At 42.3% G+C, this 487,587-nt stretch overlaps 6 protein-coding genes and 6 long non-coding RNA genes across 18 annotated transcripts; 5 read left to right on the top strand and 7 right to left on the bottom strand.

Moving 5' to 3' along the window:
• Positions 1-2,024: 2,024 nt before the first annotated feature.
• On the bottom strand, positions 2,025-5,611 carry RGS9BP (regulator of G protein signaling 9 binding protein). Its single transcript, XM_020799228.3, has one exon. The coding sequence runs from the start codon at positions 5,462-5,464 to the stop codon at positions 4,751-4,753; it is 714 nt and encodes a 237-aa protein (XP_020654887.1). The 5' UTR covers positions 5,465-5,611; the 3' UTR covers positions 2,025-4,750.
• An 11,194-nt stretch (positions 5,612-16,805) lies between these two features.
• Positions 16,806-87,007, top strand: ANKRD27 (ankyrin repeat domain 27). Of its 2 annotated transcripts, none has more exons than XM_078380350.1 (29): positions 16,806-16,912; positions 17,390-17,524; positions 20,926-21,036; positions 21,698-21,854; positions 22,414-22,568; positions 23,318-23,377; positions 23,600-23,653; positions 29,520-29,585; positions 30,378-30,454; positions 34,260-34,381; positions 40,961-41,039; positions 43,576-43,708; positions 52,139-52,231; positions 53,350-53,477; positions 54,425-54,507; positions 56,167-56,282; positions 58,080-58,172; positions 61,315-61,512; positions 62,025-62,084; positions 62,211-62,339; positions 70,680-70,724; positions 77,688-77,810; positions 79,621-79,818; positions 81,346-81,465; positions 82,527-82,688; positions 83,345-83,438; positions 84,121-84,202; positions 84,854-84,926; positions 85,294-85,444. In XM_078380350.1, exons 2-29 carry the CDS (start codon positions 17,423-17,425, stop codon positions 85,300-85,302), a joined length of 2,922 nt encoding a protein of 973 aa, XP_078236476.1. In that variant the 5' UTR covers positions 16,806-16,912; positions 17,390-17,422; the 3' UTR covers positions 85,303-85,444. The 2 variants fall into 2 exon arrangements, with proteins under 2 accessions (XP_078236476.1, XP_078236475.1); XM_078380349.1 differs by lacking the exon at positions 85,294-85,444 and adding an exon at positions 85,672-87,007 and having other exon boundaries at positions 16,888-16,912.
• Positions 63,649-70,385, top strand: LOC144584356 (uncharacterized). Its single transcript, XR_013538551.1, has 2 exons — positions 63,649-64,384; positions 69,767-70,385. It is a non-coding gene; the product is annotated as an uncharacterized LOC144584356 (long non-coding RNA).
• On the bottom strand, positions 84,047-97,470 carry PDCD5 (programmed cell death 5). 4 transcript variants are annotated; one of them, XR_012081221.2, is made up of 8 exons: positions 97,252-97,435; positions 95,771-95,811; positions 94,217-94,278; positions 90,683-90,774; positions 89,609-89,680; positions 88,615-88,746; positions 84,508-84,622; positions 84,047-84,280 (listed from the first exon to the last, which is right to left on the bottom strand). XR_012081221.2 is itself a non-coding variant. In XM_072980561.2 (6 exons), exons 1-6 carry the CDS (start codon positions 97,315-97,317, stop codon positions 88,696-88,698), a joined length of 384 nt encoding a protein of 127 aa, XP_072836662.2. In that variant the 5' UTR covers positions 97,318-97,470; the 3' UTR covers positions 87,335-88,695. The 4 variants fall into 4 exon arrangements, 1 of the variants encoding a protein (XP_072836662.2); XR_012081222.2 differs by lacking the exon at positions 84,508-84,622; XR_012081220.2 differs by lacking the exons at positions 84,047-84,280; positions 84,508-84,622 and adding an exon at positions 87,335-87,589 and having other exon boundaries at positions 97,252-97,434.
• A 15,953-nt stretch (positions 97,471-113,423) lies between these two features.
• On the bottom strand, positions 113,424-130,084 carry LOC140702142 (uncharacterized). 2 transcript variants are annotated; one of them, XR_013538669.1, is made up of 4 exons: positions 129,379-130,084; positions 127,973-128,118; positions 115,232-115,380; positions 113,424-113,745 (listed from the first exon to the last, which is right to left on the bottom strand). It is a non-coding gene; the product is annotated as an uncharacterized LOC140702142 (long non-coding RNA). The 2 variants fall into 2 exon arrangements; XR_013538670.1 differs by lacking the exons at positions 113,424-113,745; positions 115,232-115,380 and adding an exon at positions 122,728-125,548.
• Positions 130,085-130,176: 92 nt separating this feature from the next.
• LOC110082029 (neural-cadherin) lies at positions 130,177-276,338 on the top strand. Its single transcript, XM_072980430.2, has 33 exons — positions 130,177-131,419; positions 179,609-179,806; positions 181,237-181,462; positions 186,400-186,604; positions 195,208-195,319; positions 196,197-196,446; positions 199,351-199,493; positions 206,408-206,580; positions 209,067-209,235; positions 210,093-210,263; positions 212,565-212,737; positions 215,532-215,699; positions 219,009-219,258; positions 220,005-220,132; positions 222,405-222,591; positions 223,722-223,865; positions 227,492-227,775; positions 228,503-230,114; positions 232,864-232,957; positions 235,029-235,213; positions 237,672-237,901; positions 238,954-239,231; positions 240,368-240,582; positions 243,315-243,442; positions 244,680-244,807; positions 247,091-247,214; positions 251,214-251,394; positions 252,280-252,446; positions 256,569-256,833; positions 258,583-258,757; positions 266,169-266,413; positions 272,234-272,388; positions 275,333-276,338. The coding sequence occupies exons 1-33, from the start codon at positions 130,177-130,179 to the stop codon at positions 275,750-275,752; spliced, it is 8,826 nt and encodes a 2,941-aa protein (XP_072836531.2). The 3' UTR covers positions 275,753-276,338.
• LOC144584354 (uncharacterized) lies at positions 260,670-261,439 on the bottom strand. Its single transcript, XR_013538550.1, has 2 exons — positions 261,317-261,439; positions 260,670-260,732 (listed from the first exon to the last, which is right to left on the bottom strand). It is a non-coding gene; the product is annotated as an uncharacterized LOC144584354 (long non-coding RNA).
• Positions 276,339-308,921: 32,583 nt separating the features above from the next.
• Positions 308,922-315,884, top strand: LOC144584351 (uncharacterized). The gene is made up of 2 exons (XR_013538547.1): positions 308,922-309,774; positions 315,068-315,884. It is a non-coding gene; the product is annotated as an uncharacterized LOC144584351 (long non-coding RNA).
• DPY19L3 (dpy-19 like C-mannosyltransferase 3) lies at positions 315,203-384,229 on the bottom strand. Its single transcript, XM_072980431.2, has 20 exons — positions 384,091-384,229; positions 383,142-383,215; positions 377,468-377,612; positions 370,689-370,813; positions 358,494-358,584; positions 357,466-357,587; positions 354,709-354,854; positions 352,875-352,998; positions 351,356-351,490; positions 350,735-350,866; positions 347,830-347,931; positions 341,571-341,644; positions 341,128-341,286; positions 338,205-338,327; positions 337,471-337,582; positions 336,952-337,008; positions 333,370-333,452; positions 320,290-320,422; positions 319,121-319,279; positions 315,203-316,796 (listed from the first exon to the last, which is right to left on the bottom strand). The coding sequence occupies exons 3-20, from the start codon at positions 377,568-377,570 to the stop codon at positions 316,626-316,628; spliced, it is 2,151 nt and encodes a 716-aa protein (XP_072836532.2). The 5' UTR covers positions 377,571-377,612; positions 383,142-383,215; positions 384,091-384,229; the 3' UTR covers positions 315,203-316,625.
• A 695-nt stretch (positions 384,230-384,924) lies between these two features.
• LOC144584352 (uncharacterized) lies at positions 384,925-391,282 on the top strand. The gene is made up of 2 exons (XR_013538548.1): positions 384,925-385,063; positions 391,046-391,282. It is a non-coding gene; the product is annotated as an uncharacterized LOC144584352 (long non-coding RNA).
• Positions 387,137-407,839, bottom strand: ZNF507 (zinc finger protein 507). Of its 2 annotated transcripts, none has more exons than XM_020799239.3 (7): positions 407,680-407,839; positions 401,212-403,328; positions 399,250-399,355; positions 395,913-396,027; positions 393,982-394,086; positions 392,939-393,073; positions 387,137-392,363 (listed from the first exon to the last, which is right to left on the bottom strand). In XM_020799239.3, exons 2-7 carry the CDS (start codon positions 403,321-403,323, stop codon positions 392,000-392,002), a joined length of 2,937 nt encoding a protein of 978 aa, XP_020654898.3. In that variant the 5' UTR covers positions 403,324-403,328; positions 407,680-407,839; the 3' UTR covers positions 387,137-391,999. The 2 variants fall into 2 exon arrangements, with proteins under 2 accessions (XP_020654898.3, XP_072837036.2); XM_072980935.2 differs by lacking the exon at positions 407,680-407,839 and adding an exon at positions 407,442-407,577.
• An 8,894-nt stretch (positions 407,840-416,733) lies between these two features.
• LOC144584353 (uncharacterized) lies at positions 416,734-420,713 on the bottom strand. The gene is made up of 2 exons (XR_013538549.1): positions 420,592-420,713; positions 416,734-417,690 (listed from the first exon to the last, which is right to left on the bottom strand). It is a non-coding gene; the product is annotated as an uncharacterized LOC144584353 (long non-coding RNA).
• Between the last annotated feature and the right edge of the window lie 66,874 nt (positions 420,714-487,587).

Here is a 487,587-nt window from a genome sequence, read left to right as displayed (position 1 = left end):
ACCTTGGGATCATTGTTAGACGCAACACCAGTTATTAACTATCACATACTATATCAAAATAGGTTTGATACATATATTGTTTTTATGTGCTGTCAAGTCAAAACTCTGATCTGTAGCGACCCTGATAGGGTTTTCAAGGTAAGTGAGGTATTTAAGGAGTGGTTTTACCAGTTCCATTCCACCACCGCCCTGCACGGGTTTCCATGGCAGAGTCAAGGAAATGAATCCAGATTTCCTGAGTCCTCTATCCGCTACACCACTTGGTACCTTGATACATATATCATAATTAAGGATGCCATCTTTAGCACATCTGCTTATAAAAAACACCTGATTATTTCTGAGTTAACATGCTCAGGAGTCTTGCCTGGCTATAATTCAAACTGAAGCCAAAAACAAGTCAGAATCTCATTTTATGCATACTTCATGGAATTTCTGTCTATAAAAATTTGTAGGATAGAAATATATTCCCAGCATAGGCAACCTGAAATGTGGTTCCATCATTTTTAGGTAGCTTATGAAGACTGATAGATTTACACACACATAAATAAGCCTAACTTTACATTTCCACAGAAGCTAATGTGGTGACACTGAAGTCTTTGAAGAAAATGTGTTTAGCACTAACCAGTCAGAATCTTTTCACTTAAATTATAGCTTAGCCATCTAACATTCTATTTTTACCTAAATACACATACCTGGAAATGGAGGGATAGCTCAGTGGTTTAAGTATCTGGCTGAGGAGCCAGAGGCTGGGAGTCCGATTCCCCACTATGCCTCCTAGACAGGGGCTGGACTCTGCGATCCATAGAGTCCCTTCCAGTTCTGCAATTCTAAAATTATTATTATATTTTCACTGGGACCTCCATTTGTACGCAAGTTGACACAGATATTAAATTCAAGGTATGAACAGCGGGGGCTTATTCCCACAAAGCACAGTCTGATGCATAGTTGGAAATCTATTTCTTTGTGACTTCCAAGTATTCTTAAGATCACCAGCATCCACTGAACCCAATAGAACCTTCTGTGAAAACATAGATAGGACTGGTCTGTACATAATCCACTTGGAAGGAAGCTTCATAACAATTCTGAACAGACTGGAAATTCCATTGACATGAATGAAGTTTACTTCCAAATAATATGGTTAAGAAGGAGCAATTGGTTAAATTCAAGACATTGATGAATAGGTAATAGTTTGTTTCTTTACTTTCAAGTTAATATGCTTTAGTGTCAAGGTATGAGATTTTCCCACTTAACTGTACAGTAATTTCTTGTTAACCCTGTGGCAGTGCAGCTGCACTTGAGCTATTTGCTTGATCAAAATCTAATTAACTATCCTATACTCTCAGACCATTGGACCATCAAAATTGATACTGTTTAGACCAGTGTTTCCTAATTTTTTAAAAAAATTACAATCCCCCTTTATAATAGCTAAGTAATCTGTGACTCAAACCCCTGCCATGTTTGTATTAAAAGGCATTTTAATGGAGTAAAGTCACCCCTTCTCAGAAAGTAGAGGCCTGTTTCTCATACGTATATATACATGCTAACTTTAATATCCTGTCTGAAAGGTCAAGGAAGAACTTATTTAACAAGGGCTACAAAACACATGAGGTGACCCCATGATTCACCAGAAAGCACATGACCCTCGAGAGTCATGACCCCCAGGTTGGAAAACAGTGGACTAGGGAGAGCCCTGGAGGAACTGTGCCCTGATGTAAGCCAGCCTGCCAAGCTATTCCAGAGTGGAGATGCAATCTGGCTCCTTAACTCCCAAGAGCTCCCTGCCATGAGTCTACATGGTTTGGCAGTGGCACTAGCTTTTCACAATTTTATAGAAATACATTCTCTAAGCTCTGCTACTCTAGGTAAATTAGTTAGTGATGGCAGGGCATACATACAAAACATCATTATCCAGGAAGTACATTGCCAAGACTGGTAGCCCAATGTCTTCAGGCAAATTCTGAGGTTTGGATGGATGTTTTTTTTATCAACTTACAGTCATACATTCTGCACAGTCAAAATTCTTAATGGGTATAATCTCTTGCATTGCATCTGAAGAAATGGCCTAGAGTCCACAAAAGCCTATGCGAAATAAAACACAACTATTCTGCAAGTATGTTATATGTTATATGCAGTCCATGTGTTTAATCACAGTCTAACGGAGGGTGTGATCACACAGGCATATAGCTTAAATTTTGAACCAATTGTGGTGTGCTATAGTGCAAAATGTTTCCGAATGACCACTTTATCCAGGCATAAGTTGGACCCTTTTGGTCTAGAAGCAGGGCAACTATTTTTTAGGCTTGGGTTGGTGTGACTACCTGATGGACAAAGGGGTTGTTTTAAAGGAGACTGCTCCTATTAAAGTGACATTTTCTGGTAAGAGCAGACACATGCTTTTCTGCTATCTGATGACACTCTTAGTACAGTGGCATCCAATTCTAAGTAAATATTTACAGGACAGAACTGTCAGTTGCTTAAGTTTGTTGCTTAGTATTTAGAATTTACTGCAGATAATATTATCATCATACACCTGGAATGCATCAGATTGGAGTAGGTCAATTTAGAAAAGTCACTGCTATTGGACTTCAAATGCCCGTATCAGTTAAATGTATTTATATGCCACTTCTCCACAGAAAACTGGCAAAAACAGCTCACAATGCAAATGAACTTATCAAAACACACAATGTGTATTTGGGAATCCAATCTGATACAAAACAGAATAACTACAAATAGTTTTGAATGTGTAAAAAGAACAATATAACTGTACATTAATTGACAAGTTACTGTTACAAAATTTCAAGTCTTATAATCTATGAAGGGCTTTGCTTAGAAAGGAGAGAGGCATTCCTCATGTGTTTGATGAATCCCCTTTAGAGAACTTAATTATATAATCTGTATGTTATAAACTGAATAAATGACACATCTTAAAGAGATAATAGCAAGTATCGTATTTCTAGTTCCAATAAGAATAGACCCACAGATTCTGGGATTTATTTAAGTGTCAACTACCAACAGGATACTGACCAATATTTGTGTTAGATGCTGATAATTATTTTTAAAAAACCTATGAGAAAATTATTTTTTCTCATATAAAGCTCAAATTCTAGGTTTATATACCACTCTGTTCTCACCTTTCATGGCCCTTGTATCAGCTATAGGTCCAACCAAGTCACATTAGTGCTAGCACTTGGACATGTTAAAGATTATAAGATTGATTCTAATCTTCTTGATTCCTGCAGGTAAATATCTAAATCCCATTAACAGTAATAGGAGATGCACGTGTGTAAACTTCAGAGTGTCAACGTGAGATCAGGTCTCCTACTTGTAGGATCAAATCAAAGTAGTTCAGCCCCTGGCATCTTCTATCTGAAACACCTGGTGAATTGCTGTCAGTAACGTCAATAATTTTGAGCTAAAATGGCCCAGTAATCTGTCTGTGTACAGCAGTTTCAAGTGTTCCAACATTATATTTAATATCCTGTTACAGTGTTGCACAATAAACAAAAAAGATACGGGCCACACTGATGCTTCAACTTTGACTCATTAAATGGAAAGAAGCCCCACCAAAATAAGAGGAAATAATTACGAGTCTGCTTATGATTGTAGCCATCTTGGGTACCAATTCTGGGGAGAAAGAAAAAACTTAAAACCAGCAAGGTCCCAAAGAGAGAATCTTACTTAGTAGGGAATAAATCCTATTTAATTCAGGAGGAATTCCTTCTACTCAAGTTTAATCCCACTGTTCACTTTCAGTGCACAGAACATGAAGATCAGAAATCATATTTATCCACAATTAAAAATCTTAGTTCAGTGGGGAAATACAGGTTTCAACCATAATTGACTTCAAGGAGGTAAATCAAGCACACATACTTGGAAGCAAGTCAGAGAGAGAAGGAGAGGGAGGGGGCATTATATATAGTCTTTAAACTTGAGTGGCATGGAATTAAGAACCTGAACTGTCAAGAAGTCTGTCCCTGCAAAGTACAAGTGGTAGAATATCTTATGCAACCTTGAATTAAAAACGGGGCTTCTTAAGAGATCTCTGTAAATGGTGCTTAATCTGTCTTCTGCAGATTTGGATTGCTTTTGACACTGCATGCCATGCCAAAAAAAGTGCAATGAAATCTTCCACATACACACAAATCCTAAATGTTTGGGTCTTTGTAACATTTGATCCAAAAAACAAAGCACAAGCTTTCAGGTCTAACTCGGGGGTATTTAAAAAAAGTAAAACATGGTTTAGAGAGAGAAAACAAATAATTTGCTGCAAACACAGTATCTTTTTTGTCTGAAATTAGTAATTCTCAGTTTTCTTCATTTTGTCACCTACTCCACTCCCACTGCCAAATCATGTGCAATTTGTAACCCACTTGTAAACACAGACTATCACCAGAGTCTATTTACAAACAATATTTGCTTCTGATTACAGAGAACAGTCATCTATAAATAGCGGTTAAATCCCTATGGTAGTTGTAATACCTTTGTATTAACTGTGACAGGCCAAGCAAATAGACACAATATCTTTCTTTTTCCACAAATACTGTAGATGTACCTTGGATGGGCTTTACATCTAGAATATCACATATCCCTGCTGTTGGGGATCTCAGACAGACTGGTGTCTCCATTCCAGAGATCCAGTGTTAAATATTTTCCCTTTGCTTAGAGACCCATACTCTGGCCATGAGACCTCTCTTGCCTGTAGCTCTCCAGGTGGGCAGGGGAAGCCAGCATAAGTCCAGCATGCCCAACGTTAGGAGAGTTTTGCTACACAGACAGCCAGAATGATGGCGATGAGGAGCACAGCAGTAAATATGATGCCTGCCAGCACTTTGCTAACATCGCAAAAGGACTTGTTCTCCTCCACCGAAATCATGCCGATGGAAGAGGCGCCCACGCTAATGGTGGACTTCAGCTCCGCTCCAGGGTCCTGCTTTGCCTCCACCGTCCACTGCGGGACACTGACTTTCATCTCCATCTCGTACATCATCTCCCCCACCTGATTGATCTCGTTCTCCAAGTCCTTGAGGTCCACCACATCGATGTTGGTGTCCGCCTCGTATTTCATGTTCTGGGCGCTCATGGCCCGGGCGGCGACCGCGGAGGTGCCGCCGCTCATGCCCGTCTGGATGAGAGGCTTCTTGGGCACATTGAGCGGGAACTCGTGGCCCAGCTCTAGCGCCCGCCTCATGTCGGTCTCCAGGATCTCCAGGCAGGTGGAGAAGATCACCCACAGCCTCTCGAACTCCGCCTTGTCCTCTTTGCCCACCGCCTTGTCCCTCAGGGCCGCGGTGAGCTTGTTGCGGCTGGCCACGGCCAGCTCCTGGGCTTTCTGCCGGGTCTTCTTCAGCTCCTCGCGCAGGTTCTGCGAGTCCGAGGTGCCCCCGATGGTCAGCACCAGGTGCCGGTAGCAGGCGGTCACTTTGCTCAGGGCGTCCAGCAGCGCTTTGCACTCCTCCTTCACCATGGCGGCGCCGGGCCGAGGAGGGAGAGGGCCGGCCGGAGCCCCCCGCACGCCCCCGTCACACTTCGCCGCTCAGGCGGCACCCACGGCCTCGCCCGCTCGCTCGCCCCCCTTCCTCCCGCTTGCCGACTCCGGGGCGCGCTCTCGAGCCCAAGGGCAGCTGGAAGCGCCGGGCAAGCGGGAAGCCGCCTCCTCCTCCTCCTCCTCCTCGGCGGCGGCGGCGGCGGCGGCACTCAAACATCCCCGGAAAGCTCCCCTCCTACTTTCTTCTGCGGAAAGGGGACGCGAAGCGCCCGCGGCGATCCCCGCTCAGAGATGCCGCCGCCGCCGGCTGGAACGCTGGCCGGGGGCCCGTCGGTCCCCTTTAAGGGCGCAAGAGGCGCGCCTTCGCCGCCCGCCAGGCTCGGCCAGCGTTAAATAGCGCGCAGCTGGAGCCGCCCAAGCCGTCCCGGGGAAGGGAAGGGAGGCGAGGGGAAGGGAAGAGAAGGGGGCCCGGCGGCTTCCCCTCCTTCCGCGCTCGCTCCGTCGCGCTCCCGTGCCCGGCGCGCTCTGCCTCGCTCTCGGCGGCTCCCGCTCCGACTTCCGCTTAAGCTCCACCTTCTTGGGCCACCCAGCGAGGCGACGGTCTCGCTCGGCCTTATTGGCTGGCCCGGCCGGAGAGGACCCGCCTCGGTCGCCCGCCCGCCCGCCCGCCGAGCGAGAGGGAGAAGGGAGCTTGGCGGAAAGCGCAAGCGTCGCCGCGTCTGTGCCCGGCGGGCCATGGAGGCGGGGGGCTGCGCCTGAGGGGGCGCCGGGGGCCGTCGGGAGGGAAGGAAGGAAGGAAGGAAGGTGAGTGAGTGAGTGAGGGCCCCCCCGAGGGCGAGGGCGAGGGCGCCCGGCCGGGCCGCGGAAGGGGCGCCTTGCTCCGGGGGGGGGGGCGTCGGCGTCCTGCAGGTTTCCTCCTAGCCTTGCCGGAGTTGGTGGGGGTTCTGGCTTTCCCTCCGCTTAAAAACACAGATATTGGGGGGGGGGGGGAGAGGTAGGGGGGGAGAAGCTACGGAAGGAGGGGCGTCGGAAAGCGGCCATCTCCTGGGTCGCCCTTTGTAGGGCGGTTGGCTTCCTTCGGGCCTGAGCGGCGACTTCCTCTCCCCCCTCCCGTCCCCTCCCCGTCCCCTTCCTTAAAATCGGGAAGGGCGCCCTTCGTCCCAGCTGTTTCCACCCCGCGGCCACTTGGGAAGGCTGGTGCCCGACGGGGGTCGGGGGTCGGCGGGGCTCTCCCGGAGGCGCCGCGCTGTGTTGGGCGGCGGGGCATCCGCCGTCTCCTCTGAAACTCTCCAACTGGACAGATTGCAGCTAAAGCGGGTCCTTGTAAATTTGGTTTCGGGTTTGGTGGTTGGTTGGAGAAATCTCCGGTGTCACTTTAAAGGTAATAATAGCCTGGCCTGTTTCTCTGTGGCTCTCCCTGAAGTGAAGTCGGGACCGTAAGAGCTGGGAGGCGGCACCTGAGCGCCTTCCTGCCTCTCGTCGTCTCTCGGCCCTCCCGGGATAGCCGGGCGGGGGTCGAAGGAGGCGCGCGGCCCTCGGCCTTCCAGCCGGCTGCGAAAGGAAACCTTCCCTCCTCTTCCTCTCCTCTCCTCCTCAGCACTGCTGCCTTTCTCTCCGCTAGAAAAAGAGACATTCAGCGGCCAACAGGCTAGGCCAGCTTTCAGAACTTTTTATCTCTTGCCCCATTCCTAATTTTTGGCCTGCCCTACCTTATGATGAAGATTTCTGAAGAACTTAGAGGCTCACACTGATTTCACAACCTTTTAGGGTTCCTGATAAAAGGCATGGGTACCCAGTGTGGTTTAGTGGATAGAATGAGGGACTAGTACCCTGGAGAGACTAGGGTTCAAATCCCATTCAGCCTTGGAGGCTCTCTGGTGATGTGTAACTGGTAAAACAGTGCCTTAAATATCTCACTCACCTTAATGCTCTATTAGGGTTACTCTAAGTCAGTTCTGCCTTGACAGCACATAACTAATTAGTAAAGGGTGCTAAAACACAGTTCTGAATTTGCTTTTGCCACTGGGCCACATCCTTGCTTTGCTTTGTTTATTTTACAGCGAGCATTTCAGACAGTATCTGATGCTAGCAACTGCCAATAGTCAAGTGACTTGGATAGGTTATCACTTGGGGGCTTTTATCAGGAAGGAGTGAGCAGTTTAATTGTGTGTTTACTTGGATGTTATTCCCACCGAGTGGCAGAGTTGATTCTTGAGGGTGTATTGGATCACAGCTCATGTTTCATATAGGGAGTTCTTGCATGGTGGTTCCCCCCCCCCACCTTTCCCACATGGTATTCATTGTGTATGTAATCATGGGACTTTATTTCTTCTCAGTAGGAGGAGGCAAGGAAGTATTGGTTTCTGATATTCCAGTATAAATGTTCAGTTTAGGATGAAAAACTAATGTATGCATGCCTATAGGATGACTCATTGTTTCCTTGTACCAGAGGTGCAGGACCTGTGATTTGTTAAAGGAGCTATTTGGATTTATCCTATAGTTTAGTTTTTAAAGCATCACCAGTACTGTACATGACTACTTCCTTGTAAGTGAACAGAGCATTGTAGCATTAAGGGTGCAAGTTAGTCCCATGTATGTATATTTTTGGTAGCTTTCTTGTTGAACTTCAGGTTCTTTTGCATAACCATGCAGTGCCATTCTGGACACATTCTCTTGGGAATTAAGCTTCATTGAGTGCCACTTGCTACTGAGTAAATATGATTGGAATAAGGCTGCGCAGTGATGTCAATAGTATGTTAGCTGTAGTTCCATAAGTGAAACATGTAGAAATGGAACTTTTTATTTAGAACTCGAAACCATTTGAATGTTACAAAGAAACATGAGTCATAACTGTTCAGTTTAGATTTTTGTTCAAAGAGTAGTGCAAGCTGTATCACACAATATTAATATAAAGTCCAAGCTTGGGTGTTACGTGCTTTATTTTTATATTAATATTTCAATAACATATCTGTTTAAGATTGCTAGCTTCATGGAACCCAAGTTCCAGTTGTTCCTTTGTTTAGATCTTCAAGTCTTTTTTCCATTGAAAACAACAGAGATAGCTGTGTCGTCCTTTACACAATCCAAATGTACAAGAGGTGATACCTTTGTTTAGACCACTAAAAATCAAACATTCAGTGCAAGCTTTCACAAATAAAATTCACTTCCTCAGGCACAGGATAGAAAAATTAAGATTGAAAGTGCTCATGGCAGAGATCCACCAGGCCTGTTGCTTAAGGTGAGCTGAGAGCTGTTTTCAACTAGTGTGGGGGTGGATGTTTTTAAATGTCTCATGCCTGGTGCCATTTGTTTGGAATTTTCCACTGAGCCTCCAGGATAGAAGGTCGTCCCTGAATGAAACCCTGCCCTCCCTCCCTGCCATATTGCCTGTTTGGAAATCAAGTTTCCTGTTGATAAGAAAGGCCACCCAGCGACTTGGCCATCTTCATCCTAAAGGTGGGATAACTTATGGTTAACTCACCAGGTAGTAACTTGCCAATCAAAGCCAAATTAATTCCAAATTATTACATTGCTTGGCGAGTTTTACAAATAGTTATTCTTCACATTACCATAGTCTCTCGAGACTGAAGGATGCCTATGATGATGTATGAAAGTCTCATAGCCAGTGTCCTTTCTCTAAGTGTGCACAAAATTCTAGCTGTGGAAGTGGATGTGGGTCCACTCACATGTGACCAGGCGCTTGAGTGACAACTTATTAGATTGCAGTGACAGATTCTGCAGCTGGACTTCTGTAGACATCAGTATGGAACACTGACCTTAGTGTTCTGAAGCAGCAGCCACTAAGGAAGTAAAGCAAGTGTTTTCTATAGACAGTTATCAGAACAGTAGAGAACCACTGCTCTTCAGCAAAAATCACTCATGTATGGAATGTTACTAAATACCATTACTAAATGTATTAAAGTGCCGTTGAGTCATATGGCTTAATCTTGTCAACTGACTTATGTCAAATGAAATTACATGAACTCTCCTTTTGAAGTTAAATCAAAGCAGTTAATCTGCCAGCAGTTAAACCAAATCACTTCCAATTACTCTGCTTATGTCTATGGCTTTGGACTGTAACTAACTGTTTTGTATTGTAGTATACCATACTATTTATTACTAGCATGGAGATCACACCAGTGTGCAAGATATTCCTCTATTTTTGTTTATCTTCACTTCTCCAAATTTTATGTTTGCAACGGTGAAGCCAGTTGGACTGAGAAGGAGAGTGACTGGGCCAATGACATTTATCATTCAGCAAGGATTTGAACGTGGAAATGCCTCTGAAGTATATCATCTATCACATTTTAATAATACTTCAACTGCCATGGCTCCATCTTATGAAATCCTGACATGTATGGTTTGGTGAGGTCCTTAGAATTGTTTTCTGCAATTCAGGGGAGTTGAGCTCTCTAACAAAGAATGTTAACTATGAATCCCAGGATTCTGCAGGATGAAGCCATGGAAGTTAAAGTAGTGTCAACATGCTGTAACTGTGTGACATACTGTAAAGCTTCGCCATTTTGCCAGTGTTAAGTTAGCTGTACCTCATTGGCTCTTGCACTGTAATAAAAAGTTGTTTGGATACTATGATGATGTAAGCATGGCTTAGAGTATCTCTGAAACCCACAAGCTGAGAATAGTTGTTGCCCTTTATGCCATTTTGGAGACAACAGATTCCTTTAGCAGTGTTTCCCAACCTGTGGGTTGTAAACACACACACACCCGTTCACAAAGTGTTTTCAGGTGCTGTGGGTCATATATGTTGTAACCCTTAGATAATTTCTTCCTTGATCTTTCTGACTGGGATATTAAATTTACCATGTATGTGTACTGTATGTAGGAAAAACACTTCCCTTGGGGGGGGGGACCTCTACTTTCTGAGAAGGGATGACTTTACCCTATTAAAAATGCCTTTTCCTGAAAATATGGGGGGGCATGGCTGATTATGCAACTGAAAAAAGGTTGGGAACCACTGTTCAAGCAGCTCTTGTACACACTTATATGTACTGTGTAGTATTCATCTAGTTTGTTACACAGGTGCATTGATACAGTATTTAATTATCTCAGCAGATTGCTCCAAATATGGGATTGTAGCAAGGAGTCAGGTTTTTTGTGATCTGTACTTAGGACACAACTGTTGTAATGTCTCATAAGAAACCTTGGGAACTGGCTTCTTTCTTCTGGGATTGTTGTTGTTAATATTTAGTCATGTCCGACTCTTTGTGACCCCCATGGGCCAGAGCACGCCAGGCCCTCCTGTCTTCCACTGCCTCCCGGAGCTGGGTCAAAATCATCTTGGTAGCTTCGATGACACTGTCCAACCATCTTGTCCTCTGTCGTCCACTTCTCCTCTTGCCTTCACACTTTCCTAACATCAGGGTCTTTTCTCTATTCTGGGCTAGAGAGCCTCTAAGTTGTTGCTTTATCCCAGCTTCCATCAGCTCCAGCTGGTGTATGTAGTGGTGCTGTCTATGTACAACAGCGTGAGCTGAAACCCACCAGCTGCTAAAGACCTGCAGGTTCCCCTCCTCCTGTGTGTACTGGTAGAGAATTCACTCTTTGGCTCAAACAGTGGTGGGGGTCATGAAAACAGGCGTGAGATTTTCCTGACTCCCTAAATAAAAGCAGATATAATTAAAATGTAATACTGTTCATGAAGCAGGAGGTAAAGCACTAGCCCTAGAACCAAACACTGAGAATCTCGGATGCTTCAGAAGGTATTGGAGTGCAGGTCTTGAAATCAACCATTACCCATACCAGCTGACTCTGACTGCATTTACAGTCTAGTGGTCTCTGAATTTCAATGTCTACAAAACTACACTAAGCCCTGCATTACAGTATCTTGTATTCCAAGACAGAAGCCCTACATCTCAAATATGTTTTCCAGACTTCAGCTAACTCTGGGTGTTCTGCTTCCTAGTTGAACTGGTTTACCATATACAGTGGTGCCTCACATTACGACATTAATTCATTCCAGCGAAATAGCTGTAGAACAAAAAGTTGTAAAGCGAAAATAAAAAAGCCATTGAAACGCATTAAAACCTGGTTAATGCATTCCAGTCGGATAAGAACTCACCATCCAGTGAAGATCCTCCATAGGGCAGCCATTTTCGGGTGCCTGTGCAGCGAAAAATGGCTCCTAAACACAGCGGGGAGCCATTTTGAGCACCCGGTGGCCATTTTGAAAACCCAACGATCAGCTGTTTTGATCGTCGTGAAGCGAAAATTGGTTCCCGAAACAGGGAACCGTTCATCGCACAGCGAAATTCCCCCATTCAAAACGTCGTTTTGCGATCACTTTTGCAATCGCAAAAACCTCATCGTAATGCAGATTCATCGTTAAACGGAGCGCCCATCTTGCGAGGCACTACTGTATTCATGCACAGAACCTTCCTGCTGTCTCATTGTTTGACTGGTTGATGTTCACCTTTTTCTGTCTCTAGCTATGTTCAAACACAGTGGAGGAATAACCACTATCTTATTAGCAATTAGCTCTAATCAACTGGCTATTACTGATTGTTGACTTAAGAAGAGGGTATCTCCCATAATCTGTATGAACTCTCTGGTCTTCTGCAGAGGATCTGTTTTGTGCCGCTGTTAAATAGTGAGGTGGGCTGGCACCAAGGCTTGTTGCTCCTTTCTTGCTTGTTGGCAACCCAATTAGAGAGAGGTCCATATGGTCTGTCTTGGTAGCTTGAGTACTCACCCAAACCTCTTAGCTTATTTTTATAAGCTAAAATATTACAGTGTTGTAGCTTTATGTGATCAGGTTCAACTTCAAATTTTGGCCTCATTTTGTGCGGGAAATATCACAGAAGACATTTATTTTAACAACTTCTTTATTGATTACATGCTGTTCTGTTCCGTTCATAATTGGATCAAATAAATTTAACTCCGGGAACGTGCCATAACTGTCTAATACAAATTCTCGTCCCAAATCAGCCAAACTCACAGGGGTGCTGGGCCAAACCTCTCCGCATTGGTGGGCTTCCGAAGAGGTGCGCTCCTCACTGCGCAAATGGTAGCCGCATCATGGATGCCGAGCCCAGTCCCCCGCGGGCGGAGGAGTGTTGTACCAGGAATCTGGGTGGATCACCTGTCGTCCCCTACCCTTTTTCTTGGGGAAGACTATCACTGACCATTCTAAGGACTCTTGTCGCACCTCTCCCACTTCCTTTGAGATGGGGTCGGGTAATAGCCCTCCTAACTTGAGGTTAGGGAAATCACGCAGTAGCTCTTGGGTCTTCACCCTCTCATACTCTCTCAGTCTCTCCAGATCTCTCTTGTGCTTCCACAACTCTAGTTCTACCTCGAACCGCTGTTCTCCTTGGTTACTTATACCCTCTTCCCAGACTGACACCTTCTGCTCCTCCCCTTTCTTGTTCCCGCGCTCCTCTACTAGGCTTACTTCAAATTTCCCGCCCCATTTCGTTTTCCCCTCTTCTGAAGCAAAGTTCTCCCTCTGGTCCTCCTGCTCTTTCGCACTCTCGGATTTTTCCCCACCCTCCTTTCCTTCTTTCTCTTGGGACGGCACACTCTCCTCTGGATCTCCTTCACACTGTAATAATTCAAATTAGTTTGTAAGAACTGTTCTGAACAGTATTAATACATTTTATTGCTGTATTTTAAGGTTACTTACAGTGGGTTGCCTAGAGCAGTGGTCCCCAACGTTGGGCCTCCAGAAGTTCTTAGACTACAACTCCCAGAAGCCTTCAACACCGCCTTTGCTGGCCAGCATTTCTGGGAGTTGAAGTCTAGGAACATCTGGAAGCCCACTGGCCTAGAGAACTTGTATGATAAGGTCGATATATCATGGAATCATAGAATACCTTTGATGGTGATTTTAGGTTCCTGTCTTGGGGGAAGCTGGGATATAAATAAAATAATGAATGAATGAATGAATGAATAAACAAAATCTGTTGTATGAGGCAACCATCTCATTCTACCGAATGGTAGAGCCAGCACTGCTTTTGACTGCTTTGAAGTATAGCCTCATGTTTTTTCATACAGTGGAGCTGCACAAAGAATAGGTGGTGCTTTTAGAAGGCTCTTAAAATGGAAATACTGTTGTCCCATTTCATTTACTGTTTTTCATTTACTGTGGGGAAAACAGCTTTCACCTGCAATAGGAAATTTTTCTGAGACACTTTCTGGTAGAGGTGGTGAGGGGAAAAACCTGAAGTGGGGAAGAGACCTGGGGAGTCCAGGAAAGAACAGAATTGGATAAGAGCAACCTGGGAAGAGCATCAATCAAGAAAATGAAGGCTATTGCTGAGCCAGAGCTTGGTTCAGAACAAGGCAGACACTGTTCCTGTGGGTAGATAATTCTGGGAAACCTATACTTTGAGGCTTTCCATACATTTTGAAGTGGGGGGGGAATCTAATTTGAATTTACTATGGAATCATACACAAGTGCTATAGTTTGCGCTCCAGTATGCTGCCATTTCATCTGGTTATACCGTCCTAAAACAGAGATCTTCTCTGTTTTCAGTTGCTAAGTAGATTTGGGCCAATTAGGATGTGGATGGGAAGTCAAGTCATATCAGGGATCTCCAGGCAGATGGAAAAAGGAATTCTGCCCAAGACCTTGGAGAGCCATTGGGCTGGATTGAGCAATGGTCTTACTCAGTGTAAAGCAATTTTTTGTTTTCTCTCTTCCTTCCTTTGTACAGTGGTGCCTCGCTTGACGACGATAATCCATTCCAGCAAAATTGCTGTAGAACGAAATTGTCTTCAAGCGAAAGTAAAAAACCCATTGAAATACATTGAAAACCGGTTCAATGCATTCCAATGGGCGAAATAGCTCATCGTGCAACGAAGATCCTCCATAGGGCGGCCATTTTCCGGTGCCTGTTAAGCGAGGAATCCGTCCTAAACACAGTGGGGAACCATTTTGCACAGGGAGGAGCCATTTTGAGAGCTGCCAATCAGCTGTTTTAAAATCATCATTTAGCGAAGAATCGGTTCCTGAAGCAGGGAACCGATCGTCGTAAAGCAAATTTTCCCCATTTAAACATCATTTTGCTATCACAATAGTGATCGCAAAAACCTCATCGTAAAGCAGATTCGTCATGGAGCGGGGTAATTGTCAAGCGGGGCACCACTGTACTCTCAAACTGGTCTGCTTCTTTTCTCTAGCCAAGCTTTGTGTTAGGACTGGTGGAATGAGGTGAGGGTTTTGTGTGTTTGTGTGGGCTACATTATTTTGGTCCTCCTGTGGCTGGTGAGTTTTAAGATGACTAGTCCCCCAGTGCTGCAGGGGAGAGAGCGAGATCAGGTGGAAGTCCTGCAGGTGAGGTGTTTCGGACACTTGGACAAAGTGAGAGAAGTTAAAGCGTGAAGGGTTAGAAAGGGGAATTCATTGCAGGATGGATGTACAGTAGCTTCTTTGGTAGACATGACATAGCAGGTGGTCATGCTTTAGAGAGAAGCTAACAATTTTTTGTCATGTGATTTTTGTGTGCCTTGAAGAAAAGGTTGAAGCAGAGAAAGAGATGTGCATTGTGAAAAATAAGTTAATATTCCATCTCTTTTAAAAAATTACAAAACTTCTCCAAATGGGGAAGGAATATATTGAAAGCTGAATATGAGCCAACAGTGTGATGTGACTGCAAAAAAGGCAAATGTTATTTTAGAATGCACTCACAGAAGTATAGTTCCCAAATCCCACAAGGTTCTTGTTGTTGTTTAGTTAAGTCATGTCCGACTCTTCGTGACCCCAAGGACCAGAACACTCCAGGCCCTCCTGTCCTCCACTGCCTCTTGGAGTTCGGTCAAATTCATGTTGCTAGGTGCTAGTCCCCCTGTATTCAGCACTGGTTTGGCCTCACCTTGCTAAAAATTGGAACAAGTTCAGAGGAGGGTGACGAGGATGGTCAGGTGGCTGGAAACCAAGCCTTATGAAGAAAGGCTGAAAGAATTGGGCATGTGTAGCCTTGAGAAAAAAGACTGAGGGGTGATAGGATAGCACTTTTCAAATACTTGAAAGGCTGTCATACAAAGGAAGTGCAGGATCATCCCAGATTACAGGACAAGTGAGAATGTGTTTGAGTTACAGGAAGCCTGATGTAGACTGAATATCAAGGAAAAACCTCTGAACTGTTAGAGCATTATGATAGTGGCACCAATTATCTCAGGAGGTGGTAAGCTCTTCAACACTGGAGGCATTCAAGAGAAAATTGGACAACCATGTCAGATCTGCTTTGATTTGGGTGCTTGCATTGAGCAGGAGGTTGGCCTTGGTGACCTTATAGGCCCTTTCCAACTCAATTGTTCTACAATTCTATAAAATAGGAACCCTTAACAGTTAGTACTTGACCAGTGAATACGCTAATGACTACATGTAGAACAGGGGTCTCAAACATGCGGCCCGGGGGGCCATTTGCGGCCTGCCGGATTAGAGTTTGTGGCCCCTGACTTGCCTCCCCCCCGAAGCACCCACACATCCTCTGCTATCAAGAGTCAAAAAAACCCTTGCTTTGCTCGTCGGCTCTCTCCCAAGACAGCGCCTCTTGCACCCTCCATCCGGAACTGCAGCCTGCCAGCCAGCCCGCCTGTCTGCCAGCTGGCAGGCTGCAGTTCGGGATGGAGAGTGCAAGAGGCGCTGTTGTGGGGGACAGCCGGCGAGCAAGGCACGCTGCCGTCCCTTTTCTCCGAGCGCCCAACCCACCGCCGAGCAATGCTTGAGAGCGGAGCTCACTCCCGGCCCATCCTCGAGGAGCACCTCCAAGCCGCCAACAGCAGCTGCCACCGCCTCTTCCAGGGAAGCGGCTCTCTGGCTCTCTTTCTCTCTCGGCACCCCCAGCACCAGCCCGGCCAGTGGCCGCCTCTGCACCCGGCAGTGCTCCCTCCTCCTCCTGCTTCAGCCTCCTTGGCTCTGGAGGCTGCCTGGCCTCGCCTCGCAAAGTTTGCTCCTCTGTCATAGTGGGAGTAGCTGCTGCTGCTGAGTGCACCTTTTTTTGAGGGGGCCCTCAGAGGAAGGTTGCCAGACCTCCATGTGTGTGTGTTTGTGTGCGTGTGTGTGTGCACGTGTGTGCGCACGCTGATGTGTGTACCTGTGGGGGCCCCCCCATTCTGTTTAATTTCATGGGTACTGATGGGGGCTTTTGTCCTTTGGCAAGGAGAATTCTGTGGTGTTTTTTTTTTTAATTTTATGTCATGCCCTCCTCCCCACCCCGCTAGGTGGTCACTGGCGATCCCTCCCTTCTCTGCTTCTTTGTCCTGCTGCTGCTGGTGGTGGTGGTAGTGAAGAAGGAGCTGGATGGGGTTGTGGCCGGCGACGACAGCTTGCACGCTCCTCCTCCTCCTCAGAGCCCCAGCCAGGCTAAGGAAACTCCTGGGTGGCTTCCTTGGGCTCTTGCTCCGCTTGGCGGAAAATCTGATGTGGCCCAGTCTCACCCAGATTCTGCCTCCAGTGGCCCCCAGGTAAATTGAGTTTGAGACCCTTGCTCTAGAGACTATCTTCCAGCATGGGGACTCCTTCATCTTACAAACAGAACTTAATGGCCCAGATATTTCATCAACAAATTATTAGAGGTTTTGCCTTACTGGAATGAGTGACTTTAGGCTTCTTCCCCTTATGGATTTTTTTGGAGAAATCTAAACATACAAAATGTGTTTTGTCTAATTTGTTCATAATGAAGCACAGGGGCCTCTAGAAATCTCAATCTTCAAATGTCCTTTCAAATAAAAGTGGAAAGTGAATGCTGCACAGTTATGGAGACTGCAGTATAGTGATAAAATATGGCGCTTAGGTGAAAGACTTCTGAATAATGTTTTGGGGTTTTTTGTATGTGTTGCTGGATCCTGTGATCATGAATCAAATTTAGGCAGCACCTTTCTAAAAAGGCATTATGAAACCACCAACTTGACACTCTTTTATATGTGTATGTTATTTTCCAGAAAGTCTCAACAGCTGATACTTGGGAGGCCCCTATGGCTGTGTATGATGAAGATCTCTTGAAGAACCCTTTTTATTTAGCTATGCAGAAGCGTCGACCTGATCTCTGTCGGAAAGTTGCAGAACTGCATGGGATTGTAAGTAAAATTGGATGCTTTCAGGAAACAGAGCTTCTTTCAAGTGCCAATGTGGCTGCACATTCTTGGGGCCAATTTAACACATGTGGAAAACTGCCAATACATCCCCACTTCCTTTTGAGTAGCATATTATAAAATATTCATTCCTGCTTACAGTATTTGCCCACGCATTCTGTACATGTCAGCTTTCCAGCTTGGACCCCCAAGTTGTTTTGTATTACAGCTCCCATTAGTGTCAGTTGCTTTGGTCAGCACTTATGGATGATGGGACGAGTCAAGAAGGCACCAGCTTGGGGAAGGTTGCTGTACATCCATGTTTGGAATGCTAGAGGTATAGAGGCTGTGCATAGTTGGAAAGGATGGCACTCTGTAAGAGCATCCAAACGTTTTGCCCACCACAGAGGGCTATGAGAGGAAGTCCCTTTAGTGACCTGCATGTGGTGAGGGTACCCAAAAATTGAGACTCTACAAGACACTCAAGAAGAGCATTATCTAGAATGTATTCCTGAGCACTTTAACCTATGTCTAGGCTCTTTTGAGAATAGAAAGTGAAGTAACAGGCTTAAGGACTTGAGAAAATAATTCCACTTTTATCCTTCAATGAAGCAATTTTATTTACTGTGTTGTTTGCTTTATTTCAGTCCTGCCTTTCTCCAAAAAGAGGATCTGAGATAGCTTGCAAATACAGTGGTGCTCCACAAGACAATGTTAATTCATTCAGCAAAAATCGCTGTTGTGAAAACATTGTCTTGCGAAATGCGGTTCCCCATTGGAATGCATTGAAATCCATTTAATGCGTTCCAATGGGGAAAAATCGTCGTCGTTTTGCAAAAATCGCCCATAGAGAAACTGTTTTGTGAAGCATGGATCAGCTGTAAAAATAGCTGTCTTGTGAAAATCAGTCCCGAAAACACCCATTTTGCGAGTCATTGAATCAGCTGTCAAAATCATCATCTTGCAAAAATCGTCCCCCCCCCAAAAAAAAAAAACCTGTCTTGCGAAGCATGGTCTGAAACATCATCCAGCGAAAATTGCCCATAGGAAACACCATTTTGCAAAGCGCTATAGCAATCGTGAAAACTCATCGTCTAGCAAATTAACCGTTTTGCAAGGTAATCGTCTAGCGGGGCACCACTGTAACTAAAACTGTGTACAACTGATATTGCAATAAACAATAGTATTTAAAATATTATGTGGTTATACATACAGCAATTTTAAAAGCTACTCAGAAACAATAGTTGAAAATGTATAATAAAACAGGAAAGTGTACTGCACCCTCAACTAAAAACCCATTTCTCACCAAAGCATTCAATTTACAAAAGCCTGCTTAGAAATGAAGTTTTTTGCCTGTTAGTGGAAGGATGGAGTGTGTGCCAGCTTTATTTGGGAGTTCCATAGTCTGCAACAGCCATTATAAAACTCTCTTGCATATTTCCAAAAATGCCTATATAGGCAGTGGAATAGAGGGAAGATCTCAGAAGTCATGAAAAATGCAGGTCTTCAAATATCCTGGACCCAAGCCATATAGGATCTCAGCCCTGTAATGATTGATTTATGACATAGAATTGGGCCTGGGAGCAGATTGCTAGCCAGTGAAGCTGTTACAGCAGGGAAATTGTATGGTCACTATGACCAACCTATAGTCAACAGTTTGGCTGCAGCATTTTGAACCAGCTTAAACTTCCAAACAGTTTTCAAAGCACTATATGAAGTACACTGCAGTAATCCAAGCATCTAAAGCATGCATTGCCAGAACCTAGTCACATATTTCTGCAAATGAGTGCAATTGGTACACAGGCCTTAACTACCAAGACTTGAGCATTCAGGCTCAGAGATGAATCCAGGAGTACACCCAATTTGCAAGCCTTGAGTTTTCAGTAAAACTGTAACCCCATCCAGTACCATTTGATTCTTTATTCTGTCATTTGACTAACTGGAGATACCTCTGTTCTGACTGGATTAAAATTCAGTCTGTTCTCATTCAATAGACTGGTTTAGAAAAAATGGCTTATTCAGAGTTAGATGTAAATCAGACAGAAAGTTGTGTGTTATCTACATATTGGTGGCATCAAAGCCCCAAACATTAGTCAGTCTCCCAGTGGTTTCATGTACGAGTTAGATAGCATGAGGACAGAACAGAATCCTGAGAGACCCTACTGCCAAGGTATTGAACAGGAATTTCCTCCAGCACATCTTCTAAGTTTGTCTGTCCAGAAAAGACGAGAGCAAGATGGTCATCCAGGTCGTGTCCCAGAGACACAATCCAGAAGGATGCTGTGGTTGATATTGGAAGCCACTAAGAGATCCAGCTGTACCCAAAGAGCACATGTCCCATCCTCTACTGAGTACAGATCATCCTTGAAGGCAACCAAAGCTGTCTCTGTCCCATGGCCAGGCCTAAAGCCAGATAGAAATGGATCTTGATAATCCAACTCATCCAGAAATCCCTGGAGCTGAGAAGACACTGCATGCTCCATTACCTTGCCTAAATATAGAATACTGGAGTCTAGCCTATGCAGAGAGTAGAAGTTCAGAGAGAGCTTTTTTCAAAAAAGGATTTACAGCCTCCTTTTTTTTAGGCAGCATGGAATGGTGCTGTGTAGTAAAGAGGTATGTACAGCTCCCCTTACCTCCTTAGCCATTCCTTCACTTCTGCTGTTTTTATGAGCCAGGAAGGGCCAGGAATTCGGCACTCACAGGGGCTGGACAGTTTGAAATAAATCCATTAAACCTAGGAAACTCCAGTACTTGCATGTGAGAGTGACGGAATCACAACAGACCTTTGCAACTCTGCCTCTTAAGATGTCATCTGCTGCTGCATGAAGGATTCAAGTGGGCAGAGTTGGGAAAGATCGACTCGCCCGACTTCATTTGGCCACATTTCTATAATGCCAGCCACATAGGTATGTTCATCAAGGGTCAGGTCTTGGATGCCTGTTGATTTCCCCTTCAGTGACCTGGTCGTGTCACCTCCCCTTTCCAGCTACCCAGGACAGCTACATGGCTGTCCTTTGGCCATTTCTTTTTACCAGGGGGCCGTGATGTACACATGGACTGTCTTCATTCCCTCATTCGTAGGTGTGATTAAGGATGCCACTATTGAAGTAAGGTTCAGCTGGGAAGAGCAGTCAGCTTTTGTATGTGGAATGCAAGGAGATCCTGGCCTTCACACTGAGCAATTCATTGCTTTGGCTGATATTTCTCCTGGCTTGCTGACGTCTTCGTCATTGTGATAAAATGAAGGAAATGTTCTGACAAGTAATTGGAGCATTGCCGGTATTTCATAGTGATCAGATTTTTTATATTTTTTATGCCTTAATATCATGATCTAGTGTCACCATTTTGCTTTTAGGGTGTAGCTTGGTATGCGTGCTCCTGACATTGTGTTTCTTTTTCTCCAGGTATTAGTGCCGTGCAAAGGAAGTCTTTCAAGCAGTTTTGTCTCTGCTTGCCAGTTTGACTCTTATGTTCTCAAAGCAGTGGAGAAAAACTTTCAGACCTTGAATGGAAAGGTGCATAGTGTTTGGTGGTGAAATCTGGTACCATAGTCAGTGACATGATGCCTCATAACTATATCTTTGTAGTCGCATGAACTTCCATGGGATAAATTAGATTTTAAACAGAATATTAGTACTTAAACAAAGGATTAGTATTTCCAAAGCTTGGAGGGAAGTCTTCAAGGTTCTTATCCAAAGATGGATGAACATTTCAGTCTTTTCACCAAGCAAGCTAAGAGCACTTCCAAAATACAACTGCTCAGGGAATGCTAAATGACTAACTAGTTTTTAAATCCATATTCTTGTAAATTTAAATGGATATCTCTAGTGTTTACAGTAATGGAAAGGCAACTGGGAAGGCCCTGTAGGCTGTTCCCCGCCCTTCTTTATTTTCCTTGAATCTCTTGGAGCTGTACTTGCCCCTTTTGGCAAATTGGTGTTACGCTTCTGGGATCAAAAAATGTTGCAGGGAGAATAATACTGAATAGCATGACTGGTGCCTTAGAGGTTTCTGGAAGGGAGTTTATCTATTCCTCCCCTAATTTTTAAGTGATGGTGTGGGGGTGGGGCTCTAAGGAGATGAGCACAACAGTCCTTGGCGGGCTTAATACAGGCTGCACAATTCCAGCTCCTGGTTTCTAGTGATCTGATTCTTTTCTCCCTCCTGTCCCTTTAGGAAATCTTCATACAAGGCAATGTGATCATACTTGGTTCTGGCTTTAGCCATCATTCCTCTGTGCCTGTTCTCTTTGAGGAAACGTTCTACAATGAGAAAGAAGAGAGCTTTAGCATCCTTTGTATAGCTCATTCTCTGGAAAAAAATGAGAGCAAAGGTTAGTGGTGTCTTTGTCTGCAGTCAGGCAGCAAAATGTCCTGCCACACTTTACAAGTTTGCTGGTCTCAGTTCAGCTGGTTTTGAAGCTGCCACCCTTTTGAAGGCATTCACACAGGCCAGGCTGGGAAATATGTCAGCCTCTATGTTCTGTTATTAGGTTCTCACTCTGGTCATCCCTAGTCGAGAGAACCAGTGGGAAAGAAAGATGAGAGTTTTAGATCAGCAGCATCTGGATAACCATAGGCTGCCAGCTTTCGCTATATATTTTGAGCATACTATTTATTTATACTGGAAGGCAATACTAGAAACCTTTCATCAGGGGAGATGAAAGCTGAACTACCCTTCCAGATCTGCATGAAACACCTTCATAAGAAATCTTGTTTGCTAGAAGGACCAACTTTCCAGAGTGGAGACATGTTGAGCAATAAGATACTCTTTAAGTTTGTTCCCCTTTATGTGTGTGTTTGTGTGTGTGTGTGGAGAAGAATGTGGACTGCTGCTACTTCTGAATTCAGCTAGAGATATTTCTGGTTTCCGACGCCTGTCTTCTGTTTCAGAACAATCTTCAGCCTCATCAAATTCTTACTCCCTGAAAAACATTGAAGATGTGAGAGAGTTCTTGGGAAGACATACGGAAAAATTTGACAAAGCAATTGCATCTTTCCACAGGACTTTCAAGGAGCATGACAGGAAAATCTTGCGCCATTACATAGTCAGTATCTCTGCTTTCAACAGGTCTAAATTTTGTAGAAATATGCAACAGGAGGTGGTGGGTGCTGTCATGAAGAAATATTTTCTCATCTCTTGTGTGAGAAGGTATCTTGTTAAAGCTTATGCTGCTTGCATCGGAAATACATTTACTCATAGACAAGCTTACACAAATGTAATGGATTTAGGTTACAATTTGTTTTTAAATGTCTTTAAGGTGAAGCCCTGCCTAGATATCAGCCCATTACTTAGTCTATAATTGTTGTGTCTGACCAGTTTGACTGCAGTCCACAAAAGCTTACGCTGCATAAACTAGTTCATTTGGTACCTCTCACACATTAAGGTGGGACACTGTAGCCTCCCAGAATCACATTTTATTTGCAAAATACACATTAAGTCAAACAAAGAATATGTTGCAGAGTTTTGAATTTTCGTAGCATTCCTTTTTGCTACACAGCGGAAGCACAGAAATCCACAGACGAGAAGAGCTATGAGTTCCCCAGAGTCCCCCTCTTTCTCATTAACTGGCACTTAACGTCTCAGTCTCACGAACCACAGAGAGCCTGTGAGGTTGCAAACAGGCTCCAACACAACGTAGGCATTCTGTACCATTGCCATGGGAAGAGTTTTTGTTTTTATACCGCTGGAGTGATATAATAGAAACAATATACCAATCAAACAACGTAGGTGATGATGCAAACTTCCTTCTCCTTCTTTGTAAACATTCTTATTAGGCTTTTTTTTCATCTTCAGGATTCTGTGAACGCACTATACACCAAATGCATTCAGCAGTTACTGAGAGATTCTCACCTTGTAAGTATCCTACTGTGCAGCATGTTCTTCCCCCAGTCCTAAGAACAGAGCTTGAAAATTTTCCTTTTTTGGACTATAGCTTTCAGAATCTCCCAGCTAGTATGGAAGCTGGCTGTTTTGACAGAGATATTCTGAGAGCTAAGCTCCAAACAAAGTCAGTTCTGCAAGCTGTACCTAAAACACTATATGCTAACATTGCCTTTTCTCCTTTCTGATCATTAGAGAATGCTAGCGAAGCAGGAACCTCAGATGAACCTGATGAAGCAAGCTGTTGATGTGAGTTGTGGGCGGCCTTATAACTACATTTTAGAAGTATACAGTAAATAGTAGTCAAATACTTATTGGTCAGTCGATCATAAAGAATGCACAGACTCAGGCAACAATCCCAAAAGTTTTTACATAACTGAATACTTCATAGACAAAAATCTCTTTCAGCATCTTTGTTCTAAAATCAGTTTAATATTTAAAAATTAGTCAGTAATATCCACCAAAGAGCCATGCTCATTTAGACTTATGGCCAGAAGGCTTACTTTGGATCCAACAGGAAACTGTACCAGAATCAGGTGCAATACTCTATCCCTTGCACCTTTGTAAAAACTGCAGTGCAGAAGCATGCATATTACAGAGACTACCCCATTACACAGACATCATCTAAAAAAAGGTAAACAGTGGCTCCACTCTCTGCAGTTGATGAGAAAATTCCTGCTCATTCCCATAGACTCTGAAAGGTGTTCTCAGTAGAGGTCTTGGAACAGCGTCTAGTGTGGCTGAGAAGGCCAATTCGAGAGTGACCATCCCTTCCACACTGAAGACAAATACAATCCATCCCCTGTCCTGCTCCATGATTTTGCTGGTTTCGGGACTGCGTCTTTGCCTCGGCCTGCTGTCTCTTCAAATTGGGAGAGGCCATAATGCACTGGCTGCCTCCAGGCTGAACGCTCAGATGTCAAAGTTTCCCATCTGTTGAAGTCCATTCCTAAGGCCTTCAGATCCCACTTGCAGACATCCTTGTATCGCAGCTGTGGTCTCCCTCTGCGGCAATTTCCCTGCACTAATTCTCCATACAGGAAATCTTTTGGAATCCGACCATCAGCCATTCTCACGACATGCCCAAGCCAACATAGGCGTCACTGTTTCAGTAATGTATATATGCTAAAAATTCCAGCTCATTCTAGGACTACTCTATTTGGAATTTTCTCCTGCCAGGTGATACCAAAAATGCGTCGGAGACAACGCATATGGAAGGTGTTCAACAACTTCTCCTGCCGTGCACAAAGGGTCCAGGACTCACTGCAGTATAGGAGTGTACTCAGGACACAGGGTCTATAGCCCTGGATCTTGGTATATGCCATCAGCTTCTTAAGTCATACTCTCTTTGTGAGTCTAGAGAACATGGTAGCTGCTTTGCCAGTGCGTTTATCCAGCTCGACATCTAAGGAAAAGGTGTCAGAGATTGTTGAGCCAAGGTACACAAAGTCATGAACAACCTCCAATTCTTGTGTGGAGATGGTAATAGAGGGAGGTGAGTCCACCCCCTGGCCCATGACTTGTGTTTTCTTCAGGCTGGTTGTTACTCCAAAATCTTGGCAGGCCTTATTAAAATGATTCATAACTTGTTGGAGCTCTTCAAGAGTAGGCAACAACAGCTGCATTATCGGTGAAGAGGAAGTCATGCATGCATCTCAGTTGGACTTTAGTCTTCGCTCTCAGTCTAACTCACTGAGCTAGAGCAGATCCTGAAGCTGAGGCTCCAATACTTTGGCCATCTCATGAGAAGAGAAGACTCCCTGGAAAAGACCCTGATGTTGGGAAAGTCTGAAGGCAAGAGGAGAAAGGGACAACAGAGGATGAGATAGTTGGACAGTGTCATCGAAGCTACCAACATGAATTTGATCAAACTCCAGGAGGCAGTGGAAGACAGGAGGGCCTGGCCTGCTCTGATCCATGGGGTCACAAAGAGTCGGACACGACTTAATGACTAAACAACAACTCAGAGAGATTAAAGAGCTTTCTGTCTGATCTAGTCCGTAGATAGACACCTTCTGTTGCAGTTCCAAAAGCGTGTTTCAGTATGACAGCAAAAAATATCCCAAACAGCGTGGGCGCAAGGACACAGCCGTGTTTCACTCCGCTTCGGATGTCAAAGGGATCTGATGTTGAGCCATCAAAAACTACAGTGCTCTTCATTTCTTCATGAAAGGACCTGATTATCTTAAGGAGTAGAGGTTACATCCAATCTTGGGAAGTATTTTAAAAAGGTTAACCACCTTTTGATTTGGTTAGCAGTTTACCTAATCAAAGGCCTTTGTAAGATCTATGAAGGCCATAAACAGTAGTTCTCATTGTTCCCTACATTTCTCCTGCAATTGTCTGATGGAAAATACCATGTCAGTGGTGGCTCTATTAGCTCGAAATTCACACTGTGATTCTGGATAGACTCTGTCTGCAAGCACCTGGAGCCTCTTCAGCACAACATGGGCAAGCAGCTTCTCTACAACGCTGAAAAGAGAGATGCCATGGTAGTTATTGCAGTCGCCCCTGTCATGAATTTGATTATGAAAATTGTAAAAGTAGAATAGAGATGGATTTTGTTTCATTACAGCAACGAAACAACTAGAAGCTAACTGATGTCCAGGTGTTAATTAGGAAGAAAAAATTATACAAGGTCAGTTCTTTTTCCAGCAGAAGAAAAAAAGTAAAGAAGAACAAGCTGACCCTTATCTTATCAAAAGTCCAATGGACAAGGACACAACGGCTTAATTTAAGAAAGATGGGCGAAGAGAGACGAGGAGAGCGACGGAGAAGAGATGGAAGGGAGAGAGACGACACACCGAGAGATATGCAGCCGACAGGACTTTATTTTGAGATTGCGTAAGAATGCTTATTTAAGATATAGTTAGACAGTTCATTATTTTCACTTTATAGAGGAAATGACTGGTGGCTAAGTCTGGGGGTTATTTTGGAAATAATTTGGAAATACTGAATGACGGTAAAATGAGCTTGTTGAGATGATTTGTAATAAAATATAAAAAGACAAATTGTCTGTAAGCTGTCTCCTTGTTTAGACTAAGCTACTGTAGTAAATTGGATATTTTGGAACTAGGATTGTTTTGATCTGGCCACATTACGCTACCAAATTAGGGTCCTAAATTAATGAAAGGAAGATTAGATCTTCCAGAGCTCCTAGACATTGTTTATTTAAAATCGGGACAGACTTGGGCGAAAGGGTGAGAAGTCGCCTAGAGCAAAGTTACAGGACCCGATTTTGCTGGAGATAAGGACGGATCATTCCTGGATCCCTCTCTGTCCCGTGTAAGGGCCGTTCTAAGGAACGCTTTTACCACAGCCCCTGTCTCCTTTGTTCTTATACAATGTGATGATGTTTGCATCCTTCATGTCCTGTGGTACTCCTCTAGCAAAGACAAAAGATTTCATACAGTTTGGTGGTGATGCTCTCTTTGCAGCACTTCAGCACTTCAACAGGAATGTTATCCTTCCCAGGTGCTTTGCTGGAAGCAAAGGAACACAAGGCCGCTTTTATTTCTTCTAAAGTTGGTTCGTTGTCCAACTCTTCCACCACTGGCAGGCATTTGATGTTATTTAATGCCTCTTCGGTTACTACATTCTCTCTGGAATATAGCTCAGAGTAGTGCTGCACCCAGTGTTCCATCTGCTGTGCTCAGTCCTGGATGATCACACCTGTAGCAGAGTTCAAAGGAGCAGATTTCTTCTGTATTGTACCCAAAGCCTGCTTGATACCATCATACATTCCCTTGATGTTACCTGTGTCTGCTGCTATCTGTATCTGAGAGCACAGTTGAAGCCAATACTCGTTAGAACATCTCCTGGCAGTCCATTGGACTTTGCTACGAGCAAATCGAAGAGCCTGCGAGTTGTACTCACTAGGACAGGCTTTGTATGCTGCTACAGCTCTCCTCTTATCCTCGATGGCTGGCATCAACTCCTCCAAATGAGTTTCAGACCATTCTGCCATCTTTTTGGTCTTCTTGCCAAGTGTGGACAAGATGGTGTTATAAACAGTGTTCTTGAAATGTTCCCATCGTTCAGGTGCATTTGCATCAGCCGGGCCTGGAAGGGTTTCCTGAAGCGCTTGGACAAATTCCTCAACTTTTCTCTGATCGCGAGTCTTGCTGATATCAATACGTGATCTTCCTTCCTTTTTCGTGTGATACAATCTCTTTATTCACAGTTTTACTGTGTTACACACCAGGGAGTGATCAGTATCGCAATCAGCACTCTGATAATTGCATGTGGTCATAATACTAGGAAGGCTAGAGCATCTAGTGAAGATCAAATCGAGCTGATGCCAATGCTTCGATCTTGGATGTCTCCAGGAAACCCTGTGTTGAAGCTTCGTATTAAAGAATGTGTTGCTGACCATAGTAATAGCAAAACTCCAGCAAGCGTTGGCCATTTTCATTCATCTTCCCAACGCAAAAACGGCCTAGACAAGTGGGCCAAGAATTGTGATCAGCACCAACTATAGCGTTAAAATCTCAGAGAATGAACAGTGCCTCTCTCTCAGAGACTTTTTTGATAGCAGCTGCCAGATCGTCGTAGAATTTGTCTTTGACTTCTGCTGTAGACAACGCTGTTGGTGCATATGCACTAATAAGGGTGACCAGTCCTGCTGATGAGTGGAGCTGCAGAGACAGGATTCTTTCATTCCCCGCAATAGGTGGAACAATGGATCTCAGCAGAGTATTTTTGACCACAAAGCCAACACAATATTCCCTGGCCTCATTCAATGGTTTTCCCTGCCAGAAGAATGAGAAGTTTTTTCCTTTGAGAGATCACATGTCTGGCAATCTCATCTCTTGCAGGGCAACAATGTCCACCTGCAGCCTACTCAGTTCCATGTCAATGACAGTTCTTTTGCACGCATTGTCTATTTCCTGCAAGTCGTCAGAAAAGCCTGGGGTTATTGTCTGAACATTCCAGATGCCCAGCTTCAGTTTTCTTATGATTGTTGCATGGTGCAGGGTTATCAATCTGCTTGTTGGCTTTCACCCTAAACCCCACGCACCCCTGAGGTTAACAGACCATGGTGAGGCAGCACCTTACTGGCTGGGGGCTGCCCAGCTTACGGCGGGTGGTAGCTACATAGTGAGGTGCAATGACCTCTCCCACCATAGGAAGTAGCCCCTGCTGTCACACTCTACGGCAATCGAGCAAAGACTTATAACTGGTAACTGCTACTTCCAGTGTTATTTCAATGCTGTATGCGAAGCTGGAGTGTCCTCTCCAGAGGACGAAGCCTGGGTAAAATAATATGGAGAATAGGTTGTTACTCAAGAAGAAAATCCCCCCTCTCCAAGTCATTGAAAAAGTCCAATGGAAAGGCAAGAGCCAATACAACTGGTTCCAACGACGTTGCAGGAGTTGTCAGAGCGTGACTGTACACAGTCACGAACTGCCTCCAGGACTCTGGCTCCAGATTTTGCCTCAGATTTAACTCCTGAAGCCTTTTCCATCAGTGGATATAGCCACAAGGCAGTGGAGGTTTGAAATCAGAGTTTTCCTTCTGGTAGATGGACTGCCTTCCAAGGCTAACAAGCCCCACCTACCCGGGTGCATAGATTACTGTGCTTTTTGGGCACAGAAAGGAGTACAAAAGGGCTGGAAAAGGAAAGGAGGTGGAAAGGAATTTAGAAGGGGTGGAGATAGAAAGGGGGAAGAAAGGAGTTTGGAAGGGGCGGAGATGGAAATTCTGAAAAGTACACCCCAGCTAACACTTAAAACTTGGCAACAGTTGATCCTTTGGGAAAATAACTTGATAAATCCACTAGAGCAGTAACTGGTGCTGATGAAAAAAATATATAACCTAGATACTGTATATTGAATTTATCTATAAACTGCATCATAAAGAGTAGATAAACTTTTAGTATGTACCTAGAAATGATAATTGTTGGAACATGTCAAATATTGGGGGTGAGGGGTATATTTTAGTATATGATTTGTGCCACTGTACTAATAATATCTTGCACCAGATAACTGTGGAGTGGACCTCAGCAACATTTGGCACCGCCAGAAGGCCTTTCTTAGCTGATCCTAGTAACCAAAAAGGATGGCCAATGAGCATCTCCAATTTAACGTATTCTTTGTGTTTGTTTCTCCCCAGATGTATATCCATCATGCTCTCTATGATGTAATCTTTAAGTATGTAGGGACAATTGAGGCAAGTGAGGTAGGTGTTTTATCTTCTAAATTGCTAGAATACCACATGGGATTATGTTTTGAGACACTGTACTATTTCAGGAACAGCATGTAAAATGTGTATGTTACAGCATTGGGAAATGGATATAAGCTGAAATGAATTCTGGGGGAAACTCATCTGAGCACACATTTTGTCTTTAACCAGGATGTATTATGCTGGTTAGGGACAAAGAAATACCAAATGGAATTCCTCCCCTGATAGCATAAGCCTTAAACAGTTCCTCTTAGGGCTCCCAGTTGGGCCCTCTGGAGTCTCCTCGAGGGCCACACACCATCCTGATTACCATTTTTGGGTAATTTCTCAGCTTTGCTATATTATATCTCATCCCCCACTCCTAAGAGATTGAAGTATCTATTGTATGTAACAGTAGCAGTAACAGCTTTAAGGGAAAAGATGCTGGTATTTGGGGCCCTGCCCTTTTGCTTTTTGCCCTGTGCACCACTGGAATGCTGCCTTCAAGGTTTTCTCTGACATGGAGTTAACTGCTGAGATTTCTTGAGGACCTATAATGCAGTGGTAGACATTTGTAACATACAGGTGCTGACAGATTTTGTCCCTGGAGTGAATTTATAGTGACAAACTGAGAGAAGAGGAAGCTAGAGTAGAATGATATTGCAGTAAAATGGACAAATATTTTGACCGGCTCTCTTACATCCTACATGATTTGGTGTCTTGTGGTGTATGAAAGGTCTCACGACCGTAGTGAGGACAGTATTTTTCCTGCCAGGGTCTAATAATCATTCTCTTGCCTTTAATTACCAGGATGCAACTTTCAACAAAATCACACGAAGTCTGCAGGACCTGCAGCAGAAAGACCTGGGTATCAAGCCTGAATTCAGGTGAGTTGCATAAAGATGTGCCAGTGGAGATATTGATGAGAGGGAACAACCACCAGTAAGGGCAGAACAAAAGCACCTCTTGCTCAGAGTTGCTTGCTCTTTCAAACAAATCCTGGATTGTGTTGCACACTATAATTTGGAATACTTTATGCCTGTTTTCTACAACAAATATGCAAGTGTATGAATTGTAGTCTACTCCCTGGAGAAGCAGGAAAAGAAAGGCCACGCAATCAAGAATTATCCTAGAAAGGCAGATGGAAGCAAGAATATATAGGTTGGGATGGGGAACTCTTCTTCAAGGGACTTAGAAGTGTCTCAGACTGGACTTCCAGCTTGATGCTGCAATGAGGCAGCAGCAGGAGGATAGAGCTCCTTCCCCTGGGCTGAATTCTGACCTGTTTGGGACTCCCCAGGGGTTTAAAACCACCTGAGGTGGTGAAATAGGGAGAAGCCCGTTGATCATGGGGGGGATGGTGGTTACCCACGTTTAAGCCAGGAAACACCCCAATCAACCAGCAGGCAGAAAGAAGCAGCTGAATTAGCTTGCTTGCAAGTCATTGGCAGCCGGCAAATGAAGAAGCGAAAAATCAGCCAGTTTAACATCATCATTACCACTAGGCCAGATGCAAAATTTTAACTATATTGCTCTATGATTATCCCTGGATGGAATCTTTTAGCAGAAATAAGCGTCTCTTAGCCCCACTACTAAGTAGAGCAGCAGTGGATCTGGAGAAAGGGAAAGAGATGCAAAGAGACACAAAGAAAATAAATTGGACATTATTTAAACACTTAATTATACTAAAGGCAAGGAAGTTTGGTATTACTTTGGAGTTAGAAACTTAAGAAATTTTCCTTTTAAAATTATTTTAACCAAACAACAGTGGGAGTTAAACTGTTTGTTATGGCAAAAAGCCCAGAACATGACCTTGAATATTCAGAAATGGAACTCTGTTTTGACTTTCCTTTTTTTTTTGGAACTGACTAAAACATAGACTTTCCAAAGTTAATTGTCTAATGCAATCATCGAGTGAACTTAAGTCAGAGACTGGATTCAAAATTAACCCTAAAGGTGATCAATTTACTAAAGTGGACTTATTGAAGCAATTATTATCTTTCACTTGAAATACAAGTACTTGGCATCTTGGGACATAATGCTACAACAAGGAAAATTTTGGGATGAAACAATCTACCCTTCAAACAATTTTAGAAATAGTGAGATCCCAGAACGAAGAGGTGAAATCATTCAAGGAGCAAGTAAAGAAGGACTATATTCAACAGGAGAGAGGGAATAATGAACAAGGAAATGTGAGGATGGTGGACGATGTATGCCAACCAAAGGAAGGGCAGGAGGAAGTCAGAGGAGAAAATTTAGGAGATTTCATTCTAATCCTAGAGCCGAGGAGAATTTTAGGAATGTTAAGGGAAGGGGAGAAAATCAGCATAATACAGTAATTAAAAATAGCCTAGAAGATCTATTGGAGATAGATCAAGTGCGTAAAGATCTATTGAAGATAGATCAAGTGTATAAAATGTTTTCAGATGACACAAGGGACGGCAGAATGTTTAGAGATAAGAGAAGGAGTTACTTAGAAAGATGAAAAAGGGGAAAATATTAAGGTGGCCCTCAACATTGAAAGCATGTATATACATAACTTCTGGAATTGTAAAGGGGTATATCTTATATATTAAAAAGGGAACTAAACTGAAATAAAGGATCACTAATCAGGGTAAATGCATAACACAGTGGTTCTTAAGGTAAATTGAAGCTAGATCTGAGGATGGGGCAAAACAAATAGTACTTAATGAATATACATGAGATATGATATTGATAATAGACATGATAGAAAATGTGGAGATAGAAATGGTTAAACTATTATATAAAGAAAATCTGTATAAAATGCTTTAGATAACATATATCATGTGTTTGGAACCTACTCAGTTATTATTGGTATAAAATACAAGGTTTGTCGGTTAAATCACCACAAGATTAAATAGATTTGGAACCGGAATTACTTTTATTAGGTATGTTATTAGAGGATTTTGGGAACATTGTATGTTATGAGAGCAATATTATGATAGTAGCCAATATAGTATACTAAAATACACATATGAATGATTTAAATGTTTAAAAACTGTATAGATGTTGAAGGGACGACTAAGACACCAAGATGCAAAAAAACAAATAATTATAAGCAACCCATGTAACACGATATTTAAAAATCACAAATTGAATCTAGATAGATCAAAAAACTAATAAAATGTTTAAATAATAATAATAAAAATAATAAAAAGAAGTGTCTCAGACTGTGTTCTTGGCAATGAACATGTCTGAGGGCATGAGTGGGACCCAAGCAAAGTGGACAGGGCTGAGTGTTGTTGTTGTTACTGTGTTTCCCCTACTCTCCATCACAGACCTACAAAGCACAGCTCTGTCGCCCAGAATAGCCCCTTCCTGAGCTGCAGTGTGTAGTTCAATCCCATGCAAAACCTTTCCAGACTTTAAAACAGTCTCGTTTCCCTGATCAGGAGGCAGAGTTACAGTAGAAGCAGCTTGCAGGCTGGGCAGGGGACATCGGAGGGCTATATCTGGCCCATTGCCTGGAGTTTTTTCATCCCTGCTTTAGATGGATCCCAGGGGCAATCTTTGGTTGCAGCAGGAGAGGGAAAAGATTTTACTGTGCTATTCAGTTTAGATATATATATATACATAAACGCCACACATTATCCAGAAAGAGACAAAAGTGTCTTCAGTAGTAGCTTGATCTGGGGATCTTAACAGGCAGCTGTGCTCATTTTATGCCATGAGGGTTCCTTGCTATCCTCTGTGGGTAAAGGAACTATGACAGGTATTAGAGCAGGACAGCCCACTCTTTTCTGATCAGTTGGCAACCCTAAATTGTTCATTTTGTTGGAAATTGTGAGAGGAATGCTGGTCAAGTTTCATAGAGCATGAGTGCAAGGGTCTCTTGAGAGTGTTATCTGTCACTCCTGTGTCTTCTCAGTCTGCAATAAAACAAGCAGGTAGCCCAGCTGCAGCCCTGTCTTGATGTTGGGGCGCTCACCACTTTGGTGCATGCGCTCGTAAACTCAAGATTAGACTACTGTAATGCGCTCTACGTGGGGCTACCTTTGAGGCTGCTGCGGAAACTTCAGGTGGTGCAGAATGCGGCGGCCAGACTCCTCAGTGGGGTGAAAAAATTCCAACACATTTCACCCACTCTGGCCACATTGCACTGGCTGCCCATCAGATTCCGCATCGACTTCAAAGTGTTGATGCTTACGTACAGAGTCCTAAATGGTTTAGGGCCTCGATACTTGGCGGAACGCCTTCTACCACCAAGATCTACCTGTGTCACTCGTGCGAGCCAGGGGGTGAGGCTGAGGAGCCTAACGCCGAGGGAGGCCCGGAAGGAAAAGACAAGAAATTGGGCCTTCTCGGCGGTGGCTCCTCACCTCTGGAACAACCTTCCCCCTGATATTCGCGCGGCCCCCTTGCTGGGTATTTTCAAAAAGCAATTTAAAACATTGATGTTTCAGCAGGCCTTCCCTCCTAGTTAATTCCTGATCCCCTCCTCTTTTCTTTCCTAATGTTTTAACCCAACTGTCAAAAGTTCTCTTTTATGTAATTTTGTTGTTTTTATTGTGGTATCCCTTGTTGTAAGCCGCCTAGAGTAGTCTATCGACTAGATAGGTGGGATATAAAATAAATAAATAAATAAATAAATAAATAAATAAATAAATAAATAAATAGATAAATAAGTAAGCATTATTTATTTTTTCTCTCCCTTTTGGCAAAACTGTTCAGCTTCAACATACCACGTGCAAAACGAGAACTGGGCCAGTTGAATAAATGCACCTCCCCACAACAGAAACTCCTCTGCCTGCGTAAAGTAGTCCAAGTCATAATGCAGTCTCCAAGTCAAAGAGGTACGTAACCATAGCAGCGAAGCAATCATTTTCAGCAGGCTGCCTCTCGAGCTGTCTTCTTTTACTTTTTCCAGATGTGTGTATATTCAGATAAACTCGAAATGCAACAGCCAGGTGCTTTTGATTGACTGGCCAGGCAAATGGCAAGCCTGCTTCTGAATGGAAGCATCTGAAACATTTTGGGCAGGGAGAATGTAATGTTTTTCTTGAGGCGTCCCCAAACTTTTCAAAGGCTACAGTCGAAAGAGCAGTTCAGGTCTGGTGCTCAGACTGTTGTAATTGGCACCGTCTCATATGGGACTCTTTGGTTATATCATCAAAAGAGCCATGTGGTTGGCTTGTAAACCTCAGGAGAGGAGGCTTGAAAGAGGTAATTTAAAACTTGATACTGACAGAGTAAAAATTCTGGACTACATATGCATCTGAAGTGACAGTGGAAGGAAGTGTTTGTTGGTATTGGTTTTCGTTCGGTTTATTTTATTTCTGACTTGGTTTTTAGCTGCCATTAGAAATGAGAATTGGGATTGTACAGTAATTGGCAAAATCTGTTGCACCTACTATAGCTACAGAGCGCCAAGGTGGAATTGCTTCTTCATGAAGCATTTCTGCTGGATCATTTCATGGTGGTCACACAATTGCACAAACTGTTTCCCGTTGCTGGGCATAACCCCTGGCACATTGAGGCACTCATTCTGCACAGGTTTTTGCTCATTGTATTTACCACTGAATTGGTCACCTGGATTATTGTGGATTATTTTTAGTGACTTTTTCTACTTATTACTTTGGGTTATGAGCTATGGTTGCAAGCAGTATCACTGAACTTGTAATCTGCCTATGAAGATTTGTACTCGTATGATACTAATACCCAAGGATAGGAACCCAAGTTGTAAAACTTGCTGTCAAGTTGGATTTCAGTTGCTCTAGTTACTCAACTCTGACTCAACTCTGGATTTTTCCTCAATGACTTGGACTTGACTTGCAATTCAGAACCCACCCCTCTCTCTTTTTTTGAGGACAAAACCCTTCTTTTTAAATAGGGACTTGGACTTAGGACTTGGGACCTTGACCCAAAGATTTGCCAACATCCCTGGTAATACCTAGAGATGTCTTCAGCTCTTTTGGACTGCAGTGCCTCATCATCTCCAACCAATGTCCTTGTTTGCTGAGATTGAAAGGATTTGCACTCCAAAAGGCAGCTTGATCAGAGAATGTGTATACAGTCCCTTTTTAAAGAGTTCCTTCTCTTCTCCTGTATGATGTGCTTAACTCCAAGATGGGCCATGCCATTTAATGTGTTTAACTCTTGTACTAAGTGTTCTTCGTAGTGGTCTCTGTGAATGCACACAATTGGGTTATCCTGCGCCTGCGCAGGAATGTCCGGAAGATTCTAGAGCTTAAGAAAAAAGAGTCAATTAGCTCCCCCCGTGGGGTATATAAGCCCCCTCCATCTTCCTTTCAGTTCATCTTTTTCTGCCGTTCCTGTAGGACATAGGAAGAGCAGAGCTATCAACCGTTAAGTATCTAGCTTAGCTAGCCTTATCTCCTTATTCTTTTTAGTATATTTATCGGTTGTTCGACAGAACCTGTTTTATTTTTGCCAAGTTGTTCTGTCGCGTTTTTTCTCCCCCCCCCAATCAACGGATCCCCCCTTTTCTTTTTGTTTATGGCCCCTCGGGGCTTCAAGCAATGCGTTGTCTGCTCCCAGAAAATTCCTTTATCAGACGGATACGATAAATGCTTGTTTTGTCTTGGCGAATCACATCAACATCAGTCTTGCACTGCTTGCAAAGGTTTTTCAAAGCAAGCGATTAAGTTAAGGCGCCAAAGACTTCGATCTTTCCTTTACAGAAAGAGTCTGTCTCCAAATATAGAAAGCGCCTGCCTCACAGGACTGTCCCCGCCACATGCTGAGGCCTCTAAACAGAACTCTCCGGCAGACCAACCGCTGCTTACCATCTCTGTGCCAGTTAAGGCTAAGGACGCTTCCAAACAGCCAAAAGCCAAACCGCCTTCTCGCCCTGCAAAAAAGAAGGCCACCGATAAGCCTAAGAGAGCAAAGAAACCAGCCAAGTTGCCTGTTGTGCCTCCTCCCGCTCCTTTGATATTGCTCGAGGAGTCTTCGAGGGAAACAATTGGACTCTCTGATGCAGAGGAGCACATTCCTTTAGCCCAGATGGCTCAGGACAATATGTGCATGTTGCCAAACTCGGGCTGATTTGAGGCTGAGCCAGATGCCAGCTGGGCCGTTGCTCATCCAAGCCCTCGATGTTCAGGGCGGGCTGATCTGAACAGGAGTCTGATCATGAAACTCCTAGGAAGCGTACCGAAAAGCGCAAAAACATCGCTCCATACAGCCTCGGGATGGAGGCGATGGGTACCATCCGCAAAGTCCACCACAGTTTGGTCACCCATTTTATGCTCCGTTTCAACCATATCCATACCAGGGCTACACCTATCAGTCGGAGCTTCAGGCACAAGTACCGTGGCACCATACCGTGGCTCCCTCTATCCCATGTCAGCCACGTACCCAACAGGATTTTTCTACACCTCAAGCACCATCTCGCAAGGGGCAGTTTCCTCCAGTACCTACAGCACTCCCCAAGCGTGCTAAGTACAGTAGTGGACACTCTTTGGTTCGAGCCACAATGCTCTACTCCGGTCCTGATGCCCACGATACCGTACCCTTCTCCCAGTCCCTGCCTGACCCCGCAAAAGCAGAAGCCCTTAACGTTTATGAAGAGGCTAACACTCTTACCAGGCAACAGCGATTTGCTGCAAAACACACAGCTGACATCGCTTCTAAATCCATGCTGACTGCCATTGCTGTTAGATGCCACGCCTGGCATCTAACAGCAAAACCAAGATCGAGGAACTTCCCTTCGATGCTGCGGGACTGTTCAACTCTAAAACAGATGAGACTATGGACAGTATCCATAAGATGAGAAAGACAGCGAAATCCTATGTACCTTACCAGCTGTATAGGCACCACAAGCTATCCTACAAATAGCCACAGTACCAATCATCTACTCAGTACAAGCCCTCTCGGTACAGTAAGCAACAGCAGGACCGCACTTACCAAACTCAGCAGCCTCGTACGCCTCTGTTAAAGCAACAACGCTTTCGTAGCCCTAAGCAGTCCTTTCGCAAGGCCCAGCACAGGGGTAAGCAATTCTCTTGAATCTCCCTCCTATACAAGATTGTCCCCATTCCTACAAGAATGGGAAAACATCACTACTGATAAGTGGGTCCTTAGTATCATTCAACATGGATACAGGATAGAATTTTTCTGCGTTCCTCCGTCAAATGCAGTTAGACCTACTCCCTTTTCCATGCCACTGCATTTGGAAATCTCATCTATGTTATCCAAAGAGGCCATAATTCAAATTCCATCTGACAGTACCGATGGGTTTTTCTCACACTATTTTGCAGTCCCCAAGAATGACGGGGGCATAAGGCCCATCATGGACCTAAGAGACCTCAACCGGTACATACTTCATAAGAAATTCCATATGCTCACCCTTGACTCCCTTCTTCCCCTTTTGTCTCAGGGAAACTGGTTTGTCACCATCGATTTGCAGGACACATATTTCCATATCTCCATCCACCCATCTCATCAAAAATTCCTTCAGTTTCGGTTCCATCACGATACCTTCCAATTCACTGCCCTACCTTTCGGGCTCTCAATGGCCCCCAGGACATTTACAAAATGCATGGCACCAGTCGTCGCGTAGATACGGACTCAAAAGATAAAAATCTTTCCTTACATCGACGACTGGCTTCTGGTGGCTCGATCCTATCATGAAGCGCTCTTGGCCACAAGATTCACCCTGTCCACCCTGGAAAAATTAGGCCTAAAAATCAATGCAAAAAAGTCCAACCTCATACCTTCTCAAGTAGTCTCCTACATCGGAGCAACCTTGGACTCTGTTTGCATGAGGGCCTTTTTACCACCACAGTGAATTCGAAAGATCAAAACAGCTGTGAGCAAGCTCAAACCGTGCGCTATACTCACAGCGCACTACATCTGACACGTTCTAGGACTAATGGCATCCACTACAGTGGTGGTACCGTACGCCAGACTCGAACTCAAACCCCTACAATCTTGGTTCATCACTCATTTTATTTATTTATTTATTTTATTGCATTTATATGCCGCCCATCTAGACATAGTCTACTCTCAGTTCGATCCCATGACAGACCTGCAGTCCAAGAGGTTGAGAATTCCCCCTCAGGTCATGTGGCATCTCGGATGGTGGTCTAGATCCAGCAACCTGTCACAGGGAAGACTGTTCCACTCCCCTTACCTGTCCATGCAGGTCATCACCAACGCCAGCCCCTCAGGTTGGGGGGCACATTGCCAGAACCTCCGTGTTCACGGCCTTTGGACCCCAACCCAAAAGACCTTGCACATAAATCAGCTAGAATTGCTAGCCGTCATGAAGACTTTTCAATCCTTCCTGCCTTGTATCCAGGGTCAGGCAGTGCAACTGGTAACAGGCAATACCACAGTGATGCACTACATCAGCAGACAGAGTGGAACTCGATCAGCTCGTCTCCTCCAGATTTGGACATGGTGTCGTTCCCACAACATCTTCCCGCAGGTGATCCACATCGCTTCCAGGGACAACCCTCTGGCAGACCACCTGAGCAGGCTCCCTACCAGAATGCACGAATGAACATTAGACCAGATGGTCTTCCTCGACATTTGCAAACGATGGGGACAGCCCACCCTGGACCTTTTTGCATCCCATCTCAACACCAAGTGTGCCCGATACTGTTCCTCCCTGGGAGATGCCTTCCTCATACCATGGTCAGGGGAACTGATGTACCTGTTCTCTCCAATACCGCTGCTTCTCAGGACTGTGACCAGGATAATGCGGTACGGTACAGATGCAATCCTCATCTCCCCATGGTGGCCGAGGCAACTGTGGTTCGCTCACCTATCAGAAATAGCACAAGAAGTGTACCACTTACCTCAGATACCGTCCCTCCTGTCACAGAACAATGGGGCTCTCCTCCATCCCGATGTTCGGTCTCTTTGCCTGACGCCGTGGAGGATAACCCCCACTTCCGCGAGGTGCTAGACCATGCACGAAAGCCCTCTACTTCGCGCTTATATGAAGGCAAGTGGAAAGCCTTTACCAAGTTTGCCCAATCTGAAGGCTTGACCATGGTACCAGCTTCTCTACTTACCTTTTTGCTGCATCTCTTCAATATGGGACTTGCTCACTCCACGCTTGAAGTCTACATTTCAGCAATTGTAGTGCACCAACCTCCTCAGTCATACTCCGTGAGGCTTTTTTCGGACCTTACACTTAAAAGATTTTTAAAAGGTGTCAAAAACATACGACCATCCTCCCAAACCATTTGCACTGCAATGGTCCCTTCCGCTCGTCTTGGAGGCCATTACTAAACCTCCATTTGAACCAATGGCTACCTGCTCTGAAAAACTTCTTTCCTTGAAGACAGCATTCCTAGTAGCCATTACCTCAGCCAGACGAGCAAGCGAGATTGCTGCCCTAAGGTCGGACCCTCCGTACCTGCAGATGCACCCAGATAAGGTTACCTTATACATGGACATTTCCTTCCTCCCAAAAGTGGTGTCAGAATTCCATGTCAGTCAGCCCATTGTGCTTCCAACCTTTTTCCTGTCTCCAACCACACCGCTGGAGCACAAACTGCACTCTCTCGACGTTAGACGGGCCCTTGCCTTCTATCTACACTGCACCAAGTCCATCTGGCGTTCTCCGCATCTCTTCTTATGTTACCACGGACCACGCAAAGGTATTCCTGCTTCTTCTCAATCAGTATCGAGGTGGATTGTTTAGCTCATTCACCTGGCTTACCAGCTGCCAAAGAAACCTCTTCCAGAGGGCTTAAAGGCACATTCCACCAGAGCGGTTTCCACCTCGACAGCCCTATTCAAAAGTGTCCAACTGCAGAACATTTGTAAGGCAGCCACCTGGGCTACCCCTCTGACGTTTGCCAGACACTACCGACTGGACGTCAGAGCCAAAAATGATGTGGCGTTTGGACGGGCGATACTGTCATCTATGATACCATGACGGCCCTCCTGCGGTACAGCTTGCTACTCACCCAATTGTGTGCATTCACAGAGACCACTACGAAGAAAGTTAGTTGCTTACCTGTAACTTTGGTTCTTCTAGTGGAACTCTGTGAATTCACACATCCCTCCCTTCCTCCCCTCTATCCATCACGGTACTATTCTATGATACCATGCTTATCTAACTTACGGTAACGCCGGATTTAGGGAACTGAAGGGAAGATGGAGGAGGCAGGGCTTATATACCCCACGGGGAGGAGCTAACTGACTCTTTTTTCTTAAGCTCTAGAATCTTCCGGACGTTCCTGCGCAGGCGCAGGATAACCCAATTGTGTGAATTCACAGACTACCACTAGAAGAACCAAAGTTACAGGTAAGTAACCTAACTTTTTAAAAACTGCAACAGATGAATGGGAAGGTTGGAATTCTCGCTCTGTCAAAAGAGTTCTCACTAAACTTGATACTGAACCCCTGGTTACAAGTGTTAAATTCTAAATGTTGTTTTTCCCCTCTAGTTAACATGGAGACCATGTGTGCAGATGATCTCCTTTCTGTCTTGCTTTATCTCCTTGTGAAAACAGAAATTCCAAACTGGTAGGTAGCATGTTCCTGTCATCTTCAGAAATTAATGCTATACTTGTTTTACTAGTTATATTTATATTCTGCATTTCCTCGTTTTCCTATTTTACCTTCACAATGATCCTGTGGTCAGAATAAAAGAGTGATTGGTCCAAGTTCATTCAATAGATTTCATGGCTCCATGGAGAGGAACTTTCATTTCCCTGGTAACCACTCAGATCCTCACACCATGCTGCCTTTCATTTTAACCATGTTCAAGCAGGCCCTGGAGCTAAAAGGATCTCTAAAATAGCCAGTGCTTAACAGTCTCTAGCACTTCCTTCCTCTACAGAAGGTTGTCTGTTTGCTCATGGAAGTGTTAAGTTTCGACAGCCACCTTCCAGTCATTTCCTCCTGTTTAGTTCCTCAAAATTGATTTCTCTGAACTTGGATTATGCTTGTAGATATTTCTGCTTACTCGCAAGAGTTTTTTTTAAAAAGTGATTTGGTGTTTGGTGTGAACTTGCTGATAAACTCAGAGCTTGGAAAAATTACTTTTATGACCATGCCTGGCTGTGAGATTCTGGAAGATGTAATCCAGAAACAACACTGCCAGGTTCTGGGTGAACTTCTGTTTGATTCCATTATTTGGCTTATATTGCCAAATTTTAAAAACTGCATGCGGTAAATAATTCAGAACAAAGAGTAGGATAAACTGGATGAGAATTGGAAGCTGAATTGGCTCCATGGGGCGTGAGAGCATTAACAGGAATGTGGAATGACAACATCTGTGTTCCAAACCACTGCTGTGTGTTCTCCTTGACTCACAATTACTGTGTCAGATATCATAGCCCTCCAGCAAGAGCATGCAGTACATAGGAACACAGTCTTAACTGGCGTTTCAGCTAATAAAGGTTGTTCTTAAAATATTTCGCTCATTGGGGATTTACAGCAGCATAAGTGTAACTTTGTGAAGGATTTGAGTGTTAGATCTGATACAAGGAAGTGAAGTTTTATATTATGCACAGCTTTTTTGTTCTTACACGTGTTCTTACAGTATTATTTAATGGTAAAATATCTTTAATCCCTTTTAGAAAAGGGCACCCAAAAACATAATCAATAATAGTAAATATACCTCATTACAGCTGCAGGCTAGAAATGTCCAAACATCAATCTTCAGAAAAGTATATTGTCTAGTTGTATCACCCTGGCAATGTACAGCACAAAATCATGGCATAGCTGAGTGCTGGCAAGTGTTGACCCAGCTGAACAGACCTGCTCAGGTCAAAGCATTCACACAAGCTTTATTAGTAGCAGCTTGAGAACAAAGCAGTTTTACATATTTAATGTTGCTTTTAGTGCTGGGAGACTCTTTCCTGGTCTTTGGGCAATATACATTTTTTGTGGGGATTTTGCCCAGAAACATGGGGAAAATATGCAGGGTCTTAGCCTCTGTTTCAAAATTAGAGTTTGGTAACTCTTTAGCTTCATATAATGCACATGGAAACTAAAAATGTAAATGCTTACAGCAGAACTGTTGTATTAGCAAAGTGCTATTTCTAGGGATTACACGCATTTAACAAAATGTGCTTATGTTCTTGGACGTCAGTTATAACGTAAGGCAGATTTTTTAATCCATGTGTCTTGAATGTGCACGTGTTGTGCCTTTTTGGAAATGTGTGAGTATTGCATGACATTCTAGGTGAAATCCTGTTGCTTTGTGTGGTAGAGAAGGCCCATTGAATCAATGGAGATTTAGTGAGTCTGCTCGTCTGTGAGTTCCATTGATGCAATGTGCACTAGGCAACAGGATTTTAGCCTACAAGTTTTTCTGCTATTTTTCTCTCTTAACACAAGTTTTAATGCTTAAGGTGCCAGGACTTGAGAACACTATGTTAAAAATGAATCTGCTATCACAGTTCATTCAAAAATTTCAACAACTATTTTAAAAATTATTGTTTTAAGCATTACAGGTAGACTACATTATTTCTCAGTGTGATTAATATTTCCTGTTCTAATCCATTGCTGTCCATTATTTTAATTTAATGTTTTAACAGTTTGATGCAGAGGTGGCCCAAATGTTGTCTCTTGGGGCCAAAACACAGCCCTTGGTATCCTTAGGACCCCCCCAGCAACCCCATACCAACATTTAATTGGGTGCATAAGGGGCAGTTCTGTCATTGAACAGACACCCCTTAAAACACTTTTTTAAAAATTGGTAGAAGGCACAAGAGGGTTTGCAGTGAGAAATGTGACATTTGTGGAAAATAAAATTTTCAGGAAGGGCATCATGGGAGTAGGCGCTGTCCTCCAAAATGCAGATATAGGAGTTCACACACTTCTCCTTTAATATTTTAGTCTTATTTTTCAAAAAATATATTTTAATTTTGACAGATTTCTTCTCCTCCTCCTTCTTCATTTCCAAGATACCAATTTATATTTACATAACATAATGTTCTGTTTCTGTTTTTATTGAGTAGAAAATTAGGGCAATTAGATAAATGTATAAACATAATCTCTTCCCTCCCAGCTTCTTACATTACCTTTCCACTGATTTTTCTTCTTTCGCTAGGATGGCAAACCTGAGTTACATCAAAAACTTCCGGTTCTGTAGCTCCGCAAAGGATGAGCTAGGATACTGTCTGACCTCATTTGAAGCTGCAATAGAATACGTCCGTCAAGGAAACCTCTCTGACAGGCCAGCGGTAAGCCTTGTCATGGGGGATACTGGACTCCTGGTTCTCTCAGATCCCTTGCAGTCGTGCAGCAGTTTGGCTGCGTTGTAATGGCAGCCTTCTCTGGATAGCGAACTAATTGATCTGCATGAAATTTGCAGCGGTTAGCTTATATCCACAGCTAAGAATCTAACCCTAAGGACAACAGATTCACTTGGGAGAGTGCTAGGGGTAGGAAGCATTCTCCAAGGTGTACCATGTCAGTAGTAAATTTTGCTTCCTGATCTGTAGGCCTAAGTATCCTCCACTGCAGATTAGATCTCTTGAACATGCAAATTAATCTGATAGAGGGATTCTGTTCAGGTGCAGTATTTCCTTCATGGAAGTGAATGGAGAAAACTTTGTGAGCAAATTAGTCTGCAGCTAGCGGCTGTGATATTTCTTGCATGTTCATATGGAATAAACAGCTGCACATTCAGACAACCAACAGGCAGTGAGACAAAGGGGGGTGGGGAATCCACATGTGTTTGTCCTCACCTATGTGTTTTTCCACAGTTGGATTTTTGGTCACTAGTTCTCACTTTGGGGGTGCAGGTTGCACACACCCAGGAGGCACAGTGGGGAATCAAACTGCCACTCTCTGGCTTCACAGCAAGGTACCTGAACCGCTGAGCTATCCAGCCATTCTGGTTCACATAATCCCCTTGTTATTGGCCGTCCTGGATGGTGCTTTTGGGAGATGGAAGTCTGAAACAGCCAGAAGGCCAAAGGCCTCATGCCACTGCTCTAGTTAGTGTAGTTTCCTCAAACCTGATAACACAAAGACACTTTGGAGTTTCTGTCGTTCCTAAACTAGGTACTCTCAGTATGACCTGGAGGCTGAAGATGTGCATTCTGTTCCACAGTGAAGTCTGTACCTGGCCCAACTGCAGAGAGACGAATCTTAGATGCTTAATCACTCAGCCTGGAGGGTTGACTGCAAGAGGCAGGGGCTCTTCTCCAGAAAACATGTCACAGACCTTGTAGCATTTTTAAGTGGTTTTACAGCACTTTTCACTTTGTTAAAGATTTACTTCTCAAAAGCAAATGTGTGGCACTTGGCTGTTTCTTTTCTTAAAAGGCAAATGTAGACCATAAGTTGCTTGCTAGATCTCATTTATGCATAAAGTTTAAGAAAGTGCTGGTGTCCGAAAGAGGAGAGGGAAAAATAAGATAAAAGCTCACAGTAAGATTTCGGTCTTCCATGTAAAGGAAGTTTGATTGTGAAGGAAGTTTGATTAAATGTGGTTACTCAACTTGCAGTCAGAAAAGATAAGGGCGGAAAAGTTTGGGCAACAGTAACTTGCTATTTTTGTAAAATAAAATGCATCTGTGAACTTGAGTGGATGTGTGCAGTTATTTAAAGCAGAGAAACTTTAACTAAAATAACAAAAAATCGGCTAAAGCTGGTCATTGTGATCATCTTACTGGCAGCTGTGCCAAAGTGAAAAAGAAATGCACTGTTTCAAATGCAGGCATGAGCAACTTTCTTTTTCCACATATTTTAGAACTAGATCTTTCTTGGCCATGGCCAGCCTAGTCAATATCAAGGGATTTTAGCACTTGCAGTGCATCTCGAGGGGCAACGTCGTGCTGCTGTTTCAAAGTCTGGGGCTTGCAGCTGTAGATGGTTCGATATTGCCACATCCTCCCCACATGGGCAGTGAATATTCTAAAGCAGCGATAACCTTTTCAAATAAGATTAAAAGAGAGTAATGTTCCAACATTGCACTGGTGCTTTGTGTGTACTGAAAACAGAAGTATTTATTCATAAATTGCAATCCTGGTGATGCTACTGGGGGGAGGTATTTTCAGGTAATGGAAGGCTTTCTCCTTTTCTACTGCCCCTTCTCCAAATTCAGAAGAATCAGTTCACTGTGTGAAAGCCCAATGATCATTGGACAGAAAGAGTTATTTCATTACCAAAAATCCCCCCCGCAAGTGACATCATCTTATCACAGCTAGTAATGAAAGACAAACTCCTCCCAACCAGTGGTTCCCATGGCTTTTGCATGAGGAATGGATAATTCGCAGGTTGGACAAGCTGTAGGAGAGAAGGAGGTTGTAATATCATCCCTCTTCTGCAGTCATAGTTACTTCCCACAGGATTTCAGTCATATTTTGAATCCTTGTTGAAAACTACTCAACTCAGATATAAATATAAATTAAGTAGAAGGGTTAGACTTCTTGCAGTTCTTCTTCCCGAGGACTTTCCCCAACTATCCATACAACTGTTGCCTGTTTAGCAAGGAAGGAAAGTTCATTGATGAACCACAAGGAAGAGAAAAAATATTCTTCACTTCCAGCTAGGCTGATGAGAGTTGCCATTCAGCAGCATTTGGAGGATCATATTTGCCCACCCTTTTTCTGAATAGAGGGTGGGCCACTGTGGTCCTCCAGACGTTTTGGATGTTATTTTTCATCAGCTGTCATGGGGGGGGGTGTTTGGATGCTATCTCCCATCAGTTATCACTGTTGGCCATATTGCTTAAGGGTGATGAGATTTGTAGGACAAAAAAACCCTGTAGTGTAGAACAGTGAGTCCTTCTAGATGGATGCAGTCTCCAGCTATCCAAGGATGGTGGTTCTTTTGCTACAGTAATATGATGCTACATTCCTGTTAAGTAAATTGGGTTAAAATCAACTGTCATTAAAAGATACTTTAGAAGACTGGGGTGGGGGTAGCGTTTTCTCCAATTGGAAATCCCATTCAACAGATCTGTTCAACCAGTTGCTGATTGGTAGATCAGTACAGTACTTATGTAAATCCCATTGATTCTGTGGGTTCACTGTAGTTCAGTCTAGCAAGCAGAATTAGGTCGGAGGTATTCCACATTGTATTTAGGGACGTGGTGGCGCTGCGGGTTAAACCGCAGAAGCCTCTGTGCTGCAAGGTCAGAAGACCAGCAGTCGTAAGATCGAATCCATGTGACGGAGTGAGCTCCTGTCGCTTTTCCCAGCTCCTGCCAACCTAGCAGTTCGAAAGCATGTAAAAATGTGAGTAGATAAATAGGTACCACCTCGGTGCGAAGGTCATGGCATTCCGTGTCTAATCACGCTGGCTACGTGACCACGGAACCTGTCTTCGGACAAACGCTGGCTCTAGAGTTGGACACAACTGGACTAAATGTCAAGGGGAACCTTTACACCACATTATGGGTAATGAAACCTGTATCTCTGCAGCTTTTGGATATGTTCCTTCTGCCTTTTTTATAGTGAATGTCGTGTCTTTTTTCTTTACACAATTTTCTTCCAAAATTTAAAACCAAATGGAGATGTCTGTGTAAGACTTCATTGCTTATTGTAGTGCTGCTCCTAACTGCACTCATGCCTGCCCTGATCTGTTTCTAATTCTGCTTAAGTAGGTATTTGAACAGGTGTAGGGCCACCAGAAAGTAAACAGAGAAACACATTCAAACCCCTCTCGCCAAAAAAGTGTGGGGCAAATAGATGCATGCATTCTCAGATGCCATGTTTTAATTTTGTATTTAAGTGAATATCAGAGTTATGCCACTTCCAACAAGTAACAATATGCAGTTAAAACCCTTACTGCTTTCTCCTTCTCTCCTTAGCTGGAGTGAGGGAATGAAGTTGACTGTAGAGTAGCCAGTTTTACACAGCAATGAAGAAGAATCTCTCACCAAAAGAAGGACACAGAACTTTCTTTCTGACAGTCTTATTTGTGTTTATAGGCTAGACTCCTAACAGTGTTCACATAGGATTTATATAATGCCCTTTGTCTAACTGACTTGGGGCACAGGCATATCTTGGTTGTGCATTTAGGCACATGACACTTGTGACATGTTGTGGCACTTTGTTACAAATGCCCAAACTATCATTAGTCCTGGAGCGTCACTTTATTTTTCTTACCCGACCGGAGCCACTTCATGTTTATGATTTATTTCAGATATTTCAAAACTGTCTTCCACTTCAGTGGGCTTACAATATTAGAACCAAAATTTAAAAACAGTCCTAACAATAAATCAAAATAAAAGACAGTGAGTGAGAACAGCATCACAAAAACTGTAATGGTAGGAGCAGGCACAGATTCAAAACATGGGATTTGTCCTAGAGCTTAGAACAATTGGAGACCAGAACTCTCAGAATGCCTTAGTCTGCCTAAAATTAACTTATCTAAGTTAGAGTCTATTCTTGTGATCCAAGGATATGTGGAAAAAGTCCTGTCTCTTGCTTAACCCCCCTCCCCTTTTCCAATGTAGTTATGTAGTCTTTAGCTGGCTAGACTGGGCAGTGGCCTGAATCTTGATGGTGATTTATCTGTGTATAAGCTAAATCTTATAACTCGTTGCAGTGAATTTCCAATTTCATTTCGAGACACTCACTTGGTTGTATGACAAACACATGCCTAGTCTTCCTATCTGCCCTTCAGTTAACAAGGCAGTTGGCATCTTGTTTACCACCATGTTGTCACAGTGAGTGTGTTTTAGTTTATACACATGCAAATCACCTCATGCAGAGGTTGTCAAGCCCCGGTCTGCGGCCTAGTGCCTGTTCATGGCCTGAGCTGGACCGGGCTGTGGAGATAGAACTCCCGCCCCATATGCACATAATCCCCTCCTCACAGGTGCTTTGCGTCCATGTGCCAGCACTGGCGTGAGCGCTCCCCCACCACTTCATGCATGCACCCGAGTGCCTGCGCGAAGGTGTGGGCGTGTGTGCAGGTGCTCCGGCGCATGTGCAAAGGGGTGGGGGAGTGCTCACGCTAGAGCGCGCACACTCCCCCAGCGTTTCACGCATACACCGGAGAGAGAGCGCCTATGCAAGTGTGGGGGTGGTGCCCTGCCTTCCTCAGAGGCTCAGCTGGCCCGCGGTCCCAAAACAGTTCGGGACCGCTGACCTAATGGATTCTGGCAAGTATGTGTATCTGCTGTGGTCTAATCCTATGGGTCTCAAGGTCTTCCAGAGGTTTTGGACTTCAGCCCCATCCAACACAGCTAATAGCAAAGGGTTTATGAGTTTAAGTTTAAGAAAGCTGGAAGACCGAAGATTTAGAAGCACAGGGTGTCTGCCAGTTGCTTTTATGGAGCTTGGTTGGAGATCTTTCTCATTACTTGAGGTCCCTTTTGTTGAAGATCATTGTGTGTTCTGACCAATTATCCTCAATGAGCTGGATTAAGTACAGAGTCAAAAACATGGAGTTAACTTGTAATAACTTTAGAAAAAGGTTAACTACAGACTTTAGTATTTCAGTAGTTAACGTCAAAATATAGCATTTGAGTGAAAAATAAAGGTTGTTTGTCCTACATATTCCAGGCAAGTTTCTTTAGCTTTGAAGAACGTTTCTAAACTGGGTAAACCATCCCCTAAAGATGGATGGCATGGATGCAAATGTGAATGGAGAGAGAGCCATCAGAGAGCATGTGCTCGGGCCATCTCCATCCTGGAAGAGGCCCTTCTTCAAGGAAGAAGGCACACGAGAGAGGAGGGGCAGGAAGTGACCAACGCACAATAGCGCCCCAATAGCAGGGTAGAACTGAGTGATTGGCAGAATCACCCACTGCATACTGGGACACAATTGATCTGCATACTCCAACACTTTTAACCAGGAAAAATGAACCTGGGACCCATTGATTGCAACACGTGTAGTCTACCAAGAAGCTACTATTTCTCCATCACCTTACATACCGTTTGTATATTACTCAGTTGGCATAGGGTTGCTTTGCTTTGGCTTTTTCCCAAGCTGCCATAACTGTAGTTAGAAATAAAGAGTCCTGTGTAGAGATGGGCACAAACTGACCGTTTGGCGATTTGTGCTGGTTTTTTAGTGGCTGAACAGGCATTCGGCACTTTGCAGCCCTACCTCCTCTGACGGGCTGCCCCTCAGCAGGCGGCTGCCGGAGGAGGCAGGTGTGGGAAGCACCAAACACCTGTAAAGTCAATAAACAAGCTGTGCCCATCTCTAGTCCTGCACATGAAATTAATCAAATACAAAAGTTTAATTGATCACGTCATTGAGCCCTGGTCCTACTAGAAAGAGAGGGCGTAAGTTAAGCAAATAAATAGTAGCTTAATCTTGTTTCTCAATGGTAGTGGAGATTCACAGAACAAAGCTATAAAACAGTGGCACTACTATTAAATGCCAACATTTAATTTTAACTTGGCAGTGCAGTTTTTCGGTGAATCTTTTGTGTAAAGCACATGGGATATACTTTATCTGCTTTCATGGTGCTGCTACTGCTACATTTCAAGTTTGCATCTGCTCACTCCTGTGTCATTTCAGATATTATATTTCATAGCCAATCGTTCGATCTTTTCAAACATTACCAAATTAATTGTTTGGAAGCCTCCCTATAGAAAAATGGGTACTCTTGGAGGCTGAACCTAAGAGGGAAAGAGATTTGACTGAGACTTCACTTTTTGTCTGTGTATTTTCAACATAGGCAGTAGTGTGCGGGCAAACTGATTGGTAATGATTCCTTCACACTCATGCTTTCTAGCAGTTATGGCACAAATAACTCAAAAGCAGCAGCCCTCTGTATTCATAACTGAGTTGATTTTCATCTTTCCTACAATAAAAAGCATCCTATCATCAGTTGTCATCTTTATTGTTCAGCATGCCCTTTTCAGGTTCAGTCATAAACCTGTTGAAGGGCTGACCGATATTATGAACTGAAAAGTCAGTTCAAACATTGTTGTTGCTTGTTGCCATAAAGTCACCACCAATTGATGGTAACCCTATGAATGAGTGACCTTCAGAATGTTCTGTCATTAACAGCCCTGCTCAGCTCTTGCAAAGTTAAAGCTGTAGCTTCCTTTATGGAGTCAGTCCCTCTCCTGTTTCTCTTTTCCTACTGCCTTCAAACCTGTGGTCTTGTCAGAGATTGCTGTCTCTCCATTTTGAAGCCACACCAAACAAGATCAGTGGGAGGCAGCTTCAGACTGTATCCACATTACAACTTTGTCATAGCTGCATCCTGGGATTTATTGGGAGATACAGTATTAAGGATTCCGCCATATAAGTCTAATGCTGACGTTTAGAAGAATGTGTGAGAAATAATTTGAAGCATTTTATGAAACTGCATCTCACAAGATACAGAATAGAACCATCGTATCAAACAAATATAACTGTGTAGATTAGGCACAGCCCCAGCCTCTTCTCTGCACAACCATGTTGAAGACAGGAAGATAGCAATGGCTTATATGACTCAACTGCAATGAAGCCCTCGATTACTTCCTGTCCTGGAGAACACTTTTGAGATGCAGCGTCCTTAGATGCCTCAACCCCTAAAATGGTCCACCAGCAAATTCAGTTGCGCCAGCTACTACTTCTTAAGCACCTCCTTTGCTTCAGAGTTGACAACTGGAGAATTGGGAAGAGGTCTGCATGTCGCTCTCCCAGGGAATATTCTATTCTGGCTCCTCAGTCTTTCAAGGGCTGCCTTTCATTTTAAAACTTTTGTAAGCTGTGTCCAGTAGCACAGCCACTACACCTCACAGTATCATAGACGAGTATAGATGGTATCATAGAAAGGATTCCAAAAGTCATCAAATCGAGCTCCTGTCGATGAAAGCATTCCTAATAGAGGGCAATCCAACCTCTGCTTAGAAATCCCCAGTGAGGGCAAATCCAACATCCTCCGAGGCAGTTTATTCTGTTGTCGAATGACTCACTGTTACAAAATTCATCCTTTAATCAAAATCTCCTTTCATGTAACTTGAATTCATTCTTTCTGTACTCTTGGGCTGCAGAAAAACAAGCCTGCTCCATCCACAGATTAGTTGGGCTGTGAGAAGAAATACTTGGTTGCTAATATTTATCCCCTCCCCGCCCCCTGAAGTCTAAACTGTTTTATTTGGTCAAATGCTGGATGAAGTAGTGATATATTTTGTTTTACTTTATTGCTCGTCTTTTTTATTGGTGATATTATACCATCTTAATATTTTTCTTCCATAACTTTAGCCTTGTGGGTAGTGCTGATTTTATATTTGAAAATCTGTACATACGTCTTTTTAAAATGAGTGGGCAGACAACAGTTTTGTGGTGCATTGGCACCAAACATACCCCAAAATCCATATATTTATGAGTTCAACCGAAAGGGGCAAAGAAGTATGCAAGCGTTCACAATCGGTTTCTTCATTAGGCAAGGTGTTAAAAAAGCAACAGCAGGGAGAGAGGGAAGAGAATGCTGTGATGTCTTTTGTCTGCATCCTGTCCCAAGATATAATGGAGGAGGTTAAGATGCATACAGTAGAATGGGACGCATTTTGAAAATGCGAAGTCCTAGTAATCAAGAGTAAAATATTGGAAAACCTCTTTTGTTATAATAACATCAACCGCATTCAAGTTCAAGGGCAAGGTTGCAATCCAAAATGGATCAACTCTGAGAAGTAAATCTTAAGAATAAGCATTTTCAGTGATATATTTTTTATTCATTATATTTTCTTTCTCTTCCCTTATAGGAATTGGGAGGGTTTAATGAGAAGTTGTTCTTAACACAAAGAATGAGTCTATTGTCTCAGATGTCCACCACTCCGATAGACTGCTTGTTTCAGGTTTGGACTGTATTAATTTCCTGTTAACTTTTTAGATTTTCTAAAAGCACCCTCTTTCTTGAAGACCTTTACAGCAGCTGACTGACAATTTTGGATCCCCCGTTCCCTCAGTTCAACCTTTCATTACTCTCTGGTAGTTTTAGGATGGATAAAAACAGTGTTTTCATCAGCCTGTTCTGTTGATTCCTTGTTGATTCAACAATAATTCTTGGTACTTAAGATGGACACCTAGTTGGATCGGCTCAGCCTGCAATGTGCCCAGTTAAAAACCATAAGAAAATGCAAGCTTCAGTTGTATATACAGTTAAATTCTCCTTTAAAGTTTTGTGCTTTTCCACCATTTTTGAAAAGAGGAGATAATAGGACAGCTCTTGGGAACCTCTCTCTTGATCTGGTGATTTGTTGAATTAGAGGACAGTTTCCATTTTCTCTCATCAATGGGGCTGGAATTAATGGTGTTAGCAATAGGGATTATTTAGAATATAAGAATGGACAACCTATAGTTTAAGCCCAGCTACTAGGCAGAAGGAGGCAAATGCTTTGGGTGTCATCAAAGGGTAGCAAACAGCTTTGTGTTCAATTATGATTGTTGTATTATTACAAGGAAGAGGTGCCTTTTATGCCATAATAACTTGGGAGGATTTAATTAACTGTGTAAATTGACTTTGGGAAGTGTGGGGTTATGATGGGGAGATGTCTTTTGCTGCTAAAGCAGAAAAATGGCTCGAGTTAACTCGGGAAATCTCCATCTCTCAGGTCACTTTTGACCTGCTGTATCCCCTCATTGGTCCACAGGCACTTCAGTAGAAGCTACCTTATATTAAGTTGTACCCTTGGTCCATCTAATCTGGTATTGTCTACAATTACTGGCAGCAGCTCTCCAATACAAATCTTTTAGTAGGAACCTCTCATGTTCCTCTCTGGAGATGCCAAAGATTAAATCTGGCAATTTCTCAGTGCAAAATGTGATTCACATTAGATCCATATTTGCTGTAATGTGTGAATCATCTCTTCCTTGTGCTCAGTCATCTGCCTTCCCCTCCACATCCCCACCTCAGTCAGTCTCTTGGTTTCTGACTTTGCACAAATGTCTTTCTTTCCTCTGCTATTCTTTCTAGCATATTGCTTCAGGCAACCAAGGGGAAGTGGAACGCTTATTAAGCCAAGGAGACGACGACAATGACACTGTGCAAAAAATGTGTCACCCACTTTGTTTTTGTGACAGATGTGAGAAGCTGGTTTCTGGGTAAGTGTCAGATTTGCAAAAAAATTCAAAATTTTGCAGGACATCATTCAGATGTCCTGCAAAATTACTGTTCAGTGAAGAGTAATGTTGACTTCATTCCTAAGATCAAACTGTAGTTTGCCCTAGCCACAGTTTGTTCTGTCTGTTTACAAACCATGGTTTATTTAGGTGGCTTTGAGTTGAACCACAGCTTAGCTTTCCATCTTGGATTTTCTGTTATATCTGTATAAGTCTTTCAACAGACTAGAGTGGAATGAGGGAAGATGTTGTTTTAAGGTAAGCGTTAAATGGTCCAACAGCTGTGCACAATGTTTAAAGATAGCCACACAAAATTTATTTTTATGGTTTATTTCTTTGCTTGTATTTCTAAAATAACCAAACTGGTGGAAGAATGGATGTTTTGATTTTCAGATGAGAGTTTTGTTTGGGAGAAACAGTAAATGAAGAAGTTGGAAGAGTTATTTTTTTGGACTGTGGCTCCTAATATATCCCTGCCACTGTGGACAGTGTAGTTCCGAAAACTAATTTCTCCCCCTCTGAACAAATCAATTGCTATTAGATTCCATTCTTCTTTGTTTCTGAAAAATGTTATACTATTATATCATTTATAATAGTATAGCATAATAATATACTATTATAACATTTTGAATGTATGCACATATCATCATAATTACTTATACTGTACTATTATGATGATGATATGTGCATACATTCAAACGCGTCTATGTAGATTATTTCAGCATTAGGTACACCTCTCAAGGTATAACAGATGGCAAAGGGAGGAAATGAAGCTGTTAATAACAGTTATTCAGTGTGGAGGCAAGATTTAAAATAATGACTTCTTAGCCACCACTCTGCAGTAGTTCAGACTGTCTTGCTTGGTTTTTTAAAAAGACAATTATATTTATCACTTGTATTGCTAATACTTCCCTTTTTATTCTTTGAAGGAAGTTGAATGATCCGTCCATTGTTACACCGTTTTCCAGAGATGACCGAGGATACACACCCCTCCACGTAGCTGCCATATGTGGTGAGTAACACAGCCCTTCATTCTTAAAAGGTCTCAGTAGTTTTCCTGCTTCTAGGGAACATTTAGCATCTGCCATAGAGCCCAAGCACATGGCAAGGATTCTGGGATGTATTTGATACTTCAAGCAACCTTTAGGACTCTCCCAGTGTAATCTAGTATGAGGAGGTAGTGCGTTGTCATGTATAGAGCAGGTAGTGAGCAGCTGGTATCCTCTAGATCAGGGGTCCCCAACCTTTTTCACCCGACAGACCGGCTGGGCAAGGCAGGGCACCCCCTGCAGCCATGCGCATGTGGAAACAAGCGCATGCTCACTCTCTCACACATGAATGTGCGCTCATGCGCATGCACAAACGGTGGCGTGGAGCTTGTGCGGGCACACATGCACTTGTGCACATGTGCAGATGGCAGCACGGCACTTGTGTGGGTGCACTCACACTCATGCGCATGTGCAAACAGCAGCATAGCACTTGTCTGGGCACGCTTATGCTCATGTGCAAGCACAAATGGCGGCACACGGCTTGCACCGGTGCGCTGGAGTGTGCGCCCATGCGCAAATCAGCTGTGCGGGGGTGAGTGTGTGCGAGAGGCAGGGTGGGAGATCTGTCTCCGCGGCCCGGTGCTGGTCCGTGGCCTGAGCCAGACCGGGCTGTGGACCGGGAGTTGGGGCCCTCTGCTCTAGATGTTTTTAGGCTGTGGCAACCACAGCTGGTGGTGAAGGAAGTTGCAACCTAAAAAATATCTGTACGGCCTCCATTTTCAATACCCAGGTTAGCATGCTGGACCAGGACTTTGAGACTTTTGTTTCGAGTTCCCATTGAAGAATGGGGCTCACTGGACAACTGTGTCACTTGCTCTCTCAATCTGGCCTGCCTGGTGAAGATACTGCAGGGAGGAATGAGTGTTGGGTTCATTAGAAGCAAGAGGGGAGATTTATGTACAACAAACAAACTAAAAATCTGAAACTAACCATATTCATCCCCCTGTGTAAATATAATTTGCACCCTGCACATCAGTGTTCAGTGCACAAGCTTACTATGGTGCAATTTACTATGCTAAGCAATTGGATTTGGGCCAGTTTAATTACCATTGTTTGCATTGCCTCTTTTATTCCAGAAAGGAGATGGTAGGTGAATAGTTTTGTCTTTTGGTTGGACAAGAGGCCTGATCACCTTTGGTCTCTCTTAACTGGCCCCATAATTTCTCCCCATTGGGAGGTGAGAGCCTGTCCCAGAACTCTATCCTGAAAGTCTGCAACTTCAAGCCTGTTACTGTAGCATCCATCCCTTGAATCTGTGTCGATGGGAACATTATTTGAGAGTCTGCTTAATTACTGTTCTCTTGCCCAGGATAGGAACACTGTTCTTTGCACCTGCAATTCGTATTTGCATTAATTTCTTACTCAGAAAGTCCCTCCAGAGAGAGGTCTGCTTCCCTTACAGCTGCTAGAAAATGCTGTCCTGAGCCTTGCCTTGAAATAACCTGCTGTCTGAGAGGTGTTTAGCTTAGCACGACAAGCAAATGCTAAGAAAGCTACGACACTGGTTGGGCAAGCGAGGGAAGGCAAGAACTCTTCACCCTCTGGCTTGGAAAACGGAACTTCCTTACTTCGCCGTAAGAGGGCTGCCATCTTGATTGTAACAAGCATCCCTTTTCCCACAGGGCAAGCCTCCTTAATTGACTTGTTAGTCTCCAAAGGAGCTGTTGTCAATGCTACAGATTACCATGGATCAACACCACTTCACCTAGCCTGTCAGAAAGGATATCAGAATGTCACTGTAAGCACCGAAGAGTTAATAATGCAATTTACACAAGTCTGATTTTAGTAAGAAAACTTAACTAGAAAGCCATGCCCAGCATCTCAACTAGGACTGCTTTAATTTTGTTTCGTGGTCTGGCTTTGCTTCTATTTTCATTTCCTATAGTGCCCCCCCCATGGAGTGTTGCTGTTCTGCATTGTGAGCAATTAAACTGGCAGCTAGACTTAGTCATGGCGTGCTACTTAGAGGACTGCCATGTAAGCCCCCAAGGGCCTGCCAGTGAGGGCGGGGTCAACCTGGGCATACTTTATAGAAGTCTCCCTCAAATATGATGCCTTCCCTTTTAGAAGTACAGCCTTATCCGATTACGGTATCCAGATTTTGGCTTCAAAGCTTTTTTTTTTCTTGGTAGTAGTAGGAAAATCAGTGAAAGAAAGGAACAGAGAATTAATGTGTTGAAGTTAACGAGAGAAGACAGGTTGTCCTGCCGACCTTATCCTGCCTTCCCCCCACACTCTTTTTTAAATAATCTTTTTCCAGAATGGTATTCTTAGTAGCAACCTTTCTACTGCACCTTAAGTGTGTGTGGGGGGCACCATACAAAGACAGACATCATGTGATCTTTGCTGGTCAGGTCATGAAGGGCTTTGGTGCCCAAAAATTAAATGCATTTGGTCCCAAATTTCCTTACTGCTCTGTTACTCTTGTCATTCATAAAACCTACTGCAATTTCTCTGCAAATAGTAATAAATTTATTGAGCAATACTTCTGTGTTTCCTTTGCAAAACAAAATTGACATTTGTGGATCTGGATTATTCAGACATTAGAAAATCAACCTAGACCTGTTTTTAAAATACATGATTGGAGACCAGGATGCGTGGGGGGAGGGCTGTGGTCCTTGCAGAGGGATAGAATCCGGCTGTTCCAGGTTCCCTCTCCTCACCCACCCCCGTCCAGGCTACAGGAGGGTAAGGGAAAAGAATCCTTTCTGTTATCTGTATTCATTCCTGATGTGTGCTTGTTAATCTCAGAGAGATAAGTGATTAACTCTGTAAAATACTGTATTATTTTAAGATTGTTAGCCACCTAGAGTGGTCCTCGCTTGACCAGATAGGCGGGATATAAATAAAATAAAATAAAATAAAATAAAATAAAATAAAATTAAATTAAATTAAATTAAATAAATAAATAAATAAATAAATAAATAAATAAATAAATAAATAAATAAATAAATAAATAAATAAATAAATAAATAAATAAATAAATAAATAAAATGGGAATCTGAGAGAATGGAAGACCCTTTAAATTTTCTATAAGTTTTATGTTACATGCACATGGTACTCCAAAAGGTAACAGATAAGGGAGTAATTTGGTTGCTGGAAATGTTCCATATCAGTTACTTTTTTAAAAACTCTTTGAAATCCAGCCTCCACCATAAAGAGTCTCTCAGTCAGATTGACATCATGCATTCATGTAGCTTGAAGCTGCTTGTTTTGTTTTGCAGAGTCAAACACTAATCTTGCTTGGATCTTTCCATACTGCAGTTTCTAGTGGCTGATCTAATAGCTGAATAGCTTGGCAATAACTCTGAACAGGTTTTAACTACTGGAGAATAAGAAGCTTTTATATAGGTCAGGCATCTGGTCAAAATGGTAGCAAAAGGTGATCTGTTATTTGCTGACTTTCAAGCAAAGATGTGGATTAGAGATTTAATTTGGTTTAACCACTTGAATGAGCCACAGTAGTTTTCTTCCTTCCCTTTCTTTTAGAAACAGTCCCTCCCAGAAAACCATTTACTGCCTTTTTCTTTTTCAGCTCCTCCTATTGCACTATAAGGCTAGGAATGAAGTACAAGACAATAATGGCAACACGGCATTGCATTTAGCTTGCACTTACGGCCATGAGGATGTAAGTAGTTTGCAGCAAATTTAACAAGCATTTGTCATGTGGATGAGCTGCATTAGAATCACTAAATTCTCAGCTATTGGGGATGAGGAGAGGGATGGGAAGCAAACTGTGTATCTTTTAGCATTATGTTTTCAAAACTCTCTTTGCAGCCTTGATAACTAGAAATGTAAGCTGGTTGCCATAGGACTTCACAGGGAAAAAAATCTATCAAAGTGTTTGTGTATTGTAGTTGTCAGAGTGTTGGACCTGGGGTTAAAAGAGAGCCAGATTCTGATGCCCATTGGGCCATGAAACTCATTGGTAGACCTTGGACCAGTCACTAAACCTCGGCCTGATCTACCTCACAGGCTTGTTGTATAAAAATTGGGAGGGCCATGTGACCACCTTGAGCTCTGTTGGGGAAGGATGACCCTTCAGCCCAGCTCCTGTTCACTGGGCTGGGTGTGCAAAACAGAACACAGCGTGCATCTTAGTAATAGAACAATAAAACTTTATTGCTTTTGAAACCAAAGAGACACTAGCACACTAGCCCTGCCCCCTGTGAGCATACCCTGCACCATCCACACATGCATGCGAGTGCCCCCCACCCCTGCAAGCGCACCCGCACCATCCACCAATGTGTCCAAGTGCACCCAGCCCTCCACAAGTGCACCCTGCGCCATCTGCACATGCATGCAAGTGCACCCCAGTCCCCCCCGCAAGCGCAGGAGTGCCCCACCTCCCTGCGCATGGACCCCACACCCCCTGCAGGTCAGAAAAGGTTGGGGACCACTGCTCTATCCCACTCTCTTATAATATGGAGATGTCAAGGTCAAAAGTATGATAATCGAAAAATGCCCTCAGAACTCTATAGAGCTTTTATTACATGCCTTGGTAGTTTGAGTCTGTGATGTTCCATCACTGCTAACATTTATCCCTGAAAGGGTTGAATACCAGTGTGAGTCAAATAATCATGATTTTCACATTAAAGTTCATCTTGGTATCAAGGTATATGTCATTTGCTTGCTACTGCCTGGTTCACTGGAAATGTCATGGTGCAGAGATAAATCAGTCTGGTCTTCTGGCTGGCTTGCGAAAAATGAGGCTTCTAGCCTGATCCATCTCTCTTCAGAAGATGTTTTCACTCATGTTAACGGAGAAAAATGACTCCAGGCAACATTAACTTGTCTTCTACAAGTGTTATTCATCTGCATTGCCTCTGTGTTCCATAAGCATAAAGATACTTCAAAATTGTTGAAAACATGTAACTTTGGTATTTTAAAGTAATAATAAGGATAGAAATACATTTCATAGCTTTTTAGCATACTTGAACATACATAGAAAACATTAAATTTTCTACCCGATCACCCAGCTGTCGACCAGTCAAAATCTATTGAGGAAAATCCATGATTTCTCTGTGTTGGCTCTATGCCACTGTCTTTGCAGCTGCTATTATCTTTTTTCCTCCCCTTAGTTTCTTGGCTCAGCTTGGCGAGGCTTTGTTGTGGCACAGCTGGCTTCATGCTGACTCTGTGCTGCTGGCTGCTTGCTTACATTACACCAGCCCTTTTATAGACCTGGATGTTTGTACATTCTTTATCTTTGGTTTATATATTCTTACCAAGCTTGAACATTCTTCTAGTAGAAGGCTAATGCAAAATCTCATAGGCTGTCCTACCCAGGCAAAATTTTTGTGATTAAAAGAAACAAAACATCCTCTTTTATCTGTCCTAAGGTAGCAGACTCAATGCATTTTCTTATACTGTACAGTCTTTTTTGGTAGCAAACATCATGCATTCTCTATGCGAGCAGCAACAACTGTGGACTAAACTGACTTTTCCATAGGCTCTGCTATTCACACAGATTTTTGGACGTTCAGTATATTGCTACTTAAATTGTTTCTATTTTCTATTTTCAAGGCTACATCTCTTTATCCTGAGTAACCACTACAAGGCAGTTCATTGTTGTTCAAACGTCCATAATGTAATTACGATTCACATTTCCAGGGTTACAATTCTTAAAACCTTTAGTTACATAATACATTATTTATACAGAATTCAAACTGTGACAGTCCTCCCCCACCCCCTGTCAGATGAGTATGAGAAAGTTTTGTTTGTAGGGTTTTCTCCATTGCTCCACAGTTCAATTTTGGCCAATTGACAGAAAAGAACATGAATTAATTGTGTGGTCAGTGCTTCAGTTACGTGATTTTTATTTATTTAATTGATATGCCATCGATACTACCCAAAGGTCTTTGGGCGGCTTACAACAATTTAAACACAGTAAAAAAGATAAAAAGATAAAACAGTTAAAATATTTTTAGAACTCTCGCAACCCACCATTCTTCAGTACCAGTGCATATTACTTTTTAGTCCCCCAAATTATTTTCTCCAAATTCTGCACATGATATTATTTCATAGGATGTGCAGATTAAGAACACGCTCAGTAGCAGAGCATTACCTTTACATATCAAAGGCCCTAGGTTAAGTACTTGGTGTTTTTAGGGCTGGCTGGGTAGGTCGCCACCAGAAAGCCACTGCTGTAATGAGTTCCACAGGGTTGTGTGGAACATTTTGCCCACCATGTGTTTTGGACTTTAGCTTCCATCAGCCTCACCTGATGTGGTCAGTGGTAAAGGACTATGGGAGTTGGTGAAACCTAAAACATCGCAAGGGCCAACGTTTTCTCCACCATGTTGCAGGCCAGTGGTTCTTGATAGGATTTGTGAGAACAGTGACTAAGAGTTCCTTCTCCTTCGGTTCTGATATCCTATATTGACCCAATGTGCCATCATGGATTATCCATCTTTGACCTTCTGGTATGCAGGTAGTAATTTTGGTGATGCTGTTTCTCTTAATCCCCTTTTCTCCTGTTTGCTAGTAATACTCTACAGTACATAATAAACATGGTAACAGAATGTCTCTAAAGAGGCCAATGTCCTTCTTAGAAACAACAGGCATTTTGTTCCCATCATGGTAGGAACCATCATGTCTGTTTTTGATCAGTGGGGATGTAAGATCTCAAGGGCAGTGCTGACAATTCTGTGCTTTCTAAATCGGGGATAGAAAGCAATTTCTGTTGTTTCTATTTCCATGGCTTGAGTATGAACTCTTCACACAGCTTTCTGTGTTTTTGTTTTTTTGTTTCTGTTTCAACTGTCTAGTGTGTCAAGGCCTTAGTCTATTATGACATCCATTCCTGTAAATTAGACATTGGGAACGAAAAAGGGGACGCGCCGCTTCACATAGCTGCCCGCTGGGGTTACCAAGGGATCATAGAAGTCCTGCTGCAAAATGGAGCCAGCCCGCATATTGAAAACCGAATGAAGGAGACTCCGGTGCAATGTGCATTAAACTCCACGGTACTTTTTAGTAAACTATTCTTTGATAGCTTTTAAAAGATGGACATCTTCTTTGGTTTCTAATGGCTGTTTGATTGCAAAGAAGGGATGATACAGCCATGGACTTTGAAAAGGAAAAACAATTTCCAGTGGCTTTTGACAGAGGACTGCCCTTGTTTTGCTCCTAGGATGTGGTGTCCATGTAGCGTGCATTTAATTCTGTGATACTCTTTGTTTTATGGCTCTTTGGAGGATTTAAAAAAGAATTTCCCTTGGATTATTTTTAACCAGCGCTTAATCATTAAGAAGATAGAAAGCCAAGCTCCCCGAAATATAAATTTGCATTTGTTTGGGGTGATGTAAGGTCAGCTTTAAAATTCACAAAATACAAAATAAATGCTGCAGATGGGATGTTCTCAAATCTGCCATTGTCTGTCATGTCCTGTGTGTGACTGTCCTGTTGCCTTCTGATCCGCAAGTGTCCCGAGAGGCAGATTTGCAGTCCTCTCATGAATCTTTAATCTTTTCTGCAGATTCTGTCTTTAATGGAGCTGAACTACCTCACCTTCGAAAAAGGCCAGGGTGCTTCTCAGGTAATCCAAGTCCCCTCGTTGCAAAGCCCTTCCTGACTGTAAAAGATGCTCATCTGACGAACTGCTGTGGTCACAGTGATGCTGCCAGCTCTTCCTTCTTTTTCCTTTCTTTGCTGCTTCCTTCAGTCCTTAACTCGATCTCCTCAGGGTGGTGAGGACACCCTCAGCCAAGTGTCGTGTGCCTCCACTTTGTCATCAGCAACAACGGCAACAGCAGGTGCAGGACAAGAAGAAACTAAAACAAATTATAAAGAGGTAAGCTGATGAATCCCTGAGAACCAACAGCACAGTAGAAATCCAAAGTGTCAAAGCTATTCCTGGTTTCCTCAATATCCCTTTCAAAAGTAAATTGTGCTTTTCTTGCAGCCTTCCAAGAACGTGATCTTCCGCTTCTAATATTAAAAAAGAAATGTGGGAAGGCCCTCTTGGAGCTGAGAAGAAGCCTTTATGTGGCCTCTATAACAACAGAACGTGATCTCATCCAGTGATGCTGATCATCAGAGATTCAGGGTAGTGGTAATAGCAGCCGAAAAACAAGAAGCAGTGCTTCTCACCTGTGTGCATAAGCGCATGCATGCTATCAGCTTATATCATTTGGTTATTTCAGGCTGAAATCCTTTGGCGTCAGTTGCAAGGTGCCTCCAAGATGATAAAAGACCAATCTCCCTTTGGTCTGTCTTTTTTAACCTTATTTTTCATCTGTAAATATAAATTATTGCCTGGATAGTTCAGTGAGTTAGGTATCTGGCTGCAGAGCCACAACTTGGGAGTTTGATTCCCCCCCCCCCCCCGCCGCCCCTCTGCATTCCAGAAGAGCCAACTTGTGTGGCCTTGGACAAACGGCATAGTCCCAGGAGACCCACCAGACGAAGGGAGTGGTAAACCACTTCTAAGCACTTCTTACTTAGGCTGAACCCGGACAAGACGGAAGTTCTGAGGGCAGACGCTCTTGGGGTTGGTGGCCTGGGTGGCTCTCTCATATTTGGGGGGGGTGATCCTGGCTGCTAAGAGTGGGGTTCGCAGCCTGGGGGTACACCTGGCCCCGATGCTCACCATGGAAACCCAGGTGGCGTCGGTAGTTCGCACTACCTTTTTCCACCTTTGGCGGATTGCCCGGCTGCGACCCTACCTTGACATGGGGGCGCTCACTACCTTGGTACATGGCTCGTAATCTCAAGATTAGACCACTGTAACACGTTCTACGTGGGGCTGCCTTTGAGGCTGATGCGGAAACTTCAAGTGGTGCAGAATGCAGCGGCCAGATTCCTTAGTGGAGTGAGAAAATACCAACATATTCCACATTGAATTCAAAGTTCTAATGCTTACCTATAAGGCCCTAAATGGTTTAGGACCTCAGTACTTGGCGGAGCGCCACCAAGATCTACTCGGATCACCCGCATGAGTCAGGAGGTGAGGATGAGGAGCCTGACGCCGAGGAAGGCCCGGAGGGTAAAGACTCGAAGACGGGCCTTCTCGGCGGTGGCTCCTCACCTTTGGAACAACCTTCCTCCGGAGATTCGCGAGGCCCCTATGCTGGGTACTTTCACATGCCAGCTGAAAACATGGATGTACATCCAGGCCTTCCCTCCTGTCAACCACTGATTTCTTTTGCTTTGCTATTTATTATTTATTTATTGCTGCACTATTTGTTATTGTTGTGTGCTAATGTTTTTGTGTTTTTTAAATTGTTTTGATATTCTGTAAGCCGCCCAGAGTGGTAGAATATATCAGATGGGCAGGATATAAATTGAACAAACAAACAAACAAACAAACAAACAAATAGAGAGAGAGAGAGAGAGAGAGAGAGAGAGAGAGAGAGAGAGATACTTAGAAAACTCTGGAAAGGGTTGCCATAAGTTAGAAATGACATGACAGCATACATGTATAAATTGGTGTATGCAAATTTTTTTGCCATTAATTGTCTGTTTTTTGCCCTTCTTTTTGGTGGTGTTTAAATGGGTTTCCTTCTAAAACATCACCAGTAACAGAGACTTTAGAAAGAATAGGGGATAAACCCTCAGAGCCGGATAGCTGCCTTCATGTGGATGGAGTCTAACCAATTGTTATTGTTTTATAAATAAACAGTAATGTGTGTTACTGTTACAAACTGAGAATTGCTTTTTCTGTTTTGCTTGTTCTTTTCTTAAAGGGACAAACTTGTGCCTTGCAGAGATTGAAGCTGTGGTTCAAGTCAGGGAAGACAGATTACCAGCAGCTTAGACCTGGTAGCCCCTGAGGTTTATAGCCTCATTCTTTAATCCAATGTTACTTTGTGGCCATTTGCCTGTGATTTATTGTAGGTTGTGGGGATTTTGTAGTCTAAAGTTCCATCTTGTGGCTATTAAGGGATACATCACTGGTGTTTAGCATAATCAAGCTACTGTAGTATAAAGATGCATTGTTCTATGATTCTCTCTCTGCGCAGGCGTGGAATGCCTTAAGACTGATAACCACACGACGCCTCTATGGCCAAATTCTTATCTTATGCTAATTTTGCTTGTTTTGCGTGCTTAATAAAAACGTCTGGGGGGAAGAAGGTAGCCATCTTAATCTTAATCTTCTTCTTCTTCTCTACCGGTACCTGAATACTAACAAGATAAAGTCTGCAGTGTCTTCATTTATCAGAGATCTCTCCCTGGTTTTCATGCAACTGCTGCTTGGCTGGCTTCCAAGCAGGGTTCCCTGGGGATTTTCCCCACATTTTGGTGCCCTGTGTGAGGCAAGAAGCACGGGACAAGCTGAGCAACGCAACAGCGCGACAATTCACACTGCCCTCGCCCGGCAAGGGTTCCAGACGTCACACATCCGCAAGGATCCCGGGTGAGTGTTGAATTTGTCAAGTTAGACACCTAGCCTCCTGGCAACATGGGGAGCTTTGTATCTAATCTTCAGGAAGTACAGGACCTCCACTTCTTATTAAAAAGGAATGGTCACACGACCACACGCACAGAAGTGGAAGATTTAGTTCATACTATTCGGGATGTATGTCCCTGGATCCCCGAAGAAGGGACACTGGACCTCAAGGAATGGTCTAAAATAGGCAGCTGTTTACAGGGACATCCAAGAGTTACAGCAAAAGTGCTTTCTACATGCTGCAAAGTGCGTACCAGCCTTCAAGGCTTGGCACCACCACGGAACATTCTTTTCGACCAAGAATTTGAAAATAATCTGTTCAAACAACTCCCTCAAATTTTGCCTCCCCTTCCTCTCACACCAGCCCCCTCGGTTCCACTGCTGGACTCTCTGTCTCATTCTGCGCAGCCAACCGAGCCTCAGCCTGGGAACACCTCAGCATTGTCTCCCAGTCCTGCCGTTCATCAGGCAACTGAGAACAAAATTTCTAACTGTCCTTTAATGGATACAATGGGTGCTGCTTTAGAAACTGCTTATCCTGGCATTCAGGGAACACAAGCACAGGCACAGGGAGATGCCGCGGCAGTTTCTCAAAGTTCTGAACTGCTCCCATATCAAGGCGTCCGCGAACTGCAACGCAGTCTCAAGGACAAACAGACACAGACTCTCCCGGAATCCTCATCCGCCCAATGGCCGGCCCCTAGTGACTGGAGTAGGGGTCTCCTTCCACCAGCAGAAGGACTTATTTGCCTTCAAGGATGGCAAGATTTAGCAACTAAGCAAGCAGAAATTAATGCTGTTGGTTCTGTACGTCAGCCAATTATTATGGGAGAAGGTATATTCGCTTCTGCTGTTCAAGTCCGTCTCATGGACGCAGTTCTCAGTCAGCCAAGGTCACATGGGAAATGGGACCCAGGGAAATGGGACCCAGGGCCGCCCCCAGGCCAAGAGAGAATAATAGGGGATCTGCAGGATTCATGTGATGTCACGGGCTGGTATACAAAGGAAGCTTTACAAGCATGCCATGTGTCTTGTGAGAAATCAGAAGGGGAGGAGGAAGAAAATGTAAGGGGGGTAGCCCAACAGGAGGCCTGTTTTGAACTGCCACAATGGGTCTATGTTTCTAAAGCTAAATGTGCCGCTATTCCTCAAGGCTACACTGTTCTGGTTTTTACATGCGCTGATTTTGTTTGTCTCAGCTTGAATGTTGTGCCAGGATTGATAACTCGCATGGCAAACATTCAGGTTTGGGGAAAAATCCTACTCAGCTGGACAGTCATAGCTGAGAAAGATTGCCCCCCCACCTGGCCAGTAAGAGAGAAAAATGCGTATGGGGTGGGAGGAGGTGAGCCAACTCCTTAAAGCGCTTCCCCCATCACCTTCCAATCTGGAGAAAGCATTGTTACTCTCAAGCCACTTGTAACATACTGGACACTATGTTCCATGTTCTTTCTAGAACTACAAATTCTATCACACCTTGCATTGCTTAGCAGTTTCCTGAATATCTCAGCGTGATGGAACCTATAATCTCATCCATGGATTTAGTGCAGCCTGCTAGGACATAAAGTCTGTATTGTTTTCTGTGCCTCTGGAAGTAACAAATTCAAGGTCCACACCTGGCGCTATGCCCAGACTTAGTTCTCTTCTTATCAGCGATTCTGGGCGTTCTGCCAAGAGAATGCCATTGTGTTCGGACAGTCTAAATGGAGAATCATTTGGCAACCTACAGTCTTCTTGCGGACGGGTTTTTGTGCAGCACAGAAAAATCAACAGACTGGGCATAAACTTTTGCATCTATACCTTTGAGATATCAATTGGGCACGTCAGTTTTGGTATTGTCTACAAATGATCTCTCACCGTTGTTCTCTGCACTCCCTGGTCGTTCTTCACCTGTTATTGTTATTGTGGTAACTCCAGCTGACATCATCCTTCTCACTGCATCAATGAAGGCTTCTTACAGCTGATCTCTCAGCAACTTCGACTGCAAGCTGTGGATCGCCTGTCTACTGAGAGCATTCCTATTTCAAGTCCAATCTTAGCTACGCCATGGCTGTCAATTGCAGTTCTCTACACCCCTGACAAGGATAGGATCACAATTGTTGAATGGATGCACTTGCCACACACTCCCTTGAACTTGTACTCCTGTGTTAAAGCAGTTGCAGATTTGTTTTGCCAAGGCATCGTTCCAGATGTTGCCACAATTGTCAGGGATGTATTAACTCTATTTTTCTTTTCTGCAGGGTGATGCTGAACTCTCCAAAAGACAAGTGCCTGCTTTCCTGTATTTTTTATCACTTAACCACTTGTTTTTCCACAGACGCTTTTTTCAGATGGTTTGCCTTTCCAAGGTGTTGCCACGTGGCAGCGTTTGAACTTTTTTCTAATGATGAGTTTAACTTTGTTGTAGACACACGTTTATAAGCTTTTTAGGCATTTGCTTTTTTTTAATATCTGTCTCCTTCCATAGATAAGGATTTGTTTTCACTGTTTTCCTGACTTTGTTACTTTAAAGCAGAACAGCATTCTGTTCCATCGCCCATATATGTTCCCACCCTCATCTTCTTGGATTTTTTACTGAAGGGAATGCTGTCGCTGATTCAGCTTTCAAGCAGAATTCATGTGCTTTAGTCTTTTTTCTGATCCTATTTGCTTCTCATGACATGTTTCATTACTCTGTAAATATGTTTCACAGAATGTTTTCTATCCCAATGACTCAGGCAAGAGACATTGTAGTTGACACGTGGATGTCACACAAGTGCAGGTTTTTGCCTAAATTACATTTGACTGTGGATACATTTTTTGGGTTTATTTGGCATCTCCTCTTCATGGAGAGACTGCAAGACAAGGTATTCAACATTACATTTGGAACAATTGCTGTAATGGGCCATCCTAGGCCTGAAGACTGGACAATGGACCTGTCTATATATCATCTGCCTTTCAAGAATTTTATGTTCAATGGGGACTCTCACTGAAGCATGAGATTCCTTTTAATTCCACAGGGCAAGCAATTGTGGAAAGAGCACACTTAACGCTTAAATTTCTTTTGCAGAAGCAAACCTCAGGCAGAGGGGTTTCTGGGTCAGATTGTTCCTATGGTTGTTGCAAAAGTTCTGTATACTTTAAATTTTCTGCTTTTTCCTCATTAACAGGGTTCACAACCCAAGTTAAAGTTCATTTCAGGGCAGAAGAGCAACTTCCTCGACCACCTGAGTGGTAAGGGATCAGTTCTCTTGATCACCTGGGACAAGGATGCTGCAGTCGCACTGGACAAAGGCGCTGTTTGGATCCTGGCAAGATGGTGTGGATCTCTGCCATCCGACTCCTAGGACTGCTTGAACTGTTCTTGGTTCCACGTCTTTCTGCTCCGGACAATCAAGGCAATTCTTCGGTGCAACATGCTCAGTATATATTTGATGTTCATGGACAGAATGCTTCTCTTTTATATGAATCATGAGCTCACTGCCTGGTCTTATTGATGATCCAACCTTAATTCTTGCCTCTTTGCAAAGTATTTCAGAACATGGTCAATCTGAACTTCTTTTCCATGCTGTTCCTCCTACTTCTAATATTTCAAAGGTTCAATTTACGCACCACATCTGAGCTTTGTGTTTCTGTTGTATTCATGCAGGGAACTGGAATGCCAAGGTTCCAGGTTTCACTTGATCTGGACAATGTTTTAAAAGAATGCCTCCCTTAATCCCAATGGCCTAGAACATTCCACATTGGGATGAAAATATAGTGGGCACCCAAATCTTATTACAGGTGCGCTCACATTCATATCCAGGCATTCTTGCACAAGAACAGGCATAACATTTTGGGTCTGACTTGTCGCCTGGAAGAAAAGCAGTTAATGCTACTACAAGAATCATGGTAGATCTGCAGAGTGAAATACTGTAGATCAGTTAAAGCAGCTTTCAGTTAAAGCATCGCTAATTGCTTGCACATACTCATACAGGCTTTTATACTGTAATAGATACTCAAAGTATTATTTGCTTCCATAACTTGCAGCTTTCAATTGAGCATATATTAGTTGATTTGAGTGATACCATTATTACCAATAATATTAACACTTCCCTATGGGATGGCTTTGCATACTACTAATGCATGGTATTATTTTACTGAAAATTTGTATTTGCCTTATGCTTGTTTTAATGAATGTATTCCTTCATTAATTAATGTTTTCACTAAGTGATATCAAACATCTGTACAATCAATGTCTTTATCTGCTACGCAATTGTATCAATTCTAATATCATGTGTTCCTTTCTAGAGTAGGTGATTTTTATGGTGAGGCTGATGCACGATATACAGGTTGAGATGACATGGCTGTTGCCCTCCATCAATGAAGAGCTTCCATGGACTCAGAAACCATCAGGAGTCTTACTGACAGCAACTTGCTCATCCAAAATGAAATATAAATGGAGGGAATGTGGGGATTTTGTAGTCTAAAGTTCCATCTTGTGGCTATTAAGGGATACATCACTGGTGTTTAGCATAATCAAGCTACTGTAGTATAAAGATGCATTGTTCTATGATTCTCTCTCTGCGCAGGCGTGGAATGCCTTAAGACTGATAACCACACGACGCCTCTATGGCCAAATTCTTATCTTATGCTAATTTTGCTTGTTTTGCGTGCTTAATAAAAACGTCTGGGGGGAAGAAGGTAGCCATCTTAATCTTAATCTTCTTCTTCTTCTCTACCGGTACCTGAATACTAACAAGATAAAGTCTGCAGTGTCTTCATTTATCAGAGATCTCTCCCTGGTTTTCATGCAACTGCTGCTTGGCTGGCTTCCAAGCAGGGTTCCCTGGGGATTTTCCCCACAGTAGGTGCTCCTTCCTGACTAAGAAAATGCTTTGTTGCTACACTGTGTTGCCCTTCTTAATGAATTAAGCCACAACCACCAGCTCCAGATCTGCTCTTCTGTTTCAAGCCAAGGATTGCCTGTGAATTTAGATGGGTATTTGTACAGGAGAATATTAGTCTGCTATGAAGATAACATTCATTTTGTGGGAGGATATTCCAAAGGAGGGGCCACTGCTGAGAAAGCCCGGTCCCTTGTCGATATTTAAAGGGCTAACAAGTGTCAGCAGTCACAGGTGAGAGCCGGGAAAGATGGACCAAAGAACTTGGAAGAAGATGTTCAGACAGGTACCAAGGTCCCAAACCATTTAGAGCTTTCTATGATAGTATCAAGACCTTGAACCTGGCATGGAAACGGACCGGTAACCAGTGCAAGTGGACCAGAGTTGGGATGATATGATTGAATTTCCTCCCCCCAGCAATCAATCTGGCTGCTGCATTCTGGACCTCCTGAAGCTTCTGTAGCAGCTTATGGACAGTCCTGTGTGATTTCTATTTATTTTATCTATCTATTTATTTATTTATTCAATTTTTTTTGCTCCTCTCTAGACTATGTCTACTCGGGGCGGCTTACATCGATAAAAACACATCATGCATAAAATCACAAAAAATACAATTATAGCAGTTAAATTCCAAACGAGATATTTTTGGTGCAGGTTTGGAATCCTTGCACCCTCTCCTGTGTCAAAAAAACCCACACCATGTTTATGGAAATATAGTATATTAGGGTCAAGTGTGCTGGCCTAGTCCTCTCCTAGGCACACTCACTTTCCATGAGTAGGGAGGTGTTTCATATAAAAGAACACATAATCTTCCACCAAATGATACTATAGCATAGTCAAAATGCTTTTTGTTTTGTTTTGTTTTGTTTTCTTATAGGTAGACAAACTTTTAAGAGCAGTTGCTGATGGAGACTTGGAAATGGTAAGATCTTCCGTATGCTCTGTATTACTACTTTGAAACTTTGCAGATGGCTTTGACAATCACTTATATTGAAGGGTATGGTCTGGTAGACTTTTCTAGTACTGTGTAATTTTTTAAAAGGCCAGAAAAGACAAAGGTGGCCACACTGATTCGTAGTAATAAAGTAGAAAACTATAACCCATGGGTAGGCAGTACCTTCATTAGGATCAGCTGTATAATAATCATATGCTGTCAAGTCACTCATGACTTATGATAACCCTTTGGACGGTTTTCTAGATACATTTACAAAATATAAAAGCTTTGGAGTTTTCCAGATGCCTTTATTGGGCTAGATTAGGGAGGAGGGATATTTATGTCTTTCTGGGTGCATTTTTAATTGATCCTAATAAAGCTACTGCCCACTTAAATATTTGGAGTTTCAGATATGAACACACAGGTGTTAAATATAGTCAGGTGGAGGTGTGAGAGGATCTAGAATTCAGCTTTATCCCTTGGTGACGCACGCCTGGATCATGTTGCTTCATCCATCAGTCGTCTTGGGTGTCAGGGAGCAGAATGCCTGCTGCTGAATTAGGTCACAGGTGCTGCCCTTCCAAAGAGCCATGAGATTCCCTGACCACATTACCTTGATAGTTGTGATGCTGTATCTTTAGGAAGGGCTGAATGGGGTCCTGAATGAGGCTGGAGGCCTTGATAGTAATTTTTGCAAAGATATTAATTTTTGGCCTTCCATGTATTTTGGGCTGTAATTCATACCATCTCTTACCGCTGGCTATAATGAATGTGCCTGATGGAAGCGGAGGCCAAAAATCTGAAGAGCCAAAGTTTTCCTGCCTGATGCAAGACAGTGGTGCTATTTGTATCACAGAATGCTATCGAGCCTTCCCAAACTTGGTATCTTCCAGATGTGCTGAATTCTAGCTTCCTTCATTCCCAGCTAACCCAGCTACTACATTTAAAGGGTCCCAGGTTGGGGACCGCAGGGATAGCACATGGGGTCAGATGCCAAAGAGGAGACCGGGTCTGTCTTACCTTCATTGTTGGGGAAAAAGATAGAGCAAACAGAGAATGCAGCCAAGTGCTCTTGAATGTCCCCGCTCCATTTCTGAGGCCCAGGACACTTTCTAATGCAATTCGAAATCAAATATGGAAGTTCTGTAAAATTGAAAGGGGGTGCCATGTGTGAAAACCTGTAAAAGATGATGTAATAATGCTCTTGTTGTCTTTAGTTGCTTGTGTCCAGGAACAAAAAGAAATTAATAAAAAGTGGTCCAGTCACAGAAACTTGAAGTTTTCATTATTCTGTAGTAATAGTATATGCTCTGAAAAAGAAGTCATGACAATTTTTAATGCAATCCAAAAATGCATTTTTTAAAAAATAAAAGGCTTACAAAAATGAAAAGCAATTGAGCATGCTTTGATTTTTAATATATTACCTTTCACTGAGCCATATCAACTTGGCTGTTCTCATCCTATAATTTGCATTATTTACTGTCTCCTGTGATGACTAAGAAACCGCTGTAGCAATTTCATTATTTTCTTCAGGAGGCTTTTAAAATTGTGACACGAAACAGTTGATGGGAAGCAAAATTATAGCACTGTATGTTTGATGGGTGGATACTTTCCTTTAAAAAAAAGAGAAGGCTGCAAACTCCAATTTCTGTGATCAGACAACATGACAAGTTACACCCAAAGAAGCCTAGATATATGGCAGTCTGATAATAGGAACTGAAAAATGAGAATCAGAGATTGTGGTTTACAGAAAGCTTTGAAGCCATGGGTTCTGTGAATTATCGGCTGGCATGGTGTCTGAACTGAAAAAGTGCAGTTTTACCTGTTGTTGCGCCTCTGGAAATCATTGTACTGTACTTCAGAGTCAGAAGTGCTGAATGGATGGAAAATGAAATCAGAGATGTTGGTCCAAAGCATGGCCAGTCTCCCCTGTTGTATGCTTGGAAGTACCAGCCATGATTTGGCATGATATATAAATGAGACCCGTAGAGTGCCCTGTTCACGGGGGGTTGGCCTGCTGCCAAGATCCATACTTTGGAACACTGCTGAGAAGTTCTGAGACCTCACATTTTGTCCTTGAGATCCAGCTCTCTCAATCAGAAGAGATCTCTGGTCCTTGTCTTTGTTTGGAGTTCCCAGCTAAAAGTTACTCAGCAAAGTCTAGGTTGTTTTGAAACTTTTTATAAATTGTAAAGCATGTTGCAAGCAGACTTGGAATTGTTGAATTCTGTATCTAGGAGCTATGTGGGGAATAGAAAATATATGTCCAATCTGTGTGCTTTAGACAAGAAAATGGAAAATCTGCCTTAAGAAAATACAGTGGTCAGTAGACCTTATGTGTATTGATTATTTTGCATGCTTTATTCTGAACTTAGTAATAAGAGATAGCTGAGGAGGATTTATGCATCCATGTCCATTAGATATCTGACTCAGCCACCACTGAAATTTAATCAGAAATGGCCCACAGACTTTGAAATTTTGCTTTGACATCAAAAGACCAAGAAGCTCTCTGATTTGGTGGAAGTTAATTACTGCACCCAGTTCCACATTTGTTTGTTTGTTTGTTTTTGCCACTTTGCTGTCTTGGATAAAACAGTTGTTTTAGATAAAAACAGCAGATTTAAAAACACAGATAAAATAACAGATTTTAAAAACACTATAAAGACATTTAAAAGTCTGTTAAAAACCAGCGTTTCTAAGATAACCTACTGGTTAAGAGAATGCCTGAAGATTAAGGTTCTTTGCCTGATGATGGAAAGATAAGATAGAAAGAGGGCCAACCTGGCTTCTCAAGGCAGTGCATTCCAAAGCCTGGGAGCAGCTACTGTAGTATAAAGGCCTTCTCTTGTGTCGTCACCAAATGAGCTTGGGAAAGTGATGGAACCAAGAGAAGGGCCTCCATAGAAGATCTTAAAAGCTGAGAAGGTTTATATGGCATGATACAATGCTTCAAATACCCTGGAACATGCTCTCTATAAGTAACGCCAGTCAGCGATTTGGCTGCAACATTTTGAACCAGCTGAGGTTTCTGAACATTCTTGAAAGGCAGCCCCATATGTGCATTGCAGTAATCCAAATGGGATATAACTAATCTATGTGTCACTGTGGCGAGATCAGACATCTCAAGGAATGGGCATAGCTGGTGCACTAGCTTTAACTGCAAATCAGCTCTTGGTCACCCCTGAAACCAGTGTATCCAAGCTCAGGGTTAAGTCCAGGCGGCAGACTTGACTTTTCAGAGGGAGCGTAACTCCATTCAGTAGAGGCTGAATCCATCTCTCCTGATTTGCCTTGTGACTGACTAGGAGCACCTCTGCTTGTGTGCATTAAACTGGTGAGTTGAATGGACAGTCCAATTCAGAAGGAGGCATTTTCATGAAATTGACACTGATAGGTTCTTAGCGTTCATACAGCAAAGAGGGCTTGGCGTGCAGTCCCCTAATCATCCTTGTTGTTGAAATGTAAGAGTTTGTACACAGTGATTCAAGTGTAGTATAAAAAACCAGATGGATCACGAATGGTATTCCCCTTGTGTGTGTCAGCAGTTCAAATAATATTTATATGGTCATGGTAAAACTTTTTTAAACATTTACTACATGACATACAGTAGGATACTCATATGCTGCGCATTACATCTATCTATCTATCTATCTATCTATCTATCTATCTATCTATCTATCTATCTATCTATCTATCTATCTATCTATCTATCTATCTATCTATCTATCTATCTATCTATCTATCTCCCTCCCTCCCTCCCTCCCTCCCTCCCTCCCTCCCTCCCTCCCTCATGGTAAAAGGGAAAAATCCAGAAAAATTATTTTCATGTGTATTGCTGGAACTGGTCACTAGAGGGTACCAGAGACCATGCTACTTTATGTATTCTTTACTTAGAAGTATTCGTAGCATCCTGAAGCTGAGGCTCCAATACGACCAACATGAATTTGACCCAACTCTGGGAGGCAGTGGAAGACATGAGGGCCTGTCGTGCTCTGGTCCATGGGGTCATGAAGAGTTGGACACGACTTAATGAGTAAACAACAACAAATTCATAGCATGGTCTCTAGCTCCCTCTAGTAGTCAGTTCTGGTAACACAGTATTTTCAGACGGTGGATAAGTGAAACTGCAGATACTGATCCTGTGGATAGGGAGGTCCTACTATATGTAAAATAAACTAATAGTGCTTGGAACATTTGGCTTGGTACAGATTAATGCTTGACAGACTTAATAATGGTTTCCTAACATTTTCTTAATCAGACATAGTAACAGACCAGCAGACTCCTAACAGACAATATCTATCAAAGCAAAAAGCAAAGCGTGCTGCTTCTAATGCTTACTAATGACTACTTCTAAACTACTTCCAACATACAAACAACTGAATAATAACAGTATCTTTTTATCTGTTTGGCAATTAACTCGCTTAACATCTATTGGCTAACACCAGACATAATCTGATTGGTTAAATAAATTCCAAGGTGTCAATTATGTAACTCGATCATACAGTACTTGTATATACATATATGATGGATTACGCTTACAATATTTCAACACCTTTTGCCCTCCTCTGAACCTGTTCCAGTTTGTTTGCATAATTCTTGCCCCCTAGATTTTGGATGATACCGTTTCCCCAAAAACAAGACCTAACCTGAAAATAAACCCTAGTATGATTTTTCAGGATGCTCATAATATAAGCCCTACCCCCCAAAATAAGCCCCAGTTGAGTGAAACCCCACCCTCCACCCTTGTGCCACAACCAGAAAATGACATGACTGTAAAATAAAACATCCCCTGAGAATAAGCCCTAATGTGGTTTTTGGAGAAAAAATAAATATAAGACTCTGTCTTATTTTCGGGGAAACACAGTAGTTCCTCTTATACAGTGGTGCCTCGCATAACGGGCGCCCCGTTTAACGATGAATCCGCATAGTGACGATGTTTTCTATGGGGGAAAATCACTTTGCGATGATCGGTAAGCTGTTTCGCTTACCGATTATCGCATAACGATGTTTTTCCCCCAGCTGATCGGCGGTTTCAAAATGGCTGCTGGGTAAAACAGGGACGGATTCCTTGCTTACTGGGCACCCAAAATGGCCGCTGTATAGAGGATTTTCGCTTAAAAGGTAAGTTTTAAGCCCATAGGAACGCATTGAAGGGGTTTCAGTGCATTCCTATGGGCTTTTAAAATCCGCATAGCGACGAATCCGTATAGCAACGATTTTTGCTGCACGGATTATCGTCGCTATGCGGGGCACCACTGTACTTTACTATTTCCCGTACTGGGGAAGGCTTGGGGTTTGGAAAGATTGCCTCCCTTGCCTGTTTCACACAGTACCACCCCCTGCTCAATGTAGGATTCCAAATTAAAGTAGATCTGACAAATGGTGGTCCAATTTTCTCTTGCATGGCATGGCCTCCAAGACTGCGGGGGGGGGAATGCCTGTTTTGTTGAGGATTGTTTTGGCCTTGGGGGGCAATGTAGAAATAATTCCTGGGGGCTGGTTGCTGCCTGCAGGCTGCACTTGGCCCGTCCAGCCCCCCATGCAAAGTCTTGATCAGCCATAGGGCTCATTTTATACCCCTTTCCTTTCTGTTCTAAAGCAACCACCATGGAAGAATTAAAATGTCTTGGAACAAACATAACAAATGTTAAAGAGGGATAGCAGATGGAGCTAACAAAATGCTTTTTCCAGAGAGGGACACAATAGTAATTGTCCACATTTGGCTAGAAAAGAAAGATTGTGTCTACCTCGCTTTGTGTTCGGATAGATTGCTGCTAGAAGTTGCATTGTAAATAAATAAATAAAATAAATATAAATAAATAAAATATTGTCCTGACCAGAAAGCCTAATCCAGCGTGCTTCCGAAAAGACACCTCTGAAGGCCACTGGTCAAAAGATATTTGTGCAGCAGCCATTCCAGCTTTTTTCTTCTTTAAAGGTTGTTTTTGTTTTGTTTTGTTTGTGGAAGAAGAAAAGACAAGAAGGTGGTGCTGGTGAGATGTAGGAAGGTTACAAACAAAGGGTAACAACATCTTATTGTTTCCTCTTCGGCTTCCCAGCATCATCTGTTAGATCAAGCCTTTAAATTCAGAGCCCACATTGCTGTGGATGATGGGAGCAGCAGCCCATTAGATGTGAAGGGTGCTGGGGAAGGCTGATCTATTCCCATACCTTGGGAGATTTACACTGGCCGAAAGAAAGCAGACATAGATTTGTAGGCCGATTAAGTAGATGAATAAACCACTAAATCAGCATTATTATTTTTTTGTTCTTTTAATTTTAAAAATGATAATAGAAGCAGGTGACAGCTGATGAAGCGTGTCAGCATTTTCTGGCACAAAGGCCTGTTTTTAATCCTCAGCAATCCAGGCTAAAAGGATTTGAGAGGACTCGTGTGAGGGGGGGGCACAAAAGAGCCGCAATTAAGCGGGAGGAAGTCATTTCTCATTTACTTCACAGTTTTGAGGCAAACGGTGAAGCAGCAAAAATCTTTAACTTGTTCTTGATTTTATTTGATTGATCGGAAATGAAGGGTCACAAACACGCTTTGTCAGTCTCCTGTTGCCTCTTGTTTCACTCACTGATATCTTATGTGATCTGAGGAGGGGCGAGAATGAAAGGCTAAATCCTGGTTCCTGCTGAGGTGATTCCTGTCTGTCTCAGCTCAACTACTTCACAGTGCTGGTTGTAGAGAGGTACACATTTTGAAGATGCCTAGAAAGTATCCTCTCACATAGAAAACTAGATTTCTAGGAGGAGCCCCATCTTTTCCTTGACTTTCTAGTTTTCCATGTACTGTACATGAATGTGATGTTTTGTGAGGAAGTATTCTATTTATATGAGGAGTGTTGTCTCAAGACAGAGTTACTGCCCCGGGGAGCATAAAACCTAGGAGCCAGAGTACAAAAAAAAAGGCTGGTTCTTCTCTCTTTTCTCTCCTGCCCCCCCCAGGTGCGTTATCTTTTGGAATGGGTGGAGGATGATCTCGAGGAACCTGAAGACACAGGCCAGGTAGAGGGAGTGGAGTTTTGCCATCCCTTGTGCCAGTGTTCCAGTTGTGGCCCTGCACAAAAGGTGGGTCTGTTCCCCTCCCTGCTCTTCCTCCCGAGTCCCCTGCTGTTCCCCTCTGTTTTAAGGACGTGGTGTGTACGCCACCCAGCCGGACACGGCACCTTCGCCACTCCTCTCGGGCTTCAGATCCCTTCGGGTGAGGATGGCAGTAACATTGAACGGCTCAAGAAGCAGCTGGCCTCTTTAGGCAGAATGGAGCCGGGGGGGGCGGGGGGGAGGACGGGCCCCATCGCGCTGTGCTTTTTCCTTCAGGCAGCCAAAGGTCTCGGCCCGGCTCTCCAGTGTCTGTCAGCCCAACCTGTCGCCCTCCGCTTGCAGCAGCCCTGCCGTTAATCCTGTGGAGCTCTTAAAAACGGGCCCTGTTCTTAAACAGAGTTTATGACCCCAGAAGCGGCTGTTCTGGCTAATTGGGCTGTGGCAAGGATTGGGCCCTCGTGGTGGCAGGGCTGGGAAGCTCCTTCCACTGCTTAAAGGGGCAGGGGGGGCGCTTAAAAACTTTGCACTTGAGGGGGGAGCCCCAGCTAGATCTGGCCTTTTATTGCCCTCCGCTTCAGAGGCGTTTTTGATCACACAGCCAAATAAGAGTTCTGTGCTGCCTCTTTCTCCCGCTCATTATTAAGCATTATTTTTAATAATGTGATTGTGATTTTTACATAGTAAGGGGTTTAAGGTTACATGAGGCGTTTCATGTTTCCTATGCCTAGGAATTTTAGGCTTTTAATAGCAATACGGCTACAGCCTCTTCTTCCTTTTGTAGTCTTGCTACAGCAAATACCACAGCAATACAGTGCTTCTTTTTCTTCTTCATGGTGGTGGTGGTGGTGAGGAGGAGGAGGAGGAGGAGGAGGAGGAAGATGGATTGAAACCAGAATAAATGAGTTCTGCTGAGCCTGCAGTCCTATACACACTGACTTGGGATTTAAGTTCCCATTGAATTTACATGGATAGAATAGGGGAAACAGCCATTAAAAACCCAGTACTTTCTTAATTCTGATGGTAACAGTTAATCAAGAATTACTCCAGGCAAGTACAGTGTCGCAGTATAGACTCAGCATTATGGCAACAGGAATAAGATGGAACTTGCTTCTTTTCTTTTTGCAGTAGGAAGAAAAGATGGTGCAACAAACATCATTAGTCTGTCAGTCAGCAATCCCCATCGCTTCCCATTGCTCAGTTGGGTTTTTCATTTCTTAGTGGACCAGCTTTCAGTTGCATTTCAGAATGGTCTGTGGTTTCTACAGTTTAAGCAACTGCTTCTCTCTTCTAAGACAGCAGGCAAGATGAGGTTAAATTGAATTTTAGTTATAATTGGAGCAGGACCTTTAAAATGAATGACACTTGTTAGCCAACCATGATGTACACTCCTTTGATTTCAGTGGGTCTACTCTACTGAACACTAAAATCCAATTGAATACTATGGCTGAAAAATCCTGTTGCTTAGTGTAGTAAATTGTGGTAGAGTAGGACCATTGAATCAGTGGATATCTGGTGAACTTCTCCAGAAGTTCCATTGATTTACAATTCTAACTGTGATTTCTTATACCGAAGTCACAATTGGACCAGGCCCATTTTAATCAGTGGGACTTATGGAGGAGTTTACTCACCAAATCCCCATTGATTCAGTGGGCCTGGTCTATGCCATTTACTACACTAAGCAATAGGATTTTGGCAAGTGTGTTTGTACCAGCATGCCTTGTACTAGTAGCTATTGGAGGAGATTTGCCTCCTTTTCTCTCTCCACTGAATGGGAGGTGAGTCACTTGAGGAGGCAGTCCTGGATTTCCTTTGGATTGGCATTTATTTATTTTCACAGAAATTATTTACGTTGCCCAAAAAGGGCCTCGGAGTGAATGTCACAAACCAAGATGGCCAGACGCCACTCCACGTTGCTGCACTCCATGGTCACGCTGACTTGGTCTCTCTTTTAATCAAACATGGGGCCAGTCCTGAGGCGAAAGATGCGAACTGCACAGTGCCTCTTCACCTGGCTTGCCAGAATGGCCACGTTGAGGTAAGTGGTTTCTCCTTATCACCTTTGATACCTTAAGGCAATGAAATATGATTGGCAGCTGAGCAAATATATGTTTGACCAGGCTTTAGGTAAGAGAATAATTGAGGTGTACAGATAGCCTGGGTAAGGTGTCAGTTTGGGGAGGCCTCATTGCAGGCCGTGGAGGAGTGAACAAGCTCTTTCACCCTGCTTCGTCCCGATTCAGGCCACAGCTTGGGGAGTTGACCTTGTTGCCTGCAGTCCCTACCATTCCTCAAGCAGCGTGGTCAGCGGGAGGGCTTCTCGGTAGGTTGTGATTACAGCAGGGGCTACTTGCATGGGATTTGGGGATGAGATGTGTCCATGTGGACTATGAGCAGCTTCCAGCTGTACTGGAGGGGGGGGGAGTCTGGTGTTGGGAGTTGAAAATATGTGATGTTTCCAAGCTTTTGTCCTCATACTGGACCACTTAAGATCGGAGGTGGAAATTTTACAGCTTAAAAGAGAATGTGTTGTGTTACTCATTATTTCTCAGAGCCATGTTTGTGCAAGTTTTAGAAGAGACAGCCATGTTAGTCTGTGCTATCATGTCAGACAAAACGAAAACAAAGAAGACAAAAACGTTGTGGTACCTTAAAGATGTTGAGGATTTGCCTATTGGCATCTGCAGCAGATAGCTAGAAAGCGCTGCTGCTACACAGTGAAAACAAGATCTCCTACATGGAAAAAATTCATAAGTTAACATGCTAGTGTTAATCTGCCATATACATATTCTTCAGTGTGCAAATTGCTTAAAGTGTATTCTACACACAGACCTCTGAAAACTTAGAGAACCTGAAAGGAATCCCTTTCTCTATCATTATATTGTGTGGCTTTTTCAGAGTCCTGCTATCGAATTGTAGCCTTTGTTGAGAGACTGAGCACCTAGGAGGTTTGTTTCAAGAGCTCTATTCAGTTGTTGCATCGGCTGGTTTCATCCAGCACATGAGGAAAGAGCTTGTAGCCCCTCTCTTTCTGCTTGTAGGAAGAGATGTATTGGTAGACAAGAGTTCCTGCATGTTTCCAAATAATGTGTTGGAGAAAGGCTGGGCAAGTGGTACCTAAATAGCCTTTTCTCTGCTTAAGGCAAGCGTGGGGGACTTGAGCTCCTCCTGCAATCAAATCCAAGCTTCATGGGGTCCCAGCCTTTGGCACTTTGATAGGGCCATTTCCCAGGTTTTCTATGGGAATGTTCCCATTCTAAAATATGAAAACATCTGCCTTGAAATTTACATATTGGCAGTAAGGCCATTAAGCTAAAAGAGGGTGGTATTTTTCATCCCCCCTGCACTGCATCCATCACAGGAATTAAGCCCTGGAGGGTGTTTCTGACATTGAGTTGGGTGCTTGGCCTGAATTTCCTTACCTTTGGTATTTAGTCATATTACAGCCTCTATAGTAATACTTGAATCAGCAGTTATAAGACTAGTTTTTTCTCTCTAATCACTGGACAGCTGTTGACTCTGTTCAAGGCTAAAATGTTAGTGCCTGCTTTTCATTTTTCAACAGGTAGTAAAGTGTCTGATAGAGGCCAACGCTAAACAAAACAAAAAGGATATTTATGGAAATACTCCCTTGATGTATGCTTGCTTGAATGGGTATCAAGAGGTAGTGGCCTTCTTGTTACAGGTGAGGAATTTTCAAGTACACTTCATATTTACTATTTCTTTCCTTTTATTTTTCATGTTCAGTAATCACTGGATGGGAAGATTGGTCGATAACCTTGACAGAAAAAAGGGATTTTGTGCTGGACATTTTTCAAAATGAAAATTATGATAAAATTCAGATTGTTGTATCATGATTCCAGTATTTAAAGTTCAGAGTTAAGAGGGGCTAAGTTGTCATACAGAAAATGCAGGTAAATGTAACCTTACAGTGACATTTTGCTGCAAAAATTCCTTATATAAATTCATAGTTAGTTGCACTAGATCTCAGTTACAGATCAGTTAACTCACTTTGTAACATGAACACACGGTAATTAAAAAATTGCGAGATAAAGGAGGAAAGATACTTGTGCAGGAGTTGCATAACACAGCTTTAGTATTGCATACCGTAGGATTATGTAGCAGTCCTCACTACTATCATGGCACAAACAGCTATAGAGGTGCAAGAGCGTATTTGGATTTAAGCCGCATTCAGGAAAGAGCTGATCTGAAAGAGTGAGCAGAGACAGAGTTCTGGCCCCCATCCTGTTGCTTATTTTATTTATTTATTTATTTATTTGATTTGATTTATACCCCGCCTATCTGGACCACCGGACCACTCTAGGCGGTTATCTTCTTAGGGAGAGGGACTGTCTGGAGTTTCTGTTGCAGATGGAATTTCTTTACATAGTTGAGGATCTTGAAAATTCAGTGTTTCTGATTGCTTGGGGATGCTCCTGTTCTGACTTTCATTGGGGGACAGTGACAAGCAAGGGGCAGGCCCAGGACTCTCCTCCCCGTCTCCTTCCCTTGAGCTTTTGAAAGATATTTGAGAACCTGTGGTTTCATGTTACTGCAGGTTCTTAGCAGGAAAAGCTATCTTGCTTGCTTTCCCATGCCCCACCGATTAGCATAGCTCCTCAGGATAAATTGGTTAAAACTGGATCTTCCTCAGCTGCCAGTTATACTTTGCAGTTAGCTAGGTATTGGCTTCCTTCAGTATTGCTCTCTGCACATGCTTTATCCTTCCCTTCTCTCCTTTTCCAGCATGGGGCCTCGGTTAACCTTTCCAATAACCAGGGCAATACCTCCCTCCACAGAGCTGTGATCGGGAGCTACGAAGCTGTGGTTCAGCTGTTGCTGCAACACGGAGCATTGACCCACCTTAGGAACAACAGACAGTGCACGCCTCTGGACTATGCTGAGCCTGTAAGTGGCACGTTGGTTCCTTGGACTATCATATATGGGGTGGAGGAATATGGGTAGAGATTATGAACTGCTGAACCTTGACATGACCTTGGCAGTCAGTTGTGAAGGAGTGCACAGGAAGCTGCCTTGTTCTAAGCCAGGCCATTGGTTCAATTTAGTTTTTGTCCAGGCCAGATATTTTTCTGTCATGAGTTGTGTGCCAGTGGCAGGCACAGCAACGGTCAAAATCAAGAGAGGCCCACATCCTTCTTTCTCTCTCTCCTTCTCACACATTTTTCTTCTCCTGACCTAGAGGGCTGGTCGTGAAGACAAAAAATCATCCTTGAAGACATGAACTGATACTTGTACACACCTTTTGAAATTCAGCCAAGATAAAGTTATGCCAAGGGCTGGAATACACTCGCTGTTAACTGGCTCTCTAGGTTTTCAGGCAAGAGTCTTTTTAAACTGCCTTGGGACTATGACAGGCACTAATTCTGAGAACTCACACTTGCAAAGCATGTGCTCTGCGATTGTGTCACAGCCCTTCCACTCGCGTGTATTTAGGTCTCACAGATGTCTATGTGGGGTGACTGTTTCCAACATTAGCCTTAAAGTATAGTATATTCTAGCTAAACAGAGTTTACTTAATGAGAATAAATCCATTCCATTTAAAGAATTCAAGTATCCACGTGATATTACAAGCTGCAGCAGAAGAGGGAAGACAGACAGACTGCAAAGCTCACACAGCTGGGAAAATCAGGGAAAAAAGTGAGTGCTACCCTTTCATAAGTAAGAGCAAACTGAGAACAGCAAACAGGTAGAGCCTCAGTGGCTGGATAAATGAGGCAGCTCATTTGTTCCTGTGCCAAAAGAAATGTCACTGCTACCAATCATTGTTGCTTTCTGTTAGAATGCATTCGAGGTGGGTCCACTGGCCAGTTCCTAGCAGACCACTAAATTGTGGCTAGTTGCTGGGCATCTTGGAAATAATGCTGTACCTTGGAACCTATGCTGAATCCAGCAAGGCACTTTTTCTCTTATGCAAAAGAGAAGCCTTAGTTGATAATTTGGAAGGATTTAAATTACATAATTTATTCACTTGTATCTGTATATGGATGGAGCAATGGCTCTGAAGATGAAAAAGCAATCTTGGCTTTCAGAGAATGTGTGAACATTTCATAGCAGGTGTAATTTAGGAAGAAGTATTCGTTCCCATGTCTGAGAAACTCTGCCTCTTCTCTAGTGGCCACCTGTGGGATTTGTAAATAGCTGGAACAACCCTCCCGAGTTTCAGCCAGAGGAATTTTCATAGAATTTACATCCTAAAATACTTCTGCCTAAACATAAATGCTTTTAAAAATTAGTTTGAGATAGTCTTATTGCTGATTTCAGGGTTGTTTATTTGTAGAGATGAATGCAGTTTAATGTTTTTTATTACTTAAATCTGTAGTCAGCTTTAAATCTCCTGAGATAACGGATGATCTTGTTGCTCGGCGCCTCCAGCTGGTCCAGTCGATCAATCGATTTAACAAGTAAGTCAAAATGTTTACTGATGATGCTGTCCTAGCAGCAAGTAATAGCATACAGTAGACACGGCTTCATGGCTTAATCTGAAAAAATTTGTACAGATATGGATATCAAGAAACAGTGCTATACTTCAAGGAAGGGTCAAAAGGGCTGCACAGTTTGGCCATCACTTCCTCTTGCTCTGTACTCCCCTGCAGTGGGACAGCTCAACGAAGTTCACCTAGAAATACTAGCCTCCATCCCTCTGTTAATCCCAGCTAGAGCAGATCCACTAGTTGAAATCCTGTTGCTTAGTGCAGTGAGGACTCACCTTGAGTAAACCCACTCAGTCAGTGGAGATTTGGTGAGGGTAGGGCAGCAAAATACATTCAGATCTTTCAGCAGAGAGGACGACATGGAAACCATTGGAGAAGTGGCCGGTGGTCCTAAGAAGAAATCCGAACAGTTGGATCCACACCTTTACAGGCTTAAGACTTCAGAGTAGGTCTTGTGACATTTATCTCCCATTTATTCTTTAACAGTTTAACCAATTGTTAAAGAATAAATGCAAGCTGGCGTCTTTTGCCATTGAAATATTGCCATCTAGTGGTTGGCCAAAGAGGCACAGGTGTATGGCACATGCACTGAAATCTTTGTTTTGATGTGCCATTATTTAGATCAGAAGAATTGCGGAAAGCTGTAACGAGAGATAAAAGTGTCCCTAACTTTGATGATGAGTTATTGCACCAGGTAAGAATAAAAGTGCTTTTTAAAAAATGAAATAATTATAAAAGTTAAAGCAACTGTATTTCATTTTACAGGACTTTGATATGATGCGAAGCTTTGCCCAGGGAATAAGATGAGAAGGATGATATATTGGGGGGGGGGGGGAATTAGAGTTTGGAGGGAGACTGGCAGAACTAAAACCATGTGGCCCCACCTCAGATAGAGGAAGCCCAGGGAAATCAGCCTCAGGCTCCAGAGAAGACGAAAAATAAATCTTTCTCTTTTGATAACTACTCAAAAGTACAGGAACTTGATTAACTTCTTATAAATTGAATATAAAATGTGTTTTGCTAGCCTTCCAAACTCCCAAAAGGATTTCCTTATGACCTAGGTGGAGTAAGCCAGGAAGAGGACTAGGTGAAAGTATTGACAGCCCCAAGGACCTACTGGGGGAAGCACCAGCAACGAAATACATCACAGGAAATTGGATAGAAAATACTTTGACAAAGATGTGGAGGCCTGCACCTTGTTTTAGGGCAAAATGACTGCGCTTGCAGATCTCCAAGAGCAGAAATAGCTATTGTTTTGATTTCTGGCAGGGGGGGTTGAGAGGTCTGGGCAGGGCCCCTAAGGTCTTTAAAAAAAAAGAAAGAAAAAAGAAAATCCAGTGTTCCCACTTGTGAAGACTCAACAATTTTTCAGTTTGCTCTGGATTTGCCAGATCAACACAAAATGCCTAACATGTACTTTTCCTCCATTGCCCTCTAAGTTAGCTACTAAGAGCTTTGATAAGAGCAAGCTGAAGACAGACAACTCTTCAGAACAAAGGCAAAACCACATCCTTGATGCCAGTGACAGTAGAAGTGAACCCAAAAGAGAAGAAAATAACACGGAAGCAGCAGCATCTCTTAGACATAAACGGATGCAGCGGAGACACACTGTTAATGTGGCCCTTTCGGCTACAGATATTGATGACATTTGTGATTTACCCAGATCAAGAGATCCAAGTGTTTCTTCACTTGAAGGCTGCTCTGATTGATGCTTTCCAAAACTGATGAAAAAAATATTTTTGGATAGCAAACATTTCAGCTTCATGCTCCTTCCACTCAGCATTGAAGAACCAATAGACGCCTATGATAAAGTCTTTCAAAACTGGATCAGAAGGATGTTTTGCAGGTAGGGGCCCTCTATGGTTTGCACTTTGAGAGGCATATAGCCTCCTCTTATTTAAAGAGAAGTCAGTAACTTCAGCTTATTTTAATGAATGCAATCCGAGATACGGAAAACTTTTGGACTTCATTCTATATTCTTGTGCTCTGCAGATCAGTTCCTACACTAAAGTATGGGCATCGTGAAATGTATATGAAGCTTGACACAAAGAGCAATATTGCACAGTATATTAAATTTTCATTGGTTCTACTGGAGTGTAGGTTGGGCAAACCTCTTTTAATAAAGGATACGTTTTGTCTTATAGAAGAGATGGGGTCCCTAATTAAGAGTATTTTCTGCAGATAAGCAGTTGAGACTTGTTAAGAATGATTTTATTGTTAAGCAGCCAACATCAGTGAACACTCAAATTCCTATATATTGCTATAGTCTAACCCCTTTTAAAGATAAAATGGCAACTATTTGTGGCACAAGCAAGAAAATTAATGAGATGGATTACTTTCATTTCAGCTGGGAATTCTTTGTAGCAACTTAGTTGCCATTAAGTTTGAGACACATTCACATTGATCTTTTGTGCACTTTTTAGAAACAGAGTGTCAGCTTTAGGTAATTATTTTTTTTAATTTTGTAAAAGGGTTAAGAATTATGACTTGAACAGCACAATAACTCTGGTCAATTCACATTGATTTCTATGTAATATTTCTATACAAAATTGTTTTTTATTGTTTGATAACCTATTTTGGGCGGTCAAATGGTCTGTCAAGATTTTTCTGTACAAAATGATATAAGGTTTGAAAAGACAGCACTCTAGTGTGCTCCATGTGGGTTAGTCTATTTTTCTACTAAACACCTGAGTTCATCTAATTTTCTTATGTGCCTTGGACTTGTGCCAAATGATGGAAGAGAAGTAATAAGAATAAATGGATCTATACTCTTAATGTGTAGCTCATTTAATATTATAGTATGCCATCATCTCAGTTTTCAGTTTCTTTTGTTGAGGATGTTGGCGAATGCTAGATGAGTCATTCACATTCTCATTTCAGGAACATCTAGTTTAATACCTGGAAATTCGATTCGATTAACGTGGTAACATGTTTAGGGTTTTTTTATTCCATTTTAAATGAATGTGGTCATTCAAAATTCATATAGGCTGCAACCTACACATGCCAGACCTGTAAAGATATGTTTAATTATGCTCAGTATTTTAATGCATGTGAGAATAAGCTCTTTCTGTACAACTAGAATGGCCAAAGAAACTGCTCATGCCAACTCAGTGTTCTTTATTGAAAGGTTTTAATATCCATTTCAAAGTTCTGTTTTATATATACACATATACACTCAACAAACTGAAAGTGGCAAACCACCTTCCGAGTTCTCGCGGACAGAGGATGTTGGTACAGGGTACAAATCAAATATTTCTTATAGCATTCTCCAACAAAAAGGCACAATACTTCACAATGGCATCATGCATGGAAGGTGATCACAGCGATTTGGACAGCTGTTTTAATTACTCTGTATACCTGAAAAATGGAGGTAGCTTGAGTAAAAGAACCAAATGCATCCAGTCTACATAGTACTGGATTGCACTAATACTTAAACAAAACAGCCCAGCCATGGTTAAGCCCTTTACTGATTTTAGTATGGAACATTTTAAGCACATGTTTCAGTCTCCTATTGAAATCAACTGGATGTATAAGTTCTTAATTTTAAATGCTTAGCTACGATAAAAGAGAGGGGGAAAACACTTTAAGGAAAGAATATTTCCCAAGCACAGCTAAGAATGCACTTTCATGGTGTACTAGCCAAGGCTTGTCTAATTTCTATGCAATATATCATCCAGCAAGATGAAGCAGCATGGAACTATGTCTTTTTCTGCCAACCAATCCATCTTGTATCGACTGGCTGGCAGAAAAAGCATATTCAAGTAGCCATGGGATGTAATGCATGCATACTACTCCTGACCTCTCAATCATGGCTTATGCTAAGCAGGATTTGCTGTCAACCAGTTTCAGACTAACAGCCAACCTTGCTTGGTATTAACCATGGTTAATGTCACCAGAAGACAGGGTGGAGATATATGCAGTGGAGGTGGGGAGGTAACTCCATGGCTACTCCTAACCCCTTAACGATAAATCATGATTAAGAGATCAGGAACACTGTGTGCACCAACCTCCTCTGCAGACATCCAAACATGCAAATCCTCTCCAACACATATTTACGCTGGAGCAAGAACTACTAACTTCAGCAAAGACTTGCATGTTTGTGAGCCTTTTTTCCATTTCCCACTGGATTACAATGATGCACCTATGGTTACAGAAGGAGTACATGTGTGTCATTTACATGTTCCAAGAGCAAAGTGGATTCACTTATATAATGTCAAAGAAAAGCTAAACAGATAGTGGGTAATCTCAACTCTCAGGTCTTTTATATAAAAATGATCTAAGAAAACCATTTTACTTAATTTTATTATTCAGAACATGTGATCATTTTTTAATTTTTATATTTAAAAAAGGTTTTCCGAAAAAAAATTGTGTAAACATTTCACCTAGTTCTTCAGGTACAGCAACGTTTCCTTGATGTACTCCAGATGATCTGCAGTTTGGTGACCCCTGTCATATTTTGTTGATCAGTCATCCTCATCTTCCTCATCAGAATCCAATACTTTTCTTCTGTTGAACTATGGTTGAAAATACAGTGAATGTGAAAGTTCTACAACTGTTTGAGGCTAACCTTAATCAGAAAATATTGCTCCCTTTTTTTAAGTTATGAGAATAACAGCAAGTAGAGGAAGCTTTTGTAAGATAGACATTTCACATCCGCTGATCAGTACATGTGTGTCATTTACATGTTCAAGGTAGCAAGTCAGATTCCAAAGTTCTGAATTAGGCTGCTGAACTGCAAGGGGATGGGGAAACCAGAAACAAACTCAGGTGAGAAGATAAATTCAGCTCCAACACCTCATAAGCTCAGGCCCAAAGTGTTACTACTACGAAGTGGGAGTTGCTCATACTTACAAGCATTGCTAGGCCTTGCATTTCTGCAAGAAAACCAGCACTGAAGTTCTCAACTTCCAGCATGTTCAACAGGGATCACGGTGGAAAGTCAAAATGGTGAAGTGATGAAATATGCAAGGAACTGGCCAAATATTTTGAATAAGGTAGTGTATATAAGCACAATAAATTATTCCTGTGGTTTTCCCAACATTAACAAATTTTGTCTCAGCACAAGACATGTAGATTTATGACCAGAGAATGCTTCTTGGAGAGAGCAATATGCCTAGTTTTGAAAATTCATTACCCAAAGGGCACTGATTTTCACTAATTTTGACATTTATTATAGTATAAAGATGACATAAGTAGCAACAATCCTTAAGAAATGCTATCTGGGGCAATTTTATTTGTTTTGCTTACTATATGCTACTAGCATTATTTGCTAAGAGTTGTGCACACATACTACAGATTGATTATGCTGTAGTGCCTTCATTTCTTCAATACTGTACTATTTATAAAGAGACTTAAAATTAATTTAAGATGTCTTACCTTTACTGTTGTTTTCTTGTCTGTTTGCTGACTCACTTTTTCAAGTATTTCTATTAACCCTTGTTCTGATACCTAAACAGCCAGAATAAAAAAACACATCCATGCAGAAAAAGTTCATTTGTTAGAATAGCTTGCTCTACACTACAGCTTTTAGATACAATTCTCACTGGAAAGAGCAAGATTTCTAAAATGTCCTTCTAAATTATTTATTACTGGTTTTAATAAAGTTTGAGCAACAGGTCTGTACATATCAACATTCCATCAACCAAAACAGAAAGGTACTTAAGTACAGCAGGGAAAAGCAAAGAGAAACCTCCTATGGCATAAACTGCTTGGTTTACTCAAAGTAAATTCATGTTGTCAATCCTTTCCAGCTTATGGTGACTCTTACCAATATTTTCTAGGTAGAGAGACCTCATAAGTAGTTTACCAACCCCAAGGTCATACAGACCAGCACTTCTCTTTGAAGGCAACCAGGGGAACAGAATTCCACACCCAAGTGCTCCAACTCAGAGAGCTATCCAACCATTATTTTTCATGGCTCATTTGTACCAATTACAGAGAAAGCAAAAAAAAAAAAAAAAAAAAAAAAAAAAAGCATTTCTCCTACTACTCTGAAGGCAGTTTTTAGTAGTCTCCCTTTGCCCTTGGAAACTAGGAGGATGAGACCTGTTAGATATTGATCTGAGGGCAGTTCGTGTGTTTGCTCACTAAGAGAATCAATTTGAGCATGGCTTATTTATATCCTCTGTATTATATATCTTATATAATTTATGAATGGCATGCTTCTATTTTGAAGTCAAAATAACTTATTTGGAAATTGCTGTAGATATGGTGAAAGTATTATCCTAATAGCAGTACAACCCTTAAAGCATACAGATTGCTTTAGTGGATGAGACTAAAATCCATCTAGTCCAACATTTAGCTTACAAACAACAGCCAACCAGATACTCTTGGCAACACTTGCTACTCAGAAACACTTTTTCCTGGATATTTAGCTATAGATCTATGTCTAATCACCCTAGCATATCCAACACAGATTTATCAGTGAGCCATTACAAAGAATCAACTTACCTTCCCGCCTAACTGTCCAAATCTTGCCATCTGTATAAGGTAATTTTCAACTGCTTTTGCCTTTTCTGGCTTTACAAGCGCTAAATTACTTACTGTGAAAGGAAAGCAGTCATGTGGTTAAAAATTAGTATTTACTACTTAATGCAGGTTTTAAGTTATATGCTACTTTTTTTTTCTTGCCATCAGAGAGACGCTTGAATTAAGAGATAGGTTAATATAACATTAATGATATTAGATGCAATGTTAATTTTATATTAACCTAACAGTAGTGAGATACTCTTGGTATTATATGAAATTTTACAAATATAGAGGCTCAGCTTTTCTTGACCATAGCTACTTAATATGGTTACATTTTCATTTCATATCCACTTATTCCATCCCATTTTTAAAGTTTCAGTTGAGTCAAAAAAAGTCTTAAAATAGTTGCAAGGAATCTGTTTAGCTTGTAACTAATTTTAGAAAAACTTTAACAGACTTCCCAAACAACAAATGCCAAGATGAGTACCCAGCTTGCTGGGGGGGGGGGGGAATGTGTAGCCTGTATAATTAAAAATTGTAAACCGCCCGGAGAGTGCTTGTAGCGCTATGGGGTGGTATATAAGTCCAATAAATAAATAAATAAATAAATGAGATTTAAAAGATATACAAAACAATCCCTTTATTCTCTAAAACAACATTCAATTTCCTGAATTTATTTATTATTTCAACTTATATACCACCCATTAGTGTGAGTGGTTCATTATACGTCAAATCACATTAAAATGAACAATAAAAATGCAATAAACACCATAAAATAAATAAAACTCACTAGCTTAAAACCTCCATTTAAACAGAATTTTAAAAATTTAAAACAAATTTGGACATCTCATGTCCGTGATTAAAAGCACTAATAAAAGGCAGCTTAAAATAATTCACTTTTTTTTCCTAATTTCCTAAAAACTGAGAGGGGGGGCATCTGATAAATTTCGGTTAGAAACATGTTCCAGAGGGAAGGGGCCAGGATCAAGAAAGCACGGTTCTTGGTGTTAACTCTTTTAACTTCCATAGGTGTCACCATTTTTAACATCACCGACTGCAAAGAGCGGCCGGGGGAGACCCAGGTAGCTGTTTTGTGGGAGAGACATTCCAACAAGTATCGAGACTGACGGGCTCCGTTCACTTTGCCGCCTTGTCCCCTCCGGTGGTGGAGGCAGGAGGAGGCAGAGGCGGAGGCAAACAAGCACTCTTGCACACTCAGGCACCTCTTCCTGCGTCACCAGATCACCTCTTCCTATTATCTCCTTAGGGCAGGGGACAAGGCAGTGACGTGAGCTGGAGGTGAGCTCCGGCAGTCGCACTGGAGGAGGTGATTGGGCAGGCAGCAGAGACAGCAGCAGCAGGAGGAGACGTTAGTGGAGGAGCAGTTGCCCATTAATTGCTCCTCCGACTCCACCAAGGGTCAAAATTAGGGGGTCGTTTTATACATTGGGGGGTTGTTGCACAATAAAATACAGTACTGATTTTTTATCATTAATATTCTTCTACCATTTTATACCCATTATATCCTACAGTCTTTAACCATTTTATTCATTTAGTCCATTTTTATTGTTAAGGTTTTCTTTCCTCCTCCTGGATCCTCTTGTTTCTATAGTGCGGGAAATTACTGATCTCTAAGGGACCTCATTATGGTTCCAAATGGTTCCAAAAGGTAGATATTTGCCTCCCCAAGCTGTACCATCTGAGATTGGCCCTTGAGGAAGGACTAGAACCACGGAAGAATGAAGCCCCCAAGTCCAAGATTTGATAGCTGTCTCAGAAGGATACCATGGTTGACTATATCAAAAGCCACAAAAAGCTCCTGGAAAACCAGCAGGATTATCCTGTCTGCCTCCCTTGCAGGGCAACCAATGCTGTTTCAGTTCCATAGCGCAGCCTGAACCCTGAATGAAGTGGATCTAGGATATCTGATTCCTGGAGTTGGTCAGCTACCACTCTCAATCAACTTGCCCAAGAATGGAAATACTAGCAACTGGCCTATCATCCATTGCTAAATTTGGTTTCTTTGGTATGGGTCTTAAAATGGTCTCCTTTAAACAGGAAGGTAAATGGCCCTCTCCCAGAGAGACATTAGTGATGAGCATTATCCATTCCTTGGCCAATTCATCTGCCGATTTTAAAGCAAAGCGTGCTGGCTTATATACCGCCCCATAGTGCTTCAACCACTCTCTGGGCGGTTTACAAGTTAATTATGCAGGCTACACATTGCCCCCCCAGAAAGCTGGGTACTCCTTTTACTGACCTCGGAAGGATAGAAGGCTGAGTCAACCTTGAGCTGGCTACCTGGGATTGAACCCCAGGTTGTGAGCACAGTTTTGGCTGCAGTACAGCAGTTTAACCACTGTCACGAGGCTCTCGAGTCACAATGGGCAAGGATCTAGAGAAGAGGAGGTGATTCGCGGTGTGCAGGTGACTTGTCCACATCCTCAGACTGTACCAAGTGAAAATGATCCAATTTAACCTGATTAGATGGTGCAGTGGACATCTCCTTCAGATCTACTGGTATTAACAAGGAATCAAGTTCCTGACAGATGCTTTCAACCTTGGATCTGAAATGGGCTGCTAATAAGAGCCTGCTATAAAGGTAGGTTCAATTCAGACATGAATACTAACCCATAATTACAAAAGCTGAACTACAGTGCGATCAAATGTCTAAACTGACAAACAGTTTGCAACTGGCAGTTACATCAACATTTAAATGGAGGTTGTAACAGAGACAACTATTATAGCTGTTGTTGATTCAATGGAGTTGACAGGATGAAAATACAAACAACCATGTTTACAAAACTTTTTGAAGTGTGTACAATGGCTTGGATTCTAAATATGATAAGTGAACATGCCATCTGATGCATCTCTCCACTGAAGATACAAGAACTTTCCAAGGGATGAGGTACAGCAAATTTGATTGGTTTGAAATGTGGTGCTGGAAGAGTTTTGCAGATACCCTGGATTGCCAGGAAGACAAACAAGTGAGTCCTAGATCAAAGCAAGTGTAAGCTATCTCTGGAGGCAAAAATGCTGAAACTGAGGCTGCCCTACTTTGGGCATGAGAAGGCATTGTCTCTGGAGAAGACAATGCTGGGAAAGTGGGATGGCAGCAGGAAAAGAGGAAGATCAAATATAAGATGGACCGACTCCCTAAAGGATGCTGCAGGCCCGAGTTTACAAGAGCTGTGCAGGACAGCTGTAAACAGGACCTTTTGGAAATAGCTCATTCAAAGAGTTGCCCTGAGTCAGAGATGACTTGACAGCACATAAACAATCAACCTGATAGAACAGCAAAAATCTGATATACAATGCTTGCCTATATTAAAAGGATCTTATGTGAACTCTAGGTCAGGGAAGATTGCTTATTGATATTGATGCTGAAGGCCAACTGCCATGAAAAACACAGTTGCACAACAGTAGCTATCAAAAGTGCTGTCCTCTTTTCCTCCAGAGGAGATATATAACTAAAACAAGGGCAAGATTGTTCAGAAAAAAGGAATAGGTACTTACATCTGGCCCGGGCTGCTTGATCCAAAACCTGAGCCAAAATGTTATTTCTCATTTCTGCCTCCCTGTTAAAATAATTGCAGTACATTTACATAGGAAATTGCGTGCATGCTTGTGCACATGCGTAAATTGTGTGGGGCGTGAACGCTTGTGTGTATGCGCAAATGGTGGCACGGCACTCACATGGGCATGCTGGAACATGCATGCATGCACAAATCAGCTGTGTGGGGGTGAGTGCCTGGGGGGGCAGGAAGTCTGTCTCCACAGCCCGGTCCAGCTCAGGCCATAGACCAGGACCGGGGGTTGGGGACCTCTGACATAAAGGACATATAAAAGGAGCTAAGCCAAATTGATAAGGAATTTGATATTTCCTCATCTCTCCTGGATTATTTCTGCATGATAGTTTTTAAATGTCATAACTGCAATTCTGTAACTCCTATATCATCTTCAAAGAACATTAAAATCAAACATTTCCTGCTTAAATATGCTAATCATGGCAAATCTTTTTAATAACTAGAGAATAATTAAATCACATTACAACTGTGATAAAAGATAATTTCACTATTTTCATGGTATAACTGAAAATATTCCTGTATCTTTACTGCATACGTTATGCTCTGTACCATAGAGATTTGTAGCACTCTGATGTTTCTTAGAATAATGGATGATCAGACCATGATAGATGTGGTTCTTTAAAAGTAGCTGGTCAGTTATTTTGTGTGTAAGATGAATTGCTTAAGTTGCCATGGCTAATTGGCCTGTCTTATAACTGGGAGTGTAACTGGGCATAAGACCAGTTCTCCCCTGCCACACAGTCACTTGGGCACAGCAATTTATATAATTCCCTAGTAAAGTTACTTTTCAATAACTGTAGCTGTAGAAGGGGTAGCTGTGTTAGTCTGTGCAAGCATTATATATAAACGCAAAATAGAAGTAAAAAGAAAACATGGTGACATCTTAAAGACTAACTTTTGTATTTCTAATGTACGCTTTTGTGGACAGGTCCACCTCATCATACATAACAGAAAGAGATTTAACATGGCAAATATTTATACATGGCATTATACATCTTGATATCTAGACTTTGATGGTATGTATAAATATCCACCATGTTAAATCTCTTTCTCTTATGTCTGATAAAATGAACCTGTCCATGAAAGCTCACATTAAAAAAATATAAGTTAAATCTTTAAGGTGCTACCACATTTTTGTCTTCTTTAACTTTTTATTTTATTTTGCTTTTCCCTATAATTTTTAAAAACAGCAACTATTTCATGGAAACAAGTTATTTTTGAAAAATATCTTTCTCTGTTAAGTATACATTTTAATTAATGTGTTTTGAAACTAACCATGAGCTGAGATTTAAACATGAAGAATAGAAGAGTCATTATTCTCACATCAATAAAGAGATGTGAGACTAGACTGGGAAAACACTACAACTCTAATCCAAACTAGAGCCCCAGCAGCTACTTTAAAGTAGGGAAAAGCTATCACAGATACCCTGTCTCATGTTTCTGCAGTAAATATAATAATAAATACAATAGTACCAACCCATACCTTTGCTTTGACTCTTGTTGAGCAATATCACTGGAAGGATCCTGAAAAGTCAGAAATACAAAGATTTTACCAGAAAGATATAGTTGCTCCTTGGCATGTTCCTTCTTGATCTCTCAATACAGAGATCCAAAAAACAACAAAGAAGTTTGTGGCATCTGAAAAAAGACTAAGTTTTGTTTAATGTGTTTTTGCTGCAACAACCTATTTTTGCGGCAATGGACTAATTCTGCTACCCCCTCTGGAATTTATATTTCTAAAAAAACCTATGCAAGTCTTCTAATATGTTTGTGTGTGTGTTTTTTTTTCTGCTTTGCTGTTTCTCATTGTGGTGAGTTGCTTTGTTGGTGCCCCAAACCATTTCAGAGAAAGAGACAATAGAATGCTTCTCACCATGTGCCTGATTCTCCACATCAATATTCACTCCTATGCATATTCACTCCCATAAGAAAACTATTACTCCATCTGAACAGCTTTTTTTTTAAAAAAAAATTGTGCTGGATGAGACTATTCCTGAACCAACCCAATGCATTGTAGCTAAGTGGATAATTAAAAAAGAGATTTTTATTTAAATGATCAAAACTGACATTTTAAATTTACATTGTGGTTTAAACTGATCTGATTTAAATCAAATCCACCCTGACGGCACCACAGGAACAAGCTGCTTCACTCCCAGTGAGTTTGTTCCCCAAATGTTAATCCCCAAATAAGTACAGTAGGTGCTTCAGGTAGTTGCAGGAAGAGCTATGGGACCTTTTGCCAAAAGAAGCATTTGTCTCATTCAGGTGCCAGAAGACTCCAGATCGCTAACGTTATTCTGCTGCTGTTACACCCTGCTTTGACGCCTTCAGATGCGAACAATTGAGAATTATATGTAACACATTTTTAACAAAGAGAACCCTCCGCCCTTTACAAGGAAGAAAGGTGTCGTTTTCTAGGCAAGGCCAAGGACTTTGTGGTCGAGATGGTGGAAGGATGGTCTTGAGCATCCTGGACCCCTCTTGGGAGCCGGAGAAGGGGCATTTCCCCCACCCGCCACCCCCGCCCGAGGCCCAGCAGGGCTAAAAGAGGGCTGAGGCGGCACAGAGAAGCATTAGCTTCCGTGTCTGTGGAGTACAAAAGTTCCCCGGCGGCCCATCTCGCCTGGGAAATTCTGGGGGGGTTTCAGGTCCAAAAACACACAACGGCACACCTCAGGTCCAGGCTCACTCACACTCTCTCTCTCACACACACACACACACACACACTCTCGCTCTCTCTCTCTCTCTCTCTCTCTCACACACACACACACACACACACACACACACACCCTTCCTGAGGCACCGCGGAAGGGCCGACCACCGCGGTCGGTCGGGGGTGGGGGAAGGCCCACGGCCGCCGAGGCCCGCTGAGGGAAGGGGCCGCGGGGACTGGGCTGAGGGCCAACCAGGCCGGCGCTGCGAGCGAGGAGCCCGAAGGAAAAGTCCGCCGCGAGTCCTCCTCACCCCGTGCTTGGCCTGGAGCTCGGCCAGCCGCTGCTTGCGCAGCACCTCCAGCTCCTCGTCCGCCATCGCCGCCCGCGAAGAAGAAGAAGAAGCAACAGGAGGAGGAGAAGGAAGAGGCCGGGAAGGGACGAGGGGACGCCACAGCCGAACGTGGAGGAGAAGCGCCTCGCCTCGCCTCAGCGCCTTATGGGGCCTCTCCTCGCCCCAAGGCGCCTGCGCGGATTCTCTGGCGCTACGCAGGCAGCACTAGTCCAACGCCGAGCTTGAGAGCGAACCCGCTGGTCCGCGGGAGCCGCGCAGCCAGGCGATGCAAGCAGAGGACCGAGCAAGACACCGAAAGCTCGAGGGGGGGGGGAAAGGCGCAGGGATCCCGGTGGACTTCATGGCCTCAAACCCAAGGAAGTGTTGTGGCACCTTAGAAATCAAACACTTTTGTCTGGCATCAGCTTTTGTGGACGGCAGTCCCCGGCTTTAACGGCTGGATAGTTCTGTGGTTTCGGTCTCTGGCTATGGAGCCAGAGGTTAGGAGTTCCATTCCCCCTGTGCCCTCCTTGAGAGGGGCTGGATCGGGTCCCGTCCAGCGCTGCAGTTCCAAGGTTATTGTTGTTGTTGTTGAAGGAAACAGCTAACTAGCTAGCTAGCTTGCTTGCTTGGGTTATCGTTGGTGGCCCCAATTTAAGGTTTAATTTGATTCAATTTAATTTGCAACAAGCGTACAATAAGCGAAGCGCACTCATGGTAGGATTAAGGATCAAACAATATGCAAAATGGAGACTGTAAATTAGAAGCGCTTGTTTCTTTTTCTTTCTTTTTTTGGAAGTGCTTGTGTCAGAGTTGAAGCCCTAAAGATGATATTCTTTAGGAGTTCTTTCCAGACAATCAGTTGTTTTTATTATTATTATTATTATTATTATTATTATTATTATTATTATTATTATTATTATTATTATTAGTAGTAGTAGTAGTAGTAGTAGTAGTAGTAGTAGTAGTAGTAGTAGTAGTAGTAGTAGTAGTAGTAGTATTTGTTTCTTACCCTAGTTTATATACTGCCCCATTAGTGTCAAAGCACTATTCTGGGCGGTTTACAGACAGTTAAAACAAAGTACACAGAAGTAAATATAAATAACAAAACCATATCGGTTTTACATATGTGAATACCCCCTTATCCATGTTATTATTTTTTAAATCCTGCTATCTGATACAATGCTATACCAGATGGCAGGATTTTTTTTTTTAAAAAAAAAGCCTGCCACACCCTATGCCTAGCCATTTTGCCTGTCTGGCACAGCCGCAGGTAATCCCCGCAGATGCCTCCTCTTTTTCTCTGCCGGTGCCAATGCCTCCATCCTTGTAGGAACCCCTAGACGTCCACCCCTGCTTACTGGGGGCCTGCCAAGCCCATCAGCTGGCCTGCCCACCTTGACACAGTGCCTTCCTGCTTCCCCCAAGACACCGCCAGTACAGCAAAGCTGGCCAGGGGTTGTCAAGGAAGGAAGGGGAAAGAGTCCTATGCGTGCCCACCTTCCTCATCCCTCCACACCTAGCAAGAGTGCTGGCAGGATGCCGCTGCGGAGAAAATGAAATGGCTGCCACAAGGTGGCCGCTCTCTGCCCGTAGCCCCTGATAGCCAGATCTAGGGCAGAAGCAGCCGGTGGCATCCTGTACTGGTCTTCTCCACCTCCTCCAGGTTGCGACGCCCTCCCGCTGCCAATGCAAACTCAGCTGCCTTTGCAACAGCCAGTTAAACTCTGAACTGACTCAGGCGGTCTTTTCCCAACCTCCCCTATCTGTCCATGACTGGGTGAAGAAGTCATGGTTTGCTCCTGGGGGTGGGGAGTGGATTTTTATTCTCCTCCTCCCTCTCCTTTGGCTCTTGGTATGGGAAGAAAGGGGCCTGGGCATCCTTTGTTCTCCTTGTCCTTTTGGCTGCCTGAAAGGTCAGGAAGAAGGTCTGCGATGTTGCACCAGGATATCTCAAAACACTCCCTACTGGATCAAGTCAGGCAGAAACAGTGGAAGAAGAAACTTTTCCCTTCCCCGATGGTTATTGGCTCTGTTTGGGTCCCCTGCCCCGGATCCAGAGTCTGTGTAAGGAAGTGGATAACCACAGCCATGCCCCAAGGAGTCTTTTGATTAAGGCACCTGTGGCCATTAAGGCGTGGGGATGCGATGGTCATGTTGTCCCTCCTGCTGGAGGAGGACGTGTTGGTTTTGCCAGAAATAAGAAGAGAAACAGCACTCAACAGCTTGCACCCTAAGCCCTGTCCTGCCCTAATTAAGTGGCAGAGCAACAATGATTTTTTTTCCAGGTAAGCTGTGGGTGGATCGCTTTAAAAGCCCAGTCTGTCTATGTGGATATAGAGTTATGTTTGGGATTGGGATCCCTGGCAAAACTAGCCAGTGGCCATTAGCCCAGCAGGCACATCTTGGCACAGGCACTTTGACCGGCTAAGCCACACTGTTTGGACCTCAGGGCTGTTTTTATTGATAGGGATTTTTTTTGGGGGGGGGGGGGGTATTTTCTGGTTGTTGTTTGATTGTTTAAAGTATTTTATTTTCCTTTATCTGAAATCTCTAGATACTTAATCTGTCTTTTTCCCTTTTGAAATGCTTTCTGTCTCTTTAAAAATGCACAGGTATCTTTATTTGGATTTTGGGGAATTCTATGGAGGAGAGTCCTTTTTCATTGCTCTATTTTTATTCAATTTTTATTGATTAATTTTGTTTAATTTTTTTATTCAAAATCTGTAGGGACTTGTTCTGATTTTTTCTCCCTCTGTGAGAAACCCTGTTTTATGGCTGGGAACAATCTTCTTCCAACCCTTAAAAAGGTTAGGTGCCTGCTTGGCCTAGTAATTAAAAGACAGAAAACTCTGAAAATTCTCTGGTGTCTTTTGAAGGTTAAAAAAAAATTGTGGCTACATTTGTTTTACAGGTGGTAGCAATTCTCTCCTTCTACTTTTAGAAAAAGGGTTGGTGCCTGCTTGGTCTAGATCAGGCTTGTCCAACCCTCGGCCCGAGGGCCGCATGCAGCCGAGGTCAGCTTGTAATGTGGCCCAGTGCAATTTTTTATTTTTAAAGAAATTCCAAAGTTTCAAGTTACATTGCCGGCGCTTGCGGCCGAAATGTGGCCAGGGCATGTCACAACAGTAGAGGGGGAGAGAGGGAAGGAAGGAAGGAGTGGGAGGGGAGGGGACAAGGGGGCTGCATGACTGCATTGCACCATCCCCGTCAATAGCTGGACCCCCTCCCGGGCCCATTAAGCCGCCGGAGTCGAAGTTGGCAGCCTCTGCTGTCTGAGATCGCAGCTGCCGGTAAGCGCGCTTGGAGTGTGGCTGCGGAGGACGGCTAGGGCTGCCCCCCCCATGTGGCCCAAACCAAATGTATGTGCGGCCCAAACCAAATTTTCATCTTCTAATATGGCCCAGGGAAGGTGAAAGGTTGGACACCTCTGGTCTAGATGTATATTCTTAATTTTAAAAAATGTTTGGGTGTCTTTTTAAGTTAAAAAAATTAATTTTATGGCTCCATTTGTCTTCTTAAAACCTTGTGTTAGCCAGGACTATGACTCTTACTCTCCATCCATCCATTAAAAATAAATACATACATTAAAAACTGCATTTCAGGACCATTGCATTGATATTGATATTCTTCCAACATTTATGAAATGGGTGTTTCTCGCTCATCAGTGGAAAAAATGTAATCAGTTGGGCTTTTAGTGATACATTTTCCTCTTTATTTATTTTCTAGATCTGCTTATGGTTTGCTGAGTGTGTATTCTTATTCCCCTCCCTGAAAAAAAACCTTTTTATTCATTGGATTGGCACTGGTACCTTTCCATTTCTCCTAGAAAATCACTGCTCTCTTTCTCTTGGACCACCACTTGGGTTCACACACACACAAACAAACACACACACACCCCGTGCAGAAGGTTGTTTCAAGATGGTGGGGAACAGGATGGTGGCTGGGAAACTCAAAATGAATTTTCGATGGTTGAAAAAAGATTGAAGTACAAATTTAGTAGTTGCAGCAAGACTAATTATGACAAAAATTTGGAACGCTAAACATAACTTCCAATTAAGTTAATGGTATAAAGAAGGATGAAATTTAGCCGTTACATGTGAAATTAAAATGAAAAAGGGATTATTAAAAATGAATGCATTTAGCAATATGTGAGTAGACTTTATAACATTTGTTCTAGTGAAAGGGAAAAGTCAAAGGCCAGCACAAGAAACATGACAATTTAGGAAGGGGCAAGAGAAAGAGGGGGGAAATGGACATTACTGCTGATAAAACAGGTATCTCTAAAAGGTCCTCATGATGGACAGCACTAAATGTTAGTAACAGGGAAAAGACTCGAAGCCGGGCCTTCTCGGCGGTGGCTCCTCGCCTTTGGAACAACCTTCCTCTGGAGATTCGCAAGGCCCCTACGCTGGGTACTTTCAAATGCCAGCTGAAAACATGGATGTACATTCAGCCCTTCCCTCCTGTCAACTACTGATTTCTTTTGCTTTGCTATTTATTATTTATTTATTCCTGCACTATTTGTTATTGTCGTATGCTAATGTTTTTATGTTTTTTAATTGTTTTGATATTCTGTAAGCCTCCCAGAGTGGTAGAATATACCAGATGGGTGGGATATAAATCGAATAAATAAATAAATAAATAAATAAATAATAAGAATAGTTGGGCAGAAAGAGGTATTACTCGGTATTAATGATGACATTATTCCTTTTCTTTTAAGTTACTAATTCGATCTTTCCTTGTTAATTATGGTTTTTATTGTAGGTTTATATTCTAATTAAAACAAATTACATTTTTTTTAAAAAATGGCATTTGCACATGCATCATCAGCTGAATTGATTAACTGATGATCCATCACTGGGATGGTCATGTAATACAACTTTTCTTTTTGCAAAATGCCTCTAATTAATCTTGAGTTTTTTTGCTTCTTTGAATTTTAAAACAATGAGCACAAATCTAACGTTCAGCAATACAATTCCCCCTTCTTAGAATAATAATAATCTTAGAACTGTAGAGTTGGAAGGGATCCTATGGAATGGATCATCGGGTCCAGCCCCTGTTAAGGAAGCACAAACTTCCAACCACTGAGCTATCTAATCCGTGCATTCAGAGTTTCCTTTCTCAGTGCCATGATGGACTGGTTCTGGATTGTTCAGTTGAAGCTAAAGTACCCCAGGAAATGCTTCCAGATCAAGAATATTTAGGGAGAAGATTTTCATAAAGTGTGTGTCTCCCCCCCCCCCCCCCCCGCTTTTAGATAGCAATTTGGAAGTTGAATCATGGCAACTGGACTTCTTCCTTATTAAGTTGAAACGTTTTGCTATTCATCCAAGTAGCTTCTTCAGTCTGATGAGATTTGGTAGAAGACTCCTGATATATCCTTAACGTGGGTTTTACTTCCCTCTGGTCTGAATAGGCTCGTTAAATGGACAATGGACAAGCTGGGTAGATGAAAAATGGATGAGGGGGTGAGTGAAAATCCCACTTCTGCAGTCCTTCTCCACCCATTGTCATGGGTTGTTAATAGTCATTAACAGTATTATTTCTGGTGGGTGTGGTCATGATCTTTGAAAGAGCAGCATGATAAATAGGAGACGGATTGTTCATCCAACGAGCCCATTCAGACCAAGGGGAAGTGAAACCAATGGGGAGGATGTATTGGGAGTCTCCTACCAAATCTTTTCAGACTGAAGAAGCTACAGTACTTAGATGAACGTTTCAATAAGGAAAGACATCCAGTTGCCGTGATTCACCTTCTAGATCAGTGGTTCTTAACCTTTGTTACTCAGGTGTTTTTGAACTGCAACTCCCAGAAACCTCAGCCAGCAGAGCTGATGGTGAAGGCTTCTGGGAGTTGCAGTCCAAAAGCATCTGAGTAACAAAGGTTAAGAACCAGTGTTCTAGATAACCTCACCTGGATGACTGAGAATCTTCGCAGATCTCATAGCAATGTTTTTGCATTATGTACTTTGGGGATCAGATTGCCCCAAGCTCCAAAAGACCCCCAAATCAACACCAGAAGTGGCTGGAATATCCCCTCTCCTCCATTTTAGGTGTATCCTGTGTTGACCCAGTGCTAGGAGCCAAAATATGCCACCCTTGCCCTCCAGTCTGCCTTGCAAACACTCACTCCAAATGTTTCAGCGCCATGATACGCTTGTACTAGACAGCTCAGATGAAGCAAAAGTCTTGCCAAATTAAGAGCCACCAGCAGCTCTGAAGCTGCTTCTATCAGCCACCCAGTCCAGAGCAAGAATGACCAGTAGCCCTGGGCTGGCTCGGAGCGGTGTTGCTGTGGCAACCATGTAAACAGACCAGACTCTGGAATCCAGAAGAGCAGCCACCAGTTTTTCAATGAAAACAAGTCGAAGGTTTCACAGGGCTCCAGAATAGTTATGTAGGCTGGGCTGCCAACTGCTTTCCTGACTTGGCTCCTGTGCCTAGAAGCAGCAGCCTGACTAGTAGCAACTCTTCTTCTGAGAACACCTGCAAAGCAGCTTAAGGATCATGTTCACTTCTCAGAAACCCAAAACACCGGTTCCTCTTTGCTTTCCTTCTCAGCTCTCCTTTTCCCTACATTACTACCCCATCAGTGTGGAAGGGATGGTCACTCTCAAATTGGCCTTCTCAGCCACACTAGATGCTGTTCCAAGTCCTCCGTACAGAGCACGTTACCATAGTCTCTCGAGACCGAAGGATGCCTAATCAGAATCAGAATCAGATCCCATCAGGAAATTTCGTCTCTAGCATACATAGTGCAGTGGAATCAATAGAGGTACTAGAATAAAACAATTCACAAATGAAAATACACAATTTATGTGGGCCTTGAGATGGGAAAATGTGCAGGATTTCAAGGCAGGATTCTTGTGTTGCCTTATTTGGAGATCCCTGGTATCATCATGTTGTCTCCCGTCCAGGCCTGGTACAGCTTACCTTCTAAGCCTGATGCAATGAGCTGTGTTCAGGGCGGTGGTGGGTGGCTTGATGACCCACCACTGGGAGGGCCATGTTATGTGTTTGTACTGGAGTTTGATGGAAGCCAAAGTCTTCACTGACTAAGAGCCACTGTGAGGTCAGATTGAATAAATCAAAATTACCCAGTAGTTTTATGCCTCAGGGAGGACTAGAATATGGATTTCCCAGGTGTGGATCCAACACTCCATCACACCTACAGTGGCAATCATAGGAACTGAGTGGTAATGAGTCCTTAATCATTGCAATGAGAACTCCATCCCACCCATACTATTTATTTGTTTGTTTAATTTTTTATAACACTCATCTGGCTACCAAGGACATTCTGGGTGGTTTACAAATACCATCATTATAAAACAACAAATAAAGTACTTAAATAATAAAAATAATAACTAATGCAATAATAAATGCATAGTAAAGGGTTGAGTGTATATTTATTAAAAGCATCACTGTATTAAGATGTTCTAGAGTCTGGGAAGGCCTGTCTAAACAGCCATGTTTTTAGTAATCTTTTGAAAGTTCCCAGTGAAGGGGCCAGGCAAATTTCGGGCAGGAGACTATTCCAAAGCTGTAGAGCCACCGCCAAGAAGGCCCGGTTTCTGGTTCTTGTTTTCTGGGCCTCTCTTGGGGTCAAAACTCTCAACCCGCCCAGCCTGAGAAGATCTTACAGGATGGGCAGATCTAGACAGAAGGAGGCATTCTGCCCAATATCGAGGTCCTAAACCTTTCAGAGCCTTATACGTTAAAACTATCACCTTGAAACTGGCACAGAAACGGACAGGTAGCCAGTGCAGGACAGCCAGAAAGGGGGAAATGTGTTGAAGTCTCCTTACCCCACTCAGTACTCTGGCTGCCAAGTTCTGGACCTGCTGAAGTTTCTGTAACAGCCCCATGGGCAGCTCCACATAGAGGGCATTACAATAGTCTAATCTCGAGACTACCAATGCATGAACCACTGTGGTGAGGGACCCAGTGTAGGGACACAACTTGGCAATCTTCCTTAGATAGAAATAGGCGGAGCGGACCACAGACGCTATATGAGATTCCATTGATTAGCACTGGGTCCAGGAGTATGCCCAAGCTGTGAACCTCATCCTTCATGGAAAGAGTACCCCTCCCGCAAAGAGAAGGAAGGTCCCAGACCACAAACACTCAGGTCACCCACCCAGAGAATTTCCACCTTGTCCGGGTTCAGCCTCAGTCTGTTATCCTTATCCACCCCAGCACAGTGTCCAGGCTGTGCTCAAGGGACAGGATGGCATCCACTGCAGAAGGATGGAAAGATTGATAGAGCTGGGTGTCATCCTCATATTGGTGCTCCAGAATTCCTGATGACTTCCCTCAATGGCCTCATATAGATATTAAATAGCATTGGGCAGATTATTGACCAATAATCCAGGAGGTGATTGTGGCCTTCATTGTGGGACTCCACAATTGAGAATCCATGGCGCAGACAGCATCTCTTCAAGTTGTACTCTCTGAAGACGGTCCTCTAGGAAGGAGTGGAGCCAGGCCAAGGCCAGGCCTCTGATCCCCAACCCAGAGAGCCCTCCCCAGGAGGATACCATGGTCAACGGTATGAAAGGCCGTTGACAGGTCAAGGAGGACCAACAAGGACATTTTCTCTTATCGGCCTCCCTTAGAAGGTCATCTTGTAGGGTGACCAATGCCATCTCCATGCCATGATGTGGCCTGAGCCTGCACTGGACTGGATCGAGGACGTTGATTTCCTCTAGAAGTGCCTGAAATTTGTTGGCCACAGCTCTCTCCATTACTGTAGCTTGCTGATAAAAGGGACATTGATGACAGGTCTATAGATGTTAATGTCATCCACAGCCAAGTTGGGCTTTTTACGAATCAGCCTAATGAGCATCTCCTTGAAGGTAAGGAGAGACCCATTAATAATAGCCATAGCCTGCTCTGTTGTTAGCGGTCTGGCTGTTTTCAAGAGCCAGGCCAGGCAAAGGGTCTAGGGAAGATGTGGTGGCCCTACAGCAATCAAGCACTCTGTCAACCTCAATTGACATCACAGGATGAAGCTGTGTTAAAATCACTGGGCAAGATGGTGCAGTGGATATCTTGGCTCAATCTACTGGTAAAGAGAAATCCAGGTCCCAGTAAATGGCCTCCACTTTATGTTAAAAGAAGGCCGCAAGTTGGTCACAGGAGATACCACTGGGAGGCCTGTCCCTGTGACCAATCCCGGATAAATCATGTACAATATGAAAAGATTTGGCCTGATGGTCTCAAGCTTTGCTTATCCGGGAGGTGAAGTAGGACCATCTTGTGGCCTTCACTTTAGCTAAATAAATATTAGACACAATTTTTGCAGCTTTTAAATTGGATTCCATCGGGGCCCATCTCCAGTGCTCTCTAGCCTCCTCCTATTTTGCTTCATCACCTATTTTGCTTCATCACCTTGGTTATACCAAGAAGCTGGACAGGCTCGGCAATGGAGGGGGCATTTGGGAGTAGTTGTGTCATCTACCCTGGTGGTGGCAGCATACCATCCACCAGAACTTCGACAGGAGCACCAACTAAATCAGTCGGCATTCCCTGCCTTGCATCTTGGAAACCAATTCGATCCAATAGCCTGCAGGGGTGGACCATCTTAATAGGTCCCTGTTCCTGGCAGAGGGGGAGCGCCACTGAGAGGTTGCATTTGATCAGGTGGTGGTCTGACCATGACAAGGGGACAAACACCAGGCTGGTCACCCTCAGATCACTCCCTGTCCAGTTGAGAACACCAGGTCTAATGTGTGGCCCACCATGTGGGTGGAGCCATCAATGAATTGGGATATGTTCAAGGAAGCCATGGTTTTCAAGAATTCAAGAGCTGGACCTTTGGCCCCAATCTTGTCATGGGTGTTGAAATCCCCCAGGACAACGAGCCTGGGGGACCTCAATGCCACTGCCAAGACAAAGGCCACCAGCTCCAGAAAGGAGAGCGCTGGATTGCGGGGAGCATGCTAGGCCAGCACCATCCAAACCCGTCCCTGGCCGCCACCGACATGCGGAGGGCCTCTAGGACTGGGACTGTCAAGGCAGAAGAGCCAGACAACCCTCTGCCCACGACACCACACTGGGTGCCTATTATAGATTTACAACTAAATTAAAAACAGTACTGTACTTAAATTCAGTCAGGTAGTATACCAGAATTTCCTTAAACTTAAACGTTTTTTATGGCTGTTCCAGAATTGGCTAGGATTTCAGTGACTCTGCTTATGAGTGTCATGCTTACATTCAGCACAATGATGTATTTTTTGAATACGTGAATCTAACAATTCTGAATATGTGACCATTTGGGATTCAAACAATCTATGACCATATATGAAATTTTACAATATCAAACAATCTTTATAGTCATAAGCAGAACAGATACGTCAAAATCTTCCATTACATGAAACTGCAAGCTTACTATGCATGCCTCAAAACATCCGAGGCCTTTGGCAGACACAGACCACCTATGGCAATGCGCAGAAAGCAGAGCTGGCGGTATTATCTGCAGTTATGTGATTTTATCTAAATAATGTATTTTTATCTCCCTGGTCATTGACTGAAATAAATAAATAAAAAGAGCTGGGCTTGCCATTAGGCAGAGTGTTACCTTAGTAGCAGATTGCTGTTTAGTTTGTTATGGTTGTGGGACAGAAAGAGGTGATCAGCACTCCTGTCAAAGCTCTTGGTTCGCTTTGAATATTGTACAGTATCTTGGGTGGATATGGGCCTTCTCCCCCCCCCCAGTTTTACTGCACTCTGCTTATTTACAAAGTGACTCCCTTCTGCCTTATAGGTAAAGGTAAAGGTTCCCCTTGAGAATTTTTGTCCAGTCGTGTTCGACTCTAGGGGGCGGTGCTCATCCCCGTTTCCAGGCCATAGAGCCAGCGTTTTGTCCAAAGACAATCTTCTGTGGTCACATGGCCAGTGTGACTTAGACACAGAACGCTGTTACCTTCCCACCGAGGTGGTCCCTATTTATCTACTTGCATTTGCATGCTTTCAAACTGCTAGGTGGCGGGAGCTTCTGCCTTATAACAGGTAACAATTTGCTCTTTGTAAACTGTTTACGTATATTCACAGACAGATCAGTCCTGCACCAAATATCAGACTCTGATGTGGTATTTCCTTTCAAAGCAAATTTCAGAGAGACGTTTTGGAGGTTTTTTTTTTTTTTTTTTTTAGGAACAAAGCACAGGAAGAAAGAGCAAAACTCTCCATTCTTCCTTGCCCATGCTGCAGACACTGTTTGTATTTGTAAAAAAAACTTTTACTTTAAAGGTAGAGACACATATATTTGAGACTAATGGGAGCAGGAGATTTTTTTTTCCCCAATTAAGAGATTGAGCAAGAAATATGAACACTGAATTACCTGCAGAGGGAGCCCTGGTTCTATCAAAGTTGTTAATTTGCTCTCTAAAATAAAAAAGGCACCAGTGGAGTTTTCTGTGGTGAGGTGGTGTGTCCTTCCAGATGAAGCTTTAATCTGTAGCTTACACCTTCACTGCTATAATTTTTATGCTCCATTATAATACCATATGCTTTGATTCTCCTTGAAAATGGCTCAGTCAACTTAGCACTTTGCTCCTGCACGCTTTTTGACGCTTGGGTTTCTGACATGTTTTTAAGGGTACATCTTAGCAACTTTGCCTTAAAACAAATTTATCAGCAACGATGGCCTGTGATGGATGCAGCTTTTAATGTCACTAGATGGTTGGCACCAATATTAATGTCAAGATGAATTTCCAAAGATGGATGGAATATAATACCATAGCTCTTACTGTATTGTGTTTCTTCTGTTCCAGATGTTCAGTGCAGGGCCAGCCCTATTGTTAGGCAGAATGAGGCAGCTGTCCCAGGAAACTGATTTTGTGTGTTGTGGAAGGGCCACAAATGTTAAACTATCAGTGTTAAAAATGTGATGTTTTGGACCATGTTAACTGGAAATTCTGTGTCTAGTCGGACAAAATGAAAGGAACAATTCCAAACTCTGATTTTAACTTGTTCCATTTGTTTTTCACTAGCTGAAATCCTATTGCACAGTTGTGCAAATAGTGTAACTTTTGGAAGCAAGTTGTCCTAAGTTAAGAAATCTCTGTAGGCATTATCCATTGCATTCTGAGTTGTGCAACTCCGTGTGCTACTGCTAATGCCTGATGAGATTTCTTAATTTACAGCAATTCAGTTACAAAAATTATGCCATTTGCATAAGTGTGCAGCAGGATTTCAGCCCTTTTTTTGTTCTTTAACCTGCCAAAAAGAAAGAGGGCTTTGAGCTGTTTTCTGCCTCATGTGCCAAAAGGATGTTTGTTGTTGGCTTTGGGCAATGTGAATCCTGCCATTAAGAGATCCATTCAGAGGATTGTAAGAGCAAAAAACAAAACAAAACAAAAAAAACCCCTCCAAAACCTAAACTAGCCCAATTACCCTAGGAAAAAGAACCATACTTGAATCCAGTTTAGCATGTTTTAATTCATTTTTCTTTAAAAAAGTGACTACAGGATGAACAGGGAAGCAGTTATTGTTTTGACAGGAAATCATGGCATCTTGACTGGAAGTGAGGAAAAACACTCTTCCGCCAGAGGGTCGTTTATTTTAACTTGTATGTCAAATACGTTTATTTTTTAGGGTTTTTTTTTTGGCATGTGTCAGTGCCTCTGTTGGTGTCAACTGTGTCCTTCTCCATCCTCTCCCTGTGTGTGCACACACATACCTTTCCCTCCTTTGCAAGCTGGCAGCCAGCGTGAGGGGGAATCAATCGCAAGCCTCCCTTCCCTTGAAACTTCCTTTGAAGGAAGGCGAGGAGGGGAAAAGAGGAGGCAGTGGCACAAAGTAAAAAGAAGAAGGTGGAGAAGGGGACGGAAAGGAGGAGGAGGAGGCTCCTCTTGCTGCTGTGATGGAGACGGAGGTGCAAGAGACACTCCCCACAAAACAGCAGCAGTAGCTTCTTCTGACGAGGCGCTCCAAGCAGCCCAGCTGTGCAGACGTGGCTTTGATTGATTGAGTTGCTGAGCGATGGCTCAATTTTGTGGCTGAATTTTTCCCCTTCCTGCCTCCTTATGACTGTGTTTCAACACTCACCGCCTCTCTGCCTGTCTGTTTTCATCTGCAGCCGGGGAAGGGGGGGGTAGCTTCTATAGGACATAGAGATAATATCCCTCCCTTGCAAGCCTAGAAGGTTTGTTGAGGCTTCGTAGAGGGCAGGCAAGGAGGTGCAGGACAAAGCTTCAGCTGCAGCAATTGTAGAAGTCCACCTAGCCCCCTCAACCGATATACAATACAGCTTTAAAATGCATTTAAAGTTTTCCCAAGAGGGAAACGCACACACCAGCCTAAATACCATGTGAGTACCACATGCCTTTAATGTGATTCCAGAAACCCTGATTCAGCTACTGATTCATGTTCATAGTGTAATCACACTCTTGGGCGCAGAAGCCTTACAGCTGGCTTCCATTTGTGAGATACCCTGCTTATCTACCGTTTTTCCCTGAAAATAAGACAGGGTCTTATACCTGTATTAATTTTTGCTCCAAAAAACACATTAGGGCTTATTTTCAGGGTACGGTTTATTTTTTTTTATGTACAACCATCTACATTTATTCAAATACTGTCATGACGTCTTCTGGTGGCTGCACAATGGTGGAGGGCGGGGTTTCATTTAACTGGGGCTTATTTTTGGGGTAGGGCTTATATTATGAGCATCCTGAAAAATCATGCTAGGGCTTATTTTCAGGTTAGGCTTTATTTTCAGGAAAACAGGGTATGCTTAAATATACTTGCTAGATGCTAGAAAATCCCTTTTAAAGACCACAACAGTTCTGTGCATGTCATTCAGCAAGAACTGTTAAATGACCCATAAGGAACACTGTTCAGATCATCACCATGCTAGACCTTATGACAATTACTTTTACGTTTCATGTCCCATTCTCTCCCTTGCTCCCCAATAACTTTTAGTATATAAACATTTACCTACTAAGAGACATGCTCCCCATGTGCATCTAAAACTGGATATTGCAGTAGAACATACTAGTTTCTGAAATGTCACAACAATCTCTCTTGACTTTGATGCAGCATATTTGCCGACTAGTACAGCCAATCCTCTGGGAACAACAACCTGGAGGAAGCTGGGAAGATGGACTGTAAAGTCCAGGAAGCAATTTACATATCAGATGCATAGTTGTTAGAAAAATCAAGAGGGACCAAGATGCTCAAGTCACCTGACTATCTGTCTCTCTGCTATCTCCTTGTTTGGTACCAGTTTGCTTGTTAACAGGTGTTGATGCTTCTATGCCCAGCAGTAGAGAGGGGAGCCTTCCAGGATGGGCAATACATAAAAAGAGGGACAAACACCGTGAATTTGCTCTGACTGCATACAATACCCACTGTGCCCTGTGTGTTTATCTGACTCTACTGTAGAGACTGGCTATGCAAGCTGTTGTATTCTGGGAATTATTTTCTCACAAGTAACATTTCTCATCTCTAGACATGACATGCAAAGACGACATGTCTGAGCTATTATCAACAAAATCGTAAATGGCCAGAGTTAATAATAGTTAACTGGCTGATAGCTCAGTGGGTTTAGGTAACTACCTTCTATATAATTTCTTGTCTAGAGCTCCATAGCTGAGCCACAGTCCGGCTTGAACTCTGGAAAATTGCCACCTATATAGCATTTCCCATGTCCAGGTCACTGTTTAATTTCCCTCTGCCCAGGCTGTCTACTATCCAGTTCCAAAGCATGGGTACTACAGTGGCCATAATGGCTGGTAGCTATGGATTTCTGGGAGCTGGAGAAATAGTAACCCTCCCGTTCTGTATCCATGAAGATTCTCAGTCATCCAGGTGAGGTTACCTGGAAGTTGAGTCATGGCAACTGGACCTCTTTCTTATTAGACTGAAGAAGCTACTTGGATGAGTAGCGAACTGTTCCAACTTAATAAGAAAGAAGTCCAGTTGCCATGACTCAACTTCCAGAGCCTCCCCTTCTGTCCTTGATTCCACCCTCTTTTCAGGTCTCTGCAGGTATGCTTTGTCCAGAGTCAGACAGCTAGGAAGCATGCAACAGCCACTTAGGCTTTTACCATATGCCTCTTTTATCTGTGTAGAAGCGTGACCATCTGTAGCCTTAGACCTTGTTACTAAGCCTAGCATTACCACCTCTCAACAGATGCATGGGAAACTGGGGAGGTTGACGAGGTGGCAATTCTGGAATTAATTGTGCGTTTGGAAGTTAGGGATAAAGATCTTGCCATACCATCAAGTTGCCTGTCCTAAGCAGCTGTGATACGATATGTGGCTTCTAAAACCCAATTCAAAACATGTAAGTGATAGTCAGGATGTGCAAAATATGATGATGATGATGATGATGATGATGATGATGATGATGATGATGATGATGATGATGATAATGATAATAATGATAATGATAATGATAATAATAATAATAAGACCTCCAGATCAGTGACAAAACACTTTCAGCTGATTTGCAGTTAAATGTGCGCATGCGAATCACTCTTGCTGGTAAACAGCCAGACAGAATTACAGATTTAGAGCAGCCGCTTGTCTTTGAATTAAAGCCAAGCTGCTTTATCCTATAGTTTAGCTCCTTCTCTGTCACTGGAGTGGCATCCATCATGAGCTGCTTGTGTTTAATATCTTTGCGACACATGTGGGTCAGATGCAGCATATGTACCAAGCATTGCTGTGACACATGTGGAAGGTATCAACCATCAGGGATTGAAATTAATCAGAATTATGCTTGGTACTTACACAATTTTTTTAAAAAAGTTCAATCTGTTTCTCATAGACTTTCTTTAGTCATCTTTGCAGGGAGGAGTGAGGCAGGTTGGGGGAAATTGTCTAAGGCCTCATCTGCAGCAGAAAGGTGAAATAAAAACTAGATTTCCTGAACAGATAGTTACGGTTTCTGTGTCCAGATTGGCCATTTTGGGTTTGGTGTGGGATGGGCTACAAAGGGTTTGTTGAGGTTGGGGGGAGAGAAGTGATGTGTCATTTCGCATGCTAATTCTGTCCAAACAGCAAACAGTGGCTTGTAGCCCGATCGGCTGTCAATTAAGTGCTTCCCCTGATCATCTGCAGAGGGTGAAGGGAAGTGTGATAGGGTTCGTTGTCAACATCTGACAGTTCCTTAGTTTTGGCAGGAAAGGACAAGAGAGACGTTTCTTTAATAACAAAATCTTTATTAACAGAACTCTTAGGTTTCTCTACAATAACTTCTGTAGGGTCAACATGACCAAAATCTACAGGAAAATCTGTCAAAGATAATGGTAAACTTCCTTGCTCAATGGGGAGGGTGTCCGAATCTCTCCTGATCAAGTGGCTTTCTCAAACATCCACTCTTCACCGCACATATCGTCCTGAAGCAGGGGCGACAAGACCAGTCTCCCTCGGGTGGCTTCTCGTGTGGCTGGAGAGGTCCCGGACGGACTACCTTCTTCCAAGGTCCCCGGCCTCGAGGGTACACCAGCACGGTCCATTCTTCTGGTTGTTTTTTTTGTTTGTTTGTTTTTTAATGTAAAAGTTAAAATACACAATGTGATACAAGTGGATTCAACAAACTAAAAGAAATCAAAGTAAGACAAAGGATAGCAATAGCACAAACAATAATTTGGCAATAAAAATATGGTATAAGGATTAGGATTTTAAATAAAATGGCCTTCCATAGCTTAATATGAAACATTCTTAAATAACATTAAGATACATATTGTAGAGGTCTACATTTAGAAATAAGAGCTATACAGTGGTGCCTCCCATTACGATGTTAATTCGTTCCAGCGAAATCGCTGTAGAACGAAAACATCGTAAAGCGATTTTTAAAAGCCCATAGAAACACATTAAAACCCGATTAATGCGTTCCTATGGGCTTGAAACTCACTGTCCAGCGAAGATCCTCCATAGCGTGGCCATTTTTGCTGCCCGTGCAGCGAGGAATCCGTCCCAAAAAACAGCAGGTGGCCATTTTTTTAACCCAGTGGCCATTTTGAAACTGCCGATCAGCTGTAGGGAAATAGTCGTTTTGCGAGAATTTGTTCCCGAAGCAGGGAACTGATCATCGCAAAGTGAAATTCCCCCATAGGAAACATTGTTTTGCGATTGCTTTTGCGATCGCAAAAACTTCATCGTTATGTGATTTCATTGTAAAACGGAGCACTTGTCTTGCAAGGCACCACTGTAATTCAAGCAAAAATTCAGTACATCTCACTGTAATGGGAACTTTAAAAAAAAAATTAAAACTGAAATTGTTCGTAGTTGACTAGTGTGACTGCTGTGGTTGCTTATGAGGGGTCAACAGTTGCTAGGCAACTTCAAAGCTCCTCCTCTCTCTTCTTATGGTTCCTTTTCTGTAACTGGACTTACCACCCCTTTACTAGAAATGTCACCCTGTGACCCCTGAGCATCAGTTTGCTAAGTCCAAATGCTTTTGACTTCAAATACATCAAAATGGGATTCTAATAGACTTTTCTTGTTATTTCTTTGAGGGTAACTCTACTGATGGTGCAGAAACATTTAAAATAAAAAACAGAGAAGCCATTGGATTCCTAGCAAGAAATTTTGTTCCACTTTCCCTTCCTCATCATCCCTATTAACCTAGTTTACAACAGTTTCATTTTCTGCTCTTTTCCAAAATGATTATAATGGATGCAGAGATAGCTTAATGAGCTGTTGGTATCCTAGCTGAAAGTCATAAAGATTTGACAGGTGTGTTCTTCACCCACCTGATAATTCATTGTAGAAGGAAACACTGATGTCAACTTTATGCCAGTCAGATGATCAAAGAGGAAGCAGGTGGAGTAGGCGTTGAATTAAGGCTTGGATAGCTGACTTCCAGGTCTTGTGTCAGCACAAAATTTCCCTGGGCAGCTGCAGTTGGCTTCATCACCCTGTCAGAGAGTCTGCCAAACTGAAGCCTCTCTGGACCTCCCTTAATTGCCACCCTAGTCATAGTACAGTAACTGTTGTTACTTACCAGTTACATTTATAGTCTGCCTTTTCTCCATTAAGCTCAAGAGAGAACACACGGCTCTATACTTCTTTCTGTTGCTTCTCCATCCCATCGTAACAACCTCATCAGGTGATCAGCAGCAGCAACATAATCACCATCTTAGAACTGCAGAGCTGGAAGAGACCCTATGAATCAGTGAGTCTAGCCCCCGTCAAGGAGGCACAATGTATTTCAGACTGAAATAGAGTAAATGGCTATGATCACATGGTGACTTGCATGGTTCATTCGATGGAACTACAACCTAGATTTCCCACATCCTGGTGGAAGACTTTAACTGTTACAGTGATACAGGTTCTCAGTCCAGACTAATAAGCTCAGAAGTTCCTGTCTTGGGCAGCCCTTGTAAAAATTTCTCTAAATGCTTGTCTGACCTGGTGTTGTTCTAGAGCAGCCATTCTCAACCTTCTTTTGACCACCACCAAAAACACAGTATGAAAGAAATATGTTGAATCAGTAGAGATGGGGATGAATTAAAAAATGGTAATTTGTTGCGATTCATAATTTGTCATGGTCACAGAATCAACAAATACGAATTTATGAATATTCTTGGATGACCTGACAAATTGAGTCATCTTCACTTTAAAATGCTGTAAAACAGGCCCCAAGGCACCTAGAGACACCAAATTCACGAGGAAGCTTTTCAGACAGTTTTCTACAAGTCCAGTAGGGTTTGGTGAAGTTTGGGTTCCGGACCTCTGAGTTATATAGCCACAAGGAGGATGCCTCCAGGAAAGTTCCCCCCCCCAGGTACTTAGAGAATCCTAAAATGCACAGAAGTTTCCTGTATCTTCCCCTAAAGAGCCTGCCAAGTTTTGTGAAGATTGGATTTCGGACATCTGAGTTATTCACCTGCAAATTGTGTGTCTCTCCCCCCGCCCCGGCAGAAAGTGACAGAGCCAGCTGGCAAAGTTTGCCATGAGGCACAGAAATGAATGGCACTGAGTTAGTTTGGTTTGCCTCCAGCAGGCACTGAGGCATTTGGAATTGAGGTAGAGTTTGTCTCTGGCAGCATCAGAGGCATTTGGCATCTTGGCAGGGTCTTCTCAAGGGACATCAGAGGCATTCGGCATTGAGGTTGAGTTTGTCTCCAGCAGCATCACCGGCCTTTAGCATCTTGGCAAAGTTCTTCTCAAACAGTATCAGAAGTGTTTGGTATCTTGGCAGGGCTCCTCTCCAGCAGCTTCACATGCGTTTGGCATGAGGTAGAGTTCGTCTCCAGCAGGCACTGAGGCATTTGGCATTTAGGTGGAGTTTGTCTCCAGCAGCATCGTAGGAGTTTGGCATCTTGGCAGTCATCTTCTCCAGCAGCAGAGGCATTTAGCATCTTGGCCAATATGAGGTCTTGGGGGTGTTTGAGTGGCTGATGGTTTCTGGCTGGCAGGCAAGATCTCCCAAGATGTGGGATCAAGGCATCTCAGGTACCAATATGATTATTCTTGGGATCTCGTGGGGAGAGACAGTGGGGGAGGCAGGCTTCCCTTTTAAATTGGTGGTGTAGTGGCAGAAATCTGCCACATGGATGTGGGACACAGTGTTTGCAGGTGTGCTGGAATAGCAGGTAGGGGAGAAATCATGGCACTGATGCATTTGGCATCATGTTAGGCTTGGCCACAGGCAGGCATTGAAAGCAAACCTCCATAAAGAACTAATTACATATGGTTGTTGTGGGTTTTTTTGGGCTGTCCTCTGAAGATGCCGGCCACAGAGACTGGCGAAACGTTAGGAAGAACAACCTTCAGAACACGGCCAAAGAGCCCGAAAAACACACAACAACCATTAGATCCCGGCTGTGAAAGCCTTCGCGAATACATTAAACTAATTACATACCTAAAATGTGGCATTGTGCTTCTAGGTTGTGTATGGCACTTCCACTAAGGCTGTGGGCTTCTAGGTAGGTTGCGGTTGTGCCATTAAGGCTGTGGGATTCTAAGTAGGACATGGCCCTTCCACCAAGGCTGTGGGCTTCTAGGTAGGGTATGGCCCCGCCACTAAAGTTGGCCTGTGGGCTTCTAGGTAAGGTGCGGCCCTCCCACCAAGGCCGTGGCCTTCCAGGTTTGGTATGACCTGTCCCGATGAGGCTGAAATGGGCTGCTGGACTTCAGACCTTGGTTTTTCACCTAGGAAGGCTAACAGGCAGGTTGGTCAACCTGCCATCTCTAATCAGGATCATATTATAAATCGATTAATCATGTATTCGTCGATTCATATTCATCAATTCTGAAGACCCGACTAATACGAAATGACGAATACTTTCTTGGTTTTACTCGTTGATTTCTCAATTTGTCAGTATTTGTCATATTTGTTACCCTTTTTTGAGCCTCTCTGTGCCATCTCTGAGCTTGCTGTTACCAATCAGAAGCTCTGGCCGACCAGGAGATCCTGGATTGGCATGTCAGGCAGCCAATAGTGTTGCTGAAAGGGCTGTGGGGGTGTACCTTTTTCAGAGGATTTATAAGCCTTTTCCCTGCAGCCATTTCCCATTTCTGTTCTGATTCTCTTGTGAGAACAGTTGCTTGCTGCTTGGTAGCTGTGGCTGTGCTTTCACTTTTGTGGCAGAAAAGCAAACACTTATTATTCTCGTTCATTTAATTTCCTATTTCATTCATTTCATTACTCTTATTTGAACTTTACTGGGAATTTCGACAGGGATTTCTTTAGCAGATTTCATTTAGGCTACTGCTTTTTGGAGGCTGTGCTCAGGCAGAATGGGTGGGTGGGCTGATTTTGCGAGTGACTGGAATCCCTTTCCCCAAAATTTATTTCCTGGGTGGTTGTATTTGGTGGTTCTTCTGAGTGTGTGTGTGCTTCTCCAGTCCATGTGCTGAAAAAGCACATTCAAGTTAAAAGAAATGTTTTCTAATTTTGTTTAGTTGGCAGGGCTTTGTTTAGGCTGGTGGTTAGTTTAAACATAGTTATTTTTGGAGGCTTATATTAAGGCAGTATAGGTGATCTCGGGGGGGGGGGAGATTTTGTGTGTGAGTGTAGAATCTCTTTCCTCAGAATTTATTTCCGGAGTGGTTGAGGGTCTTCTGAGCGCTTCTCCAGCCAAAGCACCTTCAATCTAAAATAAATTCATTCTTTAGAAATTATATCGTTTTCATTAGAAGGAGACACATTTTAGTTAAACAATTAGTTCTTTTTAGAGGATTGCATTCAGGCAGGGTGGGTGATCTTTGGGGCGGGGAGTGGTCTGTGCCTGAGTGTGCGTAGTGTATTCCTTTAGTTATTACTGGGTACAATTAGGGTACACATCCCCACATTTCTCTCTTAAAAAATAAAAAAACCCTGTTCCATTCCATCCCCATCGCCATTTTAAAAATAACATTTATTACATCTTCTCTAATCTATTATTAGATCGTTCCTCTTAGGTTTTCCTTCCCCTTCCATCTATTTGTTTAGAAGCCCACAGTCTAAAATCGTGATTTGTTTTTATATTGGTCCTCATCTCTAATCAGGATCATATACATTGCATAACAAACTTTATAAAGTGGTGTGTAAATAATTATTTCTAGTCTGTGCTCCCCTTCAAATATGCCAGAGCCCCCAAGGGGGCCATATGGTCCCTATTGAGAATGGCTGCTCTAGAGTAAGGGTTCCCAAATTGTGTGCTGTGGCTCTGTGGGGTGCTGAGAAGCCAACCTGGGGCCACCACAGAATTCCCTCCTCCTCCTCCTCTCCTCCCTTCTCCTTCCCTCACCCATAGTATATTACAGCACTTACTTGCAGTTTCTCTGGTCTCCCTGTATGGTGCAGAGAGGGATTCCTGGCCCAGTCCCGCTGAAGGACTGGATTTCCTGCCTTCCTGTTCACAAGGGAGCCTTCCTTCCCTCACTCCCACCCCCAAAATGCAGCTTCTTTAATTTTATGGAAGCTGCTTCCCTTGGAGAAGTCAGGCTATGAGGGTGTTTCACTTAAGCAATCTGTGTACTGCTTAGTCTCGGGTTCCATCTAGTGGCTAGTTTTAGTAATACACCTTGGGTTTATTATTACTGTATTTTTATTAGTTTATTTTTTTCAGGCAAAGTGAAAGTGCACTCACTGATTCCATGGATATGACAGTCCTACTGTACTGGGGAGCCACAGCCAGTGGCCAATATGTCAAGGGAACCGTGAGCCTAAAAGGTTTGGGAACCACTGCTCTAGAGAATTGTGGGAAATGAGAATCTCTCTGCCAGAGTGTCTTTACTGCCACAATGCCAAACCTAACGCTAAGCCTTCTCAATTTGACCTTCTTGTCTCCAACAAGCAAGTCATGTCTCTTCCACTGCAACCTTTATGCCACAGGAAGTATCATGCTGTACATCCTGTCATGGTAGCAACAGAGTGTGTGTTGGACTCACTCTGATACAAATGACTCACTGTTCAAGGTGAACCAGTGGGATATCAAAGACTGTGCTCTTGAAGAACATAGGTAAAGGTAAAGGTTCCCCTTGACATTTTTAGTCCAGTCGTGTCCGACTCTAGGGGGCAGTGCTCATCCCCGTTTTCAAGCCATAGAGCCAGCGCTTGTCTGAAGACAGTTTCCGTTGCCACGTGGCCAGTGTGACTCTGCAGCACAGGCTTCTGCGGTTTAGCCCGCAGCGCCACCACGTTCCCCTATGCACCCTATACCTTGCCCTAAAACAGTTGACAACTTCTGCCTGTACTTGTTCCTCCAACAAAATTATGTAGAAATGCCCTTGACTGCATAGTCTACTAGAGGGAAATGGTGCTGTTCATCTGAAAGAGAAAGTAATGCCCAGTAACATGCCATATTTCCAGGAGCTGTCTGACACATTTGCAGGATACACTAGATGGCCAGGACAGGTGAGAAACATCCTTTCTTTTCTTTTGACACTCCAGCTCCTTGCATACCTGCAGTTGTGTTGCTGTGTGTATAAATTGCCTCCTTTGTGTTCCACAATAATTATATATAAGCAAAAATTAATGTTATTAAAAAAAACCCAGAGGGAACAAATGCTGTGTCAGGGAAAGGATGTGATTAATGGTTAATTATCAGCTGTCTTAATATTATCAATTGCTAAGTCACTCATGAAGAACAAAGATTCAATGATTTGAGGGCCCTAAATTAATCATTCACGACAGAGCCTTGTGGCTTTGTCATAGCAAGCATCTGGCAATCGCAGCGGGAGGGAGCAGGAAAACTGGGAAAGGACTGCACTAGTTTAGGGCTGGAATAATACTTGCTGTCTGATCCAACACTCAACTGTTCCAAAACATGTGCATTAATCACAATTTAGGGCAGAGGGAGACATCGCATTTGAGGTTCAGCAAAGGGCTTAGGGGAAGCAGCTTCTGCAGTGGACTGAATGAAGGCCAGTCCGTGATGTCACCAACTTGACCCCCCCCCCGCCTCTGTTTGCTAGAGATGTTTTCCAGCTGTTTTTAAACTGTTGCAAAAAGCTGAGTGTGAATTTAGATTCAAATGACACAGATGATTAACTTGTGATTATAGCTGCTACATCTTGTGTTTTCTGTCTTATATTTCAATACATCACTATTTGCTGTTATGCACAAAACGCAGGCTAGGTCTTGTATGTTAACAAACCATACCAAAGTATTGGCTGGTATGGTTTGTTAACTGTGTTAGTCGTCCATGGGAGGATATGACTTTGGAGTCCGGAGTGCTTACAGATGGCTGTTTACTACGTATTGGTTGCATGCAATTTTACAGTGGAGCATGGGGGAAAGAGTCAAAGCCAGGTCTTGTTCTGCTGTGAGGCAGTCACCTGAGGCAGCAGTAAATCGCGAGGGAAATGATGTAGATAGAACTGTGGCCCCCACAAGCTATCCTGCTACCCTCAAGATGATAAATCATCATCAGAGTGAATCTAAAAATCAGCTGACACTAAAAGTCAGCTTTTGCACATGGAATGGGGGAGGTGTCATCTTGTCATTTGCCTCAGGTAGCAAAATGTTTGCTGCTGGCAATGGCCATCGCTCAGTGGTGATACAATACATGCTGATATTTCAATCTCTGGCATCTCCGCATAAACAGATCAGGTGGCCCCTGACGTGGAAGATCTCTTTCTGATCTGAAAGTTGTTACCAGTTGGAATAAACACAGGGCCTGATCTGTTATAAGAGTTTCCTCTGAAATCTCTTGTAGAGATGGTTGTCTCTCATGTCTGGCCAAGGGGATGAGACAGTGGCTGAAATTCTGTTGCATAGCATAATTAATTGCACTAGAGTAGGACCGTATTGGGCTCCATGATCACTGCAGGTGGTGGCAACAGCCATGAAATTAAAAGACACCTGCTTCTTATTTATTTTATTTATTTATTTATTGTATTTTTACCCCGCCTATCTGGTCAGACGACCACTCTAGGCAATGACAAACCTCACAGCATCTTAAAAAGCAGAGACATCACCTTGCCGACAAAGGTCCGCATAATCAAAGCTATGTTTTTTCCAGTAGTGATGTATGGAAGTGAGAGCTGGACCATAAAGAAGGCTGACCACCAAAATTGATGCATTTGAATTGTGGTGCTGGAGGAGCCTCTTGAGAATCTCCTGGACTGCAAGGAGAACAAACCTATCTATTCTGAAGGAAATCAACCCTGAGTGCTCATTGGAAGGACAGATCCTGAAGCTGAGGCTACAGTACTTTGGCCATCTCATGAAAAGAGAAGACTCCTTGGAAAAGACATTGATGTTAGGAAACTATGAAGGCAAGAGGAGAAGGGGACAACAGAGGATGAGATGGTTGGACAGTGTCATCGAAGCAACCAACATAAATTTGACACAACTCCGGGAGGCAGTGGAAGACGAGGGCCTGGCGTGCTCTGGTCCATGGGGTCACAAAGATTTGGACACAACTTAATGACTAAACAACAAAGGACCATTGAATCAGAGGGGATTGGGTGAGTCAACTCCTCAGTAAGTTCCATTGATTCAAATGGGCTTATTCTTGTTGTGACTTCTCATGCTAAAGTAAGTTGTAACTAAAGTAGGCCCATTTAAACCAATGGAACTTACTAAGGAAGTGACTCACCCAATCCTCAATGATTCAATGCACCTACTCTAGTGTTACCTTCTAAGTACCTGGATTTCAGTCACTGTTTGAACACAATAGGATGATGCACCAGCCCAAGGGGGAATGCAATATTAGACTGCGTCAGCAGAAGTACAGCTCTCCAGATCAAGGGCAGACCCCAACTGAAATGCTATCAGCATCAAAGATGGAGCATGTCTAGAAGAGGTGGGGGGGAAGGTTTGGTGGTGAAAAGGTTTGAGAAGAAAGCCCTCATGAATGCATTATAGGTAAAAAGAAGAACAAGTAAAAAAAGACAAAAATGTCTTTAGTTTGTTTATAACAGACTAACTCTTATAGTTTAATGTGAGCTTTTGTGGAACATGCCTAATTCCTCAGATATAATAAGAGAGAGATAATATAGCAGATATTTATACATGGCATCAAAATACAGGGATTTTGGTTGGGTGGTTGGTAAGAAAGTCAAGGGGTATTTAATGGTGGGGTGACAAGCTCTTTGAGATACAGGTGTATTCCATTGAAGCTTGTGCTGTAAAGGATATTCTGCCATGAACAACAATGGTAGAATAATATGAATGTTAATTATACTGAGGAGACCAGCCTTTTACAGTTGCTAATGACCTTTTCTTAGGTGATTGTCTGGAGTAATTCACACATCACAATGATGTGATATGAAGAATGGTTGAGGGAGTTGGTTATATTCAGCCTGGGGAAGAAAAAGCTCATCAGACATGATAGCCATTTTCAAGCATTTCATGTGGAAGATGGAATAAACTTGCTTTCTGCAGCTGCAGAAGTTGGGATCTGAAGGAATGGATTCAAATTACCCAAAAAAAAAGAAAAGAAAAGAAAAGAAAGAAAGGGAGGAGAGAGAGGAGGAAGGAGATTTCAGCTAAACATTAGGAATTACCTCCTGACAGTATAAGTTGTTTGATAGTAGAACAGTCTCATCTGGAAAGTGCTGGACTGTTGCCCATTTTAAAACAGAGACTGGATGACTTTCCATCAAGCCTGCTTTAGCTGTGGATTTCCTGCTTTAGCAGCGGGGTGGGCTTGATGACCCCATCAGACCTTTCAAAACCTATAATTCTGTGGTTATTTTTAAATATGTTGCTACCTGAGGCCCTCCTTCCACTCCACCTGCCACACAGAAGCAAAGCACGCCGGCAGTTGAATCTTATTTCAGGACTGGTCATGGAACAGTTTCATCCGCCCCACCAGAGGGCAGCTGGTGAGTGCAGAGGACGTTGCCTAAAATACACAACTCTGTCCTCCGACAAAGGGGAATTATGAGTGGGCTGCCATGGCTGCCTCCGCAACATGCAGCATCTACAGTCTGGAGGTGATTGTTCCCCTGTAACTAACAATAGAGCTGCCCCATGGTTTCAGAGGCTTTACGTTCCACAGATAAAATATGATGTTTTAATGTGGAAACAAAATGATTGCATTTGTTTGAGTGCCTATATGATTTGTGCTGAATGCCCCAAAAGGTGCCAGACAGAAAACAATTCTTTATGAGAACTATATGGGCTGGAATGCTCACATGCATTACAAATGCCTCTCCATCACAATCTGTTTGGGCTTTTGGGATGACATCATCCTGCACAAAGAAACAACCTCAACAGGGCTCTTTTTTTAAAAAAAAGAGAGAATGTGCGCTGAGACTTTTCTGTCCCTTCTCCTTGTCCAAGTTTCCTAATTGCTTTACAAATCCTTTCTTGTGAGTCAGGGGCTCTCAGAAATGGCTTGGAAAGGGGTTTATGAAGTTGCAAGAAAATGGGTTTGGGTTTTGTGTGTTCTTGGTACAAGTAGAGGAACCTTTATGCTTGCACCAGGCACATATGGTTCCCTACCCAGTTCCCCATATAAATAATACCAGACCTTGGAGAATTTACTTTTTGAACCGCAACATCCAGAATCTACCAGCTAGCTTTCTTATTTTATTTTGGCTATTCTGAGAGTTAGAAAGCAAAAAAGGAACTTTTCCAAGTTCTGCATAATATAAACAGTGCAAAAGAAGCTCCAAGATATGAACATGAAATACAGTAGGACCCCTGTATACATGGGATCTGTAGCTGCTGATTCACTTATCCATGGTCAAAATATTAAAAGAAAAATCCTAGAAATATATATGTCTAAATGTCACCTTACCAGAACTGGCCCCTAGAGGGAACCAGAGACCATGCTATGTATAGCGTTTCCTATTAAAATAGTGTTCACTATAATCCAGTGGAGGCAAACCTTTTTTGGCTCGAGTGCCCAAAATGAGGGGGTGGGGAAGAAACCAGTGGCTGCCATGCCGCCCGGAAGGCCAGAACCAGAATAGGAAGTGGCAGCTTTAGGGGGAATCATGGGGACGGACAGGAAGTTAAAGGGGGAATCATGGGGACGGACAGGAAGTTAAAGGACCCAGAACAGGAAGAGAAAGGGGGAATCCCAGCTGCAGCCACTTCAAAAGGTTTGTTTCCACAAGGGTGGGCGAGTGGGCCACTCACTCGCGTGCCAGAAGAAAGGGCTTCGCGTGCCAGTGTTGGCACCTGTGCCATAGGTTCGCCATCACTGCTATAATCTGTGTTTTTCAGCGTCTGCAGGATGGAGCTTGGAACCAATCCCCTATGGATATGGGGGTCCCATTTGTTTTATGAAAATGGCTTGTTACATTGATACAGAACCTCTATCTACCAAATATTTTCACGAAATGTATGCACATAACATAACGTGAATGCATGAAAGAATATTTATTTATTATTTGAATTTATATCCCGCACCATCTGGCAACCAGGACACTCTGGGCGGCTAACAACAATATAAGGAGAGAAAAAAATTAAAAGCACGATAAAAATAAATTAATACATACCAATAGAGCTCTGCAATGTTTTAAATGCAAGCAAAAGAAAAATCAAGGGTTGTAGAAAACAAACGAAATAACACACCACCGCCCCCCACCTCTAAGCTAGCTAAAGTTCAGTATCTCAACTTAAAGGTGACTTTGACAAAGGGGGAAACAGGGAGGTGGCTGGAAAGGAACGGAAAGTGTACAGTTACTTTTTATCCCTGCTCTGTCCCCCTTCAAGAAAGTGGGCTTTGATGTTATGTAACAAATTCTTTCTTGTTTGGCAGTAAGAGAATCAGAGGAAGCCACAGCTTAGGATAGTAACAGGGAACATCATTAAAGGAATACGTCAGCATTATTTTATATAAAATTCTGTTTGTGATTTATTAATAGCCACACTTGACAGCGTCGTGTTTATGATTTAGACAGCGACGGTTCTGTCCAGACTTAAAACCTGGAAAACAAAAGTGGAAATTAAAATCTACATAAAGAAAGAAAAAAGGGGCTGATGGGACTTGAATGGGTACAACAAATAAATGAAAAGGCTTGAAGTCAAAACAATAAAAGCTCACAAGCCTAAATTCAGAATTAGTCAGCTTTAAGGAAAGTAGACTAAAGAACAAAGAGGTTATTAAAGCACCTTGGCACTTCTCTGATGTTCTGAAATTAAAACAAAAGGCAAAAAAAACATAATCCTGATTCAAGGCCTCCTCTGAGTGTTTCTATTTTTGAAAAGCACACCAAAGAAGAAGAAAATAAAAAAAAAACCATATTTATACAATAAGGAGAAAATCTACATAGTTTATTTATTTAAAGATTCATACCCAACCTTTTTCTTACATGATCCCTAAGGCAGTTCAGAGCCAGTATGGTGTAGTGGATAGAGTGACAGACTGGGACTCAAAAAGACCTGGGTTCGAATCCCTGCTCAGCCTTTAAAATAGGCAGCACACTGCACTTTATTCCTAGGTAAATGTTGTTTTGCCATAGGAGACAACAAGAAAGCATACCAGCAACAGGGGCTCCTCCATAAGGCCCGTGGGTGGCATCGTGTGCTCAGTATCATTTGGAAGCAATTAAAAGCACTGCTAAAACCACCCCCTGCTTTGCCTCTTCTCCAGGAAACCCTCCTTGCCAGGCTGTGGAAACAAAAAATTGTGTCTGTGGCACTGATTCTGAAGAAAAGTGGCTTTTGAAGTAGAAATATTTCCTGGCATAACACTGGTTTTGAAATATAATAATCACATCGGTTACCTCCAGAGGGCAGTGTGATGGAAAGCAAGAATTGTTGCTTAACCATACTTTTAACTGGATTCTGGCAGAATGTATTTTTCATTGTTTGCTTTCCTAATAAATCCTTGAAATGTGGTGCAAGAAAATTATTATTTGAAGCAGGGAGAAAATGGAGGGTACGGATGGTAATCAAAATATATATTATAGAGGGAAGAAGAAAAGTTGTACTTTAAGAATAACAATTCATTAACAAAAAACTTTATTTTCTTTCTTAAATGCACCATCCATTTGTAATCAGAGAAGGCGAGTCAGAGACAAGACATGCTGCTTGGTGGCTAGAATCCTGCTAGTTATGACTGTCTGCATGATTTAACCAGTGTAAACTTCAGGAGCAGGCTGCCGTAAGTCAGCATTGGTGTGCAGTGGCAGTTACCTATGCTGATTTCTTAACCTGTGGCAATTAACTGCTGAAATGTACACTGACTGAAATGTAACAAGATTCTGGCATATATTTTCCTTTTGTAATGAAATACGTCATATCATAGTGTAACATCTGCGAAAGGGTTTTTCCTTGTGACAAGCAAAAACAACAAAACCCCCCAGCATCTGTAAAGTAATGTAGGTTGTTCTGCAGTATTTTCAAAATTATTTAGACACCAGAATGGGAAGTTGTTGGGTGATAAATGCTATGCCCCTTCACTGCATCACAACTGGAATCCCCCTTCAATGATAGCTCTTGGCAAATATTTGAATGGTAGTCATACAGAGGAGCAGCACAAGGTGTTTCCATCCTTCCAGAGCAGAGGACACGTAATAATGGGCTCAAGCTACAGGAAGCCAGATTTAGGCTGAATATCGGGAAAACCCTTTTAACTGTTAGAGCAGTACAACAATGGGACCGATTACCTTGAGAGATGGTGAGCACTCCAACTCTAGAGGCATTCAAGAGAAAATTGGACAACCATCGGTTAGATCTGCTTTGATTTGGATTCCTGCATTAAGCAGGGGGCTGAACTCAATGGTCTTATAGGCTCCTTCCAACTCAGTTATTCTGATTCTATTATTCTTTTTTGTGGTCTCTGTGAATGCGCACAAATGGGTTATACTGCACCTGCACAGAGGTTCTCGGAAACCTCTAGAGCTTCTACATGTGTTTGCGAGGACCTCCCTCCTAGTGCACATGCTCCGCCCAGGGCACAGAGTGCCTCAGTTCCATTTTTTGCCACCACTGCATCTGCATCGTGGCAACAGAGCTCCACTTGATTTCTAAAATTAATAAGAAATTTAGGAATCTTTTGTCACTGGACCTTCCCTCCCTCCAGTAGTGAGCTTTAAAAAAGAGTGTGGGGAGAAAAAGAAACACACTTTGTTGCTCCTTCTCCCCCCTTTCTTCGGCCATTATTTTATGGTCTCTTCAGGCCCTTTCAAGCAAAATAACGTTATCTGGTGGGCATTCCTGCTCTCTCTTCTGCCTAGGAGAGGCACACCAAACTAATATGTGTCTGGTGTGCAAAAATTCAACAAAATCAGCATTGAAGCTTCCCCTTCAATACTTTCACTCCTTCCTCTGGGAGAAATCTCTAAAATCTCCCCAACACTCCAACATGGACCCAGATCAATCCCATGGTGCTGAGCCCTCACCTACCTCGCAGAACCATTCCCCGACCCTGAGACCAATGCAGCCGGTCAAGAAGTCTAAGGTGAGGGCTTCAACATCAGCATCGAAATCGACCTTGAACGCTCCAGCCACCCCGTTGATATCAAAGTCTGCCTCGATACCATCCGATGCATCTAGAAAGAAGAGATCATTGACACCTTCAAGCCACAAGAACCACTGTCCTCTGGCGCCTTTCTCTGTGGATAAACCTGATTCTCCACCTTTGATTCTGGAGGAACACAGACGAGAGACGGTCTGTCTGGATTCGCTGTCCGGGGATGAGGATGCTCCTCTCCCCTTATCTAACAACGCAGCCTCCCCTCAATTCTGTCAGTCTCCTGACTGGGGGAACACATTTGCACCCTCCAATAACACTTGCATACTCTGCACACGTTGCACCGTTCTTATTAACATGGGCTCAGATCACCTCGGGTACCTGGGTCCTCACCATCATTAGCATCAGGTATGCAATAAAATTCGATTAATTGCCCCCTACTGGACTTTTCAAGCCCACTGCTCCTTCCTTTGCCCTGGAAGAAGAGGTGTGCTCCTTACAGGACAAAGACACTGTCGACCTTGTCCGAAATGCAGACATAACTCTCAGCTTTTAATCCCATTACTTCGCAGTTCCCAAAAAAGATGGCCTATCTTGGACCTCTGCTACCTCAACTCCTACTTTATGCTGAGGCAATTATGTGTGGCTACCTTGGATAGCACCATTCAGTTGCTCTAACAGGGCAACTGGTTCACGATCCTATACCTGAGGGACACATACTATCACATAAACATCCGACTAGACCATCACAAATACCTCAGGTTTGCCCTCATATGAATTCAAAATGCTCCCTTTCGGCTTGTCCATGGTGCTCCTACTTTTCACTAATCCTTTTCAAGAGTTGGGATTTCTGCTCCTCAGCTCTCTTCCTGATCATCTAGAACAGTGTTCCCCAACTTTGGGCCTCCAGATGTTCTTGGACTTCAGCTCCCAGAAAACCTGCCCAGCAGAGGTGGTGGTGAAGGCTTCTGGGGGTTGTAGTCCAAGAACATCTGGAGGCCCAAGGTTGGGGACCACTGATCTAGAACATACTGCCATAAAAGGCTGATCCCATCACTAAGTACAGTGGAAGATGCTGGCTTCAAGTCATTGATGCTCCTAGCTCTTCCTTATGTTCCTCTGGCTATTTTGCTTCTTGTGGCTCTGTCCATCATACACACCCTGTCCTGGGCCTTCTGAACTCACCTGCGGCCATTCTTAAACTCAGATTCAACTTTGGGACAAATTGGCAGTTTCTATTCAGAAAATGGGGAAGGGGCATCATCTTGTCAGTGAGAAGGAAGAGAGAAAGGTTGCACAGTGAAACTTTTCCCCCCAACTAGACACGGACCGCCGTTACCTTCCCACTGAGGTGGCACCTGTTTCATTACTCGCATTTTTTACATGCTTTCCAACTACTGGGTTGGCAGGAGCTGGGTCAAGCGACGGGAGCTCCCTCCGTTGCGTGGATTCGATCTTAGGACGGCTGGTCATCCGACCTTGCAGCACAGAGGCTTCCGCGGTTCAACCCCCAGCGCCACCACGTCCCTTATGAAGTAGGTACGTAGTTTTAAAAACATGAACAGCTAATTGCTCCGACACCAAATTAATGTTGAGTAATAACGTCCCTCCAGGCTGAGTTTCTGACTGGACCTAACCTTCGCCTAAGGCCGAGGGAGGCAGCCAGAGAACCGCAGCGCCACAATCACGCCGACTTGCTCACACCCGACGCGGAGGCGACGCTCCCTTCCCCGTCCATCCGTGGCGGGGCTGCAGCCCGACTTCAGCCGCGGCTTCTCGCGCCTTGCCCGGGAGCGGCGCCTTTCCTTCGAGCAAGGCGGGCGGGGGGGGGGCGCGGAGCGGAGCCTGGGGTGCCTGGCCAGGGCGAGGGCGCCCCGTGTCCGATCCGGCGGGGCCGCAGTCTGGCTGCCGCAGCCGCTCCGACGGCCGGGCGCCCCGGAGCCCCGTCTGCCCAAGCGGAGGGGCGTCTGCTCGGGGAGGCCAAGGCAGCTGGAGAGGGTGGGCGCCCGCCCGCCCCGCGCCCATTGGCCGGCCTCGGGGGCTCTTTCGTCCCCACAGCCAACCGGGTCTCCATCCGCGCGCCTTGGCCCCGCCCCGCCCCGCTCCCCACCCCTCCCCTCCGCAGCGGGCAGCCGGCATGCCGCGGCAGTCGCGCCGGCGCTGGAGGCAGCCGGTGGCCTCGTCGGCGTGGTGGTGGCGGTGGTGGCGGCGGCGGCGGTGGTGGGCGCCCTCTCGCTCCGCTCCCGCCATGACTCCGCTCCCGCCGCGGCCGCTCTTCCACCTGTGGCTCCTGCTGGGCTGGGCGCTGGCGGGGCCGGCGGCGGCGGCGGCGGCGGGGGGGTCGCCGAGGCGGCGGCCTTCGTTCCAGGGCCACGTGCCGGAGAACCGTCCGGCGGGCACCCGGGTGAGCGGCTTGAGCATCCCGCTGACCCGGCTGGTGGGGCCGGAGCCCTGGTGCGCCAAGGTGCAGGGGCGCCGCTGGCACCTGCAGCTGCTGGGCGAGGGGCGCGCGCACTTCCAGGTGGCGCTGCACGCGCGCTCCGGCCAGGTGTGGGTGCGCACCACGCGGGCCCTCGACCGGGAGGCGCGCGCCCTCTACGCCCTCCGCCTAGCCCTCTGCTGCAAGCGCTGCCCGCCGCCCTCCGCCGCCTCCTCGTCGTCGTCGTCGGGGCGCGCCGGCGGGCGGGAGGCCCCCTCGGAGCTGGCCTCGGTGACGGTGGCCGTGCTGGACGCCAACGACAACGCGCCGCGCTTCCCCTCGGGGGCCGGCCGGGCGGTGACCCGCCTGCGGGTGGAGGAGACGCTGGCGCTGCGGGCCGAGGTGTGGCGGGCGCGGGCCGAGGACCCCGACGCCGGCGCCAACGGGGAGCTGCGCTACTTCGCGCGCCCGGCCAGCGCCCACTTCTTCGTGGTGCCCCGCAGCGGGCGGGTGGTGCTGGTCCGCTCGCTCCTCAACCTCCGCGCCCCGCTCCCGCTGCGCCTCTTCGCCCGCGACCGCGGCCGGCCCGCCCTCCTCAGCGCCCCGCTCGACCTCGAGGTCCTGCCGCAGCCCGTCGAGCTGCCCCAGCCGGGCCCGAGCCGCCCCGACGCCCGCCGACGCCGCCACAGCCACAGCCACCGCCGCCGGGCGCGGGCTTTGCTCCAGCCGGAGCCGCCGCTGGCGCTGGTGCTGCCCGAGGACGCCCGGCCGGGGACCCTCCTGGCCTCCCTGGGGCCGGCCTCGCGCTTCGCGGCCGCCCGCTTCGAGCTGGTCTCGCCGCCGCCCGAGGCGGCCCCCGTGCGGCTGGACAGGGACACCGGCGAGGTCACCTTGGCCCGCCGCCTGGACCGGGAGGCCAGGGCCAAGTGGGAGGTCACCTGCCGGGTCCAGGAGAGAGCAGGTAAGGCCGGTGGGTGGGCCGGTGGGCTCCCCGGCGCGGCGGCGGGAGGGAGGGGGCAGCCGGGCCCGAAGCTGCCTGGCCTCTTGGCCCGCACCCGCACCCCCTCTGCCTTTCCAGAGCATGCTTCCCCAGGGCAGGTTGAGTTCATAGATTTCTGGATGTTCGTATCAGGGAGTTTCGAACAGTGGGCTGCCACAAAAAACAGAGAACAGGACAAAATTTGAAATTGCAGAAAGAAAAGCAAAGCAGAAGAAAGTCTAATAGGTACTAGCAGGTGTTGGTGGCTCTGTGCTGTCAAGTCAGAAGGAAGTTACAATTACTCTCATAGAGCTTTTCAAGGTAATGAGATATTGAAGGAGTGGTTTTACTGGTTCCACCCCACCATGGCTGAGCAAAGATTTGAACCCTGTTCTGTGGACTCCTAGTCCCTCACTCTATCCACTACATCGCACTGGGTACCAGTAGCTGATTAGATAGGTGCAGCTGTGATATATCTATATAGTTAAACGTGGCTTTTCATTTAGAATTGGTTTTCAGATTGGCTAATGGCAATTAAAATGAATTATCCATATACAATTTTTGTTATTGTCCCTATGATGGACTTCTGGAAGTTCTTATGGCCGACCAAGTTGAATTGCTTTGGACCGGGATGGGCTGGCATTAAAAATGTCAGTGCACAGAAACAGGCTTTCCATTACTTGGGTTTCTCAACAGTACAGAGAAGAAGAGAAATTTTCACCTCTTGTATTTTGGCCTGCAGTGGAGTTGACAGAGGTGCAAAAGTGTCTTCCTGAAATGTTTAGGACAGCATGCAAGGCGTGGAACTGCCCCTTCTTCAGGCAGAATTAGGCGATTTCCCCAGGCAGCAGATGCTGTGTGGTATGTTGGGAGTAGCAACCGCTCCCTGTTTGCTCCTCTGTGTTGGAGGAAGTCATTGTGCATTCCCAAGTAAAGAGACTTTACACTTACATTCATTCATCCATTCAACATATTTTGCCCCATATATAGCACAACTATCCATTAAAAACCCCTCTCAGGCAGCCAGTCTTTGAGGGAAAGCTTGCCTGAAGAGAAAGGTCTTTGCCTGCTTTAGTATGTCCTGCCCTCACCATAGCCATGCTAGCTGGTGGAATTCTGGGAGTTGGAATTCAGGCTAAAAACAGTTTTTCACACACTGGATTCACCCGTCAGTCCAGCTGGACTCAAAAGTAGGAAGGGGAAGGTTCCATTTTGCTTCATGGAGCCAAAGGCCTCAGTAAGGCATGCTTATGTCAACATACAGTTCGGCTGAAACCAGGTGGGGTTCTTAAATTTGTTAAATGGTACTGAACATACAGCAGAACCTATACAGTATGTTTGTTCATTGTTATGTGCCTTCAAGTTGGAAATGACTGCTAGTGATCCTAACTGTGCTTTCAAGATAAGTGAGATGGTCTTAGTGCTTTCATGCCCCCCTCCAGGAGTTTCCGTGGCTGCGTGGGGATTTGAAACCAGGTCTCCTGAGTCCTCATTTGTTACTTTATCCATCACACCTTGCTGAGTATCTTGACTGGCATAGCTTCCCCTGAAAAGAATCTAAGGAAATTTAGTCTGCTGATTTTTTTTTTAAAGATTCTGTCTTTAAGACGCGGCCATTGGACTTGTTTGAGAATGAGATTTTTCAGTAATTATTACAAATGCATTAATACCCTGGTTTTCTTTTGAAAAGTTCTTCCTTGCCCTTTATTTTATTCTCGCAACAACTATTCAAGGTAGGTGAGACTAAGAGGTAATGGCAACTCCAGGATCACCCAGTGAGTTTCATGGCTCAATACGGATTTGAAACTTGAGCTCTCTTAGGCATCTGTGCATGTGTGTGTGTTCTCACGAGAGAAAAACAAAGACAAAAGGGAGGTTGTGTAGGAAACAAAAAAATGAAAAATTCTTGAGTAGTTGTGTAGAGCAGAAGTAGCTACACTGCCCTGTAGGCCATGGATGATTCTCTCAAGCTGTTTTTGTGGGTCTTGCAACCCTCCTGTTTCTGCCACAGCAGACACATCATGCTCCTGAGTATTGCTGTTGGTGCCACCACAGGAAACCTTCCCCATTTCTGATAGAGAGGAGACATTTTTGTCCTGTGAAGTTAGGAAGACGCTCTGCAAGTTAAGAAGAGCCTCTGGTGTCTGTGCACCACAAGAAGCTGCCACAGTTGGCACTTAATTTGAAAATGGCAGTGAAGCTCCTGCTAGTCTCTGTCTCTTTGTTGGTGGTGCCCAACGTAACCCACGTGATTCCTTTTTTTTTTAAATTTTAATTAAAAAGTACAAAAAATAATAATAAAAAAAACGAAAAATACAAAATACCTACTACTACAAAAAACAAACTGTAAATTACGAGACTATAAATTACAAAACATAACAGTGAACCCATCACCATCAGGACTAGCATTACACTTCTTTCCATCCATTTTCATTCCAAAATTTCAATGTTTCTTCACTTGGTGTATACCCCCTCCCTCTCCGAAATACATGTTCTAAAAATACGTTCCATATTTTTTTAAAGTCATTATTTTTCATTTGGCCCCTGCTTATTTTCATATCGCATGTCAGTTTATCATTAATAGCCATATCCCACAATTCTCTATACTATTCCTCAAGGTTAAATTGATTTTCATTTCTCCAATTCCTTGCCATAATTATCCTTGCAGCCGTAATCATTATTATTATTAAATCCTTATTTTCATTCACCAATTGCTCTTTACTCAAATTCAATAAGGCTGTTATTGGGGACATTGAAATATTCAATCCCATAATTTCAGTTATTTCCCTAAATATTACTTTCCATTCTTTCTTTCTTTTTTCACATAGCCACCACATATGTAAATACGTCCCCTTCTCTTTTTTACAACTCCAACATAATGATGACACAGTTTTATCCATCATATTCATTTTGACCGGCGTTAAATACCACCTCCATATTACTTTATAGCAGTTTTCTTTTATCCTTACTGACATGTACTTCATAATTCTCTGATCCCAACCCACGTGATTCCTAGGCTCTCGAGACACAATGAGTGTGGGCTGACGGACTCTACCCACTCTGCCTGCTCCCATCATGTGGCTTCCAACAAATTCGTTCTGAGATAATGTGGTCCTTGAAGGACTCAGTGGTTTTAACCACTGAGCCTCGTGGCGCAGTGGTTAAAACGTTGTACTGCAGCTAAAACTGTGCTCACGACCTGGGGTTCAAATCCCAGGTAGCCGGCTCAAGGTTGACTCAGCCTTCCATCCTTCCGAGGTCGGTAAAATGAGTACCCAGCTTGCTGTGTAGCCTGTATAATTAAAATTGTAAACCGCCCGGAGAGTGCTTGTAGCGCTATGGGGCGGTATATAAGTCCAATAAATAAGTCCAATAAAATAAATAAAAGACTTGGCTGATTGCATGGCACTTCCTCCCAAATACCTTGGACATTCAAGCGCAACCAGGCACGTGCTGGGGACTAAGTTCCTATAGTGGGCAATGGTGGTGGAAGCAGACAGCTGTGGCCAACTGAAATGTCTCCCTCTTTAGGCCTCTTCAGGCATTATCTTTGTGAATAGACTTGGTGTGATTTGAGGCAAGGACCTACCTCCTACCCTCTCTGGGATCAGGTTCTAAGTGTGGAAAAAAGCAATAGAGGAGAGGCTTCTGTTTGTGCTGGTGCCGCACACAAGAGGAGACCTTGGGAAACTGGGGCTTATGCTAACATGAAGAGCCCACCTACAGAAACCTCTCTGTAGGCATGCAGATTTTCACGTGCAGAAAGCAGTGATGGAGAGGAGGGTGGCCAGGCGCTTCCCTCAAGGGATCAGGGTGAGTCAGTCCATCAAGATATTGCCTGAGTAGGGATTTTGTCTTTTCTAATCTCTCTCTGGCTTCAAACAGGCTGCTACGTGCTGGGTCAAAACAGACATTACATTGAGCTCCTTGCTAGAGGTGCAGCTACCTTAGAATGTTAAACTCTTAGCCCCAGCTTTCTCAGCCAGCTTCAGTGACTGGTCATCAGGAGATCAGTACAGAATTCATTTGTTTAGCTGGTTGAGCAAACACATACACAAATATACTCATCATGGCATCATGACCTTATCTTTCCATCTTCAGATGAAGTTCTTACACTGCTTCTTAAAACCTAAATGGTGTTTGCAGCTTCTTCGAAGCACTAGCTTGTAATTAACTGTTAAAATCGTAAATTTATATTACATTTTATATCATTTTGTTTTTAATGTAAAACTGTATATTTTAAATTGTTTTTATCTTCTAAATTGTGAGCCCCCCAGAGTAGACTATGTCTAGATGGGCGGCATATAAATGCAATAAATAAATAAATAATAAATAAATAAATAATGTACACCCAAAATTTCCCTTTATCCCAACCAGCGGGGGTCCTTTGAACATCCGAGTGATTATAGGTAGAGGGAGGTATGGTGATGGCACAGTTCGTACTCATTTCAGAAGAACAGTGAGCAGATGTTTGAAAGCTGTTCACTGTTCTGGCACTGTGACCAGTCGTCAGTCTCGAGGTAGTCAGATCAGCCATCCCTCCACTCTAAATCTGGTGCTGTTGAATGCCAGGTCTGTATCCAACAAATCTCAGATTTTCCAAGACCTTATTCTGGAGGAGGATGCAGACCTGGCATGCATAACCGAAACTTGGATGGGCAGGGAAGGGGGGTGTTCCCTTGACTCTTGCCTGTCCTCCCAGTTATGCAGTCCAGCACCAGGGTAGACTGGGGGGAGGGAGTAGCCATTGTTTATAGAAACAGTCTGGAGATTGTTAGGCACTCTATGGTGGTGAAGGCAGGTCTGGAGGCTCTCCGCGTGTCTATTGGGGCCAGGGATAGTATTGGGATCTTGTTGGGTTACCGCACTCTCTGCGACCCAGCCATTTCCTTACTGGAGCTGGCACTGTTGGTTTCCCTGAGGCTTTTGGTCTTGGATGATTTCAACATCCATGCGGAGGCAGAGGTTTCCAGTCCAGCTCTTGAGTTCTTGGAAACCATGGCTTCCTTGGACATGTCCGAAGATGTTAATGGTCCCACCCATATGGGTGGTCACATGCTAGACCTGGTGTTCTCCACTGAGTGGAGTGAGTGTGGTCTGATGGCAACTGATCTTGTGTCAGTTCCCTTGTCATGGTTGGATTACCACCTAATAAAATGTAACCTCTCAGTGGCTCTCCCTCTCCACAGAGAGCAAAGACCTATTTTAATGGTCCTCCCCCGAAGGCTACTGGATCCTATAGGATTCCAGGACTCCATGAGAGGGATTCTGGCTGATCTGACTGGCACTCCTGTCGTGGCTCTGGTTGATGGCTGGCTTGCACCAAGGCTGTTGACACGATTGCTCCTAAACATCCTCTCCGTTGCAGAGCTCAGCCAGCGCCCTGGTTTAACCAGGAGCTGCAAGCTATGAAGCAAAACAGAAGAAGGCTAGAGTGCATTTGGAGACGGAACCCGACGGATTATAATTGGAAAGCTGTCAGGATCGCGACTAACCACTACCTTACTAAGGTGAGGGCAGCCAGTTGAGCTCACATCACTGTCCAGATAAGCAAAGCTTCAAATCAGCAGGCAGAACTTTTCTGTATAGTTTGCGATCTATCCAGAATTGGTCTAAGTGATGGGCCTCCTACTAGTATTTCACCTGACCAATTTGCGGCATTTTTAAAATCTAAAGTGGAGGCCACCCGCCAGGAGCGCTCTCCTTTTTTAAATACAGTAGATCGAGCACAGACATCCAGTGCTCCACCTTGCCAGATGAGACTCGATCTCTTTCAACCTGTGTTGCCAGATATGGTGGACAAAGTGCTTGATCAATGTCGGGCCACCACCTCCTTCCTTGACCTTTGCCCAGTCTGGCTAATCAAAGCAACCAGGCCTACAACAACCAAATGGGGTACTGCAGTAATTAATGGGTCTCTCCAGGAGGGCAAGGGGCATAAGGAAGAAACCAAGTTTGGTGGCGGACAATATTGGCAATTATAGGTCCGTCACCAATGTTTCTTTCCTTAGCAAAGTGCTAGAGAGGGTGACCAGCTCCAGGCTCTTTTGGATGAAACCAATGCTCTGGATCCATTCCATTTGGGCTTCAGGCCGCGCCATGGTATGGAAATGGCATTGGTCACCCTGTTTGATGACCTGCTGAAGGATGTATTTTTTGGTCCTCCTCGATATCTCAGCTGCCTTCGATACCATTGACCACGGTATCCTCCTGGGGAGCCTCTCCGAGCTGGTGGTCTGGCACTTGCCTGGCTCCGATCCTTCTTGGAGGACCGTCCTCAGAGAGTACAGCTGGAGGAGAGTGTTTCGGCCCCGTGGAGCCTCAATTGTGGGGTTCCGCAGGGCTTGATTATCTCCCCAATGCTGCTTAATATTTACATGAGGCCTCTGGGTGGGATCATCAGGGGTTGTTGGGCTTTGTGTCATCAGTATGCTGATGACACCCAGCTCTACATCTCCTTTTCTCCAACCACAGTCGATGCCGTTCCAGGCCTTCTCGGCAGTGGCCCCTTGACTTTGGAACAGTCTGCCCCCAGATATCTGTCTGGCTCCCTCACTGTGTGTTTTTAAGAGCAGACTGTCTCTTTAGGCAGGCTTTCTCTCCTGTCATTACTTGAATTTATTTTCTTTTCCCCATCTTGAACTATATTACTATTGTTGTTTTTTATTTTCATATATTCTTTTCATTCCATTTTTATTGTAATAATAATAAATGTTTTATTACAGTCATTGACCAGCAAACATTTTTTGTTAGCTGCCCAGAGTAGACTTCGGTCTAGATGGGCGGGCTATAAATTTAATAAAATAAATAAACCAGCATGCCAATGGCAAGCAATGATTTATTTTATTTTATTTTAATGCTACCTTTCTCACCATAGGGGACTGAAAGTGTCTCACAATCGATTAAAAGAGCACAATAGTCACAATTAAATTACCATAAACTATCTCATTAAAGAAATTTATATGCATTACAATATTAAAACTCTCAATTTAAAAACATTTTGAAAAATCCATGCATTCAATAAATGCAGCATTTCTTAAAAGCAACTTATCCATGGAATTTGCAGTCAAGTAATGTGTAGGGGGCCACAGATTACTTCCCATTGTGTTAGAGTGTGATGGCTACTCTTACGAGGTTGCCCGACATGTTGCTCTGGTTATGAATATGAAGGGAGGGTCCCGTCAGATACCCTTCCCATGTGATTTTTCCATGCTGAATTATATATGTCAGTTACCCTTAGAGAAAGGCACAGACCGCTGGCTTAGGAGTTTGTTTCTCTGCTAAACAGCTGATTTGTGGTTCAGCACCCACCCCCTCCAGTGGGCATCCATTCAGAAGCTGGGCCCACAAGAGGAGACATGCAGGATTGGTTGGGGAGTGAAATCACGAATCAGCTGTTCATTTGGGAAATGAACTGCGCCAAACTGCCAAACTAGAGCCCATCTCTAGTGACCACGATGATACGGGGATACAGTGCGAATGTTGATAAGAAAATGTGGACCGTATGTCTTCGATTCTTAGCAGCTGCGCTGGAACTGGAAGGCCAGAGGCAGTTTCTCATCTTTATTTTGTCTGGATTATTTTGCTGGCAATTGTGCATGCCAGTTCAGCCCATTTAATGTTTTGGTTTGGTGGAGGAATTGTGTTGAGTCCTGTTAGTTCAAAGGGCATTAGGGAGAACTTGCAGCACCAACATGGGCAGACGGCACAAATTAGAAGAGGAGTGAGCAGCTTATTTTTCTCCAAATATTACTGGATTGCAGCTCCCATTGGCTGTAGTTGGTATACCCGGTGCTGAAGAGTGGTGGCCATTGCCTTCCCACAGCATATTTGGTACCACAGATTGACTACTTCTAGTCTTGCCTCGCTTGCAAATGAAGATTCCTGCACTAAATCTAGACTCATGCTAAGCCCAACCTGGCCTTTCACTTACTCAGCCAAAGGGGAAGAGAATTGACTGTACCAATGGCGCTCATTGGCAAGGCTGGCTTCCTGTCTTATTAGAAACATAAGATCATAGCTTTTTCTATCAGTGACCAAAATTATATTTGTTGTGCCTGTTGGTGTAAGGCATTTGGCATAAATCTCCCTGGAAAACTACTGCAGGTGGAGAAGTTAGTATAGGGGCTTGCTGTTGTGTGCTGTGTTGTACAACTCAGTTGCAACAGCAAATGCATACACTTATTATTTAACTTGTAACAATTTGCTGATGAAATTTATAGCAATTGTATTATACCAGTGGGAAGAACTTGCTCCTCAAGTGCTGAAAGATGTCACTTTTCCCTCACCTTTGTGTTTTGGGTTTAGTGTGTTCTGCTGTGTCATTGGAAGGTAAACATGGACTTAATTTGCTGAGACATGTTTTTCTGGGGAAATCCTGTGATAAGAGAGGGACTAATATTTTTGTTTGAGGAAAGATGTGTTATTTTTTTTACTATCCTTCTGTTTTATAGATAATTTTGAACATTTTTTTTTCTGGAGCCCAGTTTGATTGAAGAGTTGTTTTAAAAAATGTTAAATAAATGAGATAAATTATTAGTTTGCCAAATATGATAATGATGATAGAAATAAAGTATTGCAAGTTTTTCCAAAGGGTAGTAGTTTTTAAATGCTTGTGGTTGTTATGAGGCTAGTATGCATCTGTGTACTTGCTCCTGTGAAATTCTTGGTTTCCTGCCCCTGCCAGGCATATTAAATCAAGTGCTGCTGTAACCTTGTTGTTGCTTAACAGGAGGAAAACAGCAGTAAGGGAGCCTGTGCGTTATGAGTCCATAGACTGGAGAGACGCATTTGCCTGGAAAAAGATACAAATTGCTATATGTAATGGAGACCCAAAAATGTTGCTCCAAAGTCTGTTACTCGAGATATGTTGCCCAGTGATTTGGATCTGTTTTTAAATGAGAATTATAGAATACTGTAATTGGGTTGGAAGGAGCCTAATAAGGCCTTCAAATCTAACCCCCTGCTCAATGCAGGAATCCAAGTCAAAGCAGATCTGACAGATGGATGTCCAATTTTCTCTTGAATACCAACGTTGGAACACTCGCCACCTCCCGATATAATTGGCTCCATTGTTGTACTGCTCTAACAGCTAAGAAGCTTTTTGATATCCAGCCTAAATCTGGCTTCCTGTAGCTGGGGCACATTATTAAGCATCTTGCAGTGCTAGAGAGAAATCCTTGGATTTTATGCTGGTGTAACAGTAAACCCTCATTCAGAAACCTTCCCCAGTGGAAGCCTAATTTCCCAGTTGAATTGACAGATTAACAGCTAGGGACATGGCCTCTTCTGTAGTGGCACCCCAGTATGCCCTCCTTGAGGAGGCTTGCTTGGCACCTTCTGTGGTGATCTTTAGATGCCCAGTCAAGGTCTTTATTATAATATCTGATTAGGCACCTTGCTCTTGAAAGGTGTCCTGCAATGTGTTTGTTCTGCCCACTCTGGGAAGCTACCCAGCCACCTGCCTGCTTGCTCTGTGACTCTAGGCTCACCTGGACTCACCTGTCAGCAACACCTGGTCTCTGAAAAGCTTTAGTGTTGTAATATTCCAGCAGGACTCCAAAGCAGAAGGCTGACATTGACCACTGCTGTAACCATGCAGACAAGAAATCAGGTGGGTTGAACAGTGGAACTGTGGTGCCTACGTTGGGGCCCCAGTACAGTCATGCCCTGCTGGATGATTACTCTGCTCTATGACGAATCTGCATTATGTCAATGTTTTTGTGATCGCTTTTGCGATTGCAAAACATTTTAAATGGGGGAATTTTGCTTCACGTTGATCGGTTCCCTGTTTCGGGAACCGATTTTTCGCTTTACGACAATCAGCAAACAGCTGATTGGTTTCAAAATGGCTGCCAGCTTTCAAAATGCCCCCCCCCGCTGTTTTCTAGGATGGATTCCTCACTATACAGGCACTGAAAATGGCTGCCGTATGGAGGATCTTTGCTGGATGAGCAGGTATTCAGCCCATTGGAACACATTAACTGGGTTTTAATGCATTTCAGTGGGTTTTTTCGTTCTGTTTGACAATGTTTTTGCTCTACAGCAATTTCGCTGGAAGGAATTAACATAGTCAAGCGAGGCACCACTGTAATGGGAGAAGATGCCAAATGCTGATGCAAACTCTTGCATTTGCACAGAATTTTTTAATGAATAGGCCTAAGCTGATGATCTCATTGGATGGGCCCAGTGCTCCCTCCATTGGAAAATAGCTTTTTTTATTTTATTTTTTTACAAAAATCCCACTTCCAGCATAAAGAGCTTCTGTTCAGAATGTCATCAGGAAAGTGCCAGGATGCAAATACTTTTACTAATTACTCTACGTGCACCCAGTTCTCCCCCTTCCAAGCCCCAGCAAACTTCAGGTGTTGTGCTTCCCCCAGATAAGTGTGTATTTAAATTACACGTGTGGGTATGTTTCCCATTCCCTTTCCAAATAATTGCAGAACTGGGAGAGGGCAAGAGTCACTGAGCCCAACCCTATGCTGAATCAAGATTTCCACAACTCTGGCGTGTGGCCCTCTCACCCCTATTTTAAAATGCTTCAGTGAAGGCAGTCCCTCCATCTTCTCAGGCAGAAGGTTCTATTGCCAAGTAGCTCTTACTGTCAAGAAAGTCTCCCTAATGTTGAGTCGAAAGGTTTTGTGTCATTATATGGATCTTTTACTTCAAGCCCTGCCCTCTGGATGGGGAGGACACAGATATCTGATGTGATATGAGCCTATGTTGGTAAGAAGGATGTGAGGCGTGTAGGGTTTTGCAGGTCAAATTGGTGGATGTGGGCAGATCGAAAACGCAGACAGAGCTGTCAGGTTTTATTCCCGTTATTTAACAGTTCCCGAAACAAGATGGCGAGATACGGCCCATGCTAGACTTCCATCACCTCAGCTTCTGTATTACTCCAAAGCGATTCTGTATGGTTACCTTGGACAGCACCATTCCATTGCTTCAACAGGGTGACTTGTTCACAGTCATAGACCTGAGGGATGCCTACTTTCACATAAACATCTGAACAAACCACTGCAGATATCTCAGGTTTGCCCTCTAAGGCTCCACATACGAGTTCAAAGCCCTTCCTTCTGGCTTGTCCATGGCAGCAAAGATCTTTACAAAATACCTCGCTCCAGTTGCAGCATACCAACGCCTCCGCGGTGTTACTGTTTTCCCTTACTTAGATGACTGGCTCTTAGTCTCACCTTCTTGGGCCAAAGCACCCCAAGATGTTCAGCTTACTATCCCTTCTAGCAGTTCTGGGACTTCAGATAAAGCCTTCAAAGTCAGTTCTCAAGTCTTCTCAGATGCTCATGTACTGCAGTCCTCGACTCTTTCCAGGGCCAAGCCTTGCTACCGGAGGAGAGGCAAATAAAATTCATTCCCTCCTACACTCCTTTCAGACACAGGCAGTTGTCACAGCCCATCTGGCCCAACGTCTACTTGGCCTCATGGCTTCTGTCACTGCTGTGATCCAGCATGCCCACCTGAAAATGTGATCTCTGTAGGCATTGTACCTTACTTTGTTCAACCCTTTCACTGACCATCCCTCTAAGCTACAAAGGAGTTGGCATTGCAACTCCCCTGGTGGAACAGCTCCCACAACCTCCACATTGGCAGGCTGTTCCAAACTCTATACCTGATTGTACAAGTTAAAACAGATGCCAGCCTGACTGTCTGGGGAGCCTATTACAATGATGCTACCATACTTGGCCTATGGTCCCCTATGGTCCCATATCAACCACCTAGAATTTCTTGTAGTCATCAAAGGGTTCTGCACATCCAGAGGCCTCCTAACAGGTCATGATGTTCAGGTAGCTACCAACAACACCACAGCCATGGTTCATGACCCTCTGGTCTCTGGCCCTCAAATTTCTTCACCTCCCACTGCTCCCCCATCTCTTGACACTGGACCAGTGCTGGAACTTCAACCACAACCTCCAAACGTTACACCTGATGGCTTGGAGGAAACTCCCTCAGTAGCCCAGGTTCTGGAACAAGCACAAAAGCCTTCCACCGCTGCTCTATACAAGTAGAACGTATAATCAAAGTTCGTGTTATCCCATAATTTACCTATTGCTCCAACGACCTTGGCTGCTGTTCTTGCTTTCGTCTTGCACCTCTTCAAGCAAAATCTCTCTCTCTCTCTCTCTCTACTCTCAAGGTATGTATAGCTGTGATGGTCACACACCAACCTCAAAATGCAGACTCTGCCTTACTATTCTGATAGTCCACTCTCAAAAAATTCCTCCAAGGGCTGCAGAACATTCACCCCTTGCGCAGGCTGCTGCCCCCCCAATGGTCCCTTCAGCTCATCCCCCGCTGGCTAGCACCCCCCTTTGAACCTCCAGCAACCACCTTGGAAAGACTTTTATCCCTGAAAACAGTTTCCCTGGTCGCTATTATTACATCAGTGCACAGAGCTAGTGAACTAGCTGCTCTCCAAATGGATCCTCCTTTCCTGCAATTCTACCCTAACAAAGTCACTTTTTACCCAGACCTTACCTTCCTCCCTTTAGGTTGTGTCAGATGTTCACATGCAACAACCCATTGCTCTCCCCACCTTCCCTTCACCATCCAATGACCTAGATCATCCATTGCACTCTTTGGATATCCAGCGAGCTTTGGCATTTTATGACTCACATACCTCCTCTTTTCAGAGGTCAAAGAAGGTTGTTGTTAGCTTTCATGGTTCTGAAGCAGCGATGGTGAACCTATGGCACGTGTGCCACAGCTGGCACGCAGAGCCCTCTCTGTGAGCACAAGAGCCATAAGTCGCTGGATCACTACTCCCCCCCCCCCCGGCAGCCAAACCTGAGGACGTGGTTGCACACATGTTGCTGGCGCCCCGACAGGTGGCAGGCCAGGATTCGGAGCAGCTGGCACTGGCGGCAGATCCAGAGTGGGGTCTCGAGGCACCTCCGTGCCTGGGATTCCCCTTTCAGCCACCAGTTCCGCTTCCGCCACTCGTCACCCGCTGGGTTTTGTTTTGTTTTTCAGTTTGGGCGCTCGGGCCCAAAAAGGTTCGCCGTCACCATTCTAAAGGTTCTCCAGTTTCCTCTCAAACTATCTCCGAGTGGATTGTGTCCACCATATACTTGGCCTGCAGGCTTGTCCATGGACCCTTACCAGGCACACTCCACTAGAGCCGTTGCAACATCCACGGCGTTTCACAGAGGGATTGACTGAACAGACTTCTGCCAAGCAACCACCTGGGCCACACCTTCCAGCATTATAGGCTGAACTAAATGGAGTGTAACTAGAGCATGTCCTTGGCATAGTTTGTGGGGAGTTAATGGAGCTCTCTGCTTTCCTCTAGTGCCATAAGTGGTGCAGCTCCAACCTCGAATTTTAGGGTCTTTCAGAAATGTTTTCCCCCCAGATGTATGACATTTATAAGCAGGCACTCTAAAAGCTACACTTCCTAGTGCAACTCAAAGCACCAGCAGTAAAGGGAAGCCTCAAGCTTAAATTCTAAACTGGAGAAGAAGAAAAAACGTCTGGGAACCATTGTTGCATTTCTGAGCATTGCTAAACGCTCCAAGATAGTCAGGATCATATTCTGACTTGACCACTTGCAATATCTCAAGGTTCTTTTCCTTTTAAAGTTGAGTGTGATGTCTGGGAGGGTATTACAGTTTCTTCTTTTTTCATGCTTGTCCTGCCTGTGCCTTTTTGAGGTGCGTGGACTCCTTTTCCCCTCACTGCTCTTCATGCTGGCCAGTGTTTCTATAATTTTGTGCTGCTTTTATTCCAGGACTATATTCTGGCCTGTTTTTGATTTGGACTGTTCCTCTTCTCCACGATGCTGCCAACATCTGTCCTGCTAGTAGAACAATTCATTTCCCCAAACCACAACATAGGTCTCTTGTTGAGGGCTTTATTTATATAACTGCACATCTACCACCCTGCTTGTTGCCTTATAAAACAAAATATAAACACCTAAAAGGAAAGAGGCACTCCTTGGCTGTGTAGAAATCTTTTTAAAATGGACGTTTTCAAAGCAGTGGGAATGGATCACAGAATGAGACCATCTATTCAGCCGGGATTCTGCCTTCCTGGAATGTGCTCTGATTTTTATTTTATCAAACTCAAGAGCTGCATATCTTGGTGCCTTGCCTTCCATTCCTCAGGCCCCAAAGAATTGCTCATGAGGACTTTAATGTTGTCAGGAATATATCTTTCCAGTGGTGGCTTCTATCTTGCCATCTTTTATTTCCCTACGGTTTTATCCAAAGCATGGTTTTAAGCTTCTTGAAGTGTCTCTAATCTTTCGTCTTGTTTTCCTCCAGAGCAAATCCGTTTTCTTTAATGTTTTCTGCCAGTACCGTGCTGTATGCAGTAGCTCCAGTAGAAGGGGACTGATGCTTTGCGGGAGAAAATTGGTTGATTTCTAGAAATAACTGCTTTTAGAACTACTGGCTGATCCTAAGGCTGTGAGCCAGTTATTATATTGCCAGCAGAAGAAATTGTTGCTTGAGACGAAAGATTAACCCCCCCCCCCCAAAAATAAGATAAAGAAGACTGGTAGAATTAACTATACTGTACATCTGTGCATGATATATATCTCTCTCTATTTTTAAAGCCTTAAAAATCATTTTTCCCTCCTGAGCAAAACTATTGAAAAACCCTATTCTGACTAAAATGGACTATCAGAAGCTGGATTATTTTGCCTAGAGGCTGAATTTGGCTAACTGTCTGCTAACTGGCCATTCTAGGACTATAGGATGTTAGCCCTTCCCCCTCCTCCATAATCACATTGTTTTGGTATATTTAGTCCAATCGCTTGCACTGCAGATATTTTTGCCATTTCTGCTAGTTCTGCAATTTTGCTGCTCACTTTTGGCAAAGATGGCTAATGATTGACTCTAGACAGTGGATATTAAAACCTGGGGGCATCTTAAGTGAAGTGGTTTGGGGAGAGATTCCATACAGGCAAAGCAACCAAACAAAACAATGAAATTACACAAAAAAAGAAAGTTTTATTGTGGTGTATATTACAAACTGTGGAACGCTTCCTACAAGTTGTAGTGATGGCCACTAGGTTAGACAACTATAAAAGGAGAGGGGATTACTCTGATGCCTAAACAATGCATCATGGAAGCTCCATGCAAACTCTACTTTAGGAAATCCTATTGCTTAGCAGGCCTACTCTAGTTGTGTCTTGCTACACTAAGCAACAGAATTTCATCCATTGAGTTAGTCCATTGGTTTGTCTAGCATCATATTGTCACTTTAACTGGTGGCTGCTCTGCAGAAATTCAGCAAGATTCTTTCATATCCATTTCTGGAGTGCTTGGTAGGCAGCCATCCAAGTACAGTCAACCCTCAACTTACAAACGGCCCTCGTTATGAATATTTCAACTTACGAACAGCTCCGTTGAAAAAAATTGGTACTGTATCGACTTGCGAATGGAGCCTCAACCTATGAATGGAGCCTCAACCGTTCGCAAGTCGATGCCGAAGAAGCAATCGGCGCCTTCAGAGCTCTCAAAGGGCTTCCTCCGATGTCGGGGGGAAAGCCGTTTGAGAGCTTTGAAGCCAAAAAGGTAGGGTGAAAGGGCGGGAAATATGTATTTCCTGCCCTTTCTCCCTGCCTTTCTGCCTTCAGAGCTCTCAAACGGCTTTACCCCCCGACATCGGAGGAAGCACGGAGGCAGCAGAGCAACGGCAGCCTTCGGACTGGTAAGTCCTTTTTTAAAAAACTTTTCTGTGTAGGTTTTGGAGGGTGAGTTTGGACTGGGGGGGGTTTATGTTTCTGTGGTTTTGTGTGTGTGTGTGTGTGGTTTTTTGTTTTGTTTTTTGTTTGTTTGTTTTTTGCAGTCCCAGCGTGGGACTTGCTCTTTTTATTTTTATTTTGGTGTTTTTTTGAAATGCTGGAACTGATTAATTCCGTCCCCATGCATTTCAATGGTAAATGGTACTTCAATTTGCGAACTTTTCGACATACGAATGTCCTTCCAGAACGGATTAAGTTCATAAGTCGAGAGTTGACTGTACTAGCCAGGCCTGACTCTGTTTAGCTTCTGTAATCTGATGAAGGCAGTTGAGCGTTTAGGGTGATATGCAGAGGCAACATTCTTTTAAATAAAAGCTCCTGTCTCTCTTGTCTCTGGTATTATATCTTCAGTAGGACCATGTATTCTGATGTCATTGGTTACTAATGACAGTTTATAAGAAAATGCAAAAGCTGGATTATTGTTGAACATCAATAAAATAAAAACAGTGACTGTATAAGAATTATATCGGATTAAATGTTAACAGCGAAGGGATGGAAATAGTTAAAGATTTTCTATATCTTGGTTCAAATACCAGTTCAAATGGAGACTGCAACCAAGGAATCAAAAGATGACTGAGAGTTGGAAGGGCTGCCATGAAGAACAAGGAAAGCTACTTAAGGGTACAGATGTGTCACAAGGCCAAGATCATCCATACTATAACGTCTCCTGTTAATGTTTGTGTGTTTGTGAAAGCTGGATGAGAAAGATGACAGGAAAAAAAATCATTCAGAATGTGATATTTACAGGATGGTGTTGCAGGTATCATGAATAACAAGGAAGACAAGTAAATTGGTTCTAGCCTGGATCGAACCCGAACTTTTATTAGAAGCTAATATGACTAAACGGAGGCTTTCATGTCTGGACGTATCAAGAGAAGACAAGACTCAGTGGAAAAGATACACAGGAATGGAAAAGTGGAACAGTAGGAAAAGAGGAGGCTCTATCATGAGATAGATTAACAAAGGAAACATAGTTTAAGTGTGCAAGAGATGAACAGGGTTGTTAAGGGCAGAACCTTTTGGTGCTCATAACTTTACCAGAGGCCAAAAGAGACTTAATGGCACATAACAACAAAACTAGAGTCAGTGCATGACTGGGGGAAGATCTGAATTGAAGATGTGGGGATCATATTTTTAGCCACTAGTTTCCCAGGTCTCCACTGACTGTAAGGAATTCCTTTCTGGTATACTAGATACCGTAAGCTCGCCCTGTCATGTCTGGGATTAGAAGTGGAAGCTGCATACTTGTATGTGTCGGTGCAACTTGGTAGTGTTTGATTGGCACTAACACGTTTGACCACAGAAGGAAAATGAAAGGAAGTTTAGCTGCGGAATGAGCATCTATGTTTTACCATTACTCTGACATTTAATTTTAAGAAGGAGCCAGATTTCCATTAATGTTTGGATGGAAGGCCTGAAAGATCTTTTCACTTTTAATCCTCTGTCATCTCGGGCTTCTCTGACCTTCCTTCATCCCCTTGGCATTAGCCTTGTAATCCCCTCTTGTTCACTCCCCTCCCCTTTTCATTTTCTTATCAAGGGACTTACTTCGGTGCTGTTTAGCAGGTTCTCCAAATAGGTAACGTCAATCTTGTTATATTTTATTTAAGCACTTATTTGTATTGCTTAAACCATGAGAGAGAGAGAGAGAGAGGGAGAGAGAGAGAGCGCTCTGGTATTTGAATTTTTTATTGCATCAAGCTTTCACTTAAATGAAGGCAAAGGATCGTACATTTTATTCCAAGCCAGAATTGCTTCCTAGTGATATTGATTGAGAGTGTGTGTCCTGGCCTGACCGAAGAGCTTGACCCAGAGCAGTGAAGTCCCATGTGAAATAGATAAGATGATTTATAATCTTCCCAGAGCTTGGAAAAGTTTTTTTTTAAACTCCAGTTCCCAGAATCCTCCCCCCCCCCCAAAAAGTGAAAAACCCCACATTTTTTCCAGAGATTAACTGAGACTTAAGTTGTTAGGTGTATAAGCATGATCTGGCTGTAACACCTTCACTTTTGCAACCACAAGATGTATGCCATTTATGGGTAGTCTCTTTTGACTCCAGCTGCCAGAATTCTCCAAGAATTCGCAAGGCAGAATTTTTTGTTTCAGCCAATATGTTTGTACTTACAAACTTTTGCTCACCTTGAAAAGGGCATAGTCCTCTGAGGCAGCATGGATCCAGACTTAACCGATATTAGGCCTTCATTTCCTGCTGCAGTGCTTCCTGGACATGGTCATCTCATTGCCTTGGGAGAATTCTGGCAGTTGGAGAGTCTAAACCAGGGGTGTCCAACCTTTCACCTTCCCTGGGCCACATTAGAAGATGAAAATTTGGTTTGGGCCGCACATAAATTTGGTTTGGGCCGCATGGGGGAGCAGCCGTAGCCATCCTCCACAGCCCCGCTCCAAGCGTGCTTACTGGCAACTGCGATCTCAGACAGCAGAGGCTGCCAGCTTCGACTCCGGTGGCTTTATGGAGCCGGGAGGGGGTCCACCTATTGATGGGGACAGCGCAATGCAGCTCTCCTCTCCCCTCCCCTCCCCTCCCACTCCTTTCTTCCTTCCCTCTCTCCCCTTCTACCATTGTGACATATTCCAGCCACAAGTGCCACTGGGCCGCATTACAAGCTGACCTGGGCCGCATGCGGCCCTCGGGCCGCAGGTTGCACAAGCCTGGTCTAAACCCTTCCAAAACATATGGTATATCCCCAGTTACCATGGACCTCAAGGGAGAATCAGGCTCTGTGTCTCCATTGTTCAGTCCCCTTGATGCATAAACAGCCTACAGCGAGCATTGCCTACCCCAATACATGGATCATTGTGTATAACTCTTGGTCTTCCATGGCCGACAGAGAAAATTGCTAGGTTCACTGACCTAGCAAAAGAAAGTGTTCCATCTCAACTTGATAGCTGGCCAGGAAGAGGGTAGTCCATGCTTCTGTGCTAGTAGCCTTTTAAAAAACTGAGAAAGCCAGAGAGTTCCAGAAAAATATCTACTTCTGCTTCATTGACTATGCAAAAGCCTTTGACTGTGTGGACCACAGCCAACTATGGCAAGTCCTTAAAGAAATGGGAGTGCCTGACCACCTTATCTATCTCCTGAGAAACCTATTTGTGGGACAGGAAGCAACAGTTAGAACTGGATGTGGAACAACTGACTGGTTCAAAATTGGGAAAGGAGTATGACAAGGCTGTATATTGTCCCCCAGCTTATTTAACTTATATGCAGAATACATGATGCGAAAGGCCGGACTGGAGGAATCCCAAGCCGGAATCAAGATTGTCGGAAGAAATATCAACAACCTCCGATATGCAGATGATACCACTCTGATAGCAGAAAGTGAGGAGGAATTAAAGAACCTTGTAATGAGGGTGAAAGAGGAGAGTGCAAAAAACGACCTGAAACTCAACATCAAAAAAACTGATCATGGCCACTGGTCCCATCACCTCCTGGGAAATTGAAGGGGAAGATATGGAGGCAGTGACAGATTTTATTTTCTTGGGCTCCATGATCATTGCAGATGGAGACAGCAACCACGAAATTAAAAGACGCTTGCTTCTTGGGAGGAAAGCAATGACAAACCTTGAGAGCATCTTAAAGAGCAGAGACATCACCTTGCCAACAAAGGTCCGCATAGTCAAAGCTATGGTTTTTCCTGTCGTGATGTATGGAAGTGAGAGCTGGACCGTAAAGAAAGCAGACCACCGAAGAATTGATGCCTTTGAATTGTGGTGGTGGAGGAGGCTCTTGAGAGTCCCCTGGACTGCAAGGAGAACAAACCTATCCATTCTAAAGGAAATAAACCCTGAGTGCTCACTGGAAGGACAGATCCTGAAGCTGAGGCTCCAGTACTTTGGCTATCTCATGAGAAGAGAAGACTCCCTGGAAAAGACCCTGACGTTGGGAAAGTGTGAGGGCAAGAGGAGAAGGGGACGACCGAGGATGAGATGGCTGGACAGTGTCTGCGAAGCAACCAACATGAATTTGACCCAACTCCGGGAGGCAGTGGAAGACAGGAGGGCCTGGCGTGCTCTGGTCCATGAGATCACGAAGAGTTGGACACGACTAAACGACTAAATAACAACAACCACCCTATACATAAATGCATGGTCTTTTCAGTCACAGTTCCGGTATATTGCTCACTTTCAGTAGAACTGCTTACATATGCAGAAAGTTGTGAAAACAAAGCTGTTTCTCTCTCCTGTCTTGAATGTTTATGCATGCAGGAGATTTAGATAGGACTGCTCTTTACTGCAGGCAGTCAGATTAGAACATCACTGTGAAACTGCTTGTGTTTGAGCACCCAAGCTGTTCCAACTTGGCGGCTACCTCCCCTCCCTTGCCTTTTCTTCTTACACACATTTCTGCAGAAGTTGCCTCCCTCTTGCCTCCAGATCTTTCTGCATTTTTGTACAAATCTGTTAATCTGGTGACAGATGCAAATTGTAGAACATATGGGCAAAGTCTGTCTGATTACTAAAGCTGGTTTGTAACATTTCAAATTGGAGGGCACATTACGAGACTGATACGCTGCTGGTTTTGCTTGAAATAACTATTTAATAGTCAAAATGCAGTTTGTCCTGGTTTCTTTTATTCCATTAGCCTTCCTGCATCCTCTAATCTGCCATACAGTATTTACTACATGATTTTTAACTTCTTAAGAATCTCTTTAATAGTGTATTTGGATTTGTTGAATTTGCAGAGGCAGAAAGCAAAAATTGTTGAGGTTTTCAGACGTCTTCTATCTCATGTATTGCGAAGGGATCCACAGTAGTTTGGAAACAGGAGGAGCAATGTATTGCTCATTTTAACCCTTGTGCTCCAGGAGGGGACATTTTAGTGCCTAAAATTAGTGTTGCAAATCCACACTGGGCTAGATCGACAGTGTAAGCATTCTGCAGCCTCACCACCTGGGGTAACAATTTGCCACAATTTCAGTTGCTTGCCATGTGCCATTTTTTTAACAGACGGAAAACAGCCGGGTCAAAAATGGTTCAAAAACTCTATTTTTTGTTACTGGGATGCTTTTTTCTTGAAGCCCTTGTTGTATAGTGAGACGAGACAGAGAGAGAGAGAGAGAGAGAGACCCTCTTCCTTTGTTTGAGGCGAGCCATAATGCAGCAAAATTAAAATGTTATGCTCGGGCTATCTGGCCTCATTTGATGGAAGATAGATTTCAGATGTCTGAGTTATTCACCCCAAAAGAGCACGCCCCCCTGATACCGAGAGAAACCAAAAGTTCAGAGGTGGTTTTTCTGGCTCTCCTCTACAATCTCTCCCGGTTTGGTGAACTTTATGGGTACTGTATATAAGTCTGAAGTCTGAAACCCATTCTTCACTAAACTTGGAAGGATTGTAGAGGAGAGCCAGGGGAAGCTTCTCTGTGCTTTTGATGTCTCTAGGTGCCTGGGGGAAACTGTCCTGGGGGTGCTATTAGGGTGTGTGTAACTCAGATGTCTGAAAACCAAACTTCCACCCAACTCACAGGGCTTGCAAAGGAGAGTCAGTGGAAGTGTATCTGTGAATTTGGTGTCTCTAAGTGCTTGGGGATCATTTTATAGAGTTTTAAGGTCAAAAAACAAATTGGCAAATTGATTCATCAGAAAAAAAAATCATAAATTCATGGTTTGTGATTCATCGACCTTGATGAATCACAAATAAAACAAATTACCATTTTTCTGATTTAGGCCTGTTTCTACTTATAAAGCACAATAGGTTTACTGCCACAAACCCTCGTCCTCACCCTAGCTACAATGCTAATCTTAATCCTCAGTGTGTTGATTCTCTTTGGGATTAAGAAGTTACCTCACAGTTTAGTGCTTTCTCCCTTTTTTAAACTCGCAGTGGTTCTTAACCTTGGGTTACTCAGGTGTTTTTGAACTGCAACTCCCAGTAACCCCAGCCAGCAGAGCTGATGGTGAAGGCTTCTGGGAGTTGCAGTCCAAAAACATCTGAGTAACTCAAGGTTAAGAACCAGTGCTCTAGAGCATGAGGGTTCTTTCTGACTGTTGAAAGAGGTGGCTCTTCTGAGCAAGATCAGCCTTATGATGCATGTGTACAGCTGTTTTTACTAGTTTTATCCAGTGAATTTCCTTATACCAAGCCAGACTGTTGGACCTTTGGGTTTACTGTCTCTGTACCTGGGCAACAACAATGCTCCAAGATTTCAAGCAGAAATTTTTCCTTGCAGTGTCTATAGATTGGGGCGTTGCAGTAGGACCTGGGACCTCCTGCATGCAAAATTTGTACTCTTACAGGGCTGCGGTCCTGTACCATAATGTGAAGCTGTCGTGTTGCTCCATTTTCCTCACTATTGCTTGCACTGATCACCAGTGTCTCTCCAGAGTTTCCAACCAGTGCCTTGCCCTTCCATATGCAAAGAAAGTGCTCTACCAGTGAGCCCTGATCCTTATGTATCGCCTAATTCCTGAGCGTGCAACTAATCTCATAAATGCTTACGCAGGTTCAATTTGAACAGAGTATTGCTGCCAATGGATTGAATGCTTTGACTGTGTAGTTCTTGTCTTCATACCCCACGGTATATTTTCAGGAGCTGCTGAAGCTGTGTGACTATTCCCACTCGAGATGCAATGAAGACTTTTGGTGTGCGAATGAGTTTGGCTGCCTGTGAACATAACTCTCTTTTGATGACCCCTTGCCAGCTGTCCCTTTCTGATGGAACAGCTGCCTGGGTATTTTTTCCCTCCTGCCTCAGCTGCCCAGGAAATTGTAATTATGTTCTAAAAGAGCAGAAGTTGCAGTGTCTAGTAATTTTTAAGTATTTTAAAAAAGAAAATGGATGAACAGGAGTAACAAAGACAACCATGCTGACTCACAAGGGAAAAACAGTTAATACCCAAATTTGGGCAATACCTTTATGAGGGTCTATTGGTTCTCTCTCTGCAACACAACACGCTCTCCGAGAGCCTCCACCACCTTCTTTCTCTTTCTGCAATTTCCTTTTCTTAATCCTTACCTTTCATCTCTCTCACATCCATAACCAGCTTTTTATTCAACTAGTTGGGGGTGAGGGTTGGGTGACAGATCTCTTTCTAGACACGATGGCTTGTGGAGGGTTTTGGAAGTTAGTCCAATGACAGCGTGCAGCCTTTGGGTTGTAGGGTACCCACCGTTGATGTGGAAGGTGTCTGTGGCACCCCGTGGCATCTCCACAAAAGACAAGACAGGAGAATGTGGGATACAACTTTCTTATAACTGCTGCTTAAGACCCTGGAAAACAGTTTCTATTTCGATTGAACAGTACTGAGCTGGGTGATCAAATAGACTGGCTAGAACAGTGGTCCCCAACCTTGGGCCTCCAGATGTTCTTGGGCTACAACTCCCAGAAGCCTTCACCACCACCTCTGCTGGCCAGGATTTCTGGGAGTTGAAGTCCAAGAACATCTGGAGGCCCAAGGTTGGGGACCACTGGGCTAGAAGATGACACATTTGTATATATTTTTTAACCAGCCAGCCATCCTTCTCTTGCTTTCTCTAAATGGAGCTTCTGCAGAAATATCAGAAATGTGATCTTTTTCACTTAATGCATCCTGATGGTTCAAAACTTGGTGTGATGCATTTACCTTTAGATGCTCAGATGTTTGGGAGTCAAGATTTTACTGTCTTGCAATATTTTTTTCCCCATTTGCTTTTAGCTCCCAGTTTATTATTATTTTTTAAAGCACTTCAGATTTTTAAGCCCAAGATGAGAGAGTAAAAAGTAAGGATGTGACAAAGTGAGTTCGCCCACCCCGCTGCTGTCTGAGAAAAGAGTACAAGCTGTCTTATTTCTTTAGAAGGGTTTATATTTTATGAATGAGTAGAGAACAGTACTTGAGAGCAAAAATCAGTCACTGCCAGCCTGAATTTCTGGAATTGACAGGTGTACATTGTTTTACTTTTAAGAGTTTGGAGCAATTACAGGTCACCTTTGGAATACTTCTGCAGGGTTCCCCATTCATCACAGTGATGCTTGTGCAGGAGCACTTCCAGATGAATCTTTCTCTTTTACAGTACGTATATCCCACAAAATGCAACCAGATTCCCTCTGGATATTCATATTCCCCACTGTATCAATGCTCCTCTTTGTCGAATTGTCATCTACCTGGGCCTCTGTTCACTTTTCTAATAGCTTGTAACTCAGTCCAGCCTACTCTATTCTTCTTCTCTTTATTTCTTGAAGTTTCTACAGTAGGGGTGACTGAAATGTACAACCTGGTCTCTTCTTCCACTTTCCTGGCCCTGTCAGATTCCGTCATTCCCCACAATGAAATCATTCCTCCCAGGAAAATAAGTTCTCTTCTGTGGGTCTCAGGAAGCCTCTAGGGTCAGCTGTGCATTCTTTAAATGTATCTGAAGGTTCTCTCTCTCTTGCCACTTTTAATGCCAACAAATACCAATTTAAAAAACAACAACCTGGAAGTGGGCTTCTAGACACTTCTTGTTTTGTTTTTGTTTTATTTGTATTTTTGGTGCTGACTCCAGAGGAGTCCAAGTGCAGAAAATTGGCTCCTGGGCCATTTGAACTTGTTCACTCCAGCTCTGTAGGAATCTTTGGCTTTGGAGGAGAGTATAAAAGTGACAGGAACCACATTGTCATCCAAGAATAACACAGAATTTTCATGGAGTTTGGTTTTTCCTGCTATTATGAGAGGGTAAATGGTATGTGGTGGTGCTGCAGGTTAAACCGCAGAAGCCTCTGTGCTGCAAGGTCGGAAGACCAGCCGCTATGGGGCGGTATATAAGTCCCAAAAAAAAAAAAAAATCCACGCGGCGGAGTGAGCTCCCATCGCTTGTCCCAGCTCCTGCCAACCTAATCAATAGAAAGCATGTAAAAATGTGAGTAGATAAATAGGTACCACCATGGTGGGAAGGTAACTGCATTCCGTGTCTAGTTGCGTTGGCCATATGACCACGGAAACTGTCTACGGACAAACGCTGGCTCTACGGCTTGGAAAACGGAGATGAGCACCATCCCCTTTAGACTGCACTAAATGTCAAGGGGAACCTTTACCTTTACTAAACTATTGAGAAATTGGACACTTGGGGTCAAACAAGACAGTATGGTTAGTTCTTCATTAGAAGAACACTTCTTTAAATGGTTAAAGCCTCTGTTTTTCCTAGCATATGCTTTCCATCACTTTTGTATCTTCAATATTCCGTAAGATTTAGTTGAACTTGTATACAGTGGTACCTCGACTTAAGAATGTCCCTAGCTGCGAACATTTCAACTTACAAACGGCTCCGTTCGTAAAAAAATTGGCATTGACTTGCGAACGGAGCCTCGACCTGCGAACAAAAAAAGGCAGGGGAAAAGGGCAGGAAATTCAAATTTCCCACCTTTCCCCCCTGCTTTTTTGCCTTCAGAGGTCTCCAAGGGCTTTCCCCCGACATCAGAGGAAGCCCTTTCAGAGGTCTCCAGCACTTTCCCCCTGCCTTTTTGCCTTTTTTCTTCCCTCAGAACGCATTGATTGGTTTTCAGTGCATTCCTATGGGAAATGGTGCTTCAACTTAAGAACTTTTTGACTTAAGAACGCAGTCCCAATATGGATTAAGTTCTTAAGTCCACTGTACATTACAGATATCTTGTTGTTAAAGCTGAAATCACACTTTCTTCAAAAGGAGAGGCTATGAGGCAGTCTGAGAAGATATCATTAAAATATTATATGATATGGATATCCAGACTAGCATGGTATGTGTAGTTAGTTGCCATTCCAAGAGTATATACAAAGGCTTTTCCTAGCCTTTTGGAAAGCCGCCCCAATATTTGTCCCTTATTAACACACATGAGCTGAGACATCTGCTAACTAGATGCAAATGGAACTCACTGCAGTTGAAAGAGATTCAGGGACCAACACGATACAGAGACATTGCCCAGGAAGATGCTTTTAATTAAAACAGATAACATGGTACATTTTCTAATAGAATGGCCTCTGTATGCAGATCTGTATGCAGCTTTATTCCTGCTAGCTGGCTGAGACTAGTGCATATCTTATGGGACTGCTAAATTCATTAAACTAGCAAGGGAAAGATGGAACTTATTGCCTGCTTCACAAAATTTTCAATTTTACATCTTGTCAAATGTTTTGAGAATGCTTGTTTTATTGATTTATTCCTATTATATGCTTTTTATTCTTATTTATATTAGATTTTAGATACTATTGTTACAATTGGTTTAATTTCTTTTGCATACAGCCTGATTGATTATAATGCAATAAAGTATGTATGTATTACTCAAAAGATGTTACTGAGGCAATTTTTCATATCTGAGAAATCAGTCTTGTGTGAGGGGATTAGGGTTATGACTTGAAGACCAGTCACAAGGACTTCCCTGTTCTAGTTATTTTTAATTTATAATTCGGCACTTAGCATGTCATGCAGGGTGGATTTGATTTAAATCATGATTTAAATTGAGTCTTGCTGACTAGTGATTTAAATCATGATTTAAATCACTAGTTAGTAAGACTAGATTTAAATCATAATTTTTAAATGTAAAGGCATTCTTGCTGGTAGGTACAATCTTTAATATTTGTAACCAGACTAAGATTTCATATTTAGAATAATAACCTGCCAGATTAGTAAAGCAGCTATATCAGAACTGATTTTAAGTTAATCACTCATATTTGGAGAACTACTTAAATTGTTTTATTTAATTAAAACAATAACATTATATAGCTCACATATTCTTATATTTGCTTAAACTTCAATAACTGATGCAGTTAAGCAAAATATCTTAAACAACAACTTCAAGCTATGTGCATAAAGATACCAAGGTTTGATATCAGAAGGTTTCACTTTCATTTATACCACTTACCCCTCTCTCCTCACACTTAGAGCCTGGTACAGATGTACAGTATTTCACTCCAGACAAACTTCAAACCTAGCATTTAAGTGAATGCGTTCATTGTTTGTACATAGACGTGCAGAGCAACAATGGAATTAAGGTCTTTTCCTGAACTTTCTCTATTTTCTACCATTTTTGCTGTGAAAAAATGCATGTTATCTCAGCTTGGATAACTTCGATTAATTGAATTAGTTAATAAAAATGTAAATACAGTTTTGCATGAACATACAGCTTCATGCTACATAACTAAACTCTATTTCATGATGAATAACCTTTGAACTATAATGTATCTTAAACAGAAAGCAATCTTTAGATAGATTTTTCTCCAAAAGCACTTCCTTAAAATAAAAAAATATGATTTGAACTTTAAAATCTGATTTTTAGTTTTTTTAAATGTCTATTTTAATCCACCTTAGTATCATGTGAGCAAGGACTCCTGCCTTTTCCCTTTATAAGTCAAATTTGAAAAATGATTAGCCCTGTTTCAAGAATCCTGGCTTGTTTCTAGGGAGCAAGAAACCAGGATGACCCTCTGGTTAGTGTAACCAGCATAACATTTGTTCATGATAAGGCAGAATTCAATGGAATTCTGATTTACTGTTGTTTGCAAACTAGCATTTATGTTGCAAACTAAGAATGGGAAACATTCAAACATGTTTTCTTTCAAAATGTTTTCTGGAAGGAAACATGATCAATCCAGAAAACCCACCACTCCTCAGTCAATTGCAGGAGTCAACCAAACGTATTCATCTCCCGGTTAGCACTCTCCCTTGCCTCTCAATTGCACTGGGATGCCAATAGCTGCCAGTTACCATGTTTCTAAGGTTCATTCTCTGGTCAATATCCACTGAGGAAATATGTTCTACTGCGAGCTGTACAACACAAATGAAGCCATCGTCTTACTTAATAGCCATACAGTACCAACACTATACCCCAGTGGTCGGGGAACAGGGGTAAATTACCCCAAATGGGGTAAAAGTGAAAATCCTGGGGGTAATGAGCAGAGCGCTAACCCCCACCCCACCCCCTGCAGCCAAACCTCAAATTGTAAGCCACCTCTCCCTTTTACTTCTTCGGTTGCAGCAGGACACTTGTAAATCCGTTCTTTCAGAGATCGGAGATAAGCCTGCTTGATTGGCTATAGCTGTGGAATAGCCCCGAGCAATCAATCAATCCCGGGCTTTGAATGACTGCTTCCTCCAGAAATGACTGCAAGCAAGCAGGAGCAAGGAAAGGATCAAGTTAAGGGGAAGGAAGGTGCGAGAGACTGAGGACTTCATCAAGCTCATTTAAATATATGGAGAAAATGTATGGAGAAAATGGATGGATGGATGGAGGGTGCATGGGTGGACGGATGTGTGTGTGTGTGTGTGTGCGTGTGTGTGTGTGTGAGAGAGAGAGAGATTATTTTTCAAAACTATGAAAAAAGGAACAGGCAAGGCTTGAATTAAGGCAGGAAAAAAGGGTGGAGGGAGAGAGGGTGGAGGGAGGGAGGGAGGGTGGGTGGGTGGATGTGTGTGTGTGTGTGTGAGAGAGAGACTGACTCAAAACTATGAAAAAGGGAACAGGCAAGGCTTGAATTAAGGCGGGGAAAAAGGGTGGAGGGAGGTTGGGTGGATGTGTGTGTGTGTGTGTGTGTGAGAGAGAGAGAGTGACTCAAAACTATGAAAAGAACAGGCAAAGCTTGAATGAAGGCGGGGGAAAAGGGTGGCTTCATCAAATACTGTATCATTTCCTTCCTTTCAAATCAAGGAGGTAATGCTGGCTTATATAATTTTTTTTTGGGGGGGGGAAGATAAAAAAGATTCCCTGACCCCTACTTTACCCACTGTAAACTGCATCTCATAAGCAATAAAAACAGAGGTTATTATTTTATTTATCTTATTTTGTTGATGAACTGTACATTTTAAAGTTGCTGGAGATGTTGACACGAAGGCTTCCAGGACTCCTGTTGCCCCCATAATTGGTAACCCCTGCCCTGCACACAGAATAAGTTGATGTGACCTAAAAATGCCAGGATCGACCTGACATCTCAGCCATTATTGTTTAATCATAGTAATACAATACCTCTTCCCTCAGTACAATAAGAGAATGCAGAATATAGTCTCTAATTGTGGAGACATATTCACTCGAGTAAGATGCTCTGTATTGTCAGTTTTTTTCTATTGAACCTACTGAGGCTGTCATTCCCTCCCCATCCCCTAATTTTTATTGATGCACAGATTATATTTGTGATGACTTGAGTCTTTTTGATTTATACAAGGAAATCTATTTATGAAGCGTTCATAGCAATTTGCAGCAGAGAAAGCTAAAACTGGTTCAAGGCTAATGAAATCAGAAGTCTGAAAATACGTTGGATTTTGTAGATGGACAGCATTTTTAATAAGTTGACGTGGTAAGATGACAAGACTAGAGGCAAATCCTACACTGTCGGATTTCTGAGAAAGCCATTGACCTATTAAGGATAGTTGGCTTCTGTTAAGGTTAAGGCGACAATCCTCTGGACATGTATCTGGGAACACATGCCATTGAACTCAGTGGGGCTTATTTCTGGGTAGAAATGTGTGACATTACACGTACCGTGTTTCCCTGAAAAAAAGAAAGGGTCTTATATTAATTTTTGCTCCAAAAAACGCAGTAGGGCTTATTTTCAGGGGATGTTTATTCAAATACAGTCATGTCATCTTCTTCTGGTTGCTGCACAATGCTGCACAATAGTGGAGGGCAGGGTTTCATGTGACTAGGGCTTATTTTTGGGATAGGGCTTACATTATGAGCATTCTGAGAAATCATACTAGGGGTTATTTTAATGTAGGATCTTATTTTCAGGGAAACAGGGTATTAATCAGTGTTGGTAACCTTGGAATACTTATTGCTGATTTAAATTCAGTATTAAAGTCACTTGGCATTGAAGTAAACAGCATTATTATTGGATCAGTATCTTAGTTCAACAGGTCTTCCAAAACAAACAAACATACTAACTAACTAACAAACAACACACAACCTGATTCAGCAGGTTTTGAAAATACTGCCTTTTTCTCCAGTGCAAAATGATCATTTGTCGTTTAGTCGTTTAGTCGTGTCCGACTCTTCGTGCCCCATGAACCACAGCACGCCAGGCCCTCCTATCCTCCACTGCCTCCCGTAATTGTGTCAATTTCATGTTGGTTGCTTCACAGACACTGTCCAGCCATCTCATCCTCTGTCGTCCCCTTCTCCTCTTGCCATCACACTTTCCTAACATCAGGGTCTTTTCCAAGGCGTCTTCTCTTCTCATGAGATGGCCAAAGTACTGGAGCCTCAGCTTCAGGATCTGTCCTTCCAGTGAGCACTCAGGGTTGATTTCCTTTAGAATGGATAGGTTTGTTCTCCTTGCAGTCCAGGGGACTCCCAAGAGCCTCCTCCAGCACCACAATTCAAAGGCATCAATTCTTCAGAGGTCTGCTTTCTTTATGGTCCAGCTCTCACTTCCATACATCACGACATGAAAAACCATAGCTTTGACTATTCGGACTTTTGTTGGCAAGGTGATGTCTCTGCTCTTTAAGATGCTGTCAAGATTTTCCATCGCTTTTCACCCAAGAAGCAGGCGTCTTTTAATGTCGTGGCTGCTGTTTCCATCTGCAGTGATCATGGAGCCCAAGAAAATAAAATCTGTCACTGCCTCCATATCTTCCCCTTCTATTTCCCAGGAGGTGATGGGACCAGTAGCCATGATCTTAGTTTTTTTTATGTTGAGTTTCAGGCCATTTTTGCACTCTCCTCTTTCACCCTCATTACAAGGTTCTTTAATTCCTCCTCACTTTCTGCCATCAGAGTGGTATCATCTGCATATCGGAGGTTGTTGATATTTCTTCCGGCAATCTTAATTCTGGCTTGAGATTCCTCCAGTCCAGCCTTCCGCATGATGTATTCTGTATATAAGTTAAATAAGCCAGGGGACAATATACAGCCTTGTCATAGTCCTTTCCCAATTTTGAACCAATCAGTTGTTCCATGTCCAGTTCTAACTGTTGCTTCCTGTCCCACATATAGGTTTCTCAGGAGATAGACAAGGTGGTCAGGCAGTCCCATTTCTTTAAGGACTTGCCATAGTTTGTTGTGGTCCACACAGTCAAAGGCTTTTGCATAGTCAATGAAGCAGAAGTAGATATTTTTCTGGAACTCTCTGGCTTTTTCCCTAATCCAGCGCATGTTATCAATTTGGTCTCTAGTTCCTCTGCCCCTTCGAAATCCAGCTTGTACTTCTGAGAGTTCTCGGTCCACATTCTGCTGAAGCCTACCTTGTAGGATTTTTAGCATAACCTTGCTAGCGTGTGAAATGAGTGCAATTGTACGGTAGTTGGAGCATTCTTTCTTTGGGATTGGGATGTAGACTGATCTTTTCCAATCCTCTGGCCACTGTTGAGTTTTCCAAACTTGCTGGCATATTGAATGTAGCACCTTAACAGCATCATCATGCAAAATGATACTGTTTAATAATGGACCATTTTCTGCACCTACGTTTCCTATCCTTGCTTCCTGCTGGGTCTAGCTGCTGTGCTGAACACAGAAAGGGTTGCTATCCTGAAGCAGATCTGGTTGTTCCTGTTGCATACCAACCTCCAAATTCTCCAGCAGGAAATTTCTTCAAAGATCCAACAACGAAATGTTTTCTGAAAGGTCTCTTTCATATCTACCCCGATACTCGACCTCCCTCTCCACAATGGTCAGTAACTCTTGTTTTGAAACAGCTTACCAAAGCTCCTTTTGAGCCATTCGCTCAGCTTGACGAGCTAGTGAATTGGCAGCTTTACACTATGACTACCCTTATCTACAATTTTTCCCCGATAATATCAAGTTATTAATGGACATTTCCTTCCTCCCCAAAATTGTCTCTCATCATCTTTCCCAGCCGATTTTCCATTTTTTCAATCACCTTCTTCAAACCAAGAAAAAAATACTCCATACGGTGGATGCCAGAAGAGCTCTTGCTTTTTATTTCCAATGTACCCAACCTTTTAGACAGACATCTCGTCTCTTCATAAGCCATCAGCTACCTACAAAAGGCCGTCAGGTGACTTCCCAATCTATCTCCAGATGGGTCAGCTCTACCATTCATTTGGCTTATCAACTTGCTCGACAACCAGCCCCTAGAGTGGTTCGCCCTCACTCCACCAGGGCAGTGGCAGCCTCTACAGCCTTTCTCTGCAGCATATCTTTTCTGGATATGCCATCCACATTTATCCATCATTATAGAGTTGACCTCTGGCAGAGGTCTGATGCGGCATTTGGACAAGCTGTTCTAGCCTCTACCTTGGTGTGACACCTTTCCTCTGGGTAAGACCGCTTGTTAGTCACCCAAGGTGTGATTCACAGAGATCCACTCGGAAGAACTACAATTACAGGTGGGTAACCTGTTGGTCTGTTACAACATGGAGTAACATGCACCATCATACATTCTTCACACTATTTAGTTGAAAACCTTTTTCTTGAATTCACTTGAATCCATTATTTGAAAGCCTACTTTCTGGTACATATAGAAAGCAAACTTTGTTTATGATACTTTTGTCTGTCCTTCAAGGACTTAAAAATGACTCTGATATTGCCATCTGAATCTTCTCTTCTCCATGTAAATATACCTCTGAGCCTTTCAACCCTCCTCATAGCACTTAGACTTTGGTCCATGCCATTCAGGACCTTCTTCTTACAGTCTTCTGGAAGGGGTGCAGAGAAGAGCAACAAAGATGATAAGGGAACGGGAGGCTAAATCCTATGAAGAATGATTAAAAGAGCTAGGCAGTGGAAGACAGGAGGGCCTGGCGTGCTCTGGTCCATGGGGTCACGAAGAGTCGGACCTGACTAAACAATTAAACAACAACATATAGCTTAATGAAGAAAAGACTGAGGGGAGACATGATAGCAGTCTTCCAATATCTGAAGAGTTGCCACAAGGAAGAGGGCATCGATTTATTCTCCATTGCGCCTGAGAGTAGGACAAGACCAATGGGTGGAAACTCGTCAGAAGGAGATCCAACCTGGAAATAAGGAGGAAGTTCCTGAATGTGAGAACCATGAAGCAGAGGAACAGCTTGTGGGTGATGATGGGCACCCCATCACTGGAGGTTTTCAAGAAAAGATTGGACAGCCATCTGTCCGGGATGGTATGAAGTCTCCTGCCTTGGGCAGAGGTGTTCACTAGAAGACCTCCAAGGTCCCTTCCAACCCTGCAACAATTCTATAATTCTGTGAATGAAAATGTGTGAGCTAACATCATTACTAGAGACTGGAAAGACCCTCCAAAGTAGATTGTTAGCTACAGGTATTTCCTCCTCCCTAGTTTTTATTTTTAAGTAAAGCTTTGGTGTGTTTTTTCCCCCTCAAACATAACTAGTTTCAAAAATCTGAATGCTTCAAAGCGCTGGCCTGTGGTCCAACAATATGTTCCTCTGCTGTGAACCTTGCTCACATACACAGCAGAGAACAAAATGTAGCACAAGCTGCCACTGGAACCATGCGATATCACTCCATCACTATTTTATGAGCTCATGCTCTTGTGGCTGGAAGAATAACTAAAAAAAGAATAATTAAAGAAGAATAATTTAAAAAGTACAGTCACACTGTGAAAAGATCACTTATTCCTTGTTAAACTCATCTAGTAACATAATCCCTGTGTTGCAAAATAGAATTAAATAAAATAACAAGTTATTTGTAGCTGCTTGCATTTACCCTCTTCACTGGTTGCCCCTTGCAAGAATGGGGGGGGGGGCTCTTGTTTGTGGTGGTAGTTCTGTGACTGCTTGACGCTGTACCATGTGCTTGCAAAACCCAGACTTTGTAGATAGATATGAATTCAGCACTGTGGTGTATTCACTTGAACATAAAAAGTTCAGTTGTCATCAATAATTGTAGACTTCTTTGCTAGAATAATAAATCAAAACATGTATCCTTTGTGCCAGATTTATAACAGCATGCTATTTGTTGCCCCCCAAAAGATGACAAGCCCGTGTCCTTTGGCAGCGGCAGAAATTAAAGGTCAATCTGTGGTTTTTCAATATTTCATTTCCCCCTCTCTTTCATGCTTTCTGTCAACAAGCCTTAGCCATCTTCATGGGCCTGAAGATCTTTCAGGCTGGGAATAAAAATGATGCCCTCAAGGAGGAAGAAAGCACTTCCTTTGATATGACATTTTGGTACCGTAAGTCTAAAGTAGACGGCTTTTTGTCCAAGCTTCATCTCTTCTGTTTGGCAGTGCTCCTCACCCCAGTGTGAAAGAAGGGTTATTTTACTCTAAAGATGACCTCTTTAAAAACCACTGGAAAATAGTGTACCTAAATAAATGTCAAACAAATGACTTCTGACCTATCTCAGGCTGGATCGCCAAGGGGAAATGATCTTATACAGTATTTTGAAGTGTGTGGGTGAAATGTATGAGCTGTGTAACAACTGTAGTAATTGACATATTCCTTCAAAGTCCAGCAAAATGTCTTGGGAGTAGGTGGACATGAGCAAAAAGTTGAGTCCCTGGTTTCACTTCAAGAGTCCTTAATACGATTGCTTTGTTTTAATTGCAGTAGGCGGAGAAGGTGGTTGGGGAACTTGCACAGGGAGTGTGAACCTTAATCAGTTGTTCTTAGCCAGATGTTTTGAATTTCAACTCCCAGAAGTCCTAGATAGCATGGCCATTGGTCAGGGAACCTGGGGGTTGAAGTCCAAAATGTCTGGAAGACCAAAGGTTAAGAACCACTGATGTACATGAGCTCTTCCTCCTATATTCTTTAATTGTGGAACTGCCTTCTACAGCTCTTGTATAATGGCAACTGTCTTCCTTCACTCACTGTCCTTTCCATGAAACTCTGGAGGAGAGGAAATGAGGTGAAATATTGAAGTTATTTGAAGGAACATGGCGCCTTTGGATATCTGAAGGTGTTGGAATTGAAGGAGGAAGGTTGTGTGGCAGCGTGGTGAGGGAGTGCATGTTTTGCATATGGAATCTGCCATCTTCTGTCCCTAGCATTGTCCGTTGCAAGAATCAGGTGGCAGGTGGAAGGAAAGTTCCTCTGTTTGAGACTGGAGAGTCTCTGCCAGTGAGGGTAAACAATGTCAGGCTGCATGGGCAAGCAGTCTGACCTCGTATAAGGCACCTCACTATGTTCTTGTGCATCAGGATGTGTGAGTGAACAAGACACTGGTGGTGGAACTCCGTGGAAGTGATGGTTTTGGTTGATCTTCGGCTGGACAGGAAGACAGTGTAAGAATTTTAGGAGGGAATGCACAACGAAAATACTTAATTTTGGCTCCCCCGTGCTACATTATATCTGGTTTATTTTGTGTACATTCTTCCCACCTCCAGTATGATGGATATTTCGTTGGATACATTTGCCCATGTAATATTTCCTTGCAGTCCTCTTCCTTGCTCCTCCTGCATATGCTCTGTTTGATACCAACCTAGTTTGTGTGCATGCAGCCAAACACATCAGGGCAGCTTAAGACAACACATGTGAAAGACATGCAGTCAGGACACAGCACTGCAGGCACTGTCACCTCCCAAAGGAAAACGATTGAGTTGTGAATCGGGTAAAATCCTCGGAATTAATTCAAGCTAATGGGAATTTTACCAAGTTCATTTCAAATAAATGGCTAGTTAGACAAATGACCTTTTTTACTTTCTGGAACTACAATGCAAGCATGCACTTACACTGATGTGTGGGGATAATTCTTTAAAATAATTTGTTCTGCAGTAAGCACATTAATTTTTATGAGAAACTGATCTGATGTTTTATTTGAAGTATTTTTTTCCCTTTTCAATCCCTATTAGCAGTTCGTGCATACAAACACCTTGTAGAATTATTTGACTCTATGTGTGTGTGTGTTTTTAATTAGTTTAGGTGCATATCCAAATTGGGGGCTTTTGAATTAATCAGCACAAGGAAATTTCATTTGCCACAGCTGGTAATGCACCTTATGTGAAAATGAACTGTTTGTGTTAAGTGTAAGTTGGAGGTTCCTTAGCACACTCACCTGCCTTATTGTCTGTGTCAGTCTCTGCATCGTACTCGCTCAGGCCTCTGGCAAGCCCTTGTCAGTTTATGCTTCACCAGACGCTGAAAGATTTCTTTCCACAACTTGTCTGGTCATATTTGTAGGTCTTGCTGGAGAAATATACAGCTTTGCCTAGTTCCTGCTGCAGTTTCTAACTGCAGTGGATGGTGCCAGGGCAAGCCAAACGTATAACTGTAATAGCTCAGAGGAAGCAGGGCCCAATTAACCAATAGCTGTAATGTGCTGTAATGCTGGACACTTGCCAAACGATCACCTTCTGGATATAGTGTATTTTATATAGTTTATGTCCTGCTTTTCCTATTGTCGTTGATGGGTTAGATAAAATTGCAAGTAATTTAAGCACTAAAGCATTCATGTAACACTGTTTCATGGTTTTAAAAAAGTCCCATTTATCTGCAAGTGGGTGAAGGGTGTTCATATCCTTCATACATTCAGCTTGTCTTTGTTTGATTCAGTTAGAAATATTTTTACAGTGGTGATGGTGGTGGGGAAGGGGGTGTGCAGGGAAATCAAAACATTGATGTTGGCAGATTAGCAGTTAGAATGAATAGGGGAAATATAATTCAAGTTCCTGCTCAGACACGGGTGATCTTGGTCATGCTGACTCTCAGTTTGACCTCCCTCAGAGGACTGATGTGAATATGAAATAAAGACGGGAATGCTATTCTGACCTCCTTGAGGGAAATCATGTATGTTGCTCTGAGCTACTTGAGGGAAAAGCGGGATAGACTATAACTGCTGCCTTCCTACAAGACTGCCATAGTTATGTGCCATCAAGTTGCCATCAAAATAATCAGTAAATATATTGTTAATTGGGAGACAAAACTCAGGTACTGTTGCTAGGTGCCATTGTTTCTGGATTGTTATGATTCTACAGTTTAATGCTGGAAGCATTTGAGAGAAAATCGGACAACCTTCTGTCAGATCTGCTTTGATTGGGCTTCCTGTATGGAGCAGGGGGTTGGACTCGAGGGCCTTAAAGGCCCGTTTCAACCCAATGACACTACGACCTCCAAAAGATCCTACTGTTAACAGTGCTGCTGGAGTCTTCCCAGTTATAAATCTGTACCTTCTTTCATTGAATTAATATATCTCATGTTATGTCTTCCTCATTTCCTATTGCCTTCCACTATTCCTGGCATTCCTGTCTTCTCCAGTGAGTTCTGTCCTGTCATAATAAGTCCAAAGTATGATAATGTCTATTTAGTCATCATGGGTTCAGGCTTGATTCACACTAGAGCCCATTTAATTCTCTTTCTGGTAGGTCTTGGTGTCCATAAAGTTCTCTTCCACTAGAAAATTAGTAAGTTTTTCCTGTCACCGTTTTAATTGCCCATCTTCCATCTGCATACATGGTAATGATGAGTGTACTATGAATAATCTTCATCTTGGTCTTCTGTAAAAATCCTTTATACATGTTTTTTCTAGTTCCTTCATACCTGCCCATCCAACTCTCAATCTTCTGCCCATTTCTTATATGTAGTCTCCATTTAGATTGATGCTTGAATCAAGGTATAAAAATATGTACTGATTACCATTTCTTCATTGTCAGCATAAACTTATATACTGTTACTCTTCTGTAACAATTAATGTTGTCTCCCTAATATTCGTCTGTACTCCAACTTTGCACTTTCTTCTGTCACCTTCTCCTTAGTCATTTCAGTTTATTCAGCTATTTTTGGCCAGTAGTGTGGTGCCATTGGCTTATTTTCAGTTGTTGATGTTCATTTCATCAGTTTTCATTCCTCTTTCATGTGAATTAAATCCATATTTTCATAGGGAATTTTTTGCATATAGACTGAGCACAGAGAAAGATAAAATATACCTTTGAATTAGTTGTTTCCAGGGTGAAACACTTCATAATTATCTGGCTGACAGTGTCTTGTTCCAGTCTACTTCATTTCATTGACACCAGATATTGCAGTATTTAAGTGTTCCATTTCTTATTTTCTAATTTTGAACCTAATCATCTTTCTCCTCTCCATGTTCCAGTTATTTGCATTTCCCTGGTTTGGGCTTCCTTTTTGTGTCTATTTCACTTACCCTTCACTCTTTTCCTGTAACTGAGAACCTTCCCATCTAGCAGTCTCATTGTCTAGCAGTTATCTCTCTTAATTTATTTTAGATTGTCTTATCTTAGGTAGTATATATATCTTTCACAGACAATGGCAGTGATACTCAAACTTTTTTGATGAGAAGAACACATTGGTAGGATATTAATGAATATCCCACGAATAACCATATTTATAATTACTTGGAAGACATCCAGTATATATATTCATCAACATTATGTTCTTCTACTCAGAAAAGTTTGAGTATCACTGCCATTGTCTGCGAAAGATGCTCTTCCAGCGTCACCAGCTGCTGCTCAGTGGCTGCTCTTCAAGAATTTTTCAGCCCCATCCCCACTGGAGCTGTCAGTTCTCTTCTGCTGTTCATTCTCGAAGGCGATGGATACATCTTAGTTCAGCTGCACAGCTTTGAGCATCCCTCCTTTGATGACCCTCTTAGGAATCTAGACTCTTAATAAGGTCTGTCCTTAATGGAGTGTATCCTGCTGATGGTGTTTTTTTCTCAGCTTCCCAGAAAACCTGAAAGCTCTTTGCCATGTTAAAATGTACATCCAGCCCGGGGGTGGGGGAGTGGTGTCTAGACTGTATCTTTACTTTCTATTGTTAAATCGTTGCACAAAAATATGTAATCTGCAGTCTGTGAATTTCAGTCTTACAAGAGAGTTTTGGCACTATGTTTTGACAGAGATCCTGGGAATGTCAGAATTGCAGGGTTCTTTGGAGTTAAACCATGATGCTAAATTAGTTTAACTTTTTTTCCCCTAAGAACATCAACATTGCATGTTCTTATTACTGTAGTAGATTTCAAGCATGGAATTTAATGGCCAAGGAAATTGTCTGCTCTTTATTTCAGTTATTCCACTTCATTTTCTACATTTCAAACATTGTGAGAACACTGATTCAAAAAGCATTCAGGGATTGAACCATATTTGTAATTATTTGGAAGACTTCAGCCTTTTCCTTTTTCCCAGACTCAACTAAAATTGCTGGCTAGTCTTAGATAATATGTGTCAGGCTGTGGTTACACTAGCAAAATGTTTCCCAGTTCTTAATCGATTTCTTTTCTTTTTTTTCCCTGTCTTTCTTTTTTCCTTTTTCCTTTTTCCTTTTTTTTTTTTTTTTTTTTGGTGGTTAGATGATGCAGGGCCATTACCAAATCTTTTAGTCTGCCTCCGTGCTATCTCCACATCAAATCCCGCCCACTGGGTGGCTTCTACATCTTTTGTTGCAGGACTTATTGCGCAACATTTTTACAATGGTGTCCTGTGTGCATGGCTGTACTGATACTTTTTCTAGCAAGCCGCTTTGTGTTGCTTCCGTCAGTTATGTTGTTTGCCTGCATGTCCCTTAAAAATAGTGAGCAGATGTGTTGGAAAACTTATGTCATCAGCCTCTGCACTTCACTTATTTGTGGATTCCTCCACCAGGTGGTGCTCCTTCCCCTGAGCCCATTCATGTTTTCCCCTTGGGAAACTTGCGGTAGAGCTGCCATGAAAACAAAGCCCAACTACAAGTTTCTCTGCTGCAAGAGGTCCAAATGCAGCAGAGAAACTTGTACCCTTCAAGGAAATGTTGCCAAAATATCAGTGTAATGAATACATTACACAAGCACAGAGTTAAAGATAGATGAAACATTACTCACAATAAAGAGGAAACAGACCAAACAGTTCAAATGGGCATCAATAAAATATCATTAATCGTAATATTCATAAAAATGTACAAAGACAAGTAGGCCACAAATCACACAATTTCCAGTGTCTATATATAAGAAGCATGTCAGGACCTTGGGAAACAAACAAGAAGAACTGGAAATTTTAGTTCAGGAGGGCAATTGAAGGATATAAATTGTTCAAAAAGAACAGAAAGAATAGAAATGGAAGTGGAGTAGCAGTATATGTTAAAAATATCAATTCCTGCAGAGAAATCCAGGAAGAGGAGATTGGATGTCCCATTGAGAGCATCTGGACCAATCTATTTGAGGCAAAACACCAAAAGGAACATGGTAGTTGGAGTCTACCCAGTCAAGGAGAGGAAGTGGATGAAACTTTTGAAAAACAAATTGCAAGGATTTTGAAGAGACACAATGTACCGTGTTTCCCCCAAAATAAGACAGGGTCTTATATTAATTTTTGTTCCAAAAAACGCATTAGGGCTTATTTCCAGGGGATGTTTTATTGTTTTTTCATGTACAACAATCTACATTTATTCAAATACAGTCATGTCATCATCTTCTGGTTGCTGTACAATGGTGGAGGGCAGGGTTTCACTTAACTGGGGTTTATTTTTGGGTGGGGCTTATATTATGAGCATCTTGAGTTGATTCTAACCAATAGAGATGACTTGGTGGAGGAAGTGGCAGTAAGGGGAACTCTGGGCAAGAGTTACCATGTTCTACTAGAATTCTTGATTTTGAAGGAAACCAGAGCAGAGTGTATCCACACACATATGCTGGATTTTTTAAAAGCCAGTTTTAATAATCTCAAAACAAAGATGAGTAAGGTCCCATGGCAGGAGATCCTAACAAGAAAAGGAGTCCAAGAAGGATGGGAGTTTCTTTAAAAAAAAATTCTAAAAGCACAACTGCAAACAATTCCAACAAGAAAAAAAGTAGGGAGGCAGCAAAAAAAAAAAAAAAAGGCCAGCGTAGCTTCACAAAAAGCTCAAGGTGGACCTGGAAAAAAAAGACATCTATAGGAAGTGAAAGGAAGGCCAGGTCACCAAGGAAGAGTACAGACAAGTAGCAAGGAAATGCAGGATTGTCATTAGAAGGGCAAAAGCTGAGAATGAGCTGAGGTTAGCTAGAAACACTAAAAGCAACAAAAAAGCATTCTTCGGGTATGTGCGAATCAAAAAAACAAAGAAAAGAAAGAGTGGCAACAGCTACTCAGTGGAGATGGGAAAATGATAACAGATGACAAAGAAAATGCAGAGGTGCTCAAAAGGTGATTTTCTCATAGGACAGACTATGAACCTCCAGAGAATTGTGAAGTGCAAGTGGAGGGGATGGGATTGCAGCTGCAGATTGATTAAAAAATTGTCAAGGAATACCTTCCCACCTTGAACGAGTTCAGATCTCTGGGGCTGGATGAACTGCGTCCGAGAGTACTGAAGGAACTAGCTGAAGAACTCTTGGAACCACTGACCTATTATTTTCTTGAAATAATGGGGAAAGGGTGAGTTACCAGATAATTGGAGGAGGGCTAATGTTGTCCTTATCTTCAAAAAGGGCAAAAAAGGAGAACCTGGGAACTGCAGGCCAGTCAGCCTGATGTCAATCCCAGGGAAAATACTGGAACAAATTTTAAAACAATCACTATACAAGCTCCTAAAAACAATGCAGTGATAACTAAAACCCAAAAGAGATTTGTCAATAACAAATCCTGCCAGACTAATCTGATCTTATTTTTTTGATCGGGTCACCTCCCTGATAGACAGAGGGAATGCTGTAGACATAGTGTATCTTGACTTTAGCAAACCTTTTGACAAAGTGCCCCATGATATCCTGATTAGCGAGCTGACTAGGTGTGGCCTGGATAGATCCAAGTGTCAGGTGGATACACAATTGGCTAGAGAATCATACTCAGAGGGTGATGATTAATGACCCCTCTAATTGGGCGGAGGTAACAAGTGGGGTACCCCAAGGCTCAGTCCTGGGTTCGGTGCGCTTCAATATTTTTATTAATGACTTGGATGAAGGAATGCAGGGAATACTTGTCAAATCTGTGGATGACACAACATTGGGTGGAATAGCTGATACTCTGGAAGACAGAAACAAAATTCAAAATGATCTTGATAGCCTGGAGCACTGGGCTGAAAACAACAGAATGAAATTCAACAGAGATGAGTACAAAATACTGCACCTTGGAAAAAGAAACCAATTGCACAGTTACAAGATGGGAGATCCCTGGCTCAGCAATACTACAAGTGAGAAGGATCTTGGAATTTTTGTAGAGGACAAGCTGAATGTGAGCCAACAGTGTGATGCGGCTACAAAAAGGGTAAATGCTATTTTAGGCTGCATTAATAGAAGTATAGTTTCCAAATCCCGTGAGGTGCTAGTTCTCATCTATTCAGCACTGGTTAGGCCTCACCTTGAGTATTATGTCTAGTTCTGGACACCACACTTTAAGAAGGATGTTGACAGATTGGAACAAGTTCAGAGGAGGGCGACAAGGATGATCAGGGGGCTGGAAACCAAGCCTTATGGGGAAAGACTGATAAAACTGGGCATATTTAGCCTTGAGAAAAGAAGAGAAAGGGATGATATGATAATACTTTTCAAATACTTGAAAAGCTGTCACATAGAAGAGGGGCAAGATCTGTTCTTGATTATCTCAGAGTGCAGGATATGCAGCAATGAGCTGAAGTTACAGGAAACCAGATTTTGACTAAATGTCAGGAAAAACTTCCTAACTGTTAGAGCAGTACGACAGTGGAACCAATTACTTCAAGTGGTGGTGAGTGCTCCAACACTGGAGGCATTCAAGAGAAACCTAGATAACCATTTGGCAGATACCCTTTGATTTATATTCCAGGATCGAGCAGGGGGTTGGGCTTGATGGCCTTACAGGACCCTTTCAACTTCACTATTCTATGATTCTATTTAAAACAAAACAAAAGGAAAAAGGAGCCCCAAAGACATAAATGGCCCAGAGGGAAATATTCCGGTACTGAAATGTAGTCAGTCATATTGCATCAAATTTAGGGAAGTGTTAACATGTAGTACACAGACCCAGGGATATACGTCACCTGACCACAATGTACGAGTGCTCAGGGAGTAAAAGATGCTAGAAAACGGGGACATTTTGCTGGTGTGACCTCAGCCTCTGTCTTTGGACTCTTCTTAATGAAACTGTGCTGGATCCAATGTTTCTGTGCCTTGTACTGCTGGGGGGAAATAGATGCTGATTGCTTTCATGCTGCTTCCTGCCGTGCACCAATTTCTTTTCCTTTTGGTTACTGCAGCAGTTTAATGCATGCCTCTTTCACACTAGTCTTCCCCCTCCCTGCTTCTTGGGTTGTAACATGGTGCATATATTTGCAGTGTCTGCCATTCCCATGTGCTGTTAAGCCATGCCTGCAGCTGCCAGAGATCCCCAACACCTGTGTGTGCCACATGATACACTCACTTCCTGTCTGGTTGTGCTGACAAGCGGAATATGGTAACCCATAATAATTAGAGATGGTCTGTTCATATTCATATCTCCAGGGACACAAATATGAATAGCAGCACCAGAGGTGCCACAGAGGCCCATTTCCTCCACACAGAACCGTCTGGTCCACTTACCGTTCAACACTTGGTGCTTGGCTCTGTTGTAATCATCATCGTGCCAATTGCAGAAGGAGCCTGGCTGGCTCTTTCCTGCCTCCCTGCGCAGCTGACCACTCTGGCGCAGAGGTGGGATGGGGGAGTCTCTTGGCTTAGCCGATGAGTGATCAGCTGTGTGGGGAGGAAGGGAACAACGGGCTCAGCTCCTTCTGCAATTGGTGTGATGATGAGCGTTGTGCACCAAACGGTAAGTGGACTGGCCAATTTTGGGAGAAGGGAATGGGCCTCTGTGGCACTTGTGGGATACAAGTATGAATAGCTCATCTCTAGTAACAGGATCATGCGCCCTCTCTGTCATGTCATAATAGGCATAGTGTAATGGAAGGGACGTGGTGAGTCAACCATAAAATGAGGCCAGAACATGGTGCTGGGATTTCAAGTCATATGTTCTGATTTGGTAATGTTTTTTACACAGGATAGTGTGTGTGTGTGTGTGTGTGTGAGAGAGAGAGAGAGAGAGAGAGAGAGGGGTGTCATTGTGGTGGTCCACACAGTCAATGCCAAGGAGGGAGAATAAGAGTAGACTTCTACTGGAAGCATACAAGTGTATTCAGATTAAGCATGAAATAGTAGGATTTAGCTGCGGTGTAATGAAGTCAAGGCTGTGATGGCGAAGTGAGGCAAAGAGCCTGGTGTGAATGAGGATCTGGTTGGGAAGGGGGTGTACACTTGCGGAGATGGTGACCCCCCACTAGGAGCATATGTATGCGAAGAGGTCATTACGGTCCAAAACAGAACACACACACCAAGAAGACTGAGTTTAAGTGTGATAGGAAGCCAGACATCCCAAAGTGCACTTATGTGATTCACTGTGCCACGTCTTGTTGGTTAAAGAGTAGCATGAAGCAAGCCACAGTTCACGGTGAGTCCCTAGGAAATACAGGTTTACATCTTGTGTTTTCAAGAGAAAGAGAGACCCCCAAACACATTGCAAATCCTTTCCTCAGAATCTTAGAAAAAGCATTATTGAAGAGTGTGAAAGAATGTGACGTCCCTACACTTTTCTTAGTTTATGATTTATGTTCTTGACTTCCAGTGAAAAAGTACTTTGCAGTTCACCGATGAGGATTTGAAATATGATTCTGAACTAGAAATAGGATTGTAACCTAGATTAGGAAAATTTAAACTTGCACTTTTATGTTTGATTTTATTTCAATGAGCTGTGTCAGAATTCCTGTTGTTCTGCATGCAACAGTGGAATTGTATTTATTTTTAGGAAGGACACAATGTACTTAAGGGATATAAAAGGTTAAGACTATTGAGTCTATACTAAGAAACATAGACTTGGAATAGTTAATCACTGTGCCATGGAATTTTCCTTACCAAAATCCACTTACTGGTTGTTTATAGACTGCAGATTATGGTAGTACACGTTAAACTCGGTACTTTGCCATGTGATACCCCAACAATCTTGATCATACTCCACAGCACATAGGTGTCTGATGGATAAAAAAGAGATAACATAAAATGGCTCTATACGAAGTAAGTAAGAAGCGCTAAGATTATTAGACCCCCTCCCTCACCAAGCAGTATAAAAGTTAGTGAAGAAGGAAAGCAAGTGGGTACAATTATACAGCTTGCCCTAAAAGGTGCTTCAGGGATATTATAGTACCAGAAGAAGATTATACTGTTTAGGAGATAAGTATATGTGACAAAGGTTTATATTTAGAGTGCTCTGTGCACTTGATTGTTCTCTTAACAGCATGTTCTTTTATGTGCCCTTTGAGTGCTATTTCTGTATAGTACAAGTAATCGCACATCATTACTCTAGAATGCAGCAACAATTTTGAACATTTTTGATTTGGAATACTTTTTACAATAGCAAACTTTAAATGCACTGAGACATAATTTTAGGGTGGTAGTAGGTGCAGAAACTAATCTAGCAATTTTGTGTTAAACTGAGGCCAAATGTGAGCCCTGCAGCCTCCTCGTGGAGAGCACCAAAGCTCGTTTGTTTGGATTAGTGCTCCATATACCACTTGTAATGTTTAGATGCTCTTTTGTTGTCTGCATCAAGCCATTTTTGAAGCAATGAGAGTGACTGCAATGGAACCCTTGCACTGGCATACTGAGCATTGTAGGAGTTAAACTGAGCATAAAAAAATAACATCTGGCATCCTCAGAGGCTTTGACTAATTTTTATTTTTATGAATTGTAAGAAACAGGGATGTGCAGATTTCTGTTTTTGGGCTACAACATTGGTTCTTAACCTTTGTTACTCAGGAGTTTTTGGACTGCAACTCCCAGAAGCCTTCACCATCAGCTCTGCTGTCTGGGGTTTCTGGGAGTTGCAGTTCAAAAACACCTGAGTAACAAAGGTTAAGAACCACTGGGCTACAACTCCCAGGGAAGTCTGGGAATTTAGTGTAGAAATTCAATTCTGCACACATTTAATAGGAATGTTCACATCACTGAGATAGATACATCTGGGGTCCTGAAATGGAGAAACTGCTTCTGGATTGCATTACGAAAAGCTTCTTTGATCAATTTATGTATCACTTACCATATTCAAAGCAATATTTTGAACTGGCATACAAAAAATAAACACACTTAAAAAGAACATGGGCAAACAAGCAGTGAAATGACCACCAGTTGAATTCTTTAGAAACAGACTTTCAATGCACTTCTCAGACTGATCAGTGCAGTCAGACAAAAGAAAAAAAAAAACCAAGAGTAAAGAAATGGGTTTAACAGGTACCTGAAATATGCCATAAGAATACCCAGTGTGGGTGTAGTGGATAGAAAGCAATGGGCATGGACTCAGAAAATCTAGGATCAAATCCCTGCTCAGCCATGGAAGCTTACGGGGGGGGGGGGTATGGAACTGGTAAAACCACTCTTTAAATTTCTCACTTACCTTGAAAGCCATATTAGGGTTGCAATAAGCGGGTTCTGACTTGATGACACATAACAACAAGAAAAAAAAATGGTACAACTAGTGCATCCCAGATGCCAACACACTGAAAAAAAGGAGGAGAGCACCTTCAAGTTTGTAATCTGTACACCAGGCCACCTCTGATTCCCTCAGCAATTGCAAGGGTTATTCCTTGTATCAGGGAAGGCGGAATGCCAGAGAACCTGACCCGGGTTGCTCAGGTTCAGAGGCTTGGACTCAACTCAGCGGCTGATGTGCTGCCCGCTGAAACATAGGGGTTCGTGTGTCTGAATTTCTGAACTGTAAAAAAATAATAATTCTACATAGGAAGGCAGTGTGTCAGGAGGAAGAATTCTATCCTAGCCTCTCTAACATGCAGGAATTAAAGAAAATATACGTGAGAGTATTCCAGCACTACATGCAGCGTTCTCAGGTTCCTGCTGCAGCCCCAGTGGGACCTACATACTGTGCTGTAGGTCTGCCCGTTCTCTCACATTTTAGGAAGCCTGAGCTCTAAAGATGGTGGTGGTTAATATTTCATTTTTCTCAGAGCACTGTAAGTGACTGTTCGGTTGTTCCTGTCGTGTTCCAGACAGCATGTAGAAGACTCTGAGGAGGGTGGAATGACTCTCGTATAGCGTAGCCGTCTAGAGACTCTTATACACATCAAAGAAAGCCTACCAAGGCCACTCGCTTTGTGGCCCAATATGACGTGGGACGGCTCTCAGACGTGGGCAGGCAGTGCCTCAGCCCTGGAGTCACTCTGTCCCCAGATTAAAGGCACACCGATCGGGACTTCCCTGCCCTGTATACTTTAGGCTACTTTCTGCTTTGTCCCATCCCCAGGCCTATGACATTTGTGGGCTTTCAGAACTCAGTTTAGAAGGGGGGGGGGAACTGCAAATGGGGAGGGGGGGCAGATGACACCAAAATCTGTGGCCATGTGGCCTACACAGTGGCCAGATTGTGTGACCTGTTCACTCAACACCTATATCTATGGGATCAGTATCCATGGTTTCACTTATTCATGGTCCGAAAATATTAAAAATATTAAAAGAAAGAAAAATCCAGAAAAAATTGTTTTCACGTGTATTTCCAGAACAGACCAATGGATGGAGTCAGAGACCATGCTAGGATTACTTGTTAGTGAAGAATACATACATGGTGCCTATTAGTGGCCAGTTCTAGAAATGCATGTGAAAATATTTTTCTCTCCATGGTTTTCTGTATCTGTAGGGGCTTGGAACCCATGAGGGTCCTACTGTACATCCCTCCTTGTTCTACATTCACATTCACTCCTAATGGTGTAATTTTTCAGTGTCCTCCAGATTGCGTAAGGGCTGTTCAATCAGTGACGTAAGACGTTCTTTTTGCCCTGATGCTCCACTAAATGGATAGTCCCAGGGTATATATATATATATATATCCTTTTGTGTGGTAACCTCAGTCTTGAGCCTTCCCTGGTGTCTCAGTGGTTGTAGGGGTCAAGGGCTTTAATGGGAGGTTCAACCATCTCTTGCTGCTTCTTCTGGCACTAGCAGCTCCATTTACCATATTACTGACCGTTTCCTTTTTCTTCCATTCCAGTTGCTGGCCTTGTTTTTAATCTTGTGGTCATTGAATGGAACGCAAATGCTTTTTTCTGGTGTTGCTCAATTCTGGGGTGAAAAACATCTCCTTGTTGTGCTCCATGGTCACTCTGGAATTGCAGAAGTATCCCTGATTAAATCCATTCTTGTACCTTTGTCCAAAGACAATGCTGATTGGTAGTTTACATTTCACTGAGCATCAGGTTTCAGTGACTAAGCAGTCAAATAAAATAGTGAATGTCTTTCAAACATTGGTTTTACAAAATACTGTAATAATAACCATTTTTTTTAAAAAAAAAGCTTACTTATATAATTAAAGACACTTAATAGATCACATCAGTTCCCAGTGTGGTGTAGTGGGTAACATGATAGACTGGAGATTTGAATCCTGACCCAGCCATGGAAACTGAGTGGGTGAGTGGAATTAGTAAAGCCACTCCTTAAATATCTCACTTTCCTTGAAAACCCTATTAGAATCTCTATGAGTCAGTTCCAACTTGACAGTATGTAACAATGACGATATATCAAAACAACTGAAATGAAACAGTAATCTCTACATTTTAATTTCGTAAAAGCCAAGTTATTTTTGTTGCCCCAGAAAAGCTGTTTATTCCTGCTAAAAGTTCCTTTTCTTTTCCCTCTTGTTATCCAACAGGAAAGAATTGGTACCTGGTGCATTTAGAACTTACTGTGACGGATGTAAATGACAATGTTCCGGAATGGGCCATGAAACCGTTCCCCTACTTAACCACAGTTTCACCAAAAGCTGTGGCAGGCACCAGAGTGTACAAACTGATGGCTGAAGATCAAGATGAAGCAGAAAATGGAGCCATTGAATATTTTCTTATGGATGGTAAGGAGAGCTCTTGAAAACGCAGACGGTGCATTTGACCAAAGGAGAGAGAGAAACCTTGTGGGAGATGAACTGCTGTGTTTTAATGTGAATTTCTGTGGGTCAAGTCCACTTCCTCAGACATTAAACTATATGGCCCCATGACTATGTGTAAATAAGTAGAAACATGACAGTCATATAGTTTCCCTCTGAGGAAGTAGACTTGATCCATGAAAGCTCACACTAAAGTATAGTAGTTAGTCTCTCTCTCTCTCTGATATACTTGCACAGATTAGCACAACTATGATGGATTATGTATATGTATCTATACCCTGTATTGGTTGTAGTTCTTGTGCCTTACTCTGTGCTTGGCTTTCTGCAATTATTTCTAAAATACCATTCTGAATAAAATTCAGTCAAATTCACCGAGTAGAAGGGCCACAGAACTGTGAATAGGGTGCCTGTTTTTCGTGCAGCAGGTAAAAGCCCTGGCGTCCTGGGTGAAAGGGATCCCGTATACAGGTGATTAAGAAGACAACTCTGTCCGAGACAATATTGGTCTTGAAGAGAGCTAGGAGAACCTTGGGGCATCCTGATATTTTGCCCTACGGATCTCACCATTCTCACCCAGCATGGCCAATACAGTGGTGCCCCGCATAGCGACGTTAATCCGTTCCAGGATTAACATTGCTATCCGGATTCTTCGCTATCCGGACGGGGAAAACCCATAGGAACGCATTAAACTCCGTTTAATGTGTTCCTATTAGGGAAAAACTCACCGGTAAGCGAAGAATCCTGGATCCGGCCGCCATTTTCGCTGCCTGGTAAGCGAGGGCAGGGCGTGAAAATGGTGTGGGCGGCCATTTTCTGCACCCGGCGGCCATTTTGGAACCGCCGATCAGCTGTTTCCAAAATGGCCGCTGGGTGCAGAAATGATCGCAATGCGATGTTTAGCCTATCTAAACATCGCAATGCGATCGCATTAGTGACCCCAAAAACGGGTCGCTATGCGGATTCGTCGTTAAATGGTGCGCTCGTTAAGCGAGGCACCACTGTAGTGGGAATTTATGGGAATTACAGCCCAGTTTCTGAGCAACATTTTCAGACGTCACCCCTAAAGTGATGAAGAACTGTGGAAGGGTGAGGCTCTGCCTGCAGGTCTCACCTCTGCTATTTTTCTTGTCAATCATCCTTTGGGGGCATGACTGTAGTGCAGAACTTGCTCCACCCATGTAACTTGGATTCTAAATCTAAATAAATCTAAATAAAAAATAAATAAATAATAAATAAATCACAGTAGGACCATACAGATTTACAACAGGCTTCTCTCCAGAGATGTCCCTTCAGGAGTGTAGGGCATCCCCTTAGGGGGAAACCATACGATCTATTGCCTAATAGGCATGTTGTTTCATTAATCCCAGTTTCCATTTTTAAATTTCATTTTTTTTTAGGAGGAGAAGATAGATTTGAGGTGGAAAAGGACACTGGATGGATTAAAACAACAGGCTTACCTTTGGTGAAGGAGAGGGAGTATTTACTAACTGTGCTAGCTGCTGACAAACCTGGTCGCCAAGGGTCCCCTGCCTCTGTTTTTGTGTTGGCTGGCCGCCGAGTGCCACAGTTTGCTAACACATCATACTCTGTTTATGTTCCTGAAAATATGCCAGTGGATGAACCGTGAGTATCTACAGGGAGTTAAGTTGTTTAATTAAAAGTAAAATTCCAAGACCAGAAGCTCTAAGAGTGTATGTTTGAAGTTGTTGTTGTTTAGTCGTTAGGTTGTGTCCGACTCTTTGTGCCCCCATGGGCCAGAGCACGCCAGGCCCTCCTGTCTTCTACTGCCTCCCGGAGTTGTGTCAAATTCATGTTGGTTGCTTCGACGACACTGTCCAACCATCTCGTCCTCTGTCGTCCCCTTCTCCTCCTGCTATCACTCTTTCCCATGTTTGAAGTAGGCTAGTTCAATTACAAATTCAGGTGTTCTCGGGCAATTGTAGCAAAGATTGGCCTAAGGAGACACATGGGGGGGGGGGTTGTTCATAAAGAGAGAACATATAGACAGATAGCCCCAGCTGGTATTTTGCACTTCGGGGCTGTTGCTGGGCCCTAATAGTAGTAGACATTTGCCATCAAGTCAGGTCCCCCCTAAAGCGCTGAAAACCCTCACTCATGCTGAGGTCTGTGTTTTTCTCTCAAACGAAATGTTTGGAGGCTGAGTCTGAGAGTGGCCACAGAGTGACACTATATATGAGGAGCAGTGGTCAAGACTCTGCACTCACCAAAGTACTGTTGCTATCTCATTGCTGTGATGCTTCGCTGACTTAGGACAGGCCTCCCTAGAAAACACTTTACTGAAGGGCTTCTTCAAATCTGGAACTAGTCATGGGGAAGGAACTGTTAGTTTTGGAGTTGCTGAAAAGAGTGCCAAATTCTAAGGGAAGTTACACCTCCCCCTCATGCTGAAACTGCCTCTTGTACCCTACTAATTGAATTGCTTTTTGCTGAAGTTGTCCCTGTCTTTGACCTTGCAATCTGCTTGATAAAATCAGGCTGCAGCTGTACATTCCTGGATGCCCTTATTTCACTGAGTTAAAACAAATGATCATTTCTGTCACACTGCTTCCTAATATGTGCTAATTTTGCTAAAGTTTGCCCAGGTACAATCCTTCAGATGAGTGACATCTTTTAGTTGGAAATTAGATTGGTGATGTTCGTAACCATTAAGAGAGAGGGATGGATGATAGTTGTTGACCATACTCTCATTGGTTAATTATGCTGGCATAAGTGAGAAATTGCTGCTAGTTATCAGGTTGACACTTGTAGAGTTGGTTGTAATGAGGGGTACAACTAGCAACTCTTTAACCATTAGCAATTAATGAGTCTTTGTTTACACATTGCACTTGCACTGTGCAATCTAACTAGTAAAATTCTAGCTATTGTTTATGTCATGTGATATACATTATGTAGCCACTTACCCTGTTTTTCAGGCTATCGAATATTATAATCGTGCTAGATGTAGGGCTTGACCCATTACAGTCTATGAGACTTTGTTGAACTTTGAAGCTGATCTGACAATCTGTCATCATTTAGTGCCTGTGTAATCGGATTAAACGTAAACGGTTTACTATCTGATTTACTTGGCCTGTGATCTAAGAACAGTAGGTTTTGGAGCTGCTGTTTTGAAATCAATAAAACATGTTTTTTGCAGCCTCTCGCCAGCCAGAAATGCAGTCTTGTGTGACTGTATGCACCAGACCCATGGTGGCCAGTCTTATGTTTAGTACACAGGGTCACAACCACTAAAAAAGATAGTGGAAATCTTGTGCAAGAAGATCATTGATGTATTTGTGGCCTTTTAACATGGCTTTTGAAAGGTTATTTTTAAAAAATCATTCTATTAACTTACCATATTTGGAAAGTGACCTGTTGTTGCTGTTGCTCTAGATGTTGAAAAAAGTCAATATGTTTTCTTATCTTTTTCTTTTGGACCATAGTCCTTAGGATAAGAGAAAGGCACGGCTTGAAAAATTCCTGTAAAAATACTTAAATACTCTTAAAAATATTGTAGGACCCCCATATCCAGAGTTCCAGTTACGCAGTTGATTGACCACAGTCTGAAATGAAGGGCAGCCCCTTCCTTGTCTTCCCCATCTGCCTCTTCAGGCCAGGGAGCGGCAGCACACCCTCCTGACAGCTGTTTTGAAGTTCCTTGTCTTCTGCCCGCTTGCTTGTCATGTGAATTTAGAATGCAGGTTTTGCTGCTATCCACAGTTTCATGTGTCTGTAGGGCTGAGTGCACTTGGAACCTGTTCCTTGTGGATATGAGGATCTCCCTGTACTTTTTGAAAGTTATGAGAATACAGTGCTTGTGATATGGTACCATTGTTTCTGTTGATTAGCTTACTCTTGTAACATTGTCACACTGGGGGAAAATATGGTATTACTTTTTATTTCTTATTTCAAAGCTCTGACATTTTGACCATATTCAGGCACCCCAAATTTTTATGGGCTTTGGATGTTTTATCATGCCTATTTGGCGTGGTTAGTCAGCAACGTCATTCCCTTCCTAGCGGCAGTAGTAATTCCCTCCAGAATACCCAATTCAATGGTGCTGTGCACCTTTGCTGTCCTTTTCCCTGACAGGATGTTGTTGTTGTTGTTGTTTAGTTGTTTAGTCGCGTTTAGTCGCTTAGCTTGCCAGGCCCTCCTGTCTTCCACTACCTCCCGGAGTTGGGTCGAATTCATGTTGGTCACTTCGATGACCCTGTCCATCCACCTCGTCCTCTGTCATACCCTTCTCCTCTTGCCCTCACATTTTCCCAACATCAGGGTCTTTTCCAGGGAGTCTTCTCATCTCATGAGATGGCCAAAGTATTGGAGCCTCAGCTTCAGGATCTGGCCTTCCAGTGATAGCTACATTCTCCTTGCAGTCCAGGGGGCTCTCAAGAGCCTCCTCAAGCACCACAATTCAAAGGCATCAATTCTTCAGCGGTCACTCTTCTTTATGGTCCAGCTCTCACTTCCATACATCGCTGCAGGAAAAACCATAGCTTTGACTATGCGGACCTTTGTCGGCAAGGTGATGTCTCTGCTTTTTAAGATGCTGTCAAGGTTTGTCATCGCTTTCCTCCCAAGAAGCAGGTGTCTTTTAATTTCATGGCTGCTGTCTCCATCTGCAGTGGCCAGGGAGCCCAAGAAAGTAAAATCTGTCACTGCCTCCATCTCTTCCCCTTTTATTTGCTAGGAGGTGATGGGACCAGTGGCCATGATCTTAGTTTTTTTGATGTTGAGCTTCAGACCGTTTTTGCACTCTCCTCTTTCATCCTCTCAGACCGTTTTTGCACTCTCCTCTTTCATCCTCATTACAAGGTTCCTTAATTCCTCCTCACTTTCTGCCATCAGAGTGGTATCATCTGCATATTGGAGGTCCCTGACAGGATACTGTGTGTTAAAAAAGAGAGAGAGAGATAGGTGGAAGAAATAATGGAAAAACTATTGAAGTCTGCAGTTTGAACAAGTCATAACACACTACTTTTTAAAACAAGTAATCCTGTGTAGAGATGGGCATGAACCGAATCGTGAACCAGAAAAACTGATAAATTGGGCTGGTTTGTGGTTCGTTTTGCGAACCAGTTCAGGGAACCTGATTTACCGACGTGAAATGAAGCAACGAACTTTTCCCCTCTTAGCACTTGGTTCTATTTGGCAAAAGAGTAAGCCCACCTTCTGCAGGCGGGCTCTGTGAAGGGAGACCAGGCCTGCTGCCTCTGAGGAGGGCGGCAGAGGTGGTGGCGGCAGGATCAGATAAGGAAGTGATGGGGCAGTGGGAAGGGGGCAGTTGGGTGGCAGAGGGCAGGAGCAGGTGTGTCCCCCCCCCCGGCACATACTGGAAAAATGAGACGTGAACCGATCCATTTTTCTGGGAGTACATGGTGGTTTGTGGCTTGTGGCTAGCCACAAACCATTAACTCAGCCAGATCCGTCAGTTTTTCAGTTCATGCCCATCTTTCAAAGGCAACAGGCATGACTGCAAGTGTAGTCCTAAAGGCACACACCTCTGACTTCTCTCTTAGTGAGAACCAGGCTGCCTAAGGTCACATTGGACACCTATAGAGTTGCAGCTTATAGTAGATAAATAGAATGAGGTGAAGCTGCTTTCTCCCTCTCTCTCTTACCACAGTGCTTTTTCTGGGAAGCAGTGCCCCAGTGACTTTTTCTCCTTTTGCAAATGGCACAAGGCACAGTGAGGAATCAGACTCCCAACCTCTGGCTCTGCAGCCAGAGACCTAAATTATTGAGCCAGCCAGCCAGCTTAATGAGCTTAAGGGGACATAAATAGCTCTCCCCTTCATTGGGCAAGCTGCACAGCCCCCAGAAGAAAAGAATGGTGAACCATTTCTGAGTGTTCTGTACCGAGAAGACATTGAAAATGGTCACCGTAAGTCATAATTGATTTGGTGACGGTTGTTGTTTAGTCATTTAGTCGTGTCCGACTCTTTGTGGCCCCATGGACCAGAGCACGCCAGGCCCTCCTGTCTTCCACGGCCTCCCGGAGTTGGGTCAAATTCATGTTTGTCACTTCAATGACACTGTCCAACCATCTCATCCTCTGTCATCCTCTTCTCCTCTTGCCGTCACACTTTCCCAACATCAGGGTCTTTCCAGGGAGTCTTCTCTCATGAGGTGGATTTGGTGGTACATGACTGCTGCTGCTGCTGCTGCTGCTGCTGTTATTATTATTATTATTATTATTATTATTATTATTATTATTATTATTATTATTATTATTATTATTATTATTATTAAAGGAATTGCAGGATGTAAATGTAAGTAATGAATAAATAACAAAATAATGAAATTTAGCAAAGCTCTTATCTACATATTTCTATCTCTGTCTTTTTAAATTTTTTTTTTAAGAAACACAGACACAGAAACACACATATATCTTAACTGTGGTTTGAATATCACTGAATATTTTTAAATGTTTCATATATTTTAAATATATTAAATAAAATGTTCAATGTTGTAAAGTGTCTCCACAGCTTCATGCCTTCGTCCTGGGTCTCTTGGTCTAACTGGGGTGTGATGGAAACTTTCCTTCCTTCTTTCTCCAGGTTCTTGACGGTGTCTGCTTTCTCACATCAAAACAAGTCGCTGAGCTACAGCCTTGTCATGAATCCAAACGGGTTGTTTGCCATTAACCAGGCAACAGGCGACATCTACTTCAGTCGAAATGTGGATTACGAGAATGAACAACACCAGTATCTCCTTGTGGCCCAGGCGAGGGAAGACCCAGGGCAGCTCAGCAGTACGGTGGAGGTGAGCGCTCCTTACTGACCGCACACCTTTGGGCCTCTCCCGAGATGCAGCTGCACCTGGATCTTCCCTTGCAGAGGAAAAAAAAGTGTCATCTTGAAGGGAAGGAGAGGCTACTGGAGAGGACCTTCTTCTCTTTTCCCCAGGATTCCAGCTCCCTCACCATCCCCACCACCCCAGAATTACGCCTACTCCAGTACAGTGCCAATTACTGGAAAGGAAAGAAGCTGCCCCAATGTTGTTATATTCTGCTATTCAGTTCAGCTTCCCTTAGCTTGTTTCCCTCCAGATGTGTTGGACGGCAACATTCCACCTGCTGGATAGAAATGATATGAACCGGGGGTCGAATGAGGCTCTCTGGTCACATGAGGGAAATGTTTTCTAGTTCTTCTGATCCTTTCTATACCTTTGTTGCACTGAATTGTGGTCACGTGGTTTATATCCCAGGACGAACGTCCCTAGAACATTTAGCTGTACCGATTTGTTTCCTCCTATTTGAATCATGATGGCTGGCTACACCGTGGTGCCGGTTTATTTTCTCCCTTGCTTCAAGGGGCAATTTAGCCCCTTAATATTTATATATATACAGTGGTACCTCAGCTTACGAATTTAATCCGTATTGGAACGGCGTTCGTACGTTGAAAAGTTCGTAAGTCGAAGCAAGATTTCCCATAGGAATGTACTGAAAACCATTTAATGCATTCAGGCTGTTTTTCATTTGTATGTCAAGGAGCTGTTCATAAGTAGAGGCATTAGTTCCTATGGGAACTAATGCAAAGCCGGTAATCCGTACTCTACCACTAGCAGGATTTTTTTTAAATTTTTTTTTCTTCTTTTGACCTAAGATGAACTTAGGTCAAAAAAAGGGCAAGAAAGGTTTTTTTCATTCACAAGTCGAGGCTCCGTTCGCAAGTTGAAGCAACATTCTTCATCGTGGTCTTCTGTGAATGCACACAAAGGGTTAATACCAGCGCCAGCGTTGGGCCTCTCGGAACATTTTCTAGCTGCAAGAGAAAAGTAACAATGTTTAGGACTACCCCTACTGCGCACGCCCAGCCTAACCGTCCCTCAGTTCCATTTTTCCGCCTAGCGGTTTGGAGCCTCTCGTCTTAGCTGCGTTTATTGCGATCTATCTGATTTTTGGCTTTTGACCTAAGCTTCGCTCACGGACTACCCTAGCGCTTTTTCCCTTCAACTTGACGACTCGGTGTATTTTCTTGGCTTTACTCGGACTGATTTCGGACTGCTCTGCCTTATCCTTGGACTTGTCGTTTCGGTTTGCTTACTGCCCTATGTCCCCTTCCGGGCCGTTCAGCAGGTGTGTGGTGTGCGACCGCAAGATTCCCCACCAGGACGGCCACGATACTTGCCTGTATTGTTTGGGGGAATCGCACAATCCCAAAACTTGCCCACACTGCAAAGCCTTCACTAAGGCCGCTCTTAAGGCTCGCCAACAGCGCCTTAAACTTCATCTGTGGGAGTCAACGTTGTCTTCCACGGCGCCCTCGGAGGGGGAAATGGCTTCCACTTCTCGAGCAGCTCCTGTTCAGTCGGTCGTCTCTAAAGTTTCCAAAATGTCGAAGAAATCCGCGTCGTCGAAATCGGCCGCTCCTGCTTCGAATCCCGAGCCTCCGGCTCCGAAAACTAAGCCGTCGAAGTCATCCAAAGCGAAGGCGGCCGCCCAGCTTAAAATGACATCCATTCGGCTTTCTCCGAGTTCGGGTTCCATTCCATCACCGATTCTCGAGGAGTTGTCGAGACGCTTCGAGGCCTCGTCCGAGGCACCCGCTCCTCCTCCGGTTCGACGTACTGAGGTCGTGCCGCCATCGGGAATGTCTTCCCCGACGCCGAGCCAGTTAGTTGGTGTCACTACTGGTCTCGCTTCCGCCCCACATAGCCCTTTTCCTGCGGGCCAGGGGTCGCCTCCCGTGTCGATCTCGTCCGTGCACTCGGACTCGAGATCTCCTCGAGAGAGGGTACCTCGATCTCCTGTGCGTTCCAGGTCGAAATCTCCTCGAGGCAAGCGTGCTCGCACAGAGAAGCATCGCTCCCCGAGTCGGTCCCCTTCCTCCGGCCGCTCGAGGTCGAAGTCTCCTCGACGGAAACGGTCGAAGAAGAGACATCGAGCTTCCACTCAGTCCGACTCTTCCCATCGTTCGGACTCGAAATCCTCTAAGCGCAAACGCTCTAAGAAGAAGCGCCGCTCCCATCGACGTCGTAGCAAGCATCGACGTCGTTCCTCTTCTTCTTGCTCGGCGGATTCAGACCACGCTAAGCGTCGTAAGCGCCATCGACGTCGACGTGACCGTTCGAGGTCTCTTTCTTCGTCTTCGACGTCCGCATCTTGAGACCGGTACCGAAAAAAGATCCGGTACATCTACTTGTCCTCTTCCTCGGAGTCGAACCGACCTCGACGTCGACGCTGAGCTATTCGAGCCGGGGAACGCCCTCCCACGATACCCGTTGCCCCTCCACCGCAACCGGTTCCTTCCACCTCGGCGCCGACTGCGGTTCCAATTCGACCCCCGACAGCGCCGGTCGGCATCGAGAAACCCCCTCCAAAAAAGAAGAGGGATGTCTTCTCCTCTGATCCAGATGAGGTGTCCACGGAGCAGTCTTCTGACTCCGATCAGGAACAACCCCCACCCATGCCACCGCACGATTTACCCCCGGGTGATCTGGTGCTTTCAGATACAGGTGATCCTCACGCCCCTTCTCCATCTGAGGATTTTTCTTCCTATTCTCAGATGATGTCCAGACTTGCCAAGACTTTGAAACTGGACCTGAATCTCCCTTCGCCTCCGGGTGAGGACTTGTTCTTCGGGGACATCAAGAAGGACAGTACCGCTCCCCCCAGTATAGCCTTTGTACCTGTGGTTATGGAGGCCGTTAAAGAATTCTGGGCTCAGCCTGCGACTACACCTAATGTCCCTCGTCGCACAGAGCACTTTTACAAGATTCATGGGGCTGATACTCACTTTTTACTCAAGCACCCCATTCCAAACTCACTCATTGTGGAAACAAGCTGTTCAAGGCCGTCGGCCAAGGCCCACGTTACTCCGGTTGACAAGGAGGGTAAGAAGCTGGAAATCATTGGGAGGAAAATCTACTCCCTTGTCACCTTGCTACTTTGGATCATAAACTATCAGACTGTTCTAGGGGCTTATCACAAGCAACTATGGCTCAAGCTTTTGCCAGGGCTAAAAATGATACCTGAAGACACCCGGCAAGCTTTCCTCAACTCATACGAGGAAGCTCAGACGGTATCCAAGTATGAACGCCTTTCCATCAGACATGCAGCAGAGGTCTCTGCCAGAGTTCTCATGTCTGCCATCTCTATCCGGCGCCACGCTTGGCTCCGTTCTGCAGACATAATGGAGGACGTCAAGTCAAAGGTTGAGAGCCTCGCCTTCGACGCTACCGGGCTGTTCAACGAAAAGACTGACTCCCATTTAGAGGACCTTCACAAGGCTAAGAGGACTGCCAAGTCCTACTCTGTTCAGACTCAATCTAGACAGCGACGCCCCCAATGGCGTAAATCTTATGGACAGTATCAATCTTCTCAACAGTACCGTCCTTACAAACACCTACCTCAGCAGCGCTCTGGCCAGTCCTCTTCTTCTGTCCAGGGCTATCAGGGATACCGGCCTCGTCCACCCCATCGTCGCCAACCCTTTAAGCCACCTGGCAGGAAACAAAAACAGTATCTTTGACTTTCGGCCCCCCATTTTCACCCATTCGCCGCCTACCACCCGTCTTCAACCGTTTCTTCACAACTGGTCTATCATCACAACCGACACTTGGGCTCTAAAAATTATTCAGCACGGTTACCAGCTGGAGTTTATAAGATCTCCTCCGCTAGGTTTCATAAATCATTCTCCCTTCGACTCCTCGCTAGAGGAAGAAATATCATCTCTCTTGGAAAAAGATGCCATCTCTACAGTACCACCTCGCGACATACAATGCGGGTTTTACTCCCGCTACTTTGCTGTCTCAAAAAGCGGAGGAGGCATAAGGCCCATCCTCGATCTAAGACTCCTAAACACTTACCTGCGACCCAGACGTTTTCGGATGCTCACCTTAGAGTCCATCATGCACCTGCTGAAAAAGAACAACTGGTTCGTCCTCATAGATCTAAAAGACGCATACTTTCACGTCACTATCCACCCCGACCACCGCAAGTTCCTTCGGTTCATCTTTCAGGACACAATCTACGAATTCCAGGCCCTGCCATTCGGTCTGTCCACAGCTCCCCGGACCTTCACCAAGGTCATGGCTCCAGTGGCAGCTTACCTTCGTCTCAGGGGCATTCACGTTTACCCTTACCTGGACGATTGGCTCGTAGTCTCCACCTCACGAAGGCAATCCCTGAAAGACACAAAATTCATCCTGTATCTCCTCTCCAATCTCGGTCTCACTGTCAACAAACAGAAGTCTCAGCTCATTCCCTCCAAAACAGTTCAATACATAGGGGTCTGTTTGGACGCTGTAAAAGGTCGAGTCTTTCTCCCCCCAGAGAGGATACACAAGATTCAACGAGCCATCAGGAAATTTCTTCCCAGTGCTCGGGTGACAGCCCATCACGCCCAACACCTCCTCGGCCTGATGCCTTCTACAACACCGGCGCTAGCTCACGCTCGCCTCAAACTCCGGTCGCTCCAATCATGGTTCCTCACCCTTTTCGACCCTATGATGGACAGCCAAAGGAAGCGCCTTCGTGTCACCCCGGAGCTCACCAGACAGCTCCAGTGGTGGATGTACACACCCCATCTCACGGTTGGCCGGCCCTTTCGTCCACTCCATCTCACCGTTCAAGTCACAACGGACGCCAGTCCGTCCGGCTGGGGGGCGCACTGCGGGCGTCACACCATTCACGCCCTCTGGACACCACAGGAAGCCATGTTCCACATCAATCACCTGGAACTGCTGGCAGTTATCAAGGCCTTCAGGTCCTTCCTTCCTTTGCTGCGCGGCCGCGGAGTTCAGCTGGTGACGGACAACACTACCACAATGCACTATGTCAACAAGCAGGGCGGAACCCGCTCTCATTCACTCCTGTATCTCTCCATCCTCCTTTGGGAATGGTGTTACCGTCATCATATCTACCCAGTGGCCATCCATGTAGCCACGGAGGACAACACAGTTGCGGACACTCTGAGCAGACTTCAACATCAGACACACGAATGGGAGTTGAACCCTCTGGTCTTCCAGGACCTTTGCCGCCAATGGGGGACCCCAGTGCTGGACTTGTTCGCATCCCCTCACAACGCGAAATGCTCCCGGTATGCGTCCCGGGCAGGTCTCGGTCGCCACTCGCTCGGCGACGCGTTCATGATCCCATGGAACCAGGGTCTCTTGTACATATTTCCACCGATTCCGTTGATACAGAGATCCCTGATCAAACTCCGACGTTCAATGACTCCGGCCATTTTCATTGCACCTTTTTGGCCTCGCCAGGTGTGGTTCCCCACTCTAGTCAGCATGGCTGTGGACTCAGTAACCCTTCCGTTGTGGCCGGACCTGCTGACCCAGGAAGCAGGCAAAGTCCTTCACCCCGACCTCGACACGCTCCATCTGACGGCGTGGAGGATCGTCCAGAAATTCAGGAGGTCTTGACCAACGCCATCAAGCCCTCCACGTCTCGCTTGTATGCCTACAAGTGGAAAAGCTTTCTGAAATTTACCCAGCAGAGGGATCTCGCCTCCTCCCCTGTGTCTCTTTCTACGCTTCTGCAGTATCTCCGTTACCTGTTTGATTTCCACCTGTCTATCTCTACTATCAAGGTGTACCTGGCTGCAGTTGTCTTCTTCCAGCCCAGAGCTTCTCCCTCTTCCCGTTTTTTCTCCCACCCCACTGTCAGGATGTTTTTGAGGGGTCTCTCTAACCTCCGACCTCCCGTTCGTCCTCCACTCCCTCAGTGGTCCCTACACTTGTTTCTGCATGCCCTATCCAGACCCCCATTTGAACCCATGGCTACCTGTGACCTCAAGATGCTTTCTTTTAAAACGCTATTCCTAGTGGCTATCACCTCTGCCCGTCGAGCTAGCGAGTTGGCAGCTCTCCGTCATGACCAACCTTTTCTCCAATTCTTTAAGGACAAGGTTATGCTTTACCTGGACGTCTCTTTTCTTCCGAAGGTGGTCTCCGACTTCCACGTCAATCAGCCACTTATTCTGCCAACTTTGTTTCCGTCTCCGACTACTGACGTTGAACGCATGCTCCACATGCTTGATGTTCGACGATCCTTGGCTTTTTATGTGTCCAGAACCAAGGACTTTCGCCTGGCCAACAGACTCTTTCTTTGTTACTTTGGCCCAAAGAAGGGCTGCCCGGCCTCGCCGTCCACGCTCTCTCGGTGGCTCGTATCGACCATCGCCCTCGCCTACGAGCTCAACCACAGAGATCCTCCACAAGGACTTAAAGCCTCATCGACTGCCTTACTCCGTGGCGTTGACCTGCCCGACATCTGCCGGTCCGCTACATGGTCCAACGCCTCTACCTTCATAACCCACTACAGATTGGACGTGAGGGCAAAAGAGGAGACCAGATTCGGGAGGGCAGTGCTAGCATCGGCTCTTCAGTGACAGCCCACCATCCGGTTAGTAAGCGTGCTAATCACCCTTTGTGTGCATTCACAGAAGACCACGATGAAGAAAGAAAGGTTACTTACCTGTAACGATGGTTCTTCAAGTGGTCATTCTGTGAATTCACACAATCCCGCCCGGCCTCCCCTCTGTCTGTCTGTCACTGGCATCTCTATGAATCGAGGGCCTATGGCGGACAAATGGAACTGAGGGACGGTTAGGCTGGGCGTGCGCAGTAGGGGTAGTCCTAAACATTGTTACTTTTCTCTTGCAGCTAGAAAATGTTCCGAGAGGCCCAACGCTGGCGCTGGTATTAACCCTTTGTGTGAATTCACAGAATGACCACTTGAAGAACCATCGTTACAGGTAAGTAACCTTTCTTTTTGCGAACGGAGCTGTTCATAACTCGAAACGTTTGCAAGTGGAGACGTTTGTAAGTCAAGGTACTGCTGTATATTTGAAAAACAATATTTATCGATACATATACCAATCAGAAACAAGGCTCTTTCTAAGGTCTGTGACTGTGCAAGTGTGCTTGGCTTGGCTCCCCCTCCAGATAGCTTTCCTCTTTGCTTGTGCACCCACAGTGCACAAGCGATCGTTTCCAGCCCCTTTCATTCTGGTAGCAACAGAATCCCTCATGGGGGGGCAGTGGACTCACATACAGGGGCTGGAAATTCGAGGGAACGTTGATTGGGAAGGGGGTTCTGTTTAGGAAAGCATTCCTCTGTTGCACTGGCTGCTCCTGAAACGGAAACACTGGTTGCGCCTGCAAAAATGCATTGCACACAATAGACATGGGACATCCACGCAGCAGTATTGGCGATCACCCCCTCAGTGAAATTGGCATTCCAACATTTCAGTGTATCTTCCCATAGAATAAAAAGAAATTATTACTCACCAGTAGTGTAATGGCAGAGTCCTCTCGCCCGGTGACATACTTTTACCAACATCTTGATGTACATAGTGGGCATGAAAATTTTTAACAAATAATGTGTGTGCCACAGTAGTGGCGGCCACCTTCTTGGCTTCAATTCTGGAAAGAACAAGGGCAGGTTGTGCAAACAGGCAATCCCGGTATGGAATGTCCCAGTACAACAAAGGTGCAAAATCACACAACTCTCCTGGCAATGTGGAAATGTTCTGCAGTTATACTGCTGGCTGAGAAAATGTCTCAATCCTGTCTCTGCGTCCTATGACTAGGGGAAAAAAAGCAACAAACTATCTGGGGAAATGACTAAAGAACTTTCCCCTCATGTGACCAGGGCCTAAGTCTGGAAGGTGATGGGGTGCTGGATTAATGTAATCCGGTTGTGGGGACTCTTCTGGGTCACTAGGTTGAAACAGGGCAAAATTCCCCAGTTCCAAGTTCCTCAGAAGGCAAAGGTCACTTAAAAAATGACCATTTTAAAAAAGGATAAAAACATTTGTGTGGGTACTGTAAAGAGTACTGTAAAAATCTTCCTGGGACAGCATGCATGAGCTAGATCAGTGGTTCTCAAACTTTTTCGACTTGCAACCCCCTTTCATAACAGCCTATTAACTTGTGACACCCACCACCACCACTTTTGCGTGAAAAGGCATTTTTGATGGGGTAAAGTCATCCCTTCTGAGAAAGTAGAGATATCTTTCTCTCCCAAAGGGTGTATTTCTCATACATACATATGCACACTCACTTTAATATCTGGCTATGAACGGTCATGGAAGAAATTATTTAAAAACACATATAAAGTGACCCATGACCCCTTTGGAAAACAGGCTGGGAAACACTGTTTTCAATGCTCATGGAGTTTCAGTATCTCAGTGTTTTGAGTTGTGGTTCTGGTGAAAAGGAGATACTTTAGCTATTTTAGGCGAAATGTCTGTTTTTATTTCAAGACTTTATAATTTTTTTTTGAACCCCTACTACTTTTTTTTCAACAATTCCTGAGGCATTTCTTAGCATCAAACATGCTAAACATTGGAAACACTTTGGTGACCCACTTTGTTCCTATTAAATGCTTTGCCACCTTGTCCTTTCAGATTTGGGTTGTAATCACAGATGTCAATGACTGTGCCCCAGAATTCCAGCAGTCCATCTACACCAAAGACAATGTTCCTGAATCGGTAACTCCAGCAACTGCACTTCTGCAAGGTTAGCCTTCTTGTTTTGAGAGGGGGGGGGAGAGTCTATATCTTTCTCTCATATGTGGTCCACCTGAGCAAAGATCTTCTGAATGTTGTTCCATGGTCACAGGGAAGATGTAAAAGTAGTCAAGGCAAAGATGTCGCTAGTTATGGGACAGAGCTGTAAGTGGTATAGTAAGTGAAAAGGTGTTGCAGGTGACCCTGTCATGCTTTGATTTCAAGGACCTTCCCTTGAAACATATCAAGAAAAGGAGCCACTGCTGCAGAGAGCCAGCCCCTTGATCCAGAGCAGTGGTTCCCTACCTTGGGTTCCCCCAGGTGTTCTTGGACTGCAGTTCCCAGAAGCCTTCACCACCAGCTCTGCTGGCTGGGGTTTCTGGGAGTTGAAGTCCAAGCACACCTGGCTTGCCCAAGGTTGGGAACCGACCTCATCTAGAGACTGTGGCTCGCTCTGCTTGTGATGGTGTTTCTCTTGTGATGGTGTGTGTTGTGGCAAAAGGAAGTTCTGGCTTTTTTAAACCTTCCATGTATGGCAAGGTAGAATGGGGAGAGGCAGTGGGGGAATGAATCAACAGTGGGAGGCAGCAGTTTGCAGGCAACAAGTAAGCTTGAGTCAAAGCAAAGTTTTATTTGCTCTCTCTAGCTTGATCTTAAGACTTAAGATGGAAGACAGTCCAGCCAAAATCCAGGCCACAGTACAGACTGAGCAAACTCATTGGGTTTGTTGCAGGAGTAAAGTGGGGAGGAGGAAGAGAACCATCTATGATACCTTGGGCACATTGGAGGGAAGTGCGGTATATATGTAACAGATAAAATAAGAAATAAACTGTCTTGCAATTGCCATTTGGACAGTCAAAGCTCTCCATCCTACTTTGTCTTAACAGTGTCAGCCAGTGATTGTGATTCTGAAGAAAATGCAGAAATACAATATTACACTCTGAGCCCTGATTTCAGAATTTCTGCCCAAGGCACTATCTTCCCAACAGCAGAGCTGGACTATGAACGTCCTAATCACCTTTATGAGTTTGTAATAATGGCTGTTGATAAAGGAGAACCACCAAGGACTGGAACTGCAATGGCCAGGATCCGTATTTCAAATGTCAATGATGAACCACCCAGGTTTTCACAACCGGTGTAAGTACATATTAGAGCTGCAGATATTAATGTTGTGGGTGGCTTTTTGTCCAGTATTCCTAGTGGTGCTAGCAGTGAAGTCAAAATATTAAGAAAGAGCTATTGTCATTAAGAGGGACGTGGTGGCGCTGCGGGTTAAACCACAGAAGCCTCTGTGCTGCAAGGTCAGAAGACAAGCAGTTGTAAGATCGAATCCACGCAACGGAGTGAGCTCCCGTCGCTTGTCCCAGCTCCTGCCACCCTAGTGGTTCGAAAGCATGTAAATGCGAGTAGATAAATAGGTACCACCTTGATGGGAAGGTAATGGCGTTCCGTGTCTAGTCGCATTGGCCACGTGACCACGGAAACTGTCTTCAGACAAACGCTGGCTCTATGGCTTGGAGATGAGGATGAGTACCATGCCTTAGAGTCAGACATGACTGGACTAAATGTCAAGGGGAACCTTTACCTATTGTCATTAAGTAGACTTGTAAATATCTTGTTTAAATTCTTTTAAATGATTTTTTTCATGCAAAGCTGCTTGTCCTCACCCTGAGTTTCCTAATAGTAAAACAAATATAGCACTATAGAATCTTACATAAGTATTGTAAAGTTTTTAAAGATTTATTTGTTATTAATTTAAAATCTCATTTTATTTATTTATGATATTTACATCCTTTCCAAAGCAGTGTGCAAAAAATGGAAATAAGAAAGACAGCAACATCATAAAACATGTAAAGGAACAACAAAACATCCTTCAAATCATGAAAACAAAATTACTGCCACAGAAAGCAGTTTTTTAAAGCCCAAGTTAGAACATGTGTTTTGACACCTTTTCTAAAAGCTCAGAGAATGGAGATCAGTTGTAGTTCCTCAGGGAGTGGATTCTGCAATCTGAGCTGTCTCTGAGGATAAAATCCCTCCCGGAATGCAGGCAAAGTGTTTTGAACATTATAAAGCACTTTAAAGTAAAGGCTTATTTGCAAAAATGAAGTATTTTAGTGCCTGTTTAAAATTCCAGTCAGCCAGCCCTGCATTTTTCCAGAATATTCCGTTCTATTTCCCCACCCAGTTTTCTGACTCCCTCCCAGTAACTGTCAGCATCTCATACAATATGCTGAGCATGCTCAGTCGTTCTTGGGGTTAATTGAACTAGCCTACGAATTGAACTAGCTTACAAATACCCCCATCTCTGCTGTTAACACATTGTAAAAAATAAAAACTATTTAAAAGATCACATTTATCTTCCTGAAGGCAGGGTGGGTGGGAACTGATTGCAACTTCAAGAAGGGTGTGAGGGTGAAATTAAATACTGCAAGAAGGCATATTCCCAATGATTATCCTCTTTCACCCCTCACAACAGGATTTCTTCAGCAACCAGACTTCAAAACTGAGCACTTTTGGCTTCTCTGAGATCAATCACAAAACAAAACATGCTAAATGCAAGATATATAGGTGAAGAAAATCACATCTTATGACGAACAGATGTTTTCTACCACTTAGGGAGCATTTCGGGGGGGGGGGAACATGATAAATGTATTGTCTAGTTTTATATTATGTTATAAGCTACTGGACTTAAAATTGAGAGAGGTTTAGCCCTGTGCTGTAATGCAAAAGTTCTATCCACCAGGGATGACAGAGTTTATTTTTGTGAAATATTCTTGGCTGTTTTTGGGGTTTTTTTTTTAACCAGAACCCTAACATCCACCAAACACCACCCAGTGTAAATAGACATATGCTTAGAATTAAAAAAAATTGAGCCAAAGAATATATTCTGAATACCAGAACTCAGCTGGGCTCACATTCTTTCCAAACAAAGATTCCTTCATTTCATTTGTATAACTTGTAGTGTGATTGGAATTGAGAGTACTTTATTGCTGTCATGGTTGTATAATTGCTACTCCGAAATCTTTCCAGTCTTCTTCTCCTCACTTAGTTCCAGTCCTTCTTTTTTGTATCCAAGCTTTATGATGACCACCATGTGGAAGTGATAAATTACCGTATCTCTTAAGACCCAGGTTGTTTCCCTAAGGCCAGAGTTGCAGAACAGAAGAGGTCAAATGTTTTGGTAGCATTTTGTAGCATTTTCAATTTTTAATTAGTCAGTTAAAAGGTGTTGGCTCTCTTGCTGTGCATTCTTTATAGTTTCTTCAAACGCAGCATAATACTTACAGAGAAAGCATTTTACGCTATGAAATAGCATGATGTTTCTGTAGCTATTCATTTTACATGTTAGTTTTATTTCAACACACAAGACATGTCTTAATTTTTTTTGCACATGTAAATAGTTTCCATATACGACCTCAGTAGTACTCAGAGCAAACCCATATTGAAACCAGAAGATAATGGTCTTTTACCATGAAGGTAAAATCAGTTTATTCTGATTCCTTGTAGGACTGCACTCCTGTGCATCAAGCCTTTATTTTCAGGCACAAATGGAGACAAGGAGGTGACAAATGGCCATCAAGCTATGCTCCCTTTTTAGCAGGCTCTCTTGTTTCTATGATGGATAGAGATGGGCATGAACTGCTGAACTAGTGTTTTGCTTTGGGTTTTTTTTTTTTTTTTGGCCAAACAGGTGTTTGGTGCTTCCCAGCTCTGCCTCCTCTGGCAGGTGCCCACTTAGAGGCAGTGCCCTGGTTTCCCTGCCCTGCCTCCTCCAGGCACTGCCTCTGAGTGGGTGCCCGCCAGAGGAGGCAGAGCTGGGAAGTGCTGAACACCTGTTTGGCCAAAAAACGAATCAGCACGAACTGCCAGTTTGGTAATTTGTGCCTATCTCTAGTGATGGGCTTAGTGGTCTTTTGTTGCTGCTGGGCAGAAAGATAGTCATTGTCTCAGAGATTTCTTTCAATTACGTCTAGCACTCATATTTGAATTCCCTTTAATCTGTACCGGTAACCTCATCTCACCTTATATGTTTGGCAGCTACAGGAGTTTCGTTTCTGAAGATGCAGGTCCCAACACATTGATAGCAGCAGTACACGCTATTGATCCCGATGGAGATGGTGTTTCTTATTGTATTACTGGAGGGAATCAAAAGGGGAATTTTATTATCGATTCTCAGAAAGGTAATGACATGTCTATTTTAAATCCAAAGTCTTAACTTATTGGGTATGACTAGTGGTAGGTTGGCATATATGTCCAACACACCTCTTGATTTTCCATGCCTTTAAATAAATGAGTTTGTAAGTGTTCACTTTGTCCTGGTATTTGAGTTCTTTCATGTTGGAAGTTGCTCATCTGTGTAGTGGTGTATTGGAGGCATTCAAGAGAAAACTGGACAACCATCTGTCAGATCTGCTTCGAAACGCCTCATGGCACAGTGGTTAAAGTGCTGTACTGCAGCCAAAAATGTGCTCACAACCCAGAGTTCAATCCCAGGGAGCTGGCTCAAGATTGACTCAGCCTTCTATCTTTCTGAGATTGGTAAAAGGAGTACCCAGCTCACAGGGGGAGGGGGGCAATGTGTATCCTGCATAATTAACTTGCAAACCACCCAGAGAGTGCTTGAAGCACTATAGGGCGGTATATAAGCAGCACAATTTGGTGGTGGTAGTGGTTGTTGTTGCTGTTTTTTTTTTTTTTTTTTTTTTTTGCTTTTGCTTTTGACTTGGAGTCCTGCATTAAGCAGGGGGTTGGACTCGATGGCCTTATAGGCCCCTTTCGACTCAAGTATTCTATGACTGAATTTGAAGAGTTTTTCTATTGCTGTTGGTTCCATTTTGCTTGCCATTCCCTGGAAAGAAAGCAGGAAGATGGCAGGCTTGACAGTGCAAATGGGATAAAACTAGAGCCCGTGTGGTATAGAGATTTTATAAGAACAAAATCAGAGAGAACCAAATTCTGATTCCTAACTTAGCCACCAACCTCACACAGTCAATCAGTTCTTCTTTCGATCTTACCTGCATGACAGAATTATTGTGGAAATGAGTGGGATGAGAACTATGAGGGTTGTTGTAAACTCCACTGAGGAATGGTTGGCTGTGCATGCAATTTAATCACTTGGAGAAAATTCTTTTTTCCTGGCCAATTCTGACGCCGAGAGAGTTTGATATTACAAGCATGTAGTTTTGACAACATGTTGTTTTTCTTACGAGGTTGAGGTGAAGGTTCTTTAGGAAGATTTTTCAGCTTGAAGTTGGCATATGTAATGAAAGGTCCTTCATGTACTTCTCTTTCCAACCTTGCCTGTTTCATGGTGTCACTCCTCCTGGTAGCAAACAGCTGTCATTTTCTGTTTACCCAGAAATCTGCTAGAGTGGGGGCCATTTTCTTTGCTTCCATCGGCTTTGCAAGTCCCCTGCAACTGCCGGTCACTGGAAGAAGTTAGACAATTGTAACAACACTGTCCTTGGTGAGACAGCTGTTGCTGTGGTTGCTTGTCATTATTAAAATTAATCTGATTCATACTTTGCCAGTCCTTAAAGAGCTCAAAGCTACGTTTTGTGTCTCTAGCCCTTGGTATCTTAGGCACTTGATAATGTTCTACAGCCTTTATTTTTCAGGAGTGTTTTCCTTCTTGAGGAGGTCAGTCTTCTGTGGCAATGCTTAAGGTTATGTTGCCCTTTCAACAAGTCGTCAAATCTGCGACATCTATCATATATTTCACAGTTAAGCTGTTCTGTCATCTTTGCCCCTCTTCCAGCTCTTAAGGAAATGCTGAGTAAAAACAAGCCCTGTTCTAGACTTGAAGAACACTGGGAGTGCAAAATATAATGGAAATAGCCCTGGGAAAATGTACTTGAAAGTGTTGTGGATTTGTATTGTCAAAGGCTTTCACGGCTGGGATCCGATGGTTGTTGTAGGTTTTTCGGGCTGTTTGGCCGTTAATTTCGAAGTCAGTGTTCTTCAAGTCTAGAACGGTGCTTGTCATGCTGAGGGGGAAGGAAATGGTACAGTCTTAGCTGGGAATTGCTTATTCTCAGCTGCATTATAGTGCATGGTATGAAAATGGCCTTTCCACCACTGAAAGTGGATTTTTGGATCTACTCCTATGCCCATATCATTTCCATGCCCCGTGTTTTCAGGAATAAAGTTAGAAGAACTTTCCAACTTCCCAAACCTCGTTCGATTACATATATATGATGCTGTCTTGCTGGTATCCAGCACAGATTCCCATGATGTTTGGCCGGTTAAAGATCTTACTATTTAAATGACGATGTAATGGGTGCCTAGGTGTTGAAGCCAGCCCACCAGTGCAATACCATTATTTAGTTTATTTCATCTATTTCTTTATCCCATATAACATACTAATTTTAAACAGAACACAACCCTTTTCGATTGGGGGAAAAACAAAGAGAAAATGTTAATCTAGAAATAAGTATGCAGTAGTTTTTATTTGAACTCACTCTGATGACTTCACCTAATTTAACTCCAGTCACTTTATTTTTAAAGCACCCTGGTTTCATGTGTGCTCTCCCGAGTCAGGAAGCTAATCACAAGTAAATAAGATGCCATAGATCTGTCTTCCTCCTCTCATTTGATCTGTCTTAGGGGTTCACTTATGATGAAAAATTAATGTCCATGTAAATTGTGCTTTTGCAATATTAATGCTTCAGATCTAAATGTATTTTGGAAGCCAGAAAGAGATACCATGAAAAGATTATGCAAGGGGTTGGCATTAAGTATCCTTAGTAAATGGCAACTTCCATACCGCTTTATGGCTTTCATTGTGTTATAGATCCTTAATTGTCTTCATAATACCACAGGTGTTAAGATAGAATTGCCAGTGATATAAACTGTACCAGTAGCGTTAAGCCATTTAGCTGCTGCAGTTCCACCAAGTAGAAATTGCTTTCGTGATGAGTGATTTGGTCTATCCCTGTTTCTCTAGCAAGAGACCTGAAACCACGTCAGATTAAATTCTCACTCTTTGAGAATCGATATCTGCTTGGAAATAGTGGTGGTTTGGGGGCTTCCTTTAAAAAAACCTTGTCATTCCTCTTTCCTGAGCAAACCTGATGGCATTTGGGGCAGGGAAAGAAGAAAGTATCATGGGAACCACAGAGTTTGGATTCACCATCGCGTGCCTAGGTGCCAGGAACCATGGGAAAGGATCATGGAAAGGGTGTCCAGGATCAGTGGCTGCTGCCGTCTAGGGAAAGCTGGGAACTGCTCTTTGGTCATTCCCCGTGTTCCTCTGGGCTCCTGTGTCCGTGTGCAGCAGCAACATCCAGTCTCCCAAGCCCTAGCTGTTTTTATTATTTATTTCATTAAACATATACTGCCCATCTAGAACATGTCTATTCTGGGCGGTTTACACAAAATATAAACAATTAACTATGAAAATATTACCAGCTCTTTCCACTGTGGAGACATCCATAAGGGGCAGTTGGGTAGCTTTTAGTCCTCCAGATGCTGCAGGATTGCCATAAATGTGCTCTCCCCATAATATGCATCTGTTCCAGCTCTTTCCAAGTGTAATATATAAATATATAGTTAAAGATGTATTTTTGAAATTTCTAGCTAGGAATTTTCTATCTGCCCTGTAGTTGCAGCATATGTAAACCAGAATTCCTTGTGTTTATTACTTCTCCTCATAACTTTGGAGCTTCTGTTATGGTTTTATTATCTGGATTAGCATTCACTATGAAACTAAATAGCTAAAGAGAGCCTTTTTAATTTAAAGAAGACCACTGTGAAAGAACTTGATGGCTTGTTGCTAAATATAACATACAATTTGCTTGGTGGTTTAATTGTTACAGATACAGCTGAATGTTCAGATTCTGTTTTGAACATCTAGCAAATGTTTTCCCCACAAAAGAGATGGAGGAAAGGTGTCGTTCCTTATCATTGTGTTTTTAAAAAGTGAATAAACTTGGATTTAAAGAAAAATGAAATGATCTGATCTGGTGAAGAAATGCATTCTGTAGAAATAGGCTCAAAACTGTGGAAGCTCATGCCATGATAAATCAAGGTACCATATGCCTGCTTTGGAGTTGTAGCTGGAAAAAGATTAACCTAGTTCTTTTACTGAAAGGAATTCTTGGTTGTCAGTTTAGGGTTGCGCTTGTTGTTCTTGGTTTCTTCAGCTTTTATGCAGATGACGACAGCACAGTTTTTCCTCTTTCTTCTTTAAGAGCTGTGGATTTGATTCAATCATTACTGCAGCTCCACCAATCTGTGCTGTATCCTTGGGCAGTTTTATATTAAAATGGCGCTGTCAGTAAAAGTGCCCGAAATCCCAGAATGTCAAGGTGAGGCTAAAACACATGTCAAAAGAAAAGCAGCACAGACATTTACAAGTGAAGTGAGTGGCACTTGTCATCTCTACAATGGTCCATTTACAAATGACACATTTTATTACTGCGGATAAATAATAGACATGATGGGATGGTGTTACTGCATGCAAGGGTGACATCTGCTCACTACAGCTTTTCAAAGGCTTGATGTCTGATTTGCTTTCTAAAATAACCCTTTTTTCTTATCCGTACACTTTTTCATTTGCCAGCCGTTATATGGCCTCCAACTTTCTGCAAGGCTCTGTGGAGCAGAGACTCTTCAAGGCTTCTGTCAGCTTTCTTCCTTTATTAATGGGAGGATGTCAAAATGCAATAAGCTTTAAATAAAGAGTAAATATAGTGTGCTGCTATTGAAGTAAGCCTTGGATGAGTTCTGTCCCAGTCAGAGTCTTAACTTAAGCTCTTCCCCATCAAAAAAAAACCCCTCCATCACAGATGCAATGCGCTGGAGCAAAATGGTTTGCCTGTTTTTTTGGTGGTGGATTTTAGATGATAGTGGCAAATCTTTCATTTTATTTAAAATGGGAACCTAAGATAATGGCATCAATAGGTCTCTTTGTTTTCCCTTAAAATATTGGTAGTATAAAGCTTAAGTTGATGGCATTTAATCTGTATGGGGTTTCTTCAAACTACTTCTCCCCTGACCCAAATACAAATGAAAATGGAAGCAGATTCCAGAACTGGAACAGAATTTTATTTTGAAGAAGATGTGGATTAAATCTTTGAAAAATCAATTGCAAGAATTTCAAAGAGACACAAAGTAAATGGAAGACTTCAGTTCCCGTGATATCTGATGGAGGCAAATTCTGCCAAACGTAGCCCTTCTAAGAAATTTCTAGCTTGTGTTGGTGATAATTTTCCCCTACAAAAACTGAAGGAAGAGATTAGAGGATTAGTTATCCTTGACTTGATTCTAATGAGTAGAGATGACTTGGTGGATGGGGTGGCAGAAAGGGGAACTCTTGGGGAAAGGGAACCATGTTATATTGGAGTCCTTGGTCTCAAAGGAAGTGGCTCTTGAGATGAAAAGCCTGCAAATTACACTAGGATTACCACCCCCACCCATTCACATTGCTTACTTGAAACAAAGAGCCAGGTTGTAAACGATGCCAAATCTTGCTATAGAGACAGTAGATCTTAGCCTCACAAGAAGAACTGATCATCTCACCCAGATATGTAACATCAATTTCTGGGCAATTTTTTGCACCATCTATGAAGGGGATGTGTTTAGATCCTGAGGAAGTAGATTTCATCCATGAAAGCTTGCTATTTGTTTAATTTTTAAGTAAACCCTATATTCTGAGTCCTCCTTGCCTGCCTGATTGGTTATGGCTCTGCAGTAATGTGATTGATTAAGTTGTTTTTAGTGCTGTTTGGTTTACCTGTTCAGCACACGCCTTTGAACAGTTTTTGCTTGATGCTGGCTCTGTTCCGGTATGTAAATTTGCCTTTTACCCATGTATATGAATCAAAGACCACAAAAAATAAGAGTAGCTTGCTCCTCTCCTAACTGTGGTTCTTGGGTTGGGCGTATACAAATTGGCAACCCTCCCACTGTCTACTTCCTTTGATGCTTTGTTCCTAGGATTTTATTTTTAATTTTTTTGGACAGCAGGCTTGGAACCAAGGAACCTTTGCTGAGATGCGCTTGGACATGCGCAGTGGTGGTGTGGTTAGCTACTCAATTCTAGAATATTCTGTACATAGCTCTGCACAAGACTCCATTGAGTTACATATAATCAGTCAGTCCCAGGTACAACTACAAACAACTTTCTTTGCCTCCATGTGATGGAGGAATTGTTTTCATCAGTCGGGGATGGCGACACAGCAGACAGCTGAATGTTTCAGCTTAATAAACTGATAGGGTTTTGTGGTGTTGGCTGTATCCCTAGAGCAGTGGTTTCCACTCTTGGATTTCCAATGACGATTGATAAGATTATTGACCATAGGCTCTACTGGTTAGGTTTCTGTGAGGGGAAGTCCAGTGATATCTGGGAACCCCTTCCTTCAGGAAATGAAGTGAGAGCGATGGGCTTTGGCTTATTTCTTCTTCTATGCTTCACTTGTGGCGCAGTGGTTAAAATGCTGTATTGCAGCTAAAACTGTGCTCACGACCTGGGGTTCAAATCCCAGGTAGCCGGCTCAAGGTTGACTCAGCCTTCCATCCTTCCGAGGTCGGTAAAATGAGTACCCAGCTTGCTGGGGGGGCAATGTGTAGCCTGTATAATTAAAATTGTAAACCGCCCGGAGAGTGCTTGTAGCGCTATGGGGCGGTATATAAGTCCAATAAATAAATAAATAAATAAATTGTCTATTTGTCAATAAAAGTGTATCTTGTTTATTTATTTTTATTTTATTTAATCCATAATAACAGTTATTTTATTTAGTTAACATTTTTATCTTGCATCTTTTCTTCAAGGATTGCTGCTTTCTCCTTGCTTTCTCCTCATGCAGTCCTGTGGTCTGCTGAGAGAGCATGACTAGTTTGAGGGTACTCAATGAGCTTCTTGACTGAGTGAGGATCTGAACCCATATCTTGAGTCCTTGTTCAGCGCTTAAACAGTTAACTCACACGGGCTCTTACAAAACCGTAATCAGTTCACTGACCTTCTTTGAAAGAAAACCCAACCTGGCCAACCCCTATACCCTGGGAACTTTCCACTTCTTGCAGGGGGAGGGCAAGGGTGCCTAATAATACAGTAACACACCATTACTGACCTCTCTTTTAAATGTTTTCACAGGGTTAATTCGCCTTCGTTCAAGCCCACCTCCTAAACTGCAGGGGACAGAATATGTGCTAAATATTACAGCTACAGATGACAATGCCTCTGAAGGGCCCCACTCTCTCATGAGCACTGTTCTGCTTCTGGTGCATGTAGATGATGTCAATAACAACAAGCCTGTCTTTCAGAAGGTAAATAATCTGCCTTTCAGAATCTCAAACCTCTGCAGATGATTCTCCATTTCATTATAGAGTGCACATGTGAAGTGAGTTGAGAGACAATTCAAAAGCCACTTGTGAATGTTATGTGGTTGCTGTACAGAATTGCATCCATGTTTTCAAAGGGCATGAGTACATTATGGCTTGACTTCTTAGCAAATAACTTACTGCAAAAAAATTAACTTTTGTAAAAATAGTAATCTATGGTTAGAAATAGCTGATATGACTTTGGAGCATCCTCGAAGGGATGGTTGTATTCTTTAATGCTGTTGTCATTCTTTTTAGAGCACTGAGTACTGCAGAACCCTGTCTGACCCCGAGTCCAGTCGGCACACAGAGATCTGATCCATTTCGTAGTCATCTCTGACTTCCTCCTTATCTTCTGCGTAGGGATAGGGGCCAGATGTCCTTCCAGATGTGGTTGCACTGCATTTCCCAAGATCCCTCACTTCTGGCTGTAGTGGCTAGGGCTGATGGCAGTTGTACCCCAACAATATCTGGAGGAAAAAAATTTTCATTTCTGTTCTCTGTTGCTCTTTGCCTTCCTAGTTATTTGGCCAAGAAAGTTCGATTTTCAGTAATTTGTCAGGAGCACAAGAGTGCCGCAATAGGAACACAATTTATTCATTAAACCCTTTTCCTGCCAAAGATTTTGTACTGTTCCAGCAGCGCACTGTATCTGGGTTTTTTAAAAAGATGTTCCAGTTTTATTTATCTCTTTTTTAAAATTTAATTTTGCTTCATATTTATTGCTACTGCCAGTGCCTTAAAAAAATCTTAGGAAACATCTGATGTGAATGGAGAAAGAAGGACCAAGTAACAGTGAGCAGACGCACCTTCTCCCTCACACGAGGTGGACCTTTAGGTCTGTTTAATGTATTCTAAGTGACCAAAGTATGGAAAATCAAGCTAAATGCAGAATAAATAAAATTAAGAGTAAGATTTTAAAAAATATAACAGAGGTGTGTTGTTTTTTAAATTAACCTCCTTTATAGCTTTAGTTACGGCTCAAGGGTCCAAGAGAGAGACAAGTTCAGTAATGAGAGCCTCTTAATGAAGAGTCATGAAATTAACTAGAATTCACTCGTCAGGAAAGCTAACATCTTTCTTTCCAAACCATGTATCAGAGCGATTTTATAAGCAAGAAAGCCTGAGTTACGTTGGTAGGAAAAGGGCAGATAATTTCCTCAATGTACCTATCTTGCAGTCTTGAAAACAGAGAACATTTCTCCTAATCCTATTTTTAAAATTAGGGGCCTCCCAGAGGAAAAGGGAGAGGTTCTTATGAGCCACAACCTGGTCCTTTATCAGGTTTTGAATGGCACACACAGATAGAAATATTTAGTATATGCTCAAATTCCTAGAGGTGCCATGGAATGCTATGAAATGGAGAGAGTCCCTTCCCTTCCCTCCCTGTCTTAAAACCTCCTTATAGTTTGAGGTACAATCGTTCCCAGCCCTCATTTGTTTTGTTTTGGGGATTGGGGACAGCAGGAGCCTTCAGGCAGAGGTGTGGAGTTTTGAAGGAGTTGGAAGTGCATTGGCAAGAAAGGTTTTAGCATGTGTTGGGTGTCTGGCTCAATTCCTCTCCGTGTGTCTCACTTCTAACTAATTTGTAAGAAGAAGGAAATGGTGAATCACTTCTGAGTATTCCTAGAAAACCCTGGAAAGAACTGATAATTGTCAGAACTGACGTAGCAGCGCATAATTATTTATGATTAGCAAAAAGCTAAGAGGATTTTGTAACATGAGTTCCCTTCCAATAAACTTAGAAAAATCACTTCTTCATTCATTTACATTTTAATTTAATTATTTATACTGTGCGTTTCCCCCCAAAAAGGACATGAGACGTTCATTGTGGCTCGAACAGCTGCAGGATACGACTGCAGTGCTTGACTTGCTGTAGGAATCTTGCATGACTTCTCTTCTGAGACACCTGCATTCCACCTGCTGTGTTATATGCCTGGTAGTTCTTTTGAGAGACAGAAGTGGGGAGGGGACATCACAGTATGCACAAAACAGTATTTATTTGGTCCTAAGGCGTTTTAAACAAAATTTTCAGGGTCACTTGTAAAACACAGTAACATGTTCTGTACTCTTCAAATACTTTTTTGACAAGCGAGGAATCAATGAAAGATGAAATAAACAGTACTTCAGGCACCCCGAGGTTCTCCTTCCTTTTGTTTCTGCAAAGGTCCCTTTCATCCTTTTGTGTGTGGGTGGGTTTTGTTTTTTTTTTTTGGTTGTTGTTGGCTGATTGACACACAGTTTTCCTTTTCGGGTTGAATTTTGGTTTTTAGAAGAGCATGTTATTTTAGCTACCATCTCATTTGTTCAGTGAATTCCCACTTCTTCTTTTGCACTTTGGGTTTCAGTGGAAGCCATCAGACATCAAATATTTTATGTTGTATTTAAGAATAGTTTGTGTAATTTATTAATTTAATTCATTGATTTGCTAGTGCCAGAATTATCGCGAACAAGCGTCTGTCTTGGAGAATCAGCCAGTGGGAACATTCGTATTACAAGTGGAGGCTACAGATGCAGATGAAGGATCAAACGGCAGAGTGAAATATGGCCTGATGCACAGAGATGGTACCCTCCCTGCATTTAACATTCACCCTGACACAGGTAAAAGGAACGTTTGACTTGTGGCTTTATGATTAGCACCAGCGTATACGGTAGGCACACTGTTTGTTAATAATGATCAAGTCCAAGAACCTAAGTCAAGTGATAACCGTTAGTAGAACTAGTCTGAAAATCACAAAATAATAAATAAGCTTCTGAACTCTCCAGAATTTCTCTGCTAAGCTGGATGTTACAGGCCACTTGCACTGCCTGACTCATGCCTTGAAATCATCTGTGGATATGCTGCACACACATCTGCTGTTGTAATCTGTTGCACTGGTTGATTTGAAAGATGAAGCCTTTTTGGTAATGGCTCCATAGCTGTGAAATTCACTCGTTGGGCCTCATCTTCACTGGCTTTTAAATTGACTCTTTAAAATTTAAAACTCTGCTGCTGTTTTATTCATTAAGCTTTTGCCTTTCATTCTAGCTTTATTGTATTGTTATGCTTTCATTGTAAGTTTCCCAAGGAGAGCTTTTCTGTGAATACTGAAGTTAGTGTTTAGTATCTCATAAGTTTGGTGGATGGTCCTAATAAAAGTATTTTGTGATTTTGGAATTCTGGATGTATTTATTTCTTATTTTGTAATGAATGTTCTTCCGTCCTTTGCTTTCTGTGTATTCAAGTCATTTCATGTTTGTCTTGGCAATCTTTTCTTTTCCTGAAGGAGCTGCTGCTCAGTTCCTGGTGAGTAGACAGCATCTTTGTGCCTAATTGATTGGCTGGATGTTTGTTCTGTTTTCACTTTTCACCAGATGCGAAACAAAAGCAGCAGAGAACCAGTTTTTATTTTTGTACATCTCAGTCCTTGGCGAAATGTGCTGAATTAAATTATTTCTGTTTGTGATCTTGTTTCCAGGTGTCTTGACAACACTTCAAATATTTGACCGAGAAAAGCAGAAAGAGCATCCTATTACAGTGACCGCAACAGACCAGGCAGCAGAGCCTCTCATTGGAATCTGCCAGATCAACGTTGTCATCTTGGATGTGAACGATAACAGCCCCCGATTTGAAAACACCCACTATGAATGTAATTCCGACTCATTGGATAGCGTTTCAGTTGCTTGAGTGTGAGCTTACCTGAGGTCTAAGTTTTTTGTTTGTACTTCTAGTTTTTGTATTTATTTTTCTTCATTGAGGAATCTTTCTTTAAATGGGGGGGAACGAAGTCATGTAATGAAGGACTGGTTTGTTACGTTGATTAGTGCAGATTGACAGTATGAAAACATAGCAAATGGTTACTTCTTATATTTTTACTGTCAGGGATGGAGAGAGGCACTTTTGTGGGATTTTTCTGCCTCAGAGTTTGAAATAAAAGTTTGTCTGGCTTTGGGTATTATGCAGTGATTTGAAAGAATGAGGACACTACTTGCTGTCTGGCCTCACTTTGGCCATGGCCAGTGGTAACTGACACATGGTAAATAAAGATAAAATCTTTAATGTGAAAACTAGATGTTATCCCAGTTCAGGCTCTCCTTCACACTGTCAATCTGGAATGCCAGGTAGAAATATTCTTCCTTTTCAGACTTCTAAGATTTGTAGAGATTTTTTGAGTTTGGAATTTTTAAGCACGTTCTTTTTATAACTTCACTTATATTACCGTATTTTACGCTCCATAAGACACATCTCTTTAGGAGAACAAAACAGGAAAATAATGATCTGTTTTCTTCTCCTAAAAATTTGGTGAGCCTTATGGAGAGGTCCTTCTTATGGAACACACCCTAGGACCATTTGGAGGCTCACCCTGCCCCCCCTGGGGGCTAGAGGGGGTGAAATCGCCACCTTCAGGGACTCTTCCGAAGCTTCCCAAGCCTCAAAAGAGTCCCAGAAGGTGGTGATTTCGCCCCGTCTGGCCCCGCGGGGGGAGCAGGGGGAGCCTCCAAAGGGTCCTATGGTCTGTTCCAGGACCCTTGTGAGGCTCCTCCCATCCTCCACAGGGCCAGCGGGGGCGAAATCCCCAGCTTCCAGGACCTTTTCCGAGGCTTGAACGGCTCAGAAAAAGTCCTGGGAGGTCGCAATTTCACCCCTGCTGGCCCTGTGGGGGTGGGGAGAGCCTTGCAAGGGTCCTGGAAGGCTCACTCAGACCCTTGCGAGGCTCCCCCCCCCATGGGGCCAGCGGAGCCGAAATCGCCAGCTTCCAGGACCTTTTCTGAGGCTCAGAAAAGCTCCTGGAAGGTCACTATTTCACCCCCGCTGGCCCCATGGGGGGTGGGGGAGCCTCACAAGGGTCCTGGAAGGCTCACTCGGACCCTTGCGAGGCTCCCCCCTTGGGGCCAGTGGGGGTGAAATCACCAGCTTCGCTCCATAAGACCCACAGACTTTCCCCCTCACTTTTTAAAGGGGGAAAGTGTCTTATAGAGCGAAAAATACGGTAGCTTCTTTCAGGGTTTTAAAAAGTGCTTTTGCTATTTTAAAACTTCTTTGTATGTTGTTTTCTTATGTTGGCCTTCTTGGGAAACATGTAATAAAAATACTACAACTAGATAAACAAAACACTGCTCAAATAGTGCCTAAAGAGGGGGGAGAAGCAGAGTAATCCTGACCCAAATTATACTGGCTGTTGGGTTTGCAGAAAGCCCTTGAGATGCCTTGATCTCACAGATGTGTCAATAGAGGGATCTGCCAGCTGAGCAACTCTGCAAGTTAAGATCGCTTAACAAGAAAGTCCAAAAAAGAGGTAGAAAAAGGGAAGAACCAAATTAACATCAGATCCAAATCAACTCCAAACCTGGAACAAAGGCAGAACGTTAGGCTGAGGTGAGATTTGTCCTAAATAATTTCCAGTATCCCTTGGTTAGGAAAGGTCAGGATGCATCAGAGCCTCAGCTGGCTCTCAGTCATCTTGAATAGTTGGGATAGTAGTCAAAAAAAGAAGAGGAGAAAAAGACAAGTTGGATTTTGTGGCTTATTGAACATCTAGAGTATAATGGCCTAAATCCAGCATTGTGCTGCCGGAACTCATTTCAGCTTTCCATGCTTTCTCAGATCTAGGATGTACAAACATTTGAAGATGCCCACACAGGTTATAAAGCACATTTGTGGTCTGCTGCTCCCTAACCATTGGATTCAAATTGGATGACAAACGTTTTCAAGTGACTGCTAGGAAGATGTGTTCATGGTGCAAGCTGCTTGACAGTGGAACACGCTTCCTCAGCATGAGGGACAGGTTTTTTACTTCCCTTCTTATATTTTAAACCAACAGTGGAAGAATTATAGGAAGTAAAGGGCATACACAGTATTACCCATAAGTTGCACCAATTCTGAGAACATTTAGTTACATTTTATTTTGCCATTGAATCAATAATGGCTAGTGTCAATTCTGTTTTCCTAGATTTCCTAAGGGAAGACACGGACGTGGGAACGAGCTTTCTTCGTGTTGCAGCCCATGATGATGACTATGGTTCAAATGCTTCTGTTACATATTCAGTCGTGAATGGAAAAATGAAATATTTCCAGGTCAATCCTACCACAGGCTGGGTTTATGTCAGCCAACCCCTATTGCAGGTATGTTGCAGCTTGCCTTCTGCCTTTAGCCAGATGTCCAATGAAAGCAGATGTAGCAAAATTCCAGGTTTCAGAAGCATGTGGTTTGATGGCTCAAATTCTCTTCTTGTACACATTATTGTCACTCTAATTGTTCTTTACTGCCTGCGGGCCTGCTTCTTCTCAATGAATTATTCCCACAAGGATAAAGTCATACAGAACAGTCATGTCATACTGATTTCTGTATAGGCGGAAGAGTAAAGAGATGAGAAGCACTGTTGGCAGGTTCCATCCATGAGAGAGGGGACGGAGTTCCTTTAATTTTTTTTTAACTTACAGCTTTGAAGAAAACTCAAGTTTTAGAGATCCAGTAGAAATCTCTGAAACATTCTGTGAATAGAAAAACCATGCAAAAATGATTTGCCCTGCTTTCTTTCTTTATCCGTATCAGAGCACTGCACAATTTAAGCAAGTGTACAGCGCAATGCTTCTGGAAGTGAAGGATTGGCTGGCTGCATACCATTGCCCAGAGAACAGCTGAGTGTACTCACGGTGCTTTTCAACTTTTCGGGGAGGATGGTTGTTCTGGGTTTTTGGGGAGGCTTCTTCTATTTGCCCCACTAAGTAATTGCTTACAGAATGGCACATATGAAGCACAGGCTTTTTGGGGGGAAAATTCATGGAGGGAACTGATAGTTGCTAACCAAGGGTTAGAAAGATAAGATTCTGACCACAGCTTGTAAATAATGCATTTAAAATAATTTTTATGTTAATTCATTGAGGGTTCTTTGAATCCTGAGGGGAAATAATTTAACATTTTGCTTATGACTTAATGAGGTCCATGCTTGCTAAAGTTTGGGCATTAAAAATAGGAAGTTCATTTGCCTTTTATATGTCTTCTTCTGTCATGATCAGCAGTCAGGAATTTGTGATTGGAAATAAGAATCTATTAAAGAGCTGGGAAAGTTTTGCAGTGCAGTGAGTTCTGGTTTACAGACTTAAAAGCTTTTCCATGGAATAAGCTCTCTGCTTAAACCATCTGTTATTTTATTAAGATAACAAATAGAACAATTTCAGTATTAACATTGGCAATATTGTTAAGCAGTATTAACAGTAACAAATTAATTTGGTTTTTCAAGGATGGCAAACAGAATTCGAGGCTCTAAACCGGATCATAAGAAGCTGCCAAAGAGTTGGGAGGCTTTAGCTAGACAATCGTCTTGGGCTGTTGGTCTCCCAATAATATTTCTCTGCTTTCATAACAGGAGCTGTTTTTCTGTGTCAAGGAAAGCTATGTCATTTATTTAAGGGTGTGTAGGCTGGCTGGATAGCTCTGTGAGTTTAGTGGCTGGCTGCAGAGCCAGAGACTAGGAGTTTGATTCTGTACTGCGTCCCCCAGGAGCCTTGGGCAAGCTGCACAGTCCCACTGCACCCCCCCCCCCCGAAGAAGAGATTAATAAACAACTTCTGAATACTCACTAGATAAAGGTAAAAGTAACGGTTCCCCTTGACAAATTGTCCAGTCGTGTCCGGCTCTTAAGGGGCAGTGCTCATCCCCATTTCCAAGCCATAGAGACAGCATTTGTCCGTAGACAGTTTCCGTGGTCACGTGGCCAGTGCGACTTAGACACGGAACGCCGTTACCTTCCCACCGTGGTGGCACCTATTTATCTACTCGCATTTTACATGCTTTTGAACTGCGAGGTTGGCAGGAGCTGGGACAAGTGACGGGAGCTCCCTCCGCCGCATGGATTAGAACTGCTGATCTTTTGACCTTGCAGCCCAGAGGCTTTGCAGTTTAACCTGCAGCATCATTACATCCCTACACTCACTATATAGGAGACCATAAATTGGAGTCAACTAGATCAGGGGTCCCTAACCCCCAGACTGCAGGCTGGTCCTGGTCTGTGGCCTTGCCAGGACTGGGCTGCAGAGACAAATCTCCTCCCCCCCCATACGTGTAGACACATGCATACCCCTCCCACGCATCCACGGCCCCTCCCATGCCCGCACAGATGCCCACCCCACCCCCCCGCCCACAGGCTAAACTGGTCCGTGGAGGCAAAAAGCTCGAGGCTCTCTGAACTAGATGACATGTCATTAAAGTGAAGAAAGTGCTTCTCTCCTGTTCTGATCACTGATCGTTGTGTGAAGATAGCAGCAGGAGACCATTCATTGTTTATAACAGTTGCTGTACTCAGAGTCCTTCTCTACCGTTATTACTATGATTAGATAGGAAGTTACATTTATTTGACATCCTTTTTCCGTTGTACACAGTTTTGCACACTTATGGAGCAAGATTCATCTGCAAGGTATTTTGTCATTGATGTCTTCCTTCAGCCAGCATTTTTCAGGGAAGGTGTTTTGTTCATAATGGAGGCAATAACTGCTTCCTTAGCAGCTGCTCCTAGAGTCTGAAGCTCAGGTATGATGCACAGAGGCCACAACAAAGAAGAGCGGGTTGCTTATCTGTGGTTCTTCAAGTGGTCATCGGTGCCTGTGCATGGCCCACCTCGTTCCCCACCACCAGCCCATTATGCCCCTGGCACGTCCATCTGCACGGGTGGTGCTCTTTCTCAGTGCATCCTTGGAACTGAGGGAGAGGTGGGAGTCCTGTGCATTTACTCCTACTAGCGAGTGCCAAAACAGTCCCACTCTGAGACACTCTGCACATAGGCAGGACTAAACCTTACAGTAGGTGTGAACTCACAGAGGACCACTTGCAGACCCGCAGTGACAGGTAAGCAGTCTGTTCTTTTTACTGTTTTCAACTCATTATTTTCAGCTGAAGGAATCTGTCTCTTTCCCCAAGTAGAAATCCTTTATAATTCAGGAAATCACAGCAATGGATGGTGGGAACAGGAGCACTAAAGTTGAACTTCGAGTCACCATCACTAGTGCAAAAAACCAGCCCCCTCAGTGGGAAAAAGACAGTTATGAAGTCACCATCCCAGAGAATACAACAAGGGATGCCTCCGTCGTGGTGAGTTGGGGCTAAGATGGGTGGGTTCGGGGACTTTTGTAAAAATAGAGTTGTGCATTTCCTTGTAATCAAGGAATTGATTGTGTGAATGCTTAAGATTCAGCTGTTATGTACTGTTTATATTCCCCAGATGCTAAGAAAAGACAAGAATTGTGTAATTATAGTAAGACACCTTTCTCCAGTGGTGGATTGCTCAGGGTGGTGTTACTAAATTTTGTGTTATGGAAAGACAAAACACGGACTAGAAAAAGATGCTAGAGGTCATTTGTGACTGAAAGCGGGAAATTCTTAACTAATGAAAGCATCTGACGGTCATAGCATGATCTTTTCTCATCTTTGGGATTAGGTGGGACAGATTATTCCATTTTGGTTTGTTTGGGGATTGGTCTTTGGACTTAAGCAGGAGATACTATAGAGGTCTGTTTCTGCAGACACTGAAATAGTGTTTCAGTTACTTGCAGAGTTAATATGCTTTCAGCTGTAATTATTCTGAGTAATTGCTAATGTCTGTTTCTGGCCTCAGTAGTTCACAATTCTCACCTCAAATACAAGATGAGTGCCCTCAATGTTGTGGAAGTGCTTGGCTGGATCTGACTTTAATCCAAGTTGGAGCAGCCGAGTCTTCCCTTCTGCCTCTAGTTCCTTTCCCTCTCCAATTCATCTGCTTTGCTTGCTTGTCTGACGGGAGTTGTTGCATAGAGGAGTGCAAGAAGGTCTTTATCTCCTCATCTCAGGTGCAGTGGCAAAGAGCAAGACCTCAGGGGCACTAGGAAATGCAGTTATGCCAGTATTACTGATCGCTCCACTACATTCTTTTTTGTGGTGTCCATGTATGCACACAAAGTTCCAGAGCCTCAAAAGCAAAAGTTCCTGCTCTCCTCAGGCCTTTTTTGTCCACCGCTGCAACAGCACACAAAGGACTGCTCTGGAGCCTCGCTTCTCTTACCTTTGTACCTTTACGATAAGTCCTCTGCCTTCTTTTTTCCTTTCTTCCTTACTGGTTGTTCTCTTTTCTACTCCTAAAAAAAGACAAGAAAGAGAGAGAGAGAGAGTGTTAGCTTTAGAGAGGGCTTTGCCTTTGCTCCTACCCCATGGCTTTGCTGTCCTCCTTTTCTAGCAATGTATGGCCTCTGCCCTAATGAAAAGGTTTGCCACATGTGGCAAAAAGATCCCTGAGTCTCATGGGCATGATATTTGCTTATTTTGCCTAGGAGAAGCCCATTTAGATCAGTCCTATAAAATTTGTAAGAGCTTTACCACCTTTATACTCAAGAATCATCAGTCTCAGCTTCGATCTTTCCTTTGGGAATGATCCCTTTCAGTTACGGATCCACCTTTCAGGATGTTTTTGACCACTCAGATGGATCAAGTAGTCCTGCTGGGGACAGCCCTGGGTTTAGAGGGCTGTCCCCGGCAGGACTACTTGATCCATCTGAGTGGATCGTCCTCAAAACCACAGTCAAAATCAACAAAGAAATGGGAGCATGGCAGTCATAAATGTACAGCAGCCCTGATATTGAGGCGTCAAAGAAGAAGAAGAAGAAACAGCAACCTGTAGATACTATCATGGGCACGGCGGTCTCAGATCTGCAGTTATCAGTCTGAGAGTCTAGCACTTCTTGTGGCCCTCAGGCCACAGAGCTCACAGCCCTTCACTGTGGCTTGCCATGCCTTATCTTCTCCCATAACAAGGTTACTCTCCACATGAACATTACCTTCCTATGCAAGATGGCATCCACATTTCTCAACCCATCATCTTACCTATCTTTTATCCTTATTTGGAGAATGACTTAGGACGGTTCCTTCATTCCTTGGATATCAAACGAGCCTTGGCCTTTTACCTAAACAGAACAAAGAATTTCAGACAAACCACTAAACTCTTCATATCCTGCCAAGGTCCCAAGAAGGAACACTCAGTATCGTCTCACAATGAACCTCTCAGGCTATTGCCCTGACTTACGAACTAGCAAACAAGCCCGTTTTCTGTGCGTACATGGACACCACGAAAAAGAAGACTTGATTACTTACATAACTGTGGTTCTTTGACTGGTGGCAATCCGTGTATCCACACAGTCTCACCCACCTTCTCTCTTGCTCCATTTTCATTTTTGAGGCTCTGGAACTTTCCGAAGTGGCATTGCACAGGTGCACATGCCCATTTTGTGCAGATACAGTACATGGATCACCACTCAAAGAACTATAGTTACCTCATTAACCAAGTCTTTCTCAGTGTGCCTGACATGGCACCTGTAGCAGTATGCTAGGCACCAGGGCAGGAAGATTGGGGGAAGGGGCTTTTATCAGCCTTCTGACCCCAGAACAACAAGCTAGGTATGAGGGTGGACTGGGAGTAAAGAGTTCAGATGGAAGCAATTGATGGGAAGAAAGGATTTTGGCCTTCCTGGGGAAATTGAGGAACTGATTGTATCCTGTTGTGGGTACCTGCTGATGTTTCAGGGGCATAAAATTGCTTTTTCCAGTTGAAATAAACTTGAGTTGTTTTCTGCATTTGCAGAAAAATACTTGAGTTGCACAAGCCAACTTCCAAACTTGTGAGTGGGTTTCCCCCATTACTATGTTTAGGAAGGAACCCATTACTTTATTTGAATCTGTCTCTCCATGGTTGAATACCATTGTACCGCTTACTAGCCTCCATTGGGGAAAGTGAAATATATGATCCTTGACTCGTTTCTGACAGCCATGTGATTTAGCCATGCCTGCCTATAGCTCTGGGGAAACCTAGAGTCGTGTAGTGGATAGAGTAATACGTTAGAACTCAGGAGGCCTGAGTTCAAATCTACTGAGCCATGGAACATATTAAGGTGTTCCTTAAATATCGTACTTATTTTGAAAACCCTATTAGGTTCCTTATAAGTTGGTTGTAGTTTGACGGAACAGAATAACAGATCTACAGCTCCAGTGGTAGCTTAACAAGATACTAATTTGTTCTTCCCCATTGTGTCAGTTTTTAGCTTTAGTATTGAACTATTTCCCCACACCCCCCCCAAATTTTCAGCCAGTAGTTTAGGAATTTGGGGAGTTGACTCTAATAAATCTGAAGGGTGCCACACTGGAAAACACTCTAGGGCAGTAGTGCAGTATGAAACTCAAAGTTTGCACCCAGTGTTACATTTATGTTGATCTGATTTATCTTACAAAGACATGTCAGTTCATAAATTAAAAGGCACAGTGCCGTCTTCTTAGATCTTTTGAACATGATTTTTTTAAAATAGGAATTGTGTGTGTAACGTGTGCATGTGTGTGCATAAAGACCTACCTCTGATTCTCTGAACATTTTCAACTCCACAGACTATTAAAGCAACATCACCCCTTGGTGACCCACGTATAACATATAATCTAGAAGAGGGGCTAGTTCCAGAGACCAACATGCCAATCCGGTTCTACTTGACTCCAAACAGAGATGATGGTTCTGCATCTATCCTTGTAGCCGAGCCTTTGGATTATGAAACCACTAAGAGTTTTTTGCTAAGGATTCGAGCCCAGAATGTAGCTGCAGTGCCGCTTGCTGCATTTGCCACTGTCTATATTAATGTGACAGGTAGGTAAAGTAATTTTAATTTTGGAATAAAATGTGTAACAACTAGTAGCACACTGCTTACTTAGTTAAAACCTTCTTGTCTGTATTTCCAGTGTATTTCCATCTGTATTGAACAGAAACTCTTCATGTTCAACAGTATATTTTCTTTGTGTATATATATATATTCTTTTTTAATGAATATTGCAGAGTTGTCGAAATGACTAACTATATTTTGTAACTTAGTTTTAGTAACTATTTGTATACCAGAATTATGAAAACAAACCTCAGCTCACATCTCATCTGTCCCGTTTGTGTTCCTTAGCAAACCTTAGTTTACCATAACACTTAAAAAGGGTAAACTATGATTAGTGCAAGACAGAATAGGAGACTATGATCAAACCATGATTTCCAGTTTTCAATTGCAAGCATAGATCATATACACACCAAAAACATGGGCTGCTTAGATGTAATCAGGCAATCTGGGGGAAAGTGCATTAAGATGTAGTGTTTTACTGCAACCTTCCTTAAGTCTCAAAGATGTTTTGAATTACACTTCCAATCTACTCCAGCCACTATGGCCAGCACATTTAGAACAATCACGATTTGGAAAAGTTTTGTAAAGGCATGCCTGCTGATATATTTTGAAGATGTTATGAACTGTCCTTGAGGCCTCTGGATAAGAAGGTAGAATGGTTATTAAAAAAAAACGCTGAAACACACTAAATGCACGGGCACCGGTTAACTCTGAATTTTCTATGCATTCTTAGATGTGAATGACAACGTCCCTTTCTTCACCTCATCAATTTATGAAGCTTCTATAACAGAAGGAGCAGAGGTTGGAACACTGGTTTTTCAAGTTTCTGCCACTGACCTAGACCTTGGCCAGAATGGTGAGGTAAATTAAATCTTGATGTCACATCAGCTGTTGGACTTTACATCTAAGCGTAACTTTTCTGGCAAAATCCATCTTACCGTGAACGCTTGGACTTTTAAGTTCTTCACACTAGTACACACTTGATGAAGTGGATGATCCTGATTCACAAAAGTTTGCAGACTTTATGATTATTATTTTAGTGGTTTATAAAGGTATTGCCTATTCTTACATTTATATTTTGTATTAACTACATTGATCCCTTTTATTTCATTCGGCAACAGAGTAAATCTTGAACAAGGCTTTGCATAGTTTTTCTCACGTGCTGTAAAGGTAAAGGTTCCCCTTGACAATTTTTGTCCAGTCGTGTTCGACTCTAGGGGGCAGTGCTCATCCCCGTTTCCAAGCCACAGAGCCAGCATTTTGTCCGAAGACAATCTTCCGTGGTCACATGGCCAGTGCGACTTAGACACGGAACACTGTTACCTTCCCACCGAGGTGGTCCCTATTAATCTACTCACATTTGCATGCTTTCGAACCGCTAGGTTGGCGGAAGCTGGGACAAGCGGCGGGAGCTCCCTCCGTCGCATGGATTCGATCTTATGACTGCTTGGTCTTCTGACCCTGCAGCACAGGCTTCTGCGGTTTAGCCCGCAGCGCCACCACGTCCCACGTGCTCACGTGCTGTAGTTTATAAAAATAAAGAATTTCAGAGCTGGGCATAGACTGAACCCCAAACCAGAACAATAACAACCATGAACTGAGCTGGTTTATGGTTCATTTCAGGGATCCTGTTTTCCTGAAATCAAAACGAAGCACCAAACTTTTTCCCCCTCGGCACTTTGTTTTGCTCTGGCAAAACAGGATGCCCACCCTTCCTCCTTCCACTTCCCCCACTGCCTCCCTACCTTGTCCTCGAAGCTGCCACTGCTACTGCTGCCACCACCATCCCGAGAGGCAGCAGGCCTGGCTTCCTGCATGGAAGAAGGGTTGAGGATGCAGGTGGTGGCGGCAGTGGCAGTGGCAGCTTCAAGACAAGGTAGGGAGGAAACGGGGACAGTGGAAGGTGAGCGGTTCCCTCCATCACAAACCCAAAAAAACAACCATCTACCAATTCATATCAGTTTGTTTTGGGGGGTTCATGATAAATTTGTGGGTAGCCAACGAACCACAGTTGTTTTTTTCATTCATGACCATCTCTACGGCTAACTGCAGATCTGCAATAATTGCACTTATTTGTTGTACTTGTGTTTCATGGATTTATGCATGTGTTTTAACTTTCTCATTTGTATGCCTGAAAATATAATGTGTGAAGTCCCTTTGAGGGCTGATCATGCTGAGCTCCACTTAGCAAGGCCCAGAAGACTGATGATCAAATTAAATGAACTGTTTGGCACTTTCTAGAAGAGGTGCTCCTTCAGTTGGTCAAAGACACTCTGTTTATCATAGTAGGTGTCTTTTCTTGCTTGTGATGGCTCCTTACATTTACCATGGTTTGTTTTGTGATTGGTCACTGATAAATAACCGCAGACTTAATTGGCAAGTCTTCATTGCTGAAGCTTGTGTCTTTGAGAAAACGCCACTGTCGTAGGGGGAATGGCTTAATCACAGACAATACCTTCTGGTTTGTTCCCTCATCCTGAGTGCACCCCTCCAGAGGTTGTTGGACTGCGACTCCTGTTAGCTTTAGCCAGCCAAGCCATTGATGAAGAATCCTGGGAGCTGTAATCCAACAACTTCTGAAGGGCCATAGTTTGCCCACCAATGAAGGGCTACCGTTTGCCCATCAATGGTCTGTGCGCTTCACCTTCAGCACCTTAACAGCTTGTGCAAGAACCTTACATGCATGCAAGAAGAATTGCTGATGTTGTTGTGTCTAATAGTTGAAGTGCTCAGCATGTGACAGGCATGAGACCAGCACCTTGTCCATTGATGGCTACAGCTTCTGTGCTTCCTCTTGCATGTACATGAAACCCCAGTAGGATTCTTCCCCTTGTGCTTATTATGGTAATAGTGAACATGAACTTTGGTTCAAGATTTACCATGTCTACTTCTGAGTTATTACTCCTAGGAGCATGAGGCATTATGTCTGGCTTCATTGTCTACTTCTGTGTTATTACTCCTAGGAGCATGTCTGGCTTCATTGCGTTTTGTTTGTTTGTTTGTTTGACATTAAGCGTACAGAAAAGCCTGCAACTGGGGGGAGGAGTGTTATACCTGTGTGATCTTGACTCTGTGAGACCTGTCCAAGAGAAAGACATAAATAATGGTCCTTGCCTCCCTCTTAATCTTTCAGATCACGTATTCTCTGCTACCTGATCGCAGTGGGGACTATGCATTTTTTCATTTGGACTCAAAAACAGGTTCAATCTATACTGCCTCTGTGTTTGATCGAGAAAAGAAAGCATCATACCTTTTGGAAGTCAAGTCAACAGATGGGTCAGAATCAGCTCGACCTGGAAAACATGGGCAGCCTAATTCTGGTAAGGAAAGAGGGAAATTGGCCATGCCATCAATTCTTAAAAGAGCACTTTGTTCTCCTTAAAAGAGAACTCTTCATTTAGGGTTTGGGGAAAGCCTGGTTTGCTTTGAAGTTTTCCAAACAGCCCCTGCTGGTTTCTGCGGGCGGAATCACTGCAGGCGTCCACATGTTACAGGAGTCCACAGAGGCAGAGATAGAAAGCTGTAATGAAAGGAAAAAGGCATTTTTGTAAATTGGCATTTTCCCAGGAGGAAACCTCATGCAACTCACTGGGACTTACTTCTGTGTAGGCATGGACTAGGGTGCAGGAGGTTCACCCAAGGGGGGGGGGAACTGTGTTTGTCTGCATTTCTGACTTTTGGCATTTTGTAGTATTTTTTTCTTGGGGAAAAGAAATCCAAACTAGAAAAGTGATCTTTGGGGAGATTCAAAGCTGTACTAAATTATCACTTCTTAATTTCACTGGGGCCATCCCTTCCCATTCATTCAACCACTCACCCACTCACCCACTCACTCACTCATTCATTCATTAGTGACATAGCATTAGTCTGACACCTTTGGAAAGAGAAAGAAAAAAAATGAAGAAATGGAGGCAACAGTTACTCAGCTGAAGGGAGCTACTACAATAGAGCACCTACGGGCACACCCACGACCACATTAAGGTGGGCATCCACAGGGGCATATTTAGACTCAAGACTGTAATTCTAGAATAATAGCCTAGTTATGGAGCAGCTGCTCAAAGTTCTGCACACCATACTGTACTTACTTGCAGTTACAGTGAGCAACAGAATTTGATTTCAAAGAACTTAGTGTTGCTTTAAAGGAAGTTAAAATTGGGATCTTTAGGCTTCAGGACAGGAAAGTTATGACAAAACTGTACATTTGCCATATTAGGCATCAGCTTTTCACATGTTATCTGCTTAAACAAATTGGATGTGACATTCATTTGATATCCAAGTGCTTTTTTGAGTAATGTTGGTATTATAAATTGTCCCACAACCCTAAGGGTTCGTTTCTGTATTGTCTGCATTATTCTTCCTCATTTAATGTGCAGCAAGACAGTTTAAGGAATTGCAGCTGACAGAAGTGGCACAGCCAAGTATTTTAATCTCTTGTTCCCCGTCTCTCTAGACACAGCCTACGTGCGCATTTTTATCAGTGATGTGAATGACAACAAGCCTGTCTTTACCAAGAGCGTCTATGAAGTCAATGTGGATGAAGACCAAGATGTGGGATCAACTGTCATTACCGTCAGCGCTAATGATGAAGACGAAGGTAAAACTTAAGAATTCCTGATAGCAGCACCTGAAATATTAATGAGTTAATTTTTCAATACCTCAGAGGCTATATTTTAGCAGCACTAAGAAGGGGAAATGTCTCTTTCCATTTCCCTCTGTTTATTTAAAGGCTTCTTGCTGTCTTAAACAGTTCTCTTCTCTTGTCTTGAATCTGACAGGTTGTGTGTGTTTGTTTCATTAAGGGGTCCCAGAGGACTTGGTGGAAAATAATTCTTCATTTACGGCAGACCGTACTGTTAGTATAGTTAGATTCAAAAGCTGTAATCCAGTAGCATAAGATGCCTCACATAAGGCGGATGATGTCATCATCTGTAACAGGTTTTTGGAAATTAAAATTCTCCAGTTTCCTCCCCGCAGAACTCTGAAGCCTCTCTTGTTGTCACAGGGAAGCCTTTGGGGGTTGTGGGGTAATCTTCCATTTCCCAAAACAACAGTTGTCTGTAAACTCATCCTATTGAAAGCAGTTTTTGGAAATCAAGGATTTTCCACTCCTGTGACTCCCAGAGGCACCCTTTTGATAAAAGGGATCCCAGTAGAGCCTCAGAACTTTGGGAATGGAGGAATAGGACGTTTTTAATTTCGAAAACACCACACAGCCTTATGCAGCAAAAGTGAAGACAAGAGGATCCCAGCAAAATAATCATAACGACAAGTACAAAATATAGCACCCATCTCTTTTAAGCAGCAGCTCAACATATTTTGCTGATTGAAGTAAAGGTTAAAACTGTGCCCCCTTTTGTTGTATGTACAGAAGCTAACTGGACTGTAAGCTGTATTTGACTTCAATGCTGGCCATGGGCTAGACTCCTCATAGATACCTTACGGAAGCAGGCCAGCTGAGAAAGTTCAAAACGTGTTTTGAGGGACATGTACCTCTGTCCTTCAGGGGAAGAACTGGTGAGACGTTGGTAGGAATGGCCGGTTGACTGTGTCTGCCATGGTTCCCCTCTCTGTCCCCCCTCTGCTGTCTGAGGCAGTAACCTCACTGTGCCTAATGAGATTCTCAAGGTTAGACACAGAGGAGTTCTGGAAATAACAAAATGAGCACTTGGTGATGTAGAATGGTATGGAAGCGCAACTGAGGGTGTGACCACTTTGCAATATATCCTCCAATTACTCTGGGTAATTCAGCATGATTCAAAGCTTCCCAGTTACGTGTTACTGCAAACACGGGAGAAACCCACACTTTTCTTTAAGGAATTGGTTCTTTTTGAGTACCTGTCAGGAGGCTGTTTATTTTTAATTGCTCTACATTGTGTTTTTTTAAAACAACAACAACTGTGTTTGGTTGTGTTAACAGTCGTGCCATGATGTTCTGTGTGTATTCTCTGTGCTGACATCTTGGTCACAAGATGGACACTTGAAACTATGGATAATAGCAAACCATAGATACAAAACATGGAGGCAGGACAAAGGCCACAAGGCCCATCCCTTGTATGTTGCATATAGGGTTGTGGTAAACCACAAATAACTGAAACTGTGGATATGAATCCTACAGCTTGCTATAAACTGTTCTGCTTTAGCACTGCATCATATAGGCACTGGAATCTTGCAGACTTGTTATTGGGCTGTGGTTTGCCTTCCATCTGGAAGTTGCTCTATACAAACACTATATCAGCTCCTTTTTTCATTCTTTTTTCTACTTTTTTTACATTTCCATTCTTTTGAGGCTCTTTTCCCCTCTCTGTTTATTATTGCATTTGCAAGTTTTGCCAGCCTATTGCACAGGACAGTCTACAATTAATAATAGATTGACAAAGGAGGCGAGACCGATGTTTCAATTGCAGAAAAATACACTGTTTGCAACACTGATGTAGTGCTATGCCACTTAGAATAAAAAAGAGGAAAAAATAACTCACACATTTAAAATAGAAAGAAAGAAAGAAAGAAAGAAAGAAAGAAAGAAAGAAAGAAAGAAAGAAAGAAAGAAAGAAAGAAAGAAAGAAAGAAAGAAAGAAAGAAAGAGAGTCCCACTACAAATGTTCATTAAAACATAAATTCCAGATAAGATAATTGTAGAGAAGGACAGAATGCACACAGGGACAGGACAGACGCATGGGTCAATCAGAGTGTGGGTCTGTTTAAGGTAATTGAGAAAGCAGTGTTTTCCCGTGCACTGAATCAACCCACTTCAGTTGGGGCTTCCCCATCAGGATGGGAACAGTGACACAAAGAGCATGTGGCATGAATTGACACAATAATACCCAATAATAATACCCAATAATACTCAATGATTAGATCATTGAGAAGCTACATAATGAATAATGTATTTAATTATTTTCGTACATATTTATTATTGTATTATTTTATTTGTATCCTCTCTTTCTCTAAAGGATTAAAGGCATCTCACAATATGATTAAACAAAAAAATCCAGAAAAACTAGCCAAAAAAACTATTAGTTTTTAAAAATAATCCATTAAAATATGGAAAGAACTACAGTTAAACAAATTATCACATTAAATAACAGCCAAATTAAAGGCAATTTTAAAGCACTTTTTTTTCCTGAAAGGTCGAGTCTCTCTCTCCATCCCAATCAAAAATCCTTCACTCATTAGCAATAGAGGCTGCCCATGACTGAAGCAGAGGGGTACCCTGCATCTCCAAACTTTTGCTGTGCCCTCCCCTCCTTGATCCAGAAGAGGCACCTGCTCAGTAACCAGTCAGCCTGCCCCAATCCTACCTCAATGAAGGTCTTTGCCTGCTAACAGAAAGACAAGAAAGCAGGGTTGGTGGTGGTGATTGGGAGGGGTGGGGGTTTAAAGAAGGCAGCCTGGTTTCCCTCCAAGTAGATTCTGCACCTTGAGAACAAACACTGATAAGAGCTCTCAGGATCTTCATCAGATGAGCCTGTGAGAGTAGCAAGTCGGTTTACTTATGAATTGAGGCACAGATTTGAGTTTGGACTACACGTGGCAGTGGACTGGAATGTCGTACATCTCTTTGCTTTATAAAACGCAAACACCAACTACATGTGCATGGACAGGAAGGATAGTTTCAGGGATCAGGGCTATGGATGGAGCACGGTGTGATCCAGTCCTGTTTGTGTCCTTGATTCAGATCCACCCAACCCTAGCTTCTGCTTGCTGTTAAAGGGGTGGGGGAAGGGAACTATGGCTTTAGGATTGAAGCCTGCAGGTTTTCTTGTACGTGGCTAAGAGGATGGGGATGGATTTTCAGTGGGAAAATGGCGTGAAGCTATGCGGCTAAAATAATGCTGCTACTGCTACTGCAACCCAGTTAGATGTGAGTATGACCTAAACATTAAAGGATACCGTATAGGTTTAAAAGGGACAATTGAATGTTAGAAAAATTGAATATTATCTAGTTTTGTTTAGTCATCAGAAACCAGTGATAGTGAAACAGGAATAAATTAGGCAAGTGCTTAATTAGGATAGCAATTCATTGGTAGGATTAATGCAGATAATTACAGTCGTTGCTGCTAATCACAATTGGTATGATTCATAATTATTAAACTTGCTTTTCCATGGTAAGTGATTTGCCTCTGAATGTTCCTAAAGAATGCCATGGAGACAGGAGGGCCTATTTATAATGATAAATTATGGTCTTGTATAAAGCATCTCCCCCCCCCCGCTTGTTTTTAGGAACCAATGCAAAGTTAAGATATCAAATAATGGCTGGAAACACTAGAGGTGGGTTTGATGTCGAGCCAGAAATGGGAGTGATCTTCATTGCCCGGCCATTGGATTACGAAGAAACAGAATTGTATGAACTTCACCTCTTGGCTTCTGATGGGAAATGGGAGGATTCGGCCATTGTAATCATCAATGTTGTGAATAAAAACGATGAAGCTCCTGTTTTTGCTCTCAATGAGTATTATGGAAGTGTGATTGAAGAACTTGATGGGCTTCCAGTCTTTGTTCTTCAGGTACATTGCGGTATGCTCATTTAAATAATAGTCAGCACAGTTCAGCACAGGGAGGGCAAATTTGATACAGCCCCACTCAGTTTCTGGGGTTTCAGATGCAAATGTTCAAAGTATTCGGTAGACTGGCTTGCACCTTATAGCTGTTGTTGCTCATCCCTGAAATCCACAGAAATTCTGCAAAAATGGGGCTCAGGTCTGTGCTGGCAAAGAGCCTTGCCAGGCTTCCATCATTGAGTTGTAAGATGGGGTGCAGAGGAGAACCATTTGTTTGGGTAACAGAGGAGACATACAGGTTGTGCTGGAAGCTCCAGTGCAATGTAATTGATTCGTGACTGTGGCTGAGCCCACTGTACACCTCTTCCATCATTTGGTGGCTCTCCCATAAATGAAGCAGACCTAATATGGTCCACTTGTTGGACACCTAATAGGTCCTTTATGCACCCATGCTGCTTGTTTCTGTTTGAAAGGTGCGGCTGCTCCATTTGACAGGGATAGTGTCTGTTTTCAGCTATACATAATAGTTGAAATCCAGTCGTAAGTCACAACTAGAGAAGGCCCATTGAATCAATGGAATGTATATAAGTGTTGACTCGCCAGATCTCCACTGATTCAGTGGGTCTAACCCTACATATTACTACTGGGTTTTAACCAATGCATCATTTATATTTGCTGTTCCTGATAAAGTGGCCTTTGCTAATGTACTCCTTTTTAACTTCAATCTCTCTAGGTGGTAGCAAGTGATCCTGACAGTGGCCTGGATGGAGGTGATGTAAGATACTCCTTGCATGGTCATGGTGCAGATGATGTCTTTGCTATAGATGAAAACACAGGTAGCATTTATTCCCAGAAGGTGTTAGATCGGGAAGAGCATGCCCTTTGGAGATTCGTTGTGTTGGCGACTGATGAAGGAGGGGAGGGGCTTACAGGATTTGCAGATGTGATTATAAACATCTGGGATATAAATGATAATGCACCAGTGTTCACCTGTATGCCCAGCAACTGCAATGGAAGTGTCTTTGAAAATTCTCCCGATGATACATTTGTCATGGAAATGACAGCGGTAGACCTGGATGATGCAAATGTAGGTCTCAATGCAATTTTGACCTATCGAATAATTGAGAATGTGAAAAATGACTTTGATATGGACTTATTTAAAATCAGTCCCAGTTCTGGCAACATCTATGTAGCAGGAGGGATGCTGGACAGAGAGACGAGGGAGAAATGTTTCCTTGTAATCGAAGCAAAAGATGGGGGTGGATTGACAGGAACTGGTACTGCTACCATCTGGATCGCAGACATAAATGATCACATCCCTACTTTCGCACAGGATGTTTGGCATGTTGTAATTCCAGAAACTATCACTGTTAATTCTGAAATTCTAGAAATATCAGCAGCTGACGAAGACAGTGGGGAAAATGCACACTTAACATTCACCATTATTGGGGGAGATCCAGAAGAGAAGTTTTATATTGAAAACTATGAAGACCAGCGTGCTACTATTAGGCTTAAAAAGGCCCTGGATTATGAGCAAACCCACGAAAGGTTGTTTAACCTTACCATAAAAGTGGAAGACTTGGATTTTTCTAGCATTGCTTTCTGCTTGATTGAAGTTGAAGACCAAAATGACCACAGCCCTGTTTTCAGTTCTCCTTTTGTCCAGATAAGCCCTATTTTGGAAACTACACCCGTAGGCACCACCATCGTCACAGTAACAGCCACAGATGAGGATTCTGGTTTGAATGGGGACATTGAGTACTCAATCAAGGTGGATTCAGATCCTGCTGGGCAATTTGCAGTAGATCAAGATGGTCACGTGACTGTGTCAAAAACATTGGATTGGGAGATGACTCAGGAGTATGTCTTAGTTATCCAGGCTTCCGATCAAGGGAATCCACCCCGCACAGGAAGTATTACAATACTGATTGACTTGCTGGATGTTAATGACAATGGTCCACTGTTTGAGGCGTCCTACATGCCTGTGGTGTGGGAAAATACTCCAGGACCTCAACTGGTTTATATGAATTCTACCTCTAATCTGCTTCAAGCTTTTGATCCAGATAGTGATGAGAATGGGCCACCTTTTATGTTTTCATTACCCCCAGATTATGAGAACATTTTGGATTTCTCTCTTACTGATAATGGAAATAATACGGCAACTCTTACTGCCTTGAGGTCTTTTGACAGAGAGAAGCAGAAGCTGTTCCGTCTCCCCATTATTATAACAGATAGTGGGAACCCACCCATGAGCTCTACAAACATCTTGTCAATAACTATTGGGGATGAAAATGACAACATTCATGAACCTGGCCATAAAACGGTCTATGTTTACACACACCAAGGTAGGTGTTACGTAGATTGTGGGAACATTTCATAATGGTCTTAAATGTCCCTAGAAATTGTTGTTTGTTGAGACAAAGTAGTCATCTCTAATCTGTTTATACTGGTTTTGTTGTCACAACTGCCCCCCAGTGATCCAAGGTACTCAGGAAAGCAGTAATTTTGTGAGAATCCCCTAATACTGATTACCGTATTTTTTGCTCCATAAGACGCATCTTTCCGTAAGACGCACCAATTTTTTAGGAGAAGAAAGCAGGAAAATATAATTTGTTTTCTTTGCTCCATTAGACGCACAGACTTTCCACCCCCCTGTTTTGTGGGGGAAAAGTGCGTCTTATGGTGTGAAAAACACGCTAATTATCACAGAAGCCCATGATGGAACGTTATAGACCATTATAAAACATGATGCAAAATTTTATACTTGATCTATATTGTATGTCTGATCTGTAGAAGATGGAACTTCTATGAAACTATTATAGTGTGTGCAAAGCTGCCTCTTGCTTCTTAAGAAAAGTAAGGGAATATAGATGAACCACACTCTCTTGCCCTCCTTATCTCTGGGTTTTCTCTGAGAACAGTTCACAAGATCCTCCTTTCTTTCTTCCCTCCCCTTTTATAAGCAATTCTCCAAGTGTCACTTTTCCTCTCTGTATAATTAAGCAACCAGAATCTCAGCATTCACTTTATAATAGGGGGTGGGGGGGAACAGGCTTCTGGCTTTTATGGTGAATTCAGATCATTTATGAGTTATAACTGGCATATAGTGCTAATAGTGGCTCCTCTTTTCTCCCTTCTTTTATGGGGGATGCTCTTGGAATATGTTGATGCCTTCTGCTGTTCTGTAGGTGGGGCTCCATAAATTGCCCCGTGTATTTTTATTAGATCTCTTTCCCTGACACTTCTGAGATTATCACTACATAGCTGGGCAAACTGGTGCCCAGTCTAGTCCCTTGCCATGGAAGGCGCTTTGTCTCATTCCTTATCCTGCCTATGATCAAGACTCCTTCTTGCCTAAAACAACTGACGGAGTATTCCCTCCCCCACTTCCTTGCTGCAAGTAGGGCCTCACCTATGCATAGCCCCCCCCAGAAGATGATTTGATGCACATTTCCTAGTTGCTTCCAGTAATCATCTCCTGTTGCCCCAGTAGGAGATGGGAGCTACCTTTGAATGTAGCTAACCTAATTTGTGGTTGCCACGATGCCAGGAGATAAGGATGACCCTTGAAAATGTCACTAAAAGTCAGAATTATATTGACAATATATTTATGCCATAAATATACTGCTGTTATTTATGTCATGGCATTCTTATTGTTTTGTCTAACCAAAATTATGTGTGGTTTGAGTTTTGTGATCTGAAAGCATTAATTCAAAACATACTATGAAGCACACAGAGCTTGCGGTAGTGTTTAAAATATTTATACTCTGCATTTCTCCTCAAGAGGATCCAAAGCATCTTGTGACATTAATACAAAGAATCTTAGGAACTACAAACAATAAATTAAAAAAGAATTCAAGTAATTTTTTAAAAAGAATTAAACCAATATCAAATTAAAACTTTTTTTGCAAAAGTAACTCATTGTGTTACTCATTACTTTGGGACAGTAAAGTGACTGTTTTTGTTATTGTTGCCTGGCAGGAAATTTATTGTGTTCTGTGTTGTTAACATGCATTGTTGGTACCAGTACAGACAAAAAAATACATGGAAATTCTATCCAGTTCCCTTTCACTCTTTCATTCTGATATTGCGCCTTGAAAATGCTTACAAAAATGTTGAAACAAAGATGAAACAAAACAGTATTTCACTTGACATCTAGGCTTGATAAGAAAATGACCCAACACATGGAAAAATTCCTGTCAATATGCCTCTAAAATGGCTTTAAAAATACTCTTACAAGTAACAATTGAAAGCTGCTAGAAAATTTTGTCCAGAACCTATTGATGATTCACACATACATAAGTTATATTGCCACTGTAGTAAATTGCCACTGACTTTCCTAGGTGTAGCTGTTGCATAGTCAGGCACATACCTTGTAACACAACCAGTGCTGAATTAGGTAGTGGCAATTGAACATAATAAGCTACACAGTTTAACTTACACTTGCATAAATCATTAGGAGAGTTTAGGCTATTGCTTATTATAGCCAGGAATTGCAAGCACTGGTTACATTACTTTTGAACCCTAATGTAGTTCTCATTACCCCAAAAGTAACTGCTTCACCTTGTCCCTAATTACCTAACTTTGAAAATGTGTCAGTTAGTGCCTTGAAAATTGCAGCTTTCACTTTTTAAAGAGGAAACAAGTTCCGAACTCTAATGAGAGACTGAACTGAGTGGAGAGGATTGTGGGTTTAGCCATCCTGTTCTTTAGTTCTGGTGGCTGATGAGCAGCAGAATAAATTCTACACAACTAGAAAATAAATGTGGCTGTTCTTAGCTTCAACAGCATATTCAAGCTGCGAAAAGTCAGCTTTACTTGAAGCACAAATTTGACTTAGCTTGGTAATCCATTTTTTGTGTGCAACAGAACCATGGGCCCTCCTACCTGTAATATGTGTATGTCTAACTTCTCAGTGGCAAGACCATGAAACGTGCCTGCTGCTGCATTACTTGGAAATGTCTTGGATCATAACCTTTGTGAAAGCCAAGCCATAATAAAAATGATGAATGCTGCAATAAATGTTCGCAGATATAAAACTCGCTGGGAAAAGGAGGGGAATTAATGTAGATTTATTGTAATTTGTCTCAACAGGAAAATGGTCAACAACCGTGCTTGGGGAAGTGTTTGCACCAGATCAGGATGACTGGGACAATAAAACGTTTGTCTCTGAAGGAAAAATGCACAAGTGAGGACTGTAGTTGTGTCAAGTGGAGTAATATTTAGTATTTATGCTTCTGTAATTATTTTCTTATGCTTTATTATGTATTTGATATGTCTAAAGGCAAGATCATTGTTCAGATCAGAAATGACGGTGCCTTTAAAACATGCATTTTGCCTTTTTCTCCTTTGGAGGCTGCAACCACAAGAAGTTGTAGAAGGGGTAGCCGTGTCAGTCTGTGCGAGCATTATAAGTGAAACCAAAATGGAAATAAAAAGTAAAAAAAGGTGGTGGGACCTGAAAGACTAACTTTTATATATTTTTTAAATGTCATATTTCATGGACAAGTCCGTTTCATCAGACATAAGAGTAGAGATTTCACATGGCAAACACGTGGCATCAAAATATAGATATCAAATACAGACATCATGGTTGGTTGGTTGGTTGGTTGGTTGGTTAGAAAGTCAGTGGGTGTTTGACATTGTGGTGATAGTGCCTTTGCGGTTCCAATACTGCTGTTGCCACGGAAGATGAGTATCGGGTCCTCTTGTTAGCAGGGGTAGGAAGCAAGAAAAACGCCAGTCCTATTCTACATTTTACATGGCAGTCTTTGCACTTTCCCAAAGAGGACTGATAGCGTTTGAATGGCAAATGTGCATCCTCAAACTTGTTTCTCCTCATGCGTGATTGGTGCATGACTCTCTGCATGATCCCTGTGCATGTACTTGGGTATTAAAAGAAGCTTCTCTGGCATCAGGTTGGCCTTGTTGGACATGCACTGTTGTTAGACATGTGCTGAGGCCCATGTTCCCTCCTTAGAAGGAGGAGGTCTCCTTCTAAGTCCTGGAGGCCATAGCTTTGCTATACGTCTTCTGTGCCCTTGCTCCCACTTTACTTTCCCATTCAGAACAAAGAGAAACTGCCATAGCTTCTCTTTGCTAGTTTGGCCGCTGATGCGGCTTGGTTACAGAGTGACTGGAAAATGACCGAGAAACAGCAGTGGTGGCCGAAGAGGGTGAGGCCAGTGAGAGAGGTGAGCCCTCCTGAATTGCTCAGAAACCTTCTCTTTGTAATAAACACTTTTCGCTGTAGTAAATGCAGGCTCACCACAGCATTAATAGCAGTTTGACACTGGTATAACTTTGCACCTAGAAGTCATGATAGCAGCTTAAAAGTTTAGAACAGGACCAGCTGTGCCTTTCCAGATCACTCAATCCATCAGTATGGTGGACTTGATGGTCGAGAGGGATGATGCAGGTTGTGGATTGGTGGGAGAGGAAAATGGAAGTTGTAGTTCAACAACATCTGGAAGGCCACAACTGGCCTACTTTGCCCCAGTATTACTGAAGGGGGGGAAACCTAGAGCTCTTTTCAGATATTCTTAAGTGTGTATTCAACATGTAAGGAGGGCAGTATATTAGTACCATGTATTCACACTTCCCTTGGAATATTGGAGAATGTGGGGGAAAGATGATTTTGACTGCGTGAAGAGCCGTTAAAGGTAAAGGAAGTATTCCTCTTCGAGCTTTTCTTTTCAGGTTAGCAAAACAATGAGGGTGGAGGAGGGCACTAATACACTGCCCTTCCCAGCCCCAATGCCAAATGAACACAGTTTAAGAGCATTGGAGTAGGGCTCGTCTGTGTCTGGGTAACCTGTCTTGAAGGTAATTATGTAATATTGGGCGATGGGAGTGCAGAAGAAGTGTAGATTACCTAGAGGTACAGTAATCAGAAAAGCAAGGTATTGGATCTTCATGGATCGCCCGTGTAAAATCTGTGTGGATTTGTATTTAAGATGTGAAGTTCTCATAGGATTATCTCTGGTGGGAGTAATCCTTGTTGAGAAGACAATTCCATCAAAATCAGCTATAGAGGATAATAAGGCAAAAATGCTGTGGAGAAAGAATCGCTTTGTGATCTGATCTTCCTTTTTGTGTTAATGAGAGTGGCACATTTCAGCTCAGAAGTGTTCTAGGATGTTTATATGAACCAACTTAGCTTGTGCTATCAGAATGTTCTTTGAGGTAAAGCAGGTTCAAGAGGATTTGTTTTTGTGTGTGTGCGTGTGTGTGTGTATGTGTGTGTGTTCTGTTTCTAGGTCTTTCAGGCTGAATCAAAGGACTGGCTCTCTGATCATGGTGGATAATGCTCCTCAGGGAACATATGAGTTAAAAGTCAGAGTATCAGATGGAGTTTGGCCTGATGTTATTGCAACTGTGGAGATTCATGTCAGAGAAATAGAAAATGAAGCCATCCGGAATTCAGCCACTCTGCGCTTGGCAGGTTAGTCTAATTCATCAGAGGAGCATGACTGCCTGCTCTTTGTGAAAACTCATATATCCTACTTGTAACAGGACACCAAACACTATAACTTGACAGTGGTTTTAGTGGAATATGACATTAGTTATAGATCTTTTCTTCCTTCCTTCCCTTGTTGCTTCCTCTCTTCCTTTTTGGTGAATTTTTAGCAACTGAAGATTTAAAATAAACTCTTCATGGTTTTTTGGGCTACAACTTTCTTCAGCCCTAAATACCCAGGTGGTCATGGGCACGTAGTCTCACGGTGACTGGACAGCACCAGTTGGGGAAGACCGGTTAATAATTTTAAAATAAAAGTTGTTTATGAGTAGAGCCCCAGAGTACTAATAGGAACCAATATTGTTAAGGGGGAAATGTGTGTGTGTGTGTGTGTGTGTGTGTGAGAGAGAGAGAGAGAGAGAGAGAGAGAATGAGATAGAGATTCAGGCTCTTTCTGTTGGAAAATTTACCTGCAGTCCTGTATTTCTTCCCTGCCTTTGCAACTGAGAAATTCAAATGTTTGCTGATTATTTTTTAAACAATATATAATGTTTAAGTTTGTGGTTGCTTTTGTGATCAGCAGCTGAAATAGAGCAGTAAATACAGTGGGGGCTTGACTTGAGAACTTAATCCATATTGGAAGGCGGTTCTCAAGTCAAAAAGTCTGTAAGTCAAGTCTCCATTGACCTACAGTGCATTGAAAACCGATTAATCCCGTAACAGGCTGTTTTTGTTCCATTTTGGTTTTTTTCTGGTCTGTAAGTCAAATCTCAGTCTGCAAGTCAAACCTAAATTTTGCGGCCAGAGAAGTCTGTAACTCAAAAAGTCTGTAAGTCAAGCCGTCTGTAAGTCAAGGGTCCACTGTATGGCTTATTATGAAAAAAGGCTGTGTTTGCAGCAAATTGCCACTCATTATGAAGTGGCAAATTGCCGGTCATGATTAAGGTGGTGGTTGCATTCCTAGATAGATAACAATTTGCATGATAGGGCATGTGCCCAGGAACTTGACCATGTACCTCGTTAACAAATGCCAACCTGGCAGGCTCAGTTATGCAATTTTGTTTACACAAGTTTAAATCAGTCGTAGGATCTTGGTTGTTCTATCGTTGGGCCAATTCACATATGGCCTGTTTAGCTGTCCATCTAATATTATTCAAAGCTATCTTCACGTGCAGACAGTGCCATGTGAATGAGAGCAACGTCAAGCTTATAGTACAGTTTCCAGGTCTGCCAACACTGGGCGTAGGACTGAGTCTGATTCCTTATTGAATGCACACACGGTGGCAATGCTGGGTTTGCTGCGGTACAACATCTGAAACAGATGTTTACGCAGGTTGGAATGGAAGTCAGTGTTTTCTAGTGGTTAGCAAAGCCTGTGACTTAGGGAAGGCAAGGTTCAGTTTCCCCATGTCATCATGCAGCTGGGTAAGGATGGCAGAATCACAGTTTCTTAGCCCAGCCTGCTTCACAGCCCTGTGCAGATCATAATGTGGATGGGATGGAGATTATGTACTCTGCTTGAACTTCCCAGAGATTGATTGATTGATTGATTGGTTGATTGATTGATTGATTGATTGATTGATTGATTCATTCATTCATTCATTCATTCATTCATTCATTCATTCATTCATTCATTCATTCATTCATTCAGGCCCTGCTATATCTCCATAGATCCCAGGGCACAGTACAGGCTATCACAGTACTGTACTAAACAACTTCAGACAAGTCAACAAAACAAAACAAGACAAAAACTTTAAAAAGATAAAACAATATGCAGAAATCCATAAACACATAGATTAGAATTGAGATGGTTACTGCATCCTAAAAACTTAGGTAAAGAATTAAAGTTTTAATTTGGCACCAAAATTAGAGCAATGTTAGCAACAGGTGATCTCTCTAAGGGAAGGCATTATAGAACCAGAATGCCATAGCAGAGAAGGTCCCAAGTTTGTACAGTAGTTAAGGACATGTTCTATGACACTGAGGGTGAATCTAAATGTTAAAGGGACCATGTATTTCCTACAACATCTCTTCTTACAGCAGTTTTCTCAAAGAATCTTCAGCAATCAGGTTTTCTTCCAAACAGATTTTCTTCCAATCAGTTTATCTTCCACTGGTCATAAAACAAAAGAGACAATATGTAAGATAAATAGATGAAATAACTTGCTGTGTTAAATAGATGCCTTTCATCATTAGGAGGAGCACCCCTTCTGGAAAGGTCGTAAGTATGTCACATAGGTTGACCCTCACTATCAGAATGGCAGTGGATGATGCTCTGAGTGATGGGCTGTCAGAGATACTCCATTCATTATATTTTTAGGCGTATGTATCAGAAATTTTAAATGTGTGAGAGAGAACCTCTTCCAGCAACAGGCTAAATAGATAATCTAGTTGGACCATGACATTGCTAACTTTTTAAAAAAATAATTTCTGTTCATATCAGATGTGACCGCAGAAGAGTTCATGAAGAAAGATGAGCCAGAGGAAAGCAGGCATGACAAATTCAAAGACCTGCTTGCAAGAATCCTCTCAGTCTACCCTGAGGATGTCATTATTTTCAGTGTGTTGAATGTCAATGGGAGGCAGACAGATGTGAGATTTGCAGTGCAGAATGGCTCTTCCTATTATAGACCAGAAAAACTGCATGGGCAAGTGGCTGCCTTTAAAAACAAGGTGAGGCAGTAGGCTACTCTGCCACCATATTGGGCAAATGTGACATTGGCTCCGGAGGAAGTACTTACAGGATGCAAAACACACAACTGTTGTGCAGAGAAATTGTAGTAGGACCAGCAGATTCCTACAGAGAAAGGAGATTATGGATGGAACAAACACTGCCTTAGAGCAGCCGTGGGTAGGGTGCAGGCTTCTAGGATCTGCTTTGTTTGCCTAAGACCTACTTACCTGAAACAGAGGCAAAGATTAAGTAGGATCATCTTAGTTTTTACTGCATGCACAATGGTCTGTTGAGAGTGGGGTTGTCCTTTGCTGGCATTTTTGCAAGGGGGAGGATACTCCCTTCCCCCCTATGCATATGGAAGCTCATTGCTTTCAGTGAGGGAATCTCTGACTGGCACAACTGTGTGCTGGAGATTGCATGAGGCAATGTATTTGCAGAGTTTTTACATTGTCTCAATAGGATTCTGCCTGTTTTAAATTTAAAAAATGATGTGTCCCAGAACTTGGACAAGTTAGCTTTTTGGACTCATTGTCCTAGAGTCCTTCGGTGTATGTTGCACAAACAAACAAACATTTCCATACTCTGATCTATCCAGGAATTTGTTTTGCATGCTAGAATTGAACTGAACTGGATATCCTTTTAGAAAAGTAAAAAGAACTATTTACTTTTGGTTTAGAATCTGAAATCATACTCGTAGAACAGCAGGTCCTTATCTACAATACCTGTTAAGAAGCTGTCTCATTCTAGGTTTAGTCTATTGGACAGTGCACAGATTTGCACAAACTCTCCAGGACCTCTTCCTACTCATGTTTCCTGGGTTTTCCTCCTCTAAGATACAAAGCGTTGAGTTTGGGACCATCTGCACACAAACCCTGTCCTTTACCACCTCGGTGTTCCCTCTAACACTTTGGGAGACAAAACAGTTGCAGTCAGGATGAAAAATGCTTAATGAGTGCACATATGAGCGTATAGATGTTCAGCATTAGAAAGCTGCACATTCTCTTGCTCAGGAACACAGGGACAATTTGCCAAATGTTTTCCCCTCTAGATCCAGCTGGCTTTAGGGGTCAACGTTTCTCAGACTGATGTGGACGAATGCCAGAGGACAGACTGTAGTGGTAGCAGTGGCTGCACAAACTACATCACCGTGAGTGACACCCCCACAGTAATGGACACAGGAAGTGTATCACTGGTCTCAATAACCACGAGCATCAGTGCTGTTTGCACCTGTGCAGCTCGGGAGAGAATTCATCGGTCGTGTAGTTCCTACTCTCACAATCCATGTTTCAATGGAGGGACATGCATCGACATGCTGAATGGTTACAGGTGAGAGAGGCCTTGTTTCAAGAGTTTCCTCTCCTATTCCCCCACCCCTAACTCTACAAAAAGTCATGTTTTATGGCCCTGTAGTTAAGGGAGTAAACTTTTTGAGAGTTCTTGCTCCCCTTTGTTTCAGTGTTATGATTTTTTCTCTACTTTCTCCCCTGGAGGCAGCAACTTGTCCTCTCTCTCTCTCTCTCTCTCTCTCTTGTACATATCTGTTTTTTGTACATATCTGTTTTTCCAACCACATTTTTGGACCACCCAGTAGCTGAAGCTTTCTGGCTGGTTCATGATCTGAAGGGTGAGGCCATAAAACATTTAGAGATGATGCAATGTAGACGTGGTTCAAACATTTTCACAAGCCAAAATGTGTTGGAATCAAGGCTTATCAGGATACGGCCAACACCCCACAGTGTTCTTCTTCATCACTTCTGTTTAACAACTCCTACTTTGGCCATCTCATGAGAAGAGAAGACTCCCTGGAAAAGACCCTGATGTTGGGAAAGTGTGAAGGCAAGAGGAGAAGGTGACGACAGAGGATCAGATGGTTGGATGGTGTCATTGAAGCTGCCAACATGAATCTAGTCAAACTCCGGGAGGCCGTGGAAGACAGGAGGGCCTGGCGTGCTCTGGTCCATGGGGTCACAAAGAGTCGGACATGACTAAACGACTAAACAACAAAATAAGTGGAATAGGCTCAACAAATCATGAAGCCTCTGTTTCTGTTTGGTTGAATGATATCCCCGAATGACAGTCTTGGGCTTACTTCTTTCGGCACCAACCAGAACCAGAAGCTACTCTTGACTCTTTGCTTAGGATGCTGGCTTATTTGGAGAGCAGCAAGATGAGGATTCTGGCTTGGATGCCAATATCAAACAAACCACAAGTGGAGGCTAATTCTTTTGGTGCTCTTGCTGTCGGGTGGGAGGGGCCGAGCACCAAGAATCAGCTTTTCCTGATCAGCCTGAATTCTAACGAATTCTGGCATTTTTATTTCAACCTGGGGCCATCGTGCCAAGTCTAAAACACTACATAGCTCCGTATCTAGTGGTCAATTAATAAGCAAGCATTTAATGTTGACACTGTTTTTCTCGTCCTTCCCTCCCGCTGTGTTTTCTCCTCATTTGTGTTCGTTGCAGGTGCAAGTGTTTTGCTTCGTTTCATGGACCAGATTGCCAGCAGACAAAGCGCAGTTTCCATGGAAATGGCTATGCCTGGTTCCGTCCCATCAGGCCTTGCTTCGAGAGTTCCCTCTCTCTCGAGTTTATTACTGATGTTCCAGATGGCCTTCTGTTGTACAACGGTCTTTTGTCAGATTCGGTTTCAGGGATCTCAGAAAACTTCATTGCAATAGGTATTCATATTTGATAAAGTGAACAGTGCATGACCTCCTGAAGCACAAGGGACATCAGGGATGAGGATCACTCTGCTCAGCCCAGGTGGTGTCCTCACGTCTTCATTCCAGCTCATTGAAACAGGCAGTCCGACCCATAACGTGCCAGGTCCTTTTATATACAGCAGGCATATGTGCTAAGCACATCCAGGGTTCAAAGCAGGGTGGATTTTAGGGTGGCTTGCCATCCATTATGCGCCCTTCAAGCACAGGGATGAAATTTGGTGGCAAATCACACCACTAGATTTCAGCAGCAAACTGCTAAAAGCTCTTTTAAATAGCAGAAAATGTTGCCTTAAGGGTCCTCCCCTGCTTCGTTCTAAGCCAGTTCATGCATGTTTGTTATGGACAATAAGCCTTGTGATTTATGATCTACATTGAATCCTGGGGGTGATACTGGCTTGAAGTTCCATTGAAGTTGCGTTATTTAAATGGACAGTCCGTATTGTTAAAACCCATTCTCTTCTGCACACACAAACACACTTCTTACAAGAAGTTCAGTTTGTGCTATACTGGTAGGGAGACAGTGCTTTAAAAATATTTGGCTTTTGATAAACAGAGCTACAGTTGAGACAAGCAGCTTACCTACCCCTGCCAGAAACCAAGTCCCAGCAATTCTTTGTCTTACTGCTACCCAATTATGGTTTGTGGATGAGACGAAAGGGAACTCGCTGCCTTGAGATTTTGGAGGGAGGTGCCCCTGTCCTGGTGTGTGAGCCACCTGTGCTCCGACCTCAGTGTTATTTTATCTCAGAACTGCTGGATAGCTCAGTGATTTCAATCTCTGGCTGTGGAGCTAGAGGTTGGGAGTTCGATTCCTTCCAGCCCTGCAGTTCTAAGATTATTAGTATTATTATTTTTGGCCAAAAATGAAATCAACCTACAAGAACTTACAGCTGAGCCAAAAAATGCAATATGGCAGTTTTTATATGTTTACCCTCTTTGCTGTGTTACTTTCCCTCTTCCCCTGTTTGTTAGGGCTCATCTTGCAAAACCCATGTTTTCTTGTTTCAGTGCAGTTGTTTCCTTCATTTCCCTTAGGTTATTTTTTAAGAGCTGTACCACGTTCAAAGTATAGATGGACAAAACTGTCTAAAATTTGCATTCGTTAGCCTTGGATTTTGCATAATGAGATTTAGTGGCATTGTTTCCTTGGAATAAGATTTGGGTTTTCTTGGGCTCAGTTAGCACATGTGCTTCTTTAGGGCTTCTTGTAGTTCCCCATGGGCTGCCAATCCTTACAAAAAGAAAAGAAAAGAAGAAGAAAACAACAGTGAATGCTCCCTGCACGCTATGCAGTGCGCGATGTTAGTACCCTCAGATTGTGACTTCTAGTCCCTCTTTTGAATTGAAGTTATCAAAGAGAAAACAAAGCAGACAGCACTATCAAAAAAGTCCCACTGGGGAGCACCTATTGCTTCAAGCATTTCAAATATTTTTCAGGCAGCTATTACATGATTAATGAACATCTACCCATGGATGTTGTTTTTATGTGGCTTGGTGGAAATACCAAACCTGCTTTTGAAGAGCTTTTCTTTCTCAAGGCTTCCTGCCTACCCTCCCTATCATGGCTTGTTTTTAAAAGACTTGTGGTTTGTTGAATGAAGCGTAATTCCATTGTATTATCCTATTTTTAGAGGGAAGGAGTTGGACAAAAATATAGTCCCTTTCCTGTGGCAGAGATGCTTTCTGTCATCTTCAGTGCATGGTAAAACAACGTAGGGCCCAATGGATGCCTTTTAATGTTGGTCTGAATCGCTTTCCTCCCTACACAGAGGTAGAAGCAGAAACTGGTCCCCATTGCTGGTACAGGAAGGAGAGAGAAGCCACAAGAGGCACATGAGCTGTGGCAAACAGCTGCTTGGTGGAGAGGGATCTTTCATCCTCTCCAACACGAGACGGGAGAGGGATTCCTGTCCGTGCTCTGTGGTCCTGAGGAGCTGCTTACAAAATATTGGCTGAAATTCATATTGAAGTTAACGTAATGTAAAGTTATGCCTGTAGAGGTGGGCGGGGGGGGTACACCAAGCCAGTCTGCATTGTGCAGTGTAATTGCTCACATAATTCACGATGCAACTGTTGTGCAACATGCTTTTGGAAGTCCTTTGTGAATATCATACCCCCCCTCTGCAATTTTCTCTACCACTTATGTAACTTTGAGTTATGCAGGCATAGCTGTAGAACAAGATTTCAGGCACTGTTTATGTTTACTTAACAGTAATTAGCTATTCGACATCATGCCTTTCTTCAAGTGAGCTCAAGATGGCATCATGGCTTTCTTCTTCCCCAGTTTATCCTCACAACAGCCTGTGAGGTAGATCTGATGGAGAGACAGTGAATGGTCCAAAGTCATTTGGACCCCACTTGCATGGCTAAGTGGGGACCAGGATCTCGCAAATCTCACCCTAGCACCCTAACCCCTGTGCCTGATTGGTTTCCCCATGCAACACTATGTGCATTTAACTCAATGTGTAGTTTGACGTACATTACAGATAAAAAGAGCTTATTGTTTGGATTTCAGTTCCAGAATCTCAGTGGATTGGGATTCTGAGAATGCTGGTCCAAAAAAGTACCTTGCCATTTTTTGGCTCAGCTTAGGATGCTAGAAGGTAGCATGGTGCCCCCACATTTCTGCCTCAGGACAGTCATGGAAACAAAGCTAAACATATGCATTTCTTTCTCATAAATCTTAGAACTTTCCAGTGGTATTCCTGTGCTGAAAGTAAATCATGGTTTGGGCACCGTGGAATTACGTCTCCCGAGCCATGTGAACATTACAGACAAAAGATGGCACAAGTTGGAAGTGAGGAGCAACAGGCAGGTGAGTTACACCTCACACCCATAATTCTGTGACATCTGTGATAGGACAGAGGTCACGGGCATGACTGACTATTAAATCATACAGTGGTGCCCCGCTAGACGATGACCTCGCAAAACGACGAATCCGCACGATGATGGTTTTTTTGATCGCTATAGCGATTCGCAAAACTGTTTCCTATGGGTGATTTTCGCTGGACGATGTTTGGGTCTGTGCTTTGCAGACCGTTTTTCGCAAGATGACAATTTTAACAGCTGATTGGTGCTTCGCAAAACGGGTGTTTTCTGGACCGATGCTTCACAAGACAGCGATTTTAACAGCTAATTGGCGCTTCGCAAAATGGCTTCCCTATGGGCAATTTTCGCAGGACAACGACGATTTTTCCCCATTGGAACACATTAAACGGATTTAAATGCATTCCAGTGGGGAAACGCTTTTCGCAAGACGATGTTTTCACAAGACAGCGATTTCAAAGGAATGAATTAACATTGTCTTGCAGGACACCACGGTACATTTTAAAAAGTTAAATGTCTTAAAATATCTAAACTGCAATAAAAACATAAGAATATTTCACTCTGTAGCAAAACTGAATTAGTAACAGCTGTCAACATTACAGCTTTACAACTATAGATCAGCACCCTAATTGAATTGAAGATTTGATCAGTCAGATCCTTCAGACCCATTTTTAAGTGATGGATGAAGGAATCAAGGCACTTCTTCTGGGAGGCCATTCTATAAGGGGTCATTGCTGGACAGGGGACTGTCGGCCTGATGTGTGTTACCACTGTACCCTATGTACAGGGCCTTTGGGGCTAACCTTGATGCCAAGTGCAGGAGGTCCGGCAAGTAACCCAGTATTCTTAGCTGTTATCCCAACAGAAGGGAAAAAAACTTGTATTGAGGTACCCCCATGGAGGCATGAATGAATTCATGGGAATTCTGATTTTTCCACCTTCTGGATGCCATGGCCTTGGAGTGCTTGGGAGTGGCCGGGATTTATGTGGCCACCCTCCACAGTGGAAGGTCTTCCCAGCTGATCTTGTTCTTCCTGACTGGGGCTAACAATTATGATAGGAAAGCCAGAACAAGATACATTAGTACTTATTGCTAGATGTTAATCTACTGTTAGTTTGGCCTCCATGCCCCCATCCCTCCGGTTGTGACTGACTGACTGTTTGATGTTGCACAAAGTTGTTCCTGGCATCACAGTACGTTCATGGCTTTCTTTGTTTTGGAATAGGACATTCGCTTCACTTTGGATTATTGTAGAGCTGCCATGGTGTCAGAAATAGAAGGAGTAGGAAAATGGCTGTCTACCGAAGACCGAACAAACTGTGAGGTTGTAGCTTTTGTTCCACAGACAAAAAGGTAACTTTTATTCATTCATTTATTGCTATCATATATCATTTCTCCCCATAGGGAACCCACCACAATTAAAACTATACAATGATTAGACTTTTAAAAATAAGGTTAAAAGGTATATTTTTAAAAAACAAATACAGTGGTGCCTCGCTTAGCGATCGCTCCGTTGAGCGATGAATTCGCATAGTGAGGGGGTTCGGGCCATCGCTGGAGCGTTCACTCAGCGATGGCCCCTATGGCGTTTTTTCACTGTGCGACGATCGCTAAGCGATTCGCTTAGCGATTTTCGCACAACGAAGCGGGGGAAAACAGCTGATCGGTGGTTCCAAAATGGCCGCCGCAACTTTTCCCGCCGCGCCCTCGCTTTGCGAGGGCCCAAAAATGGCCGCCCCGTGGAGAAGCTTCGCTCAACGGTAAGTTTAGGGCCCATTGGAACGCATTAAACCAAGTTTAATGCGTTTTAATGGGTTTTTCTGTTCCGTTGAGCGATGGTTTCTCATAGCGAAGGTTAATCCGGAACGGATTAACCTTGTTATGCGAGGCACCACTGTATTTGTCAATGTGGAAAGGATGCTCCCTCTTGAATTGGCCTTCTCAGCCACACTAGACGCTGTTCCAAGTCCTCCATACAGAGCACGTTACAGTGGTGCCTCACAAGACAGGCGCTCCGTTTAACGACGAATCCGCATTACGGCGAGGTTTTTGCGATCACAAAACGATGTTTTGAATGGGGGAATTTCACTGCGCGATGATTGGTTCCCTGTTTTGGGAACTGATTTTCGCTTCCCGACGATCAAAACAGCTGATCGTCGGGTTTTCAAAATGGCCGCTGGGTGCTCAAAATGGCTCCCCGCTGTGTTTAGGAGCCATTTTTCGCTGCGCAGGCACCAAAAAGTGCCCCCCCCATGGAGGATCTTCTCTGGACGGTGAGTTCTTAGCCGATTAGAATGCATCAACCAGGTTTTAATGCGTTTCAGTGGCTTTTTTATTTTCGCTTTACAACGTTTTCGTTCTACAGCGATTTCGCTGGAACGAATTAACATCGTAATGCGAGGCACCACTGTACCATAGTCTCTCGAGACTCAAGGATGCCTAATCATTTGTCAATATAAAACAAAAATTAAAAACATTTTAAAAGCATTTTAAAATCTCTTACCTTAAAATTATCGCAATCCTGAGACCCCTACTTACTGTTTAAAAGCCTGTCTTAAAAGTTGAACTGCTGAATAGCTCAGTGGTTAGGTATCTGGCTGTGGAGCCAGAGGCTGAGAGTTCAATTCCCCGCTGGGCCTCCTTGACAGGGGCCGGATTGCTCTGCAGATCTATAATTTTATTACAGCATAAATAAGTGTGATCATAATAAAAGTAACTATTCATGAAATTAGGAAAGTGAAAGAAGAATGTGCCAAAGCAGGACTGTAGCTGAATGTTAAGACAAATACCATGACTGCAGAAGAACTACCCAATTTTAATATTGACAATGAAGAAACTGAAATAGTTAAGAGATTTTGTATATCTTGGTTCAATAATCAATTCAAATGTAGACTGCAGCCGAGAAATCAGAAGAAGATTAGGACTAGGAATGCAGGCAAGTAAGGAACTAGAAAAGATAATAAGGAGACCAAGACCAAGATCATCCACACTTTTGTATTCCCAATCACCATGTATGGATGTGAAAGCAGGTCAGTTAAGAAAGCTGACAGGAAAAAACTTGATACTTTTGAAATAGAGTGCTGGAGGATAACTTTGTGGATACCCTGGATTGCCAGAAAGGGAGACAAGTGGGTCCTAGATCAAATCAAGCCCAAACTGTCTCTGGACGCAAAAATGTTGAAGCTAAGTATGTCCTACTTTGAGGGCATTGTGGGAAGGTGGGAGATGGAGTCCAAAAAACCAAAACTAAAATAAACAATGGTGCTCAGTGTCTTTCTTATGTGGCCTATTGGGATGGTACTGTGTGTGAACTCTTATAACAGAGTGTAAAGCTGTTTTCCCTTTCCGGGAGTACTGAGGAATGCTCCCTCATCACTGGTGTCAAGTAAATAAGTACAGCATCAGACCATGTTTTTTTTTTCTCCTACCTCTACCTTAATAGCTCATTATCAAGTGTTTTGGAATGCCATGCCAGTAATAGTTGTCAGCCCCACTGAAGTGATCCTGATTAAATGATACCTTTGACATAGGGGAGATAAAATAATGGTTTCCTTAGAGATCATTTTTGGAGATTTACAGTTTACCTGCTCCTACCCTCAAGCCCATGTCTTATTTAGTACCTCTTGTGTTTTAAAGGTACTTGAATATGAATCAGGTTCTTCAGCTTGGAGGAGTAAAAGAATCAATTCCTTACTCGTACCCACACTTGCAACAGAAGCACTTCACCGGCTGCATTCGCAACCTTGTTGTGGACACTCAGGTAGGTGAAAAGTGGTTGGAACAATGTTCAGAGTCATGGCAATGAAGGCTTTAGGCAGATTTATTTATTTTTGAAAAGGGTAAAGATACTTGAGTTTCCTTCAGAGTCTGACACCATCTAATCTGTGAGCTTTCACTGTGTTTGCTCTCTGTTTAACAACATGTATATGAATGAGGGCCTTTTGTCCCAGTCTGTGAATTGCACCCCCTCTAGGAATGCCAAGCTTGTTTTAGTTCAGTTCAACCAAACCCCAAAGTTGAATCAGGAGTGCTTAGGGTCCACCTTCTTGTCTAGCCGCCTTTGGTTGTATCAACTCCTGTTCTTTGTTACGCCTCCATGGTGCATGGGCATCAGGTTTCTGAAAATTTGTGGCAGCGAAATTATGCTTTTTCTTCCTGTTTACATGTGAACTGCATATTGGGGAACCAGGTGTGTTGTTAACCTTTTTGGACTTCAGGAACATGTTTCTAGTCTTCAGTGAGTAAAAGGATGTATTAAAAGCATGATTTTATAGTCTGCTAGACATCTTGGGAGTCAAAGAATGAGCTGCCAGTACTTTGTATGGCTTGCCGTCCTTCTCCAGGAGCCTGTGTCCTTGTCGCTTGTCTTATATCTTTTCATGCTACAGCTTCAGATGTTTTGAAAACATCTGGAATCCTGTGAGAACAGAGGGAGCTTCCATGTACCTGGTCAGGCTGGTTATGCATGTAGATCCATAACATCTGACTGGCAGCTGCTTTCCATGTTCTCAGCCTGAAGTGTTTCCCCTCAATTATTATTTGATCCGATTAATGGGAGATGACAGTGACTGAATCTGGAGCTTATGACATGGAAAACTGACAACCTGCCACTGAGACAGAATTCACCTTCCACTTTGGGAGACAAACGTGTTGCAGTCAAAATTAAGAAGAGCACTAATTTCACAGAATTTAGGAAGGTGGGGAATTTTGGCATGGTGATATACATATACAGTGGTGACTTGCTTAGCGATTGCCTCGTTTAACGATGTATTCGCTTGGCGATGAGGTTTTTGGAGCGATTTTGCGCTCTGTTTAGCGATGTTCCCTATGGGGAAATTTCGCATAGCAATGTTTGGGACCTTGCCTTGCTTAGCGATGACAGTTTAGGTCCCCTGTTTCGCTTAGCGATGTTCCGTTTTCGCTATTTTTAAAGTGTCTTAAAATGTTTAAAAACTGTTTTAAATGCTTGGAATGGTTAGTGCACCTTGTAAAACCTTTGCAAACTTAATTTGGCTTTGTTCTGACTCTTCGTTAATTTTTGGTGAATTCTCCCCCCCCCCACTGAAATGCATTGAACTGTCGGTTTGACAGCTGTCAAAAATAGCGAAAACGGACATTGCAAAACCATTGGAATGCATTGAATAGGCTTCAATGCATTCCAGTGGGGGAAACATTGTTTCACTTAGCGATGTTTCCTATGGTGATTTTCGCTTAAGGACGGTAATCCGTTCCCATTGGAACGGATTAACCGGTTTTCAATGCATTCCTATGGGAAATGGTGTTTCGCTTAGCGATGTTTTCCCATAGCGATGTTTTTTTGGGAAACAATTAACATCTTTAAGCAAGGCACCACTGTATATTTACATGAAGATGTGACCTGCCTCTTTTTATTTATTTATTTATTTATTTATTTATTTATTTATTTATTTATTTATTTATTTATTTATTTATTTATTTATTTATTTGATTTATATCCTGCCCATCTGGTCTGGTCGACCACTCTGGGCGGCTTCCAATAAAAAAATACAATAAACCATAAAAATTTTATATACAAACTATGACACATGCAGTAGCAAAACAAAAAATAAATGAAAGGAGAAAGAAGAAATTAAGTATTGACAGGAGGGAAGGCCTGAACGTACAACCGTGTTTTTAGCTGGGTCATAAATGTGTCCAGTGTAGGGGCCGCACGAATCACTGGGGGAAGATTATTCCAGAGGCGAGGAGCCACCGCCGAGAAGGCCCGATTTCGTGTCCTTTCCTTCCGGGCCTCCCTCAGCATTAGGCTCCTCAGCCTCACCTCCTGGCTCATGCGGGTGATCCGAGTAGAACTAGGTGGGAGGAGGCGCTCCGCCAAGTATCGAGGCCCTAAACCGTTTAGGGCCTTATATGTAAGCATTAACACTTTGAAGTCAATGCAGAAACAGATGGGCAGCAAGTGCAGCATGGGCAGAGTAGGAGAAATATGTTGGTATTTTCTCACTCCAGTAAGGAGACTGGCTGCCGCATTCTGCACCACCTGAAGGAAGCCCCACATAGAGCGTGTTACAGTGATCTAATCTAGAGATTACGAGCGCATGTACTATGGTGGTGAGCGCCCCGTGTCAAAGTAAGGTCGCAGCCAGGCAATCCGCTAAAGATGGAAAAAGGCGGTGTCACATACAGCACTGATGGTACCTGTCTGTCATGAGTTTGGAGGGAAAGTTCCATCCTATGGGGAGTGGAAGGCGGGACATCAGGGGGGAGGAGCTGTACTGTATATATATTTGGAGCTTGTGTGGAGAAGAGGAGTTGGAGTCTGTGTGTCAGACTGGGTACAACTGTGTGTCAGTTAGTACATACCTGATAGGTTCAGGTTTCTATCTAGGTAGCCAGAACTGATAGGTTCAGGGTCTGTGCGTTACTTTAAAGTGTTCTGTGGGAACCAAACTGTTGTGTGTATGTGAATGAGACTAAGCCACGTTACAGTATTCTATTTACCTGATCTTCTTATTTACCTGTTTGTTATTTCAATAAACCTTGTTCTTTTATTTCTTAAAATCCATTCCTGGTCTGTGTGACTTCTTATAGGGAATGGTTGGTGGCAGCATAATTAAAGGGTGGTATACTCCAGTAGGTCTGGGGTTGTCACATTGATTGGACTCAAACGCCATCCTCTCTCTCTCCAATTCGAATTGTCTTTCCATTCTCTCTCTCTCTCTCTCTAATTCGAATTGCCTTTGTTTCACTTCCCTTTCAAACGCCATTCTTTCTAACTCAAATTGTCTTTGCTTCTCCCTTTCCTTTTCTAATTGTTTCATCCTAAATCCCTGTGGAGTATGCCACAGGCGGTATGGACTTTTTGTTTTGTTTTGTTATGTATGCTTTTTATAGAGAAGGCACATATAGTCCACCATGGGCTAAGCCATGGGCTAAGCCGCAGGGGTAGATGATCTTGGGGGCCAGAGTTTTGCTCCCTTCCACCTTCCATTATTTCATGATGGGACTAGAAATAACAATTTTGTCTTTTTTATGTAAATAGGAAGTTTTCCAGTTTCATTTTCTGATTGGAGGATCCCACTAGGCCCTCAGTATGAAAATGACATCCCAGAAGTTTCCAGAAGAACAAATCTTGCACTATAAAACTTTGAGTGACTTTGGGCATAGGCTACAGGAAGTGAGATTTAGGCTTAAGATTTATCAGGAAAAATAACTGTTAGAGCACTGTGACAAAGGAACCAATGACCTCCAGAGGAGGTGTGCATTCCAGTGTTGGAGGCATTCAAGAGAAAATTGGACAACCATCTGTCAGATCTGCTTTGATTTGGATTCCTGCACTGAGAAGGGGGTTGGCTTGATGGCCTTACAGGCTCCTTCCAACTCAATTATTCCATTATTCTATGTTTGGAATTTGTGATATACTGAAAGGGAATCAGATTTATGAGTATTTTTCAGGCAGTGTAGAGGTCCTTTTTGCTTATAAGTTTTAGTTTCTTTTTTTAATTAGACTTTTATTCTGCCTTTCCAATTAGAAAAAAAATAATGTTCAAGGTGGCAGCAGGCATAACTAAATGTTGTACCGCTCAGACTGTTTTTAAACAAATCACAACAATAGGATTAAAAGGCCAGGTTGGGGAAAAAATGTTTTCCACCCATCTTTGCAGAACTTGGGGACTGAATGCATTTCCTTCTAGAATCGCAATGCTGAGATTGAAAGACTGTGAGCCACACAAGAAAATCCAGTCTTGATTCGCTCTTCTTTCTGATTTTCCTTTTAAAGGTATATGACCTTGAGTCTCCAGCAGAGTCTCTGAATAGCTCTTCTGGCTGCAGCTTGACAGATGGCGGCTGTGAGAAGGCAGCCCCCTCCCCCTGCGGCGCTCATGGGAGATGTCTTGGCCAGTGGGACTCCTTTGCCTGCCACTGCTTGCCCGGTTACTATGGCTCTAAATGTGACAAAGGTGAAGTCATCATCATGCATTCTTGGAACAGTGTCCTGCATCTTTTACATTTTGTTATACAGAGCCTGTGCTGACCCCTGGGCTTTTTGTAGTTTTGGTGGCTAATTAAGGTCAAAAGACCGGGAGCAACACATGGGGGTTTTGTGCATCCTAAGCCCTTCCCTTTTTATATAGTAATGGAAACCAGAAGTAGACGCTACAGGTAGTTTAGAGTGAAAGCACGTTATTGCCTTGAAAAGGTGATTGAGGCACTCTTTCTGTATTTATGAAATACAGTAATAGTTTGAAGTAATCTCGTGCTTAAGTCTTGAAGACCAGTCACCAGTCAAAGCAAGTTACTTTACAAAAAGTGAGGAGTGATGAAAACTTGCACTGTGATGCTCAGACCTTCAGAATCCCTCTCTTCTAGCCACAGACCTGGCTGTCTCAGTGATGGAGTAGTGCAGGGGCAGTTCTTGCAGAAAGAGGCAAGGAAGTTCCGGCTTCCTTAAGACAACACTGTTGTAATAATAATGAATGTTTTATTATGGTCATGGACCAGCAACAACAATGTTATGAAGAAGGATGAGGGCAACAAAAGACTCTGCACAAAGCCTTCGGAAGAAAAGCTCCACCTGTTGCTTTGGCCAGGAAGCAGATGATGGCAGGGGTGTGTGGCTCCAAGGGTCACCTGGACAGCTGTAGCAATTTAGTCCTCCACCTTTGCTGTATATAAGGTTGACAAAGTCTTCTAGATAAATACTTCAGTGCCTCATCTCTCCTGGGAGATTATGTGTATGTGTACCTGCATAATGGACATATGCATTCACGGAAACACACATGAATGCCTGTATTTTGTATTTTTTTTTTAAAAAAATGTTCTCCCCCCCCCCTTAACGTTCCTAGTTGCTGAAGAATACTCTTTTGAGCCAGGGAGCCACGTCCATTATCAGCTTCCTTTCGCCATACCCTCCCGCCGAACACTGGTAGAGGCCATGATCAGGATGCGCGAGCCCAACGGTATCATCTTAAGCATGTCTTCCCGGAACAAGGATGAACACATCACCCTGCAGGTGAATGAGGAGTGATGGCCAAATGCCAATTCAGAGTTAATTCTGTTCTGATCCAGTGAGGCATGGACAAAGTTGACCTCTCCCAACACAGTGTGTTCATCTTTATTGCTTAGAACTCGGCTATGCCCTTGATTCTCCATCACTTGCAGTGAATTCGGGAGCAACCGTGCTAGTCTTTGGAGCATAAATTTATAGAAATTGTCAGGGAGCACCACAGAGTCCTCGTTATCTGAGGCTTAAGGCCGGTTCATACTGTGAAGTTTGCATGTGTTGATTTGCAAGCATAAGAGGAAGTGGTAGTACATGAACCCAGCAGCCCTTCCTATAATTAGAGCTGCAAATTTCCCCAGCAACTGTGGCCCAAGAGATGAGTGGCTGGCTATCAACACATCCAGTCCTCATTCACATAATCTGGTATCCAGACAAGCCACTAAGCAGTGCGAACTGGCTTTCAGAATATTTCTTGATAATTGATGCACTTGCTTCCTACTCTGATACATGCAGGTCTTGTGTAATGAGTGCTCCCGTTTATAAGAACAACTTGTTCATGGAATAACAAAGACAGTTGTTGCTGTTGATGTTCATGTCATAAGCAGTCCAGTAGTGCCTCTAAAGTGAGAGAATCAGCTGATAGGAGCTGCTGTTGCCTAGAGGATGCCAAAATGTGTCCCTGCATTCTTTTGGGAAGCTCTTTCCATGTCCGTCATAATATGGATAATCTCCTATGTGCTCGTCATGCAGGAGAATGATGAAGCAGGGCATGACTTTCAAAGGGGGAAAATAAGCTTTAATAGGTGTTTCAGACATATAAATAAATCTGGCCTCCATCATGTAAGGATATTTATCATGGAAAATGTGCTAAAACATCAGTGAGTGTAGAATGCGTTCCCATCTAAATAGTTTGATAGCATAAATGAGGCACTTCACATATTGCCTGATCAACAAACAATCTCCTAGCAATGTTGGAGATTGGCCTTTCCCCCTTATGCACAGTCAAGTGGTAAAACCAAGGAAGAGTCTTGTAGTACTTTGAAAACTAGCAAATTGACTATGCATTTTAAATATATATATATATATATTTCAAGCCAAAAGACAGGAAAAGAGGGGGTGAGGAACAGAAAGAAAGCAAAAGGGAAATAAAAATGGGGGGGGGGAATACATAAAGCAGAATATGATTTTCAGATAGGCACATGCATTAATGTAATAGTAATAAAAATCTTAGAATTGCAGAGCTGGAAGGGACCCTATGTATGATTGAATCCAGCCCCTCTCAAGGAGGCCCAGTGGAGAATTGAGCTCCTAACCTCTGGCTCTGCAGTCAGAGACCTAAGCCACTGAGCTATCTAGCAGTTGTAAGCTGATCAGATGTCCAGAAAATATTTTGTTTGGAATTGATGTCTATTAGCACTTTTCAAATACTTGAAAAGTAGTCAAACAGAGGAGGGGCAGGATAAAGCAAAAAAAGCAAACCGTGCTGCTTATATACCGCCCCGTAGCGCTTCAAGCACTCTCTGGGCGGTTTACAATTTAATTATACAGGCTACACATTGCCCCCCCCCCAGCAAGCTGCGTACTCATTTTACCGACCTCGGAAGGATAGAAGGCTGAGTCAACCTTGAGCCGGCTACCTGGGATTTGAACCCCAGGTCGTGAGCACAGTTTTAGCTGCAGTACAGCGGTTTAACCACTGCGCCACGAGGATCTGTTCTTGATCATCCCAGAGTGCCAGACTCTAATAATCGACTCAAGTTACAGAAAGCCAGATTTGAGTTGAATATCAGGAAAAACTTCTTACCTGTTGGAACAGTAAAATGACAGAACCAATTCCCTCGGGAGGTGCTGAGTGCTCCAAGGCAGTAGGCGTTCGAGAGAAAATTGGTGCTGGCGGAATAGATATTCATGTGTAGCTAAAGTAGCGAGATCTTCTGACCACTGAATGGTGGATGTTGTATGTTTATCATATACATTTTTGGCAAAGGTTGTAAAATCTGCAGAGCTGACCATCAGTTAAATTCCAAACTTCAGAAACATAGCTTAAAAGTACATAAGGTAAAGGTAAAGGTTCCCCTTGACAATTTTTGTCCAGTCGTGTCCGACTCTAGGGGGCGGCGCTCATCCCGCTCTTCAAGCCATAGAGCCAACGTTTTGTCCGAAGACAATCTTTCCGTGGTCACATGGCCAGTGTGATTTAGACACGGAACGCTGTTTACCTTCCCACCGAGGTGGTCCCTATTAATCTATTTGCATTTGCATGCTTTCGAACCGCTAGGTTGGCGGGAGCTGGGACAAGCGACGGGTGCTCATTCCGTTGCATGGATTCGATCTTACGACTGCTGGATCTTCTGACCCTGCAGCACAGGCTTCTGCGGTTTAGCCCACAGCGCCACCACGTCCCTTCTAAAAGTACATAGATATCTAGAAATAAAGAGATTTTTGTAATACAAAGTTAATTTACGGCAATAGATTTGTCCTAAAAGGGGTTGCCACTGGACATGCTCATATCATATGCCTCAAAGAGGCATAATCTGTTACATGGCCAGCATTTAGCTGAGATGGTGAAATTCTTTCTAATTAAGTGCCACCCAGTATGTAGAAAACACCAGCTTGTGCTGAACAAAGCATGGAGAGATTTTAGGTGTTGAAATTAATTGACTATGATGCAACCTGTCACAGACTTTAGTCTGAAAGTTTCTATGCTATAATAAAATTAGTCTTCATTCTGTGTTGCTTTTGCTGCAAACAGATTAACATGGCTAGCCCCTCTGGAAAATATTGATACCAGTTGACCAACATACTTACATATAGACACTGATAGTTAGTTACTGTATACATTACAGTGGTGCCTCACACAACGTTTGCTTCATTTAACGTTTTTTTCGCTTAACGTTTATTTTTTCAGAGTCAGATTGTGCTTTGTATAACATTTTTCCCTATGGGCGATTTTCACATAGTGATTTTGGGACCATGCTTCGCTTAACGTTTTTGGTTTTAGGTCCCCTGCTTCACTTAACGATGTTCATTTTTTCAATTATAAAAGTGTCTTAACATGTTGGAAAACGGTTTTAAATGCTTGGAATCGTTAGTGCACCTTCTAAAATGTGTGCATACTTAATCTGGCGTTGATCTGACTTTTCGTTAATTTTTAATGAATTTTTTTCTCCCCCATAGGAAACAATGGAGCTGTCAGATTTTGACAGCTGTCAAAAGTTGGGGGGAGAAATTCACCATAAATTAACGAAAAGTCAGATCAAAGCCATATTAACTTTTGCATCCATTTTAGAGGGTGCAGAAGCTAATCCAAGCATTTAAAACCATTTTTGACCCTTTTATGACACACTTAAATTTGCAAAAATTGATTTCGCAAAGCCATTGAAATGTATTGAGTCGGCTTCAATACATTCCAATGGAGGAAACATTGTATCGTTTAACGATGTTTCTAGGACGGCAATCTGTGCCTATTGGAACGGATTAACAGGTTTCCAATGCATTCCTATGAGAAATGGTGTTTCGCATAAAGTTTTTTTCGCATAAGGTTTTTTTTTTTTTGAACCAATTAAAAACGTTATGCGAGGCACCACTGTATATAGTTTTGGGCTACCTACATGCTATGGCCACTTAGTAAAATTTACATGGAGTAAATGTAAATAGGCAATTTTGACATACACCAATTTCTGTTGGTAATAATCCCTATTGACTAGACAATGTGTGAAATCCTTCATTGAGGTTGTCAGATTCTCCACATTATCCATGCCGCTATGTGACCATGCACAACCACAATTGCTTCTGTGACTGTTTTTAGTTGTATGCAGCCTTGCTGGTCTATCAGGCAGAGTATAATCTACACTATAAATAAATGAACCATGTATGGTTTTGTATACATTTACTGGTCAACTCACATTACTCCAGTATATAATAACACAATGCCATCTCTGTGGGAAAATTGCTACATTTAGCTAATTGTGTGAAAAGAGCTGCATCTCTGAACTTTTACCTATTGTTCATGTGTACAACTGCTTCAGCAGGGATATTGCTCATTTTCACTCTGTTCTTCAGCATTATGCGGAGCCTCTTTGTGTAGCATGTAAAGAAATGTTTGATGCAGGTTCCTTGATTTTCTGCAAGGTGATCCAGGGTTTGTTAGCAGTTTCTTACAACCTGGGAGATGGAGCATTTGCCGTTAGCCTTCCTTCTTACCAAGTTGATAATGGAGAATGGCATTACGTTTCCCTGGAGAGAAATGAAAATGAGTTCACGCTTCGCCTGGATGGAGGAGGCGGGAAGAGGGAAATCCTGAAAGCAGCGGGAGCCTACAAAGAAATCATCATTGATCCCAACAGCTTGGTGGTTGGCAACACGCGCCCTGTCAATCAAAACCACAGTTTCCAAGGTAAAGAGAATGTTCTGCCTAATCAGTACTTCAAATAATTGTCTGTGGCCAACTCTTACCTATTAATAGAGTTATGAGATGGCACTTGGGCATCATTCACAAGTGTTGTGCATCAGCACATTGTCTCCTTTGCATCTGCTTTAATATTTTTTGTCCCCCTCAGGAGCAGAGCTTGCAAAAATTACTCTTTTGGACTATACATTCTGGGAGTTAATCATCCAAAAAATACATGCTTTCCAAGCTCAGCTAATGAATTGGCCATTTCATAATAATAAAGAGTCCCAAGGAGACACAGTGTCTTCCCTTCCCTTCCCCTTCTGATTAGTCTAACATTTTACTATTCTAACTTTTTGGTTGTGATGTCCTATAAACTGTGGTTTGTGTGGAAAAGATGGGTGTAACACATGAGAATGCTGAATTGGGTGGCTAGTGTCTCTGTTGCTCTGTAAATGCGAAGTGTGTTGTCTTTCTCAAACAGAATGTATAAGCAGCTTGTGGCCAGAGTGTTAGATCTCACCCCAGTATTTTGGGACTGAGCCCCCACAAATGGCCCCCATGGTTTTGGAGGAAACCTGAAGCAACTCTGCAGATTTTGAGAGTTGTTCTGCTTGGATTATGAAAGGTGGCATTGAGAAGTTCGCTGTTGGTTCATACCTATGATGTTCACAACTACCCCACCCCACAAGGCCATTGGAGCTACTAATCAAGATGGCTGTATTTTACTTCCAGTATCAGAGATGTTGGGAAACTTGAGTGGGGAGCTGCTGTTGGGGTTACCTCTTGCTCATGAGCATCCCATCAGTGCTTGGTTGTGCATTAATTGGAATGTTCATTAAGGTTTTTACTTGAACTCTTGTTGTTTACCTACTGGAGCCCGGTGCAAGAAATATATGCTTAGAATGAAAAGGCAAGGACTTGAAAGACTTTCCTCCCTGCTCCATTGTTATTAGGTGAGAACCTGAAAGAAGTTCTGGACAAAACTTTACTCCTAGTTAACCCAGCTTTCTTCATTTAGCAGTAATTTTGTTGCAGTTAATTTGTCAAACAATTAGGAGCCAGATATCCTTGCCTGTCAGATGTGAATGAACATTCTCTCCCAGCCTTGGCTTCCAGTTGTGTTAGACAATGGCTAAAGTCCAGTCGTTAGGTCGCAACTAGAGCAAGCCCATTGAATAAGTGAGACTTACAGAGCAGTTGACTCACCAGATCTTCTCTGATTCAGGGGGCCTATGCTAGTTGCAACTTACTATTGGTTTCAGCCTGTAACGCCAATGCTGTTGTTCAGTGGGACGCATACTAGCGGGCATGAGTTGCAGGACTCACTATCACAGTGGTGACTCAGTTTGGACTCAACTGAGGGTTGTTTTTTCATTGACTTGGAGTCAACTTGCGAGGTGGAACCCACACCTCCCTCCCTTTTTTGTGGGGACTTGGACTTGGTACAAAGGACTTGGGACTTGGACCCAAGGACTTGCCAACATCCCTGAGGGAGACTCATTTGGATGGCCCTGGGTGGGGAAATTTCTGCTCTGAAGGTTCAGCAAAAGTCCATCAAATCAGTTTCTGGGCCTGGAGTTTGAGCCGGATGGTGGCGAAGAGGAAGTTCTGACCTGCTTCTGAACTTCTCATGCTTCAGTATATTGTTTAATCCAACACATACTCAGTTTTACAGTGTTTGTGACATCTGTTTCCGAAATGGTTCTTGATCAAGGTCTTTCCAAATCAAGCCTGTTTTGTATTTTGCCTCAGGATGCATGAAGGATGTCAGATTCAATAACTACAGGCTACCTCTAGAGCCTTCCACGAAGGAGGTAGTGCTGAGCAGCCATGGAGTGAGAAAAGGCTGCCTCTCTGAAGCTTGCAAGAGTAATCCTTGCAGCCAGCAGTTTATATGCATTGACTTGTGGATGATGCATGAGTGCAGGTAAGGTTACGTTGTGCTGTAAAATATCAAGCGCAATCAGTCCACTCACAGAAGTAGGAAACAGTTAAAGTTGACCTGCGATTCCTTAACATTTCCAGCAACAGTTTCCAAATTCATTATTTTAACAATTTAATGTCAAAGACATTTTTAAAGGTGGGTTTCACTTTTCTCAATGCATCATTTGTGTCCAGTTGTAATTTGAAATGTTTGTTTGTGCTTCTACCTCTTCAATGTATTTATTTATTTATTTATTTATTTATTTATTTATTTATTTGATTTCTATCCCGCCCATTTAGACAAAGTCTACTCCATCTAAACCTACATCCAGATTTGTTTCATTAAAAAAAACTATCTATAACCTTAACAAATTTAATGTCTTTGGCCATTAAGATGTTAGCGCTACCAAATGCACCCAAGCTGTGCCCATTCTTCCAGTACAAGACAGCAAGTGGCCATTTTGGGCAGGGGGAGCATAGGAAGAGAATGGAGGGACTAAATTTCTCTCTTGCCTGGTGAGGACCTGCTTCTTAAAAGGGAAAGAAGACAATGGCATATATGGGGGAATTCTTTTGGTTTTTCAATTTTTCATTCTTTTCAATGGGTTAGGGTTCTTTTCAATGGGGAGGGGAATTTAGGGTTGGGGGGTAAGTATGGATAGAGAAATTTAAAATTCCAGAGAGTTAGATAGTACATTTGCATCAACTTGTACAATTTTACTACAAAACGAGATAAAAAGAAAAACAGCTATTTTTTTCTAGTATTAATATAGTTACTAATCTATCTATTCCCTGATTGGATCTTCACATTCTTCTTTAATCTGTGCTTTCCAAGCTACCTTTTGAGTCTGTTTATGAAATCATTCCTTGTTTTTTAGTCCTTTTTAAGGTAATCTTCGTTTGTTACTCCTGTTTCCTCTATCTCCATGACATCCCATGTCTTTTCTGTCAGTTCTTCTAAGCCTGGGGTATCTGTTTTCTTCAAATATTTTCCATCTAATAACTTAGCTGTAGAGATTATATGCATTATCAAATATTTTATTTTTCTGTCTAACATCTCAGGCATAATATTCAATAAATAAAAAAACAAAAATCCAAACCCAGTTTAAATGTTGTTGCATGAAACAGAATATTTTTCAAACTTTCATGCACCTACAATGATTCCCTATATATTCACCAAACATGAAAAAGGGCCCTCCTGTGTTTTAAGTTTCCCACACTATTTAAAAACATTTTTGTACTTATTAAAAAAACTTTGTTGGCATTATGTACCATCAGTAAATCAAGTACCATCTATAAAACACCTTATCTACATTTTCTTGAATAGTTACTGAGTTTTAAACATTTATATTCTTCTACCATTTTATATCCATTTTTATCCTACAGTCTTTAATCACATCATCCTTCATATTCATGTTTTATTCATTTACTCCCTCTTTATTGTTGAGATTTTCTTTCCTCCTCCTGGATCCTCTCATTTCTATAGTGAGCTTTCCTTTAGAGCTTCTCACTTGCTCTTCTACCCTAGTCGAGCTTCCTTCTACCTCTGATCTTGATGATTCACTTGATTTCTCCTCTTCCTGTTTCCCATATGCTTTTTTCCTCTTCTTTTCTGCCCAGCCACTGCCCCTTTGTTTTCATAAAACCGTCTGCCTTCATTTTTGAGTTAATATAGTAACTCTGATCTTGGAATTCAAATCAGACACCTTTGGCATCAACCACTTATACACAATTGAGTTTGTTCTCAAGAGAGATGTCAACTCCGCATATTGATTCCTTTTCTGTCTTATTTGCCATGGAATGTTTCAAGATCTTGATTTCTTTATCTTTTCTGTTGGGTTCCTTGCCTTATATATTTCTTAAAACTATCTTGAAAAATCTTTCTCGTAAATGTAACATGAATTTCTGTGGGGAGATTTTTATTTCTGGTGTATTCTGTATTAATTCTTCGTGCTGCGTCTATTTCTTCTTCGTGGCCTCTGTGAATGAACACAAGTGGGTTTCTGTGCCTGCACAGGACATTTCAGAACTTTCTGCAGCTTAGAAAAAATATTTGACAATGAGACATCCCCCCTTGGAGTGGAAGCTCCACCCTCCAATCTTCCCCTCAGTTCCTTTTTTTCCACCGCATTGGAAAGACATATAGGAACACACGGAGGGAATAGCAAGTATTTCTCATTGATAATATCCGTTCTTTATTACTTTAATCATTCTTATTAGTTAGAACCATTTTATTTTTCACTTCCTTGTGATTACCACATATTTCTTTTCCCTCAATACATTTTCAGCCTTCCTGCGTTTCCACCACCACCACCGTTATCGGATCCCTTCCTCCCGCCTTTTATGCCCCCTCAGGGACCGTTTAAACAGTGCGTTATCTGCGAAAGAAAATTCCTCTTAGCAATGGACACGACAAATGCCTTTTTTGTTTGGGTGAAGAACATCAAACTCAGTTGTGTCCAGAGTGTAGGAAGCTAACAAAACCTGCCATAAAGCTCAGAACACAGCAGTTAAGATCTTCTTTGTATGAAAAAACTCTTCATCCACACATGGAGACACTTACCTCACCACGTCCAGAGCCAGCTCGATGAACATCCAACCCTATGATCCACTCACTATCGAGCCCGACTCCAACACCTATGAAAGAAAAGGAATCATCAAAACCATCACCGAAATCCAGTTTGACGATCACCTCCAAATCTCAGGCCCATTCAGATAAATCTAATAAAAAGAAGAAAGACAAAGAAAAACCTTCTAAAACAAAGAAGCATTCGAAACCTATGTCCATAGACCCACCGCAAGCGACTCCTCCCTCAACTATCCTGGAGGAATCTTCGAGAGAGGCACCAACTTCTACACCTGATAGAGATGAACATTCAATAACTTTGGTACAGGCTGAGATCCCAAGATGACTTAGGTTAAAAAAAGGAAAGAAAAGAGGGAGGGAAGGAGGGAACAGACACCTTTTCAACAGAACACATTGAAAAGCACCTTTTCAGCCAAGACAAGCACCTTCTGGGAAAAAACCAAGCACCTTTCAGACAACAGATCACCTTGAAAAGCACCTTTTCAATCAAAACGAGCCAATACAAGCACCTTTTGGGGAAAAAGGGGGCAGCAAAAATCCAAAAATCAAAAATTTTAAAAAAGCCAACAAATAAATATACAGCCTGTACAGCGCTGTACCAGGCAGTACCAGGCAGTCTGAAGACTGTCTTCAAATCCACTCTCAAAACGCTGGGAAGAGCGAGGAAGCAGAGAGGCACCCTCTTCATTGGCCAACGGTTAACTGAGAGTTCAAATTTTGTGTTTTCCTCACCTCCTGCACGTTTTTTTTCAGTTCATAACTTGAATCTAAGTTTGCAAGTCGAGTCAATATTTTTCCGTCAGAGTGGTTTGTAAGTCAAAATGTTTGTAACTAGGGCCGTTTGTAAGTCAAGGGTTGACTGTTTCAACAGACACACTCCACCTACCATCCATATTGAACCTTCTGTCAACAGGGAGTTCTCCATTCCGGCATTCAGTCCTTGAAACTGATGGCGTGGAGGATACTCACGCATTCAAAGACATTCTAGACCGAGCCCGAAAACTGTCCACACAAAGATTGTACAAAAATAAATGGAAACCCTTTATAAAATTTACTGAAGCTAAAAACTTACCTCCAATACGACACTCACCTTTATTCTTCATCTCTTTAATCTGGGACTGTTACACTCAACCACTATCAGCCATAGTAGCGTTTCAACCTACCCACTCGGAATCAGCAAAACTTTTTTCAAATCCAACTCTCAAAAGATTTCTAAAGGGTCTTCAGAATATTCAACCCCCAAAACAGCAAATTATACCTCGGTGGTCCCTACAACTTGTTCTTAACGCCCTCACTAAACCACCTTTTGAACCAATGGCTAATTGTGATGAAAAACTATTATCTTTAAAAACAGCCTTTTTAGTGGCAATAACATTTGCCAAATGAGCCAGTGAACTTGCAGCTCTACGATCAGATCCAACGCATTTACAGTTCCATCCCCACAAGGTCACCATTTACCTCGATGTATCTTTTCTCCGTAAGGTGGTTTTTAAATTTCATCTAAACCAACCACTTATTCTACCAACGTTATTTCCATCTCCATCTTCAGCCATCGAGCGCATGCTCCACACACTGGATGTCCAAAGGGCTTTGGCCTTTTATACCAACAGGACTAAAGCATTTAGGAACACCTCTAGATTGTTTGTATGCTTTCAAGGTCCATACAAGGGTGCTCCAGTATCATCACAAACCATCTCCCACTGTGCAAACAATATCATTGCCTATGCACTATCAGGTAAAAAAACCTCCTGATGAACTCAAAACCCATTCCACTAGAGCGTTATCAACATCAACTGCTCTACATCGTGGAATAGAGTTACCAAACATCTGCTGAGCAGCAACCTGGTCCAATCCATCGACCTTTGTGAAGCATTACCGTCTCGATGTCAGGGCTAAGAATGATGCTGCATTCGGCAGGGTGATACTGACATCTCTGCTACCGTGACATCCCACACCATCCAGTAAGTGAGCTTGTCAGTCACCCACTTGTGTGCATTCACAGAGACCACGAAGAAGAAAGAGAGGTTACCTACCTGTAACCATGGTCCTTCTAGTGGACCTCTGTGAATTCACACAATCCCCCCCTTCCTCCCCTCTGTCGTCACGTTGTCCTATCATAGATACACTATTTCGACAGCAGCGGACTATGGAAGGAACTGAGGGAAAGATTGGAGGGTTGAGCTTGTGCTCCATGGGGGGATGTCTCATTGTCAGACTTTTTTTCTAAGCTCCAGAAAGTTCCAAAACGTCCTGCAAAGGCACAGAAACCCAGTTGTGTGAATTCACAGAGGTCCACTAGAAGAACCATGGTTACAGGTAGGTAACCTCTCTATTTTGTTGAACATCCTCTGGTCGCATCTCCATAAGCAATGCTAAATAAGTAAAAATCACTTGTGCTGTATCTTCTCCTTTTTGTTCTGGTAGATTCTGGAATCTTAGTATTGTCTCCTTCCATTTGTGGATTTAACAGAGTAATTTCATCTTGCTTGCTTTCCCGTTTTAGTTCTCCCATCTCTGTATTCATGGTCTTGGGTCTTTCTTCTGTTCCTTTGATGTCCCAGATATTCTGGCTTTTTGTTTTTTATTTTCTATAATTTGATTATTAGTATCAGTTATTTGCATCCTTAAGTCTTTCATTTGTACACATAGCTGAACCATCACTCTTTGTAATTGCTGTAGCCCTATAGATAGCATCTCTTGAATATCCTGTTGCCAGTCCTTAAATGACTCTTGCCCCAATAACCCACTGAGATTCTGTTCTTGTGCCGGTGAACCTCTTCAAGTTCTCTCTTTTCCACCTTTTGTCGCCATAATGATTTTTCTTTCTTCCTAAATTAAATAAATAAAGATGCTGTTTAAGTCTTCTGTCAACAGATTCTCCCCCTTTCTTCCTGAATTAAATAAGGAATATTGTTTAAGTCTTCTGTCAGCAGATATCACTGTAACCTTACTTTTCTTTCCCAATCTTATTTACATATCAGATCCAAGAGGGGGGTGGCATTTCCTCCAGGATAGAAGGTTCTCACAGTCGCCTAGTCACAACAATAAATATTTAAAGGACCCACAATGCTTTGAAGTAAATAGGATTTGATATAACTATTTAAAATAGTCACGGGAGCGAGACTTTTATCTTAGATTGATCTCCTTTCATGATGAGGTAGTTTTCTCCCCCTTCTCCCTTTTTCTTCTCTCTCCTCCTTCCGATCCAAGCTCAGGACGGTGGTGTCACTTCTACTGACAGTAAGATTTTTTTAAATGTAAGTCCATTTCACTGACTCTTTATATCTACAGTGGTGGCCCGCATGACAATGATAATCCATTCCATTGAAATAGCTGTTTAGCGAAATCATCATCATGCAAAAACCATTTCCCCACTGGAATGCATTGAAACCCGTTTAATGCGTTCCAATGGGGAAAATATCTCGTTGTTTTCCGAAGATTGCCCACAGGGCAGCCATTTTGCGAAGCACTGATCAGCTGCAAGAATGTCTGTCCTGCGAAGCATGGGTCTGGAAAACGCAGGAAAGCCATTTTGCGAAGCCGCCAATCAGCTGTAAAAATCGTTGTCTTGCAAATAAACGGTCCGCGAAGCATGGACCAAAACATAGTCAAGCAAAAATCGCCCATTGGAATGACTGTTTTGCGAATCGCTATAGCGATCACAAAAAGTCGTCGTTATGTGGATTTGTCATTTAGCAGGGTTGTTGTCTAGCGAGGTACCACTGTATCTCTTTTCTGTGTAGTTATTTGGGTCCATGGAGATTTTCCTTACATGAACAAATACTTTAACTTACTCAGAGTCTCTGGTTGAGATATTTCCAACATCCTTTTGTGCTCTCTCACTCTCTGCTATGGGTGTTCCTAGCTCTTTGCCAAGATAGCTTCCTCCTTGGTCCATGTACTCAGATGGGACTTCAGAGGGGGAAGCAACCTTCACCAGGAGCTTGCCTGAAACCTGACTGGTTCTCGCCACAATGAAATCCTGCCTTGTGGAGGGAATTATTTTGGAAAGGAGATGTGTAAAAGTTCTCTTGCACAAGAGAGACATGTTGGAAAACCCATGGTGTATTTTAGACATCTCTCCACCTTATGTTCCCCCATTAAACAATGAAACCAAGCCCTATGAAGAAAGACTGAAATAACTGGGCATGTTTAGCCTTGAGAAAAGAAGACGGAGGAGAGATGTGATATCACTTTTCAAATACTTTAAAGGTAGTCAAACAGAGGAGGGGCAGGTTCTGTTCTTGATCATCCCAGAGTGCCAGACTCTGATAATTGGCTTAAGTTACAGAATGCCAGATTTTAGTTGAATAGCAGGAAAAACTTATTAACTGTTTGAACAGTACAACAACAGAATCAATTACCTTGGGAGGAGGTGAGTGCTCCAAAACTGTAGGCATTCAAGAAAACATTGGAGAACCATCTGTCAGATCTGCTTTGATTTGAATTCCTGCATTGAGCAGGGGGTTGGGTTTGATGGCATTGTAGGCCCTTTCCAACTTCATTATTCTATGATTTTATTAATATCCCATACCTAAGGTATCTGTGATGGGGCTTTCTTTTAACTTTGGGAATACTTCTGTTGCCTGTTGGGTCTTAGAGCAGGTCGATAGAAATGTAATGTTAGTTGCAAAAGAAATGGAGGGAGAAACAAACAAATATTGATATGTTTCAGCCTTTGGTCATCTGTGAGCAAACTGCATTGTAATGAAAATGGTTCTTGATTAATCTAATGGAGGTATAAAACCAGACTTGTGCCCCAAGAGTTTTGCATGAGACAGCCGTGAGGTTAATGCCCAGTTATGTGATCTGCCTTTGTCTCTTTCAGTTGCCCTCCAGGACACATGTTGGTGGAGAATGCCACAGGACGACACTGCATTTATACTGCATGTGCTCAGAGACCTTGTAACTATGGCACATGCATCTCTCAGTCTGCAAGCAAATTCCGATGTCACTGTCCAGATGGCTACTCTGGCCGTAACTGTGAAATCACACTAGCAATCTTCCACAAAGATGCCGGATTGAGTTTCAGCTCCATGTTTGCTATCTGCATTTGCTTTCTGGCCCTTCTAGGTAGCTATGGCAACTATATACTGTATTATCTTTGGTGATGAACCGTGGCTATCCTCCATTTTGTCTTGGATATTTCTCACGTCATCCTGTTATGAAGACTGCCACTGGATTATGCCTTCAGTACTTTGGTCTTCATTTCATCAGTCAGGACATTTTGATCCACCTCTCATTCTGACCCATCTGCATTTGAACCGTTCATTTCACTTTCTTTTTCCATTTGCTGTAATTCTGAGTTACTTTGTTAAGAATCATTTCAGAAGGGATGGCCTGGGTTGTAGTAGAAAGAGGGAAATGATAGTTCAAAAAGACACCTATCAGATCAAGGATCAATCCAGTTCAAGGATCAATCCTGGCTCCCGTATTGGTTACATAGGTGCTACTGGAAAGCCCCAATGCTAGGGCATGAAGGCAGTAATCCCTCCACCCCTGAACACAAGCTGGTATTGAGTGGTAGAACTGTCTCTGAACCTTAGTATTCCATTCAGCTGCCACAGAAGATAGTTAACTGGTAGATTTATCCTTCATAAATATGCCCAGTCTCTCTTTAAAGTTGTCTTCACCAAGTGGCTCAGTGAAATGTGTTGTGCAAGTAGCAAGTTCATCATCTATCAGACTTCTACGCCCGTATCAGATAGTTTTGGAGACAGATGACATCCTTGCCGTCTGTTCCGAGACCATTTATAATGAGTTCAAATGTTGCTGTTATTTATTATTATATCACACTTTTTAAAATTTCCAAAGTGGATTTCATTCTTGTTTGTCCTCATTGTAACCCTGTGACATCGATTATGTTGTACCTGTTCTACACAAGCAGAAACAAAGAGAACCATAATCTATGGCAGAGGTGAAACCGAGCCGAAGATAAGGAGTACAGCAACTCTGTTATTGAAGGGGTTATGAGATGTATTAAGTGAATTTGTATCTTGTAGACTGTTAGATCTTCACCAGAGATTGATTGGTTCATAGATTCCTTCCTCGTCCCCCAACCCTTGAAGAAATTCCACGTAGAGTCACAAGTTGGTGCTACATAATAGCATCTTTCTGTTGCAAAGAAAACTCATTTTTATTCTTTCTGCACCTTTCGCTGGGCTGTTTTGAAGTCACCCCTAAATGTAATCTTGGAGCAAGTTGGAAGATAAATTGCTTCCTCTTTCGGTATGCTGTGGCTTAGTTTAGTCCTATTCTGGTGTTCATGCAATGAAGGAAAATGGGGAAGAGCGTGTCAGCTCCATCTCTGTCAGCCTTCTTCCCAGTTTCCATCAGTCGGAGGCAAATATCCATAAAGGGGACGACTGTGATTTTAAGACCATGGAAAGTTAGGATTCTAAATTGCAGAGATATAGCAGGAATTTAGAAGCCTGTCTGCTGCAGATATGTCTCCAAGTCACAGAAGGGTTCTGTGAAGATACTCAGTGTTTGTGACTGCACGAATAGTACGAATGTGTCAAGAGAGCTTGTACTTCTGCATGTTTGAATTTATATTGCGTGAATATGTTTGCCATGCAAACATGGAATAATAAATTTTTGTAATTAGGTAAAAATTACTTTTCAGAATTGTGGATCCTTTCCTGTTAAAGTAAACAGAGTTTGAAAAACAATGGAGGTTTCTGGTCAAAATGATTAGGTGTTGATATTTGTGTGAGATCGGATTGTTCTGTGGTCAGATACAAAAAGAACAAACCCCATGTGTTTCTGAGTGCAACTACAGCTTGGAAAGTGTCCTTTTTTGGACCTACAGCTTGTAAAATCTGCATGTCTTAGTCCAAGATGATAAAGTTTCTGAGCTCTGAGCTTATCTTTGCTTATCGTAAGGGTAGAAGAGGGGTGCTTGGAACAGCGGAAAGCAATGCTTACAGCTGCTCAAAGTTTTGTGTGCAGGTTGCCTCTTTTTTTTTGAGACAGCTTGTTATTGTACGTTTTTGTAGAGTACAGTGCACATTCAAGTTAGCTGCTAATTCTGGGCTGCTTTCTGACAGGCAGGAGCAGAAGAGCCGCTCCTCTGAGAACTGGACCTTCACAGTTTAAAAAGGAAAGCATCTTCAGAGGCACAGAGAAATATTTAGCACTCACTTTCTCTTTTCCAAAGAGGTTTCAGTTGAAAATAGCCCCTGTTGTGTTAGAATAGGGAAAGGGAAGCCCTCAGGGGCACAGCGTCGTCATCCCAGGGTTCTCCAAGCTATCTCAGGTTCACCGGTGGAGATGTGGCCCCGTCTAAAAGGCACTTGTGACTTGTGATTTTAGTACTTTTCATTGACATTGCGGTTATGAGTGGGGAGAATGTATCACATTGGTTATACCAAACTAACAATGAATATGACTTACAGCAGTGGTCCTCAATCTTGGGCCTCCAGATGTTCTTGGACTACAACTCCCAGAAGCTTTCACCACCACCTCTGCTGGCCAGGATTTCTGGGAGTTGAAGTCCAAGAACATCTGGAGGCCCAAGGTTGGGGACCACTGACTTACAGTATTGTGGAAGATACGTTGCTTGCACGGTTGTATACAAAGAACTGAATGCTCCTCAGAAATATTTTTAGGAAAGGAGGAGCCATATAGTCATACCAGCAGGATGTAGTTTAAAAATACTGGGCATTTCCATTTCTGTCTTGCCACCTGGGCCTCATTAATATGCAAAGGGTCACAACTTTCAACATATTTCATTTGGAGTTTTCACTGGAGACGTTAATAGGATTTATTTATTTATTTATTTATTTAATTAGTATGCCGCCCACTCTGCCCAGAGGTCTCTGGGCGGATTTAACCTTCCTTTCTTTAACTATGCCTGCTGCATTAAGTTTAGGAGAGTGCAATCCTCACCCAGGATTAAATGCCCATTGGACTAAGTGCGGCTGAATTCTGTCAGACTTACTTCTGAGTAAACATGGATAGAATTCTGCAGCACACGATTGCAGCCTTCAAGGGGCTGTATCAGGCATTCGTATGAATCACAGCCGATGAAAAGGCAACACATCCCTTCGTTTTGAATAATCGTTTTTTGGAAACGTTTTGGAGAGATAACTTCCTGCTCATTTCAGTGATAATGATGAGGCTTTCCCAGAAAGAATTGTGAGTCAGGATATATAACTTTTTAAAAAAGGGTTCAGAAGCAAGCTAGATCAGATAGCAGTCATTCAATTAGCAGTTGCATGAACAGTGACTCTGAAGCAAACAGCAGGCGTGGAAGACCCGATCTAATTCGGGGCTTCGGCTCAGCTACTTGATGTTCATTTTCTCCGCTCCAGTCCCTACCCAGGTTGGGTCCCATGCCTCCTATTTGTATTGAGAGAAAAGCTTCAATTGGTATGGTGGGGATTGTTCCGCCAGACTCCCGAAGCAGAAAGGCAGACGCACATCTCACCCCTGACTGGTGGAGGTAGGACTGTTAACATACCTCACACCTCCTGTGAAGACAAGGTCCCTGTGGTTTACACAAAAACATTTGTGTAAATGCTGTTTATGCGAATGGCATGTGATCTGGGTTGGCCCTGAGAGAGAGAGAGAGAGAGAGAGAGAGAGAGCATAATCCCGTAAACTTCCATCAGTCTTGTTTACTGTGGGAGATGCTGGATTTTTGTAGCTGTGGAAATACCAGTTCAAACATATTACAGAAGTAATTAAGAAAAAACAAATAAACCCTGTGCCTGAATTATTTTTCTAATAAAATGTTTAATGCAAGACCTGCCTTCTCTTCTTTCATGTCACAGTCATCGCTTCTGGGTTTGTTTTTTTCCTTGCTTGTTCATCAGGATGGTTGTTCTTTGGTGTAAAGAGTTTAACAGCCACGGCACGTGGGCTCATTGCACTAAGGAGATTTACATTAAGTGTTGACTTACCATGCAACATTGATTCATTTGGTCTACTCTAGCGGAGACTAACAATGGGATTTAGACTATGTTATTCTATTGTCTTTTTTGTTTTACATAAAACGCAGCAGAGAGATACAGGATATTTGCTGAGCGACTGCATGGTCACAACCTTTGACCTTTGTGACTCATTACAGATTAGATCTCAGAACCCAGAGGGACTGCTTCCTTTGGCCAGACTGTTTTATCCTGTTTTGGCTTAACTCCCGCCTCCAAGCTTTAGCCTGCCAGTCTCCCCATTTGTGTGCATACATGAGCACCATGAAAAAGATATGGTTACCCACCATAACTATGTTTCTTTGAGTGGTGGTCCATGTAGCCACACAACCGCCCACCTGCCCTCTCTTTTGTCCCTCTATCTTGCGAAGGACAACTGGGACTGAGGAGAGTGAGGCCACACTTGTGCGATACAGGCAAAGATACTTTCACTTTTGAGGCTCTGGAACTTTCCGAACCAGCGTTCATGCAGGTGCAAACCCAATTTTTGTGGATCTTTTGAGCTCATCACTCAAAGACCCATAGTTACATTGAGTAATCATATATTTTAGGTTTCCACAATATTTTGCAGCCTTTCAGTAGTCAGTTGTTTGGCTGTAGGATTGTGACCTTAATTAACTAAAGAGGTGTCCGTAATTAGGGTGCCGAATATTTACTTTTATTTGTAGGTGAATAGCTTGACCAGAATCCTATTGTAGAAAATGTGGAGCAGGCAAGCAATTGCATAAGCCTCCTCCCACAGGCTCCAGGTTGTGCAACCACTCTCTCAAGCGGTGTGAGAATAGGCGTGTAACAAGACAACTGCTGAAATAGGGAAGATACTCATACAATTGCTGTTCCACTCTGCATTTCTGTAGCAGGATATTGGCTCTAGTCTATTGCTTGTTCTCCTACCTGCCAACCTTGAAACAAGCTGACAAAGAGATATTTGAGAAACAGGCTAAAAATGGGGAAATCAATTGTGTTTTGTTTGATGGGTTGTGGGGCAATCGATGGCTTAAACGCCAGACCATGGGTAATACAAACCATAGATTAGTGTGGCAGCAGACAGTGATTCAGAAGCATAGTTGACTCATGTTCTTGAAAGTAAAGGAAGATGATGGATGATGGCTGTTGCCAATATGTCAAGTACTATTTGCTTTTTTCAAAGTGTGTGTTAAGACATGGGTTTTATGGAGGGGCTCTGATGCTACCCTCCCCATTTGTTTTGTTCTACCGTTTGTGTAGCACTTTTAGATGCTAAACTGTTTTGCCATCTTCATTCCATCCATCTCTTATGACATACACATGAGGCTTTCCCCCATTTTACCCAGGAGAGATGGTGTATGGGTTGACAGGTCCAGGCGTCTCTGGTAAGTCTCCAATTAGCTGACTTTTCTTTAAATCCAAAACAGTTGTTATCCTGTTAGATAGGCTACCTACATATATTTCACTTAATCGCTGTGGATTTCACAAAAATCTCTTTCAGGTTTCTATGAAATCCAAGGCATACTAGGAGTGCAACCTAAATGTGGGGACTCTGGATATGTCTCACCTTCTAACTGGTTTGCTGTTATCAATATCAATAGCGCATGTTGTTGCTAAGAGGAGTCACACTTATTGGACTGTGTGCTTAGAGGTCTGAATCTCTATGCAGATGAACTGGCAGAATCCCAGAGGGTCTTGTACAATGACTGAAACACTTCTGATTTGAGAGTCTATTAGCATGAGGGAAGGAGTACTATTGGAAAATGGCAGAACCTGCTTACTTGGGCATGATTTATTTCATTGCGCCCTCCACATAAATCGCATCCATATCTTTCTGAGGTGACATGGCAGGTAGACTTCAGCATTGTTTTCACAGCGGGGCAGTATTCCAAAACAGAAGGCCTGCCATTAGGTTATGCACTACATTTTAGTTGTGGCTTTTGGAACCTGTTCCTAAATATCACTCCCTGCTTTTCTCCAACCTTTTCTCCAGTTCTGTTCAGTGGCCTTTTCTTGTGGACTCGGTGGAAGAGCCACAAAAGTAAAAACAATCGAGTCTACCATGTCACCACATGCCATGACGACTTGGAGGACATCCGAGAGAACATCCTCAACTATAACGAGGAAGGGGGAGGGGAACAAGATCAAGTAAGACCTCTTTTGATGGACCTTTGGGGTGGGTGAGGTGGGCTAGCCTCAGAGAAAAATACGTTCTGCTTTTTTACTTGCTTTGAAAATATCTTCATAGTTCTTCAATGTTGCATGGAATGGGCAAAGTGTGGTTCCCCAGATGTGGTTGGACTGTAACTCCACTCAGCTCTCAACAGGATATCCAATGGTGAAAAATTCGGGGGGTTGCAATCAAGCATCTGTCCATTCTGCTCAACAGTAAAAAGGGAGATGTGTCCATAAACACTCAGCACAACTAACCTTTATGTGAAAGGTGGCCACTAATGATCCTTCCTGAGTGCCATTTTTGACAGAACGTTTTGTGTACATTTAATAAATAAGTAAATAAATAATGAAAGAGAAGGTTTAGAACATCAAAAATAATTAGTTCAGACCTGCATTCTCTCAAAGGGTCAAACAAGACAATACAGTTAATGTATCATTAGAAGAAGCACTCTCTCCTTCATAACTGAAGGACTGCTTTTTGAAAGAAAATTCCTCACCTCACGTATTACAAATTTGTACAGTTTCATTTTGCCATTGGGAGGAAAATTTGAATTTCACTTCCAAGTCTGATTGCTCAGCTGGTGAGCTTTGAAGGAACTACATGCCTGGAGGAAACCGATGTATAATGGTGAGAAATAAGCATTTCCTACTATGTGTAATTTGACCCAAAGTTGCCTACACACACACACACAAAAGAATGATAATACGATAAATATCAAAGAGAATTGTGGAGAAAACCTTTTGCATTATTTTGAGAAGCCTTATCTGTCTGAAATCTCAGTTAAAAGCAGCAGCAAAGAGGAGGGTCTTCAAAGCTCGCCTAACAGCCTGTGCTGAAGGGTCAAAAGAATTTATTTGGAAGGAAATTGCAGACTTAATACATGTACTAAAAATGTGACAACTGTAGATGACAGGCAGCATTTGGTCAAGTGGGAGCGGGAGCCCTCATTTCACATATCCAGAAGACAAACGCCTTTTCTTCTAGAAAACAGGTATTGTCTGGAAGCAAGAAAATCTATTGTTCTTAGGTGCCTGGTAGGATTTTTGAGATACACGAGATGTTCATGAGTTTCCATGACAAAGTGTGATATTGGAACCTGGGTCTCCTGAGTTTTAGTCCAGTGAGCTGTCCGCTACATCACACTGGCTCTCAAATCGACTGCCTTATTGTAAAAATTCAATCATAATAAACGAGCCGCTAACATACTGTTGCCTTGGCCTCATGCTGCCTAATGAGAAAGCTGGCCCTGCTGTTTAGCAACACGAATGTTAGAAGAACTAAAGGAACTATATACAGACCTAATCTCTATACCAGCTCCAATTAAACACCAAGTATTTCCTACTTGTTCTCTGAATTTTCCATGAACGCATTTTAAACACTTAGGGTATTTATCATCAAGGTGGCACGCAGAGAGCTAAGTATAGCAATCCTATTAGTAGTTAATAAGATTAGCTCCCTCTCTCAATTGTTGGGAGGGACGAAATAGGTTTACCCACACATGTCTTGAAGAAATCTCCGTTGTTTGGATGTCAGGCACTCCATGTCTCACTCCTTCTTATACTGGCAAAATGAGCCCCAGTGATTGAAAGAAAAACTGCGGCTCCTTTTGCTGCCTGGCAGCGGCAAGCGAGGCAGGGGCCCAATTCAGCAGCCAGGCCCCAGGTGAGAGGCAGAGCAGTGACAGAAAACTCTTCTCAGTTCAAGAGCCATTTGCACTAATGAGGTCTGCTCAACAGCAACTGCTCAGGAGCAGAACCTGGAAATGTTCCTTCCTTGAATTGCCTTTTGAAAAAAAGAAATTGTTTCCATACAGACAAGAGATCGGACACCATGTGGCCCCAACACCACGCCTGAATTTGGAAGCTAAAGTCTGGGTTTGGTTAGCACTTGGAGGGAAACCTACAAGGCATAGCAGGGATTTTTTACTGGATACGGACTGTAGCTCGGTTGTAGCACATAACCCCTAATTCTGTCCCCACTTCGATCTACTAAAGAATCCTGCCTGAAGCCCTGGAGAGCCACTCCTTGTTGGAGATGGCTGTATGGGCCAAGATCAGCCGATGGCCTAAGGCAGCTTCATATTCCTAACCTAGACTTTGCTCGTAGCTTCCATAGCAGGTAGCTTAGCTATCAGCTGAAGCCCATCGCATGAAATGGCCTTCACTACCCATCTCCCAATGCCTTGGCCCCATGAAACTCTGAAGCCAGGCATAATTATAATAATAGGCAGGCCTTCCTCTCCAATTAATTCCTGGCCTTCCTTCATTTTTCTCTTTATTTGATTTATTTTGTATTTTTCCCATCTTGCAAAATTATTTAATTAATTGTTATAAATCTCTCTTAAACTTGTTATGTTTTTATGTTGTAAGCCGCCTAGAATGGTCAAAATGACTAGATAGGTGGGGTATAAATACAACAAACAAACAAACAAACAGGTCAAAATGCAGCTATATTTTAGAGACCAGCAGATGGTAATTAAGAAAATGCCCAAACTCCTCCTGGCTGTACAGGGGGAGTGGGCAAACAGAATACAGACCATGGTAAATAAGAGAGGTTGGTGTCACCTCTTTAACACGTGGTTAGGTTGATGCAGAAAGATAGCCAAAACTGAAGATATGGCAAAAGGAGTGGAGGATCAATATATGTTTATCTGGTCAAAAAAGCAAAAGGATTGCACTTTGCACGATTCCTTGCTAGTTTTACCACTAGCCATGCTGGCTAGGGGATTCTGGAAGATGCACTCCAAAAAGTAACATTTTCAGGCTCTGTTTGTGACAGTTTTCATCTACGGTTGGAGAATGAAACCAATGTTGATGGCAAGTTTTGTTTGTCTGTTTGTTTTTACCCCGACTTTCTCCTTAGAAGGCCTTAAAGGTTTTCCAGATTCCTCCTTAACATATCAATTTCATCTTGCAGGATGCATACAACATGGCAGAGCTTCAGGTATCCCTTCAAACCAGCCCAGCTTACTCTCTCTACAAGAAGAAAGGGAAACAGACCGAGCCACACAGTCCCTTGAACAATGAGTTCCAGGTCAGTCCAAAGGAACAGCTGGAACCTCTCTCGGCAGGAAGGGGCTCCTCCTTTTCAAGTACTGATTTTGAATGCTACCTGTCAGGTGTGGTGAGAAGTATGGACCAGCAGCACCATGCTTTACCATGTGATTCATTGCAAGTGTTTTATACAGAAGGAGAATGTTCAGAAGCTAGCAGTCTAAGCTCCCTTGGTTCCTCTGGATGGAACGAAGACACAGTGTATGGAGATATAAGAGAATGGGGGCCAAAGTTTGAAAAACTCAGTGAACTCTACTCCCACGTGGAGACTGAAGAGTTGTAGAACATTCAACCTTTGTGTAATGCTGGAAGGACCCTTAAACGTTTTGCAAAGATACCAGTAATGCATTCTTGATAAAAAAAAATTCATCCTGAGAAATTTGAAAAGACTTGATCTACAAAGGACTTCAAATTTTGGTCCAGAAAAGCAGCCAATTTGTCTCTCTCTCTGCGTGTTTTCTGGGAGATGTGAGAATTGAAAACTGGGATGCTTGGACAGCTAATTTCGGAAGGCTGGGGAAAAAGGGGGAAGAATGGGAATGAAGTCAATCAAATAATCATTGCAGGATTACACAAGTGCATTATTTGCTCGAAGAAGCTTTTCCACAGGATGCTTTCTGTCTGTAAACATGGATGCAAAAGAGAAACTCAATTTGCCAGGTCTCAGAACTATGAGGTCTGGCTCCTGCCCAGCTCCTACAATAAGTTGGAAGATTGGTTTTGTATATATTTTTCCACTTAGTATCTTGACTTGGAACTAAACTTTTTCTTGAAATTAGACCATGCTATGAATTTTCTGATATTGGCACCTTCCACTTTTGTGGTGGGCGATGTTATTGGGTTTTAATACTCACAGTAACCTGTGGCTATCTCTTGGTTAAATTTGTGTGTGCCCTTCCCCAAAATGGGAGGGAAGCGTAGGCTTGCATACGGGGAGGGGGTGCTAGCCACTCCAATTGGCTTCTGGCCATGGTGACATAACTCTAAAGCTGTTGTTTTTTCCACAATCATCCTGGATGAGCTTTACTCCTACGAGTTGCTTTTTCATGTGCAATTCAAAGACAATGAGTTAAGATTATCCCCTGTATAGATCTATTGTTTGACAGGAGGTTGAATGTTTGGCAGATCTGGTACAGTGGGGTCTTGACTTAAGAACGGCTTGAGTTAAGAACATTTTGACTTAAGAACCGCTCTCATAGGAAAATATTGACTTGACTTAAGTACTTAGATTTGAGTTAAGAACTGAAAAAAAACCACGTGGGAGGCAGGGAAAGTGCAAAATGTGAACTTTCAGTTAACTGTTGGCCAGTGAAAAGGGTGCCTGTCTGCTTCCTCACTCCTCCCAGCGTTTAGAGAGTGGATTGGGAGACAGTCTTCAGACTGCCTGGTACTGTCCTGCCTGGACTGTCTTTTCCCTGCCTTCCCTGAACCTTTCTTGACCTAAGAAAAAAAGAAACAAAATATCCCCCTCTAGTGGTCGAAGGCAGAATAGCAGCTTCCCATTAGTTTCTATGGACGGAAAAGAGCAGATACGGTCAAATGGTTTTCAATGCATTCCTATGGGAAATGCAGATTTGACTTGAGAACTTTTTGACTTGAGAACCGCCTTCCAATACGGATTAAGTTCTCAAGTCAAGACCCCACTGTACTAGACAACATGAAACCATCTGAGGGCTTGTGCTGAAGTGATTTTTGAGTTGTTTGATCCATTGTCTCTCTTGATTTTTCCTTGCAATGGGCACATTTTTCTCTCCCTCCACAACGGCTACACAAACTCCTTAATAATGCTCATTGACTGACTAGTAGAGATGTATTAGTTGAGTGAAGCCTGTAAAGGTTTACTGTCAACAAGGGCATTTCCCTGTAATCCACAACATCCCAAGAACAAACTTCCAAAAAATTCTTCAGTGCATGAGGCGCAGTCAGATGGCAACAATGGTTTGTATGACCTAAGATGGCAGGTTGGATCATTGTTTTTGAATGCTCCCTAATATGCTAAAAGAAACTAAACCAACATCAGTACATCTCCAGATGTCCTGGAGCTACGTACATGGGGAAACATTTAAATCTGAAACTCATCTATGTCTGAAGTAGTGCAGTCCTTTCGACCACCTGGTTATAGAACACTTGTAGAATAGATCTTTGTTTAGAACAGTGGTTCCCAAACTTTTTCAAGTTGCGACTCCCTTTTATCATAGCTACTTTCTTTGACTGCGACACCTACCACCACCATGTTTGCCATATATAAAAGGGATTCTTGGGGAACCTGCTTATAATATAAGCAAGTTATATAGATAAAAGTGAGCATAGAACTGCTGGATAGCTCAGTGGTTTAGGCATCTGGCTGTGGAGCCAAAGGTTGGGAGTTTGGTTCCCCAGTGGGCCTCCTCAACAGGGGCTGGACTTGATGATCCATAGGGTCCCTTCCAGCTCTTCAGTTCTAAGATTATAGGGACGTGGTGGTGCTGTGGGCTAAACCGCAGAAGCCTGTGCTGCAGGGTCAGAAGACCAGCAGTCATAAGATCGAATCCATGCGACGGAGTGAGCGCCCGTTGCTTGTCCCAGCTCCCGCCAACCTAGCGGTTCGAAAGCATGCAAATACGAGTAGATAAATAGGGACCACCTTGGTGGGAAGGTAAACAGCGTTCCGTGTCTAAGTCGCACTGGCCATGTGACCACGGAAGATTGTCTTCGGACAAACCGCTGGCTCTATGGCTTGGAAACGGGGATGAGCACCACCCCCTAGAGTCGAACACGACTGGACAAAAATTTTCAAGGGGAACCTTTACCTATATATATAAAACATCTGTCAAATTGGTACTAACTGAGCAAGAAAAAACTAACTTACCCACAAAAGTGCCTTGGAGACAAAAACGTTGAGCCCTCCTAGGGGTGGGAAGGAAAGAGAGCTGTTGATTGGTAGCTTAAGAACAATAAACAAACAAGTTAGGTTTCCAAACATGGCATGCTAGGTTGCTATATATTTCAACAAGTTTTGTCAAAACTTGCCCAAACTTTTCACCCTAAAAGGAGCTGTCACGACTCCACATGGCCCCTGATCCATTTCACCAACCCAAGCGCTCACGCCACGTGCCCCTCAGCTGCCACCAGTTGATTTCATCAACAGTACCTATTATTTATTTATTTATTTTATTTACAATATTTTTTTTTAGCCGCACCATTGCTTATTAATATATGTCCAGACCATGTGTCATTTTAAAAGAACCAAATAGAATTTTTTTATTGATACATGTGTTGACAAAACAAGCAATGTTGTTAATTCTTAAACATTCTTCATCCACCCTCAAACACCTCTCCCGCCCAAACCACAAAACTCTCAGCTTTCTCTCTAATTCCCCATCTGAAAACCCTATCTGTGTCTATCTGTACTCCTCATCCTCATCCTCCTGCTGAGTCTCTTATACCTCATGACTCCACCCCTCCAGCACTCCCATTGGTCTAGGCAAATAGCATATGAATAATCATGACCTGGGTGAATGCTGGAGGAGCTTTCTGCACATCTCTAAGCTGAAAATTATGTTTCATGTTTGTCATGAAGTCATTTTGAAGACAAAATGGGCTGTTCTTAAGGCATCATGGGTGATGTTTGCTCTGTCACAGAGTAGTTAACACTGCCATTGGTTGTAAATTGTGCTGGAATAGGAATTCACTGCCTAGAGGAATAGATGTTTTTTGAAAGCCATATGGGAGAAGATCTCTTGCTAGAAGAAATTGTGGTGTGACTTGATTTGCCATCCATCTTTCTGTCCTTAAAGCGGGAGGGGAATCACTTTCTTTGACCAGATCAAATGGCAGTCTTGACTTATTTTTTACTAAACCACTAATATCTTAAGCAAAGTAGGCCATTCATTGCAGTGTGCTTCAATCTTCTTATCGCGTGCCTGCATTTCTGCTTAGCTGTTTTGAAGAAATGCTATGCAGGAAGTCACTGCAGACTTAAAATCTAAAGTTAGTTTTCATTTTGCTGATGTTTCCAACATGAACTTAGCCTGTTCCCATGGCTTTGCAGGAAGGAAATCATGAGTTATGAATACTCCTTAGATTATTCATAATTTTTCCATGACAAGTGAAGCGTAGGACAGATAAATCTTTATGAGAAAAATCTGAGACGAGGGACTAGAAAATGGAAGATCATCCTCACACAAGGGAGAGAATGAACAAGTGGACTGAGATAATGGATATTGAGATGTCCTTGGCAGCTCACCATGTAATGTTTTCAAAAGTTCCTAAGCTTATTTTTTCAACAGTTTGATAGAGAAGCAGAAATACTCCCATTTCCTTATGGGACGTTTCTGACTTTTTTACGGGGAGGGTTGTCACTTGCTACTGTAGTCGATGAGACATTTTCCAGAATTTAACTCCAAGACCATACAAAATTGAGAGGCATCTTGAAGGTCATCTGGTAGAAATCTAGTCCTCATGGAAGGCTGGAACTACTGCCTCCTGACTAGGGTTGCCAGACCTCTGGCAAAAGGGGGACATGTCCTACTTTTCAGGATCATGTCCTCTGTCCGGCAGGCAAAACTAAAAAACTTCAAAATGTCCGGCTTTTGTATCTTCGGCTTGTGGATGGCTGTTTCGGCCTGGGAGCTGAATAAGGCAGGAAGGAGCGAGAGAGATGGATGGATGGATGGAAACGGACAGGAGTGAAGTGAGTGTGCACTGGCTTGCCTACAGGAGGGGAGGCTGTTCTGGGGTTTGGGGTGGTGGTGGTGGTTCAAAGCCAGGGAAATAGGGGCCGGTCCGGTCCCTCCTTCCTCCTAAAGCCGGGGAACAGGAGGAACTTTTATCCCCCCCTTCTGCCCTGACCCCCCCCAACCCTGGGGCATGTGCAGAGTGTGTTTCCAGGTCCAGGAGCATATGCAGAGTTATCCCCTATGCTTGTGGGAGCTGGAACACACACACACACACACACACACACACACACACACACACACACACACACACACACACACACACAAAAGCGGATTTCTCTCAGCTTGAGAAATTGCAAAGGGTGGAGAAAATGGCTTTGTGTGTGTTTGTGTGTGTGTTTGTCTGTGTCTGTGTCTGCAAATCCATTTTCTCCACCCTTTGCATTTCTCAAGCTGAGAGAAATCCACGCCTTCTGTTTTTTTTCCTGGTTTTTATAAAGTGTTTCAAATCTGTCACACGAATTTTGAAACTTTTCATTTCACTTTATTATGCTTTTATTAAAATTAAAAAATAAATAAATAAAACAAGGGGGATGGGTCTCCATTAAAGGAAAGAATAGATTGGCTCCATTTGTCCTGGGAGCCCTAATTCCAAAAGCGACATGCCCCCCCACCCCACCCCGTGCACAGAGCCCCCCCCCCAATATGTCCTCCTTTGTCCTCCTTTTTGGCTTCCTATGTCCTCCTTTTCGTACACATGTATCTGGTAACCCTACTCCTGACAGGCACTGTGTAAATCCTTCCAGTGAAGGAAAGCCCAGCTCTCCCAAAGCAAGCTCCCCCATGGCAGAAAAATTCTTGGTCTACTGTAGGCTGCTATTTCCCATTTTGGAATAAGAGAAAGGTTAGGTTTTTTTAAAATCAAGATATATCCATGAAAGCAATGGAGGAAACAGATTTTAGGCATCCCTGCCCCACTACAACTTGCTTCAAAACAATTTTTATGTATCTTTCTAGAAGTTGCAGGGCAAGGGTGTTCTTAAAAATGGGTGTGAGCAACTTTGGTAGGAGGGGGTGAGGAGGGAAACCTCTTTTCCCCAGCACAGCTTATGGGCTGCATCAGGCCTAGAAGCAGCCAGAAGCAGCTGGCATTTGGGAACTAAAAAAACCGAGACTTGGCCTGGATAATTTTCAGCTGCTTCCCCATCCCCCTGCCATGCACAAAACGGCTGCTCTTAGACACAACCCTTCCCATTTAGGTATCCTTCAGTCTCGAAAGACTATGGTAACGTGCTCTGTATGAAGGCCCTCCACACCCGTTCAAGAGCAGGAAAAATATCACAATCATTTTTTTCGGAGGGGAGTGTGGTGTTTGGGTTTTGTTGTTGCTGTTGTTGTTGTTGAGTCCTGGAAAGCATCAAAAGCAGCCCTGGAGGTTACATGCCGTCTGTGGGCCGCATTTTAACCCCCCTGTTTTAAACATATTACTGTTTCCTTTACAAGCAAACAGTTTTGTTTTGCTACTGGTCTAGAAAGGGTATGGTACTGGAAATATCCTTGAAAGATTAGGTCATTCAGCTGAGTGCCCAGACAGTCTTGCGTTTACCTGAGTTGGTCGCGTGCTTACTGGAGAGAAACAGTTGTGGTGGTTCTTGGAACTTATCCTAGGAGAAAAGGGGTTTTATTATGTGGCACAAAACAGGTGTATTATCGACTCAAACACCAATGTGATTTTGCTTCATTGGCGTTAAACATTTCAATGTGAATACTCTTCGTTCACACAGGCAGTTCAAAAATCGAAACATAACTACCACTGCACTGAGAACCAGAAACCAGGGCAGGGGGCTAAATGCACCCCAATTTTCATTTCTGTTGTGTTGTTGGGACAACTGTGTTGTAATGCTAAGCTTTTTTGTTTGTTTTGTAAGTGCGGCAAACAGAATGTAGGAAAAGGCAGTAACAAATACAGTATTCTTCTCCTCCCCATCAGGACATTTATTCAGTGTTAAGTGATTTGCTTGTTGCCCATTCATCTGAATCGTCTACATCCACCATGCAATATGCTATTATTTTATTGCATTTTCAGGCCAATTCAGACAATTTCCTTTGCCTGTAACGTGCTATTTACTCTCCTGCTGTGCTGTACAGAATAAACATGCTGTTCTTAATGTCCATTCTTGCCTGGCTCAGAAAGTATTTCACTCATCCTGAGCCATTTACTCCACTTAATTTCATCCCAAATTCTGTGGGATGCCAAAAGCGTGAATGTGTCGTTTGAGGCAGTGAATTGCCTTACTGACTCATACAGATCTCCACAGCCCAGAGTCAAAAGACAGAAACAACACCCCTGGAATGTGCATCAAACGATGCAAGAAGCCACCTTAAATCAGGAGGAATCAGCTTTAGCCCCTCCTAGACCAATGGTGGAAAACATCTGGCATTCCAGATATTTTGGGCTACAACTTCCAGTCCTTTGGCACTGGTGATACAGGCTGGGGATTTTGGGAGTGTAGTGCAAAACATCTGGAGTGCTGAAGGTTCATAACCATACTGACCTGCAGAAAAGCTGTAAAGTTCTAGACCAGCCTTCTCTGCCCTGTGTCCTCCAGATGTATAAACTCTCACCATAGCTGGTCAGGGAAAATGGGAATTAAGGTGTGGAGGACACTATTGGTCTGTGATATCTCTAGGGCAGTGGTTCCCAACCTTGGTTGGGATGTTCTTCGACTACAACTCCCAGAAATCCTGACCACACAGCTAGTGGTGAAGTTTTAGTCCAAGAACATCTGGGGACCTAAGGTTAGGAACTACTCCTCTAGCGCTTGCTGAACCACACTGAAAGACCACAGTCATGTTTGCCATGTGCTATAAATTCTTAGCATTAACATTGTGGAAACAAACTTGCTAGGGGAAGGGGCCACAGTGCTAACTCTGGCTTACAGCTTTTGCAGGATCATCAGTTATTTGTAATCAGTTGGTCAACCAACCAACCTTAATCATGATCACAGGGAAATCTCAATATCAGACAGAGAGTGATGAGAGAGTCCCTAGGCATGAGAGCCTGAGACCCTGGAAAACTATTGGCATTTCAGACAATCAATAATGGGATTGACAGAGTTTGGGCCCCTGTACACTAGCTTTCTACCTTAGGGCTGAATGTGTCAGGCTTTGTGATGAGAATTGGGGGGGGGGGGAGTAAACTGGATGGTTTCAAAGATGTGCATGTATGCATCCAGACAGCTTTTAGTCAAAAGGCACAGACATTTTGTAGGTGGAAGGATAAATACTGCTGCTTATTCAATGCTCTGGAATTATATTGCTTTGCTACTACATCACGGTATGTTTTATACATGCTATTTTCAATCCCTTACATTTCGGGCATAAACTCCGTTTATATCAATGCAAATGCATGACATAATACCTTATTTTTTATTTTCTTTTTTGTCGCTGTTCATTGCAATTAAAACGTTAAAATAAAAGTCCTCAAAATGATCAGACTGGAGGGGAAAAAGACTAACACACAAACACAGGAGGTTGTCTAGATGTCCTAAACAATTATGTGCAGGGCAGCAATCTGCCAAAAGTCTCATCAGAAAAGCATCTTCAGTTTCAACTGATATTATAGGTCCACCAGAATAGAAACAAGATGGCATCAACCCAATTTCAAGCTTTAGGTAAACTATCTTGTGGCCTTCTTCAGTGCTGGAAACATGAAAACTATTCTTAGCTGTTTCTGCAATTTAATTTGATAAAACTTTGGTGGGGAAAGCTTTATTTTTAAGATCACAGGTCTCAGAACCCCAGAGCTAGCCCAGCCATTGGGATACCATGGCAGGGGGTTCTTGGTGCTCTAACCCAAAATTAAATTAAATTACCTTATAGGTCACTGGAGAACCTCATTCTTGCCATAGCATATTTTAATTATGTCATGGCCACCCATTTGCTGCCGGTTCCACAAAGCAGTCAAAACCGTTTGCTTTATAGGTTGCCATCTTTTTGCTCTGCCAGTACAGTTGTCCACTCCTTCTTTAAAAACCATATAAAACAGTGACTAGCACTACCAAGAATGAGGCCAGCAGGCTGGTTTATTAGAAAGTCTTGCATCTAAAAAGGGAGAGGAAGATGGAGGGGGAAAAACAGAAATCAGTACGTCCCTAGAGTAGTTGGATTTTCAGTAATCTGGTACTTTAACTAATCTCCTGCCAAGCTCTTTATGGACTAACATGAAACAGCAACAACTCCATTTACCATAAAAATTGTGTATAGGTCTGCAATTTAAATAATCTTGTATATATTAGTACTTAGTCTGCTGACCTGACAACTCCATTGATGTTCACAGGCTCACACCCACCCACCTCAAACTTCTCTTTCGTACAGAGATAACAAATATCTGAGCTTTGTGGCATTGAAGCATCCCCTAGAGTGTTATCCTGGGATAGGAGAGTTCTCTTTGCCTTCAGAGGAGACAGTGGAAGAGCTAAAAATAAGCTTGAGACTTCTGAGCTTGGTAGCTTCAGTTTTCGAATCAACTGTTTTCCCTAATATAGTAGCAAATACAAAAGCTCCAGAAGCAAAAACAATGTTTAGAGAATTCTACTGAGTGAAAGTAAAAAGTAGTACATAGCCAAGGTCCAGGTTTCTGATAGAGAAAAATGGTTTGTATCTTGTGCATAGCATGTACAGCCAACCCTCGACTTACAAACGGCTCTAGTTACAAACATTTCGACTTACAAACCGCTCTGATAGAAAAATATTGACTCGACTTGCAAACTTAGATTTGAGTTACAAACCGAAAAAAACCATGCGGGAGGTAGGGAAAGCGTTAAATTTGAACTTTCAGTTAACCAAGGTCCACCTGTATCACCCGCCTGAATCAGGACGTGAGGCGGAGGAACCTGACACCAAGAGAGGCCCGGAAGGAAAGAACTAGAAACCGGGCCTTCTCGGCAGTGGCTCCTCGTCTCTGGAACAATCTCCTTCCGATGATTCATGTGGCCCCTTCGCTGGGTATCTTAAAAAACCAACTGAAAACATGGATGAACCAAAAAAGGGGGGGGAAAAGCGGGAGAGGCATTTTGGCTTGCAAAGCCTGGGTCAATCAGCATAACATGCTTCAAAATTGGCTTCGTTGAAAAAAAAGATTTCAAAAGTGCTTTTAAAACTGTTCCCTGCCTCCCCCCTCCTTTCCTGAACTTTTCTTGACCTAAGAAAAAAAGAAAAAATATCCCCCTCCAGTGGCAGAAGGCAGAATAGGAGCTTCCCATTAGTTTCTATGGACGGAAAAGAACAGATATGGATTAAATGGTTTTCAATGCATTCCAATGGGAAATGCAGATTCAACCTACAAATTTTTCAACTTACAAACTGCCTTCCAATACGGATTAAGTTTGTAAGTCAAGACCCCACTGTATCTTGTAAGTCGAAGGGATTCCATTCCCAGAATTTCCAAAGCTAGGGGGGCCACTTACACCATCAAAAAGGAGGTGGCATGTGCTAATTTGTTTATACATATGCAGTAAATAGAAATTATTATTCCTCCAATGGAAATAGAATTCCAGTGCATCTCACTCAGATGGGCAAAGCAGTGCCTGCTGAATCTACTGTGCAGGTGCTACCTGTGGATGAACAACTTCAGTATTCCTCTCCCCTCCTTTCGGGCCTTGTTCCTTAAATCACACAGAGTGTGTAGTCTTTCAAAGATCCTTTTAAAAGCAGGATTATCCTCAAGCAGTTGTTCAAAGGAAGGACAGTCATCCTTAAATGAGGACATGTGGCCATCCTAGGTAGTGCTCCTCTGTGAAATGCTCTGGGGCCAATGGACAAGAGCTCACTTAAGTCAAGCAGCACAGGTCCGTCTTCTGTTTCATCTGGGGTTATGATTAAGTACACATGCAGCCTGATCCTTTGGGAGCCACTGTAGCTAAATGTAATGCTAAAGACCAGGAAACTATCAAGCATGTGAAATGCAGAAAGCAACTTTGGTCATATGAAGAAAAATGAAAAACTGTTATTGTTACAGCTGATTATTCAAAGTAAAATGAATGGGAAAAGAAGACCAAAAGCTTCTTTCCTAAAGATTCTAGAGACTGCTTTGGATGTGACACAACACAGTTCTTTACACCTGCCACCCACAGAGCCATGATGATGCCCAACTTCTGGTAGCAGAGGAATGAGGTGAACAAACTCCTAGAGGCTTTGTGCTCCCCTAGCTTTCCAGCCATCGTGATCCCCCTGGAGTTTCTTATTACAAGGAGATGTAGGTTTTAGAACTGGCATGTCCAGAGGCTGTTACTAGCTTTTATAGCAGCACATTAGACACACACTGACTTAGGCAAGGCTAATCATTTCTAAAATATATTTCCTGAAGCAATTACACTTCATAGATTAAAATGATGAAGAATGGGCAGTGTGTGTGTAGATTGCTTTTTTTTTTTTAACATTGCAAAGTTTTATCCCATAACAGGCAGTCAAGGTGGTCGATATGACCGAAAACTCTGCAGGCTCATCTTCAAGATCCCCACTGTACATTTCACACTTCACACTAGACCACAAAATTCATATGGGGTGCACATCACATGCTATGGCTTCTTTTGTTGGAGTCCCCTCACAAAAACATTTATTTTCCTTGTCAGGAAAGGATCCCCAAATGTTGAGACATTCACCATGGGATGGAAAGGATAGATAATCCAGCAATCTTCTCGAATAAAAAAAGAGAGAGAGGCATATTTAATACTGTCCAAATAACTTCCTCAGACAAGCTGCTGACCTTACCAAGGCCAAGTGTACCATGAAACAGCAGGGGATGGGGTGGGGGAAGGAAATAAAAAGCTACGGCTAAATCATTTAATTTGGAGATTCAATAAAAGCCACTCTTACATGCTGTCAAAGCCAAACAGCAATTTAAATAAATATTAACTCATCCTTTCATCGTATTAAGGTGCTTTAAGACAAGGTCAAAACTCTTTTTATAGGAAAAGAATGTGCCACCTTTGACAGATAAAGTGAAAAATGGGAATTAAAAACACAACAACTGGCTGTTAAATGGCTGGAAACAAAAGAATATTTATTTTTAGAAAGCACTTTTACCTAGAAGACAATGGTCATGCATCCCATTGCAGCATATTAGAAAATGCTTGCACGGTGAATTGTTAACTAGCAAAATGTACTGAAATTAGAAAGAAGAGCAAAGAACGTGTCAGCTCCAAAGATGCATGGTTCTTAATGTTCACAGAATAACAATTTATCTTAAGACAAATGATGAATAACACATCTCTTTCCTCCATAAAAGGATGACAAACCTTTTTGTGCATCAAAGACAGAGTAAGGCTACAAATATACCAAGTATACCATCAGTTCAACATATATTTCTAAATAAATACAGAATTGCACTGCAAGTCACTCACAAGTTTATGGAACAGCTTTTATAAAAAGAAAAGGTTAGAAGGGTTCAGCTTTAACCATAAATCAAAGAAATTCAGGGCCTGTCTTTTATAATGGGTTATAAGAGATGGCACAATGAAAATAGGGAAGGCTGAAATGTACTCCTCGCCCCCCCCTTTTAAACTAGACTCCGCTAAGCTGGTGCTGACTGCATCTGCGATGGACACCCTAAGACTGCTCTGAGTTTCCTTCAACATGTTGAGGGTAGCACCAGCCTGGCGACAGCTGCTTTAAACTATGAACCCGTAACAAAAAGCAAGCCTGCATAACCTATGAGCCTACCAATATAAAGAAACCCCGTGTTAACTTACTAAACATAATATCCTACAAGAATTTACTTACATGCTCTTATAATCTACTTATATTTTATACAGTATGAAAGTTTACAATGTCCAATCCATACACTGAAAACCTCATACAGGGAAGCCAAAAATGTTTTTTGCTGAATTCATTCATAGAGGAGCTGTTTGTATAGTCTGTATCTCGAGAACTCAGTATTACCAACAAAGAATAAACATTAGTCCCAGTAAGCTTCCTGGGAGAAAAAGCTCTTGAATTAAGCACCTCTATGAATGAATTCAGCATTTCTTATGTATGAATTTCTAGGCTTCCTAGCGGATATGTACTCATCAATACAAGAATTGTATACATTATAAATATATATGTATGTAACCTTGAAGGGAAAAAAAATCAGCTTCCCTGTACATATTTCAACGTATGTGGTTTAGATATTGTAAACTTTCATGCTGTATAAATATAAGTAGATTATTATAGGTAAATTCCTGTAGAATATTGTGTTTAGTAAATTAACACGGGTTTTGTTTATATTTTTAGGCTTTCAGTGCACTGTGTTTCTCTTGTTTTTGCATAACCGGTGAGCCAGCAGACCCAATGAAGCTCCCAGCCATGTAGTTTTGTCAACCCTCTAATTTTCCAGTCCCAAGCAGATAGGTATTTGTTGAATAGCTGGTGGGACGCATCTGGCTTGGTGGCTCCTAACTTGTACATGCCTTAAAGAAATGCACTACACAACAGGAAAAGTTGAGCTCAAGTAGTGCACAAAAGCCCAATCCATGTTCCTGGAATGGGAAACAGCCCTTTTGTTAAATGCATTCACAGCTTGACTTGACTCTTTGGCAATGACAAGGAATTCTGCAATGCTGCTTCCCCCACAGTGCTGGAGCAAATAGTCATTGGGCTAGTAAAAATTCCAAGTTATTGTCCCTGACCTCACTTTAATTTCTGTGTAGGATAAATGCCCTGCAAGGTGCTAAGCCAGAATACCTATGTTCTTTTCCCGTTTATATTTATTTTCTAGCTTGCTTGCCATGTCACTGAAACTTTAACTGACAGTGGTGACACAGTCACCCACCTATTCAGCCATCTTTTGGCTATAACATGGATTTATGCTTCACTTTGCATACACCTGTCATGACTTACTCCACATTTGTCAGAAGTGGTAGGTTTGTGGTTAATTTGGATATTGGGATGGGGACCATATTTGGCCCACCTTTGCTTCAGACTTTGAATTAAAAGAAAGGAATGGAAGCTTCCATAATCCTACCAGGGGGAAGTTGAAGAATTTTAGAATTTGGCCATTTCACCCTGAGACAAACCATAGCGTGAGCACTCTTTGACTCTTTAGACAAGTCTCAGCCTCACTGTGAGACTGAAATGCCATTATAAATGTAATTTGAGAAAAAATTCCCAGCTGCAGAAAAAGTTAATCACAGGAGTTTTCATAGGATGGCCCCGAGACTCAGGGCATGCAAAATACATCCAATGCTACCAAGCTTTGGAGGCCAACAAGACAACAATGACTGCATTATCCATATTAGATGCTTTCGTAAATGTTCAAAGAATAACCCAGAAAATGGGGGGATTTTCTGCAAGGAAAAAAAACATCAAGAAGCAAAAGATCTTGTCATGATTAGCATCCCTTGCTTACCTTCTCTCACCGAAAAGCACTACACAAATACTGAATGGTACAATTTTCTTCGGCATGCACACTACGAAATGCATTGTACAGTATGTTGTACAGGGAAGGTCTGACATTACTTTGGGGTACTAGAATTCCCTACTCAACATGACTGAAGGCCATGCTGGCTGGTTCCTGGGTCTCGTAGCCCCAAGAAGCTGTTTTTCCAAGCTGCCCATTAACAGCCCCACGCTGGAAAGGCTCCCACTCCTTTAAGAGTGCTATTGGCCCTACTGCTCAACTTTCTGCAGTGCTCTTGACTCTGTACTGTACTAGAACAGCTGGGTGAACAAGTTGAAATGTGTGTGTGTGTTCAGTCGTTTAGTCATGTCCGACTCCTCGTGACCCCATGGACCAGAGCACGCCAGGCCCTCCTATCTTCCACTGCCTCCCGTAGTTGTGTCAATTTCATGTTGGTTGCTTCGCAGACACTGTCCAGCCATCTCATCCTCAGTCGTCCCATTCTCCTCTTGCCGTCACACTTTCCTAACATCAAGGTTTTTTCCAAGGAGTCTTCTCTTCTCATGAGATGGCCAAAGTACTGGAGCCTCAGCTTCAGGATCTGTCCTTCCAGTGAGCACTCGGGGTTGATTTCCTTTAGAATTGATAGGTTTGTTCTCTTTGCAGTCCAGGGAACTCTCAAGAGTCTCCTCCAGCACCACAATTCAAAGGCATCAATTCTTCGGCGGTCAGCTTTCTTTATGGTCCAGCTCTCACTTCCATACAACACTACAGGAAAAACCATAGCTTTGACTATTTGGACTTTTGTTGGCAAGGTGATGTCTCTGCTTTTTAAGATGCTGTCAAGGTTTGTCATTGCTTTCCTCCCAAGAAGCAGGCGTCTTTTAATTTCGGGGCTGCTGTCTCCATCTGCAGTGATCATGGAGCCCAAGAAAGTAAAATCTGTCACTGCCTCCATATCTTCCCCTTCTATTTCCCAGGAGGTGATGGGACCAGTGGCCATGATCTTAGTTTTTTTGATGTTGAGTTTCAGACCGTTTTTTGCACTCTCGTCTTTCACCCTCATTACAAGGTTCTTTAGTTCCTCCTCAATTTCCGCCATCAGAGTGGTATCATCTGCATATCGGAGGTTGTTGCTATTTCTTCCAGCAATCTTAATTCCGGCTTGGGATTCATCCAGTCCTGCTTTTCGCATGATGTATAAGTTAAATAAGCATGGAGACAATATACAGCCTTGTCGTACTCCTTTCCCAATTTTGAACCAATCCGTTTTCCATATCCAGTTCTAACTGTTGCTTCCTGTCCCACATATAGGTTTCTCAGGAGATGGATAAGGTGGTCAGGCACGCCCATTTCTTTTAGGACTTGCCATAGTTTGCTGTGGTCCACACAGTCAAAGGCTTTTGCATAGTCAATGAAGCAGAAGTAGATGTTTTTCTGGAACTCTCTGGCTTTCTCCATAATCCAGCGCATGTTGGCAATTTGGTCTCGAGTTCCTCTGCCCCTTCGGAATCCCACTTGTACTTCTGGGAGTTCTCGGTCCACATACTGCTGAAGCCTACCTTGTATGATTTTGAGCATAACCTTGCTGGCGTGTGAGATGAGTGCAATTGTCCGGTAGTTGGAGCATTCTTTGGCACTGCCCTTCTTTGGTATTGGGATGTAGACTGATCTTTTCCAGTCCTCTGGCCACTGTTGAGTTTTCCAAACTTGTTGGCATATTGAATGTAGCACCTTAACAGCATCATCCTTTAGGATTTTAAATAGTTCGACTGGAATGCCATCACCTCCACTGGCCTTGTTGTTAGCCAGGCTTTCTAAGGCCCACTTGACTTCGCTCTCCAGGATGTCTGGCTCTAGGTCAGCAACTATATTGTCTGGGTTGTCCGGGATATCCAAAACTTTCTGATATAATTCCCCTGTGTATTCTTGCCACCGCTTCTTGATGTCTTCTGCTTCTGTGAGGTCCCTTCCATTTTTGTTTTTTATCATGTCCATCTTTGCACAAAATGTTCCTCTAATATCTCCAATTTTCCTGAACAGATCTTTGGTTTTTCCTTTTCTGTTATTTTCCTCTATTTCTTTGCATTGTTCATTTAAGAAGGCCCTCTTGTCTCTCCTTGCTATTCTTTGGAAGTCTGCATTCAATTTTCTGTAACTTTCCCTACCTCCCCTGCATTTTGTTTCCCTTCTCTTTTCTGCTATTTCTAAGGCCTCGTTGGACAGCCACTTTGCTTTCTTGCATTTCCTTTTCTTTGGGATGGTTTTTGTTGCTGCCTCCTGTACAATGTTACGAGCCTCTATCCAAAGTTCTTCAGGCACTCTGTCCACCAAATCTAGTTCCTTAAATCTGTTCTTCACTTCTACTGTGTATTCGTAAGGGATTTGGTTTAGATTATACCTGAGTGGCCCAGTGGTTTTTCCTACTCTCTTCAGTTTAAGCTTGAATTTTGCTATGAGAAGCTGATGATCAGAGCCACAATCAGCTCCAGGTCTTGTTTTTGCTGACTGTATAGAGCTTCTCCATCTTTGGCTGCAGAGAATATAGTCAATCTGATTTCGATGTTGCCCATCTGGTGATTTCCATGTGTAGAGTCGCCTCTTGCTATTGGCCCTACTGCTCAACTTTCTGCAGTGCTCTTGACTCTGTACTGTACTAGAACAGCTGGGTGAACAAGTTGAAATAGCTGCTGCTAATTTTTGCCAAAGTTTTATAAAGTAGCTTCCAGCTTCTAGCCGACATCCTGATTTAGCTTAAAACCAAAGGTACTTATCCACCATAATTAACATTCTTTTCCTTGGAGAGTGAGGTAAGAACGAACATGGGGCAGTGTATTCACAGTTACACAGGCTGGGGATTTTCCTAAGCACACTTCCTTCACACATTGAGTAAATGATTGTGGACCGAGCTGCACACAAGGCTGGCTTCAAAACAGACTGATGCTGGGGAAAAGACCCCTTCTTCTCAAGCCTTTTGAACTCTTCTATGGTTCTGTTCCAAATTCTTTCTAAATGGCAGATGTTGTTCACAGCTAGAGCAAAAGAAGATATGGCAACCCATTAGGGCATCCCCACTGGAAGGATTCTTCTGCCTCAGTGCTAGCCCAGGGAACTTTGCTGCCCGAAGCAATCTCATAACCTCCCTTTAGGAAAGTCGTGCTGCACCACCTTCTTGTATCACGTTCCGCTTTCATCTCATCCCTCTTCCCAGCCAACCCATGGTTGGCTCTTCCCAGCTGAAGTCTCTTCTGAACGGTAAGGCTGGGCTTGGTCTGCGTTTTCCAGATTAGATAAATTTAATTCTCCCACAGCCAGAGTGAGTGTCTTCTGGCAGGTTCATATGAAGTATTGGTACCCCCCAGAGGAGTAAAATACAAGTGAAAAATATAAACCAGTTTGTATCCAGTACATTAAAAACTAATTCCTGATCCCAATTTTAAAACACACAAATATACATACACATTTCCTCTGTGACAATACAAAGCTCTCCAATCACCAGGTAGACTGAAATTGCTTTGCAGGTATTAGGCACAGTGAATCAGTGTGTCCAACATTAGAAACACAAGTAAAGCTTCCTTAAGCAGCTTTAACGCAGCTTTAGCCTCTGCTCTTTTAGAAACATTCGGTGAGGCAAGCAGCACATACAAAGCCTGCAGGACAGATCTGTGAAACTTGCCCGTTTCCTTCCATTATTTTAGTCGGAACAGCAGAAGGTACTGCCTCAACTGCTCTTGCTCAATTTCTTTGTACTCAAAAGAGAAATTTGACTTCAAACGTTGGCACTTGACAGCTACAGTAATAAGCCTGGATGTCTGTTAGATAACCTGACATTGCAAACTGGAAAGTAAAAATACCAAAACAGGAAGCACAAGGACCTGTTTTTGTTGGGTTTTTTTTTAAAAAGAATATTATACTACTAGGAATTTTGGTGAAGACTAATTCAAGCAAGGATGCTGTACCACAAAACACTGGAAGGGCTGACCTGCTGTGGCTGTAAGAGAAGGAGGAAGAAAGAGGCAGAAGTAGCCTCGAGCATCTCCAGCCAGCAGATGACGTGCACAGCTGTTGAAAAATGCAGCCACCTCATCGAACTGCCCCGTCCCTCACAGACGGCTATCCTGAATTAGCAGTCATCTGACCTGCACACCCACCAAGATCAGACATGCATCCCTACAGGCTTAATTAAAGTTTTACTATTTATTAAAATGTTTTATTATTACACTATGTCAAAATGACAGTGGGCTCCAATCTCATTAGTGGAAACAGAGTAGGAAATATCCAGGGCTTTGGTGGCTTAAAACAAAAACATGGCTCAAGTCCAGATTTGATTTAATGCCAATTGATTAGAAGTCTGGTTTCCTTTTGGTGTCAGCATGAAAGCGGAGAAAGGATCCTGTGAATAACTTAATGAATATTTGCTTAAATGTAAAATTATTTTATGTGTGGGTGACAGAACCCTGCAGTAATTTACCCAGGAACAACTGCAGAGGAGAAAACATTTAAATCATTGGCAAATGGAACATAGTTCATTTGGGGAACTTTAATCTCATCACACATCTTGATTTAATTAAATCTGGGGAAGCTAGCTGAAGTTTCTCATTGTTAGAAATTAATTGTAACCATTTACTTGCATGAATTATTTCAGCAAGCCAAAATGGTCCTCTAGACGTTTTGGCCGTTTCCCCGAAGCATTTGATAGCCTGCATATTTTGCTCCAGAAACAAATAGGGGCCACAATCCATCAGGAATTACTTTAGGCAACTCCTGCTGATATTAGTCAGTGAGAGAAACTGTGCCCCTCTTTAGCTTTCATTCATACCAGGATCCATGCAGAAGTTTTTAAAAAAGCTTGTGGCTACAGCTATCAGCTGCTACATTCCATATAAAATGTTAAAAGTGAGCACTAAAAACATCATCACAGTGACTTTCTAAAAAAACCTCAGCATTAAAAAGTTGGCAGTTGTCATAAAAGTTCAAAATGTACAAAAAATGTGAAATCTACGTGTTTCAACGGAAGAGACATGGCGTATGGGGTTTTTGTTTTTATACAAGGAATGAGGGAATGAACCATGTAAAAAGTTCCCCTTCCAGAGGAAATTTGTTATGTGCCATGTCAAGTATTACGAATTGAATATCCCCTTTAGTATGCAACATATCTTACTGGCTTGAATGATCCTTATGACACTATTCAGATTGGATTTGATACTCTTACTTTAAAAAACACTTTTGCCAGGGTGGGGGCAATAGCAATTGAATGTTGCTGCATGCAGGGCAGGGAATGGAGGCATTTTGCTTGGTTTGTAACATCTCCTTTGAACCTTTGTGATACAGTACACCACAACATGTTACATTACAAAAAGAAAAGGGTACAGAAAACGGCTCACTAAGTTCCAGTCTTCAACACTTCAAAATCACACAAACAGACCAGGTAACAATTATGGGACCACAGGGAAACAAATAGTTATTATTAATGGAGACAACAGAAATAGCAGGCAATAAGTACCTGAAAATCATGAGCTTGCAAGAGTTATACTTAAAGAGGGGGCTGCTGCGCAGATGGTGGTGACAAACCCTTAGGTGCTCCTGAGGAGGTCTAGTGAAACATGACAATAAATCTTCAGCCTGTAGGCACACAGGACTCAGCATTTTGCTTGGAAGCAGATCACGTAGTGGGTTGATAGCAAAGATCGAATTGTAGGTTGAGAAACTGCATAAAGATGACCATGTCTGCTGGCAATTACGGTGTAGCTGTCTTTCTTAGGAAACCTTCACTTTGCATTACTTGGTAAAAGCCAAGCTATAGATGGGAAGGTTCTTGGATCTCCTTCCCTTAGCTAAAGAAGAGCTGCTGTATTGATGTCAACTATGGACCAATGTCCTCATATCTGGAAGCAGGCAGAGTGGAGTGGGGTTGAAAGGATGGTTACCAGAGGCATCACTTCACTGATAGCTTCAACAGAGCCAATATACAGGGGAGAGGGCAAAGTAAGTCACTGGCACCCTTCATCCAAGCTAGCCTAATGGACACTAGCAGCAAAGCTCTGAGTTGTAAGATATGGACTGAGAAGATATTAAGCATGTGCACTTGGAGGCAATGCTCTAAGGAAATGAATGGGACTTATTCTCAGGTAAGTATGTTTTGGGGTAGTGTTCCAAAACATCCTAAGGAAAAAACACAAAAACAGATCGACAGGTGTTACCCACGTCTAACTGTAATTCTTTGAGTGGACCTCCGCGATTCACACCCTGGGTGATCTACACCTGCGTGGAGCTTCATCGGAAAGTTCTAGAGCTTCTGTGGTAGCAAAAATATATTAGAATACGGCCCCTCCCCCCTCGTATAAGTACCTTGGCGCCAAGGCTCCCCCTTTTAGTTGTGTCAACCGCCGCTACATGAAGCAGAATGGTGTGACAGTGGGGAGGACGGGCGGGATGTGTGAATCACAGAGGTCCACTTGAAGAACTACAATTACAGGTGGGTAATCTGTCGTTCTTCTTTGTGGCCTCTGTGAATTACACCCTGGGTGACTAAAAAGCTGTCTTACCCAGAGGCAGGGTGTCACGCCAAGGTAGAGACTAGAATAGCACGTCCAAAGGCCGCATCAGACTTTTGCTGGAGATCAAGTCTATAATGATGGATGAAAGTGGACGGCTGTGCCCAGGTGGCAGAGGTCTGGAAGAGATAAACTGTGTACCGTGTTTCCCCGATAATAAGACCTATCCCGAAAATAAGCCCTCCCCTTCGTGTGTAACATTCCTCTAAAATAAGCCCTCCCCCGAAAATAAGCCCTATTTAGATTGATACAGTGGTGCCTCACACAGTGAAAGCATCGCTGTACGGATCAAAAAAAGCCATTGGAACGCATTAAACAGTGTTTAATACGTTCCAAATGGTAAAAAACTCACCGTACAGCGATGCTTTTCCGGGTCCAGCAGCCATTTTCGCGCCCTTGGTAAGCCAGGGGAGGGCGCGAAAACGCTGCGTGCGGCCATTTCGGCTGCAGCGAGACCGCAGATCAGCTGTCCGGCAGGTCCAAAATGGCCGCCAGAACAGACGAAATGGCCGCGCACAGCGTTTTCACGCCCTCCCCTCGCTTACCGAGGGCGCGAAAACGCTGCGTGCGGCCATTTTGAACGTCAGAAGGGCGCTACGCCGACTGTTCCCGTGTGGCCAAAGCAGACGAGACGACTACACCGGGGCTTGAGGACTGCGGGAGAGGGACGGAGGGAACTGCCTCTTCTCAGTGATCATTTCGCTTTCCCTCTCAAGTGCCCCCTCCCGCAGCCGCCTTAGGGGGCACGAGGAAGGCGCGTGTGTTTCGGGGACAGGGTTGTTCTCGGGTGGCCAGAGGAGCGCTCTTTTCTCATGCTGTGAGCTGGAGGGCTCCTTAGCAAAAATACAAATTGAAATACGGTAGCGGAGCGGAGTGGGGGGGGAGAAGGTGGCTTCCTCTTTGATGCTACCGTAAGTGGCTTCCTCTTCGATGCTACCGTAACCGCCCTGGGCTCAGGAGGGAATTAGGTGCGCGCGCGCATATCTGAAGGGGGGTGTTAAGAAAGCAGGAAATTGCTGCAGCTTCCCTTTGAGGAAGAGGAAACGCCAGTCCCCTCGCGCTCGTCGAGGGTGGCTGAGGCTCGCCCGCCGCTGAGGCAGGACAACATAAAAACCCGGTACCGGTATGTAAGCAGGAGTGAAGGGGCATGATGAAGGATAAAAGGGGCATGATGGAGGGTAAAAGGGGCACTCAGGGAGCATGATGGGGTTAAAACATTATTGAGGGGAATGATGGAGTGAAAAGAAGGACTGATGATCATAATTTTATTACCGGTATTCTGTCTGTTTTGACCCCCAGACATGAGTACAAAAAGGAAGAGCTATACTGTTGAGTACAAGAAAGCAACTGTGGAGGAGTCACATGGCAAGAATCTTGCAGTTTTCTGTAAAGAAAAACTTTTGGATCTTCGAATGGTCAGAAAATGGAGAGCAGATTATAATAACCTCAATCAACAGGTGGATGAGTGAAAAGGGAAAAAGTGCAGGTCTGGATCAGGTCGGCAACCCTTAAATCCTGACTTGGAGATCCTCACTGGTGATTGGATTGCTGACAGGAGAGCAAGGGCCTTGGTTGTGCGCAGGGCTGATATTCAAGCATTTGCCCTTTCAATGGCACCAGAATTTGAAATGGTCTCAGAAGGATTCAAAGCATCACAACACTGGTTGGACGGTTTCCTTCAACGGTATGAACTGTCGCTAAGAAGATCAACAACACTGTTTAAGCTGGAAGATGCTGAAGTTATTAAACGTGCACTTGCATTCAAGTCCTTTATTGATATGACCGACATTTCCAAGTACCAAACCTGCAATATGATTGCTATGGATGAAACTGCAGTGTTTATGGAACAAGGATCTCAAACAACAATTCATCACAGGGGTGCAACGTCAATCTACATTCCCACCACTGGCTATGAAAGTGCACGGGTCACCTGTGTTTTGGCAATTCGTTTGGATGGAAAGAAAGTCACACCTCTAATCATCAGTAAGGGCAAGAAAGGTAAGATTGAACGTGTATCAGGCATTTACGTTCTTGAAACCGAAAAAGCCTGGTGTACACAAGCCGTTATAAGAAAGTGGGTTGATTTAATGCTGCCACTTGTTATGCAAGGTAACCAAAGAGGTCTGATAGTCTGGGATTCAGCCAGCACTCACTGCACTAAAGAAATGAAGAACTTCCTTGCAGAGAGAAGAATAGATCAAGTAATGATTCCTGCAGGAATGACTGCCTATCTCCAGACCCTTGATATTGCAATAAACAAGCCATTCAAGGACCATTTGGGCATGGAAGTCAATGACTACGTTGAAAATAGAATGGAAAGAAATCAGCGTGGAAACTTTGTGAAGCCCCGTCTGCAAGAAGTTGTGACTTGGGTGAAGAAGTCATGGGATAAAATTACTGACAGCTGTGTCGCCAAGGCACTACAAGCAGGTTACCTGGACAAGACATGTTCATTTAAAGAGAGTTATATTGCTGGACATGACAGATTGGGTCCACTTCTTCTGAAGGAAATGGAGGTGCAAGACATCCAGGACGGAATTCAGGGTATGGAAACTTATGACGATGTTGTTGAAGAAGATGACATGATCATTATTGAATAAAGGCACATTTTTTTTTGTTCACATTTACCTGTTTATTAAAATTGCTGTCAATGTTCATTAAAATAAACCCTCCCCTGAAAATAAGCCCTCTGGTGTTTTTCTGTCCCAAAAAAATAATAAGACAGTGTCTTATTATCGGGGAAACACGGTAGGAATACCGTAGAGGTCGCCACTGCTCTGGTGGACTGAGGGCGAATCACCTTTGGGACTGGTCTGCGTGCCAGCTGATATGCAAGGTGAATGGTTGAAGCGACCCATCTATAGTTTGAGACTGTAGCCTTCCCCTTTATTAGGTCAGTGGTTCATGTTTTGTTATGTAATTGTTCATGCATATTCATGTTGCTGAGAGGCGAAGCTGAGTGAGATCTTATAAGAGGCAGAGTCAGAGAGTCAGGCAGAAGGGTCAAAGAGAAAGAGGCAGAGTGAGAGGAAGGGAGAAGGAGATAGAGTGTGGAGTTTGGGGAATTCTGAGGTGTGATTAGAATTACGAGTGTATTATCAAATAGAAGGTTGTTGTTAATAGTAACTTTACCTACAGAAGATCTTCATGAATCAATTTAAATTTCTCTAATCAATAAACAAAAGTTCTATTTAAAAGACCTTGAAGTGTGGATCTGAATCTTCCTGAAGTAATGGTGATTTAGTGATTACCTGGTGGCAGCAGTGTAAAAGAGGGGATTGTTTGCCTTCATGTGCTCTGAGGCTTGACGGTCAAGAAAGGGGCACGAGGGTGAACGCAACAATTGGTGGCAGTGGTGAGATATGAAGGAATCCAGTGAAACCTGAGTTTGGACTTGAAGAACTCTAGTCAAGCCTGATTTTTTAAAAAATTCTTGGACGTCACTTCCGCTAGAAAGGCAATGCAAGGCTGAATGTTCGTCTCTTCACCCGATATCTAAAAAATGAAGATAAATGCCCTTCTCCCTGCATTTTCTGTGAGTAAATAGTTTTTAAACTCCTTATGAAAACTTCAGGCAAAGATAGAAGGACTTTTGAAGTGTAATTGCACTGTCTCTTATCTAAAAAAAAAAGTGCTTTCATTTTTGACCGGAGAAGCCGGAGGCTGGTAGAGAAACAGTGTGGTCTGTTAAACACGGCTTGGCTTCCTAAGTTATAAATCTCTGCCTTGTTTATACATGCGTAAAGGTAGAGATAAGAAGAAGATTAAAAGCTGGGTGCGTGGACAGCCACAAAAACCATCAGATCACAGCCTCGATCGAATTGCCCAGCTAGAAAGAATAGAAGAGGGAGAAGCGTCGAGCAGCCATTCTGAAATCAGCATGGAGAAACAAGTTTCAGATCTTGTCTCCTCCATGAAAGGAATGCAAGGCCAGTTCGGACAGCTTCTTTCTAAAATGGACCTTTTAATAGAAGGACATCAACAGATGAGACAAGATTTACAAAAACTACAGGGTGAAATGACAGATATTAAGACAAGTTTAGATAAAACAGAGGGCAGGTTACAACAACTGGAAGATTTTCAGGGCAGCCTTGGGCAAGATTTTCAGGGCAAAGTGAAAAAACAGCAGGAATCTATTAATGAGCTAAAGAAAAAACTCATCTATTTCGAAAATAATGCGAGACATAACAATATTAAAATAATGAACTTTGATCATAAGAAAGAAGTGAGTTTAAATCAAGAGGTGATAGATTGGATCAATGCAGCGATGAACTCCCAACATGTGGCAGAGGAAGATATCGAGAGAATTCATTTTGTTGGAAACCCCCAAAGAAACAGAAGACCCATAATAGTGATATTTTTCAATTATGCCAAGAAAGATCAGTTACTCAAGGTCATTAAGGAAAAGCCTGAAGTGCTTGTTTACAGATCAGATCCAGTTCAGATTTATCAAGATTTAAGCTCTGAAACTATCCAATGGAGGAAAACAATGAAACCTGTTACTTCAATTCTAATTAAAAATGGCAAGAGATACAACTGGGGCCATCCTGTTTTTTTGAAAATATGGAAGGACGGAATCCTACATAAAATCCACTCCTTTGAGGAGGGACGACATTTGTTGATGGCTTGGGGAATTTGGGAGGGCCAGAGTGTGCAAGAGGCAAGCAAGTAGCTCTGTAAAGACAGCTGATTTGAAAGAGAAGATACCCTGAGAGAAGATATTATTTTGATTGGAAGAGACTAAGGGACATTACTGGATGTCGGAATAATCTTTTTTTTCTCCCCCTATTTTTCCTTCTTTCTTTTCCCCGCCCATTACCCCCTTTCCCCTTTTTTCCCCTTATTCCCCCCCGTTTTGTTTTTCTTTCTTCTTCTTCCTCTCCCCTTCCTTTTTTGTAAGGGGGGATACTTTGTCTTTTTTATTCTTTTCTTTCTATCTATCTTTTTTTATCCTCCTTTGTTCATAATAAGGGTTTTTTTTGGTTTTAGGTTTTCTTCTTCTTCTTTTAATTATATGCATGTGTTTTGTATGCATATGCACACATATACGGATGTGTGTATGCTTATATATTTTCTACATTTTTTTTCTCTTTAAAAAAAATTTAAAAAATTTTTCTTTCTTTTTTTGTTGGGTTTTTCGAATAGTTTTTGTTTGTTTGTTTGTTTATTTTGTTCTGGTGGTATGTGTGAGTGCATTTTTTATTTTGTTTTGTTTTGATATTGTTTTGGATTATCCGACTAGGCTGGGGTTAAAAACTAAATAAATAAATAAATAAAGGAGAAGAAGAAAAGATGTTTAAAGTTAAAAGGGAAGGCATTTGGATATATATATGCGGATAAATATATGATGTGGGGTGAAAAGGAGATGGAGGTTCAGCTGGGGTCCGGACTGGTGGGGGTGGCGTCTCCCCCCCCTCCCAAGGCTCGTGTCAAACATTAGTGGGACGCGGGGAAACGGGAGGGAAGAAAAGTGTTTATATGTTGGGAAGAAGGATAGGGATAGGGAATTAGATGTAGGTGAATTTATTTCTTTTAATTGTTTTTGTTTATCTTTCGGGAAATGCACAAAGGGATGGACTAAGAAGCGGAAGATTGAACAGATATGGGGAAACACATAAGAGTAGCGACTTTAAATGTGAAAGGCCTAGGGGCTGTATTAAAGAGAAGGAGAATGGAACTATTATTAAAGAAAAGTAAAGTTGATATTATCTGTCTACAAGAGACACAGCAATTAAAGGATGGAGTCAATGAATTGAAATTGCAAAATACACATATATATGAAAAAAACATTTGGGACTTCTAAATCTAGAGGGGTAGCAATATTAATATCTAAACATTGCGAATTTGTAGTAAAATAAGTAATAAAAGATAGTAATGGCAGATATCTGATAATCCAAGGTCAAATGGAGGAAGAAGAATATACGTTAGTAAATGTGTATGCACCAAATACGTATGAACCAAGGAGAATTTTACAAACATGGGATTAAAGAAATGGAAAAGGTCAGGAAAGGATATGTGATTATGGCAGGAGATTTCAATATGGTCTTAGATAAGTTGAAAGATAAATCTACACATAAAAATATGAATTGAATAAAAGGGATACCCCCCTAAGTAAGATAATAAATACTACCGATCTGAAAGATATATGGAGAGAATTGAAGGGAGACGAAAGAAGGTTTACATATTATTCTGCTGTACATAAAAGTTACTCTAGAATAGATTTTATGTTTACATCACAAAACTTAATTTCAAAAGTAGTAGACACGAATATTAATATGATAAAAATAACAGATCATGCATTGATGGTGATGGAAATGAAAGTTAAGAAAGATTATAGAGAAGCTAGGAGATGGAGGATAGACTCCAATATTTTTCAGCATACAGAGGTGGTAGATATAGTTAAGAAAGAATGGTTGGAAATATGGTTATTTAATGAAGTGGGTGGGAACAAAATAGGCCTGTTATGGGATACCATGAAATCAGTTATGAGAGGAATTTCTATAAGAGAATCCTGTAGATTAAAAAGATTGAGAGAGGAAAATGTAAAAAGAATTGAAGAATCATTAAAGGATTTAGAAACTAAATATTTTATAGATAGAGATGATAAAAAACTATTAGAGATACAAGCTAAAAGAAAGGAATTGGAAGGCTTAGAATTAGAAAAGGTGCAGAGGGACCTGATATATGCCAAGAGGAATTTTTTTGAATATAGTAATAAACATTCAAAACTTTTAGCCAGAATGGTCCAAACTAAAAGAGTAAAAAATATAATTGGTGTGATTGAAGATAAAACAGGAAAAAATTGCAGCTTAATGAAAGAAAAATTAAAGATTATACAAGATTTTTATTAACATTTATACAAATGTAATAGTGCATCAAAAGAAGACATAGAAACTTATATTAAAGAAAATGTTAAGAGTAAAATATCAGAGAATGACAAAAAAGACTTAGATAAAGAGATAAAAGAGGAAGAGATTATGGAGATTATTAATAAACTAAAATATGGTAAAACTTCAGGTTTTGATGGATTAGGTTCGGAATACTATAAAACTTTTAAATCAATATTGATCCCTAAACTAAAAGTGCTCTATAATGAAATATTGGAAGGAGCGAGAATACCAGATTCATGGAAACATTCATTGATAACTCTTATCCCAAAACCTAATAAAGATCTAACAGACCCAAGATGCAAAGATACTTAAGATGCAAAGATATTTACAGCAATACTTGCAAACAGAATTAATAAATTTATTACAAAATATATCAAAGAGGATCAGAATGGTTTTTTGAAAGGTAGCCAAATGGAAAACTTAACTAGGAGGGTCTTGAATATCATATACAATATAGAAAAAAATAAATTGAAGGCAGGCATTTTATCATTAGATATATTTAAAGCATTTGACTGTGTGGAATGGCCAACACTAAAGACTTTGTTAAAGGGTTGGGGTTTTGGAAAGAACTTTAGGGGGATAATAGATCAATTATATTTAGAGAATACCTCTGTAGTAATACTTAACGATGGGATGACGGAACAAATACCTCTAGGCCGAGGCACTAGACAAGGTTGCCATCATTCTCCAGTTCTGTTTTGCTTGGTTATTGAAATGTTGGCAAATGTAATTAGGAACGATGATTTAATTGAAGGTATGGGAGAAAATAAGACAAAGATTAATTTATTTGCGGATGATTCCTTATTGGCAGTGAAAAATCCGTCAGAATGTATAGATAAAATTAAAACCCACTTAGACAAATTTGGAAAAATAACCGGATTAAGCATAAATTGGCAAGAATCTGAATTAATGTTGTTTAATTATAGTAGAATGGAACAAGAAAGGTTTGCTGAAAAACATGATTTTAAAATATGTAAAACAATTAAATACTTAGGAATAGATTTAGCAAAAATATTCAAAAAATAAAGGAGTATAATTATAATAAACTAAAGGAAGTAATTAATAAGAAACTACAGGAATATGGTAAATTTAAGTTATCTTGGTTTGGAAAGATTGCATTGGTAAAAATGAAAATTCTACCAAAAATTAATTTTTTATTTAGAATGTTACCAATGCAGTTAACAGAGGATGATTTGAAATATTGGCAAGGAATAATTAACAAATATTATAATGAAGGGAAGAAATCTAGAATAAATAAAAAGTATGAGCCCCGTGGCACAGTGGTTAAAACGCTATACTGCAGCTAAAACTGTGCTCACAACCTGGGGTTCAAATCCCAGGTAGCCAGCTCAAGGTTGACTCAGCCTTCCATCCTTCCGAGGTTGGTAAAATGAGTACCCAGCTTGCTGGGGGGGCAATGTGTAGCCTGTATAATTAAAAAATTGTAAACCGCCCGGAGAGTGCTTGTAGCGCTATGGGGCGGTATATAAGTCCAATAAATAAATGAATAAATAAAATAAATTAAAAGTATTGGTATAAAACAACAAAAAAGGTGATATAGGTTTACCAAATATAAGAAACTATTATTTAGCTAACCAACTGAGGTTCATTGGTGAAATTATATATAATCCGGAAAGGCTAATTTGGTGGGAAATGGAATCATCAGAATTACAAGGAAATATAGAAAAATATTTATTTGGTAAAGGCAAGAAAGATAAAATAAGTGAAATTAATAACCCTTTTTTAAAGACATTGTTAAATATATGGTATAAGTATAAAAAGAATTTATGTTCATCATACTCTCCATTTGGATTAGTGACAGAAATAGAAAATTTTCCTACCAATATGAAAGTGCATGCAGATTTATTTAAAGAAAAAAAGTAATTAGATTGAAAGATTGGTTGTATAAAATGAGATTGATAGATCAAGTGAAACAAATATTTAAAAACAAGACTATTTCATGGTTGAATTATGTACAACTAGAAAGATGGACTAAAGAATGTGTAAATAAATATAATAAAGGTAGAGAACATACAAAATATGAGCAATTTCTATTCTCATATGAGGACATTCAGATGACTGACTCAGTAAAAGGTACAGTGAGTAAAATTTATTCACTTCTTAATTTAGAGGAAGAAGAAAGTGAAAAAAAAGGAAAAAAATTCTTGAGGCAAAGGTACCTTTTAGAAAGAGGTCTGTGACAAAGATGTTTGGTTCCTCACTAGAGCTTCTGGGAAAAGCTTAGTGGTGGGGGCTTCTGAACCCAGATCTGGGGGGGGGTCTAAGTTAGGGAATGACTCTGAAAGAAAGTTCTTGTATTTTTCCTCAGGATCTGAGGACCAGTGGGCTAGTTTAAGGCTCAAGGCTCTAAGAGTTTAGAGAGCGTTTGAGAGAAAAAGCAGAAGCCAGGGGCAGAGCAGATCTGAGCGAAGAAAGGAGAACGGCTTTGCTTGAAATAGGATTATTTTAGTGACTAGAAGTAAGAGAAGAAAGACAGACGCTTTTAAAAAATCAGTAAACACTCTGTATAGATCATCCCAGAAGTAAATATGCCACCCAAATGTACCAAAAGGGGGAATCCTAAGGCTGAGGTTTTACCTCAAGAAATGGAGGGAAACAGTGACCCTTTACTCAAATAGAACAAGAGAAATTTGATGAGGATGCCTCAGAGGAACAAAAGGAATTAAGCTCCCAGGAGTTCGAAAAATGGAAGCTGGAACGGGAATTTAAATTTAAGGAATTACAGCTCAGAGCAGAGCAAGAGGCCAGACAGATGGCAGTTGAGCAAGAGGCCAGACAAATGGAATTATGACAAAGAGAAATGGAATTAAGACAAAAAGAGGAGGTTCCCCCCTCACGCTTCAGTATGGAGTTAACACCCTTCAAAACAGAGCTGGTCGAGGTGACCGCAGCGGCAGAGGCGGTGAGGGGAAACCACCACCGCCAGAAGCTTCGCTGGACGCGGCTCTTTCAACGCGTGATAAATTTATACTTCTGCATATGTTGTATAAGTACGGTGCACAATTGTAACAAGGAGGACTGAAAGACCAGCAAAAGCCTTCCACCACCATGTGCAATGGGACCAGAATCGTCACCATCTCCCCGGATTCCCATCAGCGTGTGCCAGTGTGTGCCTGCGGTGCCGCCATTGGCATTCCAGAGACTCGAGGCAGTACCCGGGGGGGGGGGCTGGCAAGCTGAAGCCAGATATGACGCAACCGGATGTCGCCCCTCCCCTACTCCAGAACCAGCTTTCAGGGGGGAACTTTAGTATGTAGATGTTAATACAATTTTTAAAAAAAGAAGTGGAAGCTGGAATGGGAATTTAAATTTAAGGAATTACAGCTCAGAGCTGAGCAAGAGGCTAGACAGATGGCAGCTGAGCAAGGGGCCAGACAAATGGAATTACGACAAAGAGAAATGGAATTAAGACAAAAAGACCTGGAGGGTCCCACCTCATGCTTCAGTATGGAGTTAACACCCTTCGAAACAGAGTTGGTTGAGGTGACCGCAGCGGCAGAGGCAGTGAGGGGAAACCACCACCGCCAGAAGCTTCGCTGGACGTGGCTCTTTCAACGTGTGATAAATTTATACTTCTGCATATGTTTTATAAGTACAGTGCACGAAAGCAAGAAAGAGCCGTGAAATACCAGCAAAAGCCTTCCACCACCACATGCAATGGGACCAGAATCGTCACCATTTAACCTGCTTCTCATCAGCGTGTGCCAGTGTGTGCCTGCGGCGGCAGCGTTCCAGAGCCTCAAGGTGCCACCTGGTGGGGGGGGCGGCAGCTGGCAAGCTGAAGCCAGATATGATGCAACCAGATGTCGCCCCTCCCCCACTCCAGAACCAGCTTTTGGAGGGAACCTTAGTATGTAGTTGTTATTACAATTAAAAGAAAAAGGAAAATGGTAGCTGGAACGGGAATTTAAATTTAAGGAATTACAGCTCAGAGCTGAGCAAGAGGCCAGACAGATGGCAGCTGACCAAGAGGCCAGACAAATGGAATTACGACAAACAGAAATGGATTTTCAATTACAGATGAGACAATTAGACATTTCTGCTCCAATCACCTTAACAACAACAGTGTTGGAGGGGGAATTCTCTCAAAAATTGATCTTAAGAAGTTTCCCCCAAAAAGAGGGGACTGTCCTGAATCTTTTCTCATTGCTTTTGAGCAGGAGCAAAAACAACTAGAAATGAGGGCTGAGGAAGAGATTTTACATCTCAGAGCTGAATTGAGAGTAAAACTGATGGAATTAACAGTCGAAAACTATAATAATAATAAATCCAATCCTGAGGGGAATCTATTAAAAACAGCTGATTATATAAAAGAATTAAGAAACTCAAATTATTCTGAGGTAAAACTTGGTGCTAAAAACTGGGACAACAATAAGAAGTCCTTAATAAAAATTACCTCAGCAAAACAACATGGAAAGAAGGCCAGGGTGGTGCCTCATCTAAATTAGTACAGCCTAGTCCTCAGAACCAAATGAATCTTGAGGAAAAGTTTAATGAATGTCCTCTGGATGAGAGAAGGAATTACAAAAGCGGAAAGCCTGGTCATTTACAATACCATTGTACAAAAAATAAACCTAAAATGTGGAGAATAATGGCCAGATCAAGAAAGTATACTGCTTGGGAACTGTGGAAGCCTCTGAGGGAAAAATAGATTCCCAAACCCTAGAAGCAAACTAGGGATGCCCCAGTTCAGAAATAAACCATGAAGTAACCAAAATGGCTGATGAGGGCATTTTGAAAACCCTTAATATTCCTTCCTGTATTGAGGAACAGAGGAAAGATAGTACTTTGAAAGTACATGGATAGTACATGGACCCCTGAACACCCAGAGAAATCTGTGACTGATAAAGACCTGATATATGGAGATGAGTTGCAGTTGATAGAGCATGTTCAGAGTGCTTTTGCACTTACACTCTCACCAGGGGGCCAGGAATCTCCTACTGCAGTACAATTGGATACTGTAGCACAGGGGAGCCTGGAGGGAGAGGTTTCCTTGGATACCCAGCTTAAGAGTGGTGCTAAAGCTGATCTCATGCTTTTGAAAACCTCAAACAAAAATAATTTGGCTCAGGAGGAGGACATTATTTGGGTAGATTGCTTTGGAGCAGACACCAGTACACCCACTTTGTTGTCTCCTGAATACCCTGAAAGGTCTTGCTGGGATAAGGAGCATTTATATAAAGAAAAGTCCTTAGAGATGGCAGAGCCAAGCTTGGGAAGTGCTCCTGGAAAAGAGAAGAGCTTGTATGAGGCCTAAGATAAAGGTTCCCCTTGACAATTGTTGTCCAGTCGTGTTCAACACTAGGGGGTGGTGCTCATCCCCGTTTCCAAGCCATAGAGCCAGCGTTTGTCCGAAGACAATCTTCCATGGTCACATGGCCGGTGCGACTTAGACACGGAACGCTGTTATCTTCCCACCGAGGTGGTCGCTATTTATCTACTTGCATTTTCATGTTTTTGAACTGCTAGGTTGGCGGGAGCTGGGACAGGCGCCAGGCACTCACTCCATCGCGTGGATTCTATCTTACGACTGCAGGTCTTCTGACCCTGCAGCACAGGCTTCTGTGGTTTAGCCCACAGCACCACCACGTCCCTGCTGTATGAGGCCTAGGAAAGAACAATCTCTCCTGAGGACCTAGTAGTAGAACTGAGAACTATAGAGGGGAGAAAACTGGTTTTGGCAGGGGTGGAACAAGTAGACATTAAAACCTTACAAAGCAAACCCTTATCTAGTATATCACTGAATGAAGGAATAGAATCATGTAATACGTGCAGTGTATCTAAAACCAACCAATCATTTAAGATTGCACTTAAAAGACCCTTGCTTGAGAAGCTTAAAGAGACCCCTGATAGTGGTCCTACACATAGGGAAAAGTTGGTGATAAAAGTACCTGTGGGCAAATGCGTGAGTGAGAAGAACAGGGAACTGCCTATCCTTTCCCTAGCTGAGAAAGTGAGGTAAGTAATACTGACTGCATCTAAGGTATGGATCTATGATCGGAATCAGGATTGAGTCAGGAGTCGACGGATTGTCGATTGACTTGGGTGTTAATAGGTTGAGTGTCATAGTATTGATGTTTTTGGCTGAATGTTGATGGAGGCAGCATGTTCATGGGCATTTGTCGGTGTCGAGGATTTTCGATACCGAGAGGTATCATCCGAGTGTCCATGGATGTCATTTGATATGGTTGAACATCGGTGTCAAACCTGGGGTCATAGTGATGTCGAGTTTGATGGCTTGATTCTATTGGACCATGGAAATTGTGCACTGATAGAAGGACAGAACGAGCATCCATGGACCAGGATGGATATCGAGGATCGTCGATATCAGAGCCTGTATCTCGGTGATGTTGAAACAGAGGATGTTGACAAGCTGGTAAAGCAGTGGAGTATATAGACGCTGGAGATGCTGAGCGAGAGGAATGATTTCCCTCATCTGGCTTAATGGGAAAATATCAGGAGGCTGTAAAGCCTCATGTGTAGAAGAAAATTGCTCGACCGTCCTGGGTCTTTTAGGTGCCAGGTAGGGAGCAGGTTGGAATTCATGTGGGTCATGGTGATATGGCCGTTTTGACATGGATGGGTGTCGAGATTGAGGCCCGCCGTGGGAAGGTATGACTGAGCCTGGATAGAGCAATTGGCTGATTGGTGGTTGTGGTTTGTCTGGTTGAGCACTGGTCGGGGCAAATGGCAACTTGATGAGAGTGCTGAACCACGCGTGATGAAATAGATGGCTCCAGGGACTGTTGGGGCTGATATTTCAGTGGATGGTGGTTCTGGTGGATAATGAGATGTTACTGAATAAGGTATTGTTACATACAGCACTGATGGTACCTGTCTGTCATGGGTTTGGAGGGAAAGTTCCATCCTATGGGGAGTGGAAGGCGGGACATCAGGAGGAGGAGCTGTACTGTATATATATTTGGAGCTTGTGTGGAGAAGTTAGGAGAAGCTGAAGTGGGAGTCTGTGTGTCAGACTGAGTACAACTGTGTGTCAGTTAGTACATACCTGATAGGTTCAGGTTTCTTTATAGGTTGCCAGAACTGATAGGTTCAGGGTCTGTGCTTTACTTTAAAGGGTTCTGTGGGAACCACTGTTATATGTATATGTTTGGGACTATGCCACGTTACATTATCCTATTTACCTGATCTTTTTATTTACCCTGTTTGTTATTTAAATAAACCTTGTTCTTTTGTTTGTTAAAAATCCATTCCTGGTCTGTGTGACTCCTTATAGGGAATGGTTGGTGGCAGCTTAGTTAAAGGGTGGTATACTCCAGTAGGTCTGGGGTTGTCACATTGATTGGTGTCCAGCGTGTGGGATACGACTGGTCCAGTTGTCCAGTGGTCCAGCAAAGCCTTGGCAAGTGTGCCCAGAGCAAGGGGGGTCTAGTCAGGGAAAATCTGAGGGCGCGTAGGTAATCTTCTAGGCTTACCTCACGGGGAGGTACGCTAGTGGAAGAACGTGCAAACTCAGATTGGGGCGACTAGATTAGGGAGCTCTGAGGCAACCCGTTTTGGCGGGAAAGGGCTGAGGCAAAGCTGTGTGAAGTAACAGTGATCTAGCCTGTCTGCTGAGAGGCCTAGCAGAGGGGGTGGATTCTGCCTGGCAACAGTTGCAAGTTGGTAATGAAGGAACAGCAGCAATCTATAGAAGGCTGTTTCTGAGGCAAAAGGAAAAAAGTCGTCGCTTTATTTTGAGGCTTGACTTTTGAAGGCAGCCTGTTCTGGGGGGGATTATGCCCTTGACTCGAAGCCAAATGGCAGAAATGGGTGAAGTGAGAGATCCACAGGTAGACCAAGGTTCTGAGGAAGAATTTGGCTCAGTGCAGGATGAGAGCACGGGAGAACAGAACCCAGAACTCAGAAAAATGCTCCTAGCCCAACAGCATGAACTGAGGGTGAGGGAAATGGAGGAAAGATTAGAGAGAGAAAGAATGGCATTTGAAAGGGAAAAGGAAGAGAAACAGGAAAGGGAAAGGGAGAAACAAAGACAATTTGAATTAGAGAGAGAGAGAGAGAGAATGGAAAGAGAAGAAAGATTGGAGAGAGAGAGGATGGTGTTTGAGTTAAGAAAATTGGAAATGATGAACCAGAACAATAATAACAATAGAGATTCTGAGGTGGGCCAATTGTTTAAAACTGACCTGAAGAAATTCCCTGTGTACCACAAGGGAGATTGCCCTGAGGTGTTCTTTTCCCTCGTGGAAAGAGCGTTTGTGGACTTCTCAGTAAGGGAAACTGAGAAGATGACCATTATGCGATCTTTAATCAGTGGCAGCCTGGCAGAAGTCTATGCAGAGATGCCAGTGGAACTGCTGAAAGACTTCGCTGAGTTTAAAAAACTGGTGTTTGCCAGACATGGGATAAATGCGGAACAGCTGAGGCAAAGATTCAGGTCACTCACAAAAAAACCAGAGCAGACTTTTACCCAAGTGGGGGCCCAACTGGTGAGGTTGCTAGAGAAATGGCTGTCTCAGGAGGGGACAGAGACCTTCCAGCAGCTCAAAGACCTGATAGCGCTGGAACAATTTTATTCAGTCCTGCATGGGGAACTAAAGTTCCATGTGAGGGAAAGGAAACCTAAATCTGTGGCAGAAGCGGCAGAGATCGCAGATTTTATTTCCCAAATAAGAAAGCCCTTAGGTGCTGAGGGGAAATCGATAGGTAAACCCAAAGAAACCTACAGCAAGTACTCTCAGGGACCAGGGAAAAACCAGCAAGGGGGAGGGGCCCATGTTGAAGAGAAGCCCTCAGACATGAAACCACAAAGACCTCAGATTTTGGAGGGAAAACCAAAACCAGATGAGAAAGACTCCAAGTACAGCAGAAAATGTTATTTCTGTCAAGGAAAGGGCCATCTAATCTCAGAGTGTGAGAAATTAAAGCAGCTAAAGGGAAATTTGCCTCATGATTTGAGTGGAACCAAGCCAAAAGCTGTGTTCTGTGTCCAGAAAGAGCAAAGCTCCTTGCCACTGAGGGAGCCTGTTGCCATGGCTACTCAATCTGGAACAGATACATCTGCTGATCAGGCTGGGGAAAATGGTCCTCTTGTGGAGGTCAAGCGCTGCTTACTAGTGAGGACAGATTCGCAATTGTTTGAGACCGCAGGGGTGGACGTAGGAATACTTGACCATCAGTATAGGGGGCTGAGGGATACTTGTTCCCAGGTGACCCTGTGCCATCCAGACATTATTCCTAGGAAGTATATAATCCCAAATGAGAGCCTAAAGGTGGCAGGGATTGAGGGACAGGTGATCTCACTGCCAGTAGCTGAGGTACCTGTGAGCTTTCAAGGCTGGAGGGGAGTTTGGCGGCTAGCGATTTCATCGACTCTGCCAGCAGCCGTGCTCGTGGGAAATGACCTGGCTGAACATGTGAAACGGGTGCTAGTGATTACACGCTCACAAGCTACCACGGGGACAGTTCAGGGGGGTACTGAAGAGCCCGAGGATGAAGCAGATGAGGGTAGTTCCGAAGCTGTGGTAGAAACCTTAACCACAGACAGCAAATTTGGCCAAGAGCAAAAGGCAGACGCCACTCTCCGAAAGTGTTTTGAAAAGGTGACAGACACCCAGCTAACACCTGAAACCCCAGCGAGATTTCGCGAGAAAAAGGGAATTTTATATAGAGAGACCCTGATGAATATCTCAAAAGGGGGAGATGGGATCAGAAGTCAGCTAGTGGTACCTGAAAAGTATCACCCCATGATCTTACAAAGGGGGCACTCTGACATGTTTGCTGCGCACTTAGGGGTGAACAAAACACAGCAGAGAATCACACAAAATTTTTACTGGCCTGAAATAGGGAAGCAGATCAAGGAGTTCTGTAAACAATGTGATGTGTGTCAGAGGCAGGGGAATAACCGTGACAGGACCAAAGCGAAGTTGTGCCCTTTGCCTGTGATTGACACCCCGTTCAAATGTATAGGAGTGGATATTGTGGGACCTTTGCCCAAGGCCACAAAGAGGGGGAACCGGTTCATTCTCACCATTGTGGACCATGCCACGAGGTACCCCGAAGCCATACCCTTGACTAACATTGAAACTAACACAGTGGCAGATGCCTTGGTGGGGTATATGTCCAGGATGGGATTTGCCTCAGAAATAATCACAGATTTGGGCACATCGTTTACATCAAAGCTCATGAAACGGTTATGGCAAATCTGTGGAATTAAACACAAGGAAACCACTGCCTATCACCCTGAAAGTAATGGGTTAACGGAGAAGTTCAATGGGACTCTGATGCGCATGATTAGGGCTTACTTGGCAGAGAATCCAAACAATTGGGACCAGAAGCTGCAATCCCTTTTGTTTGCTTATCGATCAGTGCCCCAAGCCAGTACCGGGTTCAGTCCGTTTGAACTTTTGTTTGGGAGAAGGGTGAAAGGTCCACTTGATTTAATCAAACAAAATTGGGAGCAGATCACCCAGGATGACCCGCAAGATGTTGTGACATATATAGACTCTTTAATGAATGACCTGAAGAGAAACCTAGAGCTAGCAGCAGAAAACCTGCAAGCTCAAAAGGTCAGACAGAAAACCTGGTATGACCAGAAAGCCAGGGAGAGGCACTTTAACCCAAGGGAGGAATTGCTTTGGCCTAGGCCCTGCAAAGAGAACAAACTGCAGCTGGGTAGCCCAGAAATAAAATACCTGGGTCACATAGTGGGGGGAGGAGTGATCAGGCCCCTAGAGGCCAAGATGGAGGCCGTTCGTGATTGGCCCAGACCCAACACCAAGAAAAAAGTCAAATCATTTCTTGGGTTGGTGGGCTACTACAGAAAGTTCATCCCGAGGTTTAGCGAGATGGCGACTCCGCTGACCGATCTGACGCGGAAGAAGACTGATGACCGCATCCCATGGACCAGCGACTGTGAGGAGGCGTTCCGGAGGTTGAAGGAGGCGCTCATCAATTATCCAGTGCTGCGTGCTCCCGACTTCGACCGGGAGTTCATCATCTACACCGATGCGTCTAACAGCGGGGTAGGAGCAGTTCTTTGCCAGGAGGATGAAAATGGTGACCAGCATCCAGTGTCCTACCTGAGTAGGAAACTCCAGAAAGGTGAGAGACATTTGGCAACCGTGGAAAAGGAGTGCCTGGCCATAGTATACGCGATTCAGAAGGCCAAGCCTTACATCTGGGGAAGACATTTTATTCTGTGCACTGACCACTCACCACTGCAGTGGTTAAAGACAATGAAAACCCACAATAGTAAACTTATGAGGTGGGCTTTAAACCTGCAAGATTATGACTTTGAAGTGAAGGTGGTCAGAGGGTCAATGAACTGTGTTGCTGACGCCTTGTCAAGAAGACCCGAAGAGTGAAGACGGCGAAGAAACATGGACTATGTATATTTTGGTGACCAAAAGTTAAATGTACCTGTTTTTTTTTTGAACAAGCTTGGTTTGTATTAATAAAGGTGACTTAATGTATTGTAAATGTTAATGTTTAAATGCATAAATGAGATGTTTAGCCTAGAGTGTAAGTATAAGTAAGTATGGTATTGTATGTTAATGTTTAACTGTTTGTGTTTGATCCTGGTTGTTTTTTTGGAGAAAAGCACTTTAGCTTTTCCCCTGCAAAACAACTTATAAAGAGGGGAGGTGTTACATACAGCACTGATGGTACCTGTCTGTCATGGGTTTGGAGGGAAAGTTCCATCCTATGGGGAGTGGAAGGCGGGACATCAGGAGGAGGAGCTGTACTGTATATATATTTGGAGCTTGTGTGGAGAAGTTAGGAGAAGCTGAAGTGGGAGTCTGTGTGTCAGACTGAGTACAACTGTGTGTCAGTTAGTACATACCTGATAGGTTCAGGTTTCTTTATAGGTTGCCAGAACTGATAGGTTCAGGGTCTGTGCTTTACTTTAAAGGGTGCTGTGGGAACCAAACTGTTATATGTATATGTTTGGGACTATGCCACGTTACATTATCCTATTTACCTGATCTTTTTATTTACCCTGTTTGTTATTTAAATAAACCTTGTTCTTTTGTTTGTTAAAAATCCATTCCTGGTCTGTGTGACTCCTTATAGGGAATGGTTGGTGGCAGCTTAGTTAAAGGGTGGTATACTCCAGTAGGTCTGGGGTTGTCACAGGTATGGTCTCCAGTTGTGCTTCGAAGTTGACCCTGTCAGGTGAAGCAACTACGGAAGGGTTGCTCGAAAGAACAGTGTTGAGGACCAGGAGGAGAAGATGTTAATCTATCGACTTTGTCATTCCATTCCAGTGATTGGGAGCAGGGTTGATGAGAGGGGATTCCGTCATCGTCAGAAGGTGAACCAATAGAGATTGATTCGGCGGTTGGTTGAGGCTGCTGAGAGATGACTGCAGCTTTAGATTTATGCTGTTTAGGTCTTTTAGGCGGAGAAGGCTCTGGAACGGAAGAGGCTTCAGTGGACATTTGACGTTCAGTGGAGGTCTTCGATATAGAGGATTTCAGTATCAAGCACTTCGATTTATTGGTTTTTGAAGTTTTAGACGAAGTGGACAGAGCATCAGAGTGGGATGATGGACGTGTGTTGAGGTTTCAGAAACAGCCTTCTCCATTGCTTTGGTTTGTGAGGTGGCCTTACAAGGAGGTTGGGCCATTTTGGTTGGTTAAAGGGATTGTTCCCAAATACAGTTTTAATCTGGATAAACAAGAATGGAGGACTCCGCACTTGAAGCTCTTCCAATGCTGGCAGGAGGACATCTGGTGTGCCACTCCCAAGCAAAAAAAGACACTTGCCGTGACCATCAGAGAGTTGTATTTTCTTACCACAGACCACACAGTGTTTAAACAGGCCCAAAGGGGCCATGAATAGGAGAAAATAATTTGAGGAGAAAAAACAATGATTGGGGGGGTGCTGCAGCTGGAGGTCAAGCGAAGGAGAAAAGAAAAGTCTCTCTGATGATAATGAATTTGATCTAAAAGTTTAAAGGAAAAAGATTGGTAACAGGAAGGAATCAAGAATAAACTCTCTCTTTTACTCACAGAAGCAGAACTAAGAGGCTCTCAACATGGCGGTTGACACAACTGAAAAGGGAGCCTTGGTGCCAAGGTACTTATACGAGGGGGGAGGGGCCTTATTCTAATGTGCTTTTTGCTACCGCAGAAGCTCTAGAACGTTCCGATGAGGCTCCATGCAGGCGCAGATCACCTGGGGTGTGATTCACAGAGGCCATGAAGAAGAACAATAAACAGCCCACTATCACAGGACTTTAGCAAGCTAGAACCCTGGGCGGAATTCTCCAGATCAGCAGTTAATGGAAAGAGATAATGGTTGTTCCATATGCATCCTTAATACACAGGCTATGCACATGTTTTGGATGGGACTAAGTTTCAGGCTCATGCAACTTCTCCCTCCCACTGCACACTGAATGTTTTGTGATGAGCGGTGTTCACTGTCCTTAACAAAGAAAAGAATCATGCATAACACCATAGATGCAGTACAGTTTGTGAGAACCTTTCAACCCACCAGAGAGTATTTTGTGAACTGGATTTACGTAACCCCCACCGCTTTTCTGGACACATAAAAGTGTTATCAAAACAAATCCCTTATGAATTTTCACAGTAATTAGGAAGTAAACATTTGAAACCAGTGTACACTTTTTTTTTAGAAAAAGAATCATTTGTGTAAACTTTCAGAATTTCCTACTATGATTACGATAAAGCTATGTGTTCTTTTTATGTCTAGCAAGCTTGTAAACATGAAATGTTTTGTTCTGAAATACTTTAGTAAAATATGTTGTATATGAAGGTAGGTTTCTTTTGATTTCCTCACAGAAGCGAGGATACGGTGATGGTTTCAGATCAGGATCATTTCCTCCAGGACCATCCATAGTCTGCAACAGAAATTATACAGTTGTTCAAGCATTCTTGTATCAGGCACTGAGTAATAACTGTCCATCATATATGAAATCAACACAAAGTAAGCTGTATTAGTATTACCACTGTAGTTAGATAGAGACAACACTACAGAACGGCACAGGCACACCTCCCTCCTCATGTCCCATGACAGTAAAGAGCAGAGCTACATGCACAGGCCCTGCTGTCTTGATTGTTTCCCCAACCCCACACGTCAGACAAAAAAAAGAGCTTCTATTAATACTGAAGTACTGAGCACAGCCTGGAATATTACATCTTAAAGTTAATTTAAATATTCAATATGAATAACGTTTGAATTGGAAAATGCTGCTGTTAACATTAACTGGAAACCATTTAATTCAATGAATGGTTGTTATTAATTTGCTAATTAGATGGCTAATTCTGAAACTAACAGTACACGGACTGTCACCAATGACCTCTGTAAGGACACATTTATTAATGGCTCCTTCAGAACTGCTTTTTAGTTGTTTTAAAATTGCCTTCCCTAACGCAATACTTTTTTCTCCATGGGCTATAAATCTTATAATGCAATTATTAGTTGGGCAAAATAGGGATTCTAACACATCTGAAAACTGTCAGACCATGGGATTCAGTGTCCCCATCTCAGAGGAAGAGGCAGCCCAAGATTTCCAAGAGATGACTTGCTCTATACAGCGCAGCTAATTTTATAGATTACTTTAAGTAGAAAACAAAAAAGGCTACCTGATCTTAAGTGAAGAATTAGACAGGAAGAATTTACATGTCTCCTCCCCTAAAAATAGCTATTTTAAAGAAACCTCCAAAGATGTATTAGGCTTGTTGCAGCATAATGAGAGTCCTGTAGTGATTTTAAAGATCCACACAGTTATTAAAACACAAAATTTGCTTTATGAAGACAGCTCTTGTTTCTTATAATCTACAAGCATCTTGAAAATGCGTAGAAGCCAACATGGATTTATCAAGAACAAATTCTGCCAGACTAATCTTGTATCATTTTTTATACGGTAACTTTCCTGGGAGATGGTAGGAATGCTGTAGACGTTGTATCCTGACTTCAGCAAAGCTTTTGAGAAAGAGACTCATGATATCCTGATCAACAAGGTGTGGGCTGAATAGTGTAACCATCAAGTGGGCACAAATTAATAATCATAGTCAGAGAGGGATTATTAATTACAAGGTCAAACTGGGTCAAACTGGGCAGAGGTAACAAGCATGTCCAGTTCCCTTCAAAATTTTCATTAATAACCTGGATGAGGAGGAGCAGGGAATGCTTATAAAATCTGCAGATGACACAAAATTAGCTAACACTAGAAGACAGAAACAAAATTCAAAAAGATCTTGATAGACTTAAGCACTGGGCTAAAAACAACATAATGAAATTTAAAAGGGGTAATGCTAATTTCTACATTCAAGTGCACAGTTACAAGACTGAGCTTACTTGAAAGATTATTTTACACAGAAGGAACAGAATATGTTGTCAATCCATTCATAGTACAGGATGGGCTCATGGTACAGGAAGACAGAATTCAGTTGAGTAGCAGAAAAAACTTTCTAACTGTTAGAGCAGCATGGCAATGTAATCAATTACCTTGAGGATGGTAAGCACTCCAACACTGGAGACATTCAAGAGACAGACAACCATCTGACCGATATACATACTTTTGGTATTCCTGCACTGAGCAGGGGATTGGAAATCGATGGCCTTCTACATGATTTTACAAACTAACATCTGTCAGGCTACTATCCTGAAACGAGTAGGACTTGATTGATAGTCAATATGGCAAATGTTAAGTCTCACTGATTTTAACAGATCAAGCTGGGTTAAGATTGGATTTAGCCGATAGTCCTTAGTGCATGCATGGTTTCAACTGACATTCAACAGTCTCTAAAATTCTACATCATACAGATCGCCTACATAGGTAAAGCTGGCTCCTTGCTTCAAAACACTCCCATTTTATGGAAGATGGTGACACGGAATGGTAGAAAGGGTGGGTGCCAACACATATGAGAAAACAGCCATAGGAGGCCTGTTTCTTTTGCAACTCCCCTTCCTTGTTGGTTTCTGGTTTGTTTCACATGGGTTACTCCACTGCATGGGTCAAGATTTATCTGTGAATTCCAACTAGGATATTAGTGCTACGATTTTAGTGACTTAACAGCTTTGCTTCCTGGTTCACTATGTGTTTTGCATAATCTCAGCTGTAACTCTAAAACTTCAGGGTGCTACAGAAAGAAATGGCCCCGTGGCTGAGCATCTAGAGTTGTTTAAAAATAATCAGGACAATGACTGGAAATTACTTACGTGTCCATTTGCTACATCAAGGAGATCACGCAATCTGCAGCCTCTGTTATGTCTCCTTTCATAACAAATACTGTCCTCCAGGATCACAAAGTCAGTGCCAAATGATCTGAGGATCCTGTGGACATCTTCAGGGGATCGTTTTGCATACACCTGGTAAACCTATGAACAGTTGGAGCAATTAGCATGGTCTCTTTATCATCAGAAATATTCCAATACAAACATTTAAGAAAAACCAGTTTCAAGCAGACCATCGACCAGAAATCTCTTCTTACAGTGATCAATCAACTGCTTAGAGTAGTAGTTCCCAATCTTGAGTCCCCAGTCGTTCTTGGATTAAAACTCCCAGAAGCCTTCACCACTAGCTGTACTAGCTAAGATTTCTGGGAGTTGGAGTCCAAGAACATCTGGGGATCCAAGGTTGGGAATCATTGGCCTAAAGGACGGCCACCAGGACAATAATAGAACTAGATTCTCCCATTTACGTACCTGAGCACCTACATTTGAAAAGCACTGCCAGTGGTGCAGCAGGTCATACATGGCTATCATGACTATCATTCTATGAATCTCTCCAGTCCCATTTTAAAACAATTAAGTTTGGTGACTGTCCCTGTATTTTGTGGTAATGAATACCTTAGTTTAATTATGCCTGTCCTGCATCTTTCAGTACAAGCAGGCTAAAAGCTGGTGCCAGCTGTTCCAATGACAGGACAATGAATACCAACTAGGCAACAATAGGCATGTTAAGCTTCTAGAAACATTGTTTGTCAACACTGTTTAACTTAAGAGCACCAGTAAGGTAAAGGTAAAGGTTCCCCTTGACATTTAGTCCAGTCGTGTTCGACTCTAGGGCACGGTGCTCATCCCCATTTCCAAGCCGTAGAGCCAGCGTTTGTCCAAAGACAGTTTCCGTGGTCACGTGGCCAGCATGATTGTATTGTATTGTAATAAGAGACGTTTTCTCAACAACATAGAAATTCATTTTCATCACTTATGAATACTGAAGGAGGGGAGTGCGAGGTCCTTGCAGTGCATTTGACTTAGGTCTGGGAGAGATAGGAGATAAGTCAGGCAACCACTACAGCCTCCACTATCCCAACCTGTTTAAAACCTCATGCCAGGCCCAACTAGTGGTGATGATGAAATGGAAAGAGACAAACGTGGCACCTCACCTGTTTTGTCCTTTCTCTCAGGTTCTTATCTTCATAGTGAGGATGGTTTGTTAAAATCCTCCCTGTACAAAGCTTGACCCCTGCTAAGAGCTGCATACTTCCTGCAATCACAGCTTTCTTTGGAGTATTCGACCTGAACAATAGTAAGAATAATTTTATTCTTATTTTATATTATTCAGCTTCATCAGCTGAGTTGGGCTCCTCCCCTGCTTCCACAGAGATCATCAGTTTGAAGTGTCCTGTGACCAAGATACAGCACAGAACTATCAGGATTTTGTTCTTTTTGTGAACAGGGAGTTAAATTTTAATATTGTAATGAAGTGCAGAGTCACAAATGTAAGGTAAAAGCCAATGTAATGACTTACAGCATACAGGTGTAACAAGATGATGTAATGCTTGATTGTTAAGCAAGACCAGATGGAAATGGTGAAATGTGATTGGTTGTTCTGTGTATAAATGTAACAGAGACAGAAGAGACCTTACCACTCAGCAATACGTCTGGTGGTCATTTACTTCTATGTTGTTGCTCTGAATGTTACTATGCCAAATGCATCTTGCCTTGTATATATGTGTAGCCATAGCCAATATACTACATTATAATCACCAAGAACTCTCTCATGTTGTTTTCTCCCCACGTCTAAGTCTCTTACTATGCTAAAGTTAAGTGGGAAGGATGGAAGCAGTCTTATAAGAGGCTCTGTATAACTAGTGTCCTTAAGTTTCAAGGCTTGTCTTTTAAACAGAGTGCTCTTGCCAAGCTTCACATTCAACCAGACTCTTAAGAAGTTTTCTTGAGGCCAGAGTCTCATTAAGCCTCTGGAGTTTTGGCCCCACACCAATAAGAACAGCTCCATTTGTTGCTTTTACCAATTTTAGAAGACCTGACACCCCATCTTATAAGGCTAACTCTAGTTGCATTAACAATAAATAATAATCTTAGAACTGAAGAGCTGGAAGGGACCCTATGGATCATCAAGTCCAGCCCCTGTTGAGGAGGCCCACTGGGGAACCAAACTCCCAACCTTTGGCTCCACAGCCAGATGCCTAAACCACTGAGCTATCCAGCAGCTCTATGCTCACTTCAAAGACATTTAGCTCATGAGGCTATTTTTGCAAGCCTGCTTCCATCAAATCTGGTAATTATAAGAACAGAATAGTACTACTAATTGGTATCATTGTGTGCTTTTTCTTCCCCATTGCCCTTTCCTTTGGTGTCATGTCTTTTTAGGTTGCAAACCCAAGGCACAGACTGCCTTATTTTTGTTCTATATTTTGGTGTGGGAGACTTTCCAGCAGAAGAACATGGGATAAATGAGTCAAGTAAAATTGATCAATAAAAGTCGTTGGAGATGAAGGTGAACAGTCTGTTTTGCAGTAACCAGAGACGGGAAGGAACTATTTGGTCCCATCTGGTTGCTGAAAGGTTGTGTTGGCTACAAAGATTAATACACCTTCTCTGCTCTCCAAAATCTGGCTTTTCTGTTTCAAGGAGTTTTTGTAAGTTTTGTAAGTCATCAGGAGGTTTGGGCTGAGGAGTCAGCAATATGCTGACGATATTCAGCTCTACCTCTTGTTTTCCACCAATCCAGGTGAGGTGGTTTCTGTGCTGAACTCGTGTCTGGACCTGATAATGGACTGGATGAGGGTTAATAAATTGAAACTCAATCCAGACAAGACGGAAGTGCTGTTAGTGGGTGCTTCACCGGACAGGTTGGAGGGCCGTTTCCCTACCCTGAATGGGGTTACACTCCCCCTAAGGAACAGGGTCTGCAGCCTGGGGGTGCTCCTGGACCCCAGTCTAACTTTGGAAGCCCAGGTGGACTCGGTGGCCAGAGGCGCCTTCCTTCAGCTGCGGAAATTATACCAGCTGCGGCCCTACCTGGATGAGCGGAGTCTCATGACAGTTACACACGCACTGGTAACATCTTGTATTGATTATTGCAGTGCGCTCTGCCTTTGAAGACAGTCCAGCGACTGCAACTGGTCCAGAATCGAGCTGTGCGGCTGGTGAGTGGTGGAGCTGCTAGAGATCACATCAAGTCGATTCTGTTTAATTTACATTGGTTACCAGTTGCTGCCCGGGCCCAATTCAAAGTGCTTGTTTTGACATATAAACCCCTAAACGGCTGGGGCCCTGGATACCTGAAGGACTGCCTCCTTCCATATGAACCTACCCAGCAGTTAAGATCTAGCCAGGGGGGCCCTTTTGAAAGAGCCATCCCTTAAGGAGATAAGAGGGACGGCTTGTAGAGAAAGGGCCTTTTCGGCAGCTGCCCCTAGACTATGGAATGCCCTCCCGACTGAGATTCGTCTGGTGCCGACGCTGATGACATTTCGGCGCCAGGTCAAAACCTTCCTGTTCCAAATGGCTTTTAACATAAATAACATCAAATGTGGGTCTGATGGCAAATTTTAGAATATATATTTTAATTGCATTTTAATTATTTTGCCCTTTTATTTTGCCCTTTTATTGTATTTTAAAAGCTGTAAGCCGCCCAGAGACCTTCGGGTAGTGTGGGCGGCATATAAGTTAAATAAATAAATAAATAATTTACAACAACAAATCATAACAGTGCCCATTGAGGTAGGTCCTTAACTCCACAGCATGTTTTATGAGAAAGAATCACAAAATAAATAAATTGTGGAGAGAGTCAGGGTAATAAGACTGATGTCCTTAAATGATTGTGCACCATCAAAGGTCACCTTGGGTCCTTTTTAAGGATACAAATATTTTAAATAAATAACTAAACAAATAAATACAACTAATTGCCAATTTCAAAGTGACTTGGTCAGGTTTTTCTGTGGAACTGCCCTTGAAAATGCAACTGCCTCCTTCACTGAATGCTGAACGTATTTTGTGATAGGATGTGTAGCATTATCTGAGTACAGTGGTGCCCCGCATAGCGACGTTAATCTGTTCCAGGAAACATCACTAAACGGAACAAAAAACCCCACAGGAACGCATTAAACCCTGTTTAATGCGTTCCTATGGGGCAAAAACTCACCGTTCAGTGAAGATCCTCCATAGGGGCAGCCATTTTCGGTGCCTCTTAAGCGAGGAATCTGTGCAGAAAACAGCGGATGGCCATTTTGAAACCGCCGATCAGCTGTTAAAAAAGCATTGCTTTGCCATGATCGGTTCCCCAAGCAGGGAACCAATCATGGCAAAGCACCGCCAGCCAGCCAGCCTGGGAGACATCGGGCGTCTTTGGGCGGCGGGCAAGCGAGGGCTTGGAGGCAGCTGCCCGGGGCGGGAAGGAGCGGGCCATCCACCCGGCACTCGCTAGCCAGCCAGCCAGGGAGACACCGGGCATTCTTGGGCAGCGGGCGAGCAAGGGCTTGGGAGGAGGGCCACTGGGAACACCCGGGCCTTGCCCTGCCTCCCGGCTCTCCCTGAGCCACCCCTCACCCCTGTCTCCGCCACCGCCGCTGGGAGGAGGGCCGCCGGAACACCCGGGCCTTGCCCTGCCTCCCGGCTCTCCCACAGCCACCCCTCACCCCGTCTCCACTGCCGGCGCCGAGAAGAGGGCCGCCGGGAACTCGAATCCAAGTTCACAAGTCGAGTCCATATTTTCCTATCAGAGCAGTTCGTAAGCGGAAATGTTCGTAACTAGGGCCGTAAGTCTAGGGTTGACTGTATGTCCACACTTAAAAACACACATCAGAAAGCAGTCACAGGATGGTATGTTCTAATGCCCTCTCTCAACAAAAGCTTCTTGCATATGGAAAGCTAATGATCAGGAAAGCTTGCTTCAAACATGGTTTCTGAAATGGCACAGTCCCAGAAGTGTTCTACAGCAGTATCACAAGGAGCATGACAAATAAAACACACAGGTTTTTAACTGCACACATATTGGTTCTTCCCAAACACCTGGCTGGAGGGATGATTCAAGGATAAATACAAAGGAGATAAACTTTCTTTCAAGAGAGCTGGTTGCATGAATGTGTCCCTACACTTTACTTTGTGTAAGTCCTAATACAACGGCATTATCAACGCACGGGCATACTCTGATGATATTTTGCCTGTAGGACAAAATAAGATTCCACAAGGCAAATCTAAAAAGGCTGGCAGTAGAAACAAAATATTCTAACTTTAAAAGCAGGCTTCAGATTAGCACCAAATTTGGCACAGTGGGAGAGGACAGTCTGCTCCTGCTCTATACCATATTTGGTGATGTTTGTTCAAATAGTTTTAAAGGTTTGAGTTTTAAAGTACAGACGTGATTCAACCACCCATGCAACAACCTATTTTTGTCCATAAATATGAAATCACTGAAGTGTATTACAATTAACATTTTTATTTTAAAATAAAAGTAATTTTAGCCCCCTTTTTTAATTTGAAGCAAATCAATTCAGCCATTGCAGGAAAAAAACACCTTAAATTGATAAGTTAAAATGGCTCCTTCAAACAAGAAACACAGCTACTTCATAACTTTTTGAGCATGCTCAGTAGAACTTTGCCAGAAAGAATAATGGTTCACAAGCATTTACTTGCCCTTACTTTCTACATAGTCCCTCACCAGTTGAATAAGGAGAGCAAAAGAGATCCGGTTTTGGCTGACTTTGCCCTTAAAAGGCCAGACACTGTTTAACGATCACAGGTAGAAATTAAACTGGAGCATCTTTTGCTTTACCCAGCAGGAAGACTGGCTTTTCCTCCCATTTCTCCTGTCTGGCATTTCATATTTAAAAATCCCATCTTTCTGTGTGTGTTTGAAAACATTTTCCTTCTTTTCTCACTCTACCCCCTCATGATCACATACTTCTAGATTGTGTGATTATCAGGGGCATTTTAACATGTTAGAATTGACGATTCTATATTTCTTGATGGGTTCTTTTCAAATATAAGATAATGCAGAAGAAGGGAACATTCAAGGAAAGCCTTCTAGCCCAAGTTATGAAATTAAATAAACTGTGGCAATGGAGATCTATGCATGTCCTCCAACCAAAAAAAAATCACAATACAATAGCTTGAAATTGTATTTGAATTTCTCCAATTACTCTCTAATCTGCATATAATTAAAAAAACCTAAATCGACAAATGGAGTTAAGATCATATACAGACTACTCTCTTGTGCTCACTACCATTCTCACTCACCAAAATACAGCCCTGACAATTGCTTTGTGTTTGGGTAAGAAGTGGTGAACCGATGAAAAAAGGAGTCAGCTTCTGGGATTTTCCCTTGCCTGTACACCATCTTGACTGCCGCCATTGGTGTTGTCAACGTTCAGGCTGCCCTTTGCTATGTAAAACTTGGCATCATTTTTCCTGCTGGCAACGTGGATATAATACTGTGCAGCAGTATCGGGCCATTACCTGGCATTTGGAATTGTGAGTACATAAGCACAATATCCCACATTCATAAAGTGGAGGTTTTTGAAGAACTGAATATTATTTAAGGCCTCTATGAATTTTCCATCAAGGCTTCTTGATAAAAATTTGAAAATGCTAAGGAACAACCATAAATGTTTGCTACAGTCCTAGAAGAGATAACTCTTAGAAACGATGCGTACTGCCAGAAATATTTCTTAAAACGTCTTACAAGGCCAAGCTAATCTCATATAGAAGCAGTGGAGATAATATTTTTAGCAAACTATCTTAACTTGATGGGGATAGAAAAAACATGAGTAGTTTTTTGTGGTTTTTTTTTTTAGCTTTTAAAGCTGGTTTCTTTGCTCCAGTTTAATATTTTATAATTACATTTAAAATATTCAAAGCCACAAATACCGCAAAGTCTCAGCATATGAATTAGTACAAGAATTTAACGTTATGCTTGTGTAACCATATGTCTTCCTTAGCTAGAGGTGGGGACAGAATTCCAGCAGGGCTTCAAGTCTAAACCTCATCCATCTAAGCTAAGAGAAATTCCACCTAGAGCAGATCCATACATAGCAAAATCAGGCTCGAAGATGCCTCGTACCTGTGGTCTTTCCATTTCTTCTCAACATGGGACCTCACACTCATAACAGAAAGGGCTTTCTGGAACTGGTCTGATAATTTTGTTTCATTTATTTATTATATTTTTGCAGTGCTTCTTCCAGCTAACTGCTTGAGCCTATCTAAACATACCCCCCCCCCAATCATGAAATCCTAACATTGCTCACTAAGGGCTAGATCTAACTATCATTCCTAACTAAAGCAGGCTCATTGCATGAATGGTATTGCTGATCTAATAAGGCCCATTCATTAAACACATGTGTTTTAGTCAGGAGTAACAACTATATTTACCCAAATTGTATAACAAATGCTACATTTTAAAAAAATACAGGACATTCAAACAGCAAAACAACAACATACTGTATTATTCTTGAAATCCCCCAGAAAAACAGCAGTGATAGAAATAAGTTTTTACTGGATGGCTAAAAGCGATAATGCCAAAACGGGTACCACCATTGAAAAGGCTCAATCTCTGAAGGCAAGGCTAGTGACTTTGGATACTAACACTATGCATCCAATTGGTAAGCCAAAATATAGCAGACCCATTTAATCAAACGTAATTTAATGTGTTGACTCTCCATTCAGAAACTACTAAGCCTGAGCCTAGAAACTGGGTTTAAAGCAGTGTTTCTTGATGCAGTCAGTAAAACTTGATTCTAACTGATTTCCAGTATCTGGAACTGAGAACCTAGTAAAATCCAGTTTGCCTCTTCTCTCCCATGGTCAGGTAGTCCTTACCATTCTTCCTGATCTGCTAAATACTGTCATACTTTCACTTTCAGAGGGTAGTGTTATAATGTGAGCTAGAAAGAAAACACAACGGGTGAACCAACTATCCCTCTTTCTCTGCTCCTCTATAACTGCTCAACTGGCTATGAACAAGTAGCGGGCACGGTGCAGCATTCATCCCAGGCAGTAGCCAGTAGAGGGGGACAGCTAGCCAACATTTTCTGGCAGAATGCACCAGCCCAGATGTACAGAATCTCTCCACAACAGTACTTCTCCCTGATGTGGATGCTAAAAAGCTCAGGCCTGAATCTTGCACAGCTAATGTGCTTCAAACGACCGAATGACACTTTTCCATTATGGAAAAACGGAACAATTTTTACAAATGTCTGAACAAATGATGTATAAAATGAAAGGATAATTTGTTTTTATAGGTTTCTGCCAAGCTCCATAACCAAGCTGCCCAACCTGCAAACAATTTATCCTGAAAGAAATGTCACTAAATAATGACAAGGACTTACAGGTCAAACTGATTTACATTATGTAATTTAAATGTCATTCCAAGTAGACCTGATGGCATTTTGAACAAACAATCTCATTTATTTTTGAAGCTCTAAGCTTCAACAAGTTAATTACTGCTGAACTAATGGGGTAAACTGAACATTATAATTCGAAATGGGAACCCCTGTTTTATCTTGACTTTTAAAGAATTATAGGATTACTACAAAATAAATTCTTTACAACAGAAAGGCTTAATGGAAACTATGACTTCTCAGAAATCATAGGTAGACCTTTTTGCTGCTTTTGGTAATACCACAGGAAAAACCAAATCCCCCCCCAAAAAAAAAACTAGTTCAAAAACAGACTCAAATGATGGTGAAATCACAAGAGATAATTTATGAGCATTGCCCAATGAATTCTGAGTGCTTTCACTTCAGTACTGTAACCCTCACATTAGACAGACTATAGCAACGAGCTCTGAGCAGTGGACTGTGAAGGATGGTAAGCAAGATAAAGAAAAGGGAGTGTTTCTTTTGTTTTAGGTGGTCGAGACCTTGGGTTACACCACTGCCTATAATTAATAATAATTATGTGCCATCCAGTTAACTGTAACTTCTGGCAATCCTTTCCTGAGCTTTCTAGGTACAGAATACTCAGAAGTGGCTTACCACTCCCTTCATCTGGGGGTGCTCTGAGGCTATACAGCATATACTGACTTGTAAAATGAAATATGACCATATCAGACATTTAGAAACATAAAACGTTCCTAATATTGCTTGAAGGAGCACAGGAAGACAGAACAGGTAATATTCACCAAAACATTAAATATTATTGGGGTGTGTATGTTTAAAACGCTGCCTATATTTTGACTCAGCTGTAACTGTACCATCTGGTTTACTATGCTGGCAAGATACCTTGCATGCAGATAATCACTTTCAATGTCTGCACTGTAGGTGAAAACAATCCAAATCAAAACAAGAAGAACAGGTTTCAAACCTGTTTTAGGAAACAGAATGCCCAACGGTAGGTGACTCTTCACTAGAGTGGTGAGGCCTATATGCCTGAAATTTTGGATGAGGGGCTAAATACGAAACAACTCTCTCACATAAACAAAAACAAACAAAAAGGGTGCTGCTTATATAACGTCCCATAGTGCTTCAAGCACTCTGTGGGATTTTTACAATTTAATTAGGCAGGCTACACACTGCTTCCCCCCCCCCCCAGGAGCTGGGAACGTATTTTACCAACCTGGGAAGGAGAGAAGGCTGAGTCAACCTTGAGCTGGATCCCTGAGATTGAACCTCAGGCCGTGAGCACAGTTTTGGCTGCTATACAGCAGTTTAACCACTGCACCACGAGGCTCTATAACAGTGGAGGCAAACCTTTTTCGGCTTGAGTGCCCAAAATGAGGGGATTGGGAAGAAACCAGTGGCTGCCGTGCCGCCCAGAAGACCAGAACCGGAACAGGAAGTGGTAGTTTCAGGGGGAATCATGGGGACGGACAGGAAGTTAAAGGGGGAATCATGAGGATGGACAGGAAGTTAAAGGGGGAATCATGGGACAGACAGGAAGTTAAAGGACCCAGAACAGGAAAAGGGGAATCCCAGCTGCAGCCAATTCAAAAGGTTTGTCGTGTGCCAGAAGAAAGGGCTTCACATGCCAGCTGCGGCACACGTGCCATAGGTTCGCCATCACTGCTCTATAACAAACAAACAGTACAGTATAACATTTGCTTAGCTCTCAAGAAGACAAGAACACAGTCAGTTACCTGACGTTATTCCCAACTACAGGTTTGAGGCTCTGGTAATGTGTGGATGATGGTTGGGTTTTAGCTGATGCACTGCCATTCCTTCTGCATTACAGTTCTTGATTCACAACACTGACTGCTAAGAAAGTACATCAGTGGAAGAACTTTGCCAGTTTATTGGTCTTCCTCCGGGGCAAGGGACCAAAATTAATCTCTTACTTTCTCTCATATTTTTAATCTTACATCTGGGGTTTGCATAATGTTTGTTCCACTGAAATCTGTGAGCTGTTCTAAGTCAACTAGTGCAATAGAGTAAGTTACAGACTACGAGGAATAAATGTTAAATGAAGCTGAGCTCTGTGTGGGTGATCTGTATAATGAGGTAATCAAGTGGACTATTTCACTTCAAATGGCAGGTGGAACATTCTGAATGTTTTACCTTCAAACAGAAAAGTATGGAGGAGAGCATTTCAGTCTTCATGTTTTCTATTCTACAGCTTTGTTAAAACAACACATCTATAAAATATTATTCCCTGCCATATTCTGGGATGATGCAGTCTATCCTGCCACCATGTTCTGCTGTAGTGTTCAGATCTATTAATTTATTTATCTGAACCTTCCTGAGTAGATCAGTCTCTGCTCTCAGGCTTGCAATCCAAGAAATGGCACACATGAAAAAGGTGTGGGGGTGGCTGGCGGATGGGGCTAGATCAGGTACTAGTTCTTAGTTGCAACAACTGGCACAGGTGAAATGGAAACAGTTTTTGGAGGTGAAGACAAAAAGGGTCTTGGTCTTTCAGTAAAACTGAAGGGGGGGTGTCCTGCTGCTCTCCTTCTCCTTTGCTGCAGCCTGAAACACCAACAAGTGCCAAGTGACTGCTGATGGAAGGACGTACTGATGAAGTTGCCCTCAGTCCTGGGCATTGTACTCTTCAACATTTTTATTAATGGCTTGAATAAAGGAATGCAGAGAATGCTTAAGTAGGAATACTTGGCTCAGTAAAACTACATGTGAGAAGAACCTTGGAATTGTTGTAGATTACAAAACGAATATGAGCCAATAAGCGTGATGTGGCTGCAAAAAAGGCAAATGCAATTTTAAAATGCATGAACAGAAGGATTATCTCCAAATCCCATGAAGTATTAGTTCCCCTCTATTTGTCACTGATTAGGCCTCATCTTGAGTACTATGTCCAGGTCTGGACATCATACTTTAAGAAGGATGTCGACAAATTGGAAGAAGTTCAGAAATGATTAGAAGACTGGAAACAAAGCCCTATGAGGAAAAGCTGAAAGAAATGAAGTGCCACTGAACTTTTAAAGGGCTTAATGAATCACAGCTGAATTGTTTTTGACATCAGGCGCTTACAAGGCAGGAAAGTATTTGTCCCAGTTTCAGGTGAAAGGCATAAATTCGTTGTCAACTGCAGTTAATGCAAAAGTAATTAACTTTTCCTTACATGTTTAACGTTCAGTCTTCAACACAATAAATTCCAGATAACAAACACCACCAAAAAGTGTCTGGCATGATTTAAAAGAAAAGAGGATAAGCAGCAGTTTAGTATTCTCTGCTAAGGAATGGTGTGAAAAACTGCTCTCGTTGCAACCAGTCAAAGCCAGTTTGTAGTTGAAACCAGAGCCCCATGTATATTTTATGTATAAATCTATATATAAAACACTGCATATTGTACTCCAGAGACCAAGGCTATCAAACATTTAGCATCTCTTAATACAGAAATGGTACTAAAGACACCCAGCCCGTGAACATCAGTCATGAGACCATGTCAATATGGTAGCAAAGGGATGGAGATGACTTTGGTCTGCTTTCAGAATGCTGTCAAGAATTTAAATTACCTATTTACTCATGAATAATTACCCTGTCCAGTAATACTGTTGTGGGGTGGGGGGGAGAAAAGGTGATATGGTAGTATAAAAAGCGTGATGAATTCTAACTTAGGGGCAGGAAAAAGAAGAGGCTTACAGGCTAGATCTAGTCATGTTCCTCTTGTGCCGGGGGAGTCACTTCTCATATGACAAACATGGGGGGAGACTCTCCCATGCAATCTGCTTGGGGCTTGAAGCCTTCCCAGCCTTCAATGATACCAACTCCAAGTTTGCAGGAGGCCCAGCTTCTACTCTCTTTCAAATTGAATAGCATGCCAGGTTACATTCCTTAAACTAAATTTCAGGACTCCACGAGTCTCTGCTTCTAGTGTGATTTGTTGCTACTCTGGGTGCAGGCAAGAGCGCCTGAAATACTGTGGCACAAGTCTGCCTGCTCAACAAGAATGAAGTCAACAGCAAAGGAAGGCTGTCACAGATGAAAGGCTGCCTTCTGGGATTTTGGGATGCATGTGGCTCATACGTAATGGTGCAAAATCACACGTGTCCCAAAATCACAAAAAGAAGCCTTTAATCAGTAGCGATCGACTGCTGCCGATAACATCATTCCCACTGTGTTCTCTTTTGCATTTATTTAAAATATTTTACCCCACCTTTCTCCTTAGAGAAAGCAACTTACAGCATTTAAAGACAACATATACGAACAAAACAACGAGCACACAAAAATGGCATACACCATTAAAAGCCAATACTTCAAGTTTCAAACATTAAGTATAGAAATATTTTTAAAAAAAACACAAAATACTCCTCTTGGAAATGGGAAAGACAAGAAATATTAAAGACACAGTCAAAGCAGTGATGCATAGCATCACTCTTTATGCCCCGCATATACTCAGGGAGAAGGCTGTTCCCTCTTTCCTTTCCTAGTGTTTAGAGCAGGCTTGTCCAACCTGCGGCCCGAGCGCATGCAGCCCAGGTCGGCTCATAATGTGGCCCAGTGCAATTTTTTATTTTTAAAGAAATTCCAAAGTTTCAAGTTACACTGCTGGCATTTGCGGCCGGAATGCAGCTGGGGCATGTCACAACGGTGGGGGGGGGAGAGGGAAGGAAGGAAGGAGCGGGAGGGGAGGGGAGAGGGGGCTGTGTGACTGCACTGCGCTGTCCCCGTTAATAGGTGGACCCCCTCCGGGCACCATAATGCCACCGGAGTTGAAGATGGCAGCCTCTGCTGTCTGAAATCGCAGCTGCCGGTAAGCGCACTTGGAGCGGGGCTGTGGAGGATGGCTAGGGCTGCCCCCCCATGCAGCCCAAACCAAATTTATGTGCGGCCCAAACCAAATTTTCATCTTCTAATGTGACCCAAGGAAGGTGAAAGGTTGGACACCCCTGGTTTAGAGGAAGCCACGTGGGTGATAAGTGTCCATTCTTTGTTCAGCATGTGACACTCTGGTGAAGGGTCGATCTCTTACTAAAGCTTGTCGGTGGGCTATCTGAAGTGCCTTACAGCTCTTTTAGTTTATTTTTCCCTCTTTTGCTTTTAACCCGTTATGAATAGGATATCTTTCTGTTGGGTCTCTTAATGTTAAATGCTCTGTGAGTTACATAATGCTGATATTTGCAAATGCTATCTCTCCCATTGGTAGAGTGACTTCCTTATTTAAACTTTCAAAATGTTAGATCGATTATAAATGATTTAACATTGTAATGTATTACAACTGTCAACTGTCCAGAAAGAATTGGGAAATTAGGTAATTGTAGTTATTATATTTATTTATTCTGGTGAACTGCTATGTGTGAATTATTCTGAGTACTGTGGAAAATGCAGTATATAAATATATCGCAACTGTGACTTGATCTTATTTCACAAAATGAGGACACACTACAGAAGTCATGGTTGAAAATCTTCCCAGTACTTTTGTGCCTGGAAGAGTGCCACCCATATGATTCAGCCCAGTGATACCAGAGGGAGGGAGGGAGGCAGCTAGATTCATACCAGCCAAATGTCTTGGGGGATGACTATCCCTATGGCTTGAAAAAAGGGGGCATTTCAGTCCCTGAGCAGCCTGGAAGGAAGAGCCCAGCCCTAAAAGCTGATGAAGTTGACCATAAAGGTTAAAGCTAAAAAGCTCTTGCAATTACAGCCTCCATGCACTGCAGTGATGTTGCTGGCTCCACTAGCCATGGCCAAAGGCTTTCCATGTGCTTCATGGCCCACTTTTTAGAAATGATCAATATAGGTCACTGATGGAGCCAGAGGGCACTGTCACTAAGCACATCAGCTTGTTTTAAACAGCATTTCATTTGAATAAAGTAAAAATCCTCTTACTTAATCCAGTTCATCAGCTCCACTGTGTCTGGGTCATAGAATTCTCGCAGCTCTGACAGCTCAGCCATCACTCCAGGCCAGAACTAGAAGAAAAATGGCATCACATAAACACACACACAGAGAGAGAAAAGCACAGAGAATCAGCTATATCAGACAGAATACAGCTCAATCCTCCAGCTGTTAGAAATGGTTGCTCTGAAAGTACTGGTGAGAAATGCAACTGATGTAGGAAGCAGTACATGTTTTGCTCAGCTCAGCAATGGCAGTCTCATATTTTGAAACATGATAAGCAAAGAATCTACAGACAAGAGCAGACCCACAGGACAGTAAACTGAAAGACTGCATCAACATGTGCCTCAGATTTAATGCGCTGTTTTGCATATTGTGTTAGAAAACAAACGATGCAAATCAGCCACCACTCAAAAAGAAACATGCTTCCCCAGGAGAACAGATGATGGGGGGAAAATCATCTGCGTCTGATGGAAAAAAATTCAAACAATACAGTATATGTAAATGCATATTTTTCCAAGCCCCAACAGCCACTTGGTTTATCAAAACACAGATGGCAATGGGTGATTTTAACAGAGAAGTGACAAATTTGTGGATAAGAATGTTTAACCCTTTTCACCCTTTTTGACCTTAGTTTCCCTTTTTAGAGTTCCAGATGAATGTCTGCAAGAGTTTATAAAAAGATAAACAAAAATAAATAGTCTAGAAACAGGGAGGGAATTCTCTCTCTCTCTCTCTCTCTCTCTCTCTCTCTCTCTCTCTCTGTGTATGTGTGTGTGTGTGTGTGTGTACATATGCACACACATAGGTGTGTGAGCAAGTTCCAGAGCTAAAAAGTGTAGGCAAGGAAGGGGCTAAACAAATCTAGAGACATCTTCTGTATTCTGTGATACCCTGCAAGACGACAGCTGCAGCTGAATGACAAATTCTTTCAAGTGCTGTATCTGGATTTAAAGCAGCCACACGCCTCCAAAGCAGCTTTCTTTAGCTTATTCAAGATTACGTCATAATCCCCCCACAAAATCCCATGCATTTTTATTGTGAGGGAGAGAACAGCTACTCCCTATCTGACTTGACACTAACGCAAGAGAGTGCAGCAGACAGTGCAAACTGATTCCCCAAGATGAGATGTGAAGGATGGTCAGTTGACATGTTTAGATAGGTTCAGGGACCAAAATATGAGGAGGAGAGCTTTCTTGGCTTTGAATGGCTTTCTCTCGACACACAAGGAGAAAGGGCTGCACAAGGGTACTGACCACCCTCGCCTGCCAGCACACTCTTTCCATGTGCCTAAAGAAATGACTAAGCTGGTCACTTCGGATCATGTGTCTGAGAATGTGTGGGTCTGACTGAACTGAAGCATGCTCTTCTTTTTTTCCTCCCACCGAAGGGGGGGGGACCGTGGCTGTCAGAATCAACAGCACCCATCATCTGTTCTGTGAGAAGAGATGACAACCTTTGCACTCCTCAACCTGTATGAAGCCTGCTTCTGAATGACAGGATCTTTGAACTGGGGGACACCGTTTTTCAGACATCAATGAATAAATGCTAAAAATTGTCATCATGTGCTTCTGAGCAAGTACTGAAAACAAGCATTACCATGTAGCAGTGACTATTTTTAAAACAGTTGTAAAATAAAATCCCAATCAATACACAGTCACCATTTGCTACTCTGAAAATTTCTCAGATTCAGAAAGCAGGATGTAGTTGCAACAAGTGTTTGAAACTGAAGACTGATGAGGCCTATGGCCTTAGAAAACAAATCACAAGCACAGATTAATTATATATTTAGCCTTTCATCTGCACTGCTAATTCAACTTGTGGTGCACTAAAATATATAACTAAATGGCGTGTCACGAAAACACGTGAGCAATGTTCTCGCTAAGCCACACGGTTGCACAGCAGTGCATTGGGCGTGCGCAGCTGAGCCAGTGTTGCTGCCCATTTGCTTCCAGTTGCGGTCAGAACCCTGTGTGCAAGGCATGGAGGCCCCAAGCAGAAAATCAGAAGGGACATTGCACTTGAGGCACCTTTAAGACAGACTTTCAGCATGCCACAATAAGTCTAGCCAGCTTTAAAGATGCCACAGACTAAGAAAGCTACCATTGATCAGTACTATGTATGTATGCAGGACTCAGAAGGACGACAGGCCTTTCAGCAGAATTCTATTAGATTTTCGTTTTGGAACTCAAGGCCCTCATGACTGAGTTAAAAGTGCCACAATGCCATCTGGTAAATGAAACCGAATCATTAGGAAAATGGGTTGGTAAACAAAATGAAGAAGATCACGATAACCAACATGTTCTGCTTTTAGGGTAAAATCAATTAATGAATGAAATATACCCTGTTTCCCCGAAAATAAGCCCTAACCTGAAAATAAGCCCTAGTATGATTTTCAGCCCTACCCCCAAAATAAACGCCAGTGAAGTGAAACCCCGCCCTCCACCATTCTGCAGCAACCAGAAGAGAACATGAATGCGTTGGAATCAATGTAGATTGTTGTACATGAAAAAAAATCCCCTGAAAATAAGCCGTAATACATTTTTGGAGCAAAAATTAATATAAGACCCTGTCTTATTTTCGGGGAAACACGGTATTAAGCAATGAAACATTAAAAAACAACTTGAATATAATGATTAAAACAGCATCAAGTTTTAAAGCAGAAAGTCAAATAAAACAGTCCATCAGACCGAGCCGGGGGGGGGGGAAGCCTTTTAAAACTCTGCTTAAATGATTTCATTGAGGTAACAGGAAACCTCCCAAAGAAGAGTGCTTGTCAACATGAGAGGCCACTGCTGAAAAAGCCCAGCCACAGGCTGTGATGGCCGGCCACAAAGCAGGGCTTCGGAGCACTCAAGACCTGTACATGGCCACAGCATGTCATAACACAAACAAAATTCCATCATTACACAAAAGAATAAATAAGAAACTAAGAAGTTCAGTAAAGGATGGGAGCAGACAAAAGAGCCAGTAAGCTAAATCCAACCATAATCCCTAACACAGTACATTCATCACAATGAATGGGATTTAACAATGCAGCGATTTAGAAATCCCATTCGTTTCAGAGGGCCTACTCTTGTCAGGACTAAACTGGCTTTAGTCCAACAGTCCAATGGGACCAAGAAGTGTTGGTACAGAAATCTGGCCTATAGAGCAGACCAGTCCTGCTTTCTCTGTCATCCTTCTCTTTATAGGGAGAGCAGAAGTTTGAGCAGGACAGTGCTTTCTGTGAATGTGATTTAAACCCCCAATTTTTAAGCCATCTGGACTGTGCAGAGAGCCTCCCATGACCAGAAGGGGCTTTTCCTTTTAGACTACTGCTTTTCACAGAGAAGAAGACTACCCAGGTCCCTTTCCTCACATATTCGGATTAATTCTATAATGAATACTTGATTAGGGACAGCACACGAACAAATTGGAAAAAAGCAGCTTATAAGTGAAACAAAACAAACAAACAAATGTAATAATGTGAACTGACTCATATTAACTCGGAAATATAATATGCATATTTATATGTGTTTTCTTCATAAAAAGACAATTCTTTTTACAAAAGTGAGGAAAAATAAGCCCTACCTTGTAACACAGATACAGTAATATGAGTGCTGGTGTTAAATATCTAGTCACAGATACCTAGACAGAAAAGTCAACAATTAAATTTACTCAAATTTTTTTTTAAATCAAAGTAGTGATGAACAAATTAAACAGATATATGCTTCACAATGACATTTTGAGATCAGAGAGTAACTTGTCATGCTGCTAATTAGCTGCCCTCTTTGAACCGCTTTCGATTAAGAATTTTAATAAAATGTCATATAAAACGTTTGTTTCTTTGTGGTGCAAAGTATTTTACCAGGCTATTTGTGAAAACCATTCCCATGATTTTTCATGAAAATCATTATTTTGTTTATGGCTTCTATATGTTCTACAACACCACCATCTAGTGGAGTTGAGTAGCATTCCTTTAACAAATATTACGTCCCCCAAAAGCCCCTTAAAACTTCAAATTCATCTCTGACTCATCTTAGACTGGCCTTTAAATAGCTGAACTCCATAGAGCAACATGAAAAAACAGCACAACATAGTGGTTCTAACCCTTTGTGGTGTGTACAGATGGACAAATCTCAAAATCAGTCCCCACATGTCACTGCTGCAGATGCCAAAAGCTGCAAAAACGCATACATGGGATGTCCAAAGGTATTTCATCCTGTAAGACAGAAGAGAAAAAATTGATGTGGCCAGCGTTTATGCTGTCTAGATTAATATGCACAGATAAGAACAATACGTTGCTACCCACTGCCTAGCCTGTAAGGTTGTTTTCCAAAAATACAGTTTTAAGTAACACTGAAAGAGGGAGGCATTCATCATAAAACTGGAAAATAAATGAGCAGTAAAGGTGTGTATAGTTTATATTCATTGTCTTATACACCACACTGGCTATAAAGGTAAAGGTAAAGGTTCCCCTTGACAATTTTTGTCCAGTCGTGTTCGACTCTAGGGGGCGGTGCTCATCCCCGTTTCCAAGCCATAGAGCCAGCGTTTGTCCGAAGACAATCTTCTGTGGTCACATGGCCAGTGCGACACGGAACGCTGTTACCTTCCCACCGAGGTGGTCCCTATTGATCTACTTGCATTTGCATGCTTTCGAACGGCTTGGTTGGCAGGAGCTGGGACAAGCGACGGGTGCTCACTCCGTCCCGTGGATTCGATCTTACGACTGCTTGGTCTTCTGACCCTGCAGCACAGGCTTCTGCGGTTTAGCCCGCAGCGCCACCACGTTTAGCCCGCAGCGCCACACTGGCTATAAGATATGTCAAATGCAGAAATACCTCATTGTGCTCAAAGCCAGCAATCCAAACAGAACGGTGTGCACTAAATGGTAGGCAGTACCAGGTTTCTGTTGTGTTGTGCACTTCTGTTGCTTTTCTGTAGATCTGATGCTTGCAGAACCACTGCATGAGAGAAAAACAGTAAAACACCACCACTATTGCTACAGTCATCAATATGCTATTTCAGAACAGCACATTTGTATGCGCTTCATAGTGGTATCCTTGTTACAGGGAAATAAAATATTCGAAGACAGTCCTAATAGGTTTCATTCATGCCAAGTGCTTTAAGTATTCCCCTGTGAGAGATTTCCTGTTTTCAAGCTGGACTGGCAAATGGTAGCACATTAGTAAAATAAGAATAAAGCAAATGATTTCATTTATACATGATAATACAGAAAATGATAATGAATAAAGGTTGTGCAAAAAGAAATCATAACTACTTCAAGCCCTGAATTTCACCCTACTTTAAGTTAAATATGGGTCATAGTTATACATACTGTTACTGGGAATAAACAAGTGTAGTAAATTAAATTAGTGTGGGCACTTGTGATCCATTTAAGACTCATGAATCCAATGTGCCATGATGGGCAACCCAATGACTGCAAGATGAGTGGTCACTGTGAAAAAGCTCTTTTCAGAGGCATGTGCTTTTTATTATTTTGACAATTTTTATACAGTGGTACCTTGATTTACGAACGTCTCCACTTATAAACATTTCGAGTTATGAATGTTCCGTTCGCAAAATTTTGCTTTGACTTGTGAACAGAGCTTCGACTTTCCTGCCCTTTTTTTTGACCTAAGTTCATCTTAGGTCAAAAGAAGAAGAAAAATAAAAAATTATCCCTCTAGTGGTAGAGTACGGATTAACCAGCTTTGCATTAGTTCCTATGGGAACTAATGCCTCTACTTGCGAACAGTGCCTTGACATAAGAATGAAAAACAACTGGTACGGATTAAATGGTTCTCAAAGCATTCCTATGGGAAAAATTTCCTTGACTTACAAACTTTTCGATTTATGAACACCATTCCAATACAGATTAATTTCATAAGTCGAGGTACAGTACCACTGTACCTCCTTTCATGAAAAAGTTCTAAAACTACCTTATACAGCAAGAAGAGAGTAACAAGGTTAACATTTCAAACCACCTTAACTGTGATGTTTCTACCACGGCTTCACCTGTGCTGTCCCTTGAGTCTTCAGGCAAGGAAATGGCAATCCATGGGGCTTGTCTAAAGGTAAAGGTTCCCCTTGACAATTTTTGTCCAGTCGTGTTCGACTCTAGGGGGCGGTGCTCATCCCCGTTTCCAAGCCATAGAGCCAGCGTTTGTCCGAAGACAATCTTCCGTGGTCACATGGCCGGTGCGACTTAGACACGGAACGCTGTTACCTTCCCACCAAGGTGGTCCCTATTTATCTACTTGCATTTGCATGCTTTCGAACCGCTAGATTGGCGGGAGCTGGGACAAGCGACGGGAGCTCCCTCCGTCGCGTGGATTCGATCTTACAACTGCTGGTCTTCTGACCCTGCAGCACAGGCTTCTGTGGTTTAGCCCACAGCGCCACCACGTCCCTTTTGGGGCTTGTCTACCTGGGGCCTTGTCTACCTGGGGCCTTTTGGATCAGGCTGGTGCAGGCTAAACAGGGTCACTTGGGATCGGTTAGAGGTGCAATATGCCATTTGGTGTGATACACAGATCCAAGCTCAAGTGATATTTGGTCTGGCTCCTTCCAGCTGGAATTTCTGGTATCGTGAAATGGTTTCATACACAAGCCATTTCATGATGTCTGGAAATGGAACACTTTTCCTGCTCCTCAGAAAAGGGGCAGGGGAAGTGATTTTGTTTTTTAGGCTGTAGCAAACCACCACTGATGAGCTGCATCACTTATTAAAAAAAACCAACATATATATTTTCTTTGCCATACCTAAAGGACTGATCAAGAAACTCAGCAGCCAAATTCATGGATGGTCACTATGGTCATGATGGTGTACTACACATATTCGGAATTCCCACTGAAAGGAGCCTTGACAGAGAGAAGGCTAGCTTTTGGTCTGTTTCTAGTTAGAGCAATCCCACCCACACCAAAGTAGAAGGTCCTGACAGGGGCTCAGAAGTGTGCGGACAGGAATGGCTGGGGACAATTTAGTTTGCTCCAGTGATTATGGTGTGTTATCAGTGGAAAAAGAAGACCTGTTCCTGCAGCAGACCAAAGCTTGTCTGATCACACACAATGTCTCCTAGCTTTTGAAACTCTTGGTGAAGGAGGTACTGAGGAGCAGTAATATATTAAGAATTCATCTCTCAGGTTTATCACCTCACCAGCTTTACAATAGCCAGAAGGACTCCTCACTGTACAGAGCACCAGAAACCTTTAGAAGTGTTCCGAGTCAGTAGACCAGTTTAAACTGCTACCAGTACTATGGTTCAAAACTGCTACTCACAAATTTCAGACTATTCACTGGATCCTTTAGGGAGATTGCAATTCTCAGCTGGAACAAGGGAGTCACCTGACATAAAGATTAGAACGTTGGATGGACCAGGACTTAAATCTCCACTTGGCCATGAAATGCACTGGGTCACCAGTTTCAGTTGCTCAAACTGACCTACCTCACAGGATTGTGAGGATTAAATATTGAGGACGAGAATTTTGTATACCACTTTGAATTCACAGGACTACAGCAGGATAGATATGTAACAAATAAATAACAATAAATAAATCAGGTGTACTTCATTCCTCAACATATTGTAAGACTAGCATTACCAGAATTATCACTTTTTTCATTTCAGAATATCAAATTGATCTTCTTACAACAAAGCTTTTTGATAACTACCTCAAATATCTGATGAATAAGCACTACTATAGTTCCCTCAGCACCCTAAACACACAACCCCCCCCCCAAAAAAACTTTATAAACAGACATACCTGAGATTTTGAAAAGCAACGATAGCACCTGTTATGGCCATTACAAAAAGGACAAATATATAGGCATACAAAACTAATGAATCTGAAAGTCTTGTGAAAGTATTAAGAGGCAAGAAACCAAAAGCTTCTTCACACAGGTACAAGTTGGCATCAAAATCTCTAAAAGGAAAAAAAGACAGCAATTTTACAAAGTTCTTGACCTTAAGTATATTTCTAAAAATCTAAGGCAAAACTATTCCCACAATTGCATCTTACAAAATGCTGATAGAAATGAGATTAAGAGTTATTATTCAGAATTTACAAGTGGAAAAAGTTAGTAACTCACATTGAGAAAATACATGAAAACAATTTTACTTCTGTAAAAGAAAAAAAGGGGGATCCAAATTGCCAGTTTTAAAATAGCTAGTTACAGTTTTACTTCGGAAAAGTGCCTGCCACCATACCTTGTTGCTCCAAATCCAAACTTCGCTTTCAGAAATTTAAAAATGTGTTCATCTGACTCCAGATTAAGAACTTTCTAGGAAGAGAGGAAATAAAAGTTATAATCCCTCCTGGCTATAAACCTAAAACATGACTGCTCCTTTTATTTTTGTTATATACGTAAATGCTTCTTCTTCTACAAGCAGAGTGAGTGTGCATAGAAATGGGGCAACCACAGTCATGTAACCCTTTCATTCTCAAATGTGACAGTATTAGTTTCCTTGTAAATCCATCCTATCGTATGACATCAAACTGATCTTGATGGGTCATTTGCATTTTAGTAGATGTGTGTGGCTATTTAAACCAACCAGCCAACCAGCCGGAAGTACCACTTTATGTTTCAAGGGTATAGTGACCCTAGGCCTTGAGGTAAAACTCATTGCTCCTAGAGGCCAGTTTTTTTTTTAAAAAAAATAGTTTCTAGATTTTTGCTTATTAGTTTATTTTGCTGCAGGGCTATAGGGTTGTTTTGGGAGACACATACAAGTTTTGGGGGTACATGCAGCCAACGGGACACCTGTTGCCCCCTAGATGAACACTACTCCAAGGTGAGTAAAAAATAATGAAAGGCCCAGCACGTTACAGGATCCAGAGTGTAGAAATACATACTTACTTCCTCTGACAAACCTGTCAGTTCCTTGGCTGCTGGTGGCCGACCAAAAGGACAGCCCATACTTGCGTATTTGTTGGCAACCCCTACAATGTCAAACTCCTGACTCCAGGAATTTTATTAGTATTCACAGAGTTAGGTTGTTGATAAATTTGAAGGAGCTTTTACACTTAGGTCAGGCTTTAATTTCACCTAACTCATCATTTCTAGATGGCTCGATTGATTTCTAATGTTTCTGTTCATTTTTATAGCGAAATCTTAAATTGGTTGTTTTATTATGTTATATTATTGATAGACTGACTGCCTTTAGTTGTTCTGTTCTTTGCTATTTTGCTCCTTTAACCCTTTATAGTGGAAATGGGGGACATATAAGTTCTCAAGAGAGAATGATAGGAGTAACAACTCCTACCTGTTTGAAAGTCCAAGTCCAAAGTCTGAGTCAAGAGTCTTTGGTACCAAGTCCCAATTCCTGAGCCCCAAATCCGAGTCTCAAATTGCTATTAAAATAAGGTCTTTTTTCCACAGGAAAAAAAAGGACGGGTGGAGGGATCTCTGTGTGTGGAGGGTCTGAGGTTTGTGAACTACCTATGTTTGCTCCCTTCTGTCCTTCTGAAAACTTTTTTTTAAAAAAATGTTTTAAAAATCTTGCTTCACTTTTTTTTTAGGTTAACAAAGAAAAACCTGTGCAGACTGACTAAATACAAATTATTTACAGTAACTAAAGTACCATATCATTTATTTATTTATTTATTTATTTATTTATTTATTGGACTTATATACCGCCCCATAGCACTACAAGCACTCTCCGGGCGGTTTACAATTTTTTTTTTTAATTATACAGGCTACACATTGCCCCCCCAGCAAGCTGGGTACTCATTTTACCGACCTCGGAAGGATGGAAGGCTGAGTCAACCTTGAGCCGGCTACCTGGGATTTGAACCCCAGGTCGTGAGCACAGTTTTAGCTGCAGTATAGCATTTAAATACTGACAAAATTTCAGTCAATACAAAGTACATTCAGTGCAAACACTCAAACATACCAGGAAGCTGAGAGATCTTACTCAAACACGTCCAGCTTGTATGATCCAATTCTTATGCTTTAGAAAACTCCAATCAAGCTTTTAAGTCCCACACTTTCCTTCGTTACAGAATTTGCTTGGAAAATGGCTTCAGTTCCTTTGTTGAAAATTTAGATAGTGTAAAGCATAACAATGTGTTTGCACTGAATGTATTTTGTACTGACTGAAATCTTGTCAGTACTTAAATTGATAGGATATTTTAAGAATACAGTGGTGCCCCGCATTATGACGACCCCGCTTGATGACGAAATCGCTTCATGATGCTTTTTTTGCGATCGCTATAGCGATCGCAAAATGATGTTTCTATGGGGTTTTTTCGCTTTACGTTGATTCGGTCCCTGCTTCGGGAACCGATTTTTCACTTCATGACAATTAAAAACAGCTGATTGGCGGTTCGCAAAATGGCTCCCTGGTGTTTTGCTGACCTATTTTTGCAAGACAGGGATCGGAAAATGGCCGCCCTATGCTGGATCTTCGCAGGACGGTCAGGTATTTCCCCCATTGGAACACATTGACCGGTTTTCAATGCATTCCAATTGTTTTTTTCCCTGCATGACGATGATTTCATTGTACAGCAATTTTGCTGGAACGGATTATCGTTGTCATGTGGGGCACCACTGTACATAAGACGATTGCCTCACGGGACAATTAATCTGCAAGACGATGGGTTTTTGCAATTGCTGTGGCACTTTGCAAGACGATGTTTTCTATGGACAATTTTCACAAGACAATGTTTTGGTCTATGCTTCGCCAGACAGTTTTTTTTTTTTAAAGACCGATGCTTCATAAGACGGTTCCGCCCCCCCCCCCCCCGGATTTGGAACACATTAATTAGATTTCAATGCATTCCTATGGGGAACCGCATTTCATAAGACGGTTTTTTGTTGTTGTGTTTTGGGTTTTTTTTAAAACTGATGCTTAGCAAGACGGTTCCCTCTCCCAAATGGAACGCATTAATTAGATTTCAATGCATTCCTATGGGGAACCACGTTTCGAAGACGATGTTTTCTATGGACGATTTTCGCAAGACACTGATTCCCCCCCCCCACTGGAACGCATTAAATAGATTTCAATGCATTCGTATGGGGAACCGCATTTCGCAAGACAATGTCTCCACAAGACAATGATTTTCGCAGAACGAATTAAAATCGTCTTGCGAGGCGCCACTGTATATAGTTACTGTAGATAGTTAGTCAATCTGCAGAGTTTTTTTCTTTGGTTACCCAGGTAAGCATTGTTTCTCTTACTTACCTTTTTAACAGCTTTATGACACAGTGGTTAAACTGCTGTCCTGCAGCCATAACTGTGCTCATGACCCCGGGGGTTCAATCTCAGGCAGCCGGCTCAAGGTTGACTCAGCCTTCTATCCTTCCAAAGTGGGTAAAATGAATACCCAGCTCGGGGAGGGGGGCAATGTGTAGCCTGCATAATTAATCTGTAAACCACCCAGTTTAAGTGCTATGGGGCAGTACATAAGCAGCACACTTTGCTTTTTGCTTGAACAGCTCAATTTTCAGGCAGGAATCCTCTATTTTATAGGCTGCAGACAGAGGGAAATTGCACTGGAGAAACCCTTTGTGGCTTGCACGGGACTCCTCCTCCCTTCACCCAGGCTGGTGTGTGTCTGTGTGTGTCAGGGGGAGGGAGGAAGGCTGGTTATCTGGAACCAGGTGGACACACCTGCTGCTGAACTTGCTGTCTGAGCTCTTATCTCCAAGTTTTTTGGTTATTCTGCAGAAAGCATGTGAGGATGACTTCTTTTCCTCTTGAGCTGTTTTCCTGCAAGAGACACACACACACCTTCTCTCAAAATGATGAAAAGTTTTGGCATTGTTTTGCAGAGAGGGAGTGTGTTTGTCGCTTGTAGGAGAGCAGCTAAAGAAGTCACTTGTATGCATGCACACACACACACACACACACACACACACACACACACAGAGCAAAATGATGCAAAAACTTGCAGAGAAGAGCTCAGTCAGAAGTTCAACAAGAGCTCTGCCCAGCCAAACCCAGAGAAGCAGTCTTCCTCCCTCCCCTCCATTCAGTCAGTCACACACACACACACACACACACACACACAGAGAGAGAGAGAGAGAGAGAGAGAGGCTTCTACTATGCAATTTCCTTCTGCAGCCTGTGAAACAAGAGGGTTCCAACAAGAATGTGTTTTTAAAAAAGTGAAACAACTTTTTAAAAAACCCCTAAAAGAATAGGGACTCAAAAAATGACATGGGAAAAAGGCTGCAAGATGCAAATTGAGTCCAAGCCATTTTAAAAAACAGGCGAGTCAACTCACAGTTGAGCCCCTGGTGTGACTTCAGCGTGACTCCATAGTGAGTTTCACAACTAGAGTCCCCATCCCTGGATGCTAGAGAATTTTGTTTGGCTTGCATTTTAAAGCAAACCAAACTGATTCCCACTTCTCAGACTAATATGTGGATTGGGATATAGGCTGGCTCTATTTTTGCTATCCTTCTGGAAGCAGGTAAAAACCTTTCTGTTCATAAAGACTTTGTTTTAGTGACTAGCTGTCTAATTTTTTTAATGGGACTGTGTTTTAAATGCATTTTAGTTCTAATTTTATCTATTAGTTTTTAATATTTTATTTATTTAAAATATTTATATCCCATCTTTCTCCAAAAGGATCCAATGCAGCTTAAAGTATTAAAAGAAACAAAGCTAATAAATTATTACAATATTAAAAAAGAATTAAGCAGATATCACATTAAAACTTAGAAATAATAGCAATATTAAAAAGACAAGTAAAATAACAGAATAGAATTATCCCTTGAAAAAATCCTCTTGGCCAACTAATCATTTAAAGGAAAGTCTTCAATACAAATATATTTGCTTAATTCTTTATAAAATATTGTATTAATTTAGTGTTATTTGCTTTTATGATGTTCATTTTTTAATACTCTAAGCCACCTTGGATTCTTTTTAGGAGAGATATTTGAAAATATTTTAAATAAATAAAAAAGAAATAATTAATCAGAAAAAAAGGGTTGGTGATATCCTGATCAGACCACTAAAATCCCACAAAAAGGCAATCTTTCGAGTCCTGCAGGATTCTTCATCAGGCTGGATATTGCAAGTGGTGGGAGAAAAACAGAAGACTCCTAAAAACCATCATGGCCAGATGTTGGGACCAGGCTCTCTTGTTTAATTGTTGACTCCATGGTCAAAAATGTCTGTAGGCTTTCAGGTTTCACCTCCGGAAATGCAGATTTCATTGTCCTTTCTAATCCCAGTAGACGGAGCGTTGACCACCAGTCACTCAACCATTCCCGCTCTTCTCCAGCACCTTGTATCGAAGCACATGGCTTCTGTTTGTTTGGAAACAGAGGCATATAGGACAATGCCTTACCCCATACAGCATTTGTGAACTAGCTTACACACTAGGCAATGCATAAAATAAAAAGAAGTAATCACTGTTGCCTCAAGTAAAACCTGAATTCTTAGACTACCTCAAGTTGATTCTACAATGCTGCAGACAACTCACTTGAAAACAAATGCACTGGATCCCAACTTCCGGCTATGATGATTTGGGGGACTTTTCTATTTTTCCTGCACCCCCCCCCTGCAGTCCGTAATACAGCTGCCCAGCTGAAAAAGACTTCTGCAGGACAAGAAGGCTAATAAAGTCTGTTGTCAGTCCGGATACGGGATGGATCACGTGGCAGCTGAAGCTATAAAAGCTTGTAATATATCTGACTACTGAAAACATAAATCAACACATTCCATTTTCTCTTGGTAATTAAGCAACTCTAATGTTAAGCCAAAGAAGTTGAAAAGACAGGACTTATTTTGAATGAAGAAATTCAAATTTGCTTACCAAAAACCCACATGAGAAACAAAATTTCTTTATAATCTCAGTGAATGAACACCTGACTATGTCAGTCTGCTGATATAGGGGGCCAGCCCTGTCTTTAGATGAAAGGGGTAGGGACCTCAAGTTAATTTTGGATGTATTGTCAGCTATTTGCTTTGTTGTTATTTTATTTCTACAGCCAGACACGTGGTCAAGTGGCTGTGGATTTTCTTCATCAAGTGCCAAAATAAGTTGGCTGGGTTTGGGTACCATGACTTGGGTGCACTGTACCAGTGTCGTGAGCTAGCTGTGGACTAGTGGCACTGTCTCTGCCACAGATTTCCCCTCTTTCCTTGTGACTGACAGAAATCTGCTTTGGAGGCTTGGCTGATCTTTTCAAGAAGAATTTAGAGGCAAGTGGGTGGGTGCAGGGAATTGCATAGGGAAAGAAAGGCTGGCAAGGCTCCGTTGTTTTAGCACAATTATGCTCTCACAGATGCTGGATACAGCCCATAATGATCCTGTTGGACTGCAGGTCCCAGCATCTTTCATCACTGCATATGGGAGTTGCAGTCCAACCATCTCTGGATGATCAGTTGCCCACCCCTACACTATACTATAGTGGGCTCTGTTTTAGTACACAAAGCTACTTAAATACACCATATTGATAAGATGCTAGATGGATATAGTTGGGAAACAATGGAAGGCAGCTGGTTTACTCACCTTAATAAAATTATTTATAAGGAACGTCAAACATAAGACTAAGAGTAAGTGAAAGAAAAGCTTCCCAAGCCTGCTGAACAAGCCTCCAGTTTTCAGGTTTTTCTGGAAAAATGAAAATGACAGTACTTCAGTGTTTACAGTATACATATCACTAAAAGATACTGGTGTGTTGATTACACTCTGCAAACACACAAGGACATTTCAGCTTCAGATTCCAATTAGTTGTAAAGGGAGAAGCTAGTGGTGTTTTCAAAGCACTGATTTTGCCAGAGAAAATACAGCATTTGTTTTGAGGAATTGTAGATGCCCTGAGTGCTCACTGGAAGGACAGATCCTAACGCTGAGGCTCCAATAAACTGGCCATCTTATGAGCAGAGAAGACTCTCTGGAAAAGACCCTGATGTTGGGAAAGTGTGAAGGCAAGAGGAGAAGGGGACGACAGAGGACGAGATGGTTGGACAAGGCCACGGAAGCGACCAACATGAATCTGACCCAACTCCGGGAGGCAGTGGAAGACAGGAGGGCCTGGCGTGCTCTGGTCCATGGGGTCACAAAGAGTCGGACACGACTTAATGACTAAACCACAAAAGTGCCATAAATCTTGGAGTGATCATGCTGCAAGAGTAGAAGCTCATATTCAGGAATACCCTAAACAGAACAGAGGAAGGATATGGCACAAAAGAGAAACGCTGCCCTAAAATGGATTCATGAGATGCACGAGGGCAACATTGCCATGGTTCCTATGTAGTTCTGGTTCCAATTCTGATTAGCATTTCTGATCCTAAACTGAACATTATGATGATGTGGTGACTCCATGACTTCCTCTGTATGTAACACCATCCCTTTGCCATTCACATTCTCGCACCCAGTTTTCCAGTTAGAGCTAGATGTCATTACACAATGGCCTTACTCCATTAAGAGAACTGGTCAATTCCAGTCTTCTTTATTACTTGATCAAGAGCAGTCATCTTCTTTGTGAGCACTGCTAGCACTTCAATAATCCTTTCCCGTGGTCACATTTTTATAGTACAGTTTTGCACACATTCTCCTTCCAGATTTTTCCAACCTAACTCTCTGTATATCAAAATAAGTCACTGAACTCACTGGCTCTCAAGGAAGTGTCCAGGGAATCGTAGTCAAACTGAGTTAGAATGACTATGTAATGTTTATGATTATTATTCAAAACTACAAGGCGCAGTCAATCAAAATTCTAAAAATATTGACTGGAGTCTGGCTACAGCGTTTTGAACCAGCTGAAGGAGGTGAATATTCTTCAAAGGCAACCCCATGTAGACCACATTGCAGTAATTCAGATGAGATTTAATGAAAGTATGTGTCACCATGGCCAGATCAGATTTTTCCAGGCTTTAAATGTGCAAAAGCATTCCTGGCCACTACTGAGGGTGTATCCAAACTTTAGAGCTGAGTCAAGGAGTAGGGACGTGGTGGCGCTGTGGGCTAAACCGCAGAAGCCTGTGCTGCAGGGTCAGAAGACCAGCAGTTGTAAGATTGAATCCACGCGATGGAGTGAGCTCCCGTCGCTTGTCCCAGCTCCCGCCAACCTAGCGGTTCGAAAGCATGCAAATGGAAATAGATAAATAGGGACCACCTCGGTGGGAAGGTAACAGCGTTCCGTGTCTAAGTCGCACTGGCCATGTGACCACGGAAGATTGTCTTCGGACAAAACGCTGTCTCTATGGCTTGGAAACGGGGATGAGCACTGCCCCCTAGAGTCAAACACAACTGGACAAAAATTGTCAAGGGGAACCTTTACCTTTACCTTACAAGGAGTAGAGCCAAGCTGTGAACCTGACTTTTTAGGGTAAGTGTAACCTCATCCACTATAGGCTGGATTCCTATCCCCTGATTTGCCTTGTGATAACATTTAGAATTGTTGCCTGAGCTTCTTCCTCTATCATCACCCCCCATTTTTTTTTCCTTCTGTGTTGTGTTGTTTAAGCAGAGCAGGGACTATCTTAATTTTTGTGAGCCAAACTCACAAACCCACAAACCTTTTCCTCAGAAGAATGGGGTGCAAATGCTCTAAATACATAAATACAGAGCATAAGGCTTACTTACACAAGACAGCAGAAGTGTTAACATTAGATGATAAATAGCTGTACTAGCTTCCCCATGTGCTCGGGAAAGAAAATGTGCATTGCTGTTTCACAGGCATTTGCATGCAAGCATGGATCTTTTATATACAATCATGGAAGAAGCAGCATGACAATCAGTTTTGATATACTGGGAAGAAGACAAGACCTTTTAAGCCAAGCCATGTAGTGTTCTTAAAAAACCCTTTTATTCTGCCATCTGTGTTGCTGTTATGCTCTGGACAGTTGGAGCAGAAAGGTAACATATCTGAATCACACTTCTAATGTTAATCTGGTACATAAAATGGATTTAAAATGTCATCAGGCTTATGCAGCATTAAACTAAAGCAAAAGGATTTCAGTCACAATTTCTCTACAACCACCAAAAGATTTGGCCATCATAAGCCAATAGGTTGTTATGCAAAGAAGTATTTTTTCCTTTTCTGACTTGGACCTAATTCCAATGAATTTCATTTGTTGACCAAAGAGTTCTAGTACTAGAAGAGTAGACTAAACATTTCTCTCTGTCCTCTCTTGTAACATCAGCTTGAGTTGGTGGGAGTTTCATTCTACAACATCTGACAGCCCCCACCTTCCAAAGCTCTGTTATAAACAATAAGAGGTATTGTGAAGAAGAAAACGTTACATTCTTAAAGACTGGAGTATTGAGATAATGTTAAGGCTTATGGGAGTCCAAGACAACACCCGACAGCATCACACCATAGGTATAACAGGTTTTGTAACAAAACAGGCAGCTGTCTAGTTTCTCTCATCTACTGGTCATTTCAAAAGAAATAATGATAAATATATACCTGAAGTTTTCTTGCCAACAATGTGGACATATTAAAGCTTACAAGCAACGATCCTATTATCATGGCATTGAAAAACTGTAGGAGGCATACAAGCAGCAAACTAGATACTTGAATTATGTAAATCCAGGTCACCTGCAAAAATAATAGGAAATTATACATATCATAGTTTTAAAATAAAAATTGCTGTAATAAAAATCGATCTCTTCCTCCTCTGTATGAAAGAAACTGAAGCAGATGTCTTTTGTAATATGCATGAAAGTCCTATGGTGACAAAAGCTGGCACAGGAACAGAGACAAGGTAAATTCCCACCAGCAGAACTGAGTCTGCCTGCAGAACTTTCTACTCTCTGTTTAAAATGAAAGAGAGAGGGAGAAAAAACGTGATACGGATTAGATGGCCTTTTGGTATTTGTTTAGATGTACAATTCTATTTCTGTCCTTCAGTACAAGAGTAGATGTTTATATCCCTTTGATAACCAACATTTATATCACTGCAGTCTTTTTTTCAAAATTTAAAATTATACATGACAGTTGCAATGTTGTATACAATCAAACTTACTACAGTACCTTCCTTTATTTCAACAATATTTAGGTGTGTGCCACATTCAACAATTAACTTACCTTTCCCCTAGGAAGCAAGTCAAGGCAGTCGAGTGTGAAAAAAACCAAAGCCTGGATCAAGAGCATAAACTGATTAAACTGCCAAGCCAAACTGAAGAGGAAGGTTGAAATAAATATTGCCAGAAGTGCCAGCCGCTGGAAAAATAGAAAAATTACACACATGAAGAAACTGAAAAATGGTAACAGCAAGGAAAATGGAAAGCAGAGATTGCCCTGCCCAATGTAGCACCTTGTTGACCTTTGAAAACTACCCATATATCCCAAGAAGCATACTTTAAAAACTATGATTTAACAAACTACCATATTTTCCCATGTATAAGACACCCCATGTATAAGACACTCCCCACTTTTCTAAACCAAATTTCTTTCTTTGCAAGAAAGTGGAGGGGGACAGTGATTCTTGCTTTCTCACTTCACTTTCGTTGCAAAAAGCAGCTCTCTTCACGTTTTGCAAAGAAAATTGAGGGGGGAAGCGATTACTGCTTTCCCCCTACATTTTCAATGCAAAAAGCAGCTTTCCCCCTACACGTTTTGCAAAGAAAATGGAGGAGGAAAGTGATTCCTGCTTTCCCCCTCCATTTTGTTTGCAGAATGTGGAGGGGGAAAGCAGGGATCAAAGCACCTTGAGCCCTCCCCCCTTACTTACTTCTGTGTATAAAACAACCCTCAATTTTTCCTTTAATTATTTTAGGAAAATGTGTTTTATACATGGCAAAATATGATACACATAGCCAGAAGATATTGGATAGAGATGGAGCGAGGTGGGAGTAGAACCCAAGCCTTCCTTCTCTCCTGAAAAAGCCAGTTACCAAGGCTGCTGTTTTTGGGGAACCTGTTTATGGATCACACAAGATAGTATTTTCATCAGTTTTTGCAGGGCTGTTTCTAGAAATGCTGTAAGACATCCGTTTGCCATAAATGTGATTGTCCTTGATTACATATCTTGTATTTAGCACGCTTTGTTTTGTGATTGGTCACTAGGAAGTAAACATGAAATTACTTTGCGGATCTGATTGCTGAGATATGTATCTCTGAGAAACCCCATTGTGTGAAGGAAAGGGGTTGATCAGATGAACTGTAGGAAATATACTTTACTCGTGACAACTATTTTGATCCTAGGTATGCAGCCACTTTTTCTGGATCACACTTACTATAATGGTATGCTCAGGAACTCTCTGGTGCATCCAACTATCCAACCCCCCCCCTTTCAGGTGTATAAAGAGAAATCTGCTCTGGTCCACAAAGGGTCTCTTGCGGAACTGGGGAATTCGTACTGAAACAAATAAATTATGTTTAACTATGAAAGAGCAGAATTGGCTTTATGCCCATAACAACTGTGTGAGGTAGGTTACGTTGAGAGGAACTGACTGGTCTAAAGGGATCCAGAATGTTGGATGGCTCAGTGGGTATTTGAACCTAAATTGTGTAGGTTGGTGGTCCAAAATTTGAACCATCCCACCACATTCATCCACATGATATCTCAATGAGGAAATTTTTTCCTATTAAAAAAAAAACTCACTTCATGAACAGGCCGCAAGCGAGGTCTGACGTAGAAGGTGATTGCTGCTATCTGAACAGCAAAGAATGGCAGCGCCCAGTTTTCTCTCAGTGGAATGGTGAATTCCACTCTGGTTGTGTCTACCCTGTGCAAAACAAAAAACAAAGGTCGATATAGAAATGGGTGGGCCAAAGCTGAAAAAAAACTCAGCAAAGCTGAAATCACTCAAAACTGAAAATGGACTTGAGCTATTCTTTGGTTACTTCCAAAAACAGTACAAAACTATCAAGATAATCAGACTGATTAACTCTTGATTTAAAATGTTTCTTTTTAAAAATCAGATCTTAACCAGCAACGAGCACTGAGAAGAGAAATGTGGCATGTTTACAAATCTAGAAAATCCAGAGTAACAGTATATCAAAGTGACCTTCAAATACAAAACACAAAAGTTTTCAAAGTCCAAACTGACAAAATGATTTCTCTCTGGTTTTTGTTCAAGAAACTATGGCTAGCTTCACTAAGTTCACCTACCTCAAATGTTATTTGCAGTAGAACTGTAAAGGTAAAGATTCCCCTTGACATTTAGTACAGTCGTGTCTGACTCTAGGGGGCGGTGCTCATCCCCGTTTCCAAGCCATAGAGCCAGCGTTTGTCCGAAGACAATCTTCCGTGGTCACATGGCCAGTGCGACTTAGACACGGAAAGCTGTTACCTTCCCACCGAGGTGGTCCCTATTTATCTACTTGCATTTGCATGCTTTCGAACCGCTAGGTTGGCGGGAGCTGGGACAAGTGACAGGAGCTCACTCCGTTGCGTGGATTTGATCTTACGACTGCTTGGTCTTCTGACCCTGCAGCACAGGCTTCTGCGGTTTAGCCCACAGCGCCACCACGTCCCTCTAGTAGAACTGTAGGAATCAGTTTTCTTAATTAGTAAACCGACAGCCTATTGAGTGATTCACATGGGTGCCTTCTCATAGACAACCTACACGCTAACGGCACTAAATAGATATTAGCAGTGGTTAAGTACTTTTCAGTCCAGGCAGCTCTGCTACAAACATTTCTTCACAATAGGAAGATTCTTAGCCTTTGGGATACTCTGAATTTGAAAATTCCACACTAGAGAATTTTTTTCCAAATGATATTTTAATATTTGGCCTTTATAGTCCCAACTTTCTCAATTAGGATATATATAATCCTCCCTTGTGTGCCATGGTTTGGCCATCTTATTTTATTCCTCTCACATAATCCCCCCTACATTATTCTTTAAAGTCATCTGTCACCTTCTTACGAATTCAAGCCTAGATCCGCATATCAAGGAAGGGCCTGAGACTAGAAAAGCTCCAAAGCACAGATGGAAATTCTCTTTCTCTTCAGAAGTTACTAGATTCAAACTTCTAGACTGCAGAAAGAAGTTGTCTCTCTGCATGGTAGCCCTTCAGATTTGTTACTGTCCTGTTTAGAGGGTGTGTCCACTTATATTACTGACAGGGTGTCTAATTTTTTTATTGATTGCTATGAGAATTAGAGAGAAAACGTTGCAATCACCTTGAAAGAAGGATTCATACACTACATATAGGAGTTTTCTGTATGCTCTGTTTTTTTATATAATCTTGCTGGTCTGTGATCATAATAAAGAATGATGATTATGATGATTCAGTCTTCTAACAGCTCCTACCCAACACAACTAATGTTCAGAAGGGTTTATCCAATGGCACCCGGGGGAAGGGGTTCCTACCAACCTATCTATGTTAATGTATACATTGCAATCTGTCTCTAAAAGGTTGAATATATTCCCCCTGATAACATGGCAGAAGTCAAATCACTGCTGCGAGGACTCACAAAATTATCCTTACCTGTTTATGATATACCAGAAGGTTGCTAATACACCTGAAACCCACGTTCCACTGAGAAGCCAGCTGGTTACATACAGAGCAATGACATAGACTGCCTGAAGGCTAAACAACGTGTAGATATAAAAATAAACAGGTTCTAAAAATCTCTGTGAAAGAAGGATATATGAGATAGTTAAACATATACTGCTTGTTTTAACACGAAACCAACTGTTTATATCGTATGAATCGCCGTAAATTAAATCCTACAACCTTTGTTCACATATATGGTTTCCAATATATGAGAATTCTTTCTAAGGAAATGCACAAAGGATTACACTGTAAAAATGCAGTTCTATGCACCCTTACTAGAATATATGCTACCAGATTACAGATGTAACATGTGCATGTTCTTCTCTTTAATGAAAAATGGTGACTCGACACAAAAATGGGCAACTGCTGTGAGATTTTTCCCTTGCATATGAAAATGAAAAGACCAACAACTTCTTCTTTAGCAACAGCATTTCCGTATGAAAAAATAGGTTATTTGGGGTTTTAAAAAATCTTTGATTTTGCAAAAAAAAAAAAAAAATGCATTTCTGCATGAAATACAAGGTCTTCTGAAGAAGAAAAAACACTTCTACAAAAAGGTACCCAAACACACAAGCAAAATGACTGAAGATTTACATCTTTACACTCAATGAATCAATCAATCCATCAGACTCCATGGAAAACCTATCAACGTAACCATCATTCAAGTCTATGCTCAAACTACCAATGCCAAAGAAGATGAAACTGAAAGCTTTTACACAAGCATCTAATTGATCACACACCAAAACAAGACATGCTTACAATCATAGGTGGCTGGAACACAAAAGGAAGGCACAAAGCAGAACCAAATGTTGCTGGAAAATTTGGTCCAGGGGACAGAAATGAAGCAGGAGAATGACTCAGAATTCTACAAAGTTAACAATATGTTTGCTTCAAATACATATTTCAAACAACCAAACAAACAGCAGTGCACGTGGACATCACCAGATGGTCGATACAGAAATCAAATAGACCACATAATTGGAAGTTGGAAATGGAGAAGCTGTATTATCTCTGCCAAGACAAGACCAGAAGCAGATTATGGTACTGAGCATGAATATCCAACTTTAGAGTAAAACGGAAAAGAAAAGAATTGTAGTGTCAAAATATTATCTAAACAACATTCCTGATGAATTTGAAGTACACATAAGGAACAGATCTGCACTGAACATGAACTAGAAGAACTGCAGATTGAAACCAGAGATATTAGGAAAAATGCAAAAAGATAATTCATGTAGTTAAAAGAAAAACTTAGATGGGTGATGGAATAAACACTTAAAATTGAAAAAGACAGATGAAAAGCACATCTTACTAGGAGAAAATAAAGAGAAGGTGGAAACAGCACACTGAAGACCTATATAGAAGAGATAAAAGGATGATAGACTCCTTTCAAGAGGAATTCTAAGACACAGAACCTGAAGTTCTAAAAAATGAAGTGAAGACTGCTCTGAAAGCACTGGAAAAATAAATCACCAGGAGCAGATGGAATACCAATAGAACTATTTCAAGCCACAGAGACTGATTCTCTCAAAATCCTAACACAAATATGCCAACAAATAAGGAAAAGAAGTGCCAAGGAGTGGAGTAGCTATGCAACCACTGTTCTAATTTCCCATGCAAGCAAAGTTGTTCAAGATATTGTAACAAAAGCTTGTATGGAGTAAAAAAAATGCCTCATGTTCAAGCTGGATTCTGAAAAGGGAAAGGCACTTGAGATGCTTTATAGAGGACAGCAAACCTTTTGATTGTGTGGATTATGAGAACTATGGGCTGTTCTGAAAGAAATGGGTGTGCCATTGTCCTGATCTGCAACCTCTACTGTGAACACGAAGCTACCCTTAGGACAGAATATGGAGAAACAGAATGGCCTTTAGTGAAAGAAGAAAGTGCCGAAGCTGGACAGTAGTTGAACATAAAGACCAAAATCATGACTACAGAAAAACTATACAACTTTAATGTTGACAATGAAGTTGTTGAAATAGTTAAGAGATTTTGTATACCTGGGTTCAATCATCAATCCCAGATTGCAGTCAAGAAATCAGAAGAATAATGAGACTCCGAAGGAACTAGACAAGATCATCAAGTGTAAGAATGTGCCATTGGCAACAAAGACCAAGATCATTCACACTATTGTACACTATTTCCATTTACTATGTACAGATGTGGAAGTTCAACAGTAAAGAAGGCTGATAACCGAGTTGTTTGAAATGTGGTGCTGGAGAAGAGCTTTGCACATGACCTTGGCTGCCAGAAAGGAAAACAAGTAAGTCCTAGAGCAACTGAAGTATCTCTGGAGACAAAAATGATGAAACTGAGCTGTCCTACTTTGGGCACATCATGGGAAGACAGTGTTTGCTGCTAAAGACAATAATGCTGGGAAAGACTGAAGACAGCAGGAAAAGAGAAGGACCAAATGTGAGATGGGTTGACTGCTGAAATGAACCACAAGCTTGAATTTGCAAGAGTTGAGTCTGTTGAGGACAGACATTTTGGAGATTGCTCATTCACAGAGTTGCCATATGTCAGAAGTGACTTGACAGCACATAACAACAAAAACAGGACCTACTTCTGAGTAACTATGCATAGGACTGCACCATATGTGTCTTCAAATTCAAAAACATGTATAAGTAAGACTCATATGGGAAGTTCAATTTATTTTGCTTAGTCAAAAATTTGAAAGTAAACACATACCTTCATATGAAAAACTGTATATAGAATGCTAAGAAATACTTCTTGGTAAACATTCATTCTTCCAAGTATATTAATCGTTCTCATAGATTCAGTTTTATTATCATAAATCAAACTATGTAAACCTGCAGAGTAAGAGGGAAATAAAAGGAGAGCATGCTTTTTAAAAAATATTGATAATTTACAGAGTTAGAAACTGAAGAAATGTGTTTGTTATCAAATTCCATCATTACAAAGTCCTTTGGTTTAACGTTTTGGAATAAATTTTTTCTTCAATAATATAATTATATATGTTTAGTAAGTTGTTAGTGTGATATGTGTTTTGGGATTCTAGGTACCTTGAGGCTAATGCAACTCATCAACAGAATGGGTCTTTTACTAAGTTACAAAACTGACTGCAGTCAAGAAATCAGGAGACCGAGGCTTGAAAGAACAGGTATCAAAGAACTAGAACAGATTCACAAGACTGAGGATGTGTCACTGGAGACCAAGGCGAAAATGATGCATTCTATTCCTGATCATTATATACAGATATGAAACTGATCAGTGAAAAAAACAATTAGTTCAACATGAGGGGCTTAACGCTGTTATTTTATCCACCCCACTCGTATGCAACGAACCCTGTATGTGTATTTTATTGTATCTATTTTGCGGCTCTTTCTGCTGTATGCCAATAAAGGTTTATTATTATTATTATTAACATGTGGTGCTGGATAGCAGCTTTACAGATACCATAGTAGATAAAATAAGTGTGTGTTTGATCTAATCAAATCAGAACTCTCTCTAGGAGTTAAAAAATGACTAAACTGAGACTTGACTTAATGACTTAACATCACACTTCCCCCAGCCCTGAGACACAGCAACAACATAAAAGTTTGTATTCCTAGAATTTATACAGAGACTCTATGACAAGCTTAAGACATGGTTGAAGACCAAAAATGCAACAGAATCACACTTTTGAGAGCTATGTGCACTTTATGCAGTTCAGAAAATCAAAGTTTAATTAATATATAATATATATCTTACAATACCTAATGAAATGGAAGGAGCCTGCAGCATCTGTTTGTAATACGAATAATAGAGACCACATTCTGTCCTGAATGAAATTTCCTGCTCCACTTCCTGTAGGAAAACAGGCCAGTTAAGAGGCAAGAAGAAACATGTTGACGTTTTTCTTAATTTTGCATAATTTCAAACAGTTCAATAAAGTCAGTGTAACATCAACAAAACGGTAAATGTTAGTTAATACAATAGGTTTGACTCATCTTATTTTTCATGGTCAACACTTCTGTGAAACAGATCAGATGCCTTCCCAATTCTACTAGTGAAGACCTCAGATCAATCTCTCAGTCAAGGACATTTGAAGTATTGGTGGCACAGCAGAGATTTTAGTCCAGACTCCAAGATTCAAATCTATCAGGCAACTTTGACTGGTGTTCAAAAAGCACACCAATAGGGACATGGGACGCAATTGTAACTTACGCTCCTGTTTGGATAACCAATGCATTAGCAAGAGTCAAGAGACTATTCAGATACAGTATAGTTGAAGTAAGGTATGAAATATATTAAATTAAATAATAATGAAATTCTCATTATCCAAACCGAAATAAAGTCCTAATTTGAGACAAACCAATGGAAAAAGGAGGAAGAACAGATGGCTGATACTGAACTGTTGGGATAGCTCAGTGGTTTAGGTATCTGGCTGGAGAGGCAGAGGCTGGGAGTTTGATTCGCCACTGTGCCTCCCTGACAGGAGCTGGACTAAGATGATGACAGTTCTAAGATGATGACAATTATTAAATTATTATTGTTATTCATAATGACTAGGAACAGTCAATCAAAATTAGGAAAACACTGACTAGTACATAACAGATACAAGTTTTAAACCCTTTGAAACATTATGCTCCATGAACCTGCTAGAGTAGTAACTGGTATCTCAACTTAAGACCATAATCTGTTCCAGAAGATGGTCATAAGTTGAAATGGTTGTAAGTGGAAGCAGCATTTCCCATTGAAATACACTGAAACCTGATTAATCTGTTCTGGCTGTTTTTTGGTTGTACAGTGGTGCCTCGCAAGACGAGCGCTCCGTTTTACGACAAAATCGCATAACGACAGTTTTTGCGATCACAAAAGCGATAGCGAAACGATGTTTCCTATGGGGGAATTTTGCTTTGTGATGATCGGTTCCCTGCTTCGGGAACCGATTCTCGCAAAGGGACGATTTTCCTACAGCTGATTGGCAGTTTCAAAATGGCTGCCGGGTTAAAAAAATGGCCGCCCGCTGTTTTCTGGGATGGATTCCTCGCTGCACGGGCAGCGAAAATGGCCGCGCTATAGAGGATCTTCGCCGGACGGTGAGTTTCAAGCCCACAGGAACGCATTAATCAGGTTTTAATGTGTTTCTATGGGCTTTTTAATTTCGCTTTACGATGTTTTCGTTCTACAGCGATTTCGCTGGAACGAATTAACATCGTAATACGAGGCACCACTCTATCTAGAGGTGCCGGTTGCAAGTCGAAGCATTCATTCCCATAGGAACCAATGCAAAAGTGGTTAATCCATCCTCTACCACTAGGGAGAGAATTTTTCTTCTTTTAACCTAAGATGACTTAGGTTAAAAAAAGGGCAGGAATGGAGGGAGGGAACAATGGGGAAAAGAGGAAAGAAAAAAGGTCATCACTGGGGCACACAGACCCCTCAGGCAAAGGTTTGTGATGTTAAGCACAAAAAGAGAGAATGCAGAGAGAAGACAATGGGGGAGGGGAGAGACTCGAGTCTAAAGCCCATTTTACACCATGCCTGCAACCACAACCCCTCATATAAAATTTTCTGATTTTAAAACAAAAAGACTTTAGTGTCACATTTTAAACCCACACATTTTAAAACAAAAGAGAGCTCACAGTACACAAACCCTAGGAGCCTCAGAATGAAAAAATAAATTTTACGTTTTAAAATTACAGTCTAATTTTCACATTTTAAACCCACACTGCAAGACCCATCAGAGCACATAAACATAAACCCCCCACCTAGCCCAAACCCACGCTGCAAAAACCCTGTACCGTAAATACAGTACTCACCCAGAACAGGCAGTCTCTCTGTTTTAAAAAAGAAAGTCAAAAATCCAAAAAGCAAAAATAAAAAAGCCAAAAAATACAGTACAGTACAGTACAGTACCAGGCAGTCCAAAGTCTCTCTCCGTATTCACACTCTCTAACTGCTGGGGCAAATGGGGTACAGAGAAGCAGCATCTTCGCTGACTCAACAGTTAACTGAAAGCAGTTCAAATTTCCCGCTTTCCCTGCATTTTTTTTCAGTCATAAGTCAAAGCTCCGGTTGCAAGTCGAAGCCAAATTTTGCAACCGGAGCTGTTTGTAAGTTGAAATGGTCATTAAGTAGGGACGTTCGTAAGTCGAGGCACCACTGCATCAGCTTAAGCTCACTAAAGTCCCTGAAACACTGACAGTCAGATCCTATGGTCTTATCATTTTACATGAATCTACATGACTGAAGTTTCCATGTTAGTTGCACATACACTGAAAAATACAGTCAATATTATAATATAGTCAATATTTTAAAAACGGAAATATCTCTGAAATGTTCCAGAATTTGCTGGGCATAGAGGGGATCTCATTAGCAAGAATGCATCAAACATAAATTATTAATTTGTAAGCTGAACACCAGATGTATTCAACCCAATGCCATACTTCATGAAGTAAACACTACTGTTTTACATCTGTTTCATACTAAGATAACATCTGCTTTCTTCATTTACATCTTTCATGTTCGATTGCAATTTATATTTTTCTATAGGTTAACAGCTGAATAATAATATTTAAGTGTGGTATATTCTACACATGCATTTTTGTCACTCTATTACATACTCTGTTGACAACATGACTCTAGTGGTGCTTTAGTGAAAATTATGATACTTATACAGTACATGTTTGTGGATCTTCACCCATTTCATTTGGAAATGAAGGGCTAATCAATTTTAATCCCAGGTATAGCAGACCCACTGAAATCAATGTGACTTGTTTAACAGTACAGTAATATAATCTTAGAACTGCAGAGCTGGAAGGGACCCTTTAGTTCAAGTCTAGTCCCTACTAAGGAGGCACAGTGAGGAATTGAACTCCTAAATGTTGGCTCCACAGCCAGATACCTAAATCATTGGGCTCATCATTTATATTTAGTTAGTTGCGTACCATCAAGTTGGAATCACTTGATGGCACATAACTAACCATACAGCGATTCTAACAGGATTTTCAAGGTAAGTACAGTGGTGCCCCGCGTAACGAGCGATTAGTTTAACAACGAATCTGCATAGCAATGAGGTTTTTGCAATCGCAAAAGCGATCGCATAATGATGTTTTCAATGGCAAAACATTGCTTTGCGATGATCGGTAAGCGTTTTGCTTACCGATTATCGCATAACGATGTTTTTAAAACAGTTGATTGGCTGTTCCAAAATGGCTGCCCGCAGTCTTTTGACGCCCTTTCCTCGCTTACCGGGCAGCGAAAATGGCGGCTGCATGGAGGATTTCCGTAGAATGGTGAGTTTTTTGCCCATAGGAACGCATTGAAGGGGTTTCAATGCGTTCCTATGGGCTTTTTTGCCCCGCATAGCGACGAATCTGTATAGCGACGAATTTTTTGGAACGGATTATTGTCGCTATGCAGGGCACCACTGTATGGGGTTTTAAGGAGTGGCTTTACCAGTTCCATTACCCCAGTGAGTTTCCACGACTGATCGGGGATTCAAATCCTGTTCGCCAGAGTCCCAGTCTGTCACTCTATCCACTACACCACACTGGGCATACCATCATATATATATATAGAATATTTTATATTGTCTTTTTAAATGTTTTTAAGTTTTAATATTGTTGTATGCCACCCAGAGGCCAGTGGTAATGGTGCAGCTAAAAAATATTGTAAATAAAATAATAAATTAATAAATAAAATATAAGCCCCATACAATGGGTTTGCTCCAGTTGGGACTAAAATGACATTCAACTCCTACCTCTGAATGCCATTATCCTTGAGATAGCTGATACACTGGAAGGACAACATGATTCTTAAATCATCACAATGACTCAATGCATCAAGATCTATGAAGGGTTCTGGATCTACTTATTTGCAGAGCTGGTAAATGTACTACTAACAGCCTAGCAGCCAAATATAGAGGACACTTTGGGAAAGAAGATCAGGGGTGAGATTACCTCTAAATTCTATCCCATAACTAAATGCTCTAGTCTCCACCATTAGTGATGTACTTGAAAGCTGTAAACGCCAAAGCTAGATACAACTTTTAAATAAATAAGAATTACAGAAAATAGTGTTTTGGCTTTCAACATGAAAGCAAAATGCACTAGAAAAAGGAATAAAATCATATTACTTTTAAAAATATAATCCAATTAATTAAGCAGCAAATATTCTTAAAAAATTCAGAGGAATGCTCAATTCAGATACTGTACTTGAATTAAAATGACCAAATCTATACAGTATGTCTTTAACAAATATAATTAACACACACAGAACTCTTGGCTGGCTAATCTTAAACTGACTGGTATGGATCCGAGTGTTCAGGTTTACTAAAGGAGGGAAACAATCAGGAACTGACCAATTTCACTATGAGACTTCAAAGGAACAGAAATACAGAATTCTGTGGCTAGAAAGTTGGAGTTCAGTATATAATAAATTCTTCTTATTTCAATGCCTTAATTTCTTGTCTATACAGTGGTGCCTCGCTTAACGAGTGCCTCGTTTAGTGATGAATTCGCATAACGATGTGTTTTTTTTAGAAAATAATATGCACTGTATAACAATGTTTCCTATGGGCGATTTTCGCTTAGCGAAGTTTGGGACCATGCTTGGCATAACAAATACGATTTTAGGTCCCCTGCTTCACTTAACGATGTTTCTTTTTTCAATTTAAAAAGTGTCTTAGAAGGGTCAAAAACGGTTCTAAATGCTTGGATTCGTTAGAGGACCCCCTAAGTCATGCGCAAACCTGATTTGGCTTTGATCTGACTTTTCGTTAATTTATGGTGAATTTTTTTTTCGGCCCATAGGAACCAATGGAGCTGTCAAAATCTGACAGCTCCACTGGTTCCTATGGGCCGAAAAGAAATTCACCATAAATTAACGAAAAGTCAGATCAAAGCCAAATCAGGTTTGCACACGACTTAGGGGGTCCTCTAACGAATCCAAGCATTTAGAACAGTTGCTGAGTCTTCGTTACTTTTTTGTGAATTTTTTCTTCCCCCATAGGAACCAATGGAGCTGTCAGATTTTGACAGCTGTCAAAAGTTGGGGGGAAAAAATTCACCATAAATTAACGAAAAGTCAGATCAAAGCCAAATTAACTTTTGCATCTGTTTTAGAGGGTGCAGAAGCTAATCCAAGCATTTAAAACCATTTTTGACCCTTTTATTACACACTTAAATTTGCAAAAATTGACTTCGCAAAGCCATTGAAATGCATTGAGTCAGCTTCAATACATTCCAATGGAGGAAACATTGTATCGTTTAACGATGTTTCCTATGGGTTTTTTCGCTTAAGGACGGCAATCCGTGCCTATTGGAACGGATTAACCGGTTTCCATTGCATTCCTATGGGAAATGGTGTTTCACATAAAGATGTTTCATATAACGTTTTTTTTAACCAATTAAAATCGTTATGCGAGGCACCACTGTACAATGAAATCTACTGTCTAAGGCCCTGGGAACAGAGCAGAATATAAACCTAAATAAACTACTCACCAGTATGTTGTTCTTTTCTTCAAGACTGGAGAAAATGTTAATTCATGTTTAGACATTACAGCTTTGTACGAATCAGAAGCAGCAAAAGGTATGTTCATTTTCAAACTCTTTATCCTATAGAAATCCATTCCCATTTATCTTCACAGAAAAGCTGCTTTGCCAGAATTTGCATTGGGCTACTCTGGCCCTGGGCACAAAAGCATCCATATCAGCCTCACCCTTTACACTCTATCCCCCTGGAAGTCTGTCAATATTATTGGATGTTTAGCTATAGTGACTGCAAAGAAGCCTTCAGAGCTTCCAATCACAGGGATCCTTTGCAAACCTTTATGTTAAACACTGTCCTTCAGGTGAGAGGGAAATAGGTTTGGCTTATATGCATTGCCATGTCCCCATTATCCATCCAGCCCTTCAAGATTCAGCCATAATGCATAATGCCTGAAAAGGACTAATCTCTTTGTTTAAAGCACCAAGTCATTGACACAAATGTTCTCTCTCTTTTTGGCAGATTGTCTATCACCATCTAGCCCCAATTTACCCTGCAAGAGCTGACAGTAAATTGCACTAGAGTTTGCCCTAATAGGGAATTCAAAGATAAAATGGGTGTTATTATCATGATATCATGAGATGAGAATAGTTTAATGAACCATACAATGAAATCTATTACTACAGGATGTGATATCAACATATTGCAGAAGAAAATTCATTTGTACCTTGCCTAAGGACTTCAAGGCTAAGCCTACAGTAAATGTTTGTACTCACAAATCAAGCAAATACACCTAATTATGTTACACCAGCAAACCTTGGAGGGCCACATCAGCGTCTGTGGCTCCTCTCTAACAGATTTTTTTTTTTTTTAATTTTTTAATTAACATATCCATACATAACCATTTCTCTTATCTTTACATAGTCATCATTTTCCTATTTATTTCTACCCCCTTATCCCACCCCCCCCAAAAAAAAAAAAAAAAAGACCATTTAATTTTAAATCTGCAACCATGAGCACACCTTTTGGAGTTTAACCAATATAACATTATTGGCCCCCCCTTCTCTTACCCATCTTACATATCCCGACCATTTCTTTCTTATCTCTAATGTTTTTTCTTCCCATACCTTATCCTGTGTCAAAATCGACAGTATGTCTGATTGAATCCATTCATATAAATACCAATTCCATCTTTCCAAAGTCCATTTTGATGCATCCTTCCACCCATAAGCTATTACTGCATATGCTGCTATAATCATAGCTTTAAATAAATTCTGTTTAGGTTTTTTTACTTTATTATTCCCCAGAACTCCCATAAACAAGATTTTCCCAGTCAGCTGCAATTTAATATTACACACGGCGTTCACCTTTTCTAAAATCAGCTGCCAAAATTCAATAACCTTAGGGCATTCGCACCAAAGATGTGCATAATATCCCTTACTCCTCTTACAATGCCAGCAACTTGAATTCAAACCTTTTATCATATAAGACAACTGAGGGGGTGTCCTATACCATTTCAATATTAATTTCATCTCCAATTCTCTAAATTTATCCATTTTGATTTCCAATATGCCTTCCATTAACCCATCTATTTCGTATGCTGACAATGTCATTTCTCTTTCCCACTTCGTTTGTATTGTCCCAATCATATAATCTTTATCTGTATTTATCAAGTTGTACAACTTCCTTGCAATACCCTTCTTATTATCCTCTTTATTATTATATAGTTTTTCTAGCGGGGTATCCTCTTTATTTAGTATTCCAGAGTACCTTCTCTGTTTCAAAATATTATATAAAGCCATAGTCTGTAACCAGTATTGTCTTCCAACTTGTCCTACTACATTTTGTGCCGGAATCTGTGTCCCCTGAGGGTTATATAAATCCTTCACTCTATAATAGCCAGTTTCTTTTAGTTTCTTCCAAAAAGTTTTCTCAATTTTCAAATCCTCACCTAGAGATTCTAGTGGGGTCCATTTGGAAAGACTTGGCATCCAATTAAGTTGCCTTTCCCCCCATATTGTTAGTGCTGTCTGTCTTGGGCCTATTGTATTTTTAATGTCGTTTTTAACCTTCTGTGTAAATATTCCAAATTTACCTACTCCTTTATTTATTATATCCTCCCATCTTACCCATTTCTCCACACTTTTCCCATCTAATTCCAATAGCATTTTTATTTGAAAAGCTTCGTAATAGCTTTCCAAATGTGGGAGACCCCACCCTAAATCTTCCTGTGGTGAATATATTACCCTCTTTACTATTCTAGCTTTCTTCTTCCCAAAAACCCAATTTTTTAATTCTTGATCCCATACAGCTAATTGTTTTTTTGGGATGTACTCCGGGAGTACCTGAAATAGATATAACATCTTTGGTATTATAAACATTTTTATTGCCCTTATTTTCCCTAAAATACTTATATATCTATTATCCCATTCGTTTAGTTTTTCCTGTATCCTTCTCCAAGTTATTTTATAATTCGTTCCCATCAGATTTTTAATACTTTTTGTTATTGTTATACCTAAATACTTTAATCTCCTAATTCCTAATTTCATACCTGTCAGCTTTGCTATTTCTTTTTGTTCCATTAAATCTATCCTTTTAAACATTATTTCTGATTTCGAAATATTTACTCCTAAACCTGAATATTCTTTAAACTCTTCTAAAATTATCAGTAGTTCTCTTATTGCATCAAGAGGATTTTGTAACACCAATATTATATCATCCGCATACAGATTTAATTTAATTACCTCTTTCCCTACTGTATATCCTCTTATTTTACTACTACTTCTAATTTTTTCGGCTAAGGGTTCCATAGATAACACAAACAGCATTGGGGATAAGGGACATCCCTGCTTCACTCCTCTCTGGAGCAAAATTTCTTTTGTATAATTATCATTAACTTTAATCATTGCCTTCCCTTCTCTATAAATTTCTTTTAATGCTATCAAAAAGGGACCGTCAAATCCAAATTTACTTAGTACTTGGAATAAATACCCATGACTTAGAGTGTCAAATGCCTTATATACATCTAATTTTAAAAGGGCAAATCTTCCTTCACTGTTTCCGTGATGTAGAGTATTAATCACATTCCTTATAGGGTGTCCAATATATCTCCCTTTAACAAAACCATATTGATCCTCTCCTATTAATCTTGGGAGTGTTTTCTCTAATCTATTTGCTAAAATTTTTGCAAAAATTTTATAATCCTGGTTTGTTAAACTAATAGGCCTATAAGAGTTGGGGTCCGTCGGGTCTCTTGATTGTTTCAAGATTATCATAATTTCTGTTTTCCTCCATGATTCAGGGGCTCTCCCTCCCTTCATTATCTTGTTAAACAAACTCTGCATTTCTGGAACTATTAAAGGCCCCACCATTTTATAAAATTCTGATGTAAAACCATCTAAGCCTGGTGATTTCCTACTTTTTAAATTTTTAATAACTGTCAAGATTTCTTGTTGTGTGATTTCTTCATTTAAAATTGCTAAATCTTGTTTCTTAATTTTGTTCACAATAGCTTCTTCAAATTGTTTCTCTTCATTTACTTTAAATAACTTACTATAAAAATCTTCAAAGATCTCCCTTATTTGTTTGTCTTTAAACACCTTACTTCCCGTTTCATTTTTCATGCACCCTATCTTTTGTTTTTCCTTTCTTTTCTTCAAATAGTTTGCCAATCTTTTCATCGAGTTTATATTTATTCTCTGATACTCATTCCTCACCAATAAATCTTTTTTCCACAAAAACAAATTATCTAACTCTTGCAGCTCCTCTTTCACCCTATTCAACTGTTCCTGTATTTGTCTTTCAAACTTCACCTGTAATCTTCTTTGTAATTCAACTATCTCCTTTAATTTTTGTTCCCTTTTAAAATTCACCTTTCTTCTAAAATGAATTTCTTTAGAAATACATATTCCCCTGATTACTGCCTTTGCAGCATCCCAAATTATATCTTCCTCCGCAGATCCTTTATTTTCTTTAAAATATTTTTGTATCCCTCTTATTAAATCCTCTCTATCCTTTTGTTGCAAAAATATCCTAGAGTTAAACCTCCACCTTCTAACTTTCTGTTCCTCCTCCAAACCAATCTCAACAAGTAATGGTGCGTGATCTGAAATCCATATAGCTCCTGTTTCCACACTATTAACTTCCATATCGTTAGTTTCTTTCACTAAGATATGATCAATACAGGAAAACTTTTTATACCTTTTTGAGTAAAAGGTAGGATGCTTTTCATCCTGCAGGAGACTAAATACCTCTTTAAGTTTCCATTTTTTTAAGTTTAATTTCTTATTTTCCCTAATATCATTATTCAAATCCCCTGCAATTAACAAGTCTCCTTCATAAAATGACTGCAATCTTTGAAAGGTTCGGTTCAAAAATAGGGTTTGTCCTTTGTTAGGTGCATATATACATGCCAAAGTATACTTCTTTCCATTCATCCTGAATTTCACAAAAATAAATCTTCCATCTCTATCTTTACATTGTTCCAAAACATCTATATTCATTCTAGAGTGCAAGAGAATAGCCACACCCCTTGCTTTGTTTGTTCCCCTTGACTCTATCTGCAAACTCCAGTCAGAAGACTTCATCAAAGGTCTTACGTCTCTCTTACTCTTATGCGTTTCCTGCAAACACAGAATATCAACCCCTTGATCCTTTATCATCTTATTTAATCTATAACGTTTCAGATCTGAGGCCAAACCATTCACATTTAAGGAGAGTACTTTAATTATCCTCCCCATTTTTTGTCTATCTCAACTCCCCCTGGTGTGCCCCTATTATTTACTATTTTTTGATGGTCTTTCCCTCCCCCATAGCCCAAAAATAACCCCTTCCCAAGGAGTTGGGTAAGGATACTATATCCCCCCATTTTCGTCTCTATACGTGGAGATCTGTCTACCCACATACTCCCCCCCCAAAAAAAAATTTCATTCTTTTCAACCAACACTAACCAAAAACAAAAAAAACTATTTTCACATGGTATAAATTTTACATTCCTGAAGGAAGCTTATTCATATTTACAGTCACATATAAATTCCCTCAATCTTCTTCTTCTTCTTCTTCTCCTCCCTCCTTCTCTTCTTCGGCCTGCTGAGTAGTACGTTGTATGTTAAGTCTGTATAGTAACTTCTCCGCCTCTGCTGGGTTGCTAGCTTTCAAGAGTTTTCCATCTTTAAAAATTAAAATATTGGCTGGATAACCCCAGGAAAATAAAACACCATTCTCATGCAACTTCTGTGCAAAGGGTTTCATAAGTCTTCTTTCATTCATGGTTTCTGGTGATAAGTCAGGGCGAGGAAATATCTTCTGTCCCTGAAGTTGTAAGTCTTTAATTTTCCTGAGTTTGTTCCAAACATAGTTCTGCGTTTTCTCTCTTGAAAAAGCTATTATAATGTCTCTAGGCCTGGCTCCAGGCTTTGGTTTCGGTTTCAGAGATCGGTGAGTGCGTTCAATGTCCTCATCTGTTATATTTATGCCATGTTCCTGAAAAAAAGCAATTACAGTCTTCCCAAGGTCTCCTGCAGCAATGTCTTCTGTTACTCCTGAAAGTCTTAAATTCTTTCGCCTTTGGCGGTCTGATAATATGGCCAGCCTTTTTTTAATTGCTGTATTTCTTTCTCGTTGTTTTCACTTTTTTTCACAGCACTATCTGCAGCTGACCTTGCTGTTTTAACCTCTTCCACTAATTGCCCAAACTTAGATTGAAGCGTTTTTAGGTCTTGTCTAATATTTTTCTCCATATTAGTTATCAACTCCGACAGTTCTTTAACTTCACGTTTTGTCGCCATTATGCTTGTTATGTTGTTTTGTTGTTTTCGCGGTGAGTATTATTGCTTGTAATTAGCAAGGAAAAACTCACCAAGTCAAGGGAAAGTTTGTAGCTGAGTTTCCGGAACCTCCTCAAAAGTTCCTTCAGGCTTATCTTTCAATTGTTTGGTTGTATTATAGTTTTATCTGTAAGTTTCCTGGAGGGCGATGTAAAGGCGTCTAGCCTCGTCGACGCATGCGCAGATCTCCTCCTCTCTAACAGATGAGTCATTCTCTCTAGTTTTTTAATTTTTATTTCTCTGTTAAAAAAAACCTCCAATACATATAAGGTCTGAGCCAGCTATCCTTAACTAGGCAAGATGTGATTTAGAGGAACCTTTCTATACATGCAGCAGGTTGCTTGATCCATTCAGCCTGAATCATACTTTATTATGAACAATTACACCAGATAAGACAATTTTCAGCAACCTATCAGCTTTGTACCATCTCAGTAAGTCCCCATGCCAGCACCTGCTGAGAACACCGGCTGATGTGGTACAGAATAAAATGTTCAATCATGAAGAGAAAAAAAAAAGGGTTGGGGATATAGCAGACGTTAAAAGCTTTGCAGAAATACATGGGCTGCAGAGGGACCAGTAAAATAGATTCAGTATCATCAGAACTGTGGTCAATGCCTTGGGAAAATGAGGCAAATATAGATATTCTCTTACCTTAATGTTGGAAAACCATAGATCATTTTCATGTAGTGTAGCCACATGGACAGAAGTAAGGATTCCCAGGGAAATACCAACAATTCCACCAATGATGAGTGAAAGTTTTTTCAACAGTTTTTCGCCTACAGAAGATTGTTTTAGTAAGTATTTATCAGTTTTCATTCTAAATTCCACAAATACATTTGAAGTAGATTGTAGTTTTCTCTCCAAACAGTGGCTACAGTTTATAAATAGATGCAGAACACAGATTTTCAAAAGAGATGAAACACTTAAGAGAAAACCCATGACTTGATTTGTTCTAGCATTAGGAAACTCACTTCTTTTTATACACATTTTAGATTAAACACAGGAGAAAAGCAACAATAAAATCCACCCAAACTAACCCTGTTGTTTCTCAAAGGGCTGGATCTAAAGGTGCAGTTTTGCTCACTGTGGGGATCTTCCGCTCACAGAAAATCTGTTTTACTCCTTACACTATAACATTAAGAAACGTGAACAGGAAGCCAAATGTGTTCTTCCACTTGACAACCAGAAATATGGAAAACCTAAATCTATTACAGCACAGTATGAACTCTTGGGAAAGCATCTGCAGAGTGAACATTTCTGTCTCTTTCACTCCTGGATCCTTAGCTCCATCTAATTCTCTCTGAGTGCCATTAAGCTGGGGGAGCAGAACTCTGAAGGAGGCAGAACAAAATGTTTTTCTTAGATTTGCTATGCCATCTGCACATTGCTCATGTTCTCGCTGCTAAAGCTGTAATTTAATTCCTTGTGTTGAATTATCAATAACTTAAATAACTTTAAAAACTTAAAATAGACTTGATAACCTTCGCCTCTTGTTTGATAATTCTTTGAAATAAACCATGTGCCATGCATTCCAATAAATTACAAGCATTATTACTCACACCAACATTTTGTTGAGTCTTTTAATCATTATGCTTAATGGCTTTATATCTACATTTTTCCTTTCTCTCTAGCTACTGATCAAAGCACCCTCTGGTACTGACACACAATTGCAGGTGAACATTTTCTAACATCAGAGAAGCAAAATCACAGGCAATTGGATGCCAAGTAAAGTTACAGCCTGGTTTTCTACATTTTCTCCTCCAGCTAAACTACCTTTTTTACATTAATTACATTTCTCGAATTCCCAGTTTAATTGAATGATTTCAAACAAGAGACAACTTCCATCAACTTCAATAAAAGGCAAGCCAAGTTCTGAACAACTGTCAAACTTAATGAAACCAAAAATACTGGAGTTGTTCCTTATTAATTGAGCAGGCTTTTAATATAAATCTATATTAAGTGCTAACCAGTTTTGCAGTATTGATCAGCATCCTGTTGTAGCTCTGCTGGTGTACGGGGGGAATGCCGCCACCAGCAGGCTGGAGCTAATTACAATGCTTTTGCTTCAATTTTGGGTTGCACATGATTTGTACACAATGAGACAAAATTGCACACAACCTGAAATCAAAATTATTTAACTTGTTTAGTCATTAAGTCGTGTCTGACTCTTTGTGACCCCATGGACCAGAGCATGCCAAGCGGTCCTGTCTTCCACTGCCTCCCGGAGTTGGGTCAGATTCATGTTGGTAGATTCGATGACACTGTTCAACCACCTCATCCTCTGTTGTCCCTTCTCCTCTTGCCTTCACACCTTCCCAACATCAGGGTATTTTCCAGGGAGTCTTCTCTTCTCATCAGATGGCCAAAGTATTGGAGCCTCAGCATCAGGATCTGTCCTTCCAGTGAGCACTCAGGGTTGATTTCCTTCAGAACAGATAGGCTTGATCTCTTTGGAGTCCAAGGGACTCTCAAGTCTCCTCCAGCACCACAATTCAAAAGCATCAATTCTTCGGCGGTCAGCCTTCTTTATGGTCAAGCTCTCACTTCCATACATCGGTACTGGAAAAACCATAGCTTTGACTTTGCAGACTGTGGCGATCCCCCTCTGCGTCCCTTATTTCTTTGGGCTCCACAAAGGTAAACTCGCCCTTTTTCGCTGCCACCAGGTATTATCCTAATACCAATTCAAGTCCACACACAGCAGCTGCCCATATAACTTAGGAATCAGGGGTTTTCAATTAAACATTCTTTTATTAATGAACAAATAAAAAGGAAAATCAATATATAACTGGTTCAGGTGTTCATGTATAATAAATCATGTGTTCAATCACTGGTATTCAAAACTCTTGTGTACTTTAAATCAATATCTCCCATGTTTTACTTATAAGTTCATTCCTGCCTGCTACATGTATGTTTTAATCTTTCAGTTTCTTTTCTGAACCCCTTTTTATCTATTCCTAAACCTTAACACTTTCTCAACATCTTTTGGTCCCTAACTCCCTCTATCCCTATCTTATTCCAACTGTCTCTAGCTGTCTCTTCCAACTGTCTTACTGTCCTTTTAGCTCTGCCCCTCCTGCCCTATCATCTGACTGGCAGGCAGGGATGACATCATCTTTTGGATTCCGCTACACAGACCTTTGTCAGAAAGATGATGTCTCTGCTTTTTAAGATGCTGTGTAGGTTTGTCATTGCTTTCCTCCCAAGAAGCAGGCATCTTTTAATTTCGTGGCTGCTGTCTCCATCTGCAGTGATCATGGAGCCCAAGAAAATAAAATCTGTCACTGCCTCCATATCTTCCCCTTCAATTTCCCAGGAGGTGATGGGACCAGTGGCCATGATCATAGTTTTTTTGATGTTAAGGGTTTTTTATTTTTGCACTCTCTTCTTTCACCTTCATTAACAGGTTCTTTAATTCTTCCTCACTTTCTGCCATCAGAGTGGTATCATCTGCATATTGGAGGTTGTTGATATTTCTTCTGGCAATCTTAATTCCGGCTTGGGATTCATCCAGTCCTGCTTTTCGCATGATGTATTCTGCATATAAGTTAAATAAGCATGGAGACACTATACAGCCTTGTCGTACTCCTTTCCCAATTTTGAACCAATCAGTTCTTCCATATCCAGTTCTAACTGTTGCTTCCTGTCCCACATATAGATTTCTCAGGAGATAGATAAGGTGGTCAGGCACTCCCATTTTTTTAAAGACTTGCCATAGTTTGTTGTGGTCCACACAGTCAAAGGCTTTTTCATACTTAATGAAGCAGAAGTAAATGTTTTTCTAGAACTCTCTGGCTTTCTCCATAATCCAGCGCATGTTGGCAATTTGGTCTCTAGTTCCTCTGGCCCTTCAAAATCCAGCTTGTACTTCTGGGAGTTCTTGGTCGACATACTGCTGAAGCCTGCCTTGTAGGATTTTGAGTATAACCTTGCTAACGTGTGAAATGAGTGCAATTGTACGGTAGTTGGAGCATTCTTTGGCACTGCCCTTCTTTGGGATTGGGACGTAGACTGATATTTTCCAATCTTCTGGCCACTGTTGAGTTTTCCAAACTTGCTGGCATATTGAGTGCAGCACCTTAACAGCGTCATCTTTTGAGATTTTAAATAGTTCGACTGGAATGTCATCAGCTCCACCGGCCTCGTTATTAGTCATGCTTTCTAAGGCCCACTTGACTTCGCTCTCCAGGATGTCTGGCTCAAGGTCAACAACCACACTATCTGGGTGGTCCGGGACATCCAGATCTTTCTGGTATAATTCATCTGTGTATTCTTGCCACCTCTTCTTGGTGTCTTCTGCTTCTGTTATGTCCCTAACATTTTTGCCCTTTATCATATCCATCTTTGCACAAAATGATCCTTTAATATCTCAAATTTTCTTGAACAGATCTCTGATTTTTCCCTTTCTATTATTTTCCTCTATATCTTTGCACTGTTCATTTAAGAAGGCCATCTTGTCTCTCCTTGCTATTCTTTGGAAGTCTGCATTCAATTTTCTGTAACTTTCCCTATCTCCCTTGCATTTTGTTTCCCTTCTCTTTTCTGCTATTTTTAAAGCCTTGTTGGACAGCCACTTTGCTTTCTTGCATTTCCTTTTCTTTGGGATGGTTTTTGTTGCTTCCTCCTACACAATGTTATGAGCCTCCATCCATAGTTCTTCAGGCACTCTGTCCACCAAATCTAGTTCCTTAAATCTGTTCTTCACTTCCACTATGTATTCATAAGGGATTTGGTTTATACCTGATTAGCCCAATGGTTTTTTCCTACTTGCTTCAGTTTAAGATTGAGCTGATGCTCAGAGCCACAATCAGCTCCAGGTCTTCTTTTTGCTGACTGTATAGAGCTTCTCCATCTTTGGCTGCAGAGAATATAATCAATCTGATTTCGGTATTGCCCATCTGGTGATGTCCATGTGTAGAGTTGCCTCTTGTGTTGTTGGAAAAGAGTGTCTGTGATGACCAGCTTGTTCTCTTGACAGAACTCTATCAGCCTTTGCCCTGCTTCGTTTTGAACTCCAAGGTCAAACTTACCTGTTGTTCCTTTTATCTCTTGATTCCCTACTTTAGCATTCCAATCCAGTATAATGAGAAGAACATCTTTCTTTAGTGTCAGTTCTAGAAGGTGTTGTAAGTCTTCATAAAATTGGTCAATTTCAGCCTCTTCAGCATCAGTGGTTGGTACATAAACTTGGATTACCGTGATGTTGAAAGGTCTGCCTTGGATTCGCATTGAAATCATTCTATCATTTTTGAGATTGTTGCCAGCAAAGTCAATTTCCTAAGAAATTGCTCAGCCACGGGCAGAGAGGTTCCAAAGTAAATCGCTCCTTTATCAGGCAAACTGGGTCCGTAAGTTTTACCTTAAGGTAGCTAAAATTTACTCTGGCACCAAGTCTGACCGATTTTATTGAGAACCAAACCACACACGTGAGTACCAGGGAATTCCATCCTTCTAGCACTCATAAATCAGTTGGACCCAAATTGGTAGCGTTAAGTTACGTGGCCTTGTAAAATACATCAATTTAGATAAGCCAATTATTTATAACAGCTTGTGTCTATTCAAGAAGCTAACTTACAGAGGTTAGGCATATTCATTTTTTATTAGAAAAATATAGTTCTGAGAGAAAACAAGTTAAGCTAAGCATAGCAAAGCATATTTACAATTTACAATCCCATCCCCATTGATAGGAGATAGCATTCCTCTGAAACAAACAAAAATAAGAAAACGTCTAGCTAACAATAAAAAAGAAAAGGGGGGGCAGAACTCCCCTCCGGCTTCAGGAAAATCTACATCTTAAAACAAACTACAAGTCCTAATGTCCATCATCAAAACATTCCATCAGGCTTCTGGAAAATCCAAAGTAAACTTTCTCAATAGGAAAAACTCAGTCTTACTGTCCTTTAGATTAAATAGTCCATGCAGAGTCCTGTATGTTGGCATCCATCTTCCATCTCCCTCGTGGTAGAATCTCCTCCTTTCTTGTTCCCATGAGGCTTAAGGAAAAGTTGTTTAGTCTTCCTAACACTGTACTAGCCAGGTTGCTATGTTACCACCAGATAAGGCCACGCTGGACAGTACAGATGTACAGAGGTACAGCTAGGAATCAACTTTGGAAATTTCCACTCTCAGCTCACACACAGAAACCAGATGAATTCATTTTGGGCTAACTTTGTGATTACAAATTCCATCAATAAATCATTTTATGAACTTTCATAACCAAGCTTATCACAATTGTACCCCAGTACAGCTTTTCCCACTCTTTTGTTATGAGGGCTACTCCATTCCTTCTATGGGATCCTTGCCCATAATAGTAAATATGATAATTGTCTGATTTGAATTCGCCCATTCGTGTCCATTTTAGTTCACTGACGCCCAGGATGTCAATGTTTATTCTTGCCATCTCCTGTTTGACCACATCTAGCTTACCAAGGTTCATAGATCTTACATTCCAGGTTCCTATGCAGTATTTTTCTTTGCAGCACCGGACTTTCCTTTCACTTCCAGGCACGTCTGCAGCTGAGCACCCTTTTAGCTTTGGCCAACCACTTCATTAGCTCTGGAGCTACTTGTCCTCCGCTCTTCCTCAGTAGCATGTTGGACGCCTTCCGACCTGAGGGGCTCATCTTTTAGCATCATATCTTTTAGCCTTTTGTTTCTGTTCATGGAGTATTCTTGGCAAAGATATTGGAGTGGCTTGCTAGTTCCTTCTCCGGGTAGATGGCGTTTAGTCAGAACTCTTCACTATGACCCGTCCGTCTTGGGTGTCCCTGCATGGCATAGCCCATCACTTCTCTGAATTACTCAAGTCCCTTTGCCACGACAAGGCAGCAATCCATGAAGGGGGAAATCAAAATAGGGTCAATTAAATTAGCAGCAATCTGCTACATCTGGTGATGTCATTCCCATTGCACTGGCACTGCTACGCAACACCATTTGGGCCAATTATTTTATTTTTATTCACAATTATGTGAGAAGTATCTGTAGAGAAAAAGTCATGCATTCACATCTATAAACCTATATCCTGGAAATATATGAGACATGATACCAAAGTTAGTCTGAAAGACTGATTACTCCTGGGTTCCCAGCATCAATGGCTGGAATCCTATTGATGTTCACATAAAGTCTGCATAATTTCCCATCGCTAATTGGCAAAGTGCCAGTGTGCTTCATAGGTGTGTGGCTCCTCATGTACTTAAATGGTGTAGCTGAGATGTTCTCTCAGCATCTCATGAATTCACCGCAATTAGCTACGGCAAGTCATGAAAACCATATGCAAACACCAATAGCATCCTGCATGTTATATTACAGTTTGAACAACACATTTTCCTTTACGTTCTCTTTTTCAAAAAATAACAGCAAAAAGAGACACTTCTAACCAAGAAAGATATACAAGACATTTTTAGAGATTTTTAAAAATAGCTACAACCTACCAGTGATAATTTTCCCATTAGGTTTCCAATTCTTCTCATGTGTTTGACAGTCTTCTGGAATTTCTGTGGCTTTTGTTCCCTTTCTCTGTCTAACAGCTGTCATGATGTCAGTAAATGCCACACATTATATACTTCAAACCACTTCCTAAATAAACATACACAAAGTAACAGGGAAGTTTTATTCAACATGTATACAGCAGTCTCTCAGTATCACCTTTTAACTGGATGCAAGGAAGATATGCAGTGACACCAGTCAGACTGCAGGGATTAATTTCCAAACGTATTTTTATCTAAAATATCTAAGGAAAAAAATTGGTATTCTTTCATTTCCCACATGAACAAATTCACATACACAATATAGTACAAAATGCTCATAATTATTTGAGCTAATTTTCAGATCCATCAATACAAGGGATGTTGGGCAAAACGTTATGTGGCTCCTTAACTAATTTCTTGTAGGAAAGTAGGTACAACTGCTTATCCAAAGATAAATAATGAACTAAGAGAGTTTGGAGCAGATTTCTTAAATAATGAAAGACTGTAGAAACATAAAAATTTACATGGGTCCTGAACAGGACCCCCTGTAGGGGTCCTTCTCAATTTTATTTTGTTTTTAAAATGGGTCACCCAGCCCTCTCCCAAAGGGAAAAATTGTTCTGCAAAAAGTACCCAGATGATAATTTCTCCCCCCTCCATCTCTCCAAACAATGCAAGGCTTCACTCGGTATTTCTAGTGACAGAAGCTGCCATCACTGAAGCTGTTTTGTCCCTTCCCAAAGCTTTGCTTTGTTTCAGGGGCCAGGGGATTGTCTTATTTTTAATGACTACATTTAAAAAGGTTTTTCCTTCTTTTTGTTCCACCCCAGTGCCCAAGCAAGGAACCCCACCTCTGCAATTCTCCTTGAATGCAGCCCAACAAGAGTGCTGGTGGAAGGAGGCCACCGGCTAGTGGGAGACTCAGCTAAAGAAGTGGGTGCTGTTCCCACCAACCACCTTTGGGCCTTGTGTAAGCAACCCAGTCTTACTCTCTCTCTCTCTCTCTCTCTTTATAGGTGCAGATTCATCGGTCTCTCCCACTTTCCTCACTCTGGTGTTTTTTATTTCAGTTCCTTAAAAATCTGAACGCAGCCGACAGGCCATTTCCAGCCCTCAGCTGCCAGACCTACCCTAACTAGAAAGGGCAACAACACAAGGGGCAGGTCTAGGAGAGACATTCCTTCACAGGCGGCTCTACCCGTTTTCAACTATTGAGTCTGGGGGAGGAAAGCTCCTGTTTCTGAGAGAAAGGGGAGGTGAGGGAAAGGAGCCATCATAAAGACTGAACAAACACTGGAGGGAAAGGAACAACAACTAGAAAGAAAAAAGAGTGGGAGTAGAAGAAAAAGAGCAAAGAGAGAGAACATTGAGGAAGGGTGGGGAAAGAAAGTTTTAACCCACTGCAAAGCTAGCAGCTTTGCTAGATCACTAACATTTGAATGGTTTATTGATGCACATTCTTTTTGGAGCAGCCACATTTTTAAGAGGGAAAAATTTTGCCCAACAATAATATCTAACCTGGCAAGACTGTTTCACAATAAAGTCTTAATAACAATTCTGAAATACTAATGAAATAGTGAATGGCGTCAAAGAAGCATGGTTACATACATATCTGGAGAGAAGAGAATTAGCGCTTGCTCTGCATGCATTTAGATCTTGTTCTGCAAATATTTAGCTTTATGAGAGGAACTGTTCATTACCTGAAATTTTGTCAACATTTATGGAAAGACAGCTATCCTCCCACCCCCTCCCATATTCTGTGGCAATGGTATACTTATTCCAGGCCATGACAACTGGTTGGCATCAACTGACACTGTCTGATGGAGATAGCAAAATACTGGGTAGAGGAAGGAATTTTCAAGCACCTAGCATGCAAAGCTGACAGACTGCATTGCCTTGGAGGGTAACAAGGCACATGGGGCTTTCTTCACCCTATATTATGCCCTTCATAATTTATAATACGTGATATGTATGCTATTCAGCCACCAGGCTTCCCTCATGCAACTGAATGCTCACATTAGCATTGTAACTGCTATATCAACATTACAGACTGAACATCAACAAGGACAAATCTTTTACATCAATCATTTAATGTCTGCACCACTGTTTAATCTTACACTTTGCCTATGAATACCCATTTTGGTAATTTTTAGGGCAATTTGTCCTTCAGTCTGGGTGAATACTCAAGCAGCATCTGTGATCCTCTCTGTGTTCGAGCTACAAAAAATAATTATAGAATTAAGATATTCTGGATGTAGATATCTTTAATAACCAGAAACAGAATAAGAGTGCTGTTCACACTTAAAATATGCAAATTGCCCAGTTCAGATGTAGATGTTTATCTGCTGTTTGTGGAATGATGCATGTTCAAGTTCATTGGGCCACACTTCAAAGCAACCTTCCTTGCTACTTCAAATCTTAGGGCTCACCTTCATTATCACCTATCTTCTGATAAGAATAATGAATGGAAATTCAAAACCCAAGATAGAACCAATGGAAGAAGAACTATATAACAGGTAAATATAAGTTGCCATGTCATCTACGGTAAGTTCTCAGAGGCAGGGCAAATATGGGAAGAGGGGGCAAACCCTTGAGATGCAGCATTCCAACAGGTATTGGATAAATGCAAAGTATAGGCTAAAGAAGCACAAACAAAAAAGGACTGCAGGACAATAATAAAATGAATGGGAAGAATACGAAAAGGGTTATGCCTGGAGAAGAATCAGCAATTCCATCTATCCTTTCTATATGAAAGGCTCTGCCAGGAAAAATGAACACATAAACAAAACTCATTTGAAACATGAATGGTAATAGTGGCAGGTCTTTCCTAAGCTCAAGAAGAACTTGCATGTGGATTCTTACCTAAGCAATAATCCCTTGTATCTCACGGCCTTGTGGCTGTTATCATGTGCAGTTCTTCCTAACTGCATCTGAATTTGCAGGTTCCATTATAAACAAATTACGCATCTATAACTTTTGTTAGCCATTAAGGTGCCATAGTACTCATTCCAGATCAACAGTAACAGTTAGAGATGAGGACAAATATAAAAACGGATCGGCTTTTTCGACGAAAATAGCCAATTCGTTAAATATTCGTCCTTTCATATTCGTGGGTTCCAGAGATCCTCATGAATGTGAAGGGACAAATATTTACCCATTTTTATTTGTCCTTCATATTTATATATATTAAAAAACATTCTGCTTACCAGCTGCCAATAGGAAGCCACTCACCCCCACAGCCACCCACCCCCACGGCCTACCACCCTACATACCCCCTTAGCCTGCCATAAGGGAGTCCAGGCTGCCCTTTGCAAAGATAGCAGCTGCAGCTTCCCTACCCTAAATGAAGCCACAGCCACCATCTTTTCAAAGGACAGCCAGTCTCCCTTTTTACATGCCATGGCTGGGAGGCCAGATGGAGGCCTTGGCGGCGGTGATTATAGTAAGGGGGTGTTGGTGGGGGGACTAAGGTAGAGAGAGGAATGGTGCGGGGAGGTAAGCTGTTGGGGTGGCTGGCTGTGGGGGGGGGTGGCAGCAGGGGCATTTTTAAATAACCCCCCATGAATCGACGAATAACTTTGTTATTTATTGTTTCATGGGGGCAACTTCGTGCTTCCTGGGTCGTCAACTTTTGATGACTCACGAAGTGGGACGACTCGCCAAAATGGAGAGTTGTCCCCATCTCTACAAAGAGTGGATTTCAAACGTTCCTGATGAAGAACAAGGGTGGGCGAAAGGATGGGGGAGGGGGCCCTGCAACATGCATTACATTATTCATGCTGAAAGTTAGATACAAATAAGGCCTGTGGCTCTTTGAAGACTAACAGATCTATAAAGAGAAGAATGAAATTACAATAAACATGACCCAGAGCCCGCTTCCGCAGATGCATGCAATACTGTGTTGACCTGGCCACTGAGGAAAAATGTAAATAATGGGGCAACCCCCCCCCATAAAATACAAGAAATTTAATTCTGTGCAATCTCAAATATATACAGTATAAGAAAATCCCCACTGAGTCATGATGTACTTAAAGGGTCACCCCTTCCACCCTAAAACCAGAACTGTAAAAGATATGGAAGAGTAGAATCCATTTCACCAGATTTCTATTCAATTAATTTATTTTTATCTATATCATGCTTATCTCTCTTGCAGGCTGCAAGGTAGCCTACAATGGAAATTTTAAAATCAGCTGTGGTTAAAAACCCAAGTAAATTACAGGACAAAAACAGCAGCAGATTAAAACAAATAACCAATTAATACAGTTTAAAAATATTTTAAAACAACAACTATAACAGCAAAGCAACAGCTGCCATTACAAGGTCCTCAGCAGTGGCCAAAGCTCTGCTGAAATAAAAATGTTTTTGGCTACTGGGTGAAAAGACGGAAGGGAGCTACAGAAATCTGGGAGCAGCCACCAATAAAGCTTTCTCTCGTGCCCCCACGAAACAAGCCTCTGAGACAAGAATGGTTGAACAGAAATAAAGGCCTCTTTTGAAAGGCAAAAGAGTGGACAGACTCAGATAGCCAGGTGCAGTCCTTCATAGAAGAAAAAAGTGTTAAAGCTGGACTGCAGTTGAACATGGAGAAGACCAAAATCATGACTTCACCAGAACTACAGAACTTACATGTTGACAATGAAGAAATTGACACAGTTAATTTTTTTGTACTCCTTGGTTCAATCATCCATCCAAAAGAGAGACTGAAGCCAAGAAACTGGAAGACTGAGACTTGGATGGGCAATGATGAAGGTTTAGAAAGGATCGTCAAATGGAAGGATGTGATGTTGGAGGCCAAGATCATCCACGCTCTTTTATTCCTGATCACCAAGTATCAGTGTGACAGCTGGACAGAAAGTCTTTCTGTCCAACTGTCACACTGATACATGGTGATCAGGAATACAAGAGTGTGGATGATCTGTATACATCCTATAAATATATATATTTATAGTGGGAGGAGAGCTTTGCTGATGCTCTGGACTGGCAGAAAGACAAACAAGTGGGTCCTAGAGCAAATCAAGCCTGAATGATCTCTGGAGGCAAAAATGATGAAACTGAATCTGTTAATGAGAAGGCAGGATTCTCTGGAAAAGACAAAATGCTGGGAAGGATTGAAGGCTCCAGGAAAAGAGGAAGACCAAATACGAGATGGATTTAAGAAACCCACGGGCTTGAGGTTACAAGAGCAGAGCAAGGTATATTTGTGCAGGTCATTTTGGAGATCTCTCATTCATAGGGTCAACAAAAGTCAGAGGCGACTTGACGACACGGAACAACAGCTCTTCCTGTATCCTGGATCCAAACTGTACAGTCTACGTGGACTTTAATCCATATTAGCTTCTGCCACCACATGGCTGTAATCCTGTGCACACATTAGGTCCCAATGAAAAATAAGGCTTTTTTCTTGGTAGATATGCAGAGGTTTGCACTGTAAATCAATTTTATGCATGTTTACCTATAAATATACCTTGATGACTTTGAATCCACTGAACTCTCAAAGAGATCAACTGCCCATTAGATTGCAAAAAGGACAATCCCAAGCAGATTTATCAGGGAGAAAGGCTCAGTGAACAAAATGTGGGTTTTTTTCCACTGCAGAATTATTACTATGATGTTGGGCTAGTCACTCTGCCTAACCTACCTCAGAGGGTTGTTGTGAAGATACAAAACAGGAAGGAGGTGAACTGTGAAAACGGGAGCTCCTTCGAGAAAAGGCTGAGAATGAAACAAATAAAATAATAAGTACTTCTCATTTATGATGCAAAAACAAATTCATGTGCCAGTTTTGTTGGCAACAAACTAAGAGGGCAAATGTGCAAAGCAATCCTTCAGAGATGCGCCAACAACAGACTGGGATGATAACAGGTCCTTCCTGGCTTTGCCAGAGTCTTTCCAGCCTGCCATCCCCGCCCGCGGGACTGAAGCAATGGGGTTTCTATCCAAGGGGGGGGGTGTTCATGGCCACTCCCGAGTAGACCTTCCCCCCCCCCCAGTGATACGGGGCAAGGCACGGGCACTCCCGAGCCAGGTCCAGACTGGGGGCCACGAAGACCCACCCGGAGCAACTCCTGCATCTTGCGCAGAAGAGGTCCATCTTTGCTTTCCTTCTCCCCCCCCCAAACACACACACACACACTCCCCAAACTCGTGTCGCAAGGGACCACAAAGGGCGCCTAGAAAGACCATCCTCACGACACTAAAAGGCACGAAGTGCTTTTAAGAGGAGGGGGGGCGGCGGGAGGGCGAGGTCCCCCAAAGGCACGATCTGCGTGGTTGATGCCGGCGGGAGTCTGAGAGACACGGGATTGCGCGGCACGTGTGGTCGCGACCCAGAACTCTCGAGGGCGGCTTGGTGCCGTGGGCCTAGGCCGGCAGGCAGGCAGGGAGGCGCTGCCGCCCGCTCTCCGTCCCCCACCAAGCCCTTGTCCGGCTGCGCAGCCTCCCCTTCCTTCCCTCCCTCGCCCGCCCGCCCGCCCGCCTGCCCGCCAGGCCTCCGCCGCCCCCGCTGCCTCCCCCGCCCCAGCCCGCCTCATCCGCCTCTCCTCCCGCCTTCCTCGGCGCCGCGGAGGGCGCCCCGTGCCTTTGCTTACCTGCCCGCGGCGGGAAGGGTCGAGGCGGCTGCCTGAGAGAGGAAGAAGGCGCTCCGCGTCCGCCCTTCCTCCTCCTCCTCCTCCTCTTCCCTCAGAGACGAAGGCGGGAGAACGACGCGGAGGGGAAGCGGGAGGCTGTGGCGGAAAGGGGCGCCCCCCGTTGGTTGTCGCGGGGGTGGGAAGGAGAGGGGCTTGCGGTGCGCGGGTGTGTGTGTGAGAGAGAGAGAAATGGAAGGATGGGAAGGGCCGGGGCGGCGGGGCGTTTGGGGCTTACTCGGGAGCAAGCGCGCACCCCCCCCCGCTCCCCGTGCAGAAGGGTGAGGGTGAGGACGGTCACTCCCTTCTCTCTCATATACCTAAAATTACGATCAGCTTGTTTTCGCTTCTCATGACGGGATGGATTTGATCCAGAACCCACTTCCTTTCCTTTCTCATGATACGACTTTTCTCCAACACCAGGTTTCAGTGAAATCATTTTTGAGGACCCTTTTCTAGTTTCTTCCCAGCTGCTGTTCCAAAGTGGTCTTTTCCTGATCACCTGGCTGAAGGCTTCCTTGGATTTATGACTGAAACTAGATGTAGGAAAGTTTTAATAATTTCAATTTCGTCGCTAACAACAGTTGGACATTGTAAACATTGTTCTTCTCTTAACGTTCAACTGTAATTCTATTTTTGCACTTTCTTCTTCAGTCAGTTGCCATTTAAATTCATCGCTATGTTGTACCAGCAATATTGTAGCACATATAAAATGACTGATGTTCCTTCTATTAATTTCAAAGGATATGTTCTGCATATAAATTGAAAAAGGGTGATAAAATTGAACGTGCCATTCAGGTATTTTTTAGATTCCCATTTCCAGATTTCCGGAAGTTCCAACCCACATCTGAAAACGAGGGTCATTTTACTGCTTGCCATCTTCAATCTATACAGCAAGGAGAGGCAATGGGTGGCCCTTCAGGGCCAGCAGTTCTAGGTAGGTAGGGCACAGAAGCCAAGAAAATAGGACCTGCTTGAATTATAGACTTTTCTAAGGGGTGTCTTCCCTTAGGGGGTGTTCTCTGAACTTACTAGTCAAGGGAGCACGGTTTCTCTAAATTGGATGGAGGGGTGGCAGATAGATTTCAGTAACACACTAATCCAGGCTTTGTCAATAGGACACAAAGATAAAGCATCTTCCATTACTTCTAGATCTATAATGTAGTAGGCAGTGAGTGTGCCTTTGATTAGGGCCCTATTCAGACACAATAAAACCGGATTTCACCAGCATGCTTAGGGAACCCCCACCCTCAGCCTTTTCCTTCTCATTTGGTTCATTTCATGGCTGACGAGTCTGAAGATAAAGGATTTCTGCTGGATGTGAGAAAATCTGCATGGGGACTTCTCTTCTTCAGCCCTCTTAGTCATCCTATTAAGAAAGTAAAGAGTGGTGGAACCGAGCGAGGTATTCCAGAACTGTTGACAAACATCTATTTCCTTCATGCCCTTCCTGCAAGCTTCTCAATGACTATTATTAGAAGCAAAATATTGCACAAATATAACATTTTAGGTGAGGTGACTATTTGATCTGATCTAGCAGGGCGTTTCTTAGAAGCAGAGAAAATGGCTGAAGTCCTGTATCAAACCCACCTACAAATGTTTCTCACAGCTAATCCAGCATTTGCAGGGATCCGAGATGTTCAAACATTGATAACTCAGAATATTCTGAATTGCTAGAGTAGAATTGGACCAAGAAGTTATTGTTTTGTATTGTGTATTGTGTTTTCAGGATTTAAAGAAAAGCTGATTAGTTTTGCATTTTTAAAATGACACACCTTGATAATTTTTTAACAGGAAAAAAAAGGAATTTTCTAATTAAATAGCTGAAATGCATCCACTTTTGCCAAATTACATCGATTTTTGGCAAAGACACTTGGCGCAACACACGGAACCAGTGATCAGAGGATCCGGCTTCCTTTGTATTCTTAATCCTCCATGAGCAATCCACTTATCTTTGGAAGAATGCCTTTTATATTTGAAAAGCCAGAAAAAAACAGGTCTGAAAATATATGGACCTAGTAATTGTCTTAGTGATACTAGATATTTTAGATACCTATTAAATATGTACTTCTTTTTTAAAAAGTAAAAGAATTCCATAATAGGACAATTACAATTCAGCTCAAAATCCCTTTTAAATGTCTGTCTTAAATGAAAGTGGGGCATGTAGTTACATTAAAATCGCCAGAGAAAAAGATACATATCATTTTTAACACATTATTAGCTTAAATTCATACAATTTGGGACATATTGGTTATTAAACATGCTGGATCTGGCCTTGATAAGCAACCTGTCTTCTACAGTCCTGGACACAGATAAATATCCAACGCATGATGCATTGCATGTTATGTAAGCTACCCTCCTGGACTGAGAACACAAAGGTGTGAGATCATAAAATCATTACACAGATCAGTAATTTGTAGTTAAATCCAAATATTTAAATCCATTGCCATGAAAGTTAAGTTTGTCATGACTGAGTCACATGAACGTGGGTTTGTTCTAAGTACAGTATGACTAATTTTGCATTTAAGCCATAGTGTTAACAATCAATCATGTTACTATCTCAGCATTTTATAAAGCATGTTTTAAAGTAAATCAACATCCTATATTGGAGAATGGGTTAAGAGTGATATGCGGGACACACTGAATTCATGGTAGCAACACTAACATTTGGACTGTAAAATTCTATGTACATAGTACAGTATGTCTTTGTTTCAGAAACCAATAGAAAACATATTGGTCAAGATTAAGTTGGTGAAAAGACAGGCACCCAAGGCATCCGTACAGCAATTCCCCCCCCCCACCTCTTGCTGGCTTCTCTTCATACATTCAGGTTCACAACCATTCATATCCCTGGTTTTAGAATTATTGGAACATCAGATACACAATAGCCTGTTAGAGAGGACGAAAAAGTTATGCAATTGTCTTCACATGATCACATAAGGATTTGACAAACAAGCTAAAATTCCTCTGTTCAGTTGGAATATGCATGTAATGCAACCAAACATATGTATCAGTGTGTTCAACAAAAGAGTTTATTACCAAAATACAATTAGTCAATACATGACAAAACTTCTGTAAAGCAAAATAAATTATTCTAACAATGTACAATATTTCAGAAGGTAGCCAAAGTGGTACTACAAAGTTTGCTTCCATAGTTTCCAAACATGACAATCCTAGAGAAAGCTTAAGGCATGCAACTTAATGTGCAGGAAAGATCTTATAAAATAAGCCATCCTATCAATAATATACAGCAAGAGAGATATCTGCAATCATTTACATGTCAGTTTTCTAAAGGTTTTATACTTTGGCTATAAAAAGCAGTGCCGCAGTATTACAATTCCTTTTCTTAAAAATATATATATATACCCATGCCCATGAATATCAAATGCAAAACTATTAAATATATTTTAACATTACTTTGAGCACCAACTGTACATTTTTATTTTAATGATTACATAAGTGCTTTAAATGCAGTAACTGGCTGAATCCCATCTGTCTTTCAACTTAAGACAATGTGTAGCTGCAAGAAAAATAGCTTCTACTGGTGAAGTTGCTAAACCCAAACTTAACAGGAAGCAACTCCTATGGATTCTAATAGTATGGTTGTAAGGAAGTTACTTATATAGTAACTAAACGGCTGGTTCAGACAAATTTTGATTTAGTCTTTGGGAGCAGGGAGAAGATCACACCAGCCAATCTCACATGCCAAGTTACTTCCAAACCCACTGCACATCACATTGCCTGATGCATCGTTGACGCAGGGCAAAATCCTATTGTGCCAAACCATTTCCACAACTGATAATAGCACAAGGGGTTTCAACCTTTTAATCACTTATGCAGTGAGGCATCGAGGACTTCAATGTGCAAGCAGAAGTTATGTTTCTGTGGTAAAGGTCACCATCTGTGCAACAACTGGAGAAAATCCCACATAATACATCACTGGGGCTTTTTACTCAGCCAACATTCAAACGGACCAACATTCAAAAACTACAGAATCTACACATATACAGGCCCAAACCACCATGCAAGTTAACTCTTCACAAAATAAGGATCTAGTTTAATCCACAGTCATAGGATTTTTATGTGTAGATCTCCTGTGGATCCAAAGGCAGGATAAGCAGACCAGAGAAGAGTGGTTGCATTACCCTCTCCTACATTGTCGCCTCCCACTAGTCTATAGGATATTGTCAGTTCAATTTGTCAGTTCGTATAAGTGCAGCACACTAGATCAGTAAAACAGTTTCCACATCTGAATAAAACTCAACAAACCATAAGGACATTATCTCCTGCACATCTATTTGAGAATACTTTCAATTGATCTCAATGAAATCTATTTCTAATCAAATGCACAGCAGTATTTCAGCCAGAGGTATTATTGGAATCCTTGTCCATCATGGAACCATAAGGCAAAGGCTGAAATACAGTACAACTCAGAGCACCGAATCTGCTCCTTTAAAAATTAAGTGAAACACACACACATACTATAGTTAGCAGTACATGTTGAAGCATTTAACTTTCTTAATTATCCTAGAACTGAAAGGAAAGGAATACCATATTTCTGAAAGATGCAAAAAGAGAAACCTAACACATAAACTGATTGTATATCAAGGCTGGTAATGTGATCAATCAGCTGGTTCCAGGCTTAAGGCTTCCCCGTAACAAGTGTGCACATTTTGAGGAATGAACCGATGGCACCATGTGGAAACTAAAATGTCAGTAAAAGTAAGCTATATTGCTGCATAAGATAAAATCAAATTCTTCATATTGAGGCTATAGTCGGTTTGTTGAAAAAGACGCCAACTTTACTATTAAGTTAATAAAACACAAGGTGTACAGAATTCATTTCAACAGTTCTGCACATACTGTGTTCTTCCAAAAAAGATCTACATGCCTTAAAATTAACAGTTAACTGTACTATTTTCAGAAGCTTATATTTTCATTGTTTTCTTATAATGTAGTGTAGTACAAAGGCAGGACACATTATCAGGGGAAAGGTATATGGCCAAGAACTATCACCAGAGCTTCAAGAAGATAAATAAAAAAGAACATGTCACTTTTGTAAGTTTTACTGAACTTTAAATGCCATAAAGATGGGATGTGAAATGTTGTACTCATATAATCTCAGGTTAAATAAGAGTATGAGATTTTTTTAACTTTTTGATATCCATTTGATATCCTAATGGTTCAAGAAACCTGGAATGCCCAGGAACTTGCTTTTTAAACATTGAACCATGTTAGTGTTTCCAAAAGTCACTTTGTCCCTACTTCCCTCTCACCTTACAGCTTCCTGTAGTCCGTTTTCCCCTTCTTTAATTCAAGTCGTTCTAACAGATGCTTCAGTGTTGGCCTTTATTGTTTCGTTTCACTCTGCTCTATGCTGAGATTAAATAATTTCCTATTTCTCAATACACAGGGTATTCATGCTGATGATACAATATCAACGAGAGAATTAAATTCACAAAGTAACAGGAACAGGAACAATAGCTGGTACGCATCCAGATGTGACAGCAGTAGCCACATATTCTTTAGTTTTGTCACTGAAGCCCATTCTAATCAATCTGAAGTTTGTAACAAAAAGCTGATTACAGTACCCTGAATATTAAAAACGTCACTTCTTAATTTCCATTATAGGTTCCTTTGTCAAGAAAAATCCTTCATATGCTAAATCCCATCTTTCACAAATTTCAAATATTCCTGTAAACTCTCAGTCATGACAATATTGTTTGTCTTTCAGTCATGTTCTGATACATATAATTTATAAACAAAAATGATCTGAGATACGTAGATAAATATCTCAAGCTACTTCTGCATTTAGCATTCAAAGTTCAAAATCGTATACAAAATTGTTTCCATTTGCCCAATTTCAGAAATGGGTGTGTGTGTGTGTGTGTGTGTGTGTGTGTGTGTGTGTGTGTGTGTGTGTGTGTGTGTGTGTGTGTGTGTGTGTGTGTGTGTGTGTGTGTGTGTGTGTGTGTGTGTGTGTGTGTGTGTGTGTGTGTGTGTGTGTGTGTGTGTGTGTGTGTGTGTGTGTGTGTGTGTGTGTGTTTTTATGGAGAATTCAATTAGCACCATGAGAGCAGTGAGCTTCTAGCTTATTTATTGCAGCCTATGGTTGTAAATTAGATACACAAGAAATATAACCTACACTCCTTGAAACACTAGTTCAGATTTGTGTACAATCATTTTGTAAGCAACGAAATATTATTATTTATTTTTATCTATTTAAATTATACGCTGCCCACACTATGTAAAAGGACGTGCAGGGACATGGCATGAACTTTCCCACCTCTGAACTGGGAGAGGGTTCAAACTGAAGGACATATAATGAAGAAAATGTCTGAAAGTGAGCTGTTCACTTTGGTAAACAGAGGATAAGCTGCCAAACCATGTGCCAGAATTGTAGCCAAAGGAAAAGAGCTCAAGGCTTTGAGCAAGATGTGAAAGAAGCCCTTTTGGGGAGCTAAAACATTAAGCCAATGCAACACCTGTAGTGGCCAGTTCATAAGAACGTCAAAAGAAGTCTAGCTTGTTTGTGGTCACTTCCACCTGGTTGCATCCAGAGGTGGGAAAATTAGTAGAAAAGAATTAACAGCTGTATTGTTAGTGAACTTAGTAACTGTCTTGACGTTACTAACGGTTCAGCATTAGTGGACTCTTGTCTAGTAAGTTACCTGTGGCTGGTTGGATCTAGAGTGGTTTTCCACTGACAGAAACCGGCCCCGAATAGATTTCTGCTCAGATTGCTTCAGGAAGCAAGGAAGAGAGAAAGCAATTTGCCCCAAACGTCCCTCTCACCCTACAGCTGCCTGCACTTCCTTCTTCACTGTTCTGCAAGGACACTCTGCCTTCCCTAGAGAAGGTTTCAGAGACCGTGAAGAAGGGACGCTGATAAAAACTTTTCCTTTCTCCATTCTGCCAGAATGACCACTGGACCAGGAGCCTCCCAGGGATGGAAGAAGACTCTCCGTTTGTGAGAAACAGATTCTGGATCCGACCAGCTGAATTTCCATCTGATCTTCAGGCAGTCCAAGGGACTGGATTGTTAAATGTTAGAGAGGGAAGCCTTTCTCTGCTTTGAAATCAGGTTCAATGTTTACCTCTTCCCTACTTCTCCCTTGCTGCTCCTCCAAATTATGGCATTTCAAGCAAATCAAAATGAAACACCACTGGATAAATGCCTGCTGACCATATAGCTAATTGCATTTTAAAAATTGGGTGAACCGTAAGGGTCCATTTTTGGGCATACATACATTCTGGTCATCTTACTGTAGCATTGTATACTGAAAATAAGATCTAGAAAACAAAGTAATTAGCAAGATACCAACTTGTTTCATGTTGTGTGTATCCCCGGAACAGGAAGGAATTCTTCTATAGACTGAAAAAAGAAACAATCCAGCTAGAAACTACAAGGCTTAAGAAGTTGTTCAGTCTTCCTTTCTCTCTTTCCCTGGGAAGCTGCTGCTTCATAAATCAGTTGTGTTGAGGTTGTTGTTTTTTTAATTTACCTGAAACCAATTTGAGACCCTTTAGATAGTCACAAGGCAGGAAGGTTAAACCCCTTAAGTTAACGCCTTAGTGTGAATTTCCTATTATACGACTATGCTCTGGATTAGTAATAAGAACTGGAAATGTCTCTGTCAGCAGGGGATAACAGTTTCAGTGGCCCTTTACCATAAGTGAAGTATTTACTGTTCAGTTGCTCCGAGCGCTTGTGAAATAATCCGCTTTCTTGTTGACACAAAGACTTCAGAACTTAGGAACACTGCTGCATTTTTTTTCCTTTTTAGTCACAGTTCTTTAGCAAGTATTCCAGGAAATGTTAGAGAGTCCAAGGAAACAGCACTTTAAAGGAATCTTAAACAGGCAACTTCATCTAGCTTACACTCTGAGGGGCACTATGGTCCTTGTTTAGAATAATGTTTATAATTTCACCTTCATGCTCCTTCATATGATCCAACAAATTCTCCTTGTTGGTAGATTCAAATCCACAGATACAGCAACAGAAGAGCAGAACACAGTATTCAGTACCAAGGTGGGGCAGGCTAGTAGTTTTGTCAGAATTGCAAGAGGTATTTGTTGTAGCAGAAGGATTCTGATTTTCATCAGAACTAATGGTTTTGATTGTAGTTTGGTTAGAAAAATCTGAAACTGTCAGTCCCTCCGAGTTATCTGTCAGTGAAATGGAACTGTCTTCAGAAGTTTCAGTTACTGTCTTCCCAGCTAGCTGACTTGGGAATCTAGGAAAGGAAGAAGGTGGTTTGCTTTTAATTTCTTAGCAATGGTTGGATGCTAAACCTCCTGTGAAAATGTTCTCAAAGATTTAGAGACAATATGCAGAGTCAATACAGGTACATGTTATATTCTGCATTTTATCAACAGCATTTCAACCCCCTTCCTTCCACATCCTAAATGCAACAAATCCCCCAAAAACTTTTAAAATTACTTTAAATAACGGTTGATTTAAAAGAGATATTTAGAGGTTTGACACAAGAACAACCAAGAAATCCAGTGCATTTACAACAGGGTTGGACAACCTATGTGTGGGCCCTCCAGATTTGACTGGACTACAACTTCCATTGTCCCTCACCATATACTATGTTGGCTGGGAGTTGTCCGTCCCCCAATTACTCTCCCTCCCCACTGCCCTATTACTGGCCAGCAATTTTCTGTACCATATATTTATACACCAATCTGTTCTTTGAACTTAGAGGATTAAAAACTTTCAGTTTAGGATTTGTGGAAGTTTTCAGAACCCTCAACAGGAAAACAGTCTGCTATAACTATATATTGTAAAATAATGACTCTAACACACCTGCCACTTTGCGAAATTGCATCATTAATAGCTTTGTTCACTTGTTCATAGTTATAGTTTTCATCACTTGCATGTTTCCACATATGAGATTTTAGGGAAGGAGGATGGCTACACACATATCCACAAAGGGAACATCTGGAACACAAAATGAGAGGAAGGAAAAATGGTAACTAGTGAAACACATCAAATAATTCTTTACCATTATTCTGAGTGCTCCAAGACTGGAGGCATTTAAGAGGAACTTAGACAACCACCTGGCAGATCTGCTTTGATTTGTATTCCCGCATTGAGTAGGGGGTTGGACTTGATGGTCATATAGCCCCCTCCCAGCTTCACTATTCTATGATTCTATAACACTGGTATCAGAAAGTAGAACATTCTGGATTAGATGGACAAATATTTACTAACAAATAGTCCACCATGTACTTTGAGAGAAGACAACTCTCTATGCCCATAGTAGCTTACACTTGTTAAAATATTTATCAAACAATAAAAAGAAAATACTAATCAGCAAAAGCAAAGCAAAGCTTCAAGCACTCACTGGGTGGTTTACAAGTTAATTATGCAGGCTACACATTGCCCCTCCTCCAGCAAGCTGGGTACTCATTTTACCGACCACTGGAAGGATAGAAGGCTGAGTCAACCTTGAGCCGGCTGCCTGGGATTGAACCCTGAGTCATGAGCACAGTTTTGGCTGCAGGACAGCAGTTTAACCACTGTGCCACGAGGCTCTTCTCCCAACTTTTCCTCTTTCAGCTGCTAGTGAATACAGATTTCTCAGGTCTATTAAAGAGCCAGCTGTGGCTCCCAGCTATCCACTAGCCCCAAGAATATCAGATTATACAGGCAGAGAGGTACAAAAAATGACATGACCTCCTAAACTAGAAATGGTAGAACAGAAAGTCACAAACAGCCCCTTATCTGAGCAAATTGTGAACAGATCGACACAAGATCTGAAGAGCCTTGATTATCAATGCATTGCTCACAGAAGACCTCCTGCTGCTGCTCCAGCCCTTGCCATGCTTTCCTTAGCAAGTACCTACTTGAACTGCTCCATCAGCTGCACTGCCTGGTGTTCCTGTGGGTGTCGCCTCATATGGCATTTCAAACTGTTCATATTAGTTGTGGCAAAGTCGCACACTCGACATCTGATGAAAAAGAAAGAAGCGGCTGATTCTCAGCAGATTTACCCCTTGTCAATACAAATTCTTATGAGGAACAATGGCAGGGTGGGAGCAGTTAAGAAACATTTGTGTGTGTTCTGTGCCACTAAGTCGGAATGACTTATAGCAACCCTAATAGGGCTTCCAAGGTAAGCGAGATATTTAAGGAGTGGTCTTACCAGTTCCACTCCTCCAATCAAGTTTCCATGGCCAAGTGGGGATTTGAGCCCTGGTTGGTCTCCAGAGTCCCAGTCCATCACTCTATTCACTACACCACATTGGGAATCCAAGAAATGTTGGATATTCCTAATTGGTGCTACTCCTGTCCTCTGAAGATGCCGGCCACAGAGACTGGCAAAACGTTAGGAAGAACAACCTTCAGAACACGGCCAAAGAGCCCGAAAAACCTATCACCATTGGATCCTGGCCATGAAAGACTTCGCGAATACATTCCTAATTCACTTCGGGATTCTATCAATGCATTCTATCAATGTTATTTTATTCATAGGCAACCTTTCTCCTGATAAGGGGACCCAATCAATGTTTACCTTATAAACCTTATTTTTTATTTAAGATAATGTTTACCTTGTTTTTTTTAAAAAAATCTGTTTTTTCAATAACTGTGAGCCACCTTGCGTTCCCTTATCAGGAGAAAGACGGCCTATAAAACAAACAAACTCTATAAAGAAACAAACCCTATAAAACAAACAAACTCTACTGACAGAATCAAAGTTGATTGCTATCCAGGTAACACTGTCATAACTGACGGATCTCCCAAGGTTGAGATCCGCCAGGTTGCTTACTTCAGGAAGAGTCTAAGGGAAGAGGAGCAACCTTGAGGTTGGGCTGTGTGTCAGTTTGTCCCCAATCTCTGCTGTGGGCCATTCTGAGCCTGGAAGTGGCCATATTTGGCCATTAGAAAGATGCAAACAGATAGTACTCAGACATCCCAAACTCCTGATGCAAAAATAATTACTTCTGGATGCCTCCAGAAGAGGAAGTAGGGTTTCGGAGGGGGGGGGGAATATTTTTTGCTTTAAATTGTGTAAAGTAATGGCTGCTGCATTGTTGCATTGACTTTCAAGGATCAGAAACATGGAAAAACGTTATCTGTGTCTTTTTAAACAATCAGCCAATCCTTCTGTGCTTGCTGTATGTTTGTGTATTGCTTCTCAAAGGAAAGGATGTTAGTTTTGCACAGAAATAGTTTTGCACACACTATGGAGACTTTAATGAGAAAAAAAAGTGATCTTTGGCCTGTTCTTGCATGGAGGCATGGAATTTTGCCAGACCTGAAAATTCTTCCGAAAGGGATCCTGTCAATTTGAGAAGTCATCAAGAAGAATTAAGTATTTGCCAAGTATTCTTTACAGCTCAAGCGCTAATCAGCCTGGCCAACTGTGAGATATTATAGGAAAATTCACCTAAGGAGGTAAACTTAGTAATTCATCTAAGTGGTAACCTTGCAAATGCATCAATAAAGAGTTGGGTTTAATAAAGAAAAGAAAAAGAGTAATTAACAAACTAACTTCTCTACATCAGGTATCTTTTCCAGCTCAAAACACTCTAGTATCTATAACAGCAGACGTTTATGGAATGACATGCATAAGACTGGTGGATTCTAAATATGCTGTCAGTGAATCAGTGATAAATGATGTATTTCTCTAAAAATAATACACATTCAGGAACAAGTTGTTTCAAATTGTCTGCAGCTTTCTATAGAATTAACAACCAAAATAAGACCTTTCAAAGAGAGAAAAATGAAGCAGCAGCAGCTTCTTGTATCCCAATAATAGAATATACCAACGTACCTGTATGGCTTATCGGAGTTGTGAATCCGCCTATGATTCCGCACACCAACATACGTTGTGCTCGTGTAATCACAAATGTCACATCTGTAAAGTTTCTGGACTGAAATCCTGTCCCCTGTACAATATGAATACAAAAACATAAGCAAAGCCCTTTTCAAGGCAAAGCCTTTCTCTAGGCAAGCATTATGTTTTCACAGTGGCCGAACAGATGCAGAGTGGAATGTCGCAGATGGCACGAGAACAAGAGCACCTTCGCATGCACGCTCACCAGAAACTGATCCTGCTTGTGATACTCAAGGTGATATACTGTCACCATTATTAGTAACCACTTACAGCCTGATCACTAATAATTTTCCCTTTTAACGCCATCTGCTCTGGTCGTCGTAGTCTAGTCGTTTAGTCGTGTTCGACTCTTCGTGACCCCATGGACCAGAGCACGCCAGGCCCTCCTGCCTTCCACTGCCTCCCGTAGTTGTGTCAAATTCATGTTGGTCGCTTTGAAGACAATGTCCATCTATCTCATCCTCTGTCGTCCCCTTCTCCTCCTGCCTTCGTACTTTCCTAACATCAAGGTCTTTTCCAAGGAGTCTTCTCTTCTCATGAGATGGCCAAAGTACTGGAGCCTCAGCTTCAGGATTTGTCCTTCCAGTGAGCACTCAGGGTTTATTTCCTTTAGAATGGATAGGTTTGTTCTCCTTGCAGTTCAGGGGACTCTCAAGAGCCTCCTCCAGCACCACAATTCAAAGGCATCAATTCTTCGGTGGTCAGCTTTCTTTACGGTCCAGCTCTCACTTCCATACATCACTACAGGAAAAACCATAACTTTGACTATTCGGACTTTTGTTGACAAGGTGATGTCTCTGCTTTTTAAGATGCTGTCAAGGTTTGTCATCACTTTCCTCCCAAGAAGCAGGCATCTTTTAATTTCGTGGCTGCTGTCTCCATCTGCAGTGATCATAGAGCCCAAGAAAGTAAAATCTGTCACTGCCTCCATATCTTCCCCCTTCTGTTTGCCAGGAGGTGATGGGCCATGATCTTGGTTTTTTTGATGTTGAGCTTCACACCATTTTTTTGCGCTCTCCTCTTTCACCCTCATTACAAGGTTCTTTAATTCCTCCTCACTTTCTGCAAACAGAGTGGTATCATCTACTCTGGTAGTCATTGCAATACCTCGTGCTAGCAAATTCCACAAATTGACTATGGCCTGTGTGGAAAAGCCCTATGTTTCCTCTATCACCTGATGGATATAAGGTTAACCAATACATATTCTGGATGACCCCAGGTTGTATTATTAGGAGACAAAGAAAGTTCTCCCTACCTACTTTCTCCAACACATGGAGAATTTTATTCACCTTCATCACTTCTCACATTTTCTTTGAAGAAAAAGTCCCACAGACTTAAGAGGGGAGTTGCCGAAATCCCCTTGATCATTCTGGGTTGCTCCTTTCCTCACCACACAATATCCTTATTTATGAGTGGTGACCAGAACAATTTTCAACACCATTTTTAGAAGCTGATTGAGCACAAAAATATCATATTCCAGAATAATGCCATTTATTCTGGTTGCAATGCCATTTATTTATGATATCATTATTACTCTCAACACTGGCAGTCAGGAGTTATTTTGTGTATAAAGCAAGTAGGACTGATGCAAGGGCACAAACAATCCACACCTTCTTTCGGTGGTATTATGACTCAAGTGACAAACTGCGATACGAGAGGCTTCCCAGCATTCTCTGGACTTAATACCTCTATCCCAGGGCTCACTGGAACATTCACAGGGGCCCTGGGAATCCCTCCTGAATCATGCATAGCTGTGGCTGAGGATTCCAAGGTTTTTGCAGCCCAGTAAGCAATCAGGATTCCCCCCCGCAACTAAATCATCTAGCTAGCAAGGAAATAACATTTGTTGGTAAATAAAAACATACTGCCCTGTAATAAGTGTCCGATCACAATCTGCACAATATTTCACATACACGCATGCATATCACTGACTTAAGACTCTCTCTTTTTGCACAAAACAAAACTTCCACAGCACATTTTAGTCAGGCAGATGGATTTGGAAACTGGTTGATCCCCTGTCTATAGGTAACGGTGAGTGGGCTGGTAGCAAAATAAGGGCAAGCCTGGTGGTATATAATGAAGTGACTGATTTCCATCTAGTAGCAAAAGCAGGTGTTTGTGTTATGCACATTATTACAACAGCCTTACATTATCAGTCATTTACAAACCAATCATACGCGGTAAGATCCCTTTAATGTTGTAGCGCAGCCGTGATGAACAGGGGTGCCAATGATTTCATAAACATGAAACGAATGCTCCTGCTTAGGGAACGTGCCCATAAACAGATGCTGTGCCATAAACGTCTTGGGTCGGGACTGTTTTATGGAAGTGACATCTGTCTGACAAGAGGGCTCCTTTCCTGCAACGTGCCATAATTTGACGGCAAAGAGTTGCTAAGATACTTTGGAAAGCTTCAATTCTTGTTTAATGAATGCCATTAAAAGCAGAACATTTTCAGCCAAACTAAGAATTTAAAATAAAAAAGCTAGCATTATCAAGCGAGGCAGGGCTTGCACACAATTCAGGAAGAGGGAGTCAGGACAGAAAGGAAGAATCATCAAGAAAAATTGCTAACATTTCCTTCTGATTCGGGAGCTCTTTCAACAGAATAGCGATTTGCCCAAGGAAACAAGGGCAGCAGCAAAAGAAGGGCACAAATTCCCTGTGTGTGGACTGACAAAAACCCTTCCTTGTTGTGATTCTCTATGGAACGGGTGCAACATTTGAAAACTCCATACTATTTTCATTACCTCAACGGCACATAGAGAATCTGCTAGAGCTCAAAAGGAACATGTTACTTTGGGCTAACGTCGCACCGCCAATACTTTTTAAAAATCATGTGTTGACTGTTATTAATGTAACGGCTGCTACCTATTATTTTTTCCTTATGCAATGTTTACTTGTTATTTCTAAATGCTTTCCAAGGGTCACTTGGGGGAAAGCTGGTAAAAAGTGGCATGTTAGCAACATACCATTAGCAATTAGCTATATTTGAAGAAAGTGTAACAAGTAACAGAACACAATACATTTTCACTTTTTCCCCCTCACATTATAACACGAACAAGATATGTTTCAAAAGTAAAACTACAAACTTTGTTGCCAATCAAGACTCTCAAGTGGGAAAAATATAAGGTACAGTATTTTAAATGTTGCAATCCTTTCCATAGAATGCTGCGACACTGAATATTTTCTCGGAAGCCCTTAGATGGGGACTACAACGCTAAAAAATTATGCCCTCTCTAAGCAATAAGTGAGTTGAAAAGATAGACAGTACCAACTCTTTCATCCACTTCGTTACAAGTGATCAGTGTGTCTGATGAAGCTGTGGAATACATTTCCGGAAGGCTGTGCTGCTCCCTCTCATGGCTTCGCAGCTGACTCTAGAAAGCAAAAGAAGAAAAAGAAAAAGAAAAAAAATTAACAGCAGAGTAAATACAATATGGTAAATCTCTAATATTTAGCTGTTTATTTTCCTTTCTGGTATCTGGAAGATAAAGCAGCAGTGCAACTAAAATAGATTCAAGGATAATATTCAGCGCCTTAAAAACAAACTGGGTGGGAATGGGGACAGAAAAGCCAATGTTCACGTTAAATGAACATGACAAGGAAAAAGAGCATATTCTGGTGGTCAAAATCTAGTTTCTTACATGTACCCTAACCTGTGTTTGTAGAATTAAAAAAACAAACACCAGGCTAGTTACTTGGTCCAATAAAAGGTAACAAGTTGTAAGATTTAATTCCCACGATTTTAGAAAGGTCTTGTCCTGCAATCTTGGTGACCATACAATGGTTTTTCCTATGGCCATGCTTCGCAAGATGATTTTTCGTCTTGCAGTGATGCTTGTAAGACGAGAAAATGACATTCGTTTTGCAAGGTGTTTAATAGGAATGCATTGAAGGCCATTTCAACGCATTCCTATGGGAAACCGCGCTTCACAAGATGATCGTTTTCGCGATATGAAGGGAATCGCAGAACGAATTGTTTTCGTCTTGCGAGGCACCAGTGTATATGTAAAATCTGTCTTTGTCACTCCTGCTCTGTACAGACAGGAGGTTCGGGTGCTGAAGGTCCTTGACCCACTTCAGAATGACCTGCACCACTACTGACAAGCAAACCCAATTTGGATACCAAGGTCATAGAAGTAGCTACATAAGCCTTTCTCAGCAGCAACAACAAAAACCACAAACACAGAAGTTCTCTGGTACCACTGAAATTATTTCAATGTGAGTTTTCATGGGTTACAATCTACTTCTTTAAAGACATGGAGCACAATGCCTTGGTCAAAAGTTTATAGACACCACATGTGGTGTTGAGATGGGATTAACAGAAATGAGACCAACTGGGACAGTAATTACATATTAACTCCTGATAATAAGCTTCCACTGTGACAATGGCATTATTAGCACACAAAAAAGTGAACATTCAAAGTGTTGGTAACATTAATGTGGCAATTGTGGCTACAAGAAGATGCTGATTTTTGAGGAACAGCAGGTTGTGGCTTTGCTGTTTGGTTACATACTAAAAAGCCCAGTCTTTATTTAATCCTCTAGATGCACATTGGAATTTATTAAAGAATAGTCCTGGGAGGTTGAAAGGTTCTGAAATCAGTTTCTGTGTTTCACTGTTTCCTATTTCAGATATGTATCTGCATGACCAAATAAATGAGGCCTTGATGTTGTGGGTGACCTGTACCAGGGATGTCACAGTAACACAGTTGCATCCAGGCTTGTGAATTCCAGAAGCACCATTATAAGTCCCTACATGGCCACTTACAACATCAGGGGCTCATTTACTTGTTTATTTCCTAATGTGATATACACCATCTTCTGGCAGCACTGCCCCTGCACTGTGCATAGGGCAGATAATCTCTGTGCTTGATCTCATTCTGACACTCTGCTTCTGCACACTATGTAAATTATATAGAAGTCCATGGTCCAGATATTGTGCTCCGTATGTCTGAGGAAGTGGGCGGAACTCCACAAACTCAAAATGAAATACATATATTAGTATTAAAGGTTCCAAACGGTTGTTTTCATTTTATTGTTATTGTTATTTGGGCCCCAAATAAGTAGGAAACTCTCCACTGCTGATGCCCCCAACAGTGCCTCTCTGTCAACAAGAACCCAGACCATTTTCAATGCCACTCCCATTAGTCTACCCTAGCACTCTATACCTCCTTGTCCATTTGTTCAAACAAGTTGTGATGGTGCAGAAAACACAAAACAAACTCTTCACCTTGTAATGAAAGGATTCCTCACACTGTTTGCATTGATACATTCGGGTTTTGCAGTGGTTGATCATATGGCTTTCTAAATCTTTACTGTTGTCTGCTATGTGCTCACAGATGGGACACTGATAGGGCTGCCTCTGTCGATGCACCCGCAAGTGTTGTTTGATATAACCCTTGTTGCCACTGCTGTAGTGGCACAAGCGACACCGGAAGGGGCGATCCACATTGGGGATGTATTCCACAAGGTTGCTTCCCAGCACACTGGCATCTGTTGCAGGCTGACATTGGACATTGTCCTGCAGCTCCTTCAGAATGTCATCATCAGAAGCGTTCTGGTCTGTCCGCTCTTTCAGTTTTTCAATGACAGTAAGCAGAGACATACTAATGCCCATTTTCATGGGGCCTTCAGTTAACTCCGGTTTGTCCTTTTGTATTTCCACAAAAGCACAGTCGTTCTGGTTTAGGCTTGTCAGTTCCTCAGTCTTAAGTGTGGTCACCAGCTTGGAATGGGCTATATAGCCACTGTCAGCTTGCCTCTGCCCAGCATCTGGACTTAAAGAGTTTACTTCGGCAAAAGCTCGGAAGCTGGACCGAGCAAGCTCTGCAGCTCGGATAGGCATCGTAACAAGAGCTTCAGCAGCGAGGGAGTGCAGCCTTAAGGACTCAGAATTCGTTCTTCTTCTTGTGGGAGGGGCGTTTTCATCCGTTGCTTTAGCTCTGGCAGCATTAAATTCACTATCTTTCTTCTCTGTGCTGCTCCACCCGATGATCACTTCTTCCAATTCAACGGGATTTTTATCCATATGATAAACATCCCCAGATTCATCCCGTGTCACGCAAGTCTGCTCTGATATGAACTTTTTATCAGCCTCAGTGTCACTGTCCATCGAGTAAGGCTTCTGCAAGACAGATTCCTCAGCACTTGGTAAACGTTCCACTATAACGTTAACATGACCCTTTTTATTTGGGCTGCAGCTAATGATTTTCTGGGCTGATGAAAGCAGGCTGTCAGTTACTGAACTCTCTTGTTCCAGATCTGTATCAGACATTGCCTCCTCTAACAGTTTGCCTGAAGGCGAAGGTGTAGCTGATGGACTTAAGACGGCCTCGTCTTTTATAGGTTCTTTGGCAGGTGAAGTTTTATATGCTATTTGCTCTGGACTACAAATATGGAGTTGAACAGTCTGATCACCACAAAGACTCAGCTCGTTATTTTCCAATGAAAGAACAACAGTATCTACGTTGTGCGGGACTCTTGCTACTGCAGAATCTGGCAACGTAGCTTCCTCGTCTTCTTCTTCAAATATTGGATATGAGCAATCAACTTCGCCTGCATGTTTCCAGGCATGTGTTTTTAACATTCTTTGCTGACCACAGGTGTAACTACAAATTAAGCATCGGTACATCCCATACTGCTCATAGGTATACCATTTTCGCCTTCCCTTTTCAGTCACACAGGCAGACTGAACTTGTGCCCCCTGATCGGTGCCTACTTTGACAAAACTTTCCCCTGGCCCAAGCACAGCGGCATCTACAAAACTCACACAGTGCTGCTCCTTGGACACAGTGTGGGGTTTGTCACCAGTTTCTGGGTGACACCTGACATGCGCTTCAAACTCTTCTAAACTTCGAGTGGCAAAATTACACACTGAACACATCAGTATTATCTCGTTCTGTTGTCCGTGTTGTTTTATGTGTTCTTTTAATAGGGTAAGTGTGGGAGAAAGAGATTTACAGATATTACACTGATAGCAAACTGCCTTCCTCTTATTTGGGGGAGGAGTGTCTGCCACATAGTAATCGTCAATGTTTATTGTGCCCAGAGCAGGCAGCTCCATCGTCTTAGCTGGGGTCTCTGGGAGGGCTTGTGACTCAAGTGACAGCGGAGAGACATTGGGGTACAACCGTTTTTTCCCTATTAGAAGACATTTCTGTGACTTTTCGCTCTGAACAATCTTGCTCAGTTTTTGGATGACTTGGATTAATGGATCAGGATTACATTTCTTCTGATTTTCACCACTCTCTAAACTTTGGTTTATGACTGCTTCTGAGATCAGCACAGCTTCCTGTTCCCCAAAGTTTGAGATGAGTGCCGTAATATTGCTGTCTGCTTCCATAACACCTGTAAATTCAAGAAATAATAGATACATCTAAGCGTTTATGTTACACAACAAAACATAAAATACACAAAAATCACAACCAAAGAGTTATGACTGAGTCCTTAGGAAGCCCCTCTTTAATTTCACAATGAATAAGAAAAGATTGCCTTCTAAATGGTAAGTGCTGCATCTTCAGCTGTGAAAAAGAGACACATGCTCTGCACTCGCACTTCAAATGTCCTTTGTATCAACAGATTAACAAAATCCTTCTGTGCTGTCAAAAGGTGGCCCTCCTTGCGGAGGGGGGGGGAATGTCCCTTTTATACAACTGCTGCATGTCTAGTGAGTTTGTTCAGAATCAAAAGAACCTTAAATTAGCCCTTTTTCTTGCCAACCTTATAATTTGTCTTAGTAACGTTTGTGGTCCATCATTAGAAGCAAAACAAGGAGACCTTATCCCAGTGTCAACACCCTACTGGCTGAAATCGTGTCGGTGCACATTTTCACTGCATGAGCCAGTGAGATGTTAATGACAATTAACATATTAATTGCTTATATGTTGCATGAGATGTTAAGGACAATTAACATATTAATTATTTATATGTTGTTTTTCATGTTTTTACTGTAAGCTGCCCAGAGTAGACATAGTCTAGATGGGCGGGATACAAATCGAATAAATAAATAAACAAATAAATCTGGTGAGAGATATCTTTAATTTCCTAAAAAGCTCCTATCCCCTCCCTTTCAGGTTCCAAGGCTCCCTTGGGAACCCTTTTGCCACGAGGGAGCCTAAGGACAGAGAGGGGACTTTTGACGTTGGAAAATTGCCAGTGACGGCCCTGCCACCAGATCAGGAGAGCTGCTGGTGATCCAGTGGCAATTTTCCAATAGGAAAGGCTCCTCTCTATCCTGAGATTCCTCAAGGTTTCTCAAGGGCAAAAAGGATCCCTATGGAGCCTTGGAACATGAAAGGGAGGGGATAGGAGGTTTTAACTTAATTAAAAATATCCATCACTGGATGATGATGCTATCCAGCTTGCACAGAGTACATGTACACCAACAGGATTTCAACCACTGTTTCTTTGATCTGAATGTGTATTTGCTGATCTCATGTAAGTACACTGGGAGCAACCCTCCCAGCAGCCTACTGAAAAAAATGAGACAGACCTGTTCTTAAGCATCTGTATACTTGATCAAAGGTTTGATTAAATATTTCTGAAGAAAGTGTGCTCTGCGCAGATGGTGGTTTAGACAACCAGTACAAACAATATCATCTACTGACTCTGTAAACACACCAGAATGAAATAGGGCACGTCAGTATGAACTCCTTTCAGATAGTTTCCCCACCCCCACCCACCAACCAAGATCCAACCGCATAGTATGGTATCGAGTGACACCAGAGTTAGAGGATTTCTCCTTCCATTCCTCCCTCTGTGGCACCAGGGAACAGCCATAGCTCAAAGCAGAGGACAATCTCCAGTTGAACAATCTGGGAAGATATTGCCAGTGGTGGGGCAACCACCCTATAGAGGGAGGCAGCTTTTTGGCAGCACAGAAGCACCTTGTTGGAGGGATAAATCCCATTTTAGTCCCAACTAGAGTATAACCATTGAAATGAAGGCAACTTGTCAACTCTTAGACAAGTCCCACTCTAAGTGGAACTAAAACTGGCTTAAGGTTAGAATAGGAAAAAAAAGTATGACACTGCATATGGTGATTTCCTGTGTTACAGGTCATGTACATAATTGTATTCAGTACCATACCTAAAATCAAAGGTCAAACACCAGTAATAACTGCCACAATCACCTAAAAGGACTATCTTACAAACAGGTGCAATAATAGCATCACATTAAAGAATGCATCTTTCAGATGATTGATTGTATCTTTTATTTTGAATACTGTCATGTCTAAGACTAGGTAAGCATGTTCTGTTTTCACTTCCCCCACTGCCAGTTGTGATACCATGCTTTCAAAAGGAATTTTTATCAGCACTATTTCACTTTTCATAAAAGGAATGGACTTTCTGTTTAATCTAGATAAGCATACAATTGACACTGCAGCCAAAAGTGTCTAGACTGATAAGAATTTTCCAGCTTGTTATGACCTCCAGTGTCAAGAAAAGCATTAACTATGTTCCTTTTGCAACACCTTTGAATACAGAGTACCATACGTAGAATTTCCATCATTCCTTCACTGACATTTTACAACCAGACTGGAACACTAAACAGAAATCCAGTTTGCTCACACTATGCCTGTGGCAATTCAAGCCTGATCAAGAGCGTACTAATTTTTACTGTTGAGATGGATATAAGAGAACTGTGATGATTTAATTTCCCAGGAGTAAGGAGTGAATCAGAAAACAGGTATACAACAGAATAACACTAATGTGGGGAAATAACCAGACCCAAAGCTGGAAGATTAAAGAAACAGACAGAAAATAAAATTATCTTCTTGGATTTCCAGCTCTAACAGTTCTGAACGATGATACATGTAAAGCAGCACATCTTATTCAACCTTTTGGGATCCAGGACCATTTTAACTCCTGTATGAAAGTGGGAGATACTCTTTTGAAAAACAATTTGTTACATTTATATCCCTCCTTTCTCAAGTCAGCCCAAGGTGGTGCGCATGCCTCTGTCTGTAAGTTCTCTCCTCACTCTCAGCTCTTCTGTAAGATCAACCAGATTTTATAGGGAAGTGTCCTCTAAATCCTCAGTCTACCTATTAATCGATGCTGGCCCCAAGGTAGTGCACATGGGCTGACCCACCACATCAGAGTGCAGCAGCTCAGTAGGTTCTAATAAACAGGACAATTTTGATTAAAAAGTAGAAGACCAACTCAAAGAAAGAAGCAGGAGAGCTCATTGGGATGGTCAGACGACTATGTTCACAGAAGGAGGTTTCATATTAGCCTTGAAGTCCATTGGGAGCTGTGTTTGCATTGCTTCTCTTTCAACTTGCTGCAAGAAGCCAGTAAGAAATGGATAGAATTTATTATGATAAAGTACCAGACAAATGTTAGCTGATAGCTGGCAATAGAAGCTTGAAAGAATGAGAACTGGGAAAGCCACATAGGGAGCATTGCAACACATAGATCTATGGAGCTCACAAGTTAGAACAGGGCTGAGGAACCTGCAGTTGTCCGGATGTTGTTGGCATCCAATGTCAATCTCCAGTATCGCTGGAGAACAGCATAGAACGAGAATGTATGTATGCATAAGAAATTAATTTAAAGCAAGGTGAGAATCAGGAAAAGGGAGGCAAAAGCAAATCCAGGCTTCAGTGTGTGTAAGGTTTTACCATTTAACAGGCAAGACAGGTTTGCGCCCTGCATTCTGAAAAAGGATATACTTATTCTACAGGAAACATTAGAATGTCCACTTCCATTTTTCATAAGGAAAGCTGTTAAGACTTAATTTCTTAGCTACTCACAGAAAAACATATACATTCTCAGAATGCACAGCACAAATCTATCTTACTTGTTATGTGGTGAAACCCTATGATGAGATACATGAATTAACAACTGGAGAGCAAAAGAAGCACAGCCCCAGTGGGGCTGATACAAAACAAATCCATAATCCTCTTCATGCAAAGTGATAAGGTGCTTTTTCCACACAACCCTGTTAAGGAGGCAAATTCTTCAAAGATAGCTCTATCTGCTAAATCAGAGAGGGGGGGGAAATTAAGAGATTATATTTGTTTATTTATTTATTAGATTTATATACCACACATCTAGAATGTGTCTATAGTTACGCTATGACAAGATTTCCTATACTAAGTGCTTGAAGCATTAGCTGGCAGTTCTCATTTTATATACAAGGGCACGGGGAGGGGGTTTAACGTGAAGTAAAAGGCTAGGGAAGATTACAACCATCGCATCTCTCTCAGATTTGCAGTTCTGGAGGCACACTGCCCATCGCTTTCACCTCTCTTCTATGTATTGTATACATAAACAAATTATACATGCATGCACGCCCACACACAGTATATATGTAGCAAATATGCGACATAAAACACCTATCGATAAACGCACACACCAAAAAAGTGACATTTGGTGCATCTTATAGAAGAGGGCGCTGATGCACGCAAGCTGCCGTCGGAGGGAACCCGTTACTCGGGTTTTCCTTCCTTCTCACCCCATTTCTTTTAGTTGCTCTCATGGGAAGGCCGAAAGCGCTGCGAGGGCTTGCAAAGGGAGCCCCGGACCCAGAAGATGCTTTCCTCCCGCTCCCGCAAGAACCTTGGAAAGCGCCTTCCCTTCCGCCTCCTTCCTTTGCCGACGGCCGCCTCGCCCCCGCTCTCCTTCACACGCCTCCTTGGCTTCCGAGGAGATGCCCGCCGCCCGCTCGCCCGCGGCGTTACCGTGACACCCACCTTCCCAAAAGAATGCAACGGGATTTTTTTTCCCAGTCCCTTCTCTTCCTCTGCCTTCTTTCAGGAGCACCGCTTCAAAATGGCGACGATGGAAACCGAATCACGTGACCCGCGGAGCCTGATCAGGTGGCCAGAAGTGAAAGTTCCATGCCGCGGCTTTCTCCCTCCACCGCCTCCATCCATTTGTTACCATGGCGACCGTAGCGGGACTCGCTGAGGCCTGGCGCCTGGCACGCGTGCCTCCCCGCTAACCAAACCGACGTGGTCAAACACGTGCCGTTTTCCTTCTCCTGCTCCTCTAGATAGCTGTAGATCCTTATCGATAATATTTCGATAATATTTAGACACACAGGAAAACAAGGTGACACCCAGTACGGTGTAGGTAGGGGATAGAGTGACAAACCAGGATTTTTGGAGCCGTGGGTTCGAATCCTTAGTTCTAAATTGGGGGTGCAGAAGTGGTAAAACCACTCCTTAAATATCTCAACTTACCTTGAAAGCCCCACGAGGGTCGCTAAAAGTTGGTTCCGACTGGACTCACATAATATGCACAGGAAAAATAAATCTGGAGCATCTTAAAAACTGACCTATTTGTCCTTTTTCAAAATCAGGGTGCCTGGGTTGCACTCTTCATGCACAAAGGCGCGTGTTAGTGCTTCCTGTCTGCCTAGATGTCACATGGTGGTGTTCCCCACTTTCCTGAAATGTACTAACCACTGCATGCTGTCCAGTTTCACTCCTCTACCTGCTAATTGGCACTGGCTCACCAAGGTTCACATGGGCATGGTGAGGAGTGATTTCTGTGGCTTTAGCATGCAAACAGGTTTTTCCTGAGTTATGATCCCTTCTTTAATGTATGCTCCTGTGCAAAACTCTTAAAACTGGTAGTCAGAGGTGTTTTTTTTTTAAAAAAAATTATTTTCAAGCAAAAAGAAACAAGTATACAAAATGTTATCAATAAATCAACTTAAAAATAAACAAAACCAGAATTATCAACCCTGTGCAACTCCCCACCCTTGGGACTAAATTTCATTTCATTTTTCTTTATAATTCATACCACACCATTTCTCTCCAAAAATGCACTGATTCTTCTCCAGGTTTGTATAATTTCCCTTTCTAAAACACATATAACAAAAATGAATTCCCTTTTTCTTTAAAATATTACATTTCAACCTTCCTTTTCTAATCTTGATTTCCCAGGTTAATTTATCATTAATGGCTATATTCCACATTTCTTCATACCATTAAGTCTGGTAGTCAGAAGTAAACTTGATTTAAGTCTAGTGGGCTTATATTTCTAGATAGGTGTGCAAAGCAGTGACAAATTTGGGTTCTCAGATCTCATTGTATTTTCACACCTTCTGCAAGGCTATCTATAATTAGAGCTTAGAATAGTGGTTCTTTACCTTTGGCCTGCCCAGTCTTTTGGATTTCAGCTCTCATAAGATATAGCTAGAATAGTTAGTAGCAGAGATTCTGGGAGTTGAAGTCTAAAACATCTGGAGAGCCAAATGATGAGACAACTAACTTCAGAGTTACAAATAATATTATTATATGCAATAAAGGACACAAGTAATATTCAAACAGGTAGCCATTTTGGTCTATGTTGGAAGGTTGTTACGAACAAGCAGGATTTTCTAGCTACTTTTTAAAAGCATGTTAAAACCTTTCAAAACACATTTTGAGCACAAATGTTAATGTTAATTGCCCTCTTTTATTATTCTTCAACACCCTTCCACATAACAGGAAGGAAGCAATGAGCAATTCAGAGGAAGTACTTTTTCTTGGAACAGTAACTAGTTACTGGGTGGATTTTCATAAGGAGTTACAAAATGAATTACTTGTAGTAACTGACTAAACTCTGGTTTAAGGCCACAATGATTGACACGGCAGGTGCTTAGTCTCTGTAGGTGGTTAAGCCCAATCTTCCTGAAGCATTACACAAAGAAGTAGGATGTTCTAATTACACAGAGCAGTGGTCCCCAACACTTTTGACACCAGGGACCAATTTAGTTGAAGACCATTGTCCCAAGGGGTGGGGGGTACTTGTTATGCAGTAGGTTGTTGGAAGGTCCTTCCAAGGCCATGAACTGGTACTGCTCCATGGCCTGGGGGTTGGGGACCCCTGACGTGGAGTGTCCCAGAGGGAGAGAGCAGGTGAGCACCTGGAACAGCATTGATCATCACTTGCTTTTCTACATAGAGAAGGAAAGCCAGAAAGTTGTATGAAGATAATGGCAGCATGCAAACAGCTTTTTCTTCTTCTTTTACTTCCCTTTGTTTTCTTTCTGTGTACATCTGGGGTTGGACCAAGAAACACTCCTAACCTCTCCTATTTACCCCAACTGGGCAGAGTGACTTAGATCCATGGAAGTGTCTATTAAAGAGAGAATAAGCAGATATATCAGTCTTCTCACTCACCTTCTCTGGGCAATTCAGACTATTGAGTTAGTCATAGAAGGAACACCCACCTTGTCCTCTGAGCAGCTCAGCTAAATTCTCCCTCTGGATAGTGCAGTGTAGAATCAAGTACTGTAGTTCCCTACCCAGTTAGAGGACATGAGTGAGAAGGGCAGCAACAAGCAGCTACTTCTGGCATCTTAACCTTTATTTTTCTTAGCAGCAAACATTGAGCAAGCAGGGCCATCCCTATCAAGAATCAGAGATGAGAACACATTTCGCCAGGGTCAGCAGATAGTGTAATTCAAGCCAAAGTTGATGGTTCAAGCCATTATTCAATCTACCATTATTGTTTACTCTAATAGCAGCTCTACAACATCTTCAGTGATTTCCCCATCACCGGATACTTTTAACTGGGGATACCACGGATTGTGATTTTCTGCATGTCCTCTACATCTGACAATCTATTCCCTCTTAGTAAAGTAATTAAGTAAACCCTTCCTCTTCCTCTTAACAGAAATCTATTCCGCCTTCATATCTGTCTTGGAATCAGCTTAAAGTGTTGTGGATGGTTATTCTCATCAGTTTCATCTCACAACATTGGGTTTGACTGGTTTTTAACTTTTTTAAAGGACCATCATTGTGTCCCAAATCTGATAGATAGGCTTTCAAATTCTCCAGAACTCTTAATGGTACCCAAAACTCTAGATGGTACCAAGAAAAGGGGTGTGTGTGTGAAGAAGAGAAAATCAAAAAAATAAAAATTACTCCCAAAATGGGGATGGGTCAGTGAGAGAAAGTGACCTGAAGTCACCTAGACAGTTTCATGGCGCAGTGGAAGCTAAAATCCAGCTCTCTCAAGTCCTACCACAGCACGTTCATCATTGCACCACACTACATCCTAATTATAGGAGGTTTCCTAGGACACACCTTACAGGTCCATGCAGCTTCCCATAATACTGCTATCTCAGTCTGAACATTGCGTTTCAGCACACTATTGCAAGGTTGAGCAAAATATGCCTAAGCACAGATTGTTGAACTTATGCTCCCACCCGCTCTGGGTGCACAGTCAGTGTTGAGCAATGCTGGGAGACAAAGTCCAACCACATCTGGGGATCCTACATGTTGCTCATCATTCCATTACTACCACAAAATAGGATGTTGCATATACTAGGGTCATTTGGATGACATGCAAGAGTTGCAAATAGAGAGAAGCAAAACTGGGGCAGATTTTTTTTAAGGGTAATTTCCTTCCTTCAAAAAGGGATCTTGAATTTGTAAATTTTAAAAGAGTAGATTGATATGAACACTTCCCTAGCAGAAGACCAAGTGCAGTGCTTGGTGATGAACAGTGAATGTCCGACCCCGTTTAAGTCAGTTGGAGCCCCGCTTTTGACCTTGATGAAGCCACACTCCCTTCTGCACTATCTACTTATTATTTTTGAACTAGGTTCAAGTATTTTTCAGTCATCAAGATGAATGGGATGCCTTAATGTTATTAATGAGTTTAAGTAGCGGTGAGTTCCTCAAGAAACATAGGATTAAAGGATGTAATATATTTTATGTATGGTGTAGGGTAATAAATTTTCCCAGTCCATGCATTTTCTGCACTTGAGAACATGAGTGTACCGGAACCCCTTCAGATACTTTATAACAGGCACTCCATTATAAATGTAACACCTAATTGGGGTCCTAACAATCGTAAATTTGAAGCACAATGTATTATATGATGCGACGATGTTCACCCTATTTCAGAATCAGTGCTCACTACAGAAAGGCTATGAACACTGGGACTATCAATGGAAGCTGAATGTCATAGACCCAGTGACATTGGAAATGAATCGACAGAATGCCTTCTTTGTCTTTGTACTGGATGAAGGTCTCGACAAAGGTTTGCTGAGAACTGGACCTTAACTATAGCCATGGTTTCACCATGGTACAATCCATAATTGGTATTTAAGGTTTACATCTCTGATAATGACCCAGATCCATGGCCGGCCGTATCATTAGGCAGAGTGAGGCAGCCACTGAAGGCAGCAGATTTGGGATGGCTTTAAGGGGTAACAAATGGTGGATAGTTTAATATGTTATTATAGCAATTTTACAGTATTGATACATTCATATTCAGTCATACATAACTAAATATTAACCCTTCTGACTATGTTACCCATGATGTCATAATCTTTTACTGGTATGGGGGCATCTGTAAGTGTACATATTCCAGATAGTCAAACTATTTATGGAATTCAGCACCCAGCTTCATCAAAACTACCATCTACTAGAAGACAACACCAACTTGCACACCCATCCACTGCACAAAGGACAAAGGCAATGAGGGGAAGCAACTGAGAGGAAGAGGTTATTTCTTCCAGAGGCAGTGGCCTCCTATATTGAATGTCATCAGAGAAGGCATTGTTTTCTGGTCACTTGAAAGGCAGATCATATGGAATCAGGGTGCAGCCTGTGCTGGATGAGATGAAACACAGGTGCTCCTAGACTTATCTCTGACTCCTGATGTCCCGGTTTCAGCAGTGGCCAGAAGTGCCTTTGCACAATTACAACTATATACCATCTGCGACCGTTCCTGGAGAGGTCTGAACTGGCCACAATAACACGTGCCTTAGTAACATCCCAGCAGGATTACAATAATCTACTGCATGTGGGGCTGCCTATGGAAAGTGTCAGGAAACTTCAGAAGTCCAAAATGCTGCAGCCAGGTTGCTCACTGGGGCTGGTTGCAGGGATCACGTAAACCTCCGGTTACAGCAGGTCCATGGGCTGTTGATCTGTTTCCTGGCTGAATTCAAGGTGTTGATTCTAATCTATAAAGCATTAAATGGCGTGAGCCCAAGCTACATGGACCGCATCTCCCTTTATGAGCCTGATTGAGTGTTAAGATCATCAGGAAAGGCATTCTTCTCAGTCCCATCACTTTCACAGGGGCATTGAGTAGGGGGCTGAACTTCAAGGGTTAATACACCCTTTCACCTTCATAATTCTATAATTTGGTGGGGATGAATGTGTGGGAGTGGAGGGCCTCTCTTTTGCTGTTCCCAGACTTTGGAACTCTCCCATACATCAATTTACTGTGATGTACATGTTGGGTTACCTTGAAGAAAGTTATATTCTCCAGAGGTGAACAATTGACTTTAAAAATTAAAAAAGGGAATATATTTTAACATTTGCAAGGAATTTTTTAAAAAAGGACACTAACACCACCAGTCCATGTAGTTGTTTGAAGTGGTGCAATAATTTTACTGCCTCAGGATTCTGCTGCATGTAGAATAGGCCTTAACGTTGTTGAATATATGCAGAATTATTCACAGATATATGAAGAAAGCCCATGCCCTCAGAGTCTCTCAGTGTACCTACTCATCAGCCTGCAAAGCCTCCTTGTACAGAAGCTAAAACAGTAGAAATGTGCGGTTACACTTTTCCTCGGAGACCTTGAGGTGGCAGCAACACTACATTCAAAGCCTGGTGCACACTTGAAGTGTGAATTTTTTAAAAGGCACTAAATCAAAAACCATCCTGTTTGTTATCATTTTATGGCCAGGCATTAAGTCAATAATTATCTGGAATGTCATTTGCATTGTATACAGTTTTTACTAGTTTATCAACTATGTTTTAAAAGCACGTTTAAAATAGCTAAATGAAGAAATTGGTGATAAACGGTTGGGAATCCAGGAACTTGTCTAATGTTATAGTAAAACTTAAAGTCTCTTTTGGTGAGCTGCTCTTCGAAAACATTCTTTCCGAGAGGGTTTGATAGCGTAATAATGTCTTGTGTCACAGCTAACTGTAGTTAATGTCCCAATGCCTGATGGAATATTTTCCAGTTTTCTTGTCAGACTCTTTTTATTCATGGTTATATGCAGGAAGGTCATCTAATTATATGACTTCTTTCAGCTAAGGAGAATGTGTTTGTTTCTTTTAATAATGAGGAATAATGAAACATATTTATGCAGAAGCCAGAGGAATTTATTGAAGAATTACTAGATGACTAATGTGAAAATTATTATTATTAATAAAAAAGTTTTAATAGAATATTCATTGCTACAAAGCTTCCCAGTAATGAAACAGCTGTAAGAAAATCCAAGTCCAGCATGATGTAATAATGCTTATGTTGGTTTTGGTACTTGATTACTATGCATTTCTCAGTTGTCAATTATTATCAGATTAGCTATTCGTAATTAGATAATTACTTAAGATGGAAGATACCATTAAATAATGTTTTAAGGCCGTTTTTAAAAACCATTGGATGGTGGGGGGGTTGTTGTAATTTCTTGCTGACATGACATATGTATGTCAGGAGGAAACATAATTAATTGTGGCCATCACGCTGTTTTTACAATTCAGCAGTTTAGATCAGAGGACAAATTATAACTTTGGTTCAAATAATTTCAAGCCAATTCAGGAGACTGAACAATAAAGCCTTTTAAAGGACAAAAAAAAAATTATCTGCTTGCTTACCATTAAGAAACATAAAGGGCTGGAACAGGCCTGAACCAGGAGATTAGAGATGGGCATGAACCTCAGTTTGGGGGTTCATGCTGGTTTGTTGGCCCCTTTCCCCACTCACCAGTGGGCACACACTGCGCTTTCCCTCCTCTTTGCGCAATCGTCCAGTCACAGAAGGAATTTGTGCTTCCCTCCTCCATCTCCTTTGGTACCCACGCACTCAGACAAGGGGGCAAGGCAGGGATTCCTGCCTTTGAGTGGGTGGTTGCCAGAGGAGGCAGAGGAGTGAAGTATGTGCTCCTGCTGCAACTGGACGATTGCATGAAAAGGAGGGAAAGAGCAGCGCATGCTGGCTGGTGAGTGGGGGAGCCAGGTGGGGAATAGGGAAAGGGAACAGAGGTGCCTTGCTAATGAACTGGCATTAACCTTTGAACTGAGGTTCGTGCCCATCTCTACTTGTGATACAATGTATTCCATTTGCCCACATCAATTGCCAGACTTGAGTCTGTTATGAAATTACCGCCATCTTGCAAAAAGCTTTGCAATTGAGCTCATAATCCTGGAGAGGCTCTTTATTTATTTTCAATGGAAAATGACAGAAAGGAAGGGCCTACAAGTAGGATGGCCACGTGCCCCACTTTTTAGAGACCATTCTTCTGTCTGAAGTACTGTTGCATCCAGGCTTGTTTCACAGAGAAAAACCCAAATGAAGGGGCACCAGTTAGCACCATGAGGGGAAATATGTACCCCCCCCCAATCTTGTTAGACTGCAATTTTCATCATTCCTACTAATGGTGATCTTGTTTATGATGTTGAAATGCATATTTACATTTATAAATTAGTATATGGAACCTCCCCTCCTCTTTTGCAATTCATTTCTTCTTATCTAGCAAATGTGCAACTTGCCAGCCACACTGGAACTATGAAATCTAGTTTGACTGAGGATCTTGTATGGGCATCACTGAGTTTAATGCAGCATCAGGACTATATTGTAAGGGTGGATTTCCCCTTCCAAATGAGTTAATACTGTAAACATTTGCCACAGCAAGCCATGATTAAGGCTTCTGGTTATGGTGCTTTGTTATGCTGAAAAACAAAGAGCATCCTCACCATGACAATGTACTCGTTCAATATTCAATAGCACGGATATTCCATAAATTCATCTTTTTGAGCTTACATTTGTTTATGATGTTGAAATACACATATTGCTTTATTTTTATTGGCTCCCACCAATTCAACTACTTATAAAATCAAACACATAAAACAGTGCCAAATCAGTACGATGTAATATACAAGAAAACATTCCAGAGAACTTGCCTTTTTTTTCCTTTTCAAATAATATTTGCTTAATGAGCACATACGCTGAGAGCTACTGGGGTCTATTGACAAAGAGGCTGTGCCTTGAACCAAGCAGTCTCCCATTCAATCTAGCCTCTATCTTGATTGCAGTAGATGGTTTCAGCTCACGCTCTTTCAAGCTCACAAACCAAAATATAGGGATAGGGATATCAGCCTGCCTTGCAAGATTGGTGTACTTGTTTCATATATCTAAAACTGAATATCTAAAACAATAATACTGTAATCATGCGCCATCAAGTCATTTCTGACTTCTGGTAACGCTAGGACAGAGAATACTTAGAAGTGGCTTACCATTCCCTTCTTCTAAAATATCACTTTTCAAATACTTTAAAGACTATCATAGAGAGGAAGGGCAGGATCTGTTCTCAATCATTCCAGAGTGCAGGATGCGTAAAAATGGGCTCAAGTTATAGGAAGCCAGATTTCAGTCAAATACTAAGAAAAACTTCCTATTAGAGTAGTACAACAGTGGAACCAATTACCTTGAGAGGTGATGAGCCCTACAACACTAGAAGCATCCAAGGGAAAGGTATACAACTAGATATATTGTGGCATGTATTTTTGCACCAAGCAGTGGTTGGACTTGACAGCCCTATAGGTCCCTTCAAACTCCAATGTTTTATGATTCTATGGAAATCCCTGGAGCAGACAAGGGCCCCACAGGTGTCATTTCTGGGATCCCACAGTAGGGCACTTTGTTGGAAGTATCTCCTATTCAAGAGCCAGTTCTTTCTAAGGACCTCCCTAAACTTAATTTATTGTTTCTTACTAAATTTATCCATTTCTATGCAGCATTACTTTGTAGAATAGCTTACAAATTGAAAAACCAGAAACTGGTGCTCAAATCTTTTATTATAGAAAGACATATAGCCCTAGACCTATGGGGGCGGCTGGCTATGTCTACCCCAAAAAATGGAGGTGGGGTGGGGATGGGCAAGGCATGGTACTCCAGATTTTGCTAGAATGTAATCCCAAACTTTTCTTATCCTTCGCTACACTGACTGGGGCTGATGGGTGTTGCAGTCTAATGATATCTCATATATAATTTGTAAAATTTCCTGATTCCAAGATAAAATTGTTAAGATTTAGCATCTCTTTAAAAGCAGCCAGTACTAGATTCTATCCTATCCCCTTTTTCAATTTCAGCCAGAATTTAATAGCATGGGTGTGTGCACTATAGCCTTCACAGTGCAAAGGCCTGCTTTCAACCAGAGAATACAAGTCTCGGAACTGTCTGTTGAAATCAACAGTGGCTTTTGGCAGATGTAGTACAAAAAATAACTTTTCCAGGCTCTGTGACTGGGTGAGCTTTAACTTGTATTATGCCACAACTATGTGAATGTTTTGGCAGTTGTTTTCTCTGTCCCTGTCAGTGGTACAAATATATGGACTATCTTATCTGTCAGTTTTACACAGCAAATTATACAGCAGGACCTACACTTTTATTTTTCTTCCAAGGAAAATCTGTTATAATATAAACTACTCTCCTTTTAATACAAGTAGCAACTCTGTTAGGGAAAATTATTCCCCAGTGTTTGACTTACTGTAATTATGTTGGTGAATAACAAGATTATCAGGGGTTTTGGCATGTGTGTTGAAGTTTACTCTTGGCACAAAGTTTATATTGTCCAGAAGGCACTGTTGATCTTCATGGATCATTTAGATGTTTATGGGAATTCATCTGCAAATATCAGACCAATGAACTCCTAGGGAGGTCCAGTGTGTGTGCTCCATTTTCCAGATTCCATTGTCATGCTCCAAGATATTTATTAATCTTCAAGAGACCAGTGCCTAGAAACATTTAGGGAAAACATAAACATCTTCATGGTAAACAAACATACTCAGAATCGGAGGTGTGTGGATCAGCGTTTTTTGGACTACAGCTCCCAGAATTCTCCAGGCTACATAGCCCTTTGGAGAATTTTGGGATTTGCAGTCCAAGAAACATAGAACTACATACATCTGTCTCATAATCACAATGTGCTCCTACTTAATTTTCACTGCAATCATATTTCTTAATATCTATACCACCCTTTCACTACACCTGATCTCCAAACCGTTCTAGGCTGTAAAGAGATAATGATCCAGTTAGGAGACAAAGGGTTTCCACTCTGTCTGGCACAACTCTAAAACTCCCAGAAAACTGATCATTGACTTTTCACCTAACGCCTTGGAAATGTCTAGACCTAAATCCAGCTGCCAATCCCAAACAGAGTAGACTCAGTGTGTGAACACACAGCAATACTGGATTGTTTGCGATTGCACTGGAAAGGGTTGCTTCCCTGGGAGCAATCTTACAATCTTCGAACTGCAAAACTGGAAGGGGTCTTACGGATCATCATGTCCAGCTCCTGTCAAGGAGACACAGTCGGGAATCGAACTCCCAAACCTCTGGCTACGCAGTCAGGTATTTAAACCACTGAGCTATCCAGCAGTTCTTAAAGTCAACCTTTCTGTGTGTACAGGTATTATTCCAGCCCAGCTCAAAAAAGAAAAGAAAGAAAGAAAGAAAGAAAGAAAGAAAGAAAGAAAGAAAGAAAGAAAGAAAGAAAAGAAAAGAAAAGAAAAGAAAAGAAAAAGAAAAAGAAAAAAAAGGGAAAAAAAGAACAGCTGTGCCAGAAAGGAGCAGAATCAGACTGGTTTGCGATCTCCTGTAGGTCGTCTGATCGATGGAAAAGAACTTGCATTGGACTGTGCCACAAGTAATTTGAAATACAAGATGCTTCTCTGTCTGATCACATTCTCAGCAAACCAACTGCAAAATTGTCTTTGACCTTCATCAACACTTATATAATGCCCATTTGTTCAACAGATCTAATCTAGTCAGGATGAGCAATTGGATTTAGACTGAAATGCATTACAAAAACATGCCTTAACCTTGTATTGCAGGATCATTAAAAAAAACCCGTTCTGGAGTCCTATGGACACTAATTTATTTATTTATTTATTTATTTATTTATTTATTTATTTATTTATTTATTTATTTATTTATTTATTTATTTATTCATTCATTCATTCATTCATTCATTCATTCATTCATTCATTCAATTTGTATTCCACCTATCTGGTCGTTGCGACCACTCTAGGCAGCTTACAATACATGACACAACAATAAACATATATAAAAAAAGAAAAATTAGTACACTAAATAACAATTCTTCAAGATGGAAAAATAAGATAAATCATAAAAGAAGAAGAAGAAAGGGGGAGAGTCAGGAATTAACTGGAGGGAAGGCCTACCTAAACATCCATGTTTTTAGTTGGTTTTTGAAAATACCCAGCGAATCAGAGCAATATAGGATTTTGTGGGACTTCCCTTTGAGTGAATGGACATAGGATTGGGTTTATAACCTGTTAGTGGCGGCAATATAAACAAAGCATATAAACAGAGCATGGGCTCTTCCATAGAATCATTAAGTTGGAAGGGGTCTATAAGGCCATCAAGTCCAACCCCCAGATAGTCCAGATAGAGAACTTATTCCTACCTTTCAAGCCCCGCTCTCAGTGTCTCCTTCCGGATGATGCTTATTTTCTTGGTATGTGAAGGATTTTTCTTGTGAGTTACTGCACTTTTTTTGTCCTTCCCTTCCCAACCTCCTTGCTCTATTGAGCTTCTTCCCCCTCCCAATCTGAAGAGTGCTTTGTAATTCATCCCTTTTAAAAAAGCCCTTGTTTCTGCATCAAAAAAGGAAGGATTATGGTGGTGGTTTCCCACTATGGTTACCTCCCAATCTCTTTCCCCATCCCCACAACCCCAGTTAACAGAGGAATAGGGAAGATGGGACACTGTGATGAAGCTGAATGTTTGATGGCAGAGGAAGATAACTGCACAACACAGATGTGCCTGGAAAAAGCTTCTAACAACCCCATTCTGCTATGTCTGTGATGTGTCTGCAAGAACACATCACTGAAATGAATGGTACTACCATCAGAATACCACCTAAGCCTATGGCTATTAACTTGAGCACAACACTTGCATTGAGCTGTATGGGATCCAGGCCCTCCCAATGAGTTTGGCATCTTTTATCATTTCCTTGACTCCAGTATTGTGTGGAGAGGATGCCGCTTATGAAGAGCCTAGTAAATCTGGAAAAATCCTACTATCTTTCAGAACAAAGTGGAACAAAGGGGCCAGAACATGGCCTGTCTGGCAGAGTCCTAAATAATGACCAAGTATAAATAGATGTCTCCTTCATGGATTGCTGCCTTGTCGTGGCGAAGGGCTTGAGTAATTCAGAGAAGCCATGGTCTATGCCGTGCAGGGACACCCAAGGCGGACAGGTCATAGTGGAGAGTTCTGACTAAACACGATCCACATGGAGCAGGAACTGGCAAGCCACTCCAGTATCTTTGCCAAGAAAGCGCCATGAACAGAAAAGAAAGGCTAAAAGATATGACGCTGGAAGATGGGACCCTCAAGTCGAAAGGCGTCCAACATGCTACTGAGGAAGAGCAGAGGACAAGTACAAGTAGCTCCAGAGCTAATGAAGTGGTTGTGAAGGCAAGAGGAGAAGGGGACAACAGAGGATGAGATGGTTGGACAGTGTCATTGAAGCTACCAACATGAATTTGACCCAACTCCGGGAGGCCGTGGAAGACAGGAGGGCCTGGCATGCTCTGGTCCATGGGGTCACAAAGAGTCGGACACAACTTAATGACTAAACAACAACAACAATAAATAGATGTTATTACCATTAAGGTGTTCAGGGTCTTGTTTTCACAGAGGACAGTCTTCCAACTGTAGCAATGTCCAATGACAATCTTCTTTTTGAAAGCAATTTCTGTTTGAGGGACTCTTCAGCACATGCGTAAGTCTAGTTTGAAGAAAAAACAGGACACAATTTGAAGTTATCCATCAGCGACTACTCTTACCCCAATTTAGTACTTTGGCACCATTTTAATTGCCTTGGTTCCATCCTATAGGTAAAAGTTCCCCTTGACAAATGGCCAGTCGTGTCCGACTCTAGGGGACGGTGCTCATCCCTGCTTCCAAGCCGCAGAGCCAGTGTTTGTCCATAGACAATCTCCATGGTCACATGGCCAGCGCGACTAGACACGGAATGCCGTTACCTTCCCACCAAAGTGGTACCTATTTATCTACTCACATTTTACATGCTTTTGAACTGCTTGGTTGGCAGGAGCTGGGACAAGTGACGGGGAGCTCACTCCGTTGCATGGACTCAAATTGTCTTTCGACCTTGCAGCCCAGAGGCTTTGCAGTTTAACCCGCAGTGCCACCACATCCCTCCACAGTGCCGCCACGTCCCATCCTAGAATTTGTAGTTTGGTGACGTACGCAACCATTTTCTGTTGCAGATCATCAAGGGCACTAGAGTTCTGTAGTGGAGAATTCTAAGTACCCATCAAACAACAAATTCTAGGATTGCATAACATGGGACCTGGGCACTTAAAGTGTTTTCTTAGTACTAGAACTGTATGGTGCAGAAGGTACCTTCAACAGCAGATCAACTAAGCACACAAGTTACTAGGTGACAGACGTACCATGATTATGTGATGTATTTTTATTTAACCATAGCTCTTGTTTCTAAATTCTTCTATATTTATAAATTAGCACTAACAAATATTATGGAAATCTTGGTTCACTTTTGTCTTCCTTTTTTTTTTAAAAAAGGTGCATTTTTCTCTTTTGGCAATGCCTAAGTAGCCACCTTAGTGATCCATCTGTGTGGGCTGCCATAAACTTCATTGCTCAGAGAGCATGTGGGTGCCCTTTCTGATGCGGTGATGGGACTTAAGATAATTGTCTAGAACAAAGAAGACTCAGCAGAATGGCCCCTCCCCATTCCTTAATCAGTTTTCTATGCAGCAATATCATGTTACAGCAAGTATCGTTTTCTTCCTCCTTTGCACTGGCTATAAAAACTGAGTGCACCATTTCAGCAAATCAGTGGCTTGGATATGAGATGACTTTCAAGTCAGGCCAACAGGCATATTATTAAAATATAAAAAAGAAAGGGGGAAAAAGAAGAAGGAAAAGAGAGGGCCATCTGGTGCTTTTTTTCCCTTCCAGATAACAGAGGCAGCATCATATCCGACTGTACGATCATACTGTTTGCTTATGTACAGCACTAATTTGTTCTGTGATATCAATGAATCAGGGGAGAGTTGCTGAAAAGAGGGAATCAAAGGCGGAATTAATCTTTCCTTGATAGCAGGAGTAATTTCAAGAAGAGACCCATTTTGCTGAATTATCCATATCCATCTATATATAAAAAAGAGCAGAGTTGGTGCGGTTCTTTGGATCAATATCACAGTTGCTGCACAAACGCAATGTATGGAAGTAAGAGCAATGCCGCTCAATAGCCAATCAGAAATGGCATTAACAGAGTGCCAGGGAGGGAAAAAAGTCAATTCTACCCTCCTGATAAGAAAATTGTTACAGAGGCGCAAGACATGTGTGCAGGTGAAGGTACACAAATCTGACTTTGATCAGGATGGGTGCTGTCCACGCCTGGTTCAATCTGGTTAGGTGATGGTTTTTGTGAGCTGCCACTCAGTTTGGAATTAGAGTAGGGAGAGGAGGAAAAGGGGGATGAAGGAAAGGATCCAGAACTATAGACAGCAACGTGAACGTATTTATTGATTAGTTGTGGATAGTGGGCATAACGTATAATTAACAACAACAAAAAAGAAACCTACTTAAAATTGTGCAGCACAAGAACAAAAAAAAATGTATACAATAAGATGTGAGTTTAAACTAAAATTTAAATTGAAGAAAAGAGAAAATATTAAGCATGATTAAAAGGCCACCTGGAACAAAACCATCCTTACTGGTCATCTAAAGGCAAAACCATAATTTACAGAAAACTTGACATACTGATGAGGGAATTCCTGAAGTGTTACAACATCATATCACAGCAGCAGTTGTTCACACCTCTGGTGGTTTGCAGATTACAAAGCTTACTTTGTCTTTTGATTAGGCTTTGGGAAATAACCGATTTTATTTTCAAGTATGTTGGGTCTATCACAAAGTATGTTGGGTCTATCACAAAGACCTGGCATTATGATGCCTCTGGAATACAGAGGTTTTTGCATCCACTGGCATGCTATCAGTAATGTATACTTAGGCCCTAAAGCTAGAGTGAGTAACATGAGGTTCAGGGCTGCAAACAATCTATCTACTTCCTGTTTTCATCTTTTAAAAATGAAATTGGGGAAAATGGTCATTTCCAGGCTTAATGCATCCTGTGGTGGGGTTTGGAAACAAAAATATCTGCCCCCCCATTGCCCACTTTGCCCTGAAGCAAAATAAAAGGAGTCAATCTTGCTTTTTAAAGGAAGGAGTCCCACAGAATATGGCTTCCAATAAAGCCCAAGTTTAAGTACATATCACCTTGTTGTTGTTTAGTCATTAAGCCATGTCCAACTCTTTATGACCCTATAGACCAGAGCACGCCAGGCCCTCCTGTCTTCCATTGCCTCCCGGAGTTTGGTTAAATTCATGTTGGTAGCTTCGATGACACTGTCCAACCATCTCGTCCTCTGTCGTCCCCTTCCCCTCTTGCCTTCACACCGGTCTTCAACCTTAGCTTCTTTAAATAGGGGGACCTCTGACAACTGAAAATTTTGAGCAGGTTCATAGAAAATAGCTTGACTCCAAACTAGAGATGGAGACAAAGGGCCAAAATGGTGCTTTGTCTTGCTTCGTGAGTCAGCAAACTTGATGAACCACAAATTGCCCCCTCCAGTGACCCAACAAACAATGAATCAATTCGTTGGTCGTCGGGTAATTTTTTAAAAAGATTTTAAAATCTTTTATAAAAAATTAAATTTTTTAACCCGCATGGGCTCTCTCTTTTTTAAAAAAAAGCAAAAAAGAAAGAAAGAAGAAGAAGAAGAAGAAGAAGAAGAAGAAGAAGAAGAAGAAGAAGAAGAAGAAGAAGAAGAAGAAGAAGAAGAAGAAGAAGAAGAAGCAGCAGCAGCAGCAGCAGCAGCTCTGGTTCTCTCAGCCTTCCTATGCCCCTTGGGAGGAGGGATAGTTGTTTGTTGGGGTCACTGGGGGAGCAATACATGGTTCATCAAGTTTGATGACCCATGAAGCAGGACTAAGCGCTATTTTGGTGCTTCGTCCCCATCTCTAGTTTGGAGTCGAGTTCTTTTCCATGAACCTGCTCATAATTTATAATCGTCAAGAGAGCTTACTGTAGGTCCAGCCAATTTTGTGTCATCTGCAAACCTGGTAAGTTTCCCCTGCACCCCCTCATGCAAGTCATTAATAAAAATGTTGAAGAGCACAGGGCCCAGGATTGAACCTTGGTGTACCCAGTCTGTTACCTTTTCTCAGTTTGAGAAGATGCCATTGCTAAGCACTCTTTGAGTACGATTCTGTAACCGTGTACCCACTTGCCAGTTGTTCTATCCAGCCCACACCTAGTTAGCTTGCTAGTCATCTAGTTTTTGCCTCAAACTGAAAGACCTTTCTCTGTTCCTCCTACAATTCATGTTGTCATTGAAGCTTCCTGGTCTGTCCTATCAAAAAGGCAGCTCACAATCCGTGCCGCCCCACCAGAACAGATTCTCAGGTGAGGTTGTCTGCTCGTCAACAAGTCGTCCATCTTGCGACTGAGTTTTATGTTTTGCTTTTCTTCTCCATCATGTTTCTCTTTTGTCTCATGTCTTTTTAGATTGTAAGCCTGAGGGCAGGGGCAGCCTTGTCTTTTCTAATTTCATAAATCATTCCAAGAGCCTTTCAAGTTGTAGAGCTGGGTATTAATGTTATACATTAATTAAAAAAAGAAGGGGGGAAGGGGAAGAAGGAAAGAGACAGCGGGAGAGGCACAGAGATCTGAGATCAACAGGAACAGTGAACTATGATTATCTGATGCAACAACGAAGAGTCAAACTAGATGGCACAGTTAGTATGTCATTAAAAAGGAGAACTCCCTAAATGGTGAAAAAGTCTTTTCATTCCAGGATAAGCTTTCCACAGTTCCATATGTTTCCAGTTAGCTTCCTTTTGTTTTTTGACTGAGCACAGAAAGGTAATAATGGACTTTATTGGCAAGTGTTATTGCTCAGGCAGAGACCTTTTGAATGAATTGCATGCCTGGAGGGAAAAACACAATGACTGCAAGAAATACAGCATTCACCTTAACATCTAGTTTGACCTCAGGCTATGCCTCTTGTTTGTTTTCAGCCTGAATATCTGTATATCAAGCAGGGACGTGGTGGTGCTGTGGGCTAAACTGCAGAAGCCTGTGCTGCAGGGTCAGAAGACCAAGCAGTCGTAAGATCGAATCCACGCGACGGAGTGAGCGCCCGTTGCTTGTCCCAGCTCCCGCCAACCTAGCGGTTCGAAAGCGTGCAAATGCGAGTAGATAAATAGGGACCACTTCGGTGGGAAGCTAAACAGCGTTCCGTGTCTAAGTCGCACTGGCCAAGTGACCACGGAAGATTGTCTTCGGACATAACGCTGGCTCTATGGCTTGAAGAGCGGGATGAGCGCCGCCCCCTAGAGTCGAACACGACTGGACAAACATTGTCAAGGGGAACCTTTACCTTTTACCTTTTTATCTGTATATCAACACAAATAGTACAAAATACCCATAAGCCTCCAGTGACCTATCTCTGAAGGGACCCAAAACCAGATGAAACAACCAAAGCTGGGTGGTCCTTACACAATACAAAAGCAAGGAAAGGTGCCACCTTTATTAATAATTATGATGATGTGCTGCCAAGTCAATTCTGACTTATGGCAACCCTTTCCAGGGTCTTCCAGGCAGGGAATACTCTGAGGGGTTTACCATTCCTTTTTTCTGGGCGCATCCTGGGATTGTGCAGCTTGCCCAAGGCCTCAAAGGCTGCCCCCAGTGGGGAATCCAGGCAGCTACCTCGTAGGGGGCCGCTCTAAGAAAAGAAAAGAAAAGAAAAAACTAGCTGTACACCAATGCATTGTGTATGGTGCAGGGGAAAAAAACATATGAAAGTTTCAAAAGTCAAGGCAGATGTCCCTGCCAAGTCTGTTTCTTACAAGCAAGTTGCACAAAGTCCAGGCTGCAAACACGCGTCAGGAGGGTAGGTTTCCAATTCCACCCTTGGTGTTCGTTGGTTGGACTCTTTCCTCCAACTCACCAACCCAAGGCTGTCAGGTCTTCAGCATTTCCCCCTTTTCCTTCATCCTCTTTTGAAACTCGGGGTTCCTATTTGGCCAGGGAGACCATTCACGCAGAAATGTGGCAAATCCCCTATCAGAGAACTGGGAGTGAAATTTAGTCTACCTTCTAGCTAAAGCCAATCACAGCCAAATTAAAACCAGGTAAGTGATGCATTCTGAAACGCCTTGTCATTGGCAGAAGTGGGATGCTGAGACCTGGTTTAGATGAAAGCACTCCCCTCGCTTAGGCCCCATCTGTGAGGAGAGCAATCTGCTTTAAATGGGGATTTGGAAGGAGGGAAGATCCCTGACTGTCTTCTGAAAGGGCTGGGTTACAGCCATACTTAATGGATAGAGTCTGTGCAGTGGCTATTTGTCTACCAGTGTGCCATTGTGCTTTCTTCCATTCTCTCAAGCTAATATTTCTTATAACAACACAACATGCGGAGCTTCCGATGGAACCCAACAGAGAGAGGTGCAATTAAGAATGTCGTGTAATAATGCATTCATCTCCTTAGGCGCAGCATGTGGGGGCTTCAAATGTGCAGCAGCCCAAAATGCTGAGGTTTGTAGTTTCTTTCTTTCTTTCTTTCTTTCTTTCTTTCTTTCTTTCTTTCTTTCTTTCTTTCTTTCTTTCTTTCTTTCTTTCTTTCTTTCTTTCTTTCTTTTTGTGAAAACATGCTGCTTCAGATTCACCCAGTATTGTGGCATTATATGAAGAATATTTAGCTGCTTCTAACGCCAATTGTAGTGAAGCGGAAAGCTAAAACAATATTAACACAAAAGGATGGCAATTTGCCGCTCACCTTTCTCCATGTGTAGCTAAGTAAAGAGATACACAGGGAAGAGCTGCCATTTTGCCCTTCTAAATACAGAGGCATGACTATGGAGTGGTTTGTCGAATTACGAAGGATCAAGGGGCTCTCTCAGTGCCCAAACCCAAAACCAAATGGGACCTGCTTGACAGGAGGGCAAGGTTTTTTTAAAAAGGAGTTAGTGCAAACTGAAAGACACTCCAAAGCTGCCAATCTGTAAGGCAAGAAAATATGTCATTTGGGAATTCTGAAAAATGGGTGTGACATGCTATTGTCATTCTTCAATTAAAGTAGACCAGTGGAATTAGTGGGACTTACACAACTGTTGACTTACCAAACTCCCAGTGATAAAATCTGTTGAATTGTGGAAGTGGTGATGAATATTCAACCCATTCTCCCTGTTCCTGATCAGAAGGTAGAAAGCTAGCGCATCATGGAAGTAATGTCCAGAAAGCGTTCCGTCCCTGGAATGCTAGAGTTTGTTTGTTTGTTTGTTTGCTTGTTTGTTTTATGACCTATTATAGCATGCACACATATTTTTAGGCTGGCCCCAAACATACAATCTTGCTCCCCTTCTGTCCTGCAAAGGCCAGCAGGGTGTTCCCCTCTGTTCCATGTAGAGTTGCTGACTGGTCTCGTAGGTAGATCTTACTTCATTGCTGGACATGGGCGTCTTCTAGAGGTGAAGGTAACAGGGAACCGTTCGAGACGCGGTGTAGGGCAGGCTGAGTGGCACAGGCAGGAACGGAGAGTGCCCAGGAGTCTGAGAAGGCATAGCTGAGAGCTATCACTTCTGTCCCCATTATCTGCTCCCTGAGGCACTTGCCTCACTCTGCCTAAGGACAGGGCCCTCTCTCCCACACATGCACTCACACAGCTGCCCAAGCATTCAGAAATGAAATTACTCACATCAGGTCTGAAGTGGAGCTGGCGAATCTGCAGCCTAAAGGCTATCCTGTACTCCCTAGTTCTTTTTGCATGCGTAAAGTCTCACTCTATGGGGAATCTGGAAACCCTTAGACTGGGTGCTCTCTGTACCTACCTATTTATTGTACTTTGTAACCAATGTGTATAGTTGGATAAACAGTTTAACTATTCATGAGTGTTTTTTATGGAATGGAAAACGGAACATAAGTGCACCCAAATGGATAATGCATCTTACTCCTCCTGGGCCTGGTTAGGGGGTTCGGGTGGGTGGGTGGGGGACTAGCCATTCAAGGCTATCAGTGAATAAGTGATGTGCTGGGGTGTAAAGGAGCACATGAATCATAAATGTAGCATGCTTCACCTGTTTTGTTGCTAGCTTTATGATTTCATGCTGCCTTAAGCATTATGATTTTGTGATTGAACTGTCCGTTTTCTGCCTGTGCACTATAATAAGATGACAGTGAGGAAGGCTTTCCTCTTTTGGCTTAAAGCGGATTCTGAATATATCAACATTTAGTCTGGAGGTTCACGTTGAATGATGCCATGGAGCAGGACTATCCTAAAGAGTTTCGCACACTCTGCTTCTCCATCCACAGCCTTGATTTCATTAGTTTTAAAAGCTACAAATTGTTCTTTGGGTCCAAGATACCCTGGAAAACTAGATGCCCTAAAAGATGTTAGTTGTTAAAAATAAATCTTGATAGTCTCTGTGAACTTAATCTGATTTTACTCTCTCAACTAGAATGGGCTGATTGAAATCAGTGGGAGTAGAGTTAAATGTTGCCTAGTAACTCATTCATTTCAATCGGTCAGTTCTAGTTGAAACTAAAACCGGATTTAGCCCAATTTTCTGGATGGCTGATGGTACAAAATTCTTTTATTTCCTAAAGGGTTGATGCAGATGCACTTCCATACAAATGCAGTTCCAAGTCATAGAGTTACGGATTTCTATGGGAAGGACCTTAGTGATCATCTAGTACTGTACAAAGCCCATGCATAGCAGATATGATGTCCTCTAGTCTATGTTTCACAGTGTCTCGGCACTTTGACTCTGTGGACAAGGGCTAGCTCAAAATGTTTCGCTGCATGAGGTTCAGAGATGAATGGTGCCTTTCCCACCAAAGTCAGGATCACTAGCCCTGCAATGAGTATCTGTGGATTCACTTATCCCTTGAAATACATATGTGTACACATTTCCATGGAGTAGTCATCAGAACTGGTTACTAGAGGGAGCCAGAGACCATATGTTTGTGTAGCATTCACTGTTTCCACATTTTTTGGAATCCCCAGAACGGCTTGGAATCGATACTCTGCGGATATCGCAGTCTTACTGTACTCAAGGTAAACCAAAGTATTCTGACAGCAGAGGCAAGAAATCTTGATTGAGGACCAGGCACCAGTAGCTTTAACTGGTGTGTAGAAAGGGGAGCCTCATTAGGTGTCTCTTGTCGGTGTAGACCTTTGGACAATCTTTACTCTGCTTCCATAGTGCATCTTTCTTCGACTGAGACAGGTCTCTCCAGATAATTTAGACCAGAGTTTCTCAAGGGTTGGCTTTCCAAATGTTTTGGATGCTGAACACCCTTCCCCTGCAAATTCTGGATGATAGGCCATGCTGTTTGGAGTTTCTGGAGGTGGAACAAAACAACGGGAGGGTGGTGACTTGGCTAGCAGTAGAGCGGAGGGGGGAGAGGAGAGGGTAGACAAATTCCAACCCTCCAGATGTTGCTCTACAGCAAGCCTCTTAGCTAATAGGGAGGAAACCCTAACAACATTTGGAGGCCACCCTTTCACACCCAGATGGGGTGAAACGCTGGCTCTGTAAACAGCTGGTTAACTCCCAAGCTTGTGTGATGAGGAACAGGGATGAAAGATGGTGAGTGTTTTCATAGGGCAAATCATTTGATAATTACATTTCCTTTTTTGGGGGGGGGGTTAAATTCACTGCCTGGATGTTGACCTGGTCTCGGACTAAGGCTTTGCAGCTATTTAAGTCACCCAGATTCATGTGCCAATTGTGACTTCCTCTCAATTGCAAATCCCTGTGCTATAGAAGCACTGATGTAATAATTATACTTTGATATAAGCAGCAACCTCAATGCAGCTACTCTTCTGTATGATTGAAATAGAAATGGGGGTGGTGTTGGGGCGGGGGGGGGGAAGAAGAGAAGGGAAAAGAAGGCGAGACAAAAGAATCAGCAGCTGCTCCAAGCCATCTGAAAGAAAGATGGTCTCTCATCCCGGCTTCTTTTTCACGGAATAAAACTTGATGTGATCAGGTCACTGCATGGCAAATGCTATGAGAATGCGGCGTGTTCCTCATCATTACAAAAACTCAAAAACATTCTTGAACCTTTTTATGCCGCCCTGTTCATATTTATCTTCTTAGTCCCTGCCTTCCACGGGTACCACATTTGTATTGATAAATGGTTGAGATCAGGAGATGTATTGATGGGAAGGAGACAGTTCAAAATGTAGAAAGCTGTGGCTTTGCATATCATTACACCTAGCTTGCTCTTTTGCCTCTTGAATGCTGTCGATTTGGGCATTATTGCTATTCAGGCTGATAAATGACAGTAATTGTTCTTAAGTTGAAGAGCTGCCTTTAATGTGCTGATTTGCTTGGGAATTTTGAGCATCAGGGTTAAACTAGTGCTTCGCTGGTTCTAACAAAATGGTCTTTTCCAGCTCAGAATGGATACTTAATTAAATTACTTTTCATGCATTTCGTAGCCAGGCACTTGGGAAGGTGGGGAACTGCGGGTGGGGGAGAGGAGGGGGAGAAAAAAAAATCATAACCGGATCAGAGAATTCAGAGCAGTTTGTAAGAACGTGATTATCAGCCTGAAAGCCCTTTTCCTCCACATGGTGCAATTGGCATGTCTGTCTGTCTGTCTGTCTGTCTGTCTGTCTGTCTGTCTGTCTGTCTGTCTGTCTGTCTGTCTGTCTGTGTATTTTAACTGCCCTGCTTTACAGGGAGAGAAATAAATAGAATACTAAGGCTGCAGTCTTTTATGTATTCAGCTGGGAGTAAATCCCAACAACATTTCTTTAATTAAGCCCATATTGAATTGGAAAGAGCTTGGAGAAAACAAGTTAAAACAGTATAACATGAAACCAGTTACATTTTAGGTAATGAAGGCTGAGTTAGTGTTATTTTGAACATAATGCAAGTAAATAATTTTGGCATAATCAGTAACAATTTCTTGTTACTTTTAAAAGTTACTTTTAAAATACATTCTAAAGGAAATTTGATAGAATTTTAAAAAACTCTTCTGTCAATTTCTTATCAGTCCTAAATGGCAAGGGAAGTACAGTTTTGTTTCATTTTTTGAATTTTCAAGGTGCACTATCAGAATCGGCCAGTAGTGGGAAATAATCTTCAGAGTTGTGACCGTGTTAGACTGTGCAAGCATTTCAACAAGAACCACAAAACAAACAATAAAGAAAAACAAACAACAAACAACAACACAAAGATGTGCTTTAAAGACTAACTGCTATATTTGAATGCAAACTTTCATGGAACATTGCCCACTTCTTCAGATTTCATGAGTTCGAATAAAGAGATTTCATGCAGGGTTTAAAGAAACAGTGCTGTTGCTTGCATTTCACATCTTTTAATGATTTATGACCTCTGTTTGGTATTCAGTGTTTTTGAAGCCTGGTTCTGTAAACATTCCAACAAGAAACAAAACAAAAGCAAAAAAGGACATTGTGTCATTTTAAAGACTAAATGTAAGCAATAACCCTTTCTTATTGCAAGCCACTGCATCAGTAGAAGGGCATTATTATTATTATTATTTATTTAATTTATATCCCGCCTATCTAGTCGTGGTGGACTACTCTAGGCGGCATCACACACCCTCATCCCCAGCTCGGCAAAGCCCCTTTTTGGATAGCAACTCCCAGCATCCCCCATGCAGTCCAAACAAGCCACTTTTCCAGCACATACACACACCCCCCGCGCATGCATGGTCCGTCCGCGCTGCTGGCTTTCCAGCCGGCCTCCCTGACACCTTTGAAAAGGATGGGGAGGGAGAGGCAGTGTTAGTCTGGATTATGAGCTGGTGGGTCCGGGGCAGGGAGCGCCCGTCCTGACACACACACGTGCGCACACTTTGGGGCCGGACTTTTCTCCTTCGCCTCCCCACCCTGTTTTTGAGCACGCCGAAGGAGGCCAACACGGCTCCCGGGGGGAAGGCTCGCTTCCCCAGGTGGCGTTTTAGAAGGGGGGGGACGTAGGTGGGTCAGTTGGAGCCTCAGGCGCAACCCCGAGGAACACACCCCAACCCGCAAAGAGACAAAAACGTGGGGCACCTGGAAGGCTCAGAGAGGAGCCTGGATTATGAGCTGGCGGGTCCTTACATTCCCCCCCCTTGCACATGGTCCATCCGCGCTGCTGGCTTTCCAGCTGGCCTCTGCCTCCCAGAGCCCGCTTGGAAAGCCAGCAGCACGGACGGGCCCAGCGGTGGAAGGCAGGAGATGGGGAAATTCAAATGGCCTCCCTGCCATTTTTTGTAATGGCTGCCACTGTGTCCCTGGGGCCCAGCTGATGGCTCCTCGCGGCCCGGCACCAGGCTGTGGACCGGGGGTTGGGGACCCCTGGATTACTGGATCTTGAGTCTTTTTGGAGAAAAAGGCAGGATAGAAATATTAACAAACAAACAAAGGAAACCAGAGGAACAACATATGGTCATGTAGAAAATGGCATACTTTGCCTTTGAGCCTTCTTCTGAAAAGATGGGTCTAGTAGTTGTGAAAGAAAATAAAAGTAGATAAGAGCATACTTATTATATTTGATAATGACTTAGGAAACCTTTGCTTGTATTTAGCACATTGATATGGATGTCCAACATGTGTACATATTTTATTTCAGCTGTTTCCCTCTATAGCTTTTCTTCACCAGAGTACAGTACAACTTTCAAATCTTGTGAAGAGTGTCCTGGTAGACTGAAGTAATTAGAGACAGGTTTCTGTGTATTGAGATTTCTGATGTCTGATTTATGTCAATTAATTCTTTTGCCTAGAGACTATCTTGTATGTCCTATGTAGAGTGTAGACGGGCAGTGTTGCAAAAAGATGGAACAGATCACATTAGCTTAGAAACAAGTAAAGGTGCCCTTGATGTTTTGTGTTGGGTCCTCTGATAGTGTTGCCAGAGTAAATGTATGTGTGTGGGGGTAGAGTTTGTATCTCAGTTTGTAGCAAGATATAGTTCCCATCATTGTATCAGTATTGTGTCACTTATTGTGTGTCAATAGTTTATTTATTTATTATTTATTATTTATTTATTTTATTTATTTTATTTATATGCCGCCCACTCTACCCAGAGGTCTCTGGGCGGCTTACAATAATTAAAATTCAATACAATAAGATGATTAAAATACAATTATAATACAATTAAAATACAATTAAAATTGCCATCATCAGGACCCACAGTTGTTATTTCAATTAAAAGCCTTCTGGAACAGGAAGGTTTTGACCTGGCGCCGAAATGTCATCAACGTCGGCGCCAGACGGATTTCAGTTGGGAGGGCGTTCCATAGTCTGGGGGCAGCTGCCGAAAAGGCCCTTTGTCTACAAGCCATCCCTCTTACCTCTTTGAGGGATGGCTCTTTCAAAAGGGCCCCCTGGCTAGATCTTAACTGCCGGGTAGGCTCATATGGAAGGAGGCGGTCCTTCAAGTATCCAGGGCCCAAGCCGTTTAGGGCTTTATATGTCAAAACAAGCACTTTGAATTGGGCTCGGGCAGCAACTGGTAACCAATGTAAATTGAACAGAATTGGCTTGATGTGATCTCTAGCGGCTCCACCACTCACCAGCCGCGCAGCTCGATTCTGGACCAGTTGCAGTCGCCGGACCGTCTTCAAAGGCAGCCCCACATAGAGCGCATTGCAATAATCTATACGAGATGTTACCAGTGCGTGTGTAACTGTCATGAGACTCCGCTCGTCCAGGTAGGGCCGCAGCTGGTATAATTTCCGCAGCTGAAGGAAGGCGCCTCTGGCCACCGAGTCCACCTGGGCTTCCAAAGTTAGACTGGGGTCCAGCAGCACCCCCAGGCTGCGGACCCTGTCCCTTAGGGGGAGTGTAACCCCATTCAGGGCAGGGAAATGGCCCTCCAACCTGTCCGGCGAAGCACCCACTAACACCACTTCCGTCTTGTCTGGATTGAGTTTCAATTTATTAACCCTCATCCAGTCCATTATCAGGTCCAGACACGAGTTCAGCACAGAAACCGCCTCACCTGGATTGGTGGAAAACGAGAGGTAGAGCTGAGTGTCGTCAGCATATTGCTGACTCCTCAGCCCAAACCTCCTGATGACCTCTCCCAGCGGTTTCATGTAGATGTTAAACAGCATGGGGGACAGTATCGAGCCCTGAGGAACCCCATGACATAAATGCCATGGGGCAGAGCAACTGTCCCCCAGCACCACCTTCTGGACACGGTCAGCTAGGAAGGAGCGGAACCACCGTAAAACAGTGCCCCCAACTCCTAACCCAGCCAGCCTATCCAGAAGGACACCATGGTCGATGGTGTCGAAAGCCGCTGAGAGGTCCAGGAGTATCAACAGGGTCACACTCCCCCTGTCTCTCTCCCGGCAAAGGTCATCATACAGGGCGACCAAGGCTGTCTCTGTACCAAAACCCGGCCTGAAACCCGATTGAAATGGATCCAGTTGCTTGTGATGCTGTCTGTAAGCAAGTATAGGCCTGCCACCAATTGCTTGGGATAATGAATTGCACAGATATGAGCATCACAGTTCTGGTTATACAAAGATTTGTTCAATAAACAAACAGACAAACAAACAAACAAACAAACAAATGCTGTGTCCCTGGCCACCCAGAACCAGGGGCATGGGTTCAACATTGAGGGCTTCAAATGCAGCTGGCTTAAGTATGACCAATGCACTATTTATAACAGTCTCCCAAGTTGTAACATCTTCTTTGGTCTTCCTCTGCTGCTTTCTTTTAACCTTGAATATTACCATTGCCCCAAAATACAGTGGTGCCCCGCATAGCAACAATAATCTGTTCCGGATAAATCGTCGCTATCTGGAAACGTCGCTATGCAGGGGGGAAACCTCATAGGAACACATTAAACCCTGTTTAATGTGTTCCTATGGGGGGAAAACTCACCGCTATGCAAAGATTCCCCATACGGCTGCCATTTTCGCCGCCTCGGTAAGCGAGGGCAGGGTGCGCAAACACTGCGGGCGGCCATTTTCTTCATCCAGCGGCCATTTTGGAACCGCCGATCAGCTGTTGGGGAAACATCGCAGTGCAAAGATCGGTAAGCAAAATGCTTACCGATCATCGCAATGCGATTTTCGTCCATTCAAAACGTCGCAATGCGATCGCTTTTGCTATTGCTAAATCCGCATCGCTATGCGGATTCGTCGTTAAACGGGGCGCTCGCTATGCGAGGCACCACTGTATAGCATTATGGTGACCAAGTCTTTATATATATTCAGATATAAACATGAATTAATTTTGTAGCACATGTCAGGCTGAAAGAGCTGAAAGAGGTGAGATTCAACTACATGATACAACCTAATTGAAAGAACATAATTTAATCAGCATCCAATCAACCTATAGAGCTTTGGGGGGGGAAAGGTTACATACAATAGGCTGCCTCCCTAGCTCACTGCAGAGAGTACATTGAAGAAACTAAGGCACTGGGCACAGCCTGTGGGCTTAGGTAACTTCCCAGTTTGCCCGCTCCTAAGGCCTGCTAGCAAGCTCATCACAACCACTCAGGCTTCTACAGTGAACAAGTGCATAAGTGCCATCTATTTTTATAGCAAATGAGGCTAAATCTGTTGTTTACCCCCTTCCTTTCAAAAATTTGCCCTGTTGTCTCTACCTGTCCATGCTTCTTGGCAGAGTTTGGGAAGGTTGCTTATTTGGACTCCAACTCCCATTATCCCCCAGCTAGCAGCTTCCCAATAACTGGCAACCTCTAACATACTAAGCAATCACATCTGATGAGTAAAATTTATCGTTCTCATCAGACCATAAGGGTGTCTTTGGAGCGTGGGGGAAGGACTGCACTTGTTCCAGTTTGTGAATATCTCCCCAAAACTCTTATCTCTTTGAAAGTGGCCATTTTAGAAAAAAGAAACTACAGGACAAGAATCCAGGGAGAAACAGCTGAGATAAAGCGTATTAGACACACAGATCAAAGGACTTCATATAAGCCTGAGCTTTTTGGAGCACTGCTAGGTGTAAACACTACAAATATTGTTCTGTACTGCATATCCCAGATATTCTCCCCCTGCCCCACTTAACAGATCCACCTTAGAAAATTCTAAGGTAAAACAGATTCATTATTCTGCTCCTGTGGTCATCCATTGTCTGGGGTAATTCACACACTGATTACAAAGAAAAGTTTGTGGAGGGGAAAGTTCACCAACCACTATAAATAACCCATTTAATTTTTACCATTGTTAATTTATGACAGCGGTTCTCACATCCTTTACAGCACAAGCTTATATGAAACACCTGCATATCAAAGATGCTATCATCACAATGTTTAACACCCACTGACTTTCTTAGAAACCCACCATGATCTTTGTATTTTGATATCTATACTTTGATGCCATGTATAAATATTTGCCATGTTATATCTCCTCTTATGGCTGATGAAGTGGACTTGTCAACAAAAGCTCACACTAAAAAAATATAAATATTAGTCTTTAAGGTGCAACTGTGTTTTTGTCTTTTTTCACTTTTTATTTTGTTTTCACCTATAATGCTTGCGCAGACTAACATGGCTACCCCTCTCTACAACTATCTTTTTCAATTCCTTTTTTTGGGTGATTTTTTCCTATTTTATTTATTCTTATATCTTTTTGCAAGCTCTCTCTCCCCTTGGTAGGTTGTATTACTTTAGCAGATGCATTTCCTTTAGTAGATACATTTTTATTGCATGTACTTATAGGCTTGGGAGGCCTAAATTTGGAAAAGTTCTAGAGAAGTTCAGACTTGATGAATGTCTTCTGCATATTAATCAGATAGAGATGACTAATTCTCCTTGTTTCCCTTGCAATGGATCTTTGCAATTAGGCTCACAGCTGAGATGAAGCATATGGTTTTGGACATATGGACCACCTGGATAGCTATACCCTGACTTTTTGCTAGAATCAGTTAAGGGGATCAATGCAGAGCATCCTGAATGTAAACTGTAGTCAGCCTAAATATGTTTAAAGTTATCGGGTTGGATCCAGAATATTTAGAGTAGACCTACTGAAATCAATGTGAGTTTAGGCTAGCCATAATTAACATATCTCCCTGCTTTCAGTGGTTCTGATCTAAGTACAACTAAGTTTGGATCCAACCCATTGAGTTGAATTTAATATTAATGCAATAGCACAATGTAACACTGTAAAAATTATGTGGTCCAAATTTAGCCCTCCTGATCATTTTGGACTCCAGCAGCATCCTGCATTTTATACCACTGGTTAAGCTGGCTAAGACTGATGACAGCTGAAGTCCAAAGATATCCAGAGGGATTCACGTTGCTCACTCTTTTCTAAAGGGAACCTCTTAGTAAAAGAGCTGATCTTCTGGACTGGTTGCCCGGTTGTTTGAGTAGTCCTTAGAGAACTCCCTGCCCTTCAGAGGGATGGGTGGCTGTAAATAAAAAGCAGAAAATGGACAATAGTTGTTGGTTCACAAACTTTCCCAATAAGCAGAGAGTAAATTTGGGACAGAGGGAAAGCTGGTGTGGGGCGGCTGGAGAGAGCCCCAACCTGAGATGGGCGGGTGCCCCTTTATGCACTAAACAATAGGCCTACATGAACTATAGCTGTAATTGTTTATTAAAAGTACATCTCCAGTTCCCGAGTCATTGATCTTTGCCTAAGAAGGCTTAATCCTTCGTGAAAATTGGTGTGTTCGTCCTTCTCATATGATCTGGCCACTGGCTGGAGTTTTTAAAAAGGAGCAGGGGAATACGGTGGTTATTTGGTGCAATTGGCAGCATTAAAGGGCATTATTTATGTATAACCAAACCTGGGAACAGAAGTTAATAACTTTTGCACAAAGCCGTAAAAATGTAATAGTAATGCAAAATGGATACCTTGGGCAAAATCAAGTTAGCAGTATGCATTTTGATTGGAGCCGGGTGTATAATCTGAGCAAAACCTTTTCCTTTCATTTTGCTTCATTTTTAATCAGAAGATATAGAGCAGACATGGGAAACAGATGGTCTGTCAGCTGCGTATGGATCTTCAAGTCACTTTTGTGCTGACTATGGATCTTTGTTGAGGATGTTTGGTGTCTCGGCATTCCTATTTTCTTGCTTCTTTCTTATGATTAGGAAAAGCTGCAAGTGTCCGCCAGCTCACATGGCTGAAAGCAAAGGAAATTGCCATTGCAGTTGGGTGTGATTTCCATGGTCCCATGGCTTTGCATGACTTTCGATCTAGAAATTCAGACATCTGGAAATGTCAGTGACTTCAACAATTTATGATTTGTGGGTACTTCTGCACTTTATCTTTTTCCTCATGTGGATCTATGAATAGAAAAATTTGAAGCAGAGTTGAAGCGATTAAGCAGAACTATTGGGCTTCTAACATGCAACTCTGTGCAATATTGACTAAACAGTTCCATTTTAATATATAATATTAATGCTACTGCAGGTGCATCTCCATGTTTTGCTATCTCAGGAACATAAGCATCTGCTTTCTGTTGGGACAAAATGTTGGTTTATCCATCTCAAGTTTGCAAAAGTGATTTTTGTGTTTTTTTATGAGAATGAAAAAGAAGACTGAGGGGAGATATGATAGCACTTTTCAAATACTTGAAAGGTAGTCATATAGAGGAGGGGCAGGATCTGTTCTCAGCCATTCCAGAGTGCGAGGCATGTAACAATGAGCTCAAACTACAGGAAGACAGATTTAGGCTGAATATCAGGAAAAACTTCTGCACTGTTAGAGCAGTATGACAATGGAACCAATTACCTCATATTGTCTTTTGAGAAATGTTGGTTACATAAAAACAACAAAACAGAGGGCTTGAAAATATACTTTTCTTGACTGCACTGTGATGATTTGTGTTTTTATGTGTATTAGAATGGGATATGTAGTCCTAAAATTGTCCCAATAGCATCCATCTAACTATTGCTTGGGGGGTTTTAGAAACTAAACAGCGCTTTGACTCACGTCTGAAAAGAAACTTAGGGCCAGTGGAAGTTCTTACATGTAGGTGGAATATACACTTCCCAGCCAGCTTATCTTCAGTGAATTGGCTGCCATATTGATAGCTTAAAATTCATAATCTCTGAGCCACCAGTTCAAATTTCTGAAGATTTTTGAAAGGCACCCCATGTATGGCACATACAGAGTCATGTTTTACCGAAGACAATCCTCTGTTTCATTTGTTCTTAGTCTTGGGTCCCCCCATTGGCTCAGAAGAGAAGACTAAGAGGTGACACAATACCTGTCTGCAAAGATTTGAAAGACTGTCACATGAAAGATGGAGCTGACTTGTTTTCTGTAGCTTTAAAAGGTATGGATCTTGACAATACAACCGGTTTGTGACTCAGACAGAGTACCCTGGAAGGTGGTGGGATTTCTTTTATTGGACATGGGATGGCTGTCAGGGATGCTTCAGCTGATAATTTTCTGCTTTGGCAGGGTGTTGCAGTTGATGTCCTTTGGGGCCCCTTTCAGCTCTGTGCGATTCTCTTCTTTGTGTTGGATGTCAATTCTCAAACTAGGTGTTTATGTTCAAACATTGGAAGGGTCAAAGGAAAGGTCTCAGAGAGTGCATCTCTTGAGGCTGTTCTGGCCAAATCTGATTAAAAATAGATGAAGTGAGTGGAATGGAGAGGAGGTCCTTGAGCACCCCTGTGGCATCTGCCCAGGTCATGAATATTCATATACTATCTGCATGGACCAATGGGAGTGTTGGAGGGGCAGACTCACGAGATACAAGGGCCTCAGCAGCAGCAGGAGGAGTTAGATTGGGAGACTGAGAGTTGAGAGAGTTTTGGGAGTTTGGGCGAGAGAGTGGTGGTTGAGAGTGGAGGAAGGAGGATGTTTGTTAAGAGTTAACAACCTGGCTTTTGAACAATCATCATCTGCAACAATAAACAATTTCTATTTGGTTCTTTTAAAATGACACATGGCTTGGACCTTGATCATTAATAGTAGATAATGTTGATGTAATCAACTGGTGGCAGCTGAAAGACTCGTAGCGTGACCTCTTAGTTTGGTGAAACAATCAGGGGTCACGTGGGATCGTGACAACCCCTATCAGCCATTAGTCTAGGATAGCAGATTGAGCAGTTATCTGGGGAGCTTGGCCACATTCCCCCTCACCATTGAAGTGGAATAACCTGTATTTCTTTTTATGCAAATCTCTGTTGTCTTTTGTCCTGTTTCTTGGCTATGCAGTAAGTGGCGTTTTTATGGAGAACGGAGAAGTGAAAAGGTAATATTGGCCAATCTGGTCCAAAAATATTTGCATATGCCAGACATGGCACTTCACATGGCCATACCAAATGGTCAGGAACTAAAATTCCCTCTCTACTTTGGGATTGAAGCAGTAGATATTTTTAGTGCATGGGAGAATTTTAGAAAAAGGTGCTCTACTGGTGCCAGTAAATCTGGGCACCAAGCAATTTTCCCTTGCAAAGTTCTTCCAAAGTGGAGGAACACTGAAACAGAGAAATTGAACTGAGTCATATGCTTGGTTCTTCTAGGCCAATGCTGAAAGTTCAGCTCTGACGTGGCTCTCCAAAGGCTTCAGGTATGAGTTTTTCCCTTCGTGCAGACTATGGGTCTCCCATCCAACCAGGCCTGATCCTGCTTTGCTTCTGAAACCAATGGAGACTGGAAAATACTCTCACAGCCATCATCTGTATCTTGGAATGAGGGGTCACTTAAAGAGAAACCTTGCATAGATGACATTAAGGCAAAATAAAGTAAATATGGAAGAAGGTGTTGCATTATGCACCAGTTGGAGTCCACAAGCTTCTCAGAGTAAGACTGTGAATTTGAAAGCAGTCTGGAAGCCAGCATAGTGTTGAAAAGACTCTAATAAGTACTGTACCCAGAAATAGGATGACAGTGAAGCTAAGAACTAGCAAGTTGTGTTTAGCAAATTTTCAGAAGCAGACCTGTGAACAACAAATAAAAATACTGTATGGCATTCATTTTTTGGAGACTCCAACTCCCAGAATTCTCCAAGAATTTCCTAGTCAGAATTCTGAAAGATCTAGACCACAGACGTACACCTATAGACACGTATAGACACTTCTGTTATGCTGACCTGGATCAGGGCCTACCTTGGACCTAGCTTCCTGTTGGTATCTCTCTCTCTCTCTCTCTCTCTCTCTCTCTCTCTCTCTCTCTCTCTCTCTCTCTCTCTCTCTCTCTCTCTCTCTATCTATCTATCTGTCTATCTATCTATCTATCTATCAAGGAAGCCTCTGCAGTGGGAATTCTAGTTCTTCAGGACTGCCCTTTATAGAGTCTAAAAGGCAGTGGGACTGACACACCTGAGAATGGTTGTTGTGGGTTTTTTTGGGCTCTTTGGCCGTGTTCTGAAGGTTGTTCTTCCTAACGTTTCACCAGTCTCTGTGGCCGGCATCTTCAGAGGACAGCAATCTGCGCTCAGAGGACCAGAGCACAGAGTGCTGTCCTCTGAAGATGCTGGCCACAGAGACTGGTGAAACGTTAGGAAGAACAACCTTCAGAACACGGCCAAAGAGCCCAAAAAACTCACAACTCAGAACACGGCCAAAGAGCCCGAAAAACCCACAACAACCATTAGATCCCGGCCGTGAAAGCCTTCGCGAATATACACCTGAGAATCTTCTCTCTTTTTTGTACATTACCAACAGGAAAGTGAAAACCTCAGAATGCCATATGGCTTCTGAGATAAGCTCTGGTCAGGGTGAGTAAATGCAGGTGTTGTGGGTCTGTGGGCCGAAACTCCCAGAATTACACATCCCTAATAACAAATCATGGCATCTCCTCAGCTAGAGTACATGGGTAGCTGCGTCCCATCTCTCCAGGAGGTGCTAATACACCATCTTAAGCTGGCGAAAGGCATTTGAGTCTCCAGAGACAATACCAGCTAGTAACTAATGAGAGGGGAAATGCTTTTGGCCTTCCGCTAAGCAATCATGGAATTGTCGTCTTTAGTTGCCCCAACTCTCTGCAAGTCACATAGCGGATCAAATTTACTCAAAGAATTCATTATCTTTCTCAAATTATTTCCATTACTCCTCCTCAACTTTTTGTGCAGTAGCTGAGATGGGCTCTGGTGCCCATTTTCCAAAGTGCCTGGCATTTTTACCCCTTAGGAAGTACACGGGCAGCAAAGACTTGATGTAAAGTCTGTAGTTTTTACTCCATAACCAGATTGTAAAATATGAACTGAATTAATCATAACTGCAAAAGAGTAATGGTGCATTTTCTCTTATTTTATCTTTAGTGCCTTTCAGATCATGTTTTAAAACCGTCTACATCTGGCGCAGAGAACGAGGCAGCGGCTTTGGTGGTGGAGAGCAAGAGGCAAAGGTCAAACCAGAGGCTGAACAAATATCGCGGGCTGGATTTATTGTTTTAATTAAGAGTGTGGCAGTTCATCATAAACTGTTTATGGTGTTTTTGCACAGTGCAGCGTTTTGAAATCAGCTGTTTTAATGAAAACATAATGTCATATATGTCAAAGTTCTAAATATTTTTGAGAGTGAAATATGGAAACATGAACTTTAATTCTGGGTTTACCAGGATTAGCTCATTGAATTATTATTATTTTTTTTTTAATCCCTTAAGAGTGTCATGGTATGGGTACAATATGGTTCCATAGTATGTGTGAGTGCTTGCGTGTGTGTGTGTGTGCGCATATGTGTGTGCGTGCGCACGTGTGTGTCTCTAAGAAAAGACCTGGAGGTAATACAGCTTATTGTTATAGGAGAACACATAAGCTGGAGAGGTGCATAATGTATGGAAGAAACCAAAGTATTGCTTGTTGTATGGAATGTTAGATTAAAGACGCAATCAGAGATGAGACATGCCATCTATAATGCACAGTATGGGTCCATTCAGTGGCAGAGGAAAACTAAATGAGCGCTGGAAACCAAAGTATGGATGTGTATGTGAGGGAAAGAGGTAAGGAGAAGGGACAGGAATTCTGCTATAAATAATGTGACAATGTGATATTTTGGCATTGGTCGTTTTGTAGCTAATTATTCACAACAACCTCAAATATTATAGGTTTGGGTGAACTTGTAGCACTGAGCAATTTTCAGTTTGTCTCTTGTCCCTTAGAAAAAGAGAAATTAAGTCAGTCATTAGATGCTAGGCCACTAGCTGACTGAGCAGGGTAATGTATGTTCTGTTCCGTGCTATACTTGGTCAAGTTTCATATATATCGTATTCCACATTATTTTATTAACTTTAATATCTGCACTTCCTATTACCAGATATGCCTCTCATTCAAAGCACAGAGGCACAGTTCTCTAATCAGAACTGACAACCGATATACTTTCTTTCCGCCATTATTCGGTAGCCTAGAGCAAGGAGCTGTGTTTCCACGAAAATGTTTTGAATTGGGTTATTTTTATTGAAGTATTAAAGTAATTCTTCAGATTTTAGGCTATTATTTAAGCACTTTTAGGGGGGATGCAATAACTTCTGGATTGTACAGTCTTTGTTACATTTAAGCATCACAAAAGGGGGATACAAGCACACCAGAGCTAACAATTATTTATATTTATATGTTCTGTTGGTTTTGGCTGCAGAGCAATATAGGAGAGGCTGAAGTATTTTTAATTCAAGTTTTGTTGCCACAGTTGTGTTGAAAGATTTGTGTCCTAATTGTATTATTTTGAAGCAGATACTGTATGGCTTTTCTAATGAGTATGAAGAATGAGAAAGCAAGTCTAGTAAAGTGTTTTAGGAGTACCCACATCCTGATCAAAACAATCTTCTTCTGTTTTGGACCACCCACATTATTTTGTGGCTCAAAAGAAATTATGCTATATTTATTTAGACATGCCGCATAACCAGGAGTTATGCTGTACAAGGGCACAGTTGTGCTTGCGTGCAACCTACCCTCTGTCCATCCACACTTTACACTGATTTTTCAGGCCGAAATCTAGATCAGAAGGATGAAATCCCTGGGACCAGCAAAGATGGTCCACCTTGTCTTGATCCTGTCTTGCTGTTGTACAAGGTATCTGGGCTTTTTCATGCTATTGTAAGTTGATACCTGTGAATCGACCAATACCTGATGCTTACATAATTCCCTGGCAGGATGGAGTGCACCTTAACTTGGCATGTTGTCAGCATATCCTCCACAAGTATTTATATAACGTTTTTCCACATCTTTATGTAGCTGAGACGGAAGTAACCATGGGATTTGAGCTTTCCAAGTGGCTGCCTAGTTTTTGGTGATGGTTGGGCCAGCATAGCATGCACTGATTCAAATCAGTGGTCTGTGGGATCTTGAGGGGTGTTAAGTTTTAACCTTTAAATTGGTGGCGTAGTGCTTGCACTAAAGGGGCAGTTTTCAAATCGAATCAAATCAAACCGAACCAAATCAAATTAATCAATAGATCTCCAGCCACCTTACAGCTGATTAACTGCTTTGTAAGAACCCAAGCTACTTCTGAATCAACAATCCATGAAAAGCCAGAATAAAAACAGTAGGGGGAAGAAGCTCAACTCTCGAAATATATTAAGATCTATGTGCATATTGGACATTAGCGCAATAGACAAGGTATATTGGGAATAGGGTTCCAAATATTTCAAGCCTTGTTGACCTTTGTTATATAACACCAAGCGGAGAGAAATAGATTTGCATAGATTTAGTATTACGCTGTAAATAACTACGCTGGACAGTACATATTTTTCCTTAAGATGCAGCATTATAAGCAAGATGTTAAATTATGCCTATCAGACAAAGCAAGAGAATCTCATAGCGCATTCTGTTGGGAAGACATCTCTGCTTCTGAAAAGCGCATGCATTAGACGCCTGATTCATGTGGTGACATGTGGCATATCCAAATGCGTTATGGATCTCCCAGGAATAAAAAGAACATAGCAAAATCATCACCTTGGGATCCTCATTGAGTGAATATTTTACAGACATACTCCTTTTATATTTATATAATAATTTAGTGTTATGACAATTTTTTAGCAGTGTTGGCAGTTTTTCTTTTTTATAATGGTACTATATTTGTGAGCCTATTAAGTGCACATGGGCTAAACTACAGAAAAAAGTATTTTTCATAATTCCTCAGGGTGCATGTAGCAAAAGAAACCATATTGGTCGAGAAAAAAATGTTAATAAAAGGTCAAGCAGAACTTTTCAATGTTTATCATGATATTCATAGCTATTGTGAGCTTTCTGGAATAGTGTGTTGAAAGGAGATTTATGGGAATAGGTGGGCAAGAGAACAATGTCCTGTCCATTTTGTTGGCCTGTAAAACGGGGGTGGGGGTGGGGGGAGAGAATGCTTCAACCCAATCGGCAAAAACAACGATGTTTTAATAGCAAAGGTGTGACTTATTTTTGCTTCTGCAGTTTTTGCCCTCCTGTTTTAATGTACTCCTCACTCCTCACATGCAGATGTAGAACTTCATATCTCGTTCCTTGGTGTTTTTGCCATAATTTGTGGCAAACCTACCACCAGAGAATATTGTTGTGTTTGAGGGAGGGTGCTGATTAATGCGCTACCCAAGGTGCTTAATCTCTGGCCATTTTATACTCTCGAGGTCACCCTTTGGAGTGTGCAAACATCATGAACATACTGTTGAGGACTCTAAGCATGCCTGCAGAACCAGCTGACTTAGGTGGGCATTTATTCCTGGACTATCTTGTTAGTGTCTTATTAATCACTGTATGTTGACAAAGTCTGGGTCAGCTTTAGAGTGATTTGGGGACTTGCCTTGAGCATTGGCGTGAAAGAGGTGCAAGGCTGAGCTTAGTTAATCTGTGTTTGCTGAGTGTCTTGTTTGCTGTATGCCAATGTTGGTAAGCAAAGGGGAATCATTAGGGATCTGGGGAAAAAAAATACTAAAACCTCACAAGTTGTCTCTGTGTTGCTTACACAAATAAACTTTTATCAAGTAGCTTTAAAGCATCTGTTCTGTAAAAAGAGCTTCGAGATAACATATTGTAATATCACTTGCAACACTGAATTGGGATTAATGGTAGTAGTGAGGGCATAATGATGTACTTTTCCCTCCTAAAGGAATGGATGGTGATCTTCCTTTTTCATGTAATTAGTCATGGATACCTGTTTGGGGGAGCTGGCTGGCTGGCTCAGTGAGATGGGAGGATGGGGAGTTCAGTTCCTCACAGTACAGTGGACCCTCGACTTACAGACGGCTCAATTAACAGACTTTTCGAGTTACAGACTTATCATGCCGCAAAATTTAGGTTCGACTTGCAGCCAGAGAATCGACCTACAGACCGGGGAAAAAATGGAACAAAAACAGCCAGTTACGGATTAATCAGTTTTCAATGCATTGTAGGTCAATGGAGCCTCGACCTACAGACTTTTCGACCTGCAGCCACCTTTCCAATACGGATTAATTCCGTAAATCGAGGGTCTACTGTATCTGATACGAGAACAGCCATTCTGTGTGAACTTTGGCAAGGTACATGATCCCAGAAGAAGGGACAGGTAAACCACTCCTCAGTATCCTGTACCTAGAAAACTAGGGTTGCCATGAAATGGAATTGACTAGACAGATTATGATGATGGTTACCACTATTGAAGCTGGCTATAGATGCATTCTGAAGGGACTTCCTTCAAATTCAACCGTTACTTGTCAGTTCTTTTGAGTCCCTAACATCATTCATGGTAAGGTAGAAGCTGGACCGTTCTGCCTTCTTTTCCACTGGGGTTAGAGCTGTTCCATTATCTATCAGAGGAACATATGAACTAACCAAGGAAAACGTGTGTATGTGTTTGTGAGGTAACAATGTATTTTAATTTTTTAAAAATATGGATTTGATTAGGGACTCCTCTAATTGGCATGTAAAGTGAGGCACATCTCTCCTTCAATTTTTTCACTTCTCCGGATTTTGCACTGCAGTTTCCCCATGAAAAAGACATTATGTTCAGTGCATAGGGGGAACCGGGCCAAAAAGGCATATGTTCAGGAAGAGTGCTTGCTAGGGGAAACTGGCTCAAATCCCATGGTAAGTCACAACTAGAGCAGGCCCCTTGAATCAAATAAACCTATGGAGGAGTTGACTCACCAAATCCACACTAATTTAAGTAGTTATGACTTACTACTGGAATTCAGCCATTATGTAAAGGTCTTTCACACATTCACTTTTTGCGTGCCCATGAATTTCTGTGGCAATTTAAAAATAAATATTTGTGAATTTGTGCAATGGAATGAACTCATGTTTTGGGGATTGGTGGTGGATACAAATATTGTAGAAAGCAAAACAGACAGATATCGCCATTCCTTGTACACAGAGATATGAACCATAGTGCTCTTTTGTGTGTGTGTGTGGTTTCGTTCTATCATGCACACAAGCTGTAACTTGATGTTGCATTCAACTAGTCTCTCTCTCTCTCTCTCTCTCTCTCTCTCTCTGTGTGTGTGTGTGTGTGTGTGTGTGTGTGTGTGTGTGTGTGAACTAGGCCTGCTCACTTAATTAACTGAGAGATGGAAAGTCATATTTAAAAAAAAGGACGGGTGTCATAATGTTTGTGTGTTTACCACATATAAGGTACTGAAGTTTCAGATTACATTATACACTGCACGTGCACACACACACACATGCACACGGACACACACACACACAGTCTCTAAATAGAAATGTGTTTTTTTCCCTTGTGCAGAAGTGTAGACAAAGGCTATTTTCTTGAAATTGATCCAACCTGGCTCCATAGGAACAGAAGCACGAGCATCCAAAGTAGCTGTAACAGCAGGAAATTCACTTTTCATTGCCATTTTACAGTATCCCATGTGAGAAAGATAGAAAACAGTGCAGGAAAACTACAGGAAATCCATATCAAATTTTCTCAGGGATCCATCTTATTGTTTAGCAATTTTTCTGTTGTGTCATAGTTGTGTTCCATTTAGTATTTCTTTGTGGCTGAAACCTGTATGAGAAAACTAATAATGATGACAATAGTAGTGGGGGATGGGGAAGAAGCCTGGAGGTTCTGCTCAGAGAGCAAAAATAGTGGCTAAAAACGAATTTCGCAAACACATTAGCCTATATATTAGCTAAAGTATTAACTTGCTGCCTGGTTAACTGGAATAGGGAAATGCTTGCTCGTTGATTAGCTCTGTCTACCCTGTATAGTTCTAGCCATTTGGCACCACTTGCAGTGCTTGGCCTCCACCCTGTGCAGTCGTGAGATCTGTAATTTTGTGAGGCACATATAATGCTCGTCTGAAAAGCTCTAGTACCCTCTTTTGAAGCAGATGTAGCTCGTCAAAACCCGGAATTCCATAAGATGAAGCCACAACAGGTAAAATGGTATCAAAGTGCTGTAACTGTATAGTGTAGAGACACTTTAAGGCAAATATATACACTCTCTTGATAAGCTTTTTCTTCAAGAGAATGTGAAGTTTTATTCATGTGCTACTCATAGGAATAGAAGTGCCATGGATTGGGAACTGCCTACGGAGGGAAACTGGTGTTGTCTCCTTCTCTGTTGGTTGTTAAAAGTATTGTATACCCCACTCTAAGACATTTTTCTTCAGGTTGGTCTTTGGAATATTGCCAAAGAGGATTTTAACTGGTTCACTGCTTTCTACCTTTTGGAGAGCTGGGTTTTAATGATTTATTTTTAATGTTATATTTGAAAGAAGTTGTGAGATTGCATTGTGTTATTGGTAAGTGCTGTCCCTGATGATACGGCAGCCTTTTCATTCAAAACATAAGCAAACAAGGTAAGTGTACAGAAAAGGGAAGGGTAGACATGCTATCAGCATTGTTTCCAACAGTGTGCTGGTTGTCCTGACTTTTTGCAGCTGCGAATCTCAAGGTTTTGCAAACTGGTGACATTTTCAGCTGTGGTCTTTTATTGCTCGTCATCCCTAGGTTCTGAGGTTCCCTTGGGGTCTTTTTTTAGCCTGGGGAAGCCTTTGTGTGGCCTCAGGATGGGGAAAGGTTGATGCCCCAAAATCAGCACCAATGGTCCTAGGATTGGGAATGCTGATGGCAGTTTGGGGGCACTAAAGACTGCCCCCCCATAGCTCAAGGCTCCCAAAAGCTTCCCCAGGTCACAAAGTGCCCCAGGTGAGCCTTGGAATTGATGGTAGTAAGGAAACAGAATCAGAAACATTGAGAGATCAAAGCCTGCTTAATACAATTGGATTTTGGCCAATGAATCATAAAACGGGAGAGCAGGATCCTTGAGGTTGGCTAGCTAATGTCATTACTTGGGCAGGAGACTGAGCAGCAGTTGGCCCACAAGGGTCAGAGTCCTCCCCACCTTGATGAGAAGTCTGCTTGTAAAAATCATTTATAAATTCACATCAACCTGCCTAGTTTTAGTACATGATTACTATATGCCTCCCTTTTTTAGTTATCTTTTTTTGGTGATTCACTTTATTTTTTGAGAATGTGCAAGTAATCAGTCTGCAACCACCGTGCATAAGGAATGTGAAGTATTTTTGAGGTTTACTTAGATATTATGGAGTTGTGTAGACTAGGCTGGTGTAACTAGCTAAGAGGATTTTAGCTGATACCTTAGCCAAGGTCATAGTGGCAAGGAGGGAACATGCCCTGGATCTACCCATTGTTTTACACCGTTATCATGTATTTGGACCAGTGAGGCAAGGAAAATGTATAAATGTTCATCTTCCACACCTTTATTCTCATAGAAATCCTGTGGCTGAGACAGAAAGACTGGTCCGAGGTTTTATGGCTCTGAATTTTATGGCTGTAGGTGGAAAACTGGATATTATGACAACTGCCTGCAATGAACACACTTTGCCTCCCAGTGCAGCATTTCCTTAGAGATATGTGCCTGAAGCAATCAGGCTTGCAAATTTTGCAAGTGACTAGTCACAAATCAAAGCTTCCTAATGTGAAATTCAGAGGTGAGGAGAACTATCTGCTAGGACACACAAATGTCTTTTACTATTTAGAGGAGCACCTCTGCTAAAAACATGATGCTCTTATTATCTAGTTTAATCCTCAGTGGATAATCAAAACAGGGTCTCCCAAATCCCAGTCCAATATTCGAAACACTAGATCACATTAGTGCTCCTCCTCCTTTAATGTAGAAAGCACATTATAATTGTTTGAGCCCTATCTGAGCTACATTAAAAATACAACAATTTCTTATTGTTTCTGTAGAGCATTTCCATCTGACTCCGTTCATCAGTATTCCCCAAACAACTCCTGCAACTCAGAAGAGAAACGTTATTGTTCACACAGCAAGAAGGCAATATTTATGTTCCCAAAGGTGAGACAATTCAGAGTACAAATGGGATTCACAACAAAATGTTGCGGTGTGGAATGATTGCATTCAAAATTGCATCTTGTCAAGCTTGTAAGGAAACCGTTTGCTTCCTTACAAACTGGTCTACCAATGCTGACCAAATGTGGGATGGGAAGTACGTGTAGAAGGAGTGCCTTGGGCAAATTGCCAAGCCTTGGCATTTAATCGAGAAGTAGGGCTTGTGACAAAACATTTATGTGTGGAGTGCCTCCTGCTAGCCATGGCCTTGATTATGGCACTCCATTCCATTCTTTCTCACCCACAGCAGTCAGCATTCCCAATCAGGACATTCAGTCTTCATGGAGCTGTTTTGATATATATTTTTTTAAACAACAGCAGCAGCAGCAAGCTGTTAAGTCTGATTTATGGCCAACCTTTCCAGCATTTTCTAGGTATACTTGGAAGAAGTTTACCATTCTCTTCTTCTGGGGGGTGCCTTGGGATTGTGCAGCTTGTTCAAGGCTGCACAGGTTGGCTTTTCCCCAATAGGGCACGGTAGGGAATCAAACTCCCCAGACATATACACACTGAGCTATCTGGCCATAGTTCCATAAAACTGGTGTAGCCTCTAAGCTTCCTGATACTTCAGTTTTCTGGCTAATTTTGAACACCTGAATATCAGCATTCAGCCCTTGAGTGTGATGAAAACATGGAATGCTATCAGTATTTCAAACACCTCCTGCGGTTGGGCTGAAAGGTCTAGGATCCGTGTGGTGAACATCTGGCACTCCAGATGTTTTGGGCTACAGTTCCCATAGTCTTTTATAATTGGCAATACAGGCTGAGGATACTGGGGGTTGCAGTCCTAAACATCTGTAGTGCCAAAGTGCATCTATTTACATTTTATTTAGTATATATCCTAGTGTAAAAGTTAAAGCAGGAAGAAGTATGTTTGAATATAGGAGTCTGCCTTCTATGAGAGCAGACGATATGTCTAGATTAGTATTGTCTACTCTGACTGGCAGCAGTTCTCAGGAGAATATTTTTCTCACCTCATGTCCTTAATATCTTTTGTGGGATACCAGAAATTGATCCTGGTATCAATAGATGTTCCACTGTTGACATCTGCTTTCTCCCTGAGCCTGGAGTGTTTCATTGTAAAGGCACTTATTGCATTGCTCATCCTTGTTGGCAGCTGGGTTGGCAGCTGTTGTTGCTCTGATTGTTCGGGTAGTTCCTTGAGTTGCATTTTATGAATGCTTTGCATTTTTGCGACCTTTGGACCAGAAAAATACAGGGAAATGCTCCCTGGTTGTCTCTAGTGACCAATTCTGATATTGCACCTTAGAAGTACTCTGTTGTTTCTCTTCTTCCTTTTATAGAATACCTCTCTTGCCACTTAAATTGATAACGGAATGCCACCAAGCTGAAAAAGTCCTGTCAAACTGCCTAAAAAATGCCCTTTGAAAAATAATGTTTGAAAGTAATTAGGTGTTACTCATTACACCTAAGTGACATTACCTGGAATTCAAAGTTACCAGTTACTATATTATTTGTAATGGATTATGACTGAGCTCTGTTTTTTCTCCTTAGAGATAGAGGCACAGAATCAGGACTAGGATAATTCAACTTAAAGCCCTCAGCTATGTCACTCTTAAGAGGAACCTTTAGTTTTTTTTTTTAAAAGGAATGTTGTGTAAAAGGTGAGTTTTTGGTAAATATTTTGTAAACTTTTTTAAAATGTAAAGTTCCCTAATAATCTGAGGCTCTAAATTATAGCTTCACAGTGTGAGCATCAATCTAGCCTCTCCAAGATGATTTATTTACTTCACCGGTACCTCTTTTAAGGAGCACAAGGTGGTAAATATTTCTTTCCTTCCTGGTCCCATAGCTGGTCCTGTGCCCCCCCCCCCAACTTTGGCCCTGTTATTTGGAGGTGAGAAGGAGGATCAATTTAAAAGAACCACATCCTTCTGTTCTTTTTGAACAAGGTAAGGAAACAATAGGAAAACTACAACAACCTAGGTTTGCATTGTATTTTAGAAGACTGGTTCCCCTCAGCCCTCCTCCACCCAGTGTGTAATGTGTGTGAAATGCATAAGAAATGAAACCTCAGCTGATGATCCCACTTGCAGGGACTAAAATGATTCAGTTGAGGAAGGACAGCAGAATGGGGGCCCTTCTTTGGTGATGTAAGGTATGTACGTACCGTCTTTTCCTTTTCCTTTCTATTCTGCTTTCTATCCACTTTTCGTATTTATACCAGGGGATGATCTGAGAATGATATGAAGGTATTTCTCGACTTTATTGCTTTCCAGTGATTGCACATTGATTCTTACCGTTCTCTGCTATTTGCTGCTGACTAACGTTTGGCCACTCAGCTGCCAGCTTAGCAGGTGGCCAAAGCTATGAGAAGTGATTGTACCATCAAAGTCTTGTTGTATAATAGCACTGTAAGTGTGTGTGTGTGTGTGTGTGTGTTTGTGTGTGTGTGTTTAGGGGAGGGGGAGACTGAGATAAGATGCATTCTCTTTTTGGATTACAAATTGAAATATTTCCTTTGTGGCATGTGTTGTAGGCTCTCTTTCATGTCATGGCGCAGAAGGCACCATGGGTAGGGATGTGATGAATCCTCACCACTGTGGAGATTGTAGATGAGTTGTCTTGGTGAGGAAGCACCTCAAGCATCCTCCAGCTATGGTGTGAGACCAAGACACCAAATCTTCGTCTCATACCTGCCCATGGCATGGATTTCACAATTTGCACAAGGGGCAATTTTGGCTAAAATTCTTGATTCTCCACTAAACAAATGTCTTTTCCGTTTGTGAAGCTAAGCAGACATACAGGGAGCAGAAAAGGTAAGACTTGTTCACTGGGACACAAGTAACCCATCCAATGCAACTTACTTTTCCAAGATGATGAACAAGGCAACATTGATTGTGTTTCACTGTACTTACACATTATACAGAAATGTGCACATTTTCTTTGAAGCACCTTTCACAAAACCCATCTTGTGGCAAGGACAAAATATTCAAAGTGTTCCCATTTACTCTATGAGGCTGAAACAAGCAAGAATTTACATCCATAGCCTTGAGTTATTTGCACTTTGTATGAAGCTTCCCCACTTGCCAACTACAGTGGTGCCTTGCTTAACGAGCGCACCATTTAACGACGAATCCGCATAGCGATCTGTTTTTTCAGATTGCTAATGCGATCGCATTGCGATGTTTTCAATGGCAAAACATCGCATTGCGATGATCGGTAAGCGTTTCGCTTACCGATCTTTGCATTGTGATGTTTTTTTAAACAGCTGATCAGCGGTTCCAACCATTTTCGCGCCCTGCCCTCGCTTACCGAGGGCGCGAAAATGGCGGTGCTATGGAGGAACTTCGCTGAACTGTGAGTTTGGGGGCCCATAGGAATGCATTAAATGAAGTTTAATGCATTCCTATGGGTTTTTTTGATCCATTTAGTGATGTTTTTGCATAGCGACGATTAATCCGGAACAGATTAACGTCGCTATGCGGGGCAGCACTGTACTGTTACATGCACCCTGCTTCAGGCAGGGAGAGTTCCTAGTGGTAGGGCTACTCAGTTTTGTTTCCTTGGGGAGAGCAGGACTTCAGTGGAAGCCGGTGTCCACAGAGCTTGATTGAAATTGCCATATGCCACTAGAGATGAGATTTTCAGTTTTTTTGGAACAGAAATCTCATAATTCTCCAATCTGGGAGTTCTGCCTGACAGACAGACACATCAATATGATTTGCTTGAGAGAAAGGCCTAAACTGGGAGGCTCAGCCCCACCTAGGCTTCCTGTTCCTGCCCTGGTGCTAGCTGGGAGTTTTCTTTCTGAATAGGAAGCTAGGCAGAGCTAGGCCTCAGAGCCTTCCAGGTGATCTGTAAGGTGTCTGTCTGTCCGGCAGAACTACCAGAAAGGAGAGTTACGGGTTTTGTAGTCCAAAAAAACTCTAAAAACCCCACCCTTATTCACCACTCACTGTCTCAGAATTCCCTGTTCCCTCTGAATTTAACTGCAAACTGTGTGATGGTGAGCAGAAAAAGAGGAACGTTTACCTATGAACAGCACGGTATTGCCAGTTATCCCTTTTGTAGCGTGTTTTGGGGTGAGATCATCTTGAGGGAGCAACCAAGATCTATTCTCTTTACAAAACTGCAATCCTGGTGGATATGAAAACTCTTAGCGTGTGCCTGTTGGTCAACACAACTGCCTGTTTTTAATTGGTTCTTCTTGGAAGTATGGCTGTAGGTCCTATCACGCTTATATTTCAGAACTTACCACTATGTGACTGATTGCCTGTACTAAAATGCTGTTCTTTAAAAAGGTTAGTTTACAAATATACAGGCAAACCACACATGGCAGCATCCAGCACCTGTTCTGCAACCAAGCTGCAGATCTTCCATTTCTCAACTTATTTCCTAAAAGGTCCATTGAATTCCAACTTCCATTCAGCCTTAAGCTGTTGCTTCCCCCCCCTTTAAACACAAATGGATAATACTTTGATTTGACCATTAGAATGTCAAGATTTTAAGTACTGTACTGTAAGACTATTCATTGGGCCTTACAAAACATGTGTATGGGAGAAGCAGAAAAGTCCCAATGTCACCCTGCCCAGATGTTAAGGAAAAAGTGTTTCCATTTAAAGTGAAGTGTCAAAATGAAGGGAATCAGTGTCAAAACCTTATGGAATCAGTTCAAGATACGAGGTTTCATCTCAGGAGACAGAAGTATCATGGTCTTTCTCCATTGGCCTAGAAGCTATAGCCTTATTTTGGAACCTGACCTTAAATTATGAGACGCCTTTTTGTCTGGTCAAGAAGATTTTGAAACCTTTTTAAATGACCAAGTTCTGTAATCCTCAGCCTGATGAAGAATCTTGCATAACTTGAAAGCTAGTCTGTTTTACAGATTTTATTGGGCTAATAAAGCAGTTACTCACCCTTTAAAGATTTTGTATAAGGACCACATGCTTTTTCTTTTCCTACCTTGTTTTCTTTTTAGATTATTTTTATTGAGGCTTTTATTCTATCTCATCCCCTGGATTGTATGAAGGTATTTAAATACTGGTAAAAAAACATATATATATTTACAGTGCAGCTTATGGGGAGACAGGACTGCATACATGTGAAACAGTGTGGATGATAAACCGTATGCATTTGAAACAGTGAAAACCTACAAATGCATACATTTTAAAAAAATACACAAAATTGCTTTATTGAATGGAACAATCACTTGACAAAATGTGTATGTTTAAAAAACTGTTGCACAAACATGTGCCCATTTATTTAAATGTATCCAAATAGGTATATCTTGAAAAATTGAAAATATTCATTTATATACATGCACATTTTTGTGCAGAATTGAGAAAAAAAATATTTGCAATCCAATGCAGAAACAAGACAACATGAACATAAAGGTGGACGGTGGGGGGGAGAATTACATCCTGCATAAGCTTGATGATGTCTGGTGACATTTCTCTTGAGATTTGAAGGAGGACCAAGTTAGGGTTAGGGGAAAAGGCATTTGATGGATTTTCAAAGATTATGAAGAGCCAGGAAACTTGGCCACAGCACGACTTACAAAGGTCTTTTCCACGCGAATTCCCAACTTAAGCTGATTTCTTTGTGTTCTCATCTCGTTCAGAGCAGAGCATTTCTCCCACTCTGTTCTTTGTGTACTGCACTGCATACCAGAATGAGTTTGTCCTAGTGTGGCCACTTATCACCAAAAGTTTATATGGGTATATATATGCAAATGAAAGCGTAATTCCTATGTCTTATAAAAATGCAATCATTTTCATCATCTGGGAGAAGGTGGTGACTTGGTACCTTGTCAAACTATTAAATCGCTTGTGCAGGTGCTGTAAAACAGAGAGAGGAGACTTCATGGCCTTTGCTCAGCCTCCTTATTTTGGTTCTTTATTATTAAACCCAACTTGGACTGAGCAGCCTTTCAACTAGGGATGAATCTTCAAGTAGAGGGGGCTGTTTTCTAAACACATAGCCACCATAATGCTTTTTTGTTGACCCAATGCAGGGATTCTACACTGAATGTTCCATGAATGGGCAAAAATTACATCTGAGGGTAGAAAATGCTCCTTTGCTCCTTCGTTAAAATAAAATAAAATACCCTTCCTTCTTTCCTTCCTAGGCTGAATTTGCTTTATGTTGACACAAAATGATGCATAATGTACAGCAATAGTTTACACACAATTGTGTGTATGTGTGTGCGTGGGGGAAAAGACCAAAAAAAATCCCAACCAAGATGCAATATATTGGTTGGCCTGTTGGTGGGAGTGTAGGCACACGTAGCTGTGATCCTCTGCAAACTTGGAGGAGGCCGCGGTTGACCTTTGTCAGGCGGAATAGCCTTTCATTTATCACTGATCACAAGAGTGGAATGAACATATTTACTTGTGTTTTACTTTCCACTTATAATATCCAGTGGCATGGGAGGAAAATGAAAACTATTGTTCATATGGGAAATTTATGTGCTTCATGATTTCCACAGTTGTACTGATGCCACTTAGGAACTGGTATTGCATTCTACATCTTTAGGCGACATGGAAAGAGCATTTCCATCGGCCCTGAAAATTTCTAATAGCAGGAGCCTCGCTGTGGTTTTGGACTGCACAGTAATGTGGCTGTTTCAACTGCGGACGTTTTGCAGTTCCTGCCGATGCTTTTGTGTGATCAGAAAACTACACTTGTGCTTCAAAATGTCAGCTTTTATAGCCAACCAATACCCCTTTGGGTTTTCTTGTTGTTCCTGGTATGTAACGGAACACATGTTAATTTGATCAGGCTTCCTGAGTTGACAATATTTTGTTCCTGTTAATTCAATGATTTGGATTCCACAATTCAGAACCCACAATTTCAATCATTTTGGAAAAGGTCGGGTTTTCTCTTCTATTCTTTTTGCTGGATTTTCTGAGTAACTTTGTTAGCAGAACACAGGAGGAATTTAGTACATAATATGTTTTTCTTTAATGGTATGGGACAGCTTTCGTTCCGTATCCCTGCTCTGTCAAACTTGAAATAAAATCCACACTTATTCCAGGAGTCAGGCATTCTGATTGTAATTGTACTACACTGTGTTGATGCAGGAATGGTACATGACACCAAATGTGCGTGTCTATATAAAAGTGTGACTAGGAACATAAACAGGGCTTGTTTGCTACTAGGATATGTAGACCTGCAGACATAAGTAGACTCAAACACTAGGAAATCGTGATTGCTATTGTTCTTAGAAATTGATATTGCAGTATTAGTAATAGGTAATAATATCTAATGGTTCATTAAATTATGAGAATATTCTCATCCTGTTCCAAATTTCCCATGTGGAGATACTTTAATGGTAACTTTTGAGATAAAGATTCTTCCATTACTCTTGTAAATACTGGGTGTTTCAAATGCAGAATACCAATATCCATTTGCCTTAGGAATTCCTAAATATTTCCCATCCCTCCATCCAAATGGTATGTTTGCCAGACTGTAAAGTATTGCAGTATTACAATTTTGTTCCCCTTCCTGCATACTTTCCCACTTATGCTGCTTACCTGAGGCTGGTTTAGTAGCACATTTTCTCTACAGAGAGATCTTCCATAGGCAGATTACAACAAGACAACCAGAGATCTCCACTGCTCTGCTCCACTACCTCTAACATTTTATTCTGGAAGACTTAATTTACTCATGCTTCTCATTTTTAAACATATGTGGCTGTCTTCAGAAAAGCCGAGAAGAATCATGGCCGCTTTGAAAATGAATCCGTAAACTCAACATCCATCTTGTGTGGTACCAAAAATTAGTATGGAACTAGAGCTGCTGTCTTGACTACTCAATTTACATTCTAGGTAGAATTTACTACATTTGAAAAAGAAGCACAATGTTAACAGGCTGCAGTAACTTCAGAAAGGTTAATGATGGCAAGACTTTCAGATGAATATATTACTGTTTTTGCCACTGCCCTAACATGACTCGTGAACAAATGGGTCATCTGTGTTTTGAGTGCACCTCTGTCAACCCGCATTTGCACACATTGAAAGCAAATTAGAAGTGTACTCACAAACAACAAATTCTAAGAAACCCTTTGGATTACAGTTCCAAAAGAAATGTTGGTTATTAAATGCATCTTTCTTTCTTTCCTTCTTTCCTTCCTTCTTTCTTTCTTTCTTTCTTTCTTTCTTTCTTTCTTTCTTTCTTTCTTTCTTTCTTTCTTTCTTTCTTTCTTTCTTTCTTTCTTTCTTTCTTTCTTTCTTTCTTTCTTTCTTTCTTTCTTCCTTCCTTCCTTCCTTCCTTTCTTTCTTTCTTTCTTTCTTTCTTTCTTTCTTTCTTTCTTTCTTTCTTTCTTTCTTTCTTTCTTTCTTTCTTTCTTTCTTTCTTTCTTTCTTTCTTCCTTCCTTCCTTCCTTCCTTCCTTTCTTTCTTTCTTTCTTTCTTTCTTTCTTTCTTTCTTTCTTTCTTTCTTTCTTTCTTTCTTTCTTTCTTTCGCTCTCTCCCAGGCTTTAGAGCTAAACATACATACAAAATTATTCATTAGAAATGTACAGAAATGAAACATTTTAGAAATCAGTAGCAAAAACATATACTGTACCTTGAACAGTATAAATGTCTATTTCCATCTAATTTTATCAGTCAACTCATTTATTACATGGCTTAGAAGAAGACTATGATGAAGGCTGTTAGCTAAGAATCTTGAAAGAGAATCTCTGTCCAGATATATAGGGACCTTTCATTTGATGCCAGTGTTTGTATGCATCTAAGTAATCTAGTCAGCTAATTTGAACCATGACTAGCTTCTAACGGTTTCTGGATCTTGTTTAATTGTATAAAGTGTACCACACTTGCATCATGTGAAGGGAAGAAAATGACCCCCCGTATTTCTCCGTCTAGTAATGCAGTCATTTTAGTTTTTATTTCTCCATTGCTCATGCCAAAACAGTATCGAGAGAGTATGTCGTTATATTAACTTTTCTGTAAAATTTAGCAACCACTGTTTAGCAAATATGGTAACTGTCTGCCATAAAGAAAATATTTCAATGGTTCACTCACACGCATCATCCAGCATGGGTAACTTAGATGTAGGATTGTTCCAAAGGGCTTTTACAAAGGAGATGAAGTATTTTTCCCCCTATATCCCAAGGTTTTTGCATGACACGGTGTTTGAGATACACAGAAAACATGAAATATTTTCCTAATTTCGCATTTAAGTTTGGAAGACCTCATTTTACTCAAAATCAGAAGTTAACTTTTTAAATAATTTATAGGAGCAATAATGCATGTTTTTGTTATTGAATTCTATCTCTATAGTTCAGCTAGTGAACAAAATTCTCCCTCAGCTAATTATAACTTACAGTATTTTCCCAGCAGTCTCACAATCAAATTATTCAAAATTGCATTTCTTTATTGCATATTGCTAAAACCCAAGACAAGCAAATATCAAGATAATAAACAATTATTTATTGGAAATTATTACCTAATATGTAAGATTAACAGCTTGTAACTATTAAGATGAATACAGGCAGTAAGCTGTATTTATTATACTTATTTTGCCATAAATATCTTTGTATAAAACATATGTTTATGTATTGCAATTAATGAGAAAAAGTGTAAGATTAACAATTTATGCTGCATTTTGCATTAGATTTATGGGCACCATAAAACTTATTTATTGCACTTATTAAAAGTATTTAATGATGGACTTTTAGGTGCTATATTTTAATGTGCAAATATAAACTAAAGGAGTTTTAAATTACAAAATGGAAAATTATAACTGAAGTCCAAAGATCTAACTGTTTTGTGCTGTAAATCTGTTTTAGAATGATAACCACTGGAGTTGCAGAATCTTAAAACTGTGTCCCTTTTAGTTCATAATCAGTTGTAAAGTATAATCAGCTATAATGTGTAATCATTTTAAAAGCTTCTTTCCCTGTATTAGGGCTAACCTTATTATGTAGCTTGTTAAGGTAAATACAGTATACAGCATAAACAGTGGCATAATTTCTAATTTTATGGCAAGGTGTTAGTTGTTTGTTAAAAGAAAGAAAGAAAGAACAAAACGGTAAACTGGATTACCTTGAGATAATTCTGCAAACAGTGAAATGTCCTTTCTAGCCAAGAGGAAATTATTTCAACTGTTGCAACAAACTAGCATTCTTCCCAAAGCAAAATTGGTCTCGCGTTAAAAACTATAAAAGTCTTTGCTTTGTGAAAAAGTTGACCAGAAGCTCGTCACAACATTCCCTAATGATTTCACTCCATTCTTTCATTCTTGGCTACGACAGCAAGAATTTGCAGCACGAATAACTAGTTGATGCAAGGTGCTTGAATTTAAATGGTTTTACATCTTCCCCTCGATGTGCACCGATGTATGTTTTTGCACAATGATTCCCAGAATTCCCCATAAACAAATCTGCATAGCTCTAGTAAACTTCCCCATGCACATCTGTCATCTATGGTGCTGGAAAGCTGCTTTCGGAATTGAGGAGTGCTTCAGAAAGAGATAATTGAGATTTAGCAGAGCAGAGCCTGTTGTTCAAATTTATAAGACATAGGAAGGTGCCATATATTGAGAATCTATCCAAATGTGGAGGGAACTGCATCCCCATTGGAAATGGTTGGTCACAAAGCAGAGTGTGACGTATTGCGTTTCACATCCAAACTGCAATGCAGAAAGCCATGTGTTTGAAGACCACTCCTCCCCAGGAAATCTGTGGACAAAAACTTCAGAAATCCACTTTCTGCAACATCCACTTTCTTTGTTTCCCTTCGCATTTCCAAGCTAATTAAAATCATCCAATGGGGTGCCGCGAATGCAGAAATGAACTTCCCATTGGAAGTGCATGGTGGAATAAATCCCAGAACAAAGTAAACCATTGGTTCAACAGAGATGGGAAAGCTTGAGGGGGGAAAGGCACTGAACATTTGAGGTCAAGAATTGTGTTGTTGGAATGGTGGGAAAAATAACCTAGTAGCACTGCAGAACTCAGAACTACTCCCAGAATTTTTGCCCTGGAAAAGCCATGTGTAGCACAGTGACTGGCAGTGGCACTCCAGAATTTCTGATAGGATATTTTTCATGCTCTTTCCTTGAGATGCTATTATTGCACCCATGACGTTCGCCATGCAAAATGTGTATTCTACCACAAAAATGTAATGCTTTCCCAATATAATACAGTGGTGCCTCGCATAACGAGCGCACCGTTTAACGACGAATCCGCATAGCGATCTATTTTTTTAGATCGCTAATGCGATCGCATTGCGATGTTTTAATGGGCAAAACATTGCATTGCAATGATCGATAAGCGTTTCGCTTACCAATATTCGCATTGCGATGTTTTTTAAGCAGCTGATCGGCGGTTCCAAAATGGCCACCGGGTGCCGAAATGGCCGCCGCAACCATTTTTGCGCAATTTGCTCGCTTACCGAGGGAGCGAAAATGGCTGCGCTATGGAGGATCTTCGCTGAACAGTGACTTTGGGCCCCATAGGAACACATTAAACGAAGGGTTTTTCTGTTCTGTTTATGCGGGGCACCACTGTATCTGTTATTCCCAATGTAAGTAGTAATCAGGCCTAACCTTGCTTAGCTTTTGCAACTAAATGAGGTCAGTGTGATCAGGTTGGCATCTAACTGTAAATAGTTTAGGGTCAGGTATCTAGAAGAATTGCTTTGTGCATACAACTGCCTGGCTATTAAATATGCCTTGTTCTGCACCACCCCAGCACCTGAATTAATGTAGGTGGGGAAGAATACACCACCTTTTCATTGCACCATTGGGTCAGTTCTAACTGATGCCATATCTTTTCAAGTTTAGCACCCCACTTAGGGAATACCTCTCCCAGAGATATCCTCTTAATTTTCTTTTTAGCAGCAGGTGAAGATGCCCTGCCTCTCCTCCTTAATGTGTCCATGAAAAAAATGTTCCATTCTAAATTTTAACTATGGATTATATTGTTTTTATGTTGAATTTTAAAGATAATTTCTGAGAGTGATGGCTCAGAAGCAGAGTGCTTTTTTAAAAAACAAAAACAGAATTAAACAATCTAACTTGTTAGATGTAAGCTCTTATGCCAGCTGAAATCAGGTCAGCTGAAATAAATCTAAGCCAAAATAAATCAAAATTTAACAAATCCATTTAGAAGTGGGGTGTGGGTGCCAAGCTTTTTAGTTCCCAGTTCTGCCTGGGAGATTACACTGATTTGTACTGCTAGCTTTAACGAAAACATGGCTCGTTTCGGTATTGAACTTGCTTGTCATGGAGGTTCCATAGGTATCAATGCTTCAATCTTCAGAGGGGGAAATTCTTAATATCTGTTTCATGCCCCTTATTTCCTGGAACAATAAGATGTTCCACGGAGTCAGTTTTTTTACTGTCTTGATTTTCATTGAAGGCAGAATAATGGAGAATTATGGAATTATAATGTAAACAGGCTGTTTGGTGTGGTTATGGTTTAGAAACATATATGTAGAAATTGTAAGTATTGTTTGTTTAAAAGTTCCAGTTCTCTCTGCAACCAAAGGGCATATACTTTGGATCCTTCCATCAGCTACAAAAAACCCTTTTTGTGTTTGGCTATATTTTAGTTCCAATCTGGGTTTTTTTCTGCTTAAAAACATGGTAAAAGACCAGTCTCAGCCTTTATGGTACTTTGTGTGAAGCTGTGTATATCTGCTAAGTACCAGCTGCCTTCATAAGAAAAGGAGCAAAGAATTTTGCCTGCCTTCCTTCCATTTATAAACTGCCTACCTACTTTGTGGCCAATCTAGGTGGTTCACAACACAAAAGTAATACAAACAAAATCATACAATACAACTGAATTATAAAATAAAAAATAATAATTTTAAACAATATCTAAAATTCCTAAATATAAAATACATTCTAAAATATCTCAACATAGAAAGTGGCTCTAATCTGTTATTATGCATGAACAATAAAATGTCATTAATACAGGAAATCAGGATAGTGATTCCAAACGATGTCTCACCAAACGATGTCTCTGACTTATAATGACCGACCACAAAACCAAGTTAGGTAATTCACATACTGGGGGAGGTATGGGATGCTACTGTTGCTTGCAGATGCTTTCAGCACTTAAAGACATTGGTTGTGGTGGGTTTTTTCGAGCTCTTTGGCCGTGTTCTGAAGGTTGTTCTCCCTAACGTTTCGCCAGCCTCTGTGGCCATGGACATCTTCAGAGGACAGCACTCAGCACGGACGAAGAGCCCGAAAAACCCACAACAACCATTAGATCCCGGCCGTGAAAGCCTTCATGAATAAATTGCTCGTCTAATGATGTGATCTCTGCAACATATAGATTGAGCCTCATTCGTGAAAGATTTGCCTGAATCTTAGCCTGTTGATTGGAGGGACAGCTAAGATGTCCTGTGGCTGTGCTCTAAAAAAAAGGGCTGCAGAAGTTAATGTCTTTTCATTAGATAGTCTTTAACTGTCTAGGTCCTTGTTTTTTCAATGTTATTCCTCTTTGCACAACGTTATATCCTTCTAGCACCTTCTAGCCTCCCCCATTCAAAAGGTCCTTATGTTTTAGTCTTGTGAATGTACAGAAGATGTTCCATGCCTTTTGTCATTTTCCTTGCTTTCCCCCTTCTAAATCCTTCTTCTCTTTTTCTTCTGCATATAAGATATGATGAGACATTCGTACAAGATACATGAGGTGGCTATTTAAGCCAACTTGAGTGTGTGTGTGTGTGTGTGTGTGTGTGTGTGTGTGTGTGTGTGTGTCCTCAAGCAGTTTGTACAGGCCTAAAGTGCCACCAGAAGGAGGGGTTAGTGAACCACTTCTGAGTCCTTTAATCCCAGAAAAGACCCAATGGTACATCATCATCATTCAAAAGATAGCTCATAGGCTGTATCACTTAAGTACCTGATGTGACCACACCTCGTGCATGTGTCTTTGGGGTCATAGCTCCTCTGCACTCCTCCGGCCATTATGGACATTTGTTTACAGCCAGCTGTACTGGTGATCTGTTTAAAATCTCCTTTTCTAACAGCTCTGAGCCAAACCAATGGTAATAGAGGATGATCAGATAAAAACAAAGGACTCTGTATATCCCCCGATCTCATTGAAAAACATATGCACATATGCTCTGTGGTCTGTTAGATAACTTCAAACACTGAACTTAATGGTCTTATGGGAATTTCCTCCTTGGAAGGTAATACAGAGCCAATATAGCGTAGCGTTTAGGGTTAGGGTGGTTGGTTTGGGACATGGGTATTCCAGGTTCTGGGTATGTTTAGCCTTGAGAAAAGAAGACTGAGGGGTGATATGATAGCACTTTTCAAATATCTGAAAGGCTGTCATACAAGTTAAAGGAAGCCAGATTTCAGGTGAATATCAGGAAATACCTCCTAACTGTTAGAGCAGTACGACAGTGGAACGAGTTACCTCGGGAGTTGGTGAGTGCTCCAGCACTGGAAGCATTCAAGAGAAACTTAGATAATCACCTGGCAGATATGCTTTGATTGTATTCCTTCATTGAACAGGGGGTTGGACTTGATGGCCTTGTAGGCCCCTTCCAACTTCAACTATGATTCTATGAATTTAAGGAATAAAGGATGCAACTCCACTTGTTTCAGCAAGATCCCCTATGTCTGGAGACCTTGCTGCTCCTTATGATGAATGGGGAACCCAGACTTGTGCTCTAGAGTCCTGTGTAGGCAGCACCACTTCGCACTCTCAACGCTCTTACCAGTGGGACTTACAGAAGCTTAGTATTGGCTGGTCAGTTCTCTTTGTGTGTTCCCCCCATTGAATCTCAATTTTCCAAGATATCTGACTTCCTAACTTATGCTGAGCAATATTATTGAGCTTCTGTATTTAGGGCATGTATATGGAAAAAAGATGGAGGAAAGGACATGTATAATTTAAATTTGGCTGTTTAACCAATAGAGTGAAATGTCAGAGCCAGTGAACCAAAAAATTCTAGTTTCTACAATATTTGCACACAAAATGGCTTCAGGTTTTGAAAGTACACTTTAATAGGATGTGTTAAACTTCGATCTTTTGTAATTATGTGCTGGCCTGAGAGAAATAATAATAATAAAAAACCCATACATTGTTTTTTGTTATATGGAAGAAGCCATGTAAGAATATATGCCATAAATATAACTCAGAAGTTAAGAGTACAATAATTCTGCCCTGAATTGCACCTCCAACTAGTGCAGGATAATGTGAAAAACAGGCATTCTGAATTAGGGGAAAAGCCCCCTCCCATTTGTTCCTGCTCTTCAGAGATACACTTTTTCTGTTTGTGGAGGATTAGCTCCAGCCTCCACAACTTGTGCCCTCTCCAAATCAGATAGTCCTCCAGATGTTTTGGGACTTCAGTTCCCAGAAGCTCTAGCCAGCATGGCCACTGGCCATGGATAGGATTTGAAATCCACCAGAATCAGCATATCCAGAGCCTTACCACCCTTCCACTAAATGCTGTTGATCACAACTCCCATTATCCTCAGGCAGCACACGGATGCTGGTGAGAGAAAAGCAGCAATCTAAACCACAATGTTTAGAGAGGTCCTGGTTGGGGAAAGGCTGGCTTTGCTGTTGCCCGATGCATCAATAGCAGTTGTTTTACTTAAAAAGAGCAGTCACACATTGGCTAAATGTTTCACTCATCAACTTGTTTAAGAAATTTTTATGCCATCCTTCAGCAAAGGTTTCAGAGCAGTTTTGTAAGAGCAAAATAAAACACACACCATGCCCGAATTGTGCTGAGAACCTGAAGGGAAGCTAGCAAAGTTGTTTCCTTAAGGCCGAAACCAAGGGATTCCCATTAGAAGAGAAGAGAGTGTGATGAAACACAAGAAAGAACTTAATGGTAAAAGCCGTTTTGCTGGACCAGACCTTCGGAAGTCTCTTCCTGCTCTACAGTCCTGTGTTTCTAATGCCAAGAAAACTGGTTTCTCCTACTCATCCATCTTCGACCTAGTAAGTCGTCAACAACAACAAAATCACCATAAGAAGTGCAGGATCATTCAGTGGTTTAGGCATCTGGCTATAGAGCCAGAATTTGGGAGTTTGATTCCTAATCGTGACAGGGGCTGGACGTGATGATCTATAGGGTGCCTTCTAGCACTGCAATTCTAAAATCATCATCATCATCATTATTATTATTATTATTATTATTATTATTATTATTATTATTATTATTATTATTATTATTATTATTATTATTATTATTATTATTATTATTATTATTATTATTATTATTATAAAGCACTTTCAGAATCAAAGCTCTGTCCAATAGATAAAAGGGAAAACAAGTGCTGTCTGCAGGCTTAGAAATGGATTTTGATGGACTTGTTTCTCACTAAGTATGCAGGATAGTAACCTTCTCCTGCCTGTCAGATCTTGAAGTGAGGTTGATCAGCATACATAAAGTTGGCACTGCTTAGTCCCATGAAAGTTAGCCTAGCCTTCCTTCAGATTTGTGGCAAAAAGCTGAACTTTCACACAAAAGCATTGTGTGACTACAAAAAGGATCATTGTTATTCTTGATTTAAAGGCCCAAGGCATGATCTTGAAGGCAAACAATGTAGCAATTTTGACGGAGGTAAAAGAGGTTTGATAATACTGAACTTTAGGATAGGTACCTTCCCGTGATTGAAAATATATTATTAGGTTTGGGAGTTTTGGATTCTTGGATACGAATCTCATAATTCTCCATTCTGGGAGTTCCGACTGACAGAATCACACCTAAAGACACCTAAACAGGTCTCCCCTGGAGAAAAGACCTAGCTGGGAAAACTGTGGCCTTGCTCTGCCTAGCTTCCTGTTCATAAAGGAAGCCACCCCAAAGCATTATCTTCTGTTACATGGGGGTTTACTCCTGAGTAGACAGATGCAAACCCCGAGACCCTTCTCAAATTGGAATGTGAACTCCAAGACACAAAAAGCTTCCCCTCAGCAGCCCTGTGCCCTTGGGTGTGAACATTCGGCTCCTTTCTCTTACTTTCTCCTGAAGCAGCAGATTTATAAGGCAATTTCCCCTTTTCTTTAGTACGTTAAAATCACTCTCGATTTTTCTTGTTAATCTTTATTCATGTTAAGATATTTTTGTATGTGTGTGCACAAAAGAAACACCAATATCAGCCTCCATCTGGCAGGTCTCTTCTTTGTAGATCTCTCCAGCAAAAACACTTTCTGATTTGGCAGCTTCAGAAGCCATGACACTATCTTTATATGGCTTAAAAAAACCCCCAAAAGACAAGAAAGGGGAAGGAAATGTCACCATTGTGAAGGTGAACTTCAATCGCAACATCTAACACAGTCTCCACACCATCTTATCTTTGTTAAGCAAGTTTAAATCATGGAACAATTGTCCAAAGGCAGATGTGTCCAACAGAAGAGATTGCATAAATATGCATGTCACACAGCTCCGTTTCATATTCTCTCAACATGTCAGCTCTCGCTCTACAAAGCCAGTGGTGTGTTTGTTGCTAACATTTGTTACGTGCAATAGAACGGGCTGTTCTAGAGACAGCTTCTATTAAAAAAAGTTACAACTCTGTGGGGACATGTTGGGAACTGACATGCTGAGACTAGGAAAGGCCCGGTCACAGGGTGGCCCGCCAAGGAAGGAACTATCCATGGTGCTAAGCCGCTGCCTTGCAAGACCAGTGCAAAGCCAATGAGGCACAATGCATGTGTGAGTAAGTGGATTAATGCCTAATGGCTAATGACTGCAGCTCTGGAATCTTTTTATTTGGGATCCCTGTTTCCAGAATCCCGAGACTTGTAGTTTTTTTAAAAAAATAACTCTGAGTTCTCTAAGTAACTTTGCTACTCCCCCATTTCTTTTTCCTGACCTGTTCAGATTTGACTTTTAAACATTTCCATTCAAGATCAATTCCTTCTGATATATTTATTTCATTTTAGTAAATTTATATTGCACTTTTCCCTCCAGAGAAGGCGGCATCAGGCTAGAATGATTAAAATGATCATACTACCAAAGGTAATTTTCTGCCAGTCTCCCTCCTTGAGATTATGTTTTTTTATTTTCCTTGATTTCTTTGGGGACATCCACTTTGATCCTTTCTTTTTTCTTGGATGATTTTTGCTGCTGCCTGCCGAGCCTGCCAACTGCTCTTAAAGAAGAGAAGAAAAGAAAACATCAGTTGGTAGAGAGAAATCTCCCATATTCTAGTAATTTTGTTTTGCAGATCTTTGATGATATTTTTGTCTTAATGGGCTTGCTTGCTTTTCTAAGTTTTTGAGCGAAAGAGCAGTAGGGGTTTTATTTTTTATTTTTTTGCTATTTTCCTGTGTGTAGGTGTGTGTGTTTCCTGTTTTTGAAGACTTTTATTTTGTGAATTCACTCTGTGTTTATTCTGTTGAACATCTGTTTGTATGTTTTGTTTGCTTCTGAGTATGCATATGGGCCAGAGGGTAGATTTTGTGAGTATGCTACTGGGCTGTATAGGCATAGCTGTTCTTAGCTGCTTTGTTGTATGCTAGGCAGCTAATGCCTGTCTGTCTGCTTCTTCGTTTTTTTTGTGCTGGCTAGGGCCAGAGGGTCTGTTCTGCAGAATGGGTGGCATTGAGGTCATGCTGTTGTTTTCTCTTTTCTAATTTCTGGGTGCTTTACTGCTTCTCCCCCATCCCCCCCCGCCAACTGTTTTTTCTTTCTCAGGTACTGTTGCTTGCTTTTGGAGCAGACTGATTCTCTGTTGCCTTCCCTTTGCTATTTAACTAGTTTTTAAGGGTTCTTTGGGATTTTTGGAGTGCCAGAAAATACAGCTGCGGAAACAGGAAATAAATGTTCCCAAAGAAGCTTTTGCTTTTATGTACAACAAAAGGACTGATACATGAAAAACACAAGAAGGGGAAAGAGGTACCTGTGGGGGAAAACAAATTTAAAAAGAAGAAGAAAAGCTTCCACCATGCTGTGAGGGTTTGACTTTAGGATCCTCTTTTGGTCCAATGAAATCAGTAGATTTTGTTGCTTCAAAACAGGTGAAAGATTTATTGGTGCATTTAACAATAAACAAGTGTCTGTGACATGATTATGAGTCTTTTCTCCTTCTGCCAACAGGTCCGGAAGGGGGCTCCAGTCTTCAAACAGGAACGGGTTGCCATAACTATTGTTCCATGGTCCCGGTAAATCAGCAAGGACCCAGTCTTTCACGGTCTGCCCCGTCGAACCTTCCAGCAAGGGCATGGTCTTGTCCTCCTGATTGCCATTCCATGGAGTTTGTCCCTCGGGGTCTTGATCCTCCCAGGGTCCTCCCTGTAGTACTTTTTCCTCATCTCTCTTATTCTCCTTTCTAGCCTCTCTCCCCTTTCTCTCTCTACTCTTTCCTTCACTTCTCTCAACCTCCTCCTTCACTCTCTCGCCTCGTCTTCTCCCCAGTAAGAGGGTCTGGGGGAAAATCTCCCTCCTTCTTCTGTAATCCGCCTCCTCTTTAGGCACTCTCTGCCTCTCCCATAATCCTGTCCAGGGATCCTCCATCCACACCCATCGCAGCCTGACAGCAACTGCCTCTCCTTGCTTTTTACCTCGCCTGTTCCTGCCTCAAACTCCACCCTCTTTTTCCTCTCTTTTCCCACCTTTTCCTCATGGTCACACCCTGCAAGTTCTCAGTCAACTCCCCTATTTCTGTCCCTTGCTGAGGTTCTGGTGCTGGCTGGGGATTCTCCTCCTTATTCTTGTTGTGGGGGAGGGACGGTTCTCTAGCGAGTGGGGCACCCCTCTCGCCTTCTGTCTCACAACACATGCATATCCCTAAGACCTAATCCCTGGAAATGTTAGTAAATGTAATCAGTTTCCTTGATCTTTGAGAGTCCTGCTCTTCTGGTTAGCTGGGTGATAGCTGAGTGCAACAAGCAGCAGGATGAAAAAATGGGTAGGAAAAGATCTACAACTTTCCTTCTTAACACTCACTGTTGCTCTTTTCTCTATGTTGATGTCAGTCTCACGGAACAGAAGAAGTGGATACGGCTGCAGATGCAGACAGATGGGTGACAATTTCTAACCTAACTCTCAGATTATAATAAGATTAATAGAGAGCTCCTAAATCCTTTCAGTTCTCCCTAGATTTTCAGTGAATTCTAAATTGATTCTAGATTCTAAATTGGATGAATTTTGAACCCTAGTTCTCTTTTTTTGCTGTTACAGTAGATGGAGTTCACTGTGAAGAATTTGAATGACACTTTGCAGGCAAAATCTCTCATATCCGCTCTGATTTGGATGCTGTAGTTGATACAGGTCCTGTGAATGTAACTATCCCCTCTGCTTGTCCGGTGTTGATGGATAAGTTTCAGGTTTTGCAGCCTGTTGATGTGGACAGGACACGGGAAAAGGTGAACACTACCACATTTCTGTTAGACTCTTGCCCTTCCAGGGTTGTAAAGACTGCCAAAGAGACACTGGCCGAGTGGGTCTGAGGGGTGGTGAATGCCTCATTGCAGCAGGATAGGATCACAGGATGCTTAAAGGAGGCAATTTATTTATTACTTATTTAAAATATTTTTACCCCACCTTTCTTCTTAAAAGGAGTTATGCAGTATAGACACCTGGATGGCAACTTTCATCATTAAAAGGACAATATTTAAAAGCTAAAAACAGTAAGTGTACAAATATTTTAGAAAAGAATTAAACAAGTATATTAAAAATGGTAAACAAAATTGGTACAGTAAAAAACATTTAAAAGGAACAGAGCACAATAATCCAATTTTTAAAAAAACCCTCAGACAGCCAATCACTAAGGAAAATCCTGTCTGAAGAGAAAAGTCTTTGCCTGCCTGCAGAAGGACAGCAAACATGGGGCCAGGCTGGCCTCCAGTGGGAGGGAGTTCTAGAGCCTGGGAGCAGCAACAGAGAAGGCCCTCTCCTGTTTCCCCACCAAGTGCACCTGTGAAGATGGTGGGACCAAGAGGGGGGCCTCCCCTGATGATCTTCATGCCCAGGCAGGCTAATAGAAGGAGACGTGGTCTTCTAGCCCCCAAGCAATAGTAAGACCATTACTGAAAAAGCCCTCCTTGGATCCCATTGTATTAGATATTACTGGCCAGGCAAGTTGCTAGAGAGTATCATGGCTTCTCAGCTTCAAGGGTTCTGGATGTGTGTTCCTGTTGGATCTACTGGACCTCTCAGTGGCTTTCAGTACCATTCATTCTGCTTTATTCTAAGTCAGGCCACTAGTCTAGGGCTGTCAATGCTGGCAACAGCTCACTAAAAGAGGCAGCATTCTCTATTAGTCTTTCCTGAAGCTGAGGCTCCAATGCTCTGGCCATCTCATGAGAAGAGAAGACTCCCTAGAAAAGACCCTGATGTTGGGAAAGTGTGAAGGTAGGAGGAGAAGGGGATGACAGAGGACGAGATGGTTGGACAGTGTCATCAAAGCTACCAACATGCATTTGACCCAACTCCGGGAGGCAGTGGAAGACAGGAGGGCCTGGCGTGCTCTGATCCATGGGGTCACAAAGAATCAGACACGACTAAATGACTAAACAGCAACAACAAGAAATCCTTTGGTCTACCAATCAAAGTATTATCTAGGCCAGACACTACTTAGCTTCAGAAACTAGACATGACCAGATACGTTCAGGGAGGTTTGGTGGCCTGAATTCATGATCTGGAAGAAACTGGAGGATTTTCTTTGTGAGAAAACAGAATTCTTTCCTCATGTTTATATGGTGGGACTCCCTTCTGAGGGCAGCCAAGCATTTTCCCACACTCATGGTCTTCTACAGGTTTACAAGGCCAACGTGGATCCAGTTTTAATTATTACTTACTATTGTTCAAAATAGGAAAAGGCTTTTCCCGTTGCATCTAAGCCTATTGCATCTTCCCCACAAATACAAAGACTATAATTTCCCTCCAAACAGTGGTTCCCAACCTTCAGTAACCCAAGTGTTCTTGGACTGCAGTTCCCAGAAGCCTTCACCACCAGCTGTGCTGGGTAGGGTTTCTGGGAGTTGCAGTCCAAAAACACCCGAGTTACTTCAGAGCATGGTCATGCTGGGAACAGCATTCTTTGGCACTGGGAACAACTCGCCAAACAAATAACTTTCCCAAGCTCTGCTGTCATTGTGTTAATGAAGCCAGCCTTTCTCAAAAGATTAGGGCATTCCCAAATTGCCAGTGAATTCCACCCCGCCCTCCAAGGACTAGTTGACCAATTCCCAATCTCAGTTTTGCTTGCTGAAAGTGGACACCTATCCAAATCTCTCCAAAATCATTTAGTTTAATAGTAACCGTTCTGGTACCTTAATGGGAATGTTCAAGACAATCTATTAAAATTATTAAAATTATTAAAATTATTATTATTAAAATTATTAAAATTATTAAAATTATTAAAATTATTATTATTATTATTATTATTATTATTATTATTATTATTATTATTATTATTATTATTATTATTATTATTATTATTATTATTATTATTATTATTATTATTATTATTAATTTATTTATTTATTATTTTATTTTATTTTATTTTATTTTATTTTATTTATATCCCACCTATCTAGTCAATTAAGACCACTCTAGGCGGCTTACAACAAAAATATTACAATATAATTAGAAACAATTTTAAAATAAGGGGAAAACTTTAGGCAAGATGGGAGAGACACTAGGAGAAGGAAAGAAGGGAAAATCAGGAATTATGTTATCTTTCTATATCTGATCAGACCTGACCAAGTAACTAATCAGCAGTTTTTTATTTACAGCCCCATTCATAAATTTATCTGAATGATCTTTTTGATAGGTGCTCCTCATACGTGTTAGTCCCTAATGCTATTTTAAAACCTTTTTTTCCCCTGTGAATTTACTGAAATGATGCCTAGCATAAGCTCGGGGTTAGTTTTTTATCCTCCCATCATCCTTTTGTCTGCAAGCATATTCACCAGCCACTTAATTTGTCATAGCCCTGGAGGTATCAAAACTAATGAGCTTTGTTTGAATAGACTTTTTCCAGTTCATCTAGCACACTTTGGGGTAATCATTCAGTTTCTGTTTGCTTCTTGATGTGGAGCATTGTGGGATGTAGAAGGGAATCATGGTGTTAATTTTTGTGCCTCTCCCCCCCCCCCCGAAACAGCAAATACTCAACACAAATCCTAACAATTTTGTAGAGTTAATTTCACTATTAACTAAAGTATTTTGAGTATGTTAAATAAGCACACTCTAGTCTTCATTATACAGTATGACTAGAAGAGGCAAAACTGATAATACAAGATTTACCAATTAGCAGTGTTTAGGAGTAAGCTGGATGTAAATCAAAGTTAAAAACCATCTATACAAATATGCCTATGTGTCCAGGAGTGGGGAAATATATAACAAACATGTGATAATTGTGCCAGGAGTAAAGATTTAATAATTTGATCCTGAGCTAAGCTACCAAACTTGGGGTAACTGTTCTTGGTCAGTCAATTGCATTTCCCCCCCTTTTCCAAACTCTTCCTTTTGGTTTGATGCTTTATCTCCAAAATATATGTATCTGAAACATGCAAATATACACATCCAGATGTCTGTACTGCATAAGTAATTTCTGAGGATGTCACACTCTCTGTATGACACAGGCTTTCAAGCTTCAAGTTCCTAGGTAGAGCTGTCCCGCTTTCCAATTAGAATAACTCTTGCTTAGGCTATTTGCCACCAATAGCTCCCACGTTAACATATCTTTAATGTATAGGAAGTTTCCAATTATAGACAGAAGTGGGATTCCAATGTCTTTTTCAGCTAGCTGAAGTAGAGACCCCCTCCTGGCTCAGATTCTTTGGGTTTAATCTTATCTACATATATATATAAGAGAGCAAAACCCAAAAACAAAGTGGGCAGTGTTTTAAAAGTGATTGCTAAGCAACCTAATGGATCATTATACTTCAACACTGAATAATAACTTGGATTTTTTTTGTGTGTGTGAATATCTTTCATCAGTTTAAAAACACTTTTTCTGTATATTTACATGCATGCATACACACACACTTCTATATAGTGCATCATGGCAAGGGTAACATAAGAATTCCCTTGATAAAATGCACCCGTGTGAGCCTGTTCCAAGGAAATGAGATGCCATTTGGTTCTGGTTTTGTTTTGACTCTGAATTTAGAGATGGGCAGTGGTTAATGTCAGTTAATTTACTGGCCAAACAGGTGTTTGGCATGGTTGTTGTAGGTTTTTTGGGCTGTTTGGCTGTGTTCTGGAAGTTTTTCTTCCTAACGTTTCACCAATCTCTGTGGCCGGCAGCTTCAGTGTCTGGCACTTCAAAAGCTCACCTCTTCCAGCAGACACCTACTTGGAGGCAGAGACTTCCCTGCTCTGCCTCCTCCGGGCACTGCCTTTGAGTGGGCGCCTGCCAGAGGAGGCACAGCTTTGAAATGCCAAACATCTGTTTGGCTGATAAATGAACTGGCATAAACCACTGAACTGGCAGTTCGTGGCCATCTCTACTCTGAATCCTAGAATTTTCTGTTCTGAGAGTTCCACCTTCCAGACCCACACCTAAATTGAGTTCACTTGGAGAAAAGTGGGGCTGGAAGGCTTGATGGCCTAGGATAGACTCTGCTCCAGCCCAGTTGCCTATTAGTAAAGGAAGTTGCCCCATTGCTTGCTGGAAGTTTTCAGCACTCCCCCGCGGCAATTTCTTTTTCTACCAAGTAGCTAGTTCAGAGCTCTGCCTATCTTGGGTCACGAAGCCTTCCAGCTCAACCTTTCTCCAGGAAAGCACTATCTAGCACAGTGATGGTGAACCTTTTTGAGCCCGAGTGCCCAAACTGCAACACAAAATCAACTTATTTATTTCAAAGTGCCAATACTGCAATTAAAACCTGAATGCAGAGGTTTTAATTTAGAAAAAACAACTGCTCCTGCACTGCAAGGGTTAAATGCTTGTCTTCCCCCTCCCCCGGCAGTATTAACAAATAAATACTTACTAGTGGGGCAAATCTGCCTTCCAGTGGTAAGGAGTTCCAAAGGCTGGGAGAGTCTTTGAAACACAGCTGCATTTTTGATAGTGCAGGGATGGTGTTAAAATACTCATATGTGTTTCAAACACTTAGGGTTTTTTCTTTCTTAATGGGCTCCTTATAATATCTTTTTCATGGCAAAGGAAAGAAAAAAATGTCCAAAAAGAGGCAAAAAGGGGGCGTGTGTGTCAAAGGATTCACTGTGTGACTGTGCCCATCCTTATTCATTTATAACTTTCATTTCCCCCCCTAGCTCAGGGCTTAGGAAAGTTCCTTTTGGTGCAAATGCTGGAAGATAACTTTTTGGAGCACCAGCCTAGAATCCTGTCAGAAGGCCAACATGGGAAGATTTAACAGTCAGAGGGATTGGTGACAGGGGATACATTGAAAGGCCACAATTTTTTTTTAAAAAAAAATCATGCACAATGCAAGCTTTTGTGGATGAATCATATGATCAGAGGGACTGTTGACATCATCTTTAGGACTCAGCCAATCCCGAGGGTGCTGCTGCTGCTGCCTTGGGAACCCAACCCCTTTCCCCCTGGGTCTTTGTGACCTCACAGAGCCCCACCTCTCTGCTGGCAGATAAAAGGGGCTTGCTGGGCAGGGCAGGAGACCAGAAGGGAGGCCAGTGGCCAGACGGCAGTCTGGCAGAGAGAGCAGCAGCAGCTGCAGGGGACCCAGCCCTTCTGCCCAAGACAAGTTCTCTTGCAAAAGCAGATGAACTTTCTAAATGAACTTGCGAGTTAACAGCTCAAGGCTGGCAGAGATCCGTGGCCTGAAGCTGGCTGATGTCGGCGAAGGACCAGGAGGAAGTCAGTGGATGCTGGCAGACAGAAGCTGGTGGAATCTCCCTGCGGAAGCCGGCTGAGGCCTCAAGGCAGAGGTTGGCAGATGAAGCCGGGGGACGTTAGCCTCTTGAAACCAGCTGGTGGAAGTTTGGTGGATATCGGTGGATGGAAGCCCGGTGTGTGTTTGTGTGAATGGCTGGTGGAGTGAAGGTGTGCGTGTGTTGGGGGGTAGCTGGTGTGTGTGTGAATGGGCTGGCTGGCATTCCTTGGGGATATCGCTGGGGCATGTGTGTGACCCAAGCATTCAGGAGCTGGCGGAGTGGAAGAGATGAACAGGTGGATATTCCTGGTGGAAGCCAGTGGATGTTGGCAGGCAGAAACTTGGGATGAAGTTGCCAGAACATTGGTTGGGTGGATACGCCTGGGTTGAAGCCAGTTGATGGCAGTGGATGAGCCCTTAGTTGTTGTATTTTTTCTCTCTCTCTCTTGTAGGCCCCAAAGTGTCCTCTTCCCCAGGGGGATGTGAGGGAACAGAAGGCAGCTGTCCTGCTGGAGCTGAACCAGGCTGTTGTCTCCGCTGAGGATACCCGTTTAGCTTCTTTTCCAAAACCAATAAAAGAATTTTCCGTAATGGTTTTGAAGTGCTGTCTTGTTTGTCAGGGGCTGTCACAGGATTATCTTCCCCATCCCCTCATTATATCTGAGGCCCAATTGCATGGGGTGGGTCTTTGTGAAGTCATGGTGTGGGGCCTTGTGATGTCACAGGAACTGGTAACATAATATTTCTCCATGCATGTGTGAGGGAGTGAGCTAAGCATTGTGGGTTCCCTGTCTGAGCTCCTAAGCAAGTATATCATGTGTCGTGTTGGACAGACACAGGAAGCCAGTGAGCCCTGGTGCCATTCAGAGAGGGTTGGAGTTGGGGACCCAAACACTACGGACACCCATAACAATAAACAAGACTCGCTCCATCCCTTCCACCAGTGCTCCTCACATTTGTTTGCCTGGCCTGGAGATTCAGGGGAGACCAGCCAATTCCTGGCACAGCAGCTCATTCTCTGAGACTGAGCAAGCCTCATCTTCATCATCAACATCATGAGCGCTCCATGGACAGCTCCTTGTGGAGTACAAGTGGGGAGAAAATATGCCACTTCAAAGAAGCTTCCAGTCCAACCTCTCATACCCGTGCCACAACCGAGGAAATGGAGATGGGCAGTGATTTGGAGATGAGCGTACATTAAAATTCATGTGGATCCATGCCGTGGATAGATGACAAAAATACACTGGTACTGCAAACTCTGCAGCTTGAGGGCGGTGGCTGCCTCTGAGTGTCTAGTGCAGTAATGGTGAACCTTTTTTGAGCCCAAGTGCCCAAACTGCAACTTCTACTTTCTTATTTCAAAGTGACAATACTGCAATTGAAACCTAAATGCTGAAGTTTTAGTTTAGAAAAAAAAATGCTCTTGTACTGCAAGGGTTAAATGCTTGTTTCACCCCCCTCCCAATGGGCAGTATTAACAAATCAATACTTACTGGTCCTCCAATCCCCCATTGGGCTAGACTGGTAATGGTCACCATTGCAGCCCTCCACTAGACCACTGCACCAGCAGAGGGGAGTGCCGAAATCCAGGATCGGAGGATGGGTAAGAGGGCTCTGTGTGCCAACTGTGGCACATGTGCCATAGGTTCGCCATCACTGATCTAGCAGATGAAACTCTCAGGATGGAGAAGTCCAAAGCAAACAAACAACATGAATGTCATATACCTATTCCAGAATACTTTCGCCAACATCAGTCAGATGTCATTATGGGAACTCCCACAGGGACATGAATTAAGGATGGGTGAATTTCTCAATTTCAGTTTTACTGAGTTTCTCATTTTCCTGATTTCAAGTTTATTTCAGTGGGTATTCACACCAATTCACAAATTCAAGTGGGAAAAGATCCACACAAAAACACACGTTTGTGTACCTTTCTCCTACTCTGCAGTTTAGATGAAGTTTTCCTAGCCTGTGCACTTTTTTTAAATGCCTTTTTTGTTGATATGTTGCTCTAACATACATATTTCTGCGTGCATTTTAATATGCATTACCTTTTTTAATTCATTACTTGTGTTGCAAACTACATCATAAAACAACAGAATTAAACTAACAGGAATAAGTGCAAAGTACTGCACCTGGGAAAAAGAAATCAAACATACAGTTACAAGATGGGGGCTACCGGGCTCAGCAATACTACGAGTGAGAAGGATCTTGGAGTCGTTGTAGATCACCAGCTGGACATGAGCCAACAGTGTGATGTGGCTAAAAAATGTAAAATGCTGTTTTAAGCTGCATTAACAGAAATGTAGTCTCCAAATCCCATGAGGTACTAGTTTACCTCTATTGGACACTGGTTAGACCTCATCTTGAGTATTGTGTCCAGTTTTGGACACAGCACTTTACAAAACAAACTGGAGCAAGTTCAGAAGAGAGCAACAAGGCTGATCAGGGGGCTGTAAACTAAGCTCTAAGAAGAAAGACTGAAGGAACTGGGCAGGTTTAGCCTTGAGAAAAGAAGACTGAGGGGAGATAGGATAGCACTTTTCAAAGACTTGGAAGGTAGACATACAGAGAAAGTACAGGATCTGTTTTTGATCATCTTAGACTTCAGGACATGTAACAATAGGCTCAATCTACAGGAAGCCAGATATCCTGATAATTCAGCCTAAAACCTCTTAACTGTTAGAGCAGTACAACAATGGAACTAATTACCTCAAGAGGTGGTGAGCCCTCCAACACTGGAGGCATTCAAGAGAAACTTATATACCCACCTGGCAGATATCCTCTGATTTGTATTCCTGCATTGTGCAGGTTAGACTCAATGGCCGTATAGGCCTTTCCCAACTGAACTATTCCACGATTCTATTAAATTATGATAACTATAGCATTCAGTGTGCAATGCATTCTGGTTCAAGAGGTGTGAAGTAGTCCAGTTCACATAAAATGATATAAAAATATGAACTCACTGAATTTGTCTTCCACCCTAAAAGGGATGGAGAGAGCAATTTACTCTTGTTTACCCTAGCGTCCTTTAACTGGCAGGCAACCGAAGAAATCTTCCTTGCCATAGAACAGGAACTGGAATTCCCATATGCCATAGTAGGTGTAGTGCTTAAGGCTGGCTCAGTTATTTTGGCACTTCAAGCAAAACATCCCACAATTTCCTTTTCAGGCACACACAAGAAGCACATTGATGTCATTTAATAACATCATAAATTAGACCAGGGGTCCACAATCCCGAGTCCACGGCCCGGTGCTGGTCCGTGGCCTTGGCGGGACTGGGCCACAGAGGCAGATCTTCCACCCCCCCTGCGTGCATTCCCTCCGCATGCCCACCCACACAGCTCCTTTGTGCATGAGCATGAGTGTGTGCATGCACTATGTGAGTGAGCACCACCCCTTCGTACATGGACCCCATCCCCCCCAACCAGTCCACGGTGTCAAAAAGGTTGTGGACCACTGAATTATATGACTGAGATGACCGTCTCATTTTGGCTAATGATAGGAGCTGCCAGTAGTCACCTCTATATGTAAGGGGCTCCATTTAATATAGCAAATAACTATATGTAGTAGCCATTTGCTGACTTGTTTTCCATGTATTTGTCCGATGTATTTGAAAACTGCTTAAGATGGTGGTTGTACAATGTACTTTGATTACTTCAATATGCTATGCATTGGGCTGCCCTTGAAGGCTAGTCAGAAATCTTAGTGAATTTAGAATTCAACTGCTAACATTTTAACTGATGTGGCTCGGTGGAACCATGTTACATTAACAGATGAGGAATCTGTGACTCTCCAGTTTTTGAATTCCAGTTCCTATCAGCTCCAGCTGGCCTGATTTTCGATGAGAGAAGATGCAAGTAGGTGAAAAGGTTTCCTACCTCAGACTGAAAAATTCAGTTTGCCACTAGGTTCAACAATTGTACACCAAACTACATCTACAGAGTACCAACAAAATGTAGATATTAGAAAAAGTTGCATATAAAATGCAAATGTTAGGAGAAATTACATATAAGTGGAGATTTCAGTACAACAAAGAAGTCAAATGGATGAAGAAAAATAATGGAATGGGCTTCTGATTGAATATGTGCGATTGAATACAGATTGTAAATAGATTGCTATGTAGAGCAAAAGGACTAGTGTTCTTCAGAGAGTATACGGTGAATCAAATTCTGTTATAAAATGTTCCTAAAATGCACTGTTAATACAAAACATACATATGGGTTTTGAAATATGATATTTGCTTCTAAACCACAGTAGCAAGGAGAGGAAAAAAAAGAGGTAAAAAGGTTAATTCTTGCTGCAGCTTCACTTCTATTTTGTGCTAAGCTTACTCTGGGCAGCTGATATCAGGCAGTAAGTACAAAGAAGCTATTAGACCTTAGTAGCTCATAGTTAGACTTGTCAGCTTATATATGTGACAGGAAAATCCAAAGGGTCAAGCTTTGATAGGTAATTTACAAACATGCTATTGGTCATCTTTGCCCCAAAGTTACAGGCCAATGAGCTGTCAGATCTTGAGGTAATTGTAGGTCATTGGTCAAGGGATCCAGGGTGAAATGGTATAAAAAGGGTCAACTGGAGCCATCCAGATGCAGTGGAAGCTGTTTGTTCTGATGCTCAGTTGAGACAACAGATGAAGAGGAGCCTAGGAAGGCGAAGAAGACCAGCTTCAATCACCAAAGGAAGCAGCTGCTAGGGCTTTGTAGTAGATGACTGTGGAGATGGCCTTCCAAGATAGGTTAGGCCAAGATGGGCAGCAGTAGGTAGTGGGCCTACGTTTGGAGGAATTTTGAGGCTCTTTTCTTCCCAGTGTCATAGACTAGAATCAAGACTATAAAAGGAAACTGAACTCTCCACAAAATGATCAGTTGTTGGAAGAAACTGAGGATGAATCATGCACCACAGTTGAGAGACCCTATTCAGTCCTGTGTCCTTCCAGTACATTGTTGAAAAGATGGGACCTCTGTGCCCTTCTGGAACAGCTAGCAGAGTGAAGAGAAAACATAATTTATTTATTTATTTATTTATTTATTTATTTATTTATTTATTTATTTATTTATTTATTGCATTTATATGACATGGTCTACTCTGGGCGGCTCACAACATACAAATAGAAACAATTTAAAATATACACAATTTACATAGATAAAAACAGAGAAATATAAAATCAGAGAGCTTACAATTTTAACCATTAATTTAAAGCAAAGAGTCCCAAGATGGCATGAGTTAAAAGGAAAGACATAAGAAATAAGCATCACTTAATTGACTGAAGGGAAGGCCTGCTTGAACAGCCAAATTTTCAGTTGGCTTTTGAAAACACCCAGCGAGGGTGCCAGCCGAATTTCGATGGGGAGGGTGTTCCACAGCTGAGGGGCCACCGCCGAGAAGGCCCGGTTTCTCATTTTTTCCTTTCGGGCCTCCCTCGGCGTCAGACCCCTCACCTGTCCCTGCTGGCTATGTCGGGTGATTCGGGTAGATCTGGGTGGGAGAAGATGATCTGCCAGATATTGAGGTCCCATACTGTTTAGGGCTTTACATGTAATCATTAACACTTTAAAGTCAACGCAGAAACGGACAGGCAACCAGTGCAAAGCAGCCAGAGTCGGGGAGATATGTTGGTATTTTCTCACCCCACTAAGTAGCCTGGCTGCCGCACTCTGGACCATCTGAAGTTTCTGCGTCAGCCTCAAAGGTAGCTCCATGTAGAGTGTGTTAACAATGATCTAATCTCGAGATTACAGGTGCGTGGACTAGAGTAGCGAGAGTCCCCCCATGAAGATAGGGTCGCAGCTGGGCAATCCGCCATAGATGAAAATAGGTGGAGCGGACCACGGACGCCACCTGGGTTTCCATGGTAAGCGCCGGGTCCAGATGTATCCCCAAGCTGCGGACCTCACTCTTTGTGGCAATGGTTGATCCCCCAAAAGAAAGGGAGCTACCTATACCGCTGATGGAATGACCACCCACCCTCAAGACCTCTGTCTTGTCCAGGTTCAGCTTCAACCCATTCAACTGCATCCATTCCAATACAGTCTCCAGGTAGCGCTGAAGGGACAGGACGGCATCCACTGAGGTAGATGAAAAGGAGATGTAGAGCTGTGTGTCATCAGCATACTGGTGACACGATGCCCCACACCCTCTGATGACCCCGCCCTGCGGCCTCATGCAGATGTTAAACAGTATTGGAGACATGATCGACCCCATGGAACCCCACAACTGAGACTCCACGGGGCCGAGATACTCTCCCCAAGCTGAACCTTCTGGGGGTGGTCCTCCAAGAAGAACGGAGCCAGGCAAACGCCAGGCCACCAATTCCCAACTCAGAGAGCCTCCCCAGGAGGATGCCGTGGTTGACAGTATCAAAGGCCGCCGAGATGTCGAGGAGGACCAACAAAGACATATTGCCCCCATCGGCCTCCCTCAACAGGTCATCCATCAGTGCGACCAATGCCGTCTCTGTACCACAGCACGGCCTGAAGCCCGACTGGAATGGGTCCAGGGCAATGGTTTTCTCCAAGAGCGTCTGGAGCTGATCTGCCACCACCCTCTCAATCACTTTGCTAAGGAAAGAAACATTGGCGACGGACCTATAATTGCCAAAATCGTCCGTCGCCAAATTTGATTTCTTCCTAATGGGCCTAATGAGTGTCTCCCTGAGGGCAGATGGAAACCTGCCCTCAAGGAAAGACCCATTTATTATTGCAGTGTCCCATTCGATTGTTACAGGCCTGGCTGCTTTGATTAGCCAGGCCGGACAAGGGTCGAGAGAAGAGGTGGTGGCCTGACAGCAATCAAGCGCCTTGCCAACCAAATCTGGGGTTACAGGCTGAAAAGAGTCAAGAATTACCGGGCAAGGCAGAGCTCTGGACATCTCTGCTCGATCCATTGTATTTAAAAAAGGAGAAAGATCATGGCGGATGGCTTCCACTTTAGATTTAAAAAATGCTGCAAATTGACCAGGTGAGGTGCTAGCGGGAGGCCCTTCACCCAGACCAATTCCGGATAGATTGTGAACTATACGGAAAAGTTCTGCCTGCTGGTTGGTAGCTTCGCTTATCCGGTCAGCGATGTAAGATCTTCTAGCACCCTTTACTTGGGCTAGGTAACGGTTAGTTGTGATCCTCACAGGTATCTTATCGGTTTCTTTCTCCAAACACACTCTAGCCGTCTCCTTATTCGCTTCATTGCTCGTAGATCCTGATTATACCAGGGTCCTGGCCGAGCTCTGCTTCTGAGAGGGTGTTTGGGAGCGATCGTGTCTCCATAGAGTAGCGGCGGAGAACCAGCCATCAACCAGAGCTTTGACAGGAGCGCCAGACAGTTCTGCTGGAATCTCTTTCATGGTATCCTGGAAACCCATTGGATCCAGTAACCTTCGAGGGCGGACCATCAAAATAGATCCATGCTCCCTACGAGGAGAGAGTGCCATTGTGAGGTTACATTTTATTAGCACATGAATATTGTTTAGGGAACTGAAGCTATCTGAAAGCTTGAATAACTTGTTGATAGTACAGATTAACATAACATGACTTTCAATAACACGTTTATATATAGTATATACATAAATTTATATAATATTTATATAGTAAATAAGGATTTAATAAACATAATATGTATTTGTTTTTCTTTTCCATTTTTTGTCTGTTTACTCCCTTCCCAAAGTCCACTATTACAATATTGGTCGCATCGTCAAGGGAAGGTTTTGTTAAGATGTTCTTCTCTATAGTGACATCAGCATTTAAGTGTAAAGGCCAGTGTCCTTTGGCCTGAGTGCTAGCTGAAGGGGAACATCATATTTTGTTTGTTTGTTTGTTTGTTTGTTTGTTCGTTCGATTTATATCCCGCACATCAGAAGAGCCTCGTGGCGCAGTGGTTAAAACGCTGTACTGCAGCTAAAACTGTGCTCACGACCTGGGGTTCAAATCCCAGGTAGCCGGCTCAAGGTTGACTCAGCCTTCCATCCTTCCGAGGTCGGTAAAATGAGTACCCAGCTTGCTGGGGGGGCAATGTGTAGCCTGTATAATTAAAAAATTGTAAACCGCCCGGAGAGTGCTTGTAGTGCTATGGGGCGGTATATAAGTCCAATAAATAAATAAATAAATATATTCTACCACTCTGGGCGGCTTACAGAATATCAAAACAATTTTAAAAAATAAAAATATTAGCATACAACAATAACAAATAGTGCAGGAATAAATAAATAATAAATAGCAAAGCAAAAGAAATCAGTAGTTGACAGGAGGGAAGGCCTGGAGGGAAGACCTTGCGAATCTCCAGAGGAAGGTTGTTCCAAAGGCGAGGAGCCACCGCCGAGAAGGCCCAGCTTCGAGTCTTTTCCCTCCAGGCCTCCCTCGGCATCAGGCTCCTCAGCCTCACCTCCTGACTCGCGCGGGTGATCCGGGTAGACCTTGGTGGGAGGAGGCGTTCCGCCAAATATCGAGGTCCTAAACTGTTTAGGGCCTTATAAGTAAGCATTAAAACTTTGAAGTTGACATGGAAACAGATGGGCAGCCAATGCAATGCGGCCAGCGTTGGAGAGATGTGTTGATATTTTCTCACTCCTGTAAGGAGCCTGGCCGCCGCATTCTGCACCACTCGTGCGGGTGATCCGAGTAGATCTTGGTGGGAGCAGGTGCTCCACCAAGTATCGAGGTCCTAAACCATTTAGGGCCTTATAGGTAAGCATTAGAACTTTGAATTCAATGCGGAAATGGATGGGCAGCCAGTGCAGCATGGCCAGAACAGGAGAAATATGTTGGTGTTTTCTCACTCCAGTAAGGAATCTGGCTGCTGCATTCTGCACCACTTGAAGTTTCCGCATCAGCCTCAAAGGCAGCCCCATGTAGAGTGTGTTACAGTGGTCTAATCTTGAGATTATGACACCACAATTGAGATTCCACAGGGCTGAAACATTCTCCCCAAGCTGTACTCTCTGGGGTTGGTCCTCCAGGAAGGAACGGAGCCAGGCAAACGCTAAGCCACTTATTCCCATCTCGGAGAGCCTCCCCAGGAGGATACCATGGTCGACGGTATCAAAGGCCGCCGAGATGTCGAGGAGGACCAACAAGGACATATTGCCCCCATCGCCCTCCCTCAACAGGTCATCCATCAGTGCGACCAATACCGTCTCTGTACCGTGGCACGGCCTGAAGCCGGACTGGAATGGATCCAGGGCATCTGTCTCATCCAAGTGGGCCTGAAGCTGATCAGCGACCACCCTCTCAACCACTTTGCTCATGAAAGGAACATTGGCGACGGGCCTATAATTGCCAATCTCGTCCGCCGCCATATTAAGTTTCTTTCTAATGGACCTAATGAGTGTCTCCTTGAGGGCAGATGGAAACCTGCCCTCAAGGAAAGACTCATTTATTATTGCTGTGGCCCATTCTGTTGTTTTCCGCCTGGTTGCTTTGATTAGCCAGGCCAGGCAAAGGTCAAGGGAGGAGGCTGTGGCTCGACAGCGATCAAGCACCTTGTCCACAGAATCAGGCGTCACAGGGTGAAAGGAGTTGAAAATCACCGGGCAAGATGGAGCGCTGGACATCTCTGTTCGACTCATTGTATTTAAAAAAGGAGAGAGCTCCCGGCGGATGGCTTCCGTTTTAGATTTAAAAAGGGCTGCAAACTGGTCAGGTGAGAAACTAGGGGGAGGCCTATCATCTGAACCAGTTCTGGATAGGTTGCGCACTATATGGAATAGCTCCGCCTGCTGGTTGGACGCTTCGCTTATCCGGTTAGCGAAGAATGATCGACATGCAGCCTTTACCTTATTCAGGTAAAGGTTAGTTGCGACCTTAACAGCTATCCAGTTATGGTCTGTCGGGTTCTTCCTCCATCTACGCTCTAGCCTCCTCCTTATTCGCTTCATCACTCGAAGCTCCTGGTTAAACCAGGGTGCTGGCCGAGCTCTACAACGGAGAGGGCGTTTAGGCACAATTGTGTCTATGGCCCTGGTGGCAATGGCAGACCAGTTGTCAACCAGAGCGTCAACAGGAGTGCTAGCCAGGTCAGCTGTCACCCCTCTCATGATACTTGTTCCCTTATTACAGGATTGACTAGAAATTAGTACTTTAGACAGGATATTTTTCTTTGCAATTAAAGATGGGCAAGAACCACCATTTCAGTACAGTAGTTGGTGCTGGTTCATTTATCAGCTCAACAGATGTTCAGCCCTTCCCAGCCTCGCCTGCACCAGCAGGAGGCAGTGCCCTGACTTCCCTGCTCTGCCTCCTTCAGGTGTCACCTCCAAGTGGGCATCCACTGGAGGAGGCTGGCCTGGAAAGTGTCAAACACCTGTTCAGCCGATAAGCGAATCAGCACGAATCACCAAACTGAGACTTTATCCCCATCTCCATTTACAATGTTAAGAAAGAGCTTATGGAGATGGCGTGGAAGTGCCTTGGAGCTCCACCAGAAATGAATGACAACTGCTAACCTCTCAATCCTTTGATTAAAAAGGTCTAAATGTGCTTGCATATTTGCTGGCAACCTAATTTGACTTGAAAATCATACATTGAGTGCATCGAGGTTTGAAGATAGGACTGAAAGCACTGCAATGCTGCAAGACACAGAACGTTTGCAAAACATCAACATTGTATTTGTGTTTATAAATATTAAAAGGTTGGTTTCATAAGGAAAGTGTGTTAAAATATTAAATGAGGTTGTCTATTTCTTATAACAACATGTTTTAATGCACTTTCCCTTCCTCAATCTGTATTTATCTTTTGAAACATTTACTCATAGCACTTTGGAAAAATGAGTTTTTGGAGGGGGGAAGAGCAGAGAAATGCTTTGTAGCAAACTGTCATTCTTTGACTGCTCAGAACTGAGTAGCAAAGTTCTCAAGACTGTTTTCTTAAATCATTTCCAGTACTACAGCGAGGAAACTCCAGACATTAATGTCAAGAGCAAAAGTGTCTTGTGTGAGCATCTAAACAGCTTCCATTCATGGACTAATGTATTATTTTATTAGTTGCAATTATATTTTTGGTGGCTACGTACTCCCAGTCTACTCATATCACATTCCATCTTACAGAAGACTAGGTTGGCCCTTTCTTATAGAGCTTCCACCAGCAAGTGAAAACCTTTCTTTGTAAACTGAATTTGATTTGTGAATGCCCTGGCAGGATTGAACTTTTAAAGAGAAGATGTGGCTTTTTAAAAAATAATCATATGTTTTAAATTTGGTTAAATTTGCTTTAACTAGTGATATTTTAACATTGCTTAATTGTTTTTTAAGTATTAGTATCCTAATTTACTGTGATATTGAACATAAGTATTTTTTAGCTGTTGTACACCACCTCGGGTCCCTTCACTAGGAGAAATCCAGGATATAAATAAAGTAATTACATATTAAACAAACAAACGAACATCCTATCTTTCCTGCGGCAAGTTCACAGTAGCATTTCCTCCTGCCTCCTTTATTCTCGTGGCATCCTTGTAAAGTGGATTAAGGTGAGAGAAAGTGAGAACCCCAAAGTCTTTCTTCCAGTGAGTTTCATGGATCAATAGAGATTAGAAGCTGGGTCTTTCAGGTTGAATCACTTGACCACAATGACCAGTCTAAATATTGGTCCACTGTTAGGAAGCTGTCTTCTGTCACGTGATACAACTGGTCCATCGACCTCCATATTATCTCCTCTGCTTAGCAGCA

The sequence above is a fragment of the Pogona vitticeps genome, chromosome 10 (assembly GCF_051106095.1).
Source record: "Pogona vitticeps strain Pit_001003342236 chromosome 10, PviZW2.1, whole genome shotgun sequence".
Classification (NCBI taxonomy): Eukaryota; Metazoa; Chordata; class Lepidosauria; order Squamata; family Agamidae; genus Pogona; species Pogona vitticeps.
Note: the sequence above shows the minus strand (reverse complement) of the source record. Positions and strands in the feature narration are given on the sequence as shown.

What these genes read in the sequence shown, in the direction of transcription:
- RGS9BP (XM_020799228.3), bottom strand. Translation starts at nt 5,464, where the DNA reads ATGGTGAAGGAGGAGTGCAAAGCGCTGCTGGACGCCCTGAGCAAAGTG.
- ZNF507 (XM_020799239.3), bottom strand. Translation starts at nt 403,323, where the DNA reads ATGGAAGCAGACAGCAATATTACGGCACTCATCTCAAACTTTGGGGAA. An exon ending in AGGAATCCTTTCATTACAAG is followed by an intron (nt 399,356 to 401,211) that starts GTGAAGAGTTTG and finishes TTTGCTTTCTAG; the next exon opens with AGTCAGCTGCGAAGCCATGA. An exon ending in AACTCCGATAAGCCATACAG is followed by an intron (nt 394,087 to 395,912) that starts GTACGTTGGTAT and finishes CTTTTTCATCAG; the next exon opens with ATGTCGAGTGTGCGACTTTG.
- PDCD5 (XM_072980561.2), bottom strand. Translation starts at nt 97,317, where the DNA reads ATGGCGGACGAGGAGCTGGAGGTGCTGCGCAAGCAGCGGCTGGCCGAG. An exon ending in AGCTCCAGGCCAAGCACGGG is followed by an intron (nt 95,812 to 97,251) that starts GTGAGGAGGACT and finishes CTGACTTTTCAG; the next exon opens with GATCCTTCCAGTGATATTGC. An exon ending in ACAAGAAAACAACAGTAAAG is followed by an intron (nt 88,747 to 89,608) that starts GTAAGACATCTT and finishes TTTCAACCATAG; the next exon opens with TTCAACAGAAGAAAAGTATT.
- LOC110082029 (XM_072980430.2), top strand. Translation starts at nt 130,177, where the DNA reads ATGCCGCGGCAGTCGCGCCGGCGCTGGAGGCAGCCGGTGGCCTCGTCG. An exon ending in ACCTTGGCCAGAATGGTGAG is followed by an intron (nt 220,133 to 222,404) that starts GTAAATTAAATC and finishes TTAATCTTTCAG; the next exon opens with ATCACGTATTCTCTGCTACC. An exon ending in TCAAAACCACAGTTTCCAAG is followed by an intron (nt 256,834 to 258,582) that starts GTAAAGAGAATG and finishes ATTTTGCCTCAG; the next exon opens with GATGCATGAAGGATGTCAGA.
- DPY19L3 (XM_072980431.2), bottom strand. Translation starts at nt 377,570, where the DNA reads ATGACAGCTGTTAGACAGAGAAAGGGAACAAAAGCCACAGAAATTCCA. An exon ending in TAATGGGAAAATTATCACTG is followed by an intron (nt 370,814 to 377,467) that starts GTAGGTTGTAGC and finishes AATCTTCTGTAG; the next exon opens with GCGAAAAACTGTTGAAAAAA. An exon ending in ATACAGTTTTTCATATGAAG is followed by an intron (nt 354,855 to 357,465) that starts GTATGTGTTTAC and finishes CTTCTTTCACAG; the next exon opens with AGATTTTTAGAACCTGTTTA.
- ANKRD27 (XM_078380349.1), top strand. Translation starts at nt 17,423, where the DNA reads ATGGCTGTGTATGATGAAGATCTCTTGAAGAACCCTTTTTATTTAGCT. An exon ending in TACTGAGAGATTCTCACCTT is followed by an intron (nt 23,378 to 23,599) that starts GTAAGTATCCTA and finishes TCTGATCATTAG; the next exon opens with AGAATGCTAGCGAAGCAGGA. An exon ending in TGTGAGAAGCTGGTTTCTGG is followed by an intron (nt 53,478 to 54,424) that starts GTAAGTGTCAGA and finishes TATTCTTTGAAG; the next exon opens with GAAGTTGAATGATCCGTCCA.